The sequence below is a fragment of the Cryptomeria japonica genome, chromosome 7 (genome assembly GCF_030272615.1).
Source record: "Cryptomeria japonica chromosome 7, Sugi_1.0, whole genome shotgun sequence".
NCBI classification, from domain to species: Eukaryota; Viridiplantae; Streptophyta; class Pinopsida; order Cupressales; family Cupressaceae; genus Cryptomeria; species Cryptomeria japonica.
The window spans coordinates 200,314,499-200,891,214 of NC_081411.1; the positions used below are offsets into that span (position 1 = coordinate 200,314,499).

A 576,716-nucleotide genomic window follows, 5' to 3' on the forward strand; every position below is an offset into this window, starting at 1 on the left:
GCCCACAACAACAACCCCATCCACAGTTGCCACCCACACGCCACCGCACCAGCCAATAGACACACCTACAAGCTAGGGCTACGATGTCCTAGCCCACGTTCGGCCTCCATCACATGGAGCGTCACCATTTGGGCTTCTTAATTTAAAAGATGATAGCTTTATTAAATATCTCCTCTATTTTTGGAGGTAGACATCTTTAGGAAAATATCTCTTCCTCCCTCTTTAAAATGATCCCTTTACACTTGTTGAAAAATATCTCTTTTAATACTATCTTTTCCTTTCTTATAGCAATGAGGCATGTACAAGGATCTTTCTTCCTAGCCTTGAATGCATGTATGTTTATTAGGGGTATCTTATTGGTGTTGAAGGTGCTTATCCTTGATCTCTATCTACCTTAACATATCAACCTAGAGGTATGTTGACATCTTAAGGGGAGGCATATGAGCTCTCCTTTTTTCTCATGTTAATTCATTTATGTTATATCCTCAAACTAGAAGTGTTGTGTTAAATAGCACCCCCTAGGGCATGGTTATTATTTTTTTGAGATTTGTTACTTGTAATAGCATGTATTAATGTTAGTGTGATCATTGTTGTTGTTTATACCTTTACAAGTGTTGGATATTATTGTTGTTTGTGTTTTGTGTCACTACAACAACCATTTTGTAGTAGAGTTTTGTTGTAGACCTATAAGTCATATATCTTCTCCTATGACAGAGTGTTGAAGTAGAATTGTTGGGACTAGGAGGTGCCGATCGACTGGATCCTCCACCTATCAGATGTAGACAAAATGAATTCTTTTTGGATTAGGATGGTACACATAATCTATTATCAAAAGGTTGTCAAAAATTCTTTGGACTAGGAGGTGTGAATTGGCCTACTCTTCTACTTTTCATGCCATCAAAATTTGAGTTTGATTGTCATCATTTACTTTGACAAATTCTTCACATGTAACTCCTGAATCAATTTCCTACACACCAAATGATGAAAATACGTTTGTTGATGGGGGATTTCGTAGGTCAAACCTTAGGATATGAATTAACCTTGAAGTATAAGGTTTTCCATTTGAGGGAAAGGATAGATCTAATCTAAAAATGCTTAAAATTGAATATGATACCTTGATGAATCTTTCTTGAATCCTCACACAAGGTTTTAGGATGTTGTGCAGATTGTTGATCATGAATGTTGTGCTTTAACTTGAATTCTCCTTCAATTCTTGATGAATGCTTAATTTCTAGTTCACTTGGAATTGAATTGATTTTATAATTGAGAGATCACTTGAATTATAGGTAGGCCCCTTCAAATGACAGGGTGGGCTTCCTTTTATGCCTAATCATACATAAAGTGTTTGAATTTTTTCTCACACATGAGGCAAGAAATGAGGGGTGATATTTTGGGTCCCAATCATGAGTACCAGGGAACCTAAGGCACCATAGTCTTGTCAATTGAGGATGGGACATGCTAAAGTGGGCATCAATGTCTCAAGATCAGATGGACCTGAAGTGATTGTCTCCCTTGCATATGATTTGTTTGGGTGATAAACTTCACCATTCTAGTCACAAGAATTTTATTAAGTATCAAATATAGGGATCATAACTTATTAATGATGCAGTGAAAATCCTTCATGAAGGACTTCTAGAATTATTTTGGATGAGTCTTTGTCAAGTGCAAAGAAAATACAATTGATTCTTAATAGATTTAAGGAATGTGCTTTCAAATTGGAAGCCAAAGTTTTGAAGGATGTAGAGATGAAGGTGGAAGAGAAAAGACTAGAAGTTTTGGTGATTAGATGTGCAACAACACATATCCAACTACAAGAAAGCATAATTTTTTTTTAGAAAAGTGTAAAGGATGTAGTGGTGGCATACATGTTTTAAAGGCAATGGCCTAAATATACTAAGGATATTAAGGGTCACATAGATATTATAGCATCAAAAATTGTACAACTATCCAATACTATAGACATGAAGAATGATGCAAAAGGAAACAGAAGGCTTCAAATAGAAAACTTATACATGAAACAAAATCCATTGACTAATCAAAAGAATAAAATTAAGAAATGGTTCGATCATCTGAGAGATGTTGTAGACTTGCAACTCACCAGCTACTTATCTTTTGCGAGTAAGAATTATTTTTGTTTTGGTTATGGTTGTGGTGTTTGTAGGGAGCATTTACAAATTTATATCTATTTTCACTATTTAATGGTTTATGGGTTTGTAATGGTAATTTAATGTTCTTTCATATTTTTGTGTAGATACTTTATAATAGCCTATTATAGTGATTTGTTCTATTATGGATAATGTTGTGGGTCAGACGAATTTGTCATCAGTGCATGAAAGCATTGCATGAGTTCTAATTTTAAAAATTACATGAAACGTTTTAAATTTATTTGATTTAGTGTTACTTGAAAAAAGATTAGCAATGATGTTTCCTTTCTCCAAGAATTGGATCTAGGATGTTTCCATCATATAATATGTAACATCCAATGACTAAATATTTTCTTTACAAATGCTTATTTTATTTAATTATCATCTAAGAGTGAATTATAATTTATATCTATGCGGAAGTAGAAGATACAAGCTGAAGACTCATGTGTAACTAAATTTCATAAAAGAAAGCAAGTAGACATTATCTTGAATGACATGGAAACAAGCTCATTAGCTACCTAGAAGAGAGTGATTGGAGAAAAGAAGAGGAAAGTGTTAAAGGGTGATAAATACATAGAGAGTATGCAATACAAATAAAAAATGTCTGGAGTGTGTGATGTGACATCTCTAATTTATGTCGGAAGGGACTAGCTGGTTTTGGAATTCCTGGGAAACCTATTGGGCCATGCTTGGAGGAAATCAATGTGTTCATGCAAGGGCCACCTTTTTTCTATTATGAGAATGATGCTTTTGCACCGAAGGATATTTGGAAGACAATATCTAAAAATTTCTATAGTGTGGAACTAGAGTTGGTGGATTCAAAGTACTTTTTAGCTTCCAAAAGACCAAGAGGTTATGTACAAAATCTTCCAATAGAAGGGAGATTTCAAGCATTACCTCTCCCCCCCATGACTATTGAGGAAGAACTTCCTTAGACAAAGCATGGCCTCCATGGGATCAAAGAAAAAATTGAATTGCGTAGACTGTAGACGATGTGGTGATGTCCTACATGAAGAACTCTGCACTATAATTCAAAATTCACGAGGGAAACTGGAAGATAGTGAAAAGAAATACATTCTTAAAAAGTGTGAAGAATGGAATGTGGTTTGGGTGGGGCTAGGTCAAGTGGCTCCTCCAGAGGTTGACAAGATATAAATTATATTAGGATTTGAAAAAGATCACACTCGTGGAACTTCGTGTGCGACTGATCGATTGCGTTGTTTGGTTACTGCATTCCAAATAGATATAGTTGCATATCATTTATATTTCTTGAAAGCATTTTATCTCGATGGCATTAAATTAAAGTACTTTCTCTTCTATCTGGTATTAGTGGAGTAGAGGTTGCATTGCATTGGCCTGGGATACATATCTTTGCAGATACAACATAAGTTAAATGTATCCCAGGTCAATGCAAAGCAACCTCTGCTCCAGAGATCACCAAAAAAATAGAGAAAGAACTTTAATTTAATGCCATCAGGATAAAAGGCTTTAATCAAGATAGATAAATGGCATGCAACTGTATCTATTTGGAATGCATAACCCAAACAACACAATCGATTAGTCACACAGGAAGTTCCACGAGTGTGATCTTTTTCAAATCCTAATATGATTTCTATCTCGTCAAACTCTAGAGGAGCCACCTGACCTAGCCCCACCCAAACCAAGATCCATTCTTCCCACTTTTCAAGAATGTATTTATGTTCACTATCTTGCAGTTTCCCTCATGAATTTTGAATTATAGTGCAGAGTTCTTCACAAAGGACACCACCACATCGTCTAGAGTCTATGCTTCAATTTTTTTCTTTGATCCCATGGAGGCCAATAGTCCTTTTTCTGAGGAAGGGCTTCCTGAATAGTCATGGGGGGAGAGGTAATGCTCAAAATCACCCTTCTACTGGGAGATTTTGTACATAACCTCTTGGTCTTCTAGAAGCTAAAAAGTACTTAGAGTCCACCAACTCTAGTTCCACACTATAGAAATTTTTAGATATTTTCTTCCAAATATCCTTTAGTGCAAATGAATCATTCTCATAATAGAAAAAAGGTAGTCCTGTATGAACACATTGATTTCCTCCAAGCTGGCCCAATAGGTTTCCCAAGAATTCCAAAACTAGTTAGTCCCTCTGGACATAAATTAGAGATGTCACATCACACACTCCAAACATTGTTTGTTTGTATTGCATACTCTCTATGTATTTATCACCCTTTAACACTTTCCTCTTCTTTTCTCCAATCGCTCTCTTCTAGGCAGTTGATGAGCTTGTTTCCATGTCATTCAAGATAATGTTTGCTTGGTTTCTTTTACGAAATTTACTTGCACATGAGTCTTCATCTTGTATCTTCTGCTTCCACATAGATATAAATTATAATTCACACTCAGATGATAATTAAATAAAATAATAATTTGTAAAGAAAAGATTTAGTCATTGGATGTTACATATTATCTAATGGAAAGATCCTAGACAATACTTGGAGAAAGGAAACATCGTTGATAACCTTTTTTTGCAAATGATACTGAATAAAATAAATAAAAAATGTTTTATGCAATTTTTAAAAGTAGAACTTGTTCAATGCTTTCATGCACCGATGAAAAAGTCATCTGACCCACAACATTTGATACCGTTGGAATTTTGATGAGAACTAAAGAAACATCCGACAAGGATATTGTATATCCGACATCACTTCCTTGTCAGACAGTCGTCAAGGAGCTCACATAGCATCCATCGAAATTCCGATCGTAATCGATTAAAATTTTTGGTCGGGGGAGAAAATATAGTCGTCATCAGAAGAGTTCATAACATCGTTGGAATTACAATGCAAATGGCATCGTCAGGAAGACCGATGATGATTTTTTGATGGTTAAATTGGTCAAAAGTCCGATGTGGTGTCGTCGAACTTCCCACAATTAGCCATCAGAAATTAGGCTTAAATGTACTAGTGCAAAATGTTCTCCTGGCCAATTTTGAAATACAAATTACTATCAATAGTACCTTTATTGAATCCAAGCTTTATTAAATACTTATCAAATATGGCATACAAGGCTCTAGCGGCTTGCTTCAAACCATACAATTCTTTCCTCTATTGGCAAACCATGTCCTTTTTATCTGTCAACTGAAATCCATCTGGTTGCTCAATGTAGACTTCTTCTTCCAACTCACCATTCAGAAAGGTTGATTTAACATCCATCTGATAAAATTTGAAATCTTTATGAGCAACATAAGCAATAAATAGTCTAACAGCTTCAATTCTAGCTACCGAAACAGAAGTCTCCTCGTAATCATTTCCTTCTTCCAAAGAATATCCCTTAAAGACAAGTCTAGTTTTGTTTCAAACAACTTCACCATGTTCATTCAACTGATTTCGAAAGACCCATTTGGTTCCAATTACATTTTTATCCTTAAGTTTTAGGATGAGTTCCTGTGTATTATTCTTTTCAATCTGATTGAGTTCTTCCATTTCTTTAATCAAATTCTCATTTTTACATGCTTCATCAACATTTTTAGCTCAATCTTAAAAATCAAACAATTCTCTTCAGCAAGTCTTCTCTTAGTCATTACACCTTTATTCTTATCACCAATAATCAGATTTTCCAAATGATTCAATCTCACATACCTGGGAGTTTAGGGATTTCCTTGATTTTTCAAGTTCTTCTACATTAGCATTTATACTTTCTCTTTCATTCTCTAACTTTTCCAGATCAATTTGAACATGATTTTTTATCTGCACTTGCTTTCCTTTATCTGAACTGATATACTAATCATCTAAATCATATATGCAAGATATGATCTGTCTCACATTTCCTTCATCAACCTGTTAGACAATTCAAATAACTAGAAGACAACTGAGAGGGTGCAGGAGGTGAATCAGTTGTCATGGGTTACCAGAACATTTAGCAATTAAAAATTTAATATCAAAACCCAAAACATTAATACTAGAAAACTTAAACAAAATACCAAAATAACAGCTAAACCAATTAAGCATAAATAATAATCAGAGAATAAATACCATCCACATGACACCAAGATTTATACATGGAAAACCCAGTAAAGGGAAAAACCATAGTGGGAAGCCTACCCATAGTAAAAAAATACTTTTGTAGTAAGTATGTGAATTACAATTGAGGGGCCTGCACTTGCAAGAAGGCCAATAGCCTAGAGTGCACTGCTCATCACAAAAGGAGTCTCACTAACTACATAGAAATCCATACTACAATCCGAAAGAAAGAATGAACTGCAAAGATAGCATCTCCTATGCTTGAGTATAGTTCCAGTTAAGCTCAATATCAGAGGACTAAATCCTCTTCCATAAACCGAATTCAATCTCCAATGATTGACCAAATCCTCTACCTAAGTTATATTACATTATTCACACATTACATCCATATCCCATTCCCTAACCATATACCATGATGATCTACAATGAGATCTTACATCATATATATACAAACCCTCGACCATAATAAATCAGGTCGGCCACCAGACTATAACACAATTGCATAATTACAAAACATGTTAGACTTAGACCAAAGAAATAATATCCAACTCATAAGACACCCCAAAAACACATCAAGAGGTCTAATCCACACGTTACATTAAGCTAGTCCATAACCTAGATCAACTGAAACCCAATATAGTTCCATACACTAAAGCAATAATCCAAATCCACCAAGTCTTGAACATGATTACCATCAGTATCTTGAATCCATACCAGAAGCTGCACCAACATCACTTATGCAATTCATCAAAGATCTTCATCAAAAGTTCCATTAGTGAAACCCTCGTCGGAACCACAAGACAAGATTCCAAGAAAAAAGGATAACATCTGATCAACACACCAAAACAAACTAACCGAATATCAATATGAGTAATTCAATTCCATAACCAAGCCATACCAGAGCATACTGGATCATGTTGGATCCAAACCAACCAGAAACCACTTAACCTACCAGGACCAGAAGGGTGCCTGTAAAGCATCCAAAATAGCTAGTGCTAACATCAATGAAAGACATAATCAATTCCTCCAAATAGCCAACAATCTCCCCCTTTGGCATTGATGGTAACACTAGATGTGAAAAACATCTAAGTACCAAGAAATGTCGAATAAGTCTCCCCCAATAGAAGAGAGCCAACAATCTCCCACTCAAAGATATAGCAATGAGGTTCTGAAATAAAGACCAAACTCCCCCTATGAATGATATATTTGTAAAGCTCTGAATTACACATATATCTCTCCCCCTAATGTATACAACTCCTTAAGTTTTTCTTTTTCACATCAATATCTCTCCCTCTTTGAAATCAATGCTAGAAATCTGACATAAATATCAAAGCAAAAACATAAACCATTGAAACACAAAGCTAACTACTCCCCCAGAGTAGTAGCATCCTCACATAAATCTCAGAATGAATAATACTCTAATAATGCATATCAAATTGATGCCAAAACACATCAATCAGTTCTCTACCAGAGGGACAGAAACCCCTATCCTGTCAAATGGTTCTTTAGGAAAAGGTTTAGTGAAAATATCTGCAATCTTCTCTTTAGTGTTCACATGAACCAGTCTAACTTCATTTTCTTCCACCTTCTGCTTCAAAAAGTTATACTTGATAGATATGTACTTTGTCTTAGAGTTAAATACCGGATTCTTTAATATGTCAATAGAAGCAACTTTATCATAGTGAATAACTATTGGTCTAGTGCAATTCACTTTGATATCCTTTAACATTTGCTTCATCCATAGAACCTGTGTATAGTTAGTAGCAGAAAAAACATACTTAGCTTCAAGATTAGATAAAGAAGTACATGATTGTTTCTTTCTGATCCATGAAATCAAATTCTTTCCAAGAAAGAAAGTTCCACCAGAAGTACTTTTCCGGTCATCAACATCTCCAACCCAATCAACATCTGTATATTCATACAAAGTAAAGTCATCATCCTTAGGGTACCATAAACCATATTCACATGTACCTTGCAAGTATCTAAAAATTATTTTCACCACACTCTCATGATTTTCTCTAGGATCACTCTAAAATCTAGATGAAATGCAAACAACATTCATTATGTCAGGCCTAGTTTGAGTCAAATAAAGAAGACCTCAAATCATAGATTTGTATCTTTGTAGGATTTACTGGTGCAGAAACATATTTCCTTGTCAATTCTCACTTGTAACCATAAGAGTACTTACCGGTTTAGAGTCTCCCATACCAAATTTCTGCAACAATTCCCTAGCATACTTAGTTTGACAGATGAAAATACCTTTATCAGTCTGAGTAATCTGCAAACCTAAGAAAATTTTTATTTCCCCAATCATAGACATTTCAAATTCTTTCTCCATATTCTTATAAAATTCCATGCATAACTTATCTTCACCTTCAAAAATGATGTCATCAACAAATACTTCAATAATCAATATATCATCATCAGTGATCTTATAATATAAATTGTTGTCAGCATTTCCCTTAGTAAAACCAAGCTTCAAAAGATATTTATCCAACCTTGCATACCAAACTCTAAGTGCCTGTTTCAATCCATATAAAGTTGTACTTAACCTACAAACCATGGTTGTATCATGTGATAGTGAAAAACCATTAGGTTGCTCAATATACACTTCCTCACGAAGATCCCCATTAAAAAATGCACACTTAACATCCATTTAATAAACCTTCTATTTTTTATGGGCAACATAGGTAAGAAATAATCTTACAGCTTCAATCCTAGCTACAGTTGCAAAAGTCTCACCATAATCAATTCCTTCCTTCTGAGAATATCCTTTACAAACCAATCTAGTCTTATTCATTACAACTTAACCACCCTCATTCAATTTATTCCTAAAAACCCATTTAGTTCCAATAACATTCTTATTTTTAGGTCGAGGAACTAAAGTCCATGTGTTATTCTTGTCAATCTGATCTAATTCTTCTTCCATAGCTTTCAACAAACATCCATCTTTACATGCTTCAATTAATGATACCGGTTCCACTTGAGAAATTAAACATACCTCATTAGTTGTCAGTCTTCTTCTTGTCATCACTCCATTGTTCTTATCCCCAATGATCTGATCTTCTGAATGATCCAATCTCACATACCTAGGAGTCTTCTAACTCTCTATTCCTCTTCCCGGCTCTTCAGTTATTGTAGAATTTTCTGATACTGTCAAAGTAACTGGTTCAACACTCTATTTCGGTAAGGATGCTACCAGTTCAAATATAATAATTTCCACCACTGGTTATTGCTTATAAACTCTTATTTGAATTCTATTCAGCTCATCCACCTTGACATTAGCACTCTCCATAATTCTATGCAATCTCTTGTTATAACATCTATATGCTTTTCTTTCATTAGAATAACCAAGAAATATGCCTTAATCACATCTAGGATCAAATTTACGACTGATACCATCTCTCCTAATATAACATTTACTACCAAATATTCTGAAATACTTAACTGTAGGTGCATTGCCAAACCATAATTCATAAGATGTCTTACCAGTTTCTCCTTTGATATGTACTCTATTGAATGTATAAATTGTTGTTCTCACTACTCCTCTCTAGTAGATATGAGGTAGACCAGATTCCATCATCATTTTTCTAGAAGCATCCAAGATAGTTTTGTTCTTCCTTTCCACAACTCCATTCCGCTGAGGTGTCTGGGGAGTAGAAAATTGTGTTCTTATACCATGCTTCACATAAAAGTTATTAAACTCATCAAATGTGAATTATCCACCATGATCTAACCTCAAACATTTAATCTTCAATCTTGTCTTAGTTTCCACTTTAGCCTTAAAGATTTTAAACTTTTCAAATGCTTTAATTTTTTCCCTTAGAAAAGTAAGCCACATCATTCTAGAATAATCATCAATGATTAGTATAAAATATCTATCACCTTGAAAACTTTTAACTCTAGCAGGGAAACACAAATCAATATGAATAAGATCAAGAACATCATTAGATTTATCTTGTATACTCCTAAAAGAGTTTCTAACCTTTTTACCCAGTTGACATTCTTTACATATCGGATTATAGGGCTTCACAATCTTAGGTATATCTCTAACTGCATTAATTGAACCGATCTTTACAATGCAATCCAAATTCACATGACACGGTCTTTTATGCCATAGCCAACTCTCATCAATTTGTACAATCAAACATGTCTTCTTACAAGAATTCAAATAAAATATATTAACTTTTCTCTCTGTATTGGTTGCAATCTCCAAACCAGATCTATTAATGATTTTGCATTTTCCATCCTTGAACTGTAATTGAAATCCCTTATCCACTAATTGTCCTACACTCAAAAGATTATACCTTAAACCTTCAACATAATAAACATTATTAGTATTGTTCTTACCATCCAGTGATATAGTTCCTTTTCCTTTGATCATAAATTCTTTGTCATCTCCAAATCTAACCAAACTGCCATCAAATTCTTACAGAGATAGAAACTTCATTTTATCTCCATTCATATGATGTGAACATCCACTATCAATTACCCATTCATCCTTATCTTCGATTTTAGCATCAAGTGCCTTCTCTTCAAGTAAATTCTCTTCCAGTCTCGGAACATCTTCCTAGATAGCCAGGAACACCCATTCCTTCCCATTGTGGGAACCACTAGCAAAGTCTTCTGCCAGTTCATCATTAGAGTCAGTAATACCTTCCTCATCCACCATGTAGCATGATTTGTCTTTGTTTTTCCTATACTTATACTTGTTTTGATATCCACGGTTAGGCTTAAAAGATCTTTTAACTCTTTCTTCAAATATTGAATTCCTTTTAGGACATCTAGATGCAAAATGACCAATCTTATTACATGCAAAATATTTAAAAGGGTATTTTCCTTCATACTTACTTCCTACCGGTCCTTTAGGTAATCTTCTAGCAAATAGTGCTTCAAGTTTCTAAAACTCATCATCTTCTCTCTTCATATCATCCAATTCCTTTGCATATAAAGCTTTCCAATCTTGCTTACTGGTTGTTGATGTAGATGCATGAAAATCAGGTTTAGACTTTACACCTCTAGAAGGTCCAAATTCTTCAAGCTCAAAAGAAAATAATTTCCCATCCAAGGTGTCTTTATTGATAGATGTATTAGCCATTGTTATCAACTCATTAATAGTAGTAACCTTCATCTTGTAAGTCATTAGTAGGGCTCTCAGGATTTTAGAAATAATTTCATCTTCACTTAGAGTTCCACCACAACATTGAATTCCCATAACAATCTCAATTACCCTTTCCATGAATCCAGTAATCCTTTCATCTTCTTCCATCTTCATGTTTTCATATCTCACCCAGTAACCATCAAGTTTAGTAATCTTCACTATAGGGTCACCTTCATTAAAATTCTCCAACTTATCCCATATATCCTTTGCAGATGATTTGTCTATTAATCCCATTACTTGTTGATCAGAAAGTTCACATAAGAGGGCTTCTCTTGGTCTACAATCATTATCAATCTCCTTATCTAAGTTTGTCAGAGGAGGATTGCCAAATGCCCGATTATGAGGTGTAACACCATTCTATGTGATCTACCAAATCTCCTTTCCAAGCAATCTCATATGACTCTCCATCTGAATCTTCCATGTTGTTTAATTTGTTCCGTCAAGTCTAGGAATATCTCTTCGAAAGATAGTTCCAGGTGAATTGGATGAACTTGATTTGTTAGTCGCCATAGGATCTTCCTCAAGTGGTTAAGAGTTATACAAAGAGAACCAAGCCTCTGATGCCAATTGTTAGACAGTTCAAATAACTAGAAGACAACTAACAGGGGAGGGGTGAATTAGTTGTCATAGATTACCAGAATATTTAGCAATTAAAACTTTAATACCGAAACCCAAAACATTAATATCAGAATGATTAAACGAAATAATACAATAGTAGTTAAACCAATTAAGCATAAACAATAATCAGAGAATAAATACCATCCACATGACACCAAGATTTATACGTGGAAAACCTGGTAAAGGGAAAAACCATAGTGGGAAGCCTACCCACAGTCAAATAATACTTCTGCAACAAGTATGTGAATTACAATTGAGGGGCATGTACTTGCAAGAAGGCCAACAACCTAGAGCACAATGTTCATCATAAAAGGAGTCTCACTAACTATATAGAAATCCAAACTACAATCTAAAAGAAGGAATTTACTACAAAGATAGAATCTCCTATGTGTTAGTATAGTTTCAGTTAAGCTCAATACCGAAGGATGAAATCCTCTTACATAAACCCAATTCAACCTCCAATGATCGATCAAATCCTCTACCTGAATGATATTACATTATTTGCACATTACATATCCATATCCCATTCCCTGACCATATACTTTGATGATCTACAATGAGATCTTATATCATATATATACAAACCCTCAACCATAATCAATCAGGTCAGTCACCAGATAATAAAAAAATTACATAATTACAAAACATGTTGGCCTTAGACCAAACAAATAATATCCAACTCATAAGGCATCCCGAAAACACATCGATAGGTCTAATCCACACGTTACATTAAGTCGGTCCATAACCTAGATCAAATGAGACCCAATATAGGTCCACATGCTAAAGAAAAAATCCAAATCTGCCAATTCTCAAACATGATTACCATCAGTATCCTAAATCCATACCAGAAGATGCACCAACACAACTTATTGAATTCATCACAGATCTTCATCAAAAGATTTGTCGATAAAACCCTTTTCAAAACCACAAGCCAAGCTTCCAAGAAAATAGGATAACATCTGATAACTAGACCAAAACCAACAGACTGAATATGAACATGAGTAAGCCAATTCCATTACCAAACCATACTAGAGCATACTGAATCATATTGGATCCAAACCAACCAGAAACCAGTCAACCTACTAGGAATAGAAGGGTGTCGGTAAAGCATCCAAAATAACTAGTTTTGACATGAATACAACACATAATCAATTCCTTAAAATGGCCAACACAACCTTCACATTTTAACTTTCAACTATCTTTCTCAATCATTTGTTATAACACCGGTAGGCATTACTTCTAGTAGAATAATCAAGAAAGATACCTTCATCACATCTAGCATCAAACTTTCCAACATATTCATCTCTTTTAATGTAGCACTTACTTCCAAAAAAATTGAAATATATAACAATACGAGCATGACAAAACCATAACTCATAAGGAGTCTTACTAGTATCATCTTTGATATTTACCCAGTTAAGAGTGTATACTGCAGTATTCACATCTTCTCTCCAATAAACATGGGGAACATTTACTTCAACCATCATGGTTCTAGCAGCTTCTTTAACTATTCTACTCTTCCTCTCTGCAACACCATTTTGTTGTGGCATCCTAAGAGCAGATAATGGCCTCTTAACACCATGCTCTTTCAAATATGCTTTAAACTCACTGGAAGTGAATTCTCCACCTTTGTTAGATCTCAGAAATTTCAACTTCAATACATTCTCAATCTCAACCATAGCTTTTAAAATATTGAGCTTCTCCAATACTTCAAACTTCTCTCCTAAGAAAGTAACCACATCATTCTTGAATAGTCATCAATCAATCAACATTAAATACATGTTGCCCTGCAAGCTTTTCATTCTAGAGGGACCACACAAATCTGTATGCAGAAGATCCAACAATCCATTAAAATTATATTTTTTGCTCTTGTAAGTAACTCTTGTCTGCTTCCCTAATTGGCATTCCCTACATACCAAATTAGCATGCTTTAGTTACTCAGGAAGATCTCTCATTTTCTGAGTAGAACTTATCTTAACCATGTAGTCAAAATTTACATGACACATCATCTTATGCCACAACCAACTTTCATTAATCTAAGCAATCAAACAACTTTTATTACCAGCATTCAAGTGAAAGATATTACCTTTAGGCATTGTACCTAATGCAATCTCAGTTCCAAAGCTACTCAAGATCTTACATTTACCATTCTTGAATTGCAAGTTATATCCCTTATCAACCATCTAACCAACACTCAAAAGATTATGCTTTAAACCTTCAACATACATAGCATCATTAGTGTTATGCTTACCATCAAGAGAAATAGAACTTCTACCATGGATGACACAAGCTTTGTTATCATGAGATCTTTCCACACCGCCATGATACTTTTCCATATTCACAAATTTACTCTTATCACTTGTTATATGATGAGAGAAACCACTATCAATTACCCATTCATCTTTTTCTTCAACTTTAGCATCTAGGGCTTTCTCCTCATTAATGCATCTTGTAGAATCTATAGTTACCAAATCATCTTCCTTGAGAGAAATGAACACAAATTCATCTCCTAAATTTCTCTTGTGAGACTCATCATCTATCACACCTTCATCAACAGCATAATAACACTTCTTCAGATATTTAGACATATGGATTAAATGGCTTCTTATTCTATCTCTTTCTAGACACCTTGATGCAAAATTTTCTATCTTATTACATGAAAAAAATTTAAGACCTATAACTTTTCTTCATACTTACTGGTACCTTTAGGCAATCTTCTGGAAATAAATTCTTCGAGCTCCTCAATCTCTCCTTCATCTTATTCCATCTCTTTCTCATATCTTGACACCCTTGTAGAACTTTCTCCCAAATCATATCTCTTCTTCCTTGAAATGGTAGCTTTAAATACAGATTAAATCTTAGGAAGAGAGTCACCAAACTCACTCAACTCAAAAGAAACAATCTTTCTGATTACCATCTCTTGTCACATTTGTCATAGTCTAGATCTCATCAATAACAACAACCTTATGTTTGTAAGAAAGAGGCAAGGATCTCAACACTTTAGCAACAATCTCATTTTTTTCTAATACTCTACCAACACATATGATACCACACACAAGATCATTCACTTTTTGCATAAAAGAAGTAATGTTGTCATCTTCACTCATCTTAAGGTTCTCATATTTTCCCTTCAAGCTCTGCAACTTAGCAATCTTCACATGAATGTCACCTTCATGCAAGGTCTCTAAATTTATCCATATTTCATGAGCAGTCTCTAAGTCGATTACATTAGTCCAGATAAGGCACTCAACAATGCTTCTTTAGCTCTAATATTGTATTTTCCTTCCTTTATCTCATCTAAAGTAGTAGGACCATTCTAAAAAACATTATATACATTCTTAATAATTTTCCAATACTCTTATCCAATGCATCTCAAATGACATTGCATTTGGCTCTTCTAGAGAGTGTAGTTCATTTCATCAAATCTTGGACTATCCTTTTTTTTAAAAGGTTTCAATCTCGAATCTCCTCAAGCAGATAAGATTCTTCCGAAGGAACTAACTATGATACCAATTGTTAGTAAAAATGTAGCAAATTGAGAGGGGGGGGTGACTCAATTTGCCTAAAAAACTTAACACTTTACTGCAACTTAAACCACAAATCAGGTCCAATTTATCAATTAAAGCATGAAACAACACCACATCAATAAGACACATAAGACATAGATTTTTTTACATGGAAAACCCAATTAAAGGAAAAACCATAGTGGGAACCTACCCACAATGAGATAATACCCTGTTAGGAGTAAGTGAAATATTACAATGGGGATTTGACATGCATTCAGAAACACTGCCTAGAGTTCACTACTTAAAATACAAAAGCGAGAAAGTCTGCAACCTTTAGGGAAGGCTCACTACCTTATGGGAAGTCTCACTAACTTACAAAAGAATTCAGATTACATCTGGGGAATCATGAACTAATAAAATAGCATCTCGACATGCCGGAGTACAATTTTGGTTAATCTCACTATCTAATCTGCTCTACAACACACCTTCACACTTCTGAAAGATCAAAATACTTGTCTATGCACTTTTCAATTACACACATTTGAATTCACTCGCAGATACCTCTCACACATTATTACAACAATTATTTATACAAGTCATCAACCTATCTTTCAAGGTCATCTCACCACATGCTACAATAATGCATTCATACCAAAACGATGTTGGCTAAGGCATAGTTTGGACCTAGACAACCACTGCACATATGAAACACCTCCAAGAATTATGCCACAATCATTTGCAACACATTGCAGCACCATGAGTGTCGCATAACTTGAAGAACATCATCAGATCAAAAAATATTCAATAAAGCACACAACAATCAATGCAGACCACCAATATGCATAGCACACAATCTAGATACATCCATAAGCAACATGAATTGCATTGCAAAAAATCACATCACTTGAATAATTATCATCATCATCATCATCATACCGAACTTCAAGAACATACACAAAACTAACTATCAAACTGAAATATTCACTTACAGACCTCCAAATCATGAACCACTCAAACTAAGGACACACATAAAATTCCAAAACACATCCCACACATCTACAATGAAAGATATTATAATTATGGAATAATACACATGAATTTGCAATAACCTACAATACTGATCAACTAAAATATTAACTAAAACATTAGATCACATAACTTGATCAAATCATTATAGGGACATCTGAAAATTTTGTTGAGTCAACTAGAGATACTTATCAAAAAACCCATTAAATGACATCATCTCATTTGCAACACACAGGTTGAACCAACTCATTTAATCTAACTGCAACACTGAAACACATAGAAAACATATTCCACATATCCACATATCTCCATGTATGTTGACATCAATGACAACATATCAATCAATATCCAACATAGCCATGATGAGTTAATATTTGATAGATGAATACAAATGAAGATGTGAAAAAAGGAAATCAAAAGTTATAGAAAGCAATGGATGCAAATAACAGATAATGCATGTCTAAAGATGAGAGAAGGCTAGGTACTTATAGTTGTCCTCTAGGAGAAAACATCCATCAGGATGAATATGGGATAATAGGAGATTAGTGGTATAAGAGAAATGAGTGGTAAGTGTTAGGGTTCCCACAGATACTGAGAGGGGGGGGTGAATCATCATCTGATCGGTAATGTAATTTTCTTGAGACAAAACATGCAGAACATAAAATAATAGTGTACCGGTATGCAAGAATTAATGTAATAAATAGAATCAAAAACATCCACATGAAAATAACACCATAACACAAGATGTTTAACGAGGAAACCAGGTGTGGGAAAAACCTCAGTGGGATTTGTGACCCACAATATTCACTTACTAGCCAATAAGATAATATTACTTACAATAGGGGCCTACACATGTAGGAAGGCCAACTGTCTAGAGCACACTACTCAGTAAGAAGTCACACTGACTTAAATGAGGATTAAGCTAATCCAATATTCTGTACTGCTTTACAATAGCATCTTCAATGCCAAATTCAGTACCGGTTCTTGCTCTGTTCTTTACATAAACCCTTGACCCATAATTCGCACATTAGGTCTGCGTAATAATTTTCTTTTATGCTCACTTTTTCTATATCTACAAATGTCTATAATGATCTCCTTTATATACAAGAGTCATTTTACAATTTTCCAAGTCGGCTTACAATAATAAACAAAATATTACATATCAAAAATCCTATCGGCCTCTGTGCCGGTATACATCTTTTCTTCTGTGTCGATGTTGGTGCTGGTGTAGAGTGGTCTTGTGATGCCGGTGCACTGTCTTGCTTGAATAACGCTTTGCCGGTAGAATGTCTTGCCAGTGCCATAAGATTGCAAGGTTGCCATCAATGACAAAACCTTCAATCACACAGAATGGCTCATTGGAGTGTCTATATGCCAACAATCTCCCCCTTTGGCATTGATGGCAACACTCATGAGAAATTCCAAAAAGATGTCCAAAAATGTGTAGCCCAAAAATTTACCAAAAAAATGAGTGACTCCCCCTGAGCATATGATTCTTTTGTTTTGAATTTTCTCATCCTACTACTCCCCCTTTGGCATCAATGAAAAAGGTTAGTAGAGTTTGTAGTTATACCAGTCCATAACCTCAACCTTGTAGTTGGGTAGTTATTATCTGAAAAAGATCGCCCAAAATTAAGTTTATACTATCCATAAACTTTTGCTATCTTTTATTGCTGTTTTAGTTTTCTTCATAGTGTCGGTGAGATGCTGCAATTGCTCTACCAGTGTTTTACTTCCCGGTGTTAATGCCTTTGAGATTTCCTTCCATAGAGATGCTAGATAATCCAATCTTGGACTTAGTTTGGATCTCAAGTATTTTGCCTTATTTATTATTGTCTCTTTCTCTTTCTCCTGTTTAAGTAATTCTGTCTCAAAATTTGCTAGCTTATCTTCAAAAATAGATAATGAATCCGGTGAGTTGACAAAATTGTCTGCAAGCTTGTTTATCTCTTCCTATGTCTTGCTTATCTTCTTGTCTACATCTATAGTTAGGAAGTTTGTTTTGCATGTGTCTTTGTACAGGTTTTTGTACTCTTTTAACAAACTACATAGTTCTAGTAGAAGTGTGTCAAAATCTCTGTTACATTTCTTAATTCCTTCCTCAAAGAATTTTTGTTTCTCCTTTTCTACAATGTCCTTTATAGATTCTACCTTTATTTGCTCAATATTTCTAGAAATGTATTTACATAGTGTATCTAACTGTCCTAAAGAATATTTATTATCTATATTACAATTAGGAGCTATTGTTTTCAAAAATGGGATTGAATCATCTATTGCTTTGTAAGCTTGTGAGCTATAGTCAGTTGTTTTCTTGATAGATTCAAGCAATACCTCAGTCACATTTGTTGACTTTGATGGTGACTCAACAAACTAAGTACCAATGGAAGTGACCATGCTTGTATTCACCTCTAGTAGGTCAGTTTATGTCTACATTTCCTTTAGCACTAGTTTTCCTGCTTCATTTCTTACCAGTGGCATCTATTCTGGAGCCTTTAGCTCTGTCAGTTTCTCTGTTTGTGCTTCAGATTCCATCTTTTTCCCTATATCCACTGCCGGTTGCTCTGTATTTCCTATTATCGAAGGCTCTTTGGCCATATCCAATTTTTCACTTGGGTTTTTATCAACTGTTATGTTGATCTTTTGGGTATCAACATTTACAGTGAATAGGACTTCATAATTTGTATTTCTATCCTCTATATTCATGCTTTTAGTTGCCGATGGGTTTTTAGGAGTTGTAATTTTTACAGGTGGAGGTAGGTTATCTTTAATCTTTATGCTTGGAGGTCCACCAACTTTCCCTTTCCATTTGTCCTTCCGATATACCTTAATAGGCTTGGGATTCCCATATTCTTCTTGTTTTTCTTTTGCAACCAAAAATATGTCCCAACCATTTTCTATTTCCTCTGAAACCTCTGTAACTCTACCTGCCATCAGTGAAATTTGCTGGTGTGCAGTGGAAAAAATTGTCTAGTTAGCCTGAGCTATCAGATCATCAATTTCTTTTGGGGAGTTTACCGGATATACTACAAGTAGTTTTTCTATTTTTATTTTCTTGTCCAATTCAATTACTCCTTGCCTTCTAGCCTCAAGTCTTTTGTATAAGTCATTAGGGATTTCATTTAAGACTTGCATCAAAAAGTTTTTAAACATGTACATGTGTAATATTACACTCTCCTCAACTTGCCCTTTCTCATCAGCTGATAGGGTGTCATAAATTTTCCCTATGTTCTTTAGTTTTCCTTCGTCTGTGATCTCATTTAACAAAATTTCTAGAGGTTCCAAGTCAGTTGTTGCCTTTTTCTTTTTCTTAGGGGTCAACTTCTTTTTAGGTGTGAACTTTTTGACCAGAGATCTCATAGCTTGTTGCTTCTACCTTGTCCTTCTAGGTGAAGGAGAGGTTGCCGGTGAGGGGTCTCTTTTCCTAACAACTCTTTTAAAAGTTGCTGGCATATCTCCTTCTGAGAAAGTACCTACTGGTGATAGATGAGCTTCAGGTTGTGGGGTTGCCAACTCATCTTTAGTTATGCCGGTTTTCTTTAATACATCTTCCTTTATGGCTTTTGCTTGCTTGGATCCTTTTCTCACAAATGCCGCAACCTTTTTCACTCTTTTCTTTGATTGAATTTGGCTTTCTATGGTTTCAACACTACCAAATATTTCTTCTTTAGGTTCATTTGGGGCTTCTAGAAGTGCTTTGGCATAAGTTTCCACTATGTGGTCATCTGTTTCATAGCCCATTTCTATTACCCAGATTGTCCTGGGGATGACTGCTTCCATCCATATTTCATCATTTCTGATAACAAAGCATATATCATCTTTGTATTTGTCTACAATCTTCTTTGATAACCTTGTCCTTTTCTTCATTTTTGTTTTTAGTGCTTCGAAAAAGTCATGAATGATGTTTTCCTTATTGTCGCCCCTGGTATTGAATAGTTCTATTAGTTTCTTTCCTACCGGTATGTCATATCCAAAATCTTTATATCCTATACTGGGAACTTGTTTTGTTATATGAAGCATTAGACACACTAATAGATTTCCAAATTTGAAGGTTTTTTTCTTATCCTTCTTTATCTTTCCAAGGTTGTCTATCAGTTCATCCTTTATCCATTCATAGATGTCAATTTTTGCATTGTCGGTTATTATGTCATAAGCACTCTTGATGCATAAACTTGAAACTGAGTTGAGTCTATTGGCATGAGTGGCTTTGTAACCTAATATCATGCTTATGAATCTCACATTTGTATCCTTTAAATCATTAACCCTTAAAGATCCTTTATCAGATGTTGCACCTATTAGGTCAATGACTAAATCATTTAAAACTTTCTTGTTTTTATCTGGTCTTTTACCGGTGGCCAGTAATCCTGTGACAGCCTTTACTGCTTGCTTGGTGATCTTATGAATTGTATCTAACCAGAAAAATTCTCCATGAACTCTACTTAATACTATCCTAATCACATCCTTAGGAAATTCAGGAATACTAAGGATTTCTGTGAATCCTAGAGTTTCAATGATTTTGTGTTCAGTTTTGATATTGTTGGTATCATCACATATCTCAGTTTTGTACATGGTGTTGATTTCCTCATCTCCTAGCTCTTCAATATTGCAGTGAATATACATTCTAGGGTCTTCAACATATACAGCACCTTTAGGGATTTGAGAGAATGCACCTAAGGTATCATCTTTCTTTGCTATTTCGGGGACCAACTCAAATATGGGCCTAGGTCTTTTAATTACTTCCACAAAAGTAGGGTTTGCTATGTATTCAATTGCAGAGGTGGATGCCATGATAAATACCTTTTTCTGTCTTGGATGAATGATTGCTTGGAGTGTGCTTGCTTCTTGCTCAAAATGCCTTAGCTCGAAAATCTTCGCGCTCTCTAAAATTTTCAAATCACGGTGAAATTAAATGGAGCCAAAACCTTATTTTATAAAGTTTTTTTTCGCTACCTACCTCATTAATTGATTGCCGATAATGTATTCACTTAACTTTATTTGTCGGTAATAAGTGATTTTCAACTTCTTTTCTCTAACTGAGGGAATAATAGCACATGTGTCATTAGCTTGCCAAACCCTCAAGATAATTTTATTCAATTAGATGAAGAACTTCCTGCCGGTGGAGCACTGCTTTATCCTACCGGTGGAGCATCACATTGTCCTACCGGTGGAGCATTTGTTGGTTCTACCGGTGGAGGAGTATTCCCAATATTTAGATCAGCTTTTTCTAATCCATTGCTTTGAGAATTCTTGCTTAACCTCTTCAACCTTTTCTTTACCTTTCAAGCTAGTACTTTTGTTGTCTACTGGTGTACCTTTACTTCTACAAAATTTAGCAATATGACAAAACTTGTTACATGCATAACAAGTTACATTATTTTTCTGAATAGCTTTCCCATAACCTATGCCAGTTTGTGTTTTGCATTGATTTGATAAATGTCCAAATCTTCCACAAACATAACATCTTACATTCATTCTACAGTTTTCAGAGTTATGACCAACTTTGTTGTATTTGGAGCATTGACCAGTGGGAGGATTGATATTCTGATAATTCCTAGATCTACATTCGTTTGCCCTATGACCATATTTATTACAGTTAAAGCATTTTCCATTGAATTTATAAGTATTAGGAGGTCTTACCGATTTGTTGTGATCCTGAGTATTTGCAATACCGAAGCTTTCTCCAACTTCAAATCCAATTCCAAAAGTGTCACCTTTGGGTTTTTGATTCTTCAATAAGGTACCAAGTTCTTCTGAGCTTTTCTGGAATTTTTCTTTGTGTTGATTTGCAGTTTCCAATTCCCTTTCCAAGATTTCTTTTTGTCTCATTAGTTCATTCGAGTCATTCTGAGTATGCATTAGATCTATCTTCAACATGTCATTTTCATAACTAAGTCTTGTGTTCTCATTTGCTGCATCACTTAGTCTTCTGGTCAATTCTTCTTCATTCTTCTTTTTGTCCTCAATCTCTTTGCAAAATCTCATAGTCATATCCTTCATTTCATTTTTTGTTGTCATGATCTCTTGTTTCAACTTGCTTATCATATCATTAAGTGATTCCTTTTCATCATTCTCATTTTGCAATTTTTCACAAAGTTCTCTTCTCTTATTTCTTGTAATAGTAAGATTTTCTTGAAGTGCCTGAATGATATCCTGAGCTGCTTTTAAATCATCTTCTAATTTGATATTTTTCAACTTCTCTGTATCATAGTTAGTAAGAGCTCCTTCAAGTTGCTTCATTAGATTTTCCATTTTTACAGGTGTCAAGATCTTCCTCAAGCTATTAGGCTTCTGAAAATGGAGGACCAGGCTCTGATACCAATTGTTAGGGTTCCCACAGATACTGAGAGGGGTGGGTGAATCAGTATCTGACCAGTAATGTAATTTTCTTGAGACAAAACATGCAGAACACAAAGTAACAGTGTACCGGTATGCAAGAATTAATGTAATAAACAGAATCAAAAAAATCCACATGAAAAGAACACCATAACACAAGATGTTTAACGAGGAAACCCGGTGGGATTTGTGACCCACAATATTCACTTACTGGCCAATAAGACAATATTACTTACAATAGGGGCCTGCACATGCAAGAAGGCCAATTGCCTAGAGCACACTGCTTAGTAAGAAGTCACACTGACTTACAATGACGATTAAGCTAATCCAATATTCTATACTTCTTTACAATAGCATCTTCAATGCCAGATTCAATACCGGTTCTTACTCTATTCTTTACATATACCCTTGACCTATAATTCGCACATTAGGTTTGCCTAATAATTTTCTTTTATGCTCACTTTTTCTATATCTACAAATATCTATAATGATCTCCTTTATATACAAGAGTAATTTTACAATTTTCCAAGTCGTCTTACAATAATAAACAAAATATTACATATCAAAAATCCTATCGGCCTCTATGCCGGTATACATCTTTTCTTCTGTGTCGGTGTCGGTGCCGGTGTAGAGTGGTCTTGTGATGTCGATGCACTGTCTTGCTGGTGCCATAGGATTGCAAGGTTGCCATCAATGACAAAACCTTCAATCACACATAATGTCTCATTGGAGTGTCCATATGCCAACAGTGAGGATAGAAGATAGGTGGTAATGGGAAATGGTAAGTGGTAAAGAGTGTTTATTAAAGTTGTTTATTTTAAATAAACGCAATGAAGAGAAGTTGCTTATTAATACCCTAAAGTTATTTATTTTAGCAAAGGAAGTCAATTTTGCTCCTAAGAAGGAGCAAAGAAAGTTAATTAATAAAAAATAATATCATAATAAAAAATAATATGATAATAATAAAATATATGAATATTAATAATATAAAGGAGAATGGAAAATGAATATATTATAATATAGTGAATAATATGAATGATGGATAATGAAAATAATGAAATAATAATACGATATTATGGATAATAAGAATATTATATGATAAATATCCACTTGATGATGTAGGAATAAATAAAATCAATTAAGAGGAAAATTTAATGGAAAATTTTATGTGTCTACATTTTGCCCCTCTTTGAGACAATACAACCTATCGCGTTGTTTCAAAGAAAAAATGATTAACTGATATATGCCCTAGAGATATATTGGAAATGATGATGATTGATGATATGCCCCCTCGAGAGATTGATTGAGCATATTATGGGAAGATTGATATCTTGGTAGATTATAAGAAAAGATTGGATGATTCGTATTGTGTGAGTGATTACTGTAAGATATACATTTGATGAAAATGCACAACTGACACACATAAATAAACAATTGATGGAAATGAGCAGTATAGTTGGGTTGATAAGTTTATTAATTTTATTGAGTTGATTAAGCTGATAGGGATTGATGCTACCGCAAGATAAATTGATCCAATGATTGATTGATTGATCCAAAGGCAATGAAATCCAAGGAGGTTGATTGATTTGATAAAGAGATTAAAGATTAAGAGGCATGTATCAGTTGAATAAAGCAATTTGATTGATCTCTCTAAAACAAGGAAGATGAAGATAATGAAAAAGATAATGGAAGAAAGTTATGAAAAGGATGAAAGCGATCTGAGAAAAAAGGATGATGAGAAAAAGGATATGAAAGTCATAAGAATTATTTTTCTTTTTAAAGTGCTTATATCATCATCAAAATTATTATGGTAAAACGATAAAGCTCATCTAGATATGGATTAGACCCAAATGAATCGACATACCAATTACATACATAGGAAAACACATCCAATAGTTAAGGAATGCCCTAATTCACATGAGCCCCATATGTCCTGGATGATCTTGGACAATCATGTCCTAAGACAGGTCATCATATTACTAAGGAACAATCCACAAGCAAGAAACTAGTGAACATGCCCAATCCTCACCTTCTGAGTCAAACACATCTTGGAGATAAATCTCTAGTCAAAGAAATCCCAGAAAAGCTAAAAGACATCTCACCAAAGATAAAATAAAAAATTATCAAAAGACATAATAAAACAAATAGACATTATTTTTCAAGCCAAAAAGATCCTTGTCCAGTTATCATGTCGATTTAGTTATTTGGATAGAATGTTGTTATGTCTTCTCAAAATTTTGATTGTGTAATGATTTAATTATGCTTGCTCAAAATATTTATGTCATCGCATTGTTTATTAAATATTATTAGATTTTGGTGAAAAGTTTTATGATTTTTAGGGTTTTTTAATTTTATTTCTATTTTTATGGTTTTTTAAATGTTTTAATTGTTTATGGTTTTTTAAATGTTTTGATTTTTAGTTTTTTTTTCAGGTATTTTTATGATTTTTAAGATTTATCCAAGACTTTTTATTATTTTTAAGATTTTTCTAGGACATTTTATGATTTTTAGATTTTTCAAGACCTCTTACAATTTTTAATATTTTTTGAATGTTTTCCCCTAATGTCTAGCAAAGAAAAATGGATTTTGAGTGACTGAATTAACTAACAAGACATGAATGGATAAGTGAATGATGGAGGAATCTTATGTGATTTTCAAGGACTATCTCACAATACGATAACATGTTAATCCAAGAACAAGGAACAAATATAGCAATATAAAGTGAGGATACACTGTAATGAATGTCATGTGATCCAAAGGAATGGACAAGTCAAGAGTTTTTGGCATTTTATGTCCTTAATTTTGATCAAGATCAAAGGATAGATCTGGATAGGATGAAGATAGGAGAATCAAGATCAAAGGTGGTAATGAAGGATTAAAGAAAGAAATGGTTAAAATAATGTATAGGAGCTAAAGGGTGTGGATTAGGTGTAACAAATAGGACACACAAAACCTGCAAAGATACTTAACCTTGTATTGTGATTAAAAGGATATGTGTGGATATATAGGGAATGAGGAATAATGGAGGATTAAGGATAATGGAGGATGACGAATAGTAGATGGATGTGCACAGATGGAACTTGCCCCCAGTGAATAGTGCAATAAGATAATGGATTGTGTACGATGCTTGTTTGCTAGGTTTTAATCATGGTACTTTCCCAAGGAACCACAAGAAAGTGTTTTCACCAGTGCACGAACTGTTTTCTCTTTACTTTTTTTATTCTTTCCTATTTTTTCTTTTTATTTTTCTCTTTGTTCATTTTTTCCTTTCTCTCTTTTTGGAAGATAATGCATGCATGATAGGAGATGGAAGAAGGATTCAAGTATCTCACTTTTTTGGATGGTACCCTTGAAATATGTGTTGTAATAGACCATGGTTATGAAGGTATGCTCAAAGACATTTGTAGGATAATGAAATGAAACTAGGGCAAGGATTTATGTAAAGGATTGGATAAGAGGAATGGAAGGATGTAAAATAGGCATTGCATAATAGACGGGATATTGAAATAATGGTGCATGAGTAAATGAAAATGTTGATTTATAAATTCATGTGGATTTTTTGACTTATGCATTTTATACTTGGCCTCCAAATTGCTTCCCAACGGAATATAATTCATGGATGGATAGGAATGATATGAATGCCTTTTGGATGGGGTGATATATGTAGATGGTGGTAAGGTTATCAAAAATGTGTGCCTTTGTTGATCCTAAGGGTCAGAGGGCTATAAGGACCTAAAATAGATGGAAGGGATGAAGGGGTAGGTGTATATTTGGACTTAGATGAAGGAATGTAAGATTAAATAAGGATACCAAGGTCTTGAAAGTCATATTTGTTGTTGTGACCATGACCATCACAATTTTCTCTGATATGGAGGGATTTCGATGTACCTTGTTCATGGAGGCTTGATTATTTGCCTTGATTAATTCTTTGACTAATGGAATACTCATTTCTACTGGAAGGAGACATGAGTCCATTTTAAAATGGATACAAAATGAAAGAAATGACAGGGTCACAAAGTAGACCAAACCCAATGGAAGCAAAGGAACTCATTTAACCTATACAAGGTTCATTAACAACTTGCATAGAGATGTTGGGGTCATGAGGAGGACTAAGAGAAATGAAGGGATCTTAAGGTGGATATGGAGGCATGATATTCTTATATCAAAAGATGGAATCTTGTGGAGCACATGGACTATTATGAGAGTGCAATGAATGGATACTTTGATCTTAACATGGAAGAGTGCCATTGAATAAAGTGGAAAGAGTGTTTGGCTCTTCATTTTGAAGAGGATCATTTGAAAATGTGGAAGAGGCATCATGATCTTTCTTAGGACATAAATTAGGAATAGGTTTTGGAAGGATTATTATCTCTAGAGATGAAAGGGGATCATCTTGGAAGAAATAGAAAGGTATAAGTGGATCATCATAAGATTCTAGGAAAATAGGATCCTGGTCAGCCATTGCATGGGATTGGAGAGTTTTGTTGTCTTGATCTTGATTTTGATGAATACTAAGAGGGGGGGTGAATTAGTATCCCTAAAAGCATAGTCAAATTCTTAAATAATTTTTTAGCAGATCGGTGTAGTAGTTTAAACACCAAATCGGTTAAAACATAAAAAAGCCAAATAGCAAATAGAGAATTCACCCACAGAAGCACAATCACCATAACACAAGATATTTCGATGTGGAAACCCAAATGGGAAAAACCATGGTGATTAAAACACACAAGTCAACTATCTGCAGAATAGTAACTAGACCGGTTAAGGTCAGATCGGTTAAGGCCTTATAATGTTCTTCATCGGAACAGATCCTATTAGGAATCTAGATCTTTGTTAGGAGATAAGTCATATTAAAGACTACCATGTTAAAGGATTTGAGATCCACAAATATGAACCACCTTGTTAGAGTATTTACAATAAGCTTGGATGGGCCTACCCGATTAAGGGTTTTAGACTTGTCGAAGAGATTAGTAATCAACAAGTGAATGATCTAGAAAGTAGCATAGAATGCTTGATTAGATCCTTGACAGTACTTTGTTAATGCATTGTGGCATTACTTCAGTCCTATAACCCTTGCACTCACAATCTCTGCAGTGAGATACCTATTTTGCACAGACCTAATATGCCCTACAATACTTGCACACATCAATCCTCCAAAACCCTTGACATGATATCCTCATATAGGAAACTGATTTCATGTCGATTCAATAAGATTAGACTACAATTTCCTAGGTACAGTGCATCTAGACATATTTGGTAATAGGACACAGAAACATCGCTAAAGTGTCGATGGATGATAACTCATCACACTTTACAATTATACCGATTTAACACAGTATACTGATTACCGGTTAATGAATAAAGACAAGAAAACTGGAACATAGTGTTTTGATTAAAAATTAACTACCACTAGGGGTCCTCATTTCGCTTGAGGTCTTCATACCGCTTGATGTCTTCATACCACTTGAGGTCTTCAATCATTTTGTTTCCAATAAGCAACTCTTGCAAACACCGATAGTCTTCTACAAACAAAGACTAAACATTTAATGGCAAATAGTATCAATGTGAACAACACAACACATATTACCTGTTGAGAATAACTCATACATAAAATAAGTGTGTGTCCATCAATAGCAATCACAACTAAACATCATCAAAATACAATAAATCTCCCCCTTTGGCATTGATGGTAACACTTAGGAAAATTTTGACATCTAATTGCTTACAACAAAAAAAACATATGCCATAATCAAAATTACTCCCCCTAAGCATATACACTACTCCCTTTGCAAAAATTACAATTATGTGCATGAAATTTTCAATACTATTCCCCATAAAATTCTACACTACTCCCCCTTTGCCATCAATGAAAAAGTAATCCAAAAACTCCCTTGTTCACAAAGTTATATTGCATAACATAAAAAGAGAGTATATGTTCATGACAATAAAGAGTAAAACTTTTCAAAAAGAGATTTAAAGTTTTTCAGAAAATTCTTCATGTCTAAAGACCATGAATTAAGAAGTGCGGGAGAAATTTCACTCTCGGTCTTCATCTGGAAGGCTAATTGTTCCATTGCATCGATAGTGTTCATCTCCTATGTTGCAGTAATAGCCTCCAAGTTTCGGAAGCACTTCTAAAGAACCTGCAAATTTGGTAATAGAAGCAACTGGAGCTCTTGCAGATCTTGAGTCTTCTTGCAAATCTCTGATTCAATCTTTGCAATTTGACACTAGTGAGTGTGAATAGTCTGTCCATACACTGTGAACGAATCATATGGCAATTTGAAGGTGCCAATATACATCTTTAACTTCAATTAGAGTTGACTCTTTTGTCGCAAAGCATCTTCACAAAATAGGTGAGGTTGGCAAGTTTTGCTCAAGAGGATGTTAACTTCACTGATAGCCAAACTTATATCATCCTTCCGCTTAAGTAGTTTTGCTTGGTCTAGATCCATTTGCTTTACTAATGAATCTTTTAGAGTTTTTTCATTCTTCTTCTCGGCAGAAACCTCAGCAGCATCTTCTAAAGATTGTAGTTAATCATCTACCATTGTGCAAAGAAGTTTTAACTTGGTCAATGAGGAATCAGTACTAGGAAGGTTATTACCGTGAATTAGATTGGAAAGAGTGTCAACAACAAACTGAATGACATATTGTTCTTTCTTTTTCCTCAGTTCTTCCAATCTTACATGCACTAGTTAAATGCTCCTTAGTAGCTCACTTTCGTCAAGCGATTGAGTAAGACAGGCAAGAGTAAAATTGGTGGGCCCAATGGGATCAACCTGCATGGCTTGATCTCCAGTTGCCTTAGGAGTCTGTCCTCCTTCCTTTGCATTGAACTCTTCTTTTCTTTTCTTCTCCTCTTCTGTAATGCCCATACCCTAGTTAGACTTGTAAAACCCATTTGACCATGATTGACTTCCTATGTGGAATTCTTGAAAGGTAGGTTAACCATAGTGAAATGTGTAGTTTAGATAATATAAATAACTGTGCATACTTATTATTGTGCTTTTACATCGATTCTCATGTAAAGGTAATTGTTTCTAACCCTTGTGATAAATCTTGAGCTAACGCCTTCATTGAATATGTATATGTATATGCATGCTTGTATGAATTCATGGGTGCAGGAGATTGCAGGTACAACATCGCTTAGGGCAAGGTTCATCTCCTTTGGGATTTGCAAGGTTGAGTATGCCTCTTTCATCTTTAGAATTCAGATTTGGTGGTCATATAACTCTCATCTTGCCTTAGCCATGGTTAGGGGAGCATCGTGTGTGGATTCGTGGGGCTTTCTTTTCATTGGAATGTGTGTCGAGAGATTTGGAGGACTTCCTTGATTTGCATGCCTTGCGTGAGGTAAGTGGAGTTTGTTATCCTAAGTATTAAATTCAATTTAATGAGTAAACGTACACATTAGTGATATAGAAATTTAAATAGGTAGTTTCTTCTATACGAGTAATCGTTAATTTAAAGGGATTGCTTTAATTATTATTGTAGCAAGCTTAAGGTATTTAACTTGGGTTAGTGTGCTCATTTATGCATTTGTAACATTTACGCATTTGTAGTTGAGAAATTAGAATAAATAAGACTCTTGCATTAGATTAGTCATTTATTTAAAAATGTTGCCTTATTATGTTATAGCGAGTTAATTTAATAGCTAATTTTAAAATAACAAATTTATTGAGTTATGCGTTTTAGAAAGGAAAAAATTTAAAAGTCAACTGAGAAATAGAAATAAATTAATCATTTTCGCATGTTGGAAGAGAAAGGGTAAATTTTATTACTTAAAAAGAAATTATTTCTTTTTTTTACTTGTATAGTTGATATAGTATAAAAAGATTGATTTTTAAAAAATTAAATTAATCAAAACGCCTTACCCGGTCAATAGTTCCAAAATATAAATGTAGGCCTAAATTGATATTGAGAGATTAAAATTAAAGATTATATAAGAAACAAAAGCGTGTTAATTTTAATGAGAATAAAACAAGTTAGATTTATTGAGTAATGGAAAATAATGATTTCCATTCTCATGTTTCTTTTATTTTCAAAGAAAAAATAAATGCCTAATTTCGAAATTGAAAATTAGGGCAAAAATAGGGTTTCTCATTTTAAACTAGTTGGGAAATGTTTTTGGGGGTTCTTTTCTTTTGGTCTTTTTTTTTGGAAAATAATGGTCTTTGGAGGAGAGATGGGGGATTTTGGAAAAAAAAAATGGAGTTTTAGAGCAGTAGATTTGGGAGCTCTTCTTCAAAATATTCTTCCTGGAATGCATCTTGAGGTTGGAATCTGATCATCAGCTTGATTAAAATGTTTACAAAAACAAGGGTTTTGTATTTTTCTTATTTGCAACATTATTTTTAGATTTTCCATTGTTTGCCATGAGAAGTTTCTTGTAGAAAAATTGTTAAAAATTTGTTTTGTTGGATCTTTGTGTGAGAAGAGATCTTCCTTGTGCCAAAGATTTGCTTAATGGGAGGGTTACACAACATTTTCTTCTATTGTTTTGAAACTCTTGACATTCTGTGATAAATGGAAAATGGGGGTTTTTACATCTTCGTTTTGGGTGTTTTGTTCATGTTTATTCAAAAAAATAGCTTCCCAGTTGGTTGTTTATTATGAGCAATCTAGAATAAAAATATGGACTGGGGATTTTCTTTCAAAATGGGAGATTGCTGGAATGTGGATTTCTTTCAAAAAAAATATATAAAAATGGAGAGGGGTTGCTGGAACTTGTTCTTTTTTTTCCTATCTCAAGCTGTGTGGGTGCACTGGAAATTTGTTATTTTTTTTTAGACTGTTTTTTTCACTTACTATAACAAAATAAATTTTAAAAAAAAAGTTTAAAAAAAAAAAATGTTTTGACACCCCCATGGCAGCTGCTACCAGTTGGTAGCAGCGCTACCAGGGGTAGCGAACTGCTACCAAATGGTAGTAGCGCTACCAAAGGTAGCGCCCTGCTACCATTTGGTAGTAGCGCTACCAATGGTAGCGTAGGCTGCCAAGGGGGGGGGCCACGTGGGTGTCCACGTGGGTACCCCCCCTCTCTTTTTTTAGAAAACTTTAAAAAATGTTTTTTTTTTCATTTAATTTTTAATTATTATTTTTAATTATTTTATATAATTTTTTTTTAAAAAAGAAGAAAAAGGATATATGCATGTAATATATAAAAAAAAATAAGGAAGAATTCAGATTAATAAATGAATTTAAAATTAGTATAAGGGATTTCAAATCCAGTCTCCTTGATATTATCTAATTTTAAATTCAGTTCTTATCTTATTTAATTTCAAATTAGTAAATAATATATTTGGATTTTTAGAGAATCAACATTTAGAAAATCCATACTCCAATACAAGTTTTTAATTTCATATTGATTACATCATACTCGAGTTAATACTTATTATTAACATGGACTAAATAGTTTGGTGGACTAATACGAATTTTTAAATAAAAGTTAAATTATCAAATCCATAAACTTGATCGACATTAATGGTTAGACAGATATGGTAAACGAACATCTCTACCGGATAATGCCTATGTAGGTTTAAATTTCTATAATAGAATTTGGTTATGTAATGGCAAGACTTGTTATGATAGTGGTTGGTTATAAGTTGGTCAAGCCCCTAGTTAGGCTACCGTCAAACAAGAGAATCTAGGTTTGTTTGTTTTCTTTTGTTATGATTCAATTTGACCTACTTTTAAAAGGGATCACTATGTAATAATCTATCGAGGTAGATGTTGAATAGTGTATGTGTTCGCCTAAAGGGCAGAGTTGTAAAGACATGTAAATATGTAACCTTAACTATATTAAATGCCAGAGGGGTCTTGCAGTTGAGCAGACACGGAGATGTAGCCCTTTAGGGGTGAACTCCGAGATCATTCTTGTGTTATGCGGTGTTTTAGTTTCCTTTGTTTCATGCTTTAAGTTATCATGTATGGTTGTTATCTTGTATAAGTGTATGATGGAAGATTAACGAATTTAAATCAAATGCACAAAATCAGACATCTTGAGGAATGTAGTTATTTAGGTTCATAAAACATTGTAAATTATGATGATGGCAAAGTATTTAAAATATTGTAATTAAAGTTGTGGAAAAAAAAAAAGTATTTTGATAAGGTTAATTAAACGTAGGAATAGTGGAAAGAATCTTGCTAGGATACATCATTGGATTAACTTGTTATTAAGCATGTGAATTGATCAAATGAGTATGGGAAAACAAAGATAGAATTAACGTTATAATTTCTAAGTTGGATTCTAAAGGATGATCAACACATAGGTAATTACTTTTATCTTCTTAAATGAGCAATGTCATGTTAATTATCTTCCACTATTATGGATGAATATATTTAGTTATTTATGTTGTAATTACAATCAATAATCCTCACCAGATTAATTTGATAATTGTGTGGACTCAACTAGATATCCATATTTTAATCCTTATAAAAGGAATCCCTCATGATTGCTAAAATTGATCTAAAATGGGAAATAATTGATTAGTTGTTTATACATTAAATCTTAGTAAAAGTATCTCTCGCATATTAACTTCATTTAACAAAAAAAAAAAAGAGTGATATGCAATAAGATAATTGTATTTTAATCCTAATAGAAGAACGTCACTATGATATTATTATTCAAATCTTGAAATGATGAATATCATCTAGCTAACGATATTTTAATTTAAATGATGCTCTCGTGTGTCCTAATGCATATCCACTTAATGAAATTAGTCCATTTATTTGCATTATCAAAACTCCAAATGAATTCTATGGCTACTCACATTTTATCGTTCATATAAGAACTACAACTCATTAGTTGGCTATGCATGAAATCAAATGAAGGGACCTCACTCTATTAATTGTAGTTAATCCTTAATGAATGAATCTCGTCTGATTAACCAAACTTTTAATATTAAAGGATGAAATCGATTGTGAATGGATACCCTAAACCCAATGAATGAACTTCACTATATTAAACGCATGAACCTTTTTGGAGGCCTCTTAATGTAATTATGAATTAAAGTGCAATGAATAAATAACCTATCAAAGGGCCTCCTAACCACCAAAATAAATGAACGCTTCCTAAAATTATAAGATGTCAAACCATGGAACACATATATAATCAAGATCTATGCATTATCTCGTAATTAAGATATCCAGTTTAATGAATCTAATGACGCAAGTTGAGTTAGGTGTAAGGTTATGTAATTCACGTTGGGAAACTCCTTAGGATCGTTTTAGCCTTCCACTGTGTTATCTAGTTAGAGATAACTTTGAGATAACTTCAATCTATCTTAATATTGTAACTTTTCATTAATGCTCTTAATTATTATTTTAAAAAAAATATATTTACACTCTATTTGAGTGTTTTTAACTTAAACCCTTTAGGGTTTCCTGGCGGGGCATTACACATTTGTCCTGGGCTACCTTGGTGGCCTTATCTTTCTCCTCTTCCACTCTCTTCTTCTCTTCTTCTTTCTTTCGCTTTTCTTCCCTCTTTTTCTCTTCTTCCTTTTTCTTCTCTTCTTCCTCCTTTTTCTTCTCTTCTTCCTTATTCTTCTTCTCTTCTTCCTTCTTCTTCTCTTCTTCTTCCTTCTTCTTCTCTTCTTCCTTCTTCTTCTTCTTCTCTTGTTTCGCTTTATCCGCTTGCTCTTTCTCTTGTTTTTATTTCCCCGCTTTCTCTTTTTCAGCTTTCTCCTTATCTTGAGTGGTATCCTCAACATCTAGTGCATCAACATCAATGGGGTCATTTTGTTTTGCTATTTGTTCACCCAGATTGTCAAAGATTTCATCCGGTTTGGCTGTGGATAGGTCAGGCTCTTACTTAGCCTGCTGATTAGCTTCGGGTACTTGTTGCATTCTGACAGTTGCTTTAACCTGCAGATGTGTCTTTTTCCACTTTAGAGGTTTTGCCACCAAGTAGCTGAAGTCTTCTTCTTCGCATGAAAATGATGCCTTTGAACTTATCAATAATCTCAAACAATTCTAAATTTGAGGCATCTCGAAAATATTGAGCAAAAATTTTCTTCGTGATTTCTTGTTCCTTTTCAATGGCAATGCGCCATTTATTTTCCAAAGAATCGTACAAAGATTTAGAAGTAATTAATTTAATATCGGTACGTGACCGATCATTGTTACATAAATATTTAATAAGTTCTTGTTGAACATCCTCCTTTTCACTATCATTGAAATCATCAAAATATTCTTTTAAATCATCAAGAACTTTCCTTCTAATATTCTTTATGGTCCTTTGAAAATGTTGCATAGGATTGTAAGAAGAAATATCTATATTTATCAGTGCAGAGGTTGCTGGTACATTGCCAGTTGACTTCATCTTCTTTCTTGATTGCCTTGTCTTCTTCATTTCTACCTCTGATTCAGTGTCTTCTGAATCCGGTGAGTTATTCCTGGTTTTTCTCTTCCTTTTGAATACATTTGGATGAATAGTCTCCTGTTTCTTTTTGGCTGGTGACCTCATGGTCACTTTAGGACTAGCAGTAGATGTAACCAGTGTTGATGCCGATGGCACTAATTTACTCTTTTTCTACTTCGGTACCTCAATAGGTTTGATCCTCTTGAAGTAAGTACTAGTCCTCTTCTTCTTTGGATCCAGTGGTGAAGAAAGTAGCGTAGAGGCATCCCCTATTAGTATATCATTTACCACTTCATAGCCCATAGGTTTAACTTCATCTTCTCTAGGCTCAACTTCTTACATTATGTAATGATCTATTTTGATCGAGAAACATATATCATCTTCATATTTTTTAACTAGATCACCAGATATTCTCATTCTTTGGTTCATTTTTAGTCAGAACTCATCAAAATATGTTTTCAGAGTCTCTGGATATGTAGATCCCACTACTTGCAGACTCTCCTTTATTTGTCTAGAAACCAGTACATCACTCGACCATTGAACATCACCAACTCCTAGAAAATATCCTTGAAAATAGAAAAATAAACCGACAAGCATTTTACCAAACTTAATCCTTAGTGTTTTGTCCACTTTGATAAACTTTAGGTTCTCCATGAGTTTTTTTTGCATGCAGGTACATAAGTCACATTTTGCATTCTCCTTGTTCATCCTGTAAGCGGCATGCACCACAGCTGTAGGAACATAATTCATTCTTCTAGAATAGATTACTCTATACCCGATTACTATGCACGCATATTTCACCAAGTCATCTTTTATGGTGTTAATAGTCATTTCCCGTTGGTTTCTCCCAGAACCCGTGAGCTCTGTCATTTTGGTTTTGGTGATCTTATGAAGAACGGGGACTTCCCCAACATTACAGAAATTGGTAACAGCATGAATTGCCTCCGGTGTAATATTATGGGTTCACTCAAGGTACATCTTATCACCATGAACCCTACTTAGAATAATCCTAATGTGTTCTTCTGTAAATTCCTCAAGAAAATATATGGATTATGTAGTTTCTTCTTCTTAATTATACTGTACTCGGGTTTAATCTTCTTATCATCTCCATAGAAAAGATTCAGCTGGGAGTGAATCACTAGAGACCCTAGGTCTTCTAGTTTGCAATCAATATATCCTGAAACATCCCCTTTGACAATGACTCTGGTAGGAATTTGAGATAGTGCATTATATTTCACCTTCTTTCTAAGAAACTCGGGTGATTCCTCAGGTTCGGTAGAATTATAAGGGATTTTAGATGCAGAAGCCATATTTAGAAGATTCTAAATGACAAGAATGTTTCAATGAGAAATAACTTCACACTCTAAACTAGGGTTTGTCGATGTCGAGCACAACACACTTCTTCAAGAGATTACTTTACCAATCTGACTTCCACACTAATAGCTTGAAATGGCTACAAAATCATGTGCAAGATATCTTCCCAAATTCTTTTGAATGAAAGATGAATCGCTCTTGTTGTTTTGCTCAAGCTAGAAAAATTCTTCTTTGAAAATAGGTAAGTAAAAATGATGGTGAAAGTCACTTTTAAATATGCTCCTACCTACCATAATAAATGCATCATTGTTAGGACTCTACCATCATTATCAACACCCTTAGGAAAGGACATATGCGCAATTGGAAACTCAATGCAATCCTTAATAACATTCTAAGAATGGTCCAACCCTTTGGAGGAGTAACCTTCAACCACATTTATAGGGAAGATAACTCCAGGTGAACCATCTTGCAAACCAAGGTGCAGATGGAAAACCTAGTATCTACATAAAGCCTAGCCATTCACCTCTTAGCTGATCCTATTAATAGTCAAAAGTGGCAAGGGATTACTAATAGCACCTAAAATTGTTATAGAAACCACAAAGTAATTCGTTTAATTAAAATAAAATCATATCTCTCACCAAAAGAAGTATACACTGCATAATTAGCAATCGGATCGTAGTTAAGCAGTTACGAGGCCCCTTCTATATATAACACCAAGATAGAATTTAAACTCAACATATGTTATGATACTCATTAATGGATAACACTCACTTCCCCTCAAAATTATAGTTTCGAGGAAGATGAGGTGCCAATTAATTACTATATCGGCCTCACACCACAAGGAGTACGAAACCGATCATATTAACATTCTACCACGATATGGAAAGATGCACTTATATAATCACTTTTTTGGTAGATGGGAAATATTTGTCTTACTAATAATTATGATTCAAAATCATAGACATGCCCATTAATTATAGTGGTATCTAGAATGTTCACCTCTATCTCAAAAAAGCTAGACAAATCCATCTTTATTTATGGTAGACTCTTACAAAACTATCAAATTCCCTCTGATTACAACTTCTTAGATAGAGACCATGGATACCCCGATAAGACTGAAAAGCTTGAAAGGACAAATGGCCTTCATTGGGGAAATTTCAAGGGATAGGTTGAAAAGGATCATCAAATTCCCTCATGAGTTAGTGATGGATACGGTGAAATGCACCCTTGGTTGGGAATTCTTAACTAATGAAGATTGAACCTGAGCTAACAATGACATTGTGACCATATTCTTAGCAGCCATGATGTATATTGAAAAGGATAGAGACAATATGGCAGGCCTATGGAAGGCAATCTTCAAGGCTTCAATTCTGGTTGAATTAGATAGGGTTATGGTCAATATCAGTGATGAATTGACCATTCCTAGACCTTCACACTATGACACTCTAATTATAAACAACAACTTGGCTCCTAGAAAGATAATTATTGTGAAAATTTTGGTTATTGCTTAACTATATAGTACTCAATGCAATTTCTGAAATAATTCCTTGCATTATAAAAAAGATAAATATTATAAGCAAGTTGTTTCCTGAATAATCACCTGCAGGGGATCCAACAAGTAAGGTGGTGTAGCCATAATAGGCAAGCAATTGTGACACATTTTCATACTGTGTGCTCCCGTATACACTAGCTTATTTATAGGAATATATATATATATAGTTATGAATATATATTATATAAGTTTCACTGGTATTTATTTGTGAGATCAGGGGTGTATGATCCTTTCAGATTCAGCATATATGTGATAAAATAACTGCACATCCCACGATATTGAGGAGGATATGGTTCTAACAAATTGTATTGGGTAGATGGATATGTGTTTTGGTGTTTTGATTTTTACCATGTGTAGGATGTATCAGGAAAAAGAGGTAATACATAAGGAGCTAAGAGTACCAGGATAGGTGAAACAGGCAAGCACCATGGTACTACTCTAAAGCCATATAAATAATACAACCACAATAGTACTGGTGAAAGATTTAACACAATAGGTATTGTGTAATTTTTTAATCGGTTGGATTAGCCTAACTGTAAAAACAAAGCAGGTATCACTAATGTACGGAAAAATGCCAAATTATTGTAAACTTATATGCTAGGAAGAAATTCCTTGGGCAAGACTAGAGGTTTTCTTGCCTCGATTCTTTCCTACTAGTGCCCACACTGAACCGAGGTGTAATTCTTAAAATATAATAAAGAAATATTGTGACTATGGCCTATTACCTATAAAAAAAAAATGCATCACCGTTAGGGCACAAACCCTAACTTTACCTTTTACCACTTTGTTTCTTTTGTCGGTCGACAAGTAACCAATGCCAATAAAGGCACTTAACCGATATACTATGGGGGTTCAAAACATTGTTATCGATATGTTCCCCCTAATCTTTTTGGAGCTTTGTTTGTCAGTGCAAGGGTCTCCACATTGGGTACGAAAATAGGTACATCTTGTGGCGTCTCTTCAGATTTCTTTTTCCAAGTTTTATCCATATCCACCTCAATGGTTTCAACATTAATCTTCCCTTCTAGGTTGACCAGTATGTCTCTCAATGGATTCTTTCTCAATCTGTATGCTCTAAAAGTGTGTCTTGGTTTGTTGAAATGATAACATACCATTCTAGGTGTTCTCCATGGTTCGGTGTTCACATTTCCATTCTTCCTTCTGCATGTTGTAGCAATGTGACCGCTACCACAATAGATAAAATAGGTTTCTCTCCAATTGTTTGATGCTCCATAACCATTTGACCAATGGTCATAGGTTGTGTACCGGTTTGTGTTCTGGTTCATAGGAGGTTCCGGGACAACTCCTTTAGATCTTGGTATATAACTTCCAAAGTTGTTCATAACCAACCTGCACTCAAAATCTCTATGCCCAAACTTGTTGCATGCATAATAGTGACCATTAAATCTACCAGTTCTACCCACATTGTTTTGCATGTAAGGAAAACTATTGTAAGCCTTGCTCCTACATACATTGGCAATATGTCCTTCCTTATGACAGTTGAAGCATATTGGTTTAAATTTGGCTTACCTTTTCTCTTGCTATTGTTCTTAGGTACCGGTTGCTCTTTCGGTGCATTACTCTTGGCTCTATAGGTTTCACCTTCCTCATATGCAGACAAACCAAGTCTAGTGGTATCCTTTGATGGCTTCACCGATTCTAGCCATTGTTCTAATTTAGCAGCACTCCGGTTGAACTTTGCAAGTATCTCCTTTGACTCAACAAATTCCTTGGAAAGAGCATCATTGGTTTTCATCAAGGTTTCATTTTGAGAGATAGATGCATTTAGGTCTTCTTGTATTTATTCTTTCTCTTCATTGCCCTCTTCCAAGTGAGTGGTGATGGTCCCAATATCTTGTTTCAACTTAAAGATATCATGCTCCTTGTCCTTCACTAAATATTCAGCTTTTCTTCTATTTTTGAGCTCCTGACTCATCCTAATAGTCAGTCTTTCCAACTCCCTTAGATAATTTTTGGATTCATTTAGTTTCTCTACTTCTTCGACTAGGGCCTCCATGTCTGCTTCATCAGAAGAGTTGTTTTCAGTAAATTTTATCAATTGCCCAGCAAGTTCTCTTCTCTTGGCTAAAGAGGCTTTATACTTGATCTTGAGTTCATCATAGGCTCTGTCAGACTCAGTCAGACAGTGAGTGAATTCCATTATGTTGTATTCTCCCATATCTCCTTCCAAGTGGTTAGACTTATAGAAAGGTTGGATTTGTTACCAATTGATGAATACTAAAAAGGGGGGGTGAATTAGTATGCCTAAAAACCTAATCAAATTCTTAAATAATTTTTCAGCAGACCGATGTAGTAGTTTAAATAACAAACCGGTTAAAACATAAACGAGCCAAATAGAACATAGAGCATTCACCCATAGAAGCACAATCACCATAACACAAGATATTTTTATGTGGAAACCCAAATGGGAAAAACCAGGGTGAGTAAAACTCACAAGTCAACTATCTGGAAAATAGTAACCAGACCGGTTAAGGTCAGACCAGTTAAGGCCTTACAATGTTCTTGACCAGAACAAATCCTATTAGGAATCCATATCTCTGTTAGGAGATAAGTCCTATTAAAGACTACCCTATTAAAGGATTTCATGTCCACAACTATGAACCACCTTGTTAGAGTATTTACAATAGGCCTGGCTAGGCCTACCTGATTAAGGATTTCAAACTTGTCAAAGAGATTAGTAATCAACAAGTGAATGATCTAGAAAGTACCACAAAATGCTTAATTAGATCCTTCACAATTCTCTGTTATTGTATTGCAGCATCACTTGAGTCTACTAACCTTTGCACTCACAATCTTTGTAGTGAGATAACTATTTTTCACAGACCTAATGTGCTCTACAATACTCGCACACATCAATCCTCTAAAATGCTAGACATGATGTCCTCATATAGGAATCTGATTTCATGTCGGTCTAATAAGATTAGACTACAATTTCCTAGGTATAGTGCATCTAGACATATTTGGTAACTTGACACAGAAACACCGCTAAAGTGTCAGTGGATGATAACTCATCACACTTTACAATTATATTGGTTTAACACAGTATACTGATTACCAGTTAACGAATAAAGACTTGAAAACTGGAACATAATGTTCCAATCAAAAATTAACTGCTGCTAGGGGTCCTTGTTCCACTTGATGTCTTCATATTGCTTGAGGTCTCTAGTCATGCTTTGTCTAGTAGGTATCTCTTGCAAACACCTATAGTCTTCTACAAACAAAGACTAAACAGTTAATGGCATATAGTACCGGTGTGAACAACACAACACATATTACCAGTTGAGAATAACTCGTGCATAAAATAAGTGTGTGTCCATTAATGACAATCACAACTAAACATCATCAAAATACCAATAATATCCCCCTTTGGCATTGATGGCAACACTTAGGAAAATTTTGACATCTAAGTGCTTACAAAAAAAATAGATGCCATATTAAAAATTACTCCCCCTAAGAATATACACTACTCCCTTTGAAAAAATTACAAGTATGTGTATGAAATTTTCAATACTACTCCTAAAATTTTATCCTACTCCCCCTTTGCCAACAATGAAAAAGTAATGAAAACACTCCCATGTTCACAAAGTTATATTGCATGACATAAAAACAGAGTATATGTGCATGACAATAAAGACTAAAACTTTTCAAAAAGAGATTTAAAGTTCTTCAGAAAATTCTCCATGTATGAAGACCATGAATCAAGAAGTGAGGCAGCAATTTCACTCGCAATCTTCATATGGAAGAATAATTATTCCATTGCATTGATAGTGCTCATCTCCTATGTTACAGTAATAGCCTCCAAGTTGAGTAAGCACTTCTGAAGAACCTACAATTTTGGTAATAGAAGCAACTGGAGCTCCTGCAGATCTTGAGCCCGCTTGCAGATCTTTGATTCAATCATTGCAATCTGATGTTGGTGAGTGTGAATAGTCTTACCATACACTTTGAATGAATCATATGGCAATTTGAAGTTGCTGATATACTTCTTTAACTCTGATTGGATTTGACTCTTCTATTGCAGAGCATCTTCACAAAATAGGTGAGGTTGGCAGATTTTGCTTAGGAGTAGGTTGCCTTCACCCATAGCTAAACTTATATCATCCTTCTGCTTAAGTAGTTTTTCTCGATCTAGATCTATTTTCTTTACTAATGAAGCTTTCAGAGATTTTTCATGCTTCTTCTTGGCAAAAACCTGGGCAGCATCTTCTAAAGATTGCACTTGATCATCTACCACTAAGCAAAGAAGTTTTAACTTGGCCAGTGAGGAATCGGTACTGGGAAGGTTAGTACAAAGAATTAGATTGGGAAGAGTGTCAATAACAATCTGAATGACATCCTACTCTTTCTTCTTCCTCAGTTCTTCCAATCTGACATGTGCTAGTTGAATGCTCCTTAGTAGCTCACTTTCGTCAACCGATTGAGTAAGATAGGCAAGAGTCAAATAGGTGGGACCAATGGGATCAACCTGCGTGGCTTGATCTCTGGTTGCCTTATGAGTCTATCCTCCTTCCTTTTCCTTGAAATCCTCTTGTCTTTTCTTTTCCTCTTCTTCTTTTTCTTGGGCTACCTTGGCGGCCTTTTCTTTCTCCTCTTCCGATCTCTTCTTCTCTTCTACTTTCTCCCGCTCTTCTTCCCCTTTTTTCTCTTCTTGCATTTTCTTCTCTTCTTCCTCCTTTTTCTTCTCCTCTTCCTTCTTCTTCTCCTCTTCTTCCTTCTTCTTCTCTTCTTCCTTCTTCTTCTTCTTCTTCTCTTCTTCCTTTTTCTTCTATTCTTCCTTCTTTTTCTCCTCTTCCTTCTTCTTCTCCTTCTCTTGTCTCGCTTTCTCCACTTGCTCTTTCTCTTATTTTAATTTCTCCGCTTTCTCATTTTCAACTTTCTCCTTATCTTGGGTGGTATCCTCAACATCTAGTGAATCAACATCAATGGGGTCATTTTGTACTGCTATTCTTTCACCCAGACTGTCAATGATTTCATCTAGTTTGGCTGTGGATAGGGCAGGCTATTGCTCAGCCTGTCGATTACCTTCGGATACTTGTTGCATTTTGATACTTGCTTTAACCTATAGATGGGTGTCTTTTTCAACTTCAGAGGTTTTCCATCCGAGTAGCTGAAGTCTTCTTCTTCGCATGAAAAAGATGTCTTTGAACTTATCAATAATCTCAAACAATTCTGAATTTGAGGCATCTGGAAAATATTGAGCAAAAATTTGCTCCCTGATTTCTTGTTCCTTTTCATTGGCAATGCCCCATTTATTGTCCAAAGAATCATACAAAGATTTAGAAGTAACTAATTTAATATCGGTAGTTTACCGATCATTGTTACATAATTTTTTAATAAGTTCTTGTTCAACATCCTCCTTTTCATTATCATTGAAATCGTCAAAATATTCTTTTAAATCATCAAGATCTTTCCTTCTAATATTCTGTATGGTCCTTTGACAATGTGTCATAGGCTTGTAAGAAGAAATATCTATATTTACCAGTGCAGAGGTTGTTGGTACATTACCGGTTGACTTTGTCTTCTTGCTTGATTGCCTTGTCTTCTGCATTTCTACCTCTGGTTCAGTGCCTTCTAAATCCCATGAGTTATTCCTAGTTTTTCTCTTCCTTTCAAATACCTTTGGCAGAATAGCCTCCAGTTTCTTTTTGGCTGGTGACCTCTTGGTCACTTAAGGATTGGCAGCAGATATAACCGGTGTCGATGCCGATGGCACTGCTTTACTCTTTTTTTTCTTTGGTAACTCAATAGGTTGTATCCACTGGAAGTAGGTATAGGTCCTCTTCTTCTTTGGATTCAGTGGTGAAGCAAGTAGGGTAGAGGCATACCCTATCAGTATAACATTTACCACTTCATAGCCCATAGGCTCAACTTCATCTTCTTTGGGCTCAACCCCTTGCATTATACAATGATCTATTTTGATTTATAAACATATATCATCTTCATATTTTTTAACTAGATCACCAGATGTTCTCATTCTCTGGTTAATTTTTAGTGTGAAGTCATAAAAATATATGTTCAGAGTCTTTGGATACATAGATCCCACTACTTGCAAACTCTCCTTTATTTGTCTAGAAACTGGTAGGTCACTCGACCATTGAACATCACCAACTCCTAGAAAATATCTTTGAAAATAAAAAAATAAACTGGAAATCAGTTGACCGAACTTAAACCTCAGTGTTTTATCCACTTTGATTGACTTCAAGTTCTCCATGAGTTGTTTTTGCATGCAGGTACATAAGTCACATTCTACATTCTCCTTGATCATCCTATAAGTGGCATCCACTGTAGCTGTAGGAACATAATTCATTCTGCTAGCATAGAATACTCTATACCTGATTACCATGCATGCATATTTTACCAAGTCATCTTTTATGGTGTTAACAGTCATTGCCCTTTGGTCGCTCACAGAACCGGTGAGCTCTGTTATTTTGGTTTCGATGATCTTGCGAAGAAGAGGGACTTCCCCAACATTGTAGAAACTGGTCACAACATGAATTGCCTCTAGTGTAATATCATGGGTTCTCTCAAGGTACATCTTATCACCATAAACGCTACTTATAATAATCCTGATGTGTTCTTCTGTAAATTCCTCGAGAAAATTTACCGTATTGTGTAGTTTCTTCTTCTTGATTATGATGTACTCAGGCTTAATGTTCTTATCATCTCCACAGAACAGACTCACCTAGGAGTGAATCACTAGAGATCCTAGGTTTTCTAGTTTGCAATCTATATATCCTGAAACATCCCCTTGGACAATGACTCTGGTGAGAATTTGAGATAGGGCATTATATTTCACGTTCTTTCTAAGAAACTCAGGTGATTCCTCTGGTTTGCTAGAACTAGAAGGGATTTTAGATGCAGAAGCCATATCTAGAAGATTCCAAATGATAAGAATGTTTCAACGAGAAATACCTTCACACTCTGAACTAGGGTTTGCCGATGTCAAGCAAAACACCCTTCTTCAACAGCTTACTTTACCAATCAGACTTCCACACTGATAGCTTGAGATGGCTGCAAAATCTTGTACAAGATATCTTCCTAAATTGTTTCGAATACAAGATGAATCACTCTTGTTGCTCTCCTCAAGCTAGAAAAATTATTCTTTGAAAATAGGTAAGTAAAAAGGATGATGAGAGTCACTTTTAAATATGCTCCCACCTACCATAATAAATGCATCACCGTTAGGGCATAAACCCTAACTTTACGTTTTACCTCTTAATTTCTTATGTCGGTCGATAGGTAACCAATACCAATAAAGGCACTTTACCAATATACTCTGGGGGTTTGAGACATTGTTACCGATATGTTCCCCCTAAGCTTTTTGAAGCTTAGTTTGTCGGTTCAGGTGTCTCCACACTAGGTGCAGAAACTGGTACATCTTGTGGCTTCTCTTCAGATTTATTTTTTCTAAGTTTTATCCATATATGCCTGAATGGTTTCAACATCAATCTTCCCTTCTGGGTCGACCGGTATGTCTCTTGATGGATTCTTTCTCAATTTGCATGCTCTGGCAGTGTGTCCCTATTTTCTACAATGATAACATACCATTCCAGGTGTTCTCCATTGTCCGGTGTTCACATTTCCATTCTTCATTCTGCATTGTGCAGCAGTGTAACCACTACCATGACAGATCAAATAGGTTTCTCTCCAACTGTTTGCTACTTCGTAACCATTTGACTAGTGGTCATAGGGTTTGTACCAGTTTGGGTTCTGATTCATAGGAGGTTTTGGGACAACTCCTTTAGATCTTGGTGTATAACTTCCAGAGTTGTTTATAACCGACCTGCACTCAGAAGCTCTATGCCCAAACTTATTTCATGCATAATAGTGACCATTAAATCTACCAATTCTAGCCACATTGTTTTTCAATGTAAGGAAAATTATTGTAAGCCTTTCTCCTACATACATTGGTAGTATGTCCTTTCTTATGACAATTGAAGCATACAGGTGTAAAATTTGTCTTACCTTTTCTCTTGATGTTGTTCTTAGGTACCGGTTTCTCTTTGGGTGCATTACTCTTGGCTCTAGAGGTTTCACCTTCCTCATATGCAGAGAAACCAAGTCTGGTGGTATCCTTTGATGGCTTCACTGACTCCAGCATTTGTTCTAATTTAGTAGCACTCTGGTTGAACTTTGCAAGTATCTCCTTTAACTCAGCAAGTTCCTTGGAAATAGCATTGTTGGTTTTCATCAAGGTTTCATTATGAGAGATAGCAACATTTAGGTCTCCTTGTATTTCTTCTTTCTCTTCATTACCCTCTTGCAGATGAGCGGTGATGGTACCAATCTCTTATTTTCTTGGTCAACATCCTCCTTTTTACTATCATTGAAATCATCAAAATATTATTTTAAATCATCAATAACTTTCCTTTTAATATTCTTTATGGTCATTTGACAATGTGTCATAGGATTGTAAGAAGAAATACCTATATTTATTGGTGTAGAGGTTGCTGGTATATTGCTGGTTGACTTCATCTTCTTGCCTGATTGCCTTGTCTTCTTCATCTCTACCTCTGGTTCAGTGTCTTATGAATCCAGTGAGTTATTCCTGGTTTTTCTCTTCCTTTCGAATACCTTTGGTAGAATAGCCTCCAGTTTCTTTTCAGCTGGTGACCTTTTGCTCACTTTAGGACTGGTAGCAGATGTAACGGGTGACGATGTTGATGGTACTAAATTACTCTTTTTTTGCTTTGGTACCTCAATAGATTTGATCCTCTCAAAGTAAGTACCACTCCTCTTCTTCTTTGGATCCATTGGTGAAGCAAGTAGGGTAGAGCCATACCCTGTCAGTATTTCATTTACCACTCCATAGCCCATAGGTTCAACTTCATCTTCTCTAGGCTCAACTGCTTACATTATCCAATGATCTATTTTGATTGAGAAACAGATATCGTCTTCATATTTTTTAACTAGATCACCTGATATTCTCATCCTCTGGTTTATTTTTATTCTAAACTCATCAAAATATCTGTTTAGAGTCTCTGGATATGTAGGTCCCACTACTTCTAGATTCACCTTTATTTGTCTGGAAACCGGTAGGTCACTCAACCATTGAAGATCACCAACTCTGGGAAAATATCCTTGAAAATAGAAGAATAAACCAGCAAGCATTTGATCGAACTTAAACCTCAGTGTTTGGTCCACTTTGATCGACTTCAAGTTCTCCATGAGTTGTTTTTGCATGCAGGTACATAAGTCACATTCTGCATTCTCCTTGATCATCCTATAAGTGGCATGCACGCACTATAGCTATAGGAACATAATTCATTCTGCTATCATAGAATACTGTATACCCGATTACCATACATGCATATTTCACCAAGTCATCTTTTATGGTGTTAATAGTCATTGCTCGTTGGTCACTCATAGAACTGGTGAGCTCCATCCTTTTGGTTTTGGTGATCTTGCGAAGATGGTGACTTCCTCAATATTTCAGAAACTGGTCACGGTATAAATTGCCTCTGCTATAATATCATGGGTTTTCTCAAGGTACATCTTATCACCATGAACCCTACTTACAATAATCTTGATATGTTGTTCTGTAAATTCCTTGAGAAAATATACTGTATTGTGTAGTTTCTTCTTCTCGATTATGATGTACTCAAGTTTAATCTTCTTATCATCTCCACAAAATAGACTCAGCTGGGAGTGAATCACTAGAGACCCTAGGTCTTCTAGTTTGCAATCAATATATCCTCAAACATCCCCTTCGACAATGACTCTGGTAGGAATTTCAGATAGGACATTATATTTCACCTTCTTTCTAAGAAACTCAGGTGATTCCTCAGGTTTGGTAGAACTAGAAGGGATTTTACATTCAAAAGCCATATTTAGAAGATTCCAAATGACAAGAATGTTTCAATGAGAAATACCTTCACACTCCAAACTAGGGTTTGCCGATGTCGAGCACAACAGACTTCTTCAATAGATTACTTTAGCGATCTGACTTCCACACTGATAGCTTGAGATGGCTATAAAATCTTGTACAAAATATCTTCCCAAATTCTTTCGAATGCAAGATGAATTGTTCTTGTTGCTCTGCTCAAGCTAGAAAAATTATTCTTTAAAAATAGGTAAGTAAAAATGATGACAAAAGTCACTTTTAAATATGCTCCTACCTACCATAATAAATGCATCCCCATTAGGGCACAAACCCTAACTTTACCTTTTACCACTTCGTTTCTTCTGTCATTCAATAGGTAACCAATACTGATAAAGGCACTTTACCAATATACTCTCAAGGTTTGAAACATTGTTACTGATATGTTCCCCCTAAGCTTTTCGAAGCTCATTTTGCCGGTTCAGGGGTCTTCACACTGGGTGTGGAAATGGGTACATCTTGTGGCTTCTCTTCAGATTTCTTTTTCCAAGTTTTATCCATATCTGCCTGAACAGTTTCAACATCAATATTCCCTTTTGGGTCGATCGATATATCTCCTGATGGATTCTTTTTCTATCTACATGCTTTGGCAGTGTGTCTCAGTTTTTTGCAAAGATAGCATACCATTCCACGTGTTCACCATGGTCTGGTGTTCAAATTTCCATTCTTCCTTCTGCATGTTGCAGCAGTGTGACCGCTACAATGATAGATCAAATAGGTTGCTCTCCAACTGTTTGCCACTCTGTAACCATTTGACCAGTGGTCATAGCTTCTGTATCGGTTTGGGTTCTGGTTCATAGGAGGTTTTGGGACAACTCCTTTACATCTTGGTGTATAACTTCTAGAGTTGTTCATAACCGACTTGCACTCAAAAGCTCTATGCCCAAAATTGTTGCATGCATAATAGTGACCATTAAATCTACCAGTTCTAGCCACATTGTTTTGCATGTATGGAAAATTATTGTAAGTCTTGCTCCTACATACATTGGCAGTATGTCCTTCCTTATGAGAGTTAAAGCACATAGGTTTAAACTTTAGCTTACCTTTGCTCTTGTTGTTGTTCTTAGGTACTGGTTGCTCTTTTGGTGCATTACTCTTGGCTCCGTAGGTTTCACCTTTCTCATATGTAGAGAAACCAAGTTTGGTGTATCCTTTGATGGGTTCATTGATTCCAGCATTTGTTCTAATTTAGCAGCACTCCAATTGAACTTTACAAGTATCTCCTTTGACTTAGCAAGTTCCTTGGAAAGAGCATCATTGGTTTTCATCAAGGTTTCATTCAGAGAGATAGCAGCATTTAGGTCTGCTTGTATTTCTTCTTCCTCTTCATTACCCTCTTGTAGATGAGCGATGATGGTACCAATCTCTTGTTTCAACTTAGAGATCTCATGCTCCCTATCCTTCACTAAATCTTCAGCTTTTCTTGTACTTTCTAGCTCCTGACTCATCCTAATAATCAATCCTTACAATTCCCTCCTTATGTTAGTTTTGGATTCATTTAGTTTCTCCACTTCTCCGACTAGGGCCTCAATGTCTGCATCATCAAAAGAGTTGTTTTTCAATCAATTCCATCAATTTCTCAGCAAGTTCTCTTCTCTTGGCTAAAGAGGCTTTATACTTGATCTTTAGTTCATCATAGGCTCTCTTAGACTCAGTCAGACAGTGAGTGAGTTCCCTCATGTTGTATTCCCCCATATCTCTTTCCAAGTCATTAGACTTATAGAAAGGTTGGCTATGATACCAATTGATGAATACTAAGAGGGGGGTGAATTAGTATGCCTAAAAACTTAATCAAATTCTTAAAAAAAATTCGGCAGACTAGGATAGTAGTTTCAACAAAAAACCGTTTAAAACATAAACAAGCCAAATAGCAAATAGAGCATTCACGCACAGAAGCACAATCACCATAACATGAGTTATTTTGACATGGAAACCCAAATGGGAAAAACCATGGTGAGTAAAACTCTTAAGTCAACTATCTGCAGAATAGTAATCAGACTGGTTAAGGTCAGACCAGTTAAGGCCTTATAATGTTCTTCACCTTAACAGATTTTGTTAGGAATTTAGATCTTTGTTAGGAGATAAGTCCTGTTAAAGACTACCCTATTAAAGGATTTCATATCCACAACTGTGAACCACCTTGTTAGAGGATTTACAATAGGCCTGGCTGGGCCTACCCGATTAAGGGTTTTAGACTTGTCCAAGAGTTTAGTAATCAACAAGTGAATGATCTAGAAAGTAGCACAGAATGCTTGATTAGATCCTTGACAGTTCTCTATTAATGCATTGCAGCATTACTTCAGTCTTCTAACCTTTGCACTCACAATCTCTACAGTGAGATACCTATTCTGCTCAGACCTTATTTGCTCCACAATACTCACACACATCAACCCTCCAAAACCCTATACATGATGTGCTCATATAGGAATCTGATTTCATGTCAGTCTAATAAGATTAGACTATAGTTTTTTAGGTATAGTGCATCTAGACATATTTGGTAACAAGACACAGAAACACCGCTAAAGTGTCCATGGATTATAACTCATCACACTTTACAATTATACTGGTTTAACACAATATACCAATTATCGGTTAACTAATAAAGATTGGAAAAAATGGAACATAATGTTCCGATAAAAAATTAACTACCTCTAGGGGTCCTCGTTTTGCTTGAGGTCTTTAGTCATTCTTTTTTGGATAAGCATCTCTTGCAAACACCAATAGTGTTCTACAAACAAAGACTAAACATTTAATGGCATATAGTACTAGTGTGAACAGCACAACACATATTACCGGTTGTGAATAACTCATACATAAAATAGGTGTGTCCATCAATGACAATCATAACTAAACATAATCAAAATACCAACAATGTCCCCCTTTGGCATTGATGGCAACACTTGGGAAAATTTTCACATCTAAGTGCTTACAAAAAAAAAATAGATGCCAATATCAAAATTACTCCCTCTAAGCATATACACTACTCCCTTTGCAAAAATTACAAGTATGTGCATGAAATTTTCAATACTACTTCCCCTAAAATTTATACTACTCCCCCTTTGCCAACAATGACAAAGCAATGCAAACACTCCCTTGTTAAAAAATTTATATTGCATAACATAGAAACAAAGTACATGTTCATGACAATAAAGAGTAAAACTTTTCAAAAAGAGATTTAAAGTTTTTCAGAAAATTCTTCATGCCTGAAGACTATGAATCTAGAAGTGAGCTAGCAATTTCACTCACGGTCTTCATCTGGAAGGCTAATTCTTTCATTGTATCGATAGTGCTCAACTCCTGTGTTACAGTAATAGCCTCAAAGTTCAGGAAGGACTTCTGAAGAACCTGCAATTTTGGTAATAGAAGCGACTGGAGCTCCTACAGATCTTGAGTCCACTTGTAGATCTCTGATTTAATATTTGCAATATGATGCTAGTGAGTGTGAACAGTCTGTCCATACACTGTGAATGAATCATATGGCAATTTGAAGTTGTCGATATACTTATTTAACTCCGATTGGAGTTGAGTCTTATGTTTCAGAGCATCTTCACAAAATAGGTGAGGTTGGCATATTTTTCTCAGGAGTAGGTTGCCTTCACCCATAGCTAAACTTATATCATCCTTCTGCTTAAGTAGTTTTGCTTGCTCTAGATCCATTTGCTTTACTAATGAAGCTTTTAGTTCTTTTTCATGCTTCTTCTCAATAGAAACTTGGGTAGCATCTTCTAAAGATTGCACTTGATCATCTACCACTATGCAAAATAACTTTAACTTCGCCAATGAGGAATTGGTACTGTGAAGGTTAGTACCAAGAATTAGATTGGAAGGAGTGTCAATAGAAAACTTAATGACATCCTTTTCTTTCATTTTCCTCAATTCTTCCAATCTGACCCATGCTAGTTGAATGCTCCTCAATTGCTCACTTTCATCAACCGATTGAGTAAGATAGGCAAGAGTCAAATCGGTGGGACTGGTGGGATCAACCTGCTTGACTTGTTCTCTGGTTGCCTTAGGATTCTGTCCTCCTTCCTTTTCCTTGAACTCCTATTGTCTTTTCTTCTCCTCTTCTTCTTTTTCCTGGGATACCTTAGCGACGTTCTCTTTCTCCTCTTCCACTCTCTTCTTCTTCTTTCTTCTGCTCTTCTTCCCTCTTTTTCTCTTCTTCCTTTTTCTTCTCTTCTTCCTCCTTTTTATTCTCTTCTTCTTCCTTCTTCTACTCTTCTTCCTTCTTGTTGTCTTCTTCCTTCTTCTTCTCTTCTTCTTTCTTCTTCTCCTTCTCTTGTCTCACTTTCTCCACTTGCTCTTTCTCTTGTTTTTCTTTCTCTGCTTTCTCTTTTTCATCTTTCTCCTTATCTTGGGTGGTATCCTCAACATCTAGTACATCAATATCAATAGGGTCATTTTGTTCTGCTATTCTAAACAGTCTAGCTAAGGGATCCTTTAAAGTTGACTCAATAGATTGTCCCAAAGGTGTAAATTGTCTAACTAAGGGATATTTGGAAGAAATGTCTCATTTTTCTTGGTGAAGGAGTCATGTGATCTTGTTTGAGGTTTGTCTTGATTTTTAATTACTTTTTGTTCTACCTCATATAGTCCTTTAGCATTCCTTGAAGTTTGTCACTATTGATATCTTAAATTTGCCTCTTAAGAGGGGTCATGGATTCCTTTCATTGGACTTGAATGTTTTATATTTCTCTCTTGATATCTTTAATTTGTTGAGCTATGGTAGTCATGGGCATATATGATAGTTCTAATCTTTAACCTATATGACACTATATATAGGACTCAAAGTTCTGAATGAAATACAAGTTCTAGAATGCAAGGACAACCTAAGGAGTGCAATGAATAGACTTCAAATGGATTATGAATACTAATGTTGGGATTTAAAATGATTGAAATGATGATAATTCAAAAGTATGAAAATGTAACTCTAGGTCTGAAAATGATTATGTAGGAAAGATTAACTTGTGCTATGATGGATAGACACGAGGACACTGATCTAGAAAAGAAGGCATGCTAAGATAGGAGATGATGTACTCCAAGCAAATTTACCCTATCCCAAGATATTGGTATGCTTCCCAACTCCAGTGTGATAGACATCAGGTGGTAAAGGTGATATGATAGCCCGAATGCTAGATTTAAGACCTAAGACGATTGACCTAAGTGCAAGCTGAAAGTTCTTTTTGACAAATGATGGATATGCAAGCACTAAATATATGATTGCAAGGAATGATAAAAATATGCAAGGACTAGGTGGATAAATGAAATTATCTGAATATGCAAGGATTGAAGGAAAAATCAGAATTAAATAATGGTACCTTGAGAGACCTGAAATAATTGTGTTATGTTCAAGAGCATGGGTAAAATGTTTAGTGATAGTGTTGTTTCAGATTTTTGCAATGTTTCAATTTCAAGTGTGGTATTTTTTTTGTGAATGGAAATGTTTGTTTTGAACACACACATAAAACACAATAGACAAAATGACTATTTAACTTTTGAACAAAATGAGAGCATAATCAATTACAACCCTAGGTTCCTAGAGACAACATTGGCTAGGTTCCCACTATGGATAAATCTGAACCACACTTATTCAGAGGAGATAGCTTAGAAGCTTGGTAGCACTAACTCCCCCTTGCATGACACTCACTTCTCGTGCATACCAATCTTTGAATTTATACAGACTTAAAAATATCAAGAAATTCGCTATCTCAACTTTGAACTATGAGAATGTGGGACAACTTCCAAGGTCCGACCTCCTACGCCAACACAGAGAAGGTTTTTGATTGCTAAAATTATTGGTTTCTAGTAAGGGCATCCATTCAAGTGACCATATGTGCAGCGTTTTGCTCAATTAAGCAATCTCCCGACCCTTGCAGATGATCTTATGGAGCTAAGATTTGGATTTAACCCAACATTCTTAATAGAGTACTTGAAAACACACAAACATACAAAGCTGAAACAAACTAAGACAATGTGCAATCAATGGAAAATTTAATTGTATTATATTCCTATCACCAAGGCTTTGTGCTTAAGAATTTGAATGCTCTCATAAACCACTTGCACAAAGAGACATGATGAATGAATATTTGAAAGATGAATGCAAATGAAGATGTGAAAACAAGAAAGTGAAAGTAAGAGAAAGTAATGGATGCAAATGATGAATAATGTATAATCAAAGATGAGAGAAGGCTAGGTACTTATAGTTGTCCTCGAAGAGAAATCATGCATCAGGATGAATATGGGATAATAGGAGATTAGTGATATAAGAGAAATGAGTGGTAAGGAGAGAAGATAGATGGTAATGGTAAATGGTAAGTGGTAAAGAGTGCTTATTAAAGTTGTTTATTTTAAATAAACGGAATGAAGAGAAGTGGATAAATGATAATAATGAATATATGAATATTAATAATATAATGGAGAATGAAAAATGAATACATTATAATATAGTGAATAATATGAATGTTGGATAATGGAAATAATAGAATAATGATACGGTATTATGGATAATAAGATTATTATATGATAAATATTCACCTAATGATGTACGAGTAATTAAGATCAATTAAGAAGACAATTTAATGAAAACATTTATGTGTCTACAATTAATTAAATTTGAGAACAAATGAAATTCAATAACTAAGATTTCGTAGCTTGAAGAATACTTCAAGAAGAAATGGGTAGTCAAAAAAGTTTATTGTCCAACTTTCATTATTTTAAAAACCAACAAAAGCGAAAAACTTTTAAAAATCATTTCATTCCTTTTATCATTTTTTGCAATGGGCTGTCAAAACAGGGCCTACCTTCACACCTATTACTTTACATAATTAATGGGAAACTTCCTGTGGCACTTAGGAATGTTCATACAACCCGTTTTCTTTACTATTTTTAACAAATAGGCTATATATGATGGCAATAGCCACCGGATTTTCAACCAAAACAAAAACATGATCAAAACTAATTTTCATCTCGTAAACTTCTCACGTCTCGGAATTTTGTATGAAAAATTTTGGTAAACAATCAACATGCAAATTAATTGCTATTAAAGCATGGAGTACGCTTATACAGTGACGTGGTACAATTCCTTATCTTTTCCTGCACCACTATAACAAAATTCAAAATGAAATTAAGCTAAAAAACTACATATGAACGGTACAAATTTATTGCCGCTATAAGTATGGAGTACAATTATGAAAAAAGAGTTGTAAAGCCCATTGAAAAGGGCATCCACAAAAATTCCAAACCACACGGATTTTTCATAGAAACCATTTTTTTTTGCTATATTTATTTTCACGTTGTCATGGAAATTTCCATCTTCAGGTTTTTACCTAGAAAATATTTTACGTTGTCATGGAAATTTCCTTCTTCAGATTTTTACCTTCGGCACTTTCTTATCAAATTTAGGTTAAACAATGCAAACAAATAGCCTGCCTTCTCCACTTCAGCGCAGAAACCCATATTTGTTTGAAGACAATGGCTTTGTTTATCTACGAAAGATGGCATCTGGATTCTCCAATAACACTATTGTCACTAGCAATGAGAATGAAGGCGGCTTCATCGAGAAAAGGAGGACTATAAATAATAGAAAAGATGGCTTCATCGAGGAAAAGAAGACTAGAACTGATAGTGAAGGTGGCTTCATTGAGGAAAGGAAGGCACAAAAAAAAAACGTTGTTACCAAACGCGCAAAGGAAATGGGCTTATGCAAAATCTTTGTATCCTATATGGCTTTTTCAATACCCGTTACAACCCTCAATAGTTGTGGTGTGTGAGATAAGATTAAATTTTATTTGAGCTCCATTAAAGATTCATAAATTGGAAATATGTTCCATGCTTGAACGACGATTTATTGGTTATTTGTTACTATAATGGATTAATATTATACTAAGAGACTAATTGATAAATGTAGCCAAACGTGCTTAGATCCTCGCTAAAGTACCTAGAAAAAAGTTGTTTATATGCATCTAGGTTATAAATCACTTTAACTACCCTTTACGACACTGCTTTAGATTCGTATAACTATGGCGGAGGAAACAATTAAGATTTTTAAGTACCCTTTATAGCACCACTTTAGATTTGTATACTATCGCTGAGGAAACATTTGAGATTTTTAAATTTTTTTTTATTTTTTTTTGATAAATGTTGTATCAAGCAAAAAAAATTATAAATAAAGCATCAAGAAACATAGAGCAGAGGTAATCTTTCAAACTAGTAGTTAGTATATTCTCTAGTAACTAGCTATAACAACCATACAAAAGGTTAAGCATAACCGAAACAGAAAAATGTTTCCTTTTGGTTAACTTGTGGATCTATATTGACGTGTATTTATATTACATTAATTAGATATTAATTGTATTTTTATTTAGTACTCTTTTTTATATATATATAGTAACATATAGACATATATTCATATGTAAATTTATTTTTTGATTTATGTACCAGATTTTATATAAGCATGTAGAAAGGTAGAATCCTTAACAATAGTATTAAATATTCATACACATACATAAATACACACTCTGATCACTTTCCTAAATGAATATTTAATTTAATTAATATTTATTTTAAGCCCATTCCTCCTATTAATTAAATTAAATTCTATTTGATTAAATGAATTACTCAATTTATTTAATTAAATTTACCTAAGCCATTTCTAGCCTTTAATTAAATAAATCACATTATTTAATTAATTCCCCTTTCTTCCTTTTTAATTAAATTTATATTTAATTAAATTAATCTTTGCAAATAAATAAATCTAATTTATTTATTAAATCCCCCCACTTGTATTTATACAAGTTGCATCTATTTTGTTGAAGTAAAGTTATTTTATTTTAATTAAAATCCTCCTCCATCCACTTGCATTTTCTTTCATCTCCCACTTGCCTTCTAAACCCCTTCTAGATTTTTCTAATCATTCCCAATTTAGCCTAATTCATCTCCTAATTATTGTCACATTCCTAAGAAAAGAGAAGTCACTTTTCAACGCCTCCAAAGTCTTTGAAATGCATTAAAAACTTTATGTCTTCGATAAGTTAACCCTCAAAGTCTTCCTAACCATTAATGGTTAACTCAACCTTCTTGCATGGTTAAGACATTTTCTCTAACTTAACCTTCATCTAACTCAAGGGTCTCATCAAGTATTCATGGTTTTAACCATAGTTATCCTATTAACCCTTGCACAAGAGTTTACCCCTTGGTTAAAAGCTTTATCCATTGGATAACCCTAACCTAACCTTAACCCTTACCTCCTAGGGTAAACTTCATGTCTTCTCAAGCATTTAATACTTCTTACATCTCCTCTCAGGAAACCTCTTGTTGACAATTAACACCATTTCATTGGTGAGAATTGTAAATATGGATTGATTAACTTTCAATCCTAGCCCTTGTTAAGATTATTCAATCTTGACCATCGATTGCCCTATTTTCCCTATAAATAGAGCTCTCATTCCTCATTTTCATAATCTCCAAGTTTTCATGCATCTACATTATAGCCTAAATTACTAAACATTTAGTCTCTCTTTGTTAAATCATCATAATAGCATTGAGAAGCATTTTTAATATATCATAGAATATTAATGCTAGACTAGTATATCATTTCTAAGATAATTTGCTAATATTTTATCATATCATCATCTTTTGGGTAGCTTAATCATCATAGTTTCAATATCATACATCTTAGAATGCATTAATGCATATAAATCAAACATCACTTGTTCTTGGAGTTGTCATTCCTAAGTCACTTTGCTTAGTGATTTGAGAGAAAAACATTGACTTTAGGGACCCTGTGAGATAAAGAACAATGGGACACCCTTTGGGAAGTTGAATTGATTGAATCAGTTCATATAATTGCACCAAAAGTCTCATTGGTGTGTGGGTATTCTGGTTTTTAGTTATTTATTTTCATCACCATATTTTCCTGCATACATTTCTGGCACCCACCATGGGGCACATCCCCATAAATAACATCAGTTTTTGTGTAGGACAAGGATTATAGGCATGTTGGAATACCCTTTTAGCGCTTCCAGAGTATACTTTAGCGCATTTGTGGCAAACGGTAGCACCTTCATCACACTGTTTAGCGCATAGAAGCCTCCTTGTGGCACTTTGGTGCTTACTTTTAGTGCATAACACTTTATGTTTCTTTCTTGTGCATCAAGGTATCAACATAGTGCATTAGGAAATCAGAGTAGCGTATAGGAGTCATACTTTAGCGCTTTGGTACCTTTATGTAGCGCATTTGTGCAGAAGTTCAGCACGTGACTCTGACATAAAGAAGGGATAATTTGTAACAGAGTTGGAAAATTAGGCTTGTATAATCCCGCCTAAGATCTTAATTTTTTTCCACTAACATTCTTTTATTGCAGGCTACTAATCATTTCATGCAGATTGGAAGAGTTAGATTGAGGAAGTTGATTGCTCTTTTTTCCTAGCTTTTTCAAGTTAGTTTCAAAGAATTCATTTCCCATTGGTTAGAAAGAACCTCATCATTTCTTTAGTGCTTAAAACAAGACCTTATTGTTTATTTTTGCAAAAGGTTAAAAATAACTACAAACAAACCTTTATTTTTGCAAAGTTAAAAAGGATCTCACTTTTTTTTTGGTGCAAAGTTAAAAAGAACCTCATCATTTATTTAGTGCTTAAAACAAGACCTTACTTTTTATTTTTGCAAAAGGTTAAAAAGAACTACAAACAAACCTTTTTTTTTTTTTTTACAAATTTAAAAAAGACCTCACTTTCATTTTGATACAAAACAAAAAACACTTCATTGATGATTAGTTGCACAATTTTCATTTTGTTGACCAATACAAGATTTTATTTTGTTGACTAGGTTTATTTTCCAATGTTTTGAAACACACATTTTTTCTATGAAAGGCTAAAATGAACACCGTTCTTGTTGGAGAAACACCTCCAAATAGATCTTAGAAAATCATTGCCTTGGAAGTTAAAAAGAAAATTATTGTCTTATCTTGAAAGTGGAAGGTATATGCTCTCCCCTTAATTGGATGACCAAAAAGCCAAACCACTCTTATGCTTTCTTTTACTTCAAGCAAAATAAATCATTTAGAAGGCTTGCCCTCCCAAGTTGCCCTTAGGGTGCCATTAATGGCCGATGAGAGGGGAATGAAATAAGTGGGAAATAAATTTATCGCCAAGTGTTCCAACCCACTATAATCAAATGTGGAGGCTGACAAAAGTCCCCTTCAATAGTTTTTTCAGTGATTAGTCTTCCCTCGATATATTTAAAATATGTAGAGCCTTTGTTCTAAAGGTTGAGAAGTCTCCCGAAGGAGTTTATCACTAAAGATCAAATCAAAATTTGATTAAACACCTTAGCATTAAAAACTTTGAACCGAGTCCATTGCCAAACACTGGCATTATCATAGTGCAAGGGTGGGGAAGAATCCACCCCCAAGATCACTCACCATATATCTCCCAAAATAACTACTCAATTGTGAAGCAATTCACTTTGGGTTAATTTTTCACAAAAGGCAAAAAAAGGGCGCCCCCTAGGGGGTGATAAGGTTGTTTGAGCAGACAAAGTATTAAGACTAGTGGGCTATGATATTGTTGATGACCTTTGAATAAAGAGTCTACTTGGTCTATTTTTTTATAATCTGAAACAATAAAAATATTAGGGATTTGAAAACATCCTCAAAAGAGCATACACTACTTGTTTAGCATAGACAAAATTGTTATCTCTTCTATATGTCATGTTTTCAAGTCATTTTTCAGAAAATCATCCATCACATCACAAGTGTTATTTTTCAGTGGCACAGCAAAAGCATCAACCAAAGAAATTGGGACAGTTAGCACATAGGAGCAATAGAATAGCATGTCACAAACATTCAAGAGCACATTTGTTCCAAAACTTAGCGCTTTCATCACTCAACCTAGTGCATAATGAGTATCATATTGGTAAAATTTTAGGTAGCACTTATCAACATCATTATAGTGCATTCAAGCATCAACCTACCACATTCAAGACATATTATAGCACTTTCATATAAAAAATTAACGCGTAAACAAGATATATTAGCACATAACCTATCTAGCCAATTCATTATCAAATAGTCTGACGTAGCGTGTGGGAAAAGTAGCATAGCACATAGTGTATATTTTGTAGCACTTTGAGAACTTTATTTAGCACATCGGGTCTCTTTCTTAGCACATGATCAATATTAGGGAAAAACAGAGAGCAAATCAATCCCTTTGGGAAATTTTTATCAATAGTTTCAAATACCCTTTCAGGTCCTTTAGTAAATCCAACAACAAAACTTTGAAAAAAATCATCAATGAGAAAATTTCTAAATCCAACAACGCACTCTTAGAATGAATTTTTCAAATCATTAACTAGCTTGAGATCAGACTTCATCCAAAAAAATTAAGGAGTTTCCATATCAGGAGACTTTATCCATATCATTTGACACACTTTATGATGGAGGCAAATCAAACTAAACCTCTACTTGATAAAGTAAACTTGAGTTTTCAAACAAAGTATCCAACATCAAACATCAATATCAACATCAAGCTTTGGTCATTTGTGTATGACCACTCATATTTTGAGAAGAAAAAGTCTTCATCAAAAGACTAAGTTGAAGAAGAGAAAACCTAGTTCTAAGACACTTGTTAAAAGAAATAAATTTATCTGTATCAATCGTCAACTCTTTACATCAGATTGTGCATTCTTGCATCATATGTGATTGTATATCGAAGTAAAAACAAATGAATTTGACAACGAGTCTTTGAGAAGTAGGGCTTACATTTAGAAAGAGGCATTCAACCAACACCTAAATCATGGAGAAAGGATTAACCCCACTTTGCTCCCAAAGTTCTTTATCACTTATAACGAAGCTTGACCTGAGCCACCAAATCCACCATGAACCCTAATAGAAGAAGACGAATTCATCACAGTAGAAATATATTAATGCCCGTGTAAAGAGGAAAATCGCAATCGAACCCTAGTTGCACTCCCCTCTTCCACCTCCGAGGAGAGAGAAGGGAGGTTCGCTAGGGTTGATGGTTTTCACTTAGGGGAGAGACTTTACATTCAAAAGAGGGGTTGAAACCCACAAGATCCAATCCCACACAATGCAAGATTGGATGCTAAATGCGTTTCAAGGGTTAAGACAGCAAGGCTACCCTCTTTTGTAAAGAATGTTGATAGAAGAATTAAGCTAGGAATGCATAGAAAGTGACAAAGATTCGCTTTATAAACTGAGATAGGGATATAGGATGAAGCTGCGGACCTGGAATTAGCAGTAAAATGTTGATATGGCGCTGTCCTGTAAATTTGAGCAAAAGTTGTCGGGACGATGGCGCTCGGCGCCACGGTCCTCCGAAAAATCCGTGAAACGAAGGGGGATCTGTTCGTCTCTGCACAAGGATTCCAGATCTTCAATTTCAGCCGCATACCTGCAACCTACACACAGAAAAGCGAAGACGATTAGGGGGTTAGGGATTAGGGGTTTGCCTTTAGGTCAAACCCCGGTTTTGGAATTAACCAAGAAATGAGAAATTGCTGTAAATGTAAATGTCTGTAATGTAAAACAAGTACTAATACCTTGTTCTAAGGATGTTTGTATCCTTATGTGCAAAGGTCTAGATGTTGTTGTTTGTTGTATTTTTGTATGTAGCTTGTAACATGTAGTATGTGATCTCCTCTTCAATGGTTGAAACCTTGACTTGAATGCAGCACTTAGCCTTGAATGGAGACTTAGAAGGAATGCTTGAATGCTTGAATGTTTGAATGCTTGAATGTTTGAGTATAGTTTCCACGCTTGTACACATATCCTCCTCATATGCCAAATTAGAGAGAAAAATGTAGTTTATATACTTGCCAATTAGGGTTAAAAGACTGATTTTCCTGACCTTAGGCCGACTAGGAAACAATAATTTCCAATTTGCAAACAAAAAGACCCGAAGTCTCATAGGAGACCGGGCCCAAAATAGGCCTAGGGACCAGGGCGTTGGGCGCCCTGGTCTTGAAGGACCAAGGTGCTGGGCGCTCTGGTCCCACCTCTCGGGACAGCAGGGTGCAAGGAGGTTCAGGCCAGGGTGCTTGAAAAATGCAGTTTTTAGTGTCGTGAGCAAGTTTCAGGGTCTCCATTCAGGTTGCATGTTGCGTCGCCATCGTGAAGACCGAAATGCAGTCAAAATTGCAAGTGTCACAATTTTAGGATGCTACATTTAGCCCCCACTTTAGCGGGAGTATGTATGCTCATACTTCCAGTAAAGTACAAGGAACAATCATTGAAAGACTTTCACCATGTCAAGGAGGCAAGATACACCAAGCCCCCAGTGGACTAAGGATCTTACAACTTTGATTGACAAAGTAAAAGGGAAGATCACGAGGGAGAACCATGACTGTCAGTAGTAAGGTTCCCTCACTATGAGTCATGCAAGAAAAATACCAAAAATTTTCAAGGCAAAGCTAAGTTCGTCAAGAAATTTTCAAGTATCTTGAAAGGATAGACAGGGTGTATGCCCCCCTACGTTAAAGCGATCGCACACGCCTCAACGGGGGTGATTGTTTTAACGTAGTGATACACATAAGAGATGAGAAAGGAAAGGAGCACGTTATCACAAAGATTTAGCCCCCAAGTGTGAGATAAACCCAAGGATAATAGACACAAAACACAAAGCACAAGGTGACTTCGCTTTCCTCGGGGTCAGTATGCTATATGATAATTCATGTATATATATCATATGTATGTATGCATAATCGTTCTTCATTCCCCAATCAAGGAAGGTCACCTAGAAGAAGGGAACACATGTGTCTTTTGAGTCAACATGAGAGAGACCAAAAGAGATCTCAATGCTTTGCATCGTCCTCAAGTAGACAACACTAAGGACAACAAATAGAAGAATGAGAATAACATATAGAAGAAGTAACAAAAGAGAGGGGGAAAGAATCTGCTATGCTAATGAACTAGTCTAGCACGTCATCTACCCCCCGATCTTGCTGATCAATGTTTCGGGAAGGCAGGGAACACGCTAGAGGAGGAACATCCAACACAGCAGATGGAGGTATCACAAGATCCAAACAAGGGCTATGTTCATGTTCCAAGCCACGTTGTTCTTGTCTAGGAGCTAGGATAAGTGCTTTAGAAAATTCATTAGATAAATGGTTATCAATATCAACAAGTTCATATTCACTATCAGAAGCAAGAGGAGTAACATTTTCATCATGAATAACATTTATATCATCATCAAGATTTATAAAAATAGGATCTTTAACTCGCACAGGATCAAGACCATCATGCATCTTATGTTTAGGAGATTTAGGCTCAATTTCCGACTGAGGAGAAAATGGAATAATGCTTGTTGAAGGTGTTTTTGGAGATTGTAAAGTTTGAGAAGCAGCTGCTTGAGCCCTAAGACGACGCTTTCATTGGCGTTCATGTGCAGAACGATTTCGTCTAGTCTTAGTAGGAAGTGGAGAAGATTGAGGAGGAGGAATGTTCTCATCCCTATAACTTGGGTGTTTAGGTTGTGGTCTCTTAGGCTGGATAATAGGAGAAGAAGAAGGTCTCTTCTCTCTATAAAAGGAAGGAGGAGGAACTGCTCCATATAAAGGAGGAGTTTTTGGTTTAGGAAGAAGACCAAGTCCATCATGACGAGGAGGTATAGGTTTACTTTTAGAAGGTTTATTAGGTATAGACATAGTCACATCCATAGGGATGGGTTGAGAATCTTCTTGAGGAAAGACATTAGTTTTATCTTTCAAAGGGAGAACTTCCTTCTCAAGAATGATAGGAATATCAAGTTTGGGTGTTCTAGGTTCACTTAAAGATAGGATCATATCTATTTTCCACTTTTGATAAGATTTGAAAAGATGATCACTTCGCGGAGGAACAGATTGGAATTTTTTAGGCCAAAAGTAATCAATAGGAACACTAGAAGTTCTTTCAGCTGGTTTAAAGAAACTATGATTGACAGTAACAACTTCACCATTATGGGGAAATTTCAAGCATTTATGAATAGGAGAAGCAATAGCTTTCATGGAAGATAGCCAAGGATAGCCAAGCTTCACACGAAATTGTTCGGACGAAGGAATAATAGCAAAGTTCTCATCAAGAGATTTGTTATGGACCTCAATAGGCAATGTAATAGAACCAATCGCAGGAGAAGAAAATGCATCAAATAATTTCACAATCACATCTGTTTTGTCATACATCACTTGATTCAATTGCAAAGTAAAAAGAAATTCTTTAGTAATAACATTAACCATGCACGAAGGATCAATAAGCACTCCACGGCAAGGTATATTCTTGACTTTTGCAACTATGTATAAAGGACCATCAGGTGCTCTAATGGTTTCACTAGAATCAAATGTGATGGAAGATTCTTTAGGGTTTTCTTGCTGTTCTACAAAGTTAATCACATTCGGAGTCATAGACACAAGACCATCAGATGAGAGAGAGGAATCATTAGCCTCAATCGCATTAGAGCTATGAGAAGGTAATGGATCAGTAAAAATCTGAAGATTTTGGTTAGGAGGAACTACAGATGTGTTGCCTTTATCATTCACTCCAGAAACAAAGATAGTATTATTATCAATCAAATCTTGAATTTTACCCTTTAAAGAAAAACATTTTTTCAGTATCATGCCCAGGCTAACGATGAAAGTGACAAAAAGATTTGTTATCAAAATAAGGTGAAGTAATCTTTGCAGGATCAATTTGCCTTATAGGAGGAAGGGTAAGCACATTTTGTTCCAATAACTTATTCATAATACTATGCAATGATTCATTCAAAGGAGTATACTTTCTTTCTTTCTTGAAAAATTTAGAAATAGGAGGCACACCTGATGCTGCATTCACATTGTTGTTGATGATGTTTTCATTGAATTTGATAGAATCTCTGTTCGGTTTAAACTTCCCAAATGGTTGTTGACTGCTATCACCCTTATCACTCGGAGCCATAGGATGTGATTGTTCCATTTGACTCACAGTCAGTTGATAATTGTGAAGAGTTGCACACAACTGTTGGAAAGAAGTAAACTTAGAAAATAGAAGTTTGTCTCGAATATCTTTTTGTAAATTAGAAATAAAGATTCTTTGAATATCATTGTCAGGCACCGGAAAATAAATTTGAGCATACAAATGCTTATATCTACCAATGAAATTAGTCACTTTTTCTTTAACACCTTGTTTACAATGCATTAAATCAATCAAAGTAACTTTAGGACTTATATTGTTTTGAAATTGTTGAATGAAAGCATTTGCAAGTTGTTCAAAAGAAGTAATAGAATAAGAAGGCAACGAGCAATACCACTGTAGGGCTTTGTCTCTTAATGTTCTAGTAAACAGTTTTGCAAGCAACCTTTGGTCATAAGCAAAATCAGGTTTGAAAAGTCTTAACATGTGTTAGAGGAATTACCCATGTCCTCATTAAAAGGGCTATTCAAATTAGGTTCCATCTCCTCGGTAGTTAAACCTCGGAAAGACTTAATTCTACGGCTTCGTCTAATGGGAATAGTGTAGGTAGGGCTTATTGTTGTAAAACTCATGCACTAGAAAGAGAGAAAAGATTTTGAATTTAGAGGTAGCAATTTTCAGTAAAATCAGCCAATCTTCTAGATTTAAGCTGTTAAATGCAATCACGACAGTCTCCTGAAATTTCAGAAAAAATGTCCGGGACCGTGGCGCTCGGAGTGCTAATCTGAAAAAATTGAGTGATTTTACGATCTGTAGATAGGACAAATTAAAGTTGCAATCTCAAAATTGAACACTACCAAGATTGTCGAAAAATGCAAAAATTTGAATTTTGAAAAAGAGAGGGAAACTGAAATTTTGAATTTTATGATTTTAGAGGGAATACCACAAGCAATGCAAGTTTTGAAATTTAAAAATTGACTCAATTTCACGAAAAATTTAATTTTGAAAGCGGAAATTAAAGTTGTTGTAATTAAGCACTTAATTTCAAAAGTCACAAATTGCAAGAATTTGAATAAAGCATTGAAATTTCGAATGAGTGCAAACACACTTTTCAGATTTATGACAGTAAGAAACACAATTGTGACACAGAATTTCAATTTTACTGATTTTTAAATGATTAGGAGCCTTAAACCAAGCAATCACAAGACCAACTTTCACTGTAATTTTGAAAGTGTTATAATGGATAAAAGCAGCCAAAATTCTGGATTTTAGCAGGAAAATACAGTAAGATCTCGCTCCCGAAATTTCAAAAAAAATGTCGGGGACGATGGCGCTCGGAGTGCACACGGTCCTCGCAACTTTTTTCCAAATTTTCAGGGATGAAAGATATTGTGATTTTATTGCGGAATCCAAAGTTACAGCTGATTTGGAGATGTTTTGATCAATGAAATTGTCGGACAAAGATTGAATCAAGAGGGTTTCAAAAATTAGGGTTTTGACACTTAACCACTTAATTTTTAAAATTAAAGCACAAACATGAATTGATAATTTGTAATAGAAGGGCAGATCTGAAGCAAGCATTAACAATTAAATATTTCACAAGTTCAATTACTTAAAAGAAATTTTAGGGTTTTTATGCAATCACCTCTAAAATTTTGCAAAAGATCAAACATGGAAATGTAATCAAGGAATCCAATTTTCAGATCTAATCATGAATAATCAGAAAGGATGTTCACGTCGGGTTCACCAAAATGTAAAGCGGAAAATCGCAATCAAACCCTAGTTGCACTCCCTTCTTCCACCTCCGAGGAGAGAGAAGGGAGGTTCGCTAGGGTTGATGGTTTTCACTTAAGGGAGAGACTTTACATTCAAAAGAGGGGTTGAAACCCACAAGATCCAATCCCACACAATGCAAGATTGGATGCTAAATGTGTTTCAAGGGTTAAGAAAGCAAGGTTGCCCTCTTTTGTAAAGAATGTTGATAGAAGAATTAAGCTAGGCATGCATAAAAAGTGATAAATATTCGCTTATAAACTGAGATAGGGATATAGGATGAAGCTGCGGACCTGGAATTAGCAGTAAAATGTCGATACAGCGCTGTCCTACAAATTTGAGCAAAAGTTGTCAGGACGATGGCGCCCGGCGCCACGGTCCTCCGAAAAATCCACGAAACGAAGGGGGATCTGTTCGTCTCTGCACAAGGATTCCAGATCTTCAATTTCAGCCACATACCTGCAACCTACACACAGAAAAGCGAAGACGATTGGGGGGTTAGGGATTAGGGGTTTGCCTTTAGGTCAAACCCCGGTTTTGGAATTAACCAAGAAATGAGAAATTGCTGTAAATGTAAATGTCTATAATGTAAAACAAGTACTAATACCTTGTTCTAAGGATGTTTGTATCCTTATGTGCGAAGGTATAGATGTTGTTGTTTGTTGTATTGTTGTATGTAGCTTGTAACATGTAGTATGTGATCTCCTCTTCAATGGTTGAATCCTTGACTTGAATGCAACACTTAGCCTTGAATGGAGACTTAGAAGGAATGCTTGAATGTTTGAATGCTTGAATGTTTGAGTATAGTTTCCACGCTTGTACACATATCCTCCTCATATGCCAAATGAGAGAGAAAAATGTAGTTTATATACTTGCCAATTAGGGTTAAAAGACTGATTTTCCCGACCTTAGGCCGACCAGGAAACAATAATTTCCAATTTGCAAACAAAACGACCCGAAGTCTCATAGGAGACCGGGCCCGAAATAGGCCCAGGGACCAGGGTGCTGGGCGCCCTGGTCCCACCTCCTGGGACAGCAGGGTGCAAGGAGGTTCAGGCCAGGGTGCTTGAAAAATGTAGTTTTTAGTGTCGTGAGCAAGTTTCAGGGTCTCCATTCAAGTTGCATGTTGCATCGCCATCGTGAAGACCAAAATGAAGTCGAAATTGTAAGTATCGCAATTTTAGGACGTTACAGCCCGTTGTCACTTAATCTCAGAAAAATAAACAGAAGAAATCACAACCAAAATCGAGTATGGTTCGTAGATTGTCCAATCTTGTTGACGAGTATGCAAATATGGGAGAAACAGAGTGTTGGCATTATGGATGAATTGATTATGTGTTACATTGATGTTACCGACAGAAGAGACTATCTATTGGAAACTTCTGACATATTTTGATCAATGAAGTATGTTTAATTTCATGTGTTATATGCTCCATGAGCATGTTTTGGTCAGTTGGTATTAGTTTGGTAATTGGATGCTATCATACACTCTGATAAACCCTTATCGGCATTGGTTTAAGGGTTTACCCGCAAAGCTTTCATTGAGGAATCGTGATAGGATCCATAATTGGTGTTGGTACAGCTTCTTCATGGACTTTAGGATGCTGAAGATGTTCTTTGATTGTGTTTGAACTGCTTGAAGACATTGCTTTGGCGTGATGGACCCCAAATAGGTTCGGTACCTATCTAGGTTATGTACCAGTATCATGCTATCATGTACTCTACACATTACCGGGATGCTTCAAGATGATTTATGGATTTGTTATTATTGTCTTGGTCTTAAGCAAACATGACATATCATTGTAATAAATAATTATGTAATGATCTTATTGTAATATCTTTTAGCTAGCCGACCTAATTGATTTAGGCCTTAGGGTTTGTATAAATAAGATGTAGAAACTCTTTGTAGAGTATCATGGTTATTGGAAAAGTCATGGTCAAGGAATGTAATGTGTGAATATTGTAATATCATTCAGGTAGAGGAGTTGGTCAATCATTGGTGATCAAATTGGATTCAGAAGAGGATTTAGTCCTCCAGCATTGAGCTTAACTGAGACTGTAATCAAGCATGGTAGATGTTACTTCTGGCAATTCACTCTATTGGATTTTTGTCTATTTTTTTTGAGATGGTTGTAGCCTCTCTGTAGTCAGTGAGACTCTTTTGTAATAAGAAGTATGCTCTAGGCAGTCTATCTTGTTGTAAGTGTTGGCCCCTCATTGTAACACATACTTTCTGTAGAAGTACATCTGACTGTGGGTAGGCTTCCAACCGTGGTTTTTCTCTTTCCAGGTTTTCCACATACAAATCATGGTGTTCTGTGGTATGGTTGCTTTGCATTAATTATCTAGTTAATTGTTAAGTTGTATTGTTTACCGATATTTATTCCTAGACGCATCTGTATGTGCTTTACCGGTACTTGATTTGTTTAAGGTTGTCTTGTGGATTAAAAGTTATAATATGTTAACAACTAATTGATGCCCCTCCCTCTCTTAGTTGTTCACTAGTTATCGTAATAATTGGTATCAGAGCTTTGGTCCTCTTTTGTAGAAGCTTAACTGTTTGAGGTAGATCCTATGGCAACTAACACTTCTAATCCACCGACAACTTTTTTCAAAAGAGAAATCTCTAAGCTTGATGGAACAAATTATGGGATATGGAAAATTCGAATGGAGACTCATCTGAGATGTCTTAGAAAGGATATTTAGGAGATCACTGAGAAAGGATACACACCTTATGATCTACCATCTAGCAATCCTGCTCCTGTAGACTTGGATAAGAATATTGAAAATGATTGTAGATCTAGGGAAGACCTCTTTTGTGCACTTACTGATCAGAGAATCATAGGATTGACTGATAAATAATTGTTGCTAAGGTTTTGTGGGACAAATTGCAAACTCTAAATGAAAGTGATCCTATTGTCAAAATTGCTAAACTTGATGGTTACCAAGTAAGATATGAAAAGTTAAAAATGGAAGATAATCAAAGAATTGTTGTATTTGTGGAAAGAGTAAATGAGATTCTTATGGGAATTCAATGTTGTGAAGGATTTCTAAGTGAAGATGAAATAGTTTCCAAAGTCTTGAGAGTCCTTCCACTGGCTTACAAGATGAAGGCAATTGCAATTAATTAGTTAAGAACAATGGCAAACACTTCAGTTAATAGAGACATTCTGATTGGGAAATTATCTGCTCATGAGCTTGCAGAATTTGGATCTTCTAGAGTTGTAAAGTCTGAACCTGCTTTTCATACATCATCATCAACATCTACTGGCAAAATTGATTGGAAATCCCTATATGCAAAAGAATTGGAAGACATGAGGAAAGAAGATGAAGAACTTGAGAAACTTGAAGCCTTATTTGCTAGAAGAGTACCTAAATGACCAACTAGAAGTAAGTATGAAGGAAAAGGACATTTTAAATGTTTTGCATGTAATAAGATTGGTCATTTTGCATCTAGATGTCCTGAAAGGAATGCAAGGTTTGAGGAAAGAGTTCAGAAATATTTTAAGCCTAACCAGAGCAGATATAGATTTCGAGATGACAAGGCATGCATAATCAAAGGTAGAGGTATTATTTATTTGGATGGCAAACATAACACTGATAATGTCTATTATGTAGAAGGTTTAAAGCATAATCTTTTGAGTGTTGTTCAATTGGTTGATAAGGGTTTTCAGCTTCAGTTTAAGGATAGAAAATACAAAATCATTAACAAGATTGGTTTGGAGATTGCAACCGGTATTCAGATAAGAAGTAATATCTTTCACTTGAACCTAGTAATAAGACATGCTTAATTGCTCATATTGATGAGAGTTGGCTATGGCATAAGAGGTTGTGTCATGTTAATTTTGATTGTATTGTTAAGATCAGTTCAACTAAGGCAGTTAGAGATATACCTAAGATTATGAAGCCTCATAATCCGATATGTAAGGAATGTCAATTGGGTAAGCAAGTTAGAAGTTCTTTTAAGAGAATACATGATAAATATAATGATGTACTTGATTTGATTCACACTGACTTATGTGGTCCAACAAGGAATAGAAGCTTTCAAGGTGATAGGTAGCTTATGTTGATTATTGATGACTATTATAGAATGATGTGGGTGACTTTTCTAAGGGAGAAGTCTGAAGTTTTTGAGAAATTCAAGATCTTTAAAGTGAAGGTTGAAATAGAAAATGGATTGAAAATCAAATGTCTAAGATCAGATCATGGTGGTGACTTCACTTCTCATGAATTTAACAGTTACTATGAGACAAATGGAATCAGGGGATAGTTATCTACAACTAGGACTCCTCAGCAAAATGTAGTGGAAAGAAAGAACATAACCATTTTGGATGTAGCAAGATCTATGATGATGGAAGCCAAATTGCCTCATATCTACTAGAGAGAAGTAGTGAGTACAACAGTCTACACATTCAACAGAGTTCATATCAAAGGTGAAACTGGTAAGACCCCTTATGAACTATGGTTTGGACATACACCTACTATTAAATGTTTCAGAATATTTGGAAGTAAATACTATATCAAAAGAGATGATTCAATTGGAAAGTTTGATCTTAGATGTGATGAAGGGATATTTCTTGGTTATTCAATTCAAAGCAAAACATATAGATGTTATAACAAAAGATTGCAGAAAATTATGGAAAGTGATAATGTGAAAGTGGATGAACAATATAAAAATCATTATGTATCATATGATAGGGAAACGACAATGGAAATGATCATAACTGAATCGACAATGCCTCAACCGGTACAGGATTTTCAAATAGTTACAATGACATAATACAAAAATTTAACTATGACTGATGATCAGAGCAGTGAACCTGAAGTTCAAAAGAAACCAAGCTATGTAAGATTAAATCACTCTGAAGATCAAATAATTGGAGATAGGAACAAGGGAGTTATGACAAGAAGAAAACTAGCAAATGAATAGGTATGTCTTATTTCTCAAGTTGAACCCACAACTGTTATTGGAGCTTGTAAGTATAAACATTGGTTAAAGGATATAGAAGATGAATTAGATCAGATAGAGAAAAATGGGACTTGGTCTTTAGTTCCCTGGCCTAAAAATAAGAATGTTATTGGAACTAAATGGGTTTTTTGGAGTAAACTGAATGAGGATGGTCAAGTTGTAAGGAAAAAGGCTAGATTGGTTTGTAAAGGATATTCTGAAATGGAAGGAATTGATTATGGTGAGACATTTGCACCTGCAGCTAGAAATGAAGTTGTTATACTATTTCTTGCCTATACAGCTTACAAGAACTATGAGGTTTATCAAATGGATGTTAAATATGCCTTTTTGAATTGTGAGCTTGAAGAAGAAGTTTACATTGAGCAACTTGATGAATTTTTACTAACAGATGATAAAGATATGGTTTGCAGATTGAAGAAAGCTTTAGATGGATTGAAACAGGCTCCTAGAGCTTGGTATGCAAGGTTGGATAAATATCTTTTGAAGCTTGGTTTTACTAAAGGCAGTGTTGATAGTAATTTATATTATAAGATCACTGATAATGATATTTTGATTCTTGAAGTATTTGTTGATGATATCATTTTTGGAGGAGAAGATAAATTGTCCATGGAATTTGCTAACATGAAGAATGAATTTGAAATGTCCATGATTGGTGAGATGAAATTTTTCTTAGGTTTGTAGATTACGCAAACTAACAAAGGCATTTTTTTTCTGTCAAACTAAGTATCTGAGGGAATTGTTGAAGAAGTTTGGTATGGAAAATTCCAAACCGGTAAGTACTCCTATGGCAACAAGTGATAAATTATCTATCAAGGATACTTCTACACCGGTAAATCCGACAAGGTATAAGTCCATGATTGGTGATCTGTTATAACTAACTCAGACTAGAACTGATTTAATGAATGCAATAAGTATTGTTTCAAGATATCAAAGTAATCCTAAAGAAAATCATGAATGTGCAATAAAAAGGATATTCCAGTATTTGAAAGGAACAACAGAATAATGGTTTATGATATTCTAAAAATGATGATTTCACTTTATGTGCATATACTGACTCAGATTGGGCAAGAGATACTGATGATAGGAAGAGCACTTCTAGTGGAGCTTTCTTTCTTGGAAAGAAACCGGTTTCATGGATCAACCAAAAACACTCATGCATTTCTTTATCTATAGTAGAAGCTGAGTATGTTGTAGCAGCAACTAATTGCACTCAAGTCTTGTGTATAAAGAAAATGTTGAAGGATATTAGGGTAAATTGTAGTGAACTGGTAGTTATCTACTATGATAACTCTACAGCTATTGACATGTCTAAGAATCCAATATTTCACTCTAAGACTAAGCATATTTCAATAAAGTAAGACTTTCTGAAGGACAAGGTAGAAGCAAAGGAAGTCAAATTGGTTTATGTGTACACTGAAGAACATATTGCAGATATATTCACTAAACCACTATCTAAGGAATCATTTGAGTATTTGAGAGATAGGTTAGGGGTTTCTACCCCTCCGACAGAGACTTGATTGATGAATTTTGTCATCAGTCTGGCATGCATTACCAGAGACATTATTCATTCCGACAGTGATGAGTGGTGCTACCACTCAGGGGGAGTAGCCATCTTTGAGATTCACAGATTTACATTATTGCTTTGATATTTTTGTCAAATTTCTGGCATTGATATCAAAAGGGGAGTGATAGTAATGTGAAAAATCATTCACAGGGGGAGAGATATTAATACTCAGGAGATTGTTGGTTGTCTTCCATAGGGGGAGACTTGTTTGACATTTCTTGGTACTTAGATGGTTTTCACATCTAGTGTTGCCATCAATGCCAAAGGAAGAGATTGTTGGTATTATGGATGAATTGATTATGTGTTATATTGATGTTTTTTCATTGATTTCAACACCAACTATATGGTTGGTAACCGACAGACAGGTTTTGGTTACCGATAGAAGATCTAGTGTTACCGGCAAAAGAGACTATCTGTTGGACACTTCCAACATGTTTGGATCAGTGAAGTATGTTTGATTTCATGTGTTATATTCTCCATGAGCATGTTTTGGTCAGTTGGTATTGGTTTGGTAATTGGATGCTATCATACACTCTAGTAAACCCTTACCAACACTGGTTAAAGGCTTTACTGGTAGAGCTTTCATTGAGTAATCATGACATGTTTGAAGATGTTATTTGATCATGCTTCAACTGCTTGAAGATATTGCTTTGGCATGATGGACCAAGAATAGGTCAAACCTATCCAGGTTATGGACCGATATGATGCTAATGTGTACTCTACACGTTACCAGGATGCTTTGAGATGATTGATGGATTTGTTATTATTGTTTTGGTCTTAAGCCAACATGGCATATGATTATTGTAATATCTTTTAGGTGGCTGACCTAATTGGTTTAGGCCTTAGGGTTTGTATAAATAAGAGGTGGAAACTCTTTGTAGAGTATCATGGTTATTGGAAAGGTCATGGTCAAGGAATGTAATGTGCGAGTATTATAATATCATTCATGAAGAGGAGTTGGTCGATCATTGGTGATCGAATTGGATTCAGAAGAGGATTTAGTCCTCCAGCACTAAGCTTAACTAGGACTATAATCAGACATGGTAGATGCTATTTCTGGTAGTTCACTCTATTGGATTATTGTCCATTTATTTTGAGATGGTTGTAGCCTCTCTGTATTTAGTGAGACTATTTTGTAATGAGCAGTACGCTCTAGGCAGTGTGCCTTCCTACAAGTGCAGGTCCCTCATTGTAACACATACTTTCTGCAGAAGTATCATCTGACTGTGGGTAGGCTTCCCACCATGGTTTTTCCTTTTTAGGTTTTCCATGTACAAATCATGGTGTTATGTGGTATGGTTTCTTTGTATTAATTATCTGGTTAATTATTAAGTTGTATTGCGTACTAATATTTGTTCCTACCTGTATCTATATGTTCTTTACTGGTACTTGATTTGTTTAAGGTTGTATTGTGGATTAGAAGTTATAATTTGTTAATAACTGATTCAACCCCTCCCCTTCTCAATTGTTCACCTGTTATCCTAACATAGAAATCACCGAAGAATTTCTCCAAGGATGTCAAGAAACCGCAGCTTTCCAAAAACTTATAGAAGTAGACAAGGAAAAATATCTACTCATGCTAACTAGTAAAGGAGTAAACATTCCTGAAGATTTTGTTATCAAATACTTAAGGAATATAGATGAGAGAATTTCAAGAACAAGGTCAAGAAACTATGCCTATCAAGAATAATGAAGAGAAGAAGAGACACGTGATCCAAAAATATACGCATCTAAGATCTCACCCATGAACAAGACAACACCCGTGAACAAGACCATGCCCATAGTTAGGACAATCTTAAGGAATGAGGGGAATCTCCCAATCAAAGGATGAATGCACCCATGGCTTCTCTTACGCAACAACTCCAAACATTACAAAGATAAATGCATGACATGCAACAAGGAACTATAGTATGATACTCCTTGGATGAAATCTGTCCTTATCCTTTTAATAGGAGATTAAACATGGTACCTTTCCCCCAAAATTCAGATATACCAAAGTATGTCAAATATGATGGTAAAAGTGATCTCCATGATCACATCCGAAAATTTTGTACCATGAGCTTAAAGTTTGCTCATGATGACACATACTTAATGAGATTGTTCCCAAGAAGTTTGGGAGGGCAAACAATGGAGTGGTTGTCTAAACTTACACTTCCCATCAGATCATTTGATGAGTTGGTAAACAAATTCATAACATAATACTCATATAACATTCAACACACAATCACCATGCTGGATGTGTGTAACATAAAACAAAAGAGAAATGAAACATTCATGGTGTTTCTACAATGGTGGAGATGCATGGTTTCAAGATATCCTTGAGACGTGCCTGAAAAGTAAAAGATGGAAATATTTATTGACAATCTGAATAGTGAGATGAGTTATCAACTCAAACTCCAGTGCGTACCATCTATTGCCAAATTGATAGAAAATGGAATCCAAGTAGAGGAAGCTTGTATCAAGAAAGGAACATTGAAGTTCTTTAAAGAAGGTTTTAATTTGTCAAATACTAACACCTTTAACAATCAAAACAATAACAACATTTTGGACAAATCAAGATTTTGGACAAGGAACAAAATCATTGTTAATGATGGGGTAATTGATGCCAACAATGTAAAGTCTAAACAACCAGTGTTGACATTATCATGAAACCCAGCATCCAATAATGATAAAAAAATTGTTAATCAAGGAACTAACACTTATCAATGAAACACCAATCAAGGAGCTTCAACATCAAACACCAACAAAAATCATCAAGGCAACAACAACACTCATCAACGAAACAACAACACTAACCAAGGCAACAACACTAACTAGGGGAATAACACAAACCAGAGAGGTAACACCAATACTTTTCCATATCGATGCATCTACACACCATTAGAACAAACCTTAGAATCATTGTTTCAAGAACTCTTGGAAAATAAGATCATCACATTGCCAGCCACAAACAACTTTGAACCCTAGGTCAAACCACCTTAGTGGAATGACTCACATTATTGTAATTTTCATCGAAACAAAGGACATAACACAAATGATTGCATGAGGCTAAAGAACATCATTTAGAATATGATAGAAAGGGGTGATTTAATAGTTGATGGTCACAAAACAAATGGTGATCATGAAGCCTTCAAAAATCCTCTTCCAAATTACGACAAGGGAGGAGCTTCAACATCAAATAATACCAAGGGAGCTCATATTAATCACCTATTTGAGAACACCATCAATCACATATCGACACATGAAAATCAAGTAAATGTCATAAAAATCAAGGACAAACAAGAACATACGTCGATAAATGTGACAACCAGAGCACAAAAATATGTCTTCAAGGGGAACACATCCACATCCACAACTCTCCCCAAGACTCAATATAATTTAGTTGATCAACTATGAAGAACTCCTTCTCAGATATCCATACTTGAGTTACTCAAACTCTCGCCAAAATACAAAGATATCTTGGAACAAGAACTTATCGAAACAAACATTCCAAATGATTTGTACATTGATTGATTCCAAGCCATGGTGGCTCATATGACAGGGCCACATAACATATCTTTTTTTGAACACAATGACGTCTCCTTGAGTCATCCACATAACACCCCGCTTCATATTGAAGTCTTAGTCTATAAATATTGAGTCAAAAGAATGTTAATAGATGGAGGAGTTGGTCTCAATATCTATACTTTAAAGCTTATCCATGCATTGGGATTCTCTTAATAATCTATTGATCTGAAAAAGAAGATCACCATCAAAGCCTATGATGATGAAGAGAGGTAATCCAAAGGAATTATAATAATGCCTATTCAGGTAGGTATTGTACAAAAAGACACCATGTGTCCAGTCTTGGACACAGACTTGACATACAATAAACTATTGGGTCGTCCATGGATCCATGAAATGCAAGCAGTGCCTTCCACATACCATCAATGTATCAAGTTCCCTTACAATGGACAGGAAATTTCCATATTTGGAGATAATAACACTTTTTAATGTTGCAATGCTATGGGGCCCGCTCAAGATAGTCTGGTTCCATACAACAAGGAGGCCCAGGCTTCCTCAGCATCCAATCATCATCAGGAAGAATTTAAGTCTCTATCCATAGACTTTAAGAAAAAAATGAAAATCAAGGACCAAGGCATGGGGGAATACTCTTTTGAACCCCTATGTCTATCAAAATTGTTGTCACCAAAATCTTATGGACAACCTTCTGCATTAATACATCAGGCAACACATCCCATTACCAAGTTTGATGGTAAATTTATCTAGCTGGGCACACTGGCCGATGAATTAGAAGAGAAAGACATCCATAGTTGGCTATACAAAGATGAAGAAGAAGTCAGGGTTGCTACCATAGAAGTGGCCATACCAACAAAATAGTATGGAAATAGGTTCTGGATCATGCAACATATGGGATACAATGGCAAAGGACCTATTGGCAAGTGTCAAGAAAGCATTATAGAACCCTTACAACCTCCTTCACAATTTGCAAGAGACAAAACAAGAATTGGGTATGGGAAACATGTGTTGCCTATGCAGAAATAAAATAACCATCAAAAACCTTAGTGGAGAGAAAATAAAAAATATAATGAAGACACATGGAAAGAAGCGATACACCAAGTAGCATAAATGACAAGGAAAGACCAAAAGCATCAAGAAAAAGAGAAACGATAAGAAGAACTGACCATTCAAAGGGAGGAAGCTTCTTATAAGAAAGTGCATCATGTGTAAGAACCTTATCAAACCAAGGTTGAGCCACCACCTGAAGAAATTACTACTCACCGAAGGGAAATAGTGTATGAACAAATGGAAAGAGTACAAGCAAGCTCTGATTTTGAATCAGAAAAAGCTACAAAACTAGTGTCAATTGTCAGAGAATTTTTCTCACCATTCAACATACCTGTCAAAAGCATTGAGATAACTTGGGATAGTAATTTTGAAACCGATTCTAATGAATATGAGTGGCGTAGTTCTTCAGATGTTACTAAGGATATTGGGGTAGATACCATCCACTCATACACATCCTTTTCTTAGGAGGGACAAGGTTCAGAATCTTGACTGCTTGAATTTGGACCATGACATATCTACGAGGCTAGTGAGAATGAGCAGTGACAATACGAACAAGGAAACATCAAATATAATACCATCAAAGACCTTGACAATATCATTAACCTAACTAGTATCCCAAACAACTATAAAAATGAATCTATCATGACACTTACTGCGGCTGATCTTAACCCACCAAATGACTCCTTACCGCTCATATATCCTGATCTCATTGACTGGGAAGAACCCGAACACCATGATATACCAATATTACCAAATGATGAATCCATTGTCCAATAGCTATGTTCAATCAACCCAGAAACATGCTCTACTAGTGAACAAAATAGCAATATCTACAATCAAGGGAGTGCTAAGTCTCTCAGTCACAAAAATGAAATAAAGAACGGACCTAATGGTGAAAACTACTCAATGGCAGTATTAGATCACAAAAATGTAAAAATAAAGGACGCATCTATGGGTGAAAACCTTTTTAAGGCACCTAAAGATGGGAGACTTGACACTCTTCCTGAACATTATCAAGAAAGGTCACCAATATTGATTGAGCCAACTCAATCAATAAACATCGGTACTGAGGCAGTAGTCAAAACCATACATCTGGTAGAATCAGTCACAAAAGAGGAACAACCAAATTTTATCAAATTCTTCAAGGAAAAGAAAATCAATTTTGCTTTCTCTTATGTTGACATACCCGGAATAGATTCGAACTTGATCATGCATTACTTATCCATCACTCCAAGAGATAACTTGGGCAAGAAGAAATTAAGAAAGATGAATCCGCATGTGGCATTATTGGTCAAAGAAGAACTAAAGAAGTTATAGATATTGGATTCATCCAACCTATAGACTATGTTGGATGGATCTCAAACATTGTACCAGTTTCAAAACGTGACAGAAGCATCAGAATATGCATGGATTTTAGAGATGTCAACAAGGCATGTCTGAAGGATGACTTTCCTTTGTCAAGCATTGACATAATTGTGGATCTAAACACAAGCCACACAATGTTATCATTAATAGATGGATTCTCTGGCTATAATCAAATCAGGATAGCCCTAGAGGATCAAGATAAAACTGTGTTCAACTATCCATGGGGAATGTATTGTTAGAACATCATGCCTTGTGGCTTGAAAAATGTTGGGGCAACTTATCAAAGAGCCATGACAACAATCTTCCATGATATGATGCATAACTTCATGGAGGACTATGTAGATGATTTGTTGGCTAAGTCATTCACCCAAGAAGAACATCTGGGCATACTAGATAAAATCTTTCAAAAATTGGAGCAATTCAAGATCTGACTAAACCCTAAGAAGTGTGTCTTCGAGGTCACATTAGGCAAATTGTTAGGCTACATTGTGTCAGAAAAGGGCATTGAAGTAGATCCAGCAAAGGTATAGGCTATCATGGAAATGCCACCTCCCAAGAATATTAGCAAACTCAGATCTTTGCGGGGATGACTGCAATCCATCAGGCGATTTATAGCTCAACTAGCAGATAAATGTCTCCCATTCAATCATATGCTTGATAAGAATGACCTTTCAAATGGGAAGATAAGTGTGCAGAATCATTTCACCAACTCAAACAATATCTGATGAATCTGCCAGTTTTGGTACCTCTAATAGAAGGCAAGTCACTCATTCTCTATCTATCAACAACAGAAGTATCATTGGGGGCACTGCTAGCACAAGAAGATCTAAAAGGAAAAGAATGGGCTATTTATTATATCAGCAGGACTTTAAACGGATATGAGCTAAATTATACATTCATTGAGAAGGCTTTCTTAGCAGTGGTGTTTTCTTCTCAAAAGTTCCATCACTATATGCTAGTCCATACAATCAAGTTGTTAGCAAAAATTGATCCTCTCAAGTATGTACTCAGCAGGGCAGCTCTCACATGAATATTAGCTAAGTGGGTCATGATTCTGAAAGAGTTTGATATCCAGTACACATAACGTTAGCCTATCAAAGGATAGGTAATTGCAGATCAACTGGCAGAAGCACCACTACTAGGCCAACAACCACTATAGGTGGAATTTCAAGACATGGATGTACTCACTGTCACACCCAAGAAATGGAACCTATACTTTGATGGATCCTATACACAACATGCATTAGGTGTCGGCATCCTTTTTGTTACTCCAGAAGAGCACCCAATTCCAAGATCTTATCGACTGATGTTTCCATGCACCAACAACATCGTTGAATATGAAGCCCTAGTGACAGGAATCAAAATGGTTGTGGAATGGAGAATCACAGAATTGAGTCTATGGTGATTCTCAATTAGTTATCAATCAGATCAACAATGACTATCAGACAAATGATGATAAGCTCATACCATACAAAAGAATGGTGGATGATTTCAAATAGTACTTTGTGCACATCACCTTCGAGAAAATCCCAAGATTGGACAATAGAGTTGTCAATGCAATGGCCACTATCACTTCATTGCTACAAATTCTAGATAAATAGAGTCGTTACGAGTTCCTGGTAGAGCAATTTTTTTCCCTAGCCTATGACAATTCCGCATCCCAAGTCATATATGCCCTAACCAGTTCGGATTCACCTCTATATGGGAAAATCTATTATTATCTTAAAAACAATACTCTCCCACCCAATCTATCTCACAACCAAAAATGCAACTTCATCTGACAAAATGCCTGCTATACCTTAACTGCTGACACACTTTACCATCAAGGTCTAGATGGTACTCTTCTTCGATGCCTCAATCATAATGAATATGACTCCGCCTTACATGAGCTTCATGAGGGTATATGTGGTACACATTCAAGTGGTCCTACTCTTGCCAAGAAACTTCTGAGAATAGAATATTACTGGTCAATAATGGAGAGAGAGTCCTATCAATTTGCTAAGAAATGTCCTAAATTCCAAATTCACAACAATCTTATCCATGCACCAGCATAGGAGTTGTAGTCGTTCACCACATCTTGGCCTTTCTATCAATGGGGACTTGATTTGGTAGGGAAAATTCATCCTTCTTCCTCAAATGGGCATAAGTTCATTATCACTGCAACAGAGTATTTCACCAAGTGGGTTGAAGCAGTCCCAATGACCACTGTAACTGGAAAACATATCTCATCATACATTCTGAACTATCTCATTTGCCAATATGGCATTCCCAGTTCCATCATCACAGACAACGGACATCCTTTCAAGAATCAAGATGTGTGAGAGCTATGTGAACAATTCAAAATCTAGCATCACTTCTCCACACCATACTACCCATAGAGAAATGGTCAAGCAAAGGCATCAAATAAAATAATCCTAAAAATCCTCAAGAAAATCATAAATGATGCAGGCAAGGATTGGCATGTACAACTCAATCCGACACTTTGGGCCTACGAGAATCGTATTCGAACACCTATAGGGGATACGCCATATTCACTGGTGTATGGTTCAGAAGAAATTATACCTCTTGAGGTCAAACTCCCATCTCTTTGAGTATCTTTCAAGGAACTCATACCATATGAGGAATATCAAGTAAATACACTGCATGAACTAGATCGTCTAGATGGAAAACAACAACATGCCTATGACCTAGTGCAGGAGCACCTAGTTTTGAGTGCAATTTCTTCATTTTGGTGGGTTAGTCCATAGATTGGTCTTGGATGGTGAATAAGGGTTTTCTCATAGGTCCTCATATGTTTGTGATATACTTTGGTAGGTTGGATTTCCATAGGATCATGCATTTGCTCAATTTTGGCTTGTAACCCTTGTAAGCCTAAAATGGCATAATCATGCATTTTGATGTAAAACTTCTTGAAAATCCTTGTTTCGAATTGAGACATATTATGGTAGTATTTTTTAGTCATCCTAGGTGGTTTACAAAAGGAAACAAACCATGAAATGCAAAAATGCACTTTTTGGCAAAACTTGTCAAAGTTGCTTGACAACATTTTTGCAGGTTGAGCAACTTTTTGCAACTTTGAGCAAAGGGTTGGTTAAGAAACTGATGGAGAGTTAGTTAGGATAATAATGGAATATAAATTCTGTGAGCATGAATGTAATAAGGTTGGTGAATGCCTAGAGAAAATTTTAATACATTTTGAAGACCATTTTCCATGTTTTTACCTTGTCTTTTCTCTAATTTGGGGCAGCAGTCCATACTTCATGGATTGATTGCATTGTTGTTATTTGATAATTGTTTTGTACATGTTCTTGTAGTGCTCAAAAATAATTTTGGTTAGTTTTGCTACAGGTTTGAATTGAGTTCTTAATTTTCTAAGCTCTCGGCTTGAGCAAGGGTTTGAGAGGCCCAAACATGGTTCCAGCTTGAAATCCCTTGAGTTTCTCTGAATAACCTTGCGGACTCAAGCCATGGAACCTTTGTGCAATGTGAATATTCTTTGATTTCATTTGGAGGTCATTGAAAATCCATTGGGTATCATTTCCTAGGCGATCTTAGTCATAGCCTGGTTAGGAAGTGATTGAAATTATGCAAGTGCTTGTAGGGATGAGTAGGTTTGGAGTTACAAAGTGTTTGGCATAATCAAGTGTGGTGTGGTAGAGAATATGTGAGATTTTGGAGGTGTGGAAGATCAGGGAAGATATTAAACCCTTGAAAGAAGATGAAAAAGACCCTAAAACCCTTTAAAAAAAGCCATTTTTGGGTTTTGTACCTGTACGGTCAGAATGAGTTTTTTGACTTCATGAATCTTGAAGTTCTCCCAAAAGGGTACTCAGATCACAAATTATTTTGTCTAGGTCTTTGGGAGAATTTTGAATAAATCCACAAAAGCTGGTTAGGCAAGGCTAATTGGGGCTCTAGGGCTACTAGGCCTAGAAAATAAGAAAAGGAAGGAGCGATGGAGAAATGGATGAAACTCAAACTCAAAACTAGTAGATTGGCCTTGGAAAACCTCTTGAACACTTACTACCTCCCCTGCAAGCATATGTTAGGATTTTGATAGTGTAAGGTTGGATTTACCGTAGTGAATCTCAACCATTCTTGAGCAACCAGTGAGCACATCCTAATTGGGGGCACTCCTAGAGAGTTTGGATGCCTAGTTTGATTGATAGACTAGAGAATAATGAAGTGAGCCCACTAAGACAACACTTGAGTGCCTTTTGATAAAGGATTGACTCTCTTTGAGTATCCCTCCCCATCATAATGGTATTAGAGCAACGAAGATTTGGTAAGAAGCCAGTACATGACTGACACTGAATCAGTATGAGAGAATAGTCTAAGGATGGTGATCGATGCACAGCTAGCCAAGAATGTAGAAGAAGAAGAAAAAGAAAATAGGCTCCTCAGGGAAAGAATATTACAATTGGAGAGCAAGCTAGACATAGTTGAAGATAAAACTGAGAAAGTGACAATTAAGGTCAATGAAGGGAAGGGTAAAGAAGTTGTAGAAGAGGATAGTAGACCAGAACCAGCCCCTATTATACCTAAAGAACCTTTCCTTAAAGCAATCAAAGCCTTAGGAGAAAAATCCCTAGAAGGAGTGCCACTTTTTTGTGGAAAAATGGAGCCTGAGGTAGTCATGGGATGGATAGAGGGATTGCGGAATCACTTTGAATGTGATGAGATCACTAAGGCACAAAAGGTGAAAGTGGCCAAGTCTAGATTGAGAGGAGCATCCTTGACCTAGTGGAAATTTATCCACAAAAAGAGGGTAAGAACCCAATAGCCACTTGGAAAGGAATGTTAGCCAATGTGAGAGAACCATGCATCCCTGAATATTATGAGATCCACTTATACAAGAGGAGACAAAACTTGAGAAAAAGAGACTTGGATGTGAGCATCTACACTGAGGAATTTCAGAAGTTATGTCTGAGGTCCAAGGTGGTAGAGGATGAAAGCATCAAGGTAGCCAGATACTTGAATGGCTTGAGATGAAATATTCAAGAGAAATTGAGTTTCTTATGTCCTAATATTGTGCATAAGTGCTATCAATTGGCACTGAAGGTGGAGGAAAAAAGAAAAAATGAAAAAGAGAAAAGCAACTGAGGTAGAGGTAGGGGAAGAGACGACAGAGGTCAGAGAGGTAGCTTTAGTGGAAGAAGTGTAGACCAAAGATCCCAAGGGGAATCCAAGTTGGTTGAGAAAAGTGGGGATTCCAATAGCAAGAGAAGCTATAGAGGAAGGGGATCTAACAACTCTAGTAGAGGAAGGTCTAGTGGATCAGGAAGAGGGTCTTATTTTGCCACCATGAAGTGATACAATTGCCATCAACTTGGATACCTGACCTATAGATGTCCTGAGAAATCTTATTCATCCCAAGGAGATGAGAGGAGAGTAAATTATGCTCAAGAGGACACAAAAAACCCAAAATCATCAGAAGTGAGTTTGGATTTAGAGGTTGGAGAGAACCTTCTGATAAGAAGAGTCTTGATTAAAGAACTGGTTAAGGAGGAGCCTAGCCAAAGGAGATCCTTGTTTAGAATAAAATGTGAGATCATGGGAAAGGTATGTAGAGTGGTGGTATATTCAGGATTTACAGACAACATAGTGTCAAAGGAAGTGGCGACTAAGCTCAATTTGCCAAGAATACCACATAATGATCCCTATAGAGTTACATGGCTGAACAAGGAGCAGCATGTTCTTGTGAATGAACAAAATTGAGTGGAGTTCACTATAGGAGGCTACAAGGACAAAATCTTGCGTATAATCTTTCCCATGGATGCTTGCCACCTACTCCTAGGTAGGCCATGGCAGTTTGACAGAAAAGAAATACACCATGGAGAGAAGAAAGATTATACCTTTCAAAAGGATGGGACCACCTATAAAATTCACTCCATAGGAGACCAAGTAGAGGGTAGATCAAAAGGTTATAATGTGTTGCTAGTTGGTGAGAAAGAGTTCATCAACACACTCAAGGAAGGAGAAGGAGTGGGGTTTTCCATTGTTGTAAAGCCAAAAGAAGACAGCAAAGAGAAGAAGGTGTGCATTCCTAAAGAAGTCTAGTAGGTCCTAAATCAGTTTTAAGGACATCATTAGTGATGGAACACCAGCTACATTGCCTCCTCAATGTGCCATAACTCACCAAATTGATTTCATACCTGGAGCTTCATTGCCCAATAAGGCGGATTATAAAATGACACCAAATCAGAACAAGGAGATAGCCAAGCAAATACAAGAACTCCTAGACAATGGACTAATCAGAAAGAGCATTAGCCCATGTGTAGTACCCACCATTTTGGTTCCAAAGAAGGGAGGTTCTTGGAGACTTTGCATTGACTATAGAGCCATAAACCAGATTACTATTAGGTATAGATTTCCCATTCCAAGAATTTAAGACTTGATGGATTGTTTGGGAGGTGTTGAATACTTCACAAAGATAGATCTCAAGAGTGGTTACCACCAAATCAGAATAAAGGAGGGTGATGAATGAAAGACAACCTTCAAGACCACAAAAGGACTCTATGAATAGCTTGTTATGCCATTTGGACTCATAAATGCTCCTAGCACATTCATGAGACTCGTGAATGAAGTACTCAAAGACTACATTGGTAAATTTGTTGTTGTTTACTTAGATGACATCTTAATTTTTAGCAAGTTTAAAGATGAACATCTTAAGTATATAGAAATTATATTGAGAAAACTATCTGATGAGCAACTATCCATCAATTTGGAGAAATGTGAGTTTATGAAACAGGAGTTGGTGTATCTCAAGAGGCCTCTAAGGTGGAAGCTATAAATAGTTGGCCTACACCTAAGACAAGAAGTGAAGTAATAATTTTTCATGGCTTGGCTCAATTTTATAGAAAGTTCATTAGAGGGTTTAGCGAAATATGTGCACCCATGCTTGAGACAATCAAGGGAGGTATGAGAACCACATTTCAATGGAAAAAGGAAGAACAAAGAGGATTTGATCTCTTGAAGACAAAGATGGCTGCTCAATCGGTACTCATTCTTCCAAGCTTTGACAAACTCTTCACCATTGAATGTGATGCAAGCAACATAGCGGTTGGAGCAGTTTTAAGACAAGGCAATAGACCGATTGCCTTTTTCAGTGAGAAGCTCAATGATGCAAAGAAAAGGTATTCCTCTTATGAGTTGGAGTTGTATGCACTTTTCCAATCTTTTAGGAAATGGAGGCATTATTTATTGCCTAAGGAATTTGTGGCTTATACTGATAATCAAACTCTTAGTTTTCTTAATTCTCAAGAAAAGTTAAACCCTAGGCATATTAAATGGGTAGAGTATTTTTAGTCATATACCTTTACCATTAAACACAAGAAAGGATAATGTAATAAAGTAGTAGATGCATTGAGTAGAAGGTTACTAACATTGTAAGAAGTGCAACTCAAAAGTATTGGAGTGGATAGTTTCAAGGATTTGTATGAAGAAGATGAAGACTTTGATGTTGCCTACAAGGTTTGCCAAGAGTCTGGAAACCATTTTCATAGTGGATATGTAGATTACACCTTGTAAGATGGAATCTTCTTCAAGGGAGGATAGCTATGTGTGCCCAAAGGGTCTATGAGACAAAACTTGATGCAAGAGAAGCACAATGGATGCTTAAGTGGACATTTTGGATTGAACAAGACTTTGGAACTTGTCCAAAGATTCTACTATTGGCCTAAGATGTAAAGAGATATCAGGAAATATGTGGAACAATGTGTGGTTTGCCAAAGAGCTAAGGGTACATCTTCCAATGCTGGTCTTTATCAGCCTTTACCTATCCCCAACTGACCATGGGAGTGTGTATGGATTATGTTGTTGGTTTGCCTAAAACCAAATCAGGTTTTGGTAGCATCTATGTTATGGTAGATAGGTTTAGTAAGGTGGCTCATTTTATTCCATGTAAGATCACTCATTATGCTAGTCACATTGCTCACTTGTTGTTCAAGGAGGCTATTAGAATCCATGTTTACCTATCAGCATTGTGTCAGATAGAGATGTAAAGTTTACTGGTCATTTTTGGAAGACTTTGTGGAAGAGATTGGGTATTAATTTATCTTTCAGTTCAGCCTATCATCCCCAAACGGATGGGCAAACTGAGGTGGTCAATAGAAAACTTGAAAATATTCTTAGATTCCTGACAAAGGAGTATGGACAAGCTTGGGATCAGATCATCCATCAAGCTAATTTTGCCTACAATTACAGTGTGAATAGGTCCACTGGTAAAATCCCTTTTGAGATTGTTTATGGCCTTCATCCTAGAGGTGTTTTGGAGCTTTGAGATGTCATAAAGATGGGACAATCAAGTGGACATGCCTTAGGCATGGCTCAATCAATGCAATAGGTTCATGAGTAGGTTAGGACAACCCTATTAGACACTACTGAAAGGATCAAGGAAAGAGTAGATGAGAAATGAAAAGATATTCAATTTGTAGTTGGTGACATGGTGATGGTTCATTTGAACAAGGAAAGGCTTCAAAAAGGTGTCCCTAGTAAGCTTTAGATGAGGAGGATACGTTCATGCAAAGTTTTGGCCAAGTATGGCAATAATGCATACAAATTAGACCTACCTAGTGATATGGTGCTATCTCTCATCTTCAATGTTGCAGATTTGGTGCAGTATAAGGGAACACTTCCAGAAGAAGATAGTAGAGTCTTAGAGGTCTCTCAAGCACTTTCAGACCTTCCCTACCACCTGCATCGATTCTACAAGCTGAGAAGGTGTTAGACTCTAGAGTTTTGAAGGAAACTAGACATACCACCTATATGGAGCACTTGATCAAATGGCAGCACCTTCTAGCTTCTTAACCTACATGGGTACCTAAGGCGGACTTTTCTAAGCATGGAGTTCCCCCTTCTTTTCTTCCTATGGGAGTCACTTGACTTCTTTCTCATTCGGGGAGTATGGTGCAAGAGCACCTAGATTTGAGTGCAATTTATTCATTTTGGTGTGTTAGTCCATAGATTGGTCTTGGATGGTGAACAAGGGTCTTCTCATAGGTCCACATATGTTTTTTATATTCTTTGGTAGGTTGGATGTCCATAGGATCATGCATTTGCTCAATTTTGGCTTGTAAGCCCTTGTATGCCTAAAATGGCATAATTATGCATTTTGATGTAAAACTTCTTGAAAAGCCCTGTTTGGAATTGAGACATGTTATGGTAGTAATTTTTAGTCATCCTAGGTGGTTTATAAAAGGAAACAAAGCATGCAATGCAAAAATGCACTTTTTTGAAAAAGTTGTCAAAATTTCTTGACAACATTTTGCAACTTTGAGCAAAGGGTTGGTTAAGAAACCGATGGATAGTTAGTTAGGCTAATAATGGCATATAAATTCCCCGAGCATGAATGTAATGAGGTTGGTGAATTCCTGGAGTAGATCTTAATACATTTTGAAGACCATTTTCCAAGTTTTTACATTATGTTTTCTCTAATTTGGGGCAACAGTCCGTACTTCATGGATTGATTGCATTCTTGTTCTTTGATAATTGTTTTGTACATGTTATTGTAGTTCTTAGGAAGCATTTTGGTTATTTTTGTTTCATGTTTGGATTGAGTTCTTAATTTTGTAAGCTCTCAGCTTGAGCAAGGGTTTGAGAGGCCCAAACATGGTTCCAACTTGAAATCCCTTGAGTTTCTCTCAATAACCCTTGGGACTCAAGCCATGGAACCTTTTTATAGTGTATATAGTCTTTTTTTTCATTTGGAGGTCATTGAAAATCCATTGGGCATCATTTCCTAGGCGAGCTCAGTCATAGCCCGGTTAGGAATTGATTGAAATTATGCAAGTGCTTGCAGGGATGAGCAGGGTTGGAGTTTCCAAGTGTTTTACATGTGAAAGTGGGTTTTGTAAGATTATATGTGAGATTTTGGAGGTGTGGCAGAACAGGGAAGACATTAAACCCTTCAAAGAAGACCAAAAAGACCCTAAAACCCCTTAAAACAAGTCATTTTTTTGGGTTCTATACCTGTACGGTTAGATTGAGTTTTCTTGCTTCATGAACCTTGAAGTTATCCCAAAAGGGTACTCAGATCATAGATATTTTGTCTGGGTCTTTGGGAAAATTTTGAATAAATCCACCAAAACCGGTTAGGCAAGGCTAATTGGGGCTCTAGGGCTACTAGGCCTAGAAAATAGGAAAAGGAAGGAGCGATGGAGAAATGGATGAAACTCAAACTCAAAAGTAGTTGATTGGCCTTGGAAAACCTCTTGAATACTTACTTAATCCCGTGTAAACATATGTTAGGATTTTAATAGTGTAAGGTTGGATTTACCCTAGTGAATCTCAACCATGCCTGAGCAACCAGTGAGCACATCCTGATTGGGAGCACTCCTAGAGAGTTTGGATGCCTAGTTTGATTGATAGACTAGAGAATAATGAAGTGATCCCACTAAGACAACACTTGACTACTTTTTGATAAAGGATTGACTCTCTTTGAGTATCCCTCCACATCATGACCATCTCAAAGCATCTTAGAAGCGAATGTGCAGAAGCTATAATCAAAAAGTCATCACAAAGGCTTTCAAAGTTAGTGATCTCATACTCAAGAAAAATGTCAGAAATCAGCTAGATCGAGAAAAGAAGGGGAAGTTTGAGCCTAACTAGTTGGGTCCTTTTGGCATCATATTAGCCTATAGATCAGGAGCATATCAGTTGTCAACTTCAGAAAGGGACATACTCGATGAATCAACCAATAGAATCCATCTGAAGAAGTTCTACACTTGATTCGTCCAATGCACGGATCAAGAAAAAATGCAAAAAATGAAAAAAATAAAAAAACAAAAAAATCAAAAACAAATTAAAAAGTACAATAAAACCAAATAGTGAAAACCTGCCAACATGCACTATTTGTGAGATAACGACTCCTCTATCTATCAGTGCTCATATCTTGGATCCATCTAGTCTCGGCTAATAGCCATCACCAAAACACTTGTACATGCAACATTATCCGAGACATTTTTAGCGTAGTCACTGTCCTTGATTATTTAAAAACAATTATCCATATCATATCCCACCATGGCTTGGTGATCAACATGTATATCCACATCAATAAATATTTGTGACTAGGGGCAGCATTCTTCTTACTTTAGCATTCTGACAACCACAAACAAGGATCACAGCATACTAAGGAAACCAATGTCAAAATTGCTTATCGGAAATGAAAGCAAGACCATTATCCAATTGGAACTTTAACACACACATGATGGATTATTTTATGAATTATGATTTGTTTGCATTTTAGCATGAATTTTTGACTATGTTGTATCTTAATTTCTGAATCATTAGATCTCGTGAGCTACTCAAGGATGCACTGAGCTAGAGAAGAAACAAAGGAATCTAATCAAACTCTTTGGTTTTTTGTTTGTGAGGCAATCATTCGTATGGTGCAAATTTATCTCGAGACATGATTGGAAACATATCATTGAAGATATTTTTGACTTTGCACATGCAAATGGTTAACTCTTGTCTATTTTACGCAAGCAACACTTAGGTCATCTTGGTTCAATTATACCTCGATGCTTGTACCACCTTGCGATATAAAAAATCCACGTAATTTTTATTAAGGTCGTTATGATTCAACTATACCATGATTCTTGTATTAACTTTCAACATATCAAAAGCTTAATGATGACAAAAAGAGCATAAACAAGTGACTAAATGGGAATGACAATGACAAAATTAAAGTGATCATTTAGTTGCATATCATTTTAAAGTTGCATTAAGTTGTATATCATTTCAAACTTACATTTAGTTGCATAGCATTTTAAAATTGCAATTAGTTGCATATCATTTTAAATCTTTCATTAGTCTCATCATCATTATCATTATCATACATCTCATCATCATCATCTAGTCACATTCATCATTGCATCCATCACATGCATATATGCCGCATCATCATGGAATCTTTCTTCACTTTCATATCTTCATCATTCTTCCAATTATCATCTATCATGTTTTATATAGGATGTATCTTTCCTGAAACCAAACTTTTTGGTCATGTTTTATACAGGGTATATCATTCCTGAAATGAGAAGCCTTTGATCATCTTTGCCTTCTACAGCCGATGTCATTCCTCAAACCAGACTTGATCTTAATCTTATCAATTCTATCAATCCATTGCATCTGATCCCTTCTATCATATCTTATATATGATGTATCTTTCCTGAAACCAGACATTTTGATCATGTCTTATACATGATATATCATTCCTGAAACTAGATGCTTTGATCATCTTTGTCTTATAGAGGAGGTGTCATTGCTGAAACAAGACTTGACCTCAATTCCAATCAATCTTATCCATCTTATCAATTCTGATCAATCATATCATTATCTCCATCTATGAGTATATCATATCGACAACATGTAGAAGCTAGATTGCATTTTCCACAACACATAAAACCACAAAGCATGTTAGAAACATTTGCATTCATCAAAGCCAACCATCCTCTGCATATCAACTTCTAAATATATAATATCATTACAAATATCATATAAGCATGTAAATCATAAAAATCAAAACGCACACATCACATAATCTACAAAAGTCATATAGATGAAAAGAATATCATATAGCTCATCAAAATCAAAATTGTTGCATCCATATCATATCATCATGCACATGTGTGACCACATTTTGATCCAAATAAAAATCAATGATACAAGTCAGAACCAATCGTAAGTCAAAACAAATAAATGTCCAAAGTCTCTGGATATCAAGTTCCATATCAAAACCAATCAATCCAAGTTTCATATCGAAATCAATCAATCCAAGATCCATATCAAAAATAAAGACCCATATCGACCTTTGACCCATACCGACAAGTTTGCCCATATCGAATCAGGACCCATATCGACCTTTGGAGCATATCAACACTTGAACCATATCAATAATTAGGATTCATACCAATGCAACTTTGTTGGACATATGGGGCATGTACACGCTATGCCCCATTTAGTTTTCCTCATTTCTTTAATATTTGTTGGACATGTGGGGCATGTACGCACTATGCCCACATTAGTTTTCCTCATTTCTTCAATATTCGTTGGATGTGTGGGGCATGTACGTGCTATGTCCACTTTAGTCTTCCTCATTTCTTCGATATTCCTTTTTTAAAAAATTATCAGCAAATAAATATCAAAAAATTTAGCAATTCAAATCATATAACTATTGAAAATCATCCTACATCGCAACACTGCCCTGGAAATCATAATTTTCTCAATTCATCTCCTGAGGGGGCATATCGACATCAATTTCATATCAGTCTCATATCAATTTTTTATATCATATCAATTCTTCATATTTGGGGCATCATATCGAAATTTCGACACACAGCATCATATCAATCAAACTTTGATAGCATATCCAACAAATTTTATTTGAATCAGCATGTGCACACACGTCACTTGAAAGAGGGGCAAAAGGTAGACGTATAAATCTGACCACTTTCCTAAATGAATATTTAATATTTATTTTAACCCCATTCGTCCTATTAATTAAATTGTATTTAATTAATTTCTTCATTTTCATCTATTTGATTAAATGAATTACTCAATTTATATAATTAAATTCACCTAAGCCTTTTCTAGCCTTTAATTAAATAAATAACATTATTTAATTACTTCCCCTTTCTCCATTTTTAATTAAGTTTACATTAATTAAATTAATCCTTGCAAATATATAAATCTAATTTATTTATTAAATCCACCCACTTGTATTTATGCAAGTTGCATCTATTTTTTTGAAATAAAGTAATTTTATTTTAATTTAAATCCTCCTCCATCCACTTGCATTTTCCTAGATCTCCCACTTGCCTCCTAAACCCCTTCTAGATTTTTCTAATCACTTCCAATTGAGCCTAATTCATCTCCTAATTATTGTCACATTCCTAAGCAAAGAGAAGTCACTTCTCAAAGCCTCCAAATTCTTTGATAGCAATAAAGGCTTTATGTCTTCAACAAGTTAACCCTCAAATTATTCCTAACCATTAATGGTTAACTCAACCTTCTTGCATGGTTAGAGACTTTCTCTCTATCTTAACCCTCATCTAACCCAAGGATCTCATCAAGCATTCATGGCTTTAACCTTGGTTATCCTATTAACCCTCTTAGGTACTAAATTTTTGTTAAGATAGGATACAAGTCAAAAATTTTGTGAATAGAAATACTCTTTGAACATCCCCTATATGCACTCAAATAGTTTGCAAATAAGAAATACTCTTTAAACATTTTTGTACAACTTGGTCGACGCTAAAGTAATTTGCCGTAATTGTTGCACATTTTTTAAAAATATATTGTTCCCCTTGTGTGTGTACATATATGTATGTATGTATACACATACATTACATATACGTATAGATGTATATGTATATGTATATGTATATGTATGTATGTATGTATGTATGTGTATATGTCTGTGTGTTTGTGCACACGCGCCTAGTTTTTTAGAGGGATTGATATATTTAAAAGTGTACACATATCTTGCTTAATTTTGTGTCTTATGCACGTGGATGCAATACATATCCTTAGGCATATCAATGGATTAGCTAATGCAATTGTGAGAAGAGGAGGAAAATATATATGTAAAAAGAATGTGGACATATTTTTGAAAAATATAAAATTTGTATAGAAGATTTCTAAGCAATTAGCAACAAATTTATATAATGTAATCCATATTGTAAGTTAATCATTTCCACACATTGTAAAAATATTTTATACTACAAAAACATTTTGCACACCTTATCATTTTGAATTAAGTCACATTCATTCATATTCAGTTTTCTTACATATCAAAACCAATTCACTTATATTGTAAACAATTAATTCTAAAAAAATAATTTTAATTTCTTGCAATTTTCCTGCATTAATATATTTTCCAAAGTATATCTTGATATCTGCATAACTATTGCACCTCGTTGGAATACAAATGCTAGTTATTAATAAAAACTACGAGTACCTAGCTCATCGTGTTTCTGATAAGCCGTTCCCTAAAGGATATGTTTACGGGTTTGGAATGATATGAAAGTAAATAAAAAATATTTTTACAAGATTGCTATATCACATAAATCTTATCGGATTTTCTTCTATAACTGTGTTTTGCATCATAACAAATATTCATGGTGGCTTTTCGAAATGCTTACCTTTGAGTAGCCCTTCACACAAAAAAAATAAAGTCTACCCACAAAAAATAATAAATCGTTTTAAAATAAATAGTTATTAAAGTTGTTTGTTTAGAAACATTAAGATTTAATAACAAGATTTTTTTATTTTTATAAATAAAATTGTGTTTTTCTTTTTTCAAATACCACAAAATAAAAACCACAAAGAAAAAGAGATTTTCGAGAAACCATTTCATCCCATATCATTTTTTTTTTTCAATGGGTAACCCAACATTCACACCCATTAATTTTCAGAAGAAGCATTGAGTGGTAATTAGGGATAATCGTTACACCTGCATTCTGCATTGTGTCTATGAGAAGCTGAAACTCAGCGGACCTCCACTTTGCTTCAGACGAGTCTTTCTTTATGATTTCCCCCAACCCCAATCTCCCAAAAAAATTTAACAAATAATTTCGAAATAAATAGCCTACAAGTACTTCGTTTAGAAACATTTGAGTTGACGCTTCATTAACATTGTTAGAAATGTTCTTTTTTCTTTCACAGAACTGTTAAATAGCTACTCCAAAGCACATGATATCATACAAACGCTTTTCAATAAAAAATTTAACGCTTTTCAAAAAAAAAATTTATTTAGAGTTCAGTTTAACTAGTTAAGAAAAATTAAATTTTTCATACAGCTTTCATTTCTATGATGAATCACAGAATGTGATTCAAAATGTTGATGTAAAAAACTTTTACACAATTGAATCCAGAAACATATATTAATTTAACATAGACTGTAGAAATGTTGATGTAAAATCAAAAGCTAGAAATATAAAAGAAAGGGAAGACAAATCATAACTAATTCAAATAATGAAAAAGGTAAAAAACAACAAGAACCAAAAAAGAGAAAAAAAGCAAAAACCAATAAATTGAAAAGGCAAAAACTAAAGACAAAAAAATTAAAGTACACTTAAAAAAGAAACCAAAGGAAAGGAGGAAAAAAAAAGGAAAGCGAAGGAAGGAGGGGGAAGCAAGGGAGATCACCAAGGGAGTGAAGGAAAAAAGGAAGAGGAACAAATGAGGGTGAAGTGGGGGAAGGGGGACAAAGTGGTGGAAGAAATAGACGACAAAAATGGAGAGGGGCAGACCTAAGAGCTAGAGGGTAAGGGGGTGCAAGGAAGAAGGGGATGGAAACTTAAGGGGAGGTGTCCAAGATACATCTTGGAGTTGGGTTGGTTGAGAATGAAGAAATCAAATGGGTCTAGAGGTGGCTTAATAGTGGTTTCCACAAATAGTTAAGGTACCAACCAAGGTCACAATTAAGGTTGGAGGGGTGTTGGTTGATATGGATGGCTTCCCTCAATTTCCTCTTGAAGAAATTATCTTCCTTAGTTAAGATTTTAGTGTCTTCCAAAGAGATATGGTGCTTGGTTGAAGAGGAATGTTCGGCGAGGGCCGACTTAAGAATACGCTCATGTCTAATGTCACCATTGTGTTCTTTGATCCTTGTGCTTATAGACCACCTTGTTTCACCAATATATGGAATGCCACAAAAGAAAGTTACTTTGTAGACATCGATGTAGTGGAGATGATCAAGAGGAGCCTTGGGGAAGGGGATGTAATTTCTAAGGGTACGGAATAGCTTGAAGGTGCAATGAAGGCCTTTATTACAAAGAATCTTTGAAATTTTATAGGAGAGTCCTTCAATGAAGGGGAGAGATGCTATAGGATGGTCAAAAGGAACAAGTTTGTTGGGCTTAGAGATCAAGTTAGCTTTGTCTTGCTTGATGGCTTTGTGGATATGCCTTCTATTGTACCCATTAAGTGTGAAAACTTGGGTGAGGTGGGCAATTTCCTAGTCAATGTGGTCACTGTCACAAATTCAATAGGTTCTAGTGATTAAAGTATTATGGATGCTAGTTTTATAAGCTCTTAGTTATAAGTACAGACTTGCCAAGTAAGTTGTTGTAAATAATATAAATATACATTTTTTATCTTTACAAATACATACTACATTTTAAAATTCACAATAGACTTTTACAAAAAAAAAAACAACCTTTTATTAATAAATTAGATAGATATAAGACAAATCATTAAACTCATATTACCCTAAGTCATTACAATAATAAATATATTCTAACTCTTTTTTTTTAATTTTATATGTGTGTGTGTGTGTGTGTGTGTGTGTGTGTTTTATTTATATTCAATTTTGTATGAATTATATTGATATTGTATGCTAACACACTATGCTATCTAATATGTATTATAACATGCCTAGGTTATTCACGATATTAGTACAAGATAACACTCAATGTTATATTACATAGTGCACAAAAACACATTGTGTTATATTACATTGTGCAAAATAACAGACTATGTTATATCACATTGTATAGAACAACTCATTGTGTTATATTACATAATGTAGGATAACGTTATGTGATATACCATATATTGAAGGATAACACAATGCTCAAGAGAAAATAATGTAGGCTAACTCAATGCGTTATGAAAAATATATTCACAAATATTATCTTATATTAAATTTAATATGTTTTATATTTTATTTAATATAATATAATTAAATATAAATATAATATAAAATAAATAAAAAATATAATATAATATAATATTTAAAATATATTAAAAATAAAAAATATAATTAAAAACTATGAAATATTAATTAAATAAATTTAACGAAAAATATTATTTTTTTTATTAAAAACAAACAATTTTTTAAGGTGAGGGCGCTGGCTCTCCCGCATGGGCCCCTTAAATAAATTTGCACCGTGACAAACGAGAGAGGTGGAATGCCAGTAGTGGAAAAAAAATGGCATGCACGTTTTCCAAGTGGGCATGACGCTACAGACATATACGGAGGCATAGGGCCGTAGGGAGGCTATGGCGTGCTATTTAAAGGGCCCCATAGCCAGTGTTGTAGTTGTGCACATGAAATTGGATGCCATTCCACTTCATTTATTTTGCTAAAATTAGAGTACGATGATTAGGGGGAGAGGATTCAATAGTTATGCACCCTAACTTCATGTTTCTCAAAATCATACATGGAAATTTCAAATTACTCTGATTTTTTCACAGCAGCTTACTTGGCAAGTCCCCTGCTTATAACTAAGGTTTCAAGGAAACATCATCAAATATGATGCCACATCAGCATACTTATTGCCAAGGTGTCCGAAAAGCAAAAAAAAAAAGTGAGACCAATAGGTGTGCAAAAGGACCCCAATACTTGTGCAGCTGATGTGGCATGATATGGCATCACATGATTGGTTACTTTTCACAACAAATGGTATATTTCATTTAATTATTGATAAACTTCTATCACAAGAATTGGAACATGCTCAACTAATGGATCTTTTCCCCTACTGATTACTGATTTAATATAATTTCCTTAAGAATTGACTAAAAAACTAAATATTGTTACAAATTTTAACTTATTATTATTAATTACATTTTTTTATTGGAATTCACATTTCACTAAGCTCTGATGAGAAGCTTGCGCTTAAGCTGTATTGTCAATTTTTATGATCAATCTGGGCGATCATTAAAAGATGAAAGTAATTTGGTAGGCAATTAATTTGTATAGCTACTAAATGCAGAGCATGTTTTCATGGGACGCGTCTATTTTGGCTCCAAAAAAACAACACGGATTGACTAACACGCGTGTTAGTCACGCACTTTACTAACCTATCATTAACACGCTATACGAAAGGTCTGTTTTGGAGCCAGAATAGCTTTAGCCATTTTCATGTGCTTTGCTTTCGTCTGAAGGCTAGGGATGAGGTACAGTTAAGGTAGGGTTGGAAAATCAAAGCACAAATAAGTGAACTGTTAGCCATACGATGTTACTGGTCGATTTGAGAGACTAGGTACAATTAATAATGAAGATTACAGAATTTTATCACTTTATAATTTTCTGTTAATTATCTTATGTTAAGTTTTTTATTATATTAAAGTAATCTTTATAGCTTTATATTAACCTTCTTACTTCAATGCATGACAAACTCATTAAATTTCTATAGATTTCTATTAAATTTGGAAAAAGATTCAATTCTTCTCAATATAAAATCTTATTCTCATGCATGATAAACTCACCTATAAAAAGGTGACCATCAACTACAAGTAAAAAATGTTAATTATTATGTTTTAAGACTATTTTTATCAAAGGTACACATATGAATGGATTGTACTTCCTTCTCTACTCCAACCCTATATTACTTGTTATTCAAGAGCCAAATTTATACTCAACAAAATTCAATATTGAAAATATTCATGACCATGACATTGAATATTGCTACAATGATGTCACTCATCTCAAAACTTACCAGCTACTACTGTATCAATTAATAAATATTTCTAAAAAAATAACTTAGTACTTATAAAGTCAATTATACACATCATCTCAAATATATTTAATCAATAAACTAAACTTTTTTTAATTGAAAAAGATGCATTTATTTATAATATAAAAGATATACAAAGGAAATATCTTTGAAGAGAACAGTAAAGAAGAGCATAAAATGTTTAACAATCACAACACTGAGGCATTACAATGAACTGCAAATCAACATACTACCTTTCAGAGACATATTATAGGGACAACTTGCAAATTACAATAAGAAAGATATCACTTTTCTTCAAGAGTATCAAACGTAAGCTCCTTTGTAATGCAATACATAGTGGTGTGTAGAGATCCAAAGTGCTCATTACCAATAGCTTCCAACTGGGATTGAACTTGACAAAGTTGTAACTTGAATTCTAGATTTATGTTGATTTTCTCTTTCAAAGCTTTAACAATTGAGGATTGTTGCAAAATAATACAAGATAATAAACCATGTATAATTACTTCTATAGGAGGGAAAGAATTAGAAAACACAACTTTGCATCTTAGCAGTCATATATATAACAAAATGCATTGAGGAAATGATTCTAATATCATATTATGAGAGCAATGCAGCCCCAATAATGCTACTTTCCAACTTATTCTTTTGATAAAGTTGCACAAATAAAATATATAATTGTTGTCCAAATTAGCAAAGCATGTTTACATAACCAAAATGCATGTTTAATGGTATCCACCTTATGATAAAACAAACATTTACTAGATTGAATAGGGAGAAATGAGAGTCATTCACCCATAACAACCTTATAATGGATAATTTTTCATGCAAGAAATTGAGCTTTAGTTTCTGCTTTAGATTACCAAACAGCTAAGCTTTAATCTGAACCATCTTGCTTTAGACCAATTCACTTGCCATTTCAAATTTAATCTTGGTTGAATTTGGATTGGAGGAAGAAGTTTATGATAAATTAACGTAAGAGGAAAATTTGTTAAGTCATAACTTGGAAACCACATCCAATCTTTAAAAAAGTTGTATGAAATGGAAGTAAAAAGTTTTAATTACATAGTAACAAGAACAAGGAACAACTTCATGGATTTTGTAGATGTCATTGATCAAAGCATTGGACACATTGAATTCATCTTTAAGATGCAAGTCACTTTTCAATGACGATGAAGAAAAATCCCAAATGTTCCTCAATTTTGTGATGCCTTTTTCTAAATAATAAATTATTATGCAAATTAATATTAATAGAAAGAGGTTGTTTATGAAAGCATATCATTCAATTCCACCAAAGATGGGAAACACATCCCATAACTAAGGTCATGTCCATTGCATTCAAGAAGGGAAGACACTTCCTGTCACACTTTTCATATACTTAAAATAGACTATTATTGATAAAGAAGACACTTGCTACCACACTTTCCATGATGATGAAGATAGACTATTCTTGGTTGGGAACTCCCATAAGAATCCACATTTCACATGCTAGTTTTGGAGACTGAAAAATATTTCAGTTGGCTTCGCAATAGAGTTGTGCATGGTTAATGCGACAGTTATATGTAACATTATTTCTTTTTGGTGGATTTGGTTTGAAGCCCTACCATGCAAGCACTAATACATTTGGCTTCAAATTCTGAAGGAGGTTTTTGATGGACAAGGCATTTTGTGATCAATTTTTTTTTTTCAAATGCCTGATAACGTCGAAATGTCGACGATGTTTTACGATGAAGCCCATGTTAGTCAAAATTTTGATGACCACGGGCATTGTTAAAAAAAAGAAAAATGTGGGTTCATTTGAAAACCACACGCGACATATTGAATTAACTCTTGACTTCCTCTACCCCTTCCAATTCCTTTGTTTCTTTTTCCTCTTCCTTTGACTCTTCCTGTGCAAATTGGGTTTGACATTTCCTTTGCCTCTTTTGCCTCTGCCTCTGCAAATTGGGTTGTCTAGCAGGTGATATCGAAGGATTGATTAGCTAGTTTGGAGGGTATTGAACTATTGGAGATGGAAAAATTCCTATAGTTTTTTGCATGCATGTAAATTCCTGTGGACTAGCAGGTTGTGTGTTTGAATCATGTAAAGTTGGTTGCAGACAATTTCATTTCAGAGTGCGTTCTCATAAATTTGAGCTTGTCATCCTACAGGTATGTTCTCATTTATCTATTTTTATTTACTTTCCTAATGTTGCAGTTCCTAGTTATTGAAATGTCTTCCAATTATTGATTATGTTAGATAAAGGCTAAAAGTATTGTATAAAAATTGAAAAATAAGTAAACCCTATTTACTATACCAGAATCAGGACATAAGCAGCAGTGATGTCCACATATTTATCTAACTGGTGTTACAAAATAGACTTCAACTTCCAACTTTTGTCAAATCCCTGAAAAAATATTTTAAAATCAAATAAGATGATAAGCATTTGAATCTTCCATACTTCAATTTGACACCAGTTGTAAAGTCAGTTGGGATTCAATCTAATAGTTGGAAATTTTGCTTGAATGCCCTCTTGTGCATATAGCCTTCTTTTACCCATCATATATAACAGATTTGAGAAATATTTAAATGGATCTCCCTTGGTCAAATTTGTCTTGATGTCATTCCTCTTCATTCCACCTGCTATTATCATATGTTGAAAGTTGCAAAAGCCCAAAAAATTTCTCTGTCAAGGAAGGTTTGGGTCATTTTTCTCACTTTTTATGGAGTTGCAGAATTTTTGTTCACTACTGGACTTATTATAATTGTCTAATAGCCAATTCCAATTTTCAATCCCACGTGGAAGTTGTTGGTTCCCAAAACCACAGATTGGAAATCAAAGAGTTTTGCCAATTCTCTTGATGAATTCCGAATCAGTCTTGGCCAACAAACAAGAATGATCAATAGATTGAATTCCCCTGTACTTCAGGCTTCACTAAACCAAGGTGGGTGAACCTATATCTAAAACCTAAAACTATAGATTAAATAATTTTCTATAGCGAATTTAAGAAATCAGGTGACTTCAAGACGACAGTTGTTCTTGAACCCAATCTTATTATTTGAAAATTGTAACTACTTGTTTGTAAATGAATGTTTACAAAGTAGTGATTGTATGAATTAAAAATATGTTTCCTTAATGAAAATTGCTTTGGAAATACTTGATTCAAATATATAAAACCAATAAAAGACCAGTGCCTTGATTCCTTACTAGTTTCATATCATTTCAAATGAAAAATCCTATGTTTAACCTTAGAGATAGTTTTAATAACTTGTTAATGAAACAAGACCATCATCTCAAAGGATTCCATATGAATTGAAATTAAAATGTGACATCTAGTTAGTCTTACTGAATTTAACTTTACTTTTAAAGACCAATAAGACAATTCAAAGTTTTCCAACAAATCCTTCAAATTGATATTCAAACTAAAAATCAATCTTAATTATAGCAACATAAGATTGCACAATGAAACAACCTATGTAAATAGATTTATCCAAGGAATTGATCAATCCATTGAAAAGATAGATACTATTATGAATGAGAAACACTTGAATCTTTATATTGAAAATAAAATACTTAAACTAGTTGATTTCAGTGCATATCCTCCATCAACTTGGTACTTCCAGACAATGAGTTCATAAGAAAATGCATAGAGATTCTCTTGATAAAAAAAACTATAAACTTGTGATATCTATCTCTCCTAAAAGATCCTCCACATATAGATGAGGATTCGGTTTGAAAAATGAAAGGGCATACCCTTTCATTAAACTAAAATTAACAAAAAACTACCTAGAAACTAACTACCTAAAAACTGTCGTAATAAACTAAAACTATAAAATACAAAGTCACATCTTTAAACATCTTTTGATAGCTATGGTTGATCTCCAAGCATCTGATCATACTTCTGAATGTGCTTCAAATATCCATCTGATTTGTAGGTATCTGTGTAGATAATATCTTTGACCATAATTTCCAAAGTGATGAAGTTTTCCATCTACTCGATTGTCTCTATCATGTCATGTACATCAAACTGGGCAATGTTAAGGGAAGCACTGAGAAGTCTTTCTCACTCCACAATCCATTTATCCTTATCCTTAATCTATCCATTCTGATCTCCAATTTCTAGAAAACCATGTTGTACTATTTCCTTACATTCATTAAATTCATTTTGCAATTCTGTGTCAAAGTCTCCATGCTTTTTCAACATCTTTTGTATTCCTTTAATGACTTCAGCATCTATATTGGCCATTGTCTTCTCATACAACAAAGTTCCTAGTTTGTTATAAATCTAGTTGTGAGATATTTTGCATTATCCATATTCTTTTGATAAACAACCTAGAAATCTTCAAGGAAACCCTGCAATTTTTCAAATCTCTTAATCAATAAAATAGAGGTTGCGTCAGACCTCACACTCTGCATTTGCCTTTTCAACTTTTTATTTTCCAGTTGCACTTCCTCCTATTTCTTTTTCTACTAAGACCCATCATGGATTTGTCACACATGTTGCCCTCCTCTTTTTAGCAATTATTCATATAATCCCTTGTACTGATCTCTTTCTTTGATCACTTTGACCAATTGTGCTTTATTAAATTTTGAAATATCAATACCCATTTTAGCAGTAACAATGGGATCTACTTCACCAACTTTCAACTTCATCATGTGACCAAAGGCTTTATCCACATCAATGATTTTTGGTCTCTTATTTGGAGGGTAAAGAGCCCATAAAAGAAAAGCCTCTTCACTTTGGTCTAATCTAGAGCCGACATACACATCATTTAACCCCTGAATATCCAATTTAAAATCCATATTCTCAAAATGTAACATGCTATCAAAAATAAATGATGCACTCATGTCCCATCATAGAAAGATGATGATGCCTGCTTCACTAAGAAGTTGTCTTCCCCTTTGAGGGGTTAGAGTGGTCAATTCTAAACTAATTTCTTCCTTTAGTTTCCCCAACAATTCTAATTCTTTTTCAGGGGTTACATTTGGGATAAAGTCTCTCATTTTTTTCCCTTTGAAATTAGATAAAAAGGATTTAAATTCTTTTGATTTAATAAAAACATCATCAGACACAGGCATAATTCTCATCGTATCTTGCATCTCTATGGATGTTTAGCCTGACAACAATTTTCTCTTGCAATTTTGACTCTTCTTTTGTGTTTGGTGCTTGATGCCTAGATACCACCTCAACTTCTGTGGACTCGCCTTCACTCTCTTCTTCTTCAGTTTCCATTTCTTGCAATCTCTTTTTCTTTTCTTCCAATTTCTTGTTTAATTCATCAATGGCCATTTGGGCCTCTTCCTCCTCCATGTTTCTGAACATTTCCTCTACTTCCAAGTAAACATGAAGATAATCTCCCAGATTTTGACTTTTCTTGCAATTGTAAATATATCCCTTAGGGTCATTATTGACCCTAGTAGCATATTTGAACAAATTGTATTCTTCAATTAGTTTCATATCAATGGCTTCATAAGTCTTTGTTGATACAATGGTAAAATCCCCAAAACTAAGAGTCCTAGGGAGGAAAGTCTGCTTATGCATACCTCCAAAATGTTTGGCATTCGAAACGCTTACCAGTCCCACAATCTCCAGATAAGGAATTATGTTTGGTATAAGTTTTGGCAATAGATATGGGGTTCCTTTGAAACCATAAATCTTGAAGCAGGTAACATCTTTGTGAACAAACCAATCAATCTAGTTGTGATTGACAATACCTCTTTCATCAAAAATAGCAGGTCTAATAATTCTTTAACTTCAGTGGAAATAGATCCTTCACACGGGACATCATACATGTGGTATAATGGCTTTACTATTAGCTTTTCAAACTTGATGTAGTTTGGTTTCACATATAATGAATCCCAAATTGATGTCCACATTTGTACTATCTGTTCTTTACCTGCTCTATCCACTATGTTAAATTTTAAGTTCATTGGCCACATACCCCTAAATCTTCCATAAAATAAAATCAAATGCATTAACAACGGGTAAAACTTGAAAGTGGGATCCCTATTATCTCTGATGTTCAATAAAAATTCATGTAATTTTTCTAGAACATAAGTAGCATAATCCAAGGGTCTTGGCTCATACATCTGTACATTTGTTGCTAACACCAGTGGCCTAATATTAGCTACATCAGGGACCTCTATACCTCCAGCTTGTCCGCATGACATATAGGTGTACTATAAGTAGTGTCTGAAAATGTCCATGTTGAAAGGGGGACCATCCTCTTTAGTTAGAATGCCCTTCTCAACCTTGTGGAAAGCTAAGTTCCACCCTTGATAATTAGTATCCATTTTAATATATTCCTCCTCTAGTTCTTCAAATGACAAGGGTACATCAGGGTTAGGGTCTAAGCTAAAAACTTCATCTATGGTGCCTTGGCTAAATCTGATAAACACTCTGCCCTTTGGAAACTGAATGCATCTATTCATAGAATTATAATTTTTGACCAAGACTTCCATCAATCTGATATTTACAAAAAATATTTGGAACAACTAGTTTACCTAAGTTGGTTATCCATGGGTTACAAATTGGCACTTCTCTATCCTTTCTCAAAAAATGAAACATGAAGAGTTCATAACCTCTCACCTTTGTCCACACATCTCTAACCCCTTTAGACCTATCCTCAACCTGGTCTTTTCTAGGCAAATGTTGTTTCAACCTCCTTGATTTAGGGCCTGGTGACTGCAATTGATCAATGATATCTTGATTCAGTTTCCGTGCAAGAGGGACTTTCATTGTTTTGGATCTTTTAGATGTGGATTCAGAGCCCTTAGCACTCCTCTTTCTTCTTGATAAACTTGCAGCCTCCATGATGCATGATGAATTGTGAGCAATAATTCTCACCTTGTGTTTTTTTTACTAAGACACAACCTGCATATGGTTCTTCATTTGCCTCATGTGAGCCATCAATCTACTCAATTGCACGCATTAAATACAGGTTGCTTTGGTTTTAGTTTTGAATTTTATCTATAACAACTAATTGGTATATGCTTTCCCAATGAATTACTCCCTTGGTGCCATCGGCAATATTTCATTCCTTAAGTCACTTTGTTATTTATCGGTGTGTGTCTTCCCAAGCCCTCCATCGGGTATTGGCATAACCTTGAACAACCTCTGTCGATAGTTACTTTTTCCCTGATGAATCTCCTGCTCTATTGTTGCCAATAGGCATTGGGATAGCTTGAAATGTTATACCCAATCTCTTTAAGTTGTATCTATGACTAAGGCTTCTCTTCCTATCAGTGAAAGTCTTACCGATATCGACAAGACAATAATTCACATGTTCCGATAGCGAAAGTTAGACTGATGATACTTTAGTAATGACTCGGTTGGTATATATCCTCACGATGTGTCTATCAGGTATCGGGATAACTCCTATCCCCTTTTAGAGATAGTTAATCACTTGTTGATGACCTTTGGCTTTGCTAGGGTGCTTTCTTTCGGATAGGCTACACTAATAGTTTGATTTGCTTATAAAATGTGCTCCCCTTACTGAAATACACATGTTTATGATTTTTTACATATAAACTAAACAAAACCTCACACAAGCTCAACCTTTGAGATATCACATAGATATTGCCTTTTTAGTTAAATTTGTCAAAGTGAAAGCCTTATCTTTACTCAGTGCCACCCCCCAATTTCCCAACTGATGGTTGACTCACTAGTGACAGCTCACATATGGATGGGAATTGATGTTGTAGGATTACTCCTGAACATAAAATTTCAGCAGTAACTATTCTCATGATAAAAATACTTGTTTAAAACAATAAGAAAATAGTATCTCAATAGCATAAATAATTTGAAAAAATATGTGCTAACAAAAGCTCTGCTAAGTATATTGGGTTTTTCTTCTCTTCATCTAGTTTTATTTCCTCCTTTTGTGGGTTTTTAATGAACAACTTGACTTTTATCTCTTTGTCCCAATATTTCACTCTTTTACATTATTGTATTGTCATGTACTCCAAACTTTTCTTGCATTCTCTAACTTTACTTGCTTTTGTTACCATTTCATCCATTTTGCATAGTTCCAGACTTTCGGGGTTCATCCTTCCCTTTCTCATCCCAACCTTTGGTCTTTCTTTGCTCCCCATTTTCGCAAGCCTTTCCTCCTCTTCCATTTTCCCTTTTGTGGAATTTTAGAGTTCATCCAAATTGCCATCCTTGTCTATCTTGCAAACTCCCATCCTTCTTTGCAGCCCCACAATCTTCAATAACTTCTACTTTGCAGACTTGTGGAGTTCTAATTGACGTCTTCCATTTCTCTTCCACTTCTAGACATCCATACTCTCTTGTTGCTTAAAGAAAATAGAGAACTAAATGGTACTAAGATTAAGAAGCTACATACTCATCATGAGTAATGAGAAATAAACAAGCTTGTCAAGCTTGAAATCAATGTGAAAGGCTAACCGAGACATTTTGTCAAAAGTTGTCAAATAGTCCTATTTAGGTCTTGATTGTTCAAATAATGTAAATGTACCCATGGAAGGGTAATAAAGGTTTAATATGCTATTCTGAGTCCATTCTAACGTGTTCAAAGTATCTAAGTAATATTTAGTGGTTATTCATGTCAAAAGGAAAAAGTTGTCAAGGTGTCACTAAAAAGTTCTAATGCAACAATGCATAAAATGTTGTCAAATTGTACATTTCGGTCTTAGGGGCAGCTAGAATAGTTATAGAACCATGAGAGGCTATAAAAAACATCATTTATTTGGATTAAGTGTTTGTGAAAGAGTTGGAGGAAATTTTTTTAAGTCTAGATCAAATAAAGCCTCTGACTGTCACTTAATTCTGTAGGGTTGTGATAGTTATAGGGTTGCATATCAGTTTGAAAGTAAAAAATTCCATGTAATTATTCGTTGGATAAATAGGAAGGAAGTTTATTGCTATAAAGTATGTATTGGAAAACGTTTTTGATGAAGATTCAATGAGAAAATTGATAGTTTGTTCAATACTTTTAATTGTTGTTTTTGACAATCATGATTATTTATTGCTTTAGATATTTTTCCTAATAAGATTTGGATTGAATCTGGCCCCTACTAGCCTATTTGAGGTTGTAGAATGAAGAGTTATCTTTAATTCAAGACCGGTTTGAAGGTCATCTATGGATTATAAAGAAAGTTATAATTTTTTTTGTCAAAACTCTCATAAAACCCTCATTGACAGGGTTGCAACAAAAGAATTGATTATAACTCTTAATGTAATAGCTCAAGTTTCTTCATATTTTGGATTCTAATAGTCAATTCAATTCTCTTTCATATGAATTAGGTTTCATGTTGACTTCTTTGTAAATTCATCATTCCTAAGTTGATTCTATTAGATGACATAATAAAAAGGTTTCTCTTTTTTTAAAACAAAAATATTTTTCATCAACTTGCCAAAATCAAGATTCTTTTTTAGCCAAGAAAACTATCTAAATAAAATAGTCTTCGTAATTGAAGAAAGCCTAAGTTTAAGTAACATTTAAACTTCTATATAACTAGTTCTAAGAAGACTTGTGTACTTACGATATCCTTTTCCATAGTTTGTGAAGGTTACATACTAAAGTTTCGATAGCCCAACTTTTTTTGCGTGTGAAGAAAGACCATGCCAGAAAATATCAGCAAAGAACAAAAAAAAAGAGAGAATTGCTAGATTGTGGTCTAACTTGAAAAGAAATGGTAATGGAAAATGTTATTGTCCCAGTAAAATTTGTAAGGGCTAAAATATTAGAAGACTTCTAATCAAAACATTTAAGAAACATTGTAGGCAACATGGTCACATTGAAGGGGGACATGATTATTATCCATTGGTAAGTTGTTAATTATATCGTTTTAACAATTTATATACATAAGAAATCACTTCATGATGAGATCAAGATCATGGTTTATTTATGTTGATCATTTTTATATAGGTCGAGCTCCCCAAGGCACATGATATCGACCAAGACAACCTGGAGAATATGTTTCTCGATGTGGAGGAACATGGAGGTGTGAATATCAAAGTTGAAGATAATGATCCCATGGAAGATGATGATCATGCACCAGAAAACACAATTGAAGATGATGGTACAAATACATTGATGATCAATATGACTTTGATGTTGTTCATGATTTACCTATACTTGAGAAGGCATACGAGCCAGTTTATGAAGGCTCCCAAACAACTCTTCTCTCCGTTGTATTGTTGCTAGGGAACTTCAAGGTTATGAATGGTTTATCCAACAGAAGAATCTCACATATTTTAAGGTATGTCGTATATATCAAATAAAAAAAAAGGTGTCTTGCAAGATTCTTCGTTATATTCCCATTATTGCACATATGCAACGATTATTTAGGTGCACTAGCTTGGCACAATTTATGGACTACCATGCATGCAATAGAAGTCGAGATGACATTATTCGAATGTTTGTGAATGGTTCAACATTTATGGACATAGAGGAAAATTGGCCACACTTTAAAGAAGAACCTCATAATATCAAGCTTTCATTGGTAGCAAATGGTGTCAATCCATTTCGAGAGATGAGATCTATTTACTCGGTGTGGCCAGTTCTTGTTATCAAACATAACATTTCTCCATGGATGTCAATAAAAAGGAAGCACGTAATGTTGGTGATGATTGTTCTAGGTATTTTAACATTTAATAGTCATCTACATTTAATTATAAATATTGTAGTAAAATGGTAATAATAATTATATAATGTTTTTGTTCATTCAGCTAGGTAAGTACCAAGTTAAAGATATGAATGTATATATTGAGTCTCTTATCGACGAGTTGCTGGAGTTATGGAATGGTGTCACTATGTCTGACGTCTCTAGACCAATAGGACAAAGACAATTTAAATTCCATGCAATGCTTGTATGGACAATACATGATGCCCCAGGGATAACACATTTTTGTGGTATGTTACAGTGTTCAAGTTGCACATTATAATTATAATTATAAAAATTAACATATTTAATCCAATTATACATTACCTTGTAGGTCTTCAAATAAAGGGAAAATTTGCATGTCCGGTTTATGGTCCAAAGATGAAATCCCATCATTCAAAAAGTTTAGGAAAGCAGGTGTTTGATGAGTATAGGCACTTCCTCCACAGAAATCATAAGTACCGAAATATTGAAAAACATCTTTTCAATGGTGTAGCGTCGTAAATTGTACGCACTTGCTAGGGTGGTACAATTTCACACCTAGTTTAGCACCCGCCTTGGCGCATTTTGCATTTTGCATTGCATTTCCCCTTTAGCACTTAATTAATTAAATTAATTAGGTCTAAGGTCCTATTCTATCATCTCCCATATCATAAAGTTGGGCCCTTTCATTAAAGTGTGCCCCTTTCATTTTATTCTTCCAATACATCATTTAATCAAAAACCCTAATTAGGTCCTATTTTGAACTTGGGGGCTTGATTTCGAGGGTCAAAACATCTTGAAATCACCTGTAACTTCGGGATTCTCTCTAAAATCATCATATCCGATGGCCCTAAAAATTTGGTGAAAAGTTGTCGGGACCATGGCGCCCGGAGTGCACATGGTCCCGGACATTTTTCCCGAAATTTTAGGAGCACGATCCAATCATAAAATAAAGCTTAACCCCAAGAAATTGGTGGGATATTCAATCTCTAGGTCGGCCAAAAGATGAAATTACGACCTAGGGTTTCATACATAAGAGCTCTCTTTCTTCATTTGAAAGGGTCCGATTTTTGGTTTTGAAGGACCTCATATGCAGCGAAAGAGCAGATCTTTGAATACTTCAACAACATTCAACATCCATCTATCAAGCATTCATCAATTTCATTCATTCATTTAGGGCTTGGACGACATTGAAGAACAATAGGAGATTACTGACTGAAGATTGGCTTGTATCTCTCCCTTGGGGGTTGGGTATGATTTCATGTTGTTTTCATGTCTTGGCATAAGCTTCAATATATCACTTATTCATGCTTTAGATCATTTGGCATCTTGATTTGGAACATTTACATTATCATTTACAAGCAATTAGGGTTTACTTTCTAGGTTGCTCTAGTTTGCTTTCTTGCATTTTAAGACCTTGCACACACACTAGGTCTGCACACACAATACATTTTACAATACAACTTCGCTATTCGTGGAGGTGGAAATCACCAAAGTGGGGGTTTGACTAAGGCAAAACCCTATATAGCCACCCAAACACCTTTTCAGATATAAGTGCAGGTTTCGGGACTCAGACGACGCCGCAGGTTGCAGATCCGGGAGAAGCAGACTGAGACCGACCTTCCCACCAAATTTTAGAGCAAAAGACTAGGACAGGGGCGTGGGGCACCCTAGTCCTACCAGGACAGGGGCGTTGGGCGCCCTGGTCCTCCTGACAGACAGCATTTTCAACATTTTTGACAACTTTTTCCAAAGTGCAAAACAGCGGTTTCCGGAGTAGTTTCAGGGGCAGAATCAGGACAGTGGCGCCCGCGCCCCCGTCTTGAACATTTTCATTCATATTTTAACTTTGGGTATGCATTTACATTCTTGTCTTATCCTTGTATTTACAGCTTTCCATTGTTTAAGTTCAATTCTGCAATCTTGTCATTAGTTCCTACTTGCATTTTGGGGTTAGGGATTGAACTTGCATCATTTTATCTTTCAATTACAACAAGGGAATAGAAATCCTAATAGGTATCCCATGGCTCTCTCTTCCACAAAAAGAAGTAGCCAATTGTGTGATACCTCTAGGCTCTTTCGTATTCCACAAGTGTGTGGTTGAAAGTGAGATTTGGGCATGTTTGCTTAGTGTCACTTTTTCTCCTACTCATTTTGGTGAACCCGACGTGAACTCCAATCTTCGCTAATTTATGTTTTCAAATTTGACTGTTGATGCTATTTCAAATTCAAATTTGTATTTACAAGTTTCAATTTCTTGCAAGATTCAAAAATTTAGAGGAAATTTTTGCTAAAACCCTAATTTTTTAATTCAAAGTTGAACTTGTGAATAGCTTAATTGGGATCAATAATTTCAAATCTGATTTAGGAACTCATTTGGATCATAAATTTCATTTTCTAAATCTACATTCTAAGTGCTTGCATTGGTTAAAATTAAACATGTCCTTCTATTTTGCTTGTGTCATCATTTGAAAGAGGAAAATTGTTGTCATAATGCATTCATTTCATAGATGTGATAATGGGTTAGCTTCCCTTGTTTCAATTTTTCCTTCTCCTAAAGAACCTCCCCCCATCTATAACAACATTTTAGTGCCTAAAAGAGTTTCTATCAATCCCTTTGAGACTCTCCCATGTTCTAAGGATGAAGACTTTAAGAGTGATCTTGACAACTCTCCTAAAATGTGCCCTTCCTATTTAGCTATCCTAGAGGAAGAGAATGATATCATAAACACATTTCTTAATGTTACTTCACCTTCCCTACATGATGCCTCTCTAGGTGAAAAGGTATTGATGGACATTGATTTATTTTCTCCTAAAGTTGGTCCTTCCAATGGGGGCATGTTAGTGCAACAAGAGGTTATGAACACTTCTTTCAAAGATCTCCTTCCTAAGCATGAATCTTTGGAGAAATATGTTCATGTTCCTCCTAAAAAACACTTCCTTCATGAGGATCCTTTTGTGCAAGAAGATGACATTATCCCTACATTTCCTATTGATGGCATTTCCTTTTCCAACAAAATTCCCACTAGAGATGATGAATTAATGATAAAGGCTTACCCTTCTCCTAAAGTTTGTCTTACCCATAAGCATCCCTTAGAGAAAGAAGATGAAATAATAAGCAATTTCCTTAATTCTCTCTCCCCTAAAGATCATATTTTGAGGAAAGAGGATGAGTTTAACACATCTATTGATGCTCTCTCTCCTAAGGATGAGGAATTAATAAACAATGTTATCTCCTCTCCCGAAATTGACAATACTTCAAACATTCCTTTCAACCACTTCACCATTTGGGATGAACCATTAGAAGAAGGTGTAGATTATTCTCTATCCCATGAGAGAACCCTAGCCAAAGGGGATGAAATCAAGGTTGAAAACTCTCTTGATTGTTTCTCACCTTCCTTGATCCTTAATTATTCTCCCTCTAAAAATAAAGCATCTCCCTTTCCTCAACTTGGTTCTACTCATAAGGATACCCTAGTTCAAAACAAGATGGTTAACATCTCTTTCAAAGATCTCCATCTCAAAAGTGAGACTTTAGAGAGTAATGTTGATCCTTCTCCTAGAGAGTTTATTCCCCATGTAGGTCCTTTGTTGAAAAAGGATGATATGACCTTTCCTAGTATTACTTTTCCTACTAGAACATCAATGCCTCCCCCTTGTCTCTCTCCTAAAGTTGATTTAATCCATGATGAGATTTTAGTGCAAGAGAAGACTATCAACAATTCTTCCAACACTTTTGTTCATTCCTCTGAACCATCCTCAATCAATTTGATACATGTAAATGAAACACCTAACAAACCTCTTTTCACTGTCCAAGGTGCTTGTCCTTCTCAAAATTCTCAACCTTTAAATAAGCCTATCTTAGTGGTTCAAGGTGGTTATGCTAATGATTCTTTTTGCACTCCTAAGAAACCTATTATTACTGTGCAAGGAGGTTATTCTTCTAAGAGCCCTTATGAGTATGCTAAGCAACTAACTAGAGAGAGTTATCATGCAGTTGCTCATACCTATAACACAAGAAACAATAGGCAACCTAATCCTCCTCCAGTTAGCCCAACTTCACTTCCTCCTTCTCAACCAATTCTTCCGCAAGCTCCTCGTATTTCACAAATTATTGGTAAGGAATATGATCTCATAGAACAACTTAAAACTACCCCTGCTACGATATCCCTTTGGGATTTGATCCAAACTTCTTCTGCTCATCATGGAATGTTACAAGATGCCTTGAAAGATTTGAATGTTCCTCCACCTAATACATCTAGTAATATAGTGTCTTTGGTTAACTCTGTGATGAATCCTAAAGCTCAAATTGTGTTTACTCAAGATGAGTTGCCTACTAGTGAAATTCAACATCAATATGATCCCTTGATGATTGTGGTTATCATAAATGACACTACTATAAGATGAACACTGGTAGATAATGGCTCTAGCCTTAATGTGTGTAGCATTAATCTATTGCATAGAAGGTCCCTGAAAGCCAAAATTTCAAGTGCAATCATATATTTTTTGAAGCAACATAATAGCCTAATTTTCTTGTTCCTATGGGGACAAGAGTGATTTCATACATCTCTTCTTTTGCTTATGTCCAAATCTCTCCCTAGAAGATTGTGTAAGTCCTTCTCATTGAGGCAATGATCTTTCCTTATTTTTATCTAAGGATCCACTTTTTCCTATTTCATGGATGGTGTGAACTTTATTACTTGATGTTATTCCTTGTATGCATTTGTTGTTTGTTCTAGGATTCTCTCTTACAAGAGGTGTAAGTCCTTGACTACAACCTCTTTTGCACTTGGTAAAAGACATCCATAATGAATTCACTCTCCCAATTAGGTTAAAAAGAGTGTCATCCTTCATTAAGAATCACTTTCACCTCGCAAAAGAAGGAAGTATTGCATTCTTATTCTCTTCTTTGTCTTATTCTAGAAGATGTTATATTTGTCTAAGACAATTCTTCTCGGGGATAGGTGTCTTTTGTATAAATATCTCTTCTCCTCTAAGGATCTCCTTTACACATACTACAAGATATCCCTTTTCAACTATCTTATCCTTGCTTAAAGAGTGCAAAAACTCCCTTGCTTGGATCTATGACATTGTTGCATTTTTGGGGTATCTTCTTTTGTGATGAAGGTAGGTATCCTTGTTCTACTTTGCTTATGACATAAACATTACACTTTTTGAGCAATGGGTCATTCTCAGAACCAGAGCACAGACTCTTAGAGTGAGATGTCTCCATTTTTCTTTTATGCAAGGTGATTATTCTTGGAACCAGAGCACAGACTCTTAGAGCGAAATGTCACGCTTTTGTACTATACATATACGGGTTGTAGCATACTCGGGCATAGACTCCCATGAGGTGCTTCTAATCTCCCTTACACACACATGCACGAGGTTGAGTGGAACTAGCGGCATAAGGCTAGACTTTCTTACTCTCCCCCCTTACATGGATCACCTAGACAGACTCTAGGGGCTAGTTTTCCATGTCCTTTTCCCATGGATCACCTAGACAAGATCTAGGGGTGAGAAGTCCATGTTTTCTCTCTCACTATTCTTCTCATGGATCACCAATGTGTGTATTCATGCCACTTTTTCCTTTCTTTTCTTCTCTTTGCATTTTGTTTCCATTTACATCCTTCATCTTGTGTTAGAGAACTCTCAAATCCTCACACTCTTTGTTGTGTTGGAATTGAGATTTAGTCCTCTTTCTTACCAAATGATTCTCCATTAGTTTTTGATCTCATATCAAATCTTCTTGTGAGCATTTGTCATCAATAGTCTTTAACAATTGAAAGTGGTAAACATGATACACTGTTTCAACTCACTAAAATTAGCAAGCCGAAACAGGGGGGGGGCATATAGCTACCCTCGAATTTTCATCACCTTCCTTAGTAAGCATTAGGTGATTTTGTGATCTAACGTGTGTTTTGTAGGGTGCGGTTCCTAACTGTGTACTGCAGATACCGCTGGGGGCTTCGTTCGACAGACTTATGGATATATCCTTTTTCAAATAATGTTTACTTTTATATACTTTAGCTTGCATATGCACGTAGTGTTCATATGACTGCTAAAGTGGGGGCTAAATGTAGCATCGTAAATTGTACGCACTTGCTAGGGTGGTACAATTTCACACCTAGTTTAGCACCCGCCTTGGCGCATTTTGCATTTTGCATTGCATTTCCCCTTTAGCACTTAATTAATTAAATTAATTAGGTCTAAGGTCCTATTCTATCATCTCCCATATCATAAAGTTGGGCCCTTTCATTAAAGTGTGCCCCTTTCATTTTATTCTTCCAATACATCATTTAATCAAAAACCCTAATTAGGTCCTATTTTGAACTTGGGGGCTTGATTTCAGGGGTCAAAACATCTCGAAATCACCTGTAACTTCGGGATTCTCTCTAAAATCATCATATCCGATGGCCCTAAAAATTTGGTGAAAAGTTGTCGGGACCATGGTGCCCGGAGTGCACATGGTCCCGGACATTTTTCCCGAAATTTTAGGAGCATGATCCAATCATAAAATAAAGCTTAACCCCAAGAAATTGGCAGGATATTCAATCTCTAGGTCGGCCAAAAGATGAAATTACGACCTAGGGTTTCATACATAAGAGCTCTCTTTCTTCATTTGAAAGGATCCGATTTTTGGTTTTGAAGGACCTCATATGCAGCGAAAGAGCAAATCTTTGAATACTTCAACAACATTCAACATCCATCTATCAAGCATTCATCAATTTCATTCATTCATTTAGGGCTTGGAAGACATTGAAGAACAATAGGAGATTACCGACTGAAGATTGGCTTGTATCTCTCCCTTGGGGGTTGGGTATGATTTCATGTTGTTTTCATGTCTTGGCATAAGCTTCAATATATCACTTATTCATGCTTTAGATCATTTGGCATCTTGATTTGGAACATTTACATTATCATTTACAAGCAATTAGGGTTTACTTTCTAGGTTGCTCTAGTTTGCTTTCTTGCATTTTAGGACCTTGCACATGCACTAGGTCTGCACACACAATACATTTTACAATACAACTTGGCTATTCGTGGAGGTGGAAATCACCGAAGCGGGGATTTGACTAAGGCAAAACCCTATATAGCCACCCAAACACCTTTTCAGATATAAGTACAGGTTTCGGGACTCGGACGACGCCGCAGGTTGCAGATCCGGGAGAAGCAGACTAAGACCGACCTTCCCACCAAAATTTAGAGCAAAAGACCAGGACAGGGGCATGGGGTGCCCTGGTCCTACCAGGACAGGGGCACTAGGCACCCTGGTCCCTGGGACAGTGGCGCTGGGCGCCCTGGTCCTCCTGACAGACAGCATTTTCAGTATTTTTGACAACTTTTTCCAAAGTGCAAAACAGCAGTTTCCGGAGCAGTTTCAGGGGCAGAATCAGGACAGTGGCGCCCGCGCCCCCGTCCTGAACATTTTCATTCATATTTTAACTCCAGGTATGCATTTACATTCTTGTCTTATCCTTGTATTTACAGCTTTCCATTGTTTAAGTTCAATTTTGCAATCTTGTCATTAGTTCCTACTTGCATTTTGGGGTTAGGGATTGAACTTGCATCATTTTATCTTTCAATTACAACAAGGGAATAGAAATCCTAATAGGTATCCCGTGGCTCTCTCTTCCACAAAAAGAAGTAGCCAATTGTGTGATACCTCTAGGCTCTTTCATATTCCACAAGTGTGTGGTTGAAAGTGAGATTTGGGCATGTTTGCTTAGTGTCACTTTTTCTCCTACACAAGTGGGAAAGAAGAGACTACATCAAAGTCACGAAGAATGACACCTTGCCTATGGAAGTTGGAATATAATAGAATTAATCATCAAGGTAATGTCATTCCATCTAATGGTTTATGTTTGGAATTTATATTTTTCTATTGTGTTTTGTTTACTGATGATGTAATTGATGATCATGAAGGTTGTCAAGACATTAATGACCACCTTCCAAAGGGACTAAAAAGTTATCCAAGACAATTTAGTAGGTCGCCCTACAACGAGCAGGTACAAATTGCACATTTGTTTGATACTATGCATATTGGAAAGAATATAACAGAGACATTATGGAAAATATTGGAGGGAAGGCGTGACAAAGAAAAAAATGTCAAAATTTGTAGTGACATTCAGGAATCCAATCATGCAATGAAAAATATCATTCAATCAAATAGAAATTTAGACCAAATTAATATAAGTGCCCTTCCTTGGTTATTAATGGATGAGAAAAGCAATGCTGTAAAAGAAGTCATATGAAAAATTCTATTTCCCACAGGATTTGCTGTGAACATAAACAATCTCATATAAAAGAAAAGTGAATCTAGGCCAGGGATGAAAACACATGATTGACATACCTTCATTAAGGTAATTCATGTTCTTGTGTATTTACTGAATATTTGTATACTAAGCATGTACTTTTCATTGTATTGTGTTAGAAAACAATGAAAATATCATTTGATAATTGTTGCAGTACATTCTACCTCTATCTCTCCTAGACAACTTTGACAATAATGTCAAGAAAGTCATATATGATCTTGGAAAATACATGAGGTAATTAGTGATATTTGTTCAATTTGTTGTATAGATAATATATTTGCGATTTGTTTTACTTGTTATGTAATATATTGTATATTATTTTGTAAAGTCTTGTTTATATATTTTTGTGTCTTGAATCTCTTCTAGGTGGTTGTCATCTAAAGAAATCCATAAAGAAGATATATAAAATATAGGAAGAGAAAAATTTCTCATTTAATGTGTGAAATGCAAAAGTGTCTACCTTCAACTTTTTTAAATGCACAAGAATACTACCTCATACACCAAGTTGAGGAGATTGAATTGTGTGGACCTGTACACACTAGGTCAATGTGGATGGTTGAGAGACACTTGAAATTTTTGAAGGCTTTGGTTTGACAAAGAGCACATCCTAAGGGTTATATGGTGGAGGGATATATGGTATACCAGACTATGGTGTAGATTGTTGAATATCTTCTTAAGTTTGCAGCAGAGATCCGCGTACATCGCATTTGGGATCCCAACCCCATTAACAAATTCGAAGGGGAGTACTTGATGTGAAAAGGTAGATTGAGGAAAGTGAGAGGTAATTATAAGATGTTATTGTAGTTAATTAATTCTGAATCTTCTAAATAAATCAGTTGTAAGTCATCTTTTTTTTTTTTGTATAGTTGGTCGGGAGTGGGATGCACTACATTTGTATATTGCAAACAATCTTAATTGGATGATAGTGTGGATTGAACGATGTTAACATTCTAGTCGCACATTAGCATGGGAAGGTGTGGCTTCATTGGTTAAAGAAGCTCATCGTAATGGAGATTCCAATGTTACACAAAGGGAAATTGAATTAGCATATGGTTTAAGAGATAAATAGGTACATATAATTTTATTAATCACCCATATGTTTATCAACTCATGATGCAATAATTTTAACATGTTAGACATATTGTAGGTCAAATACCACAAGGCTATGTGCCGCAATGGTCATAAATTTTGCATCAAAAAGCTAGATGACACAAAGAAAACTTGTGATTCTGGGATAACTGCAATCTTTGAGGTGACCAATATTTCATCTAGAAATGACATACATCCTCAAGAGTCTCAAAATCGATACTATGGAATTTTGGATGATATACGTGAGTGTGACTTTAATTCATTCAAATTAGTTTTGTTCATCGTCAAAAGGTATAGGCTATGACAAAATAAAAATGATCCTGATAGAACTGTTATTGAAGAAGATAATGGATTTACAATGGTTAATACAAGGTCATTTGAGCCAATTGGGGATGAGCCCTATGTTCTTCCAAGCCAATGTGAGTAGGTATTTTACTCAGAGGTTCCACATAAATCAGGTTGGTCATTTGTTGTTAGACATGATCCAAGAGGAAGGCTGATAAAGTATAATGAGATGGAAGAAGAAGATACCGAAGAAGTAGAAGATGATGTAGATGATGATGATGATGATGATGATTTTGTTGTTGTTGCTGCTAATGATGATGGTGATGATGATGACAATGACAATGACGATGACGATGACGATGATGATGATGATGATGATGATGATGATGATGATGATGATGATGATGATGATGATGATGATGATGATGACGACGATGATAATGACGATGATGATGACGATGACAATGACAATGACAATGATGATGACGATGATGATGACAATGAAAATGATGATGACGATGATGATGACGACAAAGATGAAGATGAAGATGACGATGACGATGACGCTGACGATGACGATGACGATGACGATGATGATGATGATAATGATGATGATGACGATGACGATGATGATGATGTGATGATGATGATGATGATGATGATGATGATGATGATGATGATGATGATGACAATAATGATGATGATGACAATGATGATGATGATGATGATGACAATGATAATGATGATGAGGATGATGATGTAGATGATGATCATGATGGTCATGATGGTCATGATGATGAGTTGGATGAAGAAGAAGATCAATGACATGAATGAAATGTATTACATTTTTTGAACTTTATGCTTATTTATGAAATTTGGACTATTTATTAGCTATGTGATGGATGGTGATTTAAAATACATATGTGGTGGATTACATGTTTATGATGATACATTTGACAATTTTTTGAACTTTGTGTTTATTTATAGAATGTGGATTGTCTATTAGCTATGTGATGGATGGTGATGTATGATAAATATGTGATAGATTACATGTTTATGATGATACATATGTGATGCCTATGATGCTCAATTACATAAATGATGATACATATGTATTTATTATTTATCAAATTATAAATGTAATTCTTATGATGCTCAATTGTTGGTGCTAATTTCATGTATATATTTTGTATAATGCTGCCACCCTTGGTGTAAACAGGTAATTGACTATAGACATCATCAACCCTTTATTTGAGGATCCTGCATAGTCTACATAAAGTAAAGGTAAGGAATAAAAAAATATACAATGATTATGATTATTGCATATTGTTCATGTTGTGTACTACGTAATGTTTAGTATACGTATCATGTAAATTTTAGCTAACATAAGATAATTGAATTACATATGCAGGAACCTGAACCCCTTTGATGAGGATCCTGCACAGTCTCATGGATTGATAGGTATAAGTCAACACACCCTATAAAAATAGTTTATTTTTATAAAATTACTAGGAAAACAAACTTTCTCAATTCTTCAAACCTCGACATTAGCAACAAATCTAATACAATTATCAACACTTGAGGTCCTAGTTGGACTTATTCAATTTTTAATCTCAATGTCAACTTTAGGGCCGACTTCTTCATCAACATTACCCTCATTTGTAAAATATACCTCTCATTACCAACTAACTCTCTCATTTGATGGAGTGCAGGTACCACCAAATAGGTATTTGTCAGATGTGTCTTCCTAGAGAGAGAGAAATATAGGAATACTCAGCAAATTATATACAAAATGAAGATAATGATCAAAGTAAAAAAGTGTCTATATACATTGATGGAAGGCCAAAAGCAATAGGGAATATTGCAGGTTTTATAAATAGTATGCGACCTGGGTCAACTAATAAGCAACCCAATTGCATATTTGAGGTGCATGAGGATGTGTGATAAAATCAATAAGTGTAAGGGAAGAGATGCTAATTGATTATAATTTGAATCGTATAGATAGAAACAAAGTTACTAACATGGGGGTGGTACGTACTATATACCATTTAAACCAGCCTTCAATTAATGACTCCAATATACCATCTTATTATTAAGTTTTTTTGCTAAGTCTATTGGTTTCATTTCGCTAACATGTTTATATTTTTTCTTTGTCACAGGGCGACTTGTATCTATCACATAGCATAGATAGGGATATAGGTCCCCCCACTTTTACTGAACAGGTAAACCTCATTGTAATTGTACAAATTAGATAGAAGCAAACTGTTACATTATTATGTTATTTTCTTGAGTGTTTTGGAGCAATTTTAATAGTGTTAATAATATTCTTCTCATAGACAGATGTTTGGGGAAAGGGAAAGGAACCTCCCTTACATTAGCACCTCAACACAATATTAAGCGATGAGGACTACACAATTTCCACAAACCCTATAGAAGTGATAAAAATATCTATCACAAAAATTAATAAAGATATTGTTTCTTTGGTATACACGACCCCTCAGACTGCTAAAATAAAAGATAGGTTGAATCAATTGATGCAAGCACTAGAAAACATGCGAGTAAGCAGTAATGAAATCTTTAATTATAACAAAAGATCAATAATGGTTTATATTTTATACTCTTTTATGTCACTAACTAAAATATGTACATGTTGTTTTTATAAAATTTCATGTGTCATCATCAACCTAGTGAACATGATCAGGGTATTGTAGGTAGTGCAGCTGATGACCATGTTCTATACAGTATAACTAATCCTCCTTTGGACTTTTGAACTCGCTTTTTTAATGCTAGTGTTATTTACACAGTCCTTTCCTTGTTTATACTATTCCTCTCTCTTTAGAATGCATAATAATAAGTTTTGTGTGTATATATGATTGTAATAATAGTGTATTACACTATTAATAAAGTATTTAGCTGCACAATTAGAAGTTCTCATTTTATCTGATCTGATCACTTGTATTTTAATTTACTATTATTAAATTATATTTCAAAGTAGGGAAATTAGAAAGGCCAATACGATAGTGTGAAGTTTGACAACATAAGATAGCATATTGAAGCAATCTAAATAAATAGATTCCATGGACTATCTTTTGTAAGGACTATAATACTTTATCACTTACAATACTCTCTTGTCACAAATTTCCATATCTTTTTCTTGCATGGAAACCTACCTTCTTTATTCTCCTTCATATTGTTGTATCATTAAGATTAGAATTGAACACTTAATAAAGGTTCATATTTCTTTACAACTCTTAATAAAGGTTCATCCTTGTTTATAATTATTGCAGTTTTCATATATTTAATGTATTATTCTTTAGGTGCTACCAATGTTCCTATGGAAAGGCCGCCTCATTCGAGGTTATCCCCATTTATATTGCCTACTGCAATGTCAGCAACAGGGAAAAAGCAGATGTCCTCTACTGCTCGTCATGTTGACCTGCCCACTATTGGTAGATCCCTCTTTTGCTATCTCTTTTGTTATGTTTTTATTTCCCTTGAAGTGTTCTTTCTTGGGGGCATTTCATAGTGGATTCATTTTCTATAGCAGAAGATGCACATGAGGATGTGCTAGAGGTGAATACTAGTGATAACATACAATCATTTCCTAGATCTTCCTATATTGCTATTACAGGAACGTTCTAGACCACATTGGTGGTGAGTGACGAAGAATTGATTCCCTTGAAGATACAAAAGGTTCCAACTACTTTAAAATTATTATTTTATATATTGCAATTGTTATTTACTTACTGATCACTCATTTTGGACTATTTATCCCATGATTTGTTTGCAAGAAATGATATTTTTTATAAAAATCTTATTGGCATTGCATTGCAAATGTTTGGGCCCACCATACATAAAAGGTTGAACATGATATGTGAACTAACCCTAATCCACTATTTTTATTTCACATCATTTCTAGAATAGTTTTCCTTTTATCTATTTCTTGACCTATATTAAAGGTAGCTTCAGTTCATTTCTGAATCTAATAGGTTTTTTTTTTCTTAAAAGGTGGAATGACTAAGAAAAAAGATTAAAAGATGAAGTCTCAAACTGTATGGTTGAGTTGTTCAAAAATGACACATTCAACAAAACCAAGCTCCTTGTAAAAGCTGGCACATATCTAAAATATGTGAGGGACCAATATAGGACACATTTAGAGAAGAACGTAAAGTACGAGCATCCCCCCATGATTCCAGACAGGGAGTGGAATGACCTGATTTTGGATGTGAAGGAGAGAATTGAAAGGGAAAAGGGAAATACACCACTAGATGCCAGAAGAAGGTATGTGATACTATTAAGAATGTAATTATGTACTAATTACTTTTTATATTTATATAATCTAACATATTTAAAAAATTTCATAGACTGAGTGACACGTCAAAGGAAACCAAGGCAAGACAAGAAAAGCATAGGCAACACAAACTCGACTCTAGTGGTTATATGAAACTTGTCGTAGGAATTGTAAGAATTGGTAAATGAAATATCACATCAAAATATTTATTAATTGCAAACAATTTTTTTTTTTTATCAAACAATACAAGCAAAATTCATGATACTAAGTGAAAATGAAGGGCTCTAAATTCAATAGAGCACCCACAGAAGATGACAAGAGAATTGCCTACCAGCAAAGCTATATAGCCGTGGCTAAATGGCTACGAGAATTGAGTGGGCAAACACGAGATTTTGGTGCATCCATCACATAGGCAAATAAGCTATACGAAAATAATTTCACAATGCGCATGATATTGGAATGCAGCCTGATAATCATGGAACACAACTTCCACATGAACATCCTGATGTGCATCTCAGTAGTGGAGGTATTCATTTTCTATTCAAATTTTTTTATGTAATTATTAATACAAATAAATATCTTAAATTGTAATTGGTGTAGAAATTAATGTAACCTTTTTTGTTAATAATTTAGAGCATGTAGTCGGTGGTGACCAGGTGGAGCATGATCTGGGTAGACAACATCAGGAACATGATGTTCCCCAGTCAGGTAAAGAGGACCATTGTTATTCATTTAAATATATTTAATTGCAATTGATGTATTGATTAATGTAACCTTTCATATTTCAACTCCAGAGGATCTAGAGGGTGTTCAGCATGTTGAGGTTGAGGCTAGACAAAATGATTTCGAAGATGATGTAGCCCCATCAGGTAAAGAGCCCCATGGTTATGTTCTTGAAATTAATGAAATACTTGTAACAAAAGTGAAAAATGATTTGAATTTAACCCATTTATTTGTTATTATAGAGGACCCCCCTTTGCATCGGTGTCTTTATCCTCAGAAGAGGACTAGGCATACATCAAGATCATGAGCAGAGGGAAGAACAACTCAAGAGGGGGGAAATGATGAATAAAATGATGCTTAATTTAGAATTTTCATAGCTTCAAAAAAAACCAAAAAAAGAAATGATTTTAATCTACATTATTTGATAATGACCGATTTCTATGTGTTAATGAATGTTCATGAATGATATGTGTTAATTAATATTGATGAATGTTGTGTGTTAATGAGTGTTAATGAATGTTATGTGTTATTGAACGTTATGTGATAATGAATGAATGTTATATTTTATTAATGGATGAAATAATTAATGAATGTTAGATGTTAACGGGGCATTTAGAGTGATGTTGGGGGGGAGGGGCCAAATGAGCTTCCACCTTCATGTGGTTGGCCCTGTTAAGTAGAGAATATTAAACTATTATTGAAACAAGTGAAGCTCAATAAGATAACAGACTTTTCAATATTTCATTATGTTGCATAGTTAATCTTATTGAATAATGTATATTGAATCTTAATTGCAAGGTCCAACAGAGCCAACATGAACAACAACACCACAAGCAAGTGGTTTGTTTTTTAAGTTTTTTTTTTCATGATAATCTGGGAAGGTTCATCTACAGTGTTATGTGTAACTATGAAGGTGAGAAATTTATATTTTTTGCATTCTGACATTTACTTTTTATTCCAGGTGGATTACTTGGAAGAGGTCAGTGATTACTATCAAAACAAGGGTTGCTTTGATGAACTCATATCCATGTTTGTAATGAGAAGCAACCCTGGAAGGAACTTACATATTTATATATTCAAGATGATGAATATAATAATGTTGCCACTACTATCATGAACCATTCTCCAAAGGCATGACATCATATGCAATTCAAATATGTTGTAGTTAAAGTGGCCAATGTTGAATTGTACTACAAAGCTCTAGACTTTTATTTACAAGAACACCCAGATCTTATTAATGACCTCTTGAATGTCCTTGCCCTTATAGTAGACTGACCACATGTGAGTGGTTGATATCATGCATAAGGTATGGCTCTAAACTCTTTTATTATGTTACTATTATTAGGATTACTGAGATTTCTTTCACTTGGTTATTAAGTTTTTCTAGATGTTCTCTTTAGTAGCTATTTGGTTTGGAAAAATTTCATGAGTATCTTTTGTTTTGTAGTATTTGTTATCCATGCTAGACATCTTCATCTTCTGAAGTCATACATGGTTGCAGTACAGAGCAACAATGTAGCTTCTATTAATGAGGCTTTGAATGAAATTTATGTAGAAGAGGAAGATTATGATAGGGTTCGGGAATCTATAGATATGCATGATAACTTTGATCAGATAGGGCTTGCTCAGAGGGTGAGAGGAACTTCTCTATTGATTCTTTCATTTAAGTTAAAGTGGGATATAATTTAGCATTTGAATAGTTTTCTAATGATATTCAATTTCAATTAGGTTGAGAAACATGGACTTCTTGAACTCCGATTAAAGGCTTTTCTATAGAAAATTTTAAAAGAAATAGTGACCCTTCAAGGAGGCAAATTATTCTTGAATTATGTATGGTTATATTTATTGCTTGCTAAAAATTATGAAATACTTACTTATAAATGTTTATGAAGTTGTGCCTGTATAAATTAAAAGTATGATTCCTTGATGAAGATTATTATGAAAATACCTGATTTAATTATATCAGATCAACAACTGATGAGTGCCTTCATCCCTTACTGATTTCAAAATACTATTTCAAATTGAAAGATCCTATGTATAACCATGGCGACAATTTTAATAACTTGTTTTCAAAACAAGACCATCACATCAAAAGCATCTATATGTATTGTAACTAAAATATAAAATGCAGTTAGTCTTATTGAATTTTAACTTTTCTCTGAAAGACCAATAAGACAATTTGAAACTTTCCAACCAACCTTGCAAATTGATGCTCAAACTGGAAATTAGTCTCAATCAAAATAGCATAAGATAAAGCATTGACACAATCTAATAAAATAGATTTATCACATGGAACTAATCAATCAATGAAAAACATATACCATTCAAAATGAAGAACACTTGAAATGTATATTGAAAATAGATAATCAAACCAATTGATTTCAATATGTATCATCCATCAACTTTGATATTTCTAGAAAACAAACTACATAAGTGTTGTATAAAATTGTCTTGATAAGATCATAAAACTTGAGGTATCTCCCCCACTTGTTCTAAAAGATCCTCCATTTATAGATGAGGATTTAGTTTGAAAGTGAAAGGGCATACCCTTTCATTAAAACTAAAACTAACAAAAACTAACAAAAAACTAACTTCCTAAAAACTATGTTTACAATATGAACATATTAAAACATAGAAAAGCATGACTCTGGGATCCAACTCAGACATTAGGTCTGGTCTCCCAACATCTTGCCACACTTTTGGATATGCTCCAAGTACTTCTCTAACTTATATGTGTCTGCATCAGGGATGGTATCCCTGACAATGACTTCCAGCGTGACATGGTTTTCCATCTATTTCATGGTCTCTTTCAATTCAATTCAATCAATTTGGGCAATATCAAGGGTGGCATTCAGAAGACTACAACATTTTGAGATCCATACATCTTTATCCTTTATCTCACCCTTCTGAACAATCTACTCTAGAAAACCATGCTTAACAATGTATTTGCATTCATCATATTCAAATTGTAATTGTTCATCAAATTTATTGTGTTTAGCCAGCAACCTCTTTATTTTTTCAATTTCTTTTGTTTCCTCTTTGGCCATTGTTTTATCATGCAACCTTGTTCCCAATCTGTTTGAAATTTTGTTGTGTGAAACTACATTGTCCATTTTGTTTTGAAATATTGTCCATAATTCTTTCAGAAAGCCTTGTAAAACCTCAAATCTTCTAGTTAGTAATACACCTACAGTATCTGCTCTCACACTTTGCATCTTTTTTAATATCCTTTTATTTTTATCCTGCAACTCCTCACATTTTTTCTTCCATTCAGAGCTATCCGGAGTAATAACCATTGGCACATGTTGCCCACTTCTCCTTATCGTTTCTTCATATAACGCCTTGTACTGGTTCCTCTCCCTCACTACTCTAACCATCTGTGCTTTATTGAATTTTTAAATAGCCACTCTGATATCAGTAGAAACAATTGGAATAATCTCACCAACTTTTAGTTTCATCATATGGCCAAAGGCCTTGTCAACATCAATGATCTTTGGTCTCTTGTGGGGAGGGTACAAAGCCCATAACCTCAAAGATTCCTCATCCTAATCAAATCTTGAACAAATAAATACATCATTTACACCTTGTATATCCAATTTGAATTCCCTATTTTCTGAATGCAATAAACTATCATAGATTAAAGAAGCATTGAGGTACCATATGGGAAACAAAATCACACCAACCTCTGTAAGAAGTGGCCTCCCCTTTTGAGGGGTCATTGTGGTTATATCTGTATCAATTTCCTCTTTTAATTTCTTTAACAACTCAGCCTAATTATCAAGCATTATGTTGGGAATAGAGTCCCTCAATTTCTTCCCTTTAAAATTGTACAAGAATGTTTTAAATTCTTTGGAATGAATAAAATCATCATCAACAATAAAAGTAGAAAAATCCTCTAACCGAGAGTCAGCATGAACTTCTAATGCTATCTCTATTTGGCCCTGCATGTCTGGCTCTTCTTCCTTCTATGGCACTTGCCATGTAGTGACAAATGCATTCTCATTAGATTCACCTTCTACCTCCTCGTCCTCAGTTTCAATTTCCTGGAGTCTCCGTCTCTTTTCTGCCAGTTCGTTATTCAGTTGATCAATTACCTCTTTGGCCTCTGCATCCTCCATGTTCCCAAAGATATCTTTAGCCTCAATACTGACATGCAGATAGCCTCCCAAGTTCTGGCTCTTCTTGTAAGACTGAATGTATCCTTTAGGATCATAGTTTTTCCTGGCATAATGCTCAAACAAATTCTATTCTTCTATCAGCTTCTTATCAATTATTTCATAAGCTTTGGTTGACACTATGGTGAAATCACCAAAACTCTGTGTCCCAGGTAGGAAGGCTTGCTTACGTATATCTGTAAAATGTTTAGCATTGGACACACTCAATTTCCTCATAATCTCTAGATAAGCTATTCTATCTGGTACTAGTTTTGGCAGCATGTAGGGGCTCCCCTCAAATCCATATACTCTAAAACATGTAAAATCCTTATTCACAAACAAATCCCCCTAGTTATGATCAACAATGCATCTTTCATCATAAGCCCTATGTCTTAGGATCCTCCTGATCTCGTCAAAGATAGACCCTTCACATGAAATCCCATACATTCGGTATAATGGCATCACAATAAGTTCTTCAAACTTAATATAGGTGAACCTCATATATCGAGAATCCCAAAGAGATGTCCATAATTGGACGGGCTGCTCCTCACCTTCCCTATTCTTGGTATTAAATGTTAGGCCCTCAGGCCAAAAACCCTTTACATATCCATAAAATAACACTAGATGCACCAATAGTGACTAAAATTTGAAATTGGGATGAGTATCATCCATAAGATTTAAAAAACCTTTGTGGAACCTCTCCACCAGATATGTTGCATAGTCCAAAGGCCTAGGTTCATACATTTGTATATCAGAGGCTAACACTAGCAGCCCATTGCTTGTCAGATTAGGCACATCCAGCCCTCCTACTAGCCCAAATAACATATATGTGTACTGCAAGTAGTGTCTAAACAAATCAATGTTGAATGGTGGCCCGTCTTCCTCTATTAATTTTCTTCCCTACCTCTTGTGAATGGAAAATTTCCAGCCGATATATGTAGTGTCCATTATGAGGTATTCTTCCTCCAACTCCCCAAAGGACAGGGGCTTATCAAGACTGGGGTCTAAATTGAAAACCTCATTTATGATACCCACAAAAAATATAATAAATGCTTCCCCATTTGGGAGTTGAATGAACCTCTTCACCGAATTATAATTCCTCACCAAAACCTCTAGCAATCTTATGTTTACAAAAACATTGGGGACTATTAACTTACCTAAATTTGTCATCCAAGGATTGCAGAGCGGCATCTCCTTGCTCCTCCTCAAATAGTGGAACATAAATAGTTCATGTCCCCTTACCTTGGTCCAGACATCTCTGACCTCTATATACTTGTTTTCCAATTGGTCTCTCCCCGACAGGTGCTGCTTCGACCTTCTAGATTTTGGGTTGGGCACCTGCACTTGGTCTATCAAGTCTTGTTTTAACCCCCTGACTAGAGGCACCTCTTTAGTTTTTCCTTTCTTCGCCTTAGAGTCAGGGCTCTTGGCTGCCATCTTCTTTCTTGTTGAACTCAAAGCTTCCATTTCTACAATTACAATCCTTGACTCTATTTTTCAAAGGTGCAATGTGTTCTATTTGTGTATTCTTCTTTCACTGATGCAATATTTAGACAAGGCACTTTCTAGTTCCGTTGTATTCTTTTGCAATAATGAACTTCTCGTAAAATTTGCTTCGTGTGAACCATACATGCATCTACTGCAAGTATTAAATAAAAAGATTTTTAAAAATTTCAGTTTTGAATTCGGATATGACAACGGCTCATCGGCATATGTCTCCCCAATGAATATTTCCATTTTGGCACTCTTTGAATAGCCCTTTATCTGCTTTGACATCTTGCTTTCTCTTATCCGGATACCCTAAGTTGATGACTCATTTTCCTCCTCATCAGTATATCTCAAACTGATATTTTCATTAGGCATCGAGTTAGCTCATTTACCATTATTGTGATAGGCATTGTTTCCCTAATGCACTTCACCATAGGCATAGCTCTTCCTGATGCAACCGGCTTCATTGCCATGAGTCTTCTTGATAGTGACTTTGCTCCACTCAATTAGTTCGCTCCTTCATCGTGTATTGGGGTAATCCAAAATGAAACATACTGATAAGGAAACTCTTCTCAATAGAGTATGTTCCACCAGTATATGTTTCACCGATGATTTATTCAGGTGTCGGGGTGGCTCAAAGTAACACATACCGATCACTTTGGTTATACCAATGCAATTGGCTTCATCGCCATGAGTCTTCCTGATAGTGTTTTTTCTCTGCTCAATCAGTCCGCTCCTTCATCGGGGGTAATCCGAAATAAAACATGCCTATAGGCAAAGTCTTCCCGATAGAGTATGTTCCATTGGTATATGTTTCATCGATGATTTCTTCGAGCATCTGGGTGGCTCAAAGTAACACATACCAATCGCTTTGGTTATATTGATGGACTCTTCTTTTTGCCACTCTCATCTGTATAAGTCTTACCAATACCCTCATCGGCTATCGACAAGACAATTCTCCAATGTTGTCGCTAGTTTTTACTATGCCAATGGGTCATATCGGTATAGTTTTTGTCGATGCATCAATTCTCCTCAACTTTACTCCTTGATCGGTATAACTTCTGCACAAAAACTATGTTCTTCATGGGAGCTTTACCCTTTCTGATAATTACTTGTGCACTTTGATCAATGCTAAGAACCTATTTGCTAGGCCTCCTCACCTCAAGAGGAAACTCATAGTGCTTCATCTTGTCTCAATGCCACCCTCAATATGCCCACCTAATGGTTGAATCTCTAAAGAGAATTCATAAATGGATGGAGATTATCACTACAAGATTGCACATGCACATAAAACCCAATAGTAACCATTCTTATGGAAAAAGTGTTCAGTATATAAAAGAAAATAAACCCAATGAATCCTCTAAATTTAAGGATAATGGGGAGATTTGGGATAAGGTGATTAAAGGAAATTTAGATTCTTATGTTGAGGGGATGACCGACTATGATCCCAAGCTCTGTACTCTATTTTTCATAATTAGGATAATGATAATGTTAAGATTGGCAATGTCATTTTTGTGGTTTTGGTGGAGACTAAATTGCAAAGGTGATTGGGTTGGCCCTCAACCTCGCTTCATTTCTTGAAAAGCCCAAAAGGAGTTACAAGGATGACTTTGAATAGTTCTTTGAACTAGGTGAAGGAGTTTTGAGTCTTCAAAGTAGTTACAATAGGGAGGAGCTACCAAAAATTTGGAAGGATGCGACTTTGTTATTTATGAAGTAACTAATCTTGGATGATGGGAAAAGGAGGTTCCATCTACAGATCTTCCCTATGTTAAATAATCTCCACCATGAGGTAAGAATGAATTTTCCCTTCTAGGTTATGTCTTCTTTTTCTCAGTCTATTTCTAAAGCCATTGTTAAGGGTAAATGGCCTCTGCATTAGGGCCTCATTTGTAGATTGTAAGATTTCACTTATCATTATCCCCCTCTAGTGGGGTCCCTTCTATTTAGATTGGGTCCACCTATGATCCCAATTTATATGTGGACCCTATTATTACTCCCTTTAACCCTCGACAAGTGTCTCATTCAGGTTCTAAAATGCCCACTAGGAAAAAACTTCCTAGAATGACCGAATTAAGGCCATTGCAGCCACCAAAAAGGACCAAGATGTCGACACTTAGCTTTAGATGCAACATAATATGGAGATTATTAATGATTCTAGATTTGAGTCTTTTTCCCCAAATGATTCATACTCAGAGACTATAGGGTCGGATTGGTCCCCTACTAAAACTAGTGTTCACCCTAGCCCTTCCCCCATTAAGTCTCCCTCCTCTGCTAATGCCAAAGCTCTAAGCTCAACCCCTATTTTAACTCTAATTTTGAAGGACCTATATGAGGATGTAAAAATATATGATGACCTATTAAAATGGTTCTTTGAGAAAATTAAAGTGGTCATAAAAAAGATCAATTGGTTGCGATGGTCAAGGTGGAGGCTAGGGCTAACACTTGGGTGGATGATTTGGGTGATAACATAATTTAGATAATTACCAATGATCTTGTTAACATTATGGGGCAATGAGATAAGGTGGGTGGAAAGATCGATGATATGGACTCTAGGGTCAAGATGGCAAGAACCAAACTTGAGTAGGAAGAGGTCAAGAATGCCTAGGTGGCCCTTAAAAATAAAATTGAGGAGGTCAGCATTGCTTGTAGGAATGTGGCTATTAATCACAACACCAACCAACAGATTTTTTAGGACGAGATGGAAAGAAGAAGGGTGAAGAAGAGAAAATGCATGGAGTCCCTAGCCATAGAATATAGCCCCATGGATTCCCTAGTTAAAGTCACTCCTTCCTTTGCATTATTCTCGTTTGGCTCTAGGATCCGTTCAAGGAAAAAGGTTTCTTCTTTTGATAGAGTTCTTAGTTTGTACCAAGATTGGTAGGAAAAGGGGACCCCCATGTAGTTGACCATCTCTTTATGTCTCTGTTGGGTGGTTGTTCTATGTTTTTAGTTGTCTTAGTTCTTCTCTATTTTGTGGTCTTTTAGTTTAGTTGTTGCTTCTAGGTTCACCCTACTAGGTTTTTGTTGTGCTTTGGTGGGGATTTTTTTTCCAATTGTGCATCCCTCATGCACTCTTGGTGTCATTTATAGATATGTAATAGGATAGGCCTATCATTCTTTTATTAATCAAAATAACATTACTACTTAATTCCACAAAAAATTTCAATTTTATTATTTGAAGAGACCTCAATGTAAAATTGTCTCAATGGCTAATATCATTCTTAAAATATTTTTGATTAATGACCAAATAGGTTTTCAGGGGACCTGAAACCCCTCACAACAAGTTTTGAAGGGATCTAAAAGGCTCTGAACTTACATGAATCTGAAACCCAAAACAAAAATCTTCCATAAGATATAACTTAGATAAACAGTAGCCAAAACTCAACCTAACTTCAAAGAATAACCAATGAAAAACTAGCTAAAAAAGAAGAAGGCTGAAGCCACTCACCAGATTACTAAAACAAGAAAATACAAGTGTTTTGTCAAGGTTCCCTTAACCTTCATCAAATAACAACATTTTTTCTAGGCACCCATAACCTAAACATTGAGGTTGAGTAATGATCCCAAAACCATAACCATGAGATTCTTGATGATAAGCATATAGGCACAATCTAGGACCAAAGGGTTTTGAAAGGATCCCCAAACCTTCATATTGGGTTTTTAATTGGCTCCCAAAACCAACAAGTTGAACCCAATAGAGACAATCCAACTAAAAGTCAGTACCCAACCAACATAACTCCTTGCCTCTTCAATATTAAGGAGACCCACCTCAATAGGAGTTGAAGGGAAACATAGCTCAAGATAAACCAACCTAATACCATTCAACCCCACCAAGAAACACCTCCCATCTTCTTCAGCAAAAACCATCTCCACCTCAATAGGACTATTCAAAGAAGACTAAAGATACTAAAACAAAAAAATAAACCAACCCAGCTAGGAACTCTCCACCTCAATATGAGAGATCAAAGCTAAGCCAATAGAAAGCTTAAATGAATCCCCCTTCGAAGCCATACCAAGAGGAAGAGCCCACCACCATAGGACCATTGAGCAAAGCCTTAGAAATAAGCACATGAAATAAAAACTATGCACGAAAAAGAACATAGGACCCAAACTATGGATCCCATTGAAGCACGCATAGGGGTCAAAGAAAAAACCCACCAAAATGAAACTCCATCTAGATCCCTCCAACTAACAAAGTCATGATAGGCTAACAAGGAGGGTCATAGATTACAAAATGGGGACAACCAAATCTTGAAAAAAGCTTAATAGAGACGAGGGCATCCACCCCTAAATAGAGAATGAAAGGAAAAAATATGGAGGTAGCCTAGATCCACCTCGTCTGCAACACCAACATATTTCCCACCTAAAATCCAAACCCTTAAGCCTCCTTTGGAAGCACACACACATTGACTCTATCTGTTCCACATCTTCAGACCTCTACATGCCTTCCATTGTGCAGAGACCAAACCAAAGACCATGTCAGCCATTAGGAAGGGTTGGGGGTCTCTCGTGTCCTTATTATCTTTATCCTTATTAGCTTTATCTTTCACTTCCTCAATGGTAGATCCTCCAACTCTGCACTCACCACACTCGCATGTCTTGCAACTCCCACCACACAGTCCTCTACACACCTCTTGTAGAAAAGAAACCATGACAATAGGAAGAGGGGGGGAAAAACCATATATTTATCTTCATTGTCTCCATCCTTGCCAATCTTAATGCATCACCTTGTAGAAACCCTCACTCATCCTGCTTGTGCTCCTTCTCTTCCTATTTTTATATCATTCTTAAAATGTTATTGCAAGAGAGAAATTGTAATTATAGAAAGAATGAGGATCCACACCAATTGATGAGAGATGAAGCCATGGTACAACAACTAGCAAATTATGTTATGCTAGTGGTCCATGGGAAATTCGATGCATGATTTTCATTGGACAAAAAGGTGTCTCATGTTGGATGATTCATGATTATGTCATGGACTCTTTTAGTTACAAAGTTATTTTATTCTAGGTGATCATCAAAAAGAGAGGAAAATATTTTAATGGATAACAAAGTCTCATATTTTGTGTGATCTATGTATTTCAACAAATGATTGCAGTAGAAAACTCCATTATTCTAGGCAACCAACAATGATATGACAACTAAACATTAATCAAACTAGAAAGCCTCACTATACTAGTTGATCAATCACCTGAAGAGATATAAACAATAATATTTACACTAGCAAGCCACACTTTACTAGATGAACAACACCTAAGGAATTACAAACAAAAATTATCAGACCATCAAGTGATGCTATACTAGATGACCAAGAACAATGGTTAAATTCTATGAAAGTTGCTAGAGATTGATAACCATTCTTCAAGAGGTTACATGTAATATAACAAAACCACTATGGGGGCACATCAATGAATGAATACAAGAAAGGAGGCCTCATATGATCCCCTTAATATGTCAACATATTATCATTTTCACATCTTAAAAAATATGGAGTTTCAGATCAAGCATGAAACACCTTGAACACAAATGAGATATCCTCAACAAAAATACATGTTCCAATCCAGAAAGAAATTGCATATTAAATATCCAAGTTGCAAAGAAAGAAAGAGATAGTTGTAAAGGAGATATCTGGAAATACGTAAAAAGAATCCTTGTGAAAGATACATGAAAATAAAAGTGCTAAGGAAAATATCTTTTCCTAAATATATCTACCTCTAAAAAAGAGATATTTAATAAAGATGTCATCTTCAACTAAAAGGGGAAGGAGATCAAGAATATAACCTTCCTATTTTCTAGGAGAGTGGTCTTTTCATGAAGGATTGTACACTTTCAAAACCAAGTAGAGATAATTTAAAATATATATGCCTTCTATCAGGGAAAATTTCCTAATCAAGAAATACACACTTCTGCAAAAGGAGAAAATACTTACGAAGAGAAAACAATTATATGCAAGAAATGGAAACTGTTAGAAAAGATACAAATCAAAAAGGTAAAGTGGATCCTAATGAAAGGGAGATATTTGTAAACTATTCTTGTCCCCCAATATAGAGACAAGAATAATTAGGCTATTATGTTACTAAGCAAGTATGATTGCACCTGAAATTGTACCACCATGATAAACAACAAGCCCCTAAAAGGTAAGCTATGATTTTCACATAGTGAGGTGCAATATAATAAAGAATAAATTTCTTTTAAATGGATAGGACAAAGGTTCCACTTATTGTCATCATTTGAATAATACAAGATATGGTAAGTTATTGAATTTTACACTTCAAATGTTGATATTCATTAGTGGAATGGACATGATTTAGCGAATACTTACAAAATGAAGGATTATATTGATGTTTTTTTCTTTTTACAATTTTTCCTTCAATTTTTCTAAGGGATATTAATCAAGCTATCTTTAAGAATCTCAAATAAAATACTCTCCTATCATGATGAAAGGTAGGAAAAGAAGATGTATATGTATTAGATAACGAGGGAGGTGATATTGACAATGGAGGAGGTTGGAAAATCAAACAATCTTTATAAAAAGCATGATACAGATTTCTCATGAACCTTGATACTTTATTTCACACATTTGAAACCATATCTAGTATATTGATGTTTATAAATTTTTAAAAAATAAACTCCATACTATTTTTGCGAATAACATGTAGGATTTTTAGTGGGTGTTGAAATGTCAGGAGGATAGAGTTCCTTAGTTTTAGCTCAGTTCAAGTCTAAAGATCCCCAATCATCATGAATACATGTGTAGGAAGAAGATGTTGAAATATATTTAGAATAAGATTGAATAAATAAATGAAACACAAGGCTCCTTTGAGGCTTCAGTCTTTAATTTTAGGATTTAATATTCTTCACAAAAGGGGAGTGTAAACTCTAATGGAACCCAACTTTTCTCTAATAAAACATCATTGAGAAGAGAGTCTTTTATGGAAGGAATAATTATGCTAAGGTAAATATTCATCCTATCCATTTTTTAATATCACTATGAAATTTTATGTCAACATCTTAGGTGTACATCTTGTTGTTGTGAATGAATTTGAGTGAGCGATGAAGAGTAGAAGGGACCAGTTACATATAGAATGAAGCCATGATCTACCTAGAAGAATATTATAATTGATATTATGGAGCATGACATGGATAAGAATGTGTAGGATCGCATAATCTACTATTATAGGCAATATAATTGGACCTAACAACTCTCTACCAATATTATCAAATCCATGAATAGAGATAGAATGAATAAGAGTGGTATCCACTTTTATTGTATGTAACAAGTCAATGATAGGAATATTACTACCTAAGCAATTATTAACTAAGGTATGCCTTATGGAATTTTTATTATTGACCACAACAATCATGAGGGGATCATACTGATTTTGAACATCCAAAGGAGGTAACTCATGTTGTGAGAACACAATCTATCCATTTTTTTTTTTTCATACAATCAAATGATGTTAACACGTCATTTGGTGTAGTAGAAGGGGAGACAACTACCTTTTGTATGGATTCTTGTATCAACCCATTCTATGTACATGAATTTTGAATTAAATCCCAAAGGGAGATCTTATCTAGAGTAGTACAAAGTTGTTGAACAAGATCATACTTCTTACAAAAAAATTATGAAATATGATGGTTGGAAGAAGATAAGTTTGAGAAGTAGAGAGAATGTTTGCAGATTTCTTGTTGTTTTGACTATTATATGTGTGATAAACTGTATAATAATTAGGTTGTTAATTTATCCTAGATCACTTTGAGTGATTTATTTTGTGGAGTTTAACATTTACTTAGGATTTATAGTAGGATTATTAACACCTTTTAGAACAAGCACAAGTTTGTTTTGAGTTTGAGGGGCATCTTAATGAAGATGGACAACAAATTTAGGTTTCACATGACAAAAAACATGAAGAGAAATGAATTTATTTGGCACTTTATTCGCTACAAATTTATCTTTGGAAGAGAGAGAATCAAAATCCTCCTCTTGCACCAAAATATCCTTATGAATAGGGTCAATTTTTGGAGAGGGACAAACATGATTCATCAATACTTAATTTTTATATGAGTTTCCATTAAATAAATGGTAGGTAAAGTGTCATGAAGGAAAGTCTAAATGGTATAATTATCTTTCAATTTAATAGTCTCATGAGTGGGACGAATTTTGGGAGAAGGGAAAATAGGACTCATCAATGCATAATCCTTAGAAGTGAGAGCATTGAGAAAGGTACTAGTGTTATCATCCTCTTGTCTCAAAATGTTCTTATGAATAGGAGGATCCTTTGGAGATGGATAGAGTGATATAAGGGAGTCTAGTAAATTTTCACAATACAAGTATAAATCGGCTAAAGGATACAATTTTATTTCAACTTTCATAGCATGAAATGTAGTCCAAGTAAGCCCCCAAATTTTTTTTTAAAACATGAAAATATTTTAAAATAACTCATATTTTATCTATGATATTGAATTCACTGAAAGAAACTTTGTTTCTAAGACATATCTAATTAATGAACTAATGATGTAATTAATTAATCCATGTAAGTACATAAGCAATGAATTTGAGAAATGAATGCATTTAAATCTAAAAATTTAATGTAAAAATTGCACGTTAAACTAAAATTAGAAGTTGTGCCAGTATAAGACATGTTGGTTTCACTAAAATTAAATGTTAAGTAATGGGATCCTACACTAGATATATGTACTAAAATCCCAACTCAATATCATTTCATTAGGGAAAATAGCCACCAAGATCCAACTTCAGCCCTAAAGGAGACTTGGATACATTCTTTTATTATTTCCTACTTTTGATTTTATTTTTTGATATCAATAATAATTTACTAGATAAAATGCTAGTAAATTGAAAATATTCAACATAAACAAAAAGATACAAAACTAGAATTCAACTTAGAAGTACAAATCTAGAAATGAGATATAGATTGCAACTTGTCGTTGATATTTAGATTTGGATTAGGGGTGAAGGTTATGGTGGGATTACTAAAAGATGGAAATTGGGACATGATTAAGGAGAAGATGGAGGCATGTTTATTAAATGAGGTAAATATACATGCGTGATAGATAAGAGGGAGGTATGGATGGGGGCCATATTGGATTTTCCTTGTCAAAAGAAACAAAAGGGTTACTGGTGGGCATGCATGGATTTATAATGGGATAACTTGGATGAATGATTGGAATTTAAATAAGAAAGGATCAATCTTGTGAGAAATGATGGCATTTTAAGGGAGTCAATTTTGTAATCATGTTGATCACTAATACCCTTATTATCATATAAATGAGGTAGAATAGATGCATAATCGTCTTGATCACAAAGACTTTCATTGACATTTGGATAGAGTACACTTGGAGGAAATTTATGATAGATAAACTCATCATAATAATATTGTGACATGATGACTGATTAATGATTTAGATATGGATGAAGTATGAATTTATATGAATTAGTAAAGCTCATGTTAGGATTTAGAATAAGTTTCTATATGAGGAGTTAGATTAGTCTAAAATTAGGAAATGAATTAAGCATTGGATAGGGGCTAGGTTAAGGTCCAATTATGGTTTAAAATTATGAAATATTTTGATTTGTTTAGATATGGAGTGGAAAAAAGTTTGTCTTATAATTTTGGACTAGGTTTAATGAGATCTATTGCATGAACATGAAGAATTTATATTTATACATTTAATTTGGGTGGATTCACATAAACTGTATAAAATAGATTCTCCTAAATGGGAGAAAATTTGACCAAATGGATAATAAGTAGTTTGGCCTAAGTGGGAGTAGGTTATACCAACAATAAATGGATGGAACTTCACAAGTAGAGGAATAGAGATGATGATAAGATTTATTCACCTAGGGAGAAGTATATTTTCCCAAGGATAGGGTAATTTTTCCTAAGGATGGATAGATGGACTAACAATAGAGGAATATGAAAATGAAAATTTACCTGAGGATAAGGCTAATTCACATAACGATGAGTTGATTCACTTGAGTAGAGGGATTATTTTTCTCAAGGATGCATGGTCAATACCTAATGACCTTAGGACTTGAGATGGTGATATGGCATTTTTACCCAAAGTTGCAGTAGATTTACTTAGAAAGAGTTTGGTTCAACCAAGGATGCGTTAAGGAGACCTAATATATCGAAGGACCATGATGATGATGGAATGAATTTTATAAAGCATATGGCAAATTTTCCTAGTGAGAGTTAGATCAACCGAAAGGATATATTGAAGACACCTAACAGATAGAGGATTAGAGATGATGATAGAGAAGATTCACCTAAAGAGTGGGTTTTTCAAAGGATATGGTAATTTCACCCAAGGATGGATAGATTGAGAATAGAGGAAGGTGAAAAGGTAGATTCACCCAAGGAAAATTTATATTCAACTAGGGAAGAAAAATTTCCCCAGGGAAATGACAAAATAATCAAAGGATGGAAGCATAAGACCTTAAAACTAGAGGATTGGTCATTGTTACAAGATAGTTTTCTCAAACAATGGGAAAATTTTCCCAAGCATAGGAAATATTTAGCTATATGATGGTGAATTCACACAAGGATAGGGTAGATTTAGCCAACGAAAATAGATTAACTTGGAAAAATTACTAAGATAACAAACAAAAAGATAGGACTTTCTCAAACAAGATTGAGTGAAGATAAATACTATATGTGCATAAGAAAACACACAATAACTACTTCAATTCTTATGATTAATAAAGTAGGAAAGATAATTAGTGTAGGATCACAATGCAAAGAACTAATATAATCTATGGGTGGTTAGATAGCTAGAAATTATGACCCACAAGGGTGAAAGACCTCTTATTTATGTCTACCAAATGGCAATCAAATAGTAAGGTCCATCTCACTACATGAAACTATAGCATGAGTAACTTTGGGATATGATAGAATTTTCGTACATTCCACTAACTAATAGCCAAATCTCTCCTATGATAGGATATACAAGTGACTAGAGATGAGTCCTACAAATATAACAAGGCTTTGTGAGGCATGTCTACAAACACTATCCCATTAAAAGCATGGTTTGGGAATATTTGCTAGGAAACTCAAATAAATCCTAAACTCTTAGTTTGGTATCATCCAATCATAAGAGCTCCACCAAACATGAAGTGATTAGATTGGGGTATAATTTTTTTACTCCCTTTCTATATCTTATCAATTCATATAGTTTAGCTAATTCCTTGGGATGATGAAGTTCCCAAGCTAGCCTCCTATAGGGAAAGAATCACTAGATGTTTCTAATCTCCAAGATTGCATGAAACACAAGGAGAAAGCATACAAATTATTGTTTCTCTTGGGCTAGCACAACAAGATTGATCAAGAAGTTTTTCTAATTGGGCTCTAACTTACCAAATGGTGCAAGGAGTTTAAGTAAACCCAGACATGACACACAAGTTAATTTACCCTTTCAAATTTATAGTGTTCCTATACTAGTGATAAATATATTTCCTTTGACTACAAAACCTATAGAAGATAATGTTAGAAGTGTTTTATTTTAGTCTTTGGAAAGAAATTGCAATATAAATTGATAAAATACAAGTGAACACTTTTAGGTGTCTACTGATTGTTATTTTTGTTGGGAAATTCCTTCATGTATAGTACAATTTTCTTTTAGGGTCTAAATGAAACATAACTTGAAATATTTAATTAGATATAATGAATAGTTTATTACTTTTTAATCCACAAAAATATGTGTCTTTGGATTATATATTTTGAAATTTCACTCAACCAACATAGGGGTGAAAAATAAATCTGGCACCGACACCTTCCTAAGGTCAAGCTTTCATGGGTGAAAAATAAGAATTAGATTTCAAATTTTAGCTACAAAATTACTAATATCAATTCTTTTTTAAGAATAACTTCCTTATTGAATTTAAAAACTTTTTTATGGGCCATAGGATTAACTCAATCAATTTTAGGGAAGATATAAGTTTATATGAAAAATTATTTTGTTTCAACTCATTGATATAACTAGATATTTGAAAGAATATAAATTCAACCATACCATTTTGTATAAATATTTATTCAACGTATTAAAGTAGAAATGATAATTCTATCAAGTAACTCATTCTTAATGGAATAGAAATTACCAAACAATGAAATATATAGGGAGTCACATAAATAACTTAGAAGTAAATTATTGTAATAGACTAGCTTAAAAATTGTTGAAGTCATTGAAGTTAATATACGATTTTGTTTTTTAAACAAACACACAACATGGTCATTGATGTTGTATAAAAATATAATATTCAATATAGTTTAGGGTAGGGAGTATTGGGTTTTTGATATTACAAATATAGTGCAAGCTACATTGTAGTTAAATGTAGATAAATTTATTTGGTTATATAGAAGAATCATTAATATAATTGCTTGTGTGAATGCTTAATTCAAACATGAACTAATGTAATAGATTACAAAGTGAATTATACACATAGATTCACTAGAACCTGAATATTGAAAAATGATTCACCAATCTATTGATGCAATTTTAATGAAGGCCTGGACTTTAGATGTTAATCACCTAGTGCTATAATGATTAGGAATTAGTCATAAGAATTGATACTTGTGTTAAAATATCAGCATATCATATAAAATATGCAAGTTTACTATATTTAGCCCTAGATGATATTTAAAGTCCTATAAATAAAGTATGATGCCAATAAACATTTTAGCAGACTATTATTTCAATAAATTGTTGAGTTATATTATAGTGAATGCGAAGTGAAAGTACCTAGATGAAATTGGGCCAATGTACTAAGTATTATTTCTAATTAGAAAAACCTAGAAGAGGCATGAACCATTGTAAAACCACCACAAAGGCAAACAAAATGGAGGAACTCATAAGAAGTGAGACCACCAATACCATAAAAACAAAAATAGAGTACACCATTTTTTGAATAGATGTATTGACTAGAGCATCAAAATGATGGGAAAAAGGTTCCTAAACCAACACAATCACTTAATAAGAACAAAGGCATTTAGGAAAGAAACCTAAACCATAATCCTAAAATAACCCCTTACACTACCTCCAAACAAGCCAAGGGAGCTCACAAAAACAATAAATTTTGGAAGGCTTTTTGAAACCTTCTATCAAAAATACCACCTTAAATAACGATCTCCAATAAGGACGATAAAGATCTAGAGGTATCCAGAAAGCTTGTGATAGAAGAATCACTTGAAGGACCACCTTGAGCCATGAACTGACCCTCTAGAGGATACATAGGAGGATCAAGGGTAGTAGGGGAAAATTCATAGTCCTAAGAATAAAATGGCCTCCCCTAGAAGAACTCAAAAGCCACCACAAGAGTAGGTAAGAAGGGAGTAGAGCCCTCTCTAGTTAATCACTCACAGGGTAACCAACTCTCAACTCTCAACCACTTCCAACCCACAACTAGTAGCAAGGAACCAACTCCATGAAGAAATTTTGATCACAAGGATACCTCAAAACAAGAATAAGAGTACACCCCACATAGGTCCCCATAGATTGGCGAGCCCAAGAACACAATCGCTATCCAAAAATTTCCATCACCAAGGGCACATAGCCTAAATTGATGGATTCACCCACACAAAGTAGGGGTGTCAAACTCCTCTATGGCAAAAATAGTCACCAATCCAAATTCCATAAACAAAGGGACCTTAGCATAGAGAAACGGCCCCCACCAAGGCAACCAACCCAGTTGAAAAAGTAAAAATATGGGTCATATATTGTAAGGCAAAAGGTGAGAAATAAATGAAGGAAACAATATCATCTTCCATGACAAACCCGACAAATCTAACCCTTGATAGGGCCAAACACCATCCAACATCTAGAGAAGCAATCTTAAGAGCCTGTAAGGAGAGGAACCAAACCTTACTCTATATTAATTGTTTTCTATATATTAATTTGTATCATGATATAGTGAAGATAATTTAATACTATGGAGAGTCCATTTCCAAGAAAAGTATTTCTGAATAAATTTAAAATATAACCATGGCTTGACATTCTAGGATTCATAAGGAATATATAAGTGAATTGAAAATACACATGCCACTTGATATAATGATATAAAATTTGAAGACATGTAGAATAATATAGTTTGATACTTGCTATATTAAATTATAGAATAGGTTTATTCTTGTATAAGCATTATTATAAACTAAATCTTTTTTATATCAATATCTTAACTTTCTGTATCATCAATAGTACATTGACCTAGTACGTTGCCACTTGAATTCTTCCACCTAATACAACCCTTCATTTATACATGACAATAATTAGATATGTTTTGATTAGATTAAAGATGGGATAGGCCCGATATCGATACATAATCGCCAAACAGGCACACAAGGGGGCTCACAAGCAACGAGATAATTGAAAACACAAAAACCAAAAGGGATAGCCCCTTTTTGAAGAGGATACTTTTTATTGGATTATAAAACCAGCAGGAAAAGATCCCTAATAAACAAAATCACCGAATGAAAATAAAGGGACTTTGGAGGACCTCAAACTAGCCACTCATGAAAACCCCTTGCACTAGAACAAAGAAGTCAAGGGAGGGGAGGACGCACATCAAGTTTTGAATGGAATCCTAAAACCTTTTCCCTAAAGAGCCAACACCATTCATAGAAAGGGAGAAAGACAAAAATCCCAACCCCCCCCCCAAAAAAAAAACACTGCAGACACCATAACATGAAATACCTCAAAAGATCCACGTCAAATCATCTCAATAGAACCATAATCCACACAATGATCTTTGTTAAAAATTGCAACAAAGATCCACACAACCACAGTAGCCACTTTCATAGGCTCAGGAGTAAGATCCATAACACCAACAAATGTGGTAGCAACCACCTCAAGAGGATCTGTAGTAGATATCTAGAACCATAGATAAAAAGTGACCCAAAATCCTCTCCCAAGGGGAGATATAGGAGAATGAGGAGCCTCAGTACCTGAAACAAAAACCCTCCAAGAAAAAGGCAGCCCCCTGAAGAAATCAGAACTCCCCAACAAAGTGGAAGGGAAGGGAGTAGAGCCCTTTCTGGATAACCACTTCCAATGCACACTAGCTAGTGAAGACCCAACTTCACCAAGAGAACTATCTTTTATAGAGAGTTGTTTAGGTAACAAAGCTCCAAAGACCTCAACCCATCCAAAACATAGTAGAAGAGTGAGAAAAAGGTTCGCATCAATAAAAGCTCCCACCAGGAAGGGAGACCAAAACAAAGAAGACCCACCACCAAAAATGGGAAAAACCCTAAGTAAGTAGCCACTCCAAAAGTGCCCATGAGGGCTTCACACAACCTAGATCAAGAAAAAGAAAAGACAGAGGGGGCAAAAAGAAGTCTCCAAAGGCACAACTCACAACCCAACAAAGGATAGGATCCGTAGATCCTCCAAACACCATGGGAGCCCATCAGCATCAACAGGAAGCAGGAGATATAAAAGAGGGGGAGGAAAAATTACCCCCACAAAGCCCATCCACGAGATCACACACAACAACAGGGTCATCACTTCTATCACCAAGCAGGAGAAAAAACATAGGATGCTAAGAAGACACCTGATAGCACAATAGCAACCCGCATAGATAGGGGGAGCAAAAAGCACACCCAGATCCATGATGAACAAGAGGATAGAGTCAACAAGCCATGGCCAGAGAGGCCACAAAACAAAAGAAGTGTTTGAGCACATTAGCAAGAAATAATCGAATAAAAAAACCACTCTAGGGTAGAGGCAAGCCAAAATTAAGGGGGCCTAGGCTACCCACACATCACTGCCCAAGGAAGACAATGCAAGATAGAGCACATGCAAGAGAAACCTATACAATAACTACTATGGAAAGGAAAAAAGGCCATGACAACCTCCCCATAGCATCGGCCTCACCATCTTCCCCTGTAACGCCTTCACTCTCTGAAACCCTAGCACTAGTTCTGCCCTCCATTGTTTTGACAATAATTAGATATGTTAAAACTAATATTATATTTTTTTTTTTTAAAGGGAACCTTTAATATTTTCCCCCAATGTTCTATGTTTGATATATAAATCCATACTATCTTGCATGCACTAAGCACTTTGAGTCCTATGGCTAAAAGGAGATGACGTTGTCATGCAACTATATATTAATATATAAAATTAACTTACCAAATAACTTATATCATATATACCAAAACAATCAGTTAAAGAGAGAATTTAGCCTTTGATCTTAATCAATATACTCAACCACAAGTAGGAGGTTCTAAATCTTTAACGTAGTGAGAAAATTATTCTATTTATATAGATGGAGGAATTTCTCAATGTACTAGTAGATCTCCAATAAGAAGACTTAGTTTGTATGTGTATCCCTTGTAAAAAAAATGAGATCCCCAAATCGTTATGAATATAGACTAGACAATACATATTGGAATAAAACAAAACAAAAATACCTAATATTTGTTAATACATTATCATTGTTGTAAAAAATATCATGGATCCTTAATAAAATATATAAATTTTAGAGTATACTTATAGTATGTATTATTTTTAACGCCCCCATGCCTGAGAACCAAAAAAATAATCAACTAATAACTCAATTTCATAGAATATAAGTTACTCCTACAACAGAAGTATTATTTCATGCAAAAGGGGCAGATGTATATAATAATATATATAAAAATAGATTAGAGAATTGCTACATGAAGAATAGGTAATAGCCAAAGTAAGGCAATGTTTTTGGGATGTATGAAATCAAAGAAAAAAACTTTGTTTTGTACATATGAATATATGCAGTATTTTTAGTTGTTTTATCTGCTCTACTTTTGTTTATTTTATCCTTTGCCTCTTGCCATCCTTACTTTACTTAAAATGTGTCATAACTTCTTTCAACAACCACCTTTCTTCCCATATGCAGCCAGAAAACTCAAGTCTGTCATTAATTTTTTCCTATGCTTAGTCTGTAACTATCTTGCACACACTAAAAAGTCGAGCGTCTCTTTTGTATTACAGTAAACAATATTACATATAATTGACAACGGACTTTTTTGCGCAGGCTTAGATTGTATTACAACCAACCCAAATTTTTATCACACTTATTCTCAATGAAACTTGTAGTAGTTTATACACACTAGAATCCTCTATGAAATCTAATACTGCAACTATCGATTCACAAATGATCAACTGTAGGGATTAGCATTTGCAACTACCATAACCACCATACGGGTCAGCATTGGCTACGCCTTTGTCCATATGGGTCTGCACAGAATTACCACGTACTAAAATGTCGTATGAATATGTATTTGTCCGTACTATTAGATCTTTGTCCCTACTAATATGTCTTTGTCTGTACTAGTAGGTCTTTGTCCATACCAATCTGTCCGTACTAATGTGTAACATTTTGTACTTGACAATGCTTCCTATCAATCTATCAATGATTTTCATTGATCTAGAAATGCAACTACCATGCGGGTTAACTCAGTATGTATGAGGCAAAAACCATATGGTCCATATGTACTTCAACAATCTCCCACTTGCCGAGGTACATACTGATATCCGTGGAGTTACTCCGATCAACCCAAACAAAAACTAGCACAACGTCAACTGAATTCGAGGCACTTTTCCAACAATCTCTGACTTGATGAGGAATTCACTGGACTACCAAACACTTACAAACATAAATGATAAACATGGACTCTAAAGCCCATCAATGTGGATATACAACTCGATCACCATAACTTTGTCTCCCAAGAATACAAATCTCTCGATCCAAAAAAAGGCTAACCGAATGTACCAACATTTGTCACAAACATAGCTGAAAAAGCACCTGTAGCAAGTGCTAGCACATCCAACTATACATACCTCTAAGGTACACTATATTTCCATCTATCCATGAGTACCTTTAGCTGATCAACCCATGCCAAAACTCTGAATGAAATGCCACAACATCATAAAGTATCAAGCAAATGATTAGTGTACTCAAAACACAAAAATAACCAAGATCAATGTCAAAATTCCAATTGTGGAATCAGGTACTTAAACATGACAACCATGATCTAAAACATCTCATCCAAAGAGATAACATGCTTCATATGAGCACTTCCATATCATGCCAAAACTCTAAATGCATCTCAAGAGTGTACCACGACACAATAAAAAATAACCTAACAAGAATAACATGTTAAAACATAAACAACATCTCTACCAAGGACTTATGAATCCTCAAGATGTCAGCATCCTCAGTCACATGAAGATCATCCACCATCAAGTGATAAATGTACATCACTACCAAAAATGGTACCAACTCTTACATGGCATCATGATAAACATCTTCTTCATGAAGATTGAACCAAACATCAATAGATGTCTAACTTGCCAAAGCAGCTCAGAAGGCATCTCCATCATTATTCCGAGAGGACTGAGAATATGAAGAACTCTTCTTTTTCTTCTTCTCTCTACAATCCTTTCATATATGACTAGTCTACCCACAATTCTAGCACTTCGCTTTGGACTTCTTTCCAGGAGACGTAGAACTTTCCTCTGAATTGGATTAGACTTCTTGTCCTCTTGCTTGCCTCTAATAGCGAGAGCCTCCTTGACCATCTTAGAAGATTTTCTTTGTGTTTCTTCTGACAGTAATGAAGAAACCACACCTTCCATTGTGAATGTGGTTGTTGTACTCCCAATGGCCATTACCAGATGATCCCATGTGTCAGGTAGAGAACATAACAGAAGCATGCACCAATCCTCATCATCAATCTTAACTCCTACAGAGGTTAACTATGCAACAATAATGTTGAAAACATTTATATGATCTGGTAAAGACGTACCCTCGTCCATCTTCAAGGAATACAACTTCTTCCTCAAGAACAACTTATTTACCAAAGACTTTCCCTAATAAATATCACCAAGTTTCTTCCATAGAAGATTGGCAGTCTTCTCCTCATGAACATTTAATAGAACAAAGTCTAACAAACAAAGTCTGATCAACCCTTTGGCTTTTCTATCTGTGAGATCCCAGTCATCTTGTTTTATGCTTGAAGGTTTAGCTCCGGCCACTGCAGTCCAAAGATCTCTATCAACTAGCAAATCTTCAACTTTAAGTTTCCACAACTCAAAGTTGGAGCCATTGAATTTCTCAATGTCTATTCATCCAGAGGTGTTCGCCATCTTAAAATGCAAACAAGATAAATAAACACTCTGCTAGATTCCCACTGAAACCAGAATTGACACAAATAACCAACCCCACCCAACAAGGATAACACTATAGGCCAAGCTCTGATACCACTTGTAAGGAAAGCTATGGTGCGAAAATGCTCTCCTAATGCCAATTCACAAAGGATGTAAGCAACAATATCTATTTACTTCCTAAATTGTAGAATCTTAAGATGACTTAAGTAGAAGAATAGAGCACATATAAAGACCATGCACATATACACAAAGATTTTTACCTTGGGAAACCCTTTCGGGAAAAAACCCACACACCAAAAAGCTAAGCGTCTCCTTTGTATTACAATAAACAATATTACATACAATCGACAATGGACTTTTTGCATAGGCTCAGATTGTATTACAACCAACCCAAATTTCTATCACACTCATTCCCAATGAAATTTGTAGCAGTTTATACACACTACAATCCGTTATGAAATCTAATACTGCAACTGTCATGTCACAAAAGGTCAACCATATGGATCAGCATTGGCAACTACCGTAACCACCATATGGGTCATCATTGGCTACACCTTTGTCCATACGGATCTGCACGAAATTACCATGTACTAAAATGTCATACGAATATGTCTTTGTCTGTACTAGTAGGTCTTTGTCTGTACTAATATGTTTTTGTCCGTACTAGTAGGTCTTTGTCAGTACTAATCTATCCATACTAATGTGTAACATTCTGTACTTGGCAATGCTTCCTGTCAATCTCGTAATGATTTCGGTAAATCTGGTAATGATTTCCGTTGATCTGGCAATGCAACTACTGTACGGGTTAACTCAGTACGTACAAGGCAACAATCGTACGGTATACATGAGGCAACAACCATACGGTCCGTACGTATTTCAACAAGATTGCCATCTGCCTAAACAATGTAATAGAAGAGTCTACGCTATCATGCTTAACATACTTTATGTACCTCCTCTTCTATGCATTTATCATGGTCATTCTAACCTCCATTGATGATTTCCATGGTGATAGGAAACTAATAGGAGGTATCTCAATGAACCAGCTTCACAAGAAGAAATTATGCCCTAAAAGATTTATAGTATCTGCTTCATTAATCACTTTGATCTTTTTCTAGGAAAAATTGATCAACTCTTATTTAAAAAAGGTTCTCACTATTTCAGAAAGATTTTCCTTTCTTTCACTCTTTATTATATGTTCTATTGGATAACTTCATATATTTGTCCAATCTTTGAGGTCCTTTTCTTTTAGATATTAATCCTTTCTCATTTCTAGCGATCATATTAGTCAATTATTTTTATCTTGCAAAACCTTATTCAATTTATCTTTCAAATAGATTATATATTTTGATTTACATCATTGTATATCTTAGGATAAACATATTTTTACTATTGGTCACCTTGTAAGCCTCCATATGGGTCAACGACCTTTTATCAACAACATATATTATCTAATCAGTTTAATATTAGGTCTTATTTGAACTTCAATACCTTTTGAATACTTAATATTACATATGTCATTTAATTTTATGTATTAATCATATGATTCAGATACTAATAATGATCTTAATTTGTCCAAAGATTTGATTCTTGCCTTCATGACAAGTGTTTTATGCAATAAGTGTCTTTAGATACTAGCAAATAACACTATATCATGCAAATGTGTATTTAATTGGATTTGCATAGGAAAGACAAAATGGATTGCTCAACAAAATTTGACATAAGACAAGGTGAGACAAGGTGAGTTTGGGATTGCGAGGAAATCTTGTTTGGCTCATGAACTTTTCTAGAAAATAGGAGAAGATAGATTAGCATATATAGCAACCATATGAATATAATTTTGTGCATAGGAGGAATGAATACATAGATATAAAATGTTTATATGTGCAAGCATATGAATAGTATAATTGACAAGTGTATAAGAATATTTATGTTTAAGTCTAGGCCAAGGCTATAGAGAATAGCCCAACTTTCTATAAGGTTGTATGTTTTATCAAAATAAACATAGAATATAAAATAAAATCAGATAAAATAATTAATTTTACAATTTCAATTATATAATTAAATAATAAATTTTAAAAACTCTATTAAAAAGAAAAAGGGGATACTAACTCGCAATCATCATCTTGACAGTGTGAAGTTGCTACTATGCTCTAACTAAATAATAACTAAATATTTCAAGCGCTCAATTTTGAACATTAATATTACATTTTATATGGAGTGAGAATTTTCATTGAAACATTTAAAGGAAACGAAAAAACACTTTTAAGCATAGCAAAAATATTCGACACAATGATTTGTCACATTTAGTGCACTTTTCCTTTTCTATATTCAATTTTGAATTTCGATAGTGATATAACTGCTGTTGAATGTGAAGGCTTAACTTTTATTTTCTCTGTCTAACAAATGGTTGCAATATTCAGTTAGGGACCTGGTTGAAACTTCTCTACCAAAATAGTCGCGAGAGTGATTGCATACTTGGTGCCTTTTCCCAAAATACACATAACCCTGTTTTTCAAAATAAGGATATTCAAAACTCTACATTTTTCAACATACAAGTTGACATTCTAAAACTGGAAAATCAAATTCCTTTATTTGCTCTCATAACTCTGTTGGAGTTGGAGGTTTCCGAGCATGCCAAATCAGAGTTAGGTGCACTGCTGCAGCCTGATGAGTTAGAGTCTCGAACCCGCAAAGATGTAATAGCAGAGTTAGCTGCACTCCTGAGTACAACTACTGTGTTTCGCGGATTTCCCTTCTCTCCACTATTATCCTCTGATGAAGTTAAATTGAAACTGAAGAATAAAAGGAGGGAACAACGTCCATGTCATTTGTTAGATCTGTATAGAATTGTGATTAAACATATCATAAGTGATCGAGAGTATGAATGGTACACCAAAGTGGCACCACCTTTTCGCAATATTGATCTGAGATCTACCCTTAGTGCCCAATTACTAGACAGTGCTGGTATCAAATTTCAACCAGGCAAAATTGGATTTCGAAAGAGAATGTTTGGAAAAAGTACGCTCTCCCTACCTCAAATAATTGTGGACGACACAACAGAAACATTTCTGCGGAACCTGATGGCTTATGAAGAGTGTCAAAGGTGCTCGTTGAATCCAGAAGAGACATTAATTTCACATTATGTTCGTCTCTTAGATTGTTTAATCGATTCAGAGAAAGATGTATTTGTACTTCGAAACTCTGGAGTCATTCGAAGTTTGGGAGGCAACGATGATCATATCGCCCACATGTTCATCAATCTTGCGGCTGGAACCACATTTAGTCCCATCAATGAATTTGAAAATGTGATGGAAGAGGCGAGAAAACATTATAGCAATCATTGGAAAGTGCTGATGACCGAGTTTCAGCGAGCATATTGTTCAAAGCCATGGCATGCTGTCTCTCTTGTGGCGGCGACAACTCTATTGGTTATGACTTTTATTCAAACTATGTATTGAGGGAAGAAGTAGAATAGAAGTTTTAGAATGTCCTTTAATAAATCCAAAATTGTTAGACTCATAAAGCATTTGCTTAAATTGGTTCGCCGTTCTCAAAAGAATACATACTATATTTTAAGGAAGTTATCGTATAATGTTTCAAAATTTAATTTTAAACGTCAATTAATACTTAAAATTAAGTTTAGTAATTAGTATTTATAAAATCAATATTAACTTTTGTATTTATATGTTATCTTGGCTTGCTTGTTAAGACATGCTGCTACCATTTGTGTGTTTATTACAAATAGTAACTATTTTTAAATAAAAATAATAATTTTTAGTTTATTAAATTTAATTTATTAGAATATATATGTTATTTATCATTTTTCTTTCAAGATGGTAATTTTGAATCTAATATTTTTTAAGTTCTTTCTTAGTATTATAATTGAGATCTTCACAAATATTATTGATTATCGATTCATTTTTTCATAAAAATTATCATGGAGTGAAATCATTTATAAGATTTTATTCTATAAAGAAACATAGGATGGCTAATAGTATATAATATTAATAATATTTAATTATTATTGTCCGCTTTCCTCCTTAAACATTGATAAAAATTGCATTTGGGTCGATATTGTTCTAATGGTGAAAGTTTAACACTAATGTATATTTTAATTTAGTTTTCGGCATATTTTGATTGAATACAATTATATAACAAGAAGCACACTTTTGTGATGAGTTTGTTTGATTTCTCAATAATTTATTCACTCCTATGCACATCAATTTCCATGCAATTGTTCAATCTCATCTTTGTGTGCTCTTATTTCGACACATTCACCATTATTAGCAATTTATTGCTTCAGTTTTTTGGCATCTATCCATATGCTTCAATTGTCACAGTGACATATTCTCTTTAATCTCAAATCAATCATGTAATTTTGTGTTTAATCTAAAGGGGCTCAAGATTGACACTAAAATTAAAAAAATGAGTAATTGAAAGTAAAAGTTTCAACTCCTACCTTTGTCTATGATTTTTTAGAGTTAACATTGGTACATGTTCAAATGACATAAAAGTGTGTCTTAGAATGAAAGGCATGTAATGCATAATTAAATCATATGTTCAAAATAACAAAATACATTATAAAAAAAATTAAAAAATCAAAGCTTAAGGGAACTCATAATATAAAATCTACTTAGAAAAAATTGTGTGCATGAGAATTCTATCTTTGAATTTCTAGAAAACACCATCCTAATGATTTTTGAAAAGGGATGACTTGGGAAACGTTGACCCTAGAAAATTGGTGACTTCCCCAAAGGTTTTCATCCTAATGATTTTTGAAAAGAGATGACTTGGGAAAGGTTGACCCTAGAAAATTGATGACTTCCCCAAAGGTGTTCCTAAATATTGGCATCGTTATACATATGTAGATACAAATATTGAGTAAAGGCAAGTTGAGATCTCTACATTTTCCCTATATGGACTTGTTGGTTCTATAGCATCGTAGTTTTTTTACCCTAATAATTTCATGCTCTATTTGGCACTTTCTTTAGCATGCACTTACCTAGTTAATTTTAAGACCATTTATGCTTCATGATATCCTAATTTTAGTAATGTTCCTACACTTAAATCATCATCAAATATGAAATCCAAGACTAGGCATTATGTTTAAGGTCCTTGATACTTGGCTATCACTATCAAAGGCCCTTTTTGGGTAGACACAAGTGTCCAACACACTAGTCTCACCCAAAAAGGTTCAAATTTGGGGTGTTGTTTGTGTTGGTCTTTTTCTTTCTAATATTGATCTTTGTTCTTGATAACTATTTGTCATCCCATACATGAAATAAATTCAAATGTCATCTCTATATAGATAATATTTATACTTCATAAGGTCTACGTTATAATCTAATCTAATCAAAATCTAGAGAAGTTCTATACGTAATGAGTTATCAACCTATAGAGTAACAAACTGTGAGATTTTGCCAAGATCAAGAGCTTAATGAAAAGTACAAAATAGAGAGACAAAATATCTAGGACAAGAATAAACTGTATTCTCATCAATAGATAGATGATCAAAAGATCAATAGTTGTTCAATAGTTGTTCATACAATGAATATGAGCCTGCATATATAGGAAAGGCTATATGGATATGTGAGCACACAAACATGACATGTAGCTCAATAAGAAACAAGGGTAGGTAGGAAATAGGTGTGGTAGGTAGGAGAAACAATAAAATATTCCACATTAGGTGGATCACCCATCGAAGGTGGAATTATCACTCCACAATAAGTGGATATGATAGAGTAGTAACAAGATCACACCATAAAAGGTGGAAGTTCTCCTACACACACTATCCCAATGTGGCAAAAACACCCAAGTGTCTTATAGCCAAACTACTATGAAATGCATGTACCTAAGTAAACTTATGTAAGGTATAATAATATCCATGATGAATAATTATTTACACCAACACCCCCCCTTAAGTGCAACTTAGGGAATGCACTTAAGTCTACAATGCAACTAAGCAATGCAAGATGGGTCCCGACTATGAGGCCATCTTAGGTACCCATGTACAAATGCAAATGCAAAGAAAACTAATGAAATGAAATATCTCACAAAGCGAGGAAAGAGAGAAAAACCCAATGGGAAAAACCCCTCCCCCAAAAGAGAGATGAAAACTATACAAGAGAACTCTCATAGAAGTATGTGAGAAACAAAACCTCATGTGAGGAAAAAGTCCCCCACATATGAGAGTATAAGAGAAGCTACGTAGCCCCCCCTCAATATAAAATCTGCACCAATGATAGAAGCTCAATAATGTATGAAGAAACTCCTCCAGGAACGTCAAAAAAAAATTCCTCCCCTTGAGAAGAAACAAGACCAAAGGTGTATCCATGAAGTCTCACCAATCATGAAGGTAAGATGTATGAAAAAAAATCATGATGAAAGGAATCTCTGAAAACTTCTCAAGTGTCCCCATGTCTATGCCTAAGGTTACCCCCTCCAAATGTGGTAAACTGCTCCACACTGCTGAAAAAGGTACTCCAAGATCTAGTGGAGATGAATGTAGAACAAGTTCGAAAGACTCACATGTCTCCTCAAAAGATAAAGAGACCTCCTCCAACTATTATGCATAAGAATCCACAATCATGTTAACCTCGTAAGAATGATCATGTAGAGAATGAACAAGAGGGTCAGAGTGTTCCCTCGCAACAATCGAAGAAGGATCATCTTCATCAAAGAGAAGATGAATATCATCAATGATGTCTCCCAAATCTGCAATGTAGGGTTCCACAAACAAACCTATAATTTTTGGCATATAATCATCCCAAGAATCTGAAGCTGGAAGACAATGAATATCCTGGTGCACTAAATCATAAGAAGGCAAAACTGTCGCACTATCTGCATCATCAGGTGCAATGGGTGATGTGATATTAATAGGAGGAGATGAAACACAAGGCTCAAGAACTGGGTCACATGTGAGAATCCCTAAGTTCAAGTACCCAAAGTTCTCCTCAAAATCTGAATCATCACAAGAAGTATGATCATCATGTGTAGAATCATCATATGTGAAATCATCATCATCAACAATATCTGAAAAGGAGTATAAATGAGATGCATGATCAACCACCCCAGTCACAATGATAGCTCTAGTCTCCAAGTCTCTAATAAAAATTGACTTAGGTGTAAACTCCACAATTCTCTTAGTTGCCCCATGTGTGTTTTGATAGATGGAAAGGAGATTATTTATCAAGTGGGGTACACACAGCACATCAATGAAGGAGTTATCCCCAATGGAAATAGTTCCTTTTCCAATCACATCCATGTATGTATGATTTCCCATCAAAATCTATGGCATGGTGCAAGACTCAAATGTAGAGAACATAGACTTCGAAGATGCCATATGATGAGAAGCCCTTGAATCTAAAAGCCATCTCCCTGAATCATGACTTGTAGTAGCATAAAAAGATTTTCCTTTTCTTGTCCCAAAAGAGTGAGTCTTCCCACTAGTCGAAGCCATGAATTCTTTCCCTTTTCCTTTTGAATGTGAGGAAGTGGAAGTTGATGAATCATCCTTCTTGTAGGCATTAGGGAAATCAATGTTGTGTTTTTTTAAGATATGTGTGAGCTCATAAATCTTCTTAGAATGGCAACAATGCTCCTCATGACCAACCTTTTTACAATAGGCACAAGTAGGTCTCTTCCTCTTTGGTGAATTGTCCTTCTTGGAAGAGGATGAATCTCCTTGTTGTGCAGAAGATGGTGCTTTGTCTTTAGGCTTTGATAGCCATTTCTTCTTGTTTGAGTTGTCCTTTCCTTGATTTCCTTTGTTCCCTTGATTTTCCACTAATTCTTGAGATTTAGAAGTCTTAAGAATGCCCATTCTTATCAACTTAGTTTGTTTCATCATCAACATTTCAACGAAAGCATCAAATGTAGGCATTATGTAGCTTGAACCCATTGTCATCCTATGGGTTTGAAAACTAGAAACAAATGTTGCATATTCTTGTGGAACTTTTCCCATCAAATTTAAGATCAATTGAGTATCCTTCTTATCAATGCCACAATCCTTGAGTTGTGCCCTCATCTCTTTTCCCTTAGTGACATAATATTCTATAGTATCAAAGTTCTTGGGATATAACATGTTGATATCACTATCAATTTTATATCCCCTAATCTCATCAACTTGACCATACAAGTCTTGAAACTTTTGCCAAGCATCCTTGATTAGAGTATATGTCTCAATATGAAAAATGAGATCCTTTGATACATACTTTCTTAAGGTTCCAATTGCCATGATATTTTTAGTGAGACAATCCAAGTGACAAACATGATCAGCCTTATGATCAATGGGAGCAACAATAGTTCCATCAATATAATGAGTTAGTCCTTTTTCCATAAGTTTACTCCATGCATCAATTTTCCAAGTAACAAAATTATGAGGAGTTAAGAGAAGAAACTAAGGAAAGCCCATAGCAGAAAAAAGGAAAGAACACAAGAGAATAAAAGCACAAGAGACACACCCCCAAAATCACTCAATCAAAGTACCCCCTCGCCCCCAAAATGATGATTTTGGCACTTTATATGTAGTGTGTGTACAATAGACCACTTGCAAACAATGGCAAGGTGGACTTCTAATTTTGTTTAAAAAATACCCCAATAGGATGAGAACTACAATGCAAAAGAGTAGCAAGATAGATCTATGCAATACAAGTGCCAAATTGGCCAAAAAAGAACATATACAAAAAGAACAATTTCTACCTAAATTCATTACAAACTGATAGAATATTGTGAGAGTAGACAAAAAATTATACACTTTAAAAAAAAAATGACACCTGAAAAGGAGTTTGTATGAGCCCAAACAGAGTCCCGGAAGTTGCAGAAACGGGGATTGGATGGGTATAGTCACCAAAAATTGAGATTTCAGAAACATATATCCATCAAAATCAAAAAATAATGCCACCAAGAGAAATTACATGAAACATTATCCCATTTCAAAAAAAATTGCACCCAAAAAGGTGCAAACATGAGCAAGATATGGCCTTCCAAAGTTGGAATGCAAAACTAAAAAGCTCAACAGGAGGAGGTTGATAAAAAAAATTTAAATGATGACATCAGCAAATTGCAGGGTTAAATTTGATGGCTTTCTATCCATCATGAAATCTTCACCTCCTTGCTAACTAGGTGTCTGTACAGTATAGACTGACATGTAGCAGAGTCTGATTGGCTGAAAAGTTGTCATGGCAGTACGGTCTGGTTTGTGTGTCATATAGAATGACATAGCAAGTGACATGACAAGACAATACTATTGAATGGATTATCACCATAGCAGACTAAGGTGATGTGCAAGTTTTCATGTCTGGACAAGTGGTAGTGGGCCCATGGGGTCCGCGTGGTGACTAGACCCAATAGGCTGGTGCGGATAGGGATTCGAGAGGCATGGTTAGTGCCAGGAGGCGGGGGCGGTGTCGGTAAGCAGGGAGGTGCTCGACGGGAAGGTTGTCGATGATGGTGGAGTTGAATGTTGGCCCGGTATAGTGGCCCTGCAAAACACTACAAACTTGAGTATGGGGTACCACCTGCAACCTTCAAAATCTACAGGTTTGTATGGTATGGGGATTGGGGTAATATCCACCCCCCTAACAAAACAATAATTTTTGAATTTTTGATATTTTTGAAAAAACTTTTCAAAAAACTACAGATGAATGAATTTTTTTTTTTTTTTTTAAACTCACAGAAAATAAAATAAAAATTCAAAAATTTGTACCGTACCGCCCAAATTGGGCAAATTTTTTACTCCAAGCCCAAAATTTGACTTTCACTAGAATAGGCCGAATTTATACTCAAAAATCATAGGAATGGCCACCCGAATGCAATGGCAAGGTTGGATCTAGTCTAAGATGCCTCAAAAAGATGCTGCTCCTTAGATCTGCCTCTTGACGTCGCAATAATGCCTCTCAAAGACAAATTAATGACTCTCTAATGGCTCTGATACCATGTGATATTTTGCCACGATCAAGAGCTCAATGAAAGGTACAAAATAGAGAGACAAAATATAGGAAAAGAATAAATTGTATTCTCATGAATAGATATATGATCAAAAGATCAATAGTTGTTCATACAATGAATATGAGCCTGCATATATACGCAAGGCTATATGGATATGTGAGCACACAAACATGACATGTGGCTCAATAAGAAACAAGGGTAGGTAGGAAATAGGTGTGGTATGTAGGAGAAACAATATAATATTTCACATGAGGTGGATCACCCACCGAAGGTGGAATTATCACTCCACAATAAGTGGATATGATAGAGTAGTAACAAGATCACACCATAAAAGGTGGAAATTCTCCTACACACACTATCCCATTGTGGCACAAACACCCAAGTATCTCATACCCAAGGTACTATTAAATGCATCTACCTAAGTAAACTTAAGTAAGGTGTAATAATATCCATGATGAATAATTATTTACACCAATACAAACTACAAAAATTCTACTCTCAAGTATTGATTTATTATTTTCATTTATTCTTATCACTATGTAATTGCAATAAGGCTTGTAAGACTTTTAGAAAGAGCATTGTATCTCCACCTTTATGTGGAGCCACTTTAGAGGGCTTGATAAATAAGGCAAACTTTCCATTTCAACAACTATCATCGATTTAGCCTCTATCCTTGTAAGGGTGCAAAGTTTATCTATTTATTTTTATTGTGGAGATGGCAACATTAACACCAAGTACATGACTTAGGTAAGTTCCTATCTAGTAAAACCAAATTTCTTTATTTTTAAGGGTGTGTAGGTGGAGATCTAATAGAAAGAAATTTACAAACAAGTAGATGAGATATTTATATATATTTCCATACTTTTGATCATGTAAAACACTAAGACTAGGACACCCAAAGCTCTTGTCTTGCTAGTCTAAACCATATTTTTAGGAGACACATGTGTAGAGCTTCTTGATTCTATTTTCAATCATCTCTCAAGCTTTTGTCACTTTACTACAAAGGCACCCAACACTTTGTCAAACATAGTTAGCTCAAAATTTTAGTGTCAACTTTTTCTTTGTATTCTCATTCTATATCTACCTTACTATTTTTATTTCATTAGATTCAGTCACCTCGCCATTGTTATCCTAGCTGATTTGTATGAAATTGGCATTATTTTGGGATAGCATGAATTGTCCTTATAGATTGTATTCCAAATCCACTCACATCTATAATGTTGTATTGAAGAAAGGACCAATCCTAGGTTAATGCACACATCGACGTAGCTTACAACTATTTTAAGTTTATTCTGATTCATTTGCATTACACTAATTTTTTATATTTAGATCTAATATATACTTTCTATTAAATAGCTACATGTAGAGGTATAATTTTGAACAAGGGTTTCACCAAGTAGGATAAGACAACCTATTAACCAAATTAGCCAATACATTGAAAGAGGGGTGAATCCAATAAATCTAGCCTCAATCCAACTAAAGAAAGGACCAAGATTTTTGGTTAGATTCACGAGTTAGGGTTTCGTTACCTCTTTTTTAATTGAATATTGAATATTCTAAAATTCATGTAAATGAAGGAATTTGTGATGTAAATTGGTAGAAACAGTGAGCTATAGGTGTTGTATAAAGCCACCAAACTGGATCTAGGAAAAATAATATGATTTAATATTTGTTCACATAAGTTCAACCTATTTTTTCAAGACCGTGTTTCTCCTCACCCTAGTCCTCTAAATTTCTCACCATCGAAAGGTGAACCTGTTCATCTCTGTGAATTATGTCGATCCTATTGTATGCAGATTTCTACCTATTTTATGCACACAAATAGAATAGGGAAATTATTTGGAATAGGGGCTTGCCTAAGTCAAACCCTAGTTTTGGTAAATATTGAATAGATATACCTTATATGTAGAATTTTTTATGATGATACTTTTCTCTTTGAATTTAATCACAAATGTCTTATGAAATGGCATGACAAACACAAACCCGAATCTCACACAAATGCTTCCATAAGTTTGATGTAATTTTTCTCCATAATGGTTGAAGGATGAATATGTATCCTTGAAGATCTTTGAAAATGCTTGATTAATGCTTCATGGATGGAAGAATGCTTTAGGTCAAATGTAGATGAATATTTTGATAGCTTAGATCACTTAGATGCAAATGAGTTAAGAAGGGTGCCTTATATAGGGATTTCTTGATTGAAATCACCTTGAGGCTGACTTAGAATTGATGTATTTTTTAATGGAGATAGATTTGAATAGGATAAGATATCCCATTTATCCTCCCAAAATTTAGTGAAAAATATTCAGGACTAGGTAACCCAACAACCTAGTCCTATCAACTTTTTTCCAATTTTCTATGGATGTGAGCTATCATGATTCTAATGTTAAATCTAACATGGTGAATCAAATAATATTTTGTAGATATATGAAATATTCTTTGAGAGTTGAAATTAGGATAGGATTAAGGATAAATCAAGATAAAATTATAAAGGGCACACCTAGAATTAAGAACCCAAATAAGAGTTTGATGATGTAATAAAGTGGAATAAGATCTATAATATTGAATTAAATATTAATTAATTAAAATTAAGGTCCCATAATTCATATAATAAAGGGAAATACTAAAATAGGTGCTAAGAGAGTGTGAAATTGGATACATTAATAAAGGTGTAAAATTTACAACGCTATATTTAGCCCCCACTTTAATGAGAGTATGAGCCCATGCAAATACTCTGGTAAAGTAGATGAAAGATGAAAGTGAGAAGAAATTATGAGCACAATCAAAAGGAGTATAAGACATCACTAATTTCTAAAAACCAAGCTCCCAATCTTAGCATTTTAGCTCACACAATCTCATGCAAGGACACACAACATAAGGGGTTAGCACTAAAAACAAGATCTCATGTCAATTAGTCATAGAGACCTTGATAATCAAAATGTCTTAACCACTAATATCGTTCTTGAAAATACCATCTCAAGTTCAAAAGTGATCACATAAAAAGAGAAAGAGCACACATCAACCATAAACTACAAATAGAAAAGCTATGAGCTCACAAGGAGAAGAAAAGAGAGAGAGGCATGGATACACATTCTAGTTGTGTTTTCCTAGGTGATCTATGAGAAGAAGGGTGTAAGAATACATGGATACGTATTATAATTATGTTTTTCTAGGTGATCCATTTTGAGGAGGAGAGTAGGAATAGTCTAGCTATGTTTTGCTAGTTTCACTTATCATGTTGTGTGTGCAAGTGGTGTTTGGTTTTAGGTGTTAAGCATCCCATGTAATAATTTGTTTTCTCTAGTTTCTAGCATGCAACCTATATAAGACATGAAATAAAAATTCAAATATGTTTTTGGTATCAGGAACATCTTATGTAAGAGTTTGTTTGCTCTAATTTTGAGGATGTATAACCCCATTTAAGACAAATATATGTCTATTTTCAAGGATATCTCATGTAATATTTTTTTTATTTGGTTTCAATAATGTGTACCTAGTATAGGACATACATGAAATGGAAGAAAAAATCATATAGGGGAAGTTCATCTTACACTGTACATGAGATAATTTATTATTGGAAATAACTAGGAGTGGAAACATATGAATTTGTCATCCAAGGTAATGTATTTTATTAACAAGGTAATGTATTTTATTAGAAGAAATGCAACCTCCTAGATGCTAAGAAGATCTTCCCAATTAAAGTCATTTTAAAGTCAAGAAAATTTATCACCTCACTCTAGGAAACTCTTGAAATTAGCTTTGTAGTGTCCCTTAGGTTGTTTTGGGAAGGTCAGACCTTCTGTAGTAAGACTAACTTAGCAATAACAATAGACTCCATGGACATAGTAAAAGTCACACCCTCAATGTGAACTTTTTCCTCATTCCAAGAGTAACAAAACTATTCCGAGAGAGAAGGGTCAAAATCCTTCATACCCTCTACATAGGATGCAAGGTTAACTTTCACAACCTTAGGCCAGAGATTAACATTTTTCTTGAATCTACCACAATTATATAGCTATGTTTGGATGAGATCAACCCCCATATTTAGTTTGTTCCCAAGAAAACTAGTAGCAATGATTGGGAAAGGATTACAAAAACTAGTTCAAGGAAAATGATGATAAATGGTGGTATTGGGAGAGTTGTCACTTTTGCTAGATTTAAAAAACCATGTCCATATCATTAAATATTTGAAGGAAAAGATGGACAAAAAAAAAGATAAAGAGATGATCTTTATATTTTTATACATCATTGGGATTTATGTCTATTTGTATCACGACATGATTGCCAACTGTAGACACCTAAAATTGTCCTAGATGAGTTAAATAAATATTTTATTTATTTAATTAATTCAGTAATCCTCATCTATCGTTGAAAAAGAAATGAAAGATAGGATCAAGTGTTTGAGGTTTAAGAAAGGATGTGATTTCACTTCAAATGGATATGATTTTTTTTTGTGAAGAACATGGAATAAAGAGGATCCTATATACTCCTAGAACTACTCAACAAAATGCACTAGTAGAAGGAAAGAATAGAACTATCTAAGAGATGGCAAGAAGAGTCAGTTCATATTGTAGTCTACATTCTTAACAGACAACGACTAAGGGTGAACAATGACAAGACTCCTTATGAGCTATGTCATGGAAGACTAGAAACTGTCAAATACTTTAGTGTTTTTGAAAAAAATGCTACATAAAGCAAGATGAAGAATATTTGAGGAAGTTTGATAGTAGATATGATGAAGGAAAATTTATTGGGTACTCAACCAAAATCGAAGCTTATAGGTGCTACAAGTAAAGATCAAAAAATATAGGTGAAAGTGTAAATGTCAAATTTGATGAAGATTTATATCAACACATATGAACTAGAACGTTATGAATCAGATGAACCTCCATGCATATAAGAAAATGATGCAACTAATATGATACAATAAACGTTTTCTCCATATCCATTTATAGATATAGCAACTCCTTCAGGTAAATAGGATCTTCAATTGGAGAAGGAATTCTAGTGTCCCACCAGGAATGCAAAGAAAAAATGTTGATCCCCAAAATCGGCTTTCATCAATTTTGAAGGGCAATTTGGGAGTTTCATAGGTGTGGGACTATTAAATATGACCTATGAAACAACCTCTAGGGTTTTAGAAGCAAGTTGTTCATTGTAAAGGAGAATTTTAAAAAGTAGGAAGAAAACCAACACCCAAATCAAAGGTTTTTGAAGGAATGGAAACCTCAATGAATGCATAGCTTTTATAAAGGACTCAAGGTACTCTACAAGTAATGCCTTACTAAGGTGTACCTATTTTTCAAATCAAGCATAGTATGCCACATACCCTTCATTCCTAGGAAAAGAATGAAATAAACAAAGTAACTCAGATATAAATCATGGCATTCAAATCCTCCCATGGGAAGCATCTGTAAAGGCCAAACAAAATTGATAACCCCACTACCAAAAAAAGATAAATCCCTTTACATATTTTAAAACAAATGGCATTTGAAACCAATTTGGATAAAAATGTGTTGAACCTAAGGGAGGACTAAGAGAGGGGGATGAATCAGTCCAAAACAAAAATTAATGCAGCACATACAATTAAGCATCAAGACACATCCAACATAAGAACACCAATATTTTCTACATGGAAAACCCAAACAAGGAAACACGGTCACAATGAGAACTTGTCCAAAAAGTTATATGTACTATGAATATCAGATAACAAAGAAAAGAGCTCACTACTCTCAACTTGCAAGCCAAGGCTACCTTCTCATAGAATAAGATAAAAAAGAGGACTTGCAAAACATGAAGCTAACTGTAAAAGGGAAAAATACAGAAAATAATATAAAAACAAGGATCTCTTGATCATGAAGATGTCCTTGAACTCTGCATCAAATGACCAACATCAAAATACATAACTTAGACCTCAACTGCCAACACTCTATCTCATATGTCTACCACAATGTCAACACAACTTGCTTATCATTTGAACACCTCTTCTTCTTTGCACTTCACCAAACCTCATTGATTATCCTCTTATCTACACTCTTCTATCTTTCTCTTTTCCCTTACACAACTCAATCGTACACATTCCTTATATACAATATAAATCATCGAAGCTTGAACCAAGTTGACTTGAACCAAAATATACCTTTTGGACCAAAAATACACACAATGATCCACTCCAGGGGAAAGAGAGAACCAAAACACATCTTCTATAGATCAATTCATTGATCCAAAATCACCAAAACATAACCAACATCATATCCACATGCTATGCATCCATATAATCAATTAATGATCAAAACATACTCTCTTATGCAAGCAACTTGAATCCGGATCTCCACATGCTATGGTGAGACTCATAACACTTCAAACGATATCCCACAACTCATATCTAGACGTCAGATTAGGTCTAACATAGAATATCATGAACAACAATGAACAATGCTACAACACCTAGAGAATACAAAGATATTTCTGGGCCACCGAACAATCATATCCATGATACCAAAAATATATCCAATAAATATAACAATAATAGGCAACATCAACAACACTTTCTAGACCCAAACACATTTGGAATAACTAATGAATGCCTACAATACCAACACAACAAGATATCACTATACCATAGACATTCTAGACTAATGCCACTCCGAAACAACAAGTTTAACATCAATGACAACCACAAGAACATATATTTTGAAAAATCTCCCCCTTTGTCATTGATGGAAACACTTGACAACATGTAAACAAACTCAAATATTGCTGAATATCTCTCCACAAACTAGATTTTCATAAATTCTCCCATCTCAAAAATCTCTGCTCATTCTCTCTTCTTTGCTAGAACTTACTCAATCTCTCCCCAAAGATCAAACTTGTTCAATCTCTCCCTCTTTGCCATCAAGTAAAAAGGTCATAACAATACTACACATACCACTGCTCCCCTTGAGAGTAGCCACAACAGTAATCCAGGACATGAAATATTCATGAAAGATCCCTCTAAAAGATGCATCTTCATAATGCAGCTAGTTAGAAGAAGGAGGGGGAGTAACCCCAAAAATATCAAATGTGTCCTTTCCTAATGCCTTCATGAAAATATATGCAACCTGCTCTTTCATAGAAATGTATTCCAATCTAACTTTCTTCTCAACAACTTTTTCCCTTAAGTAGTAATATCTGATTGAAATATGCTTTGTTCTTGAATGCATAATTGGATTCTTCATAATGTTAATTGCACATGTGTTGTCACATGTATAATAGGAATTTCTTCATCATATGTTACCTCAAGTTATATCCTTAATAGTTTTTTCTCATCCACATCTAATGCAAGAGCATTCGATGGTGTAAGGGCAATCCTGCATACCCAAAAGAAAATTCCTTTTTAATAGTTTTCTTTTAATGTTTTTGCATTTCTGAATACCCATTTGGGTGAATAAGAGATTCCAACTTTTAGAAGTGTTCTACTGCTTTTTCTAGTTGACCTGTTATTTTTAAAAAGTTTTGATTTTAAGGCAAACATAGACAAAAATTTGTGAAAAGATTTAGAATGGAAAAATAAGCAATCTGGTGAAATAATCAGGTTAAAATCATTTGCGGTTTGAAAGTTATTCAAGTGTCAGTTTCCCAAAAATCTACTAAAAAATTCTTATGAGTTTGATTTGAGGCACTAAGCGGTTCTGAATTACCCAAAAAATGGCAAGAATCGACAAAGTTAATTCTTAGCATATTCTTCACTCTGAGAGATTTCTAATGCTTCAAACGATATGTAAATTGGACTGATGAATCAAAATTTATGGCTTCTAGAAGTTGGACAACATTTTAGAAAGTTTCTAGTTTTCAAAGTTGGCTCAATTTCAAAATTTCCAGTTTCAAGTTTTGGTGCCAGCCTGCCAAATTTCAAATTTCAAATTGTAATTTTGGCTCCAAACCATTGTGGGGCTATTTAGAGCCCATTTTAGGGAAACTTGTAACAATTTTTTGTTGTGGGAAAATGTTGGATTGTGGGAAAGGGTATTTTCTAGAAGTAAAAAAATTGTAAGCTATAATGTGTTGCAACCTGTGAGGATTTATTCCTATTGAATGTATTTGCATGTAATGAAGTTATCTTTCAATCAATAATAAATTAATCTTTTGATGTTCATTCCTATGTTTTTCTAAGTCTTGGGTTCTACCCTCATCAACATCACTTCAGTACAACAAGATACCGCTACAATATACTCTACTTCAGCAATAGATAGGGAAACAAAATCTTGTTTCTTATTGAACCAGGAGACTAATTTGTCCCCTAAAAAGAATGCACCACCACTAGGACTCTTCTGGTAATGAATGCTTTAGTCCAATCTGCATTAGTATATGCTTTCAACATGAAATCTCCACCTTTTTTGTACCAAAGTCCAAAGTCCAGAGTAGCTTTCAAATATCTAAAATTTCTCTTCATAGCTTTCTCATGTGTCATCTTCAGATTTACTTTAAATCTAACTACTAGACAAACAACCTGCATGATCTCTAGTCTGGATGTAGTCAAATACAACAATCCACAAATCATCGACATGTACTTCTTTTGTTCAACCTCCAGAGACTCGTCATCTTTTCTAAACTTGCATCCAATAGTTAAAGGAGTTGTAACTAGTTTGCAATCATCAAAACCAAATTTCTTCAACATTTCCTTCACATACTGACTCTAAGACATAAAAATTCATTTTTCTTATTGAAAAACTTGCAACCTAAGAAATAAATATAACTCACCTATCATTGGCATTTCAAATTCTTTCTAGATCTCATTAGAAAAATATTTACATTAACTATCATTTCCTTCAAATATAAAATAGTAATTGGTGTGTTCTTGAGCTTCTACAGTCTTCATTGTTATTTGGACACCTTTTGTCGTTTCACCAATTATTTGATTTTTAGAATGATGCTTCTAAACATATTTAGTAGGAACTTTCATTGTCTTCCTCTTCTTCTTCATCATTTGTTTCCTTCTCTTTATTTTCTTTCAAATCACTTGTCTTCTCCATAAATACTGGTATAATATCAATCTTCTATGCTAGCAAAAAATTATTCTCCTTTCTATTCTAGATATAGTATATGTTTCCACCTTTTCTAACTCCTTGTGCAACTCTTTTACTAGTCTTCTCTTTGATGATCAAACTTCCGGTGCTACTAAACAAAAATTCATAGCTTTTTCTACACATCTGACTAACACTTAACAAACTTTGTCTTAATCCTTCAACATAATAAACATCATCAATTTTATTCTTACCATCAATAGAAACACTTCCAATACCTCGAATAGTTGCACTATCTTCTCCAACAAACTTTACTAATCCTCCATCATAATTTTTGAAATTAATAAACCTATCTTTATCACATGTCATATGGTTTGAACATCCGAAGTCTATAATCCATGTAAACTGTTATATCTTAGCATGTAATGCAATCTTAATTGTTCTCTCTTCTTCCAGTTTCTTCAAAGCATCCTCCTCACCCTCAATTACTAGAAACAAGGATTCTTCACTCGAGTCATCATCAACTTTATTTTTAGATGTATGCTCTTCAATAGAATATAATCCCTTCTTCTCTCTTCTGTTAAAGTTGCATCTTTTAAACTTGTTTTCCTTCTCATCACCATCCAGTCTTTTGTAGTCTTCTCTATAAGTGCAATTATAAGCACAATGTCATATTCTACCATAATAAAAATATTTTAGAGGTAACTTACCTTTGTATTTTCTAGTGCGTCACTGCAATCTTCTCATAAAATGTTCTTTAGCTTCATCTAATTGTCCTCTACATTCTGGATCATCATATCTTGAAACATTAAATGCCACTTCTTTCTGTTCCCTTTCACTTTGCTCTGCCTTTATTTCTAAAATCCCATAGGCTGCTAAAGTACCAATAAACTAATCAACGATATGCTTATTGAATAATTTGTCTCTTGTATAGAACATATTTGTGGCTTGTAGAATTTAGGCAAAGTTAGCAAGGTCTTATGGACAACATCACATTCCTCCAAATTTCCACCAACAATTCTAATACCATTAGTATGATCAGACACTCTATGAATATACTTCTCAACACTTTCATCTTCCAACATTCTTAGATACTACATATATCTACTTCAGATTCATCAGCCTAGCCTACTTTGTCTTTAGATCTCCTTCATACACCAAACACATCTTGTTCCATATAGATTTTGCTTCCTTCAATCCTTTTACCCTTCCAAACATTGAATTACTTATACAACAAAAAATTATATCTCTATCCTTCACATTAGTGTCTTTCAACTTTATCTCATTTAGAGTCTAAGCAACAACCTCTAGTGGTGTATATCTAGTCTACAAGATTCCCCAAATTTCATTTTGCAATGTCTCCAAATGTGACTCCATTCTCTCCTTCTAGTGTGGAAAGTTAGTTTCATCAAAGATCAAAACTTTGTAATGTGTATCTTGTGCCATACTAGATCTATCTCAAATGGTTAAACTTACTCAAGAGGAACCTTTCTTTGATACCAATTGTTGAACCTAAGGCAAGACTGAGAGGGGGGCCGAATCAATCCAAAACCAAAATTAATGTAGTACATAAAGAATTAACCATCAACACACATCCAACACATGAACACCAAAATTTTCTACATGGAAAATCAAATACGAAAAAACCATGGTGAGCACTTGCCCACAAAAAATTATTCACTATGTATATTAGATTACAAATAAAAGAGCTCACTACTCCAGAATTGCAAACTAGGGCTACCTGCTCGTGACACATGATACAAAAATGAACTTGCAAAACTTGAAGCTAATTGCAACAGGGCAAGATACAAAATTGATATGAAAATAAGGATCTCCTGATCATAAAGTTATCCTTCAACTCTACATCAAGTGACCAACATCAGATTACACAACTCAAACCTCAACTGCCTATCTCATATCCCTACCACAGTCTTAGCACAACTTGCATATAATTCAAACACAAGTCTTCTTCTCTACACTTCACCAAACCTCACTAATTATGTCTAGATCTACTATCTTCTCTCTTGCTATTCCCCCTTACACAACTCAATAATACACATTCCTTGTATACAAGATAGATCATCAAAGCTTCAAACAAGTCGGCTTGGACTAAAATATACCTTTTGGACCAAAAATACACACACTAAACTACTCAAGGAGAAAGAGGAGAAGAAAACATGTCTTCTAAAGATTAATTCACTGATCCACAATCACCAAAACATAACCAACAACATATCCATAGACTACACATCCATATAACCAATTAACATTCAAAATATACTCTCCAATAAAAGCAACTAAAATTCAGATCTCCACATGCTACGGTGAGACCTATAACACATCAAAAAATCTCCTACAACTCATATCTAGACCTAAGGATAGCTCTAACAAAAAATATCATGACCACCAACAAACAATGCTACAAAACCCAAAGAAAACATATATTTTCGAACCATAGAACAATCATATCCTTGATACCAAAACTATATCCAACAAAAATTAACCATAATAAGCAATATCAACAATGCTTTTTGGAACCAAATATTTTCAGAACAACCAATGAACACCTGCAACACCAACACGTCAATATATCTCTGCACCATAGACAATCTACGTCCATGCCACTTTGGAACAAGTTGAAATCAATAACAACCACCACACATAATTTTAATAAAATGAGAGTTAATACACATGATCTATATTTCATGAACAAAGGAGCCAAAACTATTACAACATTCTTTCTAGAAAAATAATCATGCCCTAGTTGATGGCATAGAGTATCATTTATAATGACAAAAAATGCAACAGAGGCACAGTCTATCAAATTAAAAATAAATCTAAGGCACTAATGCATATCATAATTCATGCAATAAAATAAAAGGAGGGAATCTTTATATTTTTCTTCTATAGCTATTAAATCCATAGAAGTTAATTAAACCATTTCTTTGTGAATCTAAGAGGTTCCATCTAGGAATCTTCAAAAATTTAGAATCCCTCTTTTCTCTCACTACCTTATGGGATTTTATAATCTCCCATGAAGAACATTGCCTCTTGGTGTGAAAACTTTGCATGGATAAGGCCAAGATGGCGCCACTAGCTTCTTTTGTATAGGTGAATTTCGGTCCATAGATTCATCCTTGATCTGCGATATTGGAAACATCTCTTCTTTGGTCATAATTTTGGGGCTAACCACTTCTGTTATTTTCTTGATCTTCATGATTTTGAAGCACCTTAAATGATTTTTAGGTTGATGTATGCATATCTTTTACTTATCTATTTCCATCATTCATTCTCCATGATCATCATACTCCTAACAAAGAGGATCATTACCCATTGAGGTGGAGATATGGTTAAAATATGTGAAGAGTTTACGGGTTCTAGGTATTCCTTTTAGCCCTTATAGTGAAGCTTCCCTATAGATGTGGCACGTGGTGAATGGGAAGGGACTCAATGGAAATAATTACAAACTCTAAATGCAAATAACCATCCACTAAGTGTTAATAGGGCCCACCTATCTGAAAAGAGAAAGGATGCCACTTGCTTACAAATGAGAAAGAAGTTTGAAGACTAGCTACTGATCCATCTTATCCCTAAACTAAATGATCTCAAAATCACTGGCCAAGTTGGGATGGTTCTCATATAAACAAGACTATAAACCCTTAGACCGAATAAATCTGATCAGTGTAGTCTTCTAGTTGTGATAGTCATGAGTGGTGAGTTTATCAATAGAAGGATCTACTAGTAGGTTAGGGTTAGATCAATGTAATAATATAAAAGAATATGATTCTACCCCCCACAACAAGAAAAAAATATGCTTTTGCACATGTAAAAGATGAGAATTTATGAAATTGAGAAATAAAAAATTGAGATCATTGAGTACTTGGTGAATAATCTCAAAACATTTAACTGTAGATTTGAATATAGGACCCTAACATCTTTTCAACATTTGATCTACGAAAAATGAAAATAGAGTTTGGATTTGAAATACGGTGACAAATGTGAAGAACTAAAGGCTGAAATTGGAGGCATGATATAGAAAATTGGTGAAGAAATTGCTCAGACCACTTATAGATTTAGATTGGTACTAAAATTTACATTATGATGATATCTTTGTTTGCCCAATTTCAAGCTGGCATGACCAATTCACGGACAAGAAAATGATTTGCATATCAATTAAGGCTCGAAAGGCTTGAAGGGTTCCCAGATATGTAAAATTTTGAAAATAGAAACTTTTAAAAAATAGAAAGTTTCTGTAAACGGTGAGTTTCAAAAAAAAAAATCCAAAAAATTTTTTTTTGTAGAAATAGAAACTTCCCAAATGTAGAAAGGTTTTGAAAGAGAAACTTTCAAAAAATGGAAAATTTTTTAAAATGGAAACTTTTTGAAAATTTTTGCAAAGAATTTCCCAATCTTCAATTTTAATAAATTAACAAAACATTTTATGGTTCTCGGGCCTCCTGAACACTATGGTGACATCCATTTCCTTCTAGGGTGCTTAGATATTCTAGCTAACCTTAGATTTTGCATTGATTTTTATGTCATCACCTAATTTGACCTTAATTTTTAACTACTAAATTTTTGATGAAATAATTATTGATATTAAGGTTTTTTGATGCTACAAACATGATGAAAACCTCGCTTTAAGCCTAAAATGGATAGAAGATTCACCTAAGGTTGAGTTCCTCAAGCATACGAATAGGAACTTGACAAAAAATCTCTAGTACTATGTAAAAGTTGATGATCAACTACATGAGGTAAGAATCATCTACAAGAAAAACATATGTCACATACAAGAGATCAATTAAAGATTGTATGCTCTATAACAGCCAAATAATTTTATATTATTACACAAAAGAACTAGATATGCACAATTACAATGAAAGAATGAATTCTTATGAAGGATGAATAAAACCATATTTGCAAACTCTAATGCTAAAATTTGGAGAACTACAACAATGCAAAGTAGAGGCTAAATTAAGATCAACTAGATGCTAGAACTCATGCTAGAAAAGAAAACTCTAGAAAAAGCAGTAAAGTGTTGGCAATTGATACTCATTTGAGTAGTTTCATTGTTGTCATTCATGGAAACATGCTCCAGCTTCATTCTTTGGTTTGACACTTCATCGACACCGGTAGGTATCTTCACTGGTAGGAAGGATTCTTTGGGTACTGGCATTGAAGACCGACATGAATTACACATAGGGTACTAGCATTGGAGGCCGACATCATTGGGAAATCCGGCAATCGGCAATTGATATTGATATTTATGTATATATGTAATGAGTCGACATGTATAATCATTTTTTTAATTATCTATGTATGCCGAAATGAATCATGAAGGATTGTAAGAGTATATAGGGTAGATTATTAGATCACTTTTTGATATAAGAGAATGTGGTTTTGGTTGTAATGCGAAGGTTATTTTAGTAAGGGTTTAAGGTTATAGAACCGGAATCGTCAGAGCTTGAACCAAAACTCTATCAAGCATAGTAGATGCATTAAATGAGTTTAGTCATATGTTTTGTTATTCAAAGTGACTATAGTCAGTGAGACTCCTTCGTGTTGAGCAGTGTTCTCTAGGTTTTTATGTTAGATGCAATGACAGTCCCAAAGACACTAAGAGGGGGGGTAAATCACTGTCTAACCGGTTAATGGAATATTTGATCTTATTTAAAACTTTGCAACCAAAATTAATGTACCAGTAAACAAGAAATAGTGCGGTAAAGAGAAATAACAGAGACAACATAAATGCACACCATAACACAAGATATTTTGGTGAGGAAACCTGATAAGGGAAAACCCTCGATGGGATTTGTGACCCACAATATCTACTCACTAGACAATATGAATAAATATTACTTACAATAGGGGCCTGCATATGTAGGAAGGCTAACAGCCTAGAGCTCACTGCTTAATGAAAGAGTCTCACTGAGTACAAAATGGATAATTAAATCCAAGACAATGTACTACTCAAAATAGCATCTACAATGCTTGATTCAGTATCGGTTTGAGCTCTATCAGAAACCATGACCAAAAACCTTGCTGGTGAATTAAATTCACTCTACTCTGCTCCTTATTCGCTCATAAGATGATTGCATCAATTAATGCATACATAGATATTCACTCTCATAATCTACCTACCTTATTACAAAATCATCTATAAATTCTATTTACTATTCTCCATTCCATCACGCTATCCCATATCAAAATGACCTATAAGATCTCATACATATATAAGTCTTTACAATACATCATGTCGTCTTACAAATAATTAATTATATTACAATAAAATTCACATAAAAAAATCTTTGTCTCATGTCGACCTGAGTGCTGGTATGCTTTGTTGCCGGTGTAAACTAGATGCTGATGAATGAACATGTTGTGCCTGCCGGTGCCAGTAGATGATGTCTGCATTATCGTTGATCCTATAGAATCCTGTTATCTGTTGGTTTCCATCAATAACAATATCAACCATTCTCATTTGAGTGTAGAGTGCCAATGATCTCCCCCTTTGGCATTTATGGCAACACTCATGAGAAAAATCTAAAACTGTTGCCCAAAAATGAAGTCCAAAACTAATACCAAAAAAGAGTGTGCTTCCTTGAGAAGTGATTCCATCTATGCATTTTTCTCCATAATACTCCCCCTTTGACATGAATGATAAAGGATGTCAAAAAGAATCAAATAATACAAAAATTCTACCTCATAGCATGTAACCGGTTGTGTACAATTTATAAGATATCCTCCAAAATTAGATTCAGGCTTTCCATGAATTTATTACTATCCGAAATAATGGTTTCGGTCTACTGGATCATGTTGGTTAGATAATACATCTGTTGCTCTGTTGATCGTTCTCCTTGAATTGTTGCTTTAGATAGCTCAACCCGCTGAGTTATAATACTGTCCATTATTGGACCAAGTTTGTTTTTCAATTCCTGAGCCTTCATCCTTATCCTTTCTTTTTTTTGCTCCAATTTCTCTATCTTTTCCTCTAAAACTGAGGTAAGTTCTGAAGAACCTATCATATTATCTACTATATCATCTATCTCCTTTTTTGTTTTCTTAATCTCCTCATCAATGTCTTCAGTCAGGTGGTGAGGCTTGTAAGATTCTTTATGCAAATCTTTATATTCCAAAATTGTTGAATTAAGTACTGGTAATAAGGAATCAATATGCTCAATACAGTCCTTGATAGTCTTCTCAAAGAATTCACCTTTTTCTTTATTCACCCTTTCCTTAATAGTTTCTTCATTAACCTTATCTATAGTTAGAACATTTGAAGCAATTAATTTCAGCAATGCATCCAATTTACCCAAAGAACCCTCAATATGATATATCTTACATGTGGGTGCAATTATTTTTAAAATAGGCAACGTATCAGCAATGGCCTTAAATTTTAAGCCATTGCAATCTGTGATCCTCTTAATTGAATCCAAAAGAACATCCGTTACATTTGTAGGTCTGAAATCTATAGTGGATGCGCAAGGTTCTATAGTAACTTTGTTTTCATCAGACACTAGACCAATTACCTTAACAATTTCTTCCTTGTTCCATCATTTATTACCTCTTTATTTATAGTTGCTAACGGTTTCTCACTTTGTGTTATTACCTCTTCTTTTGTTGTTTTCTTAGTGTTAGGCTTCTTAGCTTCCGCTAGTATTTCAATGTTCTGAGAGTCAGCAGTGTTAATCGGTGACTCAAAGATCTCAACATTTATAGCATTAGCTGTCTTAACCTCTATAGTCTCTTTATCCATAATAATATTAAAATCTTGTGTATCTACATTCATAGTAAAAAGAATTTCTGATTCTAAATTAGTATCATCATGAGTTATCTCTTCAACCTCCTTATCCGGTTGACTGTCTGTATGTATCAGTGTCCCTGAAGTTATTGGTGGGATGTCCTGTGCTGGTGGAGAAAGGTTATCTTTGACCTTTATAATAGGTACACTACCAATTTACCTTTGCCTTTATCCTTTTGATATACCTTTGTAAAAGACATCCATTTTTTGTCTATCTGTTTCTTCTTTCTTTTCTTTTTCAGCAAAAAATATGTCCTATTTGTCAATAGTTTCATCTGCTATTTCTTTCACTCTCCCTACCATTAGACTAACTTGCCTGCGACCACTCACAAAAACTGACCCATTGGCTTCAGCAATCAGTTCATCAATCTCCTCTCGGGTATTTACAGGGTGAACAACCAACAATGCTTCAACCTTCAACTTTTTATCCAATTCCATCACTGACAGTTTTTTAGCTTCTAATCTTATGTATAAGTCATTTGGTAGATCATCTTCAACCTTAATCAAAACTTTCTTGCAGATGTCAAGATGCAAAATAATGCTTTCCTCTATTGTCTCCTTGTCAGAATCCTTGAAAGAATGATAAAATTTATTCACATTGCTAAGATTACCTTCTTGTGTTATTTCATTGATCAATTACTTGGGTGTAAGGGTATCTGGTGCCTTAGGTTGTTGTTTCTTCTTTGGATTTAATTTCTTCTTAGGCTCTCTTACAGCCTGCTGCTTCTTCCTTAATGTTCTTGTCCTTTTAGGAGAAGGAGAAGGTACCGGTGAAGGTTTCCTCTTCTTCCTTTCAACTCTTTTGAACTCTGTTGCCTCATCACTGTCTGTATCAGAAGAAGTGACAACCAATGAAACATGAGCTACTAGTTCTAGTCCTTGTAGTTCACTACAAGAAATACCACTTAAGTTCATCACATTTTTGTTAACTTCTCTAGCCATTTTGGATGCTTCTCTGATGAATTTTTCTCTTATTTTTCTCTGCTTCTGCATGGAAACAACACTCTCAATAGTGTTATCATTGCCAAAAATTTCTTCAGAAGGACCCTTAGGTGCATCAAGAAGTGTCTTTGCATAAGCTTCAATCAAAAATATACTCTCACGGGGTGATCTTGTATCCTCGGACCTTTTTTTGCAAATATGTACTTTAATATTTTTAATTAATAGAGAAGGCCTATTCATCAAAAAACTTTAAGGGACTTCTTCTAAAGAAAAGATGTCCTCAAAGGAAGATGTGCTCTAGGTTCAAGACCACTCCTTGAGCAGTCTCAACTTATGGGCTACTCGGAACATAGCCATGCCGGGGATGTTAGCATTCCACCATTAAGCCACAATGATTTAAAATCCAAAGAAAGGGTAGACATGATTTCAAATTGAAAGGTGAATCCTTTTTTGGGTCCAAGCAGCTACCAAGTGACTGAGATAGGACATGATCAAAGCCACTTCAAATAAAGGAGGAGAGGTTGCAATTTTGAGAGATATTTAATGAAGAGGAAATGCCATATCTATCTAACTAAACCTAGATGATATTTCTGCCAATTTGTTAGTTAGATCAAGTAAATCTCCTATATTCAGGAGCCAAGTGAATAAGACTACCTCTAGACAGGAACTGATGAAGACCTAGCATAATCTCAAAGAAATCAGATGTCCCTCCCATTTTCTCTAAGGGGAATAGAAAATTATTGAAGTCTTCCATAACAAGATAGCAAGGACCATAGTTGGCATTCCAATGATTAATTCGAGAATGCTACAAATAACTCCTCTGGACAATATTATTGGAATCATAAACATTATTGAGCCTCCTTATTTTGATAGAGGGATTACATTCAAAGTCAATACATTGGTAGTATTTCTCCTAAACAACTAGGGTGCCTATCAGACTATTCGTTCTCTAGAGGACAACAAGGCTACTAGAGGCACCATTAAAACTTATAGCAATCAAGTGGGAGAAAGGCCAAATGATGTTACACATCTCCAAACAAGACTCAATTCTCATCTTAGTTTTCTATAATAGTAAAATATCCAGTTTCAAGTCTTTCACTAGATCCTTAACCAGTATCTATTTATGGGACCCATTTAGGCCTCTTATATTCAAAGAGAGAATAATCATTTCTTATTCTTCTGAGAGTAGAACTGCTCCAACATACCTTGACACCCATTAGTCACAACCCTGGTGGCACTAGTCTATCTCAAATCGTTTAAGGATTTCCTACCCACTCGAGAATCTCTACCCACATCCGCAATCTTCCTTCGACTAGGAGAGATGGATGAGCAGTTGAAAACTAGGGACCGAGAGGTGAAATTAGGGAAATCTATAGACGGACCCATGGAATCCAAAAGGGGAATACCCTGAAGAGGAGGTGTGAGTAAAGAAGTCTCTGAACTAGACATCCTGGTAGAAGGAGAAGTAACATTTAAGCGAGAAGGAAGAAATGGGACCATAGTCCACCCCTTGGAAGGAAAAGAACAAGTCTCTAAAGCATGGGGAGGCACCCCATCCAGAACCTGTTCTCCCATGGTGAGAGGGAGAAAAACTTCAAAAGAAACCTCGGAGGGGGAAATAAATTTGGCCTCTGAAGAAGTGGTTTGGGCTATCAGAGTATGCTCCTCCGAAACCACCTACGAATTAGCAACTGGGAGAACCGCATCCTTACCCAACAAACCAACATCCAACAGTTTTGACCTAGAGGCAGAGGGAGAAAGGGGAGAGAGCTTGCCCTTTCCTTTAGGCTCAGGATTCATCTTACTCCCACGAGGACACGCATAAGCAAGGTGACTAGCAAATGAACAACTCTGACAAAAGAGAGTCAAGTTTTCATACTACAGGCATTGAGTCTACGAACAAAAGTGGGACTTTAGCACAACTGAGGTCGGCAAAAGAGTACCAGGAGCAACCCCAATGCTAAAACAGGAAAATATCATTCTCAGCCTCTAACGGGTAATCGAGTCCACCACAATAAATTGGCCAAATGAGTTGGCAATAACAGTAATAATCTCCTTGTCCCAGTATTCAAGGGGAAGACCAGGGAGGTGAACACAAGTTGGTATTGCGCTAGAGAGCGCAGAATCAGGTTTAAGACCAGGGCACCATTTTCTCAGTTGGAGATGTTGTTTCCGAAAGAGCCAGGGAACCGAAGAGAGAATTTTCACACAATCCTTCAAGAGGGAGAAAGAAAACAAGAAGTGACCTTTGGGAAGGGCCGAAATAGAGAGGCTACCTTTGATAACCCATTTGGCAGTAGCCCCTTTCCGAATAGCCACAAAATTAGGATGCCTTCCCACAAATTTACCAACCAAGGCATTAGCTATTTTCACCAGAGGTCATTTTAGAGAAACATCATTGATGTTGACACAGGTACCAAGCTTAGATTTTTCAACAGTCTACATCCTTCCAAGGACCCAAAGGGGTAGATGTGCCAGAGTCAGCCAATGGAGCACTGGGACCCATAGCAGCATTGACCTCCAGGCCTATAGCACCAGAATCCCATTGAGAACTTGTGATCTCAGACACCATGGGGGAAATCACACCCCCAGAAGCATTGAACATTAAAGCTGCAGAAGTAAGGGGATGAACATGAGGATCCTAGCCGCCGCCCACAATCTTTGTGAAGAGGAATGTGTTGTCCGTCGGACCATCCTTCGCCACCGCATCCTGCAGACTAACCACACCATATCTGATCGAGTTTACTTCTGCCCTTCCTACACATACCCAGAATAGATTGGGTGGTTCTCACCCAGTTCGCTTGCAGAGCACATTTCAAAAAAAAGTGACATTGATGCAACATAGACTATTGTTTGTAGTAAGGAATTGATTGAATTTAAAAAGGAGAAACAAGTCAAGGAAAAAAAAGGAAAAATGACCTATACATACACCTTAAGAGCTCAATGGTCAAAGAAAATAAATTTCCTAATCTAGAGGAAGAAGCTAAAATCAAGCCATGAAATATTAAGAGCCAAGCCAAAGCATTATATCACATGATTAGCTTCGACAAAAAGGAAGAGGAAGAAAATTTGGTTAAATTATAAGATAGCGTCCATTTTAAGCCTCCCAGTAGACTAAAGCAGTATAAACTTAGTTATGTAGCATGCTTCTAGATGATATGAATAAATTTTTCTAACCACTTATATTTATTAACAAAATATAGAACTAGAAGAACATTTAGAATATTAGGAAACTTTTTAAACAATTTTGTGAGACTTGTTGACAAGTGACACTATTGCTTCTTACAATTTCCATAGCTTCAACACTAATAATTGAAAACAAAAGCTTGAATGCCGTACTAAAAAGGGTCTTAAAATTCAATAAGGAAAATAAATTATAAAATCTCTTACTAAATACGAGCAAGATTCGGATACACAGCCTGGACAGTTTTTTAATGTATATATTGCAACCTATACTTTTCAATGGAGATTGTTTCCTTTTTCAATTATACAAATACTCTACTCATACATACAACTTCTAATACATCAAATAGTGCCACATCTATAATATGCTTCATCCAAGCATGATCAAATTATAAAATCCTTTTGAAATAGTCTTACCCATCCAAATATATATTTAACCTTTTCCATGATACCTGTAAAATAAAATGCCATTAAACCAATAGGTAGAACGTATCGAACAATTTCAAATGTTAATGATGAGTGTCATGCTTCACTGAAATCATAAAATACTGTTCCCTGCAAATACTATCAACTTTTACTTTTCAACTAATTTAGCTTTTACATTAGTTCGTCGCAAACGAATCACTACTAATCACATTTGCGAATCACTACTAATCACATTTTAATATTCTGCGATATGAGCAAAAAATAAAGAGGTTGGGCTCTTTACCTAGGTAGCAGCCAATTTGATGTGTTCAATTAGAGCTGCTTCTCGTTTTCATATTTCATCATATACGGAAGAACTTTTTATGGTCCGTAACTTTTTAAAAGTTTTTGTTGTGGCTGCTTGTTAGTGATTCTTTATATTCTTATTCGGTGTCCACTATATAAACTAATGGTGCTGAGAAGCGTTTCTTTGTATTCTTATTCTAATTCCCATAAATGGTTCGAGAAAAGTGTTCCAATCTTATTCTTATTCTTATTCTTATTCTTATTCCAATGTTGTCGAATTCTTCTATTCATCTCACCTTGTAGATAAAGTATTCGAACCAGTTGATAAAGTATTCTTATTCTTCCTATTCTTATTCCAGTATTATCATATTCTGCCATTCCTCTAACCTTGTAGATAATTGTTGGCAGTGGTCGTGGGCAAAGACCATGGTTGCAAATAACTATAAAATGCCTTAAATTGTTGGCAGATGTGCATAAGGTGTTGCATGTGTGTTAATAAGGAATAAAGGCTGTGAACACCTTACCATACCTGCTATTACCAGCATTGGGCAGCTATGAATTTCATATACTTCTAAAGTTTTCATTATTTGAGGTTCAAGGGTTTAAATTGCAGTTTCAACCTTACAACAGGTATGCTATGCAATTTATTTTTTAATATTAAATTGTAACATAACTTGAAATATTTAACTATATCTATTTTTTTAATTGTTTACAATGAATTTAAAAGTGCAACCGATATATGTTTGGAATATATATTTTAATTTATAAAATATTGCACGGTTTTAGGGAAGGGAAAAATATTTATAACAATGATCGTGTAGCCTTAAAGCTAATGTTTCTAAATAAACTACGTTTAAGCTATCTGTTTCCAAACTTATTTGTCTTCATTTTTATTTAAAGGGATTCTCGAACGTAAGAATTGCGGTAAGACTGGATAATTTTTTTACGATGCAAAACACCTAGGAATATTTATAAGTTGAAAACATTTGTATAGTAGAATTTTTTAAATAATAGATTCACTTTTATATATAGATAGTAAGGAAAACAGGTTGAATGAATATCTGCAACTAGCACTGAAAGTTTCCTATAAAATTTTAGGCTGCAAAGGTAGGCAAAGGTAGGCAAACCCATCATAAATAGGATGAAATGATTTTTTGAAGCACTTTTTTTCCTTAATTTTTTATGTTTTATAAATGTTAAAGTTGGATAACAAATGTTATACTATTTAGTTCTCCTTCGGGTATTCTTCAAGCCACTGAATCTATTGGTTACAATATTTCATTTGTCTATTGAGCATTATTTGCCTATACTTCCACTTCAGGTGATGTATGGTGAGTTTAAAGAAACAAAGATTTAGGAGATGAATATTAAACCTTTAAGATTAAAAAAGTAGACAGCCATATGGAATTGGTTTAGTCTGTTTTTTCTGAATTCCTCATGTACAAGGGTAAAATAATTGACAATCAAACCAGCCATATGGGATTAGTTTAGTTGCGTTAACAATTGGGTTAAACTTACTGATCCATCATAAAAATAAGAATATAAATGAGTCAAACTTTAACTGTTTAAAACGGATAGAAAGCTAACCATTGAGGAGGGACACCCAAAAAACTGAGGGGAAAGGATACAAGGAGGAACGCAGAATATGATCTAGGTGTTTTCTTTCATGAACACCCATGGACAATAAGTCCTAATTTCTTTTTATTTGTTCCTCCTAATTTATTTCGTATACCTTAAGTTTGAAATGAATGATCGGATATTAATGTAGATATATGATCTTTATTCAAAAAAATAACAATATTTCGAGCAAACAAAGAATATAACTACCATGAAAAATCAGAAAATTATTAGTAAACGCAAATTTTAGATGTTTTGAATATGATCTTGGAAATTTGACATGGAAATGTTAGTTTTGGAGGTTGTTCTATATATTTTTGATTGAGGATGTGAACAGCTATGACTTGTTTTTGAATGGATGCTGGAGATTGATTTAAGAGAGTGGAATATATTTTTTAATAGGAATAGTCTAAATGAGATCTTTTTATTAGGTTCTAAAATAAGTCAAGATAATTATTTTTCTATTTATTTATTCTAATTATATATATGTTAAAAAGGGAATAGAATCTAAAGAATTAATAGTGAATAATTATATTTTTATTATTTATTATTTAAAGAGAAATAAGTGAAAATAGATTTATTTATTTAATTTTAAATAAATGGATAAGTATTAGGTAATTGGCTAAGTAATATGAACTATTTAATCAATTAGCGGTGGCAAATAAAAAGAAAAATAGAATAGAATGAAGAAATGATATTAGGATACAATATTCTATTAAGATATAATATTAGATGGAGTGTTAGAAGGTGGCAATAAATAAGTGTATGCATTTCTCGTTTCCTTTAAGTAGCATTGTGATGTAATGGTATCCTAAATAGCGTATATATAGGTAATTGGTAGGAAAGTATAACATGTACTAAGCAATGAGAATTTGATTTAGGATTGACTAATTATTGAGGGATGACCCTCAAGACAATAGGTGGGTTGAAGAGCACAAGTGTGCTCTCAAAATAGATAAATGAAATAATAAATGACAAGGGATGAAAGGAAGATATAAATATCGGTGTCTAGTTATGGACAAAGGAATTATTTATTATATAGAGTGTTATTTAAGGGATTGTTATTGAAATCGTAAATATCAGTGATGAATGAAAGAGACTAGTATGAAAAATATGAATTATGTATAATTAAAGAATATAAGTGAAGAGTTAATTTTATTTTTTGGTTGTGATGGAGAAAAAAAGGCTTCTATTATTAAGATGCATGTTATTAATCTTGTATAGTATTTTAATTATGTTAAGTAACTTGATTTTGATTATAGCATATTGAATGATGCACCATGATGATGTTATTGTCATGTGTTGCAAAACTCACCCAAAAGAAAAAGAGTTCCAAGAAATAATATAACAAATAGAATCATGATATAAAATACCATGATGTTATTTTTGTAAAATTATCCAAGCAGCAACATGAATACAAAGAAAAAAAGGAAGAAAAATAAGAAAGAAAAAAATAAAAGACACAAATAAAAAAATAACTTCTCTAGCTAAGCAAAGCCCTAATGATTAATTGATGATGATAATAGTGTTGTTGATGTTGGAATATTTGGTGATCAAAATCATTACTCAAATCCCTAAGGTTTGATAATCTTCCAAGTGTCATGGGTGTAAAAATAATGTGCATTACTACAAACATATATTAAAGTTACACAAATTAGGACCAATTATTGAGGTGTGAAAGGCTAACTTCTCTTTTGCCTTTATAAGACCAGCTAGGGTTAACCTAAGGTGGCCAACTTCTCTTTTGGATTTATCAAACCAAGTTGGGTTTCCCTAAGGTTCAACATAATAATTTGTATATGCAAGGTTTAAAATTGCAATATAGTGATATGCGATCATAGACTAGTGACATGAACTCATATCTCAAATCAATATCATTTCTCTAGGGGAAATAGACACTAATATCCAATTTCAGTCCTAAAGGAATGTTGGATACTTTGTTTGATTATATCCTCTTTTTTATTTGATTTGTTTTGATGTGAATAAGAAATGACTAGATTAAATGTTAGGAAATTAACAATATTTAGTATAAATAGAAAGATATAGAATTGAAAGTCAACACAATAATTCAGATTTAGAGATGATATCTACAAAGGAGCTTGTCACTAAAATCTAGCAATGAAAAGTGTTAGTCAAATATGATAGATAGCTTATGTCGAGAGGTGTTTCCATTAGCCTAAACTTTGGATTCTAGTCTAGGATGCTCCATAGGTTGTTCCCTATAAAATTTAGCCAAAAGGTGTTGGCAACATGTACAAATTGGTATAGACTTCGGGTTTTTACGTATTCAAATTTAACCTACACACAAAGAAGAGGGAAAAATGATTGTGTTGTAAAGGACCCTACCTAATTCAAACCTTAGTTAGGTGTTAACCTCTGCTAGAAAAATGAAGGTTGAAAAGAGAACTTACCCCTAGTAGGGCAAAGGCTAAATGTAGAGTGAAATACTAAATTAAAAATTATATCTTTGGAAGTGATAATGGTGGTGATGGAATTATCTTTAGATAAGTCTTCCATGTTTTGATGCAATAACATAAATAACTAATAACATAATCACTCATAAAATCAAACTTGAACATACCTCACTATAGCTTGATGCTCCTTGTACTCAGACCTATTATCGAGGGAAACACAAATTCTTTTGGTTTGATTGTGATATGATAAAAAAGAATTAGAAATAATGCATTTATATAGCATTCTCAAGTTATTTTCACATTTAGGTCAAATTCCAATGATCATGTATAAAAATTGGGACAAGATTTGGAAAGGGGAAGGTTGATGCTAACGAGAATGTCTTAATTATTTAGAAATTTTGCATGAAATATGGTGCACAAATAGGTCAATAGTTCCCTAATGGTTCCATTGTCCTCGAATAAGTCCATGGTACCCAAATGGGTCCATGGTCCCAAAATAGGCTATGAAACTAAAAATAGGCTATGATGCCCAATATTAACATAGTTAGGTGAAATAGAGTCTATCAAGTTCTAATTGGAGTATTTGATAATATTAGGATATGATAGGGACCAAATAATCTTGAAATGATAGAACATAAAGTACACCAAGGAAATAGCCTAAAATTGAGTATAAAATTATAAAGGGGTTAAAATTAATGATACTACATTTATCCCCTACTATAACAAGATTACAAACGTAGCCTCATACTCTTGGTAAAGCATGGATGAGGAGATAGAACATCATAGACAATGATAAGTTAGGGCATAGGATTACACTAAGTCTGATAAATGATCATACACCACAGAATAAGATAATATCAATCCACGCAAAATCCTTCAAATATCAACAAATTGAGGTTGGTGTTTTTCCATTTTTGTCTTCGGGTCTCTCTTGGTACTCTCTTGCTAACCTTAGTTATCCTGAAGTCTTGTTTTGGTAATAGGACTCAACCCTTAGATTTTGTGAACTCTACTCTCTTTTGTCAGCGTTTCTTGTCTATTGGACACCTTGCCAATGGTTGTCCTTGTGGACTCAAGAAGGATTCTGAGCCTAAGGGAAAAGAAAATATTTCTCCTCCTTCATTCTCTACTTCTTGGTTAGACCCTTTGGTTGCTATTCAGTTTGCCAAGGATTTGGTCAACCCTACTATTGATCTACGGGATTTTTCAAAGGATCATATTCTGGTGGCCCAGGTTACTTCCATGGAGTCCAATATTATCTCACCCCCGAAGGTTGCTCAGGAATTTTGTCTCCCACTTACCATGGGGGAATAGGTTGTAGATGAAGTGCCTCTCAATGGTTCAATGGTGTGTCCATCTCTTTCTGAGGGGTGGGCCATTTTCCTATTTCATCCCCCCCACAAGAAATTTTCCCCTCCTATTGGGATGCCAGTTTTGGAGACCCCTTTTCTTGCACCTCCATTGCAGGGTATCTCCCTAGGATTCTATGGGACTTATGGACTTCCCTTTTGCCACCTCATAGTCCCTGGTTTTCAAAAGCCCAATGTTGTCTAATGATTTTCTCTCTAGTAGTCTAGTGCTCTCACCTGGACAGAGAAATACTACAGATGTGGGAAAAGATTCTTGGCAAAGAAGAAAATACTTAAAGGATGTGAGATAAACTAGTGTTGCCAAGGATGTGGCTAATGGGTGTCAAGCTATGTTGAAATAGTTTTTCTCTCAGAAGAATGAGAAAATATTATTCTCTCTTGGAATATCAAGGGCCTATGTGGGCCCCATAAATAGATTCTAGTTAAGGGTATGAGCAGGATCATGGTGGGCCAAACAGGTCCTTGAATTAGGAAAAAGGTGTGATGATGATAAGATAATGATAGGGAGAGATGACAAAGGATGAAACCTGGTGATGATAATGGCACAAGATTGAATTGATGACCAAGATAATGACTCAAAGAATGGAATGATCAAGATGATGGGACAAAGAAAGACCTTGTTAAGTGATAATAACAACAAAACAACTAACTTGATTATGGGAAAATTTGGACAAAGTAACAAGAAAAGATGTGATCCCACCACTTCATAGAGCAATGCCATTGTTTTTATAGGTGATCCCACGATTTCTAAAATACTAGTAAATTGGAAATAGATAAATTGTTCATGTTATTTATAGGCATAATTCTATTATTTTAAGACTGTAACAAACTGTGGTGAACAAAGTGTTCTCACCAAAGTTGGGAACAATCTCTCTATTTCTGATGGCAAACCCACTGTTTCAAACTAGGTAAAATGATGAAAATAAAATAAATACACTGCAAACTTGCTATTTTTGGGTGACTTTTTGACTTGATATTTTGCAAAAGATGTGAGTAGCACAAAGCACATCAAGCATAAATACAAAGTATTTAACTCAAGTGAGATAATGATGACCTAAATCATCCCAAGTATAAAAAATTACTAGTCAAATGTGAAGACAAATCAAACAAAACATCCTAAATCTTGGAATACGGATACTACTTATTCAATCCACACTTGTATTTCTCTATATACTAAGACAAAGTAGACAAAAAGAGATTTTGGAGGCACTGGCTCCCCTTTTCACAACACACACTTCTTGGGCACACCAAAATATTATACCTTGAAGATCAAAAGAACTTGTGAACTGAGGGATGTCTATCTCAACAATGAACAATATGAATTGGGGTGGCTTCAGTGGTTTGACCTCCTAAACCATAAAGTATTAAAGGTTTTGGGCTACTAAAAATATTACATAGTGGGGGACCTTTCAGGGTAAATTTGGTGGCTATAAATGCTACGACTAGCTCATTTAAGAGATATCCCAACATGTAGAACACAAATGTTTACACATTTTCCACACAAGCACTAGGGGATTTTGACTTCCGTTAAGCCCACAAAGGTATTTGCATGTATACACTAAGGGAAACTATCGGTATAAGACAATCGCTCTAGCTGATTATGGCTTTTGTCAAATCATAAATAGTTATATAGTAGACCGAAAGAAAGTACCACTTGGGTCATTCCCTCTCACCTGACCTTAATGGTTTCTTAGGAGGTAGGCCCTCCAATAAAAGTAAATATTTAAGCATCGCTAAAACTTTTATCTTTCACCTAAGACCACAAAATCTAGCAGAGAGCATATTGTGTGTTAGCAGTAAGTCCACTCACATGCACAAGTATGCCAAACACAAATGCAAAGGTTCAGTCACTTATGAAATCAAAGTGTTTTCTAACTACAAGAAAGGACACATGATTCATTTTATCCCAAAAGTTTTCTTTTCCAAGCACACCCCTCTTTGGCAGTCCTACAATAAATGAGTTAGTGTTTCAAGCATTTGGGGTCTTCTACTATCAAAAATACACCAAATGTTAGCCAAAAACTAAAAAGAAACAAAAGATTAAAGAGTTAGCAAAAAGATGAGGAAATTTTAATTTAGGAAAATGACAAAAAAAATGCATAGTGATCTCACCATTACACAGAGAAAACCTACCATTTCTAGAAGTAATCCCACTATTTAAATAGTGAAAATATTTTTTTTAGAACATAGAAAACCCAAATAAATTAATCACACTACTTCTTCAAGCAATCCCACTATTTTTTAGATCAATCTTTCTATTTAACTGGTGATTAAGTTTTACAAAACATAAAAATCCTGAAACTTAAAAATACAAAATATTTATGCCTACCACAGGACGGTGGGAACACATTATTATTGTTTCTCTAGTCAAAACCACCATTTCTGCAAGCAATTTTTCCATTTGTTTTATCAAAATTTTGTTAAAACAGACCTCCACCGAGGCCGAAGTCCACCTGAATTCTTGTATTTTTACCTGCAAGTATGAAAAATCTACCAAAAAAACATTAAAATAACATAAAACATGAGAATGAACTTGCAAAGTGAGTTCCACTGGGCGTGCCAAAAATGTATGCAGAAAATTGTGAATGCAAGATGAAGAAAGTTAAAAAATATTAAACTAAACATCTAAACATACACGACAATCAACCACACTCAAGATTAGGATGCTAAAAAGGAAGAAAACTAGATAAACAAAATAGGAGCAATTAAAATGCAAACTCTATATCATCCTTCAATTTGATAGTCCCCTCATTTGATGTGTGGTTTCTATGTTTTAGATGCTCAATTTCGCTCCACAGTAGTGAATGCAAGATTAGCATTAAGCTAGAAATGAGATGCGAGATGGACGTAAAATTCTTAATGGATGTGCAAAAAGGTGGGTAAACAATTCTACATTACGCTGGTATGAAAATGAAAGTGGATGCATTGTGAAGGAAAATAAGGGGATTAAATAGGTTGGAATGGGAGATGGAGAGGTATGAGAATGAGACATGTGTCCTTAAGAAGGGAAAGTGTCGTGGATGAAAATGGCATGTGTCTTTGAGAAGGACAAGTGTTATAAGAAGGAATGACATGTGTCTCTGAGGGCACCTACCTATTTCAAAGTGAGACACACAAATAGGAAGGTTTTATTCCAGATATAGAGGTATTTCCTATTTTAGGATATTTTGGATATTTTCCCAAATTTTAGGAAATTTCCCCAAACTCATAGGCTTTTCCCCAAATTTTAGGAAATTTGGGATATTTTGGGAATGTGCATACATATGGTGAGGGCCAAGGGATATGGTTGACCAAAACCCTTGGTTAATAAGGCAGGTTAGGCTAATGAAAGGGTTAAATAAGGGGTTAAAGTTACGAGGCATGTGGAGGAAAATATAATTAATTAATTAAATTAATTAATTCTATGAGAGCATTTAAGAGGAAAAGTCAACATGAATTGAATAATCAAATTGCACATTTGATATATTTTATAGAATAAATGATCAAATCCAATTAATTAATTGATTCATAATTATCAATTAATTGATTAGAGAGAGACTATGAAATAATCAATATGATTAATTAGCCAGAGGAAAGGAACACTAATTAATTAAATAATACATAATTATTTAATTAAAGGTTCTTAGGATAACTAAATTCAATTAAATAAATTGATCAAATTTAGGTGTCTACAATCTGTATCTCTCTTTTCCTTTGTATCTTCCTCTCACTCTTCTATCTCTTTCTATCCATATCTCTCTACCTCTATCTCTTTAATTATCTTTCTATAAATATATACATCTCCCTCTTTTTATCTCCCCCATTTCTCTCTCCCTCTCTTTATATCTCTCTCTCTCCATCTCTAATTATTTATCTCTACTTCTCCCTATTTTTCTATCCCTCTATTTTCCTTCTTATCACTATCTCTCTCACCCTCTCTATACCTCATTATATATTTATCTTTATATCACTCCATGTCACCATATTTATCTATCTCTATCTCTCCCTCTCCCTCTTCCTCGATATCTCCATCTCTTCTTCTTTATCTCCTTCTCTACCTCCCTATCTATGTCTAAATTTATCTCTCGCTCTACATCTCTTTATTTATCTCTTCCCCTCTTCCTCTCTTCTTCTATTTTAATATCAAACTCTATCTCCCTTTCTCCACCTCTATATCTAAACATGTCTCCCTCTCCTTCTTTCTAAGAAAATGATCTTTTCTCCAACTATACATAGACAAAGACTTGATTAAAGGTTGTGATTTAATAATTCGTCAATAAAACTTGCCCTTGTTTAGATTGTATTGCAAGCCTACAACCTTAATTCAAAGGAAAATATTTAAGACAAGTTAAATTCAAATAAAATTTACCTCTTTCCTAGTCTATATGCAATGCAGAGGAATCAATGTTGTTCTACGCAATTAAAATAAAATATTTTTTGATTACCTTCTTTTATCAAAGATAATCACCTAAAAATGAAATTAGGAAAATGTAATTTTGGAAGATAATAAAATATCTAAGAATAGAAACTGTCTCCTCAATATTCCTATCACTTATCTTAAGGTGACTCCAACTCGTTTTGAACAAACTTATAACCAGTAATTACAATAAATAAAACAATAGCAATATTCATATGAATACATTGGTGACAATTTCAGCTAAGTTGGGCCAAAAATTTAAAAGAATAATAAACAAAATGGACAAATGATACTCCAAATGACATTCTTCCTATGTTGTTAAATCATTTTAGAACTCCATTCTTCATACGACAATAAATGTAGCTTAGCAATGATCTGGCATGTGTTATCTTTTAAAGCTAGACAAATTACAAACTTGAAACTATCCATTCTTTATTTTTTTATTTTTTGTTTTTGTGACACAAATAAGGAAGTGGGGTATCACGGTATAGTTTTTAAATTTAAAATATTGAAAAAAATTATCATAAATATTTTTTAAATAATAATATGAAAGGTTACTTTAATTAAGTCCATTTTTTAATATACCATGAAAATTTATTATGTAATATTTTTAAAAATGTATTTTTTTGTCATTCTTATACTTTTTTAATATAACATAGCTAAACATAATAAATTGAATTAGAAATATTTTTTTCTTTGGAAGAATAAAAATTTGTATTTAAAAATTATATAATGTAATAATAATAAAGAAGGATGATGATTTTTCTTTGAAAAAAAATTGCATTTAAAAATTATAAAATTTAGTTTGTTTGATAGATTTTTAGATTAAATTGTGTAAAGTTTGATTTTAAATTTTATGATCCATCATCACAATGAAGTATAATCAGATTGAAAAAAATACACAAATTTAATTCAAAAATTTCATACTGTGAAAGTAACATGACTTTGATAAAATTAATTTATTCTAAAGAAATTCTTTAATATTAATAGAAAGGTGGGGCTCCTGATTGGGGTAGTATCCAACATCTTCCACCATTCGTACTGTAATATTTGAAAAGAATAACCACACAAATATTGTTAAATAGAGATGACATGACTGTTAATTGAAGTTATATAATTAGATAGAGATCACCACTGCTAATTAGTATTTTATATATATATATATATATTTATCTATTTTCTTTTAATTTATAGAATAATATAATTTATATTACACAAGAATTAGTTGGAAATATTTATGATAAACGACTGTATCAACAGATGTTAGATGTCCACCAATCTAGAATTAATTTATGCTGACACTAGCAAAATATTGAGGTGGCACTCCTGATTGACGTAGCATCCATTGTCATTTGCACAATTGGATGCAGGTTTTAATAGCCAACAAAAGGGCACTGCATTTGGTACCTACACAAATTAATTGCCAACAAAATTAAGTACTCCTTTAAAAGCTGCCGATTTCGCATGGCTCGGATAGATTGAAAATAATGACAAAAAATAATAGTCAAAAGGAGGTGTTTTCAAGATTATAATCTTGAAAGAAACACCTTAATATTTGAAAAGAATAACCACACAAATATTGTTAAACAGAGATGACATGACTGTTAATTGAAGTTGTATAATTAGATAGAGATCACCACTGCTAATTAGAATTATATATATTTTTCATCTATTTTCTTTTAATTTATAGAATAATACAAGAATTAGTTGGAAATATTTATGATAAACGACTGTGTCAACAGATGTTAGATGTCCACCAATCTAGAATTAATTTATGCTAACACTAGCAAAATAAAGAGGTGGGACTCCTGATTGACGTAGCATCAGCTTTTAATAGCCACCAACTATCATTTACCTAGCATGTTATTGGAATATTTACATCAACATTTATTATGATGGAAAATGCCCATACGGTTCGCCTGGGTTTTGGGAGGGAGCAGGGTGCATGAATACCTCACCAACAAGAGCTGCTCTGCATTTCATCATTTTTGAAGGTTCACAACAATAGAGGTCCAAAAGATCAGACCGCCTCTTCATCTCCCACTACCAGGTGCGTTAAACATCCATTTTTTAAAATTAAATTGTAAAAACAAAACTTTTAACTTTGAGATTTCAAAAAATATGTAATTTCATTTATTTTTAATCTATTTGAAGAGGTGAAGAAAACATGTTCTTCTCTAATAAAATGATCTCTGAATAACAAAATGTAATGAAAATCTTTTGTATGAAATCAAATGTTTTGAAATATATATTTTGATAGTTTTGTTGAAAAATTAAAAAAATGTTTCTAGTAATGATAAAGAAGTGTTAAAATTCAATTGCTTGCTGTTGGTTATTCTTGTTTTGAAATCTTCATTTCTGATTAAAACTTTTGTTCCTTTTGACCAAAAAAAAATGTTAAAACTCAGATTATTTACTTGCTAGTTTTTTTTTGGACAGCAGGGCTACCAAATCGTAAGCATTTCCAAAAAAAATTGTCAAATTGTCAAATTTTATATTAATATTATTATTAGAGTATTTATTTCTTAATTTATATTTACAAATTGAAGCACAGAACCAATTGGAGCTCCGCTGAGTTTCACTTTCTCATAGAACAAATATCTCTAAGTAGCACTCAAACTTCTTATGAAAATTAATAGGTGTGAAGTTTCCTACCCGCAGCAAAAACTGGTAAAAGCTGTACCAAAAAACGTTGAGGTTATTCATTTCTTTGAGGTATATTTCAAACTACTGATCTGTTTTTACCGAATTTCATTTGGCTTTTAAGGGTTATATATTGCCTATATTTCCACTTCAGATCTGTTGAATTGTGAGCTTCACAGGAACGAAGAAAGAATTAGAAGATGAATATTAAATTTCCTAGGAGATGGATATTAAATTTCCATGACAATCTAGATAGCATATGGGTTTGGTATATAGACAATATTAGAATAGCGTGCGTACAAGAGTGAAAACATTGACAATCAAACACTTGATAATTCAACAGGATTGATCAGGTATCGTGGACATTGAAAGACTTCATTCTAAAATTGTAAACACTGGAAGGGCTGCCTGCTCAGTGGTTGACCACTTTTTATCAGTAATAATAGTGCTCAGTAGGCCTGTTAGCTGGAACTATAACCCACTATTGATATAACAATATTATCGGCTAAAAATAATATCACGCACAATCTCTTCCTGTATTTACTATATTGACCCTTTTATAACAATGGTTGAAGAAAAATTACGTACCTTGAGTGGCAATGTGAGCTGAGATGTACTCTTACCTGCAGAACAATATTAATCTTAATTAACTACCCCTGTGAAACCCATTAAATATGGATAGACCGATAGAAATTTAATTGCCTAAACGACCCATTCCACGTAAGGTCGCCGATTCGCGACGAGATACATTTTAAATTTGCAGTAGGAAAACTAATATTGGTTGCAAAGATCGACTATATGGCCAAACCGTTGGCTAAAGTAAAGTAAACAGTTTAGATCAATAACCGTCCTAACGCGGAAGAAGAGGAGGTAAATTTTGGCCAATAAAACTAGTCCGAATATTTATCAGTTTTTAGTTTTTAGTGTGATTAAGATGTGAAATTGTTGTAAAGTGTTTATCTGATTTTAATGTGATTGTTGATGCTTTAAGCATTTCGTTTTTCAATGTGAATAAAATGTTAAATTATTGTAGGTTCTTTGAACAAAATCAATTTAAAGTTACCATCATATTGATAATTAGAAAGAGTCAAGCGTTATAATTTGGAACTACCTCTTCACTCTTTGTGATCCCTCTTGGTATTATTGTCTTCTCGTTGATTAGGGGAGCATTAGCATCTAAATTTATGCACACGACTAGAGTTGTTTATCTATATCATAGAAACAAGAAACGACAAACCTGACAAGAACCTAATGAGAAATGGAGTTTGAAAAGGTCGTCTCTAAGAAACATAGATATAATTTACTATTAAAAAAAATAATTTCAACAATATATTATAATAATGTAATTTTATATATTTTTTAATTTTAAGTTTAAATATAATATATAATAATACAAATATATGCATGATTCTAATATAATTACTTTTAAAAATATTAAATAATTTTTTATTCAAATAAAATGATAATCAATTCAAAATTAAGAATATGTTCCAATGATTTTATATATAGTAAGATAATGATATTTATAAAAAAATAAAATTTAAATATGTTTTTAATAAAAATCAATACATAAAGGGAAAAAGTTTGATTCAAACAAGTAGTTAGAAAGAATTTGCATAAATAAAAACTAATGCATGTCCAGTAGCTACATACTAAAAAGCATGTGTGTACAATGTGCTCATTTAATTCAAATGTATTAATTTTAAAAGCATCGTAAATTGTGCACTACATAATTTACACTCTCTTTTATGCCCTTGCTTTAGTGTGTCCTATCCTAGCTCTCTCATACATCCATTTTTGGCCTTTTCACCTTGAAACTGATGTCATCTATTTGTACGAAGGATTGAACCTATGCCTCGGATTGTGCACCTAGATTTCCCCTTGGTTTGCCTTGTTTTTGGACGACAATGGCACCTAGAGCATCTTGGTCCTAGGTCTATGGTGCTTAGGGTGTCGTGACCCTCCTTAAATTGTTGTGTCAAGTCATTCATGTTACTACATGAATTCTAAATTTAAATTGGTCAGTGCACTTCCTTGCCTATGTGATTTTGGTTCTCATTGTCTCAATTTGACAATTGGATGTCAGCCTTATCAATAAATTACCTTGGGAACTCTATATAAGAGAATTATTCCTATCATTTTCATCTAACTTGATTCGCAATCCACACATATTGTAAGAATTTTTCATCAAGCATTCTCCAGCATCCGAGGCAATATTTCATCCCACCATATCCTTCAAGCATCATGGAGCAACAAATCTACATCAATCATCATTCAACCATGTTTGTTTGATTAGGATATTCATGTTAATGTTGTGTCAAGTCATGTTATTGCATCAACACTTGTGATCACATCTAAAGAGCATTGCATCACCATCAATAATCAATTGCAACAAAGTTGAGGTATATCATTCAACATTTTCAGTTTGATTTCAATTCAATTCAAGGGTTAAGTCAAAACTTGGGGTTTGGCCTAAGGTGTGCCTAAGGTGAGCCTCCATCAACAATGTCATTTTTCTTCTTTCTATGTATAAGCAATAGATCTAGGAGCCACAAATGGATATTCTGATAGAGGAGACGATGACAATGAATTCAGACTTTTGTAGAGGTAGAAATCAAACTACCAAGTCACTAATTACCACATAGTCCCAAGATTTTTTCACGATATTTTGGGAATAGATTTTGAACAACATCCCGATTCTTAAATATTCATGTTTATTTTCATGTAACATCGAGGACTAGGTTCCTAATTGCCACACGGTACTACACTTTTAGGTCAAACTTGTTATCATAGTTTCTCTTATGTTTCTTATGCTCAAACTTATCTCTAAGTCCGCATTTCATTTCTGTAACTTGTTGTTCCTCTTGTTTCATGTAAATTCTCTATCATTTACCCTAGATCTGGCATTCATATACATTCAAATCAATTTCAAGTAGACAAAGGAAACAGAAATTGATCTGCATTAAATACTTTTGCATTGGGTCTATTGAGTTCTCCCTTCCTTTAATCTATTTTTAGAAAGTTAGATTATTTCCTAGTTTATAAGACTTAACTTGTGAAACCCTAATTTTCCACCCAATACATTTTGGTGAACTTTCAACACTTTTACACATTTTTTATTTTTTAATTTTCAGATCTAATTATTCATAATAGAATTCACAAAATTTAAGTGGTTTTATATTTCACATGTGATTACATTATTTGTTAGTTATTTTTATCAAAATCATGTGTTGGATAGTAGTTTCTTCCATTTCATGTTGCTTGCATTCTTTCATAGTGCTGTCAGATATTGCATAATAAGGGTTTTGATAATACTTCCTACTTATAAATCATTTTTCAAAGATTTGTCCATGTTTCATGTTGTTATATAATAACATTTTTTGAGGAAAATATTAGAATATTTAGATTTGATAAAAGGTTTGGTAGATAATACCCTTGACAATTCTATAGATTACATTGAAAAGACTAGCACTTGTACCTCTCCTAGCATATCTTATGTTAATTACGTAAGAATCAATACTCCTATCAATGATCTCTCTAATGGAGAGGCAACATTGTACCATCTTCTTCTCATAAGGACACTTTAGAGGAAGAGGAGCATGATAAACATGTTATGACATCAATCTCTCTAGATCCTCTTTATTTTCCTAGAGCTTATCTTGATTATCATCATACTTGTAGGAAATATGATGTTTATGTATTTTTTTCACTTGACCTATCTCCTAATATAATGTTGAGAAAAGATGAATCCTTAGATGATGAGGATCCTTGTTCTCAACTTAACAAAGTGGATATGAATAGTAATCATGAAAAGGAGAATTCTCCTACAAAGGATATCCCTTCTTCATCTATTCATCATTTTGGTCCTTCAACTTCTCTTTACAAAATAAGTTTTGAATAAATTCATAGCAAAATCCCTTTTCCTTCACAATTAAAAACATCTTATGGTATTTTCAATTGATAAGGACTTAGAAAAATGGAACAAGAAATTAATGTCCCTATAGATCCTCCCTCACAACGCACTATAGAAGGTGTATGATTTCTATCTCCTTTAATATAAATCCTTTTACCAGAAGAACAAATTCCTAGTCCTCTTATTGGAAAGGATAAAATAATTATTTCCATAGTGGAGGAAGTCTTTTGTAAAATTTTAAATCATGGTAAAATTTCCTTTCCTAATATCAAACATAGGAAACTCTCTCAACCAAGAGATTGCAATAAATTTTGTCTCTTTCATCATGTAAATGGTCATACTATTCATGAGTGTATTGCATTAAAACATGTTAGAGTACTTGATATCACATCTATAACAATGTCAATGCAAATCTTTCTTTCAAAACATAAAGTAGCTCCTCACCATGTGACTTTGATAATTTACCTTACTTCGATGCTCTTTGTCATGTGTGGTGGTACAACTTCAATTACAGTCATAATGGGAAAACAGCCTAATATTATTTATTCCTTGTCTCCATGCTTGAAGGATAAGAAAAACCTTTCAATCCTCTCTCTTTTTCCTTCCAAATGTCGCCTTTTCCTTAGTTGAGTTGCATTTTTCATATATTTAGGTCATTTATTGCATAGTGTTCATCTACATGAGACATATATGTCCCTTGGACTTGTTCTTTGTTTGAGATGGTACATCTTCTTATGAAAAATCTCTCCTTAGTGAATGTTTGCAATCCCTCACTAAGAGTCTACTTTTCCTTAGCAATGGAGAAGGTGGGTATTTGTATCCTCTTTGTCATTCCAATGTTGTTATCCTTGTTAAAGATCTCCTCTATTTTTGGAGGTAGATATATTTATATGTAAATGTCTCTTCCTCTGTGCATCACTCAAAAGGATCCCTCTATACTTGTTGCATGATATCTCTTTTACAACTATCTTGTCCTTGCTCATAAGAGTTATGTACATTGCTGCTTAAAGTATTTATCCTTAGTGATAAAAGTGTGTATCCCTGTTTCTATATTTTCCTTAAGACACTAACATAGGGCTATATTGACATCTTAAGGGGGGCATACATCACAACCTGTTTGTGGCATATTTTGGGTAATCCTTTTTTAATTCAAGTTTTAAATATTGTTGCATGATGCCTTGCTTTGTTATCCTTTTCAAATTAAAGTTTGTGGATTTCCTTAAAATAACATGCTTTATCTGGCTATCCTTATTATATGTCTTATACAATTGTTTCATTCGAAACCTCATCAAAGTCTTAGACAAGATGCTTAACTCTTAAAACAAGACAAAATTTTAGTAGGATAAGTTGTCTAGCATAATCCAACTTGATAGAAGTTCAATTCTTCATTTTTACACTTCTTTAATGTAGTTTGACTAGCATAGAATAGCTTACTAGACCTTTCAAACTTATTTTGGATGAGTAGAAATAGCATAACGCAACTTGCTACTCGACTCTTCCTTCATACATAGATCACACAACCTAACACAACTTGTTGTCCTATTAAAACTCATATTTTTGTGGATCACCTATCATAACATACTTTAATAGTCTATGGAATTCACATTCACTCTTGCTTTTTCATCTCATGGATCACCTAGCATAACATATCTTGCTTGCTGATAGAATCTATGATTTTCCTTTTCTCTCCCCCATGAATCCATAAGCATAGCATATGTTTCTATTTGTTGGATCATGGTTCATCATTTGATGCATGTTATTTCTCTTTCTATCTAACCACTTGTGCTCTTTCAATAGCATTCCGAGAATGATATGAGTGGTTGAGATATTTTTATTACCGAGGTGTCATCAAATAGTTGGCTTAGAGCCTTTGTTTTTAGTACCAACCCCTTTGTGTATTTTGTCTTTCTATGTGTGTCTTTTATTTTTATTTTTCTTTTATGTCTTGTGTGTCCTTATGATTGTATGAGTTAAGATCCTAAGCTTGGGGGCTTGTTTCCTTGAATTAAGTATTGTCTTACCTCTTTATGATCTTAATCCTAGTTGCTCATCTATATCTCTTCGCTACTTTACCATGAATATGTGCATAGGATCATACTCCCACTAAAGTGGGGGATAGATGTAGCATTTTAATTTATAACCCTACATAATTTACATCACCTTTTGTGCCCCTACTTTAGTGTATCCTATCTTAGCTCTCTTTCAGATCTATTTTTATCCTTTTCCCCTTGAATTTAATGTCATTTGGTTGCATAGATAACTAAAAATGTGCCTTGAGTTGTACAACCTAATCTTTTTTTTCATTTTCCCTATTTTTGGCCGACCATGGTGCCAAGGGTTTCCTTGTCCCAAGATCACTCCTTAAGAAAGACCTAATTTAAATGGGTTGGTGTACTTCCCCACCCAAGTGATTTTAGTTCTTAGTCTCTCAATTTGACCATTAGAGGTCAACTCAATCAATAAATTACCTTGGGAACTCTATATAAGAGAAATATTCCTATTCATTTTTATATATGTTCATCCACAATGCACCCATAATATAACAATTCATCATAATACATTCTCAAGCATTCAAGGTAACATTTCATTGCACCATATCCTTTCAGAATCATGGAGCAACAAATCTACATCAATCTTCATCAAAACATGTGTGTTTGGTAAGTTCATTCATTTCCATGTTGTGTTAAGTCATGTTATTGCATCAACACTTGTGATCACATCTAAATAGAATTACATCATCATCCATCATCAATTGCAATGGATCTAAGGTGTATCATTCAATATTTACTTCAAATTTTCTAGTTCAATTTCAATTGAATTCAAGGGTTAATTCCAAACTTGATGTTTGACCTAAGGAAAATCCCTATCAAGAGCCCTAGTTTCCTTATTTCTATGTGTAGTCAACAAATCCAAGAGCCATAAATAGATATTCTAGTAGAGGTGATGATGATAATCAACTTTTACTTTTGTAAAGGAAAAAATCAGAGGACTAGGTCACTAATTGCCACATGGTCTCAAGAATTTTTTATGATCTTAGATGGGAATAAATTCTTAGAAACATCCTAATTTTAAAATATTCTTATTTGTCTCCATCTAACATCAAGGATCAAGTAACTAATTGCAACATGGTCCCACACTTTGGGGTCAAATTTGTTGTCATAGGTGCTCTTCTATTTATTTTGGTTGAATTTAGCTCTATGTCTATATTTCAAATCTATAACTTATTGTGCTAACTTTGTTTCATTATGATTATCTATCATTTACCTTAGATCTAACATTCAAAGAGATTCAAATCAATTTCAACTAAACAATGCAAAGGTAACTTATCTACATTCAATATTTATGCATTGGATCAATTTGTATTGATTGGAAGGTTAGATATTTTTTTAGTTTACAAGGTTTAACTCCACCTAAAGTTCACCTACATGTCAAGAGTGTTTGAACAAAAATAGCTCGGAGGAAGATTGTGTTGAAATCTTCATCCCAACAACTCCTAACGTGAACAACAACTATAGAGGAGTTAATGAAGGTAGTTGAGATTTTGAATTTTGAATTTGAGAGGGAATTTTTGTGTGGACAACAAGTAGACAAAAAGGGAGATTGTTCTCAAAAATATTAGAGAAGATGAAGAAACATAGAGAATGTGCAGAAGCTAGATGATAGTCTGCACAGAGAAGATAACAACTGCAACTTGTAGGTGATTCATGTGGCTTATCAGCTAAGAAAAGATCATTTTCTGTGGATTAGAAATCAATAGTTATTTTCGAGTCGATCACTTTATTCTGTATAAGTTTCATTTCTGGTTTCTTTTTAATAGAAAGAAAAAAATGTTGCATGTCTCCTAGTTTCATTATTGGATTTTGGTTGATTTACATTCCCAACTGATTGGGAAATAGAGTTGTGGTCTTTGTGATCTGGCTTTTGAGCTTGAATGTTGTAGCCTAAGAGATTTTTAGTTTCTCTCTACATGGTATCAGAGCTATAAAGCCTAAATCATTCTGTATTGGGCATTTTGTTGGGGGTGTTGGAGTTTTATGTGTACGAGACATGGCTAGAGATGAAGGAAAGAGCTGGCATTAAGAATTGTCCCTTTAATAAACAAAATTATTATTTTTGAGCCGAGAAGATGAAGACCATCATGGTTGGAAATGATTTGTGGGAACTTTGTGTCATTGGGTTTGTGGAGACAACTAACCTAACCTAGTATGTTGCCCTCTCAAATAATTAGAAGAACTAGTTGAGGGAGACAAGGAGGAAATATGATAAGGCATTAAGTTTGATTGAACTAGCCTTGACAAAGGTGATATTTCCTAGAATAGCAGTAACTATGTGAAGGACGCATGGGAAATCCTCTAGAGTAGCTACAAGGGGATTGATAAAGTCAGATTAGTGAAGCTCCAAATTTTTAGAAGATATTTTGAGACTTTTCGAATGAAGGACAGTGAGTCCATTTTAGAATTTCATACAAAATTCTTTGGTTTATTGAACCACCTAAGGACAAATGGAGAAAACATGGAGGAGCAAAGGATTGTTGATAAAATCCTTCAAAGTTTTCCTCCAAAGTTTGATACAATAGTGATTACCATTGAAGAGGCAAATGATTTGTTAGTATTAATAGTTGACTAATTGATGGGTTCTCTTCTAACCCATGAGCAACATTTAAATAGGTCTACTAATTCTTCCCAAGTGCACGTTTTCAAGGTTCAAGCCAATACAAGAGGCAGGGGGACGAAGAAGCAGAGGAAGGAATTGAAGAATGAAGATAGCTCTAGACAAGCATACAACCAAGAGGGAGCGAGCAACTCTCAAAATAACTCCAAACATGGCAAGACGAATAGTAGTTTGAATCAGAGGTATGATAAGAGCAATGTAGAATGTTTTAACTTCCATAAATTTTGGCATTATGCAAGAGATTTCTGGAAAAAGCAAGGTAATCAGTCAAAAAAAATTGCTAATGTGGTTAATGTGAATGTGGGTGAAAATAATCAGTCCACAACCTTCATCATTTTCAACATTGGTGAAGAGGGCATCCTTGAATTGTGGTATTTGAACAACGATTGTAGTAACCACATGAGTGGTAATGAGTTTATTTTCTTTTATTGATAAAAATGTCAAATCTGAGATAAAAATATAAAATAATAGAATAGTTCCAATTGTGAGCAAAGGATCTATTATGATCCACACCAAGAATGGTGACAAGAGTAGATTGGGAATATTCATTTTGCTCCAGACATCAAATATAATCTCATGAGTGTTGGACAACTGATCCAAAATGGATACAAAGTGTTGATGGAGAAGCGTGAATGTGTCATTTGTGACAAAGATGGGAGTAAGAAAGTTGTTGTTGCAGTACAAATGACAAAGAACCAGGTGTTTCCTTTGAAGATAGAGATGTGTTTGTCTAATCAGTCCATCACTACACCTCCCAAGAAAGCATGTACAACAGTACAGTAGGTGATGGCCCTTAAGAGAAACACCCTAGACCCTTCTAAGCTATGGCATCTCAAGTATGGATACTCGGGTTATGCTAGTTTGAATTTATCATCTAAGAAAAGAATGGTATATGGTTTGCCAATAGTAGAAGAGTCTAGTAGCAAGTATGAGTCTTTCATTTTGGGTAAGAAAAATAGGATACCCTTTGAAAAAGGCAACTGTAGAAGGGAAAAATGATCCAGTCACCAATAAGGAGGGACCTCAAAGAGATCTGTCTAGATCGGTCAGCAAGAGTAAACATAATGGAGCCATTGGAGTTGGTGCATAATGATTTGGTTGTCCCTATGCAAACCATATCTATTGATAGCAGCCACTATTTTATGACCTTTATTGATGATTACAACTATAGAACATGGGCTTATTTTTTGAAGCATAAGCCTAAAGTTTTTGATAAGTTTTTGTTGTTTAATGCCCAAGCTGAAAAAGAGAGTGGACATTGCATAAATGTCCTAAGGTTTAGATCATGGAGGAGAGTATACCTCCAATACTTTCATGAATTTTTGTAAGCAAAATAGAATTAAGGAGCTAATAAGCACTTATACTCTACAACAAAATGGAGTGGTTAAGAGGAAGAATAGGACCATTATGGAGATGGCAAGGAGAATTCTCAAAGAAAAAGGACTTCAAATGAATATTGGGGAGAGGCTATAACAACAAGAGTATATTTGATAAATAGAAGTCCATCCAAAGTGGTCTGTGAAAAGATTCTATACAAGAGTCGTGGTCTAGGCACTAGTGGATGATTGAGCACCATAGAGTGTTTGGGTGCATGGCATATTATCACGTACCAAAGGAGAAGATGCAACAATTGGATGAAAAGGGTATTTAGCTATAGAAAAAGATTCAGCTATAGCAACAGATTCAGCTAGTGAATCTGACAGTGGAAAGGAATAGGTACTCATAACTATCAAGGAAGATTCTCTGGAACCTATCATTCAAAATGAAGAGAAGGTCCTTGCTGCTACAGTTGAAGACAAGGATGAATGGGTGATAGACAGTGGATGTTCACATCACATGACTAGAGGTAAAAGGAAGTTTCTATCTTTGCAAAAATTTGATGAATGTATCAACTGGTTGAAGCAGATAAAGCTTTGGTAGGGGGATCACACAATAAAGGGTCAATGATCCCATCACAAGTAGTGATCTGGATGTATCATTTTCTGAATAGGAAAGCACATGAAATTTGTGACTCTATGCTAAATAGGTATAGCCTTCCCTGGGATAAATATAGTTTCTATGATTCTGAATGGCTTATCAAGAAGCTTGGCAAGGCCAAGCCATTAGAGCATCAATGGGATGAAGAGAATGATAAAGATGTCATAAGAAATGTGGTGGATTATGAGGAAGTATTCAAAAGAAAGGAAAGATGGTACAAGATGCAGTATGACGAGAAAAAAAGAAGGAGAGAGGATAGCTCATATTCTCTTGCTTGGGAATTAGAACTGAATCCAGAGGCTAGAATGAGACATATTTTTGCCACTTTATAAATGTGAATAGAATGATGTTGCTTCAAGAAATACGTTGCTTGGATGTTTTACCTCCACTACAAATAGTGGAGTATGAAAGACTAGAATCCCCTCAATCAGTTGGTTCCCCCATTGACCTTGCTTCCCTTCCATTGAGTCCTCAAGAACCTCCTCCCATAGCTTCTCTTGACCCTAATCCATCAGTATCACACCCCTCCCCTTCAGAGAGGTTTCTTGTAGAAGCATCTAAGGGTTGTCAGGTCATTTCACATGCTTTCCCAAGGGAGAAAATTTTGATTCCAATCCTATAGAGGCTTTGAATTATAAGGGGAGGATACTCTACCCTCTCTTAAATTTTTCACAAGGATAGGGGTCACCATTCAAAATCCTCCTAGGGAGCGGGCCCTTGATGCATTCAAGCTCAGAGGGGACCTAAGTGAAGATGCAAGATTGAATGTTTGTCAAAAATTCATGAGTGATGATGATTTCATACACACCATAGAGTTCAAACATTTTGTCATCAAAAATTTTAAAAATTGAATAGAGAGGATCAAAGGCATTAATTTTGATGATTTGGGGAATGAAGAAAGGTTAAAGGTGAAGGATGAATGTCCTAAAATCTGCAAATGAGTAGTTTGCTACTATGACTCCAAAAATAGGATGGGAGATTGTGAAGAGAAGTAGAATACTCCTGTTAGAAGGATGAGACATTTCCTCTGCCATTGTTTTTGATGAGTTGAGGAAAAGACATGACATAGACTTAGATTCTATGGATCTGACACAAAGAGATAACGTACTTTCAGGGGTACTATTTGATGATAATCTTGAACAATTAGTTTTTGGTTCTTCCATAGAGTTGCAAAGAGACCAAGTATGAGTTATGAGGTTGACCAATTGTTTGGAATTTTTTAAGTCAAGAGAGTGGCTGACACCTCCATCACAGAAGCAACAGGAATACACATGAATGTGGAAAAATTCACCCATAAAGTGGATTTGAAGACATGAGAGGAAGTTACTATTCTAAGAGAAAGGTTGACAACCTTGTAGGAACAAGTATATGCAACACCTACATACACACCCCTAGGCATGATCCAGCATACTTCTGATGAAGTAATTGAACTAAGGAATGATCTATCTTAGGCTAGATTGGAGTCTATTGATCTAAGTAATAATAGGGATGTACTAAAGGTGGATTCCTTGTAGATGAAGAGGAGAGTAAAGATAAATATGACAAGATCACTATTGGAATAAAAAATCAATGAAGTCTTAGAGCATGCAGATGTAGTATAGGATGAGCAGAGAGAGTTGTTAATATTTTCTCATGAGCATTTGAAATGGTGGCATTTTGTAGCTATCTAATTATCTAACATGAGCAAAACAATTGTAGTATTGGGGATTGTTGGTGTAAATAATTATTCATCTTGGATATTATTACATCTTACTTAAGTTTACTTAGGTACATGCATTTCATAGTAGTTTGGGTATGAGACACTTGGGTGTTTGTGCCACATTGGGATAATGTGTGTAGGAGAATTCCACCTTTTATGGTGTTGATCTTGTTGTTACACTCCACATTCAGTGGGTGATCCACCTCATGTGAAATATCATATTGTCTCTCCTACCTACCCACACCTATTTCCTACCTACCCTTGTTTCTTATTGAGCCACATGTCATATTTGTGTGCTCACATATCCATATAGCCTTGCCTATATAAGAAGGCTCATCTACATTGTATGTAATTGATTGATTAACAATTGATGATCCAGTTGATTAGTATTTTCTCTTGATAGAATACAATTTATTTCTATCATCTATTTTGTCTCTCTTATTTGTGCTTTCCATTGCCTCTTGATCTTGGCAAAATCTCATAGGGATTTCATTGGTTAAGCCTCTCCCAAGTTTTCTACATCCCATGGTGGAGAGATTTAAAGCTAGGCTTGAGATGACAAAGTAACTCTTCAATATTCATAGAATATATACATAGAGGATTAATAATGAGCTTAGAGGCTTCCATTGATTGGTCAACTACTACATGCCTACTTTGTTTGATAGAGAGATAAGCATAATATAGTGAGAGAAGGTCGTAAGGTCCAAGACAGAGTGGATAGATAACATTCAGATAATCCAAAGCCACATATTTCGTGATATTGTTTCAGATGACGCACTACTCAGCAAGAAGTTGGGGTCATACATGGATGCACTATCAATACTTGATAGTGGTATGACCATAATTGGGGTGATTATATCAGAAATTCAAGATAAGGAGTACCAACATCATCTTAAGGCTCTCAAGGACTTCAAGCAATATGGATTTTATCACCAAGGGTGTATAGTATGCAATATTTTTTTTAATTAATTTTTGCAGTGCATTTTTTGTGATTTAGATATATGTTATATGGCCTACATGTTGTGAATCTTGCAAAGGATTATGCATACATTTTCTATAGATATTAAATACCTAGAAATCCAATGCAATGATTTCTAAATTATTTCCCTTTACTTGTCATCCATAATGTCATATGAATTAATAAAATAAAAGGTTTTCAACTCATATCTCTTTACTGTGTTGTTGAGTTTGAATGAATTTTAGCTTCTTCTAAAGTAGCAGATTAAATTTGCTAATCTTTATTTGAAGAATTCTATGTAGAGAGCAAATATTGAGTTACGATTAAAAATTCATCTTATGTTGTTATTGATATCAGGATTGAAGTCCTCTAAAAAAATTTAGTAAATAAATACTTGAAATAAAGCACTTCATAATTACAACCAACAAACATAACTATTTACCTCAAATGAATAATAAAGGACATCAGTAGCACAGCCATTAATTGTATTTATATTAATAATGGATTAAAATTTACAATGTTAAATGGTACATTAACATGATTCATCCCTGAAGTTATAGATGAATTACAAATTGACACAATTGATGTCAGTCTACTATAGATCTAATACTGGAAGCAAATTTGATCCAGTTCATAGAAGAATTGAAACCCATTTTTAATAGCAAATCTTCTAATTGCCTCCACCATCTTCGATTCTAATCAAGTTATCATGATAGAAAAGGATGGAATTATAGTTGACGAAGAAGATAAAGGAAACATTGGAAAGTGGGTAGCAATGCAAAAGTTCCTATTTGAGGGCCCCTCTCATGCCTTATTCCATTCATCACAAACTTTCCAACTCCACCACCCTTAGTATGTATGGTATTTGTCACTTTTATCCTCTAAAAGTACATAGCTAGAGGGAGGAGAATTAGTCATGTATTAATCATGTACAATAAAAATCAAAATTAGTCATGTAATTAGATAAAGTCAGGATCAGTCGTGTACAATAACAATCAAAATCACCTCAAAAAATATAGTCAACTATCATGATCATTTGTTCACAATAAAAATCACATCACTAATAATAGTGACCCTTATCGAGAAAATAAGAACAAAACAACTCCTTTGTCATTGTGTAAATGAATAACCCTAAGAAGACCTTAGAAGATGCTTAATATGGAGCTTCAACTTCCTAAATTGCATAAAAAGAACCCATAGTGGACCTCCTCAACTGACACCTTCACCTTCAGCTTCATGTGCTTCGAATACCAGTACCACGAATTTTTTAGTATAACCAAGTATTCTACTTCTGAGTCACCTTTGAAATTAATAGAATAAGACCACAGAGACCTCATCTAATAGAATAAGTTTTGTGGCTCACTCGGATATGTTCCAAAGGGTATATATGGTTTTATGTGATCATTTATGGGGCATCGATTAGTATGTGATTCTAGATTCATAAATAGAGAGCCAGAGAACTCTTTGGTTGGACTGTTATCTGGCATGTTAGCATGCATGTAACTAGTTGATTACCGAATGATCTATGTTGAATATATGATGATGTGAATATCTAATTTCATAATCTTTCAATGAATTATTGTCTCTTCTATTGTGTTCCTCTTTCTGCATGATCTGGTTTGTTCTTCTTGAGGACCCACTAGATCATTCTGTCATCAAGTGGTATCAAAGCTGGTTATGAACCTATTGATGGAGGAAGGGGGTTGCGAACCTTGAGGCATTCCTTTGGGTAACAGATCATCGATTGCAGGAAGGTTGTGCACGCATTCGATAGATCTCCAAGTGTAAGGCAATCAGAAGTGATAGTCAAATCACTGAGCTAAGGCAGTTCATCAGAGCAAAGGAGGAGTTGTTGCCTACAAGGATGAACTGTTGGATGGTGGAGAAGATGATGGAGGATTTCAAGAATGAGATATGGAATGAGATCTTAAATGCATTAGCTCATTTGTAGAGGAATCTGGAATCTAAGGATGAGTATGTAGAGGCTAGAGAAGAGCTTGAGGTTGAGGAAGCTAAAAGATGAGAAGATGAAAGAGAGGAAAGATTTCTAAGAGCAATGGTACAAGTAAGTACAGTTCATAAAGTGGAGGTTCCTAATTTTTCTGGGACGTTGAATCTGGAAGATATAATTGATTGGAATGAAGAGTTGGTGGACTACTTTGAGTTTGAGGAAATCAAGGACCTATAGAGTGTCAGGTTGGCATAGCCTAAGTTGAAAGGGAATGTTGCCTTATGGTGGAAAGAATTACAGAGAGATAGAGTGGAGAATGGTGAAATGAAGATCACCTAATGGAGATAGATGGTAGTGAAATTGAAGGCCAAGTTCATTCCAAGAGACTATGAGTTGGAGTTGTTCAAGAAGTTGCAAAACTTGAAGTAGAGAAACATGAGTGTGAAAGAGTATACCGAGGAATTCTACAAGGTGATGATCAAATCTGGACATAGAGAGATGGATAGAGAAAAGGTTGTGAGGTACATAAATGGACTTGTATTTAACATTCAGGATGAGACAATTATGTTGACGATTTCTATAGTTGAGGAAGCTTACTAGTATGCTTTGAAGGCTGAGGAGAAGGTGCGAAGAAAATAATAGAATAACCCTAGAGGGAAGGAGAGATACAAAGGATAGATGAGTGACAATATAGAGAAGCAGATTTTTGAATACGAATCAAAACCTAAGTGGAGTAAATAACCAAATCATAAAACATAGAGGAAAGGGAGAGGCAATAGCAGTAGAGAATTTCCAGGAAGATGTTTCAAGTATGGAGAAATTGGACATATATTTTATAAATGTAAGCAGGGACTGACTAGAAGTTGTGTGGTAAATGAGGATCCAGAAGTTGGAGTTACCGGAACTGAATGTGCACTAGAGAAAGGAGAATCTCTTATGTTCAGAAGAGTCATGATGGAGTAGAGTAGTGAAGATACCAAACCTACTCAAAGGAGTCTCTTCCAGACTGTGTGCAAATCAGGTGGTAAGTGTTGCAAGGTTATTGTGGATAGTGGAAGTACTGATAATTTGGTATATGAGGAGATGGTATTGAAGCTTGGATTGAAGAGGCTTAAGAATCCTTGTGCTTACAAGGTGGCTTGGTTACAAGATGATCAAAGGATAGAAGTAAAAGAGCAATGTTTGGTAACTTTTAATTTTGGACTTTTTAAGGATGAGGTCTTGTGTGATGTTTTATCTATGAGTTCTTGTCATGTTTTGTTGGGAAGACCATGGCATCTTGATAAAAGAACTATTTATGACTATAGAAGAAACCTAATCACTATTGTGAAGGATGGGTAGAAGTTCACATTGGCTTCTTTGAAGAAGAAAGAGAAGGAGGCGAGGAATCTAAGTCTTAAGAGAAGTTGCAGTGTTGAAAAACTAATTGGAGAGGTTATACTAAAAGGTGGCATGAATTTGTAGAAGGATCTGATAGATAAGTCTGATAGACAAAATGAATCAGATGGTAGAAAGGTTGTGATAGTGAACCGGATGAAGTCTTGTGGTTAAAAAAAATCCGAGTTGCAGAAGAAAAAGAGCATTAGTCAAAGATAGTGTGCCGGTCTGAAACAAGGGAAGAGAAATAAAGAGAGTCAAGAGTTAGAGAATCTAGTTATGGAGGAGCTAAGGAAGAGGTTTGTAGATAATAAAGATGTTTGGATCAGAAATAAGCATGGGATTTATATCCCGAGCCCTTTTTGATATGTTCATGAGTTACCTATCATGGAACATCTCTTTCTACCAGGGGTGTCTGATGCAAGAGAATCCCCGGTCTATGAGCAATCATGTTGTAGTGTCATAAAATCATGACCCTCACAATTTTTTACCACATTAGGGTCCTCAAGCACATGAGATCAAATCCCCTAGCCTGATCGGAGATTGAAGACTGCTCAACCCTCAGAATTAGCTTCTTCCTTGGCCTCCGCATCACCCTGTCCACCAAAGATGAAACAATTGCAGAAGGATCTGTTCAATTTGTTTCTACTCAAAATTCAATTCCACAACCTCACACCGATAGAAAAAAGAGGTGGTCTCTACAAGAGTCTAAGAAACTACAAGATCTCATTGAATAAACCATTACAAAGAAGTAAAATATTATGACAACTCAAAGTGCAAAGGAATTATTTCCAGATGTCAACCCTCCAAGTCCATTTTTATGTATGACCATGACTACAAGTAGTTCAATTTCTCCATTCAAGAATTCAATTGTTTCGGCAATCTAAGGTTTTGATCACACACAATTTGAAGTTGAGATGCAAAAGAGAAGAGAAAATTATAAAGAAAGAAATAAGCAATTGCTAGAGAAAATTTATGTAACTTTAGAGCCTACAGCAAGCAAGGTGCTTTCTACATTTTTCTCCAAATAAAGAAACCTTGGAGTACACAATTTTAGTGTCGAGAGTGAACAATCAGCTAGAGCATTAAATGGATCTATTTGAATATGGCATGAGCACTGTACAAATGGATTTTTCAGGAATGAAAAATACTGACAAAATCAATGTATCAAAAAGGAACAACCAAGTGGTGTACAATGTCATTGCTAAAGCTAGAGAGAATAAAAAATCAATTGGATACTCAAATAGATAAGCTACAAAAAGACATAGCAATTGAGAAATCACAAAGGAAAGCAACATAAAACAAATGTAAGGATTTAGAGAACAGGATAATCAAATTTGGCTCTACATCTTCAAGCCAAGATAATGATTAGGCATAGGAGGAACTAAAGAAAAAGTTAGATGAATTGAATAATAATTGTGACAATATGAAGAAGAATTATCAAGATAAAATAGCCCATAGGAAAAAAGTAGAACAAAACCTAGCGCAAGACAATGTAGCAGAGGATGAAAGCAATAAAAAAGGAGTACAATTTCAAATTGAGACTAACAATTTGAAAGATGCCAATGAAAAGTTGACCAAAGCCCTAATATAAGAAAGGGAGGCAAATGAGTCTTTTACAAAAAAACTATTTGAAGTATGTGGTTAAACAATAAGGCATACAAAACATAAGATTTGAGGGGAAATAATGAAGACAACCGATCAATTGATTTAGTTTTTTTCATTGTTGGACAAAGTGATGGAATATTTTAAGAAGCTAAAAAAATATTCAACTTCAATAGAGACTTGAAATCAGAAGAGAAAACAACTTCTTAGATCTTGCAAAAACTATGCATAGGCTATGATAGTGAATTGGCATTGAAAGATATTTAGAACTACATTGATCCCTCAATAAAGATATCAAACATAATTCTGAAATGTTATACTCTATGTGAAACTGAGGAATATCCAAATCAGGTAGAAATGAGGTTGTGGGCCTGCATGAAAAATTTGAATGATTCATAAAGCTTGGCTTGTCGAAGCCTTTTGACACATGCAAAATACATTGGCAATAGTCATTTTCAGAAAAAGATGGACGAGAAGATGAGGAATGACCTGGAGGAGATTCCACCAAATGTAGATGAGGCAAAAATTTTGGATTCAATCAAACCATTGATATCACTGAATGAATCTTTGATTAATACATTCTAGTCAACTTTAGCTATTTGTTATGAATTGTCAATAGAATTCCAAGTCAGGTATAATAATTTTGAACATTTTCCAATTTCATCAACTTAACAGTGGAGCATGCTAAAGAAGCTTCTTGGATGACCCACTTCTAGTGGACCAACAGTTACTAGGGGCCAGAAAAGTAATTTGTAAATTTGTTAATTTCAGATAGATTTGTGCTTTGTAAATTAGTAATACTTCTATGTATTAATTAATTGGAAAATCAATACAAAACTGAAACTCATTTTTGTTGTTTGGGCTTTGAAATAGATATAGATATTGCACTATGTAAATTAGAAACACTTCTATGTATTCATTAATTTGAAAATTAATACACTGATACAAAAGTGACACATTTTTGGGCTGGTTATATTATGATCCAAGTATGAGAATAAATAATAATTTATGCTATTGCTTTTATGAAAATATAATTACATATGTAACAATGTTTCTCATTTTCAAACATAAAATTACATATACAATTACAATGGAGGAAAATTTTCTTCTGATCCAAATTCTCTTTAGGCTCTAGGTCGGAAAAACTAATTGATTGTTGTCGCATGGTCAATGTAACTATCATAACTTGAATGTTCTAGTAATGTCTTCATAGTAGTGCAAAGATTGTCCATTTCATGTTGAATGCAATAAAGCTTCTCCAATGTAACATTTAGAATATTCAAGTTTATGATGCCATCATCATTAATTCTTCGATTTGCACGACAAATAGTAAGGAAAAAATCAGTCTTCCAGTAAGAACATTTCACCAACTTACCTTTTGTAGTTAAAATTGTAGGCATCTCATCTACTAATACTAGCATTTTTTCACATTCTTTCAGCAACTTAATTAACAAGACATGAAAATACTCATCAGTGTGGAGGATGGTTCCCAACTCATAAAATTTTGCAAATATTTGTGAAATAGAAGTGAAACTATTAACATCAAATTTTCCATGATCAAGCAAGACTTTTAGAAATTTAACTTGAGGAGACTAGCTTTTATGGAAGCATAGAAATCACACTCTTTCCTCTTCATGGACTTTGATTACATCTCTCAATGTTTTATAACACTCCCAAAACTTTTTGACACTTCCAATGACGCTGGATGTCACGTGGCTTAGCAGATTTGTAATCATCTTACTTAAAACATATTGAATATCTAACATCAGTGACACAAATTGAGATGGGTGTGACAAAAAAACCACCTTATTATAGTCCATAAGGAAATCACTGACTTTTTAATCTCCATTATCTATTTTCCTTTTTTGAGACTCTTTTCTCCTTTTGAGCTCTTCTTTCAAACTTGCTACTTCATCCCTAGGGGCCATTAACTCCTAAACTGAATTCGAAGCATTTGACATGAATGGCTGAGAAGACAAAGAAGGAAGAGAACTAGAAGTAGCACTAGAACTAGCATATGGAGAAGGGAGGAGTGAAACAACATTTTTATTCTCCTCAAGCAATTCACTGACTCTTTTCTCTTCATCATCTAATGGCTGAAAATTTGAAGGAGTAGAAGAAGTAGAACTAGCATATTGAGAAGGGAGGAGTCACACCACCTTAAAATACTCTTTAAGCAATTTTTCATTAACAAATTTCAAACTTACTAAAATCATCTTGTAGCTTGTCAAAAACTTCCTGATTGTACACTTCTTGCATTGTAGATGTGTCACAAGACTTTGTAACAATCAAGTTGCTGATAAGATGTCCTACCTTATTTGTAAACATATTCTTATGCTCATCAAGAAATATTGACCACATTGATAGTGCCTTATATTGGGAGATACAACTCGATCCAAAATACAACTTTTGAGCCTTCTCTTCAGTTGGTAAAGTTGGGAAGTTAGAAGATTCCCTTCTTATGGAATTCAATACAATTGTAGAACAAAGGTCTCATCCTTCTAGTAACAGACAAACACTATTCCTTACAATACTCCTTGCCTCTACAGGGATCATCTTTGATATATAAAAATTAACTTTTTTTAATACTTTGGCTATAAATCAATCATTAACTTCTTGGTTTCCTGATGTCAACCTTTCTCTAACCATGATAGAAAATTGCTTCTCTTTGTTCTTCAGGACAAAGTCCCTAAATTCCAAGGACCACATAAACTTATCATCAAACTTGAATGTAGAGCATGTCAATCCTCTAACGTCATCTCTTTCCTCTCCTATTTCAAACTTTATGATAATCTTATCATAATACATGTCCTCCAAATCAGTGTGTGCCCCTTTCTATGTTCGGTCAATCTTTATCATTTTTTCATCTGTCATTTGTAGCTTAACCCACATCTATCTTCTCTTCTGAACCTCTACATCAGAAGGAAAAATTTTTATTAAAATTCCTCAATCTAATCTTGTTCATGATCAAAGCCTTTTAATTTAACCCCAACCTTGGTGTGTTCAATAAAGTGTTATGTATCATAATTTCTAAATTTTTCAAAAGAGATTTGATATGACAGTAACTTGAAATATACCAAGTCCAATCCTTCTTTTTTCATGATCTCAAAATCAAAGAAATATAAATTTAGTGGGATGAAGGAGCCCTTGTTTTTATCTCTAAAAAGCAATTATGTCTAGTGCATCTCTAGGAAAAACATGGGGTTTAACTAGTGCACCATAAACTCTGATGATAGTGTACGTAGGGTAGACAAACGAGTCTCCCCAATTATTATTCACTCCTAACTTAGGTGCTTGTTCAAGGGGCCTCAAAAATCTCCTCACCCTCTCAGATAATCTACAATTGACCGACCTACCCAAATTTTGCATCACAATATTGACAAAGAATTCCTCAAGTATGACATAACTGGAATTCTCACAATGCATGTCCCATAAGTACATTCATTCTTGGATCGACAAGCACTTACTCTGCTCATCTACCTTTCTCAACTTCAACTCTAGCCCCCACTGTGAAGCCCAATGGAGTAGGCACTCGGTCTGCTCCCTAGAGATATAGGATCTTGCCATCCTTGCAAGGGGCATGCATCCCTAAGCTAGAGCCACTATTGGGACTTCAAAAAATTTGTCCATTTTTGAAGACCCAAGCTAAAAAACTTTCAAGTTCCATTCAGTATTGCCTTTTGAGCAGGCTTTTGTAGCTCATTTGGTGAGCTCATATTTTTGCATTGGAGGAATGTCATGCAAAATCCCTTCAGAGGATTGTTATACCCCTTATAGAGATGCCATGTGCCCATTTGCAGCTTCCTCCGATCAGATTTGATGCATTCATACAATCTCCTGTGGAGGTCCTGAGGTTAGGTCTGCACTTTGCACATGTTTGCAACTTTTTGAGCAACCCTGTTTGAGTAGTTATATCTTTGTCCCTATTGACTATCAGGACAAAGAGAGAGTTTCATGTCATTCCCTGCTATTTTTTGAAGTGCCATGCCAAGTTTCTAAGTCCTATCAATCTGTTTGACAAGTTTTCAAAGCCCATTCCATTTGCAAAAAGTTCAATTCTGCAAATGAACAGTGTCAAATAGCAGTTTGATGGCCGCTTTGAAAATTCATATTTTGTGCTTGATTGACCCACACTTTAAATCAGTGATACCCCATGATTCCCTATAAAATTATCTACCAAATCCCCAGATTGCAGCCCCCCAACTTGTCATTTGATTAGTTTTTGAAGCCCATTCCAACTAAACTTTTTCAAGGTTTCAACATTTGCATGTTCAGATTTATAGGAGGAGCCAACTTTGAGTGTAAATAATTTGCACATGTGAATTAATCAGGTCAAACCCTCTTGCACACACATTCAGCGTATATTGATGTGTCAGTGTGCCAAGTGGCATCTCTCAAGGTGATGATTTGATATCTTTTCAAATAAGGGTTAAAGGCTACTCAAGTTGATTCAGCAGTTTCTATTTCAAACAAGCCTGAATAGTCAACTTTGACAATGAATAACTTTTGCCTCGGATGTCGTAATGACAATCCGTTAGATGCCTCAGATTCTCAGTATTGCAGTCTTTCCTTGTGCCAGGTTTCAGGCCCTAATCAAGCGTTTGTGTTAGTTTTTGAAGCTCGTTTCAAGAGCTACTCATGTGTTTTGGGTTAGTTTCAAAGTGTTAGTAAAATTCAAATTTGAAGGTTATGAGTTCAATTTCTCAACTCCTAGACACTTCGGGTCAGAGAATCAGTGTTTGTGCATTTCAATGGTTTGGAAACGAAAATTTTGTTTTCATCAAGCCCACTTTGGGGCTCGACTAGAGCTGATACACAATGTGACTATTGAGGCTTAATTGAGTAAATATGCATTAATTTAATCATATTGATTAAAATAATATTATATTTGAATATGAAAGGGGGTGTTGTATGAAATTGTGAAAAAAAAATCAGGTTAGTGATTTTCAAATAAAAAAATCCGTAATGAACATGGGAAAATGAGAAAAAAAAAATTTAAATCATTTATATGTTTGATTTAGATAAGGGGAAAATCAAAATAATCATTAAATCATGGTTTTTAATGATTTAATAGCAAGGGGGTCAAAGAATGATTCAAGGGTTGAACCTAAAATATTCCCGTAAAATAATTTGTGACACAAGGGGCTTACGACATGAGGCGGAAGGGAATATAAGCTTTTGAAACTGATTTGGGCCTCCTGATCAAGTTAAAAAGGAAAAATATTTGAGAACTTTTAAAGTCCTTTTTATCTTCTTATCCCGCGGTAGTGAACGACGGGGAGCATAAGCACGCGGGACAAGGTGTATGCCCAATGGGGAAGGCTTGTATTATACCGCGCAAGATTTGTGGGTTGCTAGAAACACCGCGGGATAAGTGGCAGGGTGCAGTGAAGACACAAATCTTATCCCGCGGGTTGCTAAGGTAAGCCAAAGCATTGCACGGGATAAGATCTTAGGGGAAAATAGAGTGAAAAAGCAGAACCCCAGCAAAGCAAGAGGGAAATAGGGTTCGAAACTTTGGCTGTAGCTACCTAAGTGAAATGTCCAAAGGGCGTCGATTGCTGGTGTCGCTCACCGTCGGCTTTGGATGAACTTGCGCGGGGATTCACAGAGAGTACAACGTGTAGCAAGGATACACAAGCAAAGAGCGCAGAACACAGGCTGAATGTCCGATGGCCGAGCATAGGCATCGATATTGCTTGTAGCAATGCTAGAGATGGGAGGATTCAAGACCCTGTGTCCCACATGTTGGGTCGATTCATGCCGAAGTAGCTACAGCACAAAGAGAACATGTTTTTCAATATTTCAAAGCCACTGGGAGATCTTGAGGCATGAAGAGTATTTAAACTTGAAGGAATAAATTTATGAATAAATGTCGATTTTGCAGTTTAAGCAAAGAAATTAGGGCAAGATATTTTCATAGGGTTCGGCTGAGGAGCCATGAGACAAAGATGAGGATGCCAAATCAAAGGTGATTCAATATGATGTTTGGTGTTGATCCTCTGTAATGTGTGAAGGAAGGGGCAAAACCGGTTTTTGTATTCTTGCAAAGAGTTGTTGGGTATGGCAGTTTTTGATGCTATTTCTTTTTGGTATGCATCATATCGGCATAGTGAATGATTTGAGGCATGGGGGTGGGTCGTTCCTGGATATGATCGGCCTCAGCAAGTATCAAAAGAAGAATGTCGTGCTATCAGGGGTTTGTAACATGATCCCATAATACACTGCACTTTCTCATTAAAGGAAATTGGGGTTGAATGTAGTAGGCCTCTTCTTTGACTGCGTGATATAAGGGTGCTTTGGAACCAATCAGTTGTAAACATCAAAGCTATAAGTAAGAGATGTACATAGAATTCATACAATGGAAAGGTTTTAAATTTATTTCTGAAGTGAATGTCAAATCCCTTTGAAGCACAAATGGAAATGAGTTAGATACAATGTTCTATTGGTTTGAACTTACAATCCAAAAAAGTATAAGAGATGCATCTATGTCTTGCCTGACTAAATAATCAGATATGGTTCTGAATGCTAATTAAATGGGAGGGATTGGTGAGGCATTCACAGGAATTTTTTTTTTTACTTCCATCGAAGAAGTAAAGGATGCATAAGCTTTAGGCTCTCTATTGAAGGTTTTCTTTCGATTCATAATGGAAGCATGTAGTGACAATTTGCTTGAAAGAAATAACAGTCCAGAACATGGATGAGTGTCACAGTGGAAAGAGGCATCTGTGGAAGTGCAAAATGGTTTCGAGTGATTCCAAAAAATGAGTGAGCAGTGTGGGGACAAAATGAAGGTAGATCATCATACAAAATAAAATGAAAGAAATATTTTGCCTAAGTAAGGGTTACACTCAATGCATGAATAAGTGATTATTCTAATAAGGGGTACGGATTACTCTGAATATGTACATGATTCGGGATTTTTGTTCAATACTGAAAATTTACCATGACAAGTTTGCAAAAGGTGAAAATGGACATGTCGTCTAGGGGGGCACATTTATTTTTGCCTAAATGTACCTATCTCTTACTCACATGAAAAATACAGCAAGTAGGGCATTTTTTGAAAAGCAAATGTGCAGAATTAGAATGTGACAGAACACCTTTTCCAATCCAAGAAGTCACTTTCAGCAAAGAAGAGGGAATTTCTATTTTCAAGCAAAGAGGGAAAATTGGACAACAAGCAGAGAGAGTCAGAGATCAAAAATAGAAAACATTGGCAAGGGTATAAACTCATATTTGATAGGTGCAACCAATGGGGCAAATTTTTCAGTCCTCTGGATTGGAGAGAAAAGTGTGCAGCAAGGCAAGAGAACAACTTGCTAAAAATAGCAAATTTTGAGCAATGAGAAGGTTTTGAAATAAGCAAGCAACCTAAGGGAGATTTATCCAGATTTTCAAAAGGCTTCAATAGGCTCGAGGAAGAGAGAATAGCCAATGAGAATTAAGTGCAGATTTCAAGTTGAAGACAAGCGTTTTCCGGTGATTCTTTACGGGTTTGGACTAGGGTTTTCTTCTTTTAGGGTGTGGACTAGGATTGTGAGTGCAAGTTTTTGTAATTGCTGGAAGCCAAACTTCCATGCACACTTCTGAGCTATAGTAGTTTAGAGTTTTTATTCTCAGTGTGTAATATTTTGTTTTCAAATAGATATAGTCAGTATACAAGAAAAGTTTATGAGTTTTTCTCAAGCTATCTCCTTCATGTATTGTCCTCATTTTATAAAATATATGATCAAGGATCATTTTATTTTGTCCCAACAAGTTTGGTGTCATTTTGTCTTTTGGCTTCTCTTCAAGCAATGGATTTAAATGCCTAAGGTAGAATGAAGAATGGTATGATCTATGTGCAGGATCTTTAAGCATGGTTCCAAGAAAGCTTCAATGGAGAATGTTGATGTCATGCATCAACACTCAAACCTATTTGATTATGTTCACTCTATTTGGATTCACTTGCTGGTTGTTGTAGGATGACTCTGTTGCCCTGATAAGGCACTGGTCATGGGATTTGTTTTTAGTTTTTAGAATCATTCCTTAAATCAAAGTCTCTTTCATTTCTGGATTTCCTTTTAGCATTAGGAGTAGGATTAGTGTAGGAAACCCCCCTCCTCAATGAATGCTTAGATGCTTGCAAGCTAAGGTTAAATCCATAACCAGGAATTTATCCATCTTCTTAATATCTTTAATTGGGATCGTCTATTATAATATGTAATGTCAAGAGTGTTTTGAAGCTAAAAGTTATTGGACATTGCATAGGTTCATCCACCTTGGTCTTGCAGAGCCAAAAGAGTAGGAGATCTCAATCTTGTGACTGAGCCTTGTCAAGTTGGCCAAATCCTTCCCCGAGTTTGTTGATGAGTTAGTGGCTATTCCTTTAGGAATCCGGGACTATTCATCTGGGAACCAATAAAACACTTATATGATCATGAAGGGTTGAGCATCTTATAAACTTAACCCTCTACAAGATGGTGAAAAGGCAAATCATGAGAGACCTAGTGTTATGATAGTCAAGAAGAAGGAATTTTTGAAGAATTTAAAAGATGAGGAATGTCAAGGGTTTGCATTATTGATTATACCAAAAGACAGTCCAGTTGTGTCTACAAACAAGGAAATACCCATTCCTAGTGGTGTCCAAACTTTGTTGGAGAAGTATAAGGGTATTATAGTAGATGAATTGCCTAGTTCCCTACCTCCAATCAAAGATATCAATCAACATATAGACCTGATTTTGGATGCTACATTTCTTAATAAGGCTATATACAAAACAACCCCTACCCAAAATAAATAAATGACCAAACATGTTCATAAACTCTTGGAAAAGGGCCTAGTTAGAGAAAGCCTAAGCCCTTATGTTGTCCCTACCATATTGGCACCTAAGAAGGATGGTGGATGGAGGTTATGCACAAATTCAAGAGCCATAAATATGATAACCATCAGATATAGGTTCCCTATACTGAGAATATAAGATCTAATGGATTGTCTAGGAGGAGCTTATTATTTTTCAAAGATTGACTTGAAGAGGGGGTACAATTATATTAGGATCAGAGAAGGGGATGAATAGAAGATATATTTTAATACAAATGAAGGCCTTTATGAATGGATGGTGATGGATGAATAGAAGATATATTTTAATACAAATGAAGGCCTTTATGAATGGATGGTGATGCTATTTGGACTCTCCAATGATCCTAGTACATTCATGGGACTAATGAACAAAGAATTGAAACCTTTTATTGGCAAGTTTGTTGTTGTATATTTGGATGATATTCTTGTGTTTAGCAGGTCCAAGGAGGAGCATTTGAAGCATCTTGACATGGTTCTAAGAAGACTACATGAAGAGCAGTTGATGATCAATCTCCAAAAGTGCGAGTTCATAAGGAGGTTGTTTACCTTGGCTTTGTCATAGCCAAGGGAAATTTGAAAATGGATCCATTAATGGTATAGTCCATACACAATTGGCCAACACTTAAATCAGTGGGGGATCTGAGGAGTTTCCATTGCCTTGCAAGCTTCTACAAAAATTCATAAGAAATTTCAGTCATATTTGTGTGCCCATCATAGATATAATCAAAGGAGACAAAATGGGTAAGTTACATGGACCAATGAAGCAATTGAAGGGTTTGATTATTTGAAAAGGGGTTTATCTGAACAAACCATACATACATTCCCCAATTTTAATAAAGTATTTATTATTGAATGTGATGCTAGTGGTCAAGCAATAAGTGCAGTCCTGAGCCAAGAAGGGAGGCCGATTGTATTTCTTAGTGACAAACTAAATTAGGCTAAGAGGAAATATTCTTCTTACGACCTAGAACTTTATGCTATGGTGCAAGCCCTCAAAAAGTGGAGGCATTACTTACTACTAAAGGAGTTTATTGTCTTTACTGATAACCATGCACTTAGTTTCTTGAATGGGTAGGATTGGTTGAATCACAAGCATATGAAATGGGTTGAGTACTTGTAGGTATACACCTTCTGAATAAAACAAAAAAAAAGGACAAGAAAACAAGGTTGTGGATGCCCTTAGCAAAAGGTCCATGATGGTACAGGAGATACAGCTACAAAGTGTGGGTATAGAGGCACTCAAAGGTATCTATCATGAGGATGAAGACTTCAAGGATGCATTTGATGTTTGTACTCAATTTTTAGATATTTTTCATAGTGAATATGTTGATTATGTATTGCAAGATTGGGATGCATATGATTTGATAGGAAATTTCATTTGTGTAGTACCTCATTATTTTTTGTGTATTTGTTTGCATGTGATGTGATTCCTTATGATGCACTTCTTTGTGTGTCTTTTGTTTGTTAAGCTCTCTTAAAATGACCTTTGAGGATTCATTGGCACAAGGATATAAAGAGATTGATCTTATTGTGACAATCCTCTATTTGTATCTGGATTCTTCTATATATCATATAAATGTTGTAAATGTGATTTTTCTATAAACATGCTTTTTTTTTCTTTTGGGGATGATGCAAAGAATTGAGTCTTTTTGGTCTCTTCCATGTTGACACAAAAAGACCATTTATGCATCTTATATGCTCTTCGTCATTTGTGTTTGTATTTTCACTATATTTTAAGGATGAGGTCAATTCAAAATAATCATATTAATATATATCATTTATCTTATGCACATACTAACCTCAAATTAGTTGATCTCTTATCTGTTCTTGCATGTTTTGTATCAACTTTGACTTTCCTATGTTTTGGTGTATTTCATTGTAGTTGTGTGCTTGCCTTTAGATGTATGCTACCTTAAAGAAATTGCATTCAATGGGTGTATGAAAACACTTTAATTTGGGAGCATACACTTCACTTTGCATTTAATTTTGTGCATAAACCATGACATTCATATTTACATTTTGGTCACACACCATGACTTTCTTGGTGCCACTGCAATACCCATTTTGCAATATTGTGAGATTTTGCCAAGATCAAGAGCTCAATGAAATGTACAAAATAGAGACACAATATAGGACAAGAATAAACTATATTCTCATCAATAGAAAATGATCAATAATCAATTACATACAATATAGATGAGCTTGCTTATATAGGCAAGGCTAGGGATACGTGAGCACACAAACATGACATGTGGCTCAATAAGAAAAAAGGTTAGGTAGGAAATAGGTGTGGGTAGGTAGGAGAAATAATATAATAGTCCACATGAGGTGGATCACCCACTGAATGTGGAGTGTAACAACAAGATCAACACCATAAAAGGTGGAATTTCTCCTACACACACTATCCCAATATGGCACAAACACCCAAGTGTCTCATACCCAAACTACTATGAAATGCATTTCCTAAGTAAACTTAAGTAAGTGTAATAACATCCAAGATGAATAATTATTTACACCAACACCCCCCCTTACGTGCAACTTAGGGGAATGCACTTAAGTCTACAATGCAACTAAACAATGCAAGATGGGTCCCGGCTACTAGGCCATGTTAGGTACCCATGTATAAATGCAAATGCATGCAAACCAATGCAATGAAATCTCTCACAAAGTGGGGAAAGAGAGAAAAACCCAATGGGAAAAAACCCTCCCCCAAAAGAGAGATGAAAAACTAGATATAAAGAACTCTCATAGAAGTATGTGAAGGACAAAACCCCATGTGAGGAAAAAGTCCCCCCCCTATGAGAGAAGAAGAGAAGCTAGGAAGCCGCCCCTCAATGTGGAATCTACACCAATGATAGAAGCTTGATGTATGAAGAAACTGCTCCACGAACATCAAACAACATTCCTCCCCTTAGGAAGAAACAAAACCAAAGGTGTATCCATGAAGTCTCCCCAATCATGAAGGGAAGATGTATGAAGAAAACTCATGATGAAAGGAATCTCTGAAAACTGCTCAAGTGTCCCCATGTCGATGCTAAAAGATACCCCCTCCAAAGGTGGTAAACTGTGCCACACTACTGAAAAAGGCACTCCAAGATCTAGTGGAGATGGATGTAGAACATGTCCCAAAGACTCACATGTCTCCTCAAAAAATAAAGAGACCTCCTCCAACTGTTGTACATAAGTATCCACAATCATGTCAACCTCGAAAGAATGATCATGTAGAGAATGAACAAGAGGGTCAGAGTGTGCCCTCGTAACAATCGAAGAAGGATCACCTTCATCAAAGAGAAGATGAATGTCATCAATGATATCTCCCAAATCTGCAATGTAGGATTCCATAAATAAACCTATAATATCTTTCAAGTAATCATCCCATGAGTCTAAAGCTACAAGACAATGAATATCCTGCTGCACTGAATCACTTGAAGGCAAAACTATCGCACTATTTGCATCATCAGGTGCAATAGGTGATGTGATATCAATATGAGGAGATGAAAGACAAGGCTCAAGAATGGGGTCACATGTGAGAATCCCCATGTTCAAGTGCCCAAAGTTCTCCTCAAAATCTGAACCATCACAAGAAATGTGATCATCATGTATAGAATCATCAAATGTGAAATCATCATCAACAACAAAATCTGAAAAGGAGTATAACCGAGATGCATGATCAACCACCCCAGTCTTAATGATAGCTCTAGTCTCCAAGTCTCTAATGAAAACTGAGTCAGGTGTGAACTCCATAACTCTCTTAGTTGCGCCATGTGTGATTTGATAGATAGAAAGGAGATTGTTTGTCAAGTGGGGTACACATAACACATCATTGAAGGAGTTATCCCCAATGTCAATAGATCCTTTCCCAATCACATCCATGTATGTATGATTGCCCATCAAAGTCTGTGGCATGGTGCAAGGCTCAAATGTAGAGAACATAGACTACGAAGATGCCATATGATGAGAAACCCCTGAATCTAGAAGCCATCTCTCTGAATTATGACTGATAGTAGCACATAGAGCTTTTCCTTTTTTTGTTCCAAAAAAGTGAGTCTTCCCACTTGTAGAAGCCATGAATGCTTGCCCTTTTCCTTTTGAATGTGAGGAAGTGGAAGTTGATGAATCATCCTTCTTGTAGACTTTAGGCAAATCAATGTTATTCTTTTTTATGATATGTGTGAGCTCATCAATCTTCTTAGAATGGCAACGATGCTCCTCATGACCAATCTTTTTACAATAGGCACAAGTAGGTCTCTCCCTCTTTGGTGAATTATCTCTCTTGGAAGAGGATGAATCTCCTTGTTGTGGAGAAGATGGTGTTTTTTCTTTAGGCTTTGATTGCCATTTCTTCTTGTTTGAGTTGTCCTTTCCTTGATTTCCTTTGTTCCCTTTATTTGCCACTAATGCTTGAGACTTAGAAGTCTTAAGAATGCCCATGCTTATCAACTTGGTTTGTTCCATTATCAACATTTCATTGAAAGCATCAAATGTAGGCATTGTGTAGCTTGAACCCATTGTCATCCTATGGGTTTGGAAACTAGAAACAAATGCTACATATTCTTGTGGAAGCTTGCCTATCAAGTTGAATATCAATTGAGTATCCTTTTTATCAATGCCACAATATTTGAGTTGTGCCCTCAACTCATTTGCCTTAGTGACATAATCTTGTATAGTATCAAAGTTCTTGGGATCTAACATGGTGAGATCACTATCAATTTGGTATCCCCTAATCTCATCAACTTGACCATACAAGTCTTGAAACTTTTGCCAAGCATCCTTGATTAGAGTACATTTCTCAATATATAAATGAGATCCTTTGATACATACTTTCTTAAGGTACCAATTGCCATGATATTTTTAGTGAGCCAATCCAAGTGACCAACTGGATCAACCTTAGGATCAGTGGGAGCAACAATAGTTCCATCAATGTAATGAGTGAGTCCTTTTTCCATAAGTTTACTCTATGCATCAATTTTCCAAGTAGCATAATTATGAGAAGTTAAGAGAGGAAACTTAGAAGAACCCATAGCAGCAAAAAGGAAGGAACACAAGAGTAGAAAAGAACAAGAGAAACCCCCCCAAATTCAATCAATCAAAGTACCCCCCCAAAGTGATGATTTTGGCACTTTATACTTAGTGCGATTATAATGAGCCACTTGCAAAACAAGGCAAAGTGGACTTATGATGCAAATTTTACAACTTCTCAAATGAGATACAAGAGACTTCAATTAATAGTGCAATGAATCTAACTGAGATTCAAGCAAATATACAAGTACCAAGAGAGCCAAAAATGACCAAAATCTGAAAGTACAATTTCTACTTACAAAAAATGGGATTACTCAAGTACAGTCACCAAAAACTACATTTTTTGAAAAATACATGCATCAAAATCAAAAAAATTCTTCACCACTACGGAGAGAACAAAATTCTAGCCCATTTCAAAAGAAATTGCACCCAAAAAGGAGCAAAAATGAGCAAGTTATGGCCATTTGAAGTTGAACTGCAAAATCAAAAAGCTCAATAAGAGGGGCTTGCAAAATTTTTGAAAAATGTTGATGTGGCGCTGATGTCATCAAGTCGCTGTGTTAAATTAGATGGCCATATGACCATCACAAAAACTTCATTTCGCTGCTGACTGGGTGTCCGTACTATACGGACTGCTGACTGTGCAGGTGACTGTGCAAGTCATACCATACGGATTTGCTGACTGGGAGCTCTACGTGTCAGATGACATGGTAGACATGCAGATGACGTGGCATGTGGGTTTTACTCACAGGCCAGTAGCTGCCTACCACGTGGCGGACGTGGGTCCTCCTGTCTGGCTTGACCACCGATAGAGGGAGCAGCCGGAGCCGAGAGGCCGGTGGCGGTGGCTGAGGGGGCCAGCGGCGGGCCAGGAGCCTAGGTGGCCAGAGGGAGAGGTGAGCGGGCCGGTGGCGGCACTAGTCTCAGTAGTGGGAGATGCAGTGAGCGGCGAGGAGTGCGAAGACCGGCGAGTATCTGCAGGGACCTGCGGATGGCGGCGGCGTCGGTGGTGTGCATAGCAGGTACCTGTTAGTGGGCGTTCCGACCTGTGCTGCAGACCTACAGGGTACGGCAGGTCATAGGGGGGGTCTGTGGACCCCCCAAAAATTGCTTTTTTTTATTTTTTATTTTTTAATTTTTTTATTTTTCGAAAAAAAAATTTAGAAAATAATTTATTTATTATTTTTCAAAAAAATTAATAAAAAAATTGGAAATCCATACAATAATAGCAAAATTGGTGAAAAAAAATTTCTCACCAAAATAGGCCGACTTTATAACCAAAATTCATGGAAATGACCTTTTAGATGCAATGGCGGGGTTGGATGTGGTCTAGGATGCCTCCAAAAGATGCTGCTCCTCAGATCTGCCTCTTGACGTTGCAATAATGCATCTTCAAGATGAATCAATGAAGCCCCAATAGCTCTGATACCATGTGAGATTTTGCCAAGATCAAGAGCTCAATGAAATGTACAAAATAGAGACACAATATAAGACAAGAATAAACTGTATTCTCATCAATAGAAAATGATCAATAATCAATTACATACAATATAGATGAGCTTGCTTATATAGGCAAGGCTGGGGATATGTGAGCACACAAACATGACATGTGGCTCAATAAGAAACAAGGGTAGGTAGGAAATAGGTGTGGGTAGGTAGGAAAAATAATATAATAGTCCACATGAGGTGGATCACCCACTGAATGTGGAGTGTAACAACAAGATCAACACCATAACAGGTGGAATTTCAACTACACACACTATCCCAATATGGCACAAACACCCAAGTGTCTCATACCCAAACTACTATGAAATGCATTTCCTAAGTAAACTTAAGTAAGTGTAATAATATCCAAGATGAATAATTATTTACACCAACAAATATCATATCCAAGGTTACCCCACAAATAGAGGATTTTTTATTGGCATTGTAATAACTTTAGTTTTGCATAAGTCACTTAGCATAATACAACTTGCTAGTCCTTGTGACTCCTTTTGTAACATGACCATTAGTAAGTATTTGAGGATTCTTACTAGCCCTAAAGTTTACTCCTTGTCATTTCATATGGCTTAGTAAGTTTGTGCACCTTACTATCCGTAGATGCCATAACCTTTTCTTTTTTGCATGCTCTATATGTGTTATCAATGTTTATCATATTGCTCACTTTCTACTTGCTATTTATCTTGATGTTGTAGATTGATATGATCTTGTAAGTTTTGGAGGCTATCACCTTGCCAAGCTTAGTGTTTTCTTTCCTCTTTTATATCCTGATAAAAAAATCTTTTTCTTCTATATACTTTATGAAGAGTATGAGTTTAAATTCATACTCTTTCTAAAGTGGGGACTAAACGTATTATAGTAAATTGTATACTATTACAATTTTGCACTCACTTTAGACCCACTTTGGTGGTTATGCCTCATTCATTTCTAATTATGCTTAGTTTTGGGATCATTTTTGAAAACTTGGTACAATCCCCTACTCGCAACATTTATTTTTCCTTCAATTGTTGTGACTAGGGTTCCTAGTGCCCCTCTATGTTTGAATTATAATAGTTGGCTTAAAAAGTAGTAGGAAGTTGCTCACCAATGTCAGCCTTCCCCAAAAATTAAATCCAAAAAAGGGTATATTATATACACATAGAAATACCTCTCTTATTTTAACTCTAACTATTATCAAGAAATATTATTATCCTATGAGAATTCAATCAAGAAATTGAGAACAAGTCTACAATCAAGGAGTCAAGCATTTAAGTATACATATTTGTTCCAACAATCATGATCAAGCTTTATATGTTCCTCCATGATGTCAAGCACACATTAACATAATTCAAGAGAAATATAGCCTTACTTGAGACTTTGAACAAGACAAGCATTTTGTATCTAAGGTAACTTTTATCATTTTTAGCATTTGATTAAAGTCTTAGCCTTTGTCCTTTATGAGGATAAACTCTCTTTTTCATCAAACATTCTTGTAGTGGAGGTGGGAACACTAATATAGAGCTTAACTTAGGTAAGCTATTATAAAACACAATATTTTCCCCTTTTTTGTGTGTATAGGTTCAAATATGACCATAGAGAGTGGTATGTAAGAGTGCATGGCAGACAATGCTAGATGATCTCTAACTTCAAATAACTTGAAACACCTAGACTAAGATGTCCTCTAATCATCTCCAACACTTTTCAACTGATTTTTTGAGAGAGAGATTTGTAGAGCCTCATGATCTAGAAATTGGAACTTACTATTGAGAAAGACACCCTTAGATTGAGGTGCCCTTCAACCCTATCTAGACTCTTTTTTCTCTAGATTGTAGGTACACATTCTTCTCTATCTTGTCTTTCAATATCTAGGCTACAGTGTTGGTTTCCAATTTTATATCTTGTTGTTATTACTAAAAGTTGTTAATTTCACATTATTTAGTTTTTTAGATGAATTGTGTAGTCATATAAAATCATAACTAATAAAAAAAGGATAAATCAATCAAAGCCCTTAGCTCTCCTTTTAGGAATGAAGTTGAACTTTGTTAATTGTTACCCAATAATCTCATGTGAATAATTGATATCCTAGTTTATATATGTATGATAAGATCCCAAATTTCAACATTTCACCTTAATCTAACATACTTAATCTTATCCAATCTTGCATACCAAGCTCTTGGAGCTTGTTTTAATCCATACAGAGCTTTTCTTAATCTGCAAACCATATCATTGTCATCTGTCAAGAAAAATCCATCAGGCTGTTCAATATAGACTTCCTCTTCAAGATCTCCATTAAAAAATGCACATTTGATATCCATTTGATAAACTTTGTAATCCTTGTGGGCTACAAAGGCCAAGAATAATCTAACTGCCTCAATTCTAGCTACCGGTGCAAAGGTTTCATTGTAGTCAACTCCTTCTTTCTGAGAATATCCCTTACACACTAGTCTTGCTTTATTTCTGACAACCTTACCATCTTCATTGAGTTTGTTTCTAAATACCCATTTGGTTCCAATTATATTTTTATTTTTAGGCCGGGGAACTAATGTCCAAGTATTATTTTTCTCAATTTGTCCTAATTTTTCTTCCATAGCTTTAGTCCAAAATTTATCTTCACATGCCTCATTGATAGATAATGGTTCAATTTGAGAAATAAGACATACCTCTTCATTTGCCAATCTTCCTCTTGTCATGACTCCTTTAAATTTGCTTCCAATTATCTGATCTTCAGAATGATCTAGTCTTACATACCGGGTTGTCTTAGTCTATTGTTGTTCTTCAATTACTGTGGAATCCTGTGATGATACCAGAGTAACTGGATCATCATTCTGTACTGGTGGATTTATTGTAGGTTCATTTGTCATAATTTTTGTTTCCAGTTCAGAGTCTATATACCTTGAAGTTCCTCTGAATTGTTCATCAATCTTTACATTTGTACTCTCAACAATTTTCTGTAATCTTTTATTAAAACATCTATATGCTTTACTCTTAGATGAATAACCAAGAAATATTCCTTCATCACTTCTAGGATCAAACTTGCCAATATACTCATCTCTTCTAATATAACATTTACTTCCAAAAATTTTGAAATACTTAAGAGTAGGAGTATTACCAAACCATAGTTCATGAGGGGTCTTACCGATTTCACCTTTGATGTGAACTTTGTTGAATGTATAGACAGCAGTGCTTACTGCCTCTCTCTAGTAAACATGTGGTAGATTTGCTTCTGATAACATACTTCTTGCTGCATCCAAAATAGTTCTGTTTTTCCTTTCAACAACTCCATTTCGTTGTGGTGTTCAAGGTGCTGATAACTGTCTTTTGATTCCATTTACTTCACAGAATGTATTAAAATCTTTAGATGTGAATTCTCCTCCTTGATCTGATCTTAAACATTTAATTTTCTTACCGGTTTCATTTTCAACCATTGCTTTGAATAGCTTGAACTTCCCAAGTGCTTCTGATTTTTCTCTAAGAAAAGTAACCCAACACATTCTAGAGTAATCATCAATAATTAGCATGAAATATCTATCACCTTGTAAGCTTTTAGTTCTAGCTGGACCACATAAATCAGTGTGAATTAAATCAAGGGCATTATTGGATTTTTCTGGAATACTTTTGAAACTAGCTCTAACTTGTTTTCCAAATTGACATTCCTTGCAAATTGTATTCTGAGGTTTCACAATTTTAGGTAGATCTTTAACTGCCTTAGAAGTACTGATTTTTACCATGCAATCAAAATTTACATGACATAGTCTTTTATGCCATAGCCAACTTTCATCTACATGTGCAATTAAGCATGCCTTTTCACTGTTATTCAAATGAAAGATATTACCTCTAGTCTGATTACCGGTTGCAATTTCCAAACCAGTTCTATTCATGATTTGGCATTTTCCATTTTTAAATTGTAACTAAAAACCTTTGTCAACTATTTGACCAACACTTAAAGATTATGTTTTAATCCTTCAACATAGTAGACATTTTCAGTGTTATGTTTACCATCAAGAGATATTGAACCCTTACCTTTGATTGAACAGGCTTTGTCATCTCTGAATCTTACTAAACCTCCATTGTATTCTTGAAAGTTCAAGAATTTACCTTTGTCTCCAGTCATGTGATGTGAGCATCCTGAGTCAATAATCCATTCATCCTTTGATTCAACTTTAGCTACTAGGCTTTGTTCTATCGATTGAGCAATAGGTACTAGTTGATCTTCTGTTATAGCAAAAAAGACCCATCCATTGTCTGGTGGATCCTCATCAGAATCATCAAACACACCTTCATCAACAATGTAACAAGATTTATCTTTGTTTTTCTTAAATCTATATCTCTAATATTCAGGATTATGTTTGTATGTTCTTCTAGCTTCTTCTCTTAGTCTAGCATGTCTATCAGGGCATCTTGAAGCCATATGACCAATCTTATTGTAGCTAAAACATTTAAAGGGTGCTTTACCTTCATACTTACTTCCAATTGGGCCTTTTGGTATTTTTCTTGCAAATAGTGCTTCAAGTTCTTCAAGCTCTTCATTCTCCTTCCTGGTTTCTCCAAGTTCTCTTGCAATAAAGGCTCTCCAGTCTGATTTGTCAAAGGATGGAGTAGATGATGTTGATTCTTTGAAGGCCAAATCAGTTTTTATAGTAGTAACAAGACCAAATTCCTCAATTTCAAAAGTTGAAAGTTTTCCAATCAATGTATCCCTAGTTACTGATGTATTAGGCATCATTCTCAACTTATTTATAGCAGTAACCTTCATTTTATATGCCGGTAGAAAACCTCCTAATATTTTTGAAACAATCTCATCTTCACTCAAGGTTCCTCCACAACATTTGATACCCAAAACAATTTCATTTACCCTTTCCATAAAAGCAGAAATCCTTTCATCTTCTTCCATTTTCAGATGTTCATACCTGACTCAGAAGCTTTCAAGTTTTGAAATTTTGACTGTGGAATCCCCTTCATTCAGTGTTTCCAAATGATCCCAAATAGATTTTGTAGTGGACCTATCTGATAATCCCATGATTTGTTGATCTGATAATGCGCTCAAGAGTGCTTCTCTTGCTTTGCAATCATTTTCTTCATCTTTAGCTAAAGTAGTGGGAGCAGTCTGACCAGCTATAGCAGCAGTATAACCATTCTTAGTAACTTCCCAGATGTCTTTACCAATGCAATTCAGATGTGTCTCCATTCTGATTTTCCATATCCCATAGTTGGTTCCATCAAGTTTAGGACTATCCTTTCTGAAATAATTAGTAGACATTGGATCTCCTCAAGTTGTTAAACTTCCGCAAGAAGAGGACTAAGCTCTAATACCAATTGTAGGTCCCAGAGACAACTGAGAGGGGGCGGGGGGGGGGGTGAATCAGTTGTCTAATAAATTCAAACCAAAAACTTATTAACCAACTTAATGCTTAATACCGGTAAATCATTTAAGTATGCCGGTAAACAGTGTTAAGAGAAAATTACTATACCAGTAAGAATTAATGCATGAAACATAAGCACAAAGTCATCCACAACACATGACACCAATATTTGTACGTGGAAACCCTGTAAGGGGAAAAACCACGGTGGGAAACCTTACCCACAATCAGATGATACTACTGCAGATAGTAAGTGTACAAAAGGGGTCTGCACATGTAGAAAGGCCAACAACCTAGAGCTCACTGCTCAATCACAAATGGGAGTCACACTGACTACAGATGGATGATTAAATCCAATAAGAATGTACTACACAAAATAGCATCTTCATATGTTGGATTCAATACCGATGTAATGCTGATATGCTTCCACAAAAACCTAACTTTACCTTCAAATGATGTCTTCGTGTATGCCTCTGCTTTATCTCGCATATACCCTTTCTTAAATCTTTTTCGCATTCCACACTTGATCTTACAAATAAGATCTTACATGTATACCATACCCTAAGACCAATTTTAGTAGGTCGGCTCTACAAGATATTACAATAAAAATATTTTACAAACAATACAATATCCGATGCAATAACTGATTGAACATGTCATCTTAATGCATTTACAACAAGAATAAATCATCTCCATAGTGTGCCATGCTGATCTGGAAAAGATAAACCTGTCGGTGTAACCCTAAATAACCTGGACCTATTTGCCGGTAAAAGCAAATATGCAAATAAGAATATACCAATGATTATTACTTCAAAATAAAGTGTCCACATGATGTCTTCGACATTACCAAGTGTCTTCCATGTCATTGCAGGTACCGGTGAACATTATATCCTGTCCGTTAACCATATACCGGTAACTGTTGCATAGTTTACTGTTTGCCGGTGAATGTTGTTGGATCTCCAAAGTAGGTGTATTTAGTAGGTGTTGACATCAATGACAAAACCATACCAAAATACCAACAATCTCCCCCTTTGGAATTGATGGCAACACAAGATGGAAAAACCATCAAAGTGCCAAAACAAAAATTTCAAGTGTAAAACTAACAATCTCCCTAAAGTGACAATCTCTCCCCCTAGGAGGAACATGAGTTATTTAATGTTATCCTATACCAATTTTCACCATAGATATCTCTCCTTAATTGATAATGTGTTTTTCCATATATCTCTCCCCCTTTGATATCAAATGCCAAAGCTACCAAATTTGAAGTCCATAAAAAAATACCAACTACTCCCCCTGAGAAGTAGCTTCCTCATCAAATACCGGAATAAAAGATTTGTCCATTTAATTCTGCTGGTTAATGACAATCATCAAATATCTAAGTCTCTACCGGTGGAGGGATGACTCTGAGCTGATCTCTGAGATACTCAAAGGTTTCCTTAGGCAAAGGTTTTGTGAAAATATCTGCAAGCTGTTCTTTAGTATTCACATAAACTAGTTTTATCTCCTTTTCTTCAACTTTTTCCCTTAGAAAATTCAGTTTGATAGAAACATGTTTTGTTTTAGAATGTAATACTGGATTCTTAGATATATCAATTGCTACAGTGTTATCACAATATATAGTAATAGGTTCCTTGCATTTTACCTTTATGTCTTTCAACATCTGCTTAAGCCAAAGTACCTGTGTACAGTTTGTTGTTGTTGCAACATATTCTGATTCTGCTATTGATAAAGATGTACAACTATGTTTCTTACTTAACCAAGAAACTAATCTCTTTCCAAGAAAGAATGCTCCTCCAGTGGTGCTTTTTCTATCATCCACATCTCCTGCCCAATTTGCATCTGTGTATGCATATAGATCAAAATTTTCATCTTTAGGATACCATAATCCAAGATTTGTTGTGCCTTGTAAGTACCGAAAAATCCTTTTTACTACTGATTCATGATTTTCGCTAGGATTACTCTGAAATCTAGAAACTATACATACTGCATTCATAATATCAGGTCTGGTTTGAGTCAAATATAGTAAACCTCCTATCATAGATTTGTATCTAGTTGGATTAACAAGTGTAGATTCATCCCTTTAAGATAATTTGTCATTTGTAGTCATAGGTGTGCTTACCAGTTTAGAGTTCTCCATCCCAAATTTATTAAGTAGTTCTTTCAAGTACTTAGATTGACTCAAAAATATGCCTTTACCAGTCTATAAAATCTGCAATCCTAAAAAGAATTTTATTTCTCCGATCATAGACATTTCAAATTCATGCTGCATTTCAAGAGAAAATTCTTTTCATAATTCATCTTCTCCTCCAAAGATTATATCATCAACAAATACTTCAATAATCAAGATGTCATCATTAGTTACTATGTAATATAAATTGCTATCTACATTTCCTTTAGTAAAACCAATCTTTAAAAGATACTTATCCAATCTTGCATACCAAGCTCTTGGAGCTTGTTTTAATCCATACAGAGCTTTTCTTAATCTGCAAACTATATCATTGTCATCTGTCAAGGAAAATCAATCACTTCCTCTTGAAGATCTCCATTCAAAAATGCACATTTGATATCCATTCGATAAACATTGTAATCCTTGTGGGCTGCAAAGGCCAAGAATAATCTAACTGCCTCAATTCTGGCTACCGGTGCAAAGGTTTCATTGTAGTCAACTCCTTCTTTCTGAGAATATCCCTTACACACTAGTCTTGCTTTATTTTTGACAACCTTACCATCTTCATTGAGTTTGTTTATAAATACCCATTTGGTTCCAATTATATTTTTATTTTTAGGCCAGGGAGCTAATGTCCAAGTATTATTTTTCTCAATTTGTCCTAATTCTTCTTCCATAGCTTTAATCCAAAATTTATCTTCACATGCCTCATTGATAGATAATGGTTCAATTTGAGAAATAAGACATACCTCTTCATTTTCCAATCTTCCTCTTGTCATGACTCCTTTAAATTTGCTTCCAATTATCTGATCTTCAGAATGATTCAGTCTTACATACCGGGGTGTCTTAGTCTGTTGTTGTTCTTCAATTACTGTGGAATCCTCTGATGATACTCAAGTAACTGGATCATCATTCTATACTGGTGGATTTATTGTAGGTTGATGTGTCATAATTTCTGTTCCTAGTTCAGAGTCTATATACCTTGAAGTTCCTCTGAATTGTTCATCAATCTTTACATTTGTACTCTCAATAATTTTCTGTAATCTTTTATTAAAACATCTATATGCTTTACTCTTAGATGAATAACCAAGAAATATTCCTTCATCACTTCTAGGATCAAACTTGCCAATATACTCATCTCTTCTAATATAACATTTACTTCCAAAAATTCTGAAATACTTAAGAGTAGGAGTATTACCAAACCATAGTTCATGAGGGGTCTTACCAGTTTCACCTTTGATGTGAACTTTGTTGAATGTATAGACAGCAGTGCTTACTGCCTCTCTCTAGTACACATGTGGTAGATTTGCTTCTGATAACATACTTCTTGCTGCATCCAAAATAGTTCTATTTTTCCTTTCAACAACTCCACTCTATTGTGGTGTCCGAGGTGCTGATAACTATCTTTTGATTCCATTTACTTCACAGAATGTATTAAAATCTTTAGATGTGAATTCTCCTCCTTGATCTGATCTTAAACATTTAATTTTCTTACCGGTTTCATTTTCAACCATTGCTTTGAATAGCTTGAATTTCCCAAGTGCTTCTGATTTTTCTCTAAGAAAAGTAACCCAACACATTCTAGAATAATCATCAATAATTAGCATGAAATATCTATCACCTTGTAAGCTTTTAGTTCTAGCTGGACCACATAAATCAGTGTGAATTAAATCAAGGGCATTATTGGATTTTTCTGGAATACTTTTGAAACTAGCTCTAACTTGTTTTCCAAATTGACATTCCTTGCAAATTGTATTCTGAGGTTTCACAATTTTAGGTAGATCTTTAACTACCTTAGAAGTACTGATTTTTACCATGCAATCAAAATTTACATGACATAGTCTTTTATGCCATAGCCAACTTTCATCTATATGTGCAATTAAGCATGCCTTTTCACTATTATTCAAATGAAAGATATTACCTCTAGTCTGATTACTGGTTGCAATTTCCAAACTAGTTCTATTCATGATTTTGCATTTTCCATTTTTAAATTGTCACTGAAAACCTTTCTCAACTAATTGACCAACACTTATAAGATTATGTTTTAATCCTTCAACATAGTAGACATTTTCAGTGTTATGTTTACCATCAAGAGATATTGAACCCTTACCTTTGATTGAACAGGCTTTGTCATCTCTGAATCTTACTAAACCTCCACTGTATTCTTGAAAGTTCAAGAATTTACCTTTGTCTCTAGTCATGTGATGTGAGCATCCTGAGTCAATAATCCATTCATCCTTTGATTCAACTTTAGCTCCTAGGGCTTGTTCTACCGGTTGAACAATAGGTACTGGTTGATCTTCTATTATAGCAAAAAAGACCCATCCATTGTCTACTAGATCCTCATTAGAATCATCAGTCACACCTTCACCAGTAATGTAACAAGATTTATCTTTGTTTTTCTTAAATCTGTATCTCTAATATTCAGGATTATGTTTGTATGTTCTTCTAGCTTCTTCTCTTAGTCTAGCATGTCTATCAGGGCATCTTGAAGCCATATGACTAATCTTATTGTAGTTAAAACATTTAAAGGGTGCTTTACCTTCATACTTACTTCCAATTGGGCCTTTTGGTATTTTTCTTGCAAATAGTGCTTCAAGTTCTTCAAGCTCTTCATTCTCCTTCCTGGTTTCTCCAAGTTCTCTTGCATAAAAGGCTCTCTAGTCTGATTTGTCAAAGGATGGAGCAGATGATGTTGATGCTTTGAAGGCCAAATCAGTTTTTATAGTAGTAACAGGACCAAATTCCTCAATTTCAAAAGCTGAAAGTTTTCCAATCAATGTATCCCTAGTTACTGATGTATTAGGCATTGTTCTCAACTCATTTATAACAGTAACCTTCATTTTATATGCCGGTAGAAATCCTCTTAAGATTTTTGAAACAATCTCATCTTCACTCAAGGTTCCTCCACAACATTTGATACCCAAAACAATTTCATTTACCCTTTCCATAAAAGTAAAAATCCTTTCATCTTCTTCCATTTTCAGATGTTCATACCTAACTCAGAAGCTTTCAAGTTTTGCAATTTTGACTATGGAATCCCCTTCATTCAGTGTTTCCAAATGATCCCAAATAGCTTTTGTAGTGGACCTATCTGATAATCCCATGATTTGTTGATCTGATAATGCGCTCAAGAGTGCTTTTCTTGCTTTGCAATCATTTTCTTCATCTGTAGCTAAAGTAGTGGGAGCAGTCTAACTAGCTACAGCAGCAGTATAACCATTCTTAGTAACTTCCCAGATGTCTTTACCAATGCAATTCAGATGTGTCTCCATTCTGATTTTCCATATCCCATAGTTGGTTCCATCAAGTTTAGGACTATCCTTTCTGAAATAATTAGTAGACATTGGATCTCCTCAAGTTGTTAAACTTCTGCAAGAAGAGGACTAAGCTCTAATACCAATTGTAGGTCACTGAGACAACTGAGAGGGGGGTTGGTGGTGAATCAGTTGTCTAATAAATTCAAACCAAAAACTTATTAACCAACTTAATGTTTAATACCGGTAAATCAGTTAAGTATGTCAGTAAACAGTGTTAATAGAAAATTACTATACTGGTAAGAATTAATGCATGAAACATAAGCACAAAGTCATCCACAACACATGACACCAATATTTGTATGTGGAAACCCTATAAGGTTAAAAACCATGGTGGGAAACCTTACCCACAATCAGATGATACTACTGCAGATAGTAAGTGTACAAAAGGGGTCTGCACATGTAAAAAGGCCAATAGCCTAGAGCTCACTGCTCAATCACAAATGGGAGTCACACTAACTACAGATGGATGATTAAATCCAATAAGAATGTACTGCACAAAATAGCATCTTCATATGCTAGATTCAGTATCGGTGTAATGCTGATATGCTTCTACAAAAACCTAACTTCACCTTCAAATGATGTCTTCGTGTATGCCTCTGCTTTATCTCGATATACCGTTTCTTAAATCTTTTTCCCATTCCACACATGATCTTACAAATAAGATCTTACATTTATACCATACCCTAAGACCAGTTTTAGTAGGTTCGCTCTACAATATATTACAATAAAAACATTTTACAAACAATACAATATCTGATGCAATTACCTATTGAACATGTCAGCTTGATGCATTTACAACAATAATAAATCATCTCCGAAGCGTGCCATGTTGAACTGGAAAAGCTAAACCTGCCGGTGTAACCCTAGATAACGTGGACCTATTTGCCGGTAAAAGCAAGTATGCAAATAAGAATATACCAATGATTATTACTTCAAAATAAAGTGTCCACATGATGTCTTCGACATTACCAAGTGTCTTCCATGTCATTGTAGGTACCAATGAACATTATATCCTATCGGTTAACCACATACTGGTAACTATTACACAGTTTACTCTTTGTCAGTGAATGTTGCTGGATCTCCAAAGTAGGTGTATTTAGTAGGTGTTGACATCAATGACAAAACCATACCAAAATACCAACATGAACCACATCCTTTATGGAGAATCCTCCCTCTTCCTAGAATTTCTAGTGTGTACCTTTTGGTTCCACCTCTAACATTTGATAAAGGATAATGAGGTAAATACATGGTACCATCTAGACCTTCACCTATTTCCCAACCATTAGAGGTTATAATTTTATTCCTCTTTTTGTTCCTAGAGAAAAGGAATAATTTAGAAATTGATGTTGAGTGATACGCAACATTCTTCTACAAAATATTTAAACTATTTTATAAAATTATAGTGCATGAGAATACCACCAAAGACATCGTGCTAGGGCTCGTGAGATTGATGTAAGAAATGAGTCTTCCCTTAAGAAGTTGGATTTTTTGTTGGCTCTAACTCCTTAACCTTTGTTAGGTCTCACCCAACCTTATTGAAAGTTGAAATTATCATTTCCAAGTGATTCTTCTCCTCCTCCTTCTATTGCACCACTTATGATAATAATATTAGATCATGATTCAGATGACATGGCTGAAAATATAGATAATAATACCAATTTTTTCTGGATTTTTTCTAAACCATTAACGCTAGCTAATAGTGACATACACAGAGATCCTTATGGATTGGTCTATGTTTGGAACAAGAAATAGATCCTTACATTATTCTCTTTGTAGCTCCTCTAGCATCTTACCCACCATTTCTTTATAATGGTGAACGAGATTAGTAGGTGGATGATTTTCTATAGACCACCTTATAAGTGCGATACCCCTATGTCTTTGTATTTTTTCTTGTATGTAATACGATTCCCTATGATTTGCTTCTTACAATGTATACATTTTTTTAGATTCTCTATGGATGACCCCTAATGCTCCATTGGGACTAGGATACAAAGAGACCAATCTTGTTGTGGTATTTTTCTATTTGTATCTAAATTCTTCTAATCTTGTACCATATATTATATTATAATGTTCTTTTATGTTGTCTTTTGGAGACAGTGCAAATTAGTGAGAATTTTTGGTCTCTTCCATGTTGACCCAAAAAACCCTATTTTTTATATTCTCATGTATTCTTCCTTCGTTATACTTGTATTTTCACTATATTTAGGCCATGATGTCAATTCAAGATAAATATATTGATATGCATTATTTATCTTATGTGCATATTTATCCCAAATATTTGAATCACTTATGTGCTCTTATTTGTATGTGAATATTGCCTTAATGTGCTTATGTTTGGGGGCATTTCAGTGTCACAAAATATTTTTGATTTAATCTATACTACCTTAAAGATAATGCTCTCAGTTGGTGTATGCAGTTAATTTAAGGTGGGGACACACATTTATCTACATGTTCCAATTTATGCACACACCATGAGATTATTGTACACTTTGACCACACACCACATATATTTTATGCTAATGTAATACCCATTTATAATATCCTATCAATATTACCCAGTAAACAAAGATTTTTCTTGGCCGTGTAATTTATATTGGTGTTATTCTCACCTAGAATATTAACTCAACTTGCTAGATTTTGTGAGACTTAAAACTTATAATTATGAGCCACCTTAAATAACACAACTTGCTATCCATGTGACTCCTTATGGACATGGCTCTAAGTAATTATTTGAGTATCTTACTATTCCTAGAGGCCATGCTTTGTGTGTTCATAACATGACTCCTAATAAGCATTCAGTGATCTCAGTAGTCCTAGATTTCATTCCTTGTATTTTTTACATGACTCCTAGTAAGTTTCTTGGATCTTAATAGTGCTATATTTCATACCTTCATGTTTTTCATGCTCCATGTATGTTACCAGTGTTAACCATATTGTTACTTTGTTCTTGCCTTCTATCTTGATATTATAAATTGATAAGAGCCTATGTATTGGGTAGTACCACCTTGTCAAGCTTGGTGATGTCTTGTCTCTTTGATGTCTTGATGAAAGAACCTTTGTCTTCTCCATACTTTATTGAGATAATGTGTGTAGGTTCATACTCTCACTAAAGTGGGGGCTAAATGTCATGTTCTAAATTGCATCACTTTACAATTTCACACTTAGTTTGCAGTCACTTTGGTAGTTGTGCCTAATGTATACCTAATTTATGTCTAATTATGCTCAATTTTGGAACCACTTTTATTAACTTGGTGCATTCCCCTATTCATAACCTTTTTCCTGGCTCAACCTGTTATGGCTATGATTCCCAATGCCCTTGACCAAGTATTTTTGCCCCAAAATTTGAAATATCAATGCCATCGTTGTAAGTATCAATGATTTTCCATTTAATATTGGTGTGAAAAATTAAATCTGCAAAGTTGTGAGTTGTATATATACAAATCCTTATCACATTTAAAACTGCAAGTTTTCAAGAAGTATTCAATTACATCGTAAGAGAAAAAAGATTCAATTGAGTGAATATTTGCAATCAAGGAGAAAGAAGCATTCAACTATAGATTTTTTCTTTCACAATCATGATCAATCATAATGTTCTCTTCCATAATAAAGGCATGCATTAACATCTTTTATAAATATCAATCCTTATTTGAGACTTCATGTTGGGTTTCATGTTTCAAATAACATTTGTCAATTCAAGCACTTTCATTATTCTTTTAGCCTTTATTTTTATTTTTTAATTTTATAATATTAATATGGGGACAAGATCTAGTTTACATCAATCCTAGTTATTATGGAGGTAGGAAAACCAACATGGGGTTTGGGTTAGGTAAGCTAATATATTAGATAACCATTTTTCCATTTTTTATGTGTGTATATTTAGATCTAATAGTAGAAATCGTTATAGGAGTGTATAGTAGATTGTGGCAAATATTTTGAGAATTTGAATAGGAAAAAATTAAGGTTTTTTCAATTAAGATAATAAAACCGCATATTACCTAGTTAATCATTACATAAAAAAGGAGTGAATCAAATAGATCTAGCCACAATTCAATTAGGAAAAGGGATAAAATGTTTATTAGATTCAATTATTTATTTGTCTCCCCTTTTTAAGTTGAAATTAGATTTGTATTGTAAGGTTTAGGGTAAACAAATAGATACTTGAAGTGAAAGAACATTGACAAAGTGCTACAAATATATGAAAAAGATACAAATAGGGAATTGAGAAGAAAGATAGGATTCGAACCTCTTGCTACAAATTTGGGTTGAATTATGAGGATTGTGGTGGTAGGTCTCCCTAGTCTTGTAAGTCTTGGTTAGGCAAGTAGGATCTTTTCTAGATCAGGGAAATGCACTAGATCCACTATTAAAAGCTTGCGAAAAATTCTCAAGACCAAGGTGGTATGTCATCCTGGAACTTCTCTTTTTTTTCCTTTGAAATCTGAACCTATTTATCTTTGTCAAATTTGTTAGAATCTTCAATCATATCTCCTGAATCAATTTCTTGCACACAAAAATAGATAAAAAGGAGTTGTGGATAGGGGTTTTCCTTAGGTAAAACCTTGGTTTAGGAATTAACCTTGAATTTAATAATATAAATACTTAAGTAAATGCTAGAAGATATACCTCAAATCTACAATTGTTAATAAGAAGATTGATGATGCAATTATCTTTAGATATGATCACAAATGTGTGATGTAATAAAATGACAAAAATATAAATATGAAAGACCCAATAAAACACATATTATTTCATGAAGATTGATGTGACTTTTCTCCATGATGCTTGGAAGATATCGAGGGATGAATTACTACCTTGAATTCTTGAGAATGCTTGATGAATGTATAAATATTGGGGTATGAGGGTCATGTCAAAATGAATTGATATGATGCCCTTATATACGTTTCCCTAGGTAAATTACCAATTAGGCCAACATTCAATAGTCAAGTGTAGCCACTTGGACTAAAATCCACCGAGGAGGGGGAATTCCTTCCCACATTTAAAATAGGTCCTATTTAAGGAGTACCATGTCACCATGGTCCAAATAGGGGTATGCCAAGTTCCTTGTCCTAAAAAAGAAGGACAAGAAGACACAAAATACAAGGGGCATGTCCCTAGTATAGGTTTCACTCAACTATGTACACAAGAAACATCAGATCAAAAGTAAAAAGGGGTCAAAATGGGCCTAGGGAGAATGAAGATAAGACTGACTAAGGTAGGAGCACAAATGTGAGGTGTTAATTGTGCCTGTTAATATTTGTGATACTACATTTATTCCCCACTTTAATGGGAGTATGAGCCTATGCAAATACTCTTAGTAAAGTTTAAAAGATAAGGAAGAGAGAGAGAGAGAGAGAGAGAGAGAGAGAGAGAGAGAGAGAGAGAGAGAGAGAGAGAGAGAGAGAGAGGTAAGATATCACTAATTTTGAGGAACCAATCCCCCAATCCTGATATCTTAACTCATACAATCACATGCAAGGACACACAAAACAAGACAAAGACAAAAAATCCAAATAAAGACAAAAGATGCACAACACAAAGGAGTTAGTACTAACAACAAAAAACTCCAATTCAATGACTTGAAGAGGCCTCTATAATCAAAATATCTCAGCCACTAATCTCATTCTCAAAATACTATTACAAGGATGGGTGTGTTCATATTATTAGAAAGAGAAATATCCTATATCCAGTGATGGACCAAGATCGAATAAATAGAAAAACTATGAGCTCATGAGAAGGAGAAAGGAGAGAACATGGACACCATAGGCTATCAAGCTACATTATGCTAGGTGATCTATGAGAAGAAAAGAAAGAGAGACCATGGAATCTACATGCTAGCAAGATATTTTATGCTAGGTGATCCACGTGAACATGCATACTCATGAGACAAAAAGTTGTGGTATGTTGTGTGATTGGAGAAGAAGAGTTATAATAGTCTAGCAAGTTATGTTCTACTAGTTCCACTCATCTCAAAAATTCACAAAGAGGGTTGAATAGTCTAGCAAGTTGTGTTATGCTAGTCAACCTACCTTGAATAATTTGAAAAAAGGAAGAGATAAAAGGTTATATATAGTTATGTTATGCTCGTCAACTCACCTTACTGCATATGTCACCGTCTAGTTTCAGGAGTTAAACATCTTGTCTAGGACTTTAGGTCTGGTTTCGAGCATGCAACAACTTGTATAAGACATACAATTGAAAAACAATATGTCTAGTTTCAAGAAAATCTCGCGTTAAGAGTTAGGTTTATTTTTTAGCATGTACACCTCATATAAGACATATAAAAGAAACTACATCTGGTTTCAAGAATTAAGCATCGTGTCTAATAGTTAGGTTTAGTTTTGAGAATGCAACAACTCATATAAGACATGTAAAATCTTAAATATGGTACAAGGAAGGCATGATATATTCCCTGCTCTTAAGATGTCAAACATCATTTACAGAAAAAAATAAGGAGAACAAGAATTCACACCTTGTTCCTAATGCTAGGTAAAGGGATTCTTAATTAAGGATAACAGACCTTTGACCCTAAGTGAGGGGATTATTTATAACAGACATACATATCCAAGTGAAGAATAGGTTGTACTTAAGGATACAAAAGTCTTGCATAAGAGATAATCCCTGAGAAAACAAACAACTTCACACAAGGAATAACATTGTATCATATGAAAACACTACTCTTTATAGAAAAAGTGGATCCTTAGAAAGGATAAAAGATAGAAGATATAATCAATACCTCTCAAGAATAGGGACAAAGAGAAGGATTAAACTTCTTCCAAAGAGAGATTATACATAAAAGACATGTACCATTTCAAGAAAAGAATAGGACATAACCAAGGAACACACATGTACTCACATGAAGGAAAATCCAATGCAAGAAAAGACATCAACTTATGAAAAATACAAAAAAGACAAGGCAATCTTTGAATAAGAGAGAATTGAATATATTATCCTTTGCCCCCCAAGAAAGGAGATAAGGAAGAATTATGTTGTTGTCTAAGTATGATTGGAATTGAAGATGCATCACCATACATGACAAAGGCTGCCCCCCAGAAGTTAAACTACTGATGTCATAGGGTGAGGAGAAACATAATTAAATACTCAAATATTGTGTAGAATGGGAATACAACTTATTGTTATAAAATATTTGAATATTCAAAACCCATGACCAAGCAATATTCTTTGCATTTATAGATATGTAACTCCTCCCCAACTTTTCTTTTACCTACCAACTTTCTCGGTTGCAACTTGCACTTTCCCATTTTATCAAAAGTTATTAATTTCCATTTAACATTCCAAAATATGTTTTCTAATATTACATGCCATCTTTTTCCTTCAAACTATTCAAATATTGATGATTTCGATCATTTAACTATGAAGGAAAATATTTCATGGTTTATCTATAGATCCTAATTTATTATTCTTGGATAACCAAACCTACTATATATAGTAAGTATTGTTTTTAGAAAGGGGACATGACAAGGGCTCCCTACTAAATATTTCTTGTCCTCAAGAAAAGGATATTTATATTATTAATAATATTTGGTCCTTTCAAAGTTTCATCTTCAATAGGCAAGTCTTTCCATTTGATCAAGTCTTTTGTTATGCTTCCATTTACCAACTTCTCTCTTATTTTTAACACCTCTTTCAAAATCAAAATCAACTTCCCCTCATCATTTAAAGTTTAGTAGATCAAGTGAAAGTGATACTTGTTGTTTCACAACCTTATTAAGACAAGAAAATTGGAAGACATTATGGATTCTATTGTTTAGTGGAAGCTCCAAACCATAAGCTACCTCTCTTACCTTCCTAGTAATTCTTTCTATATGGTCCATAGAACTTGGGTTTAAGTTTCTCTACTCCATTTATATTCAAAAAGCTCTACTTATATGGATAAAATCTAATAAAAGCCATGTCCCCAACCATAAAAAAATATCTCTAGCCTATTTTTATCTACATACATCTTTTATTGATTTTGTGCATAATGCAAATTATCTTAATGAGACCTCAAAAAATCTTGGATTTGTGTGACAAAATCACTCATAGTAGAAATTGTAGCATCTAAAAATAATATATCAGCAAAAGAAAGAGTATCATAACCATAGAGGTTTTGGAAAGGAGGCACACGAATAGACATATTATAGGAAATATTATGGCAATACTCTCCTATATGCAACCATTTCACCCAATAACTCTACTAATTTGAATCATAGTTCCTCAAGTATCCCTCATTCCATATTTTGACTATTTTTATTTGTTCATATGTTCAAGGATGATAGCTTGTACTAGGTGTGAGGTTTGTGCCTATGAAATGAAAGAGTTACTTCTAAAATCAACTAAGAAACCTAGTATTTCTATTATTTATAATATTCTTTAGTAAGCCATGCAATCTTAAAATCACCTTGAAAAATAACTTTACTAATTAGGATGCCTTAAAATCGAACATCATAGGAAATAAATATGCATGTACTTTCTCATTCTATCTACTACAACATATATACAATCTTTACTTGGAGCCTTAGGCAACCTAGTAATAAAGTCCTTGAAAATTCTCTCTCACTTTTGTTCAAGAATTAGATTATGTTGTAGTGATCCTAATGGAAAAATCTGGTCATTCTTGTTTTGTAGGCAAGCTATACAATCTTTGATATGTTTGAAGACATTGTCTTTTATCTCTTTCAAAGAAAATATCTCTTAGATTTTTCTAAAAGTTTTGAAATACACTTAATGACCAACCAAGGATGTATTATAGAAATTTCTCAATATCTTATCTTTAACCTTGGATCCTAGTACCAATAATCCTCTATTTGTGTAGTAGATTATCCCATCTACAACTTTGTACTTGTCATACTCTAATAATCCATCCATGATATTAGAAGCAAAAGAGTCCTTAGCATGCTTTGAAATAATAGAGACCTTCTAATAAGTAGAAATAGAAGATAGAGATCCCAAAGTAGGCTTCCTAGAAAGAGCATCAACAACTATACTTTTCTTCATTTTCATATGTATTCAATCTCAAAATCATAAGCTTTCAACTTACTCACCCACTTTTTTCAAGAGTCATTAAAATCTCTTTTATTTTAGAAGGGCATGAGACTATTGTGATCCTTATTAACCACAAACTTCCCACATACCAAATATTGCCTAAACTTGTTAAGTGCATGCATGATTTCTAACATTTATTTCTCATAAACAGAGTATCCTTTCTTTAGTTTACTCATTTGTTTTCTCTCTCAAAATATATTGGATGCCCTTTTTGAGTTAGTGCATCACGTATACCTTCTATAGATACATCAAATTCAACAACAAAAGGTAGATAATATAAAACTAATTGCTAGCATTGGACATGAACTCATTACCTCTTTGAAATTGCCAAATGTGTTTTGTGCTTCTTATATCCAAGGAAAAGTTAATGTCTTATTTAAATAAATCAAATGAGAAAAAAGCTAAGAAAACATTTGACTTTGAATATTTAATATTAATTACAGGAACTAAACAACCCTCTCAACTGAGTAAGATTGGTTGGTTGTGGCTAATCCAATATTGCGTAAATCTACTATTGGTCAACCTACATTCCCTTGAAACTTATGACATGTCCCAAGTATAGAATCATAGTCAACCCAAACTCACATTTGTAAAACTTAGCATAGAAATATTGTTGCTCTAAAATTCCCAAAATAATATCTAGATGTTCTAAGTTCTCTTTCTATGTTTTAGTATCGATAGAAATATCATAAAAAACACCAAAATAAGTTTCCTAAAATGTTCATTAAATACCTTATTCATGCAAGCTTAGGATATTTCTAGACTATTGGTGAGACCAAATGACATGACAAGAAATTCAAAATGCCCATAGTAACATTGAAAAGTAGTCTTCTACACATCTTATTTCCTCATTCAAATATGATGACACTTAAATCTCAAATTATTTTTTGAGAAATACACTGCACCATGTGACCCATCAATGAGTTCATCCATTCTAGATATGGTATATCTATTTTTTATGGTATTCTTTTTTAAAGCTTTGTATTTTAGATGCATATTCTCATTGTGCTATCTTTCTTCTTCACAAGTACCATAGAGGTGATAGTTTTGATACTTAATGTAAGTACAGATCCAATAGCCAACAAGATGAGAGGAGGGGGGGTGAATCATACAAACTTAATCTTCCATAAAAACATCAGATTCAACCTCGATAACATATACTTCAGTAATATAACCAAAATTGCTAAACATGCAAACTCAAAAGCATATAAACATCATAAACCTCATAACACTAGATTTAACGTGGAAACCCAAACAGGGAAAAACCACTGTGGGATTTTGGACCCACTAAGAAATATACTCTTCTAGAGTATGCTCGGTTAAAAGCAAATCTTGTTAAACATTACAAACACATTGCTAGATGTGACCCAGTTAAGGGATTTCCCTCAGATCCGTTAGGACCTTCACCTTGTTAGAAGTGACCTTGTTAAATGATTTCAAACACTCAATCAGAATGTCACCTTGCTAGAGGGTTTTACAAATAAGACTGTTAAGTCAACTCGGTTAAGAGATTTTATGTCACTTTCACAAAATAACAGTAATAAAAATCTATTTGCAATTTCACATCTAAAATGCTAAAGAAGATTCTTATTTTCTCAATACAATCTAGACATAGAACTAATCTTGTCCATCTGCTAGGCTTATATACTCTATTCTTCAAACAAGTCTTCAAGCTTTTGTGCTTGGTAATCACTATGTAGCATCCCTATGCATACATTTGCCCACATGCATTGTTTATCAATAGTTCCCTATTTATAAACAATTAGCCAACTGCTTAATCTCCTTGATCACATTTCCCATGATCAATCATAGCCATCAGATCTTCAAACTTTGACCAGGTTCAATGTATCCTTCAATCTGAAAACATTTTACCCCACCTAGGAACTTGCATACATTTCTTGGAACTTGTGCTAGGGTATTGCGGTTCAATCTGAGCTGTAGATCTTCATGCCGCATAGATTCATTAACAAACTTCATGCATGGCATACCAATCATCTAATCAATTCTAGCTCATCAGCTTCCTTCATTAAATAACGCATGTAACCATTTAATGTATTATGTTACAGCTCGGTTACAACTTGGTAAATACTAAACTTCACTCGGTAGACATTCTGCCTTCATTAACCAATAGTGATAACCTTAGGGTTTACCGACTAGGTTCTTTGGGGTTTACCGGCTAGCTTCTTTTCTCGGTAACATAGTATAGTATTAACCTTACAATTTACAACATATGTATGATGTTTAAAACAATCTAAACATCATGATCTCATCATTGTCTAACTTGGTAATAGTTTCCCATTGAATACCTTATTCATCCCCTTATTCATCATATTCTTTCTATGTCTTTTACCGACATCTTTATACTCCTTAAATCATATTTCTCAAGATATGGCAACATCATACTAAATTAGAAAATCAATTTCTTGACATCAATGACAAAATAATAATATCAAGACAATAAACATCCTTAATCAGTTATATCCATAGTCATCAACAACCCTCTCAATATCCTTATTGAAATGCCAACAATCTCCCATTGTCTGTTATAATGCCAAATGCTAACAATCTCCCCCTTTGGCATTGATGACAAAACCAATTGATTTGACCTTAAAAAGATTCGGATTGCTGTGATTCTGAAATGCTGAAATGCTCTCTTGTTGTCAATAGATTTCTCCCCCATACATTAGACTTCTCCTATTTTCTTCAGTCTTTTCAATCAGTCTTCCCCCCCTTATATTAGTCTTCTCCCCCTTTGACAACAATGCCAAAAAGTAAAGAGCTAAAACATAATTTCTTCCTGTATAAAGTGATTTCCTGCTGTTGTGTATCAATTGAGTCTCAGTCAGAGCATTCTCTTCAATCCCTGTTCCCTGTATTGTATCCTGCATTATTTCCTGTACACCTTTAGAAAACATCCTAAAGTGTGTAAATCAGCATCAACTCCTAAAAGATATTCGATAGAGTCATCAAATTGATGCTTTCACCAAACTCGGTCAGTGAGTAGAAGATAGGGAGAGGACCCCTAACTTACTTCTGAGATATTCAAAAGTGCCCCTTGGTAGTGGCTTGGTAAAGATATCTGCTATTTGTTCCTTTGTGCTAACATACTCCAACACCACTTTCTTCTCTTGAGCTTCTTCTCTAAGATAATGATATTTGATAGAGATGTGCTTTGTCTTAGAGTGCATAACAAGATTCTTTGAAATGTTAATGGGACTAATATTATCACAGAATATAGTTACTGGCTCGGTAACTTTCTCATTTATTCCTTCCAACAGTTGTTTGATCCATGCAATGTTGGTACAATTCAATGTTGCAACAACATATTCAGCTTCTGCTGTTGACTGTGAAACACATCCTTGTTTCTTGCTAAGCCAACTTACTAGTCTTTCTCCTAAGAAGAAAGCTCCTCCACTTGTGCTTTTTCTGTCATCAATGTTGCCTACCCTGTCAGCATCAGTATAAACTTTTAAATAAAAATCATTTCCTTTCTGATATACTAAGCTATAATCCTCTATGCCTTTCAAGTATCTAAAAATTCTCTTGATTGTTGTCATGTGTATTTCCTTAGGATCTGTAGAGAATCTTGCAACTATACCTACTACATGTGCTATGTCTGGTCTGCTGTGAACAACATATTCTAGCTTTCCAATCATGGATCGGTAAAGTGTCTCATCAACAGATGCAGATTCATCATTCTTTGATAGTTTACAGTTGGTAGTCATAGGAGTAGTTACTGGTTTTGAATCCTCCATTCCAAATTTCTTTAAGATTTCCTTTGTGTACTTGTATTGAGTAATGAAAATATCATTTTTCATTTGCAGTATCTATAAACCTATAAAATACTTTATCTCACCGATTAATGACATCTCAAATTCTTTGCTCATTTCATTTCCAAAGTTCTTACATAGAGAGTCATTTCCATAAAATATAATATCATCAACAAATATGGCTGAGATCAATATTCCATTTTCATCATTCTTCATGTACATATTGCTACTCTCACTTGTCCTTATAAAACCAATCTTAATCAAATAAGAGTGCAATCTTTCATACCATGCTCTAGGTGCTTATTTTAGACCATATAATGCTTTATTCAATTTACATACCTAATCTTTATTATTGTCTTCAACAAATCCTTCAGGTTGTTCAACAAAAACTTCTTCTTCTAATATTCCATTCAGAGATGTAGATTTGACATCCATTTGATATACCTTGAAGTTTTTGAAAGCAGCATATGCCAATAATGTTCTTACTCCTTCAAGTCTAGCCACAAGTGCAAAAGTTTCACCATAATCAATTCCTTCTTCTTGAGCATAACCTTTGCAAACTAGTCTTTCTTTATTTCGAATGACCTCTCCTTTTTCATTTAGCTTGTTTCTGAAAATCCACTTTGTACTGATTACATTTTTGTCCTTTGGTATTGGGATTAGTGTCCATGTTTCATTCTTCTTGATTTTATCAATCTCTTCTGTCATAGCATTTATCCAATCTTCACTATTAAATGCCTCTTTCACTATTCTTGGTTCAAATTCAGATATCAAACATGTGTTCTATCTCAATTTTTTCCTTGTCATCACTAGATCATCCTTATCTCCTATAATCTGACTTGGTGCATGATGTCTTTTGACATACTCAGCTAATACAGGCTCGATAGTCTCTGTATGATCTTCATCACTCGGTAACTGGATATTTTCTTCATTTTCTTCAATAGTTTTCTCGATAGGACTTGTTAGTTGAACATAGACAAATTCATCATAATCTTCTAGTTCTTTGGAATTTCCTACATCATTTCTTTCTACAAATTCATCAATTTTCACATTTGCACTTTCTACTATTTTGTTAGATGATTTGATTAGACATTTAAATGCTTTGCTTCTAGAAGAATAACCTAAAAATGTTCCTTCTTCACTTTTCTGATCAAACTTGCCATTTCTATCATCTTTGTGTACATAGCATCTACTTCCAAAGATTTTAAAATAACTTACATTAGGTTTCTTGTCATACTAGATTTCATATGGTGTCTTCAAAGTACCTTTCTTCAGTTTTACCCAGTTCAGGGTGTAAACTGCAGTGCTTATTGCTTCTCTCCAAAATGTTTGTGGCACTTTCTTTTCAATCATCAGGGTTCTAGCACAATCGACAATAGATCTATTTCTTCTCTCAGCTATTCCATTCTGATGTGGAGTTCTCGGTGCAGAGACTTGTCTTTTAATACCATGATCATTGCAAAATAGGTTGAACTCATCAAATGTGAACTCTCCTCCTCTATCTGATCTAAGACATTTCAGTTGTCTTCCTGTTTCATTTTCAACTCTTGCCTTGTACCATTTAAACATTTGAAAAGCTTCTTATTTTTCTTTTAAAAACATTACTGACATTATCCTTGAATAGTCATCCACAAATAATATGAAATATTTATCACCATAATAAATTTGAACTTTCATAAGACTACAAAGATCAGTGTGCACAAGATCTAAAATTCCCTTAGAAGTGTAAGACTTACTTGTAAAGCTTGATCTTGTCATCTTACCCATCTGGCATCCTCGACACATTGCATTCTAAGGTTTTTCAAGACTCGGTAGACCTCTTACTCGGTGCTTCTTACTTATTTTGATCAAATTATCAAAATTTACATGACAAAACCTTTTATGCCATAACCACGTATCATCTAACTTTGCATACAAACACTTGTTCCGAGTTGAGTCAAGGTGAAATGTGTTACCTTTTGTTTGTGTCCTGGTAGCAGCTAACTTTCCATTCTTGTCATGAACTTTGACAATTCCTTTCTGAAATTCTATTCAATAACTTGTATTGTTTAACTATGCTACACTCAACTAATTGTATTTGAAACCTTCAACCCAATAAACACCATTGCATCTTGTATTGTCAAGAAGTGTTATAGATCCTTTAACTTTCACCGGAAATGGTGCATCATTACCAAATCTTACATAGCCTCCATCATAATCTTCTAACATAACAAACTTGTGTTTATCACCTGTCATATGATGTGAGCATCCACTATCTATGATCCAAGAATCATTAGTGTTTATGTGAGATATTAGGGCTTTTTCTTCATACCTTTCTTCATCTAACCATCTTTGATAGCCACATAAACTACTTCCTCTATATCAATTTCATCTGATTTATCATCATTGGATTCCTCATCAGCTATTAAGCATGTCTTTCTATCTCTTCTTTTGAAGTCTCGGTGTCCTCTGTAATGATTATCTTTCTATCTGTTATCTCGGTAATCTCTCTTTTCAATAGAATCTTTATCAGTACAGTTAGAAGCCATATGTCCTATCTTATCACAATTGAAACATTTCAGAGGTAATTTTCCTTTATACTTACCTTTGCCTCTCGGTAACCTTCTGGCTAATAGTGCTTCAAACTCTTCCTGCTTTCTGATTTCCTCATATAGTTTGTGTACTTCTTCCATGTTCTTAGAAAATCTTTCACTTGCTCCACTGTGATCTCCTTCAAAATACGTGTACTTTCTTTCATTGTAATCATTAGATTCATCAAGATGAAAAGAACTAAATGCAGATTCAACTTTATTTACCAAAGATCCACTGTTATCAAAGTTACTTAACTCAAATGCATGTAGCTTACCAATAGTAGCATCTAAAGAAACTGGCATATTAGGTACAAACCTCAATTCATTGATTACAGAGACTCTGATTGCATAAGTTGGTAGAAGGATTCTTAACAACTTACTTGTAATATCCTTTTCTTCAATAGTTCCACCTGCTCCTTTGACTTGATTGGCAATCTCCTTTAGTCTTGTACTGTACTGAGTTATGTTCTCACCTTCATTCATCCTCATAGATTCAAGTTATCATCTTAGACTATCTACTTTTTCTCTTTGAACATGTTCATCTCCTCCATATACTGATATGAGCTTATCCCACATAGCCTTTGCATCATTGTAGCCTTCTAGATCATTAAACTCTGAGTCGGTCAATGCAGATGTTATTTCAATCATTGCTTGGATATGTTTTTGCTTTGCCTTTATCTCTTCCATTGTCAATGGATAGGTGCTCGGTGTGATGAAATAATTCTCTAGATAATATACAACATATTCTCCAACTCCTGATAGGTGCAGCTTCATCCTTTTCTGCCATGTAGAGAAACTTGACTTGTTCATCTTCGGTGCATCCCTCTTATACATCTTCGGAGCTTTGTCTCAAGTACCTTTAAACTTTTCTTCCAGAGTCCAAAGATCTAATACCAATTGATAGTTCTAATACTTAATGTAAGTACAGATCCAATAGCCAACAAAATGAGAGGGGGGGTGAATCATACAAACTTAATCTTCCATAAAAACATCAGATTCAACCTCGGTAACATATACTTCAATAATATAACCAAAACTGCTAAACATGCAAACTCAAAAGCATATAAACATCATAAATCTCATAACACCAGATTTAACGTGGAAACCCAAATAGGGAAAAACCACTGTGGGATTTCGGACCCACTAAGAAATATACTCTTCTAGAGTATGCTCGATTAAAAGCAAATCCTGTTAAAGATTACAAACACATTGCTAGATGTGACCCAGTTAAGGGATTTCCCTCAGATCTGTTAGGATCTTCACCTTGTTAGAAGTGACCTTGTTAAAGGATTTCAAACACTCAATCAGAATGTCACCTTGCTAGAGGGTTTTACAAATAAGACTGTTAAGTCCATTTGGTTAAGAGATTTTATGTCACTTTCACAAAATAACAGTAATAAAAATCTATCTGCAACTTCAAATCTAAAATGATAAAGAAGATTCTTATTTGCTCAATATAATCTAGACATAGAACTAATCTTGTCCATATGCTGGGATTCTATACTCTATTATTCAAACAGGTCTTCAAGCTTCTGTGCTCGGTAATCACTATGTAGCATCCCTATGCATACATTTACCCGCATGCATTGTTTATCAATAGTTCCCTATTTATAAACAATTAGCCAATCGCTTAATCTCCTTGATCACATTTCCCATGATCAATCATATCCATCAGATCTTCAAAATTTGACCAGGTTCAATGTATCCTTCAATGTGAAAACGTTTTACCCCACCTAGGAACTTGCATACATTTCTTGGAACTTGTGCTAGGGTATTGCAGTTCAATCTGAGCTGTAGATCTTCATGCCGATTTTCCTTTGCCATAGATTCATTAACAAACTTCATGCATGGCATACCAATCATCTAATTAGTTCTAGCTCATCAACTTCCTTCATTAAATAACGCATGTAACCATTTAATGTATTCTATTACAGCTCGGTTACAACTCGATAACAACTCGGTAAATACTAAACTTCACTCGATAGACATTCTACCTTCATTAACTGATAGCGATAACCTTAGGGTTTACCAACTAGGTTCTTTGGGGTTTACCGACTAGGTTCTTTGCTCTGTAACATAGTATAGTATTAACCTTACAATTTAAAACATATTTATGATGTTTAAAACAATATAAACATCATGATCTCATCATTGTTTGACTCAGTAATAGTTTCCCATTGAATACCTTATTCATCCCCTTATTCATCATATTCTTTCTGTGTCTTTTACCGACATCTTTATACTCTTTAAATCATACTTCTCAAGATATGGCAACATCATACTAAATTAGAAAATCAATTTCTTGACATCAATGACAAAATAATAATATCAAGACAATAAACATCCTTAATCATTTATATCCATAATCATCAACAACCTTATCAATATCCTTATTGAAATACCAACAATCTCCCATTGTCTGTTATAATGCCAAATGCTAACAAGAGGAGGCATTTGGTCTAGAGCTAGGCCTTATTAATTCCATATCAAGGATTTCATTGATGATCTTCTCTATCTCCTCCTTATAACCCCTTGGATGATTCTAAGGACTGGTTATAATAGGTTTGACACCCTATTCTAACTCAAAAAAATGCTCAAATCTCCTATCTAGAGGTAATCCTAAAGGCATACGATTAAAAAATAAACTATGCTTATCAAGAATTTTTTGAATTTTAAAATGGAGTTGACTTGTTGTTTGGAAGAATTTTTGGATGGATTATGACTCCCACTACCCATGCTACTTATCCTCTTCAAAACTTCTTTTCCATCTTCTTTGTAGTGACTACTCTAGGTGCTCCATTAGGTACGCCTCCTAATAGTACTTCTTTCCCATTAGATTAAAATTTGAATTCAATGGTTTGATGATTCATATAATAGCCTCCAATATAATGTAGCCATTGGACACTTGAAAAAATGTTTATTTGTCCCATACCCATGACATAAAACTCATCACATAGATCAAAATCTCTCAAAGGGATCTTGATTCATCTAATCACCTAGGTGTAAGGCATAGTGAAACCATCTGCAATGGTAACATTTAAGAATAGTATTAGGAATAACTCTGTGCGATGGAAATTTTGAAGCAGCTTGCACATGACTCTCCTGCCCGTTCCCCTATAGGCCCCCAGCCCACACATGATTCTCTTGCCCGTTTCCCTATAGGCCCCCCTATTGGTGATCGCCCTACTGGTTCGGATAGGGATGTTGGTCCCTCATGGGCATTTGTGGCCATTGGGGGCCCTCACCATGAAGTTGAATGTTGTTCTGCTAGGGTTCCTTCTTCACACATAGGAGTTGGGAGAGGGTTTATCCCTGTCTCGTGTATCGCTTTTGTTAACATGAATAAGGATTTTAAATAGGAAATTATGAACAATGTAAAGATATTCACAAAGCATAGTGCTACCTATAGATTCAAGGGTATCTGGACAAGCCTCCCGGAGCTGCACAAGTGGATTTCCCAATACTAGGATCCCCTCATTTCTGGTATAGTTCACATTTTCCCTATGTCTAAAGGTTTCTTTGTCAGTAAATTTGAGGATGCTAATGATAAAAGAAAAATGGTATGTGAAATTTTTTTCTATGAGAAAGATAATATATCATTGTACTCTAGGTACTCTGATTTTAACCCCCTTTCAGAGACATTCAACAAAATTTTCATCTGGGTTAGGCTTCCTTACCTTCCTCTACACTTGTGGCATGATTCTTTCTTTGAGGATATTGGTGATGCTAGCGGGAGCTTCATTATGTTGGATAATGAATCCTATGGGCTTTATCATACTACGTTTTCTCGCATTCTGGTTGAGCTAGATGTTTCTAAGGGTCTGCCAGTAGAAATTGTTATTAACTCCTCTTTTGGAAGCTGGGTCTAGACATTGGATTATGAGGGTATTCCATTCTAGTGTCATAGATGTTTCAAAACTGGTCATGCGATAGGGAATTGTGGGATTGAAAAGAAAAATTCTTTGACTTGTTGGTGGTCGGGGGCTTCTCCCTAGCATTATATTGTTAGGAAATCTCCTATTGATGTTGGGGTTTTTGCTTTGGTTGGATCGTACTCTTTAGTGACAATGAAAGATTCTTCAGTTGCCACTAATGTTGTTGTGATTCTGAGTGTTGTTGTCCCCTCTACGGAAAATGAATTATTGCCTCTTACCCCACCGATTTCTTTGTGCGTTGATACAACTTTTGAACCTCTTGTTAGTGGTGATCTTGTGTCCGTGATGGTGGTACCTCTTACCTTGTCAACTGCTTCAAAGGGTGTTGGCACCTCTGCTAGTTGTGACTCTATGCCCGCGACGGTTGTTGCTCCCTCTTCTGGCACCCTTTTTTCCACTCTGGAAAGATCGGTGCTAGGCCCTTCAGATTGGTCTATTATGGCAGCTAAAGTTGAAGATGGTTGGATTATTTTTAAGGGAAAGCATTTGAAGACATCCAAGCCCTCTTTTGGTATGACTCTTTGTTCCCACAAGGCCAAATGAGGGCCTTTGTAGTTGGTTGTTTAGGCTCGTTTGTTTGGCCCCGCAGCCTTTTGGGGTAGTCCATGTCTTTATTTTTTGTTTATATATCTGGTCAGTCTTTCAAGCTTTATCTTTCTTTTAATCTGTTGTAAAGGGTTTCGAGGCCCCTTAAAAAAATTTTTTACTTAATCAAAAAAATTTAAGAATTTAAATTCCTATACTTTATACCATCTCCTCACAACAAATTTTTCATCTATAAAGTTGTGCGTAGCCCTTCTATGAATTAGATTAGTTGTCCTTTGTCCAACTAGTACTCCTTGAATCTTAAAAGGATGATACTTTGAAGCTCCTGATAAGGTTGCAAAATTCCATCCTTTTCTTATTTCTTTTCCTTTATCTTCTTCTTCTTCTTCTTCTTCCTCTTGGGTATCATGGAATTCCTCCTTACTATTTGATTTAGAATCTACAATAAATTCAATAAAGTGCACTTGTCCCTTACACAAGTGCCTATGTCCAAGAGTCAATGGTTCTCTGCATGTTAAGGAGAGGATTTTCCTTGGAAGTTCACTCCTTATTTCTAGATGGATACCTTATTTGATATATTTGGTACATTCTTTGAGGGTAGTCATGAAAATGTATTTCTCTAAAAATTCTCCTTATGTTTCTAAGAATTTGAGGGCTTTGGATTAGTCATTAGTTTATTAGGTATAGAAGTTTCAATATGCAAAATCATTTTGATAGATACATGTAGGGTTGAATGTGACAAGGTGTTAACCAAAATGCAATGAGGTTCTTTAAGGCCTCTAAGAAATAGATAGATAATGCTTTTTTCAAACATATTAGCTAGCATCACAACTACTTTTTAAAATATTCTACATACTTATTAACAATGAATTTTCCTCAACTTTGATACCTTTTTAAAATAATATTCCTTATCCTTGACTTCAAATCTATCTATCAATCTTTGACTAAACTCATCACAAGTTTTTGCTTGGTTATGGCATTGTGTAGTCATGGCATGGTACCACCAATCATAAGTTGCATCTTCAAGGTGTACTGTTGCATATTGAATAGCCTCTTCCTTCATGGGATTAAGAGTAAAGAAGGTTTGTAGCTTCTATAGCCAAGATCTCACTAAAATCTTCTATGTCTCACCAAAAGTAGGAGCTAAAATTTTAAACTTAACTTATTCTTGAGTTGTTTTCCACTATTATTTTGGTTCTTCTAATAACCATTTCTTGGTAGAAAGGTATTCATCATGTCCATATAATCTCTGAATGAAACTAAATTCCTTAATGCTTCATCTAGATTGTTATAGGTTTCTCTCATAGCATCCAAATCTCCTGCAGTTTACTCCATGGGATTAGAAGGTGGGTTATGAGTGGATGCTTCATATCCAAGTAAGAAAATACTTTTTGAGGATTTAGAATATTTATTTGAGATTCCAACCCCTTTTGAAGTGCTTTTCTTTTCTTGTGTGGGCACTGTATCTTGTAATTTCTCTACTAGAAACTTCATCACTTCTCTAATTTCTATAAGGCTTTTGTATCTTTCCTTTGATTATTTTGGAGTTGAAGAAAGTTATTCTGCATTTCCTCCTTATCAAACATGACTTTCTCTATCTCTAGGTCTCCACTTGAATCTCTTATGACCAAAAACTTTGTTGCTCTCACACTATAAAAAAAATCCTTTCCCTTTCACTTGGCTACATAAAGTTTATGAAACCCTCAAGAAGAAAGATCATAGCTATAATACCATTGTAATAACCCTTACAATTGGTTTATATAATATTTAGGAAATAATTCAAACCCTTAAGAACTATCTTTACAAAATTTTAGAATTTATTCAAACATTGTTAGGAAATTATTTAAATAAAGACTCAGAATGTATTCAACTTCACACCAAATGATAAATAGATGATAACTCATGTTTTTTGATATTAATAACCATTTTTTTATTATAAAAAGGGGATTCATACAACAAATAAAATCTACAACAACTTCTGTAATAAAATTTACAAACTGTGAGCAAATGGTCCTAGGAAGCACAACCAAAACAACACGGTTTTAAATGGAACTTCACCACATGTGGATAATTTTTTTGGAATAACAATTTACATATATTATAAGAATATAATAATAGAAAAATATGTCCTATTTTATACTATTAAAGATATAAAAATATGGAAATGCAAACTCACATTCACACAAAATCAACACCAAACCCTTACAAACTCATAAAATAAAATAATGAAACCGATATAGGTCTAAAAATTAAAAATATGTATGATATTTCACATGGAATAACCTTAGACTCCCATCCTTGGTCTTCTTGGAAACCTTTAAACTCTTGTTATTCAATCTCTTTCTCCATAGTTTTGATAGCCTATTAAGAATAACAAAACAATTAGCAAAATATAAAGTGAATGAATGAGAGAATGGTATCAAAATCCTCTGAATAGAAAACATATTTAAGACTCATGACCAAGAAGGGATATTATTTTTATTTCAAAGAATTAAACTTCTCTACTTGTCTTTCTCCTCCCAACTTTTATAGTTGCAACATGTCACTTGCTCATTTTGTTAAAAGTTGCTAATTGTTTTAACATTCCAAAATATGCTTGCTAATTCTCCATTCCGTAGTTTGCCTCCAAAATAATTCAAATGTTATATATTAATTTAACATTATATTTGATTTTGATCATTTAACCACAAAGGACAATATTTCCCAGTTTATTCATTTGTTGATTTATTATTTCTTGATAAGTAGACTTACTATAAATAGTAAGTATTAATTTTGGAAGGGTACAAGACACAATTTCATGTCATCATACCTTCATCATTTTTCTTCTATTTGTATTAATTAAATATTTTTTAATTATTTAATTTTGTTAATTTTTCCTCTATAAATTAAATAATATTATTTAATTTATTCATCATTTTACCTCCACTATTAATTAAGTAATTTTATTTGATCAATTTTCTCCTCTAAATTAGATATTTTTTAAAAAATCATTTAATTAGCTAACACTTCCTATCAAGATTAAGTAAGTTCAAAATATTTTTTTAACCTCCCACCTTACATAAATAAAACAAATTTTTTAAATGGATTCCTATATGTATTTTCAACCATTTTTATTCTTCTCCTTTATCTCCATGTGCAATTATAGATCTTACCCTCTCTCAAATTTTCTAATCCATTGATCTTTCTAATTAATCTTTACCATCGATCAAATGTTATGTGAGGCATATAAATACAACGTTCACTCATTCATTTTTCCTAGTTAGAATTTTTATCAAAGGAACACTACCGTAGTATTCCTATTATAAAATTACAATATTTTCATGAGCATTATCTATATCAAGCAAGAAAGAATCTATCAAGCATCCATTTTCAAGCATCAAGCATTAATCCTTCATCTTATTGTGTTGAAATCAAGGTTATATGCTAAATATGAGAGCAATCTACACATATCAAGCATCCCAGATTATCAAGTGAACAATGGAGCAACATAAGGTCTTTGCTACATATTTTTTATCATTTGATTTATGGAATTATATTAGGATTCATTGAGTGAGTGCGAGTGTGGATTTATATATTGCATAGCATTGTTTCCATCTTATTTGGTTCTCTCTTCATCATCTACAATAAAAAATATTGTAAGCATATAAACAATAAAACCCTAAATTATATGGAAATAGATTGGTCAGTTAGATTTATATCACATTAGATAAACTTAATATTCAAGATACCCAATAATTAAAATAACTAGTGTAGGATTGATTGGGTTAACCAAAATGTAAAGGAAAATAACCATTTCGTATGGGTATCTTCTATGCTAGTCAAATAGCATTCATCCACATAAGAGACACATTAACATAGACTAATTAAATGGAAGAGTTGTGTAATTTTCATTCTAATAATTGGAAATAATTAATCTTAAAAATTTATAGAAATAATAGTATATATCTCTATATTCAAAGGAGTAATCCAAATGAATGCTCTAAAATTTATAATGCCTCGGGATCTAGAATAGGGAATCTTAGTTTTATATTCCCTTAAAAGAAAAAAAATTCTTTTTCTTTTATACATGTTGAATTCTTAAGTAAGCGACTTTTGGATTTGATTGTGTGCAAGTTTTTAATCATCAACGTTTCAGATCACACTCTGTGATCCATCATCGGGATGAATGAGAGTTCAAGGAAATAAAAAAATGGTAGGATGCAGACCGAGGGAGACAATATAAAAAGTTTATGGGGAGGAGAGGAGGGAGTGGCATGAAAATCAAGAATGGGGGAGAAAAGAAAAGTCAAACCTAGAGAGGACTACAAAAAAGGGTTAAAAGAAAGGACACACACAAATAAAGAAACAACCAATTAAATAATAAAATAAAAGAAAAATGTAAATATAAATAAGAGGAAAGGTGAAAAAAAGAGAAATAAAATGGAAAAAAACAAGAGAAAGTAACAAAATTGGAAACCAATAAATAAGGGAAAGACAAAGATCAAGAATAACTACAAGAAAAATAAAATGTATATTCTCATATAATACGTGCAACTCTATATTTGTGTTAGTGCACCAACTAGATAGTGAACATTGAATGATATTGTGAAGAATTACCAAATATGAGGTAATATGTAAATGACACAAAGACATAACCTTTATATCAATCAATTTCTTGTTTAACCAATGATTGGAGGGATAATGTTTGGTAAGTATTGGTTTTATGATAGATTTAATATCATCCATGAGGTTTTTGCTAATATGTGATCATAATCCTAGCTGATGACTCCTAAGCTAAAAGGTTGTAGCTTAGTTGGTTCAGAAAAATTGGGTGATAGTATGTTTCTTAATTGCACCATCCACCAAGGCTCAAAAACCCATAGAGTTCTGATATAAGGGATGAGGCCATGATGATGCTTCTGCTGACTGTGGCAAAATGAGATGAGTACAAAATTTAAATTTAAAAGGTTCAAGTCCAAAGTCCATTGTCAATCCAACCATGAACTCAACAAAGCACTAGAAAGGTGAGTGGCAATTATATTGGAACATATGCATATGTGGTTATAATGAATGTATGGATATCCTGAAAATATAAGCTTGAGTGAGCATATGGACGAGATAAGGGTGTAAGTGTAAAAGGATGACTATAATTGATACAGGTGACATAACGCTTGAGACTAGAATTTACACAAAATTACACTCTTTGCCAATATATCCATGTATCAAAATACTTTCATCTTCTACAATACATCTTTAAAAAAAACACAAAACTACTTTGTTTTATAAAATTGATGATAATATTCATATAAACACTAGGATATGGACAAATTATAAAAATAAAAGTACAAATAATAATTTAAAAGGTTGCTAAAACATTGAAATAGGAATCAGTTTTAATCAATTGATGAGTTGGTTTCCTTTCACTGAATTGAGAATTAGATAATGGTCATGCCTTTTTTAAAGTATTAAACCTTGAAACTAGAGATGCACGACTTTGACTGAAGTTCGATAAGTGTCAAGTTGCAACTTGGCGTAAAATTCTCGCCCTGTTTCCCTGTTTGCAAGCAGCTTCGATACATGTGCCTTTAGCTTTAATTGATGTGAACGTTTGGCCCGGTTTTCCTTGTTTGTGTTAAGAGATTCTTTTGTGCATATGTTTTTATTCATATTAGTTAAATAGAGAACATAATGCGTGGAACCAATGATAGAAAAACTGTAAAGTTGCACTAAGCTCACCTATCAACGTTCAATCGTTATGTTAAATAAATATAAAAAACTATTGTGAGATTCATCGATATCTCTGCTTTAGTTTAAGAATTGTTTTTGAGGATGGGCAAAATTGCAATTTGCAGTCCAGCAAGCAGTTGCTGCCAACTTGCTTGGATGGAATCTTTTGCATTTGTTTTATGTTGTTTTCTTGTCTAGAACTACAACTAGAACTAGATAGCTCAAGTTTCCGTGTGATAGAAAGTTCTGAGTTGGGGCCAAAATTCAAAAGCGCTGCAAGAAATCATAGGATCTTGAACTAGAAGTTGAATCGGGGCCTGTTTTCCACCAGGTACATCTCTTCTGTGTTTTCTTCTCTCTCTCTCACATCATATAAAGTATGAACTTGTCAACCTCATGGTAATATCAACCTTCAAACAATTGTTTATCGATTGGTTTATTTATGGCTCTTCAATTTTATTTTTCTTTCATGGTCTAGAGAAAGTTCTTCTAATCATTTGTGCAACAACCATAGCTCTTTGTTGTCTCTCAAATCTACACAGTTACTCGGTTTAGTGCGTTTAAGAGGGTTCCCCATATTATCAAAGGAAAAAGCACAACAATACCAAACACTTTGAAAGCTACTGAGTAGAAAGCAACTAAAACGAGAACTGTTACTTCTTTTCGAAGGGAAGATCAAAAAAATGATTTTCCCGATAACCCTCAAATTATAATTCTGGCATGTGTGACACTCGTGATCATCATTTCCTGTAAAGGTGATATAAAAATAACTCCATTTCATGTTCTCCGAAGTGAAAAAATCAGTCCTTTTCGTAGCCCTTCTAATAAAAAATTTATCATCCCAAATACAAGCACATATCTCATCCGTCACCATCATGCTTTTATCAAAAAAGCTCATTTCCAGTACATTGTCCACATAAGACATCCAACAATTGACGGAACCCCAGTCCACAAGGTGCTAAGTCTTCTCCCCTTGTAAGCCCACCACCTGTGTGGGCCTAGCTGATAATTCAAAATTACAAAAAATGCAGGCATAATAAAATAAAACAAAAGTCATTAAAATAGGTCATTACTCCCACTTCCTGCTTTCTTTTTTAAAATTCCTCTTTCCTGTGTAAGGATTTCTTTCAACTCTCTAAAGCTATGTTCAAACTTAAAGATCTGCCCATCCATTATACGAAGACTCTGATTGGCAATGAGGTCAGCCGACCTATTGCCTTTCCTGTAGGTATGTTGTATTTTGATATTTTCAAACAGTCCAATCTGCCATTTACATTTTTCAATAACCTATTTGATCTCCCAAGTAGGAGAGGTGAAAAAATTGAGGCAGTCAATAATTAGTTTGGAATCTCCTTCCAGAATTACATTCCTTTTAGAGATACATCATATAGTCATTGAAGACCCATCCAGGCCACCCAAGCTTCTACCTTGTTGTTAGTAGTTGTCCCTGAACCAAAGCCAAACCCAACAACCAAGAAGCCTTTATGATCATGAATTTAACCTCCTGCCCCCGAGATCCCAAGGTTGCCTTTAGAGAAACCAACAAAATTGCACTTAATCCATCCCATTTCAGGGGATTTCCAGAAACAAGAATTTCTCAGGATCATTCTTTGCCAATTAACATTCAAAAAGTTTTATCTAATTCCCCATACCTGCTTTAATTTGAGATCCAAAAGATAATAATAATAATAGAGATATAAATCTTGAGAACCCTACTCACCTGAATAGGGGATAAGCCCCAACACTTTGGGTTAATTCCTCTTTTTCTTATTTTCTAGGATTCCATCGAAGGTCAACTTCTTTATTATTGCTACCTCTTGATCCACTTCCTTCTGTCTAGAGTCTTTGTTGGTAGGGTGAATCGTTTTGGTGTTGCCTCCCACATCATCTTTCTTCTTCTTCTTCTTGATAAGCACTTGTTCCCATCCTTGGTCTTCATTTTCATCCTCCTCAAACCATATTTTTGTCTCTTTTTGTGGTGTAGCAGAAAAACTCAACATTTGTAGGTTTTCTTTTAGATTACCAAAAAATCCATTGAACATTTTCTTGGGAGTTACCATCGAGGAATTCGTCACTTCGACATTTGAATCAGAAGAGATAGGGGACACATTTTCCTTGGTTAAGGTTTCATTTTACTTTCTTCATTTTTTACTCTATTCTTTGCATTCCTTTTGGTTCAACTCTATAATAATCTCACTAGTAGCTGAAGGAATCAAACTCTTAGGTTCTACCAATGGGCTAGAAGGACCCATCCAAGGAAATTCAACACTGGATGTAGAAGCCGAAAGGTCATCCACAGTCTTCTTATTATCTTTGAACAAAGTAGCCATAATGTCCTCTCACGAGGGAACTATCAAATTTTGGGGGGCTTCACCCAGAGAGGATACTCCCTTTGGATGATTATTAGCCCGAGGAGGTTCCTTCATATTCTTATTCTCCATCTGGTGGGTCTTCTTAGGGTTAGAGGTCAATTGATGTTTCCTGGTAGTGTTTCTATTGCAAGACATACTCAGATGACCATATCTTCCACAATTTTGACAGAAAGCCTTCGCATTCTCATATTCTATCTATTGAACCCAAGACCCAAGTCTGGAGTGTAGAGTAATTTTGGTGGGTAAGACTATATTAATGGCCACATTGCACAAACTCGAGAAAAAAAAAAGCCTTGACTTACTTTGTGTAATACTTAGTGTTAAGACTACAATCAGAGATAATATTTATATCAATATTTAATGTTATTTTAAGGTAAGCTTGTTTTATGTTTTTTAATAGTATAAAGTTATAAATAATATTAATCTACTATCAACCCTTACCCTAACTATATTGTAATAACTATTTTTACCCTAAGTTAATCGTAATCCTATTTAAACATTAATTTAACCCTAACTATAACTTAATCCTAGCCATTACCCTAACTTAAATATTTTTCTTATAGCTCTAATTATGCCCAACCCATAATTTGATCATATCCCTAATTGAACTCTAACCTTAATTTTCTCTAACCCTAATTGCACTATATATTTGACTACTATAACCATAATCTCATCTGGGTTTAAAACCTAATCTACCATTAGCCATAACCCTATTTAATTATAACCATACTTGAATCTAGACCATAACTCTAATTGAAACCTAATCCTAATTAAACCCTAAATCTATTTATAGTTGAACCCTAGTTATTACCTAACTCTTATTAATCTATAAGATTAACCTCGATTGAACCATTATGATACTTAAACCGTAACCCTAATTTAACACTAGAACTTTAACTCTAATACAACCCCTTACCATTATTTAATTGAGCCTTTATCTTAATTATATCGTAAATTAGAATTATAATTAAACCCAAATAGTAACCATTATTCTAACCCTAACCCTAACCCTAACAATAACAATAACTCCATTTCTAAACCTAACCTTAAAAATAGAAATAAATCTATTGTGTTAGTTCAAATGTAACTCTAAATCAAATGTAATTTAACATTATTTCTCATTTAAAATATGAAAAACTTAGTTTAAGATGTTTCCTAATTTTAAAAAATTATATCTAAAGTATAGTTAAAGATATTGGTAGATCTATTTAAATCATTTTTTCAAAGCCTCCTTTGAAAATTATGTTATTTTTGTTTTCTCTAAATAAAAATAAATTAACTTAGCACTCAAAAATCATGTTATCGAGTCTATAAGTTTAAGTGATTCTTAATAATGCATCATAAGTTTACTTACATTTATATTTAAATTTTAGATAGGAAATATTGATATATTCTTATTGCACATTGCTTTATGAATGATATAACAATGTTTTGCAAAAAGCCAAACAACTTTAGTATAATCAACATCACAGGTTAAAAACTTAAATTTGAAATATACTACTTCAATAATAGAATGATTTATTCACTAAATTATTTCAAAAACCATAAACAACATGAGTTGTAGCTTCTAATTTTAATCTATACTTGTAAGCAATCACAAGAAAGGCCCCTCTTTATGGTACCAAAATGTTTCAAAGAATTTGAAATATTTTAAAATAACTTCAAATCGAGACACCAAGAAATTAGTATATTTAGAGTTGATAATTTCCCATCTAGTGAAATTAAACTTTTCCAAGAAATCCCTCAAAAAATTTAAGCATTGTCTTATAGACAATAAAGTGATAGTTGTCTAAATACATATGCCTTTTCCTTATCCACTTGATAGTAAAGAGATAGTTGTCTAAATACATCTTCTTTTTCCGTCTCCACCTACTTATTAATTATTCAATGATCTTCATCATTACCTTCATTTATTGGAGAGATATAAAATTTCATAAAGTTTATATGTTGCATTGATCACATCCTGGAAATATTTCAACTTCTTTCTACTTCTTTCCCTTCTTCTTGTAATTATTGTAATTAGTATCAAGCATTGTAATAGTTGATCATATATATTTAGAACACTCCAAGAGGATATTGGTGCAATTGAGACATTATGTTATGGATTAGTATTGTTTTATGTTCTCTAGTGTTGGAATCGAGAATGACCTATGATTCATATGCAATTTATTTATTGATGCATTATGGTGATGTTGTAGGAACACTTCCATTGGTGATTTAAAATGAATATGGGTGTGTACCTTATAGTGTTAAAGATTGATTTAGTCATCTCCTAGTTTGGTCTTGGATTTCTTGTTTAATATTGGATGTGTTGCTTGCATAGCAACATAAGGAAACCCTTAGACATGACTTGAGTTAATTGAATGGAGTTCAATTATTTATCCTTCTATATGTGCACAATTGGTTAAGGATTACTTGTCCTTATTATTAATTTGATCATTGCACATATATATGTTATGCATGATGACACCTTATTACTTCAAAATTAAAAAAATTCCACACATTATTTGTCTTTTATGCTCTTATCCTCTTGGGTTCCTTGGTGGGGTGTTACATGACAACTATAATAAGGTGCTCTTAAAATTTGCTTAAAAATGTCATAACATGCACCACCTAATATAAGTGTATTCTCTTACAATTGTAAGATGCCAAAAATAAAAGATGCGAATAATAGATGCTCTTACACCTATCATGTACTCCAATATGAAATCAAGAGTACATCATGGAATTATACAAACTATACTCTAAACCATGAAAAATCATCTCCAAATACATGAAGCTAAAATCTCCTTCTTGGCGTAGCGATTATATCAACAATGAGATCCCTCTCCATCACTATTATGCACTTTTGGTGTGACGAAAAAAATCTACATGGTATCAGAGCGCAGGTCATCAGTTTGAGTCCCTCAAGTCCTATAATCCTTGTCTACGTAAGTTTGGCTTATCGACGTGGTACATAGTGGGTATGAATCCTACATGGTATGTGGTTGTATTTGGCTCTATCATGTGGGGAGCTATTGGCATAGCTACTATATCCATGATGAGACCCCTCTCCATCACTAGTATGTGCTTTTGGTGTGATGGCAAAAATCTACACTCCTACCAATGAAACCCAAGTTGTGTAATGTCTCCATTATGAAATAGGATTTAATAATAAATAATAATAATAATAAAATTAAAATATAAAAGAATAAAATTAAAATAATTAAAATTTACCTGATTTTCATGAATGGTCAAAACAAAAGAAATAAAAAGTTTTGTCTCCCTTAAGTATGAGGTATGAAAGGGAGAAGAGAACTTCATTTGAAGGGGAATTTTAATTAATCAGAAATGTAGATCTGATCTTAATAATAGGACAACAATGAAGAGACATGACCCTTTTCAGTAGATATGTCTTTCCAAAAAGATGTGTCTTATCAATGAGATATGAGGATATAAAAAGAGTAAGCAATTAATATGAAGAGGGGGGATTAGGAATTCAGATTTTGAGTTTAATGCAAAAAAGTGCATGCATAAATCAAATGATAGAATGAAGAGAGGAAGAAAGAATAGAGCATAAGGAATGATTGACGAGCAGATAATAGGGAAGTGACTTTTCAAAGGCAAAAATGATGAGGGGATGAGAATCTTTTGAATGGTGGTAGTTGTGAAAGGTTGTGACCATTGCAAAGGGCAAACATGATGAAGATGTGTGACTCTCCCTCACATTGGAAGATATAAAGTGAAGGTTTCATTTGAAGAGGACATCCAATAGAAAACAATTGGGAAATAATATATTATTCTAAAAGGTAGCAATGAAGGGTGGTGACTCAATTGTTAACAAGGGTGGTGACTATATCACCAATAAAGTATAAAGGAGAAATCATTACAAGCACTCAAAGGGAAATCTCAAAAGGGGACATTACAATTGATACTAGAGCATCATCCCTACCAGCCTAAGGAACGGACAGTGGTTGAAGAAACTAAAGGATATCTTTTCTATTTATACTAGATTTCTGAATAGATTAAATCGGGAGAGGCCCAAACCTCCACATAACTTATTTATATACCACCTGTATAGAGTTGTAACAATGTGGCCAACAAACCCTTTTATAAATATGAGTCTCAATGGAAAATCAAAACCCAAGGCCTTGATGGAGAATTCATTCATGTCATTAAAAAGCTAAACCTCCTTTATTGCAACGAATATTTTAAATTCTGTAACATATTTTATTTTCCCAATGCACCCATAAGGTTTGAAAATAAACATTGCTTGTATCCAAATAAGCATATACGCAACAACCAGAAGACTTTTTCAAGTGCACGTAGTTTGTCAAATTATGACTATTTACATTGACTGGTTTAGTCACGATTCACATCTTAAAACTCTATAAGATTCCTTGTGAAAACAACATAATTCATGTTAACATCCTTTACACAAAAACTAAATTATTTAAAATGATTTTTTTTAACATGTTTAATGTCTATAGCATTGTTTACAGGAAAAAAAAATCACCCACACATGACCTAACAAATATTTGAATTTTCACTTTATTTAATGCCTTCTATAATTATTTAATCAATACAATTTGAATCTTTGTTTAATGTAATACTAAAATAACAACCACCGTTTGTTTGAATTTTCCCTACTTGCTAGCATGGAGATGAAAGAAAAGGGAACCGCACTCTGTATTTTGTATCCAAAAAAAATGTACCTATCCCATCAATCATCATGGATTTAGCACGTCCTAGATTTTCCATTTTTAAGATTACACTAAATAATTTTAATGAATTGATTGATGCCTAATGTATTTCAATTAACCTTATATTTAATAATTTTATAATATTTAATTTGTAAGAAGCTTTTTGAAACAAGAGATGTAATACAACTGGAGTCCCTGTCTGTTTGCTAAAAACTGATGAGTTGTTGCTTTTTGTGAAAATAATAAAAGGATTGCTTGTTTTTTATGTTTCACAAGGAGCTTAGTGATTGATGTTATGTGTTTTTGGTCTTTTCTAGTACCTCAAGCTAGTTGTCTTTTTTGTTTGTCATTGTTTTTGTTTTGACATTCAAACAAATATACATATATTTTAGCAATGAAAGTGAAATAAGACAATTGATAGAGTAATTTGACATTAGCCTAAACTAGAAATTGCACCTTGGTGTGCATTAGATACATCAAAGAGATGTGGAAGGTCAATTAAAGAATTTTTTGGTCTATTAGTTGCATATTGTTGTGTATTAGATGAGGTCAATTGGTAGGTCATTTACAAGTGATGTTGTTTGTGCAAAAAAGGTCTTAATGAAGAAATGACATCTTCAAATCAATTATGTAACCACTTACAAAGATCCAATCAGTAAACCTATGAATTACAAAGATAATTAGGCTCATGTTATGTTTATAATATGGAGAGAGGAAGAGATGGAGTGGGGAAGAGTGAGAGAGAGGGTGTAAGAAGATATAGATTAAAAAGGTATAGATAAATATGAAGATGGAGGAAAGGTATATGGAGAGGAGAGAATGTGTGTGTGTGTGTGTGTGTGTGTGTGAGAGAGAGAGAGAGAGAGAGAGAGAGGAAGGGATAAATAAATAGAAATTGTGTGGGAGAGATATTGGGGCAGAGAGAGAGAGGAAGAGATAATAAGATTGAGATAAACGAAGATTTGAAAGAAGAAGTACGGAGAGATAGAGATAAAGAGACAAGGAAATATAGAAATAGAGGCCTAAGAACAGTGAGAGGGACAAAATGGGAGACAATTAGATATAGATATACATAGAGGTAGAGAGAGATATAAAGATAGAGAGAGGTAGGAAGATAGAGAGGGAGATATAAAGCAGAAGAGATAGAAAGATATAGAAGAAGATGGAGAAGGAAAGATAGATCTACATGGTGATATGAAGTTATAGAGAGTATAAGGATCCAATGCCAATATGTACATGTTATGTTTCTCGTAGGGAGAGAGTGAGAGAGGAAGAGACATGTATATAAAGAAGAAGAGATAAAAGGGTAAGAGATAAATATATAGGAAATGACATATAATATAATTTGTAATATTAAAGTATTGCATATAATAATAAGTATAATTTATATTATATATTTTAAAAATGAAATAGATTAAATCGAATAATACTTTTATATAAAAATTAAATTTATAACATTTAATTATAAATCAAGTTTTTTTTTTGTTGTCAATGGAGCATGTTTATTTCATATTATTTTATTTTATAATATATTTTTTTAATAGGTAATAGGCCAAAGCCAATAAGGTGTACATACCCTACCTCCTTTGTGAGATTTGAACTTGTGACCTCTATTTCAAAAGCACAAGTTCTCCACCATTAGGCCAACTCAAGTTGTACATTTTATTTTATAGTATTATACTAGTTAACAAAATTATATTTCTTAATCTAAAATTAAATTTTGAAAAATATAAGAATATAAAATATTGATATTACAAACAAGAATAAGATTAATTGAAAGATAAATTCAATATTAACAAATAACTTTTAATTATAAAATTGAACGTAAATAGAGTTAAGTTCTTAAATAAATTAAATTTGAAAAATTAAAACTATATAAAGTGTAGCAGATTACAAAATACAATTCAGCTGACTTGAAAACAGCAAATTACAGAGATTTTGCATCACCAGCATAGAAGGAGCGTCATATCCTGCTATCCATCAATTCTCGTGGCCCTACATTTTTTAAAAGATATGTTTTGGCAGGAAAGTCTATGCCTATTATTAAACAGCCAACCCACTGTCCTATTATTATCAATGTTCCCCTGTGAATTTAAACTATATATAACACCTAATTACCTTATAAAAATTTTCTAATATATTTTTAAAATTTTATGTTTAGTATAATAGAAGCATTCCTAATTAAAAATATATATTTTCTTTGCTTTGAAATTTTATTTTAATAAAAAAATATATTTTCTATGCTCTGAAATTATATTTTAATAAAAAAATATGTTCATGAATTTACTCTTTTTAAATGTATAATAAGAATCTCTCGTGATATAGAAGAAGACATGGTCAAACATAACGTAACATTTAAAATTCACTCATGAATATATGAAAATTTTGAAAAGGAGGTCAAGGAGGATGAATAATGTAAAGGCAGAAATATAAAAATTTACATTGAATAATGTAAAGGCGGAAATATAAAAATTTACATTCTCTATAACGACGCAAGCCAGAACGATGGCATAAATATTGAATTAAAGAATTCCAAAGAGAAAGTTAGGCTATGCCCACTCAAAATCAAAATTTCCATGGTGATATGGTGTAGTTGATTAAATTCCATTGATTTACATTCCGCTTAAAATTACAATTTTTCATTTTATTGGAAGAAGCTAAAAGTTACAAACTTGTATGAGGTATCCCCAATAAAACAACTGTATGAATTTTCAATTTAAAAATTAGAGAAACGAAAAAAAAAAACGTAGCCTCATGAGGTGTTTGAATTATTACTGGAAGTGAACACACAAGTTAATTAAAAAAAACTCACATCCACAGATCCTAAACGGTACACAAAGATCAAAAAGTGCACATTTCAAAGTGTCCCCTGATACCTAACTAAAGATGTTCCAGTAATCGTCAACTCAAAATCTCTAATACTTGTTGACAAATGTCCCAATAGTGGTGCACAAATGATCCAATAGTGGTACACAAATGGGACAAATGTTCCAATAGTTGTGCACAAATGGGACAATTAATTACAAAAATTGATCAGCTATTGGTACAAAACAAATTTATTAACGGTGTTTTCACTATGACAGCTATTGGGGGGTCAACATGACAATAAGGTGAGGGTTATTGGAACTATGTTATCTATTGGAACTATGTTATCTATTGGTACTCTTCCCCTACATTCTTGATATCTGTAACCGACATCGTACGGCTAGCAATTTAATTATTAGCTCTCCGATTTTTCATACCTAGGGTAACTTTAGCTCATCCCTAGCCTTGAGACGAAAGCGAAACACATGAAACACGCTCTGCATTTGGTATCCATCCAAATTAATTGCCTACTAGATTCCATTCCTCTATTAATGATGGTCAAGATTGACAATACGGCGTAAGCGCAAGCCAATGGTTTTATAAACAGTAGTCATCGTACTGTAATTTTAGCAGATTAATGAAGTGGGACTGGCATCTAATTCATCTGCACAACTACAGCTGTTTTCCCGAATGTTAAATCATGTACATGTCAGTGACTTTTAATAGCCTAGCTAGTGACTTTTGGACAGGTTTTATGGTAGCTGCTTGATAGCGTTTCTTTGTATTTTAAATCCAATATTTAAACTATGTGGGGACGCAGCGTTTAATAGTGACACTGTCATTCAATACGGAAGACAAGCCTTGCCAATGTTTGTGGACGAAGATCACAGTTGCGATATTTACAGTAGCAGCGTTACATTATTGGAAGGTGTGCATATGCTTAACAGGGGAATGAAGGCTATGAACAGCTCGCCTACAAGAGCTGTTCCGAGTTTCATTCACTTTGAAGGTTTTACATCGTTAAGAGGTCCAAGAGTTCGGACTTCGTCTTCATCTTGCACTACCTGGTACGCCATACATGAAATTTTTTATTAAAAAAAATTAGAAACATAAGTTTTAACTTTGAATTTAATGATGTAATTTCTTCATTATTATTTATAAAGAATTTTAGTGCATCCGAAGAGACGAGGAAAACTTCTTTTCTCTTTCTTACTAAACTGAACTCTAAATAAAAAAATTATTGAAAAGCATCTGTATGATATCATGTGGTTTGGAGATTATATTTAACGGTTTTATGAAAGGTAAAAAATTAAAAATAGAATTCTAACAATGGTATTGATGTGTCTTGCCCCAATGTTCCTAAATAAACTTCTCAGGCTATATATTTAAAACTATTTGTTAACTTTTTTTTGGGGCAGCTTCTATTTTGTGTGAAGGGCAGCTTCTATGTTCCTAAATAAATTTCTAAAAGGTTGGATGAGGATTTGTTGCCATCTAAAGACTAAAACACATTTTTAAAAATAAATTTCACAAATTTGATATTCTATATTTATAATATATAAATATTTATTTTTTAAATATGCTTGTTATCAGACAATTTATTTTGAGCTTGTTATCATATAAGAAACACTTAACTATATCACAAATGAACATACACATACCTTACCCTTCACCATTTAAACTTGTGAAAGACTAATCAGAAACAAAGTGAAGCTCCTCTGAGTTTCAATTTCTGATGATAGCAACAGTAAAGAAAATTGGTTTAACGAAGGTACCAACTAGCACTAAACTTCCTATGAAGATTAATAGGTCTGAAGATAGGGCTACCCATTAAAAGAAAACTGATAAATGGGACGAAATGGTTTCTTGAAATTCTCTTTCCTTTGTCAATTTTGATCCTTGAGCGTGAAAATTGTAAAAATAACTTTGAGATATTCTTCAAGCTACTGAATCTATCAGTCATCAAATTTCATTTGGCTTTTAAGGGTTATATGTTGCGTATATTTCCACTTAAGATCTGTTGTATGGTGAGCTTCACAGCGAGGATTAAGTAATTTGAAAATGAATATTGAATTTTCACTATCCAGAAACTAGAGGTTTGGATTAGACAGTTTTAAAATCGCCTATGTACGAGAGAAAAAGCTTTGAGAATCAAATACCTCATTATACAATAGTATGGAAGTTTGTGTTTATTTTTTAATTTGAAGTACCAGAAAGGCTGCCTGCATAGTGGTTGACCTAACTTTTTATCAGTAAAAAATGGTGCTCTACAGAGCTGCTACCTGGAACTATGGCTTACTATTCATAGAACAACATATATTCTCTTCATATATTTTTTTGTACTCTTGCCTGCAGAACGATATTAAACTTAACCACACGGTCAAACCTGTTAAAACCGATACAAATTTAATTGCCTGTCAAATTACTCATTCCATTAAAGATTGCCTATTCACAACGGGTTACATTTAAAGTTGAGAGTGAGAAAAGTAATATTGATCGTAAAGATCGACAATACTGCTCGAATCACAGGCCAATCGTGGGAGCTTCCTCAGATGTAAATTTTGGAAGCATAGTTTAATAAGTTTAGATCAATAACCATCGTCATGCGGATGATAACACTACGGTGGGTGAAGAGGACTAAATTTCGAAAAATAAAATAAGTGTAATGAAAATGTCAAATTGTTGTAGAATATTTATCCTCATATTGCTATCAGGAGTCAGTTGTATTCTAATACATTGATCCAGGTTTCATTTTATCAGTTTTTAATATGATTAAGATGTGAAATTGTTATATTCCTTCTTTTTTTTTTTAAAATGATGTTTAAGTATTTACTTTTAAATATAGATAAAATGTAATATTATTGTAATGTCTATGAATAAAATCAATTTAAAATTATTATCCATTGTATTGTACAAGGTCATATATAATGTTTTTTTTAAAAGAGAGGTTGACATTATAATTTGAAACAACTATTTCAATCTTTGTGATATCTCTTAGTTATATGGTTGTGTGGCTTATTGTGGTAGCTTTAGCTTTAGCGTCTAATTTCATGTGCACAATTAGAATGGCTTTCCCACATTGTGTTGGGTTAAGTGCACAACATGTTTTGATTGATAAAAGTGTGATAGGCTCATACCATTACATAACCACAAAGCAACACCAAGAGTGCATGAGGGATGCACAACTAGTGAAAAAAAACCCATCATGCCTTAAATTTCCTAGGAGATGTCAATTTTTGGTTGGGAGACTTCGGAAACCACAGCCAAAAACACATTATGCATCAAGAAGTTTCCGGAGAGATGCATCTCCAATACCGGCATGGGTCTCCAGAGATAAGAGACGGGTCTCTTGATAACTATGATATTCTTCCTCTTATAAATCTTTGTCTAAAGACTATTGTATAGTAGAGTTGAATTGAAATTATTGCATCTCTTTGTACAAATGGATTTCCCTTTCCCTTGTTCATAATACTTAGCCCAATGACACAGTAATAGAACTTTATTTTTTCTTGGATTAAGAAATATAGAATACAGAGTAATAGCAGTTATAGCAACATGGCAGCTATAACAACAGTAATATAATACTAACAGCTAAAATATGCACTTATTCAACATGTTATACTAGATTGTAACAAAAAGACTATCTAAAAAAAGTAAAAAATATCATCCATAGCTTAGAAAGAGTATCAAATGTAGGCAGTCTCACTAAAGTTGCAGGTGCCATTCCTCTTTCCCAAAATATTTTAGAAATCCCCGCTTTATAATCAGAATTGACGAGCGATTGGACATAATCTACTTACTAATTCCTTCACTTTGTCAATGTGATTAACTTCGACCCTGTGTGTAAATTTTCAGACGCTATTTCAGATGATACATGTGAATCTACTGTTATTCTGAAATGACAATATCCGCCACTTGTGCCTGTCCATAGCCAATCATAACTCTTGGAAAAGTGGAATATTAAATTTATTAGGCTTTATTTTTTGGTCGTCTGCAGTGTTACGTCGGGATTTAAGTCTTCTCTCATTTCATTGAATCTTTAGTTTTTAACTTTATCCCTTCGATTTTTGACGGTGTAAAGTTTTGCGTGTTTTTATGATCACTTTACATTCAATTTCATTAACTGCTACTATGGTATTATATGTACAGTGGGTAGACCACTCTCTTGAGCATGCCTGTTTCTTTATTTGTTTTTAAAAGTTCAACGCGCGTCCCCTCTAAATTCCGCTGACTGGTAATTAGAAAATTGAAGAAAAATTCATGTAATTGGTGATAGCGTCGTGTTTCATAATAATAATTGAGATACATAGAGAAAATCTTTGTCAATTAATCGAGAAAATCTTTGTCAATTAGTCGATGCTCTTGTTGATGAAATTGGATGGAGGAGCTTCAGTTATTTTATTTTTTTCATGGAAAATTTTAATCTATTGTACACATTTTCATTAACTTGTTATTATTCAATTGTTCTTCCACCAATTATATCTATGAATTTTTTCTTTAGATGTATTTTTTTAAATTTTAAAATAGTTAAGATGCATGATTTTTAAGTTTTCAAATTATAGAAATTGTTTTTCTTCAATTTTATTGGCTCAAATAATTTGCATCTTATTTTTGGATTACTTCCTTCATAAATATTTTTAGGGTAGTTTTTAAGTACATTAAAATAATATTTAGTTTAAAATTTTGTTTTAATTTTCTTTTCAAATTATTTAAAATCCTCATGCAATTTGATAATGTCAAAATTTGATAAATCTAAACATTTTTTATTTTATATATGTTACAAGGTAACTACCATGACAAATAAAATTTGCTAATTAATTGATTATTAATTAATTATGAAAATCTTGGTAGATACCATTACAAAGTAACAAATCTTTTACTTTTCAAGTAATTTCTAAATAGCTCTTGGTTGGTTAGGTTAGTATTATGCTCACCCAATATAATACTATTAAATTTTGATAACATAACAAGATTAAAACAATAATAGAGTAATAACACTAGCTTATATACCTATTTCGATACATCCAACAAATCTGAAACTATATCCTTCTACTGACTTGGTTCACCTTCATGACATTTATACTCATTAATCCTTTCAAACTCTTTCTTTGGCAGTTGATGTGCCTATTTGGATACATCCAACAAATCTGAAACTATATCCTTCTACTGACTTGATTCACCTTCATGATATTTATACAAATCTGCAACATTAAATATTGGAGAAATATCTATCCCAATTGGGAGCTGAATCTCTTAATAATTTGACGAGAACTTCCATAGAACCTTGCATGGACCAATCTTCTTCCATTTTAGCTTATCGTAGGTTCCTTGTGGAAACCTTTCCTTCCACAAATGAGCCATTAGTATCTCTCTCATCTCAAATTCTTGCACTCTTCTATGTTTATTAACACATTTTGTTTGCTTTATAACACTCTTCTCCAAGTTCTCCTTCACTTCCTTGTGCAAATCATGAATATACTCAGCAAAATCCTTAGCTACAACACTTTTCCTATTCAAATCTGCACTACCTCTTAATTCATCAACACCCCTTGGGTTAAAACCATACGCCACTTGGAATGGATTCTTACCCACACTTCAATTTATGGAATTATTATATGAGAATTATGCCTATGCCAAAATCAAATCCCATTGATTTGGTTTATCGCTAACCAAACATGTCAACAAGTGTGCCAAGCTTCGGTTGACAACTTTAGTTTGATCATCCATTTGAGGATGATAGGCTAAGTTGAAACCCAACTGTGTTCCCATCTTTTTCCATAACGTACACCAAAAATGACCAACAAATTTCGTATCTCTATCTTAAATTATACTTTTAGGCAAGCCATGTAACTGAACTATCTCTTTGAAAAATAATGTAGCTATATGAGAAGCTTCACTACACTTACTACATGGTATGAAATGAGCCATTTTAAAAAAAAATTCCACTACAACAAAAACTGAATCATTACCTATTTGTGTTTGTGGCAGCCTCAAAACAAAGTCTATACTAATCATTCACATGGTCTCTCTAGTATTGGCAATGGCTGGTATAATATGGTGTTTTGCTTCATTCCCTTGGTATATTGACATACTTGACAACCTTGCACCATCCTTTTTACATCTGCACTCATTCCTAGCCAATAATAACTTTCACTCAGTTGTGCTAATGTCTTGTCCACCCCAAAATATCCACTCAAACCCCCACTACTTCCTTTAAACAACAAATTTTCTTGTATACAATACTCCAACCATAGAGTTCTATTAGTCCCAATTCAACTCCTACACGCTACCCAAGCTTCTTTAAAATTTGCATCCTCTTCATACAACTCTCCCAAGCAATCTAAACCAGCTACATTCACCCTCATTTCATTCAACAACAAGTACCTTCTACTTAATGCGTAAAAACTTTATTTGATTTACCACTCCTATGTTTCAAAAAAAAAGAGTAAATTTGCAAGAATTCAATCCACTTCATGTGCTTTTGATTTAGCTTACCTTGGCTATTATTGAATTAAAATGCATGATGATCGGTGTACAAAATGATCTTTGTGGGCAAAAAATAGTGTCTCCACTTCTTCAGTGCTTACACAATCGCATAGAATTCTTGATCATACACGAAATACTTCCTCTATACTTTTTTTAACTTCTCACTAAAGTAAGCTATTGGTCTATCCTCTTGACTTAAAATTCCCCATACTACTGTCCCATTTGCATCACAATCAACTTGGAACACTTTTTCAAAGTCTAAAAGTGCTGATATGGGCTACTATGTTACCTTTTCCTTCAAAATTTAAAAACTTCATTTTTGTTGTTGTTGTGCAAACAAACTCTCTCTTATTTCCTTTCATGGTCTTCATGATTGGAGCACAAATGCTACTGAAATTTCTGATTGACTTCCTATAGAAGCTCGCTAACCCATGGAAGCTTCTTTCTTCAAACATATTCCTTGTTGTAGGCCAATCAATAATGGTTTTCACCTTTTCCGGATCCATTTTCAGACCACTACTTGAGACCACAAAATCCAAATAAACTAACTCCTCTTTCATAAAACTACACTTCTTCAAATTCACCATTAACTTTTCTTCTTTCAGCCTTTGTAAAAATACACTTATATGTTGCAAGTGCTCTTCTTTTGTCTTACTAAATATCAAAATGTCATCAAGATAAACAATAACAAACTTAACGAAAGGGCTTTAAGACTTCATTCATCAATCTCATGTAAGTGTTGGGTGCATTTGACAATCCAAATGGCACCACCAATCATTCATACAATCCATCCTTTGTCTTGAAAGCAATCTTCTGTTCCTCCCCTTCTCTAATTCTTATTTGATGGTACCCACTCTTCAAATCAATTTTTGGTGAAGTATTTTGTTCCACTCAAACAATCCATCATATCATCCATTCTTGGCAACATAAATCGATACTTCATAGTTATCTTGTTTATGGCTCTTGAGTAGGTACAGATCTGCCAACTTCTATCTTTCTTTGGTGCTAACACTATTGGAATTGCACATCGACTTAGACTTTCTCTAACCAGCCCCTTATCAAGTAGTTCTTGCACTTGCCTATTAATCTCCTCATTCTCTTTTGGTGTCATTCTATATGGTGCATTGTTTGGCAAACTTGCACCAAGAATTAAATCCATGCAATGACTTATCCTCCTTATGGGTCGCAACCCAACCCCTTATCAAGTAGTTCTTGCACTTGCTTATTAATCTCCTCATTCTCTTTTGGTGTCATTCTATATGGTGCATTGTTTGGCAAACTTGCACTAGGAATTAAATGCATGCAATGACTTATGCTCCTTATGGGTGGCAACCCATCCGGTAATTCCTGCATCAAGATTTTTGCATACTTCTCCAATAATACTTGTTTTTCCTTTGGTATTTCACCTTCTTCCTTTGCTGCTCCAACTGCTGCAAATTTGGGTATCATAGCAAGGTATATCTCCTCTCTTTTGAACTCTTTCATAAATTGCGTTTTGGAAACCAAACATACCTTTGGCTTGTCCTTTTCTTCCTTATTTCTTATTGGATTCAAGGTTTACTCCCTTCCATCCTTCTTGATTGTGTAGATGTTATTCTCACCATCATGGATAGCCTTCCTGTCAAATTGTAATGGTCTTCCCAAGAGAACATGGCAAGCATCCATTGACATTATGTCACACATAACTTTATCCTTGGTCTTCCCAAGAGAACATGGCAAGCATCCATTGACATTATGTCACACATAACTTCATCCTTGTAGTTCCTAATGTCGAAACTTATCAAACTTTGCTCATATACCAATATTTGATGCTCCTTTTGCAACCATGAGACTGTATATGGATTCAGATGCTTGGTTCTTTTCAGTTTCAGCTTGTTGACCATCTCTTCGGACACTATTATCAGTGCTACCACTGACCAAATCACCTTGGAACAGTTTCCATTGACCTTGAACCTTGTTCGAAATAGATTTCCATTTTGATTGGTTCGGGTTTCTCATTTTTAAGATTTAGCAACACTCTTCTCAGCATGATCGATTCTCCATCCTCAGCGTCTTCTCCAAGCTTAGCGGGCTCCTTTTCATTTTCAGCTTGTGCAACATGCACTCTTGCCTCCTTTCCTTTGCCTCCATCATGCTGGATTTGCAGACACTCAAATGCTCGATGTCTGGCTTCCCCACATTGGAAACACGTAGATCCTCTTCCTCTTGGGAAATCTCCCCTTCCATTGCCTTCATTTGTATTCATACTTGATGTGCTTGCTTCCTCTTGTTTATTTTGGAAGCCTCTTTCACTAGTAGGCTGTCCTCATCCACGAAAGAATCTACCCTTGCCCCGAGAGTTGTTTTGTTGCTTTCTATTGAGTTTTTCCTCCGCTTTCAAGGCATATTGATATGCCTCTTCCACACTATGCGTATTCATCAAATTGATTTTATCTTGTATTGGTGGACGTAGTCCATTCAAATACCTTGCAACCTACTCAATATCTTCTTCAATTTGACCGGCTCGAATGCTTAACTGGTAAAACTCCTCCGTATACTGTTCCACACTACTTTCTTTTTGCTTCAAATTTTGAATCTTCTTTACCTTTTGGTCTTCTTCCGTATTGTCATATTCGATGTACCTATCCATTTCTGCAATCCAGTCCAACAATACCTCCGCATTCAATCCTCCTTTGTAGCTTGTTGGTTCAAATCATGGTTAGAAATTAATTCTTGTGATTGCTTTAATGAACCTTTCTTCTCCAGGTTCAAGCCTCGGTTGATTAACCTCCTCACCTCCTTCAACGGTCTGCTCCTCTTCTTTGACATCAGTGACGTCTTCTACATGTACACTTCTCCTTTGAGCCAGCCATCTCCATGGCATCCAATCGCGAAGTGATACTCCTCATTTCTTCTGTTGTGCAAGCTCTTACTATCTCTGCAATTTCAGGCTCTAAGCCTCTAGCTCCTATGCGCCTCTGCGACCTGGCCCTCTATAGGCTATTTTGACTACTGTTGACACTTCCAAATTCAATCCCAACTCACAGTGTTCTTTTGAACTGGGTAAGTTGCAGCATAAGCAAAATAAAATAAAAATAAAAGAAACTTTAATCAAATGTCAATAACAACAACACACCAATATAAAAAGAGATTTTCTCTATCTTTATTGTCTTTGCCAAAAATTTGATTACAAATTTTATACAAATCCTTACTGTCAAATTGGCCTTTCTATGCTCTGTTTCATAACACTCCAATCTCTGATTTCTTTTCTAACTCTTCTCACGCTCTGAGCCTCTATTTCTTGGCTCTGTTATTTATTTTTGTTTTCATTTCTTTTGTTGTCCATCATGCTAGAGTTCACAGAACTGTAACATTTCATTCCACTGACCAAGACTCCCTTTGCAGCCCGTAGTTTCCCTGTTTTTATAATTTTTCTTTATTTTGACACATTCTTTATACAGCAGTTTGCTGTCCTCAACACTAACACACAGCACACACCCATTTGTGTGTTCTTAGCACTGTATTTGTCCTTCTTTGCTCATGCCCTTTACTCTTCCACTTCACACAGCAATTCCTTTGTTTACAAAAACCCTCTCAATTCATATCCTCTTCTCCTTTTGATTCTATGCACCATAATAAAATGATCTACCTTTGGTTTTCTTCCTAGGCACTTAGCAACATAGAGTTTATACTTTTGAATAATAGCTACTTACTATTCTGTGTAAGAGTTTATTTTAAATAACCCAAGGTAAGGAAGAGGACAAAATGTTTATAAATCAAACAATGAACCAAAAACACCAAAATTGAGAACTTATTTACATCAGCTTGAACCGGATGGCTCATTCACTTGGATGCTCCGGTGTCAGTTATGTTCATGTTTTGCTTTGGCTATTTAATATACTTATTCATTACAACATTGTCTTCTGTGATTGCAGCTTATGCTCATCAAGGCCCGAGTCATAACAGCTTCAATTTGTGACTGTCTTCTGGTAAGTTCTTTCCTCAAACTACATTATGATAACTATACAGGTCTGATTTCTTTTCCAAAAACGCCTTTCAGTGCTATCATCGATTTATTTGTCTATTGTGGCCATAATTCTTTTATTTCCACGGAATCTATCATTAAGGCTATTTCTAAATAATCTTAGAAACTAAAAACAAAACAAACAATCTCAGAAAAGAAAATCAAAGCTAAACGTAAGATCAAAAGGCCGAATTGGAAGTAGGACTTTCAGAAAAGAGTGTAGAAACAGCGTGTGTGGAGACAAATGTGGAATCAGTATTTGGAATTTTTGAAGCCTATTAAAATTTGACATCAGGAAACTTCACTTTGTGTGGTGAAGATAGGACATAACCATAGATCCTTCACCTCTGGACTGGCATGAGACTACTTCTATCGTGTTTGCTTTGATATTTAGATGGTTTCTAATAATATCTTATTTTTGCATATGTCAATAAAACGTAATTAAAGCTTTGGTAATCAATTAATTGTTTTCTTGTTAAACCACGTTTATGTCTGTAAAAGTTTTGGTATTGAAATGGTTTTTAGGACAAATTAATTTTTAGTCTAAGGTTTTATAGCAATGGCTAACAATCAATGGTTGTAAAATCATTAATAAATTGAATTGAGATGATTGTCATTTAGATATGTGTTGATTCTACTACATCATTGGTTGAAACATATGTAATTCTAAAATTTAGATTGTGTAGATGCACATCTATAAACAAGGTTAGTCAATTGTATGAATTGAGTTAGACACAATATATGATAGAAACACATAAAATGTTAGGGGTCTTATTCAAGTGGATGGTTGTCACCAGCAAGCTTTTTTTTTCCTTAGCAATTATGTAGTCTAGATAATTCACACAAGCTAGACTTTAGACTTCAATCATTATATTCTTAATTGACTACATATCTTAAATTGTTTTTATGTTTCATTAAAAGATTCTTAAGATTCTTCCTTAATCACTATTTTTTTTTTAACACAATGAACATTCATCCTCATACAAAACATTATGTCTCTCGTCTATTGTAGAATGCAATTTAATTGAAATTGTTGCATCCTTCCCTATGAATTGATTCTCCTTTTTCTTGATCATAAAATTTAGCCTAATGACCAAATCTAATTTAAATATGCACTTATTCAACATTCCATAATAGACTAACAAAAAGACAATACCTATGTAATCCAATATTTTCATTAAAAAAATTGCAAAAATCATCCATAGTTAGGAAAGAGTGTCAAAAGTAGATAGTCTCGCTAAAGTTGCAGGTCCCATTCCTTTTTCCTGAAATCATTTAAAAACCCCACTTTATAATCAGAATTGATGAGCGATTTGACATAATATGCGTACTAAGTTACTCACTTTGTCCATGTGATTAACTTCGACCCTGTCTGTAAATTTTTAGACGTTATGTCAGTTGATACATGTGAATGTACCGTTATTCTCAAATGACAATATCTACCACTTACGCCTGTCCGTAGCCTTTCATTAATAACTTGACACATAAACCGCCAGTGAAAGATGTTTCAGTGTTTAGGGTTTAGGATAGAATTGCTTTTAAGTTTTTGTCGAGCAGGTCTAAGTCATTCTTGAGGAACTGATCACGAAAGTCTTTAACCCTGAGGCTGGGGAATTAAAAGCCCTTCAAATCCCCAACAATATAACTTTTCAAACACGTCTTTCGAACAGTTTTTCTTTTCGCAAAAACTACGACAAACCTTTCTCCTTTTTGTACGGTTCGTGTTTTCCTAAAAACTGTGACAAAGTATCCTTTCACACTTGTAGCCGTTCAACCTATATCCTAAAAAGGACGCAGCCATTCTAGATCCAAAACTTCTGGTTTGTAATGCACTCATAACTGCATGTTATGCTACTTTCTCTAGTATGTTAGTGTATTTTTGGAGTCAGAATAGCTGTCGCCATCCTCAAAATACTGATGAAGGAATACATTTCAAAATTTCAACTCTTTTGTTGAACTTTATGACGCTTGAAACAGTAGAATTATGTATGCAAAATCTGGCAATTTGTTTATTTTAAAACATGTAAAAAAATTCATGCATAAAAACTTTAAGAATATGAATCAAAATTATTTTGTGTTGAAATTATGATAATTGAATAGGACTTATGTAATGCATATTAATTATAATTGAAGGAGACACATATACTCCAAAATCATAATAGCTATATAACACTATCATAATAGCAAGGAATTGGACGTTGGTGTACAATGGGTACGTTGAAGAGGTGTAGAACATTAATTAGGAAAAAAATTGGTCTATTTTTTGCACACATTCATGTAGTACATGAGGTCCATTAGTAGGCCATTTAGCAAATGATGTTGGAAAAGTGATAGGTTCAAATCAACTATACATCCACTTGCAAGGATCTAAACATAACTAAAATGAATCATTTGAATCGTGAAGAGACTCAAGTGTCATTACTAATAAGCTCATGTTATTTTTGTAATGGAGAGAAAGAGGCAAAGAGGGAGGGGGAAATTTGAGAGAGAATTTTCTAACCAAGAATCATCAATTACAACTCTTGTAAATGACTTGACCCTTCACCTTCCACATGCAACAAAAAATGCAAAGTTGCAAGACAATATTTGACAAACATGACAACTTTTTACAATATTTGCCATATGGCCCACAAATGACCTCCTAAGACTCAAACTCAATACAAATAAGTCCAAAATGGTCTAAAAGACCTTATTACATAATCAAAACACAATGTTAAAGAAAAATTGATAAAATTGCCTCATGGAGGCATAAAGTCCATCAAGTGCTCTTGCACCATTAGGTTTTAGTGTTAGGGTTATAATTATGGTTAGAGATTACATCATGGTTAGGGTTTGGGTTTGGATTATGGTTAGGGTTTACATTAGGATTAGGGTTAGGGTGAGGGTTATGGTTAGGGTTAGGTTTATCATCATTATAGAATGATATTTTAATAAATTTTAGCTAATGATTATGGTTAGCGTTTACATCATGGTTAGGGTTAGGGTTTTGTGTTATAGATATAGTTAGGGGTATAAGCATGGAGTTGTGTCACACTTTGGGCCAACTGAGTGTAGTTCGATTGGACTACCCTTGGGCCGCATGGCACCACGTGGCACCTACATGGTGCCAGGAGTCTGGTCAGACTCAGTTCAGTCGATGTCCCTTAGTTCAAATGAGTCCATTAAAAGAAAATTCAAATTTTTTTTTATAGTTTGAAATAAGGCTAGTCCGGTTAGACTGACTTCGGTCGGACTATCCTATGTGTCATGTGATGTGACACAAAAAAGATGAAAAACTCTATATGTTTGAAACTTTTCACTTTTGCTCAATTTTTTTCCAAGCATAATATTTTTTACAAAAATCGAAAAATACCCATTTGAAGAGCTCGAAGTCAAGAATCTAAACAAATAATTATTTTAGTATTTTGATTAATTTTAAATTTTTTTATTAATTAAACATCATGAGTATCTTTTTATAGTTAAAAAGAGGCTAATTAGAAATTAAAAATAAAATATTAAATGATATTTTAAAAAATTTAAAAATTATTTTTCACTAGATGAGATAATCTTCTCGAAAAGGGTATTTTTTTTGGTTAATGATAAGTTTAGTAGTCAAAAGATGATGTCGAATGAAAACTGTCAAATTTAGCTATATTTGATTTTTGGTAACAAAATAGTTAAGCTTTGACGCCAAAACATCCACCTCTTTCAACCATTTTTCTATATTCTCCAAAAAGGATTTGTTTTTCATCCATACTTTCTCAAATTTAAAAGGACATCTCTTAGGTTTTAAGTCCTCCTCAATGGTTAATTGGACTGGAAAATGGTCTGAGCCTGAGATGGGAAGGATGGAGGCCTTGAAAAGATAATGAAATTCAAAGATATTACCTTTGAAGAGAAACCTATCTAACCTTTCCGCGATATGGTTGAAGCCCTGCCTTCTATTATTCCAGGTAAAGGAGCCATTATCAGTTCTGATATCTATCATATTATGAAAATTGATCCAATTCCTGAAATCTATCAAAGCTTGGGGTTCTCTTCTCAATCCTCCCAATTTTTCTGAGAGGTCAGCAATGGCATTGAATTCCCCCCCTAAAAAGTGATTCCACTCCAAGTGGGATGTTAACAGCTTACCAACTTCATGCCAAACTATTAGCTTCTCATGTGTAGGTATGGGGCCATAAATATTGAAGAGAATAAAGTTTATGTTGCAACTAAGATGTTTGATAGAGAAACACATCCATAACTTATTGCTAGAGATATTCTTAATTTTAATCCTTCTAGGATCCCAAATGATACCCAGACCCCTTGAGGCTCGTACTGTAAGTATCACTTCCCACTCTAGGTAGCCTAATTTCCTTTGGAAATTTATAATCTTAGATTGATTAAGCTTGGTCTCCTAGACTAAAGTTAATTTTTCTTTTGAGGTGAGGATGCAATGCTTTAGAATGTGTTTCTTGTTAGGGGCATTTTAGGCCCCTAACATTCCACGTTATGATCTTCATAGTTGGGTGGGAAGGTACTTCTCCTTCCCTCGAGGTTATTTTAGCCTACCCAACAGCTTCTCCATCCATATTTCTAAGTTTAATTATAGATTTCCTACCTCTCTTCTTTAGGGATGAACCATAATCTGGTTTAGTCTTGCGTCCCAAGCAAACACCTAACCCCATCTTACTACCACCTAAGTCTCCATCATCATCCTCAAGAGGTTGATTCCCTACCAAAACTGCCTCTCCAACATGTGAATTATTCAAAGAGGCACTCAACCCCCAAACCTAAGTCTCCAAACTCATCCAGAGCTGGGCAATTAACTATTTTTTGTTCGAGCTCTATATGTTTGTCTAATAAACCCAACTATTCCTGCACATCTGCTTTGAATTCTTGTGCTCCTATCAACAGTTTTGGTAGTTTTGCTCTATTGTTAGAGACCACTTGCCTCTTATCCCTATTCTTAGAGGAGTTAATACTTTTTCTTGTGATACTAACCCCCACAACACTATTTACATGTCCCAAATCCTTACCTATTATGGGAGGTGTCTTAGCTGGCGTTGAAGAGGGAATATCATTTGGATACAAAGAGGAAGCCTTATTAGTCTGGAGGCATCTTGGACCCCTTCTCTTCGATTGGGACTTGCTCCATCTCCTGACTACCTTGTTTACCATTGAGGGAGCCCTAGAGGATGACTAATAATCTATAGAATTCAAATTCGATTTACCCCTACTGTTTGGACTTGAACAAGGGATGTTGTCATCAGAGACTTGTTTGCAACCCTGGGGGTCACATAGGAAGATATTAGAGGTGTTGATTTTTCCCTCATAAAATGAGGGGGCTATACACCAACTGCCCTTCTCAGTTATTAACTTGATGGGCTCAAATTTGGGTTTTCAGTGTCGAATAGTATAAGGATCTTTATATCTTTTTCCAAATCCTTATACAAGCCTTCTACTCATCAAAAGACTCCTAATTGTGAGCCTAAAAATTTCATAATTTTAGGGAAATGAAATTCTATCAGAAAAGGACCTATGTTTACCCATTTATAGCTTTCTTGGGTTGAAAATTTTTAGGATTAAAATTCGGCATCCAATCAAAACATTGAAAAACATATCCTTCTATCAATTTTACTTCACACTCCAGAATTTCTTTTTTAATATTGTAATTAGCGCAAGTGATGAGAAAATCGTTAAAACCTAGGTTAGTAATACTTACCTGATTTGAGAATTCCTCTTTCCACCATTCATTCATTTCATTGAAGATCTGATATTTCCCATTCTAGAGAGCGATAATACCCTTGTTGTAAGAAAAGACACCGTATTCAAGCAGGGGATTCGTAGATAGCTTAATGCTTTTCTTGTGCTGCTGCTTGTCGGGAATTACAACTTGGCTACAAGTGGCTACCACCGGAGGCGAATCTATTTTGTCTATTTTAAATAGTTGATCAGACGGAACATTCCTGTGAGGGTTGGAGAGAACCCTAGGGCTACCACATTTACCTTGTGGTAACCTTTGCGCCTGCTAGTGAGGATTTGACCAACGTGGAGGAAAACCAGAATATTCTGATCTTAACCACCTATCATTCAGAATCTTTCTATAATTATGAACATTCCTCACAGAGCTATCGACGATGTTGGATGAGTTGGGGAGAGATGACTGGAAACTAGCATATTTGGTGCTTCTCAAAAGAGGTCTGCCCTTATTATTTAAGTTTGCAGAAATGGTACCCGAAGAGAGCCTTTGAGAGTTCCAAAGCCTCTATTATTTTTTCCCTAGAACAACCCACCACTCTCCTTCCTCATCGCTATGTGTCGGAGTGTATTTGGTCGCAGGGAATATCGAAATTTGCATTTTTTGCTTTTTTTCCAAATTATCAATTTGAGTTTACATCATGTATTAACATAGTAGTTTTACAAGATTTTCCAGAGACACTACAGAGTTTTAGAATGTTAGAATGAATATTAGTTATGACACTTGGATTTGGTGTTTAAAAGGAGTAACAAATTTAATTTCTAGATCTTTATCGTCTATCTAAGATCATTTTGTCAAAAAAATTGGTTCATAAACATATATAATTTGACATGATATGAAAAACACTATAATCCAAAATTCACATTCACATTTAAATAAATTAATATTTATTTAAATATCTATCCAAATGCAAATTACACCATTTAATTGAAAATCCCAAAATTCCTCCCACTTGCATTCTCCTACAAAATCCACTTGCAATCCTAACCCCCTTCTAGATTCTTCTAACCTGTTCCTAATTAGCCTAATCCATCCCCTAAATGTTGTCACATTCCTATGCAACTTGGAGTCAGTTCTCAAAGCCCTCAAAGTCTTTGAAAGGCATTTAAGGTTTTAAGTCTTAAAATGGTTAACCTCTAAAGTCTTCCAAACCATTAAAGGCTCTTACATGACCATTTATGGTTAAATCCACTTGCACCCATGGTTAGGGACTTTGACCCCTAACTCAACCCTCATGTAACCCATCTGTCTCCTCAAGCATTTATTGCTTTGACCATGGTTATCCTCACTAACTCTTGCACAAGAGTTTATCCATTGGATAAAAGCATTATTCTTTGGATAATAAATTTATCCATTCAACTCAACCTTAACCTCACCTCCCAAGTTAACCCTCAGGTCATGTCAATCATTTAATGCTTCTTCCCTCTCCTCTCAACCCATCTCATGTTGAAACTTGTCATCGTGGGATTGGGTTGAAAGCCCTCACATGGATTGAATATCATTCAATCCTGACCCTTGTTGAGATTACTCAATCTCAACCCTCCATTGCTCCATTTTACCTATAAATAGAGCTCACATTCCTCATTTTCAAATACTCTAGCATTCTCAAGCATTTACATTATAGCCATTTTTAGAGAGCATTAGATAATCAATCATATTCACTCTTTTGTTTTAAAATCAACACTAGCTAATTAGGCAAACTCTTATTTTAGCTCTTGTTCACATTTGCATATTATTTTTAGATTAATCATCTTTCATCTTGAATCTCCATAAGGCATCCATAGTGCAAAAAGTTGCTGAGAGCTACACTAATTTGGAACTTGGAGATGAGAGGAACAAGGGAGGAGGAGCTACAAGCATGGTGGAAGGCATTTGGAGATGCCTTGTTGTGTTTTTTTTCATAGTTAAATGCTTCATTATGTTTTTAGTGTCTCTCTTGGTATGCCTGCTTAGATTAGTCTTTGGTTGATTAACAAAAACATTTATCTTGGTTTCTTGTGCTTCTTATGTGTTATACCACCACAGGTTTTTCTAACCATCCTTTTTTCAAAGCATCATAACTGTATAACCATGTATATATATTTTACACATATATGTATATATATACATATCTATATATGGTATTGTTTATATATAGTTGTACATGTCTATGTTTGTATACAAATCTATATATACATATGTACATATATAAATAAATATGTATGTACATATTAGTTTTCATGTATAGATTACTTAAAACAAGGTAACCCTAATCTGTAATTTTCTTCTGTTTTGTTTTTTGGTCCTCACTTCCTTGTGAAATGTTTTTGGTTTGTAAGGTTTCAAATTATTAGTATTTAGTTTGTTGAGTGTATGCTTTTGCTGCTAGAGCATTTGGAGAAAGTGATACACACACACACACACACACACACACACACATACATATGTATGTATAAATATGCACATGTATATATACATACGAATGAAAATATGTGTATATCTAATATTGTATTTTTATATAGAATTGTACATGTCTATGTTTATATACAAATCTATATATACATATGTACATATGTATGTATATAAATAAATAAGTATGTGTATAATAGTTTCTATGTATAGATTACTTAAAATGAGGTAACTGTAATCTATAATTTTCTTCTGTTTTGTTTTCTGGTTCTCACTTTCCCGTGAATTGTTTATGGTTTGTAAGGTTTCAGATTATTAGTATTTAGTTTGTTGAGTCTATGCTTCGGCTGCAAGAGCATTTGGAGAAAGTGATTATATATATATATATATATATATATATATATATATATATATATATATATATATATATATATATATATATATATATATATATATATATATATATATATATGAATGAAAATATGTGTATATATGTATAGATAGATATGCACATATATAAATACATGTATATGTTTATATAACTATATAACTTTGTTTATATATTTATTTAGTGATACATATATATATATATATATATATATATATATATATATATATATATATATATATATATATATATATATATATATATATATATATATATATATATATATATATATATATATATATATATATATATATATATATATATATGGTATTTTCTATATAGAAATATACATGACTATGTTTATATACAATTCTATATATACAAATGTATATATATAAATAAATATGTATGTGTATATTAGTTTTCATGCAAAGATTGCTTTTTTACGTTTTCTATGTGTATGATCAACCAGTACTTATATATGAAAAAAATCTCAAGGAAATCAAATTTATTTTGCAAGGCAACTAACCAGCATAGATGAGTATGTAGTCAAACACATTGTGCAATGCAGCGACGAGTGCTTCAGTAGAAGTTAAACACCTTGTATATTTAGAAGTACATGTACATATGTATTTATCTATATGCAAATATGCACATTCTTAGCATTCAATATGTGAGTGCAGACATAAATATGCACATGGGTGTATGTATATAAAAACATGTAAGCATAGATGCATACTCTAGAAATTCTTATTGGGGACATTGATATAAAGAAGTTACTTATTTAATAGAGAAGTGGAAGCCTTTTTCTATTACAATATGTAAGGGTACATAAATGAACTAATTTAAATTGTAATATGAAGTACAAAACTAACAAGCATGACATAAGGAAAGCATATCAGCGAAGGAAATCATTTACAAAGAGATAACATTCAATTATTTAATGCACATACAATAGGGTGACAATACCAGCATGGAGTTTTCAGATTTGTTAGATAGAGTAAAATACATTGACATAGGAGCAAGTATCTATAAATGTAAGATATATATATATATATATATATATATATATATATATATATATATATATATATATATATATATATATATATATATATATATATATATATATATATATATACTTGACCATTTAGAGAGAGAAACCAGACATATATGCACATGCAATTATGGAAACATATAAACAAAGGTGTAGACAACATATGATTGAAAGGAAAAGAGACAAGCTTATACAAACATCCAAATGTACAACTAACTATATGATTGTACGTATATAAAATACGTAAAATTGGAAGTGTAATAAGTGTTGTATGAAGCAAAAGTATTGTAATTAGGCAAGAGGTGTAGTATACAGCTAAGGTTGTGCAGAGAGGTGAGTAATCTCTGCAAGTAAAGCATTGCACTCAGCTTTATAATCAACAACACAAATCTTATTAATTGTAATCTTCATCTTAGGTTCAGAATTGTATGTGTCAGTAGAAAGCAATAGAGTGAACGTGTAGCAATTCTAAACAACTGTATTAATGACAGCATAAGGTGTTTATGTTGTGGTGGCATCATTTTGTAGTATGTAAAGTTCTTTTGCAGTTTTCTTTATCAAATCAGTTCCCACCTCATCAAAAGTAGTTGCCCAAATAGTTCCCATTGAATATTGCAGTTTTATTGGTAAAGGGTAACTGCAATTGCATTCTGCCATGGTCATTTGACATCTAAGATAAAACCATGAATCGTCAACCTGCTGAGTGCATTTTTTTTTACAAGGTTTATCATTAACTTTCAGTGGACAAGCTGTGTAATAGAAATTATTATTTGTTACATTCACAAATCTCAGAACAACAACTATAGTGGTTTGATTGACACTCATGCATTCACGGATTGATGCAATAGTCATCCTAGTGTATCTTCCATAAATATGAGTAAACCCTGAAGAGAAATCATGAGAATGCAATGGAAGAAGTCCTCTTAGTATGAGGGGTTCTGCCTCTGGGAAAGGAGGATTAATATGTAATGTTATTGTAGATGTCATATTGAAAACCTTCCCATTAAAGTACCCTACATGGGCATTGTGTACAAAAAGTATAAGAACAACATCAGGGGTTAACATATTTTTTAAGTCATGACCTATTTGTTCTGATGCTGACCCTCGCAGATTGACATCAATTGTAAAACCGGATAGATCATTAATTTTAACAATTTGCTTCTTTGTTTCACTGCCATCCTTCCTATGGATTGCAATGACATCTCCAACATATACAACAACACCAATTATGTCAACCAATGTATTAGTAGTCAGCTGAACCACTTCGCTAATAGGGGTGAAAGGGGAGCAGGTTTGAGCAGGATCAATATCAGGGGTGCAACTTTTTAATATTGAATCATCAGATAGGAAGATGTCTAAATAGTTGTTTAATTTATTGTATCTTGTGTTTGCCTCCTTTATGGACCCCTTAGAAATGACATAGTGAGCACATACCTCCACACGATCACAATGTATTTGAGCTATTTGATCAAAACATGTAACCCTAACTTCACAACCCTCAGTATCTACAATGTCAAAGCTGAAGACTTGCCCATTCTTGGTAGGTGTACTATATGATCGTATTGGTCATTTGTCAATGACTTTTCCTTTGATTGCCCATTTGTTTTGGTAGGGATTTAAACTTTTGATAGGGCTTATGTTATCAGAGGTCGCACTTTGTGAGGATTTAGGTCAAGTTGGACAGGTTTATGATCTCTGCTAAGTGGAACATTGGAATCAATTCCTCGCTCTTATCTCTCCTGCACACTATCTCTGACCACTCCCCGATCCTCCTCTCTTGGGTTGACAAGTTGACCTCTGGTCCCTCACCCTTTAGGTATGAGATCATGTGGCACTTCCATTCAAACTTCAAAAAATGCATACAAAATTGGTGGAACTCCCCTGTTCAAGGTACGAATATGTTCAGAATTTCTAAAAAGTTGGAAATTATCAAAAAGGAGGTCAAAGCTTGGAGTCTTTCCTCCTTTGGGGATATCTTCAAGAGAAAAAAGGAGGCTGAAACCAATTTGGACCGCCTCTAGAGGACCATTGCAGAGGGGACTTCCTATATGGACCCACATAAAGAGGAGGAGGGATGGAGACACAAATGGAAAGAAATCATGAACCTAGAAGAAATTCACTGAAAGCAAAGATCTAGGATCCAATGGTTAACTCAGGGGGACAAGAACACCTCCTTCTTTCACAGATCAACCTCAAAGCATAAAAGGAGGAACGCTATCCAATCCATTCTCAATAACAGAAATGAGGAAGTGGTGGGGAATAATAAAATTGGTCAATGGGATTCCCTTCACTTTGCTAATGCCTACACGAAGGATAGGGTCAGTGAACCTACTAAGATCAACGATAAACTCCTCAGTCTCATCCCCCAAGTCCTAGATGAGGCTAATAATGAGCTGCTCATAAGCTGTGTGTCTGAAGAAGAAGTTAAAGAAGTGGTTTTTGCTATGGTTGCCTTCAAGGCCCCTGGTCCTGATGGCTCCCCCCTACTTTTTTCCAGGTTTTCTAGGAAAATGTGAAGTATGATCTAACTAAAGCTAGCAGGGACTTCATTTGCACTAGTAACCTCCTGAAGAAATTGAATAACACTTTCATTGTTTTGGTGCCCAAAAGTTCTTGACCCGAAACCCATGACTGACTATTGGCCCATTAGCCTATGTAACTCAATCTATAAAATTTTCTCTAAAGTTGTTGTCAATAGAATCAAACCCCTCCTTGATAAATGCATCAACCCCTCTCAAAGAGGCTTTGTTCCAGGCAGGCAGATTCTTGATGTTGTCATTACTACCCATGAGGTCATCCACTCCATGGAGAAAAGTCGCAACCCAGGTATGGCTCTCAAAATCGACATCTCTAAGGCTTATGATAAAGTTAATTGGAAATTCCTATATGCGGTACTTTCTAAGTTGGGATTCCAAAAAATATTTATCAATATTATCAGGGAGGCGGTGGAAAGTGTTCACTATTCGGTGATAGTCAATGGCACCCCCTCGGGCTTCTTTAAGGCTGGGAAGGGGCTAAGGCAGGGGAACCCTCTCTCACCTTATTTGTTCATTATGGTAGCTGAAGCCTTGAGTAGGTATTTCTCCAATTTGATTAGGACCAATAGAATCTCGGTGGTGAAAGTTGCTTCCACCCTTCCTCCTATGGTTATGCAGCAATTTGTGGACGACACCTTCCTTTTCGGCCAATCGGTTGTGATAGAGGCTAAATAATGGAAACATCTACTGGAAGAGTACGCCCTTGCCTCTGGTCAACTAATTAACTATTGCAAGAGCAAGATTTATTTTTTTAACATGAACAAAAACCTCCAGGGTAAACTTATGCAAACCTTAGGGTGTAGTGTTGCTGATCTTCCTGATTCCTACTTGGGTCTCCCCTCACTATCAAGGAGGTCACCTCCCACTTTTGGGAATCAATCTTAGAAAGAATGCAAAATAAACTTGTTGGCTGGACCGAAAAAACTCTAAGTAGTGCGGGTAAACTCCAGCTCCTGTCGGCCTCTCTTCAAGATTTCCAATATTATGGCTGAGAAACTCGAGAGAATCCAAAGAATCCTTCTGTGGATGGGATTGGAGAAGAAGGCCAGAATCAACTTAGTCAACTGGGAGAAGGTGTGCAAACTGAAGGTCATGGGAGGCCTTAGGATTAGAAAAATCTCTGATCTGAATAAGCCCTTATTGACTAAAATCAAACGGATCCTTATGAAGGGAAAAACTATCTGGAGCATGATTATGAGGGCCAAGTACTTCAATCACACCCCCTTCCCCTCCCTCCTCTCTTCCAATGAGCTCCCTCCTGGGTCTAAAATATGGAATAACTTTGTTAAGAACAAGAAACTACTCAAACAGGGTCTAAAGTGGCAAGTTGGTAATGGTGAGAAAATTAGATTCTGGGAGGACAACTGGATTGGTGACAAATCCCTTGCCTCCTCTCGGTTCAGTTGCCTCATGGTCACTCTCAAGGATTTGTTTGGCTCCCTTGTGATAAACTACATCTCTCCCTCCCGCTGTTGGTTAAGGCTCACCGATAGTCTGGGGAATACCCCCCAATGGATCCATTTGGCTGAAGAGCTGCAATCCCTTCTTAAGGGCATTAGGATCCCCTGTTTCACTCACACTGATACTCTTGTTTGGACTGTGAACCCCTCAGGGACTTTCAATGTTAAATCAACCTACAATCTCTTGTTTTCCCCCTTGAATGATTGCTATAGCTGGAAAGAAGTTTGGAACTCTCAGCTCATCCCTAAAATTAACTTCTTCTGGTGGATGACCCTTCACGACAAGATCCTTACTGTTGATAATCTGAAGAGGAGGGGATTTTTGCTTGCCAACAAGTGTGTTATGTGTAATTGTGCTAAGGAAAGCATAAATAACCTCTTTATTAATTGCCCCTTCGCTTCGAGGGTTTGGTACAAAGTTCTACAAAAATTTAATTTGGCTTGGACATTCTTGGAAGACTTGCAGCAGTTTATCAACAATTGGAAATGCTCCTAAGCTCACTCATCGATCAAACATTTTTGGAGACTCATTCCTCCCCACGTCTGTTGGCATACCTGGAAGGAAAGGAATAATAGGATCTTTCGTGACACCAACAACTCAGTTGACACGGTGACTGACATAGCTGAGAAGTACCTTAGGGAAAACACCCTCATCAGCAAGTGGAAAACTCCACAATCTGCCCCTATGGTTTTGGATCAGAATTAGACTAAAACATGGAATCTGCCAGATAGCTTCCTTCGATATGACAATTCAAAAAAGATGGAGAGGCTTAATACCAGATGGTCAACACCTCCCCCACCTTGGCTCAAGCTTAATTTTGACGGTGCTGCTCGCAGTGGTTCTGCGACAGGGGGTGGAATGATCAGGGACAACTTGGGCAACCTGGTTTTGGCCTATGCGGGAAATTTTGACTCTATCTCAAGCAACATGGCTGAAGCCCTTGCTCTCTTTTGGGGGCTTAAGCTGGCTCTTGGCATCAATGTTAAAAGATTGATCATTGAAGGGGACTCTAAGATGATTATTGAGGCCACTAAAGGCATTTCAGGGATCAACTGGATGATCAACAATGTCATCAAGGACATATGGTCCATGATCGTGTGGTTGGAGGAATTTTAAATTCAACATATCCATAGAGAGGGGAACCTGTTGGTAGATGCTCTGGCTGCGACATGGCTGGAGATAAAAGGTATGAGGCGCTGGAGACACCTAGATTCTCTTACTGACAAGTAGAAGGACCTTATTAGGAAAGAACAAATCACCTCTATCCACCAATGAAGTGCCACATCCTCCTTCTCAATAGGTCGCTTTGGGCTAGCTTCTATGCAATGCTGCTAGCAGGAAATTTAAATTCAAATTGGGCGGGCTATGCCATGCTGGTTTCAAGTGGTCCCCACCTTCTTTGCCCGATGTTGACGTGGCTGGCCACCTATTTCTGTGTCGCCGATGGGTTAGAGTGCCAACTTTTGATCATTAATCACAACAAGGAGTCTAATTATTACCTTAACTAGAAACTAAGATCTCTCCATAATGACGATCTTTGCAAGTTGGGAGAGATATCAAGAGGTGTCCCTTCGCATGCTTGTCGAAGTTGGTGAATGCATGCCTTGGGAAATACCACTAAATATAATTATTGCACCTTGCACAATATTTTGGCTAATATCTAGTTGTTTTCTCTTAACTCCAGCTCTGGTTTTTCCCTCTGCATTTCTCTTTTGAGGCTTGCATTGTATCTCAACTTCACTCTGGAGGAAGCTATTGTGGGGGGATTTAATCTAGGTGGAACTGAACATTATTGATGACTATTTTCGCAAAGACACGTGCATTTGGATGTATGCTAAAGAAGGAGGAATCATCCCGTTCATGGAAGCCATGAAAGGGTTCTACGAAAACCTCTCCATGCAGTTTGTCAATAGTTGGAAGGACAGGAGGGTGGTCATGAAGGAAATTTCGTTTGAAATTAGTGAGGAAGTTATCGCCCAGGCTACGGGTCTCTCTACTGAAGGTAGGAAATGGAAGAAAACTAGTAGGGTTGCAGACAAGAACAACATGAACCGCTTCTTCAAAAAGGGCGAGGAACCATCCAGAATCCGTGGGGGTTTCAACAGGGAATGTTTACCCTACCTGTGAGATTAGGTTTGCAAAATCATAATGAAATACTTCACCCTCGAGGGAAGGTATGGTGTGTTCTACTATTATCATTTCCCATTGCTCAATCACTTTCACAACCATGACACCATTTCTTTTCCTTTCTTCCTGCTGCATGCTCTTGAATCTACTATTAAAGATGTCGGCAATTGTATGTCAAGAGGGCAATTTTACCATCCTCCACCAGGGGTAGATGTTTCGGCTATACAATTTTCACAAGGCCCTTTGTCCCCCTACACCTATCTCGGTTCAACCTGCCCCCTCCATTCTAGGTCCCCTTGAGGGCTTTAAAAAAGGCCTCAAAAAGTCTTCGAAAAAGCCGATGACACCTTGTCAATCCCCTGACCAAGGCCCACACTGCCCCCTCAAAATTGCAGAAAAAAATTAAAGCAACCCTTCTACTGCGAAACCCACCTCCAAGAAACCCAAAAAGGAACCCAAAATCCTTCTTGTTAAGTCTGATGTGGAGGATTGTATCACCCCACGAAGATCCCACAGATTTGCTAACAAACCCCATATGAAACAAATCGTCATGAGAAAGAATTATGCTAACGAAGAAGAGAATGATTATGAGAAAGCAGAAAGTGAAAAGGGGGAGGAAGAAATGGAGGCTACGGAGGGCTCAGATTCCTCCAATATGGGCACTAACGTCCCTGACTCAGAGACCATTAAGGAGGATATCAAGAACACCTCCCCTCATTCTAACACTTTCTTGGTCCACACCTCTTAGGGGGACGAAAGACATTATGAAGGTGGGCATACTGCTGCTGATGGTGGGGAGAAGGAAGAGGCGGTGCAGTGTCCGGGTTGCAGTGCTATCTCTAAAGATTTAAATGATGTTAAGAAAAAACTAGAGAAATTGGAGTCCTATGTTAACAAAATTGGGAAATTCACCGTCAAAGTGATGCACTTGTCAGCTACCTCTCTGTGCTTGCTCCACCAGGATAAGGCTGATTAGGGTGGGCTTGAAAGCAACACCACTAAGGAACTGTTCTAGTTCCTGGCAGATGACTGGACTGGGCTTATGCTCTCTAAGCACATGGGTGCTGATAATTAGGTTGTATGGTTGGTTCTTTTTTTTTTTTGCTATAGTTTTTTTTGTTGGAACGCCTCGTTCCATGGTAATATTGCTACTCTTAACAGTTTTATAGTATTGACAATATGTTGGTCTACTACTGCTTATGGTGCTTGTTGGACGAGATTGGTTTCGATATCAGGTTATCCAATAGCGGTAGGCAATTTTTGTTTTTGAAAACTAAAGTTGGGATTGGCTGACTGCCGCTAGGCAGTTGTGTGTGTGCTAGTAGTGTTTTTTTTGGTTTCCTTCGAGTCAGCCCCCGGTTTTGGCTGCTTTATAATCAAAAACATTAAATATAGAAAAATAATATAACTATAAAAAATTATTAAAAATAAACATATAAAAAATATAAATATATAATGTTAAAAATAATTATATTTATCAAAAACATGATATTATTTTTAATTTTAACAATTTACATTTCGTTTTGTTTGAATTTTTTTTTTTTTAAACTATTTTTAAGATTACATTTTTATTTTTATTTTTTTATCTTTACATATTTTATTTAACTTTTAAAATACATATATAAATTATTTATTGAAATCTTCATAATATAATAAATAATTTAGTTTAAGATATATATTAAATATAAATTTTATTTATAATATTATTTGACTTTAAAAAATATATACAAGTAAATAATATAAATTTTTAAATAAATATATATTTTTAAAAATTTTGTATTTAAAACCAAAATAATAATGTTTATTAATTATTTTTGACATTACATATTTGTATTTTTTAATAATGTTATGTTTTTGATAAATATAATTATTTTTAACATTAAATATTTATATTTTTAATATGTTTATTTTTTATTATTTTTTATAGTTATATTATTTTTCTATAATTAATATTATTGTCTATTATATATTGATTTGAATAACCAATATTTTTCACATATATAATATTGTATTATTTTAATTTTATAGATTTGGTAATTTATAATAAATATCTAATTAATTTTTACTATTTATAATTTTTTTTGTGTACATATATATTATAACTATACTATATAGTTTAATATATTATTATATGTAATCTTAAAATTAGTTTAAAAAAATAAATTTCCAAACAAAAAGAAATATAAAATGTTAAATTAAAAAGTTTTTAATCAAGAATTTTTTTATTTTTTAAACTGTACCACGGATGGTACTGTTTCTGCCATGTTTCTGCCCATGAACTGCGCGTACGGTGGCATCGGAAGCGGTGAAAGAGGAGGTGTGGTTTATGGGGCTGCATAGCCAGTGCCGTCCTGAACTGCTCCTACGCCTGAAAGCCCTGATTGATTTGACATGTTTTTGTACGGTTAAGCCTCACCCACTTACTAGCAGAGGCAAATTAATATTTTTGAAGTTGTTTTGTCAAAATATCATTCAAACTTGCCATCAGGATGACTCAGAATTCCTCCCAATGGCATCGGGATTACAAAAAATTGCCATTGATGTTTGGATGAGAAAGTCACGAGCTCAGAAAAGAAAGACTTCGACGCTACGAATCCCAAAATGACAACACTTATCTAGTTGTGCACAGCAGAATCATAATGAACATCTGACGGTCCTTGCGGGAGTCTTTACTCAACGAAGCCTTCTGCTTTATGGAGTAGATGAAGTTGATGAAGTACTCAGCGAAGTTTAAGAATAATCTTCGTCAAGTTTTACAAGTAGGTGAAGTATTCTCTTATACACTGTGAGTTTGGGTAAGGAGGAGGTTTACACAAGAAACTTCATTGGTAAACGCTAGGTATGGTAGAAATATACACGACTTTGAGACTCGGTAATGTTCGGATTTTGGTTTAGCTCTTTATTTTTCTTATTCATTAGAATATTGTAAACTTTGCTTGCTGCAGCTTATGAGCACCAAGCCCTCAGAGTCATAACAGCTTCAATTTGTGACTTTTTTCTCGTAAATTCTTTCTTTCAAACACATTCTGAAAGTAATAGACTGTATGGTCTTTTTCTCGGAAGCCTTCTGCTTTATGTAGTAAGAGATAATCTTCCTTCGAAATAGATGAAGTATTTCCTTACAAACTTTGAATTTGGGTAAGGAGGTTTACAGCAGAAACTGTGAGTAAACGCTTCTGGGCATACATGTCATGACTTAGAGACTAAGTTATGTTCGGGTTTTGCTTTGGCTATTTAATATACTTATTCGTTACAATATTGTCATCTGTGATTGCAGCTCATACGCATCAAGGCCCCTGAGTCATAACAGCTTCAATTTGTGACTGTCTTCTGGTAAGCCCTTTCCTTCAAACTATACAAGTCTGATTTCTTTTCCATAATCGCCTTTCAGTGCTGTCACTGATTTATTAGTCTATTGCGGCCATACTTGTTTATACTTCAGTCCATAATTTTAATACATTAACAACATATTTCCAGTGAATCTATCATTAAGGCTAGTTCTAAATAAGCGTAGAAACCTCAAACAAAACAAACAATCTCAGAAACGAACATCAAAGGTAAACGTTAGATCAAAAGGCTGAATCTGAAGTAGGACTTTCAGAAAACAGTGTATAAATAGCGTATTGGGCTGTTGCACATCAAAACTGTGAAAACATTGTTTAGAACTGTTGAGGTTATGAAAATGATTGTATGGAGAACAAATGCGGAAGCAGTGTTTGTCTTCGTTGAAGCCTATCGAAATTTGACTCTAGGACACTTCATTTTATGTGGTGAAGATAGGACTTCCCATAGATCCTTCACTTCTGATCTGCCATGAGACTACTTCTATTCTCTTTGCTTTAATATCTAGATGGTTTCTAATAATATCATTTTTTTGCTAGATATAAGAATGATCAACTAATTTTTTTACTTATTTAATTTTCAACCATGCTATTGTCAATAAAACTTATTTAAAGCTTTGGTAATCTATTAATTGTTTTCTCGTTCAACCATGTTTATCTCCTTAACAGTTTTGATATTAAAAAGGTTTACAGGACTAATTAATTTTTAGTCTAAGGTTTTATGTCAATGGCCAAGTCAATGTCAAATTAGATTTGGGTTGATTCTACTACACCATAGAAGATGAAACTCTGAAGTTTTCAGATTGGCTCCCCCACCTAGAGATTAGTCTCGATTTTAGGGATGAGTTGTGTTAAACACATAATCTACTGCAGAAACACATGAAAAATGTTAGGGATCTTACTGAAGTGGACAGTAGTCACCAACAAGCCCTCTTTAGCAATTCTGTAGCCTAGGTTAGTTAGGACAAGGTAGACTTTAGGCGATTCTCAATGGACTCCATATTTTAGATTGTTTTCATGTTTTCATTGTAAGATCCTTAGGGTTCTTCCCTAATCAATAGTTTTTTCTAAAGAAAGAACCATTCTTCCTCTTATGAATCTTTGTCTCTAAAGTCTATTGTAGAGTGGGCTTGAATTGAAATTATTGCATCTCTCTACAAATTGATTCCCCTTTCCCTTGTTCATAATACTCAGCCCAATGACACGGTAATAGCACTTATTTTTCCTTGGATTAAGAAATATAGAATACATTGTAACAGCAGTTACAGCAACATGGCAGCTATAACAACGGTAATATAACACCAAGAGCTAAAATATGCAGTTATTCAACATGTTATAGTAGATTGTAACAAAAAGACTATATCTAAAAAAATAAAAAAAATCATCCATAGTTTAGAAAGAGTATCAAATGTCGGCAGTCTCTCTTAAGTTGCAGGTGCCATTCCTCTTTCCCAAAATCTTTTTAAAATCCCCTCTTTATAGAATTGATGAGTGATTCGACATAATCTACGTACTAAGTCTTTCACTTGTGAATGCGATTAACTTCGACCCTGTCTGTAAATTTTCAGACGCTGGGATACATGTGAATTTACTGTTATTCTGAAATGACAATATCCGCCACTTATGCCTGTCCATAGCCATTCATTGGTAACTTGTCACATAAACCGCCACTAAATACATGAATCATTGTTTAGGGTTTAGGATAGAATTGCCTTTACTTTTTTTATCGAGCAGGTCTTAAGTCATTCTTCATGAACTGATCCTGAAAGTCTTGAAACCTAGAGTTGGAGAGTTTAAAAGTCCTTACAAATCCCCAACAAAATCACTTTTTAAACATGTCTTTCGAACAGTTTGCTTTTTCCTAAAAACTGCGACAATAAATTCCCCCAACAATAAATTTATACTTTATTTTTTAATATTTATTAAAGTAAATATAGAATGTATATTAAGGAATTAGGTTTAGGGGTGGTGGCCTTTTTTTAATTAGCATAAAATTAAAGTTATTTTCTTAAAATTATTATAAAAATTTTTAATATTCTTTCTTAACATAAAATTTGGATTTTATATTTCTTCAAATGTTTGGATTATAAAATTTTAGTATTATTTTCATTAAATTTTTTATATATTTAAATTTTAATATTATTTTCCATTAAATATTTTATTAACTTGTATCATTAATTCAAATTTTAATATTATTTTTCATTTAAATTTTTTATTAAACTTGTACCATTAAATTTTAATATTATTTTTAATTATTAGAAAACTACAAAAATATATTTAAATTAAATGAAAAAGAAAAAGTGAAACTAATATTAATGTTACTACATTTATACATAAAACACATATATATATATAAAATAGGTGATTACCATTTCATGGCTAGCTAATACAATACTATTTATCTTAATACAATACTATTTAAGTTAATTTATAAGAATTCAAAAGGACATAGGTTCAAAAGGAAGACATAAGAGTGATATTTTTAAAATTGATTTGTTTTCATAATTTATTTTAATTTGTGTTTAAATCATATATAATTTAGGAATATTAAAAATATATATAAATAGCTAAAATACACTTTTACGAGGAGACTTGTCTCCTGAGATAGAGATATCTCCGAAAACTTCTTGACGCATAGGGCTCTTTTGGTTGTCATCTTTTGCTATCTCCAAAGTTTTCAAGCCAAAAATTGACTAATGGGGAAATTATTTCATAGAAAGACAAAAATCCATGCAAAGTTATAATTATCTCATCTATTGATAATGTCGTCTTTTTAAGATGATTGATTTCTTATCATTGTAATAGTCTAAAGAGAAATTATCTTTGTTATTTAATCAACAATATAAGCAATTTAAATTTCAATATTACCTTACTTTCACAAAACAATTTAGACTATTTATGGTATCAGCAATATAAGCAATTTTAATTTCAATTTTAAAGTTAATGTTAAATTTTACCACTGTTTTTGTTTTCAAAGTTCTCTGCCATGATATTTTGTGGAAATTATTAAATTATATTTGAAAAAAATGGCATCTCCAAGTACACCAGTCTCCTAATTTTGAAAATCAGTTGTACCAGCATCGATACCAGAGTCTTCAAGTACCCTCGTCTCTTGGTAATCTTGGTAAAATATAATAAAATACACACAACCCCCCTGCCTCTTGGTATACTTGCTAAAATATAATAAAATATTTATTATAGTAATACACATTAAATAATAATTTTTATATTGAAAAAATTATAAATAAAGGGCAGAAATTGATTACCTCGAAAGTGGAGTTGAAAAATCCACCTATCTTTTTCTTGCCATATGTTTATTATGACATAATATAAATTATCATCACTATTAAATCATATATCTATCTCTCTTTCTCTTTCTTCTCATCTCTCGGTTGCCATTTTAAAATTAAGCAAATGATGATTGTGGAGATTTTTCTTTTACATGTAGGCAAAGTGGTTATTTTTATGGGTACAAGCTAACTTTTAAAAATATTTTTCGTAACTTTTGAAATTATAAAAATAATAATATAATATTTTTATTGCACAAATACAAAAATATAAAATATTAATATAATAATAAAAACAAATAATAATTTTTAACATAAAGGGGTAAAAATATTATTAAACCAAGGAGACATTACAAAGCAAGGCCATTAAATGGCCCTATCAAGATCAACCAAGTGATCCAATTGATGAGACAAATCCGGGAGCAGATGGCCCCGATCCACCAAATTCCAATCATGCATATGATCGGAAGCCCATTTAGCCAAGCAATCAGCCACACCATTCCATTCACGGGGAATATGGTTGAAAGTAACATGCTCCAGAGATGCACAGAGAGTGAGAATTTGTTCAACAATCAGAGCCAGCTGCCAGCTCACATTATCCATATACTGCCTTTTCAGTAAGTTCACCACAACCTGGGAGTCAGACTCACATATGATCCTTCGCCAACCCAACTGACTGGCCCACTCCAAGGCCACTAAAATAGCCTGAGCCTCCATAAGATTATTCGTATGAAGACCCTTATACTCAGAGAAAATAAACTGAACATCCCCTGAGCTATCACGGCCCACACCTCCAATGCTAGCATGACCAGGATTACCACGAGAAGAGCCATCCGAGTTGATTTTTAGGACTCCCAAGGGAGGAGGGGACCATCTTCCCTCCCTATTCACCTTTGGGGTAGGATGCCTACACCTGTTACGCATGAGTTGTCGTTGCGGAGGAGGAAGATGAAGACGATTACAACAATCAACATCCTGAGGGTCCACCCGCATAGTCATATCACACTTAGCCGCAATAGTTTCCCCTAAGGAGTGTAAAATTTTCCTCCAAAGGTGAGGAGCCATCAGCTGCAAATCTTGAAAGATCCGCCTATTCCTCTCCAACCAAAGATTCCAGATAATAAAGGAAGGCCCAATGGCCCAAGCAGCCTGGAGAAAGGAAGTAGAAACAGGGGCCCTTCCCCATCGTTCCCAAAATTCCACCAAAGAGGAAACATGCCAGCAGGTCGTATTCCACACTCCCCACCAGAAGTGCCAAATCTCCCTAGCATAGGAGCATTGGAAGAAGATATGGGATACACTCTCTTCACAACCTTGACACAAAACACACATAGAAGGGCCTTGAAAACCACGCTTACATAAATTATCCCAAGTGAGACACCGATTTTGGGCCACTAACCACATAAAGAAGTTGCACTTGGGCCATGACAACTTGTGCCAAACATGCTTCCACCAAGGGACCTCAATGTCCCCAAACAACTGCCTACCAATCTGTTTATAACCAGCAACCACAGAGTACTTTCCGGACAAGTCTGAACCTTCCCAAGCCAAAACATCAGTTCCTCTCAAAGAATTACAAGCACGGGAAGCCAAAAGTTGGGAAAGCTCACGCCTATCCCCCTCAGACCCTCCTAGAGGCCACTCAGAAGGGTGCTTCCAACGAAACCGAAGAACCAAACCATCATGTTGTGCCACCTTATAATGCTCCACAGTATCCCAGCCAGCTGCGCTAAAAACCTCAAACAGAGGCTGGAGATGAGGAAAAGAAGAAAGAATAGGAGGGTGACCATCCCAGGAATCTGACCAAAAAAGAGCCTGTGAACCCGAATGACAGATCCAAAAAAGAGCATCCTTAATCAACTGCACCCCCACTTTCAAAGTATGCCAGATCATAGAACCACCCCCCTCCAGAGGATAGCGAGGGACCTCAAAAGAAGCAACACCCCGAAGATATTTAAGGTTAAGAATACGAGCCCATAACTGGTGCTGATGGGTGCACCAGTGCCAGTAAAGCTTAGCAGCAAGAGCTTTTCCATTCAAAATAGCAGAGCGTAAACCAAGACCCCCTTCCTGCTTAGGTCTACACACCAATTCCCACTTAACAAGGCTCCATTTTGAAGACAATAAATTACCGCTCCAAAGAAATTGACGAGAAAGAGCATCAAATTCCTTAAGGAAATACATAGGAGCCGCTTGAACAAAGCACCTGTAGATGGGAAGGGCCTGGATGACAGATTTAAGAAGAGTCAATCTAGCTGCAGAAGACAACCAACGATGGGTCCAATGAGAAACCTTTCTCCTAAGCTTATATAATAGATAATACGAAAATATAATAGATAATCCTTATATATGCTTCAAAACAAATATGATATGAGATAATATAATAATGAAACCATTTCTTTATTATAATACACATAATGTATTAAAATAATTTTAAATGCGTAAATTTGTTATATACAAGAAATAATAGTTGCAAGTCTTAAAAATATTAATAATAATTGTAATTTTCTTGTAATAAAATTGCTCATTGGTTTTTTATTTTGATATAATTATATTTTTAAAGATATTTTTCATTGGTTTTTTATTTTGATATAATTATATTTTTAAAGATATTTTTCATTCTATTATATTATTTGTTGTTACTTTTAAGAGATTATTAATAAGAAAAGGAATAATAAGAGAGAATAATCTTTTTTAAAAGGTTGATGATTCAGATTTAAATTTTTTGTAATAAAGTTATGTTTTAATATAATGCAACACTAGTGCCTAATTTATATTGACCTAAACATATAAAATATACTATTTTTTTATTGAAATAAAATAGCCCATTTAAAAAAATTGATTGATATAGTATTATGTAAGGGTCTAAAATAAATTTATAATCGTTAATGTTAAATATCCAACCCATTTAAGAATAAATCAACAATTGAAGTTGATTTCCTTTTTAACATCAACAAATTTATGTGAATTAATAGAATTTTTTTAAAAATGTGTGAATTTTTAAAGCAAATAGAGAAATAGCAAGGCAAAATTGATTCATTACTACTATGTTAGTAGAATTATGACCACCTTAAAAAAAAATCTGTTGATTGAATCTATAATCTTAATTGCAATTGATTGATCCCAAATAGCTATTACACGGTTTTGAGGGAATGAAGAATGAGCAGTCCAAAATGTAATCCAGTATAACAAGATTGGGAGCTATATATTAGAAACTTAAATGGAGAACTACATAAAAAGGAAAAATTGGATGAGATGGGAGCAATATACATTACAAGGAAATTTAATTACGACTCCAACACACAATTAGATATCTTAAAGTTTGCGAACAAGAAATATGCTATTATTACAAAAACGTAATTGGTAAAAAATAATTGTTATATTAACAAGCAAGAACGTTCAATAAATAGATTACAAAGATTTACAAAATAGAAAGTTTGTAAAATACAATATATTACACAATTGAGCATTAATAATTAACTATTAACTTAGAAAATATAATCTTAATACCCTCCCTTAATGCTCAATCTATCAACGAGACCGAGTTGCCCCTTGAATTTGACAAACTTATTTGGACTGGGTGACTTGGTGAGAATATTTGTTGTCTGCTCCACTATTGGAACATACAACAATTGAATTGATCCATTTTTAACAAGATTTTTGATGAAGTGATAATGAGTTTCCACATGCTTGGTTCTTTCTTGGAAGACGAGATTTTTGGCAAGTTTGAGCACTCCCTAATTATCATAGAACAAGGGATTCGGACCTACTTGAGATATCTGCATATCCACAAGCATCCGACGAAGCCAAACTACCTCACATGTTGCCTTAATTTCTCCTCGATACTTTGTTTTGGCAAGGAGAGAGCCACTACCTATTGCTTTTTACTAATCCATGTGACTGCACTAGATCCCAAACTGAACACATATCCAGAAGTTGATTTCCTATCATCAACCAAACCTGCCCAATTTGATTTTGTGAGCCCACTGAGTCTAGGATCATGACTCTTAGTGTAAAGAAGTCCATAATCAGAGGTGCCCTTCACATAATGCAACACACTCTTCGCTGCTACCCAATGATCAGCCTTGGGGACTATCATGAAGCGTGAAATGTAGCTCACTGCAAAACTGAGATTAGGTTTAGTAGGAGCAAGATAGATGAGACTGTCCACTAGTTGCCTGAATTGTGTTTCATCTACAAAAGGAGAATTAGACTTGGTTGACAACTTCAGTCATCTCTCCATAGGTGTGGAAGTAGGTTTGCAATCTTGCATTCAAAATCTGTCAAGAAAGTTCTTGGAATACTTAGACTGAGAAATAAAAATTCTTCTATTAATCTGCCAAACCTCAACCACGCAAATAATAATAGAGAAGCCCCAAATCTGTCATATAAAAATCCTTGCACAGGTCCTGTTTGATTTTTGCAATCAAATGTGTTGAATTGCCAATAATGATCAAATCATCCTCACAGACAACAAGAAAGAGAATATCATTACCAAAGTGTTTAATATACAAATTATTGTCAGAAGGGCTACATTTAAAACCATGAGAAACCAAGTACTGATCACTCTTGATGTAACATGCTTGAGGAGCCTATTTGAGTCCATAGAGTGCTTTAACGAGTCTACATACTTGATGTTCTTTTCCAGGAACCTTGAGACCAGGAGGGTACGTTATGTACACTTCTTGCCACTCACTGTTGAGAAAGGCACTCTTAACATCCATCTGATGGACTTTCCATCCAAATTGAGTTGCTATAGCGAGAAGAAGACGAATGGTACTCATCTTGGCAGTAGGAGCAAATGTCTCATCATAATCAATGCCCTCTCGCTATGTGAATCCTTGAGCAACTAATTTGGCCTTGTATTTATCTAAAGTACCATTTGCATGATACTTGACTTTGTACACACATTTGTAGCTAATGGGCTTATCTCGTAGAGGAAGATCAGAGAGAACCTAGATGTTGTTCTTTAGAAGGCTCTTGTATTCAGAGTCCATTGCTTGTTCTCACTCTGGAATCCCTTTTTCTTTTATATAGGTTTGAGGCTCATAAATACTATGAATGTTTGCCATGAGAGCAAAGTAAACTGTAGTTTGCTGCTTGCCCTTATTTTTGGAAGATCTACCCTCAATGAGCTCATTAGGACGAAGATCACTGATGGTCTTAGGCCACCATTTAGGCCAGAGAGTAGAAGTGCCAACATTAGATGAAGGAGGAACAAGGGGAGTTGGAGGTGGAAGAGGATCTAGAACAGGTGCAAGATTAGCATCATTCAAAGGAAATTCAAGTAGTGCATCATCAAATACAAAATTTGCATCTTCCCTCCCATTAGGTGAACCAAATGGAAGACAAACACCTAAATCAGAAGCCTTCAAAGCCTGATCCACAAAATTTTGCTCGGATGAGGAAAGCTAAAATGGTCCTTGATCTTCATCAAAGACAACATCATGACCGAAGATGAGAGGATCAGTGTCTACATCAATCAACCGGTAGGCCTTATGGTTGCCATTGTTTCTTTTAAAAATAAGCTTATGACTCTGGCATCTGGAATCCAAACATATGCGAGAGATCCAAAAACTTTTAGATGGTTGATCCTGGGTTTGCGACCAGTCCATGCTTCCTTAGGTGTCTTCCCCTTAACAACATGACTGGGAGACCTATTAAGGAATAGACCATAGTAAACATTGCTTCTACCCAATACTTCTTAGGAACATTTCTATGTTCCAACATAGAACTAGCCATTTTTGTAATGGTGCAGTTGCAACATTCTACAAACATCATTTTGCTGAGGGGTGTAGGGTGTCGATAACTGACGCTTTATGCCATGTGTATCACAGAAAGTGGAGAAAACAGTAGAACAAAACTCCCCCCATTAACAAACCTAAGAGTAATAATAGAACAACCAGACTCTTTTTCTACCAAGGCCTTAAATTTTTGAAATATAGGATACACATCTGATTTTTGTTTAAGAAAGTACACCCACATCTTATGACTGAAATCATCAACAAAAAGTAATTAATACCTACACCTAGTAACAAAAGGAGTATTCATTGGATCATATACATCAGTGTGGACCAGCTGTAGTACCTTAGATACTTGGCATGAGTCACCATCCTTGAACGGTGTCTTGTGCTACTTCCTAGCCTAAAAAGCTTCACAAACTCACTGATTCTGAGTTTGAATATCAGGTAGGCAATGTACTAAATCTTCTTGAACAAGTTGAGCAAGGTAATGAATGGTCAAGTGACCATATCGTTGATGCCATAGTCAAGTGATAGAGGAGGATTTTGTTGCGAAGGCATGCTCAAGAGAATCACCTGTATCCACAAGTATGTAAAGACCATGATACTCAATACCAACAACAACTGTAGTGCATGTCACACGATCAACAATCAAACACTTATGTGCACTGAAGATGATATCAAGGTAAGGAGAATGCCACATAATCTGATTCACAGAGAGAAGGTTTAGTTCCATGCCAGTAACATAGTATACATTGAGGAATATGAGATTCTTCCCACCAGATTGTATCTGAATGTTGCCCTTGTCGACAATAGTATACTCTTCACCTCCTCCAAAAATAATTGAATCTCTATAGGGAGAGAATTCTGTAAACCAATCATGCCTGTGAGTGAAATGTTGAGAAACACCAGAATCAATATACCAAGCAGAAGATTTCATGTGGTTTGTAGGTTTTTTAGTCATGAAGGTGTAAAGGGCAGACTCTTTCTGCTCTGTGTGCTCAGCGACATTAGCTTTAGTTTGAGACCCCCTTGCTTCCGATGTTCAAAAACTATGCGATTGCGACAATCCTTAATCAAATGACCATATTTGTTACAATAATTGCATTGAACCTTCTTCTTCTTTGAACCTTCTTATGACTGGTTGGAGCCCTTATGCTGAGAGGATTGAGATGGTTGAGATTTTTATTTATCCTTGTGAAAGGATTTGGCTACAAATGCTTGCTGTAAGGAGGACGAAGTGGTATCGCTACCAAGCTATTGTTTCCAGCGATCCTGTTGTAGGAGTTTGGTGCACAACTTTGGAAATTTCAAATCAACATTCGTAGATGTAATGTTGAGAGTCTCTATGAAGTGCTCGTAGGATTGAGGTATGAAAGGGAGAAGAGAACTTTATTTGAAGGGGGAATTTTAATTAATTAGAAATGTAGATCTGATCTTAATAATTAGACAACAATGAGGAGACATGACCCTTTTGAATAGATATCTCTTTCCAAAGAGATGTCTATTATCAATGAGATATGAAGATATAAAAAGAGTAAGCAATTAATATGAAAAGGGGGAAATATGAATTTAGATTCTAAGTTTAATACAAAAGAGTGCATGCATAAATCAAATAATGGAATGAAGAGAGGAAGAAAGAATAGAGCATAAGGAAGGATTAACGAGAAGATAATAAGGAAGTGACTTTTCAAAGGCAAAAATTATGAGGGGATGAGACTCTTTTGAATAGTGGTAGTTGTGAAAGGTTGTGACCATTGCAAAGGGAAGACATGATGAAGAGGTGTGACTCTCCCTCGCATTGGAAGATATAAAGTGAAGGTTCCATTTGAGGAGGACATCCAAGAGAGAACAATTGGGAAATAATAAATTATTCTAAAAGGTAGCAATGAAGGGTGGTGACTATATCACCAATAAACTATAAAGGAGAAATCATTACAAGCACTCGAAGGGCAATCTCAAAAGGGGACATTACAATTGATACTAGAGCATCATCCCTACCGGCCTAAGGGATGGACAGTAGTTGAAGAAACTAACAGATATCTTTCCTATTTATACTAGATTTCTGAATAGATTAAACTAGGAGAGGCCCAAACCTCCACATAACTTATTTATATTAGAATTAAGAATAAATGCAAAAACAGATTATGAGAAAATCCAAAAAGACTTCGTGAGTAGACTACCACCTGTATAGGGCCAACAAACTCTTGTGGAAATGTGAGTCTCAATGGAAAATCAAATCCCAAGGCCTTGACGGAGAATTCATTCATGTCATTAAAAACCTAAACCTCCTTTATTACAACAAATATTTTAAATTCTGTAACATATTTTATTTTCGCAATGCACCCATAAGTTTTGAAAATAAACATTGCTTGTATCCAGACAAGCACATATGCAGCAGCCGGAAAACTTTTTCAAAGCCACATAGTTTGTCAAATTATGACTTTTTACTTTGACTGGTTTAGTCACGATTCAAATCTTAAAACTCTATAAGATTCCTTCTAAAAACAAAATAATTCGTGTGAATGTCATTTAAACAAAAACTAAATTATTTAAAATGATCATTTTTTAACATGTTTAACGTCTATAGCATTGTTTACAGGAAAAAAGAAATTCACCGGCACATAACCTAACAAATATTCGAATTTTTGCTTTATTAATGCCTTCTATAGTTATTTAATCAAATACAATTCGAATCTTTATTTAATGTAATGCCAAAATGACAACCACAATTTGTTTCAATTTTCCCCCAGTTGCTAGTGTGGAGACGAAAGCGAAGGGAACCGTACTGTGTATTTTGTATCCACAAAAAATGTGCCTATCCCATCAACCGTCATGGATCTAGCACGTCTGCATTTCCAATTTTTAAGATTACGCTAAATAATTTTAATGAATTGATTGATGTCTAATGTATTTCAATTAACCTTATATTTAATAATTTTATAATATTTAAGTTTTAAGAAGCAATTTGAAATAATAAATGATTGATGTAGTTTGCTGCGTTAGCTTACAAGTTAGAAAGTAAATCGAATTTATGTTTTTTCATATTATATTTTTTAAGTAATCTATAACTCTAAAGAAGAAAAGTGTATTGAACAGATTTTGTTTAAAATAATGTACTGTAGAATGCAACTTTGAAGGATGTAAGAAATTTGGTGTTTGTTGGATGGGCCGATGGATTTAAGGGAGGATCTTCTGTTCCCCTATACTGGGTCGTCCCTTTTTAGGAAACAACATTAAATAGGGGGACACGTCGATGGAGAATGATATAATGAATGGGGAAAAATGTCACTAACAATGATAATCAATTGTTTTAAAGAGAATGCTTTTTAAACACAGACAAACTTCTCAGGCTATTTAGTTTATGTTATTTAGTATATTTTTTTAGCAGTCTTCTTTTTTATGTGAAGGGTTTCCGAAATGTAAGAATTTTTAAAAGTAGGTAGCCCCCTTTGTCTTCTGCCCGCACTAAGGAGGAGGCTAGGCGTATAACTAAATTATAGTTTTGCGTACCATTTACAAATAGATTGTGGAAGAGTTGTCAACAGAAGTCAGGGATCTTATAATGTGCTCTAGGATCTATACATATAACATATGTTAGAAATTCCAATCCTTCATAATTACCCAATCATATTTAATATTTCCACCTAGGGATTTACAAGATATACACCAAGGTGATTATTAAAGATTTCATTTTTCATTCTTATCATGTAGAGCAAGGTCATATGTGGTAGATGATCATGAAGATAAATAATTGGTAATATCAATACTTTTGTAGACTTTTTAACAAGTAAGATCTTAGTAGTTATCAAAGATTTACATTTCTCTCATATCATGTAGACGGTCATATATTGATCTTAGTAGTTACGAAGATGGATTAAGGGTGATATCAATGCTTTCCTAGACCTATTTAACAAATAAGACCTTTTACTTATGCTTGTGAAACAAGTTATTTTTTTGAACCTCTGTTAGAAAACCAACACATATATTATCTTATTCATTGTAAAAAAAAAATGCATCTCGCTATATTTTTTCACTCAATATCTAGCTAGATGTTGTTTTAACTCCCACAATAAGATTATGTCAATTATATACCATACCATGTATACATAAGATATGTGACTTGAGATGGATGGGTTATCCTAACCTTATCTCCCAAGGTATACTTGTAGACATGGTAAGAACTGCAACATCTTGCTAGGATCCCTTGATGGAAAGCATTATTATAACATTCTTCATAATTCATGCATGTAAAGGACAAAACCCCATGCGAGGAAAAAGTCCCCTTGATATGAGAGAAGAAAAAGATACCAAGTAGCCTGTAATGCCCACTTTTACTCAAGGAAACATCACTAAAAGTAGCAACAATTTTTTTTAGAACTATCACATTACAAAATTACTAAAAGATTGTGATTATACACACTGTAACATATTAAATTCTGATTAAAACAACAATGAACTAACAAACCAGTCACCTCATACCTGAGATTTCACTTTTCGGTACATCACATGTCTCAACCTGCCGCACATTCCTGCACTCAAGCCTACACTACTAGATTCACACATTATATCTATCACATGTTAGATATATGTTCAAAAGGTTAAAACATACAATAACTTTACTAGATCAAACATCTACCAATGATTTGACAACAGTAAACATATAACATAGAATGAGTGTCAAGACCAGACAACTCAAAAGAGACAGACCTAAGAGCTAGACCTACAGTCTTGGGGGCTCATCACAGATGGCCTTGCCTATGTGAATCCACAAAGACTTCGTAGTTTGACTTAAAAAATTATAACAAGAGCGGGTACGCAACCCTTTCTAGGGCCTCATACCCTAGATAGTTCTCTCGTTGGCTATCACCCACTTAGGTGAAACAGAGACGAATCTTAAGATAAAAAGATTAATCACACATGGGAATACCTATAATTATACTTGAAATAATACACTTATATGGATCAGGTATAGTATATAAGCTCCAATCATATGTTATATACAACATGAGATCAATGCACAAGAGACATATCTGACCCTATTGAGTAACTTTAATAACCATTCAATAGACAAGGAATAAATAAACAAGTAATGTTGTTCTAAGATCAAATAACATCTCACATGGAGGCACCACAAGTAGACATTCCATGGCCAAATCAAATATAAAATATTTACAAGTAACAACCTATTGTTTAAAACATTTGCTACTATTAGGCTGAACGGAGACGGATTCCTTAACTCGTGAACATGCAAGGTCCTTCTATCATGATTCAATAGAGATACACATCAGTATGATTTTGGTAGGATACACCCAACTATAATGACAAACATATGGATTGGACAAATTTCTTAAGTTATATAGGTAGATCTCAAATTAGTGTCATCCTTAACTGTTAGACCATAATCAACATCCCAAAGGAAAACCCAATCATAATCAAAGGAAATGAACTACTTCAAAGACAATTCAAGTAATAACATGCATGTGCCATATAGTATAATCCAATAGAAAGAATCATAGCATAGATCATTTCTGGATATATAATTCACTGAAATATGAGTCATTATATCACAACTATACCTAATTTAAGGAGAGAGCATCACTTATTCAATTTGTCCAAAGAAAGAATCTAATGATTTCTAAGCAAGATTCATTTTACCAAAATCCCACGATTCTCTATTAAATCTCAAGTTATGATGCAAAAATGACACTAAAACTACGGTAATGAAATATTTTCTTTTCCACAAGATATCCTTGATACAAATTGACAAATAATTTATGATTGTCCAACTAGGCTATCTTTCAACAACAAACAAAATATAATGCTAGGCGGTGCCTAGGTGGTCTTAACTTGGCAAGCTTAATTCCTAATCTAAACTTTCTAAGGTCCTTTTATGTGTGTGTGTGTGTGTGTGTGTGTTAACATATCAATATTCAAAAAATCCCAAAATCATAACAATTGTACTTTAAAGATTCATCAAATAAATTAAAAAAACCAAAGTCAACTTAACAGTCTAGATTCCCTCGTAATATTAACTCTATAACAACCTTTGGAATAAAATATTCCATTTCACTATTTCATGGAAACAAAAGTTTTCTAATCATAATATGTATATATGTTTTTCTTATACTAAGAATACAAATTTAGTATTATAACTAAAGCAATCATATATATATTATTATCATAATGTTAGCATTTAACCAATGATGATTTCACAAGATTGAAGAAAAGTTTGACTAAGACTATCAAGAAGTACATGAATATGATATCACTAATTGTATTATGAAATGCTTATGGTGCGTCCTTGTTGGGAATGTGAACTCTATAGAGATTATGTCAATAATTAGAATTCATTGCCATTGCTTAGCAAGTAAAACTCTAAGCCATTCCACTAATAACCTCTAATAGACATTGATAACTTAATGTTCTTTAAAATATATAATAATCTTCCACTATTAGTCTTTTGGACTTTATTTATAATCCAAAAGGCACTAAACTAGTAATTGAATTAAAAAAAATTAAAAAATTACAAAACTAGCTATAGAATAATAATGCTTTCTTTAATAAACACCCAAATTAATCATTTACCAATTTTGTTCACTTCTATTAAGGGACTAATCACCATATTCTAAAGGCATACCAATTCATGTTCTTTCTCTTTATTTACGACGTAAATAAATTCTGAAACCATCACAATTTTCTACAAATTATTTTAATAAAATGCAAAACAAAATAATGATGAAATGATATTGTATGCAAAACAAAACGAGAACTCTTATCCTATTGCAAACTTAACATGATGTGAAAATTTTGGGATTGCAGACTACTTACGTGATGTGTTTGACAAAATACTTCAAAAAGACGTGATCTCATTGATTGATCTTTCTTCTCCTTTGAGAGTCGCAAATTGCATGTGGAATTCGAGTACTCGAAGAGCAAAAAAACTAATAAGCCCGACATCGGCGTCGCACATAATGGAAAGTTACTTCGCCTTTTTTATTAAACCCTTCCTCCACTTCGAGAAAGTGACATGCCTCGCTGTTGTTTTCTCTATTTTCTTCAGTTCTATTCTTTCTCTGCCCATCTCAAATCTCAAAAAAAAATTTATCTCAAAAAAAACTCTATCTGCAAAGAGCTTTTGAAATTTTCCAAATATTTACGGAACGCACAAAACTTAACGAAACCCTTACTAAAATACAGGAAAATATCCATACTATCTCCTTTCTGAAGTTTTTCCAGTTCCGTTTTCCAAGATTTTTTTATTTTTTTTTAAAGAAACTTACGGTAGTCCTCCCCTCAAAAGGTTAACTTTCCTTAAAAGAAATCCCATGCTTTTCGAGAACTTAAGTTCTAAAACTTTTAAAGAAAGAAATTACTTTTTGAACTTTCTTATTTAATTTTATTTTTACTTTCCTTATTAAAACAGACGAAAGCTTCTTAATAAAACTTCTTTCCTTATTTATTTATTGTTAAAATATGAATAAACTAAGTTTTATTTAAATTCATAAAAATCTTTACAATATATTAATTAGTTTTGATTTATTACATATATACACATATATAAGTTTTCTAAATATAATATTATATATTTATTTATTATTATAATTTCTTAATTTATAATTTTAAAAATTAATTAAATATTAGAAAACATTCAGAATCAATTTAATCATTAATTAATAATTTTAAAATAATTATTTGCTTGCCTTTTTAATCCTCCTAATGAATACTATAAACAATTTTGTTAATATTGGATAGCAATCAAATAGTTATCCTATAAATGTTTTAACATCATCAATATTAACTAAGATATCAAATACACTTGCTTGTTTTCCTCCATGTTAAAGTTTGAGTTTCATGATACCTCATTATTTATACCAAGTTAGAGGGGCATTACATAGCCTCCCCTCAATGTAGAATCTACACCAATGGTAGAATCTCAAAAGTGAATGAAGAAACTGCTCCATGAACATTGAACAACATTCCTCCCCTTAGGAAGAAACAAAACCAAAGGTGTATCCTTGAAGACTCCCCAATCATGAAGGGAAGACGTAGGAAAAAAACACATGATGAATGAAGTTTTTGAAAACTACTTAAGTGTCCCCATGTCGATGCTGAAAGTTACCCTGTCCAAAGGTGGTGTACTGATCCACACTGCTGAAAAAGGCACTCCAAGATCTAGTGGAGATGAATGTAGAACAAGATCCAAAGACTCACATGTCTCCTCTAAGGATAAAGACACCCCCTCCAAGTGTTGTACATAAAAATCCACGACCATGTCAACCTCGAAAGAATGATCATGTAGACAATCCACAAGAGGGTCAGATTTTTCCCTCACAACAATTGAAGAAGGATCATCTTCATCAAATAGAAGGTGAATGCCATCAATGATGTCTCCCAAATCTACAATGTAGGACTCCACAAATAAACCTGCAATGTCTGTCAAGTAGTCATCCCAATGATCTGAAGTTGGAAGGCAAGGTATATCCTGCTACGCTGAATCATAAGAAGGCAAAACTATTGCAATAACTGCATCATCAGGTGCAATAGGTGGTGTGATATAAATAGGAGGAGATGAAATACAAGGCACAAGAATGGGGTCACATGTGAGAATACACAAGTTCAAGTACCCAAAGTTCTCCTCAAAATATGAATCATCACAATAAGTGTGATCAACATATGAAGAATCATCCTCATCAATAGGATTAAAATCTACAAAGGAATACAACTGAGATGCATGATCAACCACCCCTGTAAAAATGATAGCTCCACTCTCCAAGTCTCTAATGATAATTGAATTAGGTGTGAAGTCCACAGTTTTCTTTGTTACCCCATGAGTGATTTGATAGATGGAAAGAAGATTATTTATCAAATGGGGTACACACAACACATTGTTGAAGGAGTTATCCCCAATGACAATAGTTGATTTTCCAATCAAATCCATGTATGTATGATTTCCCATCAAAATTTGTGGCAAGGTGCAAGGCTCAAATGAAGAGAACATAGACTGCGAAGATGCCATATGATGAGAAGCCCGTAAATCTAGAAGCCATCTCCTTGAATCATGACTTGTAGTAGCTCAAAGAGCTTGTCCCTTACCTTTTGACTATGAGGAAGGGGAAGGAGATGAATCCTTCTTATAAGTGGATGGTAAATGAATGTTGTTCTTCTTGAGGATGTTGATCAACACATCAATTTGCTTAGTGTAGCAATGATGCTCATCATGACCAATTTTTTTGCAATATGAACAAAACCTCTCCTTATATGATTTGCCTTGAGGGGAGGAAGTAGAATCATTGTATTGTGGAGAGGAATATTGTGCTTTATCTTGTTGTGTCTTAGGCTTAGACTTATTCTGCTTCTTATTGGAATCTTTTCCTTGATTCTCTTGATTACTTTTATTAGCCACCAAAGCTTGCGACTTTGAAAATCTGAGAATCCCCATGCTCAACAACTTAGATTGCTCCAACATCAACATTTTTATGATTGCATCAAATGCAGGCATAGTGAAGGAAATACCCACTATCAAGCGATGGGTTTGGAAGATAGAAACAAATGCTGCATACTCTGATGGAAGCTTTCCCAAAAGGTTGTAGACCAACTATGCATCCATCTTATCAATGCCACAATCCTTCAGCTGCGCTCTTAGCTCATTTGCCTTAGTAACATAATCTTGGATTGTATCAAATTTCTTGGGATCTAACATGGTGAGATCATTGTCAAGCTGATAGCCTCTAATCTCATCAATTTGACGATACAATTTTCCCAAGACATCCCATGCTTCCATAACTATTTTACACTTGTCAATGTGAAAGATGAGATCCTTTGATATGTATTTCCTTAATGTGCCAATAGCCATAATATTTTTAGTGAACCATTACATATGAGCATTATGATCAAATGGTGCAGTTATAGTTCCATCAATATAGTGAGTTAATCATTTGTCCATGAAACATAGTTATGTGGAGTTAAAAGTGGAAATTTAGGAGAACCCATAGCAACAAAATGAAAGATCACAAGATAAAGAGAGGCACAATCACAAAAGACACCCCCACTAATTCACTCAATAAAGAACACTCCCCCTTTGCCCCCTTCCCCCCTAAAAAAAGGATGATTTGACACTTTATTCTTAGTGTGTATAATGGGCCACTTGTAAAGAAGGCCAAAGTGGACTTTTGATTTCAATTTTACAATTGCCTTAAATAGGCTATAAGAGACCCCAAAAAATACTGGAAGTGTTCTAAACTAAAATCTAAGAAAAATACAAGTACCAAATAGGGCAAATAAGACCAAATACTGAAAGTACAATTTCTACTCAAAATAATTGCAAACTGATGGCAGATTATGAAATTAGATGAAAAATTATGCACTTTTTCAAAAATGCCACTTGAAAAGGAGGTCGTATGACCCCAACAAAGCCTTTGAAGTTGCAAAATTAAGGATTGGATAGGTACAGTCATGAAAAACTGAAAATTGTGAAAATTTGTTTATTAAAATTAAAAAATAACACCACCACTGTGAAGAGCACGAAAAAATAACCCAAATAAAAAAAATTGCACCAAAAAAAGGAGTTAAAATGAGCAAGTTATGAGCTCTTGAAGTCGGACTACAAAACCAAAAAGCTCATTGGAGAGGAGCTCCAAAAATTTCTAAAAAAGTGTTGATGCAGGATGATGTCAGCACTTCATTGTCTTAAATTTGATGATTGTCGAACCATCACAAAACTGTCAAACCCCCTGCATGGCTGTCCATACCGTACGAACTGTGACACGTGTCAAAATCCAATTAGGTTTTTAAGGTGAAATAGATGTACATATGACTTACTCGGCTACTGATGTGGTAGACCGTAATGCTGACATGTCTTGCTGACTGTGTGTATGGATGAACTGCATGTACTACTGATGTGTACACTGTATGATGATGTGTCACTTGCATGTCATTGACTGTGTGTCAATGACTATATATCCGTACCGATAGTGTAGCGGTCTGAGTGGCAAAAATCGTGGCAAACCTTACGGTGACTAAGGGTACGAGCACAGATGTGGTAGTACTACTGGCCCTGAGTAATCAAAGGCAGACAAATGAATGAATATCGCTAGACACTGTGGTGGTGCTTGACAAATAGAAAAGGGCCACGTGGCGGCTCTAATTGGTCACACGGAGGAGTTGCTAAGGTAAGAAGGGGTCGGGAGGTGCTGTCGGTGAATGTCGCCACCAGAGAAAACTACGGGCAGGAGGGAGCATTTTCGAAAAAAGTGGAAAAAGAAAATGCCGGTGGGAGGATGTTGATGCTGGATAGGACTTCAGAGCTATCGACGGTTGTAGGGTTGGCCGTGAAGCAAACAAAGGACCAGTCAAAATTGTCGTTGTGAGGATAAGTGGTTGGGAGATGTACAAGCAGCGTCAGAGATGGTAAGTATAGGGTCTATAGTTTGTGAATATGACAAAGCAGGAGCACGATGACAGGACCTGCAGACAAACCTATAGTGGCGGTACAAAGGCGTGGGGGGGAAACCCCCCTAGCAAAATAATTTTTGAATTAAAAATTTTTACAATTAAAAATTGTGAATTTGACACAATTATTGCCCTCACCTTTTTAGGGATGTTTTGGGCACTTTGACAAAACGCATGTTGATGTGGCATCATATTTGACGATGTGGCCTTGAAACCATAGTTATAAGAAGGACATGTACCAAATAAAGTATTGTAAAAATATTGGAAATAATTTGAACTTTTAAGTAAAATTTTGAAAAATACAAAATTAGAGTAATCAACTACTAAATCCTCCCTTATAATATCATTCTAATTGTTCAACTTATTGTAAGTGAAGTCGTACACAACAGAACCATAGTAAATATCTGACAGTCGTTGCAAAGTCTTTTCTTAGTGAAGTCTTCTGATTTATTTAGTAAAGAGTAAGAATAATCTTTATTAAGTTTTACAAGTAAGACTTTCAGTTAGAGTGTAGAAATTGTGTATTGGGTTGTTGCACATCAAAAATGTGGAAACATTGCTTTGAATTGTTGAGGTTATGAAAATGACTGTATGGAAAACAAATATGGAAGCAGTGTTTGTAATCATTGAAGCCTATCGAAATTTGACCCAGGACACTTCATTTTGTGTGGAGAAGATAGGACTTAATCATATGTCCTTCACCTTTGATCTGCCACGAGATTACTTCTATTCTCTTTGCTTTAATATCTAGATGATTTCTAATAATATCTTATTTTTGCAAGAGATAAGAATGGTCAACTAATTTTTGTACTTATTTAATTTTCAACCATGCAATTGTCAATAAAACTTATTTAAAGTTTTGGTAATCAATTAATTGTTTTCTCGTTCAACCATGTTTATCTTCTTAACAGTTTTGATATTGAAAAGGTTTATAGGACTAATTAATTTTTAGTCTAAGGTTTTATATCAATGTCCAAGTCAATGTCAAATTAGATTTGAGTTGATTCTACAACACTATAGAAGATGAAACTCTGAAGTTTTCAGATTCCCCCCCCCCTCCCCACCCCACCTAAATATTAGTCTCAATGTTAGGGACGAGTTGTGTTAAACACATAATCTACTATAGAAACGCATGAAAAAAGTGTTGGAATCCAAGAACACTGAGAGGGGGGAGGGGGGAGGTGAATCAGTGTTCTACTTGGATGATCAATTTTGACCATAATAAAACATGCATTCACCAACCGATATACCGGTACATATAGAATTGAAAGAAGTAAAGCAACCAATAAGACGATCACACAAATGAATACCATAACACACATAATTATACGTGAAAAACCTCAAAGAGGAAAAACCACGGTGGGATTTGTGACCCACAATATCAATCCACTGTCCATATGAAGAGATATTACAAAATATAGGGGCCTGCACTTGCAGGAAGGCTTATAGCCTAGAGCACACTGCTCAATCACAAAATTAGCCTCACTGACTACATACAAATCTAGACTACAATCAAGAGAAATAATTGAACTGCAAAGATAGCATCTTCTATGCCTAAATACAGTTCCAGTTGAAGTTTTGTCTATTCTGGTTTGGAACCTTAAGGCCTTTACATAAAATTTGCATTACAAAACATTATCACATTCTCCTATCCTTCCATATCACAAAATGATCTAACCAACTAACCCTTTACAATTCATCATGCCTTATGTCAGGTTACAAAGATAATTACAATATGAATATACATGTCGGCTAGATAACATAGATACACAAATATAAAAAAAAAATGCCGATGTCGGATCCAAAAGATGTCGGCCTCCAATATCGATAAACTAATTCTAAACCATGTCGGCTTGCATTGCCGGTAATCATAGAAATCTATCCAACCTGCCGGTGCCGATGAAGTGTGTGTGAAGTGCCTACCGGTATACAACTGAATCAAAATATGAAGTCGGAACAAGTTTCCATGTTGCCATCAATGACAACATAGTGAAACCAACCAATTGAGTGTCAATTGCCAACGATCTCCCCCTTTGGCATTGATGGCATCACTCATGTGAAAAATGATCATGGTTTCCATCTGTCGGTTTCATCCTGAATCTACTCCCCCTGAGCTGAATATCTATCAATAGAAAATACTCCATGCCTCCTGAATATTTTTCACCTATACTCCCCCTAATGTATACAACTCCCTTTTTCTTTTTCACATCAATATCTCTCCCCCTTTGACATCAATTCCATCAAAAATACCAAAATGTACCAAAAACCGGGACGAAGAAAGAAAGATTATACAATGAATATGTCCCAAAATACCTTACCAGAGCTGAATGTATTTGAAAATATCCGGATAGGCCTTCTCCAAAAGCTCTAGATAGGTATCCCAACCAGATTTGAAAGTGGCGGAAATAGATACAAGTCCATTTAGCATATGGGCAAATGACTCTTTCTCATTAAGTTTTGCCAGTGTGGGTTTACCAGCCATATCTATACACTCCTTCTTATGTACACTTAATTAATCCAACCGAGGAATCACCAAACCTCTAAGACTTCTGGCTCTCCTTATGATTTTATCTTTTTCCTTCTCAAGAGCAAAAACTTGGGCTTCCAAAAACAAAATCTGACCATCAATAGATGTTGTCAATGAATTCAATCCATCAAAAGAATTGGCTATACCTGCAATCTCCTCCTAAATATCCTTAATCTTTTTATCTGTCTCAGCTCTAAGTAAATCTGTGTTAGAGCATACCCTATAGATATTAGTACACTGCCTCAATGCATTATCTATTAATTTCAACTTTTCAGTAATCTCCTTCCTCTTAGACTCAATCATTTGATCAAATGTATCTCTCTTTGCCTATGTAAATCTCTCCAGTGCTTGTCAGTTTGATATTTGCTGCAAAGACTGAAAATCCTTTGAAATGTGTTATGTGATTGTCTTAATCTTTTTGGATGGGCTCACTTCTTTGTCAAACTTGCACTCCAGGACTAATCTATGCAAAATAGTGATGGACTGCTCAATAACACCTTTATCCATAGATCCCTCCTTCATCATTTTCTGTGCAACCATCATCATGAGTTCAGTAGAACTCATTTCGGTTATGCTTTTCATTTCAGCCTGCAAGGTGTCAATTGAAAACAATGATGGACTCACTATCAGTTCCCTACCAGATTCCCCTTTCTTCTCCTCTTTTGATGGTTTAACCTTTATAGCTTCATCACTTGCATTGGTGGCTTCGCCACTTGGTGCAATCTCAGTAACTGTCGGTTCCTCCCTAGGAACTGTAACCTCATCTTGTACAATTTGATCCAGAGGACTATTGTCATCAAAATTAGTAACCTGTACATTATCAACCTTTACACTCTCTGTACCTACTGGTATCTAAACATTTCCCTGTATATTTGTATCTATTAGGGGCTCAATTCTACTATCTTAATGTTTTTCATAATTGAGGGTTAAGTACCCATAATACCTTTACCTTTCCCTTCAACCGAGATGTCTACAATATCTATGTTAGGTTTCGGTGACATATAAAAACCCATGGTTCTCTTCAAAGAACTTAACCCATGCCTTGTGTGTCTCCCTGATTATCTCATTGACTCTACACAACATAAGTGATTATTCTATGCTTGTTGTTAAATATTTTTCTATTTGCAACCTCAAGTGTCTTGTCCATCTCCTCTGGAGCAATAGAAACACAAATAGATAACAACTCTTGAATCTTTATATGTCTGTCCTCTTGTATTGCTAATAATCTTATAGCATCTAACATGTCACACAACTATGTCGGTATTTGTTCTTCAATTTCTAACAAGGCTTTCTTATAAATATCAAAATACAACAAAACCGATTCCTCTACTTCTCTTTGTTCATCATTATCTAGATGTTCATAATAAAACTGTACATTCTTTAACATACCATCTTTAGTAATGTCATCAACTAACGCTGCACAAGTCTTTGGTGGAATAATAGTTACATTACCAGATTCAATTGCAAGATCAATGTCATCCTTCTTCTTTCTCCTTCCAGTACCGGATGGGGCTGAAGGTGTTTCTTTTGGTGCTCTTTTCTATGCCAGTACCCTGATAATAACTTTCCTGACCGGTTGCTTCTTAGCTTCTTCCTTGGTCTCTTCAGTTTTCCTCCTCAATACCCTTTTAAATACCAAGGGTGTGTCATCCTCAGATCCAGAATCAGCTGCAATAGGCTCAATGAATATTTCTGGTTCTTCCCTCTTCTTGCCTTTCTCTGAGACAACATCAATCAATGCTCTGATGTCTTGTGAAACTTTTTCAACAAACTTACTTTCCTTGCTCTCTTGCTTCTCTCTCTTCTTTTGGTTGAACTCAATTTCAACCTCTTGCTTCTTCTGCTTAGCAGTGCCAAATTTTTTTATAGATTCATCTATCGGTGCATCAATTAGCATTTGTGCATAAGAATCAAGAATCTGTGCATCAACTTCATAGCCCATTTCCTCAATCCAAATCTTCCAAGGATTTACAACTTCCATCAAAGATTCATCTTTCTTGACCATGAAGAATATCTCAGTTGAATACTTCTCAACAATATACTTTGGAACCCTCATTCTAGAATTCATAGCTTTTTGAAATGTTTTAAAGTAACCCCACACTTTGTCATCTCTTTGACTACCTAATGTAGCAATTGATTGTTTGAGTTGCCTCCCTACCGGGATATCGAATGCCCATTTTCTCTTCCCAAAACTGGGAGTCTCATTAATGAAAAATAGCATTAAATAGACAACTAGGTTACCATACCAGAAAGTTCCCTTCTTTTCTCCTTTAATATTTCCTAGGATTATCAATAATTCTTCCAACATCCAACCACATAGATATAACTTCTCAATCTCCCTAATCATTTTATTAACTATATAAATGCAAGAGCTAGAAATAGAATTGAGACGGTTTGACTGAGTTACCTTATAACCGATGACCATGCTTCCAAATCTGATATCTATGTCGGTGATAGTACTAATCCTCATTGGTCACTTGTCTAATGTTGTGGCGGTAGTCTTGTTGACCTGATCATTTGAAACTTTCTTTTCTGGATGTTGTCCAACCTTCGGTAAACTAGTGATTTCCCCAATAGCCTCATTCACAATCTTATACGGTCTATCTAGCTAGATAAACTCTTCATGCACCCTGCTCAAAACATACCTAACATTCTCATCTTCAAATTCGTGAATATCCAGAATGTCGATAAACCCTAAATCCATAATATGGTGTTATTCGGGTTTAATTTTTCCAGAATCTCCCATTAGATCATTCATATAAATTCTCTTAATATTAGTCATTCCTAAATCCTCAATATGATAGTCAATGTAAGCTCTAACATCTTCGACATACACGACTCCTTTCGGGACACGGAAAAAAGTGCCAACCGAATCGTCTAGGGTAGCAATGTGTGGATATTGCTTGAAGATGGGCCTGGGATATTCCTTGACCTCAACAATAGTCGGACTTGCAACAAATATAGGTACAGATGATGATCCCACTTCCATGATTGAAGATAAATACCTGTGAATAGTTGCTGGTGAAAAATCCTAAAGACTTCTTCCAATCATTGGTGAAATCTCTCAAGATGATATTAATAACTCTGATTCACCTTAGACTTCCTCTAAATCGTTCTGAATGCAAAGTGATCATAAATGAAGTAAATTTGACCTTTTAACCTCCAAGAAACCCTAATCCTTCATTGACATTAATGACTTCCGGTGGAAGATACCGGATCTCGATCAAACATCTCCATACTGGATAAGCATCTCCAATGTCTGGAACATCTTCTAGAACCTCTTTATGGGGCATATGCAGCATCTTCATGAGTTTTGCCTACTCCTAAGGCATCTTCCTTAGTTACCGGATGAGCTTCTTGCCGATGCAAGAGCAATCTCCTCTACCGGTTGAGTAATTGGCATTTCCATATGTTGTTTGTTTTTTTGTCTTCTTGACCCATCTCTGGGTATAATCTTGCCAGATTTCATTACCCTTCTCTTTTGCTTTCTCATTTGATCCATCATTACCAATGGCTGGATTTCTGCTTCTACAAAACTTAGCAATATGTCCAACCTTATTACATCCATAACATGTAACATTGTTCTATTGGATTGCTTTGCTAAAACCGGTGTAATTGCTTGACCTGCACTAATTAGCCATGTGTCCAAATTTTTCACATGCATAACATTTAATATTCATTCTGCAATCTTTTGTCTTATGACCATACTTATTACATTTAGAACATTGACCGGGAGAAGAATCAGGGTTCTGATTTGCTCTATTTATACATTGCCTAGCCATGTGACTAAATTTATTACAAACAAAGAATCTACCATTAAATTTATAAGCATTAAGTTGCCTTACCAGTGCCTTATGGTTTTTATCTTCATTTGCAGTACCGGACCTCTGTCCTTGTTCAAATCCAAGTACACTGGAATCTCCATTTTGCCTTTGTCTCTTCAATAGCTCATCTAGTTGTGCTGAGCTAATCCTGAATTTTTCTTTATACTCACTTGCAATAGTCAGATCATCTCTCAGAATTATCATTTGTCTCTCAAGCTCTTGTTCATTGCTCTGGGATTGTACTAAATCAGTTCTTAGCATATCATTCTCATGAACCAACCTTCTACATTCTTCAAATTTGTTCTTCAGAGATACAAAAAGATTTTATTCCTTTTTATTCCGGTCCTCAATCTCTTTAGACATCATCATAGTTATAGTTTGCATTTCATTCCTCATAACCATGTTCTCTTGACTCAGCTTCAGACATCTCTCATTAAGTGAATCTTTCTCATCATTATCCTTATTCTGCAAAAGTTCCTTCCTCCTAGCCTAAACAGATGACAGTCTCTCCTGTCGGACAAGAATGAATTCCTGAGCAGAATTCGATTCATCTTGTAGCTTCAAGTTCTTCATCCTTTCAACATCATAATCTTCAAGTGCCACCTCAAGTTGTTTCTCAGAACTAATATCCATGGATTTTGGATTCAGGATCTTCCTCAAGCTGTTAAACTTCCTTCGAGGCACAAGGCTCTGATACCAATTATTGGAATCCAAGAACATTGAGAGGGGGGGTGAATCAGTGTTCTACTAGAATGATCAAATTTAACCTTATTAAAATATGCATTCACCAACCGGTATACTGGTACATATAGAATTGAAAGAAGTAAAGCAACCAATAAGCCAATCACACAAATGAATACCATAACACATAGAATTATACATAGAAAACCTCAAAGAGGAAAATCCATGGTGGGATTTGTGACCCAAAATATCAATCCATTGGCCATATGAAGAGATATTACAAAATATAGGGGCACACACTTGTAGGAAGGCTTACAGCCTAGAGCACACTTCTCAATCACAAAAGGAGTCTCACTAACTACATACAAATCTAGACTACAATCCGAAGAAATGATTGAACTGCAAAGATATCTTCTATGCTTGAATACAGTTCCGGTTTAAGCTCTGTCTGTTTTGGTCTAAAACCCTAAACCCTTACCAAAATACCCCTTTACATAAACTTCACATTACAAAACATTATCACATTCTCCTATCCTTCCATATTACAAAATGATCTAACCAACTAACCTATATACCCTTTACAATTCATCATGCCTTATGTCGGCTTACAAAGATAATTACAATATTAATATACATGTCGGCTAGGTAACATAAATACACAAATATCCAAAAAAATTGCCGATGCCAGATCCAAAAGATGTCGTCCTCCAATAACGATAACCTGATTCTAAACCATGTCGGCCTGCATTTTCGGTAATCAAAGAAATATATCCAACCCGTCGGTGCTGGTGAAGTGTCTGTGAAGTGCCTGCTAGTACACAATTGAATCAAAATATGAGGCCGGAACAAGTTGCCATGTTGCCATCAATGACAACATAGTGAAACCAACCAATTGAGTATCAATTGCCAACAAAATGCTAGGGATCTTATTGAAGTGGACAATTGTCACCAACAAGCCCTCTTTAGCAATTATGTAGCCTAAAAAATGTAATAAGGTAAATAACAAGATTGGGAAATATATATTAGAAACGTAAATTAAGTACTACTTAACTAAGAAAAATTGCATTAGGTGGGAGAAATATGTATTATAAGGGAATTTAAGTACGACTCCAACACACAATAAAAGATATCTTAAAGTTTAGGAATGAGAAATATGTTATTGCATTAATTTGGTTTCAAGGATTTGTAAATTTGTTTAATAGTGTATACAATTTGTATTTTTTTGATTGGTTACTTATTTCTTTAATAGTGATGTGCCAACAACATCTTTATCTCAAATGAAGCAGGCTATTGTATTGCGGCACTGGTGCTCCCCATGGGATCCTAGACCAACCACTTAGTCAAAGCCATGGCAGCTTACTAAGCTCTTGCCCTTGCTAAATCCTTGGGATTTAATAAAGTTTTCCTTGAGGGAGATTCTATTAACATTGTAAAATGCCTAAAGGGTCTATCCCCCCGTCATGGACCATCAAAAACATTATATCTCAATCCAAGGAGATAATTAAGTCCTTCGAGCGGTGTATTATCTCTCACAATTATAGAGAGACCAATACCATGGCTGATTGGGCTGCCAACATGGCTGTCCGTGTCGATCAAATGATCAATTGGAGAGGTGAGCTGGATCTTCCTCATGAAGCCCATGCCATCCTCATTTATGACAGAGTGAATGGAAAAGAGGGAGTGATAAGTGATGATTACAACCTCAATGAAAGTTGCCATAATGAGTCAGAAAGAGCAGCGCTTGAAGGACGAGATGGTGTTTAATGTAGACAAGACCCCACATGCTTTCTGGGTGCCCATTTCTTTTTCGAGGGTTTCCCTGCTATGCACTTTGGTCTCTGTTTTTGCCCTATTTGCATTGTGAAGGGAGTGAGAAATTCTGCCGTTGACGTTATGAGAGGCAACAAGAAAAGGATTGAGCTGCTTTCCTATGATGAATGGAAGAAGAAGTCGAAAGCGTGTTATCTTGGAGACTGCTAAGATGACTACTAAACTTGTTCCGAAATTTCATGTCAAGGCCTCTAAATCGTGAGCATTTCCAAAAGGTTTGATGAAGGTTTCCAAATATTATAAATATTTTTTTATATGCTTACAAACCCATGAACAAAACTTTCAGCGAAAACTGGAGCTCCGCTGAGTTTCACGTTTTCATATAAATAATAAAGAAAATAGGCATAATGATTATCCTTAACTAGTACAGATATCAGAATGCAGTATTAATTAATTTAAAAATCAAAATAAATCAGACGATATGTTTCATTTATTTTGATCTCTACATAGACGTTGCCCTCAAAACTTGCGATGAAAGTTAATAGATGTAAAGTAGTGGAACCCATTACAAAAACTGATAAATGGAATGAAATTGTTTTTTGAAATTTTCTTTTGTTTGTTGATTTTGCTCTTTTAAGGTTTAAGGCATTCTTCAAGCTACTGAATCTTTCAGTTATCAAATTTCATTTGGCTTTAAGGGTTATATATTGCCCATATTTCCACTTCAGATCTGTTATATGGTGAGCTTCACAGCAAAGAAGAATGAGATGAATATTGAATTTTCACTATCCAGAAACTACACGTTTGGAGTGGACAATTTTAGAATTGCCCATGCACAAGAGTGAAAGCATTGAGAATTAAATACCTCATTATACAATAGTATTGATCAGGCATTGCAGACATTAATTAGCTTATCAATCAGGGAAATTTGCGTTTATTTTAATATTATAAGTACCTTAAGGACTGCCCGCTCATTGGTTGACCACATTTTATCAGTAAAAATTGTGCTCTACAGAGCTGATACTTGGAACTTTGGCCTACTATTCATAGATCAATATATATTTTCTTGGTTGAAAATAATGCCACGTAGAATCTCTTCACGTATTTTGTATATTATTCTTTTGATAACAATTGATGAAGAAAAATTTACTTAGCTTGAGTGGCAATGTGAGGTGAGATGTACTCTTGCCTGCAGAACGATATTAAGCTTAATTGCCCAGTCATACCCGTTAAAACTGGACAGACCGATACAAATTTAGTTGCCTATCAAACTACCCATTCCATTAAAGGTTGGCGATTCAAAACGGATCACATTTTAAGTTCAGAGTAAGAAAAGTAATACTGATTGTAAAGATCGACAATACGGCAGAACCACAGGTTAAATGTGGGAGCTTTCTTAGATGTAAATTCTGGAATCACGCTTTAACATGTTTAGATCAATAACTATCCTCATGTGAATTATAACGATGTATCAGCTGAGGAGGAATAAATTTTGGTCGATAAAAATAAATTGGAGTAAATTTTTGTCAATAAAGATAAATTAAGTGTTTATAATTTTTTGGTGTAGTTAAAATGTAAAATTGTTGTAGAATATTTATCAATTTTTAAAGTCATTAAGATGCAAAATTCTTATAGATTTTTTTTACCATTAAAATTTGTGATGTTTAAGCATTCAATTTTTAATGTATATAAAATGTGAAATTAGTGTAAACTCTTTGAACAAAATCAATTCAAAGTCTCTATTTATCATAGTATGCAAGACCATACATAATTTTAAAAATAAAATAAAGAGGTCGGTACTATAGCTTGAAACACCTGCTTCAATCTTTGTGATGCCTCTTGGTCCTATTGTCTCTTGGTTAATTGTGGTAACTTTGAAAGGAAAAATGTGAGTGCTGAAAGAATTACAAAGAAGAACAATAGCACATGACACACAAATTTTCGTGGAAAAACTTGGTAAAATTATACCAAGAAAAACCATGGAAAAAATATCTTTCGTATTGATTCTCAAGAATTCTTAGAGTTGCAATAATCTCAAAACTATACATCAAAACACAACTTCGAGTAACATATATCAACTGAGTTGTAGAGTCCTAATTGAAGACAACTTACTAAATATAGTATTTATGACTCACACTACATGTATAACAAATATCAAAATTACCATTTATAGTAAACTGTCTCCTAACAAAAATTCCTATTTATAATAAGTCTCAAAAAAAATTTGCGCCTCCACTAGAAAGCCTAATGGCAAACACCTAGCGGTTCACTAGATGAGAATCCAAGATGACTCAACCACATTTAGACGAGATCAATTTGGACTTAACATCCCAACATTCTCCCACTTAAAATTGAATCTCAAACTCATGAATAATTCCTCTACCGAAAGACCATTGCCAATGTTGTCTATTATCACATAATCTGCAGAACAAGAGAAGCTTTGCACCAAATGAACTTCTCTCTATCAATAGGTTTCATCATAATACATGCAGGGCTTACATCAATGTGAATCTTGGCCAAAGAGATAGATGTCCTTCTTACACCACTTCACGTACAAAGTGATATTGAATATCAATATGCTTTATCATTCAATGGTATGTTGAGTTTCATGCTAAGTGTAAAGTACTTTGAGTGTCACAACGTAAAACCATATTTTCTTGTTTTACTTGTAACTCACCCAAAAGTCTATGAAGCCAAATTGTCTCCATGCTATCCTGTGTTGCTGCCATATATTCTACCTCAGTAGTAGACAATGCCATCATTGTCTGCAACTTTGACACCCAACTAAAAGTGCCTCCTGCTAAAAGAAAATATAACTTGTTGTAGACTTTTTCTTATCTCTGTCTCCACCAAAACCTACATCTACATACCCACTTACTTGAAGACTACTCCCATTGTAACCGATACTAGCATTAGAAGTGCCTCTTAGATACCTAAGAATCCACTTCACAGTTGTCCAATGATCAGAACCAGGATTCGCCATATACCTATTGACAACTCTCATTCTTTTTGCAATGTCTAGTCTAGTGCACACCATGGTGAACATAAGACTTCCTACTATTGATGAGTACAATACATGAGACATCTATGTATTCTCTACTTCTATGCTAGGGCACTATTCTGAAGACAATTTAATATGAACAAGAAATGGAGCACTAACTGGTTGTGCATTCTACATACTAAAGCATTGCAGAAATTTCTCCACATGAGTTTTTTGTGGCAACCATAATTTCCTATTATTTATGTCTTTATGTATCCTCATTCCAAGAATCTGATTCACACTGCCTAAGACCTTCATCTCAAACTCCCTAACAAGTTGATTTTTCAAATGGATGATCTTATACATATTGGGACCTACTACCAACATATCATCAACATATAGTAGTAGTATAATGAAATTACCATCATCATACCTTTGAACATAGGCACAATAATCAACCTCACATCTACTAGATCCCAAACTCATAATGAAGGAATCAAACCACTTGTACAAACACCTTGGCGCCTGTTACAAACCATATACTGATTTTCTCAGCCTACAAACAAAATAATCTTTGCCTCTTTCCTCAAAACCTTATGGTTGCTGCATATAAATCTCCTCTAAGAGATCACCATGCAAGAACAATTTTTTAATATCTAAATGTTCTAACTGCAAATCAAGACTGCCTACAAGATCTAAAACAAGTCCAACAGTACTCAACCATACAACAGGTGAAAAAATCTCATCAAAATCGGTAATAGCTTTATGTGCATACTCCTTGACCACAAACTGATCTTTATATCTCTCCAAATTGTTGTTTATATCCATTTTATGCTTGAAGATTCACTTGTTCCCAAAATCTTTTCTTCCTTTAAGCAATGACATAAGCTGGGCCATGTCTTTTTCTTATGAAGAGCTTCTATCTCCTCTTCCATATCAACTCTCCATTTTCTTGTACATTTTTCTTCAGAAGCCTCCTAATATGAACTAGGTTCATCACCATCAGTTAGTGATGCATAATAAAAATTACAAGTAAGAGAGTACCTTACAAGTGGTTTGATTACTCTACTAGATTTGCATAAAACGGGTGATAATTCACCCTGTGACTGAATTAGTTGTTCTTCTGGTTTATCTTCATATGGTAGCTCTTCATCTAGTTTGTTTTCATCAAGCACATTTTGATGATCAAAATGTTTTTCAACCTCTACTAGAATAACTTTTGTACCTTCTTGTTCTTCATCTCTTTGCATTGACTTTTCATTCAAATAAACATCTTGGCTAACAATAATCTTGTGAGAAGCAGTATCCCACAACCTGTATCCCTTTGTACCTTCAACATAGCCCATAAAAATATATTTTGTGGAATTCTTGTCCAACTTATTTTTATTTTCTTTGGGAATATGTACATAAGCATTAGAACCAAAAATAAGGAAAAATTAAATAATCAACTGGTTTACCTTTCCATATTTCCTCTAGAATTATGTTATCAACAGTAGTATTGGGACATCTACTGATCAAGAAATAAGTTGTATTTCTAGCCTCACCCAAAAATTTCTACTTCAAACCAGCATTGCTCAACATGCATATGGCTCACTCCATGATTGTATAGTCATGCATTCAACAACACCACTTTGTTATGATGTCTTGGCAACCATCAATTGCCTTGCATTTCCATGCTCAATACAAAATTGGTTAGATTTTGCTAAACAAAACTCACATCCCTTATCAGTTCTCAGACATTTTATCATCTTACCTTTTTTATCCTCTACCAAAACCCTAAGCCTCTTGAAACAAGAAAACACTTAAGATTTTTTCTTGAGAAGATAAATCCACACCTTACAAGAATAATCATCTACAAATAAATAAATAAAAGTATGATGAACCTTCAGTAGATGTTACATGATATTCCCAAGTATCTGATTGAATTAAATCTAATACATCTTTTCTTCTAGTAGTACTTCTAGAAAAAACTCAGTCTATTTTATTTCCCAAATAAACAATGTTCACAAAAACTTAAATCTCTAGATTGTGCACATGGGAGAAGATTTCTATCTAGCAATACCTGGAGACCTCATTCACTTATATGGCCTAGCCTTTGATGCCAGGTTGATAATGAGTCCATCTCTGCATTAGATATCGCAATAGCCCATCCAATGTTAGTTTATCCAACCAACCGATAAGTGTAATGGTGAAAAATTAAGGTTTCCACCATTAGATGTATGAAAACCAATAATTTTTGCTTGGGTTGACCAATACATTCAAAAGAGGCAAAATCCAATAGACTCTGTAAAAAATTAGCAAAGATTAAGACTAAATATTGATTGGTTTGATTTGGGGTTTCCTCTTTTACAAGTTGAAATGCTAAATTAAGGTAAAGTGCTAAAAATTGAAGATAATACTGAGAAAACAGTGAGCTACAGGTGTGGGATTTTTGCGTGCATATGGATCTAAGTAGTATATGCAGATTCACATCTGATCCTTGAAAAAACTCCAAAAATGTTAAGTCGGGTGTTTTTGTCACTCTGCTCCTCCTAATTTTTTGCACGCCAAAGAGGGCTGATTCATCTATGCAAATAATGTCTATCCTGAAGAGTACAACTCCGTAGCTATTTCCTGCACACAGAAAGAAAGGGAAATAGGTTGGGAATAGGGGCTTGCCTTAGGTCAAAACCCTATTTTTGAATTAACCATAATATTGAGATAGAGATAATTCAAATTACTCTAATGGAAGGTTCTCCATTTGAGGGAGATGTTGAATAATGACTGAAAAGCAAGTGATGTACCTCCTTGTGAATTTTTGTTTGTCTCCACATGGAATTAGGGATTGATGAAGTTTTCAACAAAATAGGATAAAATATGTCTACTTTAATGATTGATTCTTGATTTTATTGTTGCTCTAAGGCTTGAAGGAAGACTGATTAATGCTCAATTTCTCTTGAATGTTTGATTGCTTGATCTTATGTGTGCTTGATTTCATATGTGGATGATGTATGCATGGTTGATGTGATATATTTCAAATGAGAGGGGAAAACCTCCTTGTATACTTGTCCGTCGGATAAGTTACTAATTTTTTGACATGAGCTGACATAGAGAGAGAAATCTCGCTCAATTTTGAAATAGGACCAAGGGGTCAAATTGGGCCCAATTTAGGGGTGACCAGAGCTTAGTACCCTAGTCCTAATTAGGACCAGGGAATAGTGCCTGAGTCCTACCCCTTTATAGGGCTAGGATAGGATACCAAATGCATGGGAAAAGTAAAAAATAAAGCAACTCATGAGGGGCATGAGCATAATTAGGTCCCAAGAAGGCCAAGGGGCGCAAACACTAAGGTATGGACCCAATGTGTTGAAATAATTCATATGATCTGTGATTAATGAATTGTCACACATCCTCAAATTATACAACTACCTTCGTAGAAATTTTTTGTTCTCCAATGACTTCATCTCATACAATTTTGCAAGCTTATTCCACAAGTCATGAGCAGATTTCTCCTTTGCAACATTGAACAAAATTGAATTTGCTAAAGATATGGATTGTTGCTCTAGCCAAGCTATCCATGGTATTCCATTCTGATGTGCTCATATTTATAAGTTTTGATGCTACTCCTTTAAGAGCTCTGTCACATCCATCTTTCACCAACAAAGCTTGAATCTTAAGCTTCCATAGAGTAAAATTGGAGCCATCAAACTTATGCACCTCAAATCTAGTAACACTACTTCCTGCCATTGATCATTTCTCAAAGCAAACAACTTCTAGACATATAACCTCGTTTTGATACCAATTGAAAGAAAAATTACAAGTGTAGAAAAAATTATAGAGAAGAACAATAGCACATAACACATAGATTTACATTGAAAAACTTGGTAAAATTATACCAAGGAAAAACTACGAGAAAAATATCTTTCATATTGATTCTTAGGAGTTTCCACATTTACAACAATCACAAAACTGTACATCAAAACATGACAACAACATATAGCAACCAAGTTGCAGTGTCCTAATTGAAGACAACTTATTAAATATACTAAGTATGACTCACACAACTACATGTATAAAAAATGTTGAAATTAATATTTATAGTAAGTCTCCTTACAAAAAATACCCTCCATCTAGATGAGTATCTAAGATGACTCGCACAACTACATGACTCAATCACATCTAGATGAGTATTTAAGATGACTCAACCACATCTAAATGAGAATCCAAGATGACTCCACATCTAGATGAGTATTTAAGATGACTCAACCACATCTAAATGAGAATCCAAGATGACTCCACATCTAGATGAGATCAATTTGAATTGTACACATTCCAACAAATTTAGCATCCAATTTTATGTGCATAATGAAAGTTGCTTTCCCATATTGTGTTAGATGAAGTGTAAAAACATTTTTCAATAAACTCACATTATGCTATCCATCAAATATTATGGATAAGCAATGCAAATTATTGTGGATAAAAATCATGGTTTCTATAACCACATTAATATTTCATGTCATCATTCATTTTAGGTAGTTGTGCATATCATTCATTGATGTAAGTTGTCAGGGGGAGTAAATTTTGTTAATATTAATTTTTCTTAAATATTATTCAATTTTATAGAAAATTATCAATAAAAATAAAAATAATATTAGTCATATTTTAATATCAATGAGATAAAAAAATTGTATTACTTATTTAATGATTGAGTTAGAAGATGTTTAAATAGAATGATGGGCACCTCACCAACATCTACTATCACCATTGTGCACATCTAATTCATATAGATTCGGTGATTCTATTAATTGAGGTTTAATAGTTTTAAATTATAGCTTTGTTTTGCACTAAGCACACTATACATCCCTATTTCATAATTAAATAGTGAAAACATGAATATTTAACTCTAAAATATAAGGATAATATGATTTTGATCATTATTATAAATATGCTATCTCTCAAATTGCAATGGGGAAAAACATAGAGAGATTATATGCGATCAAATGGGGAAGCTGGAATATGAGGTCTTATGAGGATTTAGGTATTTGAGATTTTTTGTTTGTTTATGTCCCTTCTAATGTAATACTACTTTTTTTTCAGTAAAAGATTATGTTTTTTTTTTACGTTTATTGTGAGCCCTTTCCACTTTCCATGCATGTTGGCATTTTTCTTCCTTTTCAATACGGACAAAATTCATCAATCTGAAGGTTACTCCTAGTTTTGGCTCCATTGTCAAAGTGATCAAATAAGCTTATTCCCAAGGTCTTTTCGAAACACATTAAAATATGGTTCTTCCCCTTACAAAACTTTTATAGTGCTTGTTAATGGCTTAATTTTTTTTTGTATCATAGTTTATTTTGTTCGAAATGTTCCATTTAAAAGTGCGCATAAAGAATGGTAAGGTTTAGGTATTTCATAGGATCTAAGTACGTTGATGTTTTCAAAAACCTTACAAAAGTTTTTTTTTGTACTTTTTTGTACTTATCCATTTAGAGGTCATCCTCAAATACGACCTCTAATTGTTTGTATGTCCTTTCTTGTTTTCACACATAGGCCCAATATTTTTTAGTCTCTAAGGAGAGTGCTTTCTATATCCCTGTAAGTTAGAGTTTCTCTTGTTGTCTTTGCAATTTAGTATCTAAAATATAAAGCTCACTAGGCACTATTAATATTTTGAGCTAGATATTTTTTCTCGTCATTTGTAAAACCAATTTTGTGCTAAAATTAATCTTTATAAAGATTTGAAGAATATTATTAATATTCACATTAGACAATTGAGACACTCTTTGACTTTTTTTTATCTCAACTTGTCTAATATCTCTTTTGAATGTCAATTCTCTTATTATAAGGCTAGATATTGCCCTCATCTTTCATCTCACAACAGGACCACTTCTTGTCCTACTAATAGCCTATGTTTCATATAGTATTAATATGGGGGATAGTTCTTGAAGAATAACCTTATACAAGGGTCTAGGTTAGATATTGAGGGGTAGCACTACTTATGGGTCCCAAGCTAAGTTACCGGGTTCGCCTTTGGGCCCCCTTGGTACGGGTCCGGGTTCGAACGGTAGCACCCCTAAATACCAAACACAAATTAAGGCTTTCAAAAGAGCAAAAACCTTCATTGTGAATATTATTCTCTTAATTTGTCACTTTATTTTTACCAACATGAAGTCTTTACTATTTCTAGAACTTTCAATATATATGGAATTGGGATTAGATATCTATTTAGATATTTTTTTATGAGTACTCAAGATTAGTGTTTGTAGGGAGAAGATCAAAAGCACATTCTTCAGATTATGTTTTTCATTTTTTTTTGGTGAGGGATGCCTATTAGACCCGAGTAAAAATAATAGATTCTTGGGAGTCCCTTGATAATCTCAAGAACTTATTAGAGTCTTATTGATGTCTCCAAAGAACAACTTCAATCTTTGTGATGCCTCTTGCACCTATGGTCTCTTGAATAATTGTGGCAGATTTAGCATCTAATTTCATGTTTACAATGGGAGTTGCTTTCCCATATTGTGTTAGGTGAAGTGTAAAAATATTTTTCAATAAATTCACATTATTCTATCCATCAAATCTTATGGATAAGAAATGCAAATGCTTGTGGATAGAAATCAAGGGTGCTATAACTATATTAATATTTTAGGCTATCATTTAGATTAGGTAGATGTGCATATCATTCATTCATGTGAGTTGTGAGAGGGAATAAATTATGTTAATACTATTTTTTATTAAATATTATTCAATTTAATAGTAAATTGTCAATAAAAATAAAAATAATTATTAATCATATTTTAATATGGATGAGATAAAAAATTGCTATTAGTTATTTGATCACCGAGTTAGATGATTTTTAAATAGAATGATGAGCACCTCACCAACATCTACTATCACCATTATGCACATATAATTCATATAGTTTCAATGCTTTTATTAATTTAGGTTCAATAGTTTTAAATTCTAGCTTTCTTTTCCACTAAGTACACTATACATCCATATTTCATAATTCAATAGTGAAAACATGACTATTTAATTCTAAAGTATAAAGATAATATGATTTTGATCATTATTACAAATATGCTAACCTTCAAATTGCAATGGACAAAAACATAGAGATATTATATGTGATCAAATGGGGAAGCTAGAATATGAGATCTTATGAGGATTTAAGTCTTTGACATGTTTTGTTTGTTTATGTCCCTTCAAATGTCATACTACTTATTTTGAGTCAAAGATTCTAGCTTTTTTCTATATTTATTGTGAAGAATTTCCACTTGCCATGCATATTGGTATTTTTCATCCTTTTCAATATGATCAAACTTCATCAATTCGAAGGTTACTCCTAGTTTTGGCTCCATTGTCAAAGTGATCCAATAAACTTATTCCCAAGGTCTTTTATGAGGTATGTCTTTTTGAAATGCATTAAAATATGGTCCTCCCCCTTCCAAAATTTTCATAGTGCTTGTTAATTCCTTAATATTTTTTCCTGTAATAGTTTATTTTGCTAGAAATGTTCCATTTAAAAGTCTTCATAAAGAATGGTAAGGTTTACATCTTGCATAAGGTCTAAGTACCTTGATGTTTCCAAAACCTCACAAAAGATTTTGTTTGTACTTTTTTGTAGTCATCCATTCAGAGGTCATCCTCAAATATTGCCTCTAATTGTTTGTATGTCCTTGCTTATTTTCACACATAGGCCTAAGATTTTTTAGTATCTAACGAGAGTCATTTCTATATCCCAGTATGGTGGAGTTTCTCTTGTTGTCTTTGCATGGTTCTATTATTTATTATCTGAAATATCAAGCTCCCTAGGCTCTATTATTTATGTTGAGCTAGATATGTTTTTCTCAACTCGTTTTTAAAACCAATTTTGTCTTAAAAATAATATTTTTAAGTATTTGAAGAATATTATTAATACTAACATTAGACAATTGAGACACTCTTTGTGTTTTTTTATCTCAACTTGTCTAATATATATTTTGAATGTCAATACTCTTATTATAAGTCTAGATATTGCCTTCATCTTTCATCTCACAATAAGCCCACTTCTTGTCCTACTAATAACCTATGTTTCATATAGTATTGATATGGGGGATAGATCTTGAAGAAGCACCTTATACAAGGGTCTAGGGGTAGATATTGAGGGATAAAACTCCTCATGGGTTCCAAGGGTAACACCCTTAAACACCAAACACAAATTAAGGCCTTCAAAAGAACACAAACCTTCATTGTGAATATTATTCTCTTAATTTTATCACTTTATTTTTAGCAACATGAAGTCTTTACGATTTCTATAACTTTGGAGTTATATGGAATTAGGATTAGATGTATATTTAGATGTTTTTTATGACTAGTCAAGATTAGTGTTTGTATCAAGAAGATCAAAGAAACATTTTTAAGATCAAGTTTTTTATTTATTTTTGGTGAGGGATGCCTATTAGACCTAAGTAAACTGAATAGATTCTTAGGAGTCCTTTGAGAATCTCAAGGACTTCTTAGATTCTTAGTGATGTGTCTAAACTAGGGGACATCCTATAAACATACCTCTTTTAGGTACATTTCCAAAAGAAATCCATGGGTATGTGGTGGTGGTGGCAATATGGTAGGTATTTTTACCCCAAGTCCCCACATCTTTGGAATATCCCCATCCTTAAAATAATAGATTATAGGAAGATGTATTCCTATGCAAGAAGGATAATAATATCCCTTATGTCAAAAAGGGAAGGTTGGTCAACAATCAGGAATCATAAAAAAACTCAAAATCCTTGTAATGGTGGTGTGCAATTTAAAACTTGCTACACCGAACGTTGTTTCATGCTACACCGAAATGGTCCTTTTCAGCGTGACTTGTGGACTATCTTGCCGACAGTGCTTATAATTTTGACATAACCTTCCCTTAAGGCAAGACCGAGATTACATCTCATTGACCATGGGAGATACACCAAAACGATGCTTTTTCGGTGTGATGGGTGTTGGGTCTTGGCGAAATGCTTCAAATGATAGATTTCAACAAAATTATACCTTCCATTGCATGTTGATGGATGAATGGTCCACATGGGTAGTTGACCATGGTTGACTTGATGAAAGAGAAGGAAATGTAGTGGAAGTGGAGATTGTAGGACTAATCAATTTCCACTTGGATGAAAGGAGAAATATTGTTGATAGAGAGGGATCACTCAGACATACCAAATGTGGTAGGTTGCAATCTTTTCAGAACGGATAGTAGGTCAAGAAAGAGAGAAGAATGCATTAATGGGAAATCAGTTGCAGATGATTGTAGGGCTCGAGATGGTCGACAAAGGTAGAATCAAATCCTATAGATAGATTGGATTTTCTAAATATAGAAAACCAAGCACAAAGAACAACCAAAAATTAGAGAAGAGTCATTTAATGTAGATGTTCAAACCAAGTGAGCAAATCCAATCTGCTACAGACTAGATCTCAGAAAGACAAAATGAATTAATTTTAAAAGCAATATTAGGCTTTGAGGTAGCTGCTTAATCCAACAAATTTGTTATTTTGAAGCCAAAATAGACATAGTCTTATGGTAGCTGCTTGTTAGCGTTCCTTTGTATTTTCAATCTAATATTTATTTTTGTTTTGTATGTTTTGTTATTTGATTTATTTATTTTTTTATATAAAACAATAAAATGATTCCTTTTCCCAATAATGACCCGCCACATCATCATTTTGACAAGTTTGACCAAATGTTGACCAAACTTTGACTTTGAATAACTTCCACATCTGAACTCCATTTTTGATGAAACGAGTTGGGTTGGAAAGCTCTCGCCGAGCTCTTCAAAATGATGCTAAATTTGATGACTTTTGGCAACTTTGATTTTTGACCTTTTTTACTATGACCTTAGGTACTTAGTTTGACCCCAAACTTTTACTAAGTAGCATTTCAACATACAAACTCTATTTCATGCGAAATGAGATGTGTTGGAGTCAGTATTCCAAAATCTTTATACTAGAGAAAAAATCTGGAGCATTGAAGGAACATGAAAATTCATTGAAAATGATCCCCTGGATCATGAGACTACTTCTATTCTCTTTGCTTTAATATCTAGATGGTTTCTAATAATATCTTATTTGTGCAAGACATAAGACTGATCAAGTAATTTTTGTATTTTTAAAATTTTAACCATGCTATTGTTAATAAAACTTATTTAAAGCTTTGGTAATCAATTAATTGTTTTTTGGTTCAACCAAGTTTATGTCCTTAAAAGTTTTGGTATTAAAAAGGTTTATAGGACTAATTAATTTCTAGTCGAAGGTTTTATGGCAATGGCCAACTCAATGTCAAATTAGATTTGGGTTGATTCTACTACACCATTGAAGATGAAACTCTGAGGTTTTTAAATTGGCTGCCACGTAATGATTAGTGTCGATGTTAGGGATGAGTTGAGTTGACACAGTCTACTGTAGAAACACATGAAAAATGTTAGCGATCTTACTGAAGTGGATAGTTGTCACCAACAAGCTCTCTTTAACAATTTTGTAGCCTAGGTTAGTTCTGACAAGGTAGAATTCAGGCGATTCTCCATGGACTCAATATTTTAGATTGTTTTCCTATTTTCCTTATAAGATTCAATATTTTTTCCTAAAGCAATAAATATTTTTCAAGGTTATTAGGAGACGGGGTATTTGGAGACTCCAGAGATTGGTATTGGTACGATTAATTTTAAAAAATAGGAGACATGGTACATGGAGATGCCAATTTTTTTTTAAACATAATTTAATAATTTCCAAAACATGTCATGACAGGGAGCTTGAAAAACAAGAACAATGGTAAAGTTTAATATTAACTATAAAATTGAACAAAAATTGATATTAAAATTGCTTATATTGCTGATACCATACCAGTCTATATTGTTTACTGAAAGTAAGGTAATACAGATGTTGAGCACATTCAATATTGTCGACTTCTTTAGACTATTACAATGATAAGAAATCAATCCTCTCAAAAAGTCTATATTGTCAATAGATCCGATCATTATACCTTTGCATGGGTTTTTGTCTTCCTGCAAAACTATTTCCTTATTAGTCATTTTTCTATGACTTTTCTTTGCTGCAAGCTTATCTTATTTGTTTGCTTTAATTTTTTGGCCTTTTTACTGCATCATGCCTTCAATTTTCTAGGAGATGTCAATTTTTGGTTGGGAGACTTCAGAAACCACAGCCAAAAACACATTATGCATCAAGAAGTTTCCAGGGAGACGCATCTCCAGTACCGGTATGGGTCTCCAGAGATAAGAGACGGGTCTCTTGATAACTTTGATATTCTTCCTCGTATAAATCTTTGTCTAAAGACTATTGTAGAGTGGAGTTGAATTGAAATTATTGCATCTCTTTGTACAAATGGATTTCCCTTTCCCTTGTTCATAATACTTAGCACAATGACACAGTAATAGAACTTTATTTTTTCTTGGATTAAGAAATATAGAATACAGAGTAACAGCAGTTACAGCAACATGGCAGCTATAACAACAGTAATATAACACCAAGAGCTAAAATATGCACTTATTCAACATGTTATACTAGATTGTAACAAAAAGACAATATCTTAAAAAAAATAAAAAAAATCATCCATAGTTTAGAAAGAGTATCAAATGTAGGCAGTCTCACTAAAGTTGCAGGTGCCTTTCCTCTTTCCCAAAATCTTTAAAAAATCCCCGCTTTATAATCAGAATTGATGAGCGATTCGACATAATCTACGTACTAATTCCTTCACTTTGTCAATGTGATTAACTTCGACCCTGTCTGCAAATTTTCAGACGCTATTTCAGGTGATACATGTGAATTTACTGTTATTCTGAAATGACAATATCCGCCACTTGTGCCTGTCCATAGCCATTCATAACTCTTGGAAAAGTACAATATTAAATTTATTAGGCTTTATTTTTTGGTGTGGAATCCCCCCATATTCGTCTGCAGTGTTACGTCAGGATTTAAGTCTTCTCTCATTTCATTAAATCTTTTGTTTTTTACTTTCTCCCTTCGATTTTTGACGGTGTAAAGTTGTGCATGTTTTTATGATCACTTTACATTTAATTTCACTAACTGCTACTATGGTATTATATGTTCAGTGGGTAGACCACTCTCTTGAGCATGCCTGTTTATTTATTTGTTTTTAAAAGTTCAATGCGCGTCCCCTCTAAAGTTCAAACTTTGCTCATATACCAATATTTGATGCTCCTTTTGCAACCATGAGACTCTATATGGATTCAGATGCTTGGTTCTTTTCAATTTCAGCTTGTTGACCATCTCTTCGGACAATATTATCAGTGCTACCACTGACCAAATCACCCTGCAATAGTTTTCCATTGACCTTGCACCTTGTTCGAAATAGATTTCCATTTTGATTGGTTCAGGTTTCTCATTTTTTAGATTTAGAAACACTCTTCTCAGCATGAATGATTCTCCATCCTCAGGGTCTTCTCCAAGCTTAGCGGGCTACTTTTTATTTTCAGCTTGTGCAACTTGCACTCTTGCCTCCTTTCCTTTGCCTCCATCATGCTGGATTTGCAGACACTCAAATGCTCGATGTCTGGCTTCCCCACATTGGAAACACGTAAATCCTCTTCCTCTACCTCTTTCAAATGACCCTCTCCCACGAGAGTAGTCTCCTCTTCCTCTTGGGAAATCTCCCCTTCCATTGCCTTCATTTGTATTCATGCTTGATGTGCTTGCTTCCTCTTGTTTATTTTGGAAGCCTCTTTCACTAGTTGGCTGTCCTCTTCCACGGAAGAATCTACCCTTGCCCCGAGAATTGTTTTGTTGCTTTCTATTGAGTTTTTACTCCGCTTTCAAGGCATATTGATATGCCTCTTCCACACTATGCATATTCATCAAATTGATTTTATCTTGTATCGATGGACAGTAGTTCATTCAAATACCTTGCAACCTACTCAATATCTTCTTCAATTTGACCGGCTCGAATGCTTAACTGGTAAAACTCCTCCGTATAATGTTCCACACTACTTTCTCTTTGCTTCAAATTTTGAATCTTCTTTACCAAATTGATTTGGTAATTTGCCAGCAGAAAATTTAGACTTAATCTTGGTCACCATTCGATACAATGTTTTGATTTTCTCCTTTCCTCTTCGCTGTCAATCAGTTTGTAATTGCTCCCCACATAGAGAAGCGTGCCCTTGCAACTTTGTACGTGCATATTTCACCTTTTGGTCTTCTTCCGTATTGTCATATTCGATGTACTTATCCATTTTTGCAATCCAGTCCAACAATACCTCCGCATTCAATCCTCCTTTGTAGCTTGTTGGTTCAAATCATGGTTAGGAATTAATTCTTGTGATTGCTTTAATGAACCTTTCTTCACCAGGTTCAAGCCTCGGTTGATTAACCTCCTCACCTCCTTCAACGGTCTGCTCCTCTTCTTTGTCATCAGTGACGTCTTCTACATGTACACTTGTCCTTTGAGCCATCTCCATGGCATCCAATCGCGAAGTGATACTCCTCATTGCAACTCTTATTATCTCTGCAATTTCAGGCTCTAAGCCTCTAGCTCCTCTGCCCCCTCTGCGACCTGGCCCTCTATAGGCTATTTTGACTACTGTTGGCACTTCCAAATTCAATCCCAACTCACAGTGTTCTTTTGAACTGGGTAAGTTGACAGTGTTCTTTTGAACTGGGTAAGTTGCAGCATAAGCAAAATAAAATAAAAATAAAAGAAACTTTAATCAAATGTCAATAACAACAACACACCAATATAAAAAAGAGATTTTCTCAATCTTTATTGTCTTTGCCAAAAATTTGATTACAAATTTTATACAAATCCTTACTGTCAAATTGGCCTTTCTATGCTCTATTTCATAACACTCCAATCTCTGATTTCTTTTCAAACTCTTCTCACGGTCTGAGCCTCTATTTCTTGCCTCTGTTATTTATTTTTGTTTTCATTTCTTTTGCTGTCCATCATGCTAGAGTTCGCAGAACTGTAACATTTCATTCCACTGACCAAGACTCCCACTAACACACAGCACACACCCATTTGTGTGTTCTTAGCACTGTATTTGTCCTTCTCTGCTCATGCCCTTTACTCTTCCACTTCACACAGCAATTCCTTTGTTTACAAAAACCCTCTCAATTCATATCCTCTTCTCCTTTTAATTCTATGCACCATAATAAAATGATCTACCTTTGGTTTTCTTCGTAGGCACTTAGCAACATAGAGTTTATACTTTTGAATAATAGCTACTTACTATTCTGTGTAAGAGTTTATTTTAAATGACCCAAGGTAAGGAAGAGGACAAAATGTTTATAAATCAAACAATGAACCAAAAACACCAAAATTGAAAACTTATTTACATCAGCTTGAACCGGATAGCTCATTCACCCGGATGCTCCGGCATCAGTTATATTCATGTTTTGCTTTGGCTATTTAATATACTTATTCATTACAACATTGTCTTCTGTGATTGCAGCTTATGCTCATCAAGGCCCGAGTCATAACAGCTTCAATTTGTGACTGTCTTCTGGTAAGTTCTTTCCTCAAACTACATTATGATAACTACACAGGTCTGATTTCTTTTCCAAAAACGCCTTTCACTGTTATCATCTATTTATTTGTCTATTGTGGCCATAATTCTTTATACTTCATTCCATAATTTTTATACATAGACAAAATATTTCCAGGGAATCTATCATTAAGGCTATTTCTAAATAATCTTAGAAACTAAAAACAAAACAAACAATCTCAGAAAAGAAAATCAAAGCTAAACGTAAGATCAAAAGGCCGAATTGGAAGTAGGACTTTCAGAAAAGAGTGTAGAAACAGCGTGTGTGGAGACAAATGTGGAATCAGTATTTGGAATTTTTGAAGCCTATTAAAATTTGACATCAGGAAACTTCATTTTGTGTGGTGAAGATAGAAAATAACCATAGATCCTTCACCTCTGGACTGGCATGAGACTACTTCTATCGTGTTTGCTTTGATATTTAGATGGCTTCTAATAATATCTTATTTTTGCATATGTCAATAAAACGTAATTAAAGTTTTGGTAATCAATTAATTGTTTCTTGTTAAACCCTGTTTATGTCTCTAAAAGTTTTGGCATTGAAATGGTTTTTAGGACAAATTGATTTTTAGTCTAAGGTTTTATAGCAATGGCTAAAAAATTGAATAATTGTCATTTAGATATGTGTTGATTCTACTACATCATTGGATGAAACATATGCAATTCTAAAATTTAGATTGTGTAGATGCACATCTATAAACAAGGTTAGTCAATTGTATAAATTGAGTTTGACACAATATATGATAGAAATACATAAAATGTTAGGGGTCTTATTCAAGTGGATGGTTGTCACTAGCAAGCTTTTATTTTCCTTAGCAATTATGTAGTCTAGATAATTCACACAAGCTAGACTTTAGACTTCAATCATTATATTCTTAATTGACTACATATCTTAAATTGTTTTTATGTTTCATTAAAAGATTCTTAAGATTCTTCCTTAATCACTATTTTTTTTTTAACACAATAAACATTCATCCTCATACAAAACATTATCTCTCTCGTCTATTGTAGAATGCAATTTAAATGAAATTGTTGCATCCTTCCCTATGAATTGATTCCCCTTTTTCTTGGTCATTAAATTTAGCCTAATGACCAAATCTAATTTAAATATGCACTTATTCAACATTGCATAATAGACTAACAAAAAGACAATACCTATGTAATCCAATATTTTCATTAAAAAAATTGCAAAAATCATCCATAGTTAGAAAAGAGTGTCAAAAGTAGATAGTCTCACTAAAGTTGCAGGTCCATTCCTTTTTCCTGGAATCATTTAAAAACTCCACTTTATAATCAGAATTGATGAGCGATTTGACATAATATGCGTACTAAGTCACTTACTTTGTCGATTTGGTTAACTTCGACCCTGTCTGTAAATTTTTAGACGTTATGTCAGCTGATATATGTGAATGTACTGTTATTCTCAAATGACAATATCCACCACTTACGCCTGTCCGTAGCCTTTCATTAATAACTTGACACCTAAACCGCCAGTGAAAGATGTTTCATTGTTTAGAGTTTAGGATAGAATTGCTTTTAAGTTTTTGTCGAGCAGGTCTAAGTCCTTCTTCAGGAACTGATCACGAAAGTCTTTAACCCTGGGGTTGGGGAATTAAAAGCCCTTCAAATCCCCAACAATATCACTTTTCAAACACGTCTTTCGAACAGTTTTTCTTTTCTTCAAAAACTACGACAAAGCTTTCTCCTTTTCGTACGGTTCGTGTTTTCCTAAAAAATGTGACAAAGGTATCCTTTGGCACTTGTAGCCGTTCAACCTATATCCTAAAATGGACGCAACCATTCTAGTTCCAAAACTTCTGATTTGTAATGCACTCATAACTGCATGTTATGCTACTTTCTCTAGTATGTTAGTGTATTTTTGGAGCTAGAATAGCTGCTGCCATCTTCAAAATACTGATGAAGAAATACATTTCGAAATTTCAACTCTTATGTTGAACTTTATGATGCTTGAAACAGTAGAATTATGTATGCAAAATCTGGCAATTTGATTATTTTAAAACATGTAAAAAAATTCTTGCATAAAAACTTTAAGAATATGAATCAAAATTATTTTGTGTTGAAATTACAATAATTGAATAGGACTTACGTAATGCATATTAATTATAATTGAAGGAGACACATATGCTCCAAAATCATAATAGCAAGGAATTGGACGTTGGTGTACAATGGGTACGTTGAAGAGGTGTAGAACGTTAATTAGGAAAAAAATTGGTCTATTTTTTGCATACATTCATGTAGTACATGAGGTCCATTAGTAGGCCATTTAGCAAATGATGTTTGAAGAGTGATAGGTTCAAATCAACTATACATCCACTTGTAAGGATCTAAACATAACTAAAATGAATCAGTTTAATCATGAAGAGACTCAAGTGTCATTACTAATAGGCTCATGTTATTTTTGTAATGGAGAGAAAGAGGCAAAGAGGGAGGGGGGAAATTTGAGAGAGAATTTTCTAACCAAGAATCATCAGTTACAACTCTTTTAAATGACTTGACCCTTCACCTTCCACATGCAACAAAAAACGCAAAGTTGCATGACAATATTTGACAAACATGACAACTTTTTATAATATTTGCCATATGGCCCACAAATGACCTCCTAAGACTCGAACTCAATACAAATAAGTCCAAAATGGTCTTAGAGATGTTATTACATTATCAAAACACAATATTAAAGAAAGATTTATAAAATTGCCTCATGGAGGCATAAAGTCCATTAGGTGCTCTTGCACCATTAGGTTTTAGTGTTAGGGTTATAATTATGGTTAGAGATTACATCATGGTTAGGGTTTGGGTTTGGATTATGGTTAGTGTTTACATTAGGATTAGGGTTAGGGTAAGGGTTATGGTTAGGGTTAGGTTTATCATCATTATAGAATGATATTTTTATAAGTTTTAGCTAATGATTATGGTTAGCATTTACATCATGGTTAGGGTTAGGGTTTTATGTTATAGATATAGTTAGGGGTATAAGCATGGAGCTGTGTCTCACTTTGGGCCAACTGAGGGTAGTTCGTTTGGACTACCCCTGGGCCGCATGCCACCACATGGAACCTACATGGCGCCAAGAGTCCGGTCAGACTCAGTTTAGCCGAAGTCCCTTAGCTCAAATGAGTCCATTAAAAGAAAATTCAATTTTTTTATTATATAGTTTGAAATAAGGCTAGTCCAGTTAGACTTACATCGGCCGAACTATCCTATGTGTCATGTGATGTGGTACAAAAAGATGAAAAACTCTATATTTTTTAAACTTTTCACTTTTGCTCAATTTTTCTCCAAGCATAATATTTTTTTAGGAAAATCAAAAAATACCAATTTGTAGAGCTCGAAGTCAAGAATCTAGACAAATAATTATTTTAGTATTTTGATTAATTTTAATATTTTTTATTAATTAAAACTTGAGTATCTTTTTAAAGTTAAAAAGAGGCTGATTAGAAATTTAAAAAATATTAAATGATATTAAAACAAATTAAAAAATTATTTTTCAATAGATGAGAGAATTTTTTCGAAAAGGGTATTTTTTTTTTGGTTAATGATAAATTTAGTAGTCAAAAGATGATGTTGAATGAAAACTGTCAAATTTAGCTATATTTAATTTTGGTAACAAAATAGTTAAGCTTTGATGCCAAAACATCCACCTCTTTCAACCATTTTTCTATATTCTCCAAAAAGGATTCGTTTTTCATCCATATTTTCTCAAATTCGAAAGGACATCTCTTAGGTTTTAAGTCCTCCCCAATGGTTAATTGGACCAAAAAATGGTCTGAGCCTAAGATGGGAAGGATGGAGGCCTTGAAAAGATAATGAAATTCCAAGTTATTACCTCTGAAGAGAAACCTATCTAATCTTTTCGCAATATGGTTGAAGCCCTACCTTCTATTATTCCAGGTAAAGGAGCCATTATCAATTCTGATATCTATCATATTATGAAAATTGATCCAATTCCTAAAATCTATCAAAGCTTGGGGTTCTCTTCTCAATCCCCCCAATTTTTCTGAGAGGTCAGCAATGGCATTGAATCCCCCCACTAAAAAGTGATTCCACTCTGAGTGGGATGTTAACAACTGACCAACTTCATGCTGAACTATTAGCTTCTCATGTTTAGGTCTGGGGCCATAAATATTGAAGCGGATAAAGTTTATGTTGCAACTAAGATGTTTGATAGAGAAACACATCCATAACTTATTGCTAGAGATATTCCTAATTTTAGTCCTTCTAGGATCCCAAATGATACCTAGGCCGCCTGAGGCTTCTACTGTAGGTATCACTTCCCACTCTAGGTAGCCTAATTTCCTTTGGAAATTTCTAATCTCAGATTGATTAAGCTTGGTCTCCTAGGCTAAGGTTAATTTTTCTTTTGAGGTGAGGATGCAATGCTTTAGAATGTGTTGCTTGTTATGCCCCTAAAATTCCACGTTATGATCTTCATGGGTTGGTGGGAAGGTACTTCTCCTTCCCTCGAAGTTATTTTAGCCTGCCTAGCAGCTTCTCCATCCATATTTCTAAGTTCAATTATATATTTCCTACCTCTCTTCTTTAGGGATGAACCATAATCTGGTTTAGTCTTGCGTCCCAAGAAAACACCTAACCCTAGCTTACTACCACCTAAGTCTCCATCATCATCCTTAAGAGGTTGATTCCCTACCAAAACTGACTCTCGAACATCCTCTTCCAAAGTCGTGAATTATTCAAAGAGGCACTCAACCCCCAAACCTAATTCTCCAAACTCATCTAGAGTTGGGAAACTAACTATTTTTTGTTCTATCTCTATATGTTTGTCCAATAAACCCAGCTATTCCTTCACATCTGCTTTGAATTCCTTTGTTCCTATCAATAGTTTTGGTAGTTTTGCTCTACTGTTAGAGACCACTTGCCTCTTATCCCTGTTCTTAGAGGATTTAATACTTTTGCTTGTGATACTAACCCCCACAACATGATTACATGTCCCAAATCCTTACCTATTATGGGAGGTGTCTTAGCTGGTGTTGAAGAGGGAATATCATTTGGATAGAAAGAGGAAGCCTTATTAGTCTGGGGGCATCTTGGACCCCTGCTCTTCGATTGGGACTTGCTCCATCTCCCAACTACCATGTTTATCATTGAGGGAGCCCTAGAGGACGACTAATAATCTATATAATTCAAATTCAATTTACCCCTACTATTTGGAATCGAACAAGGGATGTTGTTATCGAAGACCTGTTCGCAACCCTGGGGGTCACATAGGAAGATATTAGAGGTGTTGATTTTTCCCTCATAAAATGAGGGGGTTATATACCAACTGCCCTTCTCAGTTATTAACTCGATGGGCTCAACTTAGGGTTTTCAGTGTCGAATTGTATAAGGATCTTTATATCTTTTTACAAATCCTTATACAAGCCTTCTACTCCTCAAAAGACTCCTAATTGCGAGCCTAAAAATTTCATAATTCTAGGGAAATGGAATTCTACTTGCAAAGGACCTATGTTTACCCATTTTATAGCTTTCTTGGGTTGAAAAGTTTTAGGATTAAAATTCGGCATCCAATCAAAACATATCCTTCTATCAATTTTTCTTCACACTCAAGAATTTCCTTTTTAATATTGTAGTTAGTGCAGGTGATGAGAAAATCGTTAAAACCTAGGTTAGTAATACTTACCTGATTTGAGAATTCCTCTTTCCACCATTCATTAATTTCATTGAAGATCCGATATTTCCCATTGCAGAGAGCAATAATACCCTTGTTGTAAAAAAAGACACCGTATTCAAGCAGGGGATTCCTAGATGGCTTAATGTTTTTCTTGTGCTGCTGCTTGTCGGGAATTACAACTTGGCTAGAAGTGGCTACCACTGGAGCTGAATCTATTTTATCTATTTTAAATAATTGATCAAAGGGAAAATTCCTGTGAGGGTTGGAGAGAACCCTAGGGCTACCACATTTACCCTGTGGTAACCTTTGTGTCTACTAGTGAGGATTTGACCGACGTGGAGGAAAACTAGAATATTGTGATCTTAACCATCTATCATTCAGAATCCTTCTGTAATTACGAACATTCCTCACAGAGATATCGACCATGTTGGATGAGTTGGGGAGCGATCACTGGAAACTAGCATATTTGGTGCTGCTCAAAAGAGGTCTACCCTTATTGTTTAAGTTTGCAGAAATGGCAGCCGAAGAGTGCCTTTGAGAGTTCCAACGCCTCTAAGCTTTTTTTCCCTAGAACCACCCACCACTCTCCTTCCTCATCGCTACATGTCGGAGTGTATTTGGCCACAGGGAATGTCGAAATTCACATTTTTTGCCTTTTTCCGAATTATCAATTTGAGTTTACATCATGTATTAACACAGTAGTTTTTCCAGATTTTCCAGAGACACTATCGAGTTTTAGAATGTTAGAATGAATATTAGTTATGACACTTGTATTTGGTGTTTAAAAGTGGTAACAATTTTAATTTCTTGATCTTTATCATCTATTTGAGATCATCTTGTCAAAAAATTTGGTTCATAAACATATATAATTTGACATGATATGAAAAGCACTATAATTATGTCAAATTACAAATTCTAATTTTGACTAATTCCTTTTCAATGAGAGATCAAATAATCCACTATTTTGTTGCAATAAGGTAGAATTCAGTTATCATCAAAGCTTAAGTTCATAGCTACAAGTCAAATTTAAGGTCATGAATTATATCTCGATCAATAGAATTAATCAAAATAAGAGTAGAGTAGATAATATAATTTTGATTCATAGATTTGACTATCAAGATCATTTTTTAATTTTAAAGTGAATAGATTCTTAAGGCTTATGATTCATTTTTCTCATTTATTTCTCTTTATTACAAGTTGTTTAATTATTTATTATTTGATTCATTCCACTCATTTACTTTTCAGACTATGTTAAATATATTTAGGTGTACTCTTTTTATCAGATTAATCTAAATTAGCCATCAAGAATTAATTAATTCTCTTAGCATCAATACAAACACAATAATATCAATATAAAGATGTGGGAATAATGATAAAGAAAATTAAAGATAGGAATAATATTATAATATATACAAATAATAAAATTTATTAAAACATGTTGTAATATAATAATTTAATACAATACGTTTTGATAGACATTTAAGTTAAAAAGAAAGTTAAAATGCTAGATGGCTATGTGGGAGGATGAAGAGAAATAAACCTAACAAAGAAGTTAATATTTAATCTACTTTTTAGAGGAATTTAGAATTTATTTATTAGACGAGCTTTTAAATGTTTTTTTTTCTAGGACCACACCCTATTGATACATAAAAGAAAATTGCAGTCATCCCCATTTCATCATTGTGGGTATTACATTGTTTTTGCATTTGATTCATTAATACGAGTCTCGATTGAAAATAAAAGACGCAACACTAGATAGGACTGTCAAACAAGGGTCATAGAGCATGGTTTTTGCTTAAGCTATTTATTCATTACAAAGTTGTCACCTATGATTGATGCAAATTATGTACACCAAGCCTACTATGCCAATAAGAGTTTTAATATGTAATTGTTTTGTGGAGAACAATTCTCTTCAAGCTAAATTGTGAGAAACATAGAAGTCTATGTAGGCCATAATTATTTATTTCTTAATATTATAACTTATAGAGATAGTGAAGATATAGTTTTAGAGAAATTTACTTGTAGGGAAACTATGATTAAGGCTATTCATAAGATTAGAGCACACAATAGGTACAAAGAGGTTCTAATATTAAAAAATTAAAACCAAAATATTCATTTACGGCCATGATATAAATAGGTGTTTTGAACATACAAAATAGCTTAACTTTTATAGCTTGTGAATGCTTCCCATGGTTTAATTTTTGTCTAAAAATATCGCCTGTACTATTACAATTGAATGTATATAAAGGTGTGTTGATAAAGTTTTTTAGATATCCAAGTAAACTTATATCATGAGATGTATACTCCACATGGTTATGTAGATACATTAGAGATTCAAACTAGTGTTGACATCACTTTAAAATAGGGTTAGCTAAATAGTTCCAACGATTGACTTCACACTATTAATTGAAAAATATATTCATATCATGGTAAAGCACACAATTGTTTGAAGTGAATAATCTTAATTTTGAGTATCCTTTTTTCAATGGATGCTACTTAAACCTATAACATTCCATGATATAATAATCATTTTTTAGAAGCACAAAAATGAAAATCTAGTGCTGGAATAATGTTATATTTAGCTAGTGACTTCCCTATCAGTTTTACCTTTGTCTTACAAGATTTAAAATTTTATCATTTCCCCTATTCTTAATGTTGTTCTATTGAGGGCCTAATAAGGCGAGGGCCTTTATTTTGTCATCTTATTTCACCCCACATTTATAAAAGGTTGGTAATGGCCCATAATTCATTTAACTCCATTTCAAGTACTTTTACTTGAAAGAACTCAATTTTAGCTAAGAACATAGCTTCACCTTCTTATAGGTTATCTATTTTTGTTACTCTCTTAATAGGAGAACCTCCCCACTTTGGTATGCTATTATTTTCCAAGATTGAATGCATGTTACCAGTACATAAAAGAGTACTTGATTCCAAAAGATTTGCTTCTTGACTAGATGAAATCGTGTCATGCTCTATCGCTTTGACCCTTTAAAATTTTAGATCATCAAATTTGCTATTAAGAATCTTTCTTCCAATATGTCCTTTTGTTCTTGATTCACAAACTTTCCTTTAGCACACAATTTTACAAGGATAATCTATTTACATCGAGCTCTTTATGAATAACGAGGTTCTTTCATTTTCCCTTTAAATTGATTTTTGTGATTTAGGAAACAGTTGAGGGGTCTTAGAACTAATATTTGAAAGATTTCTTTGAATATGATCATATTCATGACACACTTGAAATTGAAAAGGTAGAGCTTCATACTTAATTAGTTAGATTGAATTTATACTACATAATATGATTTTTGAAGAATTTGGAAGAGTGTTGAATTCAAATTAATTTCAACATGTAGATGGGGAAAAGTAGCTATATTTTGATTGATAGCATAAAGAGATGGATGCACAATGGTTTTACAATAACTATTGCAATTTGTTTATATTGAATTTTGAATCCTATTTGTAAACCCTCATAAAGCTAGCCACTAAACCCTATATCTACAAATTAATTCAACTCAACATCAACAAAAAATATAGCTTCACATGTTCAATAATCTTGTCTGCATTATTCTACTATCATCTATGATCTTGCATTGATAATGTTGCTCTTAGGTTCACAATGCACTTGCACAAGAGCTTAGGTTGCGATGATGTATGCTAGAATTATTTTGGTAGAATATATGTATGATTGATTGATTATGGATGACAAAATGAAAGGATAAAAACTATTTTATAGAAATCTCCAAGAGAGTCAAAGACTTAGATTAAGAGGTTAAATGATGAATGGCCAGGATCACATAGATGAAAGAGACTCAATAGGATTGAAGTGTAGGTAAATATGAAGAGAGGAGTTCAAGAGGTAGAAAGGAAAAAGATAAGAATGAATGGGATTAAGAGTTTAAATTTAAATGTAGGGCTAAGATTGAAGAGTAGGTAATTTAGAGAGATGTGTTGTAATGTGTATAAGAAGAAAAATATAAATTAATTAATTAAATAAATAAGATTTATTTATTTAATTAATAGTTGAAGAGGCTAATGAGTTAATAAAAAAATTATTAATTAGTAGAATACATTAGGATAAAATAATTAAATAAATTATAAATATTTATTTAATTAAAGGGTAATTTTAGGTGTTTATATTTTTCCCTCTTTGAGATAATGCAGTTGATCATGTTGTTTCAAAAAACATTAAAACATAGTTGGTAGGACAATGATAAGGACTAGAAACATGGTGCCCCATTTCTAGGAAGGATAAGGAAGGATGACGAGCTAGTAGGATGATGCCCCCTTAAGAAGACAAGTGGGCTAGGAGAACATATGTGTGCTCTCAAAAGGAAAGATGGAGGCTAAATATAGAAGAAAATGGATAATGAGATGATAAAATGATTGCCATAGAAGTAGTTATGGATAGGAATCTATGGATAGATAGAATGGATGAGGTTGGTGAAATAGTGTGCTTAATAGAGTGTTATATCATCGTTGAGCTTTATTATGGAAATCAAATGCAAGCCTCTCGATATGATAATATAATTATAAAAATTGTAAAATACATTTATGTGTATTCATTTTATTATATTATTCTAAACTAACAATTAAGGATTATTTATTTCTCTTATCAACAATACACTCACAATAATATAAATATAAAGATGTGGCAATAATGATGAAACAAACTAAAGAAAGAATAATACTATAATATTTGCAATTAAAAATATGTTGTAATATTATAATATAATAAGTTTTGATAGACGTAATATGATAAGATGAGTTGTAAAAGAAGAAAGGTAAAATGTTTGATGGCTATGAGGGAGGGAAAAGAGAAAAAGAAAGCCAAACAAAGAAGTTAATATTTAATCTATTAATACGAGGAGTTTAGAATTTTTTTTATTGAATGATTTTAAATGTTTTATAATATTTTTTTATTTTCTAGGACCCCTATGGTATAACATCTAGCATATTGTTCATATTATTACTGATACTCTGAGTTGAGAGTTGACTTAGTTTAAAAGAATTAATGAAGAGGGAAGCAATATCCTCTTCATCATCCAACTTAGTACAATCTTCTCTTAAAATATATTTTATTTTATTTCGACTTCTATATTTTAGAGTGGACAAATGGAAAAACTTTGTATTCTTATCCCCCTTCTTTTAGACACTATAGCCTCGATTTCTGTTTCTAGAACAATTCTTCTTTTCTATTAAGAGCAAACCACTGGTTTCTCAGGTCCAATTCCTTCTTGGAGTCATCCTCCATAACCTGTTGTTCTTCCATTCTAGATTGGATAACCTATAAATTATTGATTATGAGCTTCTTTTCCTCAAAGATATTACCAAAGGAATACATATTCCAACCCTTAACTTTATCTTTGAGGATCTTGAGTTTTAGGAAATTTTAAACATCGAGGTGCCAACAAGAGTATTCCACCATTCTTCAACAAGCCTTTTGAAATCTGCATGTTGAGTCCACATAAACTCATACCTGAAAGGGTAAGAATTTCTAATCCCAGGCTTATCCAATCTTAGGAGAATAGCATTGTGGTCAGATCCTGACTGAGGAGAAGACCAGAGAGAGAAAGAATCAAGACAGTTCCAATTAGAGGAAATCAACACCCGGTCGAGTCTCACCTAGATCAAACGGACCCCCTGCCTTCTGTTGGTCAAGGAAAATTTAGACCCATTAAGATGGATGTCTAAGAGTCCAGAGAAAGAGATGAACTCAACTAGTTCATTCATACTATCTGAAAAGTCTTCATTACCACCAGCTTTCTCCGAGGGGAAGAGGGGAGAGTTGAAGACTCTAGCAATTATCTATAACTCATCAGCTCTACTTTCAATCTGTTAATTTATGGATCGCTATAAGTTGGCTCTGATATTTTGGACATTTGGGGTATAAACATTAACAAGAATCCATTGTAAATTTGACTTAATGTTTCTCATTTTAACAATAAGCGAATTTCTTTCAGAAGAAACTAAAGTTCCTTCAAACAGATTAGGGTTCCATAGTGTAGCGATTTTCCCCCAGGCACCATTAGAGTCACTATTCAAGAAGTGAGCCGAGGGACAAAAAGAGTTAATGAAAATGACTTTCTGAAAAATTGTCCTTATTCATCTTAGTTTCCTGAATCATAAGAATATCCATCTTTTGTTCCATAATTTTTCATTTTAGCATATGTTGTTTTAAAGGGTTGTTAAGGCCACTAACATTCAAGGAGATAATAATCATTGAGATATAAATCTTGAGAACCCTACTCACCTGAATAGGGGATAAGCCCCAACGCTTTGGGATAATTCCTTTTTTTCTTATTTTCTAGGATTTCATCCAAGGTTAACTTCTTTCCTATTGCTACCTCTTGATCCACTTCTTTCGGTCTAGAGTCTTTGTTGGTAGGGCGACCAATTTTGGTGTTGCCTCCCACATCAAATATCTTCTTCTTCTTCTTGATAGGCACTTATTCTTATCCTTTGTCTTCTTTTTCATCCTCCTCAAACCAGATTTTTATCTTTGTTTGTGTTGGAGTAGCAGAAAAACCCAACATTTGTAGGTTTTCTTTTAGATTACCAGAACCTCCATTGAATATTTTCTTGGGAGTCACCATCGAAGAATTCATCACTTCCAAATTTGAATCAGAAGAGATAGGGGACACATTTTCCTTGGGTAAGGTTTCATTTTGCTTTATTTCCTTTTTACTCTATTCCTTGCATTCCTTTTGGTTCAAGTCTATAATAATCTCACTAGAAGCTGAAGGAATCGAACTCTTAGGTTATACCAAGGGGCTAGAAGGACCCATCCCAAGCAACTCAACACCATATGTAGAAGCCAAAAGGTCATCCACACTCTTCTTATTATCTTTGAACATAGTAGCCATAATGTCCTCTCGCGAGGAATCTATCAAATTTTAGGGGGCTTCACCCAGAGAGAATACTCCCTTTGGATCATTATTAGCTCGAGGAGGTTCCTTCATATTCTTATTCTCCATCTGATGGGTCTTCTCAAGGTTAGAGCTCAATTGTTGTTTTCTGGTAGTGTTTCTATTGCAAGACATACTCAGATAACCATATCTTCCACAATTTTGACAGAAAGCCTTTGCATTCTCATATTCTATCTGTTGAACCCAAGAGCCAACTTTGGAGTGTAGAGTAATTTTGGTGGGTAAGACCGTATTAATGGCCACATTGACACAAACTCGAGCAAACAAAATCCTTGACTTACTTTGTGTAATACTTAGTGTTAAGACTACAATAAGAGAAAATATTTATATCAATATAATGTTATTTTAAGGTAACCTTGTTTTATGTTTCTTAATAGTATAAGGTTATTAATAATATTAATCTACTATCAACCCTAACCCTAACTATATTGTAATAATTATTTTTACCCTAAGCTAATCTTAATCCTATCTCTATTTCTAATTCTAACCCTATTCTATATTAAATCAACCCTAATTGAACCTTAGTAGTAACCCTATTTAAACATTAATTTAACCCTAACTATAATTTAATCCTAGCCATTACCCTAACTTAAATATTTTTCTTATAGCTCTAATTATGCTCAACACATAATTTAATCATATCCCTAATTGAACTCTAACCTTAATTTTTCTTATAGGCTTAATTTACTCTAACCCTAATTGCACTATATATTTGATTACTATAACCGTAATCCCATATGTGTTTAAAACCTAATCTACCATTAGCCATAACCCTATTTAGTTATAACCATACTTGAACCTAGACCATAACTCTAATTGAAACCTAATCCTAATTAAACCTTAAATCTATTTATAGTTGAACCCTAGTTATTACCTAACTCTTATTAATCTATAATATTAACCTCGATTGAACTATTATGCTACTTAAACCATAACCGTAATTTAGCACTAACTTTAACTCTAATACAACCCCTTACCATTCTTTAATTGAGCCTTTATCTTAATTATATCATAAATTAGAATTATAATTAAACCCAAATAGTAACCATTATTCTAACCCTAACCCTAACAATAACAATAACAATAACTCCATTTCTAAACCTAACCTTAAAAATAACAATAACTCTATTATATTTACAATTAGGATGATAATAATACATTGATTATGTTGATACTAAGCTATGTATGAATAAAAGTTAAGTATGCTTTCAAATTATGCCTATAAATAAAAGTTATTTTTTAGTTAAAATGTAACTCTAAATCAAATGTAATTTAAAATGATTCCTCATTTAAAATATGAAAACTTAGTTTAAGATGTTTGCTAATTAAAAAAATTATATCTAAAGTATAGTTAAATATATTGGTATCTGTTTAAATCGATTTTTCAAAGCCTTCTTTGAATTATGTTATTTTTGCTTTCTCTAAATAAAAATAAATTAACTTAGCACTCAAAAATTATGTTAATGAGTCTATAAGTTTAAGTGATTATTAATAATGCGTCATAAGTTTACTTAAATTTATATTCAAATTTTAGATAAGAAATATTTATATATTTTGATTGCACATTGCTTTATGAATGATATAACAATGTTTTGTAAAAATCCAAACAACTTTAGCATATTGAACGTAGGTTTAAAACTAAAATTTAAAATATACTACTTCAATAATAGAATGATTTGTTTATTATATTATTTCAAAAATCATAAACAACATGAGTTGTAGCTTCTAATTTCAATCTATACTTGTAAGCAATCACAAGAAAGGCCCCTCTTTGTGGTACCAAAATGTTTCAAAGAATTTCAACTATTTTAAAATATCTTCAAATCGAGACACCAAGTAATTAGTATATTTAGAGTTGATAATTTCCCATCCAGTGAAATTAAACTTTTGCAAGAAATCCCTCAAAATTTTTAAGCATTGTCTTATAGACAATAAAGTGATAGTTGTCTAAATACATATGGCTTTTCCTTGTCTACTTGATAGTAAAGAGATAGTTGTCTAAATACATCTTCTTTTTTCGTCTCTGCCTACTTATTAATTATTCAATGATCTTCATCATTAACTTCATTTATTGGAGATAAATAAAATTTCATAGAGGTTATATGTTGCATCGATCACATCTAGGAAATATTGCATCTTCTTTCTACTTCTTTCCTTTCTTGTTGTAATTATTGTAATTAGTATCAAGCATTGTAATATTTGATCATATATATTCAGAACACTGCAAGAGGATATTGGTGCAATTGAGACATTATGTTATGGATTAGTATTGTTTTACATTCTCTAGTGTTGGAATCGAGAATGACCTATGACTCATATGCAATTTATTTATTGATGCATTATGGTTATGTTGTAGGAACACTTCCATTGGTGATTTAAAACGAATATTGATGTGTCTCTTATAGTGTCAAAGATTGATTTAGTCACCTTCTAGTTTGGTCTTGGATTTCTTGTTTAATATTGGATGTGTTGCTTGCATAGCAACGTCAGGGAACCGTTAGAGGTGACTTGAGTTAATTGAATTGAGTTCAAGAGTATATCCTTCTATATGTGCACAATTGGTTAAGGATTAGTTGTCCTTATTATGAATTTGATCATTACACATATATATGTTATGCATGATGACACCTTATTACTTCAAAATAAAAAAATTCCTTGCATTATTTGTCCTTTACGCTCTTATCCTCTTGGATTCCTTGGTGGGGTGTTACATGAGAACTATCATAAGGTGCTCTTAAATGTTGCATAAAAATGTCATAACATGCACCACCTAATATAAGTGTACCCTCTTACAATTATAGGATGACAAAAATAATAGATACGAATAATAGATGCTTTTACACCTATCATGTACTCCAATATGAAATCAAGAGTACATCATGGCATTATACAAACCATACTCTAAACCATAAAAAGTCATCTCCAAACACATGAAGCTAAAATCTCCTTGTTGGCGTAGCGATTATATCCACGATGAGATCCCTCTCCATCACTATTACACGCTTTTGGTGCGACAACAAAAATCTATATGGTATCAGAGCGCAGGTCATCGGTTCGAGTCCCTCAAGTCCTAGACCCTTTGTCCACGTAAGTTTGGCTTATTGACGTGGTACGTAGTGGGTACGAATCCTATATGGTACGTGGTTGTATCCGGCTCTATCGTGTGGGGGGGTGTTGGCATAGCGACTATATCCATGATGAGATCCCTCCCCATCACTAGTACGTGGTTTTGTTGTGATGGCAAAAATCTACACTCCTACCAATGAAACCCAAGATGTCTAATGTCTCCATTTTGAAATAGGATTTAACAATAAATAATAATAATAATAAAATGAAAATATAAAAGAATTAAATTAAAATAATTAAAATTTACTTAATATTCATGAGTGGTCAAAAGGAACAAAATAAAAAGTTTTGTCTCCCTCAAGCATGAGGTATGAAAGGGAGAAGCGAATTGAAGGAGAATTTTAATTAATTAGAAATGTAGATCTGATCTTAATAATAAGACAACGATGAGGAGACATGACCCTTTTGAATAGATATGTCTTTCCAAAAAGATGTGTCTTATCAATGAGATATGAAGATATAAAAAGAGTAAGCAATTAATATGAGGAGGGGAGATTAGGAATTCAGATTCTAAGTTTAATGCAAAAAAGTCCATGCATAAATCAAATAATGGAATGAAGAGAGGAAGAAAGAATAGAGCATAAGGAAGGATTGACGAGCAGATAATAAGGAAGTGAGTTTTCAAAGGCAAAAATGATGAGGGGATGAGACTCTTTTGAATGATGGTAGTTGTGAAAGGCTGTGACCATTGCAAAGGCAGACATGATGAAGAGGTGTGACTCTCCTTCGCATTGGAAGATATAAAGTGAAGGTTCCATTTGAGGAGGACATCCAAGAGAGAACAATTGGGAAATAATATATTATTCTAAAAGGTAGCAATGAAGGGTGGTGACTATATCACCAATAAAGTATAAAGGAGAAATCATTACAAGCACTCAAAGAGCAATCTCAAAAGGGGACATTACAATTGGTACTAGAGCATCATTCCTACCAGCCTAAGGGACGAACAATAATTGAAGAAACTAATTGATATTTTTCTTATTTATAATAGAGTTCTGAATAGATTAATCCAGAAAAGGCTCAAACCTCTACATAACCTATTTATGGTAGAGTTAAGAATAAATGAAAAAATAGATTATGAGAAAATCGAAAGGGACTTCGTGAGTAGGCTACCACCAGTCCAAATCATCTGTAAAAGAGTTGTGGAAATGCGAGTCTCAATGAAAAATCAAAACCCAAGGCCTTGATGGAGAATTCATTCATGCCATTAAAAACCTAAACCTTCTTTATTACAACGAATATTTTTTATTCTGGTACATATTTTATTTTCGCAATGCACCCATAAGTTTTCAAAATTAACATTGCTTGTATCCAGACCAGCATATACGCAGCAGCCGGAAGACATTTTCAAAGCCACATAATTTGTGAATTTATGACTTTTTACTTTGACTGGTTTAGTCACGATTCACATATTAAAACTCTATAAGATTCCTAACAAATATTCACGTCTATAGCGTCATTTAAACAAAAATAAATTATTTAAAATGATTTTTTTTAACATGTTTAACCTCTACAGCGTCGTTTACAAGAAAAAAATATTCACTGACACATGACCTAACAAATATTCGAATTTTCTCTTTACTTAATGCCTTCTATAATTATTTAATCAATACAATTCGAATCTTTGTTTAATGTAATGCCAAAATAACAACCACCATTTGTTTGAATTTTCCCCACTTGCTAGCATGGAGATGAAAGCGATGGGAACCGCACGATGTATTTTGTATCCACAAAAAATGTGCACATCCTGCATTTTCAATTTTTAAGATTACATTAAATTGTAAGAATAGAAATCCAATTTAATGATGTAGTTTGCTGCGTTAGCTTGCAAGTTAGAAAGTAAATCGAATTTATGTTTCTTCATCTTATATTTTTGAAGTAATCTAAAACTCTAAAGAAGAAGAAAAGTGTATTGAAGAAATTTTGTTTAAAATAATTTACTGTAGAATGCAACTTTGAAGGATGTAAGAAATTCGGTGTTTGTTGGATGGGCCGATGGATTTAAGTGAGGATCTTCTGTTCCCCTGTACTAGGTCATCCCTTTTTATAAAATGGCATTAAATAGGGGGATACATTGATGGAGGATGATATAATGAATGGGAAAAAATGTCATTAACAACGATAATCAAGTGTTTTAAAGCAAGTGCTTTTTAAACACACACAAATTTCTCAGGCTATTTAGTTTATGTTATTTAGTAAATTTTTGTAGCAGTCTTCTTATTTATGTGAAGGGTTTCCAAAATGTAAGCATGTTTAAAAGCAGCTAGCCCCCTTTGTCTTCTGGCCGCACTAAGGAGGAGGCCAGGTGCATAATTAAATTATAGTTTTGCGTACCATTTACAAATATATTGTGGAAGAGTTGTAAATAGAAGTCAGGGATCTTATAATGTGCTCTAGGATCTATACATATAACATATGTTAGAAATTCCAATCCTCCATAGAATCATAACTACCCAATCATATTTAATATTTTTACTTAGGGATTTACAAGATACACACCAAGATGATTATTAAAGATTTCATTGTAGAGCAAGGTCATATGTGGTAGATTCATGAAGATAAATGGTTGGTAATATCAATACTTTTGTAGACTTTTTAACAGGTAAGATCTTAGTAGTTATCAAAGATTTCCATTTCTCTCATATCATCTAGAAGGTCATATATGGTACATCATGAAGGTGGATTAAGGGTGATATCAATGCTTTCCTAGACCTATTTAGCAAATAAGACCTTTTACTTATGCTTGAGAAACAAGTTATTATTTTGAACCTCTACTAGAAAACCTACACATATATTATCTTATTCATTATCAAAAAAAAATGCATCTAGCTATATTTTTCAGCTCCATATCTAGCTAGATGTTTCTTTAACTCCCACAATAAGATTATGTCAATTATATATCATACCATGTATACATAGGATATGTGACTTGAGATGGATGGGTTATCCTAACCTTAAATCCCAAGGTATACTTGTAGACGTGGTAAGAACTGCAACATCTTGCTAGGATTCCTTGATGGCAAGCATTTCTCTAACATTCTTCATAATTCATTAGAAACATCAATCTTTGATTCAATAACATATGATAATAAGAACATACTGACTTTCAATGAATGCACTATCATGAACAAGAGATTTCAAGGTTGTGTAATTTTCTAATTCGAACTTTTGATAAACTTAAAGCTACAATATAAAGATGGATGAGTATAACGCTTTCAAAAGTTGAACTCCATAATCAAAAGTCTTATCATCATCTTTTCACACAACCCTACAATAGCTTTCTAAAATTTTATTTTCCAAAAATTATTATTAATTTTTTTTTTAGTATATATACCCAAAATATTAGGTGTCACTCTTCTTCCCTATCATTTGTATTTGTAAAGTACAGAAGTTTCATCTAACTAAAGTGGAGTAATCATCCCTACAGGAAGAGTGAAGTGGCCTTTGTTGACTACTGCCACTCCAAATCTTGTGTTAAAGAGTTGTAACATGATGGCCAACTCTTGTGGAACTAAGATTCTCAACTTTAAATCGAAACCCTAGGCTTTAATGGAGAAACCATTCGTGTATCGATAAACCTAAACCTTCTTTATTATCAACGAATATTTTTATAACATATTGTCTATTCACAATATGCTTTCGTAAGTTCTGAAAATGAGCATAACTACTCAGTAGCTCGGAGATCTTTTAAAAAACACGTCCTTTGTCAAATTATTATTTTATACGTTAATTGGTTTGGTAAAGTTCACATTTTAAAAGTTGATAAGATTCCTTCTAAAAAAAATAATATGCATGTTATTGTCATTTAAACAAAATAAATTATTTAAATGAAAAATTATTTTACGTATTTAGCGTATATATCGTGATTTAAAGGAAAAATTATTCACCGACAAATGTAGACCTAATAAATATTACAAATATTAGAATCTTCCTTTGGAATCTTTCTTTAATGTAAGTCCAAGATAACATCTACCATACGTTTGAATTTTCCGCACTTGCTAGCGTGGAGACGAAAGCAAAGGGAAACACACCCTATATTTTGTACCCACAAATAATGTGCCTATCCCATCAATGGTCGTTGATCCACCACGTTAGGCATTTTAAATTTTTGCCATTAAACTAATTAATTTATATGAATTGATTGATGGCTATATGGTTTTCAACTAACCTTATGTTTTATAATATGTAAAGGAGTCAACATATTTTAGTTAATGTTCATTTGTTGGTCGATGTTGATGTAGTCCGCATGGGTAATGGTAAAGAATAGGGAAACATGTTACAATGATAATAAAGTGTTTTAAATCGAATGCTTTTAAACACAGATAAACTTCTCAAGCTATTTAGTTCAAACTATTTATTCACTTTTTCTTTTAGCAGTCTTCATTTTATGTGAAGGGTTTCCGCAATGTAGGCATTTTTAGGTAGGCCCCTTTGTCTTCTGGGCACATTTTTAGGTAGGCACACAACAAAAGTACAAATAGATTCAGATTGTGGAAGAGTTGTAAACAGAAGTTTGGGAAATCTTCTGAGAAGTTTGGTAGGACACAAACAAAAATAGTGAGATAAATTGTTGGTGCACGTTGAATATGCATTTAATAATTAGATAATGGTACATCCTCATAGGTGTTACAGACTTGGGCAAGGTCGTTGATGGGGAATGCCTTAGTGTAGATGTAGAAGATTTGCATAATATAAAAGAAGGTGCATACACTAGTGAAAAAGTAGCTAAAGAAAAGTCATGGAAGTACTTGGTAAATGAAGAAGATATAGTTAGAGGGTGTGTTAATCATGACACATTATTGGAATGAATTTTTTTCTAATGAAACATGCAATAAGTTGAAGTTAAAGAAGGTATGAATTTTTATGTATTATTTCTAAGCGTATTTATGAGATTGAACTACCAAAGGGTCAGTATTTCTTGTCAACATTAATTATTGTCAATCATTTTTTAGTATCATAAAACTAAAGACGTAAATGATTTGATTGGATGATCTGATGTTAGGATCTATGATTGTTGCACGTGAGATATTAACTTTTAAAACGATTAAATGAAGGTCTAGAAATTACAATCAAATAGCTTAAATAAACATAATAATCAAATAACGACAGATTGAACATAAGAGAGAAAGAAGAGAGAAGACAAAACACAAGTTGATAATGGAGGAAATAATAAAATAAAAAGCGATGTTAAGATAAATGAGGGGAAAAAGATAAATGAATTAATTAAATAAATTAAAGAACTTATTTAATTAATAGAGGGGGCCACATTAATTAGATAAATTAAATACTTATTTAATTTGAGAAAAGGGGAATTTAAACAAACAAAAATATTTATTCAAACTAGGATATCAAAGGGTCTTAAGAGAGGATAAGTGAATTAATTAAAAAAATAAAAATTCATTTAATTAATAGAAGAGAAGGGGATAATTAAATAAATAAAAACATTTATTTAATTAGACTAGGACAATTTTAGGTATCTACATTTTGCCGTTCTAAGAAAATACAGTTTATCCCATTGTTTTAAGGAAGATTAAAATATAGTGGCTAGGATAGGGATAAGGACTAGAAGCATGATGCCCCAGTCATAGGATAGATAACGAAGGAGGACGAGTTAGTTGGATGATGCCCCTTTGAGAGGACATGTGAGTTGGGAGAACATGCATGTGCTCTTGATAGGAAAGATGGGGGATAAGGCTAGAAGAGGACAAAATAGATGGTGATGAAAAAGGATATGGTAAATCGATGGCCATAGAAGTGATTACGGATGAGAATCGATATAGGAGATGAAGATGAATGAGATTGATGAATCTTGTGCTATTTCATCATTGATCTTATTATAAAAAGTGGATGCAAGCATTTTGGTATGAGAAACCTAGATAACTCACATAGAATTTGCAAGAATTGATAAGGAAAACCACAAACAACATCCAAATGATAAAAAATTATGATCCATCCTGGACACTCTAATCACTTGTGGGCATCCTAAGAAGCATATGAACATGATACAAGCACAGTACAAAATAAATAAAAGAAAAGATAAGACGCACTGGAGCAAATAAGTTAACAACCATTAGATATTCTTGCCAAGTTAAATGTTCTTATTAAAATGATGTTTAATAGGATGTCCATTGTAGGAAAGATATATCCATAGGACCTGATATATGACCATTGTAGGAAAGATGTATACATAGGACATGATATTTGATAAACTGCCTATTCTAAGAATGATGCATACATAGAGGCATGAAGTTTGATAAAGATGCTAAAAATGATAGACAATTGATCGGTAAGGTTGTAGGCTAGCTTGCTAGTTTGTCTATCGATTTGTGATTTGTTAAGCTCATTGTTTTTGGAAGAATTTGTTGAAAATATGCAAGATCAAGAGCACATTGAGTAGCACAAAAGAAAGACTAATAGATTTGATGAGAATAAACTATACTCTAATCAAGAGAAAAATAAGATCAACTGGATCATTCAAAATCACATACAATGTAGATGAGCCTACTTATAAAGGCAAGGCTAAGAGACAAGAGAGTAAACAAAGATGACATGTGGCTCAATGAGATACAAGGGTAGGTAGGAGAAATAATTAAATATTCCACAAGAGGTGGATCACCCACCAAAGGTGGAATGTAACAACAAGATCACATCATAAAAGGTGGAAATTCTTCTACATATACACTCGCAATGTATGCACATCTCCCTAAGTGTCTCATATGTAAACTACAATGCTATGCATGTACCTAAGTAAACTTAAGTAAAGTGTAATTATATCCAAGATGAATAATTAATTACACCAACACCCCCTTAAGTGCAACTTAGGGGAATGCACTTATGTCTACAATTCAACTAAGAAATGAAAGCTGGGTCCCAGCTACAAGGCCATGTTAGGTACCCATGTACAAATGCAAATGCAATCTCCCATAAAGTGGGGAAAGAGAGAAAAACCCAATGGGAAACCTCCCCACCAAAAACTATACAAAGAACTCTCAAAGAAGCATGTGAAGGACAAAACCTCATGTGAGGAAAAAGGCCCCCCCATACGAGAGAAGAAAAGAGACCAAGTAGCCTATAATGCCCACTTTTACTCAAGCAAACATCACTAAAAGTAGCAACAATTTTTTTTTAAAACTATCACATTACAAAATTACTAAAAGATTGTGATTATACACACTGTAACATATTAAATTCTGATTAAAATAATAATCAACTAACAAACTAGTCACCTCATACCTGAGATTTCACTTTCCGATACATCACATGTCTCGACCTGTCGCGCATTCCCGCACTCAAGCCTACACTGCTAGATTCACACATTATATCTATCACATGTTAGATATATGTTCAACAGGTTAAAAAATACAATAACTTTACTAGATCAAACATCTACCAATGATCTCACAACGGTAAACGTATAACATAGAATGAGTGTCAAGACCAGATAACTCAAAAGAGACAGACCTAAGAGCTAGACCTACAGTCTTGGGGGCTCATCATAGATGGCCTTGCCTACGTGAATGCACAAAGACTTCGTAGTTAGACTTAAAAAATTTATAAGGGTACGCAACCCTTTCTAGGGCCTCATACCCCAGATAGTTTTCTCATCGGCTGTCACCCACTTAGGTGAAACAAACATGAATCTTAAGATAAAAAGATTAATCACACATGGGAATTCCTACAATGATACTTGAAACAATACACTTATATTGATCAGGTATAGTATATAAGCACCAATCATATGTTATATACAACATAAGATCAATGCACAAGAGACATATCCGACCCTATTGAGTAACTTTAATAACCATTCAATATACAAGGAATAAATAGACAACTAATGTTGCTCCAAGATGAAATAACATCTCACATGGAGGCACCACAAGTAGACATTCCATGGCCAAATCAAATATACAATATTTACAAGTAACAACCTATTGTTTAAAACATTTTCTACTATTAGGTTGAAGGGAGACGGATTCCTTAACTCATGAACATGCAAGGTCCTCCTATCATGATTCAATAGAGATACACATCAGTATGATTTTGGTAGGATACACCCAACTATAATGACAAACACATGGCTTGGACAAATTTCTTAACTTATATAGGTAGATCTCAAATTAGAGTCATCCTTAATTGCTAGACCATAATCAACGTCCCAGATGAAAACCCAATCATAATCAAAGGAAATGAACTACTGCAAAGATAATTCAAATAATAACATGCATGTGCCATATAGTATAATCCAATAGAAAGAATCATAACATAGATCATTTGTGGAAATATAATTCAATGAAATAGGAGTCATTATATCACAACTATACCTAATTTAAGGAGAGAACATCACTTCTTCAATTTTTCCAAAGAAAGAATCTTATGATTTCTAAGCATGATTCATTTACCAAAATCCCACGATTCTCTATTAAATCTCAAGTTATGATGCAAAAATGACACTAAAACTACGGTGATGAAATATTGTCTTTTCCACAAGATATCCTTGATATGAATTGAGAAATAATCTATGATTGTCCAACTAGGCTATCTTTCAATAACAGACAAAATATAATGCCAGGGGGTTCTTAGAAGGTCTTAACTTGGCAAGCTTAATTCCTAATCTAAACTTTCTAAGGTTCTTTTATGTGTGTGTGTGTGTGTGTGTGTGTGTGTGTGTGTTAACATATCAATATTCAAAAAATCCCAAAACGATAACAATTGTACTTTAAAAATTCATCAAATAAATTAAAAAAAACCAAAATCAACTTAACAGTCTAGATTTCCTCGTAACATTAACTCTATAACATCCTTTGGAATAAAATATTCCATTTCACTATTTCATAGAAACAAAAGTTTTCTAATCATAATATCTATATTATTCCACGACAACAATAGCATATAATATCTAAAGAGATTCTATTCTTAAACCTTTTATGGAATAAGTAAGCTTACAATCTAAGGAGTAATGTTTTTCTTATACTAAGAATACAAATTTAGTATTATAACTAGAGCAATCATATATATATTATTATCATAATGTTAGCACTTAACCAAGGATGATTTCACAAGATTGAAGAAAAGTTTGACTAAGACTATCAAGAAGTACATGAATATGCTATCACTCATTGTATTATAAAATGCTTATGGTGCGTCCATGTTGAGAATGTGAACTCTATAGAGATTATATCAATAATTAAAATTCATTACCATTGCTTAGCAAGTAAAACTCTAAGCCATTCCACTAATAACCTCTAATAGACATTGATAACTTAATGTTCTTTAAAATATATAATAATCCTCCACTATTGCTCTTTTGGACTTTATTTATAATCCAAAAAGTACTAAACTAGTAATTGAATTAAAAATAAATAAAAAAAATTACAAAACTAACTATAGAATAACACTGCTTTCTTTAATAAACAACCAAATTAATCATTTAACAATTTTGTTGATTTATCACTATTAAGGAACCAATCGCCATATTCTACAGGCATACCAATTCCTGTTCTTTCTCTTTATTTACGACTTAAATAAATTCTGAAACCATCACAATTTTCTACAAATTATGTTAACCATATATTAAAATGGAGAACAAAATAATGATGAAATGATATTGTATTCAAAACAAAACGAGAACTCTTATCCTATTGCAAACTTAACATGATGTGAAAATTTTGGGATTGCAGACTACTTACGTGATGTGTTTGACAAAATACTTCAAAAAGACGTGATCTCATTGATTGATCTTTCTTCTCCTTTCAGAGTCGCAAATTGCATCTGGACTTCGAGTACTCGAAGAGCCTAAAAAAAATAATAAGCCCGACATCGGCGTCGCACATAATGGAAAGTTACTTCGCCTTTTTTATCAAACCCTTCCTCCACTTCGAGAAAGTGACATGCCTCGCCGTTGTTTTCTCTATTTAAATTCTCTGCCCATCTCAAATCTCAAAAAAAACTCTATCTGCAAAAAGCTTTTGAAATTTTCCAAATATTTACGGAACGCACAAAACTTAACGAAACCCTTACTAAAATACAGGAAAATATCCATACTATCTCCTTTCTGAAGTTTTTCCAGTTCTGTTTTCCAAGTTTTTTTTTTTTATTTAAAAAAACTTACGGTAGTCCTCCCCTCAAAAGTTTAACTTTCCTTAAAAAATCCCATTCTTTTCAAGAACTTAAGTTCTAAAACTTTTAAAGAAAGAAATTACTTTTTGAACTTTCTTATTTTTTTTTTTTTTGCTTTCCTTATTAAAACATACGAGAGCTTCTTAATAAAACTTCTTTCCTTATTTATTTATTATTAAAATATGAATAAACTAAGTTTTATATTCATAAAAATCTTTACAATATATTAATTAGTTTTGATTTATTACATATGTACACACTATAATATTATATATTTATTTATTATTATAATTTCTTAATTTATATTTTTAAAAATTAATTAAATATTAGAAAACATTCATAATCAATTTAATCATTAATTAATAATTTTAAAATAATTCTTTGCTTACCTTTTTAATCCTTCTAATGAATATTATAAACACTTTTGTTAATATTGGATAGCAATCAAATAGTTATCCTATAAATGTTTTAACATCATCAATATTAACTAAGATATCAAACACATTTGCTTGTTTTCCTCCATGTTAAATTTTGAGTTTCATGATACCTCATTATTTATACTGAGTTAGAGGGGCATTACAAAGCCTCCCCTCAATGTAGAATCTGCACCAATGGTAGAATCTCAAAAGTGAATGAAGAAACTGCTCCATGAACATCGAACACCGTTCATCCCCTTAGGAAGAAACAAAACCAAAGGTGTATCCTTGAAGACTCCCCAATCATGAAGGGAAGATGTAGGAAAAAAGCACATGATTAATGAAGTCTCTGAAAACCGCTCAAGTGTCCCCATGTCGATGCTGAAAGTTACCCTATCGAAAGGTGGTGTATTGATCCACACTGCTGAAAAAGGCACTCCAAGATCTAGTGGAGATGAATGTAGAACAAGATCCAAAGACTCACATGTCTCCTCTAAGGATAAAGAGACCTCCTCCAAGTATTGTACATAAAAATCCACAATCATGTCAACCTCGAAAGAGTGATCATGTAGACAATGCACAAGATTGTTAAAGTTTTCCCTCACAACAATTGAAGAAGGATAATCTTCATCAAATAGAAGATGAATGTCATCAATGATGTCCCCCAAATCTACAAAGTAGGACTCCACAAACAAACATGCAATGTCTATCAAGTAGTCATCCCAATGTACTGAAGTTGGAAGACAAGGTATGTCCTGCTACACCGAATCAAAAGAAGGCAAAAATGTTGCAATATCCACATCATCAGGCTCAATAGGTGGTGTGATATCAATAGGAGGAGAAGAAATACAAGACGCAAGAACGGGGTCACATGTGAGAATACACAAGTTCAAGTACCCAAAGTTCTCCTCGGAATATGAATCATCACAAGAAGTGTGATCAACACATGAAGAACCATCCTCATCAATAGGAACAAAATCTACAAAGGAATACGACCGAGATGCATGATCAACCACCCCTGTAGGAATGATAGCTCTGGTCTCGAAGTCTCTAATGATAACTGAATTAGGTATGAACTCCATAGTTTTCCTTGTTGCCCCATGAGTGATTGGATAGATGGAAAGAAGATTGTTTGTCAAATGGGGTACACACAACACATCATTGAAGGAGTTATCTGCAATGGTAATAGTTCCTTTCCCAATCAAAGCCATGTATGTATGATTTCCCATCAAAATTTGTGGCATGGTGTAAGGCTCAAATGAAGAGAACATAGACTGTGAAGATGCCATATGATGAGAAGCCCCTGAATCATGACTTGTAGTAGCACAAAGAGCTTGTCCCTTACCTTTTGACTGTGAGGAAGGGGAAGGAGATGAATCCTTCTTATAAGTGGATGTTAAATCAATGTTTTTCTTCTTGAGGATGTTGATTGACACATCAATTTGCTTAGTGTGGCAATGATGCTCATCATGACCACTTTTCTTGAGATATAAACAAAACCTCTCCTTAAATGATTTTCCCTTAGGGGAGGAAGTAGAATCCTTGTGTTGTGGAGAGGAATATTGTACTTTATGTTGTTGTGTCTTAGGCTTAGACTGCTTCCGCTTCTTATTGGAATCCTTTCCTAGATTCTCTTGATTACCTTTATTAGCCACCAAAGCTTGTGATGTTGAAGATTTCAGAATTACCGTGCTCAACAACTTAGATTGCTCCAACATCAATATTTCCATGAATGCATCAAATGAAGGCATAGTGAAGGAAATACCCACTGTCAAGTGATGGGTTTGGAAGCTTTCCCAATAGGTTGTAGACCAACTGTGCATCCTTCTTATCAATGCCACAATCGTTCAGCTATGCTCTTAGCTCATTTGACTTGGTAACATAATCTTGGATTGTATCAAAGTTCTTGCGATCCAACATGGTGAGATCATTATCATGTTGATAACCTCTAATCTCATCAATTTGACCATACAATTTTCCCAAGACATCCCATGCTTCCTTAACTATTCTACACTTGTCAATGTGAAAGATGAGATCCTTTGATATGTATTTCCTCAATTTGCCAATAGCCATAATTTTTTAAGTGAGCCATTCCATGTGAGCTTTAGGATCAGCTGGTGCAGTTATAGTTCCATCAATATAGTCTTAATCTTTTTTTGTTAGATTACTCCATGCATCAATTTTCCATGAAACATAGTCACGTGGAGTTAAAAGTGGGAGTTTAGGAGAACCCATAGCAACAAAATGAAATATCGCAAGATAAAGAGAGGCACAATTACACAAGACACCACCCCCCCCAATTCACTCAAAAAAGATGATTTGGCACTTTATACTTAGTGTCTGTACAATGGTTCACTTGTAAAGAAGGCCAAAGTGGACTTCTGATTTCAACTTTACAACTACCTTAAATAGGCTATAAGAGACCCAAAAAATACTACAAGTGATCTAAACTGAGATCCAAGCAAAATACAAGTACGAAATAGGCTAAAAAAAGACCAAATACTGAAAGTACAATTTCTACTCAAAATAACTACAAATTGATGGCAGATTATGAAATTAAACGAAAAATTATGCAGTTTCAAAAAAATGACACTTGAAAAGGAGGTCGTATGACCCCAAACGAAGTCTCTGAAGTTGCAAAATTGAGGATTGAACGGGTAGAGTCATGAAAAACTAAAAATTGTAAAAATTTGTCCATCAAAATAAAAAAAGACCACCACCACTATGAAGAGCATGAAAAATTATCCCAAATAAAAAAAAAAATTGTACCAAGAAAAGGAGCTAAAATGAGCAAGTTATGAGCTCTTGAAGTCAGACTGCAAAACTAAAAATCTCATTAGAGAGAAGCTCCAAAAATTTCCAAATAAATACTGATGCAGGATGATGTCAGCACTTCATTGTCTTAAATTTCATGGTCACCAAACCGTCAAACCCCCTGCATGGTTGTCTGTATCATATGAACTGTGACACATGTCAAAATCCAATTAGGCCTGTATAATGTTTTGGATGTACGGACAACTTACAAGACTGCTGATGTGGTAGACCATCTTGTTGACATGTCTTGTTGACTGTGCATATGGATGAACTATGTGTACTGTTGATGTGTACATTGTATGATAATGTGTCACTTGGATTTTATTGACTGTATGTGTTGATTGTGTGTCAATGACTATATATCCATACTGACAACGTGACAGTCTGAGTGCCAAAACTCATGGCAAACCTTACGGTGATTGAGGGTACGGGTGCAAATGTGGCAGTACTACTAGCACTTAGTAATCAAAGGCAAACAAATGAATGAATGTCGCTAGAAGCTATGGTGGCGCTTGACAAATAGAAAACGGCCACGTGGCAGCTTTGATTGGTCACACAGAGGAGTCGCCAAGGTAAGTAGTGGTCTCGAGGTGTAGCCGATGAACGCTACCTCTAGAGAAAACTACGCTGCCGCCATAGATCCTTCACCTTTGATCTGCCATGAGACTACTTCTATTCTCTTTGCTTTAATATCTAGATGGTTTCTAATAATATCTTATTTGTGCAAGACATAAGAATGATCAACAATTTTTTGTATTTTTTTAATTTTAACCAATGCTATTATCAATAAAACTTATTTTCAGCTTTGGTAATCAATTAATTGTTTTCTGGTTCAACCAAGTTTATGTCCTTAAAAGTTTTGGTATTAAGAAGGTTTATAGGACTAATTAATTTTTAGTCGAAGGTTTTGATGGAAATGGCCATCTCAATGTCAAATTAGATTTGGGTTGATTCTACTACACCATTGAAGATGAAACTGTGAAGTTTTTAGGTTGGCTGCCATGTAATGATTAGTGTCGATGTTAAGGATTAGTTGAGTTGACACATAGTCTATTGTAGAAACACACGAAAAATGTTAGGGATATTACTGAAGTGGATAGTTGTCACCAACAAGCCCTCTTTAACTATAAAGTCAAGAAAATAAAGTCAATGATGCCATGAGTTAACTATATGAGAGTTTTGACTATGGAGGGGAGAGCGTTAGGAAGCTTTGCTAGGGTTTCGGCTCTTCTGAAACAGCAGAGGATGGAGGGGAAAATGAAGATGTGGATGGTGATGGATGAATACGGAGGGCAATTTGCAGTTGGGGGTGGCTGCCAGAGGTTCTTTGGCAATCCCCCCCCTTCCCTTCCCTGTCGTTGTCTCTGGTGCTTGCAGGGGACGCTCTGGTGTGTGCTCAACGTTTGGTGACCTTACGATGGAGGCTTTGTCTCTTGCTGGTGCCTGTTGGGATGGGGCTTGTTTTGTGCAGCCTGGGCCTTTCGTGGGTCCTTTGTTCTATGGGGTTTGATATGTCTGGTTTGGGCATTTCGTGGGTCCTCTATTTAGCCTCTTTGTCATTGTCTTTTCTTGGATATTTACCGTTTCTTCTCTTTATGAGTTGTTCTCTTGTCCTATGGAGGTGGATGGGACTTGGGTGGATTTTCCTAAGGTTACAGTGTCTTTTTGGCTTCCTTTTTTTCTCTCTAAGCCTGTTTTGGTGGTGTTATCTCCTATTGAGGCGAAGATATTCTCTGGGGCTAGAGCTGGAGTTTCCTATTTGGAGGTGTTTTTGCCTGATAGAGTTTGGTTGGATCTCAAGTTGTGGTTGGTGTGGCTACTCCTTCTGATGAACCTTTCCCCTTTTGAGGTGGGTTTTTTTCCTTTGGTGATGGAGCTGAACACTTGTGACAGACCTGATTCTTTAGTGTGCACCCTCGATGCTTCTCCTATTGGTATCTTTCTAAGGGCTTGTTTTCTTCTTGCTCGTTTCCATTACTTTCCTCTTGAGGTAATGTGCCCTCCTATGGAGGTGGAGTGGATGCATGGTGATCAGGTGGTTAAGGGGCTTCTTGGTCTTTTAGCTAGTATTGTGGAGGGTGGGTTGGATTTGTGTAGTGCTGTTGATGCCTGGTTTTGTCTCTGGAAGAGAACCAAGGATGGTAGGTTGGTTGCCTTTCTTTTTCTTTCCCCTATTGAGGTGGGGTTTCGAAAGGATCTTTTGTGGGTTTCTTTGTTTAGTTTGATAGTTTTGGGAGCCATTTTAAAACCCAACTAGAAGGTTAGGGGATCCTTTCAAAACCCCCTTTTTTATTTTTATGTTCGGCTAGATGCTGACAGTTTTAAAGGGCCCAACTTAGTTTGTGTTGGTTTTTGGTTAAGGGATAAGTTAGCCTTTAGCTACCTGATTTTTATGAATATGGGGAGGGGAACCCGAAAAAATCCCTGATGTCTGGATGTGGGAGTTCATCAACTTCACTAATAGGCTTAGGTTTTGTTGCCAACAGATTTTATAATGATTTTCTTTTAGTCTGGCTGGCTTTTTCTTGTTTGTGGTAGTGTTGGCTTCTGGTTGGCACTTGCCAGTTTGGCTGATATGATCTGCTGATTTAATGTGCCTATCTTTACTAGCAGAAGTTTCTTTGTAGGTTCCAGATCCTGGCAAAATCTGAGGGTTTCGGGTCCCTTCAAAACTTGGTGTACGTGGTTTTTGGTCCCCTCAAAACCTGTTATCCCTTAATAAAAAACAAGCCCTCTTTAACAATAGGTTTCTTCAAGGTTATTAGGAGACGGGGTACTTGTCGACTTCAGAGATTGGTACTGGTCGGACTAATTTTCAAAAATAGGAGACAGGGTACATGGAGACGCCAATTTTTTTTAAACATAATTTAATCATTTTCAAACATATCATGACAGGGAACGTTAAAAACAAGAACAATGGTAAATTTTAATATTAACTTTAAAATTGAACAAAATATGAAATTAAGGTAATATAGATGTTGAGCACATTCAATATTGTCGACTTCTGTAGACTATTACAATGATAAGAAATCAATCCTCTCAAAAAGTCTACATTGTCAATAGAGCTAGTCATTATAACTTTACATGGATTTTTATCTCCTTGTGAAACTGTTTTCTTAATAGTCCTTTTCCTATGAATTTGCTTTTCTGCAAGCTTATCTTATTTGTTTGCTTTAATTTTTTTTGCCTTTTTACTACATTATGCCTTAAATTTTCTAGGAGACGTCAATTTTTGGTTGGGAGACTTCGAAAATCACAGCCAAAAACACATTATACATCAAGAAGTTTCCGGAGACGCATCTCTAGTACCAAGTTGGGTCTCCAGATATAGGTCTCTTGATAACTATGATATTCGTCCTCTTATAAATATTTGTCTAAAGAATATTGTAGTATGGAGTTGAATTGAAATTATTGCATCTCTCTATACGAATGGATTCCCCTTTCCCTTGTTCATAATACTTAGCCCAAACACACAGTAATAGCACTTTATTTTTTCTTGGATTAAGAAATATAGAATACAGAGTAACAGCAGTTACAGCAACATTTCAGCTATTATAACAACAGTAATATAACACCAAGAGCTTAAATATGCACTTATTGAACATCTTATAGTAGATTGTAACAAAAAGACAATATCTTAAAAAAAAATTAAAAAAATCATCCATAGTGAAGAAAGAGTATCAAATCTAGGTAGTCTCACTAAAGTTGCAGGTGCCACTCCTCTTTCCCAAAATCTTTTGAAAACCCCCACTTTATAATCAGAATTGATGAGCGATTCGACATAATCTACATACTAAGTCCTTCACTTTGTCCACGTGATTAACTTCGACCCTGTCTGTAAATTTTCAGACGCTATTTCAGGTGATACATATGAATTTACTGTTATTCTGAAATAACAATATTTGCCACTTGTGCCTGTCCATAGCCATTCATTGGTAACTTGTCACGTAAACCGCCACTAAATACATGAATCATTGTTTAGGGTTTAGGATAGAATTGCCTTAAGTTTTTTGTTGAGCAGGTCTTAAGTCATTCTTCATGAACTGATCCTGAAAGTCTTGAACCCTAGAGTTGGAGAGTTAAAAAGTCCTACAAATCCCCAACAAAATCACTTCTTAAACATGTCTTTCGAACAGTGTGCCTTTTCTTAAAATCTGAGACAAAGCTTTCAGCTTTTTTTCAGACGGTTCATGTCTTCATAAATGCTGTGACCAAGGTAACCTTTCGCACTTTTAGCTATTCAGTCCACACCGATGAAGGAACATTTTTGTTACCTTTGTCTATCTTTGGAAAAGTAGAATATTAAATTTATTAGATTAGCCGATAGACTTTACTTGATGGGGAATCCCACCAGAGTCGTCTGCAGTCTTACGCCGGGAAAGTCTTTATCTCATTTCATTGAATATTTTTTCACTTTCTCCGTTCAATTTCTGACGGTGTAAAGTTGTGCATGTTTTTACATTTAATTTCATTAAGTACTACTATGGTATAATATGTACAGTGGGTACACCACTTTCTTGAGCATGCCTGTTTCTTTATTTGTTTTTAAAAGTTCAATGCACGTCCCCTCTAAATTCCGCAGACTGGGAATTCAAAAATTAAAGAAAAAATCATGTAACTAGGTGATAACGTCATGTTGCATAATAATTGAGATATATGCAAAAAAAATCTTCTGTCCATTAATTGATGCCCTTGCTGATGAAATCGGATGGAGGAGCTTCCCTTATTTTTATTTTTTTCATGGAAATTCGCAAGAGGGTGAAAGTTTGTTTTTATTTATTTGTAAATGTTGCCATCAACGTAATCTCAAATATAGTCTAAGTGTGTTAGCCCCTGGGCTCCACATAAATAGTGTATTTTATTAATAGTTGACGTTAGGCTAAGTACTATTGTAATGAGTTTTATTTGTTATATATGAAACTTTCAGATTTTGAAACAAGATCAATTATATTCACATTTTTTTGTTTGCCATATTACATTATTCTCCGCAGTTTTTTCATCATTTATTTTTTGTTACTGAAGAAACTTACGGTTTAATTTTGTAACCATCTAATCTTCTCATTCTTTCGGTTCGCTCTGCACCCGATTTTTTAGCAAGAGGTCTCACTCTCGCATTGTTCACTCCAGTTAATAAATGAGTCATAAACTAGCAATTGCACCTTGGTGTGCAATGGGTACACCGAAGAGTTGTGAAAGGTTAATTTGGAAATTGTTTGTCTATTTTTTGCATAAATTTGTTTAGGTAATGATGTCAATTGATAGGTTATTTAAGAAATGATTTTTTTTGCAACAAGGAGACATGAAGAGATAAGGATAGAAATATGAAGAGAGAGAGAGAGAGAGAAAGAGAGAGAGAGAGAGAGAGAGAGAGAGAGAGAGAGAGAGAGAGAGAGAGAGAGAGAGAGAGAGAGAGAGAGAGAGAGAGAGAGAGAGAGAGAGAGAGAGAGATAAATATAGAAATAGGAAATGATATATATAGAGAGATAGAGAGAGGGATATGAAGGAGTTGAGAGAGATGAAGAGATAACAAGATAGTGATAGAAGGAGAGATAAAATAAGAAATGTGGAGAGAGAGAGGGGGGGGATGAATAGAGAGAGGTAGACATGTTTAGAGATAGAGGGGGAGAGAGGAAGATAGATGTGGAGATAAAAATAGAGCACGAAGGGAAGAGAAAGATAAATAGATAAAGATAGAGGAAGAGATAAATATAAAGAGAGATCTAGGGGATATGTGTAGCAAGCCACATAAATGGTTCAGTTGATTCAAAGGTAAACTAGCATAACAGAAAGTAATGAATACATATCATAAAGTTTTTGGATGTAACATACAAAGTCTACATCAAATTTAACTTCATTTGAAGGTCATGATGGTGGAAAGGACCTTAGTTTCACAATAACTACTCTATTACAAATAACATCAATATTTTCATAACGATGGTTCATTGGAGGAAGTTGTGTAATTTTTTTTGATGTTATAGATCCAAAGAAACAATTTTAGAAACACACACTTCTTCTCATGATATTTTCAGAAAGATTAGAGTTCGGAAAATAGACATAACCAACGGCCATTGGATCAACATCAAAGTTTTGGTCAATAAGAATTCTCCATTGTTCTCGGTTAATCCATTATGACAACTACAACATGACCCCAAGCCATTATTATGTATACAGGGATAATCCATAAAGTTTGCTTTAAAGATTGCATTCATAATAATAGATATAGACTTAATTTATTGTGATAATTTTAATTTAAAGCTAAAAATAAAAAATGCATATAAATCATGGGAAAAATTCAATATATTATGTGAGTGGAAAAGGATAATGTGCATTTTAAGGTTTGATGTTTTGAAATTTTGAGTTTTCCTTTGTTGTAAAGTATCATAAACCCCAAGCATTTGTACCTTACTCTCTTTGCTACTATGCCTTTGGTCATTCACCCCACTCTCTGCTTTGGTTTTCTCTATTTTTCTGTGAGTAAATTGGTCTTCTTTTGCTCCTTGAGCATGATCAAGCCCTTTAAATTTGCAGCTTTTTTCAGAATCTCGTGGTATTTTACATTCATAGGTGTTGGAAGGATTGGTATATTTTCAGGAGCAAAGTTTATCCATAGAGATATGGAACTTGTCTCAGATTTATTGATGCACATCCTCTTGTTGAGAAGACAAGGTGCACTGCCATTGGTGATGTCTTCTCATTACCTTGGAAAATCTGTGATTCTGGTCACTAGATTTCGAGACTGACAACTTTTCACTATTCAAATTGGACTTGTTTAGCGTTGTAGCAGACTTGGGTGGCAGTGTAATTCACAATCAGGTAGATCAATTTTAAAAATAGGACCACCAAACCATGACATATGAGAAATGTAGCAAATCAAAAACCTCGCATAGGAACGTGATAGGTTCCAGGATCCATCTTCCATATTCATCTGAGAGATTTAGGAGGACAACACAATACAGAGACATGGAGCCAAGGTTGCATCAGAGGGACTAAATTTGGTGAAAGAAGAGTAAGTTTTAATAAAAAAGGCTTCTATTTGAAGAACATTGGATTTTGCCAGACCATTATAAAAAATGATAGTCAAGCATGTTATTAACTTGACATGGAGGAATTCTTTGAGGATCTATATGCCAAAGGAGCTTGTAGTCTATGTAGCTACAATATACCAGAAACAATACAGAACAATAGAAGAAATCACATATACAGACCGAATTTGAGGACTCATCAATTCGCAACTTTTGAAGGCAAAATATTTTACAGACCCAATCTTAAGGCACTAGCTATGGAGCCATGTAAACCGCACCCTATAGCATAGGCCCTCCTGCCTTCCACTCTGCCACTTCTGTATATGGTGTACTTTTGCTCAGCCACAACAACCGTGCAAACAAGTGCAAGTTTTTTTAAAGGGCGGGTCTCTTTATAAACAATTTTATTTAATGTTGTGTGTATTTTATTAAATAAATTTTAAATATTTTTTTAATTATATATTTTTGTTAACTGTAGTTTATATATATTAACTTTTTTTTTAATATATTTTATTATATTATATTTTGTTTATTTTTTAATATATTTCATTTATATCATATTTTTTTATTTTTTTAATATATTATTCATATATATATAATTTATATTATATTTATATTTATTATATTATATCTAGATATGCAATATTTATGTTGAAAAATTGAAAAAAAAAGGTAATATATATAAACTACAATTAAAAAATATATATAATTAAAAAATATTTAAAATTTATTTAATAAAATACACACAACATTAAATAAAATTTATAAAAAATTGAAATAAAATTGTTTATAAAGGGACCCGCCCTTTAAAAAAAGCACTTGCCTGCACGGTTGTCATGGCTGTGCATAAGTATACCATATATGGGAGTGGTAGAGTGAAAGGTAGGAGGGCCTATGCTATAGGGTTCACTAAGCTTCCATTCATTTGGATAATCGAGGATGGCAAAAAGAAAATCATATCTTGAGAAATATCGCATCATTCGTAGGTCCTGACAGTCTGGCAGAGTAAAAACATTGGTGGTACTAGGGGAAAAAGTATCGGGTTGACTATTGAGGCATCGATCTATGTACTTTTCATTGGCTGCCGGGCACTTTTTAATGAATGGATGGGATGATTCCAGTGGTCTTGCATCCTTTATGCAGTATTACACACCATTGATTTTCAAAATTAGCTTGGTTCACTTCAAATAAGGAACACCTTTGTTTCCAAAAAAATAAACTTTTTTTATTTTTGTGATGCATTTTATATTGCTATATGTATTATAGATATTTTATAGAGAAAAAATAAATATAAAATTTTATAATGTTATATTATTTTAATAAAATATTATTATAATATAAATAGATCTATAATCAAATCAAATTATAAATGTATCAAATTGTATAAAATTTTAAGGGATATATATTTATAATAATAATTACATAGGTTAAAAAAATGTTGTCATAATAAAATAACTTGATTTGTTATTTTTAGTTACAATTTTTTTAATTGAGCTAATATGTTTAAAACTAATTATACTTTTATACATATTTTATAATGTTTAAATTATAATGAATTTAAAAAATTATATCTATTTTTATTTAACTAATTTTGACTTAATAAAATTATTATATATCAAGACTATTGCTTTTTATTACGAAAAAAATAGGTTTTGAAGGGACCTGGAACCCTTTACATCAAAATTACAAAAGATATATCAATTAACACCCATAAAAAAATAAACCCATCAGACAAAACTCCACATGACTAAGAGGTAGCAGATAAAAATATAAAAGACCACCTAGCCCACCTAGACAACAAAAAGCCAGGAAACTGCTAGCACAGACACAACAACAGAAACGGAAATCAACCTAGATTATTTAAAGTCTTAGTAATATCAGTATCCAGTCGATGCATCTTCTTGGAAGCATTCTTCAGATCCAGAATATCTTGGGGCACTTCAATGACTCTCTTTTTCAACCTTGCATGAGTGTGTTTACCTGGAAGACCCAACTCCATAGAACCAACAGCCACCTCCTTGTCCACATCCACAATAGTCCTTTCCATATGAAATTTCTCCAATTTGCTAACCATGGTAGACATAGTCTCAACAGATGCCTTAATAATATTATGACTGCTTTCCATAATGCCACGGAAGGTAGCCTCACATTTGGAGATCCTAGCCTTAGCATCCACAAAAATTTTATCATAAATCTCCTTAATCTTTTGGGTGGCTTCCATGTTTTTGGCCATACAATCAGCCATACCTTTCTTTTCACTTTCAGTCCAGAGAGCACCCGCCGAAGCGCCCTCAATCACCTCCTTACCAATATTAATAGGATGAGCAACATCAACAACTTTCAACTTGTCCCCAACACTCACATTAACCTGCACAACGCCCATTTTGGAAGAGAATGACCGTTGTTTGAGATTAATATTCTTAATCTCAAAAAACACCCACTTGAAAAGTCGTAAAACCTCTAGAGAGTTGTTCTTGTCAATATTCAACACATCAAATGGGATCTCCTGTTTAGGATGAAATTCTTGTGAAGCAAAATCCATAAACTCCTGGGAGTTGTGTTCTAAACCATGGGAGGAAGAAGGCACCCCAAAGTGTTGGGTTTGAAGCGGGGAGTCTTGCTCATGAGAGCTATTCTAAACCACCAAGGTAGTTTTTTTAGCTTTCCCTTTAGGTCGTATGCTCAAACCCTCTCCACCAACATCAAGGGACCCCTTACTAACACCTGAGGCAAATAAATTAAGCCTAGTTTTAGCCCTTTTGCTGGGATTGGGGGATAAATCCCCATCATTACTATCATTCTCCCAACCCTTTGAGCTCGAATCCTCACTATCATCAATCTCTTCCGCAGAAATGGGAGGAGCTTGCTAGAGTTCTCAAAATCCCTAACCTTCAAGTTCTCACAGATAAGAGATATTAATCCTTGTTGCAAAACCAAATTAACATGGGGATTCTCCTTAAAATCTGAAATACTAGCGCTCAAAGAAGACAACAAATAGAATGGAAAAGAAATTTTCTCATTGTGATGAAAATGGTTAAGGAGCACAAAATGATACCCATATATTTTAGTAAATCTTCCATCCAAAGTGAAGAATTCCATAATCTCCCTCAAGAGCCCCCTCCAAATGGGCTTAATTTCATGTGGCTCGAAATGGGTCTTGTTCACCTTAACCAGGCGCTCACGCTCCTTATCTTTCTTGGGGAACTTCTTCACAATAGCATCAGAGATCTTTCTATCTCAGTAAAATTTTATCCCCTCCATAGACATACGTGTCACTTTATCTATAAACCCTTCATCAATCTCCATAACCCTACGGAACAGGCTCACCCTATCATTCTTCCACCTGTTCACAAATTGCCTGGTAATACTCTGGTTGTGCTCATGTAGCTTTTCCAGTAATGGCATCATGCCCCCTTATTGCAGCCTATTCTAAATGGTAGGGTTCTTCTTCCAGTTGGCAGAATTAGCCAATTCCACTCTCTGCCTCTTACCCCCCATAGCTTCAATTCTTGACAAAGAAACAATGCTCTTCGTAGAAATAGAGTCGGTCACAAAAAAATTAGCAAAAGCTTCCAAAACAAGCAACACCCATAAAATGTGCGAGGTCTGAAGGTAATAATTATAAGTGAAGGTGTTTAGATCTAAAACAAGCCAAAAACTGATAGCAAGATTAATTACTTTCATCATCGAATTTAGTGGGACTCCCATCAAATCTACCTTGTGTTCGATCGAGCATAAGAAAGGACCTGACCTCAGTGTCCACGGTGTCTTCCTTAAGCCAAGTCTTCCTCGAGTCAATCCTAATCCCCATATTGGCAGAATAATCCCCTACACAATTAACTTCCCTATAGTCATGGGAAATGTAGGACTCATCAAAAGTTTTGATTATATCAATAGAGGCCTTAATGATATTCTCAATAGTCCAAGAAGGCTTACTTCTCCCTCTTAGGAACTAAATAGTGCTATTCGAGTCACCCTCAATCCACACCTTCCTGCATTGTAATTGTTTAGCAATTTGCAACGTTTGGAAGGCACCCATGGCTTCAAAAAGGTGGTTGGTCTAGGTACCCATGGGGATTGCCACTACTACAATACACCTACCATGCACATCCCTTATCACTCCCTCGCACCCAGTCGGTCCCGGATTGCCCTTAGCCACCCCATCAAATTTAACCTTTACCCATCTTGATGGAGGAAAACTCCACACACAGACATCTCTAGTCTTCTTCACATGTCTTCCAAATCTAGGCATATCAGAAACAACCCTCCACTCCTTAGAGACAACAATATCACAATCACTACCCAAGATAGAAGAAAACAAAGAAACAATACTCAATACCAAATTAATATTCTCAGAAATGGCCTTGTAGATTTTTTCAGCAACCACATCAAGCGGAAGAGAAGAATCCCTGAAAAATATGATTATTCCTCTCCTTCTGTATCCCCCAAGAGACATGAGGGAAAATAAAGGACAACAAAACTCTCAAAGTAGAATTAGAAGGACACCACCACTGCTTAAAAAATTCCAAAACATTCTGAGGTAAGACCTAATAGAGGTTCCACTTTTGAAGGACCGTGCTCCATTTATCAAAAGGAAAAGAGCAATGGAGAGCAATATGGGAAATCAATTCCTCCTCTTGCAAGCAAAAAAAACATTTGTTGGCGAGCATAAAACCCCTTCTACAAAGATTATCAGTAGTGAGAATTATATTTTGAAGCATTATCTAGAAAAAGACATTAACTTTAGGGATAAGGTTCTTCACCCATGCTTTCACCCAGATGGGGGAGAGGAAGCAGGAGACAACAAAGATACAACCGAAGCCACCAAGAAGTGACCTGAAGATGTTCCTCTCCAAATCAAAGAATCTTGAGCATCCAAACAAGGGAGGCAGGAGAGAAGAAACAACTAGATAGGAAGAAGTGAAGGATTGACATCAAAAATATTAACCCACCCAAAGTCCTTCTAGTAGTCAGCCACAAAAACACCAAAAGTAGCTTTACAATCCTCCATAAAAGGAGCAAAATCATGATTGTCACATAAAGGGCCAAGAGAGAGCCACAAGTCTTCCCTGAATCTAACAATCTTACCATTTCCAACCTTCCAATCCCCCTCCCATCATAGCCACCTTTCTCGCCTTGAGCACATTATTCCAAAGGAAAGAGCCCGAAGTGAGAGCTTCCACTCTGAAAAATTCCTTCAGAGAGGGGTGACAGAACATATACTTGTTGTGCCGGATTGAGTTCCATTCTCGATTATCTTAAAAAATCCTCCATATCTACTTAGCCAAGAGGGCTTTATTAAAAGATCAGATACTTCAAATACCCAAACCCCCCTCAGTTATAGGTTTGCAAACATTCTCCCATGTGAGCAAAGGTATACGCTTTTTCTCCTCCACACTAGACTAGAGGAACTACTTTTGAATCCTTTCAATAACTTCAGCAAATTTGGAAGGATTTTTTTTTTTTTGGTTGATTATAGAGGAAAAACAAGAGTACAAATTTGAAAGTCTCACAGACTTAATAGCCTCAAAAAATCATGCTATCATAACAGATTGTTTGTATTTTGATCCTCCTGGATCCCTAGCTAAGAATGACTGATTATATACATTTGACTAGATACAAAAATATGACATGAAAAAATGACTGACTCTTTACATCCATGTGACCCATCGCATGGGGCCTTCCATCCAGACCAATCTCTGATTATCTCTCATCCTAGTTGAGTATATCTAGAAAAAGATATTAACTTTAGGGATAAGGTTCTCCACCCATGCTTTCACCCAGATGGGGGAGAGGAAGCAGGAGACAACAAAGATACAACCGAAGCCATCGAGAAGTGACCTGAAGATGTTCCTCTCCAAATCAAAGAATCTTGAGAGTCCAAACAAGGGAGGAAGGAGAGAAGAAACAACTGGATAGGAAGAAGTGAAGGATTGACATTAGAAATATTAACCCACCCAGAGTCCTTCCAGTAGTCAGCCACAAAAACACCAAAAGTAGCTTTACAATCCCCCATAAAAGGAGCAAAATCATGATTGTCACATAAAGGGCCAAGAGAGAGCCACAAGTCTTCCTTGAATCTAACAGTCTTACCATTTCCAACATTCCAATCCCCCTCCCATCACAGCCACCTTTCTCGCCTTGAGCACATTATTCCAAATGAAAGAGCCCGAAGCGAGAGATTTCGCTCTGAAAAATTCCTTTAGAGAGGGGAGACAGAACAGATACTTGTTGTGCCAGATTGAGTTCCATTCTTGATTATCTTCAAAAATCCTCCATATCTACTTAGCCAAGAGGGCTTTATTAAAAGATCAGATACTTCAAATACCCAAACCCCCCTCCGTTATAGGTTTGCAAACATTCTCCCATGTGAGCAAAAGCATACGGTTTTTCTCCTCCGCACTAGACTAGAGGAACTACTTTTGAATCCTTTCAATAACTTCGGCAAATTTGGAAGGATTTTTTTTTTTGGTTGATTATAGAAGAAAAGCAAGAGTACAAATTTGAAAGTCTCACAGACTTAACAACTTCAAAAAATCATGCTATCATAACAGACAGTTTGTATTTTGATCCTCATGGATCCATAGCTAAGAATGACTGATTATATACATCTGACTAGATACAAAAATATGACATGTAAAATGACTGACTCTTTACATCCATGTGACCCATCCCATGGGGCCTTCCATCTAGATCAATCTCTGATCATCTCTCATCCTGGTTGAGTATATCATTTGCTGGCGAATCAAGGCTCTATTGCCCCTTATTTCCTGCAAAAGGGCATCCAGGGCACTGAAAAAAGGAGTACCTTCAGTGTTAAGTCTATGCCACTTGTAGCCATGAGAGAGATCATGAACGAAGATCTTTATATGGCCACCACTCAAAAACCTCTGTAATTTCTCCTTGTTCAGCCTGATCACTAAATCCACCTATGAAGAGACAAAGTTTAATGTGTGAGTCTATGAAAAGACTCAGTAAGGTCCCTCTCTTTTCTTTGAAACCTTTCTTCATTTCTTATTTTCTATATATACCAAATAATTTCGCAAGATAAAAGATTCCAAAATAGATTGTTGTCTTTTTAAATGTCTTTAATATAAACAGTAATAATATCAAGAGGGTTAACATGCAATGGAAATGAAAAATCAAATATTAACTAGATTTCCTTAGCAATAATATAGTCAAAGAATATATGCCTAGTAGTTTCATTAACTTTACAAATGGTACAAAGAACATCTTTAATATGATCAAATTTGATAGGAAGCTTATCAATAATTAGCCGCCATCTGAATATCTTCTTTTTGGGAGCTAATGGGCTGCTCCAAACTATTTTAAACAACTTACCCCATTGCATGGGTGTCAAGTCAAAATACCAGTAAGAATTAATGTGTGTAAGATTGTTGTCATTGTGCATAAGAGAGTTATAAACCGAGATGGATTTCAACTTACATAACTTAGTGCCGTCACACCAAGAGAAGTCTACAAACCTATTATCAATGGTTACACATCTTTTGGGATGCTACAAGGTAACACAAGCATTATACATGATATTATAAGTTCTCTTATTGGAAGGAGGGAGGTGATACTTACCAGAGAGGTCATCCCAAGAGATGAGATCATCATTCAAAATAATATCCTTAAAATAGAAAATACCTCTGTTAGCCCAATTTTTGGTCGAACAACCTTGAGTAAGGGCTAGGGGTTTATCATTGTGGAATAAATTCCACCAGATTGACCTTCCCCCACATATGAGATCATCCTTACTGGCCCAATCATTAGCTATATTGTGCCTAACGCTCCCCTAGGCCCTCCAAATTGACTTGAACACCGATGAGCCCGTAGTAGAGACAGAGAAACTTCCAGCTAAGAGGTCACTAAGAGGGAGGGATTTCCAGGATTTAGCAGTTTTGGGAACACCCAAACTAATATTAATCCTAATAAGTATCTTCCATGGCTCATTTCCTTCCATTGCATGAAATATCCATTTAGTTGCTAAGGCAGTCCCTTGAGCTTTAAGATCCTTCAACCCCAATCCCTTGATAGCCTTACCCATACAACACTACTGCCACTTGACTGAGTGAGCCTTTGTATTCCCTTTTCCATTTGACCACAAGAAATTTTTGATGATTTTCTGAAACTTATTAATCTGGTAGTTATTGAACATCCACACCGATGCGTAGTAAATACTTATATGAGTAGAGAATTTTTTGAAACTTGTACTCTCCCAGCATGTGAGAGGTATTAGTTACCACTTGGTGAGTTTCCTTTCAATCTTACCTTTGATCCAATTCCACATATCCTTAAGACAAGGGGAGACAGAGAATGAAATTCTGAGGTATCTGACAATCTTGTTAGGACCTCCCCACTGAAACCCATAGGGAGCAAACCAATCAGGAGGGTGATCAAACTAACTGAGTAGGGTGGATTTAGACTGAATAATTTCTGCACCAGATGCATCACATAACATCTTAAGTTTGAGGGATAAGGAGTCCATATTCCCCTTAGCTATCTCAAGAAATAATGCATTATCATCTACAAATTGAATATTAAGTAGATCAGATTTATCCAGTAGAGTAATTCCCTTTACTCTAGGAGATAAGGTATCATCTCTTAACAGGTAGTACAACGCTTTAGAGGCAATAACAAAGAGGGCAGAGGCAAGAGGACAACATTGCCTAATAGATCTACTAAGCTGAACTGCCTGTGAGATAAAACCATTAATTTCAATTTGCACATGGGCATCCATGAGGAGGACTTGGACAAGGTGTCAGAATACCTCGAGAAAACCAAATGCTTCAAGCATCATGAAGATGAATTTCCATTTAACCCTATCATAGGCCTTTTCAAAGTCAAGAAGAAACATAGCTACCTTCTGACTCAATTTATTGGCCCACTCCATTGCCTTCCAACTAGTGATCAGATTTTCAAGTATGTATCTGTCTTTAATGAAGCCTGTCTAAGTGTCACATATAAGCCTAGAAAGGATATTTTCTAGTTTGATAGCTAGCATTTTGGCTACATTTTTATAGGAAACATTGAGTAGAGGGATAGGTATCCAATTCTTTATGAGAGCCTTATCCCGCTCTCTAGGAAGTAATTTAATAAGGCCTCTATTAATATCAGCCCCAAGGGAACCTTGCCTAGTGGCTTCCTTGTACACTTCCAACAAGTCATCAACAATCCAGCTAATATTGACTTTAGAGAATTCAATGGATAGCCCATCCAGGCCTGGGGCCTTATCATTGTGGAGTGAGTTAATGTCTCTTTTATGTTAAGGGTTTCCGAAATGTAAGCATTTTTAAAAGTAGGTAGCCCCCTTTGTCTTCTGGCCGCACTAAGGAGGAGACTAGGTGCATAACTAAATTATATTTCTATGTACCATTAACAAATAGATTGTGGAACAGTTGTAAACAGAAGTCAGGGATCTTATAATGTGCTCTAGGATCTATACATATAACATATGCTAGAAATTCTAATCCTTCATAGAATCATAATTACCCTATTATATTTAATATTTCCACCTAGGGATTTACAAGATATACACCAAGGTGATTATTAAAGATTCCATTCTTCATTCTTATCATGTACGTAGAGCAAGGTCATATGTGGTAGATGATCATGAAGATAAATGGTTGGTAATATCAATACTTTTGTAGACTTTTTAACAAGTAAGATCTTAGTAGTTATCGACGATTTCCATTTGTCTCATATAACGTAGAAGGTCATATATGGTATATCATGAAGATGGATTAAGGGTGATATCAATGGTTTCCTAGACCTATTTAACAAATAAGACCTTTTACTTGTGCTTGTGAAGCAAGTTACTGTTTTGAACCTCTGCTAGAAAACCTACACATATACTATCTTATTCATTGTCAAAAAAAAAAAAAAGCATCTCACTATATTTTTAATCTCAGTATTTAGCCAGATGTTTCTTTAACTCCTACAATAAGATTATGTCAATTATATATCATACCATGTATAGATAAGATATGTGACTTGAGATGGATGGGTTATCCTAACCTTATCTGCCAAGGTAAACTTATAGACGTGGTAAGAATTGCAACATCTTGCTAAGATCCCTTCATGGTAAGCATTACTCTAACATTCTTCATAATTCATTAGAAACATCAATCTTTGATTCAATAACATATGATAATAAGTGCATACTGACTTTCAATGAATGCACTAACATGAACAAGAGATTTCAAGGTTGTGTAATTTTCTAGTTCGAACTTTTGATAAACTTAAAGCTAAAATATAAAGATGGATGAGTATAACACTGTATGGTCTTTTTGTCTGAAGCCTTCTGCTTTATATAGTAAGGCATAGTCTTCCTCCGAAATAGATGAAGTATTTCCTTACAAACTTTGAATTTGGGTAAGGATGAGTTTTACAGTAGAAACTGTGAGTAAACGCTTCTGGGCATACATATCATGACTTAGAGACTAAGTTATGTTTGGGTTTTGCTTTGGCTATTTAATATACTTATTCGTTATAATATTGTCATCTGTGATTGCAGCTCATACGCATCAAGGCCCCTGACTCATAACAGCTTCAATTTGTGACTGTCTTCTGGTAAGCCCTTTCCTTCAAACTATACAAGTCTGATTTCTTTTCCAAAATCACCTTTCAGTGCAGTCACTGATTTATTAGTCTATTACGGCCATAATTGTTTATACTTAATTCCACAATTTTAATACATTAACAACATATTTCCAGTGAATCTATCATTAAGGCTTTTTTAAAATAAGCTTAGAAACTAAAAACAAAACAAACAATCTCAGAAATGAACATCAAAGCTAAACGTAAGATCAAAAGGCTGAATCGGAAGTAGGACTCTCAGAAAAGAGTGTAGAAATAGTGTATTGGGCTGTTGCTCATCAAAACTGTGGAAACATTGTTTAGAACTGTTGAGGTTATGAAAATGATTTTATGGAGGACAAATGTGGAAGCAGTGTTTGTCTTCGTTGAAGCCTATCGAAATTTGACTCCAGGACACTTCATTTTGTGTGGTGAAGATAGGACTTCCCATAGATCCTTCACATCTGATCTGTCATGAGATTACTTCTATTCTCTTTGCTTTAATATATAGATGGTTTCTAATAATATCATATTTTTGCAAGACACAAGAATGATCAACTAATTTTTGTACTTGTTTAATTTTCAACCATGCTATTGTCAATAAAACTTATTTAAAGCTTTAGTAATCAATTAATTGTTTTCTCGTTCAACCATGTTTATTTTCTTAGAATTTTGATATTAGAAAGGTTTATACGAGTAATAAATTTTTAGTCTAAGGTTTTATGTCAATGGCCAAGTCAATGTCAAATTAGATTTGGGTTGATTCTACTACACCATAGAAGATGAAATTCTGAAGTTTTCAGATTGGCCCCCCAACCTAAAGATTAGTCTCGATGTTAGGGATGAGTTGTGTTAAACACATAATCTACTGTAGAAACACATGAAAAATGTTAGGGATCTTACTGAAGTGGACAGTTGTCACCAACAAGCCCTCTTTAGCAATTTTGTAGCCTAGGTTAGTTCGGACAAGGTCGACTTTAGGCGATTCTCAATGCACTCCATATTTTAAATTGTTTTCATGTTTTCATTGTAAGACCCTTAGTGTTCTTCCCTAATTAATAGTTTTTCCTACAGAAATTACCGTTCTTCCTCTTATGAATCTTTGTCTCTAAAGTCTATCGTAAAGTGAAGTTGAATTGAAATTATTGCATCTCTCTATACAAATTGATTCCCCTTTCCCTTGATCATAATGCCCAGCCCAATGACACGGTAATAGCATTTTATTTTTGCTTGGATTAAGAAATCTAGAATACATTGTAACTGCAGTTACAGCAACATGGCAGCTATATCAACGGTAATATAATACCAAGAGATAAAATATGCACTTATTGAACATGTTATAGTAGATTGTAACAAAAAGATAATATCTAAAAAAAATTAAAAAAATCATCCATAGTTTAAAAAGAGTATCAAATGTAGGCAGTCTCACTAAAGTTGCAGGTGTCATTCCTCTTTCCCACAATCTTTTGAAAATCCCCACTTTATAATCAGAATTGATGAGTGATTCGACATAATCTACGTACTAAGTCCTTCACTTTGTCAATGTGATTAACTTCGACCCTGTCTGTAAATTTTCAGACGCTATTTCAGGTGATACATGTGAATTTACTGTTATTCTGAAATCATAATATCCGCCACTTTTGCCTCTCCATAGCCATTCATTGGTAACTTGTCACATAAACCGCCACTAAATACATGAATCATTGTTTAGGGTTTAGGATAGAATTGCCTTGAATTTTCTTCGAGCAGGTCTGAAGTCATTCTTTATGAAGTGATCCTGAAAGTCTTTAACCCTAGAGTTGGGGAGTTAAAAAGTCCTGCAAATCCCCAACAAAATCACTTTTCAAACATATCTTTCGAACAGTTTGCCTTTTCGCAAAAACTGCGACAAAGCTTTCACCTTTATTTTTCGTACGGTTCATGTTTTCATAAACACTGTGCCAGAGGTAACCTTTCGCTGTTCAGCCAACCCTAAAACGCACCAATGGAAGGAATATTTTTTAAAAAACTTTCTAACTCTTGGAAAAGTAGAATATTAAATTTATTTTTTGGTGTGGAATCCCCCCAAATTCGTCTGCACAGTGTTACGTCGGGATTTAAGTCTCTCATTTCATTGAATTTTTTGTTTTTCACTTTCTCCCTTCGATTTTTGACGGTGCAAAGTTGTGCATGTTTTTATGACCACTTTACATTTAATTTCCTTAACTGCTACACTGGTATAATATGTACAGTGGGTACACCATTTTCTTGAGCATGCCTTTTTCTTTATTTCTTTATTTGTTTGGAAAATTGAAGAAAAATTCATGTAATTGGGTGATAGCGTCATGTGGCACAATAATTGAGACATATGCAGATAATCTTCTGTCAATTAATGGATGCCCTTGTTGATAAAATCAGATGGAGGAGCTTCCCTTATTTTTATTTTTTTCATGGAAATTTGCAGGAGGGTGATAGTTTGTTTTTATTTATCGAATGTCTGTTATTATTGTTATTTTTATTTATAAATATTTTCATCAACGAAATATCAAATATAGTCTAAGAGTGTTAGCTCACCTAGGCTACACATAAAGGGTGCATTTTATTTATATTTTATCTATACATATTATTTTGTTTCTGAATTTGTCAACTATATGTTTGTAATGATAGGGTTTAGGTGTATTTATTTTAAATAGTATAAAAACATAAAGTTATTTTCTTAAAAATGTTAAAAAACAAATTATATTCCCTTTCAACAATAAATTTATATTTTGTTTTTTAAATATTTGTTAAAGTAAATATGGAATATATATTAAGGGATTAGGTTTAAGAGTGGTGGTCTCATCTTAATTAGTATAAAAATGGAGTTATTTTCTTTAAACTATTAGAAAAACTTTTAATATTTTTTCTCAATATTAAATTTACATTTTATATTTCTTCAAATGCTTATTTATATATAATTTATAGGAATTCAAATTTAAGGTGGTTGAGAAAGGTAGAAACAAGGAGAGATACATTTTTTAAATCGATTTTTTGTCATAGTTTGTTTTAATCTATTATAAACTATGTCATGTCAAACACCAAAATTTATATTTAAATCTAAATTAAGTATTTATTAAATTACTTAGAGTAATATTTTAAAAATAAAAACAAATATTTATTGAAAAAATAGTTAAAAAAGAATTTAAATCTATGTCAAATAGTTAATCATGCTTTTGATTTTATTTTAATAAATATATTTTTTATTTAATCATAATTTATTATTATAGATTATAAACTACTTCATATCAAACACCAAAATTTAAAATTTATGTTTAAATCTAAATTAAGTATTTATAAAAGTAAATTATTTAGAATAATACTTTAAAAATAAGAACAAACAATTATTTAAAGAAAAGTTAAATCTATATTAAATAGTTTCTATTTTGTTCAATACTTCACATTTTATTTCAATAAATATATTAATTATTTAATCATAATTTATTATTATATGATTCTTGATTTAATTATATAGAATATTATTAAAACTATTTTTTTAATTATTAAAACAAGATATTCTTCAATTTAATATAAGAATTATGTTTTAATAAGTATTTTCATTTTCATTTCTATTCAATTGATACAAACTTATCAATCCATCTAACATTAATGAATGTGATAACATTAGTTGATAGGAAGTTGTAATAATTATGCTTAAAGTTAACCTTTTGAGTTATAAATATTCAAAAGGAGAACTTAAGAAATTAATCATATATTATATAATAATTTTATATTGAAAAAAATTGTAAATAAAGGGTAGAAATTATTTCTTATATATATGTATACTTTAAAATTATTTTAATGCATTATATGTATTATAATAAAGATAATATTTTATTATTATATTATCTTATATCATATTTGTTATAAAGCATATATATAAGGATTATCTATTATATTTTAATATTATTATCTTATGCTATTGTTTTACCATATTATTAAATTTAAATACTTTTATTATATTTAAATACTTTACCATATATATATATAAAACCCAAGACCTTCCCCATCCTATGGAAGGCCAAGAGTCACAGGTTATAATTCCACTTCAGATGTCCCTATTGGGAATTGAACTTGGGTCTCCACAGTGAGAACATAGTGTTTTCACCAGTTAAGCTCAACACCTTCGACATTTTATATTTTTATATTAGTACAATAGAAATATTATATTATTTTTTAAATAGAAATATTATATTATTATTTAAATTTTTTTTAAGAGTTAACTTTCGATAGAATGATTGATTTGGAATAGTAGTCAAGAAGGAGGGAAAAGTGAGAGCAAGTGCAGCAAGGCAAAATTCAGAACCGTTTCAGATCTTTGGATAAGAATTCGAGGGTTTTTGCGATTTGTGCGAATAGCCAACGACAAACTACAGACGGGGGACTAATATTGTAGCCTGCGAACAGATGCGAACATAGAATGGTGAAATGGATAGAAATATTACCATCAACCATGCAAAATGGGCAGAGTTTGAGGTAGAGATATTAGCATGCGAAATTTGACGAATTCTATGCAGATTGAAATCGGTAGTTTGGTGTTGAAAGGACCTGCGAAAGTAAACCCATTTTTTTGTATGTGGAGGAAGCTATAGCCATCTGAACAAACCCTAGTGATCTCAGGGAATGACAAAAAATTTACAAAATATGACTTGATTCGGAGATGGGGTTTGCAAACTTGGCCTAAGTCTATTTTTCTGCAAGCTGATCGAGGCAATAGTGGTGACATGGACACCACGGCATCTTTGTGGAGGGGTTAATTCTCCTCCACCTGGTTTGAAACTCCTCTCCACTACTATTTCCTTCCGTTCTTTTCTTTCTTTCTGTTTGCATATTTAATTCTACACTTCATTTAATTCATAACTCCCCCCACTTACCTGGTCGCTCGTGCGGATTAATCTTTGGCTCGCTATGGAGTCAGAATCGGATGGCGGTACCATTAACGACCCTAAATCTGCAGACCAATCTAAATCTCCACCAAAGAAATCTTTCACCGAAACCGTCTCCTCGCCTGCAAATGGAGTCAACCCTAACGCGTGATTTTCTAAGGCTCCTGGCAAAGAAAGATTCGGTGAAGTAGGTAAGTGCCCTAGCACTATCTCGGGCTCCTTCTGCATTTCGCCCAATTTGGAAATGTTGAATGAAATTGCCTCGAAAAAGACTAGGTAAAGTAATATGACCATTTTCTTTTCATGTGTTGATGTCCAGAAATGCCCACCTAGGAAATTTTTAGACGACTGGTTTCATAACCTCTGGAATTTAAAATTAGGGCTTAAAATATCTTTTTGTAGATAAATTAAAAAGGGTTTCTACCTTATTTTCTTTAATTCTCACGAGGCTCAAAGGGAGGCACTAAAGCGTCAATACTGGACAGTTGGAAATACTTCCTTTCGTGCCCTAGCTTGGTCTCCAGAGGTGGTCTGTGATGAGGTTCTCGCACTATCCTCCCCAAGGTGGGTCATCCTCAAGGATGTACCCCCCTTCCTTTGGCATTTTCTTCCACAGTTAATAGAACCCTTTGGAAAAATGATCCGTATTGATGAAACGGCCTGCCTTCTCCCTAACCTGGATGCCAGAATGCTTGTATCGATCAAGCCAGGGATTGATATCCCATTATCTTTAACCCTAAACGTCAATGAAGAAACCTTTGTTTGCCCTATTGAAATGCTTGGTAGATTAAATGCATGCTTTCTCTACAAAAAAGAAGGGCATCTTCAAAAAAATTGCCCAATCATTAATCGCAGGAATCATAAACCCAACAGTAACTCATTTGATGCCCCCTCGAACCCTAGATCCAAGGTTTCTCAACACTCATCCACCCCGCTCCCTGTTAATGAAGAAGCTGCTATTCCCACCACCAATTCTTCATAATTAAAACCCATGCACATTGATCACTCGTGCCTTGTCTCTGATCACCTCGGTCCAGCCTCTGACCCACCAATTGGTCCTCCAGAATCGCCCTCTAATTGTTTTCAGTTGGTCACTTCTAGAAAGCGTAGGAGGAAAAGTAGCAACCAGAATGCCCCTAATCAAAGCCTTCCTTCTATCCCATATACCAGGCAAACAACGAGCATCTGCGATTGCCCCCTCCCTTCAAATATTAGCTCACCCACTCCCGCTCGAACCTCGACAATCTCTATGGTAAAGAAAATGGTTAAGAAACTTGAGAACCCTAGTCGAAGTGCTCATGTTGCTAGCACCAGTGATAACCCTGCAAGTGTGATGATCAGATCTGAAACCCCGAAGAATTTAGACTCCTCATTACCTGCAGGGCTTACCCCTGAAGTTAACATCACCAACCCTTCGACAGCCTCTAAGCTCAAAGAGTTAGAAGATAATCATGTTATTGAAGTAATCTACGCCAATAAGGGTCTTGAAGAAATTAGGTCTAGCATAGTGCTCCTTGGCTTTCCAGACTCCCAGATGTCTGAGTTTGACATAGGAGGAATTGCATATACTAGGAATGAACCATCTAAAGTTAGTGAAGATGAGGACAACCTTATAGAAGGATCCTCCTTGACAAAAAAAAAAGGTAGGCCTATGGGCTCCAAGAATAAAAAGAAGTCTGGAGATCCTTGCGGTCTCCCTAGGTTAACTTCCTAACCCTCCTCTTTAATGAAATACATCTCCTGGAATATAAGAGGCCTTGAGTCACTTGATAGGAAGTTTGTCATCAAAAGCTCTCTGAGCCACCACAAGAACATAGATTTCCTGATTCTGCAAGAACTTAAATCCATGGGCTTCCATCTTGACAGCTCACTTGACTTTATCTGGAGAGATGCAATCAAAATTTGCACCAACCACTTGAAAGGAAAGGGAGGAGTTGGCCTTCTTATTTCCCCCAAGTGGGCAAGTAACATTAAGGATAAAGGGATCTGCCCTTGCAACAGAGCAACCTGGGCTACCCTAGATATTAGGGGCTCTAGCTTTGGCATTTACTCTATCTACGCACCTAATGACTACAAGGAAAGAGTGTCCCTTTGGATCTGGCTGACTTCCCTCCCAAGTATCCCCTGGATAGTGGCTGGTGACTTCAATATGACTGAGCATCAAGATGACAAGGCTGGGGGACTTCCTTTTGAATGGAAAAATGCAGAAAAACCCCACTAGGACAAACATAAACAAAAACTCTAGTTATTTGACCCCCTCGAGGGCACTAAAACTGTTGCTTCTAACCTATGGTACACTTGGTGCAATTTTCAACAAGGCTCCAATCGTATTTACTCCAGACTGGACAGATTTTATGCTAACAACGACTTCTTCTCCTTCTCCCCTAACCACTTGGGGAGTGTGGTTGCTGTCCTGCCAGTTACCCTTTCTGACCATTTCCCTATCCTTGCGGTCATTAACACTAGAAATGCTATCCCCATCAGTAGCCCCTATAGCAAGAAATTTATTCTCAACACCTCCCTCCTCAAAGACCAAGATGTTCTAGTTGCCCTTAAGGTGGCTAGGTTCTTTAACCTTCAGCCTTAGCCTCCCTAATCCTGCACTCTCAGGTGGACAAGGAATGTCTCCTCCTGGCAGAAAGTACTCCAAACCATTAGCCAAAAGAAAGCCAAGGACTCTAGAGCCATAGAAAAAACTCTCACCCTTCGCCTCTAATCCTTAGAGCAGGATATTCAAACTAACCTCTCCTCCCCCACCTTAGCCAAGCATGTCTCTAAAGCCAGAGACATCCTCAGAAAGCACCAGCAGGTCAAAATCAGGGGAGCCTTCATTAGAGTCCGCAACCACTGGCTCCAAAATCTTCTTTAACCTCCTTAAGCAGAAACAAAACAGGGAAAAATTGATAGAATAACTGTAGACAACAAGGAACTCCTAGATCTCAATGATATCAAAGAGGCCTTCGAAATATTCTTTAGAACTCTCTTTACCTCAGAAGATAATGAGGCCTCGAAAGAGGCTCGACACAAATATAGTACCATCATCCCTAAAAGGATCTCTGATGGTGATGCTCTCCTCCTCAAAGCCAGGATCTCTATACAAGAAATTGTCGATGCCATTAAAGCCCTGAAGGATAATAAGGCCCTAGGCCCCGATGGTCTCCTTGCGGAGTTCTACAAAGCCAATCTTGATTGGGTCATGCATGACCTCTATGACATATACAATGAAGCTCTTGACAATGGCACTCTGGGGAAATTCATAAATAAAGGTATTGTTAGACTCATCCCTAAAGATGGAGACAAAGTGCTCATTAAGAACTGGAGGCCAATCACCCTCCTCAATGTCTCCTATAAAATCCTTGCCAAAGCCTTAGCTACCCGCCTTGAAAAGATTCTTCCAAAATTCATTTGCTCTACCCAAACTGGATTAATTAAAGGCAGGTACATGTTGGAAAACCTTGTCACTAGCTGGGAATCCATGGAATGGGCCAGAACCTCTAACCAGGATGCTGCCATGTTCCTTATGGACTTTGAGAAAGCCTATGACAAAGTCGAGTGGGATTTCATCCTCATGATGCTCCGAGCTTTTGGCTTCCCTAACGAGTTCTGTGACTATGTCTGAATTCTCCTCAAAGATGCTTTCACCATGATTGAAGTTAATGGAACCCTATCCCAGCCTATTCCTCTCTCTAGATCCATAAGGTAGGGCTACCCTCTTGCCCCTGCTTTGTTTGTTATTGCCTCAGATGCCCTCTTCTATCTCCTTAGAGATGATACTCTAACTCCTAGAGTCCATGGAATCGCGCTGCCAGATAACTCTGAATTGCTGAATATCCAATTTGCTGATGATACCTCTCTTTTCTTGGAGCTCTCCAGGCAAAACATAGATTCCCTCAACCTAAAAATTGACACCTTCAGTAAAGCCTCTGGAGCCAGGATCTCCAGCTCCAAATCTATTTTACTTGGTTGGAAGGATGAACCTCCAGACTGGCTACAACAAGATAGGTACTCATGGGGAGGACCCAACATGATTGTCAAATATCTCGGTATCCCCTTCTCTATCTCCCCCTCTCTTCGGGACATGTGGACCTGGGTTAAGGGGAAAATTGATAAGAAGCTCAACAAGTGGGACAATAGGATCCTCTCCCTAGTAGGTAGGGTTCAAGTATGTCAAAAAATCCTATCCTCATATAGTATCTACTAATCTTCAGTTTGGATGTTCAACAACTATCAAATTTATGAAATTCAAAAGGCTATGAGGTGCTTTCTTTGGTCTGATGGTAAGGGAAAAAGAAAGGCCCATGTGGTAAAATGGGCTTGGTGCCACTTAGATAAAAAACTTGGAGGTTTGGACCTTAAGGATCTTAAGCTACAAGGAATCTCCCTTGCCGCCAAATGGATATTTCATGCACTAGATGGGTAAGAACCTTGGAAGATTCTTATCAGAAACAACATTCAAAATGGATTCCCAAAGGTTGCCAAATCATGGAAAGCCCTCCCACTCAGTGATCTACTTGCTGGAAGTTTCTCGATGTCTATCCAAGGCACCTGGGTCTTTAAGTCCATCTGGAGAGCCCGGGAGCATGTGCGTAGACTTATCTGCAACTCTAGCATTGACTGTGACAATACTATACATGGTGAAACGTCAATTTGGTGGAACCTCCACCACAACTCTAAGCCACTGGCCTTAACCCAAGGCTGTTCTGCTAGATTCTTGCATAATAAGGGGATCAAGTATCTTATGGATATCCTAGAAAATGACAACCTCATCACCTGGGAGGAACTTAGTAGTAAATTTAATCTCCCTGCTTCGCATAAGCGGACCTACAATATGATTAGGAATGCCTGTAACACCCTCAATCTCCCCAAGAACACTCATGTCGACACCCACAGGTACCTCTCATTCCTTTGGAAGGATGGTTCCCCCCTCCCTAAAATTAAATCCAAAGCTATCTACAACTTGCTTAACCAAGACACCTCTGTGATCGACCATGTCAACACCCTATGGAATGTCCACCTCAGCCCTACCGCCTAATATAAAACCTTTGAGAACCTTTGGAAATCTCCCATTCCCCCTAAGATCAAGTGTTTCAAATGGCAGCTCTTACTGGATAGATTGCCTATTAGGAATAATCTAGCTGCATATGATCTCTGTTCTGTATGCAATAAACCTGAATCCACTCGACACATCTTCCTTGACTGCCCTTTTGTTAGGGAGATCTGGTTAATGTTTCGAATATCCATTACTGAGCATGTCTTTACTTATGATATAGTTGTTGGTTTCGTCCATAATCTTAAAAAGGATGCTAACTTAGTTTGGCAAATTTTTTCCTCTTTTATCCTTTGGTTTATTTGGAAACTCAGAAATGAGGAGAAGTTCCAAGGTAATCCTAGGGAACTTACTCGTTTTTTTTAAAAACTAACACATTATAAAATTGTTGTACAGGTTTGCTTCCTGATGAATGTTGAACGAAAAAAACTCTTACGGTTCCTCAAAGAAGGCTGAGCCACCATGTTTATATACAAGATGCAAGATGGTTATGAATGGGCAAGGATCGCAGAAAATCAAACTGCCTTCGAGAGTGTAGTTAAAAAACTGATTAAAGAACTCCAAGATCCCAGAGCTCCGCCCTTCAACAGGGTTGACATGTGCATACAAATTATGGAAAGGAAGAAGGTGGTCTGGATGGAAGGACCATAGGGGTGGACCACATGGTTGGAAGACTAGGATGAAATCCTCCTCTAGTTCCTTATGGCAGCAAGTACAACTTTATTTTGGAGCTTTCTTTTAGTACATTGTATATGACACTCGTCTAGTTCTTTTTGGTTTCACTGTTGAGGCCCTGCCTCTCCTGAACTCATCTGTATAAACATCTTTTTTTGGTCTCTCGATTTATAATATAAAAAAAGAGTTAACTTTCTCTCACTATAGCTATGAAAAATAAATTTAAAATTTAAATAATTTAAGTCCTAAAGTATTTTAATTATTTATATGTATTATTATAAAGATAATATTTTATTATTATATTTTCTTATCTAATATTTGTTATAAAGCATATATAAGGATTATCTATTATATTTTAATATTATTATATTACCTTATGCTATTATTTTACCATATTATTAAATTTAAATACTTTTATTATATTATGATTGTAATTTTAAATATTATAATTAATGTGTTATTATTATTATTATACTATTTCATAATATTTTTAATTATTATATTAATATTTTATATTTTTGTATTAGTACATAGAAATATTATATAATTATTTTAAAAGTAGTTATGAAAAATAAATTTAAAATTTAAATAATTAAATCCTAAATTGCTAATTTTTTGACATCATCATGCTTAAACATTTTAGTTAATTTGAGATTAGATCAAAAAATAAATTTTAATTTTTGACTTCAAATACCCTCTCATTAAAATTACATAAACATAGCATAAATATAGATTAGCTTGTACCCATAAAAATAGCCACTTTACCTACATGTAAAAGAAAAATCTCTACAATCATCATTTGCTTAATTTTAAAATAACAACTAGATGGCTTGCCATGACAGGATGGGCAAGAGAAAGAGAGATAGATATATGATTTAATAATGGTGATAATTTATTGTATGCCATAATAAACATATGACAAGAAAAAGAGAGATAGATATATTGGTGGAGAAAGTGAGAGAGGTGGAGAAGGTTGTACTCCCTACCTATTTTTATTTTTATATTTTTTTAATAGGAAAAGGAATAGTAAGAGAGAATAATCTTTTTTAAAAGGATGATTCAGATTTAGACTTTTTGCAATTAGGTATGTGGGTTCCACACAAGCATAAATCTATTTTTAGCCGATCATTTGGAGACTCGTTTTTTATATGAAGATTGGTTTATAATTAATTATAAAAAACAATAAAGTGGTAGTGGTGGTGTACTTCAGCTAATAAAATTATGTTTTCATATAATGCAACACATTAGTGCTTAATTTATATTGATCTAAAAATATAAAATCGCATAGATCAAGTTATTTTATATTAGTTATTTTATAATAAATGCATTAAATAACCCATTCAATGCATAGATCAAGTTTGTCTCAACCAAATATTTCCTCCTAATAATTCCAAATTGATGGTCGAGTAAAGATATGTTTTTCAATCTTTACAACTTCTTTGCCATTGCAACTTACCTTTTCCCAATTGCCTTAGATAATTAGTTCTAACAAAATATTTTATATTACATATGTATTTAAGCATTCTTGTAAGTGAAGAAAAATTATCTAAAATATGCTTATATTTTTAACATATTTATTAATATGGCTATAAATTTTTCATGGATACTCTATTCATTTAATAGAAAAATTAAAATTGTGTGCTATTTTTTATTTTATGGTTTTACACAAACATTGATAATTCAAATAGTATAGTTTTACTTTTACACCACATGATACTTATCAACGTCTTGATCATTTAACATTTGGACAAGGCATTGAATCAACAATGAGATACAAGTTAGAAATCTTTGACGAAATCCACTTACAAAGAGCTACCTTACCAATAAAGTATAACAATTGTATAACTTCAAAGATAATTTAGAAGGGCTCTACACAACAACTCACAAAACATACTTGTCCTACTATTTGAAACTCAAGGTGATCTGGCAGATATAATGATTGTGCTACAATGTAACATTCCCATTTTCTAGTATTTATAGCACATTACTAATAGTGTAATTTACTTGAATTATATACATGGATGTAATATCTAAACTAGAGATTGCATGTACAATAGATGATGTCATTGGTGATCCCATCTTCTTCTTCAAAAACAAGAGAAACCTATGTACGATAATATGTTTGGATTTCTTCATCTTAAGGATGCACAAATATAGAAGAACTTGGCACATCATCACAATCAAATCCTATGAGATTGATTTTTTGAATACATGCATCTCTACAGAAAAAAAATAATATGGGACACTTTTTGGCCAACTTTGACACTTACATTAACATTTTGAAATAAACCTTCACTATTTGACACCAAAAACTTCTAAACCGTTAAGAATTTGAACATGATTTAAACTAGTGATTTGTGATATCTTGTTTGTAGATGATAAATATTTTTTTAAATTTTTTTTTTTGAGCCAATTTGAATTCATTTTTCCATCTCCTTTTAAAACTAGATTTTAATAGCAAACAATATTTTTTAAGAGTGATGTGCATTCTGCAATGCATAACTTTTTTTCTACAATGATAAAAAATTGATTCTTTTGAATTTAGGTTTATAACATTCATACCAAAGGTATGTAGTTTGTATCATAATGATATGTTGCATATTTTTTATTTTATCCTATTTTGAAATTGAACTAATTATAATTTAGACATAGGTGTATGTTTGAATTCATAACTTGTTCTAAATATATCGAAATTATTTTTTTTTGTTGGAAGGAGAACATCAATACCTAGGGAATAGATAATTTATATAATTTGTATGTTCTTAGTTTACTATTTTCCCAAATGGGTTGAATAGAGAAGTTGATGTTCAGTGAAAAACCTATGTTTAGTAAAATTTAAAAAACAAGTTCATAATAAACTCAATATGTAATTAAATTATAGTCATTGGAAAGCTTGCTTCGAGGACTACCATCCTGCATTATGGGTTGTCAAGATTGTTCCATTTGACCCTTCAACCATAGGTTTGAAGACTAAAAATCTGCATAAATTTGTAGAGTTTGGGGGAGAGATGCATGGCAAGGGGGTTTGATCTAACACCCCTTCGAGTGAAGTTGGTTTATTCAAACCCCATAATGTTCGCTCAAAATCATGTGCGTATGAGCACATCCAGCACAAACATTGTTGTAATAAACTTGTTCATATAAACATAGATTTTTTCAATTGCCCACATTCATCTGAACATGGGCCCAACATAAATAAATTTTAATTGATATTTTCATATAAATATAGATATTTTTTAATTTTTTAAAACATAAAATAGCAAATCAGTTCGAATGTTTTGTGAGAGAAGGCATTTCAAGGTGATTTTTTTGTGTAAAATTTATAAGGGGCATAATTTCAAAGGAAGGACATGGGGAATAAAAGGAATTGATTAATGGGATTAATTAGAACATCAGTCTCATCTGGTTGATTAACCATAGTCTCTTCAGAGACAACTAGATTAAGTGGATCAAAACTAACAAAGACACTTTTTGACTCAATAGGATAAACACCCAAATCAGGATTCAATTGTGGATTAGACATCCCTACTCCTAACTGAGAATATTATTGTTCCATCGCTTGTCCAGATTGGGGTCGAGAGGTGTGAGTATGAACTAAGTTGAAGTCAACGATTTGAATTAACTGATTGATTGACACGATTGATAAATGAAATGATTGATTGGGATCATTTGGTACTCAAATTGCAAATGGGTAAGCCGAATTAAATAACATTACTTCAAGGCTACTCAAGGGGATACAATCAAGAAACAAGATGTCAAACTAAGCTCTAAACTCGATATAATCAATGAGCTAGTAATAATGGTCGTTAGGAAAGGGATGTAGATTTGCAATTTATGATATGAGACCAAAGATGACAAAAGGATCATCTTTTGATTTGATTTGATAAATTGGAATATTTGATGGTTCGATTAAATGATTTGATTTATTCGAGAGATCAATCCTTGACTTAGGAAAAAGGTGTGATGATGATAAGATAATGATAGGGTGAGATGAAAAAGGATGAAACTTGGTGATGATAGTGACACAAGATTGCATTGATGACCAAGATAATGACTCAAAGAATGGAATGATAAAGATGATGGGAAAAATCAAGACCTTGTTAAGTGATAATAACAACGTAAATAGATATAAGCCAAGTTTCGATGACTAGAAAACCTGTGGAAACAAAATAACTAACTTGATTTTGGGAAAATTTGGACAGAGTAACAAGACAAGATGTGATCCCACCACTTCATAGAGCAATGCCATTGTTTTTATAGGCGATCCCACGATTCTAAAATACTCGTAAATTGGAAATAGACAAATTATTCATGTTATTTATAGGCATAATTATGTTGTTTTAATATTAGGTAACAAACTATGGTGAACAAAGTGTTCTTGCCATTGTTGGGAATAATCTCGCTATTTATGATATCAAACCCACTATTTCAAACTAGGTAAAATGATGAAAATAAAATAAATACACTGTAAACTTGCTATTTTTGGGTGACTTTTGGACTTGATTTTCTGCAAAATATGTGAGTAGCACAAAGCACACTTGGCATAAATACAAAGTATTTAACTCAACTAAGATAATGATGGCCTAAATCAGCCCAAGTGTTAAAAATTACTAGTCAAATGTGAAAACAAATCAAACAAAACATCCTAAAGCTTGGAATATGTATCCTACTTATTGAGTCCACACTTGGATTTCTCTATATACTAAGACAAAGTGGATAGAAAGAGATTTTGGAGGCATTGGCTCCCCCTTACATGACACACACTTCTTGGGCACGCCAAAATATCATACCTTGAAGATCCAAAGAACTTGTGAACTTAGGGACATCTATCTCAGCAATGAACAATATGAATTGGGGTGGCTTTAGAGGTTTGACCTACTACACCAAAAAGTATTAAAGGTTTTGGGCTACTAAAAACATTGGTTCATAGTGGGGGAACTTTCATGGTAGATTTGGTGGCTATGTATGATACAACTTGCTCGTTTAAGAGATATCCCAACTAGTTGATTATGGCTTTCACCAAATCATGAATATTTATATAACAGATCGAAAGAAAGTACCACTTGGGTCATTCCCTCCCACCCGATCTTAATGGCTTCTTAGGAGGTAGGCCCTTTAATAAAAGTAAATATTTGAGCATCGCTAACACTTTTATCTTTCACCCAAGACCACAAAATCTAGGGGAGAGGATAGTGTGTGTTAGTAGTAAGTCCACTCACATGCACAAGTATGCCAAACACAAAATACAAAGGTTTAGTCACTTATGAAATCAAAGTGTTTTCTAACTACAAGAAAAGACACATGATTCATTTTATTCCAAAAGTTTTCTTTTCCATGCACACCTCACTTTGGCAGTCCTACAACAAATGAGTTAGTGTTTCAAGCATTTGGGGTCTTCTACTATCAAACTTACACCAAATGTTAGCCAAAAACCAAAAAACAACAAAATATTAAAGAGTTAGCAAAAGGATGAGGAGATTTTAATTTAGGAAAATGACAAAAAAAAAAATGCAGAGTGTTCTCACCATTACACAGAACAAACCTACCATTTCTGGAAGCAATCCCACTATTTAAATAGTGAAAATATTTTTTGTAGAACATAGAAAACCCAAATAATGTAATCCCACTACTTCTTAAAGCAATCCCACTATTTTTTAGATCAATCTTTCTATTTAACTGGTGATTAAGTTTTACAAAACATGAAAAGCCTGAAACTTAAAAAACAAAATATTTATGCCTACCATAGGACAATGGGAACACATTATTATTGTTTCTCCAGTGAAAACCACCATTTCTGCAAGCAATTTTGCAATTTGTTTTATAAAACTTTTGTTAAAATAGACCTCCACCAAGGTCGAAGGCCACTTGAATTCTTGTGTTTTTGCTTGCAAGTATGAAAAATCTACCAAAAAAACATTAAAATAACATAAAACAAGAGAATGAACTTGCAAAGTGAGTCCCACTGGGCGTGCCAAAAATATATGCAAAAAATTGTGAATGCAAGATGAAGAAAGTTAAAATGTTAAACTAAACATCTAAACATACACGACAATCAACCACACTCAAGATTAGGATGTTAAAAAGGAAGAAAACTAGATAAAAAAAATAAGAGCAATTAAAATGCAAACTCTATATTATCCTTCGATTTGATAGTCCCCCCATTTGATGTGTGGTTTCTATGTTGTAGATGCTTTATTTCGCTCCATGGTAGTGAATGCAAGATGCATTAAGCTAGAAATGACATGCAAGATGGACGTAAAATTCTTAATGGATGTGCAAAAAGGTGGGTAAACAATTTTGCATTACGCTGGTATGAAAATGAAAGTGGATGGATTGTGAAGGAAAATAAGGGGATTAAATAGGTTTGAATGGGAGATGGAGAGGTATGAGAATGACACATGCACCCTTAAGAAGGGAAAGTGTCATGGATGAAAATGACTTGTCCTTGAGAAGGACAAGTGTCATCTGAAGGAATGACATGAGTCTTTGAGGGCACTTGCCTATTTCAGAGTGAGACACACAAATAGGAAGGTTTTATTCCAAATATAGAGATATTTCTTGTTTTAGGATATTTTGGATATTTTCCCAAATTTTAGGAAATTTCCCCAAACTCAAAGGCTTTTCCCCAAATTTTAGGAAATTTAGGATATTTTTGGAATGTGCACACATATGATGAGGGATAAGGGATAAGGTTGACCAAAATCCTTGGTTAATAAGGTAGGTTAGGCTAAAGAAAGGGTTAAATAAGGGGTTAAATCTAGGAGGCATGTGGAGAAAAATATAATTAATTAATTCTATGAGAGCATTTAAGAGGAAAAGTCAACATGAATTAAATAATCAAATTGCACATTTGATATATTTTATAGAATAAATGATCAAATCCAATTAATTAATTGATTCATAATTATCAATTAAGTGATTATAGAGAGACTATAAAATAGTCAATAGAATTAATTAGCCAGAGGGAAGGAACACTAATTAATTAAATAATGCATAATTATTTAATTAAAGGTGTAGAAGCTAAATGGAAACAAGCACAAAACCATAACATCATTTTTTTGACGTGGAAGCCTGGAAAGGGAAAAACCATGGTGGGGTTGAAACCCACAATACTACAATACTGTGATCAAGAGTATAATAATATTACAATAGGAAATTCATACAAATGATTATCTGAAATGATGAGTAGCATCTACAAATGCCAAAATGCAGTTCCGCTTAAGCACAAAACATTTTCTTCTACTGTTTTCACTCACTTCTCTGTCATATACTGGAGCGTCAATCCAAGGATAGCACACATGAAATTGCACACAAATGCTCATACAATATTCACACACTCACATTGATCCCCAAAATGCTCATACAAATCGGTCTTATAAATCCACACCACTTGATTAGGTCACAAATATGTCGGCTTCAAAATATTTAAAAAACATGAAACGTGTAACAATAAGTAGGCTCAATCCAATTACAAATCCATATGCGAATCTAAAAACTATGATAATATGCTTCAGACATGCTGGCTCGATCACCTCGAACTCAAAACCAATCACCGAAATAATCCCAAAGATTCTGCATAACACTCTTCATCACTAATTACCAAAATATCCCTACTCTTCCTGAAATACCATATATTGAATCTTTTATCTTGAACGAGAATCAATACCAGAGGCTAGGATTGTGAATTAAGCTATCTCAAACATCCCATCACCTAACTCTTCCACCGTAACCAAAACTATGCAACCAAAATTGAGTTCCGCTCATACTCATACTTTGCTGCATACTGTATTCCACCTTCCAGACTTAAGCAAAATGGGTATCAAACTTCTGGTAGAATAATTTTGCATATAACAGATGTCATTTCTGATCAGAGTAGCCATCAATAACAACCCTAAAACATTTATGATGCATTAATTTCTACAGGTACAGTGTCTCCAACACACTTCCCATTAGCCTTACATGGTTTTTACCCAAGCTTACCACAAACTTGGACATGAATAGGAACCCACTCATCTATTCACCTCATGTGGTTTTCTGGATCCTCCCACAAACCCTTTCAACATCCATGAATTGACTTACTCTGGTTCTTTTGTTTACCACTATACTTGTACATCAGGGAAGTTATATATGTCACAAACTTGAAAAACCCGCACTAGAAATAGTTTCACATGACATTTTAGAAAAACACAATGTTCTTAATTGTAGTCACCTTTATCGATTACTGCCACTCAATTTAGAACATCATAGACACCATTGCCACTAGAAGATGCCCTCGACTTCAGTCATTTTGGGACGAAATGGGAATGAAACAATGGTTATTATTCCCCCCACAATGTGAAACTCCACTCATTAACACAACTAGGAACACTGAAAAGCAATTCATATCATGCTGCATACTACTGTCTGGATCTTGCTATCTAGATCTTGTTGCACATGATCACCACTTCCAATAAACATATTCATTGAATGATCATCTTCCTATAATGTACGATAGTTAGAGGGTCATTACAATCAGAGGACCTCTCCAATCATTTACTCTCCAATACAATCATTTTTCTAGTATTCACACAACATATGATAAGCAGCTGTGTCATTGGTGGCTGATGAGAGGACGTTATGTGTCCTCCTTCCTCCATTGCCTCCTACCTCCAATAAATTTACTACTTAGTAGATTTGGCCTCGAGGCTCATTTCAAAGTTGTGAGGAAAAAATGCATTCTCCCCTTTGATGTGAACTTCTTACAAGGAGTGTTGGGTACCACCAATCTTGCACTCCAAATATAATTGTCATTTAAAAAAAAAAATTGTTGACATTTCGACACAATAATTAATAGACCTAATTCTAAAATAATGCAACTTCACTTTGACTTGCTTTAATAGCATACAATATTTAATTTAAATTTTAGACTATGACACAAAATATCTCTATAGATCAAAGACTTTTTTGAAAAACTAAACTAAACAAAATAAAATTACTAATTTAAATGAATGCACTTAACCCTAAAGACTCTTCCCTGTTTGACATTCCATGGCACCACCTTAGTGTTTGTTGTAAGGAAAGGTCTCCTTTCTTTTCAAAGATCTATAAATTTGATGTTTGTTGATCACGTTGCTCACATAAATCAACAAAATTTGAAATCCTTTTCCCATCAATGCAGGATACATACCATAATATTTTTAAATTTAAAAGGGACTATATGTTCTCGATTAGGAAAAATAAACTTTTCTACTTAATGCAGAAAAATAACAAACCGGATTGTTGGAGGGTTGAATCTATTCACATTGAATGTTTCAAGATCCTTCAATACTGAACATTTGTCATGAAATGCATGACTTAATATCCTTTAAATTTCGCTGTCCATGACACCTTGCATCGAAAAACCAAACATAAAAATTGTGAAAACAATTTACCCACTATAGGTTACTACTTGTATTGGCGATGAGAAGGAAGTGCTTTGTTGGCATTTTAATGTGCAACACCAAACATAGGTGAATGAATCGTTGCTCATCACCCAAGCAACATATGGCTGAATAATTGAAGTGCAATTGGCGCTTTGAAGAAGAGAATGGAATTGACAGAGGCCAATATTGGTATTGACAGCTTGGTTCCTGTTGATTTTTGTTCTCCAAATGCGCAGTGATGAAGAGTGGCTGCTAAAACCTTGCGGAGGCTCACTTTATAGACGTGTGAAGAAGCTCATCTTGACATAACCATTCTAGTAGAGTATTGAAGGCAGAAATGAAGACTTCAAGATTTTTGTTCTTTTCAACTAACAATTTCTTTTTAAAAAAAATCAGAATGATAAGACCTCACAGGTATGACAAAAATCCACATTACTAATCAAATACTGGAAATACTTGCATGTTAACCACATTGAAGCCTAAATTTTTCAAAACCAAAATCCACGGATCATAACAACTCTGATACCATATAAGAAAATATGGGAAAGACAGAGAAGTCAAATAGAAAATTTTACACACAATAATAATATGATATTTTCTTCACAATTTTTAATCAATAAATTTTACATATATATTAGAGAGTCTACTCCTATATTCAAGGATAGATTATATCCACAAATCCTTATTTAATTGTGATTGATTCTCACGTAACAATACACAATTCAAATTATATGAGTTGTTAAAACAAATCCAAACCTTAATATATATTATTGTTAATATAACAATAATATTACTAAATACTAACATTTACATGATAATAACTATTCATATAATTATTATTCACCCATATACAGGGAGCACTAATTGAAATTTCCTAACAAAAACTCATGCACAAAGGATGGAAATTTGAATGCACAAATTGAAGATTGTGATTAAACAATGCAAAATTTGGTAAAAGTGGTTGATTAACCAGTTAATTAAGAAAATTGATTTATGAATTTGAAAGATAAATGCATCTAAACATAGCATAAAATATCTGAAAAGAAATTTTCAAAAATTATGCAACCCATAGCTAGATTTTAAAATAAAAAATTTGGGTTTTTGTGAATTTAACCTCTAAATTCAAGTAATTCAATTGAAAAATAGATCTATGATTTCAAATTAGAATTTTAAATTGCATAAACAATTAGATCTGAAATAATTAATCCAAATTAGCCAACCCACCAGTTTTAGAATTAAAAACTAGGTTTTGTGTAAATTTAACCTCTAAATTCATATAATTCAATTTGAAAATTAAACTTGTAAATGTAAATTTCAATTTTAAAATGCATAAAAAATCAGATCTTAGATCATAAATTAGAAATTAAGGTGCAAGATGTCAAGTTCACCAAAATGTAATGGTTAAAAATTAGGATTTCACCATAGATTGTAGTAAAACCACTAGGGTTTACTTAGGGACCATCACATTAGGGAAAGATAGGAATTTGATAGATCTAACCTTGATAGATCTAGATTTTGATTAGATTCTCATTTTCCTAATTGGAATTTTTATTTCCCTTATATTGAATTGAATTAATTAAAGATGTTGAAATCAGGGTAAACATGTGGATATTAATGCAATTATGCATAAACAATGAACTATAGTCATCAAAAAGAGCCACAAACTTGGATTTAAGAAGTAGATGAAGGTTGGAATATGTTCGCGAAAGGTCAGCCTAAATTGTTAGGTAGGAATAATGTTAACTAAACTCATACACAAAGGAGAGAAACTTGAATGCACAAATTCAAGATTGTGATTAAACAATACAAAATTTGGTAAAAGTGGTTGATTAACCAATTAATTAAGAAATTTGAATTATGAATTTGAAATACACATGCTTCTAAACATAGCATAACATATCATAAAGATCAGATCTGAAAATAAATTAAAAAAATTATGCAAACTCATATAGCTAGATTTTAGAATTAAAAAATCAAGTTTTTGTGAATTTAACCTCTTAATTTATGTTCTTCAATTGAAAATTAGATCTATGAGTTAAATGTTGAATTTTAACCTCCATAAACAATGAGATCTGAAATAATGAATCCATATTTGGCAACCAACAAGTTCAATTTTAGAATTAAAAATTAGGGTTTATGTAAATATATCTTCTAAATTTATGTAATTCAAATGAAAATTAAACTTGTAGATGTAAATTTAAATTTTAAAATGCATAAACAATCAGATCTTAGAAAATAAAGAAATTAAGGTGCAAGATCTTAGGTTCACCAAAAAGTAATGGTGAAAAATTAGGATTTCACCATAGATTGTAGTAAAACTGTTAATTTTTTCTTAGGGACCATCACATTAGGGAAAGATAAGAATTTAATAGATCTAAACTTGATAGATCTAGATTCTGTTTATATCCTTGGTTTTCTAAATGGAATTGTTCTTTTCGTTTAAATTGAATTGAATTAATTAAAGATGTTGAAATTAGGGTAAACAAATAGAAATTAAAGCAATTATGCATAAATAGTGGACTAGAGTAATCAAACAGAGCCACAAACTTAGATTTGAGAAGTAGATGAAGGTTCAGATATGTTTCCAAAAGTTTAGCCTAAATTGTCAAGTAGGACTAATGGTAACAAAACTCATGCACAAAGGAGGGAAATTTGAATGCACAAATTGAAGTTTGTGATTAAACAATGCAAAATTTTGTAAAAGTGGTTGATTAACCAATTAATTAAGAAAATTGATTTATGAATTTGAAAGATAAATGCTTCTAAACATAGCATAACATATCAAATTTGAAAATAATTTTGAAAAATTATGCAACCCATAGCTAGATTTTAGAATTATAACTTCAGGTTTTTGTGAATTTAACCTATAAATTTATGTAATTCAATTGAAAATTAGATCTATGAGTTGAATTTGAATTCTAAATTGCATAAAAAATTAGGTCTGAAATAATGAATCCAAATTAGGCAATCCACAAGTTCAATTTTAGAATTAAAAATTAGGGTTTGTGTAAATTTATCATCTAAATTTATGTAATTCAAATGAAAATTAAACTTGTAAATGTAAATTTAAATTTAAAATGCATAAAAAATCAGGTCTGAGTACATCAATTAGAAATTAAGGTGCAAGATCTTAGGTTCACCATAGATTCTAGTAAAACCACTAATTTTTACTTAGGGACCATCACATTAGGGAAATATAGGAATTTGATAGATCTAACCTTGATAGATCTAGATTTTGATTAGATTCCTGGTTTCCTAAATGGAATTGTTCTTTCCCTTTAAATTGAATTGAATTGAATTAATTAAAGATGCTGAAATTAGGGTAAACGTGTGGATATTAAAGCAATTATGCATAAATAGTGAACTATAGTCATCAAATTGATCCACAACTTGGATTTGAGAAGTAAATGACGGTTCAAATATCTTCCCAAAATTTTGGCTTAAATTGTCAAGACTACGGTGATGCTCCTTTTGGTCCTTTGAAATTTTCATCGTTTAAAATGGAACGTGTTCATCTCTCCGAATCTTATTGTTCCTCCAAAATGCAACTATGTACCAGTTCCTAAACAGTGAAAAGGGGTAAATTGTAGGGAATAAGGGTTTGTCTTTGGTCAATTCTTGGTTTTGGAATTGACCTTGAAATAGAATTGAAATGTAAATGAATTATTGTAATGGAAATACTTTCCTTTTGAGCTGAAGGATGAAAATATCTAAAACACTAATGATATACCTTTCAATGAAATTTTGTTTGTCTTCACAAGGATTTAGGGTTTCATATAGATACTTTATTAAACATAGAACATGAATGCCATATCCAATGTTTGGACCTTGACTTCACTTATGCTCCAATGCTTGATAGAATGATTGCTTGCTCAATTGAATTTGTTGGATCTCAGTTTTTCTCTCTTGAGTGGATTATCAATTCTGAATTAGGATTAAAATGAGAGGGGTAGACCTCCTTTTATACATGGTAGTCAAAAATTAAATTAATTTTCTAACACAAGGTGACATGGGATCTAGCTTCCTGCTCAAATTATTGTTACTATTGTTGGGTCTCAAATCAACAGATTGGATAGGTTCTAAGGAAATGCCGACTCCTATGATCAAACCCTCCAATTGACTTGGCCAACATATAGAGTGAACCTATTTTGTTACTAACTCTCTCACTTTAGGCTCTGCAGGACCTAGGCAGGTATACCTACTCACTAGTTGTCTCTTCAACTAATGCCTTTTATAGCAGATTCAGTATCTTAATATGGATCCCTCCTATCTCAGAATGGCATAAGTTCCTAGGACGAGGATATAGCAGATGAGTTCAAGATTGTTGTTGTAGAAGCTATTTGATCTTTATACTTAGGATTTTAAATGTATACGCTATTACCAACTTACCCTGTGTTTCCTACTCAACTATTCCTATTAAAATAGAATGTGATGGATATGGTGTTAAATTGTAATTTATAAGTGGCCAGTACCTTCTTTGTTGTTTGGGCTACGGAGTCTTTATATTTCTTGAGGACTTATTATGTGATCTTGTGAGACAGTTTTTAAACCCACCCCTTTATGGATCTGTCAGTTACTATTTCTTATGAGATCGATTGAATGCTTATATCATAAGTTGCTTGAATGTATTTAACCCTACCTTTAAGGGACCACCCAAGTAAGTACTGCGAAGAACAATTATAATTCACAAGCAGAACTTTTATTTCAACTTTATAACATACAACATGAATTTCACTCAAAGAATATGAATAACCTTATCTCCTTTAGATAATATCACAAGCAAATGCCAACAACAAATGAAATAATCCACAACACATATGCAAAGAAAAGACAACTGATTATATTATGTACCTGTCAAAATTTGTGTAACATGATGCTTTCCAGCTGACATACATTACTATCATCCTTTGTTTTTTTTCTCGACCCTTATTACAAGAAATCTCTCTCATATTTATATGAGAGCAAGTGCTATCTACGAAAAGATGTGTCTTTTCGAAATACTAATTGTCAATTTGAACACTCCTAACAAACTTAAGTAAAAAGAGATTAAGTATCCCTAAATGATGAATGTAATCATCTTCTTTAAAAGTCTTGATCTTTACGCTCCGCTTCTTTAATTCTTCTCCTTGTGGGAGGTATTCGAATATCATTTGGTTGATGGTGGGGGCCATATCTTTGTTTCGATCCAATCTTGACAGAACCCGATCCTTGACATTTATAAGTTCATTCCGCCATTCCTCCATAGGTACTAGCTCCCCCTCTTTGTAAATCGAGGGCATTCCAATAGGGCTCCCATCATCTAGTTCTTGAAGATCTCTCTTTAACACATCTTCGAATTTAACATGATTTTCCATATACAATGTCCCTTCTATTTTCTCCTCTGGCGTCATTACATCAATATTGTTTATTACTTCATGCAATCGTGCTTTTAACCTTTCATGCTCTCTTAACGCCTTTATGGTTCCAATATACAACCTCCAATAATTTTCAACATGCATGAGCATGGTGTTGAATCTGTGTTCGATGATATCTTTAACCAATTTATCCATCTTTTGTTGAATATTACTCACCTATTTGGTAGCCTTTTCTGCTTGGTATTTCCAATACAGAACATCAGAGACATCATCCAAGCTTTGTCCTGCGGGATATGAAGTATATTCATTTAAAGGAGTTCCTATTTCAAGCTACAATATCTTTGCTTGTAGCCTTTGATTCTCCTCTTTACCCTTTTCATATAAACCCTTATAGGTAACGTTTTCCCTGACCAATAACTCTGTTTGATCTAAATTCAGTTTGGCTACATCCAAGTTTAATTTTGCAGTGACCCTAGGGTCAGGCTTTCTTACCTGATGGATCATAAGGTGTCCAAAAGTTTCTTCAATATCCACAATAATTGGTCTTTTTCCTCTTGGGTACAGTGCCCATTGTAAGAGAGCCTTTTTATCAGGATCATATCCTGAGCCTACGAATAATTTATCTATCTCTTGAGGCAATACCTGTTGATTTAGGTCTTGCTTCTTCAAGAATCCATCGAACAAAAGTGCTGAATTAATATCCCAACCTGAAAAGATTATAACACCAGCCTCCTTTAATATTTTCCTCCCCTTCTCAGGAGTCATATCTTTCATGAGAGCATCTATCTCATCTTGTAGTCTTCTCATCTGCTCATCTTCTGGTCTCCCAGCCATACATCGTCTCACATGAGCCCCCTTGTACTGGTATAGGAATGAAAGGAATTCTCCTGAGGAAGCGAATCCGTCATTTGCAACAAAGGCTTCATGCTCTGTCATCCTTATATCAACTACATCCTTAATATTAAATTCAATAGTTTCCACATCTACCTCTACTTCAAAACCAGGGGGATAATCTTCTCTAGGGGAGTCAGCAGGGATGCTATCAGCAGCTGACTATGGTGACATGTGAGCCAATGGCTTACTATCTTTTCCAGTGTTGACAAAATGGAGGAACTTGGGGGGAACTCTATGCATAAATTCTACCTCATGCTGGAGTAGTTTTTTGGCTATCTCCAAAGGATCTTGGAGGTTTCCAAGTAGGTCTTTATCCACCATCCCCCTTGCTCTTTTCCACTTGAAGGCTTCCCAAGTCATCTCACTTTTGTCTCTCAAAACCTTGGCCTCTTCCCTTTCAAGGTTCCTGATTAAATCATCTGGCATTTTACCCACATGTACTCTAGCTTTTAATTTCTGTGATGCCCTTGCAGCTTTTACATATCCCTCAGGATCAAAGTTCTCTCTAGGATCACCCAGAGTCATGCCATAATAATCTAGCTTATTTTGAAGTAAATTATAACTTTTAGAACTTTTGACAATGAAATCAGAAAACACCAGTAACCTTGGCACAATGGATTGTTTACCAAAATCTGTGAGATGTTTGGCACTGATAGCAGACAGTTGTCTTACAATCTCTAGACTAGCCACCCTATCTGGCACTGTGATTGGAAGCATGTATGGCTTTCCTTCATACCCGAATACCCTGATTTTTGTATGATTAGGGTGGCAATACCAATCACCCTAGTTGTGATCAATCTGGGACTCTGGAGAGAAGTCTTTTGGCCTGAGGAATCTTTTGATTTTAGGACACGGAGTATAACTTCTATGTTGTCCGAAGGCTGCACTAAGTGGCTTTACAAAATATTCCTGAAACTGCCAATATTGGTTGTTTATAAATCTTTGATCCCATGCAGAAACCCACAACTGGACTGGTTTTTTCAAACCATTTTTATCATAAATTCTGATGCTGAGGTCGTCTGACCAGAAATTGAAGTCTTGTCCACAATAAAGAATAATGTGCATTAATAAAGAATACAATGAGAAATGAACATTCACAAGGTCTCCTTTTAACTTCTCCAACCCATGATTTAAGGCTTCTGCAACGTAAGTGGCATAGTCAAACGGCCTAGGGTCTTTTGATTGCAGATCAGCACAGAGAACCATAACCCCAATATCCATGAGAGGATGAGCTTCTAAGCCTAATACCTAGGCTGTAGCATAGTATGTATACTTGAAATATGGATGGAACTAGTTGATATCAAAAGGCACCTTGTCATCTTTACTGAAAGGAACTAAGGATTTTCCCACTTTTGGCTGATGAATGGGTAGTCTCCATGTCCTATAGATGTTCTCTAAATTGAAGAACTCTTGCGACAGTTTTTGTATTTCAATTTTTTCTTCTACATCCCAGTCCAGATCAAACACCCTATCAATGGTCTGTTTATTAATTACCACAATAGGGTTTCCTCGGTAGTCATGTATGGTTTTGGTTTTTGGATCATAACAATCCACTATGGCTTTCATTAGTTCAACATCCACAAATACATTTGGAACTACCAATTTCCCTAAATTCTTCTTCCACAGGTTACTCACGGGCTCAGGAGCATCCCTTCTCTTGTAACGAAATAAGAACAACTCATGTCCTCTGATTTCAGTCCATATGTCTCCTAAGTGTTCAAATCTATCTTCCAACCCTTCTTCTTCATTTTTGATTTTCTTGGACCTCACACTGGATGTCGGGCACTGGTCTAACAGATCCTGAGCTAAAGCTCTACCCTCCTTTTTCTGTCGTTTGGGTTTCTCTTCAAGGTTCAATTCCTTTCCTTTCCTACTCTTTTTAGAAGAAGAAGAGGGTTCCATGACTATAATCAATACGAGATATAACACTTACTTGGAAAATCGTCGAGCTCTTTTGACTGTTGTTTGCGAACTTCAGCTAGCTCCTCGTAAATTCCCATCTTTTGGCAACAATCTGGTTCTTATGAAAACTCGATCAATTCAGCTATAATTGCGTGAGCAATTTGTACAATAGTTAATGTCTCTGTGTTTACAACGGCTACTCAAATGTTCAAACTTAATTGCAGATGTGACATCTTTTATTTGAGCTTTTAATTCCTTTGCGGGAAGTATTGTTCAGCTGAAATGATCGTGGATCAAGTTTTCGATGAAACCCTTGTCTTCGGTTGAACGCTTTAGTCTTTCATCGAAAGTTCATTTTCCTCGATATCACCTTATCGGTGAATGACCCTTGTCGAAAAACCATCTCTTAGTCTCTTCAAAATCATCTTCTCATCGATGATGTCCTTTTCGATGAGTTACTTGTGAGTTTCATCGAAATCATATTTCGATGAGTTTTATGCTTTGGTGAAAGTTCACGCGAGCCCTTCGAAATTCTTTTTCTTCGATGACCTTTTATCGATGAAATCCCTCTGTTTCTTATCGACAAATTGTTGTTGATAAGATTTGTTCTTCGATGGATGTTTTTAAGCTTCTTCGGCAATTTTATTTCCTCGACATCACCTCTTGTTTGCCTTTCGCTTTTCGATGAAACTTGAATATCGATGAGTGGTTTATTTCATTTACCGAAAGAGATATTTTGCCGAAGTTATTTTACTTTATGCTTTATTTCGATGAAACTCATTTTGCGATGCTCGACGTGATATCTTTGGCCGATGATCTCTTAGCTTTCGTGCCTTTGGGAAGATTTTTTAAGTTCAAATATATTGTTCAATAGTGGCTCTGACTGAGGATGGAGGCATATTGTGTATGTCTTCAAGAATTCAGAATCTCTGGTTAGCGAGGATACATTTTGACAAGTTATGGTATTTACAATGGAAGTGGATCCTAACCTACTATATATATAATAGAATATATCAAGAAAAGAAATTTTTCAAGAATTGTCCATGTACTGGCAATTCTTGGATTTCCCCTGTTGCACTTTGGAGAAAGTAAGAGTCTTCTCCCCCTTTATCCATAATCACATATGGTCCGATCCATAAGGCCTCAAATTTGGCATGCTTGCCTTTGTCCTGACTCCTGGCATTCCACATTAGAACCCAATCACCCACATAAAATTTCCTATCTGTTGTCCTCTTGTCATACAACCTCTTCATTTGATTTTGAATTTTTATATTCTGCCTCTGAGCCTCTGTTCTGACTTCATCAAGCTCTACTAACTGCATTATCCTCTCTTGTGAAGGATCCTCAACATCTATCCCTTCTTGAGTCATGAATCTGTGTACAGGCAAGAGATTGTCCAAAGGCAATCTGGCCTTTTTGCCATAAAACAACTCAAATGGAGACTTTCCCGTAGATTTCTTTACTGTTATTCTATTTGCCCATAATGCAAGACTCAACTTTGAATCCCATGCCTTCTTGTTGTGTCCTAGCATCTTTTTAATGATCTTTAGGATGTTTTTGTTGCTTGATTCAGCTTGCCCATTTCCTTGAGGGTGGTAAGGAGAAGAATGAGATATTTTGATGCCATTTTCTTCACAAAAAGTGTTGAATTCCTTAGACCTAAAGGACATACCATTGTCTGAGATGATCCTTGCAGGAACACTGAATCTAGTGATAATGCTCTCTGTTATGAATTTTATTACTACTTTACTAGTAGCCTGTCTAGTGGGTATTGCCTCTACCCACTTGGTAAAATAGTCTGTAGCAACCAATATCCATTTGTGTCCTCCACTGGACTTTTCTGATATCTCTCCTATGAAATCTATTCCCCATTGCTGAAATGGTTCTTCAGCTAGCATTGGTCTTAATGGGAGTGACCCTTGATATTTCATTTTGCCTGAAAATTTTTGACAAGCTTCACACTTTCTGACATATCTGTAAGAGTCATTGAAAACACATGGCCAAAAGTATCCTGCTCTCAATATTTTGTGTGCAGTAGTCCTAGCCGAAAAATGACCACCACAAACCCCATCATGCATTTCTTGAAGAACTTTCTTTGCTTGGTAGTCATCTAGACATAATAATAATATCCCATCTCTATTTTTCCAATACAAGTCCCCATTGACAATCACATATTTTGCCGATTTCAGCTTTAAAGTTCTTTTCTGATTATCAGTCATATCATCTGGACATTTCAAGTGCTTAAGGTAATACATGATATCAGTGTACCATGCTGTATTCTCAATGCTGAAATTGGCTTCCTCCAGCCCAACTTGATTTACACAAGACTCCTCAATCTCCATTCCTGTCATGAGTTTGGCCAATCCTTGACCTTTAATAACTTGTGAAATTCTGAGTTCAATGTTGAACTCTTGTATTTGGTTGATCCATTTACATCTTTTGCCTGTGACCTTAGTTTGTCTGAAGATATCTTTCACTACTGCATTGGGAACATAAGCTATAACTTTAGCCCCTACTAAGTATGGTCTAAACTATTTTACTGATTTGACCAAGGCATAAGCTTGCTTTTCATTCAACTCATATTTTATTTCTGAGGGGCTCAAAGACTTGCTAAAATATGCAATGGGCTGCTCATACCCTTCTTGATTCTTCTGTAGCAACACTGCCACTAATGTGTGACATGAGACGAATGAGAATATTATAAAAGGCTTGCTAAAATCTGGAGATATCAGTACTGGTGCTTCTGAAATTGCTCTTTTGATTGCTATGAAGGAGTCGATTGCTTCCTCAGTCCAATCTATTTGGGCTCCTTTCTTTAACATCCTTATTATAGGTTTTATTATGTCTACAAAATTTAAAACAAACCTTCTTACAAAATTTATTTGTCCCAAGAATGATTGGATAGCGTTGATGGTCCGGGGAATGGGAATCTCATTGATCACTGCCACCCTTTCAGGGTCAATTCTCACCCCTTCCTTGGATACTATGTGTCCAAGTAACTTTCCTTCTTCGACACCAAAGTGGCATTTTTTAGGATTCAAGGAAATCCCATACTCTAAGGCTTTCTTGAATATCTTTTCAAGGTGCTCACAATGATTCTCAGCTTTCTTTGAGTATGCAGTTAAGTCATCTTGGTATACTACCATGATTATATCAATCAATTCTGCAAAAGCCACATCCATTGCCCTCTGAAATGTAGCACCAGCATTAGTTAATCTGAATGGCATTCGTGCATAGACATAAGTGCCCCATGGAGTTGTAAAGGCTGTCTTATATTTTTTAGTTTATTTAACTTTCACCTGATTGTATCCTAAAAACCCATCCATCATAGACAATAACTCACACCTTGTCACCTTCTGCAACATGTTATCCATATTTGGCAATGGATAATTGTCCTTTAGAGATAATATGTTTAGGTTTCTAAAATCCACACACAATCTAATGTCCCCATTCTTCTTTCCGACTGGCACCAAGTTGGAGACCCATGTGGAATATCTGCAGGGTTCAATAATTCCTGCATCTTTCATTTTTATGATCTCTTCCCTCATTTTTGGTAACAATGTTGGATTAATAGGTCTCTGCTTTTGTCTGAATGGTTTAGCTTCTGGCTTAAGTGGTATCTTATGCTAAAAAAGATCTTCCCTATAAGCTCTGAGATCTTCATAAGACCATGCAAACACATGTTTATACCTTTTTAGCAATATTATCAGTTGTTGCCTCATGGCAGGAGTTAATCTTTTCCCAATAAAAACATTTATGGGAGTTTCTTCATTTCCTAGATTGACTTGTTCCACATCACTTTCTTTAATAGTTGATCCTTTAGTCTCAATCACATCCTGAGCATTGAAAGTCCTTTCTAATGCTACTAGGCCTCTTGGTAATTTGTTTGACTTCAGTTGTATGATTTCATGTCCAAATAAAGTTTCTTTACCTTCAGTTTTTTCCACAAAGTCATTGAAATTGATAGCTTGAATTTGATAATGATCAACAAACTGTAAGAAGTTCAGCAGATCTACATCATCTTGAAACACTTGCCAATTATATAGGTTGTTAGGAACAGATGGTCTTACTTTCATCTCTAGTTCAGATATCCCAGTCAGTGTTATATCATTATCCTTCAATGCAATATTTGCCAAAAAATCTGCCATGATGTTCTTCGACCTGTCTATCCAATTTATTTGAAAAGCATCAAAAAGCTCCATAGTATCCCAGAGAACATTCCTATATTGTTTCAATCTCAGGTGTTTTGAGGCATATTTCTCCTTCACTTGTGAAACTATCAATTCTGAATCACCAAAGACACTGAGCAATTTAATTCCATGCTTAACTGCTATGTTAAGACTAGTGAGTAAAGCTTCATACTCTGCAATATTATTCATGCACTCAAATAACAACTTGAAAGAATATTTGTAGGTTTCCCTTGTGGGTGAAATAAATAGGATTCCAGCCCCACTTCCTTCCTTGCTACAAGACCCATCAAAGAACATTTTCCATACTTGGTCTTCCTTTTCAGTTAGGCATGATTCAATGGGGATCCACTCTTCAAACTTAGGTTTTGTCAATTGCACTTGGAAATTGTCCATATCTGTTTGTAAAAAGCATATTTGGTTTGCTGATTCTTCCATGTCTTCTATGATATATGTGGACCGGGGTTCTCTATCAATTTTCACCTTCTATCCATTGATTGGAATTGTAGCATATGATAAATCCAACTGCACATATCCACCAATCATATTTGACCATTGCTTAGACAACAATATTCCATAGTTTGGAGGAACATCTACCACTGTAATATCTATTTTGTATGATGCTTCTAGACAAGCTGCCAACTTGAACTCTACATCCTTCATGACACCAACCACTGGGACCGACCTGTTGTCCATGGCATAACACTTTCCAAAGGTTGTATCAACTTCCAATCCAAGCTCTTTCATTACCCCAACAGGCATAACATTTATAGCTCCTCTTGAGTCGATCATACAATTCTTTATCTTCTTATTGTTTATCACCAAAGTGAGATAAAATGGGTCTACCTGTGTTGGGTTTTTGGTTATAGTAGACCCTAAATATATAACTGGGGCCATTTGTTCATTATTGTCACCTTTTGAAACCTCTTGTTTCTGTTCATTTACCTTTTCTTCTTGGATACCTGCAATCATCTCCAAAGTTTTTTCTTTGTATTCAGGAAACTTCATTATTTCCATTAATGGAACATAAACTTTTAATTGTGTTAATGCATTTGAAATATCAAATGAAGTAGAGTGTTGTGCTGAAGGAAATTTTGCTATTTCTTCCTTTTGAACATTAAGACCCCTTTTATTATTCTTTGGTACAACCTCCTTAGTCTTAGTTGCTTTGTTTGTTTGCTTGAGTGTCTCGTCAGTTTCTTTTATAAAAAGACTAGTAGGTTTACCTTGCTCCGGATTCACCATTCTATTTCTCAAATCATAAGTCCTTTTTGCTTGTGCAATGGCATACGCTGTAATTCTTCTTTTTTCTTCCTCAGTGGGGATTCTGAGCTTACCACCTTCCCCTATGTTGGTGGTTACGGGTAACACAGAGTATTGATCAATGTTCATGGGATCTGGTCCTCCTTCTTCTGCAAAGGATATCATGTTAATAGTTGGGTCACCCATTTGCTCCTCATGGCCATTCTCTTCCTCCTGCAATCCTCTTGCTACAACACACAAAGAAGGAGCATGTGGCATAGCACCACATGTCATCATCTTGAGCGTAGTTTACTGTTCGTTTTAAGGGATCTGGGACTTGTTGGTTATCTTTGTGGTTCCTGTCTACTGGTTTCCCATCTTTCCATGTAGTGTTATAGGGCAAGTCATGCAACCTAGGCCTTTCAGGACGATAATATTGCTGCTTCTCTATTTTGTTTACCCTGATAGATAGATCCTTTAGAGCATTTAAAACTTTGTCAAGCTTATCTTCATCCTTGTTAGCTTTGGGTGCTTTAGGATTATATAGCCTTGCATCTTCTCTCTTTCCCACCTTACCAGCGGCCTTCCTATTATTTTCTATAATAATGGCAGTTTTCATAACATCTCAGAGGTCTCTAGGATTTCTAGTTCTCAACTCATAGTTTGTTTTACTATCATAAGCATTGATGTAATACAAAATGCTTACCTCAGGAACTGGCTTCATCCTATTGGGAATTTTGTTTAGAACCCTGTTGAATCTTTTGTTAAAATCTACCACTGATTCATTCTGCTCCTTCTTGATGCTAATGATCTCATGCAAAGCAAATTCAGGACTGTTGTGGTCTCCATACTGTTCAAGGAATAAGCTTTTGAATTCCACAAGACTTCTAATAGATGCATCAGGCAATGTTCTAAACCAATCTCTTACATCTTCTGTTAATGACTGCATGAATAACCCGATCTTAACATCTTCATATGGTAAACCAAAATCCTCTATCACTACATCAAAAGCCTTATAATGAGCCTCCCCTGTAATTGCATTACTTCTAGTGAACCTTGGTATTGCAGTCCTAATTTCATTTGGGATAGGATACGAGTATACCATCATGCCTGAGAAATCAAACTGCCTCATTCATTCCATATTCATTAGCCCCTGTCCCCCATGGGGATTCCTAAAGTTTTGGTTCATGTTATCATATAAGGGCACTTGATTTTGATAAGGAAAAGGGTGTTGATTCTAGTATTGATATTGAAATTGATCAGGGGGTGGACATTGGTTATAAAATTGACCTTGAGGTGGAAACTGGTTATGAGAAGCAAAGTTATTATGCAAGTTTTGCTGGACTGGTGGTGCATTCGGTTGCACATGATCGTTCCTTTTGTTACTGAACAAGGGGTTCTCATAAGTCTTAAAATCATCATTCTTTGTTTTACTCACTCCCTGATCTGTCTGAGCACATCTTTTCCTGTAATTGTTTACATCTTGATTAAAGTCATCCTCACCAACATGTATGCCTAATTTAGCACATAGCTCCAAACATTCCTGAGTCCTTCCAGAATCTCTTATTTCAGCAGCTGCCTCCATCATCTTTTTAGTTAAATTTGCAAATCTATCCGCAGGATCAGTCATACTTGATCCCAATGAAGTTGATGCGTGTTATTTGGATTGTGCTTCATGACATTCAAAACCAGGGGGAATTTGATATTGGCCCTTTTGGGCTCTATATGCTGCAACCAAATCCTCATTCACTGGACTTGAAGCAGTTGCTTTATCCTATTCACTTAAAGGTGAATGTTGGTTGTTTTCATACTTATACTGATTGTACCTTTCTCTCATGAATTCATTCATGGATTCCTTTTCATTTTTATTCTTTTGTTGAGAGAAGTCTAACTGTGATAAAGGCTGTCCTTTCGTGACTGATCTCCTTCCGTCCATAGATATTCTTCTTTCTTATTTCAGAGCCGCCACCTCTCTCCTTGAGAGGACATAAGTTATTTCTTTCTTCTGAGTTCTCTCCAACAACAGAGTCTTAATAATTCTTCCCCAGCAGAGTCGCCAATTTGTTGGGTCTCAAATCAACAGATTGGATAGGTTCTAAGGAAATGTCAACTCCTATGATCAAACCCTCCAATTGACTTGGCCAACATATAGAGTGAACCTATTTTGTTACTAACTCTCTCACTTTAGGCTCTGCAGGACCTAGGCGGGTATACCTACTCACTAGTTGTCTCTTCAACGAATGCTTTTTATAGCAGATTCAGTATCTTAATCTGGATCCCTCCTATCTCAGAATGGCATAAGTTCCTAGGACGGAGATATAGCAGATGAGTTCAAGATTGTTGTTGTAGAAGCTATTCGATCTTTATACTTAGGATTTTAAATGTATACACTATTACCAACTTACCCTGTGTTTCCTACTCAACTATTCCTATTAAAATAGAATGTGATGGGTATGGTGTTAAATTGTAATTTGTAAGTGGCCAGTGCCTTCTTTGCTATTTGGGCTACAGAGTCTTTATATTTCTTGAGGACTTATTATGTGATCTTGTGAGATAGTTTTTAAACCCACCCCTTTGTGGATCTGTCAGTTACTATTTCTTATGAGATCGATTGAATGCTTATATGATAAGTTGCTTGAATGAATTTAACCCTACCTTTAAGGGACCACCCAAGTAAGTACTGCGAAGAACAATTATAATTCACAAGCAGAACTTTTATTTCAACTTTATAACATACAACATGAATTTCACTCAAAGAATATGAATAACCTTATCTCCTTTAGATAATATCACAAGCAAATGCCAACACCAAATGAAATAATCCACAACACATATGCAAAGAAAAGACAACTGATTATATTACGTATCTGTCAAAATTTGTGTAACATGAAGCTTTCCAGCTGACATACATTACCATCATCCTTCATTTTTTTTCTCGACCCTTATTACAAGAAATCTCTCTCATATTTATATGAGAGCAAGTGCTATCTACGAAAAGACATGTCTTTTCGAAATACTAATTGTCAATTTGAACACTCCTAACAAACTTAAGTAAAAAGAGATTAAGTATCCCTAAATGATGAATGTAATCATCTTCTTTAAAAGTCTTGATCTTTACGCTCCGCTTCTTTAATTCTTCTCCTTATGAGAGGTATTCGAATATCATCTGGTTGATGGTGGGGGCCATATCTTTGTTTCGATCCAATCTTGACAGAGCCTAATCCTTGACATTTATAAGTTCATTCCGCCATGCCTCCATAGGTACTAGCTCCCCCTCTTTATAAATCGAGGGCATTCCAATAGGGCTCCCATCATCCAGTTCTTGAAGATCTCTCTTTAAAACATCTTTGAATTTAACATGATTTTCCATATACAATGTCCCTTCTGTTTTCTCCTCTGGCGTCATTACATCAATATTGTTTATTACTTCATGCAATCGTTCTTTTAACCTTTCATGCTCTCTTAATGCCTTTATGGTTCCAGTATACACCCTCCAATAATTTTCAACATGCATGAGCATGGTGTTGAATCTGTGTTCGACAATATCTTTAACCAATTTATCCTTCTTTTGTTGAATATTACTCAGCTGTTTGGTAGCCTTTTCTGCTTGCTATTTCCAATACAGAACATCAGAGACATCATCCAAGCTTTGTCCTGCGGGATATGAAGCATATTCATTTAAAGGAGTTCCTGTTTCAAGCTGCAATATCTTTGCTTGTAGCCTTTGATTCTCCTCTTTACCCTTTTCATATAAACCCTTATAGGTAACGTTTTCCCTGACCAAGAGCTCTGTTTGATCTAAATTCAGTTTGGCTACATCCAAGTTTAATTTTGCAGTGACCCTAGGGTCAGGCTTTCTTACCTGATGGATCATAAGGTGTCCAAAAGTTTCTTCAATATCCACAATAATTGGTCTTTTTCCTCTTGGGTACAGTGCCCATTGTAAGAGAGCCTTTTTATCAGGATCATATCCTGAGCCTACGAATAATTTATCTATCTCTTGAGGCAATACCTGTTGATTTAGGTCTTGCTTCTTCAAGAATCCATTGAACAAAAGTGCTGAATTAATATCCCAACCTGAAAAGATTATAACACCAGCCTCCTTTAATATTTTCCTCCCCTTCTCAGGAGTCATATCTTTCATGAGAGCATCTATCTCATCTTGCAGTCTTCTCATCTGCTCTTCTTCTGGTCTCCCAGCCATACATCGTCTCACATGAGCCCCTTTGTACTGGTATAGGAATGAAAGGAATTCTCTTGAGGAAGCGAATCCGTCATCTGCAACAAAGTCTTCATGCTCTGTCATCCTTATATCAACTACATCCTTAATATTAAATTCACCAGTTTCCACATCTACCTCTGTTTCAAAACCAGGGGGATAATCTTCTCTAGGGGAGTCAGCAGGGATGCTATCAACAGTTGACTGTGGTGACATGTGAGCCAATGGCTTACTATCTTTTCTAGTGTTGACAAAATGGAGGAACTGGGGGGGAACTCTATGCATAATTTCTACCTCATGCTGGAGTAGTTTTTTGGCTATCTCCAAAGGATCTTGGAGGTTTCCAAGTAGCTCTCCATCCACCATCCCCCTTGCTCTTTTCCACTTGAAGGCTTCCCAAGTCATCTTGCTTCTGTCTCTCAAAACCTTGGCCTCTTCCCTTTCAAGGTTCCTGATTAAATCATTTGGCATTTTACCCACATGTACTCCAGTTGTATGATTTCATGTCCAAATAAAGTTTCTTTACCTTCAGTTTTTTGCACAAGTCATTGAAATTGATAGCTTGAATTTGATAATGATCAACACACTGTAAGAAGTTCAGCAGATCGACATCATCTTGAAACACTTGCCAATTATATAGGTTGTCAGGAACAGATGGTCTTACTTTCATCTCTACTTCAGATATCCCTGTCATTGTTATATCATTAATTTTCTAACACAAGGTGACATGGGATCTAGCTTCCTGCTCAGATCATGTTACTGTTATGAGGCCCCAAAATGGTGCCGTTTTTAGAGGACCATGTCACCCAGTGCCCTAGTCCTAGAAATTAGGGTCCCAAGACTAAAGGGAGAGAAATGGAGATAGTGAAAATTTGATTTTGATACATGGTATGAGAAGAATCAGAGATTCAATTAGGCTTCAAGGGATAAACACCAAATAGAGGGTGTGAGGGAGGACAAAATTGTAGGCAAGTACAATTTAGGATGCTACACTAACATGTCAATAGGTCAGGAGAACAAAGGAGTATCAAGTAAGGTACTGATAAAGGATGGCTCCAATGAGGGAGAGATAAAGACATGTACCTTTTTGGGGTGAGGCTCATCAACCATAGTCTCTAGAGGGGATGGAAGCAAATTAAAAGATGGAGTAAGTGAAACAGGAGTGGGAGCAAGCACATAAACAATTATAGAAAGGATATACAGTGATGACTGACTCGCAGCCTTCAAGTTGACCTCATGATCCTAGCCATCACTCGTAGATGACACTTAAACACATGCACAAGTTGGTTTTGGAAGTTTGAAGAGGCTCAAAAAAGTAGTGCTTCATGGGAGAGGCCTCCGAATCCATCAATTGTAGAGAAGAAGTTGCAATTAATGGTGTAGGAGGTGCTACTAAAATGGGTCCTATATTCACAATCATGAGAATCATTTCTTATTTTTCTCTAGTAGAAGTCAGAGGAATAGGAGATATTGATAGAGGCTATGATGTAGGAGCCAGGAGTGATGAGTGCATTTGAGGTGAACACCTACCCTTACCATACTAGGGAGGATGAGGGATATTAGTTATGATCAGAAGGTCAACGGGAGGGCGAGTTGTAGCCTTGGACAACACGAGTTGCCTACACTAGGTGTTGTCGAAGAAAATGAACACTGCTAAAGGCTGTGTAGTTTGAGGTGGATGAGGACGTCTACTCTGAGGAACAAGCCTATCCTTAGCCTTCAATAAAGAAGGGACAAAAGATACAACCCACTACAGTACAAGAACAGATAGGAAATTAATAGGAAAAACTGATTGAGGAGGAGATAATGAAATTGTAGGTTGGACTGATCTAGAGGCCAACTCCCTTGTTTTGTACTTATAATATGCTTTATATAGTAGATCTGCATAGGGAAGCATAGGTCCAACTAGAGTATGCCAAAAATGATCCAAGAAAAAGCCTCCACACGTAATCAGTGGTTGGAATCTGGTATCTTGGATGAAATGTAGTGTTTGCTCATGAGAGAAAATTCAAGCATTTATTCACAACCAAAGGTATTACTTTCATGGTGATCAACCACAAGATACCTAGCTTAACTCAAAATAGTTCTAATTTAGGAATAACCAGAAAGGCAATCAACACTGCCTTGGGTCCTTCGAGTACCATTAACGTGGTGTTACCTAGAGGAGAAACAAAGAACCCATCATGTGTGCAAACAAAGGCACAACACTCATTTATCTTAGCTAGGATGTAAAATAGGGTAGGCTCCCTAGTCTAAGGATCATACAGAGGTGAAAAATATATGTCATAGTTTTTTTCCTTTAGCTAGGGGGTGAGATCAAGGTGATAGTGACCATATTGATAAACGGGTTACCAGTCAACTCATCTAGTCATGCAACGATGAAGTTTGATGAGGGAGGTGGGAGAGGATCATCGTATATTTGAATCTTACAGTTGGTTTTATCAATAGACTTGTTATATTTATGGTTGCAATCACCAACTCGAATGGCACCATTGTCTATATAAACTTGGACTAAATGTCTAAGAGGAATACAATGCTTGGTATCATGCTCGGACGAATGATGGTTCTGACAAAATTTAGAACCATCATACCATGAAGGTTTTGGTCTATTGTCAGGTAGTGGTATAATCTCAGGAAGGGTTATAAGATTCTACATTATGCTTAGATAACTTTTTGAAGACTTGATTCTATTGTAGATCCTGTGTGGACCACTCAGTAGCTTGAGGGACTGTAATGACATTTTGTACAACCTTATTCTTTTTAGAACCTCCTCTAGATGACACAACTCTAATAGTTTCAACATGAGATTGAAAAAGATTCTTCAAATTGAGTCATTGTGTGCTAGTAATCAATGAGTGCAAAACATAAATTGGTGAAGTTTGAATAATGATTAAGGGCCAATTTATCCCTTAATGTTGGTTGCAGATTCTCGATCAACATTCTCTATAAATCACACTATCTGGTGAGTCAAAGGAAATCTTTGTAGAAATCGATTGGTAAAGAGAGATAAATTTTGTACTCCTCTTGTTAGGTTTCTACTTACAGTGAACAAGGTCTACTATTTCCAATAGTGCTATTGTTAGCACTGGATTCTTGGTCATCACAATAGATGGTGGTTGGATGCTCAGGAACAAAATATAGATCTGACAATATCCTTTTTATCCATACCGCATGAGAACTTGCTGATGAAGCTGCCATGTATTCTGCTTCTGCTGAAGAAAGAGCCATTGTTGCCTGTTTCTTATTACTCCAGGATACAACTCCAGAGCCAAAAAAAAAACATAACGAGATGTAGATTTCCTATCATCCACTGAACCAACCTAATCTGAATCTGTGTAACCAACTAATTCAAACTTGTGAGGAGGAATCTTCCCCTGTACTAGGCTGCCTTAACCATCAGATAAATAAAATAGCATAATACTTCCTTCAACCTTTTCCCACTGGAATAAGAAAATCGGATGTATGCTGTACACACTTACACCCGTAATTCATTCAGGCTATTGACTCTGAATCTGGCATATCCCAGAGAACAAGTAAAAGAAAAGGAAAGTCTATTCCCCCACTAGGATGGTCAGATCGAATGACTTCTTATATGCACTTTATGAAATGAAGAGACATGCGGTATAGATACGTCTCCTCCTTCATCATTAACAATTCCTTCAGTTAATGATAATTACTTTAATGACTCCCTCCTAACAATTATGGATTGGTCCCTTATATATATGTATGGTAATCGCTAATCTTCTTATCCGCCCTTTTGTCCTAATCGACATAAGCTTAATCGATGTCTTACGCAGTCGATGCAATAGCTTTATTTTATTCACTTATGCGGTGAATGGATGTCGAGGGTTAATAATCCGAAATTATTTTTATATTCAATCGTATTTGACTGATATCGATGCTCTTCATGGCCTCACGAATGATAGGTGGCATTACTTTGACATATCCGTCGCTTCTAGGAATTATTCGTAGTTGGTGTTGACAAATCGACATTTATCCATCTCGTATAATTCTTAGTCGATCCGTATTCATTAGAGCTTACACGATAGTCTTATCTGATGTATACGTGTAGCGTATTTAGCGGTCGGAATCTCTCAACAGATATCTCCGTTCTAAGTTACGATTGAAGTTACGATCCGCAACTGGCAGCTTCTTGTCGATATAGGAATACGTTGTCTCCACTTCGAGTGCGAATCATATTATTTTGATTACGGAGTATGATTAATTAAGTTAATATTACAATCGAGCCACTGAGAATGAAATCCGGCACTGAGTAGAAAGCTATCTCCGAGTCTCCTTAGAGTGCCCAATATGGACTTTGATCGTGATTGTTTACTATATGATTATTATTCCTGAACGATGGACCTTGCTAAGCATCATACTTGACCCATCAATAATAGTGGTCTTCCAATATACCTTCGCAATTTTGTCTCTTTTAGAGATTTCACAAAATTGCGGTGCTGGATTGCCATGGTATAAAGTGTGGGGATATTACATATGGTCTCAACTGCATTACACTATGATGCGATATTGAGATACCTTTTCCAACCTAAAAAGTTTATCCAAAGCCTTTAGCTACAACATGTAAGGAGCAAGGAAATATTTATTACCCTATCATGTCTTGCATGGAGCAAAAAGTCTGATAGGAAGTTAATTGAATATGCAAGAAGCATTACTAACTTTTATCCAAGGCCCAAATCTTGAAGTATAAAATGGATTAAGTTCTACTCAAGGTATTCATGTACTGTTGTAAAATCAAAATTTCAATAGATCGTCTTTTGTTGAGAATAATTAGTATATTCAATTCCTTCACATACAACAATGATGTCATCAAGAATATGCTTGCACTTGATGAATCTAGTTTTTCCAAATGAAACAATAAATGGGAGAAAATGATATAGCTTTGTAGTAAAAGCCTTGGCAATAATCTTGTAGGCGACATTGGCCAAGATGATCCACCTCTAGCTATACGTATACTCTACATCGCTAGCCTTATGTATTATTTTGACATTAAATTAAATATTATTGTTAATATTTTTGGCATAAATCTATTGAGATAAATTTACTCTCTAAAAGAAATATTAAACATATTGAAAAATAAATTTAATTTACATAAAAATTGTATGACTATTATTTTTATTAAATATTTATATCCTTAATTATAAGAGATACTTATAATTTACTTTATATTAGTTAAATGGATATAGAACTCTAGAACATATTTATAATGAATATTAAATTAATTAATGTGAAGAAATTTTATCATTCTTTATATTAATTGTCATTTTGGTCACCATGGCTTTCATGATTGCAAAATAAATATTAGAGTAGTAATTAAAAAAATTTAAAATTAATTCTAAAGTAACAAAAAATATTTAATAAATTTATAATTTTAAATGAATAAAATAAAAATTTATTTGTTCTTTAAATATATTTTTATTTTTTATTATATAAAATTAATTATATAATTATATTAGTCAAATCTAACATTTAAACATAAATAGTTGGAAGAATAAAAAGAACAACGAAAGGAACTTCTAATATAATATATTATATAATTAATAAAATTTCTAATGGTCATCATAACGGGTTAAAGTTGTCATTTAATTTTAATTGTGTTTTAACAGTCCAACTTATATTGTTTTCTAAATAACTAACGTAAAAATTATGCATGTAGATGTTATTCAGTCACATGGGCAAACGCCACTTTGAAGCATAACCAAAACATTATACAATTGTAAATGACTCTTTCATTTATTTATTCAATATTGAGTGATAATTGTCCTTTTAAGCATATGATTGATTTCAAATCTGAAGGTTTTAGTTTTCGTTTGTCTCTAACAATTGGTTGTAATGTGTGATACAGAGACTTGGTTGAAAGTTCGGAAATGGCTCAAATAGATATCCCAAGTAGTAGCAGCCACAAAGGGGGAAAAAAACATTATGGTGATGGAAAAGGTGGAGAGCAAACTTGGCTTACCAATATAAAGAGCACATTCAAGAATTTTTCTCAAATGTGGCGTGTGTCAGAAAAGGTTTGCATATATAGAGTGTCTAAATCAATAACAAAATATAAACCAGAAGTTTATATTCCTTTAGTTGTGTCATTTGGGCCGTACCATCACAAGGCTAATCATGAATTATCTAGGATGGATGAACATAAATTGGAAGCAGTTAATAGAATGTTGATAAGATTGGGTACAAAGGATGTGGCAAAATTGATTGGAGAGATTCAAAGGTTAGACCCTAAAATTAGAGAGTGCTATGAAGAACCAATCAATATGGACGGAGAAACATTATCTTGGATGTTTGCAATGGATGCTTGCTTTATTCTGGAATTTTTGAGAAAATGGGATGACAACTATTTCAGTCTTATTTTTCAAACAGGTTCAAAAGAAAATTCGATGTTTCGTGCTATCCTTGATGATATTAAGAAATTGGAAAACCAAATTCCTTTATTTATTCTCATAACTCTACTACAGTTAGAATATGGAACCTATGAGCGTGCAACAACAGAGTTAGCTGACCTGTTGAGTGGGTTCATTGACTTCAACGGATTTCCGCTCTTTCCATTATCCTATCGTGACGGTTTTAAAAAATTGAAGGCACTTATATCGACTCAACCACCGCCATGCCATCTATTAGATTTGAATAGAATGCTGATTAAGGATATGTTAACAAATCCAAATACAGAATCAGTTATTGCTAGAGGGACAAATCCAAATGCAGAATCAGTTATTGCTAGTAGGACAAATCCAAATGCAGAATCAGGTACTGCTGGTGAACCTAACCATGGACTGTGCGGGTGGTTTAGGAATGTGGGACTACCTGGTTGGATGCAACGACCCAGCAGCAATTCTTACCGAGAAAATCCTCTTATTGAAAGAAGATCTAGCTCAGATGTCGAATCTCTCGATAATAGCAGGTCTACTCCATGTGCCGAATTGTTAACAAATCCAAATACAGAATCAAGTATTGACAGTGTGAGAAATTCAAATGTAGAATCAGGTACTGCTGGTGAACCTGATCATGGACGGTGTAGCTGGTTGACAAATGTGGGACTACGTGGTTGGATGCAACTACCCAGCATCATTCCTTCCCCAGCACTTCCTTCTCGGGATAGCAGAGCTGCCTCACATTGTGAAACTCTCGATGATAGTAGGTCTACTCCTTGTGCCGAATTATTGCACAAGGCTGGTATCAAATTTGTGCCAGGCAATTTGGGATTTCAAAAGAGAAGGTTTGGAAAGGCTATGCTTTCTTTCCCTCGAATCGTAGTAATGGATAGCACAGAAATAAGTTTGCGGAACTTGATGGCTTATGAAGACTGTCAAATGTGCTCGTGGTCCCCAGAAAAGACGATAATTTCACATTTTATACGCCTCTTAGATGATTTAATTGATTCCGAGAGAGATGTTTCTCTACTTCGTAAAGCTCGAATTATTCAGAGCTGGGTCGGTAGTGATGAGGATACAGCCCGTATGATCAACGGTCTTTGTGACGGAATCATATTTAGTTCAATTAAAGATTTTGAGTTGGTGATGGAAAAAGCGCGAGATCATTATAAGAGCCAATGGAAGGTGTGGATCAGCCAGTTTCAGCATGAACATTTTTCAAAGCCATGGTATGTTGTCTCCATTCTGGCGGCCACAGCTCTTCTGGTTATGACTTTTATTCAAACACTGAATTCAGGTAAGAAGTAAACCTGATTTGTTATTAAGATGTTCACTAAATACCTGTGGCATAGAAGCATTATTTGAATGCTTGTATGCTCATAATTATTGGATGCAAGTTTTATGGGTGAACCTTTGTTAGGACTAAAATGTCAGTTTTCTTTCAGTTTCTTTTATCTTTACTTTTAGCTTGTATTACATATACAACTAGTTGCATGGTCTGCATGCAACAATAAGATAGGCATGGCATTTCTTTGTAGGGAGGGGTAAATGCTAGTCGTTTATCTTTGAATTTTTTATTTGTCTATTGTAGCAACAAGTGATATATGCGATACGTGGATTGTTTGGGAACCTTTTTTTTTCCTATTAGCTTTGCAGCCTGTTGCACAATTTATTTAAAATTATTGTATGAAAAGTTTTATGCGTGAACCTTTGTTAGGACTAGAATGTCAGTTTTCTTTGAGTCTCCTTTATCCTTACATTTTACTTGGATTATATATACAAAACAGGAAGCTACTATATAAAATTTAAATATTTTTTATTTAAAATTTTCAATAATATTTTCATATTTATTTATTTATTTTTATGACTTTGTTAAATAAATATTGGTTTATTACATAGAAGCGTAATTATAATGGCAGCAGAGAGGTGACATTGTTAAATCAATAATGATTTATTGTGTAGAACTGTAGTTACAATGGTAGGAAAGAGTGGATTATAATAATGACATTATTAATATAATTTTTTAATTTGAATTTTATATTTATTATACATCAAATTATTAATATTTAATAAAACAATAATATAAACAATGATATTTAAAATAACATAATTTATTAGTGATGTATTATTAAGTAACAAAAAATAAAAAATAGTAGTAAAACCAATGGATAAATAGAACCAAATATATTAAAATTATTTTGAACATTTTTCATTAATCCATTTTTCATTTGGTATATATTGTATTTTCTTAAGAATTGAAGTTTTAACTTTGTATTAGACATCATTTATTTTATTATTAATTGATGTTATTTTATTTTTCAATAATATTATTTCTAATAATATATATATATATATATTGAATTGTGCTCAAAATCATATATGGATTAATAACAAATATTTGTGAGAATTGTGAGACATGGGTGGATATTATGAAATTAGAGAGTGAGATGAAGAACCTATCAATATGGACAGTGAAACATTATCTTGGATGTTTGAAATAGATGCTTGCTTGATTCTAGAATTTTTAATTATTTTGGGTGATACTTATTTTAGTATTATTTTTCAAAAAGGTTCAAAAGAAACATCTAAGAAAGTGAAAATTTTAGAGTATTTATTACATCAAGAGGTGTAACCTACAATCACATTGGAATGCACCCCCTTGTTCAGATATTATTTTCTTTTTTGCCTAGACCTTTGGAGACCCTTTTCAGTTTCTCTTGTAGATGGATGATGCTTTTTGTTATGATGACTCTGATCAGGATACTATGTTTTGGTGTTTTGGATTTGATAGATGTTGTTTATGCATTATGATTCTATGGTTGTTTTGATGCTAGATTTGATATATGTATATTGTTTATGGATGTTAGATGTTAGACCTTATTTATGAATACTGATAATGGATGTATAGATGTTGGATTTTACTCGTACTAATCCATGGACTGACATATTTATGAGATGTATTATGTATCAGATTTGAATGTCATGTGTTTGAATCTGTATGGGGTGCGAACAAATGATCTTCTAGCACTCACTTCAGAGAGACATGGAATGTCAGGATTCTCTTCCATCGATGTGCGTGTAATTGTTGTATATATATATATATATATATATATATATATATATATATATATATATATATATATATGTTGTGTTCTCGGTGATGCAGGTTTGTAGGTACAAGGCATCGACTCCATCTAGTTCTCAGGTATGAGTGTGCCTATATAATCCTGATGGAAGTTGTGGGAGATAGCATAAGGCTCGAAATCCATATCCTTAGCCCTACTCGGTCATAGGATAGTGTACATGAGCTCAACAAAGAACGCAAATGTGGTTGATAGTTTGATCGCAAGAAGACTTGGTTTCATAAGATTGATTGTGTCATTAGGGTTAATAATGAAGGAGAGTATTCTCTTATATAAAAGACACTATAAAAAATGGAGGGATAAGATTAAGAGGTGTAAAGATAAATGGTCGGCTAGGATTAAAGGGTAGTAGAGGAAATAATTAAATGATAAAGGGGGTAGGTAAGAGAAGAATTAACATCTGAATAGCATGTGTCATGGGTAGAAAAATCTAATGAATTAATTAAATAAATAAAGGTTTATTTAGTTAATAGAGGAAGTCAGATTAATTTAATAAATAAAATATTTATTTAATTGAGGAAAAAGGTATTTTAAATAAATAAAAGTATTTATTTAAATGAGGAAATGCTTAGAAAAGAATTAATGAATTAATTAAATAAATAAAGATTTATTTAATTAATAGAAGATTTACAATAAAATAATTAAATAAATAAAAAATATTTATTTAATTAGACAAGACAATTTTAGGTGTCTGCATTTTGCCCCTCTTTGAGACAATGCAGCTTGTCGCGTTGGCTCAAAGAAGATAAGATCAACTGATACAAAGTTGCCCCAAGATGGGAATGATATTCCCCCTCGAGTGATTGGATGAAAAGACTAAAAGGGGTTGCAGAGAATCTCTCGATAGAAAAAAGGAAAAGATAGAAAGACTGATAAGATAGGGTGACAAGGTCACGTAGGAAAAAGATTGACTCAAGAGAAATCAACAAAATCGTGTTTGTCTTAAAAGGCCAAAATTTATAGTTTTGTGAGGAACATACACTATCATTTGGATAAACTATTGAGAGGATTCACTCAAGAAGGTTCCCTAGGAAAATAAAACTGAGAGAGGCTAGAATTGACAATTCTACATGATAAACATACATTGCCAATTGGATAAGCTTCTGAGGGGATTCATTCAAGTAGGGTCTCTATATAGGATCAAATGCAATGTGATGAACACAGACACTAGGATGCAGTACCATGTGATATACATAAGGACTAGGATAGGAGTAGCACTGTGTGATAAACATGAGTACCACTAGGATTGGCATAATTGGTTTGGTTGGATGTTGGAGTACTTGCCCTAGATAGAGTTGTGGGAGAGATTCCCTATGACATAGAGGTTGCGACCATAGTTGACCTCTGAGGAGCAAGCAGTTGTCGAGGGTATGGGTTTGAGACACATAATGTATTTGCCTAAGATTCAGGCAAATAGAGAATTGCTGACTGCTCTAGTAGAGAGATGGCACTCTGAAACCTGTTAATTTCATTTACTCATTGATGAGATGTAAGTCACATTAGAGGATATTTATAGGATCCTAAGGATACATATCCATGGCAAGTTGGTGCTATGTGATAGAGAGGGAGGCAAGGATGCACTAAGGTGAATCTCTTGAGACCCAATGCTGGAGATCAGATTGGGTCATGTTAGTTGGGATTTCATGCTAGCTACTGGATATAGACTACCAACAATAGTCGGAGGGGTGATTAGTGGCTACCTATGTTCGGACAGGGCAACATGGGGTATGGCTATTGGTTGGGGGAGGACTCTAGAGACATTGGTCACTCATCACACTAGGTATGCATGGCGTCTATGTGTGTTAGTGCATTTATATCATGAGCTTCACTAGTTTGTGTATCTCAAAGGCTACGAGTTAGGTTACAGGGTGACTCTATTATAGGTGTGGTCTTATGAGCATATTGTAGTGATGAGACTTGTGCATTTCAGAGGGAGAGGACATGGACAGTCCTTTGCACATTTGTATGGAACGATCACTTCCTAGTCATAGATTGGGAAGGTGGACTATTGGAGACGAGTGATTTTTGACATAGATAATATCATATGGAGACCCCATCTGGATTGTAAGGACTGGGAGTGGGATGCCAAAAAGATACAATATGTGTTTAGGAGCCGATACTTGATCAGTGGATGCCTTATATACTTCATAGGCATTTGATTGACAAGGTATGCGAGAAGTTTGGGTGGCAACAAAGGATGCCTCGGGGATCAGGAGAGTTTGCATGGACACTACGAGAGTAGGCTCATTGGGGGCTAATTTTTTCTTATGATGCTGCAGTTACTCAGTTTCAGAAGATGGTTCCAATGCCTTGGGATATACTAAGGGATGTTGTTGAAGGAGGTACAAATGCAGAGTATGATTATTGGGTAAGTGAACTAAGATGGTGAACAAAAAGGGGGGTATAAATGGCCACTTTTTTTTTTTTTTTTTCCTTTCTAAAAACAGGTAAACTTGAACTTCAAAGAGCTATTTGAAGGTCATTCTCTCAAAACTAGGAGTTGAGAAAAGAATAAGAATTGTAGTACTTTGAATCTAGTTTCTAAACTACTAAATTTTTTAAAAAATGGATAAGATTGAGTTGGTCAAGCCTTTCAAGCACAAAAAACTGTTCCTGATTTTTTCAGAAAAATATAACATAGCTTTTTTTGTGCGCTGCACAAAATATATAGTTAGATTTAGTATTTTTCAAAACCCTTTGGTAGGATGATAGGTAAGAGTGAGATATAGAAGTTGTGTATTTTTTTGTAATTTTTTGTTGAGTTTTTTTTTCATGATTTTTGGAAGTGACCGCATCCTGAAAATTTGGTAACTGTTTGTGCGTTGGGCATTACTTGCATCAAAATAATAAAAAATACAAACCGTTTTTTTAAAAGTGTATAGAATATAGTATAGAACAATAATATGTAGTTTATTTTGAATTTGGTCAAGTATATCAAAAGTTATTAAAAAAATACGTCTGTGAGGACTGTCAAGGCACTGATAAAGAAAATTAAAGTTTACTATGCTAATGTTGTCCAAAAATATAAAAATTTATATGGTCATAAAACTAAGAAGATGTGTGAGATTATGGTGGTAATTTTAGAGATACCCACTTGATCATTTGTAAATTTGATGACGATGAAGTCAAGAAATCATGTTGGAGGATGAAAAAATGTGTAAAGGGACAAAAAAGGGGGGAAAATGGGCTTGCAAGCTTTAGGGTCATTTTCCAACCCTCTTACCAAGCCAAAACCCGCACAGGTTTTGAAAAACAAAAAGTACTATTCACAGTTCTAAATAACCCGTACGGGTTATGTAAAACTAAAACATTTTTTTTGTTTCACAAAACTCGTATGGGTTATGAAGACATAATAATGTATGTTTGTAAACTTAGGAATTTCTACACATGTTTTAGACATACCTAGATAATATGTGTTTATGTATGTACACTTGATTCCATGAAATAGTTCCATACACAGATTATGTCTACACTTGAGTACACTGAGAACGTGCTGGAAACATGGAAAAATGCCTTATCACAGTTGAAGAGGAACTTTAATGTTGTTTTCATGAGACTTGCGAATGCATGCATCTTAATTCAGTTTTTCAAGTTTTTGTTTATGCAAAACATTTTTGATACAAACTTTTCTATATATATAGCTTTTCAATTTGGCATTGTTGTCAAAGGGGGAGTAGAAATATGTATGTGTGTTTTTGAAAATTTTGTATGATGAATGTAGTAAGGGAGAGTATATGTATATATGTATATTTTTTTTGTAAACACACTTAGCGGTATTACTGAAAATTTTTCTAAGTGTTGCCATCAATGCCAAAAGGGGAGATTGTTGGCTTGATGATGATTGTAATAAATTCATCATATGTTTTCATTGATGAAACACATACATACACACATATATTCATATTTTCTATCGGTGTAACTTCAAAGTTGTTTATACTACAACCGGTATACTAGAGGTTTATTTCTAATCGATACTTGGTGACAATTGATATATATATGAAGATAACTAGTGGATATACACAACTCGGCAGCACCATGAAGATTCAGTGGAGACTATCACAGTAGCATCAAGGATAATGGTTTATATGTTTAACTCCAACCGGTATTGATTGTTCCAACTTGTATTCACTGATTGTGTGATGAGTTATCACAAGTTGTGATGATTTATCCTTACCGAGAAGATTTGACGGTATTTTTGTGATAGGTTATGATCACTTGACCAGATACACTGCACCTAGGTAATTGTGTTATGATTTCTAGAGGCCAACATGAAATCTAAAATTTCTATATATTGACATCATAATGAATTATTTTGTATGAGCGGAAGTGATATGCTATGTGTAAAGGCAGAAGTGTTAAGTCACAGAGTATGTTGGTAAAGAGGAGTTAAGTGCACAGAAGAGGATCTATACAAGCAAGTTATGCTATTACTAGATCACATCACCTATTGTTTTCTAATCACTGCAATAGTCAAATCCCTTAACCAGGTAATCTCTACCAAGCTTCATTGTTCAAATCCTCTAACTAGGTGATCCATTAGTTTAGATTTAGAAATCCTCCACTAAGGTTACTTCTTACAGGGTACTACCTTTTATAGGGTATAGCTTTTAACTAAGATTTGGGATCTTTAACAGGATTTGTAGACCCTAATCGGTCAGTTATCTATTACTACAAATAGTTAACTTGTGAGTCCCATCTCACCGTGGTTTTTACCTATTTGAGTTTTCCACATATAAACACTTGTGTTATGGTGGATGTTTTACTTATTGAGGATGTTGTTATATCATTTTTTAGTGCATGGATATTGTTTAACAAACTTGTTAAGTTTATCTATCGGTCACTATTTTAAGTAGTACTATTTTTGGTGTCACTGATTCACCCCCCTCTCAGTGCTTTGCAAGTCCATCACTTTTCTGCTAAAGCATTCTTTCTTATATTCTTTCTTTTAAATTTTTTTGTAATGTGACCATATTTTTTGCAAGTACGACAAACAATGTTGTTTCTATGATTAGGCCTAAAATTACCTTGATTTCCCCTTCATTTGTATGGGTTAGCAATATGTCCAAATCTTCCACAAGCATAGTATTTTACATTTCTCCTATTTATCATACTTCTAGATTCAATTGACTTGTGACCATATTTATTGCAATTGAAACATTGTCCGAAGAATGATGAATTATTTTGATTTGCCCTATTTGTGCATTGAATTGTCATATGATAAAATTCATTGCAAACAAATCATTTACCATTTAATTTATAAGAATTATGTTATCTTACCAAAGATCTCGTGTTCTTTTGATGATTGATTTGACTAGATCCAAAGATCTCTCCTTTCTCAAATCCAAGTCCTCTCATATCAGTTTTAGTCTTCTAACTTTTTAGCATTTCATCGAGCTTAGCTAAAATAGCATTGAATTTTTCTTTATACTCATTAGCAGTTGTAAGTTCATCTCTTTGAATTATTGGTTGTCTTTCAACCTCTTGCTCATTAATTCCTAGATTGTTACATATCAACTCAAGCTTCAACAGGTTATTTTCATTGATTAAGTCTGCAACATTTATCAGATCTATCCTTTTAGTGAATGAGTCAAGCTTTCTTCATTCTTCTTCCCGTCTTCAATCCTCTTTGTCAACTTCATCACAATGGATTGCATTTCATTCTTCAAGACTGCATTATCTCTAACAAGTTTTTCACATTCATCTATCTTGTCTTTTAGAACTTGATCATCAATGCTTTGTTCTTCTTTCTCCTTGAGTTTGTCCATTAGCTCCTTTCTCTTCCCTCTGGATGTGTTCACTTGTTTTTTCAATGACTCAATAAATTTTTTAGCATCACTTAGATTCCTTCTCAGGCTACTTGCTTCTTTCATTTCTACGTCTAGGTTTTCAAGTGCCACAATAAATTGTTTTTGCAAACCAGAGTCCGTTGATTCACTATTCTAGATCTTCCTCAAGTTGTTAGGCTTCCTTGGAGGAACGAGGCTCTGATACGAATTGTTTGAATCAATGAACACTAAGAGGTGAGGAGGGGGGAGTGAATTAGAGTTATGCAATTAACAACTTTCTTAAAGTGATTCTTAAACCACTAGATGCAAATGAATAAAAGAAAAGTGGAGAAGCTAAACGAAAATAAGCACAAAACCATAACATCAATTTTTTTACGTGGAAACCTGGAAAGGGAAAAACCATGGTGGGGTTGAAACCCACAATATTACAATACTGTGATCAAGAGTATAATAATATTACAATAGGAAATTCACACAAATGATTATCTGAACTGATGAGTAGCATCTACAAATGCCAAAATGCAGTTTTGCTTAAGCACAAAACATTTTCTTCTATTGTTTTGACTCACTTCTCTGTCATATATTGGAGCATCAATCCAAGGATAACACACATGAAATTGCACACAAACACTCATACAATATTCACACATTCACATTGATCCCCAAAATTCTCATACAAATCGGTCTTATAAATCCACACCACTTGATTAGGTCACAAATATGTCAGCTTCAAAATATTTGAAAAACATGAAATGTGTAACAATAAGTCGGCTCAATCCAATTACAAATCCATATGCAAACCTAAAAAAACTGATAATATGCTTAACACATGCAGGCTTGATCACCTCGAATTCCAAACCAATCACCGAAATAATCCCAAAGATTCTGCATAACACTCTTCATCACTAATTACCAAAATATTGCTACTCTTCCTGAAATACCGTATACCGAATCTTTTATCTTGAACGAGAATCAATACCAGAGGCTAGGATTGTGAATTAAGCTATCTCAAGCATCCCATCACCTAACTCTTCCACCGCAACCAAAACTATGCAACCAAAATTGAGTTCTGCTCATACTCATACTCTGTTGCATACTGTATTCCACCTTCCAGACTTAAGCAAAATGGATATCAAACGTCCGGTAGAATAATTTTGCATATACCAGATGTCATTTCTGATCAGAGTATCCATTAATGACAACCCTAAAACATTTATGATGCACTAATTTCTACCGGTACAGTGTCTCCTGCCAACACACTTCCCATTAGCCTTACATGGTTTTCACACAAGCATACCACAAACTTGGACGTGAACAGGGACCCACTCATCTATTCACCTCATTTAGTTTTCTGGATCCTCCCATAAACCCTTTCAACATCCATGAATTGACTTTGGTACTTTCGTTTAGCACTATCCTTGTACATCAGGGAAGTTATATATATAGCGCAAACTTGAAAAACCCACACTAGAAATAGTTTCACATGACATTTCAAAAGAACACAATGTTCTTAATGTTCTTTATTGATTGCTACCACTCAATATCAAACATCATAGACACCATTGCCACTAGAAGATGCCCTCGACTCCAGTCATTTTGGGACAAAATGGGAATGGAACAATGGTTATTATTCCCACCACAATGTGAAATTCCACTTATTCACACAACTAGGAACACTAAAAAACAAATCATATCATGTTGCATACTACTGTCTGGATCTTTCTATCTAGATCTTGTTGCACATGATCACCATTTCCAATGAACATATTCATTGAATGGTCATCTTCCTAGAATGTACATCAGTTAGAGGGTCACTGCAGTCAGAGGACCTCTACAATCATTTACTCTCCAATACAATCATTTTTGTAGCATTCACACACCATACTGAAAAGAATAAATTCAAATCCCACCAAAGTTAATAAGCGGCCCTATCATTGGTGGCTGACGAGAGGACGTTGCATGTCCTCCTTCCTCCATTGCCTCCTACCTCCAATAAATTTACTTCTTACTTAGCAGATTTGGCTTCGAGGCTCATTTCATAGTTGTGAGGAAAAAATACATTCTCCCCTTTGATGTGAAATTCTCACAAGGAGTGTCGGGTACCACCAATCATGCACTCCAATTATAATTGTCATTTAAAACAAAAAATTGTTGACATTTTGACACAATAATTAATACACCTAATTCTAAAATAATGAAGCTTCACTTTGACTTACTTTAATAGCATACCATATTTAATTTAAATTTTAGACTATGACACAAAATATCTCTATAGATCAAAGACTTTTTTGAAAAACTAAACTAAACAAAATAAAATTACTAATTTAAATGAGTGTACTTAACCCTAAAGACTCTTCCCTGTTTGACATGTCATGACACCACCTCAGTGTTTGTTGTAAGGAAAGGTCTCCTTTCTTTTCAAAGATCTATAAATTTGATGTTTGTTGATCACGTTGCTCACATAAATCAATAAAATTTCAAATTCTTTTCCCATCAATACAAGATACATACTGTGTGGGGGAAAAAGCGAGACTAGGTTATCATGCCCTAATCCTACCTCTTGTCACACACTATGGAATACGAAAGACCCTAGAGGTATCGCACAATTGGCTACTTCTTTTTGTGAAAGAGAGAGCCATGGGCTACCTATTAGGGTTTCTATTCCCTTGTTGAAATTGTAAGATCAACTAATGCAAGTTCAAACCCTAATCCCAAAATGCAAGTATGAACTAATAACAAGATTGCAGAATTGAGATTAATCAATGAACAGCTGTAAATACAAGGATGAAATAAGAATGCAGATGTGTACCCGGAGTCAAAATTGGACTGAAAATGTTCGGGACGGGAGCGCGGGCGCCACTGTCCTGAAAACTGCACCGGAAACTGTCGTTCTGCACTCTAAAACACTGTCGGAAAGCTGTCTGTCCGGGGGACCAGGGCGCCCAACGCCTCTGTCCCAGGGACCAGGGCACCCAGCGCCCCTGTCCTGGCAGGACCAGGGCGCCCCACGCCCCTGTCCTGGTGTTCTACTCTGCAATTTGATGCAGAGTGCTGTCTCGACCTGTTCTCTCCGGATCTGTATCCTGCGGCGTCGTCCGAGTCCCGAAACCTGCACTGATATCTAAAAAAGGGTGTATGGGCGGCTATATAGGGTTTTGCCTTAGTCAAACCCCCGCTTCGGTGATTTCCACCTCCATGAATAGCCAAGTTGTTTTGTAAAATGTGTGTGCAGACCTAGTGTGTGTGCAAGGTCCTAAAATGCAAGAAAGCAAACTAGAGCAACCTAGAAAGCAAACCCTAATTGCTTGTAAATGATAATGTAAATGCTCTAAATCAAGATGCAAAGTGATCTAAAGCATGAATGGAGGATATATTGAAGCTTATGCAAAGACATGAAAGTACAAGCCAATCTTCAGTCGGTAATCTCCTATTGTTCTTCAATGTCTTCCAAGCCCTAAATGGATGAATGGATTTGATAAATTCTTGATAGAGGGATGTTGAAAGTGGGTGAAGTCTTCAAAGATCTGCTCTTTCGCTGCATATGAGGTTCCTGGAAACAAAAATCCCATCCCTTCAAATGAAGAAAAAGAGCTCTTATGTATGAAACCCTAGGTCGCAATTTCGTCTTTTGGCCGACCTAGAGATTGAATCTCCCACCAATTTCTTGGGGTTAAGATTTATTTTATGATTGGATCGCGCTCCTAAAATTTCGGGAAAAATGTCCAGGACCGTGTGCACTCCGGGCGCCACGGTCCCGACAACTTTTCACCAAATTTTCAAGGCCGTCAGATATGATGATTTTAGAGAGAATCCTGAAGTTACAGGTGATTTCGAGATGTTTTGACCCCCGAAATCAAGCCCCCAAGTTCGAAATAGGACTTAATTAGGGTTTTCGATTAGATGATGCATTGGAGGAATAGAATGAAAGGGGCATGCTTTAATGAAAGGGCCCGACTTTGTGATGTGGAAGATGATGAAGTAGAACCTTTAGACCTAATTAATTTGATTAATTAAGTGCTAAAGGGGAAATGAAATGCAAAATGCAACTGCGCCAAGGCGGGTGCTAAACTAGGTGTTAAATTGTACCGTTTTAGCAAGTGCGTACAATTTATGACGTTACATTTAGCCCCCACTTTAGCGGTCATATGAGTACTACGTGCATATGGAAGCTAAAGTACAGAAAAGTAAACATCATTTGAAAAAAGGATATATCCATAAGTTGTCGGACGAAGCCCCCAGCGGTATCTGCAGTACACAGTTAGGAACTGCACCCTACAAAACACACGTTAGATCACAAAAATCACCTAATGCTTACTAAGGAGAGTGATGAAATTTGTGAGTAGCTGTATGTATTTTGCTTTGATTAAATCTAATACATTTGGTAAATGTACATGTATGTTCAGAATTTAAATTTCCATGCGATTGATTTCTCAATGCACCATGATTAAATTGATACATGTGTGACTTAATTTAATCAAGTACTACATTGATGATAGGGAAGAAATATGCATTAAGTCTAAGAATCATATAACTAACGTGATTTAATTTTGAACTTAAACACAACATGATACGATTCTACTTAACACATAAAGACACTGTATAATATGCTAGCATAGTGGAAATGTAAATCTTTTACAACTTACATAAATGAATTCAAGACAAACTATGAAGTAAGGAAACACGCTTGTCAAGAACGAAGCAATATAGATTAAACATCATAACATTTAATTCTATTTTGCTCTAATTAGGAGATACTAACATATTACCCAATGTTGAAGAACTGAAAAGAAGATAAATAAGGAATGAAGAATTAAGCATAATATCTACGCAAGTGCATAGCATTTATAGGTTCTTTAAGAGGCGTACCGTCTACATCCGCTATTTTGTAAGCACCTGATCCATAATCCTCAATAACGATATATGGTCCAAGCCAATTAGGACTAAATTTTCCCTTTTCTGCAGGTAAGGCATTCACATTGCGCTGATTCTCATAAAGGACTAAGTCACCTACTGAGAAGGAACGTTGAATAACCTTATCATTATAGCTTCGTTGTAGAGTTTTGTGATACGCTTGAATATGCTCAAGAGTGTTTATACGCTCTTCATCAAGCATCTCAAGCTGTTGAAGTCGTTGTTCTCTATAAGAGTCACCATCTACTATACCTTTGAGAGAAACCCTAAGTGATGGAATTTCTAGCTCTAAAGGCATAATAGCATCAGCACCATAAACAAGATTATAAGGAGAAGTTCCTGTAGCAATTCGCACACTCGTTTGGTAGGCCCAAAGAGCATAAATTAGCTGGTTACTCCAATCCTTACCATGCTTATTCACGGTTTTGCGAAGAATTTGTTCGATTATTTTATTGGATGATTCGGCTTGACCATTCGACTAAGAATAGTATGGTGTAGAAAATCGATGTTTGATATGATACTTCTCAAGGAATTTCTTCACGTCCTTGTTCTTAAACGATGTCCCATTATCTAAGATTATAGTAGAAGGTATCCCGAATCGAGAAATGATGTTTTCTAGAAGAAATTGACAAATCACTTCAGTAGTGGTAGAGCGAAGGGGAATAGCTTCTACCCACTTCGTAAAGTAATCTGTTGCGGTTATAATGAAGGTGTGTCCTTGAGATGAAGGAGGAGAGATTTTACCAATAAGATCCAAACCCCATGCGGAAAAAGGCCAAGAAGCTGCTTGAGAACGGAGTTCTTGGGCAGGAGCATGAATCAGATTATTATGTTGTTGACATTGATGACATTTCTTAACAAATGAAAAAGAATCCTTCTGCATAGTTTGCCAATAGTATCCCATACGAAGCAATCTATGAACCAAGGATTTGCCTCCAAAATGCCCCCCACAGGCACCTGAATGCGCCTCTTCAAGAGCAATGGGGATTTCTGATTTGTTAAGACAGTGAAGGAGAAGACCATCATAACCCCTTCGGTAAAGGACATTAGAAAGAATGATATATCTAGCAGACAACTTGCGGATTCTAGCCCTAGTGTTTCTATTAGCAGAATCAGGAAAGGTACCATCGGTCAAATATCTTACGATATGCGAGTACCATTCATCTGAGTCTATAAAGTCACAACATGTTACTAGACTAGGATCGTCTACAATAGCTGGAGAAATAAGGTTGTGAATAACAAATTTAAGATCAACCACAGGGTCCTCTAAAGATACAAGAGAAGCCACACATGCCATTGCATCCACATGTCGATTATCTTTTCGAGGAACAGGTTCCATGGTATAAGAATCAAATTTTTGTAATAAAGAGATGGCAAGGTCTTTATATTGTGATAATTTTTCTTGTTTTGCTTGATATATTCCTGTTTCTTGTCTTATAATCAATTGCGAATCTCCATAGATATGTATGTGTTTTATGTTCAGAGCTAAGGCTACTTTTATTCCCGCTATAAGAGCCTCATACTCAGCAATGTTATTGGTACATAGGAAATTTAGACGATAGGATAAGGGAATGGGTTTCTTTGTACGAGAAATCAGAACAACACCTACCCCCGATCCCGTACGACACTTAGAGCCATCAAAGTATAACTCCCAAGTTTCATCTTTCTCTATAGAAAGAATGAAGTCATCAGGAAAAGACTCAGGGTTAGGGAAGGAGAAAGGTGAAGGGGCCTCAGCTAGGTGATCGGTCAACGCTTGCCCTTTAATTGCTCTTTGTGAAACAAATTTAAGGTCAAATTCAGTTAACATCATAACCCGCTTAGCTAGGCGTCCTGATAAATCAGTTTTAGAGAAAAGATGCTTCAAAGGATCAAACTTTACCATGACATGGACTTCTGAATTTAAGAGATAATGTCTCAATTTCTGAGTCGCAAACACCAAGGCCAAGCATTGTCTTTCTATCGTAGAATATCAGGTCTCATAATCGAGTAAGGTATGACTTATGTAATAAACCGGACATTCTTTACCATCTTTATCATGTTGTGCCAATAATGTTGCAAGAGCATGAGAGGATGCAGCCGTATAAATAAGGAAAGGTTTAGAAGGTTCAGCCGATCGAAGGATAGGAGGATTAGCTAAATACATTTTTAAATCTTCAAATGCTTGCTGACAATCTGCATTCCATTGAAAAGTGATATTTTTTTTGAGAAGTTGAGTGAAAGGAAAAGTACGATCCGCAAGTTGAGATACAAACCTATGAATAGCTTGAATCTTTCCTTGTAAGCTTTTAAGTTGAGACACATTTCTAGGAGGTGGCATGTTGACAATAGCATCTATTTTCTTAGTGTCCACCTCAATCCCACGATGCGAAACTATGAATCCTAATAGTTTTCCACTATCCACACCAAAAACACATTTTCGGGGATTCAAGTGCATGTGATATTTACGAATCCTTTCAAAGATTTGACGAAGGATTTTAATATGATCCATGCGAAGAAAGGATTTGGCTAAAATGTCATCAACATAATCCTCTAAAATCTTATGCATATAATCATGAAAGATAAGGGTCATCGCTCGTAGATAAGTTGCACCGGCATTTTTAAGTCCAAAAGGCATCATTATCCAACAAAACGTACCCCAAGGAGTAGTGAAAGCGGTTTTGAATTGATCTTGAGGGTTAATAAAAATTTGATTGTATCCTGAAAAACCATCCATGAAGGATAACAAGGCATGTCCTGCCGTAGAATCAACTATCATGTCAATGTTTGGAAGAGGAAAATCATCTTTTAAAGAAGCCTTATTTAGATCCCGAAAGTCGGTACACATTCTTATTTTGTTATCTGGTTTAGCCACAGCGACAATATTTGAAATCCATGGGGAATAATCAATAGGGCGGATAAATCCAGCCTCCAATAACTTTTCAATCTCAGCCTTAACAAGCAGAGCCACCTTAGGATTCATTTTTCGAATCTTTTGTTTCACGGGCTTAGCATCAGGAACTAAGACAATGTTATGAGTAACAATCTTAGGATCTATACCAGGCATGTCAGAGTATGTCCAAGCAAAGATCTCGGGGAATTCATGCAATAAATCTTCATATTGTTTTTGTTCCTCTCCGTCCAAACATTTTCCAATTTTAATAACTTTCTCTTTATTGCAAGGGTCCATCTTAACATCAGTGGTGTCACTTATGAGAAGATTACTTTGTTGAGGAGTATCCTTTAGCTGAGGGAATTCTTTCACAATCTCACCATTATCCGTCTCTTTTCCAAAGTAGGCTTCAGTGTTCAAACAATAAGGGAGTCCCCTATTGTGATGATAACGAGGAAGAGTGTCATAAGCTCCTAAAAATTTAGCTAAAGCATCATCGGTAGGGAAAACATCAAAAGCACAAGCACACGAAGGATCCCCATCAATGTACTCGAGGTGTTGCATTGATAGAGAGGTAGAAATAACATTAACACTAATGCATGGTCTTTTATAAGCTTTAGTGCGCTTGCAGGGATTATAGCCAAGTCCAAAGGCATAACTGTGAAAATTAGTCTCTAGAGGAACTTTTATCCCTTGTTCATGAGCACCGCAACCATTTCCATGATACCCATGCTTAGCAAAAATGCGAAAACCACGACCATAACGATCAGCCATTTCAGGAAGAGAAGGTGGTTTTTCATAAGACAAAGAATCAAACTCTTCATAATTAGAGGTGTGAGGAGAAGAAGTTTGAGAAGCGGCCACAAAATTATTACTCTAGGTTCGGGTAAGATTGATTGATTTTTAGCTTCTTCCTTCTTTTCAACTTTAAGCTCTCTAGAAGGAACCTTATATTCACCTACAAAGGTGGGATTAAAATCAAGAGATCCCCAATCGTCTTCTTCGAGGATCTTCCCAGGATCAAAATCCTTCTTATGTGTATTTTCAAGTCGAGAAGAATCTTCTTCAAGAGCTCTAGACTCATCCAAAGAATTTTGATCATCAGAGAGCGAGGATTCACCGATAGGTATCTTATTTAAAGAGTCATCACTAGATGAGGATGTCTTAGAAGAACCCCCCTTGGAAGTAGATGTTTGCAAACAAGCTTGAAAATTAGTATCACCTATCAAGGTATATGTCTTATTGTTATAAATAAATTTAACTTGTCTATGCAATGTAGAGGGGACAGCTTGCATACTGTGAATCCAAGGTCTCCCTAGTAGCAAGTTGTATGTTAGATTTCCCGACATAACATGGATAGGTGTAGGCAAAGTAACAGGCCCCACTGTGATGGGTAAGGTGATAGTACCTAATGAAGTTTTAGCCACATTATCAAAGCCTCGAATAGGACAAGAATCCGGTTCAATTAAGGATGTATCCACATTCATCTTATACAAAAGATTAATGCTACACACATTAAGACCAGAGCCATTATCTACTAGTGTTCGCCTTATAGCAGTGTCTTTCATGATAACCACAATCATCAAGGGATCATATTGATGTTGGATTTCACTAGTAGGCAACTCATCTTAGGTAAACACAATTTGAGCTTTAGGATTCATCATAGAGTTAACCAAAGATGCTATATTACTAGATGTATTCGGTGGAGGAACATTCAAATCTTTCAAGGCATCTTGTAACATTCCATGATGAGCGGAAGAAGTTTGAATCAAATCCCAAAGGGATATCTTAGCAGGGGTAGCTTTACGTTGTTCTATGAGATCATATTCCTTACTAAGAACTTGCGAAATACGGGGAGCTTGTGGAAGAATCGGTTGAGGATTCGGAAGAGAAACTGGAATAACAGGAGGAGGACTAGGCTGCCTATTATTTCTGGTATGATAAGTATGGGCAACCGCATGATAACTCTCTCTAGTTATTTGCTTGGCATAACTATAAGGACTTACAGGTTTTCTTCCTTGCACAGTGATGATTGGTTTATTCGGAGTACGAAAGGAATCACGATCATACCCCCCTTGGATAGTAAGGAGAGGTGATTTAGGACTTTGAAAGGTGGGAGAAGGATAAGCTCCTTGGACTTCAAAGAGAGGCTTTTTATGCTCATTCAAGTTTATCATGTTAACTAATTTAGAAGTCTTGTTCTTGTTTAAAGATTTCGATAAAGCCACAAAGTCATCAAGAGCATCATCCAACAAAGCATGATCATATCTATTAAAAGGTTTATCTTTTGATTCAAAAGGAGACATCTCCTCATAGAGGGGATTGTTGAAAACAACCATGTTACTAGATTTAGTGGAAGAGTTGATAGGAATGTACCCTTGAGAGGACTCATTCAACTTATCTTTCTCATCACAACGAAATGGCATAGTAACAAGGTTTATGAGTTTTTGGTAAAATGAAGGTTTGGCATCTTTAGGGTTCAAAAACTCATCTAAAGCTTCATCTAATTCATCTTGGCTATACTCATAATAATCATCATAAGCATGAACATTTTGCAAATAAAAGTCTGACATTTTGAAATAAAAAGTGCATGAAATTTAAACACACAATGCAAAGAAACACACTCTTTTTTTTTTTTTTTTTCCTTTTTAATGAAAATGAAATGAAAACACACTAAATCTAGATCTAGATCTAATAGATGCAATGCAAGAAGAAGCAATGATAGATTCACGTCAGGTTCACCAAAATGTGTGTGGGAAAAAGCGAGACTAGGTTATCATGCCCTAATCCTACCTCTTGTCACACACTATGGAATACGAAAGAGCCTAGAGGTATCACACAATTGGCTACTTCTTTTTGTGAAAGAGAGAGCCACGGGCTACCTATTAGGGTTTCTATTCCCTTGTTGAAATTGTAAGATCAAGTAATGCAAGTTCAAACCCTAATCCCAAAATGCAAGTATGAACTAATAACAAGATTGCAGAATTGAGATTAATCAATGAACAGCTGTAAATACAAGGATGAAATAAGAATGCAGATGTGTACCCGGAGTCAAAATCGAACTGAAAATGTTCGGGACGGGAGCGCGGGCACCACTGTCCTAAAAACTGCACCGGAAACTGTCGTTCTGCACTCTAAAACACTGTCGGAAAGCTGTCTGAAAGCTGTCTATCCAGGGACCAGGGCACCTAGCACCCCTGTCCTGGCAGGACCAGGGCACCCCATGCCCCTGTCCTGGTGTTCTACTCTGCAATTTGATGCAGAGTGCTGTCTTGACCTGTTCTCTCCGGATCTGTATCCTGCGGCGTCGTCCGAGTCCCGAAACCTGCACTGATATCTGAGAAAGGGTGTATGGGCGGCTATATAGGGTTTTTCCTTAGTCAAACCCCCGCTTCGGTGATTTCTACCTCCACGAATAGCCAAGTTGTTTTGTAAAATGTGTGTGCAGACCTAGTGTGTGTGGAAGGTCCTAAAATGCAAGAAAGCAAACTAGAGCAACCTAGAAAGTAAACCCTAATTGCTTGTAAATGATAATGTAAATGCTCTAAATCAAGATGCAAAGTGATCTAAAGCATGAATGAAGGATATATTGAAGCTTATGCAAAGACATGAAAACAACATGAAATCATACCAAACCCTCAAGGGAGGGGTACAAGCCAATCTTCAGTCGGTAATCTCCTATTGTTCTTCAATGTCTTCCAAGCCCTAAATGGATGAATGGATTTGATAAATGCTTGATAGAGGGATGTTGAAAGTGGTTGAAGTCTTCAAAGATTTGCTTTTTCGCTGCATATGAGGTTCCTGGAAACAAAAATCCCATCCCTTCAAATGAAGAAAAAGAGCTCTTATGTATGAAACCCTAGGTCGCAATTTCATCTTTTGGCCAACCTAGAGATTGAATCTCTCGCCAATTTCTTGGGGTTAAGCTTTATTTTATGATTGGATCACGCTCCTAAAATTTTGAGAAAAATGTCCGGGACCGTGTGCACTTCGGGTGCCATGGTCCCGACAACTTTTCACCAAATTTTTAGGGCCGTCAGATATGATGATTTTAGAGAGAATCCCGAAGTTACAGGTGATTTCGAGATGTTTTGACCCCCGAAATCAAGCCCCCAAGTTTGAAATAGGACTTAATTAGGGTTTTCGATTAGATGATGCATTGGAGGAATAGAATGAAAGGGGCATGCTTTAATGAAAGGCCCGACTTTGTGATGTGGAAGATGATGAAGTAGAACCTTTAGACCTAATTAATTTGATTAATTAAGTGCTAAAGGGGAAATGAAATGCAAAATGCAACTGCTCCAAGGCGGGTGCTAAACTAGGTGTTAAATTATACCGTTTTAGCAAGTGCGTACAATTTATGACGTTACACATACCATAATATTTTTAAATTTAAAAGGGGCTATATGTTTTCACTTAGGAAAAATAGACTTTTCTACTTAATGCAGAAAAATATCAAACCGGATTGTTGGAGGGTTGAATCTATTCACAATGAATATTTAAAGATCCTTCAATACTGAACATTTGTCATGAAATGCATGACTTAATATCCTTTTAAGTTGGTTGTCCATGACACCTTGCATCGAAAAACCAAACATCAAAATTGTGAAAATAATTTAGCCACTATAGGTTACTACTTGTATTGGCGATGAGAAGGAAGTGCTTTGCTGGCATTTTAATGTGCAACACCAAACATAGGTGAATGAATCGTTGCTCACCACCCAAGCAACATATGGCTGATTAACTAAAGTGCAATTGGCATTTTGAAGAAGAGAATGGAATTGATAGAGGCCAATATTGGTATTGACGGCTTGGTTCCTGTTGATTTTTGTTCTCCAAATGTGCAGTTAGAAGAGTGGCTGCTAAAACCTTCCGAAGGCTCACTTTATAGACATGTGAAGAAGCTCATCTTGACATAACCATTCTAGTAGAGTATTGAAGGCAGAAATGAAGACTTCAAGATTTTTGTTCTTTTCAACTAACAATTTCTTTAAAAAAAAAATCAGAATGATAAGACTTCACAGGTATGACAAAAATCCACATTACTAATCAACTGCTGGAAATACTTGCATGTTAACCACATTGAAGCCTAAATTTTTCAAAACCAAAATCCACGGATCATAACAACTCTGATACCATATAAGAAAATATGGGAAAGACAGAGAAGTCAAATAGAAAATTTTACACACAATAATAATATGATATTTTCTTCACAATTTTCAATCAATAAATCTTACATATATATAGGAGAGTCTGCTCCTATATTCAAGGATAGATTATATCCACAAATCCTTATTTAATTGTGATTGATTCTCACGTAACAATACACAATTCAAATTATATGAGTTGTTAAAACAAATCCAAACCTTAATATATATTATTGTTAATATAACAATAATATTACTAAATACTAACATTTACATGATAATAAATATTCATATAATTATTATTCACCCATATACATAGAGCCTAACTCAAATTTCCTAACAAAAACTCATGCACAAAGTAGGGAAATTTGAATGCACAAACTGAAAATTGTGATTAAACAATGCAAAATTTGGTAAAAGTGGTTGATTAACTAGTTAATTAAGAAAATTGATTAATGAATTTGAAAGATAAATTCATCTAAACGTAGCATAAAATATCTTAAATATTAGACATGAAAATAAATTTTAAAAATTATGCAACCCATAGCTAGATTTTAAAATAAAAAATTTGGGTTTTTGTGAATTTTACATCTAAATTCATGTAATTCAATTGAAAAATAGATCTATGAGTTCAAATTTGAATTTTAAATTTCATAAACAATCAGATCTGAAATAATGAATCCAAATTAGGCAACCCACTAGTTCAGTTTTAGAATTAAAAATCAGGGTTTGTGTAAATTTAACCTCTAAATTCATGTAATTCAATTGAAAATTAAACTTGTAAATGTAAGTTTTAATTTTAAAATGCATAAAAAATCAGATCTTAGAACATAAATTAGAAATTAAGGTGCAAAACGTTAGGTTCACCAAAATCTAATGGTGAAAAATTAGGATTTCACCTTAGATTGTAGTAAAACCACTAGGTTTTACTTAGGGAAAGATAGGAATTTGATAGATCTAACCTTGATAGATCTAGATTTTGATTAGATTCTCATTTTCCTAACAAAAACTCATACACAAAGGAGAGAAAATTGAATGCACAAATTCAAGATTGTGATTAAACAATACAAATTTTGGTAAAAGTGGTTGATTAAAAAATTAATTAAGAAAATTGATTTATGAAATTGAAATACACATGCTTCTAAACATAGCATAACATATCATAAAGATCAGATCTGAAAATAAATTTAAAAAATTATGCAACCCATAGCTAGATTTTAGAATTAAAAAATCAAGTTTTTGTGAATTTAACCTCTTAATTTATGTACTTCAATTGAAAATTAAATCTATGAGTTCAAAGTTGAATTTTAAACTACATAAACAATCAGATTTGAAATAATGAATCCATATTTGGCAACCAACAATTTCAATTTTAGAATTAAAAATTAAGGTTTATGTAAATATAACTTCTAAATTTATGTAATTCAAATGAAAATTAAACTTGTAGATGTAAATTTAAATTTTAAAATGCATAAACAATTAGATCTTAGAAAATAAAGAAATTAAGGTGCAAGATCTTAGGTTCACCAAAAAGTAATGGTGAAAAATTAGGGTTTCATCATAGATTGTAGTAAAACCGTTAATTTTTACTTAGGGACCATCACATTAGGGAAATATAAGAATTTAATAGATTTAACCTTGATAGATCTAGATTCTGATTAGATTATTGGTTTTCTAAATGGAATTGTTCTCTCCATTTAAATTGAATTGAATTAATTAAAGATGCTGAAATTACGGCAAACAAATGGAAATTAAAGCAATTATGCATAAATAGTGAACTATAGTAATCAAACAGAGCCACAAACTTAGATTTGAGAAGTAGATGAAGGTTCAGATATCTTGCCAAAAGTTTAGCCTAAATTGTCAAGTAGGACTAATGGTAACAAAACTCATGCACAAAGGAGGAAAATTTGAATGCACAAATTAAAGGTTGTGATTAAACAATGCAAAATTTTGTAAAAGTGGTTGATTAACCAATTAATTAAGAAAATTGATTTATGAATTTGAAAGATAAATGCTTCTAAACATAGCATAACATATCAAATTTGAAAATAATTTTGAAAAATTATGCAACCCATAGCTAGATTTTAGAATTATAACTTCAGGTTTTTGTGAATTTAACCTATAAATTTATGTAATTCAATTGAAAATTAGATCTATGAGTTGAATTTGAATTCTAAATTGCATAAAAAATTAGGTCTGAAATAATGAATCCAAATTAGGCAATCCACAAGTTCAATTTTAGAATTAAAAATTAGGGTTTGTGTAAATTTATCATCTAAATTTATGTAATTCAAATGAAAATTAAACTTGTAAATGTAAATTTAAATTTAAAATGCATAAAAAATCAGGTCTGAGTACATCAATTAGAAATTAAGGTGCAAGATGTTGGGTTCACCATAATGTAATGGTGAAAAGTTAAAACTTAGGGTTTCACCATAGATTCTAGTAAAACCACTAATTTTTACTTAGGGACCATCACATTAGGGAAATATAGGAATTTGATAGATCTAACCTTGATAGATCTAGATTTTGATTAGATTCCTGGTTTCCTAAATGGAATTGTTCTTTCCCTTTAAATTGAATTGAATTGAATTAATTAAAGATGCTGAAATTAGGGTAAACGTGTGGATATTAAAGCAATTATGCATAAATAGTGAACTATAGTCACCAAACTGAGCCACAAATTTGGATTTGAGAAGTAGATGACAGTTCAGATATCTTCCCAAAATTTTGGCTTAAATTGTCAGGACTACGGTGATGCTCCTTGTGGTCCTTTGAAATTTTTATCGTTTAAAATGGAACGTGTTCATCTCTGTGAATCCTATTGTTCCTCCAAAATGCAACTATGTACCAGTTCCTAAAGAATGAAAATGGGTAAATTGTAGGGAATAAAGGTTTGTCTCAGGTCAAACCTTGGTTTTGGAATTAACCTTGAAATAGAATTGAAATGTAAATGAAGTAGTGTAATGGAAATACTTTCCTTTTGAGCTAAAGGCTGAAAATATTTGAAACACTAATGATATACCTTTCAATGAAATTATGTTTGTCTTCACAAGGATTTAGGGTTTCATATAGATACTTTATTAAACGTAGAACATGAATGCCATATCCAATGCTTGGACCTTGACTTCACTTATGCTCCAATGCTTGATAGAATGATTGCTTGCTCAATTGAATTTGTTGGATCTCAATTTTTCTCGTTTGAGTGGATTATCAATTTTGAATTAGGATTAAAATGAGAGGGGTAGACCTCCTTTTATACATGGTAGTAAAAAATCAAATTAATTTTCTAACACAAGGTGACATGGGATCTAGCTTCCTGCTCAGATCATGTTACTGTTATGAGGCCCCAAAATGGTGCCTTTTTTAGAGGACCATGTCACCCAGTTCCCTAGTCCTAGAAATTAGGGTCCCAAGCCTAAAGGGAGAGAAATGGAGATAGTGAAAATTTGAGTTTCATACATGGTATGAGAAGAATTAGAGATTCAATTAGGCCTAAAGGGACAAACACCAAATAGAGGGCCTAAGGGATGACAAAATTGTAGGCAAGTACAATTTAGGATGCTTCACTAACATGTCAATAGGTTGGGAGAAAAAAGGAGCATCAAGTAAGGTACTGATAAAGGGTGGCTCCAATGAGGGAGAGATAAAGACATGTACCTTTTTTGGGTGAGGCTCATCAACTATAGTCTCCAGAGTGGCTGGAAGCAAAACAAAAGATGGAGTAAGTGGAACAAGAGTGGGAGCAAGCACATAAACAATTATAGCAAAGATAAATAGTGTTGACTGACTCACAGCCTTCAAGGTGACCTCATTATCCTAGCCATCACTCGTAGATGACACTTAAACTCATGCACAAGTTGGTTTTGGAAGTTTGAAGAGGCTCAAAAAAATAGTGCTTCATTGGAGAGGCCTTTGGATCCATCAATAGTAGAGAAGAAGTTGCAATTAATGGTGTAGGAGGTGCTACTAAAATGGGTCCTATATTGACAATCATGAGAATCATTTCTTATTTTTCTCTAGTAGAAGTCAGAGGAATAGTAGGTACTCATAGAGGCTATGATGTAGGAGCCAGGGGTGATGAGTGCATTTGAGGTGAACACCTACCCTTACCGTACTAGGGAGGATGAGGGATATTAGGTATGATCAAAAGGTCAATGGGAGGGTGAGTTGTAGCCTTGGACAATGCGAGTGTCTTTCCTTTGCCTACGCTAGGTGGTATCGAAGAAAATGAACACTGCTAGGGGCTGTGTAGTTTGAGGTTGATGAGGAGGTCTACTCTGAGGAACAAGCCTATCGTTAGCCTTCAATGAAGAAGGGACAAAAGATACAAGCCACTATAGTACAAGAAAAGATAGGAAATTAATAGGAAAAACTGATTGAGGAGATAATGAAATTGTAGGCTGGATTGATGTCGAGGCCAACTCCCTTGTTTTGTACTTATAATATGCTTTATATAGTAGATCTGCATAGGGAAGCATAGGTCCAGCTAGAGTAGGCCAAAAATGATCCAAGAAAAAGTCTCCACGCGTTATCAGTGGTTGGAATCTAGTATCTTGGATGAAATGTAGTGTTTGCTCATGAGAGAAATTTCAAGCATTTATTCACAACCAAAGGAACTACTTTCATGGTGATCAACCACGAGATACCTAGCTTAACTCAAAATAGTTCTAATTTAGGAATAACCACAAAGGTAGTCAACATTGCCTTGGGTCATATGAGGACTGTTAACGTGGTTATACCTAGAGGAGAAACAAAGAACCCATCATGTGTGCAAACAAAGGAACAACACTCATTTATCTTAGCTAGGATGTAAAATAGGGTAGGCTCCCTAGTCTAAGGATCATACAAAGGTGAAAAATATATATCATAGTTTTTGTCCTTTAGCTAGGGGATGAGATCAAGGTGATAGTGACCATATTGATAGACGGGTTACCACTCAGCTCATCTGATCATGCAATGATGAAGTTTGATGAGTGAGGTGGGAGAGGATCATCGTAGATTTGAATCTTACTATTGGTTTTATCAATAGACTTGTTATATTTATGGTTACAATCACCAACTCGGATGGCACCGTTGTCTATATAAACTTGGACTAAATGTCTAAGATGAATACAATGCTTGGTATCATGCTCAGATGAATGATGGTTCTGAAAAAAATTAGAACCATCATACCACTAAGTTTTTGGTCTATTGTCAGGTAGTGGTATAATCTCGGGAATGGTTATAAGATTCTACATTATGCTCAAATAGGAATCAGATAACGTTGTGAAGACTTGATTCTATTATAGATTCTGTGTGGACCACTCAATAGCTTGAGGGACTGTAATGACATTTTCTACACACAACTTTAATAGTCTCAATACAAGAGCTTGAGAAAGATTATTCAAACTGAGTCATTGTGTGCTAGTAATTAATGATTGCAAAACATAGATTGGTGAAGTTTGAATACTGATTAAGGGCCAATTTATCCCTTAATGTTGGTTGCAGATTCTCGATCAACATTCTCTATAAATCACTATCTGGCTAGTCAAAGGAAATATTTGTAGAAATTGATTGGTATCGAGAGATAAATTTTGTACTCCTCTTATTAGGTTTCTACTTACAGTGAACAAGGTCTACTATAGTGACATTGCTTCCAATGTTTCCTAAAATTGTGTATGAAAGGCATCAATGAGTTGATAGAATGATTTGATGGAATAGTTGGATAACAAACTGTACCATTTTAGCCTAATTCCTTTAATGGATTAAGACAATAGCTTTAACAAGACAATCTATATTATGATAATTATTGCAGGCCATCATAAAATAATTAATGTGAATATTAGGATCTCCTTCTCCATTATACTAATCAAAGTTTAATAACTCAACACCGTGGGGGGTGATCCTATTTAAGATGCTTAGATCCATAGGATTATGAGGATAATAAGCAGAAAGCTAGGACTAATTAGCGATAGATGCAAGAGTGGTAAGTTGTTGATGCAACTATCCCATATTCTACAAAATAGTATTTGGCAAAGGATTGCTAGGCAAAGGAGCTAGAGGGGGTTTAGTAGAGCCTTGAGAGTTAGTACCACCGTCGCTAATGCCACTATCAGTACCACGACTTGTACTACCTCGGGTATCCATACTAGCACTAAAAGAAGCTCACCATAAGTAATAGATGTAGTAGCCATGCCAGTATACTCCAAGGGTGTTTGCGAGACATTAATACTATGAATAGTACCACCACTAAGAAGATCAATAGTAGGTCCAGTATCGAATAGGCCTAGAATGTGTTAGGACATTATGTAATTCTTTGTTTTAACTTGCCATTGGATTAGAGACATGCTCAAACCTATGAAGCCATATGGATTTTATGTCTAGTACTGACAAGTTGCAAAATACCAAATGTCTATGCACAACATACAAACATGATAAAATCACAGAGTAAACATATAGGTGGTAAGAGAATTGCAACGCCACACCCCACTCACAATGGGTGGTATCATCCCTTCCACGTCCACACATATAATACATTATAATGAAAACATAACATCATCAGTAACATCATCATTTCTAATATAATCATGAAATAAAGTTAGCATGTAACATGATAACATCATAAGTAAACATAAGTCATTGAATATGCATAAATAACCAAACATATATCCCAATATAATCTTGAATGTGTCATTATCCATGTAACACATAATGTATCATCTGACATCATAAAATAACTACCATCCACTAGTATCATCAGAACATAATCAAAACCATAAGCATCTACCAAGAGTATCATAAATGTCTATCAATGCATCAAAAGAAAAGTATGTCGAGGAGGGATACTACAAGTAGATTATACAAAATAAAGAATATTATAGTCATAATCTTAAAAATAAAATAAGCATTCTCTTTGTTAGGTCCACTAGATACAATAACTTAAAAGTAACAACACTTAATAAATAAGGAAAACTGTGTGTGTGTGTGTGTGTGTGTGTGTTGATATATATAATTCTAGTAATAATAATATCGAAATAGTTCAGTTACAAAATGTATTAATTTTCTCCACCTAAAATGATCTAGTGAATCACTGAGAGAAATAAATCACCACACTAGTTATAATTGTACATAATCAAACAAACTAATAGTGTTGGCATAAATAACTTATTAAAGCATGAACACTATTAAATTCATACAAATTACTAACTAAATATTAGATACAAAATAGAAGGAGCATCGATCACTTTTCTAAGAAGTGTTTAGACAAGTTATTATAGTGAGTATTATAGAATTCTAATACAAAGATAAATTTGATCTATATATCTCTGAACTATAAGTTTATTTTATTATAAAATATAGTGTCTAGGGTTAAAAAATAATTCATAATCTATCAACATAAACAAAATTGGCATATAATATAGGAAAAAATAGTAGGAAAACTTATTGAATTAATTACAATGAGATTCTAAATTGAGGCTATTCTCTTTAAGGTGACTAAAATGAAAAAAAGAAAAATGAAAACTAAAGAGAAAGGTTGCACAAATAATCTTACTCATTAGAGGAGAAGATATAAAATATTAATGAGATGATCATAGGCATAACCTTTTAGAGATCAACTAATTGTGGTGATTTATATCAACAATATTATATGACATACATATTATAAAATGATACCCTTAGAAATTATTTTATATGAAAAATAAATATAATACATATTTACAGATATAGAATAATAGTTCTTAAATAAATAAAAATAAAATATACAATTTTAAATAAATTTTGAATTAATATAGAATAACTTCAAGTAAATAAAAAAATATTACATAATTATGATGTAAATAAAATAACTCTAAATAATTTTTTGAGATAATTAATATAAATAAAATAAAAATATATAAGTAAATAAAATAATTCAATATTGACATTTTTTCATTTTTAATAATAATTTATTGAAGATATTTAAATATTTATTTATTGTAAGAACTTTAAATTCAATTAATGTACTTTTTAAATTCATTTTGACTTAAAAAAATAATTTTACATCATACTAATAACAATGATGAACAAATCCATATAATGATATATAACTTGTTTTTAATTTAATTTCTATTGTAATTTTTATAAATCCTATTACTTATTATTATTATTAGAATTCTTTTAATAATAACATATTTATTTCTTTAGATTTATATTATAAAATTAAAATCTTTCTTAATTATCAATTGTTATTTTTAAATAAACTTTTTATAAATTAATTAAATTGTATGAATTCCACAAAATTAATTAATTTAAAATGTAAAAAAATATATATTTGTAATATTGAAACAAATTTAAAATATAAATTATTTATTTATATGAAATAGTTTTTTTTTTAGATCTACCTATATAGGGGTAGAGCCCTATATTGATTTTAAATCATTTACATAGTTAACCAAAAGGACATAGTACTACTACAACTACATTCTGGACACTACTACAACCAGAAACTCTAGATTCCTTATACAAAATTCCTACAGAAGTATGCAATCCCTCTGCATAAATTCATGAATTTGCAGCCTCCTTTCCCAAATAAGGGAGCATCATTCGAGTAGACCATTCTTTGCAGTCTCCCAAACTCATTGTTTCTAGAACTATCCTGAAATTCCTTCCACAAAATTATCAGAGGAATACACCCTTTACCTTTTGGTTCAACATTGGGAGGGTCTTCTGAGTCCCCCCTTCCTTCTATCACACTCCAAAAGAGATGTGAAAGTGGCTTCTATAGGTTTCCCAATTCAATCTCAAATATCTGGTCTACAACCTTCAACCAAAATGTAGGGGCCACAAACTAATTACCAATCTAATAACCTATCTTTGTGAATATCATTGTTTATACAATTTGATAGAAGAATGCCTAGAACATCTCCTCATCATGCTGAAGCTCCCCACCTAGACTGGCATCAAGGATAAGGTTCGTGGAAATTAGCGTATGATTGTCCCCTATCAAAAAATTGACCTCATGCACCGCTCCTCTTGTTGACTCTCTTGGTTGTTGTCCTTGATGACATAAAACTAACTTCTTGTATGCATCAACATGACTTTGAATAAGAAACTTGTAGGCTAAGATCATATGGTATACATGATGACACTAAGAGGCATATTCATAACCATGTTAATGGCCATTTTTTGACAGTTCTTTGATGGTTATTATGCAAGTCATTACAGTACATAAATCTTGCATTGGTCTTGGTTTGATTGGACAATGTTTAGTGTGCTATCTTGAGCATCTTCCCTATCTTCATTATATGATGACCAGTATGCCTTACCAAGTTATTGACATGAGTGTTTGATTAATAATAAGTATTTCATTACTAATTAATTTTCTATTAATAGGGCACACATTTTTTGGTTCACAAGAAAAGAAGTCTTTGGTCACTTTGAGTTAACAAGGTGGTCTTTTTAAAGTGACTAAAGTTTACATCACCTAAGTGGTGTGCTAAGTGACTAGGACATGTTGTTCCCACCGACAAGGCATCAGTAAAATGAAAATGTATCCCACCTTATTCATGATCGATAAGATTTTGTGGCTTGGATTAAAATGTTAAAACCTAAAGCTTATTGTATCATTTTCCCTTATCGAGCTCTTGAGCTAGCGCACACTCCACGATTTTTTTATTTTACAGTAGTTCGTGCTTTTGTTATCACGCCTTTCTATGAGCAAATAGGGTTGCGACAAGCGGTTAGGTTCTTGGATTACAGTTGAAAGTGAAGATTCTCCTTATCATTGTGACAGCAAGAAAAGATCTTTTGAATCCTCGAAGGAAACAGGTGTATCTTGACCTTGTTTTTGTTTGCTTAACTAAAATTGATTGTAAAGATTCTTTATGGGTTTTTTGTTTGATTAAACCTATTTTTTTAAATCGGTTTGCTTGTGTTAAGGGCAGTAAATAAACTATTTATTGTCCCATGAATTCTTGGTAATATCCTTTGTGGGTTTCATTATCTTTAGGGTATATGTGTTTTCTTTTTTAGAAAAGAAGGTAATTTTCTTTTTGTTTGATTATATCTGTTAGGGATTTACAAAAATGGAGGGTCATCATTTGTTCTTGCTCTTGTAACTTCATAACCCTAATAAAGGTTTTTGAGACTATGTGACATTTCTGATTGAAACACTAAGGTTTTCTGTGATCTTCCATGCATTAAGTGAATAGGTTTTTCACACCTGTTTTCCTTGCTCGAATTATGTGGGCACTGTGTTGTGTGTTGTATAAATCCCTTTAGTTTAAAAGTGGTTCTATTTCAGTTTTTAAGGGATTCAATTTTTGCAAAGCAGAGCGTTTCTTTAGTTGTAAATGATGGCAGATTCACAGTGGGTTAAAAATGACATTATATATGCTTTGTATGGAAGATTTTTCTAAGCAGAGAGAGGGTTTATTAAGATTTGGATTGACCAGATATATTATATGTGTGTTTCATATATAGTGAATATGAGGCTGGTTTAAAACAGAGAAGTCATTCTTTTGTGTATATAGATGTATTCATTGCATATAGATTTCAAGATGGTATATTGCTCAGATAGCTTATAAAACTATCATTGCATATCATTATAATTCTATACAAGTTATTACTTTGCATTTCTTTTTATATACACACTAGTGTTGTGTATGAGAACAATCTCTCTCTGTATGATACTATTGTATCTGTACATGTTGATTTACAATTATATCTTGCAACTGAACATTGTAAAAGGTTGTACTATTTCTTTTAACTCCCCTATGGGTTTAGAAGATGATTAGAAACGAAACAGAGTAGAAACTCTGTATGTAATTCAAACTCTTTTGTGAAAATTGTTGAAAGCTAGTGAGGCACATTTGAAACCAGTGAGGTTCTTTGGTCAGTGAGAGCTTGCCATTCAAACTGCCAATGACGCATTGTAGAAGACATTAGTCAATGAGGCAATTTGAGTGGTTTTATTACCTGGGAGGGTTTTCACTCATGACAATTATTTTTGTTATGAATGGGTGCGCTTTTTTTTCATGGTCATTCACCCCATGTGTCATTTAGTTTTAAATTTGTCCAAAGGTTATTTGATCTGCATCCACTTATGAAAAATGGTGTGTTATGATCTTGTGACGTACTTAAATATTTGCATTGTCAAAGTTATCAGTTATTTCTTTCTGCTTCCTTGATCTACTTTTGCAGTCTATCCATGTTCTATATGAAATGTCATTTTATTACGTAAGCCTTTTCACATTGTTAACAAAGTGTTAAGCCTTGTTATTTTGTTTTCATGAAACATTGAACGAGTAGTTGCACAAATTTGTCTCAATCAAATTTTGTTAATATCTTCAAGTTGCAATCATTTTATTGAAATTTTAAAACATTGACTCACCTCCCGCCCCTCTCAGTGTTTCCCGTACTCCAACAAGTGGTATTACAGCCAAACTCTATCTATCTGTCTTAGGGGATTCTTGGTAGTGGAGTACTCATCACAGCTAAATGTAAAAGAAACAAAGGTGAAAAGAAAACCACTAGTGTCAAGGTAAAGGATAATAAAATATCTCCTATTAAGTCCTGTGAAGTTTTGTCTCAAGAAAAGTCCTTATGAAATGTTATTATAAATGATAATAAGAAAAATCTTGTACTAGAAGAGGAAATTCAAATCTTGAGTGAGTTTGAACAAGAAGTTGAAGGTGATGAGTTTGAAGTTGATTTTCAAGGAGAGCTTATTTCTTCCTTAGATGAGATTAAGAAACTCAGAATAGAGAATCAAAGGTTAAAGTTGTAGTTACAAAAGGAAAAGGAGTCTAAGACCAAAACTTGTTCACCCCTTGAGAATGTAGAGAAACTGGTTGCTGATTGTAAATTTATACTTGAAGAAGTCAAGAGAAATATAGAAGATGTGATTAAATCTAATCTTGAAGTTAAAACAGGTGAGTCTCAAAAGCCTGAAGCGGAGATAGTTGCTTTGAGAAAGGAACTAGAAAAGATGTCCTCCAAGTTGCAGAAGACTCTTCAATTTGAAGAAAGCATAGGAAGATTGAAGGAGATGTTGAATAAGAAAAATCATCATAACAACATTTTTGGTTTAGGCTTTTAAAAAGGAGAAAGTTTTGGTGTTTAGGATAAATCTAAACATCAAATAGTATTTGCAACAAAAGATGGAAAAAAATTTAGAGTTAGATAAACCCCAAGAACAAAGATAGATATGAATTATCATGTTGCTATTTCTGAAATAGAAAATAAGGTTGTTGATGGAAAACAACACAGAGACACCAATAGAGTTGGAAGAAGAAACAACTAGTTCACAAGATATTCATCTACCAAACAACATCACTCAATGAGGTATAACTATACCCAGTTTCATGGCTATTGCTATGTTTGTCATATTTATGGACATAGTGAAAGAGATTCTAGAATTCATACTAGAAATAGTCTTGGAAGGACTAATGATAAAAATGCTTATAAGTTGACAAATCAAGACAATGGTATTATATGTTACAATTGCCACAAACTTGGTCATGTAGCAAATGATTGTTGGAATTTCAATAGAATCTCTTATAGAGTGCATAGAATAAATAGTCATTCTTTTGGTATTAATAATGATATCATATGCTATAGATGTCATAAGTTTGGTCATCAACTACAGTCTTGCAGAAGTATTTTTGTGAAATCATCTAAAAGCAACAAGACTATGAAGAGTACCAAAATCCTCGCTAGTTGAGTGCTCTAGTCAAAATCCTCTCTTTCTACAAAGGGGTTTCCTTTGTTTACGTGTTGGTGGGCTCATTTCTTGTGATTTCCATCTTGTTATGTTTCAGGTTCAGGCCCTCTCTCAATTTAATCAATTTCAAAACATAATTTAAGGAAAGATACAAACACAACATCACATACAAAGAAATCTGCATGTTGTAAATTATGTATATGGTATAGAACAAGGATATTCTCGCATGAAACCAATAGCATACAAGCCTACAAGAAAAAATCCACGATAATCAAGAAATGATCTCACATGGCATCACACTTGAAGAATAAACTTCAAGGATGCACTAGGAACTAATGAAAGTGATTCTCATAGTACTCTCTATATGCCTTATAACCTAGATGAAAATAATATTGAAAATTCTAATAATAAAATATTATCTTAGATTCACATGATCCAAAAGTAGGTAAAAAATTGTTAAACATCATAAACTTAACGTTGAACTAGATAATCATAATCAAATCCCAATAATAATTATATTTAAAATATTCATAATGAAATACTAAAAATAAAATTTGCAATTCACATATGTGAATCTAAAATACATGAGGCATACGACTTTTTTGCCATCCACGTGGAGTTCCATTAATACGTGTGATCTAATATTCGAATATGTAAAGACTCCAAGCATAATATTTCAACATGTATGTTCCTATAATATGTAGTCAAACAAAATATGCTATATAAATTCTCAATAATAACATACATAAATGACTAAAAAAAGTTAAATAAAATAATAAAACATATCAATTTATAGCATAAGTAGTTAAGGTACAAAATGAAAACAACTTGGTGGCTATACACAACATCACTAAAAGTTAAATTACACAAAAGATCATATTATAGACTAACAAGTATCAAAATATAAATGATTTTGTATGTCTATAATTTAATATATATTATATTTTCTTATGTTTATGTATTCTATTAAATTAACCTAAAATAATCCTTATAGATTGTTTATATCCCCTTTTAATATTGTAATCGCAATAATAGAATTATTAAAATACAACACTAATGATAAACCAAAATAAAGAAAAAATAATATTATAATATTCTCAATGAATCAAAGCTAGAAAAGTATATTAGAACATAATAATAATCTATTAAGTTGTAATACACACTATGGTACTATGAACCAAGGAGGTTAAGATGTTAAGTAGTTTAAGAATGGTCTTTAGGAGGTGGAGAAAAAAAGCGTAGCAATGGGGTTGGGATTTAAAGAAGGTAAATATAGGAGAGACATCAAGAAAACCATTTTGTAGGAGGAAAAAGAGATCAAAGAAGGTTTATGTAGGAAGTTGAATGGAATGTAAAGATTGTGATGTAAAAAAGTTATTATATTATTGATTTTAAGGAAAATTATAGTCCTTATTTTTATTTTTATTAAAAATTAGAATACAAAATTAAAATAACATAGTCAAATATTTTAAAATAAAAAAATTATCTTTAAATTTATTACTTAAAATTATTTTATAACTTTTTTAACAATTGTTTTTAAATAAAGAACTAGTTGACAAAAGATGGAGAGGAGGAGGAGGAGTGGGAGTGGGCTCTACCCAAATTTTGAATTGGGCAATGGGCGGGAAAACATTCTGGAACACAGTTGAGGTGCAAGAAGGACATGTTTGCAACAGGGTTTCATAGGCAAATATTGGCTGAGTCAGAAGTACAAAGAGAATCATCAACAAGTTCACGTTTTGATGGGTAAGAGAAGACAACAAAAACCTGACCCTAGGGTTGTTTTTGACATATGTGATGGATCTCCTCGATCGCTAAACGAGGTTCATTCAAATTTTTTTGATGAAAGACTAAGGTAAAATCAAAGCTCCATTAATCATGGCAAGAGTAGGACCGTATCTTATAAGCGTGCATACACTTTCTGGTATTTCACGTCTTTCGTTTCATGGCCAAACATTATCTTTTTAAAAAACCCTAAATATATTTCTAGTCCAAATAACATTTTGATAAAAAATAGGTCTTCAGAAGGGGAATATTTAAAGGCATTAAGATATAATAATGATCCCTTCATACCAAATAAATCTAGTAGAGCTTGGAGAAAGAAGGTGTCGCAAACTGAGAAAGACAGGCCCACAGATCATCTCATAGAGACAGATGTTGATGATAGTTTCATTAACAACAATTATTAAATTGCCTTGCCAGACGAGTTACTCTCTTCTCAAATCAAAATTTTAAGGGAAACGACTCTCATAGGTAAAGTTTGGGACCAAAATCTTCAGCTTTTTGATATTATGGAATGGGCAAAAAAATGTGGATAGGGGTTAAGACTATTTCCTCCATAGAATCACAATCAAAATTATTTATTGTTTTATTTGATTCAAAATATAATAGAGATGCAGTCCATAAACACAAGGGTTGGTTTTCCATGGGATCGGGGCTTTTTACTTTGTCTTGGGTTCCAAATTTCAAGCCGAACCCAAATTTATGTCAATTCATGCCTTTTTGGATATCATTCTCAGACTTATCTTTAGAATACAGGGATCCTAATATTATTGAAATTTTGGCAAATAAGCTTGGAATTTTTATAAAACATGATTTGATCCCATTTGAGTTTATCCATTTTCCAGTCAGAGTGTGCTTGCTTCTCAATCTTTCAAAGCCATTTCCCACCTCAATCTCTATTCAAAGAAAGTGGGGTATTTGGGATCAGAAAATAGAAATCCAAAATGCTACCTATGTAGATCAATATCAAAAAAAATTGGATCACTATAATACTCAATGTCAGGGCACTGATCAACAAAGTATTTTTGTGTTTAAAGATTACACTTTGTATCCCTTTCAGTGCTCTTTATACTTGAAAGACAACAAAGGTCAATATGAGGATGAGGGATTGGGTGGTGAGCCTTCATTCTCGCCGCTTAAGGTACAAGATAAGTTGATTTCAAATTTCCCTTTTGAGTCATTTTTTAAGACTATCCATCCAAACTATTCATATGTGCCTCCTAATCAGAAGGACCTAAATGAAATCAATTTTAAGTTGATTTGTAAAGAACTTTTAGATGCACTTGTTAAGGATTTTCTCCCATCTATTCAAAGGAAGCACAAGTTATTAGGTTTTGATAGGAGCTGGTACTTTGGAAAGTCTTTCTACTCTGGTTTTTCTTTGAATGGACCACTTTGGCTACATAAATTACTGGGTCATAGTCAAAATATGTTCAATATTTCACATGAAGGACTTTGATATCACTTTAAATTGGAAAATATTATTCAAACTTTGATCTTCCAGAGTGGTTCAGTTGATGTTATTCACAAAGAGACATTTTATCCTTCCTTGCACCCTATTAACTGTAACAAGAAGTCAAAAGAAGAGATTCAAAGAATGGCGGATGAGTTGATTCTAAGTGTGTCTTCCAAGCATTTTGATGAAATTTCTCAAGAGGAAATGCTAGGAAATTATGCTTTATGTGCACCTAGTAGGTCATGCTAATAAGGTTGGATTTACCATGAGTGGTACAAAGTTGACATTATGTCCCAATTAACCAAATTTGATGGACCTGAGATATTTTCACAATCTCACTTTGAAGACTGGATTATTGGGAATCAAAAGGCAATAGCTTAAATTCAAGATATTGTAACTGATAAATTTTTGCTAGTGGATCATGCCAATTTGGAAAATATGCATTATATTGGTCCATTTGACTCTAGTCGGATGACATTGATATTAGTCATCAATTATCACCTGTTGAGTTTCCAAGAAATCTATCAAAAATAGACTGAAAAGAGGTTCTATTAGAGGAAGAACAGGTAGGTTTTGCCCCTTGCAATTTCCCCCTCGAAGAAGATCAATTTAAGGGAAGTTTTGATTTTTCTCAAAACCTATCCTTCTCCCAAACGCCTGCTTCAAGTAAATCAATTTTGAGAACTCCTAAAAAAATAGGGAGAAAGTCAAAATTTGTTAAAGCAAAAGAAGAAATTAAGGCTGGTGTACAAACTACCATTGACCAAAATTTCTCAACTACAAAGAGAGTTACGAGGAGGACTAAATGTAGTTCTCCTCAATAGGTATGAAATTTTTGTCTTGGAATGTCAGGGGTATAAATGCCTCTGACAAAAGGAACAGAATCAATCTATAACTTGACTCTTCTCAGGCAGATGTAGTTTTGCTTCAAGAAACCAAAATGTCAAATGAGGTTTTTCATAAAATAGTAGCCAAATGGTCAAACTAGAAAGCAATACACAACTAGAGTATAGGAGCTTCAGGAGATCTTGTTGTGCTTTAGAATCCAAAATCGATAATTGCACATCTTGTGATGCAAGGAACCAATTGACAGCGTATTAGTATAAAGCACTTTGACATGGAGTCCTAAGGGATCATATGTGGCATCAACTGGTGGAGAAGAGCACTTAGCCTCAATCTTGACTCCTGAAAGAAAGGGAGTTCATTCAGGCTTACAATCAGCCATATGAAAGCATGCAAGTAGATCAAGAGCATACTTGAGTTGCGAAAGTGTAATCTTGGAAGGTGACTATGAAATCTCTATCCCAAGAAAGTAGTGCAAAAGACCTAAGTCAGTCATAAAAAAATTGTCATGCAAAGCGGATTTGATACTGTCAATGATGGATGAGGTGCTCCTTGTAATGATCAAATCATCAACATAGAGCACAAGTATCAAGTGGGAGTCATCTTATCACAAAATGTAGACATTCGGATCAGAATAACACCTGGTGAACCCTGCTAAGAGAAGGAAGGAATACATCTTGGCATACCAAGCCCTAGGGGCCTACTTAAGGCCATAGAGAGATTTCCGTAGTCGGCAAACCAATGAAGAATCTTGGATGAAACCCTATGGCTGCTCCATATATATCTCCTCATCAAGATCCCCATGAGCATGCTGCAATAGCAAGTGTCAAGCGAATGGAGTTCATCTTGGTTACGACCGCAAAGGTCTTAGTATAGTCAACACCTGGAACTTGTGAGAAACCTTCCGCAACAAGTCGAGCCTTATACTTATCCACACTTCCATCCGCTGCAAACTTGGTCCTATAGATCCACTTACATCAAACCATCTTTCTCCCCTTATAAAGAGGGACTAACTCCCAAGTGGTGTTCCTCATCAAGGAACTATACTCTTCCTCCATAGCTTGGTCCCACTCGAGAACCCCTGATGCTTCCTCAAATGTTTGTGAATTGGAAGCGGTAGCAATGTATGCATGTGGAAGGTCTTGATGTTGTGATTGAGTCCTCCGGGTATCTGAAGGATTGCCAACAAGAGAACCCGTTGAATAAAGTATCTGTCGAGCCCAAAGAGGTCTATGTGGAGGTGGAAGACAAGGCTCCTCAACTACTAGTGGACCCTACGGAGGTGTAACCCTGCGAGTCGCAGTTGAAGCAGTCTCATCATCTGAATCACTCTCATCACTATCCACAATGGAGGAAGGTAGAGGTGTAAGTGAGGATAAGCTAGGAGAGCTTTCCTCAAAAGGTAGAGGATAATTGCACACCTTGTGATGCAAGGAACCAATTGGCAGCGTATTAGTATAAAGCACTTTGACATGTTTTTTAATTTGATAAATGTTTATGGCCCAACATCTACCCAGGACAAAAAATAATTTATGGTCATCTCTCACTCTTACCATTCCACAAGTTGTTGGGCAAAATGTTATTTTTTTTTTGGTGGTGGTGGTGGGGGGGAGGTGTTTAATGCAATTAATTCACTAGAGGAGAAAAAACGTGGTTTTCCCCCCCCTATCAGGACTATTGAAGATTTCAAAGAATTTATAAGTGATAATGACTTGTTTGATAGTCTTCCACAAAATGGTTTTTCTACATGGACTAATAGGAGATCTGACTTCTTACAAATTGCAGAGAGATTAGATAGATTCCTTTTTTCACAAGAGTGGAGGTCTCAAAACTATTCCTTGCAAGCTAAAATTTTAACTTTATCAGGCTCGGATCATTTCCCTATCCTTTTGAGCATTGATAAAATGGTATCCTTGCCAAAACATAACCATAGACCTTCTTTCAAGTCTGAAAGGATGTGGTTTCGGCACCTCCACTTTCATGCTTGCTTCGATAGTGGTGGGTAAGTGCCCCTCAGGTGGTCAGCACTAAAATGTTTAAGTTTCATAAAAAAATGCAATATGTTAAAGCTCAAATTAAAATATGGAATAAGGAAGTCTTCAAAGACTTATTGGCTCAAAAAGAACTTGTTGAAAACTAGTTGCATAATATTAATGAGTAGATCATCCCTAAAGGGCTAGATTTAGATTTGTTTTCTAAGAAGAAACAATTTCAGGCGGAATGGGAAGAAATTTGTAAGAGAGAGGAGGAATACTGGAGACATAAATCTCATGAGGTATGGTTAAGGGAAGGGGATAAAAACACCAAAAATTTTCAGATGTCAGCTAAGCAAAAGTGAGCAGCCAATATTATATTTTCCATTAAGGAAGCTTCCTCAGGAAAAACCCTTCAAGATGCACAAGAAATTCAGGATGAAGGACTAAAATACTTTAAGAATTTACTTACCCTTGCTTCTTCAGACCTTCCACTTGATGTTCAAGAGAAGGAGATTATGGATGCTATCCCTCATGTTGTTGGCCCCCTTGATAATCAACAATTATTGGCTCCTTTCAAAATTCAAGAGATTCATAAAGTAGCATTTTCTTTCCCCCCGCATAAGGCTCTGGGTTCGGATGGTTTTATGGCTCTTTTTTTCCAAAAATGTTGGGATGTTTTGGGTTCTGAATTGTTGGCAGTGCTAGAGGGAATCGAGAAAGAGTGCATCCATTATTCAAAATTTCAATACCACTAACTTTGCTATTATTCCAAAAATCAAAGATTCTAAATCTTTTGCAGATTTCAGGCCCAACCCATTATACAATACAATATATAAGATTATTACCAAAGCCATTTATTTAAGGCTGCAAAAATTGATCATTAAAATCATATCTCCAGAACAAGGTGGTTTTGTACCAGAAAGAGAGACTATGAAAGGTACATTAGTGGCTCATGAAGTGTTGCATTCCATCCATTCCAACAATATTTCTTCTTTTGTAGTGAAATTGGATATGATGAAAGCGTATGACAAAATTAACTGGTCTTTTATGTTTAAAATCTTGTGCAAATTTGGATTTGCTAAGAAGTGATGTAAGTGGATTAGGGCATGTATCTCAGGAGCTCACTTTTCAGTGTTAATTAATGGTCCTCCTACTAGTTTATTTGCTACCTCACAGGGTGTGAGACATGGAGACCCCTTATCCCCGTCTTTATTTGTAATCATGGTGAAAGATTTAAGTAGAATCTTTAAGTCTAAACATGGTCAAGGGATTTGGAGTGGAGCTCATATTGAAGGAACATATATTTCAGTCACACACTCTTTATTTGTTGATGACACACTGTTATTTGGTAAATCAAATGTTTAGGAGGCAAAGCAGATCAAACAAACTTTGGATCTCTACATGGCAGTTTCGAGACAAAGAATTAATGCTCAGAAATCAAAGATCTATGTTTTTAATACAAATGATGTCATCACAAGGAAAATCGTTGATACATTGGGTTTGTCACAAGAATGCCTTCCTACCACATATTTAGGCATTCCTTTTGTTGTGGGTGCCAATAAGTCAGCTTATTGGAAAGCTATTATAGATAGAATTAAGAATGCCATCTCCACATGGAAGGCTCGTTGGTTATCTTTGTCAAGTATATTACTCCTAATAAAAATAGTCTTGTATGTCATTCCTAATTATTACATGTCAATCCTCAAAGACTCTGCTAGAGTCATTCAACAAATTGAGAAACTTATTAGAGGTTTCTTATGGAGGGATAATATGTCAGAAGAAAAAAATATATTGCTTTTATCAATTTAGGAAATGCCTCATGACAAGGGGGAGGGCGAGTGGGTCTACATGACTTATCTAAAAGGAACATTGCCTTTGGGGGTAAACTTGTGTGGAAAATGGTTTCCAAACCAGACACTAAGTGGTACAAAATCACGCAAGAAAAGTATTTGGATTCTTTAAATCCTTCTCGTGTCATAACTATTCTTGATCCTCCAAAAGGATTAGTTGTTTGGAACTTCATGATGTCTTGTAGGTAGGTTATTACAAGATATGTATCTTGGGAGGTTCACAATGGTGAGAGCATTCGATTTTGGGAGGACTCACAGAATGGTCTGCCTCCTTTAAAGTTTTTAGAGCTTCTAATGGATGCTATTCCAACTATAAAAAACTATTGGGGCTCATTTTTGATAGATTATGTTATTGGTGTGGAAATCTTTTCAGGGAAAGCCATTTGGAAAGACCCTTTGAATCTACTGATTACATATGATGGGGTATGGAGGAAGGGAGAAGGGGAGAGTGGGAGAGGGAGGGAGAAGAAGAGAGAGAGAGAGAGAGAGAGAGAGAGAGAGAGAGAGAGAGAGAGAGAGGCACCGTGTATGCTCTTGAGAGGGGGAGAGAAGGAGACAATACACATATGTGTGTGTATATATACTTAATATATTATATATTATTATATACATATATATATATAAATATTATATATTATATATAAATTATATTATATATTTTTTATAAATTATATATTATTTGTATATACACATTATATATACAATATCATATTATACACACTCCCAAATTTTAAACAAACTTAGCGCGTATGCGGTATTTATAGTAAAAATAACGCGTATGCACTTTTTATAGTAAAAATAGCGCGTACACCTTTTCTATAGTAAAAATAGCGTGTACGCACTTTTTATAGTTAAGATAGAGAGTACATGCTTCTTATACCATAAGTACCCCGTACGCGCTTTTGATTGTTTAGGCTTGGAAATAGGCGTGGATGACAAAGCTACGGTTTGGAAGTTTGATTTCCCTCCATTTCCCTCCATTTCCCTCCTTTTCGATGTGTTTTATTTTATCAACTTGGTTTCTCGACTTTTTCATCATCGGGTTTACACTTCATCAAGTGGGTATTTCTAAAATTTCCACCATATTTTCACCCATCTTCTAAGCTTTCTAACCATATAATTTTTTTAAAATTTGAATAACAATAACATATTATTATTGATTTTCTTTTACCAGTGTCTCCATAGTTCTCACAAACATACGTGCACCATTTTTTTAATAACTTTTTATATAGTTATCCAAATTTTTAAAAAATTATATATTATTGTAGTGAGCTTGAATCTTTACAATTAAAAAAAATAAATTGCATTTTCAATTTTTTAAGTGCAACTTATGCTTCACACATGAACATATACCTAATTTTCATGATGTGCTCGATCGGAAAAATCTTAAGAAAAAAATACTAAACAAAAAATTATAAAAAAATACAAATCTTCTAGTGCTCACTCTTAGCTATCGTTTTGCCAAATGATTTATCAAAATACTAAATCTAACTATGATTGTTTTGATGCGCACGACAGACACTATGTTATGCTTTTCTTAAAAAATCAGGGTCTGTTTTTTGTGCACGAAGGATTTAGCTCCCTAAATCTTATCCAATTTTGAAAAGGTTTAGTAGTTTGGAAACTAGATTCAAAGTACTACAATATTTGTTCTTTGATTATCTTCATATCTTGAGTGGATGACTTCCAAATTTTGCCTACAAATTCAGGATTTCAGAAAAAAAAAAAAGTGTCCACTTATACCCCCTTTTTGACAACCATCTTTGTGCACTCACCCCCTAGTTAAATGGAAACCTCCTCCACTTGGCTTTCTCAAATTAAATTTTGATGGTTCCTCTAGAGGAAACCCTGGTGATTCGGGGATTGGAGTTTGTATTAGAGATCATTTAGGTCTTCTCCTGGTAGTTAAATCTTCTCCTATTCCTCCTGGAACAAATAATTTGGCGGAAGCACTTGCCCTATTATATGGATTGACATTGGCAAAAAAATTAAGGTTCTCTAGGATCCATGTAGAAGGAGATTCTTCTATTATAGTCAAAGCTTGCATTTCCAGATGTTCATTTAACTGTAAAATCTCCTACATTTTAAATCAAGTATGGTTGTTACTAGATTCATTTGAGGAATGTTGCATCTCTCATGTATACAGGGAAGGCAATAGAACAATAGATGTTTTAGCTAATCTGGGTTGTGAAAAGATGGAAGTGGATTCTTCACTTTCAAATTTTAATATAGATAATTTTCCTCAACTACCAAACATTATCAATTCTGAAAAAATAAATATTTAAATGGATAGCACACTGTCCATTCTTATTATTCTAGGTCTCTGTCGGATGGACTAGATTTTTGTTTATCTCAAGCGATCAGATAATGATTAGTTTCAATATGCAGCTTGTTGATTTGAAGATTTGCACTACACCTCACGAGCTAACAAACATATTCCATATTTGCCTTTATTACATTGAGTTGCTTGATCTTTCATCCCTCCTCCTTTCTAGCAGTATGATGGCGGCCTAACTTATGAGTGTTGCTCTTTCATTCATCCTCCTTGCTAGCAGTACGATGGTGGCCTATCTTATGAGTATCGTGAGATCAACGTTTTTTCCTCATTTGATCTCACACATGCGGCACCACCTGCTAGTTTGTAATATAATTACGTGGCTCAGCTTCATGCATTTAATTTAGACTAGTTAATCGTTTGACATCATATGGAGAATTTATAATGATTTTGATAGGGAATGTTATTTTCAAGATAGTCACTATTTATTGCCGAGTGTTGCTACTTTAGTTGCATTACTCCTCTGTAGCTTGTTGTGTTTTTATGCACAATGGAGTTCTCACCACGTAATTACAAAATGCCCTTGAAAGTTGCTCCTTGGGAGATGTCATTTGAGGATCATATCATAGAGTACCAATTGAGAATCGCCTTCAACATTGCAAACGTAGCATCCAAAGAATTATTGGTTAGGAAATCCTTTATCCGCAAGAAAAAAGGTTTATTCTTCCCTCCCAACTAGTTTCTATTTTCTTTTCCAATGTAGTTGATGTGTTGCAGTCATGGGTTCCCTTAAAAAAACATCGTCCATAAAAAGGTTAGGGCAGATATTTTGGATGATAACCAACTACTAGAAGCCATTCGCCATTATGATCTTTGGAAGGGTCAAGCAAACGTTGGAGGTTTATTTCGCAGGCAGCTCTTGCTCAACCATGATGAATTTCCCCTAATTTTTTATGGCATAAAGCGGTCTCTTTCTCTACAAAATGTAAGACCTTTCCAGATATCTGTTTGCAATGTTGGTAGAGGTTTAAGTTCAGATTTAAAAAGCCGAATTTCTCGAAGATACATGCCATATTAGCCATATTAGCGATTTTAGGCCATGAACATGGTCAAACGGGGTCCTCTGTTCTCTGTCCGCCATTGCAAGTGGGTAATGAGGTTTCGATGCAAGTTAACCAAGACTCTCCACCTTAGAGGCTCATGCTCAACCAAGTCAACGAGCTTCAACGTTCACCGATTGAAGGTCTGGTAAATTCTTGTACTGCATTAAGTGTTGGAGAAGGCTCATACTCGGGTTCACAGCCTATGGAGGAGTAGAATTGGTTTTTCATACAGATTTTTGGGTTTACATTTTATGCCCCTCTTTCTATTCCTAGCTATGTTCGGTAACCCAAATTTGTTAAGTATGAAGAAGGGAGATGATATTTGTAAATATACATCATGTAAAGATTACTGATTATCTGGTGCTTTTTACTATTTGTAAATATCTGAGTGCCTATTGCGCAGTCTCCATGCTTTTTTAATAAAGCAAATGGGTCTACCTCTTCACTGTCGTCCACATGGTTTTTCGTATGCAATATTGAAATTGACTTCTTCTGCTTTAGTAAGGCGTAAGAATTAAGAAATATTCTTCGTTTAAGCCTTGTATGCAGATGAAGTGTTCTCTCGCAACCACTCAGTTTACAGGATAAACTGTCTGTAAACGGTGAGTATAATAAATTTCACACGAACTCGAGCATCAGTTCTGTTCAGATTTTGTTTTACCTATTTATTCTGCTTATTAAAATATTGTCATCTGTGATTGCCGCAGCGTATGCGCACAAGGCCCCTCAATAAGAGCTTCAATTTGTGACTGTTTTTCTGGTAAGTTCTTTCCTTCAAATTAAATTATTACAAATATACAAGTTTCAGTGCTTTCGATTTATCAGCCTGTTGTGGCCATAGTAGTTTTAGAGCTATTTATTTGCATTGAATGCCAAATACAACTGTAGAAGCAGTTTTCCTAATTGTCAAAGTTTATAAAAACCTGAATAGCGAAGGTAGGACTTAACTCTAGATCCTCCACCACTGCACTACCATCTTTGCTTTAAAACGTAGGATGCGTTCTAATTATATCTGAATTCTGCAACACACAAGGAGGATCAAACTAATTTCTAGCCCATTTTTTCTTTTCAATCACGCTTCTACCAGTGAAAGGTATTAAAAGCTTTGGTATGAAAAGGGGTTTTTAAGGATCGCCTAATATTTTTCTTTTTCAACCACGTTAACGCCAATAAAACCATGATATTAAAAGGGTTTTTAGGATACCCATTAATATTTAGTCTTGCTAACGGTTTGTGGCCCTAACCAACAATTAATTGGTGTAACAATTTTAGTGTATATATTCTTTCTTTGTTACATAAATCATCTGTATGTATCAATAAAAATATTCTTTATAATTGGTTATATTAATTTATAAAATAGTATTATTGGTATGGTTTAGGAATGTAGTATTATAGTTCTAAAAAGTATTTATACAGTTATTTAATGTATATTTATAAATTAATTTATAGTGATGTAATAAAATGTTTAAGGTTTTTCAAGCCAAATACACTTGTGGTATTTTAATAATGTTTCATTTTAATGAAATAAAGAAATAAATCAATGTTTGGGTATAGCGAAGTCTATTAGATCTTATTTAATAGATATTCACATTCTTGTAATCAAATGTATTTATGAATTTATGTTTGGTGTTATAAATCTTAATTTTAACCTACCTTCCTGAAAAAGAGAAATTAGTCAATGTTTGAGTATATTTATGTTTATTTGATTTCGTAAATTGATAATGATGGTTATATGAGACTATGAATGAAGAACAAGAAAGAGGCTAACAAGAAAATATGAAAGAGAAATCTAATGAAATATTATATAGAAATAAAAAAGATAATGGAATGTTAAATCAACTATAAGGGAGAATCCAAAGAAAAGAGAAAAGTATGAACAAATAAAATTTTATCTCAATTACAAGGGAGATTCCAAAGAAAAGAGAAAAAGTATGAACAAATAAATATTTATCTTTCTCTTCTCATTATATTAATCAAGATTTAGTTAAATCATCAAATACACACTAATATTAGATGCTTATGTAATTTATTTTGAATGAAGGATTTGTCTTATTGTTTATTCACTTGAAGTAATATTGTGGATGATCAATAGTTGAAATCACATATAAGTATCTACTTTAGAAGTCTAGAAGACCTTGCATAGATAAATTTGGTATTACAAACTAGACCATAGTATACAATGTTTTCCTAGACTGAAACACATTGTGCAAAATGGTCCTAGACTAGTCTACATCTGTGCATCAACCAACTGGTGTGACTTGGTCCTTTAGAAACATGAACTTTAGTGATATATGTAGATATAACTTTTGTCTTGATAGCAATGAAGCCCCTAGAGATGAAATAATTAAAAAATATATGTAAGACATGTAATTTAAAATTTAACATTGATTGTTTTGATGAATTAATGGGCCAAAGTATTACAACAATAATATATGTGAATGAAATTTATCATTTGTGCTACGCTATTATTCATATTTGATTAAGTTTGATAGATTATAGTGACATCCAAATTAATTAAGTACATGTTCCTAGTCACATAATTTGGTGTAAGCTATAATAAGATAACAATTAGGTTTTAAAATATTAGGTTTGTATGTAATTTTAAAATTTGAACGCAATAGACAAAACCATACCATGGAACATGGTCTAATGTTGAAAAGGACTATGAATGTAGGCTAGTTAGGGCTATAGTTTTTAATAATATCAACTGATAATCATTTACTAATATATATTTTGTTAATTAATAGCGGGAGAGGGCCCATACCCTTAATATAACTAGGGGAATTGACAAGCAGTAAGACAACTAGAAACCAAAAGGATGACACCACCCTTTTGAAAACATGGCTTTTGATCAGAGCACTCAACTAGTGTGAACAAAGGTCTTGAACTCTCAATAGTCTACATTCTCATAACAAAGGGGCTTAGGACAATACCCCTAACCATAGGCTAGATAGAAAACCCTTGCGTTGATAGAATAGTCAAACCTTTTCCTTAAAGGACCACCATGACCCAAGACTTTCTTAGTCATTGAGAGAGAGCAAGAACTAGCCAACACAAAAAAAAAAAATCCCCAACAATAAATTGTCACCCAATAACTTTAAAATAATAGGAGCACCTAGCCATTCCTATAAACCATAGAATAAAATCGAATGGACTAGCCCAAGCATGCTCAAAGGCACATACTTTAAAATAAAGTCCCAGAAAGGAAGAACACTTGGGAAGGGATCCCAATAAAAAATAAACAAAGAACCCAACACCTACCCCAAGCCAAAAAGGGAAAGAAACCATGGACACATAGAAATTGGTAGGAGCAGCAAGGGGCACAAGTAGAAGTCCTAGGTAATGACAAAACTGTTGAAAAGTAGTAAATATCTAATACTGTAGAAGGTACATGAGAAATAGAGCCCTCTCTAGTTAAGCACCCACATGGTAACCAACCCTCAACATCCACCCAAATTCCACCCCCCCAACAAAACAAGGAAAGCTACCACTAGTCGCCATCATGAAAAACAAACAAAACTCCCCTCAGACTCCCACCATCAAAAGAAACCTTTGTGAAAACCAAAACTTCAAAGCCCACCTCCATAGGGACACCTGAAGGAGCAATGCAAATGACAATTTTAGAATCCAAACCAAATAGAGTCCAGAAGCTTCTTCTGTCGAGAAGAAACACTAGAGGAAAAGTGGCAATAGAGACCAAAGTAGAAATCCATCTAGAAAGCAGCAGTCCGCAAGAGGAATCAAATACCACCATAAGAGCAGGTAAGAAGGGAACAAATCCCTCTCTGATTAGGTGCTCACAAGGTAACCAGCCCTCAACCCACAATAGCATCTCACCCATAGCGAACAGTAATGAAACAGTTCCCCTCAAAAATATCCTTTCTAATTGGAAATACTAGAACCCCAAAGCCCCTCCGAACTCAAGAAAACCACAAGGCAAGCTCTTATTTCAAAATAAGCTATCATGTAAAGCCTAGATCCAACACAGGAGCCCCCCAAAAAACAAAAGCCCCCAAAGTAGTCCCACAAAACAACAAAGAATGGGGAACACACAACATAGGTTCCCATAAAATAGGTCGCTCAAGCAATCACCATCCCCATCGAAGGGCAACCAACGCACCAGGTAACGGTGGCAGGGATCCAACTAAACAGAAGCAACCACACCCGACATACCACATCTTTACCAAAAACCACAACAATGCAGGAAAGTAGCGATAACCCGAAACCCCAAACGAGAAAGACTATAGACCCATCAATGATGAGAGGCCAAGCAGAAGCCCCAACAAAGGTAAACAGCTGTCGGACAATCCAAGTGGCACTACGAGTCCGAAGGGAAGCAAAGAACACAAGGGCACCACCACCGAGCCTGAATTCATCAGAAGGTGCAAAGAACAGGGGTGGTAAACAGCTCTACCTCACCCTACCCTAGAATATCACACGAAAAATAGAGCAGGGGCATAGCAAAAATATCCCCAGTGGAAGACAAACATCATCCACCAAATTGCGCAGAAACCCAAGAAACCTTGCGGGAATAACCCAGAGCAAGACACACAACCAAATACAGAAACCCCACCACGAATCGCAAAGAGACCAAGTGCAGAGGACCATCTGCCAGGAAAACACCGGCAAGCATCCAAGAAAGGCAACAAATTGCCCAATCCCAAATGAGTAGGCCCAAAAGAGGGCAAGGAACCCTCGGGGAGCCACACAGTTTCTACGGAGAACCATCTCAACACCCAAAACACCAAAACCAAACAGTGCCGAAACAACCAACCCGGCTAGCATCTTCCTTCCCTCCATCCCCATCCCCGTCTTCCTCATCAGTCGCCTCAACATCATCTCCTCCATCCCCTCTCAAAACCCTATGGGTTTACTAATGTTGCATGATTTACTAATATATGTTTGGTAAGAGCCATATTTTGAAATATAGTTAATTTGAGTGTTTTCAATATCTTTAAATAGAAATAAAAGATTAAATTTTTTCTCACATTTGTTCTCATAAGAATCTACAAGAAGGATGTATGTCCAAGTAAATATTTAGTAAAATAAAAAAATCATAAAAGGAAAAATTATTAGAATCTTAGATGAAAAAATGTTTATATTTGTTTAACTTCATTTTTGTGTGTTGTCTTTATTTTATGATTGACGTCTTTTCTCTAATTTTTTTATGTACAACTCCCTTTAAACATAAAATCTTATAATTATTGAATAATAAAATTAGGATTTAATTTTGGCCAGAAAGTAAGAAAGGAATCCAACACTTGTTCAAAATAAATAAATAACTTTCAAGAATTTAATAATTATAAATATGAATCCCACAATGATATTTCATAGCATAGACTAAAATATCAATTGAGAAATAAGATCCTCTTAAATTAAAGAGCTTGCCAAATTAAGAAGAAATTGAATGTTTAGATTATAGATGGCACTCTTACATAGAAGAATGATAAACATAAATTAATTGTTGCACACAAACTCTAATAAATCTCAAAATTTGTGAGCGCAAAGACTCACAAACTTTCTTCAATATTGAAATTTTTTTACTATAATTAAATTGTATATCAAAACTAATAATCGTAAACCTCATTAACATATTTTGGATATATATTTAAAACATTTTAATGTAAGCATAACTGAATATTTAAATAAGTCTTTTAAGACATTAAAAGCTTAACATAGTATAATATTAAAGTTTTCAAATATTTCACAAAGATAATGTTGAGGTGCCACATTCTATGGGTCTACATTATCACTTTCTCCCTGCACTGACTAAGATGCACAACTCACTCTATAGCCTTTAAGCGCTTGATTCACCATTGGTATTTTAGCATGTTGGGGAAAAATGACATTTTTTTGCATTGTCCAACATAGTCATAAGGTTTCTAGATGATCTTTCAATTATATTAGAGTAAAACTCATCATTGCTATCTTTCTTATTGTTTTTATGCAACAAGATTTTTCATTGAATAACTCTTCAATATTTACTTTTTAATTACTCTTTAGCACCTCTATTGCTTCATCTTCTATGTGAAACCCGCACTTAATAGATCCTCCTAAATATCTATTTTCACTTGATTATATTTATTTAGTAAGTTACTTAGTTCTATGATATCCTTCTTCAGGAATGTGGATCTTCATTGTATGCTCTTCCTCCACATAATACATCTAGTTTCACTAGTAATTGGAAGAATTTGTTTTTCCACTACTTTATCCATTCCTAGGTCAATTATTTCTCTCACCACATTATCTACCTACTACCATATAGATTTTTCATGTTTGGTGTTTAAATTTTCTATATTAATTAACTTTTTAATTGCTTAATATACTCATAGACCTTCTTTAATTCTATTTGTAGGTTCTAATGCATGCTATATACATTTCAAATTTCAAGTTTCGATACACTTTGAAACAACAAGAATTTTCTAAACTAAGTCTAAGTTCATCATGAGCTCGCCTCAAATTTCAAAGACAAAAAATAAACATGTATAGATCAAATTTAGAGTGTAAAAAACATTTAACACCACATAAAACATCACTCAAAAGCTAAGTTATGGTCATAACTAAACTTATACTTAAGAATTTAAATTATATTTTATAATGTATGAAATGCTATTGAAACCCTAGACTATGAGTTGTTGAAAGTCTATGAAGTCCAATTTTTAACTATTATCCTACATAAATTTGTAAATCTAAAAACCAATTCTTTTCCAATAATAAGTCATGAATTTCTCAATTTTTAGGCTAAGTAAAAATGACATAATCCAAAAATTCAAGAACCCATGGTTTCTATATTAGCCTGATAAGAACCTCCAAGTGGAAGATGATCCCCAAGAAACAAGATAAATATGAATTCAACTTTCTAATATACAATACAATAAAAAAATGGTATTTATTCAAGTAAGAAATATAAAATAAATAAATATAACATATCAAGATGAGCATAATCATGTGATTCTATTTTAACATTGATTTTATACATATATCATAAAATGATAAACAAAAATAATATAAATAATGTTTATTCAAAGGAGATGATTTTCTCTATATTACAAGCTCAATAAGGGCTCTTAAACAGACTAATCAAATGAGTCACAAACATCCTTATTTCACATTTATCAACAAATGGTACAAAAAGATCTACCATGCCAGCAACTAAAAATGAACTTGACATTCTCTCATTGGACATCTATAAATATAGGTATCCATAAAGGAGAAATAATTCCACCTAAACAATTGGAACCCTCAAACCTATCTCTCTAAACAAAGATATTTTTAGTCAATAAATTAGACACACACATCATACAATATGAGGTACGATAGAATTATAGCATGACATGTTAAGTATACACACATTACAAATCAAGTACACAGAGTTGAAAAAGGATTATAGACTCCAACCAATAATATATAAGGATACATGGAAACGTCTACTACAATGAAATAATGAGCTCACATAGCATCATTTTTTACCAAGAAATTTCAAGAACATGATAGGAACTAATGGCAACATAAAATAGGAAAGGAACTACAAAGAATGAAATATAGAGTGTCCCTTAAGGTTTTGGTGCAATTCATATGATATTACTCATTTCATATGATTTCCTCAAGGCCTACAAATAATATACATAAAAGAAATAATATTATTTCAAAGATTATCTTAAAATTGCATGAACAAAAAAAAAAAGAAAAAAATAATAACCACTGTAAACATAATATTGAACTAGATAATCATGTAACCATTGTTGTATGTATGTATGTATGTATGTATGGATGCATGCATTTATGTATATATCTCTCTATATGTATGTGTGTGTGTATATATATGTGTGTGTGCGTATGTATATGCATATGCATGCATGTATGTATGTATGTATGTATGTGTGTGTGTGTGTCTATCTAAAAATCTATCTATCTATCTATCTATCTATCTATCTATCTATCTACCTATCTATATATATACATATACATATATATACATCTACATCTACATATATTTATATATACATATACATACATACATACATATATATACATATATACGTACATATACATATACATATACATATACATATACATAGGGTGTGTGTGTGTGTGTATGTGTATGTATATGTATGTATATGTATATATATGTGTGTGTGTATCTATATATATGTATGTGTGTATGTGTGTGTGTGTACACATACACATACACATACACATACACATACACATAGATATAGATACATACATACCTATACATGCATACATACATAATGTGTGGTGGTGGAAATTAGGGCTATGCCACATAAATTATTGAGAAGGCCACTAAGATCCAACCCTCAAAGGATTGAATGTAGTTCAAATTGGTGTTCCTCATTTTTTGAGCCAGATAAAGTATTGAGAAGGCCACTAAGATTCAACCCTTGGGGGATTGAATGTAGTTCAAACTGGTGTTCCTCATTATTTGAGTTGAATCTAAAATTAAGATTGTGCAATTTCTAGGAAAAAAAATGAGAAATTGGACCAGAACAACAATGACAAAATATTCCATATTTCATACAAAGCTATAGATATAGATCTGAAAAGGAAAAATAGGGTAGCACCTTTAGCTGAAAATCTAGGTCTAATTGTCAAGACTAGGAGAGTGATAAATTGACTTGGTCCTACAAATTCTGGGGTAGATAAGATGAATTTTTTATCGATTAGGAGAACACAAAAAATCCATTGCCAGAAGATTGGGCTGAATTTATGGGACCATGATGGTGGGAACTACCTAGTCCCCTTCTTTTCATGGTTATAAAAGTTTAACCTATTTGCCATTATCTACTCTATTGGAATCTTCAATTGTAGCAACTGAATCAATTTTTAGCACACATAAAGAGAGAAGAGAGGGTTGTGGATAGGAGTTTCCCTTAGATAAAACCCTGATTCAGGAATTAACATTGTATTGAAATGGTAATTGAAACATGAAATACTAAAGTCAATGCTAAAGAATATGCCTCACATCTACGAAGCTTGACTGAAGGTTGATGATACAATGCCCTTTAGACGTGATTACTAATGTTGAGCATGCAGTAACATGACCAACACATGAACATGAGTGACCTAATCAAACACACATGCTTGCATAAATATTTATGTGACTTTGCTTCATAATGCTTAAAGAATGTGGTGGGATGAAATGCTATGTTGAATGCTTGATGATGGATGCTTGATATAGATGCATGAATTCTATGGAATGCAATTAATCTCAAAATGAATTGATAGGATGCCTTTCTATAGGGTTCCCTAGGTAAATTATTGATTAGGTCAACATCCAATAGTAGGACCAAGTTGCTAGGGGTGCCATGGTCTAAATAGGGGTACCTCAATGCCTTTGTCCTCCTAGAATAGGACCAAAAAAACACAAAAAAAAGATTGCATAGTCTCGAGATGGGGTGAAATCATCTATGCAGTTAGGTGATATTAGATTTGGAGTAGAAGGAGCTAAAACAAGCCTAGGGGAGAATGAAGATAGGACACTCTAAAGTAGGAGCACAAATATGAGGTGTGAATTGTATAAGGTTACAATTTATGACGCTACACATACATACATATAAGAACTAATAACATACACAATACTAAAATAGCTAGCAATCACACTTTGTTGTGCAATGTGTATGCTGAAAAGGCGTGGAAGGTGAATTACGAAAAAAATGGTCTATTTCTTCCGTGTTATTATATAGTGCATGAGGTCAATTGATAGACCATTTAGCAAACAATGTGCAAAAAAGGTCTTAATGGAGAAGTGATAGCTTTAAATAAACTACGTATTCAGTTATAAGGATCCACATATAATTAAAATGAAACTTTTGAATCAATAAGATAATCATGCTTAGTTACCAATAGGTTCATATTATGTTTCTAATAGTAGGAGTGGGATAGAGAGGGAGATGTATAAAAGAGGTAGAGAGAGACACAAGGATAGGAATATAGAGATAAGGGATGGAGGTAGAGAAGAAGATAGAAATAGAGATGAAGATGGAGATGGAGATGCAAAAGGAGAGGCATACGGGGGGAGAGAGAGAGAGGGGGGGGGGGGTGCACACAGATAAGGAGGAGAGATTGAAAGGAAGATAGAGATATAAATAGAATATGTCTTGGTTTGATTAATTACTTAAAGTCTAAGGTATCACAAATAAATTATAAAATAATTTTAAGCTCTACAATATCGATCTTGCTACTTTGTTACTAGTTCCTTCTTTCAATTTCTATAACATTGAAACTATTAATTCACCTTTCTCATCTTTGATTATATGAGATGATCTTATTGAATCACCTTTTGAATCTCCATCAAATTTACTTGAACCATCTATGTCTTGAAATGTTCATTTTGGCTTCTTTCATTAATATAACATAATTAACTCTATCGGTCCCATTAATAGGGGCAAGGGAGTGAAATGTTATTATATGTTATTTTTTCTTCTCATTTCTCTAATGAAATTAGGTTATTAATGAAAATAATCACATATATTTTATACTGACATCTTTATTTAATAAAATAATAAACTAATTATATTCATTAACAATCTACAATAATATAATAGAGTCTCATATGGTACGATAACGATATAAATATAAATAAACACTAAAACATAGCCAACATTTATTTTTAAAAATAAATAAATAATTATTACATAAATAAAATAACTGTTTAGATAAAAAAAAAGAAAAAAGAAAAAAGAAAATAATAGTTCTTAAGTTAATAATTTTATTTTATTTCAAATCTTCTCCTTCAAAGAATATATTTAAACATAAATAACAAACCTTGTCACTAGCTAATGATAAGGTATTTTTATATTAAATGTCTTAAATTTTTAACACATATATTTTATTTAGCTATAGATAGATTTAGATTATATATGATATATAATGCAAATATAAAAATAATATATAATGAATATATAAGGTTTTTCGATATATATTATTTAAATTAATTTATTAATAAAAAGAGAACAAAATTAAAGAAAAAAGAATAAATCAATTTGGAGGAACAATGTTTATGAATTAAAAGAAGTTTTAAAAAAACTAAAAATTTCATGTGAATAGAAAAGAAATTAAAAATAATAATTAATTTTAAAAAATAAATAAAAAAAGTTCACGGTGTGAATATATGAAAATAAAAAAGTATCCGTTCAGCTCTTATAGGCTGTAGAATGAGTTGGGGAAGAAGCGGGTCAAAGGCATAGTCTGCGGGTGAGTGGGTAAGAGAAATTTATTAAAAAATATTCGTATTTGTTGGAATGCATAGTAATTGAAATTGAAGGAGACTTGTATGTTTATGTACCCCACAACTATAATAAGAATCTACGTCTCTTAAAAAATTGAAGGACGCTGGTCAAGCGGTCAAGTGTATACTTTTCAAATAAAGATCTGACTGTCTATTCCAGACTTTTCAAAAGCAAGTGGGCCCACCTCACCAATTTCTAGCACGAGGTCTCCCTGACTACAGGCTGGCGGCGGTATTGACTTATTGATTTTTATTCAGCGAAGTCGTCTTCTCTATGCAGTAAAGCGTTAAGATATAAGCTGAGTTTAAGCGTTAAAGTAGACAGAAATATTCTCTCACGGAATTTGGGCGAGCAGAAGGTTTAGAGGAGAAACTTTTTCGATAAAGGCGTGGTATATTAGAGGTATTCACGACTTCCAGGCTCAGTAATATTCAGATCATTTTGGTTTAGCTATTTGTTCTACTTACTCATTACAATATTGTCATCTGTTGCAGCTTGTGCGCACCAAGGCCCCTAAGTCATAAAACCTTTCCTGGTATGTTCTTTCCTTCAAACTAAATTATGAAAAATATACAAGTCTGAATCAGCTTGACTGCTATCATCGATATAGGAGTGTATTCTAGTCATAATTGTTTATACTTCATTTCCATAATTGCGTAGTTTTCCGAGCAATTCGTTTCCAGTGAATTCTATCATCAAAGCTATCTCTAAATAACCTTAGAAACGATGATCGAAAGACTAAATTTAAAATAGGACTTTAGGAAAAGAGTGTACAAATAGTGTTTTAAACTGTTACGTTACACACCAACACTGTGGAAACGGTTGTTTGAACAGGCAAGGTTATGAAATTTGACTTAACAAATACAAATGAGGAAGTGGTGTTTGGAATTGTTCGAGTTAATAAAATTGACTGCAGGCCACTTAATTTTGTTGGATCTCCTTATTGTTATTAACCCTTTGAAGAATTAGATTTTTGTGCATATTAAAATCCATGGCTTCATTATAAAAATAGTGAAAGCATTTTCATGTTTACGAGTGTATTTGTAGACTTGGGTTGTTGCAAATCATAGGCTTGGTGGGGTTTTCTATGTGGTTTTCAATTTGTGATTTTTTGTGAGGGTTTTGGGGATGAAATTTTGCTGGGGGCCTTTTATAGAAAAAATAAACTTCATCAATGCATTCATAATGTTAAAAAATATATTGATCTAAGGGAAAGAATCTAGGAGTTGAGCGTGAATTAATAGATGTGATAGCATTTGTTGATTTAGTGCCTACACATGTTGATTTAATGCCCAATATTTATTACAACATTGCACCCATAGTTGTGACTTTAAAGTTGTTATTTTGATGATGACTACCCATAATTGAATGAAACATATTCCTAAGCACTAAAAACTATTGGTCTAATTAATTATTCATCTTAGATATAATTATACTTTACTTAAGTTTACCTAGGTACATGCACCACATAGTAGTTTGCATATGAGACAGTTAGAGATATATGCATACATTAGGAGTGTGTATGTAGGAGAATTTCCATCTTTTATGGTGTGATCTTGTTGTTACATTCCACCTTCGGTGGGTATTCCACCTCATGTAGAATATTTTACTATTTCTCCTACCTACCCTTGCATCTCATTGAGCCATATGTCATCATTGTGTTCTTTCTTGTCTCTCAGTCTTGTCTTTATAAGTAAGTTCATCTACATTGTGTGTAACAACTCTTGATGATCCAGTTGATCAGTATTTTCTATTGGTTAGAACACAAATTATTCTTATCAAGTTTATTTGGTCTCTCTATTGTGATATTCATTGTGCCCTAGATCTTGGCTATTTTCATCAAATTCTCACATGGTATCAAAGCCTATAAGACTTCATTGATTAGTCTTTTTGGAGACTTGCTTTTTTAGATCTAGGGAGCTTCTCATTTTGGGTGAGTCCTGTGGCAATTTGGACCTCGCGGTTGCTTTCGAGTGGTTGTTTCCAGAAAAATAAATTATAAATTTGGCCTATTTGAGAGAAAAGTGATTTTGGGGCTTGGAGAAATTTTTTAGCCTATAAGGCTAGTGGTATGAATTTTTTTTAAAAAAAAAAAACTAATTTTTTTCTGTGAAATTATATTTTAATTTCCATATTTTTAATTTCACAGTTTTTCAATAAAAATTGTTGTAAAGTTTTTTTAAATTTGTTTTTAGGGTTTGGGGGGGGGGGGGCGTGACCCCCAACCCTCGACACCCATACTGCACTTTAAAATTATCTAAGGGGACTTTTTGGGGGGCCATCGCACTCATTTTTCGACGAACCCACTGGACAACGATGCTTATTCTTTAGGCTCTCATCGGTTTCCACCTCCCTAGCCCAACGTTGTTGCTCTCACCGCTTGGTGTTGCTGCTCCTGCCACTCGGTGGTAGACTTTGCTGCCTCGACTCCCTGTCTTTGCCACTAGTCCCTCCTAGGCCACGCTTCCCGCAAGTCACCATCGCTCCGCTTCACTCTGACAGCATTGGCCTCAGCTCCTGCACGGGCCCCTCCAACGCTAACCTACCTCCACGTGGTGTATTCCCATTTGCCACACAGACAGACTGGGTGCGACATGGCATTCTATGATTTCGTAGGCCTGTACAGTCAACCGAGAGCATCATTCATTGATTTAGCGCACCGTTGGTGCACAGTCAGCCAACACATCATCTTTCGTATGGTGCAAGTCATTTGCCACATCAGGGGCCACATTGGCGCTATGCATTGCACAGTCAGCGTAAGGTCCTCCCACCTATACTGGGCATGGAGACCTGCCATATAGTCTAACAGCAACATATCAACTTACAACCAACAGCACGTCATTGTACGAACAATACAGTCATCCCTCATGTCACCAACCATGTCATCTTTCCATACGGACCATATACCACGTGTCATATTCTGATTTGGCCACGTCAGCACTCCATACTGTATGGACATCCACATGGGTAGGGAGGCGAAATATTTTTGACAGCTAGACGACCCTCAAATTTAACATGACAAATTGTTGACTCCATCATGTTTCAAAATTTTGGAGCCCCCTCTCATGGAGCTTTTTGATTTTGCAGTTTAACTTCAAGAGGCTGTATCTTGCTCATTTTAGCTCCTTTTTTGGTGCAATTTTTTGGGTTTGTGCTAATTTTTGATACTTCTGACAGTGGTGGAGGAATTTTCTGATTTTGATGGACACAATTTTCATAATTTGCAGTTTTTGATGACTATAGCTGTCTAATTCTGAATTTTGTAACTTCAGAGACTTCGTTTAGGGTCATACAACCTCCTTTTCAAATGCCCTTTTTTTTAAAGTGTATTAATTTTTGTCTACTTTCATAATCTGCCATCAGTTTGCAGTGTTTTTGAGTAGAAATTGTACTTTTAGTATTTGGTCATATTTGTCCTATATGGTAATGTATAATAATTTTTTTTTTGTTTTTATTTTATATGTATAATATTTTAATTTTTTTATATGTCTTATCATTTATATATTTTTTAAAAAATTGAAAATACAATTAAGTAATTTTATGTTATATATAGATTAGCACATCTTGTCGATCATGATCCACACAACCTATCTTAAGCAATTATGTCCCACTTTTTTGAGTCAATAATATGTCGTGTTATCTTTGTGTATAATAACCTATGTATAATAACGTCCCATCATTGTGTAATGTGTCAATAAGTTGTCATGTTATCCAGTTATAACCTTTGTATTATATGGAAATTTGGTCAATAGCCTATCATGTTATCCCTATGTATAATAACCTCTGTATGATAACATCAGGTCATTCTGCAGTGTGTCAATAACGTGTCATGTTACCCAATATCAACCTTCGTGTTATATAAAAATTCTATCAATAACTTGTCATGTTATCCCGTGAAATAGCCAAGGCATCACTATTATGGCTCCAAAAATGCCAAATCGTACATCGTGTTATTGACAACTTGGAAAATCGCAATCATTGTTTGCAAAATCAATGATGTATAATGTGCGACTAACTTGTGTGTTATGCACACCGTACTATAGTTTTGGAGCCAAAATAGCTTTATCCCTCTATAATTTTTGAAAAAGTCAATAACACGATTTTTATTTAATTTAAAAATATAAAATTTCAATAATTATTATTTATTAATATTATTTTAATTTTATAAATATTTTATTTAATATTTTTATTATTTTAATTAAATATAATATTATATTATTTTAGTTTGATAAATATTTTATTTTATATTTTTATTCTTTCAATTAAATAGAATATTATTTAATTTTATTAAAAGAGGCGGCACTTAAGTTTTATTTATTAAAAAAATGACTGGGATGGGATCTCACGGCTATTCTTGCTCCAAAACGGACCTTTCGTACAACGTGATAGCGACGTGTTAGTGCATCACAGTCGTTTAATGCAAAATTGACGGTGTAAAACGCAGGACTAACACACGTGTTAGTCAATCCATATCACTGTTTTGGAGCCAAAATAGACACGTCCACCCCTGCATTGCTGAGGCCCCCCCTCCCAATACCAGTAGCATGTTTCCAGAGGTGGACACGTACATAAGTGGTCATAGGTAGGGCCGCAGCTATTCTAGCTCCAAAACAGACCTTTCATACAACGTGCTAGTGACAGGTTAGTCAATCACAGTCGTTAATTGCAAAATCAACAGTATAAAATGTGCGTGTTAGTCAATCCATACTATTTTTTTGGAGCCAGAATAGACATGTGCCAAAGGTAGAATGGTAGGCTATAGGGGCATTCTTCATGCAACATAGCGGTGCCAAAAAGATAATCGAAAAAAATGAGGAAAAACAAAGCATAGACCACAGACACCATGAAACACCAATGGTAATAGACTTAAGAATTTAAATAAATAAAGAAAACAAACACTAAATCGCAACCTTATCAGCTCACAGAACCAGGACATACACTCTCGCCCATGCTAACTCAAAAATTACCATCGTGCCTTAATTAAACTAGTTCATATTGTTAAGTTCTTTCAAAATTCTGTGATCAAAATAGAAGATATGGAGATATGATCTGATAGTTGTATTTTATCTGCTATAGCGTGTTTTGAAGATGCACAACACTTATTAATTTCGGTGTGTCCATCCTCCTCAATGTAAGCATGCTATATAAGTGGATGAGGGGTTATGTAGTGAAGAGATATGTCTTCCCACGTGGGAAGACACATCTCTTCCCTACATACCTCTCACCACAGTATATAAACTAGTCACCATTTATTTACCCGATCGGAAGGAGTGCGACTTGTTTGAGAATCACTTTACCACCGATACCATGAACGGTGTGTATATATATATATATATATATATCGGAAGCATGAAATAGTACAACCGACGTTACAAAATTTAACACATATTAAATATTAACTTATTAAGATGTTACTATAAAGTTAAGAAAAAACAATAGCAGTGTCTATGTAATCTAATATTTTTACTTAAAAGTAAAAATAACAAATCTCATGTGTTGTTTGAAGAGAGTAACAAAACCTATAAAAAGGTAAATAGTGTTACTAAAGTTAGAGGCCCACTCCTATGTTCTCGAATCATTTAAAAACTTCACTTTAAAATCAGACTTGATATGTGATTTGACATAAATACATAATCCCCAGCTTAGAAAAGGATGAGTTTAATGCTTCAAATCTCAATATGACAACAAAGATTGATTCAACGAACCCTAGAAACACTGTTGGAGGAAATTCAAACAGAAAGGAAGGAGGGATAATTTCACAAACAACAGATGGAAGGGTGAAGGTGGAAAAACTACATGGAAACAAACCTCTAAGGACCCCTCTCCCAATTCACCAACAAAAAAGACATGGAGTATGAAGAAGACACAAGAAAACGATATGTGGTGTGAATTCCATAAGTGTCCCTCGTATAATACAAAAGATTGCAGAACCATAAAAAGCCTAATGATGGAGACGCATGAAGACAAGGCACAATCTAAGGTAGAAGAAACTTGCACAGAAGGGAATCATGAACAGGTCATTGAGGCTGATCCATATGCCACGGTAGCTACTACAAGGATATTGCCCTGGGAGGATGAGGAGAGATTGTTCCATTCACAAATGTGGGTCAGAGGAAAAGCCCTACACTTTATCATTGATAGCGGAAGTCAAAAGAACCTAATATCAACAGAGACTATGAAGAGACTGAATCTGAAAATAATAAGCCACCTGCAACCCTATTCAATGGGATGGGTTAGTTAAGGAAGAGATATCCAGGTGCACCAGCAGTGTCTCCTTTCATACTCCATAAAGCCTTTCAAAGATGAGGTAATCTATGATGTGGCTCCCTTAGATGTTTGTGATGTTCTATTGGGACAACCATATATGTACCAATGACATGGTGTTTATGAGTCCAGGCCTCGCAACGTGACCATGAAATTAGGAGAGTAGAAATACTAAATACCAGAGGTAAGCCCTACATACACTACCTCTTTGATTAGTGCCAAGCAATGTCAGAGGTTGGTTGCCAAAATGGGAACATTCATTATATTGATGATTCATTCTGAAGAAGAAAGGAAATTAGTTTATAATTCCCATATGATCACAAACACCACAACACTGTAGAAAATATCAATGGATCAAATTTTGATGAAATATGAAAATCTGTTTAAGTTACCAACTAGGGTACCTACACACTGCCAAGTGAGACGTACTATTGATTTGATAACAAGAATGCCATTACCTAATGAACCAGTCTATCGTAGGTCAGTATTAGAGAATAATGAGATTAAGAGACAAATACAAGAATTGATTAAGAAGGGACATATTTGTCCAAGTGCATCACCCTGTGGCAACCCCATTGTTCTAGCAAATAAAAAGGATGGAACCTGGAGACTTTGTATTGACTATAGGGCCTTGAATAAAATTTCAGTCAAAAATAGGTATCCACTTCCTCGGATAGATGACCTCTTGGACCAACTTAGAGGGGCTTGATTCTTCACCAAAATTGATTTGAAATTAGGGTACCATCAAGTACCAATTGAATCAGCCGATGTGTGGAAGACAACTTTCAAATCTAAAGAGAGATTGTTTGAATGGCTAGTGATGCTTTTCGGTCTAACAAATTCTCTAGCAACATTCATGAGAATGATGAATGATATACTTAGACCATTCATTGATTCCTTCGTGGTGGTATATCTTGATGACATACTCATCTTCAACAAAACTTGGTAGGAAAATTTGCAACATGTGGAAAAAAATCTTTCAACCTTACAAGATCATGGACTTTATGCAAACAAAGAAAAGTGCTCCTTTGTTATGCAGAGTACTAGATACTTAGGATATGTTATTGACAGTGAAGGTGTCCATGTTGATCCGGAGAAGATACAAGTGATTAAGGACTAGTCGTCTCCTACAAATCTCACAGAGTTACAAAGTTTCCTCGGGTTGGCAAATTTTTATCGCAGATTTGTGTTGGGATTTTCCCATCTGTCTTGGCCACTAAATCAGTCATTGAGGAGGGGGACACAAGAAAAGTTTAAATGGACAAGTGCTCAACAAGAAGCATTCGAGGGGCTAAAATGAAGGTTATGTTCTGCACCAGTTTTATCTCTTCCTGACTTGCAATAGTCATTTGAAATACAAAGAGATGCATCAGAATATGCTCTAGGGGCAGTCCTCATGCATCATGGTCATCCAGTTGCATATCACAGTCAGACTTTTTCTGATACAGTGTGTCGATATGCTACTTACAACAAGGAATTGTATGCTATTGTTCAAGCCTGTAAGTAGTGGAAACATTACATTTTGGGTAAGGAGACTGTCATCCACACAGATCACAAACCCCTTCAATTTTTGTAAACACAAGGGAAGTTGCAGGTTGATCGACATCAATGATGGTTAGTATATCTTCAACAATTTCACCTCAATATTTGCCACAAGAAGGGAAGTACTAACAATGTAGCGGATTTTTTGAGCAGGCCTCCAATTGCAAACACAAGTATGGTTTTGAACTCATGTGGCCATCAAATTGAAGCCTAGGCTTGCTTGTATGAGATTGATGTTGAATTTGCACATGTTTATAATCAATTATTGAAGGGACAACAAGTGAATGATTTCTATTTGCAAGATGGAATGCTTTGTCACCTTGGCCAAACCTATGTACCCAATGCATAACGCAAAAAGTTGATATGGGAAGCTCACTATAGTAAGGTTGTTGGTCACTTTGGTATAGGTAAGACTATTGCTATACTTCAAAACTATTTTTATTGGCCAAAATTACAGAATGATGTTATTTCATATATTCAAGCTTGTACCGCATGTGCTATTGCTAAGCCTGCCAATCGTAAACTTGGGCTGTATTCACCACTTCCTGTTCCTAAAAAGCCTTGGCACTCAGATTCTATGGACTTTATGTCTGGTCTTCCTACCACCAAAAGAGGCCATTATTGTGTGTATGTTGTGGTAGATAGGTTCTCAACAATGGCAGTAATAGTGGTATTTAAAAAAACAATTTCTGTGCAGGACAATGCAAAGCTATTCTTTGAATTTATTTGGGTTCATTTTGGTCTACCAAATACCATTTTCTCGGATAGGGACAACAGGTTTCTTAGTAAGTTTTGGTCTACACTATGGGAAAAGATGGACATAAAATTAACAATGTCTACTGCTTTCCACCCTCAAACAGATGGCCAAACAGAGGTAGTGAATCGGATGATCATACACATCCTATGAATGTACCACTCAAAACATCCCCGCACATGGGATGAAAGTCTTCCATATGTTCAACAGAGCCACAACAGGACAATTCATAGTTCAACTAGCCACAACCCATTTGAGGTTTATCAACCACTTGCACCCATGGATTTTGCCATACCACTTATTCAACCTCATCTGGTTCCACGTGTTGGTAAGGAGGAAGATAAGGCATCCCAGTTCATCGATAGAATTCATCATCTACAACAACAAGTTCATGAAATTTTGGAACACACCAATAAGAAGTATAAGGAGAGACATGATGAGCATCATACTCATAATTTTTAAGTTGGGGACAAGGTGTGGTTGCATATCCAGAAGGAACGATTGCAGGGTGCCAATAGGAAGCTTCATCCCCTGCGTTATGGGACATACACCATCATCAAGCAAGTTGGTGATAATGCTTTTGAGCTTAATTTACCTCCATTTCTAGGTCTTCACCCAGTCTTCAATGTGGAAATCTTGAAGCCATATTTTCCTCCACTATTAGATGTTGCAGATGTGGTAGAAACAATCTCCACTATAGAATTGAATCCAAATGCAGATACCCCATTCCAATGTGATCAGATTATGGATACCATGGTAAAAAAACTCAAACAACAACAAATTTACTTGTACAAAGTGGTTCGAGCAGGGCAGATTGCTCAACAAGGAAAGTGGTTTACCAGAGAGCAGCTTCAAGAACGTTTTCCTCATCTCATTCAAAGTTTTGATGCAATGGGACCCATTACTTTCCAACGGGGAAGTAATGATCAGAAGAAAATTTGAATTAGTTGAAAAAATATTTTCATATTTTTTAGTTTGTCTATATATTAATAATTGGCATTTTTTATGGCCTTTGGGGCATTTTTATCCCTTGAAAGTGGCATGCTCTTTCAAAATTTCATCTACAACTCTTGGAGACCTTTCCAACGAGTTAAATAACTTATAATTTCGAGTCCCATGCAGAAAGTTATGCCTAGTTAAAGTTAGGACAAATTTTATATAGTTTTTAAAAAATTGCAGAGTTTTAGATTGTATTATGTAATAAACAAATGTGACTATTGGACTTTGATTCTCAAGGGGTTTTTGTGACCCTTGGAATCTCATGAACTTCTATATGTTGGATTTTCAAATGGAATAGATTACTTTTTGGCTTGCTTCAATTCTATGCTTTCTGGTTCTTGTAAACATAATTTACAATACTGCAAGTTCTCACTCAGGTATTGTCATCTGAATCCATAATTCAGATCACATATCCAACTAAAAGTTGTTGGCCATGTTATTATTGACTGACTGTATGCTCTTTTTCTCAGAAAAGTCTTTTGCTTTATTCACTAAATTTAAGTAGATGAAGTGTTCTCTAACAAACAAATTGAGAGTTTGGGCAAGGAGGAGCTTTACACCAAAAACTTTGTAAATAAACGTTGGGTATACACGAGTTAGAGACTAAGTTATATTCAGTTATACTTTTTCGTCACAACATTGTCATCTGTGATTGTAGCTTATGCGCACCAACTTGAAAGAACTTTTAGAAAACGGTGTAGGAATAACGTATTTGACTGGTGCACTTCCTAAATGGGAAACATTTTTTTGAATTGTTGAGGTTATGAAAATTGAGTTTTTGTAAATTAGTTTTATAGTGGTGTAATAAAATGTTTAAAGTTTTTGAAATAATTTTTTTAAAAATTTTTTTCTATAATATTTTAAATTTTAATATTGATCCATCTTAATGAAATAAAGAAAGAAGTAAATTTTTGTGTAAGAAATTTCATTAAATTTTATTTGTAGATAGTTACATTTTTTAAATCAAATGTATTTATGAATTTTTATATAATATTATAAATCTTAATTTTGATCCATCTTCATGAGATAGAGGAATAAAACAATGTTTGAGTTTAGTTAAGTCTATTATATTTCATAAATTGACATTTATGATTATATGAGACTAGGAATGGAGAATAACGAAGATGTTAACAGAAAGAGATAAAAGAGAAAGATAAAGAAATCTTTAGATCAATGAAGGGAAGTATTACAAATAATCAAAGATAAAATTACATATAGATATCTAATTAAAATTTTTAGAGGATCATATATAGAAGAATATGGTATCAAAAACTAGGCCATGGTTTGCAATAGAGTCTTGGACTAAACCATATTATGCAACATGGTTCTAGATTAAGCTATGTCATTTATATTGACTAAGTGGTATGACCTTATCCTTTGGTGAGATGACCTTTAGAAATTTGTCTGGATTATAACTACTAAACTTGCTCAAAAATATGGTTTTCATAAGAATATTATTGGGAGTTACCTAAGATAGATGGAATGCCTTTAAAATGTCCCCATCCTAGTGTTGGTGTGAATAAGGTATTTATCCTACCTAATTCACCTAATTGGCCTTATTCACACATATTCACTTTTTAAATCTACTTAGAGGTCTAAAATATTTCTAGAAGTTCTTAACTATCATGTGATCCTACCTTATCATTTCTTTAGTTGTCTTATTTCATATTATTAAGCCACTTGTCCAATCCTTTGCCTCACCCTGCCTTTAGAAGAAAAGAACCTCTTACATATTGTAACACATGTTATATCACATTGTATTCTTATCCAATAGTACATCTTCTAAACTATTTCTTCTCTCTTATCTTTGTGGATGTTATTTGGTATTTTAGTCCAAAGATCTTGGTTACTCATTTTAACATGATGTTATATCTTTGAATCTACAAGTACGTTCGTTTAGAAGAGTTTCTACCATCTATTTTTTCTAAAGATAGATTGTTGAATGATTTCTTAGTTCCACTTGCATAATGTGCAAAATATGAATAATATGGTCAAAATTCCTTGTGATAAATATTATGCTTTAATTATGAGATGGACAATTGGCCAAAGAGATCTATTGCAGTAAATACACAAAAAAGTGTTGATGTTAACTTTGGCCATTATTTTCATCATATGCTATCATGTACTAGAGCAATCTTATGGCCATATTTGGTAAAATATACAAATATGTTGACAGAGCCATTTTCTTACAAAAAAATATTTCTTTTTATTTGATAGATATTTGCCCTCATTAGTGGAGCCTCTATTTATTGATGTTATATTATTAAAGTTTCCTTTAAGTTTTTTTAATTGAATGGCAATTGTCTACACCCAAGACTAAGAAAATAATTCTTTATAAAGACATCCTTGTTTGCACATAAACCCATATTGCCCTAGATTTGATATGTCTAAAAATTGGAGAGACCATGCAAGATAAATGATTGGTGGAATATTGCCAAATGTACCTCCAAATTTCTCCACATTTATGGTTAACAAGTAGCCAAGTTTCATCACCACTTATACAAGGCCCTACCTTGGATATTTGTGAATCCATGGTTTCCATGGAGGATTAGCCTTTAGTCCTATATTAAAAAATGTTATTTTCCAAGCTTTGCCACTATGATAAATTCATTAACAACTATACTATTAGAGGAGATAAAATTAAAATTCATTTACATTAGCTTAAGATTCGTGATAGAGTTTCTAATGAATTATTTCTTGCTTGTGCTTGCCATACCTCTTAAGCAATAAAATATCAAAGAAGGTGAACATTTTTTATTTAAATAATGATATTCTATTAGGTTTTTCTCATCACTCTAAATAGGTTTTTAGAGGTCAAGATAATTATTTTTAATAAGGTGTTGCAATTTGGTAGTCCTTAAGAGTTGTTATTTTTTAGGTTTTACAATCAAACTGATTGTTTAGTGTATAAATCTTCACCAAAGAGCATCTTTGTGAGATCGTATATCTCCAATGTCAAATTATTGACTTTTTATTTTTCCATTATAGCTTCTATAAAGATGATTTTGATAAGCTTGTAATTGATTCGATACATAGAGGCATCAAACCTTAAGAAGTTATAACTCTTCTAATTGTGTAAGCCTATAGTATTCATCATGAATAATATTAAGATATTTGTAGTGTTGGTAATTTCATATCGGTTAGAAAGATTTCTTTAGATCTATAAAGTCTACAAAGTACTAGGTGGCACCAGTTAGAGTATAGATACTAATGTGGTTAGCCCATAAAGTAGGATGAAGATGGAGATTCTAATCATAGCTATCTTCATTAACAATTTTATAGAGCTCTTTGAAAAAGGACTTATTTCTTGCATCAAATTTCCCATTACTTTGTGTAATACAATACAGATCATGATGTTGGATATAAAATAATACATAGAGAGTAGAACATCTTGGTTTTTGAAGAATTTATCATTATCCATGAAAATTGTTATGGGAATTCTGTAGCAACAAATGATATGATGAAGTATCAATTTAGCCATTCATTTACTAGCAGTATAGGTAAGAGGTATGGCTTCAACTCATTTAGTAAAATATTAAGTAGTTCTGATAATGATTTATGGCCATAAAAAAGGAATGATGAATCTTGCCAACAAAATTTGTTTGGCTTTATGCGGTCATGTTTTAGGGCAATTATTTTGCATATTTTGGTCTCATTTTGGGTACCTTAAACTAGTACAATTTAGCAAGCATTTTTTTTGGCATTTAAATTATTTTTTCAAAAGTTTCATTTCACCAATATATTTTTTTTTAATAAGTAAATAACTATAGAGGGGCAGCACCCCTGTATTAATCAAAAGAGGAGAATACAAGGCCTGGTTCAGTGAGAGCAGTAGGGGGAAATAACTAGGAAGAAAACCCCTTACCATATCTCTATTCCTATATAAAAAGGTCAACCATGGAGGCTGACAGTACAACACACCAGTCGACAACCACTGGAAGTGGATACCAGAGGCCTTTAGACAAAAAACCATAATCGGGGAATAGAGAAACCAAAGAGAGGTGACAACCAGGATTAGTGGGACCCTTCAGAGTCATCATCCACATGAGCACGAGCTGCATCTAGGACAATAAGACCTTCAGGGCCACAATTCAAGTGAGTTGTTGGTTCTGCCTTCTCCTTAGGGATTCGGTAGTTGTTTGGATACCATTTTTCACCCAATCCAAACCCCCAATCGTTTCCATCCACCAGATCACCATTCTCAAGGATCCCAAAGTCATCAGTCACTGCTAGATCTTCACCACAGAGAAATATTGCCCTCCACTTCGATGTGAAACCGCTTTGAATACCAGCCACTTTTAGAAGGAACTCAATATTCCTAGAGATGATAGGCCAAGTTGCTTGGAAGGACTCATAGTCCAGAGAATTAACTATCACAAGCTTCTTCACCTCCGCTTTGTTGTTAAATGACATATAGTAATTCTACGGAAGCGAAATTCTAAGATTGGTATCAATATTGTCCAAAACCGCATCTATTTCCCCCAACAATCGATGCTTGAACATCATTTGGGTTAGCAGTTTTGCTTGCTGCTTACTAGTTCCCATGTAGATTAAAATTGCAAGAAAAAAGGTCGGAATATCAGCATTGGCTCTGTACCTGTGGTGAGCCATAAGAAATTCCTTTCCCAGAATCCTCTTTAGGCTATGAAGAATGAGAGGATGTCAAGAGAAAAGGACTTCTTGCAGATGCTTATCCGTGATCTTGCCCAGGAAAGCCATCTATCGACAAGTAGCTTCGAGGAGAATTGGGGTCTCCATACCAAGTTGCCAAGAGAGGAAAGCAAATTATGATGGAAAGAAGGGGAAAACCGTTATTTAAAAAGCAAGGAATCAAACCAGAGAGTACGATGCCCTGCAACTCCAACTCCATTAATGCCCACACGTGTGAGCTATTGGTAACAGCTAACAATATACTCCAAAAACTCATCAACTTGTTGTTGACCAACTTTGAGCATCAAGTGATCGTAAAGGATATAATTGTAGCTGGATACTTAAGTACATTGAATTTAATAGCCACGAGCCAAAAGATAGCACTAATCAATAGCCCTGACAATGAGTCACATCACAATGATAAGAGGAGATAATAACTGGTTAACAAGGCAACCAATCGATCCTTCGACTGTAAGTAAGATCCCAGTTTGCAGGGCACCGGTTTGCTCCACAACTAGAAGTGGCAGAAGGAAGCAGAGAGCATGCCGTTTATCAGGAGACCCACCGACACACGCCATATTTCAAGGATTGGTGGATCTTTAGGGGGGGTCACTAGCAGTTATAGCCAATTTAGAAAGTCTATCAGCCTCACCATTTCCTTCTCTATAGATATGGATAACTTAAAATTCATCAAAGGTAGCTAAGAGCGCCAGGATCGGTTGAAGCCACTGGTTCAGGTGCCACCAGTTGGTGTTGTTTTAGCAGATCATGTTAATGATGTTTAAGGAGTCCCCCTCCAAATGAATTTTTTGCACCCCAAGCTCTTTCCCTAGCTATAGACCTCTTAATGCTGCTCTGAATTTCGCTTCATTATTGGTAGCCACTTTGATCTTTCCAGAGATTTCTTTTATACAAAGACCCTCGGAATCCCTCAGGATGTAACCAATACGACTTTGGCCCAGATTTCCTGCAGAGGCACCATCAAATTTTACCTAGCATGACCAACCACTGGTGCATCCCAAATGACCCCCGCTCTTGGATTGATCTGATCTACCAGAGTTCCCAGGCCGAAGATCAAAAGGATGAGTACGTTTGGAAGAACCATCTTAATCTTACAATCCCATTCTGTGAACAAATTTTTCTTAAGTGTTGTGGATTAGGCTGCCACATTCAGAAGCTCAGTCAGGTGGTTCTCAATCTTTGCACAAAGAGACTAAGGGCACATATATTTACCCTGGAAGATTTTGTGGTTCCTTTCTTTCCAAATTTCCCAAATCAAAAGAGATGGGAGGATGAAGAGAAAATCAGAAAAAATGCCTTTCCTACCAGTTTAGGCCATTGCGCAAACCAATTGTCCAGCCCTGCTGGGAAGGGGCCGAAGATTCTCAATTTCCCCATGAAATAGCACCAACAGTGGCTGGAGAATTTGCAATGGAGAAGAAGATGATCTACAGTCTCTTCCTGGTCTAGACATAAAGGAAATCTGTTGGGTCCCTTGATACCCATTGAATGGAGCCTTTCTTGAGTTAAGATTTTCCTCTGGCAAGCCAACTAGGCAAATGAACCTGCTTTGGGAAGGAGGTGTTGATGCCAAAAGAGATTAATAGGCCAGCCTTTTTTATCTATAGCTGCTTCTTTCACCTTGTAGCCAAAGCACACCTTGTATTTTCCATCAAAGGATCTACACCACCTGATAATATCCTTATCAAGGGAAGGGAAAATAATCCTTTTGTTGAAAATGTCAATAAATAAGTCCTTCTGAAACTGATCCAAGTTCAGCTCATCCAAAGAGTTCCATTTCCATTTAGAGATGCCATTTTCTAGTATCGGTTTACCATAATCATTGATATTATGCCCCCTGAGGTGATAGGTTTCCTCCATAAAAGGTTGTAGAGTGGGGTTGTGACATAGGGAAGCTTCACCCGACCAAGAATCAAGCCAAAAGGATGCATCCCTGCCATTCCTAACCTCCCAAGTAACCTGATTGCTTATGATTTCCCTGCTATCCAAAATAAAATTGCAGATAGCCGAGCGCCTGGGAGGGCTGTTGATAGTCAGAATCCTCTTAGGTTCTAGGCAGTCCAGATATCTATGTTTCAAGAGCCTTGCCCATTTTTTATTCCCACTGCTACAAATTTCCCAAACTAGTTTAGAACCCATTGCTAAATTCATAATTGCTATTTGGCGAAAACCAGTACCACCTGTCATTTTTGGTTGAAATTTTTTTTTCCAAGCTATCAGGGGAAATTTACCTTTATCATCCGACCCATTCCAAAGTAAATTTCTTATTACAGAAGTCAATTCATCTTCAACCACCACTAGTAATCGTAGGCAAGCCATGGAAAAGATTGGTAGCGCTGAAAGGACCGACTTTATCATAGTGAGTTTCCTAGGAGAAGATAGCCACTTGCCTTTCCAAGTTGCAAGCTTGGATTTTCACTTATCAATGAGGTGCTTCCAGTAGTGAGCCCTGTTACTACCAATGAAAAGTGGGGTACCCAGAAATTTCCTTGGGAAATTAGCGACTCTGAGGTTGAGAATCCTTGATAATACCATTTGCAATTTGAGTGGAGTGTTGACAAAAAACACTCTAGACTTATGCCTGTTGATTTTCTGACCAGAAGCCAAACTGTAATCATCTAGGAAAGTTTTGATTGATTTGGCTTCCCGCCTACAGGCTGATCCAAATACAATAGTATCATCAACAAACTGAAGATGGGTCATTTTTTCAACCCCTGTTGCCACATTAACTTTGACCCAAAGAACATCTTGGTGGAGAGCTCTTATGGACCGACCTAAAGCTTCAGTCGTTATGATAAATAGGAAGGGTGATAATGGATCACCTTGTCTAATACCTCTTTTGGAAGAGAAGAAACCATGGGATGAACCATTGACCGAAACAAAGAATTTGGGGGAAGAGAGACAAATCATGACCCAAGTGAGCCATTCCTTGCAGAAGCCAAATTTGTTGAGAACAACAAATAAAGAAATCCCTGTCCACCATGTCGTAAGCTTTCATAATGTCCAGTTTTAAAATCATACAGGAGTCCTTAGTTTTCCTGGTTGTGTGGAGTGTTTCATGAGAAACAATGATACCTTCTACAATGGATCTTCTAGGGGCAAACCCGCTTTGTGCCTCTGATATGATGTGGTTAAGGAGGGGCTTCAATCTGTTGGCTTTGATCTTTGTTACAATCTTATATACAGTATTGCATAGAGCGATAGGCCTGAAGTCACTCATCTATTGTGGATTCTGCTTCTTCGGAATTAGAGTCAAAAAGGTGTGATTGATGGCCCCTAACATAGTCATCTTCTTTCTTGATTCTTCTACAACAAGGTTTAAATCTTGAGCAATGATATCCCAGTAATGATGGAAGAATGTGACAGGGAAGCCGTTTGAGCCAGGAGTCTTATCCGATTTCAATTGGAAGGTGGTCTTTCTTCTTTCATCAATAGAAATGGGCATATAAAGAGTTGTATTTTGATTAGCAAAAATGATGGATGGGATTGAGTTCAGAATTCTGGCTCTTGCCTCATGATCGAACTGATGGTCCCCATTCAATAGAGACTCAAAGAAACTTACAGCTTCCTATGTAATGTCCTCATAATTCCTGACAATGGCTCCATCCGACCTCATAATCTCCAATATTCTGTTTCTGTTGCGATTGGCAATGGTCGACCGGTGGAAGAATTTGGTGTTTTTATCTCCTTCCTTTAACCATAACTCCCTTGGTTTTTGTTGCCAGTGGATTTCCTCACATCTAAGGATTTCATTTAGGTCTGATTTGAGAGAATTTTCTTTGATGAATAGATCCCCAGTCATTCCTGAAGACGTAACAGAGTTGGTTAAATCACCATCAATTATGCCAATCATGCCAATAGATCACACTGATGAAATTATAAAATCTATTGCCTAATTTGGATACCTATATTATGAGTGACAAATATCCTATTGCATGCACCCACATCTAGATGAGGCATATACCTTGATTTAGAGCACTCTAAATCCTTTACATTACTTGTAACTTAGCTTGACGAAAATACACAATATATATAAATTGGCATGGCTAGGAGGGGCCCATACAAGCCTCTCTTAATTTTTTTTAATTCTCTTATAAGCTGTCATCTCTACCAAAGTAATAGAAAAATACAATAAGTATATTAGAATAATCTAAATGGTAACGAGTTTGATACATAAACCTATTGAGAATCTAGTTTTTATAAATATTTAATGACATCAAAAAATGTATTTTCAACGTACAAGATTGAAAGATTAAAAATTGAATACAAAACTTATTCCACAATTACTCTAGGTATCACTAGTTGTGGTACTGATTATAAGGCTTTTTTCAATCATTTTATTACGAAGTTCTAAGTATGATTCTGAATGCAAAAGGTAGTAATTCTCAACCTATCATACAATTCTTAAATATAAGCCCACCATTAAGTGCCCAACATATTTCCCACTTGTACAATACATAAATACATTAATTTTTTCTTTCATTAGACATGATCAAATAAATTTCAATAAGCTCCCATAAATATCCGTCATTTTTCAAGGTTTGATTTAAATCTAAAAGAAGAGAGAATCATATTTAATACACACTCTAAATATTTTCCAAGAGTGGTTGTTGCCATGTACTTTCAAGTATGATTGTATACTAGCAAGGAATTTTTTTATATTATAGTACAAAAGGGCTTCTTTCTGTCTTAGTGTGTTTTCTAGTATCTATACATCTAACAAATGTTAGAAATACCAATCCATTCAAATTTCCCAATCATGGTTAACATTTCCCCCAAACAATTTATAAATTTACAAGGCATAAACCTTAGTAGTTATGAAAGGTTTCCTTTACACTCTTATAGTGAGAACATGGTCATATGTGGTAGAAAATGAAGATAGATTGTGGGTGATTTTGATGCTTTCCTAAATCAACCTAACAAATAATACTTTTTACTTTAGGTTAAGAAATATGTTACCTTTCTAAGCTTCTCTTAGACAAACTATATATACATGGTCAAGTATTCATTTTTAAAAAAAGCACCCTGTAATGTTTTTTCTACTCAATATCAAGTTAGGTATTATGTTAACTTTGCCAACAAAGTTACATCAACAATATATCATAACATACATGCATAAGATAGGTGAGTTGAGATAGTTGGGTAACCCTAACCTTGTCTCGCAAGGTAAATTTGTTGATGTGCTAAGAATTACATCATCTTGTTAATTCCCTCTATAACAAGCATTACTATGACATTCTTCATAATTCATTAATGAAACAACCTTTTTTTATAAAACATATAATAATAATAATAAGCATATATCCACTTTTAATAAATGAACTATTATGTGCAACATATTGCAAGATTTTAATAATCTAAATCAAGCCTTTGACAAACTTAAAACAACCAAAATAAAAATAGCTAGTTACAATAGTTCGATATTGAGCAGTTTGTATATAGGCCTTATAGTAATATGGGACTATTTTGCACCTAACTATGCTATTAATAAGAGGTGCATACCTTACCCCTTATCAGATCTGAACTAGTGACCTTTGTTTCAAGAACAAAATTTCTCCACCACTAAGCCAATTCAAATTGTGATGATGAAAATGAATAATTTTTAAAAATTGATTGACGTCTAAATGATTTTCATGTAATCTTATATTTTATAATATTTAACAAATCAAGATCCCATTAAAAAGAGAAGTTGGCATATGATAATTAATGTTCATATGTAGAAACACGTGCAAAAACAACTTCACTACATACACACATTCTGCCATTCATCATAACCTATAAATGCATGATTGACATTCATTAGTGTTGGTGTAATTTATGTCTCATGTAGTTACACTTTATTGAAGTTAACTTAGGATAATTCATATCATAGTAGTTTGCATAAGAGACACTTAAGGAATTGTATATCTAGGGAATATGGTTTTAGGAGAATTTCCACCTTTGATGGTGTTATCTTGTTATCTCATTTTCATATCCATTTATAGTAGAATGATACTTCCACCTTTGGTGGGTGATCCACTCTTATTGAAATTATCTATTAGTTCTCTTACCTATTCCTACCTACCATTGCATCTCATTGGGCCACATGAAATAATTGTGTGCTCTATTTCTTTATTTCCTTGCTTTTGTAATCAAGCCAATGTACATTGTATGATTGATCCTTTTTTTCATCTTGATGAGAATATAATTTATTCTTTTCTATCTTGTTCTCTCTTTCTTTTGTGCTATTCAATTGGACTCTAGATCTTGGGTTGCTAGTCAATTCTTATATGGTGTCGGAGCCATTAGGGTGCCATTGTGTAGTCTTTTAGGAGAGATCTTCATGCATTTGAAGATTCACATTTTATGAGATCTAAGGAGCAATGAATTTTCAAAGCATCCTAAGCCAAATATGTGCTCACTATTATGCCCAAGAGGCCATTTTTATAGATTTTGACAATAAATTTGTCTATATTGGGCAAAAGCTATTTGCAGGGCAAAAAAAATTTAGTGAACTGAGTCGTACCACCTGACCTACCATTGATGATTCAAATTTTAAAAATAAAAATAAAAATTAAAAAAAGTCTATTATGTTTTTTTCAAAAATCATATTTCAAATATTTTTTAATAGAAATCCCATTTTTTTTAATTGTTGTGAAAAGTTTTTTTATCAAAAGGAGGGAAAGTTTTTTTGTGTGTACCCTGTGTATACTAGGTACCCAATACTTTGTCCCTACTATTTATAGGAATTTCCATGCTCCTGCTTGTTCTAGCAACCTTCGTATACTGCCTCTCTCATTGGTTTGACCACCAACCCTGAGATCTCCACCATTTCTTTGATAGTCTCTCACCATTGCTTTGGTTGACTCTTATGGCTTCTCCATTTAACTCTCATTGCTCTTACTGACCTACCACTATGCCAACCAAGCTCCTCATGGCTCTACCACCCTTTGTGACTCTCTAGCACCACCTTCCAGTTCATCTAGCACTTACAATACCTCTGCACCACATGGCACCGTCTTTCTCACGACATGTCCTCAAGATGACATGTGGCTCAATTTGATTTGCCAAAACTTGTATAGTGAGTGCACAATCAACAACACAATACTACACAGTCAGCACCCTTTTAGTGCCAAATCAACGACCATGTCATTGTACAAAAGATCCACGTCTGTAGACATGCGTGCAACTACATAAGCATCTGTACAGTATGGAGAACCAATCATAGTTCAACACATCATCATTATCGTACACATTCTTAGTAATTTGTACTGTGCCAGTCAGACTAACCATACTACCACCTATGTGCCATGTCACCCAAACAATCATCATTCTGTATGGTGACACGCCAACAATCTATACCGTACGAGCAATCCACACAAGAAGGGGCATTTTAAGTTGTGATAATCATACAACTATCAAATTTAACATAGTGTTTTACTGACGTCAACACTACTTCAGCACTTTTTGAAAAAATTTACTCTCTGTTGAGTTTTTTGATTTTGCAGTCCAACTTTGAAGGCTCATGACTTGGTCATTTTGAGGTCTTTCTCAGTGAAATTTTTTACTTTAGGCTATTTTTTAAATTTTTTTTGTAGTGGTGTTGTTAGTTTCTGATTTCAGTGGACAAACTTCTCAAAAAACTCAATTTTTCTTAGTTGTAGCTATCCAATCCTTATTTTTGCAACTTTTCAAGCTCCGTTTAGGTTCATACAACCTCCTTTTCTGGTGCCATTTTTTTTTAAAATGGATAATTTTTTGTCTACTTTCTTGTGGTTCTATCTTTTTTTATCATTATGAGTAGAAATATCACTTTTAGATCTCGTTCTTTTTTGGCTTGTTTTGGCAAATGTAATGCTTCAATCTTAGTTAAGGTCTTTTGCATTATTGATTTATGTCGACTATAGCCTATTTGAGATAATTGTAATCATTAAAATCAGAAGCTGACTTTCCCTTTTATTTTGCAAGTGGCCCATTGTACACATAGTAAGTATAAAGTGTTAAATCATCTTTTTTTAGGGTGGAGGGGGTTCTTTGATTGAGTGAATTTGCAGGGGTGTCTTGTATGATTGTGCCTCTCTTTATCTTGTGCTCTTTCATTTTGTTGTAATGAGTTCTCCTAATTTTCTTCTTTTAACTCCACATAACTATCCTTATTAAAAAATTGATGCTTGGGGGAAGTTAATGAAAAAATGATTAACTCATTATATTGATGGAACTATTATGGCACCACCTAATCCTAAAGTTTATCCTAATGCTCAAATGGAATGGCTCGCAAAAAATATGTATCAAGGGATCTCATATTTCACATTTAATAGTGAAAAATAGTTAAAGATGCTTGGGACATCCTTGGTAAATTGTATGGCCAAGTTGATGAGATTAGGGGTTCTCAGCTTGACAATGATCTCACAATTTTGGATCCTAAAGATTTTGATAAAATCTAAGACTATGTCACTAAAGCAAATGAGCTAATATCATAGCTCAAGGATTGTGACATTAACAAGAATTGTTTATAGTTTGTCTACAATTTGTTGCAAAACATCATTAAGATTATGTAGCATCTGTTTCTAGCTTCCAAACCCATCAGTTGATAGTGGGTAGTTTTTTCACTATGCCATCATTTGATGCGTTGACAAAAATGCTAATGATAGAGAAATCAAATTTGATAAGCATGGGGATTTTCAAGTCTTCAAATTCCAAAGCTTTGGTGGCTAATAAAGGGAATCAAGGAAAGGGTTCCAACGAGAAGCAAAAGTAGTTCAAGACAAAGACACAATAGGATAAAGAACAATCATCCTATCCACAACAAGGTAATTCTTCATCTTCTTTCAAGAAGGAAAATTCATTTAAGAAGGAGAAGCCAACTTGTCTATATTTCAAGAAAGTTGGCCATGATGAGCATCATTGCCACTCAAAGAAAATTGATGAGTTGACAAAGATCATCCAGAAGAACAACATCAATTTTCCATCTGCTTGCAAGAACAAGTATTCATCTCCTTCCACTTTCTCACAATTGAAAGTAAAAGGGCAAGCATTTGTGGCAACAACAGGTTATTCACAACAATGGATATTTGACTCTAGTGCCTCTCATCACATAGGTTCTACAAGGAAGTACTGATTTTTCTTCAAGTTGGAGCAATCCAAGGTACCTCACATTTTCATTGGTGATGACACACAAGTGAAAGTTGAAAGGAAGGGTTCAATTGACATGGATGATAGAATATTTGAGAATATTCTATATGTTCCTAACTTGGGCACCAACCTTCTTTTAATCTACCAAATTACTCACTATGGAAATAGAATTAAAGTTGAGTTTACACCTAATCCAATTGCGGTCAAATAACTTAAGAATGATTCCTTGGTAGAAATGGAACAAGCCAATCACAACACATGACTTTATTCGTTACCCCACTTTGTGCCTCGATCTCCTATTGTGTTTCTTGCTCATTCACATTCAGAAAGTAAGCTATGTAATGAGTGGTTTGGGCATCTCAATTATCACCATCATTAGCAACTAGGCTCTAAGGACATTGTCATCGATCTCCCTCAAATCAGTGTTTTAGATGGTGTATGTTCAGGGTGTTTTATGGGAAAGCATCCCAAAGAGAAGTTTGATAAAGGAAAGTCTTGGAGAGCTTCATAAGTTCTTCAATTGGTTAATAGTGATGTAGAAGGATCATTTCCAGTGCCATCATTTAACAAGGCCCATTATATCCGCACCTGCATTGATGACTAATTATGCTTCACTTGGACCTACTTTCTTGTTCACAAGAGTGAATTATTTGATAGATTTCTAGCCTTTGAGGCTCATGTTGAGAAGCAATTAGGGAAGGAAATAAATAATTTTGGCATATAAAATGTAAGGGAATATGTGAGTAATAGACTTGAAGAATTTTATACTCTTGAGGGGATTGATCTTTAGCACTCAGTTGCCTACACTCCACAATAGAATGGTGTTGTAGAAAGGAAGAATAGAACCCTTAAGTAGATGGTTGGCTACATGATTCATGCACATTCTTTTGGTCCACATTTTTGGGTAGAAGTTATCACATGTTCCACACACATCCAAAGTAAGTTCCCCATAATGCTTTGAAGGGTATGACTCCTTTTGAGGGTTGGTGCGATAGAAAACTGATTATGAGACACTTCAGGGTGTTTGGTTGTCTAGCATGGGCTTGCATTCCTCCACAAAAGTGTAAGGTATTGGAACCTCATAGTAGGCCTTGCATATTTATTGGATATCTTGAGGGTGTTAAGGAATATAGAATTTTGGATCCAGAGATACATGAGCTATTTGTTGAAAGGAGTATTCACTTTGAGGAAAGATCTCCTAGCTTGGCCTCTCATCCTCCTCATCCTTCCTCCATAGTGAGAAGTGATGATAGTGACTAAGATGATGATTCAACCTCAACTCTCTCACACCTTAGCAGGGTCCACTCGAAGTTGAGGAAGCTCTTCCTTCATCTCCTACAAGACCTCGCTAGGCTCGAAAGACTCTTGACTCAGTAGCTTCTCTTGTTGGGGATCCTTTAGACACTCGAAGGACTCAGTCACAACATCATCATCTTCCACATGCTTGCATTGCTTCAGTTTCTTATCCATAATCCTTTAAAGAAGCATCAAGGGTTCCTGAGTGGGACTCCACAATGGATGAAGAGTGTAGTTTGCAGTGAATGGTAGTATGGATAAGGACAAATCTTGACTTGTTGCAAAGTGTTTTTCCTAGGTTCCTGGTGTTGATTATACTAAGACCTTTTCACCCGTAGCTAAGATGAACTCCATTTTCTTAACACATGTTATTTTGCAACTCATTGTTGGGATGTACATTATATGTATTTGAAGAGTGAATTTCTTCATGAGGATCTTTACGAGGAGATTTAGATGGAGCAATCCCAGGGATTCATTAAGGATTCTTCTTTGGTTTACAAGTTGAGGAAGTCTATCTATGGACACAAGCAGGCTCCTAGGTCTTGGTATGCCAAGATGGATTCCTTTAGATTCTCTATGCAGGATTCACTGAGTGTCATTCAAATCTAAATATTTATATTTTATGAAAAGATGAATCTCATTTGCTACTTGTGCTCTATGTTGATGACTTCATCATTGCTGGGAGTACCTCATCCATCATTGGTAGTGTCAAATTTTCTTTTCATGAGAGATTTTCTATGACTGACTTGGGGCTTTTATAATACTTTCTCTAGATTTAGATATCATAGTCTTCTTCCAGGATTACTCTTTCTCAACCCAAGTATTCTCTTGATCTTCTAGCATGGTTCCACATGACTAATTGTAAGTTTGTGTTGACTCCCTTTCTTTCAGGTGTCAAGCTTGAGGCCAAGTGTTCCACTCCACTTATTGATGCCACTTTGTATCGTCAACTTGTTAGGAGTCTCATTGACTTGACTCACACATGCCTTGATATTTCCTTTATGGTTGGTATGGTTTCACGCTTTATGCAGGAACCACATTCAAGATTCATTACAAAGTTGTCAAATGCATCTTGTATTAGATATAGGGTAGACATCACTTTGGGATTCATTATGTAGTAGGCACAAGACTCACCTTGGCTAGTTACACAGACTCAGATTGGGCTAGCGATCTTGATGATAGTAAGTCCACTTCAGGTTACAACTTCCATCTTGGTTTTAGCTACATTTATTGGAAAAGTAAGAATCAACATGCTTTTTCTTTTTCTTCGATTGAGGCTAAGTATCAAGGGGTTGTTAATTCAATTACTGAGGCTATTTGGATTTAGAATATTCTTCCTAAGTTTGGCTTCACCACTCCATGGCCTACAACCATTTGCATAGGAGACACTTAGGGAATTGCATATCTAGGGAATATGGCTGTTGGAGAAATTCCACCTTTGGTGGTGTTATCTGGTTATCTCATTTTCATATCCACTTATAGTGGAGTGATAACAACTTCAATGGGTGATCCACCTTTAATGGTCCTACCTACTCCTACGTACCCTTTCATCTCATTGGGCCTCATGTCATAATTGTGTGCTCTCTTTCCCTATTGATTTACCTTTATAACGAGGCTCATTTACATTGTATGATTGATTGTTTTTTGCATCTTGATGAGAGTATAGTTTGTTCTTGTATATCTTGTTCTTTCTTTCTTATGTGCTATTCAATTGGCCTCTAGACATTGGGTTGCTAGTCAATTCTTACAATGAGAGGGAATAAAGGCCATAAAATACTCATCTATTATCATTAGTTGGCACTTCTTAATTTTGTACATTTGAAGAGTTTGAAAGTTTAGGCTACAATTTAATCCGATACTAATAGGTACACTCTATAGCTATTTTTAAAAATTTAAAATTTGAAAATAGAACTCTCTGATTTAATTTAGTTTGTTTTATTATGCAACGTGGAAAGTATTTTAAAAAGTATTTAGTTTTTGTCTTATATTTTTAAATGAACCTAAAACTGTCTATAGGTCTTTAGTATGTTGCTAGAATTAAAAGATTCATGATGATCCCACCAAGAATCAAATCTTACCATTGTGACATTAAAAAAATAATCTTAAGTTCTGAATTAAAAATTGTATTGAAAAACTTTCCTATAGAATAATTTAAGTAGAATATACATATGACAATGTAACAAAACCGGTCTTTGTTGGATGGGGATTACAAAATTAATCCAAACTTTTAAACGGTGATAGTAATTAATAAAAAATCATCTAATTTCACATGTAAAGGATTAAAATTTGAATTGAAAAATATATAAATTAACATTGAAAATATCAAAATCAAAATCAAAACCAATTTTGATTTTGATTTTATTTAATATATAAATCATTAAAAAAATATATAATACATCAAGAGATATTCCTTTTGTGACATTTATTTTTTAATTTAGTTATGCTATTTTATTTAAGAAAAATGATAGGAAAAAAAAAACCTTTTTGAAAGATCTTTCGTATTTCATATAGATTACTTTTTACATATATATGCTAGGAGTGAGAGATATAACATGTGATAGTTAGATTAAGTTTCAAATATTAGTATAAAATATATTTTATAATATTGTAAACATAGCCTTAACTTTATAATTAAAAAAAATTATTAATAATATTAGATTAAGTATTAGGAAGGAGGTGATCTTGTTTGACTCTATATTGAACACTTACTCTTTGGCATCGGGATAACAAGTGAACAAGCAAAAATCAAAATTGTTTTTCCTTTATACCCTGGCTTAGAAAGAGAAAGAAATTTAGAAAATCCTACACTTCAAGAAAGGAGAAATATCATGCAACTATCTGGGTCTTCCACTGAGTAAAGGACAACATAGTGGTAGACTTTCAAATCCACTTGGCTCTTCCAGTTGGATTGAACCAAAAGTTATTCTATCATATGCAAAACTTTTTTTTGAAAGGTACAGATGACAAATCAAATATTTCTCTCATCTCTTGGGACAAAATCAACAAATCAAAGGAAAAAGGGGGTTTGAGGATAAAAAATCTTTCTTCACAAAACCACGAGCTGGGTGCAAAATTGGTGTGGAGGATGTTTAAAGAGCCTCAAAGGAAATGGGCAAGGTTTATATAGAAGAAATACTTGGATGATGATGATCCTGATGTATTCTTAACCACACCTTAAATCTTCATAAGGCATAAAGGATCTATAACTAAATGTAGACTTGTATGCCTATTATCATTGATTTCCTAACCTGGGATATTCCTGATGGAAGCAAGGCCCTCTTTTAGGAAGACTCTTGGGATGGGAGTCCTAGATTGGATAGCTAGCTAAATCTTGCTCAGACAAAGAAAACTTTGAAACATCCCTAAGGCTCCATAGTTAGGGATTATGTCATTTTTTCCGGAGGATGACCATGTTGTAGTATAGAGGTGGAATAATTTCACTTCCTTGAATCCTCCTATCGGGGAGACGGATCTTCTAATGGCCACCATTTATGGTAGAGTGGTGGTGTTTAGACAAGGTGAAGATGCCTTATAATCATAAACACCCCTCTTTGGTACCACATTAAAAATTAAGATTATTTGGACATAAAAATTATATAACATGCAATAAGTATGAAAGAAAATATTAAATAAAATCGAACAAAGGTAATGTTCTTAACTCCTCTTTAATCTAAATAACTTCTTCCAATAAAATCATAATTAATATAAAAAGTAATCTAAAATATTAGCATTGTATAAACACACACTTTCTTATGTAATGATAGTGAGAGATAAAATATATGTATGATCTGCAAAATATTATACTTATTAATTATATTAGATAATTATATAAGTGAATTCATACTTCTTCTTTTTTATCGGTAATTGGTCGAATCCTGAGCTATGAACTGGTGAGGACACGGTAGGGGGGCCCATCCCTATTACATATCTTTGAATTATTATTATTATTATGTTTGATTAGATTGACCCCAAGACCTTCCCCATCCTATGGAAGCCAAGAGTCACAACTTAGAATTCCACTTCAGATGTCCCTATTGGGAATTGAACTTGCATCTTCACAGTGAGAACCCAGTGTTTTAGCCAGTTAAGCTCAACCCCTTGGACAAGTGAATTCATACTTAATATGAGTTATTCCAATCTATTTTATCATTTTATTCTAAAGATAAAAAAATTTAGTAGATTATACCAAAAGTAAGAATATTATAATTTTTTAATTTGAAGATAATATAACCCTTTTCCTTATTAGGCCCACTCGATACATTAAAAGTTTAAAGGTAACCTGTATTAACATCTAATATGTATAAATAAAAATGCTGAACATTCTGAAAAAAATAATTGATATTAGTAATAAATATTTGTCATCAAGTCATCACACTTAGGAGAACAAGATCTAAGAAATGGGTAGGAACAAAGTATTTTAAAATTTTGGCTTAGAAGCAACAAGTCTTAAAGTTTTGTTATGTTTTTAAGTAGAAAAACAACTTTAGATTATATTTGTAATCATGATTTGTAGGATAATATTTGACCAAATTTTTTATTCTAATTCTTATTATAATGTTTAACTCATATTAATTGTAATTTTTATTATTACAATTTCCATATTATTTAAATTGGACAAAAATTAATAATATTTTTTTCAATTAAAATCTCTATTCCATTAATAAATCTTACTAAATGAATGAATTCTAAATTATGATTTAAAAAAAAAAAAATTAAAATAATTATCTAAATTTTAAAAATAATTTAATTGAAAATTAACAAGAAAAATAATATTAAAATTCATTAATTTATATATAAAAAACAATTTCATTAATTAATATGATAAAAATATATATTATATTTTATTAAAACAACTTATCATTATAATATAACAAATTAATACTATTGTATTATATAGGAAAAATTTTAAATCTTACACATTAGTATTAGATTTTATTGTATTACATGTGGAATATAGAAAGATTTTATAGTTCAAATATTCAAAATTAACGGGAGAAGTCCTTTTCAAATAACAGCTTGGAACACTATATTGGATTTTTTTCGTTTTGTAACTATATTCGATTTATAAATTTAATGCCTGTCTTCTCAGTTTTTCCATCTAATAATTGGTTGTCATGCTTTATATAGAGAAAAGATGGATCAACTAGAGATCCTTACTTGTAGCAGCCCCAAAAGCAAAGGAATTCTTATTGATCAAGTAAAACGTACGGACCAAACACATTGCAATGCTTCAGCTGAATCGTGGCTTAACCAAGTAAAGAGCACACTTGATTCTCGAGATAAAATGTGGCAAGTGTCAAGAAAGGTTTGCATATATAAGGTGCCTAAATCTTTAATGATCTCTAAACGCGAAGCTTATATTCCTTTGGTCGTATCATTGGGACCCTATCATCACAAGATTAATCTTAAATTCTCCATGATAGATCAACATAAATTGGAAGCAGTCCATAGAATGTTGGCAAGATTAAAGATAGATATGGCACGATTGGTTGAAGAGGTTGAACAGCTAGAGAGTGATATCAGGTAATGCTACGAAGAACCAATAAATTTGGATGGAAAAACATTATCATATATGTTAGCAATGGATGCATGTTTTATTCTTGAATTCTTGAGAATGGATAGTTATCCAGGTTATGATAGCCTTGATTTTAATGGTAAATTTAATTCAACATTTTCTAACATACAGGACGATATTATGAAGTTGGAAAACCAAATTCCTTTATCTGTTCTCATCAAAATACTCCAATTAGAATGTGGAACATCCGAAAATGCAATAAAAATGTTAGTTGTAATTCTGGGTAACCATGATGTGTTTCATGGAGACCCTTTCTCTCTATTGCCATATGATGATTGTGCACAAAAACTCGTGGAACATATGATGAATAGACGACGTCCATACCATCTATTAGATTTGTATAGGATGGTTATTAGAGATCTTGTATCTAATTCAAGTGCAGAATCGGCTACTTCCATTGAAATTGATGGAAATGGTGACGCTGATAATGGTGATGACCATGACCATGAGCACTCGAGGTGGTCGATGAATATGCTACTACCTGGTTGGATTCAACGACTCAGCTGCATGGATGGTTGTAGTGTTGCTCATAGATGGTGTGGATGGGGGAGAAATGTGAGACTGCCTGGTTGGATGCAACGGCTCAGATGCATCCATATACTTCCTTGTCTTTGCCCAACACGTCCTCCCGATGATAGCGGGTTTAACCCTAGTGCCGAATTATAGGACGGAAACATTGCTGCGGAACTTGATGGCTTATAAAGAGTGCCAAAGACGCGTGTGGTACCCAGAGGACACCGTAATTTCACATTTTGTAGCTTTATTAGATGATTTAATTGATTCAGAAAAAGATGTTTCAGTACTCCGAAAATCTCTCGTCATTCGGAGCTACCTTGGCAGTGATGAAAGGATAGCTAGCATGTTCAACCGTCTTTGTGATGACATCACATTCGATTCAATTGAAAATTTTGAGTTGGTGATGAAAGAGGCGAGAGATCATTATAGCAGCCAGTGGAAGGTGTGGATGAGCCAGTTTAGGCAAGAACATTGTTCAAAGCCATGGTATATTCTCTCCATTGTGGCAGCGATACTTATTTTGGGTATGACTGCTGTGCAAACTGTGTTTTCAGTTAAGAAGTAGACTAGAATATTTTAGTCTTTCGATCTTATTTGTTAATAATGTGTCGACTGAATACATGTGACGTAGAACTTTGGTTGAAAGTTGCTGTATTCATAATCATTGTATGCAAGTTTAGCGGGTGAATCAGTGTTAGGACTGAAATTTGAGTTTCGTACTCGGATAATGTTTTTATATTATTTTTTGAAGGAAACTAATATTTATAGAATATGAATTGTCTTTATTTTAAATTGTTAACAATATTTATATTATCAATGTACTCTATTTATGACATTTATGAATTATCATGAGTATATTCATTGTTAAAAATCTTTATTTTAATTTTGATAGTTTTCACGTGTCAAATAATTCATATTTAATAATGAGGATAAATAATGTCATTTAATAAAAAAATATAATCTATTAGTGATGTACTATTAAGTAACAAAAAAATCAATAGTTAAAATAATTAATTAAAAAATATTTTTTTTATTTAACTATTTTTAATTATATGTATGTGTTGTATTTTTAAAAAATTATTCAAGTATTGTATTATTTTGGATATTATTTATTTTACTTTTGATGAAATTGTTGAAAATCATGTTTGAATTAGTTAGTGGAGAGGGTAATCCAAAAATGGCAATAGGTGAGAGAAGAACAAACTACCAACAATGAAAAGTAGATAAAGAATGTGGCCATGGTAAAGTTTCTAATTTTTCTAGATTTTTCGTCGTTAAGAACTTCTATTCGAAAATGTAAGTTTTTATTTTGAAGAAATCCTTTAACATTGTCATTGAAAATGCAAGGTCCTATTTTCAATTAGAATAATCTACATGAAAATACATGATTTTAGATCTCTTAAAGGCAACTTTCTATTTCTCTCTCAACTTTGATGTTTTTTAAAAATTGTTGGCATATACAATTCTCTATATAATATGAATGCATTGTATTCAATATTGTGCTATCATGTTTCAGTGGAAGCAAATTTAGTTTGGGCACACTAATGAACTGGATATCACATCGAGTCGCATCTTATTTTTTTAGAAGGTAGTTCAAATCCAAGAATCTGTTATAGATACCTCATTCCAACATAGCCTAATTGTATATTTCCACCCTCCAACAAATTGCATACAACAAAAAGCCTTTGCATTATATGAAAGGAAAGCTTCTAAATTAGAGAAGGTTAAATTGTGTTATTTTGTTTAGGGCCTTTAAAACCTAAAATGGAATCGATATCTTAAAGAGAGGCATAAAGTGGAGGTTGTGGTTGTGTTTGCATTAAAATAGGACCACCATCTCCATTTACTTTAGATTATATATAATGTAAAAGATGCAAATTATTTTTTTATTGAAAATCTCTAAAGTTAGAATTAGAAAGATGTACTTCTAGAAATGGGTAGGGTAAATTAGTTTATTATTTTAGTGAATGGGAAGAGTAGCATTCAAAAAATGGATTAGCATAATCAAATATTTGTTTGAAGTTTAAATCCAATATCCTCAGAAAAGCAGTTTACTTATGACCATCTAAATCCTCCAACTTCCCATTTATGCATGCAAAAATAAATAAAAGAAAGATTGGATTTATTCAACAGAAAGAAAACCAGAAATGACATTACATTCTCATTTTACATTTAGTTTAGAAAGTCGTGTAGGTGTTAAAATATATATTTTAAATTTTTTTAATCTTATATTCTCTTGAAAAAAATAAGAAACTGTTTTTTCACTTGTGGTTTTACTTTATTTTTGAGAAATTTGAACACTAACCATTGTGGTATTGTCATTGTAGATATATAGAACCAATTTGTATGTAGAATGAATATTTAATAATCTCACCAATTTTTTATAAATAATTTAAGAATTGGATTGCATAGACTTTCATTTCACAATTCTATTGAAAACTATTAAAATTGAAACATTAGTGAACATGAATCTCTAAATTTAAAAAAAATAAATTAAAAATCAAATTACATATGGAATTGTGAGTGTTGATTGTTTAGTAAGATTAACATACGATTTTGTAATAGAGGTCTATGTACAGCCCTCAGTCTCATGGCACTCAGAGAACGTCATATGTAGGTTGACAGTACTATGGGATAGCCCTACACTAGACCAAATTTTCTCATCACCCTATCAAGTATTGGGATGATGATGTAACTATGGGGACCCTTTAGTAGATGGTATTGTTACATCCATCATAACTGGATGGGTTGATCATGCCAAACATACATGCATCAATGTGACCTTCATATAATATTGGTAGGTTGTAGGAAGTTCATCATAACTCTAACACTAAAAATTAACCCTAACCATTATCATAACTCTAACACTAAACCCTAATCCTAATTGTGATCCTTACCCTAACCCTTACAATAACGCTAACCATAATCCTAAACATAAACCACACCATAACCTTGATTGTAACCCTAACCTAAAACCCAAACCCTTACCCTAACAATGATGTAAACCCTAATCCTAACCCTAACCATAACTATAATACTAAGAATTAATTTTTTTTTATATAATCATTAAATAAAGTCTACTATATCTTAGATTTTAGTATATGCTTTAATCTTGCAACACATATATATTATTAAAAGTAGTCCAAGTAAATATATTAAATTTAATATATCTCCATATAATAATATAATCATATTATAATATAATTAAATTTAATTAAAAAAATCTATATAATTCTATATTGATTAATTTTCTATTTTCATGTCACATTGCACGACTAACACTAGCATATATATTTTAAATTTTAATTAATCTATAGAAAATATGCTAAGAGATATCCTTCTTGAGGCGACCATTTTAAATCAATTTTATACCCTAAAGTCAAATAGGTGCCTCGAGAAGGATATCTCTCCGCATATTTTATGTAGATTAAATTAAAATTTAAGATATAAATGCTAGTTAATAATGTCATCAATTTTTTGATAAATAATTTAAGAATTGGATTACATAGACTTTCATTTTACAATTCTATTGAAAACTATTAAATTGAAACATTAGTGAACATGAATCTCTAAATTTCAAAAAATATATATTTAAAAATTAAATTACATATGGAATTGTAAGTGTTAATTGTTTCGTATGATTAACACTTACAATTTTGTACTATAGGTCTAGGTAAGGCCCTATGTCTCATTGTACTTTGAGAATGTCGCATGTAGGTTGGCACTACTGTGGGATAGCTTTGCACAAGACCAAATTGTCTCATCACCCTATCAAGTAAAATGGGACAATGATGTAACTATGGTGACCCTTAAGTAGATGGTTCTACTGCATCCATCATAATTTACATCCACCATAATTGGATATGTTGATCATCCCAAAAATACATACATAAATGTGGCCTTCATATGATACTGACAAGCTATAGATAATCCATCACAACTCTTTAGTAAAGAAAATCTCCTCTTTGTCATGGTCTACTACAAGGATATGCATGTGCTCAATGCTCGTCAAAAGAGATATCTATAGGGAATCCCACTAGCCTCATGCATGATATATGGTCAAACATCCATACTTGTAGAAATGTGAAAGTCATCAAGCTCTTACCTTCATCATATATACTCCTCTAAGTCATGGTAGAGATGTGTGAGAATGATCCATCCCCATGCAAATATAGTGTGGTGCTCCTCCATCTCATAAATAATGAGTAAGGTCTCCACGCATATGAGTTCCTTGCCCATCAAGACATACAACTAGCCCCACTAAAGCTATCATAATCCTCTAGATCAATGTAATCTCTCTTGTGGTGTGTAGTAACCATTGGATGCATATTCAACCCATCAAATCTTTTGGAGTCCCTCTACCAATGCAATATCTTTGATCTCTCTCTATATCTACTCATGAGTTATATGACAGATACCTCATGGTCCTCCCTTGCACCAGTAAACATAGAATGTGGTACATGTCATCTAAGGTGACTGTCATCTATCCAATAGGAAGATGGAAAGTAGATGTATCTGCATGCCACCTCTCCATCAAAGCCATCAATATTGGCTCATGATATTTCATGATTGACTTGTAGTATACCCAATATAGTCCCACATCTCAAAGTAACTTCCTCTCATCTTGATCAAGGTTGGAGAGTTGGCTTCGAATAAATTTGTACATGAAACCTCTACCATGTTCTTACATGTAGGGTAGTTCTTTCAAATAACATCATCAACATGACCCATCAATATCATAATCATCACATCAATGTTGTTATAATCCCAAGCATGCCACATGGTGCCTTTTTTAGGACCACGACACCCAAAGTTGACCATGGAACCCCTGTGGGACCATGGTGTCTAGAGGGGACCATGGCGTTTTGAGGGGACCATTGAACCCTAAAGAGACCAGGACACCCACCCTAGGTGGGCCATTGAGAACCTAGGGTTTTGAATAAAAATCAACATCTCAAATTAAAATAAATAAAAAATCAAGGTTTCTCAACCTACCTTATTTAGTAGAAGACCCTTCTCAACTAATTTATGTAGGTTCTCCATCCTCATGGGCACATTTGGTTGTCGGCTTGACATTTTTCCTCAATATATTTCTTCTCTACACTTGAAGACAAGTTTGTGAATAAGACAAAGTGAATAGTATATTTGTCACCATTTAAAAATAATTTTCTTAAAACCCTAATTTCTTTAAAACCCTAATTTCTATGTATAGACACCTAAAATTGTCATTTTTAATTAAATAAATCATTTTTATTTATTTAATTATTTTATCCCAAGTCTTCTATTAGTTAAATAAATCTTTATTTAATTAATTAATTCATTTAGCCTCTTCTAAGCCTTTCCTCATTTAAATAAATATTTTTATTTATTTATTTAAATTATCTTTCCCTAAATTAAATAAATATTTTATTTCTTTAATTGTTTCCAATTCTTCTATTAATTACTTAATTAATTCATTAGCTTTTTCCTCTACCTACCCCCTTCATTATTTATTATTTCTTCTACCTACCCTTTAATCCTAGCCAACCATTTTTTGATTTCACCTCTTAATCTTATCCCTCCATTTTATAAAGCATCTTCTATATAAGAAGGTTCTTTCATCATTATCAACCCTAATTAATACTTTATGCAATCAAGCAACTTCATAGCCACAATCCATTCTTTGTTGAGCTATTGTGCACATACAAATTCTGAGAGCAAATATATCAAACAAGATCAATGGAGATTAAAACCTAATTGGCATGTGAATCATATTATTGTTCAATTTGTTGGTTTGCATGTTCTTAGGTATCTTCATTGGTGTATGGTCAATATTTTATTGTAAGACTAGGGTTTGTTGTTTTTGGATCTTTGTGGTTTTGCAATAGTTGTCATCATCATTTTTCATTGTATACATTTTGGCACGCCTGATGGGACTCTTGTCCCTTTGTTTCTCACTTTTGTTGGTTGTTTTTAGATTTTTTGTCGAGTTGTAGGTCAAATTAGTGATGATTTTAAAGTATCACGTATCTGCGACACTTATTTCTGCATCTAAGTCCAAATTTTGTGCTTGGGTTGTTTGTTTCTGTGTCTGTGTTTTTGGTTATTTTTTTGTAGGTTTAGATTTCCGGAATCATGTCTAGGTTGTTCATTTCCATTTTTTTATTCTGAAATTACATCAACGTTTGTTGTTTCCGCATTTTTGCTTTGTTTTGTGTTTTGTAAGTCCCGGCTCTCATTTCTGCACCTACGTTTTATCTTTCTACGTCTTTGACGAGAAATCGCATCTCCGTTTACTTCTTCTATGTTTCTCTTTTCTATTTATTTTTGTAGGTTATGTCCTTGTTTTCACGTTTGTGGTTGGTATTAGTGTGTCTGTGATAAAAAAGTGCATCTGAGTCTAGTATCATCACGTTTTTATTATTAGTTTTCATTGTGCTTTGATTTTTAGGGTTTTTGAAATCTGGTTTTTTGCCTAACCCCTTTCTTGGACTAACAAGTTGTACAATTGTCATAAAAAGAAGAAAAACATATTGTCGAAGGCCCCCTTTCGTATTTTGATTTAGATTTCTTCAATTAATCTAACTTTTGTACTTTTAGGTTGGGGTAATCTATCAGAACTACTAATCATTTGTTGCAGAGGTAATTTAAGTGTGTGTCTTTCAATTTCTAGTCTAATTAAGATCACATATTTTTCATTTGGGGTTAAAGAACTTGTTTTAAGTGTTTGGTGTTCTTTGCACGCTTTATGTTTATAGCCCTAGACGTGATAACAAAAGTATCTTCTCCCCTCACCTTCCATTGAACCTTGGGTGTAAGAGAAATTGTTATCATCTTCTTTTTAGGTAGGATGGCCTGTCTCTTGAGTAGCCCATAATGCCAAGTGAGAGAGCACGACCAAAGTGGTACTTCTTCTACCCGCTATATAAATTAATACGTTAGACGAAAGCTGCGATGACTTGGTGACATATATCTACATCGACAGTTCTCCCTAGTATCCACACTTGTGTTGGATGCATTAAAAATCCTCTTTAGGGATTAGGATTGGGTTCTTAAATGATCCACCACTACATGGGTAGACACCAAGAACCACAGAAGTTCCCTCACTAAACAACTTTTGGTTTAGAGGCCAAAAATCCCTATATTTGATGGTTTAGGGAGTGTGGATCGTACCCCGTATATACCCCTCATGTACCCTTGCATTTTTAAATAGGACTTCCTCATTTGATCTTTGGTCTTTTGAGGTAAGAGAATCTAGTATGCCTAAGAAGTGAGTGATGTGGTGGGGGAGCCAGTGCTACCAGAATCTCTAGCTGTCCACTTGTTTGAGATATTTCTATGTCATGGGGGCCCCATTGAATGGTGTCTCTTTGAAAAATAGGTTGTACATGTTTTCAAGTGTCTTTAATTTATGTTATACCAATGGAAATATTTTGAACACACAAACATTTGTTTGGACAAAAACACGTTTTGACATTGTGTCTTTATTATTTTCTATGTTTTCTTCCCACAAGACATTCAACATCAAGATTTGATCACATTCAACAATTATATATTTGGACAGATTCAAAAAAAATTCTCAGAATCACGTCTATGACATATCAAACTGTGTTTGTGTTGTGAAACTGTGTTTGCGCAAGGAAGAAATGTATGTGTATTAGAGAGTCAACATTGTCAGGAACAATAGTTAAAACTACTTTTGTGACATATCAAACTATGTTTGTGATTTATAATTGCATCTAGGTTTCTTTAAGTCGCATCTGTGTAGAAAACAATTACCAGTTATAAGGAAATCGCATCTGTACATAGCAGAAATGTGTTTGTGTTTCAAAGAAAAAAATTCTCCAAAAAGTTGTCAAAGAAAATATGCTTAGATTTTGAGATCAAAAGAGGTTCCAAGGCAACTTACTTTTTAGGGCCTCATCTATATTCAATCAGTCCTTAACCTTGTCATACATTTTCAACCATTTCCCCTCATTTGTAAATACACATCTTTCAAGCTAGAGTCAAAAGGTTGCTTTGTGGTCCTCATCATATCTTGCAAACATACAAAAACATATCACTAGGTGGTTCCCAGATCAGATCTATCATCTTAGGGTCCCACTTGGTCCTCCTTAGTCAAGGTAAACTTACCTCATCAAGAGATCTATCATCTCTTTGGAAGCCACACCTTACTTTAGATCACACATATCTTGGACTTACATTTTTGGACATTGCAAGACAACACTAGATTCATTTCATCTCATATCCCATCTTGGTCCTCCATAGTCCTCACATTTTCTTCCATTCCTCAATTTAGCCAAGGTTTAGTTCATGGTTGAAACCTTTTCCCAAAGGTCTAAAAGAGAAGATGAGGAAGCTCTAAGATCTCTCAACATGAGTACCTATGAGTTTCATAGAAATGAATTTACAACCCATTTCAGAGTCACAATAATATGTCAGACAATGACAATGAGAACAACAATGATAATGCCAATGCATCTATCACTTCCACAGACATTGAAGAGACTATCATGGAACCAAGGTTCAATATATTATTTGAAGAAATCATGAGAAGAGATAGACAATACATTTTTCAAGTCATGACACAAAATGGGATAAAATTACCTCATGATTTTGATGTGTCTCAGGTTTTAGAGGAGGATCCTAATCAAATGGTTCAAACAAATGAAAATCCTAGAGGACATAACGGTGGTAATAGGAGAGAACGTTTCATGCCTAAGTCACCCTCATCCCCATTTCAAAAACTTGAAGTTCCCAACACCCATATTCACACCAACTTTGCTAGGAACTCTCATGAACAACCCCACAGTCATCCTTTCCCATGGAGAAGAAATGCTAATACACATGCTCATGATAACATCCAAGATCATACCAATACATACAATCATACTCAAGGTAAAATTTACAATGATGACATGAGGAGACCCTGTGTCATATTTGGGGGCAATATCCAAGATCATTCTTATGATACCTCCTATCCTCATAGTCATGACATGTATAATCAACCTAGACCTAGTGCTCCTCACTACAATACCATACCAAGTGGTCCATATTCTAGCTAAAACTATATTCCTCCTCCATATAAACATATCTATGACCAATATCATCCATACATGCATTATATCCCTCCTCCTCTGCCTAGTGGCTCTTGCATGGGACTAACTCAAGGTGAAAAGACACTACCTAAGAATGACTTGCAACAACAAATCAAGGATTAAAAAAAATAAATGGTAGACATGAATAAACCAAAGCAAGAGTATACAATGAAATACATATGCCCTTATCCATTTGACATAAGTATTCCAATGCCTCTATTTGCTCCACATTTTGTGACACCAAAATTTGATAAGAATAGAGGCCAGGGAGATCCTAAGGCACACATAAGAGAATTCTTCATGGCATGTATTGAGGTAGCCAATGAGGAAACATAATTGATGAGACTGTTCCCACAAATTTTTGGTGGACAAGCTATGGAATGGTTCTCCCAGCTCCCACTTGGAATCAAGTCATGGAGTGATCTAGCAGATGATTTCATACAACACTTCTCATACAAGATTGAAATAGATATGTGAGTAACTAATTTGTGCAACACCAAACAGTAAAATTGGGATTTCTTTGCCTCATTTTTATAGCGATGGAGAGGTCTTGCTAGTCGATGTTCTTGTGATATCCCACAAAAACAAATGGTAGAAATGTTCACTCAAAATGTAACCAAGGATATTGGATATTGTGAGATTTTATTAAGATCAAGGGCACAATGAAAGGCACACAAAAGAGAGACAATAGCTTGACAAGAAAAAACTATATTCTCATCAATATGCAAAAGTGATCAACTGGATTAACCAATACAATGAATATGGCCCTACTTATATAGGCAAGGCCAAATGGAAATGTGAGCACAAAATCATGACATGTGGCTCAATGAGAAACAAGGGTAGGTAAGAAAAAGTAGGGGTAGGTAGGAGAAATACTATAATATTTCACAAGAGGTGGATCACCCACCGAATGTGGAATGTAACAACAAGATAAGACCACAAATAGTGGAATTTCTCCTACAATCATCATCCCTATGTGCACACTTCCCTAAGTGTCTCATATCCAAAGTACGTTGAGTTCCATTATCCTAAGTCAACTTAAGTAAAGTGTAATTATATCCTATAAGAATAAATAATTACACCAACACCCCCCCTTAAGTGCAACTTAGGGGAATGAAGACTCAAGTCAACAATGCAAGATGGGTCCCAGCTACTAGGCCATGATAGGTACCCATGTACAATATGAAAATGCAAGCAAACTGATGCAATGCAATCTCTCACAAATGGAGAAAGGGAGAAAACCCAATGGGAAAAAACTCCCCCACAAAAAAGAGATAAATGTACAAATAGACTCTCAAAGAAGGACAAAACCTCAAAGAGGAAAAAGTCCACCCTATAAGAAAGAAAGGAGAAGTTAGCTAACCCCCATAATGAAACATCTCGCACCCCCAAGAGAGCTCGCAACTGCTGGAACATACTCTTAGTGAAGGGTTTGGTAAATATGTATACAATCTGGTCTGTTGTAGGACAATACTACAAATTAATGACTTGCTCCTGAATCAGCTCTTGAATGTAGTGCATATGAATCTCGATGTGTTTGGTTCATGGATGCTGGACTAGGTTCTTCGAGATTGCAATAGAACTCTGATTGTCACAATGCAAAACTATTAGTCATGGAGTGGAGAACCCAAACTCTATGAGAATATGCTGAAGCCAAATAGTCTCAATTGCTGCATTAATAGCCCCTCGATACTCAACCTTAGTTGAAGAGAGAGCAATAGAATGTTTCTTCTTTCTCTACCAACAAATGGGGCCTGAACCAAGGAGGAAGTTGTAACTAGAAGTAGACTTACGATCATCAAGATCGCCAGCCCAATCAGATTATGTGTATCCAACCAAGCGAAGTCATGTGTCTGCTATATAGTGAATCTCATAATGATGTGTACCCTGGATGTAGTGTAGAATGCATTTGGTGGCTTTCTAATGAAACTCATGTGGTTCCTGCATAAAGTGGGAAACCATGCCAACTGCAAATGAAATGTCAGATCATGTGTGAGTCAAGTAGATGAGACTACCCACAAGTTGACAATACAATGTGGTATCAACTAGTGGAGAAGAGCACTTAGCCTCAATCTTGACTCCTGAAAGAAAGGGAGTTCATTCGGGCTTACAATCAGCCATATGAAAGCATGCAAGTAGATCAAGAGCATACTTGAGCTGTGAAAGTGTAATCTTGGAAGGTGACTATGAAATCTCTATCCCGAGAAAGTAGTGCAAAAGACCTAAGTCAGTCATAAAAAATTTGTCATGTAAAGCAGATTTGATACTGTTAATGATGGATGAGGTGCTCCTTGTAATGATCAAATCATCAACATAGAGCACAAGTATCAAGTGGGAGTCATCTTATCACAAAATGTAGACATTCGGATCAGAATAACACCTGGTGAACCTTGCTAAGAGAAGGAAGGAATACATCTTGGCGTACCAAGCCCTAGGGGCCTACTTAAGTCCATAGAGAGATTTCCATAGTCAGCAAACCAATGAAGAATCTTAGATGAAACCCTATGGCTGCTCCATATATATCTCCTCATCAAGATCTCCATGAAGAAAATAACTCTTCACATCCATCTGATGGACAACCCAACCATGAGCCTACTGCAATAGCAAGTGTCAAGAAAATGGAGTTCATCTTGGTTACGACCGCAAAGGTCTTAGTATAGTCAACACCTGGAACTTGTGAGAAACCTTCCACAACAAGTCGAGCCTTATACTTATCCACACTTCCATCCACTGCAAACTTGGTCCGATAGATCCACTTACATCGAACCATCTTTCTCCCCTTATAAAGAGGGACTAACTCCCAAGTGGTGTTCCTCATCAAGGAACTATACTCTTCCTCCATAGCTTGGTCACACTCGAGAACCCCTGATGCTTCCTCAAATGTTTGTGAATTGGAAGCGGTAGCAATGTATGCATGTGGAAGGTCTTGATGTTGTGATTGAGTCCTTCGGGTATTTGAAGGATCGCCAACAAGAGAACCCATTGAATAAAGTATCTGTCGAGCCCAAAGAGGTCTACGTGGAGGTGGAAGACAAGGCTCCTCAACTACTAGTGGACCCTACGGAGGTGTAACCCTGCGAGTCGCAGTTGAAGCAGTCTCATCATCTGAATCACTCTCATCACTATCCATAATGGAGGAAGGTAGAGGTGTAAGTGAGGCTAAGCTAGGAGAGCTTTCCTCAAAATGAACACTCCTCTCAATAAAAACCTCATGTGTCTATGGATCCATCAATTGATATGCCTTAATGATGGGATGGGGTTTGGGATAGACTAGCCAAGACTATGCTCTTGGATCCTTTCTTTGGATCACCTGGTGTTCTCTACACACCCTAGGGTCTCTAGGACTTCCTTTACTTGAGGAATACCCTGACCTTGCCCAATCCACCCACCAATGAGTTGTAATGCTACTCCAAAGGTCTCACCTACTCATGGGACTCAAGTTCCCCTACTATGGCTAATAAGGGATAATCTTGTTCTCCACCTTCCAAGGTCTTAGCAAGGTTGTATCAGGTTTTTTCCAAGGTTTTTCCACCCATTCATGATCCCCCAAGAGGTTACAAGATTCTAACCCCTTACCGATTTCACCATTTTGTGTTTTTCCTACAAAATAGGGCTACAAGGATTAGGACCAATTAGGCCTCCTAACCGGTCTTCTAGGGCTCCCTCTCACAAACGATGAACAAACAACCCAATCTCCCAAAAAGGGATGCCATTAATTTGGCAAAGACTCAAGGATTTTCTAGGTTTTAGGCCCCCTAGTGTCCGTACTTTGTCCTTGGTGGATTTTAAGGGTTTTGAGGGTTTTTGTGAGGGCTTTTAGAGTCTGTCTGGGTCACAGTGAAGGTTTTGTATTCTAGCCACCTTTTTTGGATTGGTGGAGGCTCCTCCTTCACACCAATGATTCTTCACTCACTCCTCTACACTACCTCCAAAGGATACACTTCCCACTATACAAACTTGCTCTCCATGACCTCTGCACCAACAACCATTCCTAACTGGGAACTGTCCAGTCTCGCCTAGGAATGGGCATTTGCTTGGCCTCCTTGCATTTCCAAGGGCCCTGATTTCTTGGGACTATGGTAAAAGGTCTCCACATCCATTCCCCATGGTTTCATGGTATTTTCACAATGGGGAATGTAGTCAAGACTTCATTTACTCAAACCGGTCCAAAACAGGACAATAAAACGCAATTCACAAACTATTTACAAACACACTCTATCGGTAAACAAAAAGATAATCTAATCACCCAAAATGAACATATATACATTCAAGAAGACATTCCACATAGTTTTTATCAGAAATCAATCCATTAGTTTGCTCAGTAACTTCGACTGGTAACTCAAAAATAGTCACAGTCAGTACAGTTTGCTTGAGCCATACAATCTCTGACAACCAACCCTTTAACTTAGGGTTTAAAACATATTATACTACCCATACCTCAGTCAGTGTGCCACATTTAGGGTTGTCCATGCCAACCTAACGATTTTGACACCATGGTGGAAAAATTGCTTGACAACTTTTAAAAGTTGTCATGTAACTTTTGCAACTTTTGAGCAACTTTCCTAATGTTGATCTTCATGACTCCTAGACCCTCAATGGGCCAACCTAAGAAAACCACCATGATATGAAAGACCCCTAAACACCTCCAGGACACACACAACCTCCATTTTCACAAGCCATCACAATTTTGACTTATGACCCCTAAGATCTCCTCTAGGACTCTACCTAGGATCTGTGAGCACTTGGCTCATTATTTTATATACAATGGCTTCATAAGAAGCATAAAACCAACAAAACAAAGAAAGAGAAGGAGTCTGGAAGGGTGCTCCTGCACCACTTAACACCTTCGGGTTATCCAACAAAAATACAAGGCCTACTCTAAGGTTCCAATGCCTTGCGTTTCTATGAAGGAATGGAAGCCCATGTTGGACACCTAAAGACTCTGAAATGTCTCACAATCAGTTTATAACTTGTCCAAGCTTCAAAAGGAGTAATACCCATCAAAGCTTTGTGAGGAACCCAATTTTGGATGTGTGTAGCACAACTGATAGCCTCTGCCCAAAAGGTGGGATCAAGAGAACGTGCATGTATCATATAGCTAGCCATTTCATTGAGAGTTCTATTATTACGTTCTGCAACTCCATTCTACTATGGAGTGTAGGCAACTGAATATTGAAGATCAATCCCCTCAAATGTACAAAAATCCTCAAGTCTTTTGTTCACATATTCCCTTCCATTATCTATGCGAAGGATCTTGACCAGTTTCCCTGATTTCTTCTCCACATGAGCCTTGAAGTCTATAAATCTGTTAAACACTTCACACTTATGAACAAGAAAATAGACCCAAGTGAAGTGGGAGTAGTCGTCAATGAAGGTGAGGATATAGCGGGCCCTACTAAATGAAGGTTATGGAAATGGACCTACTACATCATTGTGAAAAAGTTGTAGAACTTTCAAAGCTCTCCAAGCTTTCCCCTTATCAAACTTCTCCTCGAGATGCTTTCCCCTGGAACATCCTAAACTACACCCTCTGAAAAACTAATTTGAGGTAGACCAGTGACCATGTCTTTAGTGCTAAGCTGCTGAAGATAGCGGTAGTTGAGGTGACCAAACTGCTTATGCCATAGCTTACTTTCTGAATTTGAATGAGTAAGCAAGGCCATAGAAGGAGAACTTGGCACAAAGTGGGAGAATGAATAAAGCCTTGAATTGTCATTGACTTGTCCCACTGCTACCAAGGCATCATTATCAAGTTATTTTACCACAACTGAATCAGGTGTAAACTCAACCTTTTTCACATTCGCATAGTGAGTGATTTGGTAGATAAGTTAGGAACATAAAGAACATTCTAAAATGTTTCATCATCCATGGCAAACAAACCTTTCCCTTCTACCTCAACTTGTGTATCATTAGTTATATAAATGTGAGGTACCCATGAGGGCTCCAATGAAGAAAACTGCTCCTTTGTAGAACCCATGTAATAAGAGGCACCCGAGTCAAGTATCCACTGCTGTGAAGAACCTGTTGTAGCCATAAATGCTTGCCCTTTTCCCTTAGACTGTGAGGAAGTGGAAGGAGATGATTCCTTCTTGTTGTAGGCAGATGGCAAATTGATGTTGTTCTTCCTAAGGAGATTTGTCAACTCATCAACTTGCTTGGTGTGGCATCAATGCTCATCATGACCATACTTCTTGCAATAAGCACAAGTTGGTTTTTCCTTCTTAGGTTGATTCCCCTTCTTGGAAGAGGATGAAAAATCACCTTGTGATGGAGAGGATGATTGTCCTTTTTTCTACTATTGCTTTGACTTAGATTGCTTCTTCTTCTTATTGGAATCTTTGCCTTGACTCCCTTGACTCCCATGATTAGCCACCAAAGACTTGGAATTTGGAGACTTGAGAATCCCCATGTTTAATAACTTAGATTGTTCCAACATAAACATTTCTATGAAATCATCAAATGAAGGCATAGTGTATGAACTCCCATTGTCAAGCAATGGGTTTGGAAGCTAGAAATAAATGCTGCATATTCGAGTAAAAACTTGTCCAACAAGTTGAATATCAATTGAGCATCTTTTTTGTCAATTCCACAATCTTTAAGCTTTTCTCTTAGCTCATTTGCTTTGGTCACATAATCTTGGACTATATAAAAACTCTTGGGAACCAAGCTGGTGAGCTCATTGTCAATCTTATAGCCTCCAATTTCATCAACTTGACCATACAATTTTTGAAAGATATCCCAAGCCTCTTTGATTGTAGTACACTTCTCAATGTGAAAAATGAGGTCATCTAATACATACTTACGCAAAGTTCCAAGAGCCATGTAATTTTTAGTGAGACATTCTAATTGAGCATTATGATCAGCCTTAGGATTTCCTGGTGCTTCTATTGTTCCATCTATGTAATGTGTGAGTCCTTTTTCCATTAGTTTGCTCCATGCTTTTATTTTCCAAGATGCATAGTTATGTGGAGTTAAAGGTGGAAATTTATCAGGACTCATAGTGATAAAAATGAAAGAGCACAAGGAAAGAGAGGTACAATCACACAAGACAACCCCCCAAATTCACTCAATCAAAGAACCCCCCCCCCCCAAATGATGATTTGACACTTTATACTTAGTGCATGTACAATGGGCCACTTGCAAAAAATGGCAAAGTGGCTTTTTTATTTCAACTTTACAACTGCCTCAAAGAGGACAAAGGAGACTCAAACTAATAATTCAAGAGATCTAAATGAATATCCAAGGAAATTACAAGTACCAAGTAAGCCACAAAAGACTAATTTCTGAAAGTATAATATCCACTCAAAATCTCTGCAAATGGATGATAGATTTGATCAATACTAAGAGGGGGGGGTGAATTAGTATACCAAAAAATACTGTAAACAAACTTCTAAACAGTTTAGCAGATAACTGGTACAAAAGATTCACTAAAAAACCAGTTAAGATAAATGCAAACCAAATAGAAAACAAAGAATTCACCCATAAGAGCACAATCACCATAACACAAGATATTTGATGTGGAAACCAAAATGGGAAAAACCATGGTGAGCAGAAACTCACAAGTAACTATCTACATAATAGAAACCAGACTGGTTAAGGTCATACAATGTTCTTCACCAGAATAGATCCTGTTAGGAATCTAGATCTCTGTTAGGAGATAAGTCCTGTTAAAGACTACCTTGTTAAAGGATTTCAGATCCATAGTTTTGAACCACCTTGTTAGAGGATTTACAAAGGCTTTGTTGGGCCTACCCGGTTAAGGGTTTCAAACTTGTTGAAGATGTGAGTAATCAACAAGTGAGTGATATAGCAAACAACACAATCTTCTTAATTAGATCCTTGATAGCTCATTTTTAATGCATTTCAGCATTACTTTAGTCTTCAATATCTCCACACTCAGTCTCTTCACACAGACCTAATCTACTCTATAATGATCGTACATAACCTCTTCTATCACACACCTCACATACATCATACATGAAAACCGTATACATGATGTCCTTATAAAGGAATCTAATTTCATGTCGGTCCAATAGGATTAGACTACAAGTTCCTAAGTTCAGTGCATCTAGACACATTTGGTAACATGACACAAAATCACCGCCAAAGTGTCAGTGGATGATAATTCATCACACACTATGGAAATACCGGTTAACACAATATACCGATTACGGGTTTGACAAAAATGAAGAATGGTAGATCAAAGTGTTCTGATCAAAAGTTAACTACTGCTTAGGTCCTTCGTACCACTTGTGATTCTCGAATTGCTTGAGGTCTCCATACCGCTTGAGCTCTTTAGTCAATCTATGACCGGTATACATCTTATGCAAAATACCGATAGTCTAAAGACTATACACAATACCGGTTGGAACAATGACCGGTTGAGTGGTCGCGCCCACAAAAGGATATGAAAATCAGAGTAAAACCTTTCCTGGGAATTGGGCATTCCAACAGGTGACCAATATCTCTCTCTGTAGATGTTTATTTACTTGTCAAACCAGGGGACGTATACTTTAAATGGCGTAGCAAAATATATGCACTAGGAACTCATTTTGGTCAAAACTTAGCAGAAATACATACTGGAAAGAAATTCTACCTACGCTACAGGAAGGTAATGCAAAGCTCTTTAACTCAACTATGATTTGATTAGAACAGAAATCATGATAACTACAACTGAAACACAAACTATAAACTGGCCTTATGCTGCAGGAACAGGCAGAGTGATGGGTTCCTTGTGCTGCAGGAGCAATGTAAAGCTGAGTTTGTATAAAAACTTTAAAGATGAAAGAAAACTGAAACTTTAACAGGAAAGAACAACTAACTAACTAGCTACAGATACCTACTAAGTGGGCCCCCTTAACAAGCATCTCCTGATTACGCAGATGCTAAACTCAGAACTTCATTGAACTTTATTCATAAAAACAGAATGATATACATTGTTTTGTTGATATGGAAACTAACAACAAATTTTGTCTTTTATTATCATATCGATTCTTACATGATAACTACTATTCTGATTCTATCTTACTCTATCTATTATCTCCTCTCTTCTCTCTCGCGCAGGAGAGAGCTTTATTTAAAAACAGGAGAGCAACTAACTAACTAACTCCATCAAAGAAAGACGTGAGAGTAAAATATATCCCCGAGTCAAGGAACAAACTTCATAAATGAATTTATGCATTCAACCCGATTCAGAGAGAAAATCTAGCGCTCCACTCTTTCCCAATTAACTGCCATTAAAATTCTTTCCCATGGTTCGGTCAAAGAGTCCTTACCGGAGCTCCCTCGAAGTCGTGCAGGAAATGGACTTTACTGCAAGGCCGAGATCGGCTGCGCTTGACTCGATCGTTCTTCAACAACCTGCGAAACAAAAGGTAACAGGCAACAGAAAAAGGCATATGGCACATACACGATATCTTTTCATTAATCACACATTTAAATATACTTCATAATTCAAAAAACTGTATACGATATACCAGTCATTTTAGGGAGTCAACGGGGCAATAAATGCAATCAAGTCAACACAATGAGCTGCAGGAATATAAAAGTATCTTGCTACAGGATATTTCAAAAAGGTTTCAACAAAGTCTGAACATTCATGAAATAACAAAAGCAAAGGCATTTAAAAATTTATCATAACATCCAAATTATGAGCATATTTTAAGCTCATCACTGCCCCCTACTTAGTCCAATGCTGGTCCTCCAACATTAACTTTTCTGGTGGTTTCTTTGAAGTCAGTGGCTGCTATATGACTCTAAAATAGATTTTTAAACTTGTAATAAAATCCTCTGAAATCCCGGCATTTTTCATACCTTTGGTCTTCTAATTCATTGTTAAGATTTGTAGCCTGGTGAGGATAAAGTGGCCACATTAGCACAGGGGGTCTGAATGTCAGCGGCAACCACAGTTCAAATCTTGTTTGAAGTCCTAATTGAATATATCTACTGGTTCATTTGAGAGCTACTGTGAAATTTAGGGGACCATGTGGTTCTGATTTTCTTAACCCAACAGTTAATCTCTCCCATCTTTTCTCACTTCTGGTGAATGCCAATTTCCAAAATGAATATTATTGTGCCTGGAATTCATCATATACTTATTTTCTGATATCAAATATTTTCTCTCTTGCTGAAACATTATTAATACCATATGTCAGATCAAACCAATCTTTCAACATTACATGGGGGTTTGAACTTTGAGAACGTAATGGAACAGGCTCTATTTTCTCAGCTTCCTCATATGTTTCCCACTGCCTGCCATAATTCGCCTCATTTGCTGCCCATGACATAAATGCTCTCAAATAAATATCACCAATATATGGAAGAGGATTCCATTCCATTTCAAATGGTATTAAAAAGCCATGCAAATAGAATTCACACAAGGAATTCCTTAACCAGTTAGGGGCTGCTTGGTATGCTTTATAGAATTCCTTGGCAGTATGAATTATAGGATCTTGGTTTTTGGAAATTCTCATCAATTGGAACCATAAAAACTGTTCTTTAAGGCGCAGAGCATAAACTCTGGGTGGTGGTCTACATTCCATAATCTGATCAGTTACTTTTAACATTTCATCCATTTTTGCTTTCAACTCAGTAATTTCCTACTTCTGACTTTCAATTTTCTTTTTCAATTTCTTCTTTTCTATTCCCCATAGACTTTGTTGCATGTCAGTCTGGGCTATGTATCAGAAAGTCAGGGTTTGCAATGTAACTGTTTCCTAATTAGCTTTAACATATTCCCGAAACTCAATTAAAAACATTATTTTATACACAACAATGGCTTTACAAATTGCAGGGTGGAATACAACTTCACTAGGCACATTCAATTGTTCAGTCTGTTCTTGCTCTTGCTGCAAGATAAATTCTTCTTGTTGCTGCAGTGGAGAAGTCTGTGCTTCCTCCGAAAATTGCATAGCAGCAGTAGCCAAATCATCAAGATTTGGTAACCCTTGCTCATTATGCCTTGTTTCTTTTGTCTCAACTTGTTCCTCTTTAGGAATGAATGAACTCTGGGTAGCATTCTCGGACACATTCTGAGAAACATTAAATTCGGACTCAACAGACTCTTCTGAAATTACAATCACCTCTGGTTGCAGTGAAGCAAGGGAGGTCTTAGATTGTTTCCTTACGGAAACCCTTCTTGGCACTGATGCGGCTGCAGGAGGTGTTCCTGTAGCTTTCCTCTTCCTTGTTTGTTCAGAGGGCTTTGCCCTACTAGAGGATGACGGTGAACTAGTAATAGCAACAGGTGTTGTTGCAGGAGAAACAACTGCAGGGGAAGGAGCTGCAGGAGAAGGGCATTGCCTTTTCTGAGAATGAGGGTCAGATTTTGGGGACCCTTCTGCCTTTGTTTTTCCCTTCTCTCTCCTAGTGGCAGACCTAGTTTGTACCCTAGCAGAGGATTCAGGTGCTATAGCTACAAGACCAAGTGCTACAAGTGTAGGTGACCCTTGCCCTATTTTACTGGTAGATGCAATTTCTTTCTTCTTTTTCTAAGGCCTTGGGGTAAGTACCCTAGGGGGTTGTGGGATTTGCAAACTCTTTTGGGCAACAAACTGTTGTCAGGAGAGAGGTGAGACATCCCTCAAAGAGCACTCAATCAGTAATTTAATACGGCCATGATGAGCGACAAAATTATCTTTCCCCTGTTGAGTTCCGTGGGCACTTTGTTCTAAAAATTTTAACAAAAAATTCAAAACATTTATAACTAACCCATGCCTCATATGGCTCAATAATTTAAAATGATGAGAATGCAGATAGGAAAAATGGCCTTCACAGGTCAAATACTTGATTATGTAAGTAGCATACTCTGAATAAGGAGGAGGCAACGATACACGCTTCCATCAGCAGGTATTGAAAACTCAGCCCTTGCAGCTATAGCGTCTGAAGAAAAGTTTTCTCTAATGGCTGGAAGCCCAGTTACTTCTGCAATTTTGTTTTCAGTTGCAACAACCGTTAGACCCCATACGATGGCTCTCCCTTCAGAAAGGGTTCTAAAAAATTCTCTAGCAGCCTTTTCATCAAAATCATTTAAGCTCAAGAAATAATTTAACCACCCACAGAGGCTGAATGCGTGGACTATTTGCGGATTTTGCAATAACATTTCATAAGCTACAGGCTCATGTTGCACCAACTGACCACCCATGTTTGTAGTTTTCCTTTAGCTGAACTCAATTCCTTGTTAAAGATTCAAATTCTCTGTTTTCCTTTCTGCTCTGGTTTTTCTTCTTTCGTGCCGTCACATTTCTTTCTTTTTTCCAAAAATAAAATTTTTAAACTAGCAGTCTTAATTGTAATTATGCAATAAAGAAGGACATGCGATTATATTTGGAAAGTACCAGAAAAGTATTAAAGAAAGATTATTTTGCAGTTATGGCAGCGGCGAAAAGACAGATTTTAACAGATGGATTACCCCGCCCCCTTCTTAAAGGATGACATGTGTCCTCATATGTCGTAAAGAACAGGTAGAGAGTCGGGTAATAATGACTAGTACATGCATAGTAGTAAATGAAGAGGATGAAACAAATCAAATATGCAATAAGAAAAGATATCGCGTACCTTTGATAATTGCACGTACGTGTGAAGAAAGATGATGGCATCTACATGAATTGACAAGTGGGAAAGATATCTTAATTAAGGTTGATGCGGATGGATGACATGGATGGGTGAGATGAATAGATGGAATGGATGGACGGAAGATAAAGAAGTGAAATGGGGGCAATAATTGAGAATGGAGAAAAAGGGGGTTTCCCTTCTTTTAAAAAAAAGAAGAAAACCTTTATTATGAGCATGCGTGTTTTGAAAATTACGGTAACCCTGTAGAAGAAAGACTAAAGCCTTCAGCTGCAGGAAGAGTAGCGAGAGGAACCTGAATGAATTGCTACATGAATTCTTCCTTGGAGACTGGTTTGTGGTACAACCGGAGTCGGTGACCATTCACTAGTAATTTGAAGCAGACTGGGTCTATTGTTACCAGCTGTACAGCTCCATTGTCAAACACATTTTCAATTTCATAGGGGCCAAGCCAGCGTGTTGTAAGCTTACCTTGGTTTTCTTGATATCTGGAATCATATAACAGAGCCTAATCTCTAGCAAAAAATTTCCTGGTTTTAATGTGCTGATCATGCCATTTCTTCCTTTGCTGTTGGATTGCTTCTGTATGCTACAAGGTGGCTTTTCTCATTTTGTCCAAAGCATTTAGCTGCAAGAGACGGTCCTTTTGTGCTTTAGATATGTCTATATTGAGTTCAAGAGTTGTCCTCAAAGTTTTATGTTCAAATTCTATGGGTAACATGGCTGTTTTCCCATAAAGCAGCCCAAAAAGTGTAAACCCAGTTGTTGTTTTCTATATAGTTCTGTAAGCCCAAACTTCTTCAGGAAGTCTATTGCTCCAATAATTTCTATGGATCTGCACTGTCTTTGTGAGGATCGCCTCAATTTTTCTGTTTGTTACTTCTGCCTAACCATTGGCTTGAGGGTGATAAGGGCTGGACTTCCTATGTTTGATTTTATAGTCATTCATTAGTGCAGTGATCAGATTTGACGTAAACTAAGCTCCTTGATCAGTTACAAGCTCTCTGAGAACTCCAAACCTTGTGAAAATTTGTTCATACAGAAACTCAGCAACTTTGTTATCTCGGGCATGAGTCATAGCTGCTACCTTGACCCATTTTGTTACATAGTCCATGCAAACTAGAATGTATGACTTTCCATTTGATGGTGGATCAATTGGCCCTACAAAATCCATCCCCCATTTATCAAAAGGGGTGACTATTATCTGCGGATATAGTGGCATTTCATCGGATTTAGTTGGTCTTCCCATACGCTAGCATCTGTCACATTTTCTTGTATAGGCCACAACATCCTTATGTAATGTTGGCCAGTAGTACCTTGTTGTAAGAACTTTCATTGATGTTCTTTTTGCTGCAAAATATCCTCCACATGGTTCATCATGGCAAGCATGCAATATGTCGTAAGTTTCATCTTCTCTTACACATCTTCACATTACTTGATCAGGTCCAGTATAAAACAAACTATTTGCAATCCAGGAAAAGTTAAAACTTTTCTCTATTAACAATTTCTTTTCTTTTGGAGAAAAGTGTTCTGGTATTCTGTTTGCTGCTAGATAATTGGCAATGTCTGCATACCAGGGTATATGTGCAATGATGGAAAACAAGTGTTCACCTGGGAACCTATCATCAATGATCTCATGTTCAACAGGTGTAGCTGATTGAAGTCTTGATAAAAAGTCAGCTACAACATTGGCTTTTCCTGGTTTGTCAATTATGGAAATGTCAAATTCTTGTAACAACAGGAGCCAACGTGCCAACCTACCTGAGATGGCAGGTTTGTTCATCAGATACTTGATTGCTGCATGGTCAGTATGGACGAATATCTGATAACCTGTGACATAATGCCTAAATTTATTCAAAGCATACACTACTGCAAGCAACTCCTTTTCTGTGACAGTATAGTTGAGCTCAGGACCTTGAAGGTTCTTGTTGATAAAGTAAATAGCATGTTCAACTGAATTTTCTTTTTGATTCAGAACTGCTCCTATGCCAAAGTCAGAGGCATCAACATGTATGTGAAAAGATAAATTCCATTTTGGACCTTGAAGAATAGGGGCTTTAGTAAGCAAGTCCTTTAGTTGTAGGAAAGATTTTTCACAGGCCTCTGTCCACTCAAATTGGGAATCCTTTGTTAACAAAGCATAAAGTGGATTGGCAATTTTACTGAAGTCTTTAATAAACCTTCTATAATACCTTGCATGACCAAGAAAACTTCTAACATCTTTCTGTTTTATAGAAGTTTGTAAATTCTGAATTACTTCAATTTTAGCAGGGTCGACCTGAATTCCATTCTTTGAAACATGATGACCTAGAACAATACCTTCTTCCATCATTAGAAAACACTTCTCACTGTTTAGAGACAAATTTTGCTCTCTACACCTTTTCAATACTTTTTTTAAATTTACCAGTGCTTCTTCAAATGTAACTCCATAGACAGTAAAATCATCCATGTAAATCTCCATACATTCATGAGATATATCAGCAAAGATACTAATTACTGCTCTCTGAAATGTTGCTAGCGCATTGCATAGGCCAAAAGGCAAGATCGAATAAGCAAATGTTCTCCATGGACAAGTAAAAGTGGTCTTATCTTGATCTTCAAGGGCAATTTTTATCTGATTGTACCCACTGTAACCATCCAAAAAGAAAAAATATCTTTTGCCAGACAGTGAGTCTAGTACTTGATCTACAAAAGGTAGTGGAAAGTGATCTTTTTTAGTGGCACTGTTCAATTCTCTGTAATCTACACATACTCTCCATTTTCCACCTTTCTTAGGGACAATGACTAACGGAGAAACCCATTGAGTGTCAGAGATTGGATAAATAAAACCAACATCAAGCAACTTTTGAAACTTAGTTTTAACTATTTCTCTAAGTGCTGGATTTACTCTTCTTTGAGGTTGTCTGATTGGTGAACAATCTTCTTTGATATATATCCTATGAGTACAAACTCGAGAATCTATTCCTTGCATGTCCCCATATTCCCATGCAAAAGCTTTATGCTGTTCTTGTAGCATTTTTAATAGGTCAGCCTGTTGAGACTGTGACAGCTTGTTATTGATGTTCAAACAATGACCTTGAGACAATTCTATCTGCTTCGTGAGATTACTCATAGAGTCTACTGGTAATGTTTGTATTTCTTGTGAAAGCAAATTGTGAAAAATTGCTGGAAGTTTAGGCAGTGAATTTTCAGAATCTGGTTGCTACAGGAAACATTGTAAATGAGTACCATTTGGATCAGATGAACTACCCATATCAGAGTTATACTGTAGAATTTGAAACAGCAAGGCATCTTCATTCTGAAGTTGTGAGAATGGGTCATTTTGAATCATCATTAATTGAGCCAAAGAATTGGCTTCTTCAATTTCCTCCCCCACATCTGGCCAAACAGGTTGGGACAAATCTGGCTGAGGTTTAGCAGGCAGATACAGAGCCAATTTCTTTGTGGATTGCCCATCAGAAATGGTCATATCTCCAGAACGACATCCTATAAAAGCATCAGCAGTTGCTAACCATGGTCTATCAAGAATAACTGGATATCCTCCTAAAGTTGTCTTAACTGATAATATTGTGAAATCAGCAGGATACTCCCAAGTTTCAAGAATGACAATTACATCTTCTACTATGCCATCAGGTTTAACTATGGAGCTGTCTGCAAGCTGCAGAACTGTGGGTGTAGACCTAATGTTTAAAATTTTCAAGGAGTCCATAGTATGCTTTGTCATGACATTAATGGCAGCACTTAAATCAATCAAAACATTTTTTACAACTTGACCATTTACATTTATCTGCACTACAGGACTTCCAGGGTCAATATATTTTGGAATAACTACATTTCCCAACATTAGATCAGCCAATTTTCCTAGTACATGAATTGTTTGAGGATCCTTTTTCTTTCATCCAGGCTTCTTCAAATAGGCTTCTTTAATAGCTTTTCCAAAAATAGGAATATCTTTAATAGCCTGAAATAAAGGAATTTGAATCTGCACATTCTTGAGCTAATCTAGAATGTCAAAAGTAGGTTCTTCCATGGGTTTATATGTAGTACTTTGCAACCTCTGAGGAAAAGGTGGTTTGTCTTGATTTTGTAGAACAGGCTCTTTAGGAACTGTATCAGTTATGGGCATGTGCTCAGTAGGAACAACGGGTATAGTAGATTCTTCACGGGGAGAATCTGGTATTTCAGTAATTAGAGGTGGTTTTGGAGTAGGTAAAGTAGTTCCAGACCTCAAATGGATGTCATTAACATTTAAAACATAAGCTTGATATTGGTTGGCTTCAACAAGATACGCAGGCTGTTGCTGCTGCTATTGCTTATTATTGGGATTGGGCAACGACTGGGCAGGCATAGGTGTTTGTTTTGAAGGTCCAGGATTTGTGGCAGTTACTGCAGGAGGCGGCATAAGGGCTTGTGGTTGTGGCTGTGGAAGCTGTAGGAATCCAGAGGACTAGTTTTGCCATTGCTGAGGGCCTCGCCATTGAGAATTTTGTTGCCAATTTCCTGAAGGTGGGGTCCATTGCCCTTGTGGCTGCTGCCATCCTCCTTGAGGGGATTGCCATTGCTGATTCTGATAATTAGTCCAATTTGGTTGAGGTGGATTCCAGGGTGGTGGTGGTCCATATGCATGTTGCCATTGGTTATTATATCCAGAATAAGAATTACCAAAAGTTAAAGGATCTTGAGGCATACCTTGTCTTTGGGCCCATGGTCTCCTTTGTGCAACAAAGAACACTTGATCATCATCTCCTTCTACTGGCTTGAAGTCAGTAGGTAGCTGTTTAGCTTCCAAATTAGCCACCATCTTGCATCTACAGTCACGCTTCTTTTGTCTGCAGTGTGGACAGAACTCGGCCAAAACTGCTTCAGCCTCCTCATGTTTCTTCCGAGCATGCATAGTGTCCAGTTGTGTAGCCATATTATTAATGATGTCCTGCTTGAAGTCAGATAGCAAATTTGTTATCTCCACTCGAGAGACTCCACCAGAAGAAGACTTCCCCATTGTAGCATGATGACCTCGACCTTTCTTAACTATTGCTCGAGAGTAGTTAAGACATATTTTCTTTATATCATCCCAAGGTAGCTGGGTTATATCACCTCCTCCTATCAGGTCCAGGACATCTATATAGGCATCATTAATTCCTCTTAGAAACAGTAATTTCTGAGAGTCCTCATTGAGAGTATGGTTTGAGTTCCTCTTTAGTAAAAACAAGAATCTGAAAATATAATCTTCCAGATTTTCATCGTCCTTCTGCTGAATTCAGAATATGTTATCACTTTTGCTGGCACTCTTACAATATTCTTTATACTTGTCAAGGAATGTTGTCTGCATGACCTCCCAACTATCGATGACGCCTCTTCCCAGACTCATGAACCATTTGAGAGCTTCTTCCTTCAAGGTGGAAGGAAATAACTTTAGTTTATGAGCATCTGTGTTGTAGTCATAACTGCGACAGAGGACATCAAATTCAAACAGAAAGGTTTCTGGGTCCTCTGTGACCAGGCCATAAAACTTTGGAAGAAAAGAAGAGGGAATGTTTTTAAGATTGTCAGTATCTCCCTGGGGAACAATGGAAAACTCAAATGCAGGAGGTGGATTATGAGGTGGATTATTTGCCATGTTTGGTTCTTGGAATAATAGAGCGAATGGATTTTCCTCAGGTTCGTTGTCAGCTGGTTCAAATGGTAGTTCAATAAATAGATTTTCAGGGAGGAACCTTCCCAGGGCGTCTCTTCTTCTTCTATGCATGCAATATGATAAATAGTGGCTTGACGAATCTAGAAAATTTTACTAACAAGCTAAACTAATACTAAAAATGACTTCTGATAAACTCCTAGCTAGATGCCATCCCCGACAGCGACGCCAAAAATGGTCGCGCCCACAAAAGGATATGAAAATCACAGAAAAACCTTTCCTGGGAATCGGGCATTCCAATAGGTGTCCAATATCTCTCTCTGTAGACGTTCATTTACTTGTCAAACCAGGGGATGTATACTTTAAATGGCGTAGCAAAATATATGCACTAGGAACTCATTTTGGTCAAAACTTAGCAGAAATACATACTGGAAAGAAATTCTACCTACGCTACAGGAAGGTAATGTAAAGCTCTTTAACTCAACTATGATCTGATTAGAACAGAAATCATGATAACTACAACTGAAACACAAACTATAAACTGGCCTTATGCTGCAGGAACAGGCACAGTGATGGATTCCTTGTGCTGCAGGAGCAATGTAAAGTTGAGTTTGTATAAAAACTTTAAAGATGAAAGCAAACTGAAACTTTAACAGGAAAGAACAACTAACTAACTAGCTACAGATACCTACTAAGTGGGCCCCCTTAGCAAGCATCTCCTGATTACGCAGATGCTAAACTCAGAACTTCATTGAACTTTATTCATAAAAACAGAATGATATACATTGTTTTGTTGATATGGAAACTAACAACAAATTCTGTCTTTTATTATCATATCGATTCTTACATGATAACTACTATTCTTATTCTATCTTACTCTATCTATTATCTCCTCTCTTCTCTCTCGCGCAGGAGAGAGCTTTATTTAAAAATAGGAGAGCAACTAACTAACTAACTCCATCAAAGAAAGACCTGGGACTAAAATATATCCCCGAGTCAAGGAACAAACTTCATAAATGAATTTATGCATTCAACCCGATTTAGAGAGAAAATCTAGCGCTCCACTCTTTCCCAATTAACTGCCATTAAAATTCTTTCCCATGGTTCGGTCAAAGAGTCCTTGCCGGAACTCCCTCGAAGTCGTGCAGGAAATGGACTTTACTGCAAGGCTGAGATCGGCTGCGCTTAACTCGATCGTTCTTCAACAACTTGCGAAACAAAAGGTAACAGACAACAGAAAAAGGCGTATGGCACATACACGATATCTTTTCATTAATCACACATTTAAATCTACTTCATCATTCAAAAAACTATATACGATATACCAGTCATTTTAGGGAGTCAACGGGGCAATAAATGCAATCAAGTCAACACAATGAGCTGCAGGAATATAAAAGTATCTTGCTACAAGATATTCCAAAAAGGTTTCAACAAAGTCTGAACATTCATGAAATAACAAAAGCAAAGGCATTTAAAAATTTATCATAACATCCAAATTATGAGCATATTTTAAGCTCATCATTGAGCATAACTCATACATCAAGAAAGTGTGTCCAACATAAAGAAAGTGTGTGTCCATCAATGACAATCAAAACATCATCAAAATGCCAACAAGATTATGGAAGTAGATGAAAAATTATGCACTTTCAAAAAAAAAGCACCTAAAAAGGAGGTCGTATGAGCCCAAACGAAGCTTTTGAAATTGCAAAATTGAGGATTAGACAGGTACAAATGAGAGAATCTGAAAATTTTGGAAACCCTATTTACCAAAATCAAAAAATAAAAACACCACTGCGGAGAGTATGAAAAATTATCCCAAATTAAAAAAAATTGCACCCAAAAAGGAACAAAATTGACCAAGTTATGGGCCTTCAAAGTTGACACAAAAAATCATTTTGCTCAATCGTGAGGGGTCTAAATTTTTCAAAAAGGGTAGTGATGCAAGCTGACATTAGCACTTCATGGTGTTTAGTTTGACAACTGTATGCCCATCAAAAAAAATGTCGCACCCCCCTTGCTGACCGTACGGATAGGGTGACGTGGCAGGATGACAGAGTCATTGATTGTGTAGTCTATACTATACAGATACTTATGTGGCACTGGGTGAGAACCACGTGTTTGTCCACATGGTAGGTTGTGTATGGTGGTTCGTGTGGCAGCAGGTGCATGGGCCGGGTCTGACAGCGGAAGGACCAGGTCGGTGGGAGGTCGTTGTAGGGCTAGCGGTCGTTGCGGGGCCAACGAGAGTAAGCTTGGATGACGTATAGTGGGGGGTCATGTAGACTATGCAGGGTATAGGTACGGGGGGTGGGGTTAACGTCCCCTCCACCTGAAAATATAATAATTTTTTTTGAAAAAAATTTACAACTTTTAAAATATCTGCGAATTTTTTGTTTTTTGAAAAGATTGAAATTAAATTTTCATAGAATAAAAAATATATATATATTTTTAAATCTGTACCGTACTACCCAAATTGGGTAAAAAATTCCTCCAACACCCAAAATTTGAATTTCGCCAAATATGGATGAGTTTATACTTGATTTTTATGGAAATGGCCTCCCAGATGCAATGGTGAGGTTGAAAATGCTCTAGGATGTCTCCAAAATGCACAGTACCTCAGATCCAAAATTAGAAGTCTTCCAAGATGTCTCCCAAAACAAATCAATGAAGCCCCAATAGCTATGATACCATGTGAGATTTTGCCAAGATCAAGGGCACAATGAAAAGCACACAAAAGAGAGACAATAGTTTGACAAGAACAAACTATATTCTCATCAATATGCAAAAGTGATCAACTGGATTAACCAATACCATGAATATGAACCTGCTTATATAGGCAAGGACAAATGGATATGTGAGCACACAATCATGACATGTGTCTCAATGAGAAACAAGGGTAGGTAAGATAAAGTAGGGGTAGGTAGGAGAAAAAATATCCTACAAGCATCATCCCTATGTGCACTTAAGTAAAGTGTATTTATATCCTATAAGAATAAATAATTACACCAACATATATGAACTAAGAAAAGCTTGTTTGTCTACCTTCAAGGAAGTCATAGAAAAAGGATTGGCAAATAAGAAAGTCCTTATTGAACAAGGCACCATTAAGCTATTCAATGATAACAAAGAGGAATCAAATGGGAAAGACAAACCCTACTTTTGGAAAAAGAATAAGAACATAGTCAATGATGGGGTAGTAGATGCAAATGTGGTAAAACCAAAAATGGCTTTCCATAGTGGGTGAACTCACAATACTGGTTCCCACTTTTTGACCAACTTTGACACTTAGATGAACATTTTGCAAAAAACCTTCACTTTCCGACACCTATAACTTTTAAATCGTTAAGAATTTGAAGATGATGTAAACTAGTGATTTGTAACATCCTTTTTGTAGATTCTAAATATATTTTTTTCAAATTTTTTTGAATAAAATTTTATTGATTTTTCCATCTCCCTCAAAAGTAGTTTTTTACTGGAAACAACATTTTTTAAGAGTGATGTGCATCCCGAAACGTATAAATTTTTTTCTATAAATGATACAAACTTATCTCTTTTAAATTTTGGTTTGTAACATCAATACCCAGGGCATGCAGTTGGTTTGATAGTGATATGTTGAATATTTTTTATTTTATTAAGTTTTGAAGTCCGACTAATTATAATTTAGATATAGGTGTACGTTTGAACACATAACTTGCTCTATATATATCAAAATTAAGTTTTATTTTTTTTGTTAGAAAGAAGACATCAATACCTAGGGCATAGATATTTTTTAGAATTTTTTTGAATTAATTTGCTATTTTTCCCAATGCATTGAACAAAGAAGTTCATGTTCGGTGAAAAACCTACATTCATAAAAAAAAATAAAAAAATATATTAATAAACTTAAATATATTAAAAATTATACTATTTGGAAAGCTTATAATAAGGACTAAATCCTCAAGAAAACAAAACTTCTAAATGAATTCGTTTGACCCCTCAAAAACTAATGTAAAATTGGTTTTTTATCAGCATTTGATAGATGCAAAGGAGACTCCATTGCAAGTATGATTTAGAAGTAGAGAGGTTCTATCCAAGAATTTTTGATCTAAGAGCCTTTGATCTAACTCTCTTCAATTAATTACTTCAAATGGGACTTCTTAAAGCTTAAATAATTATATTTTCCAAAAAATGTATGATTTCAGCAAAAATCAGGATGTACCAAAAAGTGGGAACCAGCTTTGTGAGTTCACCCTAGTGCAAGTTCATCCAATTCGAATAATAAAGTGAACACTCAAAGGCCATCAAAGCCTCAAAGAAAATACACTCCACTGGGAGAACCAATTGAGACAACATTTAAAAAGTTGGTTGCAAATAACCTTATAGCAATACCAGAAAATCCACCTTATGAACCAAAAGTGAAACCTGCATGTGGAATGATGATGTGTATTATGAGTATCACAAGAGAAAAGGACATACAATAGGTAATTATCATAGATTGAAGAACATTATACAAGATCTTATCGACAAGGGTGACATAAAATTTGATGGTCATACCTCCAATGATAAACATGCGATGTTTAGGGAACCATTCATTAAACATGAGAAAGGAAAAGCCATAGCGGATAATCAAGCTATTTATGCTAAAATGTCCTATGATTATGATTCTAATGTTAACCACATTTCAATGGACAATCATTTTTCTACTATTATTATAAAGGACAAATCTCCCGAAGGTTCTACCCAAAGGAGTAAAGTTGTTTTGAAAGGCATTGAACCATCCTCTTCACCATATAATGACAAAACCTCTGAATGTAATGTCACAACCCATCAGGGTAAAGTCATCTTGCAAGGTGTTCCACCCAAGACCACAACTTCATCATCTACCAAAAAGGAGTATGACCTTGTAGACCAGTTAGGGAAGACACTTGCCCTCATTTCCATCCTTGAGATTTTGTGTGTATCCCATTCACATAAGGCTATTCTTGACAAAGAATTGAGAGAAATCTCTGTACCCACTGATCTGAACGTGGACCAATTTCAAGCCATGGTGGGATACCTTTCCACTCTACATTTCCTTACATTCACAAAAGCCGATGACATATCCATATGCCAACCACACAATGCACCTCTTGAAATTGAATCCTTTCTCCATAAAAGCCACATCAAACGAGTCTTGATAGATGGAGGATCATGTCTGAGCATTTGCACATTAAAAACTATTAAACAATTGGGATATTCCGAATAAACTGTGAATTCAAGAAATAAGATCACCATCAAAACATATGATGACAAAGAACGCTCATCCAAAGGAACAATCACCCTACCTTTGAGAGTTGTGCTAGTCATTAAGGATGTGGCTTGTCAATTCCTTGATCTAGATCTTACATATAACATACCCTTGGAACATCCATGGATACATGAATGAGAGCAGTACCATCAACATATCATCAATTTATCAAATTTCCTCACAATGGAGTAGAAGTGACAATAATAGGTGATCCAAATCCATTTATTTATTGCAACAACTTGTGACCAAAACCAAAAATATTAGTTCCATTCAATCAAGAGGTTGTTCGATCTTCATCATATGTTGATCTAGAATCATTGAAATCTTCTACATCAAATCAACGAGATCTCAAAGAAAAAATCAAGGTTGAAGACATGGGATGTGGTGAGTATATCTTTCATGTTGATCAACTCCCACTATCTCCTAAGAGATTTAGTCGACAAGAACAACGTACAAACAATTTACAATATCAATGAATTGGCTATGAACCACCTAGTGTTGTGGCTACTAAGTTTGAATAAAAATCTCCTATAATGGTGAAAAAAGCTCTTGATATAAACAGTCTCAAGAGTAGTTCCAACAAAGAATCGATTGAATATATGGCTAGCCCTCTTGAGAACTATATAGCCTTACCATTTCATTTACTTATTCCATTTCCACTCCATTCCTAGACTACAATCAACAAGAATCACAAAAGCCCTTACTCATTGGAGATAAAAAATAAAGCTTTGAAAAAGAAAATCTAAAAGTGAAAAATAAAGAGAAGTTCTTCAATCCAAATTAAAATCAAAAGCTATTGGACTATGCAAAAATCAAAGTCAAGGATAAAAATCCTCTAAAGGAAAAAGAACAAGAGTTGATCTCCCCTAATACAAAAATAACTGGGGGTAAAAGTTCAAAAATTTCAAGTCAAAAGATATACTTGTTGATTCTAACTCTCCATCATGCCATGCTACTTCATGGGGGCTTCACATAGTGAACCTAGGTCATAGCATGTGCATTCATGGAATCCTAAAGAATCCCCCTATTTTCAAAAAATATTTCCCTAAACTCTTTTTTTCTCACCCCCTCCCAATACACAACCTAAATTAAAAGCCCCCTATTTTTGCAAGATATTATATTTTTTTATAGTTCGAATAAAAAAACCTCCTATTTTCATTGATAGGCAATATATTGTACCCTTTTTGAGGGGATATTAAACCCCCCAATATGAACGCACGTGATATAATATTGCCTAGCCAGTGAAGCCCTCGTGTGCTACTTTCACTTCTTTTCACAATCATAAGCCTTCATCACTCATCTACATTTTCTACACATTTATTCCCTTTTGGCGACACATCACATCACTGAACCTATAAAGGAACTTTCTTGAGGTAATTTGTTGTCATAGATGCCCAAACTTCTTTAGGTGACACACATATGGGACTACGTAGTTCACACATTAATAATTATACCTTAGTTCCTTCATCAAGGAAGACAATCAATGGAGCTACACATCATTCAATAAAGGAATGTCGTAGCTATAATCATAAGGTAAAGCCTCGTACATTTGAGGTGGGTGAATTAGTACTCAGAGAAAATCCTAAAAATCAATAGGATAGAGAGAGAAGGGCAAGTTCAAACCAAATTGGTTTGGCCCTTACGTTATCACAATAATATATGGATCAGGTGCATATCGGCTCTCAACACCAGATGGAGAACCTTTGGAGGATCCTATTAATAGCATGAACCTTTGTAGGTTTTACACAGTTTTTCAGAGTATCCCAATATCAAAAATACAAAAAAATTAAAAAAATATCAAAAAGAAAAACAAAAAAAATTGGAAAAATAAATAAAGTAAAAAAAATAAAATCTGTCCAATAGTGAAAACCACTTCGGTGGCGCCTTGGGCAAGTACTATGGTGAAAAATGGGTTATCAGTTCCATATGTAGAGACTTTGATCCTCCCTCCTTCATGATTCAATATCATCCTTTAACTTTGCACAAACTCACAACCTACCATCCCATAATAAATTTACCTATTCCCATCAGGGCTCGTTATTGATCTACCTAAGATTGGTTAGCCATTCATAATAAACCCCCTTTCACCCTTTCTTTCTATAATAAATTAGGTCCAATCTATCACTAGGGAAAAATCCTCAATCTAGTTAGGGAAGAGGTACCCTGAGCATCGCATGTTTTGAGGAGTATTATATTTTCATTCCTCCTTTTCATGCATAATCCACAATAGAAGGTCACTTGCATCGTCAATCCATATTAAAGTTTCATTCTTCTTCACAATAAAGGTATCATTTTTATAGATTCAGTCAATTTCTACTGAGACACAATCAACAATGGGCTTTCAACCAATCAAATATTTCAGAAAACTTTGGCAACGATATGGTTTCTTAGCATTATCTATCCTTTATAAAAAACAACAACATTATGACCAGATTAAACATGTTAACATATGTGGTAAGAAACACAAATAACTCGAGTATTTCATTGGATGTTGGTTTCAATTCTTCATTATCTTTTTGTGACATGTCTTTTAGCTTTTTGAGGATGTCTCTGACCACAGATTCTATCTCCAAAATGTATCTGACTAGAAAGGTGAGGATGGGATATGTTCACCTATTTTTCTATCTGCGGATTTTTTCTTAGTAATACTATGGCTCATCCAAGGATATGAGGATACTATGAGTCTAGTGTGAGTTGGGCCATTCCTTGTTTGTGACTTTCTAATCTCCATGCAAATGGGTACAATGACTTTCTAAGTCAAACTTATACCTTGACAATCATAACCCTATTGCCATTGTATTGTCATTGATGTCAACCAGTATGGGATGACTACTGGTATGAGAGATATATGTGCAATACTATCATAAAGGAGTACAAAATGAGATATATTTGATATCAACTTGTGTTGCAAAACATCGGTAAGGTAAGGAAGAGAATTTCATTCATAGTAATGACCACTGGTGTTACCGGTATGCAAGTTAGTGCCTGACTTGTGTAGATGAGATGGATAGGTTACTGGTATAGTGTATCGCTGATAAGGATAGGATGTCAACTAGTAAGTGATGTGTTGACATGGAGAAGTTAGATCAACCAAGTGAGTGGTTGTCAGCCTGCAAATCTCATGACTAGTGTACAAGCTAGATGGCCCAAGTGCTTGAGTTGTTATTTGTGATGAAGAGGCAGAATGTTACCTAAATCACATCAACACCAAAAGAGAAGAATGAACAGGTCACCGGTATGCTGTGAGGTTGCAGAACAACAAAAATCCCATCGGATGAAGATGCAGTCACCATGGGAAGAGATAACTGATAGTAAAAGTGCCAACACCGGATCACATCTGCCTGTTTGAAGATGTGCTGCACAAACAAGGAAGTCACATGAGTGCATTGCAGGATGTAGAAGACAAGGTGTCCCTCCACCAGTAAGTGGAACTTATCTCCTATTATGCATAGTGTGCATTATAGTTCCATGAGATAAGGTAGATGAGGCAGAGGCAAGTGTTTGAAGGCTCACACTGAATCTACTGGTGAATCGAAGGAATGCCTCAAGTGTATGGAATCAGGAATATGCACTGGACCAACAGAGATGACATGTTGAGTTGCCTGGACAAGTGAAGGATTGATGCCTTTGTCATCTTGAAAAACTAGATGAGTTTATATTCAGTCTGACGATGAAGGCAGAGTAGAGCAGCCGAATATAGAGAATGAAACCGGCATGTAGATGCCTTAGATGGAAACCACTGAAGGTTGATGACATGTTGTCATCAGGATGGTTACCGGTAAGCTTGAGAACTGGTAAGGAAGCGAAGAGGCTAAGAGTTGTGACTCCCATATGATAGAGGTGAACATGCTATGGATATACATGTCTGGTAAATCGGTTTATGGAGTTCCACCGGTAGCTCAGTAAAGTGCAGACATGAGGAGTCAATCGATAGAATGTGAGATACTGACAGAGTTAGTAAGGTGACATAAAAGAAGTACTAGTAGAGTGTTTGGTCGGTGACCCTATCTGGACCGACATGAAGATCCAAGATGGCAGTTGGTTTATGTGGCAAGCATGCAGAGGTCATTGGAGTGGTTTCTAGAGATAGGTGTCTCTACTATTGTGCATTTAATATGGATCCCGTGATTTGTGGATCAGATCAGAAGAGTGTGGATCGAGGAAGAATGAGTCACTGAAACAAATCAGGGAGTTGTTGGCACCTGGATCAAAGTGAGAAAATCCGTTTGTGAGAAGACCTCGAGAAGGAAACAACATAGGTATTAATGGCGGTTTGACAGATGCAGGTCGAGATAAAGGGCCTTGTTTTCTATATTTGGAAAATGTGTATTGGAGGGCATGACAATGGTGGAGATGAATAGTTGGTTGTCTGGGAGATCAGATGGGACAAGATCTGATTGGATTTGGTTTTCCTCAAGGTTGATGAGGAAACCCTAATCGTCCATGATTTTGAATTCGGTTTTGGCCGAAAACCAGGTTATAAATAAGGAAGCCAAAATCATTGAAGGTTGTTGTTGAAGAGAAAAGGATAGTGCTACTACGAAGTGATTAAGTGTTAATTCTGCATGAGAGATAAAATTAGTCAAGTACTCAACAAGTGTCTGAGAAGAGACTGAGAGTGAGGGAGAACCAGGTTGAAGTGTTCAACCGGTAGCAGTGCAGAACTGGTAGTGTCCATACAGACAAAGTAGAAGTAGAGAAGGTGTAGAGAAGGCAGACATAGAATGGACAATATATAATATCGGTAAATAGTAGAGCACTGAGGAGGAGATCCAAAAGACCAGAAGAAGAGAAGAGGTGTATAGGTAGAGTTTACCCGCAGTGAAGCAACAGATGAGAGCAGCAGAAGAGTGAGTCAGTGTAGTAGAGAAGGTGTCTCATCTACAGAGTGAGGTATATGAGATGGTTACAAGGTTCAGTTGTAACCGTATTATTAATTTTGTATTTGAAGTTATCATTGAGATCAATGAGTTGTAACTTGATGTAGGGGTTGTTTCTCCTTTGGGTTGTAGCCCATAAATTAGGTAGGGGTTGGTCCTCCTTGGGTTGGTGCCCTAAATCAAGGGTTGTAGCCCTAAACATTGTAACATAGATTTCATTGTGAGGCTGGATTAGAGTAGTAGACTCCAGCAACATTGCTCACTTAGGTTTTTTCCATCTTGGGTTTTCCTCATATATACTGGTGTTATGTGATGTCCCTTTGTGTGTTTGCTTTTGAGTTGGTCTCCTCACTAACCGGTAAGTCTGTTTTGAGTTAGATCTAATAAGCGGTATGCACACATAGGATAATTCAAGGGAAAAGTTTGAGAACCACTGATTCAACCCCCTCTCAGTGGTGCATTGTGTCTAAAAATTGGTATCAGAGCCTAGGTACCCTATTTTTCAAGCTTTCTCTCACTTGGGTAGATTTTGGCTTAAGGACACAATGGTTTGTTTAGTGTTAATCCATGTTCCTATGTTTGATGGTTCAAACTATTCTATCTGGATTTGTAGAATGGAAGTCTACTTGTCCTCTCTAGTGTTTGATGTATGGATGTTGGTTGTTAAGGGTCTCCCTAGGAATGTTAGTCCTCCCTCCAAATCTGAAGAAGAAAGAAGATGCTTGTGTAATGAAGAAACCATGAAGGCTATATCTAGTGGGCTTTCCGGTGATGTCTCCTCATGGGTAGATAGATGCAAATCAACAAAAATATTAAGGGAGAGATTGAAGAATCTCTATGGAAATGAACCTAATACTATAGAATTGGCCCGTGATGAAAGGATGATAAATACATCTCATGAATCTGCAGATGATGAAGGCAGATCTGCTAGGAGTTACACCAATGATGATGAAGGAACCTACCTCTTCATGGCTCAAGAATCAGAAGATGAGAGGCACACATCTTATAGTGATAAGACAAAGGGATCCTACAAATAGAATGTGTTTGATAGTGAAGGAGAAGAAGAAAGGAATACAAGCTATTCAAGAATGCTACTATAGTGGAGCAAAACCGGCTGACAAAATGCCTTGAAGAATTTGATAAATGTATCTTAGAATTGAAGACTCAACAAGAAGGCACCAAAGACTCAACAAGAAGGCACCAAGTAGTGCCAATGTAAAGATCTAGCATCTGAGATAGAAGTTAGAAATAAAGAATATCTGCAGTTGGTTGGAGAAATGGAGATTCTCTGAAATGACCTTAAGAAATGTTAGGATGAACTCAAGGTAAGAATCTGGTTTGATGGCAGCAGTGATGCCTTGGACAAAATGTTGAAGAAACGAAATCATGCCAAGGACACTAAAGGTTTATATTGTGGTACTGATGAATTCTCCACTAGCAAGAATGTCCCCCACAATGGCATTCTGTTTGTCTCCTCGAATAGAGAGAACAAGGGATAGACCTTCTCAATTAAAAATGCTCCTCAGAAGAAGGTTGACCTAACCACAATTAGTAAAGACTTGCAGGAAAGAATGAAGACCAATATTGCAAGAAGAAGGAACAATGCAGATCCCAAAGGAAAAGGGAAGATGGGAGAAGAAAGCTTCACTGGAAGCAGGAACATGAGAAGACAACAAAGAAGACCTCCTACCGGCAGAGGACAAAGGAATGCTACCAACCACAAGACAAAGCAAGTGTGGAAAAATAAGGGATCTGTTAGAAGACCTATTGAGAATGGACAACCTTGGATCCTTTCTCAGAGAAGCAGAAATGGAGATGCTAAACCGGTAAGTTCACCTCATGTTTGGCAAAACAAATTTTTAAGTAATAAAGCTCCTCTCTTTGGTTATTGCTTTGCATGTAATGTCTATGGCCATAGGGTAGAAGAATGCAGAAAGAGATCTAGGAAGAACAATATAGGATCTCATAGACATCATGCATATAAGCAAAATGTATCCAGGAGTAGATACATGCATATCCTCTCTCTTGGTTTTGCTAGAAAGAATCCATTTGTTGTTCCTAATAATGTAAATGTTGTATGTTATAACTGCAATGGATTTGGCCATAGATATTTTGAATGCAGGAAGAGGAACTTGCAGTCATATGGAGTTCGAAACTGCAACTATACTCTGCAGAAAGGTGGATATAGAGCATATGGAAGTCAGAGACCTGCATGGAACCAAAGGAAAAATGTCCCTACACGAGCAAGAGGTCCATTGGTTTCAGCTACTAGACACAACAACATGACCAAGAGCAGAAGGTTAAACTGGTATGTCAAGAGATTCCCCAATCATGAAGTTGGGATGGATGTTGTCTACTAGTATAGCACTATTTCTAGTCATGAAGTAGAGTCTGGAGAGGAAAAGGCCCATCAGTAGAAGAAATAAATACTTGCTCCCAAGACTAAAAATGGGAAGAAGAATGAGACCAAGCAGGTATGGAGGAAGAATACCATGGACTAGCACTGTGCATTCACTGCACAAGTGATATCTCCTAATTCCTAAAGGAGATGCAGGACCTCAATGGGAGTAGTACATTGAATTTATCATTGACCCCCCCCCCAGTGAAGAAGGAAACATGGAAGAGCATGTTGTTGCCGGTATGAAAGATGGAAACGAGAAGATATGTGTGTGTAGTGGCTGCCTTGACTACACACCTACAGATCAAATTTGTATCACTATTGCATGTGTCAATGGATGGAAGTTAACAATTGGAATTAGATGCCATGTGACACAAAATGGTAGGAGTCATAAGAAGGTGCTCTGGTAGTAATAATGGATTGGTACAAGAAACCGCTATGCGTAGGATGTTACCGACATGAATGCTAACAGGTACTTAAAGGTTATGTAAGACAATGAGGTTGGAAATCATTGCAATAGCCCCGGTAACATGGAATAACGTGTTTATGTCTCAGGTGGTATTGGAAAAGACCTGAATGACATATGTTGGCCCGGTTGTTGATCATGCAGGCATGCATGTTTTTGGGATAACCGGTTTAATCTATGGAATAGTGTAGATTCAGGATCATGTCATAGGTTGTGGTGGAGCTAAAGATCATCAACTGATCACATATGAATAGCTAAATGAGTATATGGAGGTGATTGGAAATGAGGACCTAAGATGCATGACTCAGGGGGAGTTCAAGTGCTTATGATGCTGAGCTGACATGCTTGAACTTGTGAGAACAAGGATACTAACTTCCCAAATGGTAGATGATGGAAATTGTAGTAGGAATACCCAGGAGAATTTAATGGTTATGGGTATCTACCTATCATTTGGTTGGTTGTATTCATAGTACAATCACACTTGGTTCTAAATAAATTTGGGATCAAACGGGAGGTGATGCAGGTTGACAGGTAGGTGAATAGTAGTCACTGACACATCCTTCTGCAGTTAAGTCTTTTAACAAATGTTATCAAATGTGCATACTCAATTGGTGTTAGTTGAAGGTTGAGTCCTCCATCTCAAGTGTTGTGACTTGAGAAGTTGTAACAATTCGTATCAAAGGAGGAGATGCATCCAATGAAGAAAAAGAAGGAGAAAGAATTATGTCAGTGACTGGTAAATACAAGGAGGAATGATATCCTGACAGTGCCCTTTGCCATTATTGTCAAAGGGGGAGAAACATTTTGTAGTATACTACATACTACATGAGTTGACATCCATTGGATCATACAAAAGGGGGAGAGATTATGTAGTATGCCAAATACTACATGAGTTGACATCAATGCCAAAGGGGGAGATTATTGGCATTGTGTTGTCATTGATGTCAACTAGTATGGGATGACTATCGGTATGAGAGATATATGTGCAACACTGCCATGAAGGAGTATAGAATGAGATATATTTGATATCACCTTGTGTTGTAGAACACCGATAAGGTAAGGAAGATAATTTCATTCATAGCAATGACCACTGGTGTTACCGGTACACAAGTTAGTGCTTGACTTGTATGGATGAGATGGATAGGTTATTGGTACAGTGTATCACTGGTAAGGAAAGGATGTCAACTAGTAAGTGATGTGTTGACATGGAGAAGTTAGATCAACGAAGTGAGTGGTTGTCAGCCCGCAAATCTCATGACCAATGTACAAGCTGGATGGCAAAGGTGCTTGAGCTATTATTTGTGATGAAGAGGTAGAATGTTATCTAAATCACATCAACACTGGAAGAGAAGAATGAGCAGGTCACCGGTATGCTATGAGGTTGCAGAACAACAAAATTCCCACTGGATGAAGATGCAATCACCATGGGAAGAGATGACTGACAGTGAAAGTGCCAACATCGGATCACATGTGCTTGTTTGAAGATGTGTTGCACAAATAGGGAAGTCACATGAGAGGATTGTAGGATGTAGAAGACAAGGTGTCCCTCCACCGGTAAGTGGAAATTATCTCCTATTATGCATAGTGTGCATTATAGTTCCACGAGATAAGGTAGATGAGACAGAGGTAGGTGTTTGAAGATTCACACTGGATCTACTAGTGAATCGAAGGAATGCCTCAAGTGCATGGAATTAGGGATATGCACTGGACCAATAGAGATGACATGTTGAGTTTCCTGGACAAGTGAAGGACTGATGAGTTTATCATCTTGACAAACCGGACAAGTTGATATTCAGTTTGATGATGAAGGTAGAGTAGAGCAACCAAATATAGAGAATGAAATTGGCATGAATATGCCTTAGATGGAAACCACTGAAGTTTGATGACATGTTGTCATTAGGATGGTTACTGGTAAGCTTGAGAACCGGTAAGGAAGGGAAGAGGCTAAGAGTTGTGACTCCCATCTAATAGAGGCGAACATGCTATGGATAGACATGTCTAGTAAATCAGTTTATGGAGTTCCATCGATAGCTCAGCAAAGTGTAGACATGAGGAGTCAACCGATAGAATGTGAGATACTGATAGGGGTAGTAAGGCGGTAGAAAAGAAGTACTAGTAGAGTGTTTGGTCATTGATCCTATCTAGACCGACGTGAAGATCCAAGATGGTAGTTGGTTGATGTGGATGCTATGAAGAGATGAAGTAGAAATCATGTAGAGGTCAGTGGAGTACCGTGTAGAGATAGGTGTCTCTACTGTTGTGCATTTAATATGGATCCCGTGATTTTTGGATCGGATCAGAAGAGTGCGGCTCGAGGAAGAATGAGTGACTAAGACAAATCAGAGAGATGTTGGCACCTTGATCAAAGCAAGAAAATAATTTAATGAGAAGACTCTGAGAAGGAAACAATAGAGGTATTAATGGCCGTTTGATAGATGCAGGTTGAGATAAAGGGTCGTGTTTTCTATATTTATAAAACGTGTATTGGAAGGTGCGACAATGGCTGAGATGAACAATTGGTTGTCTGGGAGATCAGATCAGACAAGATCTAATTAGATTTGTTTTGCCTCGAGGTTGATGAGGAAACCCTAATCACCCATAATTTTGAAATGGGTTTTGGTGGGAAAACCATGTTATAAATAAGGAAGCCAAAATCATTGAAGGTTGTTGCTGAAGAGAAGAGGATAGTGTTGTTGCAAAGTGATTAAGTGTTACTTCTGCATGAGAGATAAAATAATTCAAGTACTTAATGAGTATCTAAGAAGAGACTGAGAGTGAGGGAGAACCGGGTTGAAGTGTTCAACCGGTAGTAGTGCATAATCGATAGTGTCCATACTGACAGAGCAGAAGTAGAGAAGGTGCAGAGAAGGCAGACATAGAACCAACAATATATAGTACTGGTAAAGAGTAGAGCAGTGAGGAGGAGATCCAACAGAGCAGAAGAAGAGAAGAGGTGTACTGGTAGAGTTTACCGATAGTGAAGCAGTAGATGAGAGAAGTAGAGGAGTGAGCCAGTGCAATAGAGAAGGTGTCTCATTAGCAGAGTGAGGTATATGAGATGGTTACAAGATTCACTTGTAATAGTATTATTAATTTTGTATTTGAAGTTATCATTGAGATCACTGAGTTGTAGCTTGGTGCAGGGGTTGTAGCTTGTAAATCAGGTAGGGGTTAGTGCTCCTTGGGTTGGTGCTCTAAATTAGGGGTTGTATCCCTAAATATTGTAACAGAGATTTCATTGTGAGGCTGGATTGGAGCAGTAGACTCTAGCAGCATTACTCACTGAGATTTTTCCCATTTTGGGTTTTCCTCGTATATATTGGTGTTATGTGATGTCCCTTTGTGTGTTTGCTTTTGAGTTAGTCTCCTCACTAACCAGTAAGTCAGTTCTAAGTTAGATCTAATAACCAGTATGTACACATAGAATAGTTTAAGGGAAAAGTTTGAGAACCACTGATTCACCCCCCTCTTAGTGGTGCAATGTGTCTAACAAACCCATTTTTCCATAATAAAGCTCAATGATGATAATAGCACAATAAGCTCTTTCACCTCCATATCTTCTATATTTCATCCCCCTTTATTTCATTTATTGTCCATTGAGCTTCCCGAGTCCATGTATCTTGTTGGGTATGTGCACCAAGTTGTGGTACCAAAAGGTGCCAGTTTTTATCTTTTCATAAAAATGGGTCATTGACATGAAAAGGTCATCCAAACCTTTGGGTTGGATGCCCAAGAAAAATCCAACCCAAAGGGTTGGTATTCTCCAATGCAAACTATTTGGCAAGTGCCAAATATGGTGCTCGCCCTATTTGGCACTCACCAAATTCAAAATTTTGAATTTTCACATTTGGCATGTGCCAAATTTGGCGCTTGCCAAATGTGAAAAGTCAATTTTTTGCATTTGGTGAGCGCTAAATTTGGCGCACGCCAAATGCTTTGTAGTATCCAATTTTTCATTTCGAGAATTCATCTTGGGCACAAGTTATACCCACTCGGCAAGAGAATATATACATGAAATATAACATTTAAGAAGAAGTCACATTTCAATATGTCTTTTTCCTTTATTATACTTTAAGTTATATTTCATGTATATATTGGTAGGATGTTTGAGAGTGGTTTCAGCTTTATAGGAGTTATAATGTAGATTCTAGTTTTTAAAGGAACATATAAAATTTTAGACAGTCAAATTTTAATAATTAGCATGCTCCTATTAGCATTTTTTATCTCTATATCTCTCTCCCTCTCTTATCTCTCTCACTTATCTCTCTGCTCTCTAGGTATATCCCACCCTCTCTGCCTTTCATTCCTTAATCACATTTCTATCCTTGAGTCCTTCCCTTTCTCTTCTTCTCTGTCATTCTCTTAAAATTATTTTCCCCTCCCTATCCATTCTCTTGGTTAATGCCTATCCCATCTATCCTCTCTCTCCCCATATCTAGGTCTCACCCTCCCTCCCTCCTTATATTATTACCCACCTCTCTCTCCTCCTTTAGGTTTCTCACCTATCTAATTGTCTACCCTCTAGTTCTCTCCTTCTATCTCCAACTTTCTCTCCCTCCCCCCTTACCTCTATCCATTTATGAACTCTCTCTCTCTCTCTCTCTCTCTCTCTCTCTCCACACCTATCTATCTCCTCATTCCCTATGTCTTTGACTCCCTCCATGTCTACCTCCCCATCCATGCCCTCTTACTCATCTCTTTTCTCTTTTATCTATTCCCTCTCTCCATTATCTAGGTCATCACCTCTCCCTCCTACTTTCACTCCCTCCCTCTCAAAAAGTTCTAGGTTTCTCCCTCATTCTCTCTCCACCTCTAAATCTCTACATCTATGTCTCACTAGGAACCTATCTTTATGTCCTTCTACCTATCTCTCCCCTCTCTCTCCCATCTAGGTATTTAACCTCTCTCTCACCCTATACATATCTCATCTCTCTATCTATCCCCTCTCTAGTTCTCTCCCTTCCTGTCCACCTCTCTCCCATCTAGGTATTTAACCTCTCTATCTATCCCCTCTCTATTTCTCTCCCTTCCTTTCCACCTCTCTCTCTCCATCGCATCATACCCATCTCCTTTATGAACTCTCTCCTTCGCTTATCTCTCTCATCACCTCTTTATCTCCCATAAACTCTAGACCTATTACTCTCCCTCTCTTCTCTTTATTTTTTCTCTCTCCCCTCTCTAGGCCTCTCCTGTACTCTCTCCCTCTCTCTCACCTTCCCTCCTTATCTCCATATCTATCCTTCTGACCCACCCTCCATCTCTCTTCTCCTCCTATTTCTTCTCTCCACTCTCTCTTTGTTCTCTTAATCACTACCTACCCCTCCCAACCTCTCTCTCCATACATATTTTTCTCCTTCCCTCCATCTTTACCTCTCTACCACTCCTTCTTTGTATCATTACCCACCTCTCTCTCCCCATCTATCTCCCTCACCTCTATCTTTCCACCCTTGGTCTCTCACCTCTCTCTTCCTAACCTCTAATTCACTCACCTCTATATCTCTCTCATCTCTAATTATTTCCTCTCCACCTGCTTACCCCTCTTTCTCTCTTTGTGAACTTATATATCTTATTTTCTTCTCTCTCTCTCTCTCTCCCTTACCTATCTACCTCTTCCCTCTCTCTCACAATCACTCCCTACCCATCTCTCCCTCTCTTCTTAGCTCTCTCTTTCTCTTTATTCTTCCCTCTCTCCTCTTCTCTTTCCCTCCCCTCTATAGGTCATCACATCTCCCTCCCCTTAGGATCCCATATGACCCCTAATGACACCATATAACCCTTCAAGATACCATATGACCCCTTAAGACACCATATGACCTCTTTTAACCTCCTAGTACATGACATGACCACTTAAGAGACCATATCACCCCTTAGGACAATATGATGTCTTAAGGGGTCATATGGTGTCCTGAGGGGTCATATCGTGAGAGACCAAGGGTGGAAATATAGAGGTGGGGGAGATAGAGGGGGAGAGAGAGGTGGGTAATGATACAAAGAGGGAGTGGTAGAGAGGTAGAGATGGAGGGAAGGAGAAATGTAAGGATGGAGAGAGAAGTTGCGAGGGAGAGGTAGTGATAAAGAGAACAAATAGAGATGGAGGGAGGTAAGGATAGATATGGTGATAAGGAGGGAAGGTGAGAGAGAGAAAGAGAGATTACATAGGAGAAACCTAGAGAGAGAGGAGAAAGAGAGAGAAGAGAGGGAGTCATATGGGGTCCTAAGGGGTCATATGGTGTTATAACACATGTGTGGCCCTTTAGGACCCCAAATGACCACTACGACACCATATGACCCCTGAGGACACCATATGACCTCTAATGACACCATATGACCCCTTAGGACACTATATGACCTCTAATGACAACATATGACCCCTTAGGATCCCACATGACCCCTACGGACACCATATGACCCCTTAGGACACCATATAACCCACTAACACACCATATGACCCATTTTAATATCCTAGTACATGACCTGACCCCTTAGGACACCATATGACCCCTTAAGACAAAATGACCCCTTAGGACACCATATGATCCCTAACGACACCATATGACCCCTTAGGACACCATATGACCCCTAACGACACCATATTGTGTCTTGAGGGGTCATATGGTGTCACAAGTGGTCATGTCATCTACTAGGATGTTAAAAGGGGTCATATGGTGTCCTAGGGGGTCATAGTAGGACACCACATGACCTCTTAGGACCCCATATGGTGTTGTTTAGGGTCATATGATGTCCTAAGGGGTCATATGGTGTCATTAGGGGTCATATGGTTTCCTAAGGTGTCATATGGTATTCTATGGCCCATTAGGATGCCATATGACCCCTTAGGACACCATATGACACCTAACGACACCATATGGTGCTATTAGGGGTCATATGGTGTCCTAAGGGGTCATATGGTGTCATAAGGGGTCATATGGTGTTATATGACCCCTTAGGACACCATATGACCCCTAAGACCACCATATGGTGTCCTGACAAGTCATATGGTGTCCTTAGGGGTTATATTATGTCGTAAGGGGTCATATGGTGTTCTATGACCCCTTAGGACACCATATGACCCCTAAAAACACTATATGGTGTCTTAAGGGGTCATATGGTGTCCTTAGGGGTCATATAGTGTCCTAAGGGGTCATATGATATTCATGACCCCATAGGATACCATATCACCCCCAACATCACCATATGGTGTCCTAAGGGGTTATATGGTACTCTATGACCCCTTAGGACACCATATGACCCCATACAACACCATATAATCCCTAAAAACACCATATGGTGTCCTAAGGGGTCATATGGTGTTCTATGACCCTTGGGATACCATATGATCCCTAATGAGAACATATGGTGTCCTAACTGGTCATATGGTGTTCTATGACCCCTTGAGATTCGATATGAGCCCTTAGAATACCATATGACCCCTAAAAACACCATATGGTGTCCTAAGGGGTCATATGGTGTTTTATGTCCCCTTAGGACACCATATGACCCCATACGACACCATATGACCCCATACGACACCGTAAGACCCCTCATGACACCATATGGTGTTCTAAGGGGTCATAGAACACCATATGACTCCTTAGGACACCATATGACCCCTAATGACATCAGATGACCCCTTAGGACACCATATGCTGTCGTTAGGGCATAGAACACCATATAACCCCTAAAAATCCCCATATGACCCCTTAGGACACCATTAAGTGTCCTTAGGGGTCATATGGTGTCCTAAGGGGTCAGATGTTGTCCTAAGGGGTCATAGAACATCATATAACCCCTTAGGACACCATATGATCCCTTAGGACACCATATGACCCTTAACATCACCATATGGTGTTGTTAGGGGTCATATGGTGTCCTAATGGGTCATAGAATACCATATGACCCCTAACGACACCATATGACATGTCCTAATGGGTCATATGGTGTCTTAAGAGGTCATAGAACACCATATGACCCTTAACAACACCATATGACATGTCCTAAGGGGTCATATGGTGTCTTAAGGGGTCATAGAACACCATATGACCCCTAAGGACACCATATGACCCCTTAGGACACCGTATGGTTATATGACCCCTTAGGACACCATATGACCCCTAACGACACCATATGACCCCTTAAGATACTATATGGTGGTATTAGAGTTCATATGGTGTCCTAAGGGGTCATAGAACACTATATGACCCCTTATGACACCATATGACCCCTTAGGATACCATATGACCACTAACGACACCATATCATGTCGTTAAGGTTCATATGGTGTCCTAAGGGGTCATATGGCATCCTAATGGGTTATAGAATACTATATGACTGCTTAGGACACCATATGACCCCTAATGACACCATATGACCCCTTATGACACTATATGACCCCTTATGACACTATATGGTGTCCTAAGGCGTCATATGGTGTCCTAAGGGGTCATATGGTGTTCAATGACCCCCTAGGATACCATATGACCCATTTTAACATCATAGTACATGACATGACCACTTGTGACACCATGTGACCCCTCAAGACACAATATGGTGTCGTTAGGGGTCATATGGTGTCGTTAGGGATCATATAGTGTCTTAAGGGGTCATATGATATTCTATGACCCATTAGTACACCATATGACCCCTTATGACACCATATGACCCCTAACAACACCATATGGTGTCATTAGGGGTAATATGGTGTCCTAAGGGGTCATATGGTGTTGTTAGGGGTCATATGATGTTCTATGGCCCCTTAGGACACCATATGACCCCTAACAACACCATATGGTGTCCTAAGGGGTCATGTGATGTAGTTAGGGGTAATACGGTCTCGTAAGGAGTCATATGGTGTTTTATGACCCCTTAGAACACCATATGACCCCTTAGGACACCATATAGTGTCATGAGGGGTTATATGGTATCATAAGGGGTCATATGGTGTCCTAAGGGGATATAGAACACCATATGATCCCTTAGGACACCATATTGTGTTTTTTAGGGGTCATATGGTGTCTTGAGGGCTCATATAGTGTCCCAAGGGGTCGTAGAACACTATATGACCCCTTATGACACCATATGATATCA

General features: G+C 34.7%; 2 protein-coding genes across 2 annotated transcripts; both read left to right on the forward strand.

Annotated features, from left to right (window-relative positions):
- The first annotated feature begins 149,290 nt into the window (after positions 1 to 149,290).
- LOC131078290 (uncharacterized) lies at positions 149,291 to 152,048 on the forward strand. The gene is made up of 2 exons (XM_058015952.1): positions 149,291 to 149,428; positions 151,011 to 152,048. The coding sequence occupies exons 1-2, from the start codon at positions 149,291 to 149,293 to the stop codon at positions 152,046 to 152,048; spliced, it is 1,176 nt and encodes a 391-aa protein (XP_057871935.1).
- A 39,669-nt stretch (positions 152,049 to 191,717) lies between these two features.
- LOC131078253 (UPF0481 protein At3g47200-like) lies at positions 191,718 to 441,145 on the forward strand. Its single transcript, XM_058015913.1, has 6 exons — positions 191,718 to 192,024; positions 282,777 to 282,830; positions 301,823 to 301,878; positions 348,574 to 348,627; positions 395,256 to 395,311; positions 439,006 to 441,145. The coding sequence occupies exon 6, from the start codon at positions 439,028 to 439,030 to the stop codon at positions 440,840 to 440,842; it is 1,815 nt and encodes a 604-aa protein (XP_057871896.1). The 5' UTR covers positions 191,718 to 192,024; positions 282,777 to 282,830; positions 301,823 to 301,878; positions 348,574 to 348,627; positions 395,256 to 395,311; positions 439,006 to 439,027; the 3' UTR covers positions 440,843 to 441,145.
- Positions 441,146 to 576,716: the final 135,571 nt, after the last annotated feature.

What these genes read in the sequence shown, in the direction of transcription:
- LOC131078253 (XM_058015913.1), top strand. Translation starts at nt 439,028, where the DNA reads ATGGCTCAAATAGATATCCCAAGTAGTAGCAGCCACAAAGGGGGAAAA.
- LOC131078290 (XM_058015952.1), top strand. Translation starts at nt 149,291, where the DNA reads ATGTGTAACATTCTGTACTTGGCAATGCTTCCTGTCAATCTCGTAATG. An exon ending in TACAAGGCAACAATCGTACG is followed by an intron (nt 149,429 to 151,010) that starts GTATACATGAGG and finishes TGCAATATTCAG; the next exon opens with TTAGGGACCTGGTTGAAACT.